Here is a 576,716-nt window from a genome sequence, read left to right as displayed (position 1 = left end):
AGGGAGAGAGAGAAACCACTGCCCAAGGAAGGAATCTAAGTCTTTCACTTTAGGCTGGTGGAGCCAACTGAAGTCAGAAGTCCACTCCTGCATTAGTAACTGTTGCCAAGAGAGTTCCATGTGATGGTTCTTTGAGACTAATTATTATCCACCCTTGGTACCAGGGATTGTGTCAGTCTCCTGTTAATTGTGTACACTGTGCGATTCAGGCATAAATACCCAAGCAAAATTAGAATTTGAGCTGGAAGGGGGTAGGGGTGATGAATGGCAGGCAGCCAGCAGCCCTGGGCTTAGGAGGCATGTGGGGAGATTGTTTTTCTGAGGAAGTGGTTGTAGGAAAGAGAGGAGCTAGGGACCAAGAACTGCTTGGGAGTAGCTTACACACTTAGGGAATTATAGGGAAATCTCTATATTTTGAGCAATTTGGAAATCATCTCTCTAAAAGTCTATGGTAATTTCCGTCATCAGATGCAAGTAGCCCAAAAAGGAAAATGGTTGTGGTCTGAGTTCACAGATAACTTAATTGATATCATGAGGGTTGGGCCAGAAGTCACACTCCTCCCCAATTCAAAATGCCCCATTGTTCTCACACCAAAATTTCATTCCTTAACTTTTCCTTCATTGTGGGTGAGCTCCTCACAGTGAGGCTTTTCTAGATCACCTCCAGAAATTGCCAGTGACTCTTCCCTGTCAGCTAGTCAGATGCAGCTGGGCTTAGCTGGTCCCGAAACCTTGCAGGTGCACCATGTAGCTTCCCAGCTGGGACTTCACTGTGTGAGCAGCCTCCAGCATCAAAAACAGGTTGAAACCTGAATGACCAAATAGCCTGCATGCATCTAAGTCTAAGCTGTCCTCTGTGGATGATTGAATAAATGATTGTTCAGGCTAAAATCCATTTCCCCGAATGAGAGAATGAATGTGATCTGATTAAAGCAGAGCCTGTTAAACTCCAAAGGCCAGTTTTTTAAAATCAAACTTTGTGATCTAAGGCAATGGTGGTGTTTATAGATCCTTCAGGTGTCAGCTGTCTGTGTGCAAGCATTATCTCCTGAGAGATGGCACATTCTCCAAGTTATCGACCCATGCCAGTTGCAGTCGGTGAATTATATACATAATGAAAGCTCATTTATGAAGTAATAATTTGCCACTGAGCCCTGACAGTGTGCCCTGTGAAAGCTCAAGGCAACCCCCATTCTCAAGTGTGACTTGACATACGTACAGCCACAGTGAGAAACTTTTTAACCTAGAGATCTGCAAACTATTCTGGAATCACACAGAATAAGGGGTAAGTTCTTTCTCTTCTTTTTAATGTAAATTTATTTTAATTGGAGGCTAATTACTTTACAATATTGTAGTGGTTTTGCCATACATTGACATGAATTCACCACGGGTGTAAATGTGTTCCCCATCCTGAACCCCTCTCCTACCTCCCTCCCCATCCCATCCCTCTGGGTCATCCCAGTGCACCAGCCCCGAGCATCCTGTATCATGCATCGAACTGGACTGGCGACCCATTTCACATGTGATAATATACATGTTTCAATGCCATTCTCCCAAATCATCCCACCCTCGCCCTCTCCCACAGAGTCCAAAAGACTGTCTATACATCCGTGTCTCTTTTGCTGTCTCGCATACAGGGTTATCGTTACCATCTTTATAAATTCCATATATCTGTGTTAGTATACTGTATTGGTGTTTTTCGTTCTAGCTTACTTCACTCTGTATAATAGGCTCCAGTTTCATCCACCTCATTAGAACTGATTCAAATGTATTCTTTTTAATAGCTGAGTAATATTCCATTGTGTATATGTACCAATGCTTTCTTATCCATTTGTCTGCCTATGGACATCTAGGTTGCTTCCATGTCCTGGCTATTGTAAACAGTGCTGCAATGAACACTGGGGTACACGTGTCTCAATTCTGGTTTCCTTGGTGTGTATGCCCAGTAGTGGGATTGATGGGTCATGTGGCAGTTCTATTTCCAGTTTTTTAAGGAATCTCCACACTGTTCTCCATAGTGGCTGTACTAGTTTGCATTCCCACCAACAGTGTAAGAGGGTTCCCTTTTCTCCACACCCTCTCCAGCATTTATTGCTTGTAGACTTTTGGATAGCAGCCATTCTGACTGGCGTGAGATGGTACCTCATAGTGGTTTTGATTTGCATTTCTCTGATAATGAGTGATGTTGAACATCTTTTCATGTGTTTGTTAGTCATCTGTATGTCTTCTTTGGAGAAATGTCTGTTTAGTTCTTTGGCCCATTTTTTGATTGGGCCATTTATTTTTCTGGAATTGAGCTGCAGGAGTTGCTTGTATATTTTTGAGATGAATTCTTTGTCAGTTGCTTAATTTGCTGCTATTTTCTCCCATTCTGAAGGCTGTCTTTTCACCTTGCTTATAGTTTCCTTCATTGTGCAAAAGCTTTTAAGTTAAATTAGGTCCCATTTGTTTATTTTTGGTTTTATTTCCAACATTCTGGGAGGTGGGTCAGAGAGGATCCTGCTGTGATTTATGTCAGAGTGTTTTGCCTATGTTTTCCTCTAGGAGTTTTATAGTTTCCGGTCTTATGTTTAGATCTTTAATCCATTTTGAGTTTATTTTTGTGTATGGTGTTAGAAAGTGTTCTAGTTTCATTCTTTTACAAGTGGTTGACCAGTTTTCCCAGCACCACTTGTTAAGAGATTGTCTTTTCTCCATTGTATATTCTTGCCTTTGTCAAAGATAAGGTGTCCATATGTGCGTGGATTTATCTCTGGGATTTCTATTTTGTTCCATTGATCTATATTTCTGTCTTTGTGCCAGTACCTATACTGTCTTGATGACTGCAGCTTTGTAGTAGAGCCTGACGTCAGGCAGATTGATTCCTCCAGTTCCATTCTTCTTTCTCAAGATTACTTTGGCTATTTGAGGTGTTTGTATTTCCATACAAATTGTGAAATTATTTGTTCTAGCTCTGTGAAAAATACCGTTGGTAGCTTCATAGGGATTGCATTGAATCTATAGATTTCTTTGGGTAGTATACTCATTTTCACTATATTGATTCTTCTGATCCATGAACACAGTATATTTCTCCATATATTTGTATCCTCTTTGATTTCTTTCACCAGTGTTTTATAGTTTTCTATATATAGGTCTTTTGTGTCTTTAGGTAGATATATTCCTAAGTATTCTTTTCGTTGCAATGGTGAATGGAATTGTTTCCTTAATTTCTCTGTTTTCTCATTGTTAGTGTATAGGAAATTTTTTCTAAAGATATCAGGACAGCTGTTACAAAAGAGGAACCATTTAAGAAAGGTCCTTCAGTTCAGTTCAGTCGCTCAGTCGTGTCTGACTCTTTGCGACCCCGAATTGCAGTATGCCAGGTCTCCCTGTCCATCACCAATTCCCGGAGTTCACTCAGACTCAGGTCCATCGAGTGAGTGATGCCATCCAGCCATCTCATCCTCTGTCATCTCCTTCTCCTCCTGCCCCCAATCCCTCCCAGCATCAGAGACTTTTCCAATGAGTCAGCTCTTCCCATGAGGTGGCCAAAATACTGGAGTTTCAGCTTTGGCATCATTCCTTCCAAAGAAATCCCAGGGCTGATCTCCTTCAGAATGAACTGGTTGGATCTCCTCGCAGTCCAAGGGACTCTCAAGAGTCTTCTCCAACACCACAGTTCAAAAACATCAATTCTTTGGCACTCAGCTTTCTTCACAATCCAACTCTCACATCCATACATGACTGCTGGAAAAACCATAGCCTTGACTAGGTGGACCTTTGTTGGCAAAGGAATGTCTCTGCTTTTCAATATGCTATCTAGGTTGGTCATAACTTTTCTTCCAAGGAGTAAGCATCTTTTAATTTCATGGCTGCACTCACCATCTGCAGGTCCTTAAAATAGGTAAAATCTTGAGCTAGAGAAAAAACTGAAAAATGCCTTTTTTTTTTAAGGAAAAGGGAATTTTATGAGCAAAGCACAAACTATGAACAAACATGAAAATGTCAAAGAATATTAATAGGTTGAAAAATAACCAAGATGATTTCAGCTGAGAATGGATAAGTGATGTAGGAATCCATAAAGGACATGACTGAGATTGTAAGACACAGATTTGAACCCTTATTTTGCCACTTAACCTTTAATCATCTGTAGATTATGATTATTAATCTACCTTAACTGCTTCACCGGATGATCCCTGATCATGCTGAAGCAGGGAGACCCCCTGCTCTAGATCCACCAGACAGACCGCAAATCAAAATAAAAAATAAATTGTTACTTTGCAAAGGAGTTTAAGGTATCACACAATCCAATGAACCATTATTTCATTTGCCAGATCCACTTGGAGAAAATGACAATACAAGTAACTCCAAGAGAATTTTTCAGAAAGGATGGGAGAAGAAGCCTCTTTGGGCAGGAAGATCTTTGGTTTCCCACCCATCATAGCATGTTGATAGCTGCCCACCCCAGCACCACCAATGTTAACCATGCCTGCCCTGAAAAATTGACGGACTTCTTGATACAACCTGATTATTACTATGTGAATTGCTATTCCATTAATTTGAACTGAATGTTTTTCAGACCAGCAAAAGCACTCTTTTTGAAAACATTGCACACCTTCCCTTGATTACCGCTTTTTGGCACCAATAAGAAACCATAAACTAATATGTTACTTGGCACTAAAGTCCTCTAAATTTCAGTTTCAGCCATAAAATGGAGATATTAATTCCTGCCCTCCAAGTTAGGAATTTATATATATTTTGTGTTAAATTGAAGAAAGTAGGGAAAAACCACTAGACCATTCAGGTATGACCTAAATCAAATCCCTTACAATTATACAGTGGAAGTGACAAATAGATTCAAGGGATTAGATCTGATAGAGTGTATGAAGAAGTATGGATGGAGGTTCGTGACATTGTACAGGAGGCAGGAATCAAGACCATCCGCAGGGAAAAGAAATGCAAAAAGGCCAGCCAAATGGCTGTCTGAGGAGGCCTTACAAATAGCTATGAAAAGAATAGAAGTGAAAGGCAAAGGAGAAAAGGAAAGATATACTAATTTGAATGCAGAATTCCAAAGAATAGCAAGGAGAGATAAGAAAGCCTTCCTCAGGGATCAATGCAAAAAAATAAGAGGAAAACAATAGAATGGGAAAGACTAGAGATCTCTTCAAGAAAACTAGAGATACCAAAGGAACATTTCATGCAAGATGGGCACAGTAAAGGACAGAAATGGTATGGACTTAACAGAAGCAGAAGATATTAAGAAGAGGTGGCAAGAAAACACAGAAGAACTATTTAAAAAAAGATCTTCATGACCCAGATAATCATGATGGTGTGATCACTCACCTAGAGCCAGACATCCTGGAATGCAAAGTTAAGTAGACCTTAGAAAGCATCACTACAAACAAAGCTAGTGGAGATGATTGAATTCCAGTTGAGCTATTTCAAAACCTAAAAGGTGATGCAGTGAAAGTGCTGCATTCAATATGCCAGCAAATGTGGAAAACTCAGCAGTGGCCACAGGACTGGAAAAGGTCAGTTTTCATTCCAATACCAAAGAAAGGCAATGCCAAAGAATGCTCAGACTACTGCACAATTGCACTCATCTCACACACTAGTAAAGTAATGCTCAAAATTCTCCAAGCCAGGCTTCAACAGTATGTGAACTGTGAAATTCCAAATGTTCAAGCTGGATTTAGAAAAGGCAGAGGAACCAGAGATCAAATTGCCAACATCCATTGGATTATCGAAAAAGCAAGAGAGTTCCAGGAAAACATCTACTTCTGCTTTATTGACTACGCCAAAGACTTTGTATGGATCACAACAAATTGTGGAAAATTCTTAAAGAGATGAGAATACCAGACCTCCTGACCTGCCTCTTGAGAAATCTGTATGCAGGTCAGGAAGCAAATCTGTATGCAGGTCAGGAAGCAACAGTTAGAACTCAACATGAAACAACAGACTGGTTCTAAATTGGAAAAGGAGTATGTCAAGGCTGTATACTATTACCCTGTTTACTTAACTTATATGCAGAGTACATCATGAGAAATGCTGGACTTGGTGAAGCACAAGCTGGAACCAAGATTGCCAGGAGAAATATCAATAACCTCAGATATGCAGATGATGTCACCCTTATGGCAGAAAGTGAAGAGGAACTAAAGAGTCTCTTGATGAAATTCAAAGAGGAGAGCAAAAAAGTTGGCTTAAAGCTCAACATTCAGAAAACGAAGATCATGGCATCCAGCCCCATCGCTCATGGCAAACAGATAGGGAAACAATGGAAACAGTGAGAGACTTTACTTTTTTTGTCTCCAAAATCACTTCAGATTGTGACTGCAGCCATGAAATTAAAAGATGCTTGCTCCTTAAAAGAAAAGTTATGATCAACCTAGACAGCATATTAAAAAGCAGAGACATTACTTTGCCAACAAAGGTCCGTCTAGTCAAACTATGGTTTTTTCCGTAGTCATGTATGGATGTGGGTTGGACCATAAGGAAAGCTGAGTGCCAAAGAATTGATGCTTTTGAACTGTGGTGTTGGAGAAGACTCTTGAGAGTCTCTAGGAGTGCAAGCAGATCCAACCAGTCCATCCTAAAGGATATCAGTCCTGAATATTCATTGGAAGGGCTGATATTGAAGCTGAAACTCTAATACTTTGGCCACCTGATGTGAGGAACTGACTCATTGGAAAAGACCCTGATGCTGGGAAAGATTGAGGGCACGAGGAGAAGGGGATGACAGAGGATGAGATGGTTGGATGGCATCACCGACTCAATGGACATGAGTTTGAGTAAACTCCAGGAGTTGGTGATGGACAGGGAGGCCTGGCATGCTACTGTCCATGGGGTCACAAAGAGTCAGACACGACTGAGCAACTGAACTGAACTAAACCAAATTCCCTACCTCTGTCTTGCCCCTCCCTCTTTCTTTCTTCCCACTGGTAACTACTAGTTTGTTCTCAGTATCTGTGAATCTGTTTCTGTTTTTTTATATTTACTAGTTTTTTGTTTTTTAGATTATACATGTAAGAGATATCTTACAGTATTTGTCTTCCTCTGACTTATTTAACTTAGCATAGTACCCTCCAACTCCATCCATGTTGTTGCAAATGGGAAATTTGCAATCTTTTTATGACTAGTATGTATGTATGTATGTGTGTGTGTGTGTGTATATATGTATATATATATATCATGTCTTCTTTATTCACTCATCTGTTGATGGACACAGGTTGCTTCTGTTTCTTGCAGTTGTAAATAATGCTTCTGTGAACATTAAGGTGCGTGTATCTTTTCCAATTAGTGTTTTCCCTTTTTTCAAATATATACCCAGGTGTGAAATGTTTATATTAGAACAGAAGGTAGACTTATATGGAGTAACCTTTTTTGTCTTCTGATTTGTTCCTGGTCCTTCAACTGTAGTGGATTTTGAGATGCCTGGGCTCATACTATTAAACTCTCTCATGGAGCACTTTTCTTATGTGACAAAATGAATGCTAAACGTTTTCTGTCCACAGCAGGAAAGGGGATAAGGCAGATTAGTACCTGAATATTTTAGGTGGAGTGACAAATGACACTTCAAAAAGCTAACAAGGAATGTTTGACTTTTCTCACGAATGTAATGCTTTGACTACTTGGTTTCAGAGATCACTAATGAAAAATTCATTTTACATTGATATATTTGGATTAAGTGTGGCTTGGTCTGCTTCTTAAATCTCATAACTCCCATCCCAGGGTAAACTTCTTAAGATTAAAGTAAATCCTAGAATAATAGGGTTTTATTCATTTTCTATACTTAAAAAAAAAATAACACAATCTGAAATATAAGCAAAACACAGCAGAATCATGTAGAGTTTTTCAAAATATTGCTAAATGTTTCTTCATCTTAATTCAAATCCTAAAAGTAACCAATATTAACAGTTTGGCATGTATTTTTCATCTTTTTTATGCATTCAGAGAGAGAACAAATATATAGCTTGAATTTGTTTTCTTAAAAAATGTTGTTTTAAACATATAATTGCATAAACTGATTCTTTTCCATTTAAGATAATTTTATATATTTAAAGTCTGTACTTGTAAAGTATTCCTCATGCTACCTTGGGAATTAATTTTTAAAAATCCCTTTAGGAAAAATCCACATATGATTCAAGTTGGAGAACACTGATGAGCTGCATATGATTCCTCTATATATCTGTACCATGATTTAGTTACATCAGTCTATCAATGACATCTCGGTTGTTCCTAAAATTTTTCTGTCACAAACAACACTTCAAAGAGCACCATCATGAAGATGTTTTTACACATAGCTTCCAGAAGTATTCTAGGACATATTACTTTTAAGAAAAGTAATTACTGACTCAAAGAACATATATATCATACACTTGAAATATATTCCTAAACTGACTTCCAAAAAGACTTAACCTAGTTACACTCCAATCAGCAATACAGGAGAGTAATCAGTCCTCTACACTTTCACCTACATTAAATGCATCAGTCTTAAAGATTTTCCTAAACTGATGATTCATAGAATGTCGACATTCACTCTTGCCATCTCTTGTTTGACCACTTCCAATTTGCCTTGATTCATGGACCTGACACTCCAGGTTCCTATGCAATATTGCTCTTTACAGCATCAGACCTTGCTTCTGTCACCAGTCACATCCACAGCTGGGTATTCATTTTGCTTTGGTTCCATCCCTTCATTCTTTCTGGAGTTATTTCTCCACTGATCTCCAGTAGCATATTGGGCACCTACTGACCTGGGGAGTTTCTCTTTCAGTATCCTATCATTTTGCCTTTCATATTGTTCATGGGGTTCTCAAGGCAAGAATACTGAAGTGGTTTGCCATTCCCTTCTCCAGTGGACCACATTCTGTCAGATCTCATCTCACATGCTAGTAAAGTAATGCTCAAAATTCTCCAAGCCAGGCTTCAGCAATACGTGAACCGTGAACTTCCTGATGTTCAAGCTGGTTTTAGAAACGGCAGAGGAACCAGAGATCAAATTGCCAACATCCACTGGATCATGGAAAAAGCAAGAGAGTTCCAGAAAAGCATCTATTTCTGCTTTACTGACTATGCCAAGGCCTTGGACTGTGTGGATCACAATAAACTGTGGAAAATTCTGAAAGAGATGGGAATACCAGACCACCTGATCTGCCTCTTGAGAAATTTGTATGCAGGTCAGGAAACAACAGTTAGAACTGGACATGGAACAACAGACTGGTTCCAAATAGGAAAAGGAGTACGTCAAGGCTGTATATTGTCACCCTGCTTATTTAACTTATATGCAGAGTACATCATGAGAAATGCTGGACTGGAAGAAACACAAGCTGGAATCAAGATTGCTGGGAGAAATATCAATCACCTCAGATATGCAGATGACACCACCCTTATGGCAGAAAGTGAAGAGGAACTCAAAAGCCTCTTGATGAAAGTGAAAGTGGAGAGTGAAAAAGTTGGCTTAAAGCTCAACATTCAGAAAACGAAGATCATGGCATCTGGTCCCATCACTTCATGGGAAATAGATGGGGAAACAGTGTCAGACTTTATTTTTCTGGGCTCCAAAGTCACTGCAGATGGTGACTGCAGCCATGAAATTAAAAGACGCTTACTCCTTGGAAGGAAAGTTATGACCAACCTAGATAGCATATTCAAAAGCAGAGACATTATTTTGCCACCAAAGGTCCGGCTAGTCAAGGCTATGGTTTTTCCTGTGGTCATGTATGGATGTGAGAGTTGGACTGTGAAGAAGCCTGAGTGCCGAAGAATTGATGCTTTTGAACTGTGGTGTTGGAGAAGACTCTTGAGAGTCCCTTGGACTGCAAGGAGATCCAACCAGTCCATTCTGAAGGAGATCAGCCCTGGGATTTCTTTGGAGGGAATGATGCTAAAGCTGAAAGTCCAGTACTTTGGCCACCTCATGCGAAGAGTTGACTCATTGGAAAAGACTCTGATGCTGGGAGGGATTGGGGGCAGGAGGAGAAGGGGACGACAGAGGATGAGATGGCTGGATGGCATCACTGACTTGATGGATGGGGGTCTGGGTCAACTCTGGGAGCTGGTGATGGACAGGGAGGCCTGGCATGCTGCGATTCATTGGGTCGCAAAGAGTCGGACATGACTGAGCAACTGAACTGAACTGAACACTTCTAACTAGTCAAGGCTATGGTTTTTCCAGTAGTCATGTATGGATGTGAGAGTTGGACTGTGAAGAAAGCTGAGCACTGAAGAATTGATGCTTTTGAACTGTGGTGTTAGAGAAGACTCTTGAGAGTCCCTTGGACTGCAAGGAGATCCAACCAATCCATCCTAAAGGAGATCAGTCCTGGGTGTTCATTGGAAGGACTGATGTTGAAGCTGAAACTCCAATACTTTGGCCACCTGATGTGAGGAACTGACTCATTGGAAAAGAGCCTGATGCTGGGAAAGATTGAGGGCACGAGGAGAAGGGGATGACAGAGGATGAGATGGTTGGATGGCACTGAACTGAAACTGATGATTCCCCCAAAAAAAATTAAAAAAAAATTTTTTTTGACTGCATGACCTGGCAGGGACTAGAGATTGAACTCACACACCCCAGCCCCCTCATTAGAAGCTCAGAGTCCTAACCACTGGACATCCAGGGAAGTCCCCCCAAAGCTCACGCTATTTTAAATTCCAATTTTCTTATTACTAATAAAGTTGAACATTCTCTTTCTGTGTCTATTTCTATTATTTACTTCTGTAAGTTGCTTTTCCATGTTCTTTGTCATTTTTTTAAATTTACTGACTTATAACTGCTTTAAAAGAGCTCTTTGTATATTTTGAATATTCTTTGTTACATTTGTAACAAATATTTTCTCCCTTTTGGTCATTTGTGTTTTATGGTATCCTCTATTGTACAATATATTTTATCTCATCTGTTGGAAATCTTGTAATCTTTTCCTTTATAATTTCTGTGTTTTCTGCTTTGCTTAGGAAGGTCTTACCCACGTGAAGGCAATAGAAATACTTCTATGTGTGTTTCTCTAGTGCTACTTTCAGAAAATCAAACAACACCTCTCCCAGAGCAGTTTGAGGGAGAATTCATTTGGATTGACACTCTAATACCAAAAACATTCCTTAATATACGGGATGGGCTCTGGATTTGCTATCTTCATTCCTCTCTTTCTTGCCCTAATACCACTTTACCTTAATTACCTTACTTAGGTTTATAGCTTATTTTGAAATTTGTTACTACTTTTTCCTCTTGTTTTTATTTTACCAAATTTTCTATATATTCTCCTATAGAAAAACTTTAGGATCTGGATCTCAAATTCCATGAAATTTTCTATTGTGATTTTAATTGAAAAGGAATCAAATCATGAATTTGTGAATTTTTCCAATGCTGAGTCTCCCCGTGGTACTCCCCATGGTATTCTTTTACATTCATCGAGTCTCCCTTTTTTGCCTTTCATTAAGGTAGTGTAGCTTAGTTCAGATAGGATTTGAATCAGTTCAGTTCAGTCACTCAGTCGTGTCTGACTCTTTGCGACCCCATGGACTGCAGCATGCCAGGCTTCCCTGTCCATCACCAACTCCCAGAGTTTACTCAAACTCATGTTCATTGAGTCGGTGATGTCATCCAACCATCTCATCCTCCGTCATCCCCTTCTCCTCGTGCCCTCAATCTTTCCCAGCATCAGGGTCTTTTCCAATGAGTCAGTTCCTCACATCAGGTGGCCAAAGTATTGGAGTTTCAGCTTCAATATCAGTCTTTCCAATGAATATTCAGGACTGATACCCTTTAGGATGGACTGGTTGGATCTCCTTGCAGTCCAAGGGGCTCTCAAGAGTCTTCTCCAACACCACAGTTCAAAAGCATCAGTTCTTCAGCACTCAGCTTTCTTTTGGAAAAGGCAGTGGCAACCCACTCCAGTACTCTCGCCTGGAAAATCCCATGGACGGAGGAGCCTGGTAGGCTGCAGTCCATGGGGTCACTTAGAGTCAGATACGACTGAGCGACTTCGCTTTCACTTTTCACTTTCATGCACTGGAGAAGGAAATGGCAACCCACTCCAGTGTTCTTGCCTGGAGAATCCCAGGGACAGGGGAGCCTGGTGGGCTGCCGTCTCTGGGGTCACACAGAGTCGCATACAACTGAAGCGATGTAGCAGCAGCAGCAGCTTTCTTTATGCTCCAACTCTCACATCCATACATGACTACTGGAAAACCATAGCCTTGACTAGATGGACCTTTGTTGGCAAAGTAATGTCTCTGCTTTTTAATATGCTGTCCAGGTTGGTCATAACCTTCCTTCCAAGGAGTAAGCATGTTTTAATTTCATGGCTATAGTCACCATCTGCAGAGATTTTGGAGCCCGAGAAAATAAAGTCTGCCACTGTTTCCCCATTTATTTGCCATGAAGTGATGGGACCAGATGCTATGATCTTAGTTTTCTGAATGTTGAGCTTTAAGCCAACTTTTACATAATGTTAATTTTTTTGTAAGAACTTAAAGATTTTTGTTACTGTGAATGAGATTCTTTTCTATTGACTTCTTAAATTGCCTATTCTGGATGTATAGAAAATGATACCAATTTTGTATGTTGACATTGAATCTAGACAACTAACAGTTTTGTTGTTTTTTGACTTTTCCAATTCTATCATCTTTAAATACAGAGATGCATTTTCTCTGTTAGGGTCTAGCACTCTGTGGTATGTATATGCCTATGTGCTGTATGACCTTGATATGACAGTTATATATAAATTATGTTTTCATTTGTCTTTGCTTATAATATAAATTTTAATTTCTTTTGATTTCCTCTTCAAGCCAAAATTTATTCAGAAAAGATTAAGTATCTAAGTGATTAGTTTTCCTATAAATTTCTGTTATTTTATTTGATTTTATTATGATCAAATACTCCTTATTTCACTACTTTTAATATTTTTTATAGTTAGTTAGTGGACTAGTATAATGGGCTGGTATTCCCTTAGACTCATTAGTGAACTAGTTAGTGAACTAGTAGCCTAGCAGGCTGCAGTCCATAGGGTCACACAGAGTCAGACAGGACTGAAGTGACTTAACAGCAGCAGCAATTCCTTAGTGAGACTTTCCACATCCATATATTTTTTAAAATGACTATATATTTTCAGTTCCTGGCTATAAAAGTTCTCTATATGTTTATTAGATATAGTTTGTAATTATATTATTTAATTTGCTTTATCCTTTATTTATCACTTAATTTCTGAGAAATATGTGTTAATTTTTTACAATAATTCTAGATATGCATCTTCTTGTGTTTATAATATTTTGCCTTATATATTTTATAGCTATGCACTTAGATATATATAAGCCAAATCTACTTGTCTACTATAAAGTCTCTTTTACCTTTAAAATATGCAGTATCTCTGTCTCATCTAATATTCTCATCCCAGAATGACGCAGTATAGTACTTCATAGAAATATAGTTTTTCTGCATTAGTACTGCCATACTTTCTTTTACTTTAATATTTTCCTAGTACTTTTTGTCATCTTGTTATTTTCAGTTTTTCTATGTTCTGCTTTTCTTTCTTTGAGTTTTTATTTTAAAGTTTCCTCAGTGGCCACAGGACTGGAAAAGATCAATTTTCATTCCAATCCCAAAGAAAGGCAATTCCAAAGAATGCTCAAACTACAGCACAATTGCACTCATCTCACACGCTAGTAAAGTAATGCTCAAAATTCTCCAAGCCAGGCTTCAGCAATACGTGAACCGTGAACTTCCTGATGTTCAAGCTGGTTTTAGAAAAGGCAGAGGAACCAGAGATCAAATTGCCAACATCTGCTGGATCATGGAAAAAGCAAGAGAGTTCCAGAAAAACATCTATTTCTGCTTTATTGACTATGCCAAAGCCTTTGACTGTGTGGATCACAATAAACTGTGGAAAATTCTGAAAGAGATGGGAATACCAGACCACCTGATCTGCCTCTTGAGAAATTTGTATGCAGGTCAGGAAACAACAGTTAGAACTGGACATGGAACAACAGACTGGTTCCAAATAGGAAAAGGAGTACGTCAAGGCTGTATATTGTCACCCTGCTTATTTAACTTATATGCAGAGTACATCATGAGAAATGCTGGACTGGAAGAAACACAAGCTGGAATCAAGATTGCTGGGAGAAATATCAATAACCTCAGATAAGCAGATGAAACCACTCTTATGGCAGAAAGTGAAGAGGAACTCAAAAGCCTCTTGATGCAAGTGAAAGTGGAGAGTGAAAAAGTTGGCTTAAAGCTCAACATTCAGAAAACGAAGATCATGGCATCTGGTCCCACCACTTCATGGGAAATAAATGGGGAAACAGTGGAAACAGTGTCAGACTTTATTTTTCTGGGCTCCAAAATCACTGCAGATGGTGACTGCAGCCATGAAATTAAAAGACACTTACTTCTAAGGCTATGGTTTTTCCTGTGGTCATGTATGGATGTGAGAGTTGGACTGTGAAGAAGGCTGAGCGCCGAAGAATTGATGCTTTTGAACTGTGGTGTTGGAGAAGACTCTTGAGAGTCCCTTGGACTGCAAGGAGATCCAACCAGTCCATTCTGAAGGAGATGAGCCCTGGGATTTCTTTGGAAGGAATGATGCTAAAACTGAAATTCCAGTACTTTGGCCACCTCATGCGAAGAGGACTCATTGGAAAAGACTCTGATGCTGGGAGGGATTGGGGGCAGGAGGAGAAGGGGACGACAGAGGATGAGATGGCTGGATGGCATTGCTGACTCGATGGACGTGAGTCTGAGTGAACTCCGGGAGTTGGTGATGGACAGGGAGGCTTGGCGTGCTGCGATTCATGGGGTCGCAAAGAGTCGGACACGACTGAGTGACTGATCTGATCTGATCTGATAAAGGGTTGTTAGTTTCCTTTGTTCTAAAATATATATATATCCATGGGAATCCATATTTTGTTGGAATTTCATTTTATATCACTTCTGGGCAATTAATTTGTATATATGTTGATTCTTCATTCTTTTCCGTTCCACAACTGTCTGCACCTCTGGGCCTTTATGGTGACCTAAGCCAGAGTGTTTTCCAAGTATCGATGTGGTACGTTAGGAATAGATCAATGGCTTTGGTTCAATGGTTAGTGAAACATTTCCAAATATAATAAAATTAATTAATAATCTGCTTGCACAGAAAGAAAGGCAGTAAAGAGCTGCCCATCAATTTACTGGACAGCATTTCTTTCATTTAGAGTGTATATATCTAAAATTGAAGGAGTTTTTACTCCTGACCTAGACCAGACACATTTTAACCATGGGGACGATGTGGAAGCCAAGATCAGAGATGCATGTCCATGGTTTACAAGTGACTGTGGAATGCCCAGTACCAGTAACAGGTAAAACTGGGAAGGAAGCCATATTGGTTGTAGCATCATTTTCTGACTAGACACCTGCAGTTCTTTGATATATTTCTATATGTGTATACTTGTATATGCATGTGTAATATTTAAATGAATGACATGACCAAAGGAAAGAGAGGAAAAGATGGGGAAGAGGCGAAGGAGAAAGGCAGGAATTCAGGGAGAAATACAATTTAGATGTGTAAGTTTGGGTTACTTAGGCTATCAGGTTAAAATCAAATTTTTAAAGTAACAAAATTTATTGTTAGAAATTAACATAGAAGGGAGCAAAATAAAGCAAATTCTTAAAACTATAATATGAATATACTGAGCATAGTGTGTAAAGCAATATGTACCTTCAACCACTAACACATTTCAAAAAGGCTATGATTTGGGGAGGGGAGCAGAGTGATGAAGTGAAAATATCCAGTTTTCAGACTCAAACACTCAATTTGCCACTTTCAGTGTGTACAACTCTGCATCTCAGGGCTTCCCTCTGTTAATTAGGGGTGATCAAAATGCAAACTAAGTCCAGTTATTTTAAGGTTTAAATGAAATATTGTATAAAAAGTGCCAGTCATAGAAGTCAGTGAATAAGCAACTGGCATATTAGTGCTTGATTATCATTCGGTTTTCTATGAACCATCAAATGTCAAAGTGAAAGTGAAAGTCACTCAGTCATGTCCAGCTCTTTGCAACCCCATGGACTCCATGAAATTCTCCTGGCCAGAATATGGGAGTGGGTAGCCTTTGCCTTCTCCAGGGGATCTTTCCAACCCAGGGATGGAACCCAGGTCTCCCGCATTGTAGGCAGATTCTTTACCAGCTGAGCCACAAGGGAAGCACATCAAATGTCAAACAAAGGGTTAATTAATGATCAAGTACTCTAGATCCCTTCTGATACACCTTTCATCAGAAAACAGAATTTGACCGTGTCTCCCTTGGAGTCCAAGGACTAATTAAAGTTCCCTTTCCATCAATAATACAATTTGTCCCTGTACAGCATTTTAGAATATTTATAAGGAGGCTGTATTAGAGTTGACCCACAGTTTGGGAAGCTGGAAGGGAAAACATTTAGCACTACTCTGTAATGAGCACATCAAATACTTATGTATTCTTTACAACAAATCTACAAGGAAGATATTGTGTTCTCCATGTTACATATGAGGCAACTCCATTCAGTTGAAGGGAACTAACTCGATTCCCACACCTCATTAGTGGCTGAACTAGGATTTAAATTAGACCTGACGACAAAGCCTACTATATTTTCATCACATAATAATGCCACTGAGAATCAATCTTGGACAGGTTGGTCTTCTAATTTTCAATGTAAGTACAGTTTAGAAGAACAAATACATGAGTACACCAAGTTTAGAGAACAGTTATGGATGACACATAATCAAATGAGAATGACATTCAGAATTGCACTCTGTCTCAGGAGAATTTTAAAGATCAGCACTCATAATAGAACAAAAACAATAAAATTGGCATGATGCAACAGAATATTGGTTTGGTAGCCATGAGAGTCGAATCTAATTCTCTTTTTTATTTTTAGTCTTGGAAACTACTTGTTAAATTGCTTGCAACATAGGTTAAAATTCTGTTTTCTAGTGAATGGTTTTGGTCCCATTTGTCCATTTCTAGATGCAACAGATGTCTTTTTTCTAAATGACTCATTACTGGAAACTTAGAGAAAACCTTTTGGTAAGTCTGCTGCTTTGCTCTCTCCTGTTAAGATTCAGAAAATTTAACACCTATTTTATGTGGAGAATTTTGGTGTTTTTCCCCACTAGTTTTCTCAATAGACTAAAAGCTCAGGGTGGCATGTCGCATACTGTCACTCACACGCATGCACCCCCTGGTCAGTCCTGAGTGCTTGTCTTTTGAGGAAGTGTTCATAAAATATCTACCTGATCCTCTTGCCCCCAAACAAGTCTACATCTATGGCTTTTGTTAAAATAGCTGAAACTCCCACCATAATGTCTCCAGTATTAAAAATTTAAATACTATTTCCCTTAGAGATGGTGACTTCCCTGGTGGCTCAGACGGTAAAGCATCTGTCTACAATGCGGGAGACCCGGGTTCGATCCCTGGGTCGGGAAGATCCCCTGGAGAAGGAAATGGCAGTCCACTCCAGTACTATTGCCTGGAAAATCCCATGGACAGAGGAGCCTGGTAGGCTACAGTCCATGGGGTCGCAAAGAGTCGGACACGACTGAGCGAATTCACTTTCACTTTCACTTTCCATTAGAGATATCTCTATAGAGCTTTCCTAGTTCTCCTTCCAGAATGCATAATCTTTGATATTTTTGTATCAGAAATTCTGTAGATTAGGGATATTGTAGGCCCATCCTTCACATTTGCCTCCTTAAATTACTAGACCTGATGTAAGTGGAATTATGACAGGTTCAGTTCAGTTCAGTCACTCAGTCGTGTCCAACTCTTTGCAACCCCATAAGTCGCAGCATGCCAGGCCTCCCTGTCCATCACCAACTCCCGGAGTTCACTCAGACTCACGTCCATCGAGTCAGTGATGCCATCCAGCCATCTCATCCTCTGTTGTCCCCTTCTCCTCCTGCCCCCAATCCCTCCCAGCATCAGAGTCTTTTCCAATGAGTCAACTCTTCGCATGAGGTGGCCAAAGTACTGGAGTTTCAGCTTTAGCATATGACAGGTTAGGGATGATGAAAGGATGACTAGAGAGCTTCAGGGCAGAGTTGAGTCAAAGGATTACTGCTCAATAGGAATTTGATTACATGAAAGGTGACTGGATTATCTTTAATAATACTTAGCAATAATAATCAGGTACACTTTCTAAAATGGTTTATGCTTGCTATATCAAGTGCTATATACAGTACTTATCTCAATACATCATTTTAAAATTATATATTATTCCTATTTTATAATCTAGTAAAGTGAGACTTGGGAGATTAAGTAATTTATATTAGTTCCTGCATCTATGGATGACACATGAAAGACACACTGAAACCACTATAACATATTACCTCCCTAAAAGTCAAGATTTGTGTGTGTGTGTATTGTTATGCCATGAGCATCATATTCACACTCATATTGCATGTCCCTTAAAAACAGTTCAAATATCTTAGGAAAATTTGGTAAAACTGGAAATTATTTGGTGGTTGACATTAAGACCCTTTCTACTACAAGCAGGAGTGGTTCACATTAAAGCAACGAAAATTATTTGAAATTTTTTTAAGTTCTCATTCTTGTCATTAAAGTGAAGTGGAAGTTGCTTTGTCATGTTTGACTTTTTGCAACCCCATGAACTATACAGTCCATGGAGTTCTCCAGGCCAGAATACTGGAGTGGGTAGCCTATCCCTTCCCCAGCAGATCTTCCCGACCCAGGAATCAAACCAAGGTCTTCTGCATTGCAGGTGGATTCTTTACCAACTGAGCTCTCCTACCTCTTTACCCGAGTTGAGCTACAGTGTATTTTTTTTTTAATTCTGCTGCAATCATAATGCAACCTTCATTTTGCAAACATTTTCAGAGTGTTTATTCATAACATGCCAGGCACAGTGTTAGGCCCCAGAGATACATATGCGAACCCTACACAGTCCATGTTGTTCAGTCCCCAAGTCACATCAGTCTCTTCGCAACCCCATGGACTAGGACACCAGGCTTCCCTGTCCCTCACCATCTCCAGGTGTTTCCCACCATCCATATTAAGACACTGATGATTGTGAAGATACAGGGCTTGCTCTAAATACTAGATGCTTAAACTTAACACGTATGCTCTCTGGCCACCCCACACCCTAATCACTACACCATCATAGGATTTAGCTGATCAAGAAACATTTGCTAAATTTCTGCTGTGTACCCAGGATGGCTTAGGTGCAGGTGACACAATGGGGAACAAGGGGGTACAAATCAGTGCATGTGTTTGAGGAGGTGCTTCAACCAAGATGCATAACCCCTTCTTGAAGGGAGTTGAGGACAATCGTAGGAGTGAGTTGTATGGACAGAGAGAAGGGAATAAGTGTGTTCAGGCAGTGAGAACACAACCCCCCCCACACACCTTGGGCAGAGGTCCAGAGCTAAGGCAGGGCCCTGGGCCATTGTGTCTGGAGTGTAGAGTCTGATTTGAAAGAAAAGCAGGGATCAATCATGTACTCCGTGGCAGTCATATTAAAGAGTTTGCACTGTATCTTGAGCACAATGTGAAATCATTAACAAGGTTTAAGCATAAAACAAGAGACAAGATCTCTTTTAGCCTGTCAACTAAAGAATGAATTAGAGGAAATCTAGGTTAAGGATAGAAGTATTAGGTAGGAAACTACTGTAATAATGCCAGTGAGACTTACAAAGCCCAGAGTAATGGCCATAGGATTAGAGAGATCTATGGTATTTCACACATGTAAATAGGATACAATCCACAAGACTGACACGTGACTTGATGTGTGAGATGAAGAATGGGGAGAAGACAAGGTGGTATCCCGGGTTTATGGCTAGGCTTGTGGGAGAGTGTTCAGTTCTGAACATTCATGAACACACATTGAGCACAGGCTGCAGACCAACATTGTCTTGGGTGCTGGGGAGAAATTGCTGGACAAAACAATAGAGTCCTGGCTGTGCTGCAGCTTACAGGTTTCTAACATGCTGAGATGTTCAGATGGAAATGTTGGATAGCTGTCCTTAGCATGCTGGAGAAAGACCTCTGCTAAGGGGTGTCATTTGAAAGATCCTTCTTTCAAATGTCAAGTGCACTTTACTTGACACCAGTGCAGGTCTAACAGTCACCAACCTAGGCACTGGGAATGCAGCTGTGGACAAGACAAGCCTCTGCTCTCAGGGAGGTTGCTTTCTAGTGGGAAAGTGAAAGTCGCTCATTTGTGTCTGGCTCTGTGATCCCATGCGACCCCATGGACTATACAGTCCATGGAATTCTCCAGGCCAGAATACTGGAGTGGGAAGCCTTTCACTTCTCCAGAGGATCTTCCCAACCCAGGGATTGAACCCAGGCCTCTCGCACTGCAAGAGGACTCTTCCAGCTGAGCCACCAGGGAAGCCCAAGAATATTGGAGTGGGTAGCTTATCCCTTTTCCAGCGGATCTTCCTGACCCAGGAATTGAACTGGGATCTCCTGCATTGCAGGTGGATTCTTTACCAACTGAGCTATCAGGGAAGCCCCCACATTCTAGCAGGAGAAAACATACGATAAACAAAAACTCCATGGTGTGTCAAGTGGATATAAATAATGCAAAGGAATACAAAGTGCAGGGTAAGAGGAGAGAGAGTGACAGAGGTGGAGAGAGGTGGTATCTTAAATAAGAGGATCAACTTGTATCTCCCATAAGGAGGGGAGGTATCATGCCAACCTCCCGAGAAGAATCTTGTTGACTGAGGGAATAGCAATTACATGCTGAGGTGCTTGGTGCGTCCTAAGAACATCCAGGAGGCCAGTGCAATGGAAGCTCAGTGAGCTACAGGAGACTGGGCTACAGAGCCCAGTGGGGTGCAGACCCCACAGAGCCTTGTAGACCATGATAAGGACTTTGGACTTTCTTCCTAGTGAGTTGAGAGACCGTGAGAGATTTCTAAGAGGAGTGGCATGATCTGACTTGTATAACTAAGGATCACTGGCTACTGGGTGAAGAAGAGACTTCACACAGCTTAATACAATTCATTTATACTGTGCAGCTCATTCTAACTGGTTATCAGATAACTAAATGCTCTCTACTTATATCCTTTCCCCTTCCCTCTCTCTCTTTGTAGAGTTGCTCTCTATATAGAGTCAGCGTAGAAGAGCAGCCTTTGTAGTTTAGGGGACCCTTTGGTTTCAGAATCAAACAGTAGTCAGAGCCCCAGAGGATGCAGGCAGGTCCTGGACTAATGTAGGCTTTTAGGCATTACAGCAAAGGAGTATGCCTGTGTGTATGCTCAGTGGTGTCCGAATCTTTGTCACCCCATGGAGCTGAGCCCATCAGGCTCCTCTGTCCATAGGGATTCTCCAGGCAAGAATACTGGAGTGGGTTGCCATGTCCTACTCCAGGGGATTTTCCCAGTCCAGGGATTGAACCCAGGTATCCTGCATCACAGGCAGATTCTCTACCATCTGAGCCACCAGGGAAGCCCCAGAGTACAGGGGCAACTCCTTCCATATTATGTAGGAAGTTCTCTAAAGGCACAGGTTCAAGGCAGAAGTCTCTTTCAGAAGTGGAATAACATTCATTGGGGCGGGGCGGGGGGCACAGTATCTGGTCCCTCAGGAACCTGAACACAGTAGTGAGGAGGGTGGATTGCATTGCAGAGTGAAAAACACTCTCTGCTCCGTTGGGTAATGTGGACAGCTAGTGTGGCTGCCTATCAGGGAGGCTCAGGTCTAACTGAGGTGTGCCAGGGGAACTCCAAATGCCTGAGTTAAGTGTAGAAAAACTAAAAGTGAGAGACAACTAAAGAAAAAAAGCCACACTGAGTTTTGCGCTGATTTTATTCTGCTGCCATGATGCCCTCAGGGCCAGAGAACTAGCAGCACTAAAGTTGCTTTTAGCAGGAAAAAGTCCTCATTCCTACTTTGCTGAAGGTATGTTTGTGTGTGCTTTTCTTTTTAAATGAAACATCAACATTATTGTTTGCTTACAGGTACAGTCCAACCGGAATCAAATATGGTGGTGGTGTTTTTGTGGGGTTTTTTAAAACTTCTTTTGTACCTTCTCAACTCTTAAAGCATGCAGCCCTTGAGGGTTCTATAAGGATCCCTCACATTTCTACTGGGGCTCCATGTTCTTAACTCTGCTACATAGTAGAATCAGCAGAGGAGATTTTTTTAAATTGATGCTCCATCAAGAGAAAGAGAAGACAAACCACAGACTGGGAGGCAATATTTGCAAAAGACATATCTGATAAAGGACTATTATACAAAACATACAAAGAACTCTTAAAACTTAGCAGTAAGAAACTGAACAACCTGCCTATTTAAAAATAGGCCAAATACCCAAACAGGCTACTGGCTCAGTGGTAAAGAATCTGCCTGCAATGCAGGAAACCCGGGTTCGATCTCTGAGTCAGGAAGATTCCCCTGGAGAAGGGAATGGCAACCCACTCCAGTATTCTTGCCTGGAGAATCCCATGAACAGAGGAGCCTGGTGGGCAACAGTCCATAGGGTCACAAACAGTTGGACAAGAAGATATACAGATAGCAAATAAGCATCTAAAAAGACGGTTCACACTGGATTTCATCAGGAAATACAAATATAGTAAGATATTGCGACACGCCTATTAGAATGGCTAAAATCCAGAACACCGACACCACCAAGTGGTGGTAAGAATGTGGAGCAACAGGAACTTTCATTCATTGCTGGTGGGAATGCAAAATGGTGCAACCACTTTTCAAGACAGCCAGACAGTTTCAAAACTCAACACACTCTTCTCACACAATCCAGCAATCTGCACCTTGATATTTGCCCAAATGAGTTGAAAATTTACAACCATACAAAAACCCATACACAGATGTTCACAGTAGCTTTCTTAGTAATTGCCAAAACTTGGAACAATTAAGACGCCCTTCAATAAGTGAAATGATAAGTACCCTGTAGTACATCTGGACAATGAAAATAGTATACAGTGCTAAAAAGAATTACCAAGCTCTGAAAATGCATACAGGAAGCTTAAACGCATATTACTCAGTGAAAGAAACCAATCTGAAAAGGCAATTTATAATATGCTTCCAACTATATGACATTTGCAAAAGGCAAAACTATGGAGACAGCAGATCAGTGATTTCCAAGGGTTAGAACTGAACCAAGTTCAGTCACTGGGTTGAGAAGATCCCCTGGAGGAGGGAATGGCAACCCATTCCAGCATTCTTCCCTGGAGAACCCTATGGACAGAGGATCCTGGTGAGCCACAGTCCATGGGATTGCAAAGTGTTGGACATGACTAAGCGACTAACACACCTAAAAAAAACCATTAAGTCTACTAAAAAGGCAAAAAAATGGTGCCCAGACTCCATCTCCAACAATTCAAATTTAACTGGTCAAAAACGGGGCCCGAGTTTCGGGGTGATTTCACTGAGGCTCACCAGGCGATCCTGAAGTACTGCCAGGTTGAGAACCACCATGCCAAGTAAGCATGTCAACCAGGTGTCGGGCAGATAAATAATTTCTGGCTTTTGGCTTTCATGCTGAATTCTAATTAAATTAGTATTTACACAGTTCTTTGCAATTCTCTACCAAAAGGCAATCATAATTTTTTCCCTCTGTGATACTAGCAACATGCCAAGTAATCCCTCACAAGGAGGAAAATAGGAAATTAAAATTGCAAACTGCAAAATTAAGGCTGTAAGTGCATGGTTTGTTTATGCCTTCAAACATCATCTCTATTTCATTTTGTCCTCATTCCCCTCTAAGGCTTAAAACCTATCCATCTGCATCACAGTATACTTGGGGCTCTAAAAATGTATTGCAGCAACCATTCTCTCATCTTCATACCAAAAATGAAGGCTATCAGAATAAACAGAAAATAATGATCAGTAATCAACAAACAAATATAAGTTCGTTAATGATGGAGAGATTTTTGTTGGCTGGGGTGGTGACTAAGAGCATAGGAATGACAGATGGCATGTTTTGATGTGCTCAGGCTATGTGGGTTGTGGATGTTTTTTGTCTTCCAATTAGCCATGTATTCTTTAAGGTGCAGAGGTCTGAGATATTGGGTCAGATGGGGCTTTGGAAAACTCTTCAGTAATTTGACAGCTTGGCAGGATGAGTAAATTATTCACAACTTGCCTTTATACGCTATGATGTGGCTTGCCTCAAGCTTCTGTACTTCCTCAGACTAAATGCCTTGTACGCTCTAAAGAATAACTAACCGTGGACTTGGAAACAAGTACCTTAGGGATGTTCTCATGACAGGAGTCTTTCAGGTCATCAAAGTTTCCTGTTAATGATCAAGCCAAAACAGCCTGTAGGCACTGTAACATGAAGAATAGCTCACATATATTGAATGCCTATTTTGTGTCAGGCTTTCTGGTAGGAACTTAATATGAATTATCTCATTTAAATTCTCATAACAATTGTGTGATGTAGGTGTTATTTTTTTTTTGAACTTTATTTATTTGGCTGTACCAGGTCTTCAGTTGTGGCATAAGAGATCTTTAGTTGCAGTTGCAGAATATGAATTCTTAGACGCATCATGTGAGATCTAGTTCCCTGAAGAAAGTGAAAGTGTTAGTCTCTCAGTTGTGTCCAGCTCTGTGTGATCCCATCAACTGTAGCCCACAAGGCTCCTCTATCCATGGAATTCTCCAGACAAGAATACTGGAGTGGGTAGCCATTCCCTTCTCCAGGGGATCTTTCTGACCCAGGGATCAAACCCAGGCCCGGAGATCAAACCAGGAAGCAGGTTTGCATTGGGAGCATAGAGTCTTAGCCACTGGACCACCAGGGAAGTCCTGATATAAGTGTTATTTTAGGCCCACTTGACAGATTAAAGAGAGTGAGTTTCCTGTGATCTGACTTCAGGGCCAGTCACCCCTCAGCTATATGGATGGGTGTGTACAGTGTAATATAGATATGATTCAAAGATAAGAAATATATGTGAATTCCCTTGAATTAGAAATTTATACCTAAAACAAGTTTCCCCAGTACGGTGACATATGCCACGGAGGCAAAAACCGCCTTGGACTGCCAGTAATCAGCTAGAAGATCAAGGCACTGTTTCCTCAACTTTACTATGTAGAAGACTCCTCTGTGGAACTTTAAAAGATGAGAAGACTCTCTGATCCCAGCTTCTGAGATTCTGACTTAATTGATGTAGGGTGGAGCTCAGGCATTGGGATTTTTAAACACTGCCCGGTGAGGATCAGCTATGTAATTTGCAGGGCCCATTTTCAAATTAAAATACAGGACTCATTTCAATTTGAGAGTGTTAAGATGACAACGGTGGAGCATTACTCCAAGTGGGGGAGCCTCTTCTTTGGACACAACCTCATACATGGATACATCCATGAAGCCTGCCCTGCTGCTGCTGCTGAGTCGCTTCAGTCGTGTCCGACTCTGTGCAACCCCATAGACGGCAGCCCACCAGGCTCCCCTGTCCCTGGGATTCTCCAGGCAAGAACACTGGAGTGGGTTGCCATTTCCTTCTCCAATGCATGAAAGTGAAAAGTGAAAGTGAAGTCACTCAGTCGTATCCAACTCCTAGCGACCCTGTGGACTGCAGCCTACCAGGCTCCTCCGTCCATGGGATTTTCCAAGCAAGAGTACTGCAGTGGGTTGCCATTGCCTTCTCCAGAAGCCTGCCCTACATGATGCTAATATGTCAAAGCTGAAAACTTTGACAGCCATTGGACCAAGGGGATCCCCTGGTCAGACCCCACTGTAACATGGGCGGCTTTTCATCATCATTACTGTTATCACATGCATTAACCCATTATCAAGCATCACGTCATCCTCACAATGATACTATGAAGAGGAAAAAAAAAATTGCATTTACGTCCCCATTGTTCAGATGAGCAAACTAAGGCTTTCCTGAGTTAAATATTGTACCTGGCATCCCTGAAGTAGTCAGTGGCCCTGCCTGGGTTGAGACCAGACCCTATAGATTCTGGGCCCCATGCTCTTAACCATCACCCTGCACTGCCGCTCTTTGAGAGGGTAGTTATTTCTTTTATAATTGCCCACATGCCCTCAGTCCTAAAGAAAAAGGAGAATACTGAGACTGAAAACATATTTGTGCCCCAGAAGTCATATCACCTAATTTATCTCCTTGATACACCTAAATGTGTCTTTGTTTATTTTGTTTTGCCCTCTTACATTTTTGTTTTGCCTTTGTGTTATGTATACACTGGCCAGAACATACAGAGACATGAATATACACAGACAGGAGTATAACTTGTATAATATTTCACCAATAATGCTTAAAAAGGGAGTCAGAAGCCCTCAAGCCTTCACTGACTTGATGCACCCGACTCAGAATGAAAGGAAGATCTCAGCCATATGCTCATCCCAGGGATCAACACGTTCAACTTAGTCCTCAGGGAGACTCCACAGCATGGCTCTTTTTCATCATTCTATAGTGCACACTTAAATGGATTTGTTGAGAGGGAGCTCAGTTCATTGCACTCTCTCAGATGAAAACATATGTCCCCCTCACTCTTCACAGGCTGTGAATGTCACCACCATATCTTATTATAGCCTTTATCTCACGGCCCTGCAATCATTTGTTACATGAAGGCCACACCTAGACCGTGAATTACGGAAGAGCAGACCCTGAGTTTTATTTATTTTTGTATCTCCAGCTTTTGACAGGGTATCTGGCACATACTTCCTTGGTGGCTCAGATGGTAAAGAATCTGTCTGCAATGCAGGAGACCTGGGTTTGATCCCTGGGTTGGGAAGATCCCCTGGAGAAGGGAACAGCTACCCACTCCAATATTCTTGCCTGAAGAATCCCATGGACAGAGAAGCCTGGCAGGCTACAGTTCGTAGAATGGCAAAGAGTAGGACATGACTGAAGCGACTTAGCATGCAATGGGATAACAACAGAGGAGGAGTAAACGCATAAATGATGCATTCTTATTCAGCAAAGACCAAAATAAATTATAAGTGCTATTTGGATAGAGATAGCAGTCGTTTGAATAGAGAAATGTGCTAGAGCAAAAGGATGAGAACAGGTGAACTGTTCCCTGACACGAGAAAGAGCGCACGGGCCAAATTCAAAAGAGCTCAGTAACAGCCATATAGTAGTCCCTTCACAAACGCTGCCTTAGCTTTAGGAAAATATCAGTTTTAACATAAACACAATATTATTATTATGAATTACACTAGAGTGAGGTATTTGAATTCAGGTAAATGCATGAATATATCCCTTTTCATTGAGATTATTTGACATAGCTTAGAAGCAGCCAGAACCCGTAATCTTTTCAGTCTTAGCATAACCTTACCAGTCAACCAGAGGCCATCCTTTGTGAAACACAGTTAGATCAAAACCACTAACTCTACAAAGGAGACACTTATATTTCCATCTTAAATTCAAATACAAGGGAAACTTAATTTTTTAAATTCTCTGAGGTGACAAAAGTTGAGGAAAGGGAATGGATTTTAAAGAAAGACAAAAAGAAAATATGAATTACAGACAGATTAGGATGGAAATAGAAAAATGGAGAAGAAATTTCAAGCTGACAAAAAGAAAGAAGACAATAAAATAGAAATTCAGCAGAAATGTATCTGGAAATAAATAATACATCTCTGGAAAGGTCAGAGCCATATTATGCCTTATATTCAATGAAAATATAAAATCTAATTATTATGACAAGTTTTGTACACGAAACCCATGAATCTTTCTTCCTGCTATGTCAGAATCATTCATCAGAGTTAACTATATATAAACTTGATTCAAACAAGCTTAAAAACCAACAGTGTCAAACTGAGTAAACAAAAAACTTTATTTTAAAACAGCAGATACATTTAAACAATTTAACAATTCGTAAATGTTGGTGAGAGCCTACTGTGTCCCAGCAATGGTGCCAGGTATCAGACATACAACAGTGAATAGAATATGTATAATTCCCGTTTTAATGGGAGTTCACAGTATTGAGGGGGTTGCAGGCATTGCATCAGAAATCACTTAGATGGCAGAAACACAAGAAACTATGAAAGCATTGATACACTTGTCTAGATGGAGAGGGTCGGAAATGTTTACATGAGGAAGTTGGAAAGGAGAGGACTAGCCAAGTCTGAAATCTGTGTTCCTCCTCAAGATGCCTAGCAACAGTTAGCACTGTCAAATCCCTTTGTAAACAGGAAACCTTGGGGTATTTTCCAAGGGGAAGTAGTTGAGTCATTTCTAAGAGATGGTGTATCTAGTGTCCTTATTGTCACTAAACTTGGAATTTATAAGTCACTAGAAAATGTCATGTAAGCTGGATATTAATGGGGTGTATAAAGGAGCTGTTTCAGAACTGAAATGACTCTTGTATGCATATCTACCAAGCACCGTTGTGAATTTTGTGTGCTCTAATATACATCAGAATTGGGAAGAACAGACTTGGGTAGTTTTGTTGATGGGCTCAGACTCTCCCATATTTCACTTGAGTATTTTATGCTCTGAATGTGACAACTCAACCTTCAGTTGTCTTAGAAATGGTAGGTTGGGACTTCAGAAATAAGTGCGAATTGGCCAGATGAAATGGTGAGGGGTAGAAAGGGAGATGGACAAGGGAATGCTTAAAGCAGAGGAAACGGCTCATGGAAGAGCTCAATTAGGAAAGGTGAGCAGGCTTGGCAAGAGCAGAGCTAAGGATGCAGGAAGTAGAATCACATGATAGGAGATCCTACAGGCCATGTAGAGTCTGTAATTTATCCCCAGAGCAATAGCTCTCAAGTGAAATGGTTTAAAAATCTGAATGACAGGAGCTAGTCGATTTTTAGACAATACAGAATAGGGAAGGCATTAGAGGAAGACAAGATAAGAAGCTGCTAAAATAATAATCATGTGGCTAGACTAAACACTCCAATTAAAAGGTAAAGACTGCTACTTCAAAGAATTTATGCAACAGATGTGCAGACCATGTGCCACCTGCAATTTACAAGTGTGATTTGAGAAGTGTTGTTTTCAGTAGCCAAAAAACTGGAACAGCTTAAATCTCCAACAGTCATAGAATGGATAAACAGAACATGGGATATTCATGCAGTGTGGAGTATTCAGCAGTGAGAGGGAACAAAGGACTGCTTTTCAGAGCAATAGGAATGATTCTCACAAATTGTAAACTTGAACTAAACAAGTCAGACACAAGTTACGCATCCTCCATGATTTCATTTCTATAAAATTTGAAAACACAAAATTAGTCTATAGTATTAGAAGTTGGATCAATGGTGACTTTTGAAGGTAGAATAGAATAGTCTCTCAGAGGGGCTGAGTCCCCAGGGTGCTGGCAATTCTTGGTATCTGGATGTAGGTGGTGGTATCAACAGTAATCACTTTGTAGGAAACCAATAAGCTGTAGCTGTTTTGTTTTGTTTTGTTTTGTTTTTTGCACTCTTCTCTAGGTTTGTTTCAAAATTACTTGAAACAGTAAACACAGACCATAAAGCTGAGGGTTATTGTCCTGGAAGAAAGAAGATAAAGCAATCAAGTGAAAAAAAGAAGTGTTAATTTTGAGCAAAAATTCCCAAATTAGTCTTGAAAGTGATGATTTCCATCACAAGAGCCAGAAAATTGAAAGAGAAAATAGTTGTGGCTCGGTTTTTCTGTGGGAAGTTGCTGGTAGATTTGGGGGAATTTTAAAAAGCATGTTTTTGTTGATTAAAAGCAAAACCTGGGAAAGTCAAAATATGGAACAGGCAAGAATATGCAATGAAAAGAGCAGATTTCCTAACACCCAGACAGGAGCCTAGAACCTGTTATGGGCTATGATGGAAGAGGAATTTGTTAAGAACTCAAAAAAGGAGAGCAAAAGAGTTAGATGTGCCCATGAAACACCCAAGCCTCTGCCACACTCCACCTCATTCCATTCTCAGATGGCAGACAGGTTAGAGGAACTCTGGAGTACAGGGGGTACGGCCTTTCTGCCCAGGGCTTAGCCCTAAGAGACTGCCCACCTCTGAGAGAAGCCCTGCATCCGAACGATACCAGGCAGTGGAAGAGAAACGGATGTAGGATGAGTAGAGAGAGAAAGGGGGCCTGATACATCCCCCTGAGACTCTTCCAGATCTAAAGCCACAAGGCAAAGCATCGAACAGGCCCTAGGTCCCAGAAAGCATAAAAAATTAATAGTAAACTGAAGAAAGCTCATGACTGGCATAGGCTAACCCACATGATGGTACCCAGATAACTGAGGCCTGTGGAGCAAATGATGCCATCAGCCAATGCAGCAGGAACAGATGTTGACCCCATGGATCCTTCTGGGTCCAGAAACTCATCAGGACAGACAAGAAAGGTCAGAAGATGACCGTGAAATCCCCGTATCACCCTGCTCCATGGCATTACATAGGCCGTAATCTCAGATAGGGGAGGAGGAGACAACAGAGGCTGAGCATTAAGTGGGAATGACTGAATCTCTTTAGCCAGGAAAAGGATGCTTTTCACAACCAAGCAGAAATGAGGAATGCAGTTTCATTTCCTGAACCCCTTACTCTGTGACTATAAACTACTTAACTACTGCACATGAAAAGATGCCCAGTTTCAGGGCCCAGTTATTATTTCTTTCATGTGCAAAAAGGTGCTCCTTCCAAGGTGTGGGAAAGGAAGGAGGGGAAGGAAGCCTCTGTTTCTCTAAAGCAGGAGTAATTATCCCAATTCATCATATATATTGGAAGGATTAAGGGACATCATGAAAGTGGCTGTCACCAAGCAAGAATCAATAGATATTAATCCCTTCTCTGGTGGAATGAAAGGGTTGGAAGAGACCTCCAGGGGCCTTCTGGTCTAACCACCTGTCTTTATGAAGGAAAATTCACAATACTTATGGCAAATCACTGTGTGACCTAGTTTTATAGATTTCAGTCATGGAAAGGCTATAATTCATGCTAGTACATCTCACAGATACAGTCAACAGTACTTCCGAGCCCCTTCCTAGCAATTTAAGCCACTTCTTCTCATTAAAATCTTTACAAAAGGAGAGAATAATTAGCAATGTCTTTTTCTGTAACTTTTCTTTCACTGGAAAATTGTCATCAAATTATCACTGAATCTTTTTTGTGTAAGCTAAATGATTTCAGTTCATTTAACCTTTCCTCACTCGTCCTGTCTAAGATCTCATTGTTTTTTATTCTCAGCACTAAAAACTTCTCTTAAAATGTGACGATCAAAACAGAACATGAAGCTTTAGTAAGTAGGAAAATTACTTCTCAATTGTTATGGCATAACCAACAATGTTATTTCCTGAAACAACAAACACTGCTAATTTACAGAAATTTAATATTTTTAAGAGATAACTATGAATTGGATCCTGCTGTGAATATCACATATTTAGAAAGAGAGGAAATGTCGTGACTTACTCACTGCCCCGTCACGCCTGTTAGTGTCAGAGCTGGAATTCCATCTCCATCTTCTCTCTCACCTGCTCCCACCTTTCGGCTAAAACAGGTCATCCCTCACCTGGACCTCTTCACTGTTCTACCCCACATACATTCTTTTAAAAAAAAAAAAAAAAACTGAAGGATACTTGATTTACAACGTCATACCAATTTTTGTAGTCCAGGAAAGTGACTCAGTTATACACATAGAGACATTCTTTTATATATATATTCCATTCCATTATGGTTTATTATAAGGTATTGAATCTAGTTTCCTGTGTTATACAGTGGAACAATGTTGTTTATCCAGTCTAAAATAGTTTACATCCTCTAATCTGAAACCATCACTACATATCTTCTTGCCCTCCTTTAATTCACACTCCATACTTCAGCCTGTGGCCACTGCTGAGTTTTCCAAATTTACTGGCATATTGAGTGAAGCACTTTTACAGCATCATCTTTTAGGATTTGAAATAGCGCTACTGGAATTCCATCACCTCCACTAGCTTTGTTTGTAGTGATGCTTCCTAAGGCCCACTTGACTTCGCATTCCAGGATGTCTGGCTCTAGCTGAGTGATCACACCATTGTGATTATCTGGGTCTTGAAGATCTTTTTTGTACAGTTCTTCTGTGTATTCTTGCCACCTCTTAAATTCTGAAAGAGATGGGAATACCAGACCACCTGACCTGCCTATTGAGAAATCTGTATGCAGGTTAGGAAGCAACAGTTAGAACTGGACATGGAACGCCAAACTGGTTCCAAATAGGGAAAGGAGTAAGTCAAGGCTGTATATTGTCACCGTGCTTATTTAACTTATATGCAGAGTACATCATGAGAAATGCTGGGCTGTATGAAGCACAAACTGGAATTAAGATTGCCAGGAGAAATATCAATAACCTCAGATATGCAGATGACACCACCCTTTGGCAGAAAATGAAGAGGAACTCAAAAGCCTCTTGATGAAAGTAAAAGAGGAGAGTGAAAATGTTGGTTTAAAACTCAACATTGAAAAAACTAAGATCAAGGTATCTGGCCCCATCACTTCATGGCAAATAGATGGGGAAACAATGGAAACGGTGAGAGACTTTATTTTGGGGGGCCTCCAAAATCACTGAAGATGGTGACTGCAACCATGAAATTAAAAGACACTTACTCCTTGGAAGAAAAGTTATGACCAACCTAGACAGCATATTAAAAAGCAGAGACATTACTTTGCCGACAAAGGCCCATCTAGTCAAAGCTATGGTTTTTCCAGTAGTCGTATATGGATGTGAGGATTGGATTATAAAGAAAGCTGAGTGCTGAAGAATTGATGCTTTTGAACTGTGGTGTTGGAGAAGACTTTTGAGAATCCCTTGGACTGCAAGGAGATCCAACCAGTCCATCCTAAAGGAAATCAGTCCTGAATATTCATTGGAAGGAGTGATGCTGAAGCTGAAACTCCAGTACTTTGGCCACTGCTGGGAAAGATTGAAGGCAGGAGGAGAAGAAGGTGACAGAGAATGAGATGGCTGGATGGCATCACTGACTCAATTGGCATGAGCTTGAGTAAACTCTGGGAGTTGGCGATGGACAGGGAAGCCTGGCATGCTGCAGCCTATGGGATCACAAAGAGTCAGACACGACTGAATGACTGAACTGAACTGATACTTCAGCCAGTAATATTTTCAAAAAGTGGATGTCATTGTCTTGGTTACAAACTTTCAATGATTTTCCAATGTGTGTTTGGGGGAAGAGACAGGAGTTCTCAGAATTTCCTTATTTTTGACACTACAAGAAATTTCAGGCTTATTATGTTTATTTCCTGCCCTAGTTCAAGAGCCAGCCATTTCTGTAAGGAGTCCTTTCCTTTTTATTGGAAATTTGTATTAGAAACCCAAGACTTAGATGCTAGATGTTCTTATGATATATCGTTGCTTCTAGGCCCTCTCAGTTGAAAGAATAAGAAAATATAAGTCGGTATATTTGCATGTCTACTAGCTTATGTACACACACATGTACACACACACACATATACATATATATAGTATATGTACACACACATGCACACACACACATATACATATATATATATATATATCCATCTGTATCTATATGCAACTAAACATGAGTTCATAGTGATGTTTCTAACTCTAATCCATTACCATATGGATCATTCTAGTCTGTTCTGTTTGCTTATCTATAAACTCCACTCCAACAGTAAGGAACCTGGATCCCACCATCTGCCATCCATTCTCCTAAGTGTTCAATTCCAATAGGCATGTATAGTGGTATCAAAATTATTAATTCAGGCCCCTCTGGGAAGCAGCTTTATCAACTAGAGTACAGTGCTTATGTTCAGTTGTTTTTGCCTTCAATCTTTCAGATTGCACTCATTTTCCATGCTGCTTAGATCAGCATTTTCCCCCAATCCTTTCAATGAAATTGTTTCATATATTACAAATTAGAGTTTGCATTCCATGCTGGGATCCTAAATGATTTCTTTAGATTTTCATGCATTTTAATGTATTGTCAAAATCACCATTATAAACATTCACACCAGTTAACTTCTGCTTCAGTAAGTAAATTTCAGCAGTGACTCTCCAAATTCACCTGTCTCTCTATATTTCAGCTTGACACCCAGCCCTGTGGCTTTGCTTTTCTGATGGATTCAAGAAACGTTATTCATGTTCAGTTTGTTCAGCTTTTTCTTGTTGTAGTGATTGGAATGAAGACTGTCAAGTTCTTTTTTGTCAGAGCTAAAAATATATTTACTTTTAAAAAATTGTTGATTTAGTTGACTGTGCCAGGTCTTAGTTGTGACTTGCAGGATCTGCTATCTTTGTTACATCATGCAGATCTTTAGTTGTGGTATGTGGGATGTAGTTCCCTGACCAGGGATCAAACCCAGGCCCCCTGTGTTGGGAGCAAGGAGTCGTAGCCTCTGGGTCACCAGGGAAGTCCTTATATTTACTTTTTAATGTCCTCTTTCTGCATGCCTGAGAAAAAAACGATTGTGTCTGTGTTGCTCACCATTGTATTTAAGCACCAATTTCAACTTCTGGTCCAAATGTGTGTTGTGTGTTAGTCATTCAGTCATGTTCAACTCTTTGCAACCCCATGGACTGTAGCCAACCAGGCTCCTCTGTCCATGAAATTCTCTGGGCAAGAACACTGGAGTGGGTTGCTGTTCTCTTCTCCAAGGGATCTTCTCAACCCAGGGATCAAACCCGGGTCTCCTGCATTGCAAGCAGATTCTTTACCATCTGAGCCACCAGGGATACCCAAATACTCAATAAATATTTGTTAAATGGATGGAAAACAATGAATAAAATATCTCAAGTTCAAATACAAGTCCAATTATCTTCTGCACCATGTATACCTCCCAGATCTTGCCCTGTCATTAGACAGTCTTTTTACCAATTCATACTGATTGTTTCACTGTCACTTTTCACATGCTTATAATATTGGAAGAAATAAACTGTATTAATGACAGTTCAAGTCATCATTCAATACCTTTTTAGGAAAAGCAAATCTCACAATCTCTCTCAGTAGCCTATCTATTATCAACTTTGATAGGAATTATTTTCAGGCAATAATAACTTGTTGGATTCACTGGGAACCTTTGTGCTTTGACCTCGTAATGATTTTAAACAAAGGATACAAACCAAGTTTTCCTCTGAAATATGTAAATAGTTTGTCTTTATAAATCTGCTTTGCTACTTTCTGACATTCAAGTTAGTTGTTAGACTTTCTTCAACTAAGAAAATAAACCAAACTTCAGGACTCGGCAGCTTGGGTAGCTAATCAAAGCCTCAGACAATCTAGATCCTGAGAACAAAACATGCCTTCATATGTGGTGGAATAATTATCTTGCCTGGTTTGCCACAAATCAGTAGATATTTAAAGCTCTGTTTATAAAGCCTGTGAATACAGGAGCCATGAAAAAACTACTAAGCAAGGCAGAAAAACCATAGGTCTCTATAATTTTCCATCTAGAGAAAGATTATGTACATGTACATGAATCAATATGCAATTTACACACTCTCTTAACTCGGACACAGACTCTTTACCAAAGTTTGGTGTGTTAGCATTTCTCAAGTGAAGCATGTAGTCTTGTAAGGAGACTCATATGTTGCTTGTGGGAGTGTATATTGATATAACCTTTCTGGAGGTTATGTATAAAAGACTTAAATATTGACCCATAACTATCTCTTCTAGGAGTAATTTCCAAGGAAGTAACTAACAAAGTAGGAGAATATTAAGCTACAAAGATATTCATCACATACTGTTTGGAATTGTGAAAAATTAGAAACAACTTGAATATCTAGCTATACTATACTGACTGATTAAATTGTGATTCAGTTGGACATTCTGCAGACATTAAAGATTATGTTGTATAGGTGAATTTATTAATATGGAAAGGTGTTCTTAATGAGCTGGAGAGTTAAATCTTACATTCAAAACATTTTGTATTACGTAATTTCAAAGATTTATTTATTTGTTTCAATATATAGATAGGGATGTTGTTGTTTAGTCGCTAAGTCATGGCCGACTAAACAACATGGACTGTAGCCCACCAGGCTCCTCCATCCATGGGATTCTCCAGGCAAGACTACTGGAGTGGGGTGCTATTTCCTTCTCCAGGGGATTTTCTTGACCCAGGGATTGAACCTGCATCTCCTGTATTTGTAGGTGGGTTCTTTACCACTGAGCTACAAGGGAAATCCAAATATTCAAAATATTCAGTTATTTCTGGGTAAGCAGTATGTATCCCTTCTTTTCATATTTTCTGATTTTGCTAATATGTGTGTGTATTTTATGATTTTTTAAAAGAAGCACTCAATTTGTAGCCATTGTCATGGTACTCTGAGTTGGTCCTATTGCAATTTCCCTGCAAAGAGTTGACTTATTGGAAGAGACTCTGATGCTGGGAGGGATTGGGGGCAGGAGGAGAAGGGGACGACAGAGGATGAGATGGCTGGATGGCATCACTGACTCAATGGACATGAGTCGGTGTGAACTCCGGGAGTTGGTGATGGACAGGGAGGCCTGGTGTGCTGCGATTCATGGGGTCGCAAAGAGTTGGACACGACTGAGCGCCTGAACTGAACTGACCTGACTGTGGTGCTCTTGAGGGGCCAGCGTGTTGCACAACTAGAAAGAAGAGCAGTGTTGCTAAAGACCTTGAATAGGAGGTACTAGACATTATCTGTTGAGGAAGAATGACTATAAGCTAGGTCTCTTCTTCCTTGTTTTTCAAAGATGAAGCTAAAATATACAGAGCAGGATATGGGGGCAGGTTTGGAATATCATACCAAGAAGGCAAAGTCAAGATAAGAAAATTTCGGTGGGACAGACAAAGGTGGGGTTGCATTTGTAACGCAGAGGAGAGATGTAAGATGAGATCTTCAATTGGGGTATGATTTTGAGGTAATCTGTTTTCAAATCATCAATTTTCAGGGGCAGTTTTTCCTGTCATCAGGTAGACTCCTTTCCCCAACTTCGCTTTTTATAATAGCTCTTCTTTCTCCCATGTTACATAAGAAAGACATCCCCATGACTCATCCTGAATCTATGTCATTGTTCTAGGGTGTAAAAACATCTGGGGTACCTGCCAAAGACAGCTGAAATACTGTAGAGAATTTCCTTTGTTGATTAATCAAGATGCTATCTTCCTGTCTTCCTTTGAATGACATACATCTGATAAGACTAAAGTATATGGCATTAGAAATATAGTGCTATGTTGGCCCTTCTAGGAATGTTCCTCAATTCCATGTATAATAAGAGTAGACAGTCTTCACTACTTCCCTTTTGTAGACTCTTTTCAGAGCATGCATTGCTCCCTGAGACAGAGCAGAAAACAAAGTAAAGACAGCATTGTTAAGAAACACTGAAAGCTAAAAATTGCTTTTATATTTTCAGATACCATAATATTTATAGAAGAAAAGCACCTTCTTGCCAAAGTAGTATAGCTCAGTGATGCTGTCTTTTAAGAGTAACTGGAATACTTTCCAAGCCTATTCCATCTTTTCTAGTTATAATGGAAAGTACATCCACAAATAAAGGTTTTATCATTTCTTTTAATGTGCAATATTCAATGCGATACATTAAAGTACAGATCATCAAATCAGACCATAAAATAATTATTCTAATTATACATTAGTTAATCTTATAAAGCGGTTAATATCTTTCTATCCCCTATTACATAATAAGAAATTATATATCAATTGCCAGGTAAATTTAGCAATAAAAATATCCTTACGTAAGGTACCGAGAAAAATGCTACCATCGTATCCAAAAATTAAGAATTCTGAATATTTATATACAATTCTTTATTTAACACTGTCTTGAAACTTACACAATATAGGCTTAAAAACCCATTTAATTTAAAAACACATTATGTTTGATTTATGTACTCCTCTTGACTACTTATCTTAGCTATCCATCACATTGCTTGCATGTTCAGTCCCTCAGTTGTATCTGACTCTGCGACCCCACGGACTGTAGCCCGCCAGACTCTTCTGTCCATGGGGACTCTCCAGGCAAGAATACCGGAGTGGATTGCCATGCCCTCCTCCAGGGTATCTTCCCAACCCAGGGACTGAACCTAAAATCTCTTGCGCTGCTGAATTGGTAGGCGGATTTTTCACCATTGTGCCACATTGCATTAATAGAAATTAAATAATAAAAAAGTAACACATAGCTTCCAGTTTCTAGTTCTGCATGAAAAAAATTGAACAAACTGAAAAATCAACAACTCTCCCTAGATCTGTAAGAAAAGTGAGATCACAGGACAAACAGCTGCCTCTAAAATCATGGAAGCCAACAGGCAAACACAGAGAATCACAACTTACCAGAGCAGAAACACAGGAGCTGTTTCACCTTCATGGGAGCCAGTGCCAGGGTAGGAAAACCAGAACTGTGGGAGTGGACAGGTCTGAGAGTTAAAATCTCCAGGGGGACACAGTCAAGTTCTTTGCCCATTTTTAAACTGGGTTATTTTAGTGTATTTTGTCTGTTTTTCTGTTTTTGTATAATAGTTTCTGGTTATTTTTTTAATATTAACCTCTTATGGTTTCTCCCATTCCATTCATTGCCTTTTTTACTCTGTTGATCATTTCCTTTACTATGCTTTTTAGTTTGATATAATCCTACTTGTCTATTTCAATTTTATTGTCTGTATTTTTGGTGTTATATTGAATAAATTATTGCCAAGACCTGGAGGTGGTTACATTTTATTTATTTTTTTTTTTAAATTTTATTTTATTTTTAAACTTTACAATAGGGTACTAGTTTTGCCAAATATCTAAATGGTATACATATGTTCCCCATCCTGAACCCTCCTCCCTCCTCCCTCCCCATACCATCCCTCTGGGTCGTCCCAGTGCACTTTAGAAATAAGGTGAACTTGCCTAAAATTGGAAGTCAAAAGTGAGAAGCATGTCACCCTACTTTCCTACTCTGTTCCTGCTGTTGCTTTTGTCTTTTCTGTCAACAAAGACTGTAGAGTCATCTGTTTTTCTCTTGGCTGTGTTAGAAAAGGTTCCAGTGTCCAGTCATTACCTTCATGTGTGGTAATACTGGGCCTCCATTTCCCAGGTACAGGTACAGATTTTAAGAAGTGGCATTGGGGATTTCTCTGGTGGTCCAGTGGTTAAGACTGCATGCTTCCACTGCAGAGGGCTTGGGTTCTATCCCTGGTCAAGGAACTAAGATTCCACATGCTCTATGGTATGGCAAAAAAAAAAAAATGAAGGTTGTTGGTGGTGTTCTACCTTTGGCAGCAGTAGCCAACACCTTCCTGATTGTAGGCTATCCTGACTGCAGAAATGGTGGCTGGACTGAAACCAACAGCTTACTGATCACAGAAAAGCCGGCTGCATTTTTATTTTTTTTTATTTTTTTTATTTTATTTTATTTTTAAATTTTACATAATTGTTTTAGTTTTGCCAAATATCAAAATGAATCCGCCACAGGTATACATGTGTTCCCCATCCTGAACCCTCCTCCCTCCTCCCTCCCCATTCCATCCCTCTGGGTCGTCCCAGTGCACCAGCCCCAAGCATCCAGTATTGTGCATCGAAAAGCCAGCTGCATTTTTAAAAGTCCAGTTTTGCATGTGACTTTAGGATTGATTCCTGAAAGCCCAACATAGAATTTGTTGCTTCATCCCACCCAACAGTCATGCAAGCCATTTGATACCCTAGAATAAATACTTTTCTACATAATCTTTTAGCCAGGTTAGATTCTAGATACATATCTGAGATAGAAATTTTTTTTTTCCCAACAACTGAATTGGTGCTAGTGGTAAAGAACCCACCTGCCAATAGAGGAGACAGAAGAGACCAGGGTTTGATCTCTGGGTCGGGAAGATCCCCTGGAGGAGGAAATGGAAACCCACTCAAGTATTCCTGCCTGGAGAATCCCATAGGCAGAGGAGCCTGGTGGGCTACGATCCATGGGGTCGCAAAGAGTTGGACACACTGAAGTGACTTAGCACAGCACATAAATGAATGTCAAACAATACAGCCATTTACATTGTTACCTGGATTATAAATATCTTTTTGCTTTCCCCCCCCCCCACCCCCACCAGTGGAACTAAAGGGTAGGGGTAGGGAGAAAAGGATTCCTCTTTGGTCCATAGGAGCTCGAGTTGTGTGTGACCTTCACGCCTCCACCAGTCTCGAATGACTCTTTCCATTCCCACATATATGAATATTACCCTCCTCAGAGTGCCCTAGGGAGACAGCTGGTAGCATGGCCTCATGGAGATAAATCTACACTTAGTAGCCGAGAAGTTATGGAGCAGATATGCTGACTATATTTAGACCTCATAAAGCACAGCAGGAGCATTTAAATTAAAGCTATGAAGCCAAAATTGAAAGGCTCCTAGTTCTAACTTAGTCATTTCATCCAGATATACCACCTGCACACACCCAGGAGGTTCTTGTTGTGTTGGGTTTACGTTGTTTGTGTGATGGGTGTGGATGTAGACCAGCGGTGTGAGTGGAGTCGTGGGAAGAAGGGACCTGTTATCCGGTGCTGCTGTTCCTCCAGCTTCTCAGGTTGTTCTTGCTCTTGTACTCATCTCTTCATCCCAGTTTCCCTTTTCCCTTCTTGCTCTTCTCCCCTCTGTGCCCATCTTCACTGTAGATTATACCTCAAGCCCACTGCTCCTTTCTCCCTCTCCATGCCATTTTTCTCTCCTTGTTTTCTTCTCAGTCTAAAGAAAAAAGCAAAGTAACAAAGCCAAGATGTTCTGCCAAGGCTAAAAGAAGCTTCTACTCCTCCATCTAATACCTGACTCTCTTCTCTCCTGTTACATTTAATCATTTTCTATCTTACAAAATGACACAGATGAAAGTGAAGAAAAAGGAGAAAACATCAATGAGAATAAAAGAAAGTGGTGTTTGAATGGTCTCTATTACTTGCCTCTATAACTAGAAAAGAGTGCTTGTGTGTTGTTATTCAGCGTCAGTGCAGGATCATTTGACAGCACTTATTCCATTCCTATCGTGTCCACTCTGACAATGGGATAGCAAGTGGATAGAAAATGATAAATAAGACCCAGTCTCTGCCCTTCATCAGCTAGTAAGACAAGCATACTAATACAATTATGATTAAATGTGATAAATCAATACTTGAGTTGGAGCCAGAAATCTCAGTCATCTTTAATTCTTCTTGACCTTTTGAAATGTGAGACCCTTGAATCTCCCCTTTTCCCTAAAAATAATGCCTTCTTTATAGTTTCCTGAACCTTCTGAGTAGAGATCATGAGGCTATGATGTTAATTCATATCATCTCCTTGTTTCTAATCTTAGCCCCTTCACTCATTCTTCACACAGTAGCCCAAGTGGCCATTCTTAAAATACAAATGCAATCACATTACCTCCCTCTTAAACCGCCCCCCAATGGTTTCCCTCCTCACCATGGTCCCCACGCCATACTAATCCTGCCCTCCTTGCCCTTTCTCATTCCTCTGACCCTGGTACTCTATCTTTGCTTCCTTAGACTTGCTGGTTTCATTCCCCACCTTGAGACCTTTGAGGCCATTTCCTTCTTATGGAATTGTTTTCCTCATAATCTTCACGTGACTGATTCCTTCTTATCTTTCAGACCTCCTCATAAGTGTCATCTCCACAGTGAGGTCTTCCCAGGACACCTGATGTAAAATAACCTCTCAATAAACCTATTTCAGTCTCTGTATACAATTATCACTTTTTTATATTTCTTTTGCTTATTTATTTGTTTATTGGCCCCACCCTTCAACCCACTAAAATGTAAAGTGTATCCAGAAACCTAGAAAAAATAATTGATTTATTGGATTCAATTTCAAAGGCACTTAGTGGCTCAGACACATGTATACCTGTGGCGGATTCATTTTGATATTTGGCAAAACTAATACAATTATGTAAAGTTTAAAAATAAAATAAAATTAAAAAAAAAAAAAGAAGAAAGCTGAAGGAGCAGACTGGGGAGTTAGGTTGGATCCCAGAGGCCCATGAACACTAAGCATCAGGAATGAAGATCCAGGCCATTGCCAACAGACACAGCTACACACCAGGGCTGCCCTGGATACCATCACAGAACCCGACCATCGCTGCCACACCCACTGCTCCTGGACATAACACTGAGCTCCTCAGCTTCCACCCAGATCACTTAGGTCTCTTACCCTTCATCTGAGAACACCAAGGCATCTTCATGCAGATACAACCCTGTACGATATGGTGGATAAAAGGCTGCGTTTTGGACTCTGACACTTAGAACTCTGGCTGAGGATGTAACCCAGACAGGTCAACCTCTTTGGATATAGAACAGGGAGCATAAAGGTGTAGATCTGGAAAAACAAAACTGGTGCTGTCCATCAAAGTGCTGGGTGCTGGGCATCAAAAGCTGCTCTTCAGCTTCTACTTTTGACATTCAGCTAATTGAAAAGTTTGTATCTTCAGCCTAGGTGAGTAAACATTCATTGTAAGTTGATATCAATTCAATTTTCCTACTACCTGAAATCTAAAACTGTAGTTTTCATATAAGATAGTAGAATGAAAAAGAGATCATAGAATTATTAACAAACATCAGACAGCTGCTTCAGTCCCCATTCCTAGAGTTAGTCAACAGGCCTACGTTACCTTCTGCCGCCTCACAGTCCATGTTTCTCTTACCCCTGCAAGCACTTCAACTGCAAAGGGATTTTTATGTGGAAGGATAACCTTCAGGATCTGAGTACTGGGTGGTTTTGTCATTTGGGGTTGTTGCTATTTTCCACTGAGCAGAACTACTAACAAAGGAATGTTAATGGGCATTGCCAGGGAATTGCCAGGGTTCTAAACACAGTCCTTCTCATCTTGCAGATGAGAAATCATGGTAAGATCCTGGGAAAGAACACACCAGAAAGAGAAAGAAGCCCTTCCAAGTGATCCATATACAGAGATTTCCTTCTCTTCAATTTTCCAATTGGATCTCCCAGTGCCTGATCCCCTGGCCAGCCTATTGGCTCTTGCCCATACCTCAGTTTGGATCTATGATGTAGAGTCTCTTTCCAGACAAAGTGAGCAACCAGCCTCACCTACAGTTACGCCTGTTGGTTTAATATCAATGCACTTTCACCCCTGTCTCTTGGAGCCTCCCCTCATTAAGTGCAGCTGTAGTGCAGTGATATCCAACCCTGCCTGGTGCTAATATCCCAAGTAGATATATCAGTGACTCAGGCCCACATTTTTTCCTCCTTCATGAATAAGTCCCGGCAATTCTCTGTGAGGCCAAAGATGGGAGCTGAAAGAGAGGCAGCAAACAATAGAAGCAGATGAGTCTGACCCACCTGCTTGTGACCCCAGACTTCCTCAGATCCAATATTTATTAGTAGTTCCTACTCTGCAATAGAATCTCACTGATCCCCTTCCATTTTATGATTCAGCAACTCAATGTAACACTAGTTAATAATGTAATAATGTGCAGTACTGGGCATCATAATCACATCGTGTTCCATGGTCAGACTTTGGCTTCTACCTGAGCCCAGTGACAAGCCTGTGAAGTAGGAAATACTGTCAGCATTTGCATAGGTGTAGAAATTTGCAAAAGTTATGTATCTGGTTTAAGTGGCAGAGCTAGGATGCAAATCTAGAGTCCACTGTCTTAATCAATACAGTATATGATATAGTAGTATTTTGATTTGGACTTTGAAAGGTAGGTGAAGATTGGGCATTAGTATCAGTTTAACATTTATTATTCACATCATCACTAAGACCCAGGAAATATACTAAATGCTTTTCATTTATTGTCTCATTTATTGCATACAAACCCCCTATGAATTAGGTCCTCTTATCATTACAGCTAACCCTTGAACAAAGCAAGGATTCCCTTAGTGGAAAATCTGCATATGACCTTATGGTCAGCCTTCTATTTCCACAGTTCTGTGTCTGGGAATTCAGCCAATCTCAGATTGTGTAGTATTGTAGTATGTATTTAGTGGGGAAGAAAAAATCCACATATAAGTGGACCCATGCAGTTCAAACAACATTGACCCAGGGTCAATGAGGAAATTACATTTCTTACACAAGAGGAAATTGCAACTTAGGCTAAATGATTTTGTCATTTCACACAGCAGATTCTTTACCAACTGAGCTATCAGGGAAGCCCATCACACAGCTAGATAATGGTAAAACAAAAATTTCAACCATGCAGTCTGACTCCAGATCACAATGATAGGCTTTAACAGAGTAGAGTAGGAGAGTGTTTAGACAGAAAGACTAAGCGATAGCAGGATGGAGGTTGGAGTCAGAGCGACTGTAAAGTGTCAGTTAGGAATTACCACGTATAGGGTGATCTCCAGGTAAAACTAGTAAATTTAACCTGTTTAAGATCAGGGTTCATGCCTAATTCTCTCACTGCTCTTCGGTTATGGTCATCAGCAGTAGGTCCAGGGTATCCAGCAGCAGCTGGGAGAAGTGAACAGGGCTGAGAAAAACACCTTCTGCTAGGGGATGACAGCCCTGTGTGCATGCGAGTCATGCTCTAGATAAGAGAGGACAGATCTTTAGCAAACAGTTCCAGCCAGAAGGGAGCTGGCCATCTACAAGGGATGCAGCAGCTATTCTTCCTGGTCACCTGTATCATATTTTACTTTGAGACTCAAAATCCTCCTTTTCTTGACTTAACTGTACTTGACCACCTGATTCTTTCTCAGAAGACTCTTTTGAGCTTCAACTTCTTTCCTGCTTCACCTGTAAAACCCACAGGGCTTCCCTGGTAGCTAAGCTAGTAAAGAATTGACGGCAATGCAGGAGACCCCAGTTCAATTCCTAGTTTGGGAAGATCCCCTGTAGAAGGGATAGGCTGCCCACTCCAGTATTCTTAGGCTTCCCTGGTGGCTCAGATGGTAAAGAATCCACCTACAGCACAGGTTGTGAAGATCCCCTGGAGGAGGGCATAGCAACCCACTCTAGTATTCTTGCCTGGAGAATCCCCACGGAAAGAGTCTATAGGGTCACAGAGAGTCAGACACAGCTAAGCGACTAAGCACAACAGAGCATAAAACCCACTGATCTTTCTACCCAGTCTACGCCTCTTTGAACTTGATCTCTCACTGGCCGTCTGCAACATTGAATCTTCCAGATCCTTTCTGATCCTGATTTGTCCTGGTTGATCTCAAACTGCCTACATTCCACCACTCCCCCCTCTCCCTGCCCTGCGCCTGATTATTTTAGGATATTAATTATGGTGGAAGTAATATAATAAGCTGGAAGAAGAAAACACAGACTACAGGAGGTCAGATGGGGAATCATTGTCACTATTCACATGGAAGGTAAGAGCCGCAGCTAGAATGAAGGTGGCACCAACAGGAAGCAAAGACTTTTTAAAGGAGCAACAGAGTCAGCTGGCTAATGGATAGTGAAAGTGAAAGTGAAGTCGCTCAGTCGTGTCTGACTCTTTGCGACCCCATGGACTGTAGCCTACCAGGCTCCTCCATCCGTCCATGGGATTTTCCTGGCAAGAGTACTGGAGTGGGTTGCCATTGGCTAATGGATAGAGGTGAGAAGAAATAGGAAGAATTCAGGGGTGAATTTGCAGTTTTGTGTCAAGGTAAGCTGAAGAATGGTACCACTGAAACAGTAGGTTGGAAGTTTGGGGATTCAACTGTAAACATCTGAGCTTTAATATGGTCATTGTTTAATTTGGCCAAAGTTTCACTGATCCATTGGGAATAGAGATCTTTGGCCCAGGAGAGAAATCAGAACTAGCTGTTGATTAGAAATTGTTTACATAGTGAAGGTTAGAGAAGCAAGGAGAAAGAAAGAGCTCTTCAAGGGAAAAAAAAAGTATTTTACTTTGTAGATTCCCTTTGTGTGTCCAGTAGATAAAATGCCAGAACACAGTAGGCTTCATCCTTTTTCTCAACTGGCTTCTTTCACTTTTGAGGCTCAGATAAATGTATATGAAAATAAATTGTTGACAGGGGTAGTAAGTATAAGAAAAAGAATAATGCTTCCCCTTAAAAAGATTTTCTCTAAAACCCCTCAATTTTAGATCTTATTAAAGCACATTTCCACTTTCTGTTATAATGATAGCATGAGAAACCTCTCATTTTTAATCCTCTTATTTTTACAGTGAAGTAACAAAATGGAATGATCTGGTTATTCAACTATTCATTCTGGAATGATTATGTACTGCTACTGCTAAGTCACTTCAGTCGTGTCCAACTCTGTGCAACCCCATGAACTGCAGCCTACCAGGCTCCTCCATCCATGGGATTTTCCAGGCAAGAGTACTGGAGTTGGGTGCCATTGCCTTCTCCATGATTATGTACTACATACATGGATTAATAATTTTTAAAGAACTATAAAATCTCAAACTCCTTACATCTGAGAAAGCATACGGCATACCATTTAATTTTCCTTTGCTAATTCAAAAGACACATAGGGAATTTGAATTCATCAGGGTCATCACTGCAGCCATAAATTTTCATTGGTCTAGGAATGTGTCAAAGCATAGGATTCATTGGATTTACTGGTATTAAAAATTCTAGGCCACCATTGATTCTCTACCTGATCAAAGGAGACAAATGAGTCTGGCCAGAAGCATTTCCTGAGTAGCACAACAATAAATCCTCTAGAAATGAAATGCATTTATAATGAAGTTAGCTTTTGCTATATCAAGGATCTCTTTACTATGATCATTAGAATTGCTATTACAACTTCATCTTCTGGTATCCCACTAAACACAAAAACCATTAGCAAAAGTCTATGGTTAATTTGATTGACTGATTGATTGTGTACTATCTTTTAATGCATCTTTTAAGTATGATTTTAAATTTTTTTTAATATTTAAAAAAATGTATTGGAGTATAGTTGCTTCACAATGTTGTGCTAGTTTCTACTGTACAGCAAAGTAAATCAGTTATATGTGTATATATACCCTTGTTTTTGGATTTCCTTTCCATTTAGGTCTGGAGAAGGCAATGGCACCCCACTTCAGTACTCCTGCCCAGAAAATCCCATGGATGGAGGAGCCTGGTAGGCTGCAGTCCATGGGGTCGCTACGAGTCGAATACGACTGAGCAACTTCACTTTCACTTTTCATTTTGCTGCATTGGAGAAGGAAATGGCAACCCACTCCAGTGTTCTTGCCTGGAGAATCCCAGGGACGGGGGAGCCTGGTGGGCTGCCGTCTATGGGGTCACACAGAGTCGGACACGACTGAAGTGACTTAGCAGTAGCAGTTCCATTTAGGTCACCCCAGAGCATTGAGTAGAGTTCCTTGTGCTATACAATAGGTTCTTATTAGTTATCTATTTTATACATAGTATCAATGGTATATACATGTCAATTCCAATCTGCCAATTCATCCCATACCCTCCCCTTCTCCCTTGGTATCCTTACTTTTATTCTCTACATCTGTGTCTCTATTTCTGCTTAATAAATAAGATTGTCTGTATGAATTTTTTCAGATTCCATATACATGTGTTAATACACAATATTTGTTTTTCCCTTTCGAACTTACTTCACTCTGTAGATAGTCTCTAGATCCATCCACATATCTACAAATGACCCAATTTCGTTCCTTTTTATGGCTGTGTGATGTTCCTTTGTATATATGTGCCACATCTTCTTTATCCATTCCTTTGTTGATGGACATTTAGTTTGTTTCCATGTCCTGGCTACTGTAAATAGTGCTGCAGTGAACACTGGGGTGCATGAGTCTTTTGAATTATGGTTTTCTCGGGGTATATGCCATGTGGGATTGCTGAGTTATATTTTAGTTCTATATTTAGTTTTTTAAGGAACCTCCATACTGTTCTCCATCAAGGCTTTATTAATTACATCCCACCAACAAGAGGGCCCCCTTTCTCCACACCCTCTCTAGCATTTGTTTTTTGTAGATTTTGTGATGACAGCCATTCTAACCAATATGAGGCAATATCTCATTGTAATTTTGATGTGTATTTCTCTAATATTTCATGATGTTGAGCATCTTTTCATGTGTTTGTTCACCACCTGTATACCATCTTTGGAGAAATGTCTATTTAGGGGCAGGCATTGTATGTTAGAGAAATCGAAGCAGAACAGAGAAGGAGCAGATCTGCCACACATTTTTTTTAAATTTTTTATTTCTTTTAATATTGAGCTACTTGAGCTGTTTGTATATTTTGGAAATTAATTCTTTGTCAGTTGCTTCATTTTCAAATATTTTCTTCCATTCTGAGGGTTGTCTTTTCATCTTATTTATGATTTCCTTTGCTGTGAAAAGCTTAATTAGGTCCCATTTGCTTATTTCTGTTTTTACTCTCAGTACGTCAAGGCTATATATTGTCACCCTGCTTATTTAACTTATATGCAGAGTACATCATGCGAAATGCTGGCTCGATGAAGCACAAGCTGGAATCAAGATTGCCAGGAGAAGTATCAATAACCTCAGACATGCAGATGACACCACAATTATGGCAGAAAATGAAGAGGAACTAAAGAGCCTCTTGATGAAAGTGAAAGAGAAGAGTAAAAAAGTTGGCTTAAAGCTCAACATTCAGAAAACTAAGATCATGGCATCTGGTCCCATCACTTCATGGGAAATAGATGGGGAAACAGTGGCTGACTTTATTTTGGGGGGCTCCAAAATCACTGCAGATGGTGACTGCAGCCATGAAATTAAAAGACACTTACTCCTTGGAAGGAAAGTTATGACCAACCTAGACAGCATATTGAAAAGCAGAGACATTACTTTGCCAACAAAGGTCTATCTAGTCAAGGCTATGGTTTTTCCAGTAGTCATGTATGGATGTGAGAGTTGGACTGTGAAGAAAGCTGAGCACTGAAGAATTGATGCTTTTGAACTGTGGTGTTGGAGAAGTGTTGGGGGCCAGCGTGAGGCACTCCGCCCATGGCAAAGGTCATGAGGAAGGAGGCTCGACATACGCAAAGGCAGGATCGAGCCTCAGCAGTCCCCCTGGAAATCCTCGAGCATCTACCCCCATAACCAGAGCCTGCCTACTTTACTACTTTGTGCTCTCACCTACACCTCTGACTTTACGGGGGGCTGTCCCCCACCACCTCTTTCAGAGAAGGAGTTAACTTAGAGCTCCAGTTAATAATAATTCCTGGGTGTGACAAGAGTGTTTTAACCTACAAACTCCTCTGAAGGTTCTCTAGCCTGCCTGACAGGCTTGTCCGGCCACATGTGATTGCTCACAGCCTCCCAACCGTGAGAGGCACGAGATGCTTTAAACCTTCTAAAAACAGGTTCCTTAGAAAAGTTAGAAAACCATTAGTATAAGTATAGTGGGCTGATTAGAGATTGTATTGGTGAAGGGTTTTTCATTTGTTGAGCCAATGTTTGTTGCTAAGTCTCTACATCCCCTGCCCTTATACACATTAATGAATATATAGAAGAAATAAGTATTAACCTTTGATATTAATCACGTTGGACCTTAGGCTAAGTAAATTATTTCCTTAACTAAAACCCACTACACCCTCACCCTATAGGAATGTAACTTTATTTGGGTGGCATCTGTTTTAAGAATAATCACCCCTGGAGAAATAAGTGTCCTGGTTGACTGACCGCTGTCACAAGGAGAGGGTCATAAATTGTCAGCAGGCCCCCTGGCCAGAAGATGATGTAACACCCCTAAGACCTCTGTATATATTTGTATGAAGCACCTGACTTTGATAAAAGTCAGGACTGCTGACCCCACGTGACTTTTGCATAACATCTCAGTGTATAAAAGTAGACCATGGAAAATAAAGAATTGGGATCAGTTTCTCGAAATACTGGTCTCCCCATGTTGCTCTCTCTCTCAAACTCTGGCTGAGTCTCCATCTGGAGCGCGGAATCCACCAAGCTTACTAATTTTGCCTGGGCTTCTAAGATCCTACCAGGGAGGCCTCAGGGTCTCCTCTCCTTTGGGAGAACAGAAGGACGCCTGCAGCCTTCTTGTCTTGAAGTTTTATTGGTCTCCCGCATAAACCAAGCTACTCAGCCTCTTTTCTCCACTGAATTTTCCTACTGAGCTATCCTCATTCTATTACTCTTTATATCTCTAATTAATATTTAAATAAGTCACCAACGCCGTCCCTGCTTCGAATACCCTGGATCAGCCGGGGCTGGACCCCGGCAGAGAAGACTCCTGAGAGTCCCTTGGACTGCAAGGAGATCCAACCAGTCCATCCTAAAGGAAATCAGTACTGAATATTCACTGGAAGGACTGACACAGAAGCTGAAGCTCCAGTACTTTGGCCACCTGATTCGAAGAACTGAGTAATTGGAAAAGACCCTGATGCTTGGAAAGATTGAAGGTGGGAGGAGAAGGGGACAACAGAGGATGAGATGGCATCACCGACTTGATGGACATGAGTTTGAGTAAGCTCTGGGAGTTGGTGATGGACAGGGAAGCTTGGTGTGCTGCAATCCATGGGGTCGCAAAGAGTCATACATGACTGAGCAACTGAATTGAACTGAACTCTAGAAGGTGGGTCAAAGAGATCTTACTGCAATTCATGTCAAAGCATGTTCTGCTTATGTCTTAAGTACGATTGCTTGCAACCTATGACATTAAAAAATTATCTCAGACATAAAATTAGATATTTTTAAAGTTAGTTCAACCATCTTGTTTCCTTTGATAAGAAGAAATGATAAAATAGGCAAGCCTATGAAAGCCCACATGAGACTTCAAACTGCTAGTTGGGTAACTTCTGCCACCTTTATTCTAGGGGGAAAAAAGGCATTTCTTTGAAACTTTGAGAATTTCACTGTTTTTCTTCTAAAATGGAATCCTTTTTCTAACACTTCACCAAAAGAACAACACACTACTAAATCAATATATGGGAATGAGGAATTTTAAATCTGTGTACAGAAATCCTAGATTATAAATAGTAAATATACAACTCAGTGAACAAAATTATTGTCTCCACACAGTTATTACTTAGGGACTAGAAGAAGGTTGATCTTTGCTTAAGAAATGAAAACCTTAAGAGTACTACAGGCAGTCCTAGCTCTGTTACCAAAAGATGTACAAAGCCAGCATGAAGTTCTCATACTTACAAGTTTGATTTAACACAACAGTTCACTTCAGTGTCTCAGTTGTGTCTGACTCCTTGCAACCCCATGAACCACAGCACACCAGACCTCCCTGTCCATCACCAACTCCCGGAGTTCACCTAAACACATGTCCATTGAGTCAGTGATGCCATCCAACCATCTCATCCTCTGTCGTTCCCTTATCCTCCTCCCCTCAATCTTTCCCAGAATCAGGGTCTTTTCAAATGAGTCAGCTCTTCTCATCAGGTGGCCAACATATTGGAGCTTCAGTGTCAGTCCTTCCAATGAATATTCAGGACTGATTTCCTTAAGGATGGACTGGTTGGATCTCCTTGCAGTCCAAGGGACTCTCAAAAGTCTTCTCCAACACCACAGTTCAAAAGCATCAATTCTTCAGCTCTCAGCTTTCTTCACAGTCCAACTCTCACATCCATACACGACCACTGGAAAAACCAAAGCCTTGACTAGATGGACTTTTGTTGGCAAAGTAATTTTTCTGCTTTTCAATATGCTGTCTAGGTTGGTCATAACTTTCCTTCCAAGGAGTGAGCATCTTTTAATTTCATGGCTGTAATCACCATCTTTAGTGATTTTGGAGCCCCCAAAAATAAAGTCTGACACTGTTTCCACTGTTTCCCCATCTATTTCCCATGAAGTGATGGGACCGGATGCCATGATCTTCGTTCTCTGAATGTTGAGCTTTAAGCCAACATTTTCACTCTCCTCTTTCACCTTCATCAAGAGGCTGTTTAGTTCTTATTTGCATTCTGCCATAAGGGTGGTTTCATCTGCATATCTGAGGTTATTGATATTTCTCCTGGCAATCTTGATTCCAGCCTGTGCTTCCTCCAGTCCAGCGTTTCTCACGATGTACTCTGCATATAAGTTAAATAAGCAGGGTGACAATATACAGCCTTGATGTACTCCTTTTCCTATTTGGAACCAGTCTGTTGTTCCATGTCCAGTTCTAACTCTTGCTTTCTGACCTGCATACAAATTTCTCAAGAGGCAGGTCAGGTGGTCTGGTATGCCCATCTCTTTCAGAATTTTCCACAGTTTATTGTGATCCACACAGTCAAAGGCTTTGGCATAGTCAATAAAGCAGAAATAGATGTTTTTCTGGAACTCTCTTGCTTTTCGATGATGCATCGGATGTTGGCAATTTGATCTCTGGTTCCTCTGCCTTTTCTAAAACCAGCTTGAACGTCTGGAAGTTTACAGTTCACGTATTGCTGAAGCCTGACTTGGAGAATTTTGAGCATTACTTTACTAGTGTGTGAGATGAATGCAATTGTGCAGCAGTTTTAGCACTCTTTGGAACTGCCTTTCTTTGGGATTGGAGTGAAAACTGACCTTTTCCAGTCCTGTGGCCACTCCTGAGTTTTCCAAATTTGCTGGCATATTGAGTGCAACACTTTCACAGCATCATCTTTCAGGATTTGAAATAGCTCAACTGGAATTCCATCACCTCCACTAGCTTTGTTCATAGTGATGCTTTCTAAAGCCCACTTGACTTCACATTCCAGGATGTCTGGCTCTAGGTGAGTGATCACACCATTGTGATTATCTGGGTCGTGAAGATCTTTTTTTGTACAGTTCTTCTGTGTATTCTTGAAACCACAATATAACAGTGCTGTGAAAATTAAGAACTCCTGGTATTTCAAGGATATTCTGGGATTCAAGCTAAGGGCTAGAGAAGGCTGACTTGGTCTACATAACTAAATTGGATGGATTTATTTCTGTCTTATTTCTTTCTCATTTGCTCCTGAAACACAGGGGAAGAAGAGAAGAGAGAGAAACAATTCAATATCAAAAGGCCAGGATGTCCCACAGAATACCAGGGCCTTTACATTTTTCTCAGGGAAAAGACTTTGGGAAACAAAATATCGGATAGATAAATTTTAGTTGTGGTCTCGACTTGCATTGTCCAATATGGCAGCCATTAAGTGCTTGAAATGTATGTTTCCTGAGAAACTGCAGAAATATACAGGGAGTGGTGAAACTTTCCATGTGTCCTTAAGTGGGCATTTGAGCTAATCTTTCTAAACCTTTAAGGAAAGGACAGCATTCTCTGAGACATAAATGACATGAGTTAGATTTGCTATAGGCCTTTGATGACTCAACTAGCTTAAACACAAATGTATTCATATGTACTTTCTGTTTTACTTCATTCCATTCAGAAAGCTCCACCTTTGGGGTCCCTCTTGGTATAATCATAGTTTATAATTGGTTCTCTCTACTTTTAAGCCCAAATTGAGTTCTTTCTCCACTAGCTAGATATTTCAAGAAGGAGGGGTCTCCCATTTCTAAGCCCCAGATCTGCTGCTTTAATTTAGATACACTTTTCCCTCATAGTCAAATGACCTACTACTTAATCTTGTGTCTCCTAGGCTCCAACTCCTGAAATTCCCTAAATAGCCTTTCTTTACATCTACATTCACTACTCCTCCTGTGTTCTGCTTCAATTTTTCTGACATATAGTGCCTGCTTCTAAACCCATGGATCTTTGAAAAGCTTCTCATTTGTTAGAATACTGCTTCACAACATCACCGTCATGGTGTGTACCTTTCATTCCCAAAGAACTTAAGTATCCTCCTGGTGGAGGCAGGACACCAGAAGACTATGTCTGTAGGAAATAGGGGCAGGAAAGAATCAGTTCAGTTCAGTTGCTCAGTCAAAAGGATCATTGCTGACCAAATCTATGAAATACTGAAGCCTAGAGAGGTTTCAGATATGCCCAGAATTCATATTAACAAAGCACAACAAGGAGGTCATGGTGAAAGGAGAAAAGGTCCAGATATTATAAAATAAAATCTGTTATAATAGGCCCTTGTCATTAAAAATCTAAAAGAGACTTCTTGGGTGGAACTGACTAGATAGATTTGGGCTGCCTCCTGATGCATAAGCTTATTTTTGTGAATGGTGTAACTAACTTTCTTAGAGTTACTTACAGAACTCTACATACTAAAATGGACAAATATTCCCCTTTGTGTTCCAACCCCTTGTATGTCCCCTTATGGCCCTGTAACATCCTATAATCATAGCAAAGTGTGCGAAAGTCACAGTCACCTAGTCATGTCCGACTCTTTGCCACGCCATGGACTATACAGTCATGGAATTCTCCAGGCCAGAATACTGGAGTGGGTAGCCTTTCCCTTCTCCAGGGGATCTTCCCAACCCAGGGATAGAACCCAGATCTCCCACATTGCAGGCAGATTTTTTACCGGGTGAGCCACCAGGGAAGCCCAAGGATACTGGAGTGGGTAGCCTATCCCTTCTCCAGTGGGTCTTCCTGACCCAGGAATTGAACCGGTGTCTCCTGCATTGCAGGCAGATTCCCAAGGTAAATCTTGATCAGCCCACAAAATTCACTTCTCCCTAAATCTTCCCCCAATTAACTGAATAATACCACTTTTCACTATTACTGAGGTTAAAACCTAGGAATCAGCCTTGAATGTATCAGCAAGACATGTCAGTTCTCCCTTCAAATATTCCCTAAATCTGACCATTCCTCACTACTTCCATTGCTCCTCTACTCAGTACAAGCCACCAGCCTATCTAACTTGGGGTATTTCTATAACCTCCTTATTTATCACCTTGCTTCCTCTCTTGCCTCTCCAGTCCCATAAACGGCCAAACTGATCTTAAGATGGAAGTCAGATAGCATCATTCTCCTGTTTAAATTCCTTCAATATCTTTCCATTACACCCATAATAAAGTCCAGATCCTTCACATGGCACATCAAAGCTCTCCATGCCCTGTCCCACATGTAGCTGTCTGACTTCAATACCTATCACATCTCATCCCCTACTCCTTGGCCAACCAACACTCTCCAGCCACAAAAATGCTAAATTCATTTGTATATCAGGACCCTATACTCATTCATACTGCTCAGGTATCTATTCAAATGTCATCTGCTTAGAGAATAAATCCCTCATCATCCTATCAAGAATGGTTTTCCTCCTGCTCCCCTCCATCATTTCTAGCCTTTTAATTTTCACCTATAGTTTTCATAGTGCTTACTTCAATCTGAAAATATATTGTGCATATGTTTATCTATTTCCTCATTCCCCAGGCACACCCTCAGGAGATTATAAGCTTTCTGTTTTATTCATCATCACTATATCTCAATAGCTAAAAAAAAAAATGCCATGCAAGTAATAAATACCCCAAAATGCTATTATATGATGGAAAGAATAAGTATCCAACAGAGCCGATGTGACAAATTGTAGTTGACTGTGTCTTAGGACTTTTTTCAATATAAATTGAGGTATAATTTATATACAACATTATAATAGTTTCAGATACATAATAATTCAATATTTGTATTGTGAAATGATCATCACAATTATACTGGAACTTTTTGCCTTTATTTTTATCCTAATTGACACCTAGAATTTTTCTTAGTTTCAAAAAATTATTCAGATCAGTTAATGGAGGGTGACTTCCCTGATGGTTCAAGTGGCAAAAAAACCCGCCTGCCAATGCAAGAGACATGGGTTTAATCCCTGGGTCGGGAAGAGTCCCTGGAAAAGGGAATGGCAACCCCCTCCAGTATTCTTGCTTTGAATACCTGCCATGGACAGAGGAGCCTGGCGGGCTACAGTCCACGGGGTTGCAAAGAGTCAGACATGACTGAGCACACACAGTGATGAAGAGGAGGAGGAGCTCCCATTGAGATCTTTGGTGCCAAGAAGTCAAGGGAAATGTGGTTCCATCTGGTTCTGATGGTAAAGGATCTGCCTGCAATGCAAGACACTGGGGTTCAGTCCCTGGGTTGGGAAGATCCCCTGTAGGAGGGCATGGCAACCCACTCCAGTATTCTTCCTGGAGAATCCCATGGACAGAGGAACATGGTGGGCTACATACAGTCCATAGGACTGCAAAGAGTCGGTCGTGACTGAAGTGACTTAGCATGCTGGAAACTGCATTTTTTATGGACTGATGCTATGTGTCACAAGATTTTAAACCACCATACAAATAAACATAGAAGTTAAGGTTATATCTTCAAGGCCATGTTGAAGATGAAATTTATTGTTCCCATCTCTTTTGATAATGAATCCATTTTGGTATATAGTGTCTATGGTAATTGAAATATTGTGGATTTGTGTGTTACAATGGGAGAAAAAGTTTTGTAATGTTAGAGCCTTAGTCATGGCAATGCTCCCTGGCCAGAGACTATCAGGAACACCTATAGTTGAAAAAAGGCTGAGTTTATTGATTTGTTCTAAGAGAGGCTGTTTACACACCATGGGGAACTATGGGGAAGCTCAGTAAATTCTCAAGAAGGACTTGTAGAATCTGTTCTTGTGTTAGATTTGTTTGAGCTTGTGTTGGGAGCTTGTGTTGGGAATATCCAGGTGAGCAGAGCTCTGCTCTGGATTGGATGCTATCTAGATGCAAAAGTAATTCTATGATTAACTATCTTAATAAATCATATCTGTAAGTCATGAAGAATGAAGCCAGGCTATATATGTGATTAATAAAGATGTAGCAGTCACTCATATCAGCTAGGCTAGGGGAATGATTAATCATTTTGCTTGGACGACGCTTGTGCTTTGTCTGTGTTCAGACAGTTTTTGTCTTGATCTGTCCTGGTGACCAAGTGGCCTTGTCTGCTGCTCCTAAGAGATGCATGTCCTGGAGTCCCATTGCCCCTTCCACCTCCCCACATCCAGGGAAGGCTTCAGCTCAGTGGTGGCAAAGTGGAAGTCTGTGGGCCAAGTCTGGCCTGAAAATATGTGTTGCCTGGACTGCTCAGTATCTGTTAAAAGTTAAATTAGTTGTCAACATTTAAAACTGGGAAGAATTACATAATATAAATCCAAATGTCCGATTTGCCTGAAAAAAAAGACAACATGAACTCTGGCAATACTGAGCCCACTTTCCTCCCTGGCAACATTCAGCTGGAGCTGGGGAAGAGGTTTTAATGGCCTGCTTCACTCATTTACATGGTCCTGTTAGATATTTGAGTTTGAGCTTCTGGTTTGTTCTTTCTCTTCTATTTCTTCCCTGTCATTGCTCTCAGTGGTTTTTATAGCCTCTGGATGACCCAGATAACACCTTGGATCCAAGTCTCCTGACCTTCTTACAAGATGAACTTTGCTCCCATCTTATCTGTTTCACACCTCTATGTTGCCCCCAGTACCTTATCACCAGTAACCACACCACCTGCCAAACCTTCAAGAATGTTTGACTTTTTGACCACAACCCCTAATCCTCTAACCACCTCACTCTAATTCCTACTGAAATTCTTGATTTACCATGTCTAGACTTGGAATTTGTAATTCTCACCATTTTTTCCCCTACCCAGCATCCTTTTCTTGTTCACTCCGTCTTGTTACTGCTGCTTAACCCAACTTAGATTTCATGACCCATCATGGTGCCCCAAATCCACTATATGAACTCAGTTATCTACCTTTCTATGCCTGCATTAGATGACTGAATGCTGCTAGAAAATTCACACAGCCAGACCAAACTTAGCTAGACTTTAAATTCATTTAAAACACAACAGAGCATCAGAACTTTGCAGATCTCCCTGTTGTTGCTGTTGTTCAGATGCTAAGTTGTGTTTGACTCTCTTTGTGATCCTATGGACCACAGCACGACAGGTTTCCTGACCTTCACTGTCTCCTGGAGTTTGCTTAAACTCATGTCCATTGAGTTGGTGATGCCATCCAACCATCTCATCCTCTGTTGCCCCCTTCTCCTCCTGCCCTTGATCTTTCCCACCATCAGGGTCTTTTCCAATGAGTCATCTCTTCATATCAGGTGGCCAAAGTACCGGAGCTTCAACTTCAGCATCAGTCCTTCCAATGAATATTCAGAGTTGATTTCCTTTAGGATTGACTGGTTTGATCTCCTTGCAGTCCAAGGGACTCAAGAGTCTTCTCCAGCACCACAATTCAAAAGCAGATTTCCCTAGAATGATCTTTACTTCTTTTTAATCCTCTATTTAAACCCTTCCCATCTGCTCCCCAACCCATCAGCCTCAGTTAATAACATCATCTCAGCTCCCCTAGAGTGAGAGTACAACAGAGCAGAGATTTTGTGTTGTTTAGCACAATTGTTTAGGTGAGGAGTATGTAATAAAATGCCTGGCCCACAGTAAGAACATAATAAATATTTGCTGAAAGTTTATTTCAAAGTGAATATTTTCCCACCATCAAATCTACCAACCATGTACATACTCATTCTTCTCTGCACTTCCTACCATTCATGGAAGAAGTATCTATTCTCATATCTGTGTTTTAAAATTTGGGGCTTCCACATTATATTGAAATAACAAGATGTCTGATTAAATTTGAAAATTCATCCATGTCATTGCAAGATATTTCAGCATTACGTTTGTTGAAGACTGGTAGTAGATAAGCCTTCTATATAGAACATTGTATGATGATGATTATAATGAGAGCTAATAATTACTCAGCACTCGTATTTGCTCAGCACTTTCCAAGGGCTCTTCATACACCATCCTGTTTAATCTTCTCAATGACATGAGATCAACACTATTTTTTTTCATTTCCATGTAACTGAAGTACAGAAAGGCCAAGAGACTTGCCCACATTCTCATAGCCTAAAACCAGCAGAACATCACTCTTACCCACTATGTTCTGCTGCCTCTTTAAAAAACATTCTAAAGATAAAAATCAGTACAGATGGTCATAGTGGTGGGAGATGAAGAATGGAAAGCATAGACGAAAGGAAGGGGAAGCTTGATGTTTCTACCTCTAAAATCACCTCAATCTGTATCCATTGCATCTCCATTGCCACTGTCCTAGCCCAAAGCCACCACCGTTTTTCACCTGGGCTATTACAATAGCTTCCTAACTTTTCTCTGTGACTTGTTCTTCTCCTCAGAAATGCCAGTCAACAGTTTAAAACATAAACCAGATCTTCAAAGGATTTCCATGGCATTTTACATAAAATCCAGATGTATTGCCATGAAAGATCCATCTATCTGCCTATTCTGGCCTCTGCTTTTCCAACTTTGGAACAGGAACCTTCCTTCATTCAGGGCAGTTGCCTGGAATGTTCTTCCTCTTGGCTGTCTACCCAGCTGGCTCATTTGCAGCCTTTGGATCTCAGTCCAAATGTCACCTACACCAAGAGATGTTCCCCAAGCAGCCTATGCATAGTAACTTTCTCTCTCAAGTTACTCCTTATCACATGATTCTATTGCCTCCATAATTTAGTAATATCTAAAACTACTTTGTCTATTCGCCTTTTCTTGTACGTCTTTCCAACTCAAATGTAAGCTTCCTGTCTTTCTATTACTCTACCCTAACCTACCAGGACAGTTTGATTGCTACACAATAAGTATATATTGAATTACAAAATGAAATGAGGTATCGTATATATAACTCAGCACAATTCCAAAATCCCTACTGGTGTTGCACTAACAATTGATCAATTATTGACTTCCTAAAATAAGTCAAACTAATTTCTCAATATAGTTTGATGTACCCATCAGTTCAGTTCAGTTCAGCCGCTCAGTTGTGTCCAACTCTTCGCGACCCCATGATTCGATGTAACAATAGCTCTAGTTAAGCCTAAGTCTTCAAGTCTCATTGCTCCTAGTTTCTTGGTGGTTTATGAAAGGAAGTTGCCTGGTTTTCTTCATCGTGTGCCTTGTCTCCTCCAGTCACACATTATTTTTCTTGTATTTAATTTACAAAAGTCCACTATCAGGAAACAGTGGTTTCCTTTGACCATCTCTGCAAATATTGTAAGTGAGGAGTAAGATCCCTTAATTGGTCATTTCCAAAACATTTGCTTCAATTCAGAAGCAGTCAACATGCCAACTCCCCCTTTCTCACACAGCTTTTATCTCTTAAGAAATAAAAATAGAAATAATCACTTCCATCCTGAATAATTCTGTCCATAAGTAGTTACTTGGGCATGAAAAGAACATCTAAAGAGAATGAGTAATTCTTTACTTTAAGTCCCCTTGTCGATTAGTAATAATTTAGAATTGCTAAGCTTTAAATTTTAAGGTAAAAATAAAAAACAGACCTCCTCTAAATTATCCAAGATTATTTACCCCAAGTATTTATTTTCCCCCCAATTCTATTTATTCAAATGCTTTATGGTGTTTAGGAAATATGCTGAACTTTTTAGGTGCTACATCTATGCGCTCAAAGTTTGTATACAATCTACATCATGAAATCTTGAAGTAAATAGCACCCTTTAACGAATGGTCTGGTTCGTCAGCACGTTTGTTTCTCTGTACAGCATAGTTTTCTAGTACATACAGAATTTTCCCCACATGTTAAATGCACAATAGTTCAGTGATTACCCAGATTTTCTTTGGAGTCATCACCATTCAGCTTACATCTAACATGAGTTTTACGTGGGTAGTTATTCACAAAGTCACTTTTTCCCCATTATATTTCTGTTATACAGATTAAATAACCTAAATTTTTTCCATTTTTTCATCCATTTTTTTTTTTTTAATTTGTACATTACTACCCTGGCTCCATTTTAGGCTGTTGAGGGGTGGAGAGGTGGACAGTACCATCGTGTCTACCCCTTCCTATCCAATGACAGCGTCTCTCATGGTTTATCATCTAAGACTGAGTGTTCACGTTTGGTTCTTTCCTTGCTAACACCTTTATAGACATCTGTTGGTTTGGAGGCAATAATCAGTATTTGGAACACTCTGTCGACACTACCATGCTAAGTCTAGGTAAATAAACTATTTTTGCTAGAACAAAAGAATGAGACAGAAAGTAGAACTTTTCTTTTTTACTTTCACAGGCTGAATCTATCACTTTCCAAAGCAATGTCATCCAATAATGTGGTAGCTTCTCTAAAACCAGAAAAAAATTATGCCATGAAAGAATTTTGAGTTGGAGTATAGTTTCTTGGAGATCTGGAGTTGTGCTGCTGAGATTCTATTTTTAATAATCAGAGCATCCTTAGAAAACCAGCTTCCTCCTAGAAGGGTCGAGGAAACTAATTGAACCCACATTACAAACAACACTGAGAACAGCAGGAGAAATAAACCAGGAAGACAAGCATCATGTACAGTTGCTATTCTTAACAGGCGGTGGGAGAAAGGAAGCCTCAGCCTGGTAGTAGGTCTATTTAGTTCCAAACATGTGATGACCACCAGGGATGTGGCGGGAGATGAGGGCAGCAGTCCGCTTTTGATTAATGAGCTCAGACAGCGAAGCAGTTTGTACCCATGTCCTGCAGGGTGTACAAGAGGAGATTCAAGGGGCTACTTTTAATTTACAAAGCCTTAGCTACCTCTGGCTCCTTTTGCATGGCAACAGCAGGTCAATATTAATGGAGAATTTTTGTTTTCAAGCAGCAGCTCTGGAGATTTGGGCTTCTCAAAGATCTATCTGTGGTTTTATATTACTTGGGCTTTAGTTGCTAAATATTTGCAGCCCATTATCACTTTCCAAGATGAAGCTCTAGTCCTGTGAGATAAAACAAATACCAATGATTGCTTAGAGAAGCATTTTTGACAGGCTCAAGGAATCACACGGTTTTCTTCCATATGCTTTTCACTAAATGCCTCATTTATTCTTTCATGCCTTTTTAAACTGAGATTGAAGAAACAGTGGATACACTTATTAAGTCCACTTGCTCGCATCGTTTTCATTCCATAGTCCACTGATCTTTTTCTGCTTTCACCAGGATAAGGAATCCAGTGAATGCTACCATTGACCAAAGCCCCTTTCTGTCATTATCTTATTGGGCTATTCTGTTGCATCTGCTCATGGGCAGTCCTCCCTTGAAACTCTTCTACTCTGTGGACTTCAGTCACACCTTCTGGATTTCCTCTTTTTAAATCTCTATTAACCCCCCTTTCTGTCCACTCTGAAATATTTATGGTCTCATTGCAGTTTCTTTGATCAACCATTCTAAACCATATTTTACCATTGTAAGCACTACCTAGGCAAAAACAGTCCACAAGTTGTATTTCTATGTCTGCCCTTTTCTGTGAGCTCAGGCTTAAATACCCAACTGCCTGTCAGATATCTCCAGATGGTTGTCCCACAGCATCTCAACCTCCACATAGGGAGAAACAAATTCATCATCTTCTGTTCTTCCCTTTTACATCCAGTTTCAGTAAATGCTGCTGAAGTGTACCCAGTCTTCCAAACCAAAGATCTTGGAAATTTGTTGAAGCCACCTGCCTCCTCACTCCTCTTCCTCTCCATTCTTCTTCCATATGTACTTGAGATGCAAACAAAATCATCAAGACTTTCTGATTCCACCTGCAAAATAGTGAGTTCTACTCTTTCCCACCCCACTTAGAGAAAAGACAATACATTGATGCCAATGCCAAGATAACAGAGATATTGAAAGTATCTGAAAAAGATTTTGAAGCAGCTATTTAAAAAATACTTCAACAAGCAGTGCTAAGTTTTTTAAAATTGATTAATTACTGAAAGAGATATGTTAAAATCTGCCATGATTGTAGACTTGTCAACAATCTGAAGAAATTCTAGGTAGATAAAGAACTGTAAAACTGTAAAATCAGTGACTGTTAGTGGTCTCTCCTTGTTTATTATGACCTTGACACTTTGAAGAGCACCAGTCAGTTATTTTATACAACATCCCTTAAATTTTTCTGGTGTTTTCTCAAGATTAAATTGAAGTGGTACATTTTTGGCAAGAATAGCATGGTACCAGGATACTTCAGTTTTTTATTTTATAATTAATATCCTGGCAGGGGTGTAATTTGAGACTGAGCAAATATCTTACATCTCTTCAAACATCAGAGCACAAATTTTAGCACTGAGTGATGGTTCTTGCCTGTAACAATTATTACTGCAGTGTTCTTATAATGATTTTCTATTTTTCTCATTTCTTCTACACTTATTACTTGGAATTCTTCTGAAGGAAGAGCTGTCCCTTTGCCTTCATTTATTTATTCATTCAAGAATGTATTTCTATGAGCATGAACTCATGTATTTTTATTCTGTTCTTTAAAATATAGTCTAATACTAGTGTTATTTTTGGTTACTCAAATTGTTCCAGCTTTGGACATTGGGAGCTCTTTCAGACTGGCTCCAGTGGTTTTCAACTTGACACTCGCTGCATCTTTTATCAAGTATTTCTTTATTTTCTGCAACCATAAGATGTTCCGTGTTAGTCTTGCATTTTACATATCCCAGTCTTGGAATCGAGCACTTTTTCCAGGAGCCCTGGTTCATTATATTGGAGAATGGTACACAGAAAGCAAGATTTGAATGCTAAGCTTAATCATTGTCACCAGGTTGTCATTTGTTTCAGACCCTCTCAGCAGAGCTTATTTGCATACATGCGTACACACACTAGTACGTGAACATACATGTAGCAAATTTATTTCTATGTCTATATGAGTACATGTATTAAAAAGCAATAGGTTCACACCAGTACCTCGGATTTCAAAGTATTCTAGCCTTCCTCCTTTCCTTATTTGTAACTTCTTTCTCCAATAGTGAAAAATTTGGCATTCTTTACAATATATTTACTTACTGAGCCTCCCTAAATACATAAAGTGGCTTTTTAATTACCAATCTGTATGCTATGAAAAACATTTGCTGGCTAAGATATTGAACTTGTATACATTTTTTGGTGTCTTTATCCAGGGAAAATACTGTTTTTAAAGTAAGTTAATTCTTAACTTTCCACCAACAATGTGGATGATACCTGAGAACATCATCCTGAGTGAAATACTCCAGACAGAGAAAGACAAAAATTGTGTGGTATCACTTGTATGTGTAATCTTAACAAAAAGTCAAACTCAGATTTTTTTTTGTAATTTTTTATGAACAATTCTTAAGAATAGCAACTCTAACCAAAGCTTTTAACCGTATATTTTTAACAGATCCTTTTCACTTCTTCAAATAGTCCTAAAAATACCAAAACAGAAACTTTATATTTCTATAAATTTATGTCACTTAAAAGGCTTATGTCAAATCTTTTCAGGTATTCATATGTTTTTCTAATGTAAGTACAAAAAATTAGTGTCTGAAATGGATATAAAATATTCTTCAACTCTTTCATCTGTAAATTTACTGCCAAAGAAATTTTCTTCCTTCCTTCATTTTGCTTCTCTGAGGTTTGGTTTTCTTACTATAAAATGATTAAGATTAGAGTAACACGTTTCCAATGCTCTTTTCAGCAATAAAAATGTATAAACCGAAACATTTCTTCCTTCCACTTGATCCTCATTGTTCTTGGGTTTTGCTTTTTCTACATTTTCTATTTTGGGTTCCTTTTATGCTTGACTCTGACATATATTATGGGGCTAGGACACTGCAAACTTCACTTCCAAATTGCCTTGTCATCTTTCATTTAGGTTATGCTATATATGTACACAAACACACACACATGCATGCACAAATATAGTTGACCCTTTCACAATACAGGTGTGAACTGTGTGGGCCCACTTATATGCAGATTTTTCAATCAATAAATACTATAGTACAGTACTACACAATTGAAAGTTGGTTGAATCTGCATATGTGGGAATTTGGATAAAGAGTATGATGTCAGCTGTGGACTTATCATGTATGTCTTTCATTATATTGAGGTACATTTCTTCTATACTTAATTTGTTGGGTTTTTTAATCATCAACAGATGTTGAATTTTGTCATATGCTTTTCTACATCTATTGAGATGATCATACTTTTTTTCTTTCATTCTGTTAATATGATGTATTATGTGTATTCATTTGCATATGTTAAATCATCCTTGTATCCTAGAGATAAATCTCATTTGATCATTGTTTTAAGATCCTATTAATGTGCTGCTGAATTTGTTTTGCTAGTATTTTATTGAGTTTTTTGCATCTACATTCATCAAGTATTTTGGCTCTAGTTGTCATTATTGGAGTGTACTTTTCTATGTTTGGTATCAGGGTAATGCTGGCCTTGTAAAATTTGTTTGGCAGTGTTTGACATTTTGGAAGAGTTTGTGAATGATTAGCGTTAGATATTCTTTTAATACTTGGTAAAATTCACCAGCAAGGCCGTCTGGTCCTGGATTTTTTTTTTCCTTTGGAAAATGTTTGATTACTGATAAATTTCCTTGCTAGTAACATGTCTGGGCTCCAAAATCACTGCAGATGGTGATTGTAGCCATGAAATTAAAAGACACTTACTCCTTGGAAGGAAAGTTATGACCAACCTAGACAGCATATTAAAAAGCAGAGACATTACTTTGTCAACATAGGTCCGTCTAGCCAAGGCTATGATTTTTCCAATGGTCATGTATGGATGTGAGAGTTGGACTATAAAGAAAGCTGAGCACTGAAGAATTGATGCTTTTGAACTTTGGAGAAGACTCTTGAGAGTCCCTTGGACTGCAAGAAGATCCGACCAGTCCATCCTAAAGGAGATCAGTCCTGGGTGTTCATTGGAAGGACTGATGTTGAAGCTGAAAGTCTAATACTTTGGCCACCTGATGCGAAGAGCAGACTCATTCGAAAAGACCCTGAAGCTGGGAAAGATTGAGGTCTGGAGGAGAAGGAGATGACAGAGGATGAGATGGTTGGATGGCATCACTGACTTGATGGACATGGGTTTGGGTGGACTCCGGGAGTTGGTGATGGATAGGGAGGCAGGTCGCGAAGAGTCGGACATGACTGAGCAACTGAACTCAACATGTCTGGTCAGCTTTTCTATATCTTCCTGATTCAGTGTTGGTAGGTTGTAGATTTAAGGAATTTTCAGTGTCTTCTAGGTTGTCCAGTTTGATGGGGTATGTTTTGTTATTGTTCAGTCACTAAGTCATGTCTGACAGTTTGAGACCCCATGAACTCCAGCACTCCAGCCTTCCCTGTCCTTCACAGTCTCTCAGGGTTGGCTCAGACTCATGTCCATTGAGTTGGTGCTGCCATCTAACCATCTCATCCTCTGTCACCCCCTTCTCCTGCCCTCAATCTTTCGAGCATCAGGGTCTTTTCCAGTGAGTCAACTCTTCATATCAGGTAGCCAAAGTATTGGAGCTTCAGCTTCAGGATCAGTTCTTCCAATGAATATTCAAAGTTGATTTCCTTTAGGATTGACTGGTTTGATCTCCTTGCAGTCCAAGACCCTCAAGAATCTTCTCCAACACCACAGTTGAAAAGCATCATGTTTCAGTGCTCTACCTTCTTTATTGAGTATCAGTTCAGTTTAGTCGCTCAGTCATGTCCCACACTTTGCGACCCCATGGACTGCAGCATGCCAGACCTCCCTGTCCAACACCAATTCCTAGAGTTTACCCAAACTCATGTCCATTGAGTCAGTGATGACATCCAACCATCTCATCCTCTGTCATCCCCTTTTCCTCCTGTCTTCACTCTTTCCCAGAATCAGGGTCTTTTCCAAGGACTCATTTCTTCGCATCAGGTGACCAAAGTATTGGAGTTTCAGCTTCAACATCAGTCCTTCCAATGAACACCCAGGACTGATCTCCATTAGGATGGACTGGTTTGATCTCCTTGCAGTCCAAGGGACTCTCAAGAGTCTTCTCCAACACCAAAGTTCAAAAGGATCAGTTCCTCAGGGCTCAGCTTTCTTTATAGTCCAACGCTCACATCCATATGTGATTACTGGAAAAACCATAGCCTTGACTAGATGGACCTTTGTTGGCAAAGTAATATCTCTGCTTTTTAATATACTGTCCAGGTTGGTCATACTTTTGTTCCAAGGAGCAAGTGTCTTTTAATTTCATGGCTGCAGTGACCATTTGCAGTAATTTTGGAGCCCCCCTAAAAATAAAGTCTGTCACTGTTTGAACTGTTTCCCCATCTATTTGCCATGAAGTGATGGGACCAGATGCCATGATCTTACTTTTCTAAATGTTGAGTTTTAAGCCAACATATTCACTCTCTCCTTTCACTTTCATCAAGAGGCTCTTTAGTTCTTCTTTGCATTCTGCCATAAGGGTAGTGTCATCTGCGTATCTGAGGTTATTGATATTTCTCCCACCAATCTTGATTCCAGCTTGTGCTTCATCCAGTCCAGCATGTCTCATGATGTACTCTGCATATAAGTTAAATAAACAGGGTGACAATATACAGCCTTGACATACTACTTTCCCCATTTGGAACCAGTCTGTTGTTTCATGTCCAGTTCTAACTGTTGCTTCCTGACCTGCATACAGATTTCTCAAGAGGCAGGTCAGGTGGTCTGGTATTCCCATCTCTTTCAGAATTTTCCACAGTTTATTGTGATCCACACAGTCAAAGACTTTGACATAGTCAATAAAGCAGAAATAGATGTTTTTCTTCAATGTTCCAGCGGATGTTGGCAATTTGATCTCTGGTTCCTCTGCCTTTTCTAAATCCAGCTTGAACATCTGGAATTTCACAGTTCATGTACCATTGAAGCCTGTCTTGGAGAATTTTGAGCATTACTTTGCTAGTGTGTGAGATGAGTGCAATTGTGTGGTAGTTTGAGCATTCTTTGGCATTGCCTTTCTTTGGGATTGCAGTGAAAACTGACCTTTTCCAATCCTGTGGCCACTGCTGAGTTTTCCAGCTTTGCTGGAATAGAGCCACTTTCATGGCATCATCTTTTAGGATTTGAAATAGTTCAACTGGAATTCCATCACCTCCACTAGCTTTTTTCATAGTGATGCTTCCTAGGTTCATTTGACTTCACATTCCAGGATGTCTGTAGGTGAGTGGCTCTAGGTGAGTGATCATACCATCATGATTATCTAGGTTGTGAAGATATTTTTTGTATAGTTCTTCTATGTATTCTTGCCACCTCTTCTTAATCTCTTCTGCTTCTGTTAGGTCCATACCATTTCTGTCCTTTATTGTGCCCATCTTTGCATGAAATGTTCCCTTGGTATCTCTGATTTTCTTGAAGAGATCTCTAGTCTTTCCCATTCTGTTGTTTTCCTCTATTTCTTGGCGCTGATCACAGAGGAAGGCTTTCTTATCTCTTCTTGCTGTTCTTTGGAATTCTGCATTCAAATGGGTATATCTTTCCTTTTCTCCTTTGCTTTTCACTTCTCTTCTTTTCACAGATATTTGTAAGCCTCCTCAGACAATCATTTTGCTTTTTTGCATTTCTTTTTCTTGGGAATGGTCTAAATCCCTGTCTCATGTACAATGTCAGGAGACATTGTTTGGCCCCAGTAAAATAGAGTATAGTTGTTCATAATATCTCTTATGATCCTTTCAATTTCTGAGTATCAGTTGTAATGTCTCCTTTTTTATTTACAACCCTGTTTATTTAACTTATATGCCAAACACCCTCTTCCAACAACACAAGAGAAGACTCTATACATGGACATCACCAGATGGTCAACACCGAAATCAGATTGATTATATATATTCTTTGCAGCCAAAGATGGAGAAGCTCTATACAGTCAGCAAAAACAAGACCAGGAGCTGACTGTGGCTCAGACCATGAACTCCTTATTGCCAAATTCAGACTTAAATTGAAGAAAGTAGGGAAAACCACTAGACCATTCAGCTATGCCCTAAATCAAATCCCTTATGATTATACAGTGGAAGTGAGAAATAGATTTAAGGGCCTAGATCTGATAGATAGAATGCCTGATGAGCTATGGAATGAGGTTCATGGCATTGTACAGGAGACAGGGATCAAGACCATCCCCATGGAAAAGAAATGCAATAAAGAAAAATGGCTGTCTGGGGAGGCCTTACAAATAGCTGTGAAAAGAAGAGAAGCGAAAAGCAAAGGAGAAAAGGAAAGATATAAACATCTGAATGCAGAGTTCCAAAGAATAGCAAGAAGAGATAAGAAAGCCTTCTTCAGCAATCAATGCAAAGAAATAGAGGAAAACAACAGAATGGGAAAGACTAGAGATCTCTTCAAGAAAATCAGAGATACCAAAGGAACATTTCATGCAAAGATGGGCTCTATAAAGGACAGAAATGGTATGGACCTAACAGAAGCAGAAGATATTAAGAAGAGGTGGCAAGAATACACAGAAGAACTGTACAAAAAAGATCTTCACGACCCAGATAATCACGATGATGTGATCACTCACCTAGAGCCAGACATCCTGGAATGTGAAGTCAAGTGGGCCTTAGAAAGCATCACTATGAACAAAGCTAGTGGAGGTGATAGAATTCCAGTTGAGCTATTCCAAATCCTGAAAGATGATGCTGTGAAAGTGCTGCACTCAATATGCCAGCAAATTTAGAAAACTCAGCAGTGGCCACAGGACTGGAAAAGGTCAGTTTTCATTCCAATCCCAAAGAAAGGCAATGCCAAAGAATGCTCTAACTACCGCACAATTGCACTCATCTCACATGCTAGTAAAGTAATGCTCAAAATTCTCCAAGCCAGGCTTCAGCAATATGTGAACTTCCCGATGTTCAAGCTGGTTTTAGAAAAGGCAGAGGAACCAGAGATCAAATTGCCAGCATCCGCTGGATCATGGAAAAAGCAAGAGAGTTCCAGAAAAACATCTATTTCTGCTTTATTGACTATGCCAAAGTCTTTGACTGTGTGGATTACAATAAACTGGAAAATTCTGAAAGAGATGGGAATACCAGACCACCTGATCTGCCTCTTGAGAAATCTGTGTACACATCAGGAAGCAAGAGTTAGAACGGGACATGGAACAACAGACTGGTTCCAAATAGGAAAAGGAGTACGTCAAGGCTGTATATTGGCACCCTGCCTATTGAACTTTTATGCAGAGTACATCATGAGAAATGGTGGACTGGAAGAAACACAAGCTGGAATCAAGATTGCCGAGAGAAATATCAATAACCTCAGATATGCAGATGACAGCACCCTTATGGCAGAAAGTGAGGAGGAACTAAAAAGCCCCTTGATGAAGGTGAAAGTGGAGAGTGAAAAAGTTGGCTTAAAGCTCAACATTCAGAAAACGAAGATCATGGCATCCAGTCCCATCACTTCATGGGAAATAGATGGGGAAACAGTGGAAACAGTGTCAGACTTTATTTCTTTGGGCTCCAAAATCACTGCAGATGGTGACTGCAGCCATGAAATTAAAAGACGCTTACTCCTTGGAAGGAAAGTTATGACCAACCTAGATAGCATATTCAAAAGCAGAGACATTACTTTGCCAACAAAGGTTCGTCTAGTCAAGGCTATGGTTTTTCCTGTGGTCATGTATGGATGTGAGAGTTGGACTGTGAAGAAGGCTGAGCGCCGAAGAATTGATGCTTTTGAGCTGTGGTGTTGGAGAAGACTCTTGAGAGTCCCTTGGACTGCAAGGAGATCCAACCAGTCCATTCTGAAGGAGATGAGCCCTGGGATTTCTTTGGAGGAATGATGCTAAAGCTGAAATTCCAGTACTTTGGCCACCTCATGCGAAGTGTTGACTCATTGGAAAAGACTCTGATGCTGGGAGGGATTGTGGGCCAGAGGAGAAGGGGACGCCAGAGGATGAGATGGCTGGATGGCATCACTGACTCGATGGATGTGAGTCTGACTGAACTCTGGGAGTTGGTGATGGACAGGGAGGCCTGGTGTGCTGCGATTCATGGGGTCACAAAGAGTCAGACACGATTAGCGACTGATGTGATCTGATAAGGTTGTCTTTTCTTAAAAAAAAAAAGAACTGTTGATGTTTTAAAATCTTTTCTCTTGTTTTTCTGTTCTATTTCATTTATTTTTGCTCTAATCCTTATTATTTTTTTCCTTCTGCCAAGTTTGGGCTCAGATTATTCTTTTTGTAGTTCCTCAAGGCATAGAGTTAGGGCATTTGAGATCTTTTTGGTTTCTTAATTTTGGTTTCTTAATTTTGGCATTTATCCCTATCAACTTTCCTCTTAGAATTGCTTTTGCTGTATTCCATAAGGTGGGGTATCTTGTGTTTTCATTTTCTCTTGTCTCAAGACACATTTTAACTTTCCCTTCCAGGTGGTCAGGCCAGGCTTTGCAGTCAGGCAGGTCCAGGAGCTACACGGAGGAGTGAGCAGGACTGTGAATTAGCTCCCTACCACCCATGCAGCCTCCAAGTGTTCCCTGGGGCTTTCTGGTCAGAAGTAGGAGGGAGCTGCACTCAGCAATGAATAGGGCTCTAAACTAGCCGCCCCCCCACACCTCCACCGCCGCCAGGTGCAGCAGGAAGCTGAACTTAAGCTCAGGAAGGCTTGCTGTCTGCGGTCTTGCCGTAACCCAGCTCCTTAAGTGATTAAGCCAAATCACTCTTCAAGTTCCACGGCCCAGTGCTGCCACCGGCTTTTCTTAGGACCATCAGCTCTGCCTGCCATGCGGTCTAGTTGACGCCTCACTCAAGTGTTCTAGGATTTTTTCAGTGGTGTCTTATTCCTGGATAGTTGTTAGCTGTGTTCCTTGGGAGGGGAAGCTAAGTCAGGGACCATCTGTATCACCATCTTGGTGCCTCATCTTCCGGGCTGGATAATTCTTTGTTGGGGGTATTTCCACTGTCTAGCCAGAGCAGGGGAGCCCTGTAGAAAGAACTGTAGAAAGTTTAGCAGGTTTCCTGATCTCTACATAGATGCTGCACCAGCCAAGAATGTCTCCAAATATTGCCAGTGTCTCTTGGAGAACAAAATCCACTCCTAGTGGAGAAACATTGAGCTAGAGGGAGATTGGAAGGAGGAACAAATAGAAAATGATTTCTGTACTTTGTTCCTCTTCCTGACAGCTTTGCTTCAGTGGGAGCAGTTGCTCTTGTTCACAGCTCCCTTGGGTGCTACCAGAATCACCCCCTTGAGGCCCCTCAGAGACTCTAGGGGCTGCCACACTGGGCACTACTCCTCTTCAAAGTTCTGATCAGCTCCTCATGGTCTCTGCTCTGAGCTGCAAGCTAACCCTATTACCCTGCTCTAGGGGGCAATGGTGGAGTGACTTCTTCATGGAGATGTTACTCTGCTTACTTCAGAGTCCTCATGCAGTATTAAATCCCCTCTGTTTGAAATATATAACATAGTCTCTGTTTTCTGAACTGGCCTTTGACTAATAGAGTGATAATGACTATAACCTTGACATAGGCCAAGCAACAGAGCTGACAGGAGCCTGGGACGTTTTTGTTCATTCAACCAAAGTTTATTGGACATCTACAAATATACAGGCCCTGTGCTAGAGTTTGAGAATAAAAGCTAAGTCCCTGCTATATATACACACTGCTGTATTTAAAATGAGTAACCAACAAGGACATACTGTATAGCACATGGAACTCTGCTCAGTGTTACATAGTAGCCTGGATGAGAGGGGAGTTTGCGGGGAGAATGGATACATGTACGTGTATCGCTGAGTCCCTTTGCTGTCCACCTACAACTCTCATAACATTGTTAATTGGCTATCAGATCAGATCAGATCAGTCGCTAAATTGTGTCTGACTCTTTGCGACCCCATGAATCGCAGCACGCCAGGCCTCTCTGTCCATCACCAACTCCCGGAGTTCACTGAGACTCACGTCCATCGAGTCAGTGATGCCATCCAGCCATCTCATCCTCTGGCGTCCCCTTCTCCTCCTGCCCCCAATCCCTCCCAGCATCAGAGTCTTTTCCAATGAGTCAACTCTTCGCATGAGGTGGCCAAAGTACTGGAGTTTCAGCTTCAGTATCATTCCCTCCAAAGAAATCCCAGGGCTGATCTCCTTCAGAATGGACTGGCTGGATCTCCTTGCAGTCCGAGGGACTCTCAAGAGTCTTCTCCAACACCACAGTTCAAAAGCATCAATTCTTCGGTGTTCAGCCTTCTTCACAGTCCAACTCTCACATCCATACATGACCACAGGAAAAACCATAGCCTTGACTAGACGAACCTTTGTTGGCAAAGTAATGTCTCTGCTTTTGAACATGCTATCTAGGTTGTTCATAACTTTCCTTCCAAGGAGTAAGTGTCTTTTAATTTCATGGCTGCAGTCACCATCTGCAGTGATTTTGGAGCCCAAAGAAATAAAGTCTGACACTGTTTCCACTGTTTCCCCATCTATTTCCCATGAAGTGATGGGACTGGATGCCATGATCTTCGTTTTCTGAATGTTGAGCTTTAAGCCAACTTTTTCACTCTCCTCTTTCACTTGCATCAAGAGGCTTTTGAGTTCCTCTTCACTTTCTGCCGTAAGGTGGTGTCATCTGCATATCTGAGGTGATTGATATTTCTCCTGGCAATCTTGATTCCAGCTTGTGTTTCTTCCAGTCCAGTGTTTCTCATGATGTACTCTGCATTTAAGTTAAATAAACAGGGTGACAATATACAGCCTTGATGAACTCCTTTTCCTATTTGGAACCAGTCTGTTGTTCCATGTCCAGTTCTAACTGTTGCTTCCTGACCTGCATACAGGTTTCTCAAGAGGCAGATCAGGTGGTCTGGTATTCCCATCTCTTGAAGAATTTTCCACAGTTTATTGTGATCCACACAGTCAAAGGCTTTGGCATAGTCTATACCTCAATACAAAATAAAAACTTTAAAAAAGAAAAAATTCTAAGTCCTTGCTATCTGGGCAATAAAGAAAAGGCCTGTCAAGAGCCACTTGTAGATGGGTTAAGCACGTGAAAAATTGTTTTTTAATCCAGTGCTTCATTTGGCACCCCACAGATCCATGTCTAGAGGTTCACCGTATTATGCTTAGCTTTAACAGTTTTCATTGTTTGGGGCACATGTCCTATTTCTTTAGTTTGGTTTTTAAACTGAAAATATATTCATCTTGATATAACACATTCTTATTCTTACCAAAAAACAAGTAATTAAAATATTTTTAACTGCCAAACCATCAGCAAGGTGGCAAGAGGTTAGAAAATATATGTTTTTGATCTTTGTTCAAATATCTTTGTTACAACGTGGGGAAATAAGTCAAATTTATATATATAGAAAAAGCTGGAGAATGGGGATTAAAAGGTAGAAGCTAGAAACCAGTCATGATAAATGTTTAAATTTTCACAAGATCCCTTAAAATTGATTTGAGACTTCAAAGGTTAAGTAATGGAAAATTTGCAAATCTTTTTTAAAAGTCTCCTGGTTTAATAAAAGTGAGCATTTGAAGTAAAATTCCAGATTTTCTCCTCTGCCTGAATTTGTCTGGTGAGACAGGAAAGGATCTCATTTAATAAGTCGCTATCTCAGGTCTTTGTTGTGGCTTGCAGACTTCTCTGTAGTTGTGGCACTTGGGTTTAGTTGCCCCAAAGCATGGGGGATCTTAGTTCCCTGACCAGGGATTGAACCCACATCCACTGAATTGAAAGGCAGATTCTTAAGTACTTGGATCACCAAGGAAGTCCCTAGTCACTGTCTTAAATTTTGATCTTGTTTGTTTTGAGATCAGTAAAAAAAAAATAGCCTCTTTTTCTTCTGTCATGGTGCAGCCCTTATGTAGGATGCTTGCTAGGGAGTGCCAGTAGCCAAACTCAAGCTAACAAAAGCAAAAAGGAGGATGTATTATAAGCATGTTAGGATCTCACCAACACATTGGGTCTTAGGCATACGGAACTAGGGTCTTGGATTTCATCCGGACCCGATATTTTCCCTCCTTCTTGCTCATCAATGTCTTTTTTTCCTCTCCTTATTTTTCCTAACAAAAGCTTCCAAGTTGTTTTTATAGTATTCAGCTAGCTTCAGGCACCAGAAAGACAAAGATATGATGTGTTCTGTTCCCAAGTAAAAAACTATATAAGGGAAGAATCTCAGGTTTTAACCCAGCTTGCAACTCATCAGATGTCACCTGGAGATGGGGTCATTTTCAGTTCAATTAAGTTGTTCAGTTGTGTCTGACTCTCTGCAACCCCATGGACTGTAGCATGCCAGGCTTCCCTGTCCATCATCAACTCCTGGAGCTTGCTCAAACTCATATCATTGAGGCAGTGATGACATCCAAACATCTCATCCTCTGTTGTTGCCTTGTCTTCCTGCCCTCAATCTTTTCTAGCATCAGGATCTTTTCCAATGAGTCAGTTCTTCGCATCAGGTGGCCAAAGTATTGGAGTTTCAGCTTCAGCATCAATCCTTCCAATGAATATTCAGGACTGATCTCCTTTAGAATGGACTGGTTGGATCTCCTTGCAGTCCTAGGGACTCTCAGGAGTCTTCTCCAACAGCACAGTTCAAAAGCATCAATTCTTCGGTGCTCAGCTTTCTTTATATTCCAACTCTCACATCCACACACGACTACCAGAAAAACCATAGCTTTGGCTAGATGGAACTTGTCATTCGGAGCTTGGTTAACAGTGACAGTAATTATGCCTGGAGTCATCAGGAAATGGTAACAGTGGTATATTTCATCTGAGCATTTAGGGATGAGCAGGAGTTTGCCAAAAGAAAGGTGCACCAAGCATCCTGACTGATGGAACCACCTCTGCAAAAGTGTCAAGGCCTAGAAGGTTCTGGAGTGTGGGCAGAGTTGTTTTTTTTTTCCCCCACTAAGATCAGGTCATAGGACACTTAAATTAAGGAGCAGAGAAGTTAGAGCTAGTTTTCAAAAGATTTTATGTGCTGTCAAGACCCTTATATACTGTATTAGAGATTAAACTCAATCTATTAACAACAAGGAGGTCTCAGGTAAAAGGCTTTCTCAATAGTCTCCAGATTCTAGTCTAAGACCATGATTGGTAGCTGGGGGACATTTGTGTCCCCTGAGAAGACACTGGGCCATATCTGGGACGTTTGGATTGCATTACCAGGTGAGTGCTACTGGCGCCAGGTCAGGGGTGCTGCTAAACATGCCACAACGCACAGGACAGCTGCCACAGGATGAACTGCCCAGTCCAAAATGTCAGCAGCGCTGAGGCTGGGAAAGCCCTGGTCTGAGATCATGGCAGTGGGGAATGCAAGGCTTTGGTGGAGATGCTTTCAAAACGAGTCAGGCGTGGCAGTGAGAGACTGTGAGGGGCCCACAGTGACCCCAAGGTGGCTGTCTCAGAAGGCTGGGTGGCCACTGTTGCCATGAACTGAGAGCAAGTAAAGCAGGGCTGTGTGGAGATGATGATAGAGCATTCCAATAGGGTCCTGTCTATTGACAGAAAGGAAAATCCACAACCTGGAAGTTGAGAATTATGTTTAATTAGGCAGACTTACTGAGGACAATAGCCCAGAATACAGTCTCTCAGATAGCTCTGAGGGACTGTTCCAAAGAGGTAAGAGAAAAGCTAGAATATATAGGAGTTTTTGCTTGAAAAAGCAAACACATGCATGCTAAGCCACTTCAGTAGTGTCTGACTCTGTGTACCCTAATGGAGCATAGCACACCAGGCTCCTTGTCCATGGAATTCTCCAGGTAAGAATACTGGAGTGGGCTGCCATGCCCTGCTTCAGGGGATCTTCCAGACCCAGGGATTGAACCCGCATCTCATGTCTCCTGCATTGGCAGGTGAGTTCTTTACCACTAGCACCACCTGGGAAACCCAAACATGTAGTCAAACAGAAGTATTACTGCTAATCACAAAAAAACAGACATCTCAAGTTAATAATTTTAGTGCTTTACTATGTATGGAAAGACGTGAAAGTTGGGGCTTATTGAAATTATTCTTTTGGTATGCTCTTTAACTACATAGGGCCTGTATCCTGCGTTTTGAAATCCACAATGCCCCTCAAGGTTACAGTGGCTGATGCTTCAGGGTCAACATTCTTTGCTTCACAGACAGGCAGCATCCTTCCAATTTCCATGATGCACCTGCCAGTAAAGGAAAGATAAATAATCAGGCAAAGGGGAAATCAAGTGCTATTTGATTATATATCACCTTTTGCTGCAGTAATATAAGGAAACAGAAACTCTCTTAGTCCTTCAACTTCTGTATCAGCATATAGTAGTGAATGAAACCCACAGAATATTTTTTAATTCATTTTTAATTGATGTATATTTGGACTACAATGTTGTTAATTACTGCTGTAGAGCAAAATGACTCAGTTATATACACACACACATACATATATATATACACATACATTCTTTTTTATATCCTTTCCCATTATGCTTTATCACAGGATACTGAATATAGTTCCCATGTGCTATACAGTAGGATCTTGTTTATTCATTTATATGTACCAGTTTGCATCTGCTAATTCCAAACTCTGACCCTCTCCCACCCCCACCCCCCTTGGCAACTACCAGTCTTGATTCTGTTTCATAGATAGGTTCATTTATGTCATCTTTTAGATTTCACATAGAAGCCATATCATATATTTGTCTTTTTCTGACTTACTTCACTCAGTATGATCATCTCTAGCTGCCTCCATGTTGCTGTAAATGGCATTATTTTGTTCTCTTTGATGCTGAGCAGTATTTCATTGTATATAGGCACCACATCTTCTTCACCTATTCATGTGTTGATGGGCGTTTAGGTTGTTTCCCTGTCTTGGCTATTGTGAATAGTGCTGCTGTGAACATAGGGATGCGTGCATCTTTTGTATGGTTTGTCCAGATATATGTCCAGGACTGTGATAGAGCCCACATGGGGTCTCATTGTTAAGAGAGCTCATTATGTTGACCTCACAAACAAAGAACAAAACCACAGTGATCCTTGAGGCTGACCAAATTGCCCAAATGACTTTCTGTTTTCTCACTGGTGCCTACTTTCTCAAAGCTGTGAGACCACCAGATTCCAGACCTCTGGCTACGTGACCACAGGACTAAACTACAGGCTAAAAACTAACCATCCCTTCAGAGAATTTTTCATTGATGAGAAATAAGAAAGACCCTGTCAGAAAAGGAGGACACTGGTTCTCCTTAAGGGCCAGTCACCCTCTTGTTTCCATCTAATACATTTCCCTTTTCTTGCCCGACTGCCCAGGTCACTGTCTTTTTCTGTACACTCGCCATACAGAGTGGGATTGCTGGCTCATACGCTGATTCTGTTTTTAGTTTTCTGAGGGAACCTCCATACTGTTTTCCACAGTGGCTACGCCAATTTACATTCCCACCAACAGTGTAGGAGGGCTCCCTTTTCGCCACACCCTCTCCAGAATTTGTTTTCTGTAGAATTTTTAATGATGGATGACCTCACACTACCCAGGGTGAGATGGTACCTTATTGTAGTTTTGATTTGCATTTATCTAATAATTTGCGATGTTGAGCATCTTTTCATGTGCTTATTGGCCATCTGAATTTCTTCTTTGGAGGAATGTCTTTTACCCATTTGGGTTTTTTTTGTTGTTGTTGCTGCTGAGTAGTATGAACTGTTTGTAAGCCCACAGAATATTGATCACCATATGGCTAAATGAAATACTCTTAAATACTCCATTCAGGGAGATGATACTTAATGCCATCAATATATATTTAAATTAATAGTATATATACAACTTCACTTTCTTCACATGCTCTTTCTGCTCATCTGGTTATTATTTCTTGATTCCCAGACCCTTTGAATAACCCCCAACCCCATGGCTGACTCCAGTTAGAAGCTTGGAACCTGTGAAATGCAGTTTTCAGGGGTCAACCTACTTGTGATGCAGAGCAGGGGAAAGGCAAGGAATGGACCCGGCAGCCTGGCACAGAGTTCACTCAATATTTTTTTAATCGGGACAACACTTTCAGTGAGGTATGATTCCCACTTTTACAGTCGAGGAAACTTTAACTCATAAGTGACTTGCCCAAGGTCATAAGGCCCACCATGGGCAGATCTGGAAGTTTTACCAAAGTCCGTCCTGATCCAAAGCCTCCGCTGCTTTCTCAGCAGAGAGTAGAGCATCATAGCTTGGCTTTCCAGGCTCTAAATCTTGAACAATTCCAAGGAGGACTGATGTCCTCCTGAGAAACAAAATAGGGCAGTTGTTAAAGTCACAGAGAAACACTCCAGTGATGCAAGGCTACAGGAGCTAAAAGAGCAGGGTAGATCGTGAGCATTTTTATTGAACAAAACAAAGATCCTGGCCTAAATTCTTACATAAATCATTATTGTCCTGCTTAATGGGGCTGCCATAAACCTAATAACCCGAAGGATTTGCAAGCATTTTAATGAAAAATAGATGGCTTTTAAAGGAAAGTAATTCAGCCCAGGGGAACAGAGTTTGGATACAGGGAGATTTATCCTTAATAGTCAACAAGAGGTTCTGTTACCTGGGTGATGTCACACATTAGCACAGATGAGTTTATGTGATAAGCCGCTGCCAGCAAAGAGCAGAATCTGAAGACAAGTGGAAGGGCATAGAAGAAGTGGATTTTTTTTTTTAAGCATGACAAAAGGTAAGAGGGGGAAGAGGAAAGATGAGGGGGTTGTCTTACAAGGAGATCAAGCCCACTTTAAGAATCACAGCATTGCTGGGGAAGTAGATTGGCTTTGTTTGTTTTGCAGATTTCCTATGTGCTGATTAATGTGTATTGCATGACCCTCTGGTTGTCAGTCTGTATTAGAAACATAACTTGTATGCCTTTATCAGGTTAAGAATGTGGACAACTCTGCTTCAATGCTTGTAGAATAGGCATCCCATCCTCTGATCTCCATAGCCCCATGGGTTAACAGGCTTCAGTCCATGGTTTCAGCTATTTCTCCTGGAGCCAACTGAAAGGTCTTTAAATTGCTGAATCACAATTTCTTTGTACTCTTTAACTTTGGACTTTTTATTGCTTACTTGTTTGTGTTGTGGGGACAAAGTTGGCTGCAGAATTCTCCCATGGGCTTCGTTTGACCTCCTGAAATCTAGTATCAGGTCTAATTCCCACTCCACAGCTGAGTCATTGAGAAATTTGCTCTTTCAACCACAATGGCTGCAAAGAGATGGGCACATGAACCAAGATAAGCACATCTGAGGGCATCACTGGAATTTTTCCAAAGTAAGTTAATCACAAGGCTGTTAGGATGTAATACTGATGCTAATCACATCATAGAAAATGGAGAAATCCAATGAGGAGCAAGCAAGGAGGAGAGAACCAAGAGGGTGTATGTGTCAGTGGTATTTAAGTTCTAGTTCAAAATCCCTGATCCCAGACGGCCTCTGGTTCATGTAACTCAGACCCTTCCAATAAGTGCCTCCATCGCTTACAACCTAAGTCCTTGATTGATATGGTTTGTAATGTAGGTATGAAAGGGAAAGGGAAAGTCGCTCAGTTGTGTTTGACTCTTTGCGACCCCCATGGACTGTAGTCCATGGAATTCTCCAGGCCAGAATACTGGACTGGATAGATTTCCCTTCTCCAGGGGATCTTCCCAACCTAGGGATTGAATCCAGGTCTCCCGCATTGCAGGCAGATTTTTTACCAGTTGAGCCACAAGGGAAGTCCAATGTAGGTATAACTGGTGATTCCAGGATAGTTGAAATTTCCTAAACCCCACTTCTGAACCCATCACCTGTGAAAACCAGAGATGCGTGCTAACAGAATTGGTGGTATAGTGGTGAACACAGCTGCCTTCGAAGCTGCCTGCCACCCTCCAAGTGTGAAAGTGAAAGTTGCTCAGTCATGTCCGACTCTTTGCGACCCCATGGACTGTACGGAATTCTCCAGGCCAGAGTACTGGAGTGGGTAGCCTTTCCCTTCTCCAGGGGATCTTCCCAACCCAGGGATCGAACCCAGGTCTCCCACATTGCAGGCAGATTCTTTAGCAGCTGAGCCACAAGAGAAGCCCCCTCCAAAGACATTAGCTAGTTCCTGGAAGTTTATCTTATCCCCACCATTCCAGTGATTGGGACCTAGCATCCTTGCATAAACCTGTGCAACACCGTGTACAAACCATACACTATGATGAGATGACCAAAAAAAATCACAAAAATCATATTATGTGAGTTGAGGGGATTATACAAAAGGTTTGGTAGGGGGTGTGTCCTGAGGCACAGCCATGACATAACACCTCATGGCCTCATCCTCTGCCTCTTCTCAGTACCAATACAAAAAAAAAAAAATTTTTTTTAGTCCATTTTTCTCACACACAGAAATTTACAAATCATCATCTGTTACCTGTACATCTCGATATTGGAACTAAGCCCCAAATGTTTAGTTTGGGGTTAATAATTATCTTATTAAGATAATTTTCCAGTGAAGTCCTCTTTCAAAGTCTGATTCCAGCTAAAATGTAACAATGTTACTTAGCATTTTTTTCTTGTCTGTGTAAAAAATAGATACGTTTTAGATATTTGAGATAGTAAATTATATCTAATTTTATATTCTGTCTTCTCTAGCTTTAGACCAGGTGTATTTTCCTATGTGAATGAAAACGCTTCAAAATCATGATATTTAATGTCTTTCTAGTATTTTATTGTATGAATATATGCTGTTTACTTGTAATTCCCTAGATTTTGAGTATTTAGATAATTTTAGTTTTCACAACTGTAAATAACAGTTCAGCCTTATGGATGAATGTTTGTAGTTTTGATTCATCATCTGGGATTGTTCCCAAGAAACAAAATAACAGAGTTGGAGGGTATAAAAAATATGAATGCTCTTAACCAAATCACTCAATTGCTTTTTCAGGAAGATCATGTAAGTTTAAAATCTCTCTGGCAGTGTATGAAAAAGTGCTTATTTCACTTCACCTTGTATAAAGAAAAGCATTCCTTTCACTTCACCCTTGTTACCTGTGTAGCCAAGTGTTTAAGGATTTCCTAACTGATAAGTGGAAAATAATTCACCGTTATATTTCTTTGATTACTAGGGAAGCTCAGAAATTTTTATACACGTTTTAGCTTTTTCTCTTGTAAATGGTCTGTTCATACCCTTTGGCACTTATGTAATAAAAAGCAAAATCTCCCATCCCTCCTCTCACTCCATCAGAGAAAAACTCCCTTAATGTTACTGTTTGAATTTGTTCTAGGGGCTTTCATCCTAACTGTGTAATATGCTCAAAGTGCCATTTCGCGTAGATGATATGTATCAGCTCCTGAGAATGGGGGAAAAAAAGGATTCGAATCACATTTTATAGTTTAGCTCCCGCTACAAACAGACCCTGAGACAAGAATTTATGTACAAGCAGTTTATTTGAGGATGGAGAAGGAAATGGCAACCCACTCCAGTGTTCTTGCCTGGAGAATCCCAGGGACAGAGGAGCCTGGTGGGCTGCTGTCTATGGGGTTGCACAGAGTCGGACATGACTGAAGCGACTTAGCAGCAGCAGCAGCAGCAGTTTATTTGAGAGGGCAATTCTGGGAAACACAGGGATGGAATGAGAAGTGGAACCCAGAAGGGAAGGAAAACCAGTGAAAGGTAGATTAATGTGTGAATTACCCCTGTGAGCAACTGGACCAATATCTCAGGGGATGCTCTAAAAAGAGACAGCTTGATGGTTTCTCATTAAAAGCAGAATCTCATCCTCACTGGTTAAGGGGTTATTCCTGGGCCATCTTCCCAACACTTCTAGCCTGTTCAGCTCACAGGCCAATCCCATCCCAACAGAGAGAGTCACAGGAGACCATTGGGTCAGTGTGTGCTGGACCAGGCTCGGATGGCCTCCAGGGCAGACTACAAGAATTTGGGTAGGGGATCCACAGCATCTGTTACAGTCTTCCTCTTAGAGTGTGATATTCATGGCTCAATTATTTTTTAATTGTTCTGTTGGTGATCTTAATAATTTAAAATAGACACTCCAGATACTTTCAACATTATCTCTTACTGACTCCCTGCTTTGTGAAATAAGGACATTAGTGCCACACTCCACTCAGCCATTTCTCAGCTTTTCCCTCTTCTTATCCCATCCTCTCTTGGCTACACCTTAGCAAGCTTGTTAATATTTACTTTGTATCTGGCAACCGTAGTCAGGGTTTTTTGTTTTGTCTCTAAAAATTGAGACCCAATAAAAAAATAATTTCTATACTTACGATAATATAGACATTGTCATTAAACATTCAAGCAATGTGTTTGGGTTGTGTTTCCTCCTGCTGAGTACAATAGCTTGACTTAAGCCACTTGACGAGAAAATTAAGATTAATATACTTAACTTCACAGGCCTCCCTGGTGGCTCAGATGGTGAAGAATCTGCCTGCAATGCGGGAAACCCAGGTTTCATCCCTGGGTTGGGCAGATCCCCTGGAGAAGGAAATGGCAACCCATTCCAGTATTCTTGGCTAAAGAATTTCATGGACAGAGGAGCTTCACAGGCTACAGTCCATGGGGTAGCAGAGTCAGGCACTACTGAGCATTTCATGCCATGTATCACTTATCATCACATATGAGCCCCGACTATCTTCTCCAGGCTTTTCCTCAGGAATTCTACCTGCAATTTTCTCTCTTGCATTATTTGTATTTCAGTTTAGTTCAGTTGCTCAGTCGTAACCGACTCTTTGAGACTCCATAGACTGCAGGACTTGGAGAAGGCAATGGCAACCCACTCCAGTACTCTTGCCTGGCAAATCCCATGGACGGAGGAGCCTGGTAGGCTGCAGTCCATGGGGTCGCTGGGAGTTGGAGACGACTGAGCGACTTCACTTTCACTTTTCACTTTCACTTTCATGCATTGGAGAAGGAAATGGCAACCCACTCCAGTGTTCTTGCCTGGAGAATCCCAGGGACGGGGGAGCCTGGTGGGCTGCCGTCTCTGGGGTCGAACAGAGTCAGACATGACTGAAGCGACTTAGCAGCAGCAGCAGCAGCAGACTGCAGGACACCAGGCCTCCCTGCCCATCACCAACTCCTGGAGTTTGCTCAAACTCATGTCCATTGAGTCGGTGATGCCATCCAACCATCTCATCCTCTATCATCCCCTTCTCCTCCCTTCAATCTATCCCATCATCAGGGTCTTTTCCAATGAGTCAGTTCACATCAGGTAGTCAAAAATTTGGAGTTTCAGCTTCAGCATCAGTCCTTCCAATCAATATTCAGGGCTGATTCCTTTAAGATGAACTGTTTGGATCTCCTTGCTGTCCAAGGGGCTCTCAAGAGTCTTCTCCAACACCACAGTTCAAAAGCATCAATTCTTCGGCGTTCAACTTTGTTCATAGTCCAACTCTCACATCCATACATGACTACTGGAAAAACCATAGCTTTGACTAGATGGACCTTTATCAGCAAAGTAATGTCTCTGCTTTTTAATATGCTGTCCAGGTTGGTCATAAATTTTCTTCCAAGGAGCAAGCATCTTTTAATTTCATGGCTTCAGTCACCATCTGAAGTGATTTTGGAGCCCCCCAAAATAAATTCTTTCAGTGTTTCCATTGTTTCTGCATCTATTTGCTGGAACTGATGGGACTGGATGCCATGATCATAGTTTTCTGAATGTTGAGCTTTAAGCTAACTTTTTCACTCTCCTCTTTCACTCTCCTCAAGAGGCTCTTTAGTTCTTCTTCACTTTCTGCCTTAAGTGTGGTGTCATCTGCATATCTGAGGTTACTGATATTTCTCCCAGCAATCTTGATTCCAACTTGTGCTTCATCTAGTCCAGCATTTCTCATAATGTAATCTGCATATAAGTTAAATAAGCAGGATGACAATATGCAGCCTTGATGGACTCCTTTTCCTATTTGGAACCAGTCTGTTGTTCCATGTCCAGTTCTAACTGTTGCTTCTTGACCTGCATACAGATGTCTCAGGAGGCAGGTCAGGTGGTCTGGTATTCCCATCTCTTTCAGAATTTTCCAGTTTGTTGTGATACACACAGTCAAAGGCTTTGGCATAGTCAATAAAGCATAAGATGTTTTTCTGGAACATCTTTCTCTTGCTTTTTTGATGATCCAGTGGATGTTGGCAATTTGATCTCTGGTTCCTCTAGCTTTTCTAAATCCAGCTTGAACATCTGGAAGTTCACAGTTCACATACTGTTGGAAGACTGGCTTGAAGGATTTTGAGCATTAGTTTGCTAGTGTGTGAGATGAGTACAATTGTGCTGTAGTTTGAACATTCTTTGGCATTGCCTTTTTTGGGGATTGGCATGAAAACTGACCTTTTCCAGTCCTGTGGCCACTGCTGAGTTTTCCAAATTTGCTGGCATATTGAGTGCAGCACTTTCACAGTGTCATCTTTTAGGATTTGAAATAGCTCAACTGGAATTCTATCACCTCCACTATGCTATGCTATGCTAAGTCACTTCAGTTGTGTCCAACTGTGTGTGACCCCATAGATGGTAGTCTACCAGGCTCCCCCGTCCCTGGGATTCTCCAGGCAAGAACACTGGAGTGGGTTGCCATTTCCTTCTCCAATGCATGAAAGTGAAAAGTGAAAGTGAAGTCGCTCAGTCGTGTCCGACTCTTAGCAACCCCATGGACTACAGCCTACCAGGCTCCTCCGTCCATGGGATTTTCCAGGCAAGAGTACTGGAGTGGGGTGCCATTGCCTTCTCCGATCACCTCCACTAGCTTTGTTCATAGTGATGTTCATAAGGCCCACTTGACTTTGCATTCCAGGATGTCTGGTTCTAGGTGAGTGATCACACCTTTGTGGTTACCTGGGAGAATTATCATGAAGATAAGTTATCATGAAGAATCTCTTTTGTATAGTTCTTCTGTGTATTCTTGCCACCTCTTCTTAATATCTTCTTCTGTTAGGGCCATAACATTTCTGTCCTTTATTGTGCCGATCTTTGCATGAAATGTTCCTTGTTATCTCTAATTTTCTTGTACAGATCTCTAGTCTTTCCCATTCTATTGTTTTCCTCTATTTCTTTGCATATTTATTTCTATTTATATGTATTTAGCATACTCTGACTCTGGACCTTTTATAAGCTTGAGACAATTTTATTTTAGAAGCTCTCCTTCTCAGAGCCCTCTGTCCTTTTTTTGCCTAAATGGATTGGTTGCTCTTACTCTGCTGGACACTGACCTCACAAGACAATTCTTACTACTTTATTTATTGAGCCCGCTGTTTTCACTATTTCATATGCTTCCCGCTTCTGGTTTATTCTCTCTTCTTGTGGGGCTACATTCTTATTAAGCAAATATTCAAATTTCTGAGAACTTAAATGCAAGAAAACGTATGTATATTCTGCCCTCACCTGATAATTTGTTGAATACAAGTTTCTAGATCAAAACTAACCTTATGACAGAATCTTAAATTTGTTTTGCCATTATTTTTTACTCTCTCATATAGTTGGGGGGGAAAAATCTGACATCAGTGTAACTTTCAGTTCCTTGTGAGTGATTTGGGTTTTTGTCTTTGAAGTTTTTAGGATCATCATTTAGTCTTGGTATTCTGAAAGTTCATGACACTCACTAAGCGTGGGTCTTCCAACACTTATTTTCCTGGACACTAGATGTATCCTTTTGGTCTGAAAACACTTTTCAGTTTTGGAAACTTCTTTCCTTTGCTTTTTCCGTGGATTCCCACAGCAACGTTTGTCACCACAAGTTTTGCTTTTTTTTTTTTTTTTTGAAAACAGATAGGCAGATTGCCACTGTGGATATTCTATAATATTGGGTATCTTGGCTCCTTTTCTAACCAGGTCTTCTCTCCTACATAAAAGTTTTGACTGGAACTCGAGTGAGGAAATTCAAGATATGTCAGTTGGTATAATACACTTCATTGTGAGCCATCAGAAAACCATTACACAGCTACAAATTGGCTTAAACTCTAGAATGAGAAATATTTTCTTGGAAGCTCAAAAATCTTCACCAGAAACCTTAGTTGTCTCTAGACAATTATTTCTAGTTTTCTTTTTTCCTTCTTAAGACAATAAACGTTTATGCCTTGCAAAAAGCTGTCTGCTTCTGCTCTATGAGCAAGATAGTGAATAGGGAAGCCTATAAATATGGTTGAATTTGTACAGGGACGTGTAATTAATCCCTCTGATTTCAGTCCGATTCACTGTCTCACCTGCCCAATCTGATCCCACAGCCTCAGTGGGGTTCTTTTTTGGTAAACTGGTTCCTAAATCTTTGGCAGCAAGCTCATAGTGTGTTGGAGTTATCATTTCTCTACCTGTTTCATTATCAACGCTCCTCCAATTTCTGTTTTCCAGAAATTGTTTTGAAATATTTTTAATCTATCTTCCTATTTATATGAGGGTGAGCTCTAGGTTTTTATTATTCATGTGTATAAGCATTTTATGTATGAATTTGTATCATAATCATAGGAAATATGTTTGGTAAATATTTACATTTTTGTTTATACAGTGCTTCATTCAAACAGGATTTAAGATAGAGATTGCTTTACGTGTGTGTGTGTGTGTGTGTGTGTATGGATAACAAAAATAATAAAAATAATTTTAAAAACTTAAACCTAAAATATGGATGTAAAAACCTATATACTCTAGGCAGCACACTGTGAACAGCTATAGTCAGTAGATTAGCACCCCTGACCCCCAAACTACAAAGATGTCCACATGTTCATCTCTAGAACTTGTGAATATGTTACATCTCAAGGCAAAGACATTATGATTGCAGATAAAAATAAGGTTATTTAATCAAAGTAAAAAGTGAAAGTGTTAGTTGCTCAGTCGCGTCCAACTCTCTGGGATCCCATGGACTGTAGCCTGCCAGGCTCCTCTGTTCATAGAATTCTTCAGGCAAGAACACTGGGGTGGATAGTCATCCCCTTCTCCAGGGGATCTTCCCAACCAAGGGATTGAACCTGGGTCTCCTGCATTGCAGGCATATTATTTACCATCTGAGCTACCAGGGAAGCTCAAGATTATCATGGATTATCTGGGTGGCTCCAATGTAATCAAAAGGGCCCCCCAAAGTAGAAGAGACAGGCAGAAGAAGAGTCAGTGTCAGAGTAATGCATAAGGAGAAAAACTGCAACACCATTGTATTTCCTAGTCCAAGCTCACTCTGCTCGCCACACACAGGATAATAAATCCAAGAGATGAGGTGTTGAGGCAAGGAATATGACTGTATTCAGAAAGCTGACTGATGGGGAAATGGCAGACTAATGTCTCAAAATAACCATCTTGTGGGGTTTGGATGCCAGATTCTTGTATAGAAGAGAGACGGGGGAGGTGAGGACATAAAGTAAAAAGGCCATTAATCTTACAAATATCTCCCAGAATGGCCAGCTCCAGGAGAGGATATGTTAATATCATCCTTCCTATAGCCATCCACAGGTGGACAGGGTCCCAAACAAAGGCATTTTGGTTTGACATTCTGGCAGAGGGGCAAGGTTCCCCAAGGCAGGCCATTATGTATGGACAGTAGGAAAGCACCAGAAAGCAAAGGTTAAAGTAAAAGGAACAGATCCAATATGGAGTCAGTTCTTCCCTGTAACAATTGCTGGCTCTGAAGATGGAAAAGACTGAGTCAAGGGAAGCAGGCGACTCCAGAGGCTGGAAAAGTCAAGAAACACATCTTCCCCTACAACCTGATTCCTACAACCAATGAGACCCATTTGGGACTTCTGACCTCCAGATTTGTTAAGATAAGTTTTTTGTTTAAAACCACAAAGTTTGTGATCATTAATTAGTAATTAATATCCTAATACAGCAATGAATATACCAGGTTAAAGACTCTCTTTAGGATGCCTATTGCAATTAGGATTCTATAGTTCAGAATGGGTAAGCCAGCTTAGCAGTACTATTCAAAGGATGCTATCGTTTAGTGTATTCCTTCCTTCTGGGTGAAGTTCAGTTCAGTTCAGTTGCTCAGTTGTTTCAGCTTCAGCATCAGTCCTTCCAATAAATATTCAGGACTGATTTCCTTTAGCATGGACTGGTTGGATCTCCTTGCAGTCCAAGGGACTCTCAAGAGTCTTCTCCAACACCACAGTTCAAATGCATCAATTCTTTGGCACTCAGCTTTCTTTATAGTCCAACTCTCACATCCATACATGACCACTGGAAAAACCATAGCCTTGACTAGACAGACCCTTGTTGGCAAAGTAATGTCTCTGCTTTTTAATATGCTGTCTAGGTTGGTCATAACTTTTCATCCAAGGAGTGTCTTTTAATTTCATGGCTGCAGACTGCAAAATCATCTGCAGTGATTTTGGACCCCCAAAAAATAAAGTCTGACACTGTTTCCACTGTTTCCCCATCTATTTGCCAAGAAGTGATGGGACCAGATGCCAAGATCTTAGTTTTCTGAATGTTGAAGAAGAAAAATAATATCAATACATAATAGTTTTATTTTTATGTGATTTTTCAATACAATTCTTTGAGAAATATAGGAAGTACAATTGCCAAAAGCTTCTCTTTGAACAACATAAAGTGTTTATGGCAATGTTGAATTCTCCTATTTATTTAAAAACACATTCCCTACTCAAGCCCATTATATTTGATGTTTGATGATCATGAACTGACTTTAATTTCTAATTTCACATCAGTTTGAAAAGTTGGCATACTTCCTTTCATACTGCTGTCAGATCTGGGGTCAATATTTGTTAACACCAAAATGAGAACATTTGCTAAGGAACAGATGGCCTACACCATTCCTTTCCTTAATTCCCTACAATGATTCAATTCTTATGAATCATCATTCCAGAGTTCTACCAGGAACGCAGTAAAAACCACTAGTTAAATCCCCACCAGGGAAGTTCTCACATCTCAAAAATCTGACACTGCAACTGTCTCCATGGTGGGCACTTGGCAAATAGGTCAACAGGTGTTCCTGCTTTGTTAGAATGACTCATGGACACCAGGTAAATCAGGGAGCTTAGCTGGCTGCTGTATTTGTAAAACAAAGTCTTTGGGTAAGTAAACAAGTACTTTTAGGCCAGGATTCAGCACAAGTTGAAGTGATACTTTGAGAACTAAAACACATCAAGGGGCATTTAAAAATAAATAAATTAATTTAAAAAGGCAAAACTTGGAGAAAAGAAAGTAAAAAAAAAAAAAAATATATATATATATGTATATATATATATGAAAAAAGCATTGCCAGAAGGAAGGTTGTTCAGAAACAGTCTGATAGCAGTTTTTCTTTTCATTGTACCAAACTATAATAACCCGTTTAGGCCTAATTAGTTAGGAATTATCATACAGCTGGGGTCAGTCACTCATCAGATCACTGGGGAAACCATTAAAAAGCATGCATTTGGAAGGAATTCAAAAGCAGTGCTATGGAAACCACAGTGGAAGTTATCTAGACAAATCCTACCAAGCATGGGATGAAATCAAGAGCTTCAAAAATCATAAACCAAATGTTACCATTGATTTGAATAGTTTTAATTACTCACTTTTCCAAAGCTTCTGTCTCTGAAGATATGGAATACTGACAACAGTGAAGAAAAAAAGCAAAAAACAGCAATGACTGAGAAATACAGTTGTGCCCAAACTCTATCTGCTTAAAATCTGAGAGACGTAAGACATAGATGACATAAAACATCATCACCATCACAGTTGGCAAGAAGTATATGTACAAGTTTCCACTGGTGTATGCAAAGCAGATTTAACAAGCAGCCGCTAAAAACTCACTAGAGTTTATACCTCCCTGCCATTTACTGACTGTAGAACTAATGTTTAACTAAGGCAGGCTACTTAACATCTGTGTTCCAATTTCCTCTTCTGTGAAATAATAATAGGTTTGTTATGAGAAAAGAGTTAATATGTAAAGTGATAGAATAGTGGCTGGTGTATCGTAGGTAGTATGTATTAGTTATAATTGTCATTACCTTTAAGAAATAGGATTTTGAAATGCCTGTGGCCATTAAGACCAAGGTATCAACCTGCCATTTAGGTGAATGCATAAGTTTAAGATAGTATTAATAGTCTACTATTTCAAGATCCCACAGGTTTGGTTGTTTTTGAGGGTTGAATTCTGCCTTAAATCACAAAAAGATTCAAAGAAATTTAAAAGGTTGAATTTTTAACTTCTAAAAATTTATTGAATCAACAATGTGTATCCACAATGTTGTGTTAATCTCTACTATACAGCAAAGTGAGTGTTAGATATACAGACATACTATTTTCCATTAGGGTTTATCACAGGATATTGAATACAATTGCCTATACTATACAGCAGGACCTTGTTGCTTATCCATTCTCTATGTAATATATAGTTTGCATCTACTAATCCCATAATCCGAATCCATCCCCCCCCTCCCCACCTCCCTGGCAACCACAAGACTGTTCTCTGTGAGTTGTTTCTATTTTGTAGATTTGTTATTTTGTGTCATATTTGAGAGTTCACATATAAGTGATATCATTTCACTTAGTATGATGATGTCTAGGTCCATCTATATTGCTGCAAATGCATTATTTGATTCTTTTTAATGTCTGAGTAGTATTCCATTGTGTATATGCACCACATCTTTTTTAAAAAATTTTATTTTATTTTTATACTTTACAAAATTGTATTAGTTTTGCCAAATATCAAAATGAATCCGCCACAGGTATACATGTGTTCCCCATCCTGAACCCTCCTCCCTCCTCCCTCCCCATACCATCCCTCTGGGTCGTCCCAGTGCACCAGCCCCAAGCATCCAGTATCGTGCATCGAACCTGGACTGGCAACTCATTTCATACATGATATTTTTCATGTTTCAATGCCATTCTCCCAAATCTTCCCACCCTCTCCCTCTCCCACAGAGTCCATAAGACTGTTCTATACATCAGTGTCTCTTTTGCTGTCTCGCACACAGGGTTATTGTTACCATCTTTCTAAATTCCATATATATGTGTTAGTATACTGTATTGGTGTTTTTCTTTCTGGCTTACTTGACTCTGTATAATAGGCTCCAGTTTCATCCACCTCATTAGAACTGATTCAAATGTATTCTTTGTAATGGCTGAGTAATACTCCATTGTGTATATGTACCACTGCTTTCTTATCCATTCATCTGCTGATGGACATCTAGGTTGCTTCCATGTCCTGGCTATTATAAACAGTGCTGCGATGAACATTGGGGTACACGTGTCTCTTTCCCTTCTGGTTTCCTCAGTGTGTATGCCCAGCAGTGGGATTGCTGGATCATAAGGCAGTTCTATTTCCAGTTTTTAAGGAATCTCCACACTGTTCTCCATAGTGGTTGTACTAGTTTGCATTCCCACCAACAGTGCAAGAGGGTTCCCTTTTCTCCACACCCTCTCCAGCATTTATTACTTGTAGACTTTTGGATCGCAGCCATTCTGACTGGTGTGAAATGGTACCTCATAGTGGTTTTGATTTGCATTTCTCTGATAATGAGTGATGTTGAGCATCTTATATGCACCACATCTTTATCCATTCATCTGTTGATGGGCTTTTAGGTTGCTTCAATGTCTTGGCTGTTGTAAATAATGCTCCACTGAACATTGGGATACATACATCTTCTCAAATTATAGTTTTTTGCATATATATGCCCATGAGTGGAATTGCAGGTCATAGGGCAGCTCTAGTTTTTGGTTGTGTGTGTGTGTGTGTGTGTTTCCAGAAACTCCATGCTGTTTTCCATAGTGGCTATATCAATTTATTGAATATACCAATTTATTAATACATTCCCACCAACAGTGTAGGAGGGTTCCAAAATGTTGCACTTTTAACATGTCCCAAATTTAAAGACAGTGTATTTATTCCCTCTACAACTAGTTCCTAATCCTGAATGTATGGTAAAAGGGAAATTTCTATTCTTCCTTCTTTTCTCCTATGCCCTAATATGGTCTATCTGTCCTCTCTTCTTGACTGCTACTGTCATTGTTGTTCAGTCACCCAGTCATGTCTGATTCTTTGTGACCCTGTGACGTGCAGCATGCCAGGATTCCCTGTCCTTCACGATCTCCCAGAGTTTGCTCGAACTCATGTCCATTGAGTCAATGATGCCATTCAACCATCTCATCCCCTTGTTGTCCCCTTCTCCTCCTGCCCTCAGTCCTTCCTAGCATCAGTATCTTTTTCAATGAGATGTCTCTTTACATCAGGTGCAAAGTATTGGAGCTTTAGCATCAGTTCTTCCAATGAATATTCAGGCTTAAATTCCTTTAGGATTGATTGATCTCCTTGCTGTCCAACGGACTCTCAAGAGTCTTCCCCCAACACCACAGTTCAAAAGCATTAATTCTTCGGTGCTCAGCTTTCTTCACAGTCCAACTCTCACATCCACATATGACCACTGAAAAAACCATAGCCTTGACTAGACGGACCTTTGTTGGCAAAGTAATGTCTCTGCTTTTGAATATGCTATCTAGGTTGGTCATAACTTTTCTTCCAAGGAGTAAGCGTCTTTTAACTTCATGGCTGCAGTCACCATCTGCAGTGATTTTGGAGCCCCAAAAAAGTCTGACACTGTTTCCCCATCTATTTCCCATGAAGTGATGGGACTAGATGCCATGATCTTCATTTTCTGAATGTCGAGCTTGAAGCCAACTTTTTCACTCTCCACTTTCACTTTCATCAAGGGGCTTTTTAGTTCCTCTTCACTTTCTGCCATAAGGGTGGTGTCATCTGCATATCTGAGGTTATTGGTATTTCTCCCAGCAATCTTGATTCTAGCTTGTGCTTCTTCCAGTCCAGCGTTTCTCATGATGTACTCTGCATATAAGTGAAATAAGCAGGGTGACAATATACAGCCTTGATGGACTCCTTTTCCTATTTGGAACCAGTCTGTTGTTCTATGTCCAGTTCTAATTGTTGCTTCCTGACCTGCATAGAGGTTTCTCAAGAGGCAGGTCAGGTGGTCTGGTATTCCCATCTCTTTCAGAATTTTCCACAGTTTATTGTGATCCACACAAAGGCTTTGGCATAGTCAATAAAGCAGAAATAGATGTTTTTCTGGAACTCTCTTGCTTTTTCAATGTTCCAGTGGATGTTGGCAGTTTGATCTCTGGTTCCTCTGCCTTTTCTAAAACCAGCTTGAACATCTGGAAGTTCACGGTTCACGTATTGCTGAAGCCTGGCTTGGAGAATTTTGAGCATTACTTTACTAGCATGTGAGATAAGTGCAATTGTGCAGTAGTTTGAGCATTCTTTGGCATTGCCTTTCTTTGGGACTGGAATGAAAACTGACCTTTTCCATTTCTGTGGCCACTGCTGAGTTTTCCAAATTTTGCTGGCTTATTGAGTGCAACACTTTCACAGCATCATCTTTCAGGATTTGAAATAGCTCAACTGGAATTCCATCACCTCCACTAGCTTTGTTTGTAATGACGCTTCCTAAGGCCCACTTGACTTCACATTCCAGGATGTCTGGCTCTAGGTGAGTGATCACACCATCGTGATTATCTTGGTCGTGAAGATCTTTTTTGTACAGATCTTTTTTTAATCATTCTTAGCACCTACTAAAATTACCTGAAAACCTATAGTTGCAGCACAACAACTATTTGGTAAATGAACTAATGTACCTGAAGCTTGCTGAAACTTGGGAAATAACTCTCTTTGGAAAATCTTTTTCTTCCTACATATAATAGCTATGGTGCTGAACTCAGCCCTTTGAGCCATTATCACTGATGGATATAGACATAGGTATTTTCATAATTACACACAACAAAACTATCTGAAAGTTTAAAGCCGACTCGGTAATTATGACATCAGGCCCTTTTGTCACCAACCTTGTCTTTCTAACAGTTTTCCCTGTACTCTGCTCAGATGTCAAGCATCTCTCATTATCTGAGACCTTCCCTTTCTGTTATAGGAGTGTTAGTTTTTCACAGTGGTTTTGACATGGGATGTTTTGATTAAAAAAAAAAAATTGCCTTTGTTAACAGAAGTATAAACCAATTAAGTCTTTTTTTTTAAATTTTATTTTATTTTTAAACTTTATATAACTGTATTAGTTTTGCCAAATATCAAAATGAATCCGCCACAACAAGTAAGTCTTTATGTATTAAGGAGATCAGCTTAATACACCAACAGTCAAATGCATTCTCTTAGTTTTTCTATTGGTGCGGATAGATTTTTCTATTAGATATTGGGTGTCTCCTGGCAGGTGTTCAGCAGATGAGTACCTGAGTGAAGGGAGGAAACTTTGCTGGGACTGTGGCTGACATTGGGAGGTAAGGGTTGGGGAGAGACAGACAGACAGACATGGAAATAAGGAGGAGGAAGAGGAGAAGCAAAGAGGAAAGGAGGTAGAGCGAGGAAGAAAAAATTGGAAGTTCTAGATCATGAGACAGAGAAGGCAATGGCACCCCACTCCAGTACTCTTGCCTGGAAATCCCATGGACGGAGGAGCCTGGTAGGCTGCAGTCCATGGAGTCCCTAAGAGTTGGACACGACTGAGCGACTTCACTTTCACTTTCATGTATTGGAGAAGGAAATGGCAACCCACTCCAGAGTTCTTGCCTGGAGAATCCCAGGGACGGGGGAGCCTGGTAGGCTGCCGTCTATGGGGTGGCACAGAGTCAGACACGACTGAAGCAACTTAGCAGCAGCAGCAGATCATGAGAAACGTACCTTACATATATTCGTGATATTTCTTCTGGGCCCTTTGCAATGATTTTCAATTAGACTCTGGACATGTAAGCAAGGGTAGTTTTCACTATTACCAAAAATGTATAAAAAATAAACTTAAATAAAGATGTTACTTTTAAACTATAACATGTTCAGAAAAAAATTTTATATATCAAAGTTTCCTCTAACAACAAAATCACTTAGATGGGCCATGTATCTTGGCAGTCTTAAAGTCAAGAGATAGGTTTTCTTTTTAGGATGAAGGGTTTAGTACTTGGATTTTGCAGACTCCAATCCTAAATCAGAAATAAAGTGTTTTTTTGTGGTTTTCACAGACTCTACATGTTATCAAGAACAAAAATGCTCATAGGTTTAAGTCATTTCTTACAGCTTCACTAGTTTTAGATAAAACATAAATATCAGTAGAATGTAACATTCTGTAACTGTAAAATAAAGAGGGTGCTCTCACCCAAATAATCCTCATAATATTCAGGAACAGCATTCCAGATGAGAGTTTTGGCAAGAGCTCACCACTTTATCTAACCACTTTAACTAACCATTTCCCCCTCAATAAAATTACAGGAACAACTTGATTTTATCCATTTCCCTAACCAAAAATTTCAAATTTCTTGAAAACTAAAATACTTCAACAAGCTGAAGGTGAAAATATCAATACAGTTTTAAAAACTCGTAGATATTTAGCACAGAAGATGGCTCTGGACTTTTTCTTGTGTTGTTGTTTCTGTGACAGTTTGCATTGAGATATGACACTATTTATTTAAAATATGCAAGTCAATGATTTTACTGTAGTCACAGAGTTGTGCAGTCACCCCAATTAATTTCAGTTTCTTTTTATTTATTTGCCCTGCCACACAGCATGTGGGATCTTAGTTCCAAGACTAGGGATTGAACCACACCCCTGCATGGGAAGTGTGGAGTCTTAACCACTGGACTGCCAGGGAAGTCCCTCCCACCAATCAACTTTAAAGCATTTTCATCATCCCCTGCCTCTGCCCAACATGTATGCTGCTGCTGCTAAGTCGCTTCAGTCGTGTCCGACTCTGTGCAACCCCATAAATGGCAGCCCCCCAGGCTCCCCCATCCCAATTACTCCGTTTCTCCCCAGCCCTTGACCACCACTAATCTCCTTTATCTCTGTAGATTTGCCTATTCACAGAAATGAAATTACACATGTATAGCCTATTGCAACTGGTTTTCTTCACTTATTGTAAGGTTTATACATGTTATTGGTATGTATCAGTACTTCATTCCTTTTATGGTGGAATAGTATTTTTTTGTGCAGATATATCACATTATTTATCCATCCATCCATTTGGGTTGTTTATACTTTTTGGCTATTATGAATGATGCTGCCGTGAACATTAGTATACAGGTTTTTATTTCTCTTGGGTATATATCTAGGCATGGGATTGCTGGGTCATATGATAACTCTATGTTTAACCTTTTGAGGAGCTGTTAGACTGTTTTCCAAAGCAGCTTACATATTGTTCATAGTTCTTGATTTCTCGTTTTTCTTTCTCACATTTGATTCTACGGGGTTCCTGAAGCACCAGTAATGGACCTCCCAGCAGAATGTATTACATCAACATTATGAAAGAATATGCTTCATGCTTTTATTACCTTGTACCTATAGTAAGATACCCTCACCCTTCTCTTTTGTTCCTCTGGTAAATTGGTATATTTGTAGACAGAAAAAATACTGAATACCTATTTGCTCTTTAGTAAAAGATCTGAGAATACAGTTTCCTTGAAAGTTCTTTGTTTTGTGATTTCAGTGACTGAATTAATATTGCATGCTGAACTACATTTTTCTTAAAAAAAAAAAAAGGCAATGTTTGTTTTAATGTTTTAAGAATATACTCAGTCTTCTGAATATTTACCTGGTACCATTATTCCAGGAGTAAGAAATCTATTTTGGCAAACACTGAAAGTAAATTTCAAATGCTTTTTAAAAATCTGTTGTAGGAGTAGAAAAAAATCTAAATGGCTTAAAAATATAATATGTTACAGATTTTTTCTCTTTTGTAGCATGGGCGTAGGGAAAATGTCAAAGTCAGAAAATACAGTTTCAAGATTGAAAGATCCCATAAATCTTTAATCCCCTCTCCCTGGCACCAAAGACATTACTTTCTATTTTTATAAATATACATTTTTGAGGAGAATAGCAAAACTTTGGAGTGGAAAAATTTCTCGTTTTAAAAAGCATTTGTAATTTATTAAATCCCTGTTTACTGTTGCTATTGATAAAAATGTAACAAATATCATCCATAAACTTAGAGGTAACAACCTAAAATAAAGTCCAAATCTCAATGGAAAAAAGTATAGCTATATGTTAAAATAATTTTCCACCATGGAATCAAGCCTCTTTTGACCAGCTGCTGCTGCTGCTGCTGCTAAATCACGTCAGTCATGTCCAACTCTGTGCGACCCCAGACGGCAGCCCACCAGGCTCCCCCGTCCCTGGGATTCCTCAGGCAAGAACACTGGAGTGGGTTGCCATTTCCTTCTCCAATGCATGAAAGTGAAAAGTGAAAGTGAAGTCGCTCAGTTGTGTCCCACTCTTAGTGACCCCATGGACTGCAGCCTACCAGGCTCCTCCGTCCATGGGATTTTCCAGGCAAGAGTACTAGAGTGGGTCACCAGTTCCTTCTCCGTTTGACCAGCTGGCTTAGGCAAACAGAGAACTTAATGATTCATATTACACAAAAGTCCAAGAATAGATCTAGCTTTAAGCACTGCTAGGTATCTTCTAGCACTGACTAGATGATACAATCAAGGCCCATTTTCTAACAGCCTCTAAGCTCCATCCTGCTGATGGGTCCATATTTTGAGAGGTTCTCACCTTACTACAGTAAGTTACTCTAATTTGGTTTTGTTTCTGTCCCTTCATTCTCACATCCAATGATAAATCCTTGTCCTAGAAAGTGAAGTCACTCAGTCATGTCTGACTCTTTGCAACCCCATGGACTGTAGCCTGCCAGGCTCCTCCATCCATGGGATTTTCCAGGCAAGAGTACTGGAGTAGGTTGCCATTTCCTTCTCCAGGGGAATCTTCCCGTCCCAGGGATGGAACTCAGGTCTCCTGCTTTGCAGGCAGACTCTTTACAATCTGAGATACCGGGGAGTCCCTTGTCCTAGAAATCACAGCAAATGCTCACTGTGAATCATTGTTTCTAAGTAGGTCAAGTGCCCGTCTATGAGCCAATCACTATGACCAGGGAGATACAAAGTACTGACTGACTTAACCTTAAGTGATGGTGCCAAACGTAGAGCCAGTAACGCAGATATATGGTCTTAGAAAGAAATTATGGTATTGATACCAAATTAAAGGGGAATGAATGCTGATACTGCAAATAAAGGAAGTGTATATTACAATGCTATTTTAATATGTTATTAATAAAAGCAGAAATATGAAAATATATAATTAAATCAATAGAAACTTTTTATAAAACTCAATACCTAATCCTTAAATTAAAATTTTAGTAGCATTATTAAGGAATCACTGACATAAACTGCATGTTTAAACTACACTGTTTAATAAAGTTTGACTTACGAATTCACTCATGAAACTATCCCATAATTAAGCTAAGGAACATTATCTATTACCCATAATGTTTCCTTATATCTCTTTATAATTTTTCTTTGACCCCTCCTACTCAGCAACCACTGATTTGTTTCCTATATAAATTTATTAGGTTCTAATATAAATTTATTGTTACTTTCTAGAATTTTATATGACTCTAATGATACAGTGCATTTTAGGCCTTTTTTCACTCCGCACAATTATTTTGTGATTCATCCTTGTTGATAGTATTAATAGTTTGCTTTTTATTGTCAAGTAACAGTTTATTGCATGGGCTTCCCAGGTGGCGCTTTACCACTCCTCCCCAGTGGTAAAGAACCTGCCTGCCAATGCAGGAGATATAAAAGATATGGGTTCGATCCCAGGTCGTGAGGATCCCCTGGAGGAGGAAATGGCAACCCACTCTGGTTATCTTTGCCTGAAGAATTCCATGGAGAGAGGAAGCTGGCAGGCTACAGTCCATGGGATCATAAAGAGTTGGATACGACAGAAGTGACTTAGCAAGCAATATTTATTGTATAGCTATATCACAATGTATTTATCCTTTCACCAGACATTTGGCTTGCTCTCAACTTTGGCTGTTACAAGTAATGGTGCTATGTACAAGTCTTTACATGGACATATACTTCATCTTTCTTGGATAAGAGAATGGGTAAGTAAAGACTGAGTCATATGATAGATATATATTTAACATTTTAGAAAATGCTATTTGCTATTTTCTAACATGATTCTACCATTTTACACTCCCACCAGCAGTGTAGGAGATTTCAGATGCTTCACATCCTGTCAAAACTTGGTATGATCAGCCTTAAATCTGAGGCATTTCCATAGTGTTATCTCACTGTGCTTTCATTTTGCAGTTTCCTAATGACTAATAATGATGAGTATATTTTCATGAGGTTACTTACAATTTATATATCTTCTTTAATGTGATGTCAGGTTCAATAATTTGGTCCACTTTTTAAAACTTTATTATTTTATTATGAATTTTGGTTGTTCTTTATATATTCTGGATACTAGTCCTTTATTGACTTCCCTGGTGGCTTTTATTAGATATATGTGTGCAAAAGTTTCTCCCAGTCTGTGGCTTGTTTTTCATTTTCCTAAGACTATCCTTCCAAGAACATAATTTCTTAATTTTGACAAAGTTCAATGATCAATTTCCTCTTTAATGGATCTCACTTTTGGTGTTACACACAAGAATCCTTTGCCTAGTCCAGAGTTGCAAAGATGTCCTTTTATATTATCATTTAGAAGTGTCAAGTGTTTCAAGCTTTACATTAAGATCTATGACCCATTTTGAGTTAACTTCATTATAAGGCTTTAGGTTTCATATGGCTACTCTAACAAATTACTTCAAAATCTGTGACTTGAAACAACAAAAATATATTCTATCACAGTTCTGAGGACAGAAGTCTAAAGGCAGGGTGTCTGTGGGGCCTGCTCTCTGCACATTCCGGGAGAGGTTCCATTCCTTGCTTCTAACTTCTGGTGGCTGTCAGCATGTTGGGTTGTGGACACATCATTCCATTGTCTGCTTCCATCTTCACACAGTCTCTTCTCTGAGTTTATAATCTCTTATAAGGACACTGCAATTTGAATTTAGGGTATGTCTAGATAATCCAAAATAATCTCTCTGGGTAGCTGAAGATCCTTAACATAATCATTTTCACAAAGACCCTTTTTCTGTATAAGGTAATATTCACAGGTTATAAGGGTTAGAACCTAATGAAGTGAAGTGAAATTGCTCAGTCGTGTCCGACTCTCTGCGACCCCGTGGACTGTAGCCCACCAGGCTCCTCCGTCCATGGGATTCTCCAGGCAAGAATACTGGAGTGGGGTGCCCTTTCCTTCTCCATTAGAACCTAATACCTTTGGGTAACTATTATTCAGCCTACTGCAATGGCAAAAATACATATTCATTTGTTGAAAAGTTTATCCTTAATTTTTGTGTAAAATTAATTGGCCATAGATGTTCATTTATGCATCTATATCTAGACTTTGTTCTGTGGATCAATTGGTCTATCTTGATCCTAATATAACATTGTTCATTGACTTCATTACTAGCTTTATAATAAGCCTAAAGTCTGGTAGTCTAAGAACTCTTTGTTATTTTTGGTATTCTAGGTCCTTTGCAATACCATACTCTACCAAGAAGGGGGGTAAAAAAAGCCTACTAGGATTAATCACACTGACTCTATAGAAAAACTTAGGAACTTGGGGATACATCTTACCAATACCAACTCTACTGATTTATGAACACTGTGCTATTTTAAATGCTATTTTTTATACTGTTAGTTTCTGGTTGTTGCTGTATATAGAAATGCAATTGAATTTTATATATGGATCTTATTTCCTTCAACTTTGGTAAACTCACTTATCATTCCAATAGTTTTCATTTTAAATAAATTCCAGATGATTTCCTTCATAAATGATCATGGCACCTGTGGATAAAGAGAGCTTTACTTCCTTTCCAATCTGGACTCATTTTTCTTGCCTGACAGCTCTGGTTGGAACCTTTAGTACCATGTTGAATAGAAGCAGTGAGAGCAGACATTCTGGGCCTGTTCTCAACCTTACAGTAGAGGCAGGAGAGGATGACATTTAATTTTTCCTCATTAAGTATGATGCTGCTAGCTTTCTCTGCTGCTGCTAAGTCACTTCAGTCGTGTCCGACTCTGTGTGACCCCATAGATGGCAGCCCATCAGGCTCCGCTGTCCCTGGGATTCTCCAGGCAAGAACACTGGAGTGGGTTGCCATTTCCTTCTCCAATGCATGAAAGTGAAAAGTGAAAGTGAAGTCACTCAGTCATGTCCGACCCTCAGCTACCCCATGGACTGTAGCCCACCAGGCTCCTCCGTCCATGGAATTTTCCAGGCAGGAGTACTGGAGTGGGGTGCCATTGCCTTCTCCAGCTTTCTCTAGATGCCTTTTATCAGGGCCAGCAAGTTCTCTTTCATTTATAGTTTGCTGTGATTTGTAAGTAAGGATGTTGGACTTTAATGTGTTCTTTATATTTACTGAAAGATCTTACATTTATTTTTTTCTTCTTGTCTATTGAAATGGTAAATTTCATTGTGATGTATTTCAAATATTAAACCAAACTTGCAAAGCTCATATAATCTCCACCTGGTCATGGTGTACTGTCCCTCTTATTGCCTTTATATTATTTTTTAATTTTGCTAAAATTGTGTTCTGAATTGTTGCATTCATGTTCATGCAGGATATATCAGTCTATTGCTTTTATTGTACATCTTTGCCTGGTTTTGGGATCAGAGTAATGTTGGCCTCATAGAATCAGTTCACTTCAGTTCAGTTGCTCAGTCATGTCTGACTCTCTTCGACCTCATGAACCGAGGCACGCCAGGCCTCCCTGTCTATCACCAACTCCTGGAGTTCACCCAAACTCATGTCCATCAAGTCGGTGATGCCATCCAACCATCTCATCCTCTGTCGTCCCCTTCTCCTCCTGCCCTCAATCTTTCCCAGCATCAGGGTCTTTTCCAATGAGTCTTTGCATGAGGTGGCCGAAGTATTGGAGTTTCAGCTACAACATCAGTCCTTCCAATGAACACTCAGGACTGATCTCCTTTAGGATGGACCGGTTGGATCTCCCTGCAGTCCAAGGGACTCTCAAGAGTCTTCTCCAACACCACAGTTCAAAAGCATCAATTCTTCAACGCTCAGCTTTCTTCACAGTCCAACTCTCACATCCATACATGACCACTGGAAAAACCATAGCCTGACTAGACGGACCTTTGTTGGCAAAGTAATGTCTCAGCTTTTCAATATGCTGTCTAGGTTGGTCATAACTGTCCTTCCAAGGAGTAAGCATCTTTTACTTTCATGGCTGCAGTCACCATCTGCAGTGATTTTGGAGCCCCCCAAAATAAAGTCAGCCACTGTTTCCACTGTTTCCCTATCTATTTGCCATGAAGTGATGGGACCAGATGCCATGATCTTAGTTTTCTGAAAAATGTGCTTTAAGCCAACTTTTTCACTCTCCACTTTCACTTTCATCAAGAGGCTCTTTAGTTCTTCTTCACTTTCTGCCATAAGGGTGTTGTCATCTGCATATCTGAGGTGATTGATATTTCTCCCGGCAATCTTGATTCCAGTTTGTGTTTCTTCCAGTCCAGCATTTCTCATGATGTACTCTGCATATACATTAAATAATCATGGTGACAATATACAGCCTTGACGTACTCCTTTTCCTATTTGGAACCAATCTGTTGTTCCATGTCCAGTTCTAACTGTTGCTTCCTGACCTGCATACAGGTTTCTCAAAAGGCAGGTCAGGTGGTCTGGTATGCCCATATCTTTCAGAATTTCCCACAGTTTATTTTGATCCACACAGTCAAAGGCTTTGGCATAGTCAATAAAGCAGAAATAGATGTTTTTCTGGAATTCTCTTGCTTTTTTGATGATTCAGCAGATGTTGGCAATTTGATCTCTGGTTCCTCTGCCTTTTCTAAAACTAGCTTGAACATCTGGAAGTTCACGATTCACATATTGCTGAAGCCTGGCTTGGAGAATTTTGAGCATTACTTTACTAGTGAGATGAGTGCAATTGTGCAGTAGTCTGAGCATTTTTGGCATTGCCTTTTTTTGGGATTGGAAGGAAAACTGACCTTTTCCAGTCCTGTGGCCACTGCTGAGTTTTCCAAATTTGCTAGCATATTGAGTACAGCACTTTCACAGCATCATCTTTCAGGATTTGAAATAGCTCAACTGGAATTCCATCACCTCCACTAGCTTTGTTCGTAGTGATGCTTCTTAAGGCCCACTTGACTTCACATTCCAGGATGTCTGGCTCTAGGTGAGTGATCACACTGTGGTTATCTGGGTCATGAAGATCTTTTTTGTACAGTTCTTCTGTGTATTCTTGCCAGGTCTTCTTAATATCTTCTGCTTCTGTTAGGTCCCTACCATTTCTGTCCTTTATTGTGCCCATCTTTGCATTAAATGTTACCTTGGTATCTCTGATTTTCTTGAAGAGATCTCTAGTCTTTCCCATTCTGTTGTTTTCCTCTATTTCTTTGCACTGATCACTGAGAAAGGCTTTCTTATGTCTCTTTGCTATTCCTTGGAACTCTGCATTCAAATGGGCATATCCTTCTTTTCTCCTTTGCTTTTCACTTTCTTTCTTTTCACAGCTATTTGTAAGGCCTCCTTAGACAGCCATTTTGCTTTTTTGCATTTCTTTTTCTTAGGGATATGTTCTTGATTCCTGTCTCCTGTAGTGTCATGAACCTCCATCCATAGTTCATCAGGCACTCTGTTTATCAGATCTATTCCCTTAAATCTATTTCTCACTTCCACTGTATAGTCATAAGGGATTTGATTTAGGTAATACCTGAATGGTGTAGTGGTTCGCCACTGTCTTCAATTTCAGCCTGAATTTGGCAATAAGGAGTTTATAATCCGAGCTACAGTCAGCTCCCGGTCTTGTTTTTGCTGACTGTATAGAGCTTCTCAATCTTTGGCTGCAAAGAATATAATCAATCTGATTTTGGTGTCGACCATCTGGTGATGTCCATGTGTAGAGTGTTCTCTTGTGTTGTTGGAAGAGGGTGTTTGCTATGACCAGTGCATTCTCTTGGCAGAACTCTATTAAATTGTGCATATTCCTTCTTCAATTTTCTGGAAGAAATTTGTGTAAAATTGGTATTTCTTCTTCAAATGTTTGGCAGAATTTACCTTTCATGCCATCGGGTCTGTGAGTCTTTGTGGGAAGTTTCTTAACTACAAATTCCATTTTTAAAATAGATATAAAGCAATTCAAGTTACCTATTTCTTCTTGACTGAGCTTTGGTCTTCTGTCTTTTAAAAGAATTTGTACATATTTTCTAATTGTCTAAATTATTTGCTATAAAGTTGCTCACATTTAAATATTTGTAGAATTTGTACTGATTTCACTCACCTCTCTTATTGCTATTATTGGTCATTTTTATCTTCTCTCTTTCATTCCTGGTCTGGCTAAATATTTGTTTCTTCAGTCTTTTCAATGAACCAACTTTTGGTTTCACTGATTTCCTCAAATGTTTTGTTTCCTGTTTCACTGACTTCTACTCTATATTATTATGTTTTTTACCACTTACTCTAGGTTGAGTTTACTTTTCCTTTTCTAGTTTCTTAAAGTGAAAGCTAAGGTAATTGATTTGAAATCTCTCTTCTAATAAAAGCATTTAGTGCTACAAGTTTCCCCTTAAATACTGCTTTAGCATCATCACACATTTTGATGTGTCATTTTCATTCATTTTGAATACTTTCTAATTACTGTTTGATTTCTTCTTTGAGCTATTAATGTGTTATGTAGTTTCTAAATATCTGGAGATTTCCCAAAGTTCTTTCTGGAACTAACTTCCAATTTAATTCTGTTTTGCTCAGAGGATATACTTTGTATGACATTTTTGATTTATTGAGCATTGTTTTGTGACCCAGAATATGACCTTGATAAATGTTTGTACTTAAGAATGTTTATTCTTAAGAATACTAAGAATGTTATTCTGTTGTTATGTGGTAATGCTTTCTGTAAATGTCAATCAGGTCAACTTGGTTGATAGTGTTATTTGAATTTTCTATATCCTTGCTGACTCTCTACTTATCAATAATTGAAAGAAGGGTATTTAGATCTCCAACTATAAATGTTGATTTGCCTGTTTACTCCTGTAGTTTTACCAGTCTTTACTTTTTGCATTTGAAGCTTTGTTATTTTAGGGGTATAAACATTTAGAATTATGTCCTCTTAAATGAGTGATCTCTGCATTATCATGAAATGACTTTCTTTATCCCTGGTATTATTTGGTCTCAAACTGATTTCATGTGATATTAATATGGCCACTCCAACTAATTTTATAGCAGTGGCTCCATGAACATACATACAATATATCATTACAGATGAACACTTTTAAATCAAAATACATACTTAGCTATATTAAAAATGATCCAACTGTATAAGTTAAATGGGCATAGTTTATTGTGTACAAATTATACTTCAACAAAATTTATTTTAAAAGCTGATATAGTGCTAAATATATATGTCCATTTGAAATAGTAATAATTATAGGTTTCTGGTCTAAATGGCCCAGTATATTTTTCTAAATTAAATTTTTTATCAATAATTTTGATTTTTTTTCTTGAGATTGAGTACAGCACTTAACCATAATTGGTAGTCTTTCAATATAAGCACACACCTATTTATAGACTTTACATTATTGTGCTGCCAATAGGTTACCAGCTGCCTAGATATTTAGGCCCTTGGATAGCCAATGTCACTTCTGGTCAAGAGCAACCTGATTTTTCTGCCCCACTGTGCCATATGATTTTGTGTGTGCCAAGAAGCAGCGTGGAAAAATGCCTAGAAGTCTATGATATTGCTGGGAAATAGTATGGATACATGTGGAAGATGTCAGAGATATTTCCAGTTTTTCACCTCTTCCATATTCATGTCTTTGTCACATAACTTTGCAGAGTACTCCACTCTGACTTTGGAATGAACTATGATTTGCTTTGGCCAATATGATATTAGAAAATGTGACATGAGCCGAAGCTTGAAAAACGCTTGTGCAATTGACCTTGCCCTCTTGCATTCTGACACACAGCCATAACACGTGCTTGGGCTAGTCTGCTGGAGGGAAAGGTGGGTGGGACACAGGATGGATGTGGCTGGCAGTGGATCCAACACAAGTTAGTTCTCTTGAAACGTGACTTGCCTGCTTTTAAACCCAAAATACTTGCTGAAAGCAAAGTGAAAGGGTGGCTCTTTTTCCTTCCCATGACAGAAACTCTGGAACCCAGGTGATATTCATCTCAGTTTTCTTGTTCCCTTTCAGACACTAAGAGGTGTTTTCCTCTTATTTTCTAATAGATGCATTAAAGATAAGAAAAACATGTTTTTATGAACCAAGACTTCTCACAGGAGTACTTATTTTCTTGGAAAACAGCACACAAATCTTGTAAATTGATATACTACAATAAATCAATGGTCAATATAATTGACTTCCATCTTTTGTGAGAAAAGGAAAAAAAAACATTCTTTATATATGAGCGTCAGAAGTTTTCAGACCCATACAGAGGGATTTAACCAAAGTCGTCTTATAAACACTAGTATATAGGATTCAACTGTAAAAACATTACAATTTAGTCATTCCCCTAATGAGGATCGTTTAGATTCCTCCAAATTTTTAATGTAAATATTGCTGCATGTATACCCTGATACTGATCTCTGTATCTACATGCTGAATGTTTTGACAGTCCTGCCAGGATTACAGAGAATGCATTTTTTTTTTTAATTTGCATACATACTTTCAAATGTCCTTCACATGTACCTATTTATACCACCCCCCCTTCCCCCCCCCCACCCCCGCCTGCAATAGTATAGGAAAGACCCCATTTTCCTATACCCTGGCTGATATTTTCTATAAAACTTAAACATTTTTACCTATTTATCTGATTACTTAGAAGACTAGGCATATTTTAAAAATTGTATTGGCCATCTTTCTTTTCCTATTGACTGTTCTTTCTTTTGCATGTTTTTCTATTGTTTCCTTTTTATTATTAATAGTAATTCACTTTATATTCTAGATTTTACCCTCATATATTATGCACTGGCAAAGATCTTTTCTCGGTTGCTGATCTTTTACCACTGTTAGTAAACAGTTCATAAAGAAATTTTACCTTTTATAATTACTGAATTCATTCATCTTTTCCCTAATTTGATTTTTGTTTTCTGGGTTTTAAGAGCCTTTTCAACCTTGAGGTTATAAACATTTCCTTCTAATAAGTAAATTAAAATTAAATGTGAATTTGTTTACTGATGTGATTATACCACCTCATTTAATTACTACTTTATACACGTATCTCGATATCTAGTTGGCTTGGTTGTTTTTTTCTTTCATACTAATTTTATAAGGGCTTCTCACTTACTACTCCAACATCCCATCATTAGGCCTAATTTTACCAGCTCAGCTGCTATCACTTTTTCAGTAAGACACACTTAGTACTAAGAAAACATTCTTCCAGTTATCAGCAATACCAATTTTATTTATATTTGCCACACATAATACTTAACATTTGTTCTCATCTCCATAATCACAAAATGTTAGAAATACCTGTGCAATGATGATTTAACCTGTAATTTTCATTCTATGTAGAAATATGATAGTTGTAACATACTTCAAAGCATTAATACTGTTAACCATTCTTAGTTTCTTTTTTAAAAATCAGTTATCTAACACATAGACCCTCTGGTGCTCAGATGGTTAAGCATCTGCCTACAATGCGGGAGACACGGGTTCGATCCCTAGGTTGGGAAGATCCCCTGGAGAAGGAAATGGCAACCCGCTCCAGTACTCTTGCCTGGAAAATCCTATGGACGGAGGAGCCTGGTAGGCTACAGACTACGGGGTTGCAAAGAGTCGGACACGACTGAGCAACTCCACTTCACTTCGCTATCTAACACATATATTAAATACTTATTATACATTAAGACCTGTATCAGGCTGTGGATATAAAATGGTGAGTTTCCTTAATCAACACATGACATTTTTACTGGTTATCAGGAAGAACAAGGCAGAGCTAGAAGGCAGTCTGTGAGGAGGCAGAGACTGTGTGAGGAAGGAGAGAATACAACCATGGGGTGGGCTAGCAGGAACTAGACCCTGCCAGTCCACAGGTAGCTCCCGCGCACCTCACCTTCCTTTACTTCACACCACCAAGGACCTTGGTGCACTTCTTACTTGTGCTACAGTCATTGCTGACCTGTCTTCCCAGTGGGCTGGGAATCTCAGGATCCAAGTGGAAGAGACCCCTTCGAGAGCCCTGCCCCAGCAGCCATTAACCCTGCCTGCCCTAGGGTCATCCCTTAGGCCTGTTTTCCTTTATGTGGCAGCTGAATTGTAACTCAGTTAAATATTCTGCAGATTGTTTTCATGATTGTTTTTACACTTATTTTAAAAATTAACATATATTAGTTTCAGATATACAGCATAATTTGATATTTGTATATATTGCAGAACAATCACAATAAGGATCATTAACATCTGTTACAACATATAGTTACAATTCTTTTCTTTTAATAAGAACTTTTAAGATCTACTTAGCAAGTTTCAAGTAAGCAGCCTGCTATTAACTATAGTTGCCATGCTGTACGTTACATTGCCGGGACTTAATATTTTATAAATGGGAGTTTGTATCTTTTGATCCCCTTCATCCATTCAAATACCCCACCCCACCCCACCCTCTTCACTGGTACCTACCATTCTGATCTACGTATCTGAGTTCAGTTTGGGTTTGTATGTCTGTGTTTTTAAATTCCACATAAAAGTGAGATAATTTGTCTTTGTCCAGTTTATTTCACTTAGCATAATGCCCTCAAGATCCATGCATCTTTTCTCAGGTGGCAAGATTTCCTTTTTTATTGCAGATATATATTTTATATACATATATATATTCGTTTAGTTGCTCAGTAGTTTCCAACTCTTTTGAGACTCCATGGACTGTGGCCCACCAGGTGCCTCTGTCCATGGGATTTCCCAGGCAGTTAATACTGGAATCTATGCCAGGAGAAATATCAATAACCTCAGATATGCAGATGACACCACCCTTATGGCAGAAAATGAAGAGGAACTAAAAACCTCTTGATGAAAGTGAAAGAGGAGAGTGAAAAAGTTGGCTTAAAGCTCAACATTCAGAAAACTAAGATCTGTCCCCATCACTTCATGGGAAATAGATGGGGAAACAGTGGAAACAGTGTCAGACTTTATTTTTCTGGGCTCCAAAATCACTGCAGATGGTGACTGCAGCCATGAAATTTAAAGATGCTTACTCCTTGGAAGGAAAGTTATGACCAACCTAGATAGCATATTCAAAAGCAGAGACATTACTTTGCCAACAAAGGTCCGTCTAGTCAAGGCTATGGTTTTTCCTGTGGTCATGTATGGATGTGAGAGTTGGACAAGACTCTTGAGAGTCCTTTGGGCTGCAAGGAGATCCAACCAGTTCATCCTGAAGGAGATCAGTCCTGGGTGTTCATTGGAAGGATTGATGCTAAAGCTGAAACTCCAATACTTTGGCCACCTTATGCGAAGAGTTGACTCATTGAAAAAGACTCTGATGCTGGGAGGGATTGGGGGCAGGAAGAGAAGGGGACAACAGAGGATGAGATGGCTGGATGGCATCACTGACTCGATGGATGTTGAGTCTGAGTCAACTCTGGGAGATGGTGATGGACAGGGAGGCCTGGTGTGCTGTAATTCATGGGGTTGCAAAGAGTCGGACACGACTGAGTGACTGAACTGACTGAACTGAATTGAATACTGGAGTGGGTAGCCATTTCCTTCTCCAGGGGATCGTCCTGACCCTGGCATCAAATCCGTATCTCCTGCAAGCCTGCTGCACTGCAGGAGGGTCTTTACCACTGAGTCACCGGGGAAGCCTATATATATATATATATATATATATATATATATATATGTGTGTGTGTGTGTGTGTGTGTGTATGTAGTTATGCCATATAGTAAACATAAATATGCCATTTTAAAAAGCTATTCATTCATCCATCAGTGAGCATGTAGCTGGTTTTATATCTTGGTTATTGTGAACATGGGGTAGCTGTTGTTCAGTTGTCAGATCAGGTCCGTCTCTTTGCAACACTATGGATTGCACACCAGGCTTCCCTATCCCTCACCATCTCCTGGAGCTTGCTTAAGTTCACATTCATTGAATTGGTGATGCCATCCAACCATCTCATCCTCTGTTGCCCTCTTCTTCTGTCTTCAATTTTCCCCAGCAACAGGGTCTTTTCCAATGAGTGGTCTTTTCACATCAGGTGGCCAAAGTATCAGAGCCTCAGCATCGGTCCTTTCAATCAGTATTCAGGGTTGATTTCCTTTAAGATTGACTGGTTTGATCTCCTTGCTGTCCAAGGGACTCTCAAGAGTGTTCTCCAGCACCACAGTTCGAAAGCATTAATTCTTCAGTGCTCTGCGTTCTTTACAGTCCTGCTCTCACATCCATACATGACTTCTGGAAAAACCATAGCCTTGACTATACAGACCTTTGTTGGCAAAGTGATGTCTTTACTCTTTAATCCCTGTCTAGGTTTGTCATAGTTTTCCTGCCAAGAAGCAACTGTCTTCTAATTCATGGCTGCAGTCACCATCCAGTGATTTCTAGAGCCCGAGAAGAGGAAATCCGTCACTGCTTCTACCTTTTCCCCTTTTATTTGCCATAAAAGTGATGAAGTGATGGGGTCGGATGCCATGATCTTAGTTTTTTTAATATTGAGTTTTAAGCCAGCTTTTTCACTCTTCTCTTTCACCCTCATTGAGAAATTCTTAGTTCCTTTTCGCTTTCTGCCGTTAGAGTGGTATTATCCACGTATCTGAAGTTGCTATTACTCCTGGTAATCTTTACTATAGCTTGTACCTTATTCAGTTGGCCTTTCACATGATATGCTCTGCATGTAAGTTAAACAAACAGGGTGACAATAAATAGCCTTGTTGTAGTCCTTTCTCAATTTGAACCAGTCAGCTGTTCCATATAAGGTTCTAACTGTTGCTTCTTGACCTGTTCAGGAGACAGGTAAAGTGGCTGTATTCCCATCTCTTTAAGAATTTTCCAGTTTGTTATGATCCACACAGTCAAAGGCTTTAGCATAGTCAATGAAACAGAGGTAGATGTTTTTCTGGAATTCCCTTGCTTTCTCTATGATCCAGTAAATGTTGGCAATTTGATCTCTGGTTCCTCTGCCTTTTGTAAACCCAGGTGAAACATGTGGAAGTTCTTGGTTCACATAAGGCTGAAGCCTAGCATGCAGGATTTTGAGCAAAACCTTACTAGCATGGGAGATGAGTGCAATTGTCCAGCAGTTTCAACATTCTTTACTACTGCCCTTCTTGGGAACTGGGATGAATATTGACCTTTTTTAGTTCTACAGCCACTGCTAGGTTTTCCAAATTTGTTGACATCATTGAGCGCAGCATTTTTCATCTTTAAGGATTTTAAATAGCTCAACTGGAATTACATCACCTCCACTAGCTTTATTGGAAGCAGTGCTCCCTAAGGCCCACTTGACTTCACACTCCAGAATGTTTGGCTCTGGATAAGTGACCATACCATCATGGTTACGAGGGTCATTAAGATCTTTTTTGTACAGTTCTTTTGTGTATTCTTTCCATCTCTTCTTGATCTCCTCTGGTTCTATTAGATCTTCACCTAATTTCTGTCCTCTATTGTGCCCATCTTTGGATAAAATGTTCCTCTGATATTTCTGATTTACTTGAAGTCATCTCTAGTCTTTCCCCTTCTGTTCTTTCCCTCTGTGTCTTTGCATTGTTCATTGAAGAATGCCTTCTTGTCTCTCCTTGCCATTCTCTGGAACTCTGCATTTAGTTGGGTGTGCTTTTCCCTTCCTCCCTTGCTTTTTTTCTTTCCTCAGCTACGTGTAAAGCCTCCTCAGCCCACTTTGCCTTCTTGCATTTATTTTTCTTTGGGATGGTTTTGTTCACTGCCTCCTGACCAAATTACGAATCTCTGCCTACAGTTCTTCAGGCACTGTTTACGAGATCAAATCCCTTGAATCGATTCGTCACCTCCACCGTATATTCATAGGAGATCTAAGTCGTACCTGACTGGCCTAGTGTTTTTCCCTGCTTTCTTTAGTTGAAGGCTGAATTTTTCAATAAGGGGCTCATGATCTGAGCCACAGTCAGCTCCAGGTCTTGTTTTTGCTGACTGTATACAGCTTCTCCCATCTTTGGCTACACAGAATGTAATCAATCTGATTTGGTATTGACCATTTAGTGATGTCCATGTGTGAAGTCGTCTCTTGTGTTGTTGAAAAACGGTGTTTGCTAGGACCAATGCATTCTCTTGGCAGAATTGTTAGCCTTTGTCCTGCTTCATTTTGTATTCCAAGGCCAAACTTGCCTGTTACTCCAGGTATCTCTTGACTTTCTACTTTTCCATTCCAATCCCTTATGATGAACAGGACATCTTTTTTGGGTATTAGTTCTAGGAGGTCTTGTGGGTCTTCATTGAACTGATCAACTTCAGCTTCTTTGGCATCAGTGGTTGGGACATAGATTTGGATTACTGTGATGTTGAATGGTTTGCCTTGGAAACGAACAGAGATTATTCTGTCGTTTTTGATTGAACATGTGGGTATGTATCTTTTTGAGTTAGTTTTTGTTTCCCTCAGATAAATACCCACAAGTGTATTTGCTGGATTATATGGAAGTTCTGCTTCTGATTGAGGAGCCTCCATATTGCTTTTCATAGTGGCTGCACTAACAGGTTTCCACCAACAGCGCACTAGAGTCCCCTTCTCTACTTCCTTACGGTCACTTGTTTCCTGTCGTTTTGGTAACAGTCATCCTGACAGGTGTGAGGTGATAGCTCATGATGGTCTTGATTTGCATTTCCCTGATGATTAGTGACACTGAACTCCTTTTCATGTATCTATTGACCATTTGTATGTCTTCTTTTGAAATATATTCAGATCCTCTGCTCATTTTTTAATTGGATTTTTTACTTTTGAGTTGTGTAAGTTATTTTGGATATTAACTCCTTATCAGATACATGATTTGCAAATTATTTTCTCCCATTCAGTAGGCTGCTTTTTCATTGTATTGATGGTATCTTTTATTCTGCAGAAGCTTTTTAGTTTTATGCAATTCCACTTGTTTATTTTTGCTTTTGTGGCCTTTGATTTTGGTGTCAGATCCAAAAAAAAAACAAAAAAAACCATCGCTGAGACTGATGTCAAGGAGCTGAGTACCTATGTTTTCTTCCAGGATTTTTATGGTTTCAGATCTTATATTCAAGACTTTAGTCTGTCTTGAGCTACTGTGTATAGTGTGAGACAGTGAATGTGAATATCCTGTTTTGCCAAAACCATTTACTGAAGAAACTATCCTTTCCCCTTTGTATATTTTTGGCTCTTTTGTTGTAAATTAGTTGACCATATATGGGTGGGCTTATTTCTGGGCTCTCTAGTCTGTTGCATTGATCTTTGTTTCTGTTTTTATGCCAATATGATACTATTATGATTACCACAGCTTTTTAACATAGTTTGAAATCAGGGAGCATGATGCCTCCACCTCTGGTTGTCATAATTCATTATTGACCAGGGAATTTTTGCACAAACTAACACTTGTGGCTGGTGATTTTATTTTAGCTGACCAAAAAGTAATTTTTTTATTTCACTAACACTTTTGGGGTTATTACATTCAATAGTTACACCTGACACCTGTAAAGTTTTCTAATTTTTGTAAAATGTCTTTACTCTTCTACAAAAGCAGAGGAGCACTCTCCAACACTGTGAGAGTGTTTTTACTTTCTGTATCAGAATCAATCACTAAAGTTGTTTGTCATTTTGTTGGTCTAATGTTCACATTGTCTGAATCAGAACTATATTGTGAAGAGCTATCATCTTCTGAAACACTAGAATGTATGCTGCTCGGATGAAGTATCTGCATAAAATTTACTTAAAATTCTTCACACAAAATTTTGCATTGTGTCAATTCTGAAAATTCTATGTTTATACTGTATGTTAGACTGGAACAAAAACCTAATGGAGCAAAATGTGACCGTATAATGAACCCTTGATCAATTTTAAGCTCTACAATAATGTTAATCCCATCACTCTCTAAAACCACATTAATACATCTCCAGTCAATGATGTGTTGAGTGCTTTGGGTTTTTGAGGTTCTATATAAATTTCAGGTTGGCTCTATTTTTGTGAAAAATCCCATTAGAACTTTAATAGGGATTGAATTAAAGCTATAGATCGCTTTGAGTAGCAACTGCTTACAATCCACAAGCATGTGATACCTTTGTATTTATTTGTGTCTTTATTAATTTTGTTCATTAATGTCTTACAGTTTCCAGTGTACAGGTCTTTCATCTCCTTAGCTAAATTTATCTGTAATACTTTATTCTTTTTAAATGCAATTGTAAGTGGGATTATCTTATTTCTCTGATAGTTTGTTATTAGTGTACAGAAACTCAACAGATTTTTGTATATTGATTTTTCTATTTGCAACTGTACCTAAGTCATTGGATCTAAGTGTTTTTTTTGGTGGAGTCTTTATCAAGGCATCTGTAGACAGTATGAGTTTTACTTCTTCCTTTCCAACTTGGATGCCTTTTCTTTCACCTAATTGCTATGGGTAGGATTTCCAATATTATGTTGAATAAAAGCGTTAAGAGTAGGCATCCTTGTCTTATTCCTGACCTTAGCAGAAAAAAATCAAGTATGATGTTAGCTGTAGGCTTGTCAAATATGGCCTTTATTATGTTGAGGTATGTTCCCTCTAAGCCCACTTTGTTGAGAATTTTTATCATAAATGGATGTTGAAATTTGTCAAATGCTTTTTCTGTATCTATTAACTGTATAATTTTTATCCTTCATTAAATTAAAGTGGTGGATCACATTGATGAGCAGATACTGAATCATCCTGACATCTCTGGAATAAATCCCACTTGATGTATTGCTGAATTTCGTTTGCTAGTATTTTATTAAGGATTTTTGTATCTATGTTCACCATGGATACTGGCCTCTAAGTTTCTTTATTTGTGGTATCCTGGTATAGTTCTTGTATCAGGGTAGTGCTGGCCATCTCAAATGAGTTTAGATGGGTTCCCTCCTCTTCTACTTTTTGGAAGAATTTGGGTAGAATTAATTCTTTAAATGTTCACCAGAATTCATCAGTAAAGTCATCTGGTCCTGGTCTTTTGTTGGGAGGTTTTGGATAACTCTCTACTAGTAAATAGTCTGTTCAGATTTTCTATTTCCTCATGATTCAGTCTTGGTAGGTTATATGTTTCTAGGAATTTATACATTTTCTATGTTACAAAGTTGTTGGTGTTATAAATTGTTCATAGTAGTCTCTTATGATCCTTTTCTTTGGTTAATTTCTTGACTTGATTATCCTCTTTCTGACCCTTTCCACCAGCAACTCAAATTTTGTCTGTTCTTGTATGGGTTCCATCCCTGGTTAAATGTTTTTCAAATACAACAGCTCCACAAATCTCCCACCTACTTTTTTACTCAAAGAGCAACTTCACCTAGAAATCACTAGACTTTGTTTTTAACTTAACACTGTATTATTCTTAGCACTGAGACTATGTTTTCATACACAACTGATGCCTACTAAATATGCTGATATAATGAATACTGTTAAATGACTCCATATGAAAAACAAAAAATTATTTTATTACTATCATAGTTTATAAAATTCCCATTTATAATTTATAGTAAAATCAGTAAAACACAAGGTACTACATTCATAGCACTTGTATATACTTCATTTAAATACTAAAACAGTTTAAATTTATTTGAGTTTAAATGTGGAATTCTTGAAACATTTTGAGAAAACATGGCTTGGAATCACTGCTCTAGACCTATTACTCTCAACATAGACCAATATGCAAAAATATTTGGGATGAATAATCCTGATAGGTTTCAATTCAACATTAATCATGTTAAAAATAACATATACAAAGGGAAGAAAATTGATTACCATATGGAAATTTGCATATATTTATATATATAGTCATATGGTTAATTAAGCACCACATTAATCTGCCTTTTTCTTAAATTTAAGAGTATTTATGATCTTTGAGGTAAATTTTAAAGAAAACTTAAATCTGTCACATAACAAAAGCTTTTAATAGTTCACCATCTAAATAATCTTTTGTTTCTGTTTCATTGAATTTTACAATGATACTAAAAAGTTCTGGAAATATCACCAGTTTGTTCTTTGGTCCTGCCATACATTTTTTCCCCCGCTGTTCATGATCTCATGGTGCTTGATAGCAATCTGTCTCTTTCCTAGTATTCAAAGTACTATCAGGACTCGACTGTCACTACCAGTTCTTAGGCCTTTTCCAACCTTTGTATCAAATATCCCAATACTTCTCTCCAGGAAAATGCATTCTGACAAAGTGTTGAAACATGAATGCAATCCCCATTTTTTTCCTCCCTTTCTGTCTCTCAAACTTATTTTTCCTTCTTTCACTAAAATTTAATCCAGCCAAAACTTGTCTAGGTAGGCCAGGAACAAATGTTTCCGATCTTGTATCTCTTTTCTTTACTGTCTCATACTAATATCTCAATTCTCCTATTATAAAAGTTAATTTGACACTTATGAAAGAAGCATTCAAAAATGGTATATAAGTAAACAATTTCCCAGGTAAATGCACACCAAAAAAAATCCAAGAAAATAATGTAAGAAACTAAAATTCATGGCAAGACATATTTAATGTATAAATAGGATTACTTTTTAAACTGTAGAACTACAGGGAGAACTACAAGGATAAATTCTAATTTGTATGGTAAACTGTCATAGTAATGGCTTCCAGTGCATCATTCCACCTGCTATCTGTACCCTTGTATGCTCACCTCTCACACTGACTCTAAACTTGGCTACTTGCTTTGTTCAACTGAAGATGAGCAAATACGATGCAAGTACAGGCTTGATAAAAACTCTTGTACATTAGGGAATTGCTCTCTTGTAATGTTTTCTCTGTTATGGGAAAAAACACAGTCTAGCTTATTGGAGGAGGAGAGGCCATGCAGAACAGAGACAGTCAAATCACTGAACCATGAAAAATTATAAAATATCCTGTTTTAAACCACTGAGTTTTGGAGTGGTTTATTATATAGCAATGGGTAAGAGCTACACTTTGTAGAACCTATCATCTCTGTCTATTCTGTGGAAGACCAAGTAGATTTATAAAAGTTAAAGCTATACTTATTTTGAAAAAACACCTCAGGTCTCTTCGTCAAACTTTAACAATATTAGACCTGCTGTACCTGTTATATATCCCCCTCTACTCCAGCTATTCGGTCCATTTAAAATTACAAGAATGAACATGTTAACTATTATCCTGTTGGTATAGAAGTAGAAACTATATCAGCAGAGTACATGATAAATATTTTTGTTTAAACAATGAACTGTACATCTTTCATATAAAAGATGAGATTCTAGCCTGCTTTTTAAAAATTATACTTGCTAACATTATCTTTACATTTTTTACAGAAGCTGTTTTCTCTAAATTTGCAGCTTCATTCCATAGCTTTTATAGACCCATAAATTGCAAATATATTTCCAATATCCTTTAAAAAAATCATACAAGGTAATTTTATTTAACACAGTAAAACTTAACAGATAATAGCAAAACTGCTCAGCCTTCCAGCTACCATCGAATACTTTGGCAATACAGAGAAGCCAACATGTTGGAGTAATTAATTTTCTGTATTTACCTTTATTAAAAAGAGGTTTTTGGTAGTGAGGACAAATAATCTCTCATTTGTTGCTTGAAAGCCTAAAATAGGATCATTGGTTTCTAGGCTTGCTACTTGCTGCTTAGCAACCTGCCCTACTTGCCTGCCTTCCTTCCTATTGTAAAGTACGGTAGACATGGGCGTGGGCTGACGGTAGATGAAAACTCGTCGAAGGCACTCGCAAAGGGCTGCATAGGAGTAATTTGGAGCACAGGCAAAAAATTTTTTGTCTCTCTTCGATGCTTGGACATAGCCTGCCAAGAAATATGAGACAAAAAAAGAAAAACTATATATTAAACAGAAGGGAAAAAATGGTGATTTAACATTTACTATTTCATTAATTTTATTACAAATTGAAATGACTAAAAATTTACACCACAGATATTCAACAGTAGTTACATTCTGAACCATTAATGACTAGCCACAATCAATCTTTTCCAAATGGTGCAAAAATAAAGCACTAATTCCTAAGAACAAGTGTTTCATTCATTTTTTCAAGAAAAGCACAACATGGTTCCCATATAATTTCCAGAAATAAGTAAAAAATTCTAACACATGTGAAAATATCTTTAAATGACAATTTAACAAGTGGGTACATCAATCACAGAGATGGCATTATGGTATCTTTTTTTTTCTTACCAAATAAATGGGAAAATGTTTAGAGGATGTTATTACAAAGTTATTTCAGGAGTGTGTGCACAATGCATTCTCACTTTGTATATTATCAGTGGTATTTTTATAATCAACACCAACACTTTAACAGGATTTGTTGTACTTCACCTCTCAGAAGTAGAGCCTTCAGATCAAAACAAAATCAAAAAGAAAATTCAAATATCTAATTTTAAAATTCCATTAGGATAACCTTTGAAAACTAATCTTTGAAAAAACAATCTTTTAAAAATTTATCTTTAGAGCTTAAAAGGGCGTTTATATTCTAAAGTATAAATCAGCAATTTTCAGGTTGGTATATGATTACTGAATGAATGTTAAAACCTGAGAGAGGAAGTATAACATTAATATAAATTGAGACCTCACCAAACAATGAATGACCAGAGGAACCATGAGCATAGGCAGATCTATGCTGGTTTTTTAAAAATTAAGCAGGGCTTGAGGATGAAAAAGTAGAAAGACACAGACACCTATTTGAGAGCCTAGAATTAACTCTCCAGGCTAATCTTGCCAAATTAATGTATATAACATCTCAAGACTACATATCTAATATAATGTTGATTTAACTCAAGCATAACAGAATTCCACTAAACTAGGATTTATGGATACAAAAGAAGGATCTGAAAATTAAGATAAAATTTTCCTCTTACTTAAAAAATCAGGAATTTTAGTAGAAAGGCTAGAAATTATGTGGGTACATTATTTAATCAAACTATTTCACGTCATAAAAATCCATTTGGAGTCTGAATTAACCACTTTAACAGCCTATATTACTAACTATAAAGGACAACTGAAAAAATATTTTCTATAATTAGGGTTGTGCATATATAGCAATCAAAATGCATAGTTTTACTTCCTGCTGGCAGTTTAAAATAACCTTTCAATAAAGCAATAGCTGTGGTTAATTCATATAAAAAAATTTCTCCCACACTAATGTATTTTGACATTAAATCAATTATTCATAAGTCTACAATTATGTAGTTCAAAATGTTTCAAGCCCTACCAGTATTTCCCTTTTATCCTACAGAATAAATTTCATTTCTGCATCACCATTTTCCCTAAGTGTTTGCATTATAATGGCTCTGTTACACACTTAAGTTACATGAAAGATGTCTCCTAATGTGCTTTTTAACCTTAGAGCAATTCTATGATTACTGAAGACTTCTCTGAAGAAACCTGAATACAAGTTCCATGTAGGGTATTGCCAAGCCCTTGTTCATATTCTAATACTGTATAGCTTAGCTGGAATAAGCAAGTAATTGATCAGAATGATTCAGTTAAACACTCTGATTTCTATTCTGTGTTGATCTTCTGCACAAACATAAAAACAAATTAGTCCTACTGTTCCAAAAGTACTAACATTCATCAACTATGTACAAGCAACCAAATTATAGCACAGTCAATCCAACTGTAATTAGGACAGCTCAAATTTAAATAAACCAAAAAAAGAAACTTAGAAGAAAAAAAAAAGACTACTTTTTGATATAATGTCAAAGGTTGTCAAAGAGCTTGCTTATACCTAAAGCATTGAAGGTTGCAATATGCTCCCACATATCATCTTGTTTGCTGGACCGTGGCTGCCAGAGCAAGGCATCAACATCATGGCGCAAACAGAAGCAGGGCATTTCTTTAGGATCCACTATGACAGAGAAAAGGTACTGGTTGCTTCCAAGATTCACCTACAATTAAAAGTGACAAATAAAAAAATAATTTATTCAACAACAAATTATTGTAATTAATAATGATGACAACTGACACACAGAACTACACATCAGCAACTGTTCTAAACTTTTTTCATACTTAATCTCATTACCTCTTCTAACGCCCCTGGGAGAAATGTGCTCATGTTAAGTCTATCTTAAAGCTGAGGACAGTTAACTTGCCCATGGTCAGTCTGGTAATAAGCTATGCAGCTGACATTGAATCCAGAGTCCATGTTCTTAACCACTGCACTATATATACTATTTTCTCAACTGTTAGTAACTCATTTAAAACATAATATAAAGCACCAATTTTATAAGCAGAATATATTTTAAGCCACAATACAAATATGAAGTTTACAAATGCTAACTTGCAATAATAACTACCAAGAATGATAGCTACTATGATTTATGAGCACATTCTTTATGTCCAGGCATACTGTAAATATTAAGCTCAATAACCCACAAGGCTGTTACTCTCTTTATAGATACTTGGGAGAGTATGAGTTACCTGTTCTAAGCTACACAGAAAAACCACAATGCTGGGGTTCAAATTTCAGATCTGTTTACAAGTTATTAACTTCATACTGTCTATTTATAGTAAAATGTAAAGAATGTTTATTATGTTAAAACTTTTATGGCAATATTGATGGTTAAAGGAATTCATTTTAATACAAAAATTGAATTCCATCCATAGGAACACTTTTCTTAATGGAAAGAAGTTACAGTGCTATTTTTCATTACAAATACTGTTTACTAGAGTTAAAAATGCCTAAATAACAGAAATCACACCAAATGTAGATAACACAAAACACACAGAGTACTTATTAATACTGAATTGTTGCCATGGGTTTTAGAGCAGACTAGAGAATAAAATCGGAGAAGGCAATGGCATCCCACTCCAGTACTCTTGCCTGGAAAATCCCATGGATGGAGGAGCCTGGTAGGCTGCAGTCCATGGGGTCGCTAAGAATCAGACACGACTGAGCGACTTCACTTTCACTTTTCACGCGTTTGAGAAGGAAATGGCAACCTACTCCAGTATTCTTGCCTGGAGAATCCCATGGACGGGGGAGCCTGTTGGGCTGCCGTCTATGGGGTCGCACAGAGTTGGACACGACTGAAGCGACTTAGCAGCAGCAGTGCTTGTTTTCTACAGAAGGGGGACAGGCACCCAGGACTCACAGACCATTTCTTCTCTTTGCGTCCCTTTGCTCCTGAGAATCAATAGCTAAGTAAGGTCTACTTTCAAAGTCACCACCAACTAACTGGCCTTTATGTTACATTTTATCATGTTTTACTGTCAAATTCCATTTTTTCTGTAGCTTCAAGTGTATTTCTATTGCCTTCAGTTTTATAGCTTTCTATGATACATATGTTTCAGCAAATAGTTTGAGGATCTGTCCTGCCAGAAGTGACCAAATTATCCCTTATATAAGATCTGGATCCTTTAAATATACTCAAAACCAAGTATCCAGGAGTTTTTAAAACAAATTATAATAAACTAGTCTGATAATTTACTGTGAGACAAAACATTCCTTTTAAATCAGATGATTTAGACTTCTATCTTTATGTAGTAAGAGACTGTGAGTCTCAATATTAAAGTCTAGCCTTCCTATTCATTTTAAAGTCCAGTAATCCATACAGCTAAAAAAAAAAGTTAACACCATTTAAGATGTATGATACTTATTAGATTGTCAGCAGCCACGTTAGGAAAAGAAACTTATGTTGCAACTTTTGAATGGAATTATAAGAGTAGAGAAAGAACTGCATATAAACACTGCTTTCAAGGTAACACCTAAAAAGTGTTTTCATTTTTCTCATGGTAGTTATTGGAATCTCCTGATAACTATTTATACCTTTTACTCCTTTTTCTCGCCTCACTGCACTAGCTCGGAGTTCGAGCGTGACACTGATGAGGCGTAACGACGGCAGACACCGTGGCCTGTTACCGATCTTAGGGGAAAGCAGTCTTTTTTTTTTTTAACCAGGAAGTATGATGTTAAATCTAGGTTTTTCTAGGAGGCCATTACCTTCAACTCCTAGTTTGCTAAAAATTTAATGGATGCTAAGTTTTGTCAATTCTTTTCCTGCATCTACTAGAATGGTCAAATAGTTTTCTTCTTTAGTCTGATGATATGCTTATTTATGTTGATTGATATCTGAATGCTGATGAATCAGCCTTGAATTCCCTAAGTAATACTTGGTCATGATGTATTACCCTTTTTACTTATGGTTGGATTTCATTTACTAATGTTTTGCTGAGGACTTCTGCACCTATATTCATGAGGGATACTGTGTCTTTGGACTTGTACTGATGTGTCCATTTTTATTCCTGATATAGTAATTTGTGTTGTCTTTTTCCTTGGCTACTATTCTTTTGTTAAGTCTAAATGCCAAAAATAAACAACACATTCATACAGCCAGCAAAGAAGAGAAGCAAAAAACATACCCAGAGAGACTACAGTAAGCAGAAATCATAATATAAAGTATAAAGTGAGTAACAGGTATGAGCAGGAGAAGCAAATAAGACGATGATGTAATAATAACAGCACAGTACAATAGAGCAAGGGACACTTGGTTCTCAAGACAAATAGAACACCTTGTCATGAGAATTGTGTCCTATTTTCCTAAACAAAATTTCACTTCTCTTTTTTAGGTCTAACTTGCAAAGGCATTTGTTTACAGAATAATCGTCTATTTCTCTGAGATCTGAAGAGATTGTTTCCACTAGTCCATGTAGTCTCCACAGATGTTCCCAATAAATATCTATGACTTGAGATAATGAGAGGTCTTCTCTGCTCCTTGTAACCTCTAAAAGCCCAGACTAAAGGATTTTGTCCAAAATAAAAGGAAATCAAAATCAGATTACAAACTGGAGCAAACTAATTTTGCTAATAAGTTAATTAAGTGAATGAAAATGAAGTGCAAAAGTGTAAAGGTACAATGAAAATTACATGTACTATTATATGATGCTACAGAAACAAAAAAGTGTAAGTAGAAAATGTTTGAAGAACAACAGAGACATATCATTAATTTGAAGCAGCAGGGAAATAAGACATTATTTGGCATAGGCAATAACCTGTAAGAATCAAGAACAAGATGTCCAATTCAAAGGGAAAAATCTGCAAACTAGAATACTCAGCAAGATTATCATTTAAAATAGGAGACAGTGAATTTCTCAGAGAAGCAGAAACTAAAAGAGTACAGCAATACTAAAGCTATCCTAAAAGAAATACTGAAAGGTCTTCTCTAAATAGAAAAGAAGCAAGAAGATATAAGAAACAGGAAATCACAACTGGAAAGTAAACCGCTTACGCCAGTATAAAGATCAAACAGGAAAAAGCATGTATTTGTGAAAGTGATTATAAACACAAGGACGAGCAGAAGCATAAACAAAGATGTAAAAGATATCAAAATGGTAAAACGTGGGTAGGCAAAGGAAATGTGAGTGAGGACAGTAGGAAATGTATGGACAGACCTTTTTTTTAAGAATGTGTTTGAACCCACTGTCTAAAGCAATGGGAAATTATAGGAAGCAGTTTACATACTTGAAAAACAGGGTAAACATATATCATAAACATACAATAGATTCACAAAAACCAAAAACAGAACTACAACCATAAAATGAAAACATCAAATCACTAAAAGGAAAAAGGAAAGAAAAAAGAAACATAGAATCAACTGGAAAACAAAGTTTAAAATGGCAATAAATACACAGCATTCAGTGGACTGAATGCTCCAATCAAAAGACACAGAATGGTAGACTGAGTTAGAAAACAAGAGCCTACAAGCCTACATTATGCTGCATACAAAAGACCCACTTTAGGGCAAAAGAAAAAGAATGAAAGTGAGAGGATAGAAAAAGATATTTCATACAAATAAAAATGACAGGAAAGCAGGGTTACAATACTTATATCAAGCAAAGCAAATTTTAAAACAAAAGCCATAAAGAAGCACACTATATAAAGAAGGATACTACATAATGATAAAAGGATCAGGATCAATTCAAGAAGAGAACTTTATACTTGTCAGCATATATGCACCCAATATAGGGACACCCAAATACAGGAAACAAATACTAAGAGACATAAGAGAAAACTGATGGGAATACAATAATATCAATAGTAGGAAACTTTACCACCCCTCTCACATCAATGTATAGATCTTCCAGACAGAAAATCAATAAAGCAACGGATATCCTAAATGACACAACAGAACAACAGTTAGAGTTAATTGATATTATCAAGATCAGTTCAGTTGCTCAGTCATGTCTGACTCTTTGCTACCCAATGGACTGCAGCACACCGGGCTTCCCTGTCCAACACCAACTCCTGGAGCTTGCTCAAACTCATGTCCGTCGAGTTGGTGATGCCATCCAACCATCTCATCCTCTGTCGTCCCCTTCTCTTCCTGGTTTCAACCTTTCCCAGCATCAGGGTCTTTTCCAATGAGTCAGTTCTTCGCATCAGGTGGCCAAAGTATTGGAGTTTCAGCTTCAGTATTCAGGACTGATTTCCTTTAGGATCAACTGGCTTGATCTCCTTGCAGTCCAAGGGACTGTCAACAGTCTTCTCCAGCACCACAGTTCAAAAGCATAAGTTCTTTGGCGCTCAGTTTTCTTTACAGTCCAACTCTCACATTCATACATGACTACTGGAAAACCCATAGCTTTGACTAGATGGACCTCTGTGGGCAAAGTAATGTCTCTGCTTTTTAAAATGCTGTCTAGGTTGGTCATAGCTTTTCTTCCAAGGAGCAAATCTCTCAATTTCATGGCCGCAGTCACCATCTGCAGTGATACTGGAGCCCAAAAAGTAAAGTCTCTCACTGTTCCCACTGTTTCCCTATCTGCCATGCAGTGATGGGACCAGATGCCAAGATTTTAGTTTTCTGAATGTTGAGCTTTAAGCCAACTTTTTCACTCTCCTCTTTCACTTTCATCAAGAGGCTCTTTAGTTCTTCTTCCCTTTCTGCCACAAGGGTGGTGTCATCTGTGTATCTAAGGTTATTGATAGTTCTCCTGGCAATCTTGATTCCAGCTTGTGCTTCATCAAGCCTGGCATTTCTCATGATGTACTCTGCACAGACGTTAAATAAGCAGGGTGACAACATATAGCCTTGACCTACACTCCCTTGCTGACTTGGAACGTTTGCTGTTTATGTCCAGTTCTAACTGCTGCTTCATGACCTGCATACAGATTTCTCAGGAGGCAGGTCAGGTAGTCTGGTATTCCCATCTCTTTAAGAATTTTCCACAGTTTATTGTGATCCACACAGTCAAAAGCTTTGGCGTAGGCAATAAAGCAGTAGATGTTTTCCTGGAACTTTCTTGCTTTTTCAATGATCAAACAGATGTTGGCAATTTGATCTCTGGTTCCTCTAGTTTGTCTAAATCCAGCTTGAACATCTGGAAGTTCATGGTTCATGTACTGTTGAAGCCTGGCTTGGAGAATTTTGAGCATTACTTTGCTAGCGTGAGAGATGAGTACAACTGTGTGATAGTTTAAACATTCTTTGGCATTGCCTTTCTTTGGGATTGGAATGAAAACTGATCTTTTCCAGTCCTGTGGCCACTGCTGAGTTTTCCAGATTTCCTGGCATACTGACTGCAACCCTTTCACAGCATCATCTTTTAGGATGTGAAATAGCTCAGCGCAATTCCATCACCTCCATTAGCTTTCTTTGTTCATAGTGATGCTTCTTAAGGCCCACTTGACTTCACATTCCAGGATGCCTGGCTCTAGATAAGTGATCACATCATTGTGGTTATCTTTTTTGTATAGTTCTTTATGATGATCTTTTTTGTATAGTTCTTCTGTGTATTCTTGCCACCTCTTCTTAATATCTTCTGCTTCTGTTAGATCCATATCATTTCTGTCCTTTATTGTTCTCATCTTTGCATGAAATGTTCCCTTTGTATCTGTAATTTTCTTGAAGAGTTCTGTAGTCTTTCACATTCTATTGTTTTCCTCTGTTTCTTTGCACTGATCACTGAGGAAGGCTTTGTTATCTCTCCTTGTTATTCTGCATTCAGATGCTTATATCTTTCCTTTTCTCCTTTGCCTTTCACTTCTCTTCTCTTCTCAGCTATCGGTAAGGCCTCCTCAGACAACCATTTTGCTTTTCACATTTCTTTTTCTTGGGGTTGGTCTTGATCACTGCCTCCTGTACAATGTCATGAACCTCCGTCCACAGTCCTTCAGGCACTCTATCAGATCTAATCTCTTGAATCTATTTGTCATTTCCAGTGTATAACTGTTAAGGGATTTGATTTAGGTCATACCTGACGGTCTAGTGGTTTTCCCTTCTTTCCTCAATTTAAGTCTGAATTTGGCAATTTTAAAGATTAAAAATATTTTGGATGTAAGATATTACATCCAAAAAATACAGAATACACATTCTTTTCAAGTAGACATGGAACATTCTCCAGAACTGCCCATATACTAGGGTACAAAACTCAACAAATTTACGAGTATAAAAATTATCTCAAGCATCTTTGCTGACCACAATGGCATGAAAGTAGAAATCAACCACAGGAAAACAAATGAGGAAAAAAAAATTACATGGAGACTGAACAACATACTACTAAAAAAGCCCTGGGTCAGTGCGGAAATTAAAAAGGAAATAAATACCTTGAGACAAATGACAGTCAGAACACAACCATACAAAATCTATGGGATACAGCAAAAGCAGTTATTAGAATGGTTCTTAGATATAGGGCTTCCTAGAAATACAAGAAAAATCTCAAATAAACCACCTAACTTACCACCTAAAAGAATTAGAACAAGAACAAACAAAACAAAAGTCAGCAGAAGGAAGGAAATAATAAAGATCAGAGAGGAAATAAAATTAATAAAACCAAGAGTTGGTTCTTTGAAAGAGTAAACAAAATTGGCAAACTTCTGGCTAGGTTCACCAAGAAGAAATGAGAGAGAACCCACATAAAATAAGAAATGAAAGAGGAGAAATATCAACTGATACCGCAGAAAGACAAAAAACAAACATAAAAGAATACTATGAACAATTACATGTCAACAAATTCGACAACCTAGAAGAAATGGACAATCTTCTAGAATGTACAGCCCATCAAAACTCAATCAAAAAGAAATAGGCAATTTGAACAGACCAATCACAAAAGTGAAATACAATCTGTACTAAAGAAACTTTCTGCAAACAAAAGTCTAGGACCAGACAGCTTCACAGGCAAATTCTACCAAACATATAAAGAACTTCTACTAATCCTTCTCAAACTCTTCCAAGAAACTGAAGAGGAGGGAACACCCTCAAAGACATTCTATGAAGTCATCATCATGCTGACACCAAAACCAGACAAAGATACCACTAAAATAGAAAATTACAGACCAATATCTCTGATATAGATGCAAAAGTTCTCAACAAAATACTAGCAAACAGAAACCCACAATACAAAAAAGATCACACACCACAACTAAGTGGGATTCATCCCAAGTTCACAAGGATGGCTCAACATTTGCAAATCAATCAACGTGATATCAACCACATCATCAAAAAAAAACACAAAAACCACATGGTCGTCTCATTAGATGCAGGAAAAGGAAAGCATTTGACAAAATTCAACATCCATTTATGATAAAAACTCTTGTCAAAGTGGGTATAGAGGGAATATATCTTAACATAATAAAAGCTATTTATGACAAACCCATAGGCAATATAATACTTAACAGTGAAAAGCTGAAAGCTTTCAGCTTAAATATGTAACAAGACAAAGATACCCACTCTCACCATTTCTATTCTATTTACTCTTGGAATGCTTGGCCACAGCAGTCAGACAAGAAAGAGAAATAGAAGGTATCTAAATTGGAAGAGGTAAAACTGTTACTATATGCAGATCACATGGTACTACATACAGAAAGCTCTAAAGAGTCCACACAAAAAATTACTAGAACTGATAAATGAATTCAGCAAGGTAGCAGGACATAAGATTAACATACAAAAATTGGTTGCATTTCTTTACACCAACAATGAAATATCAGGAAGAGAAAAATTTATGGAATACTTTTTAAAATCACAACCCCAAAATAAAATACTTAGGAAAAAGCCTCACTAAGGAGGTGAAAGACTTACACCCTGAAAATTATAAAACATTAATAAAGGAAACTGAAGATGATTCAAAGAAAACAGATATATCTTACTGTTGGATTGGAAAAAATAGTATTGTTAAAGTGGCCATACTACTCAAAGCAGTCTATAGATTTAGTGCAATCCCCATCAAATCACCCATGACATTTTTCACAGAACTACAACAAATAAATTAAAATTTATATGAAATTATAAAATCCCCAGCAATTGCCAAAGCAATACTTAGGAAAAAAAACAAAGCAGGAGACATAACCCTTCCAGACTTCAGACAATACAAGAAAACTACAGTGATCAAAACAGTGTGATACTGGCAGAAACAGAGATCTACAGATCAATGAAACAGAATAAAGAACCCAGAAATAAACCCATATCCATAAGGTCAATTAATCTTCAACAAAAATGGTAAGAATATAAAACAGGAGAAAGACAATCTCTTCAGCAAGTGGTGCTGGAAAAGTTAGACAGCTGTAAATCAATGAAGCTACAACACACCCTAACTATGTACAAAAATAAACTCAAAATGGTTTAAAGACTTAAATATAAGACAAGATACCATAAAACTTCTAGAAGAGATCATAGGGAAAACATTCTCTAACATAAATTGTACCCATATATTCTTAGGTCAGTCTCCCTAGGCAGAAGAACTAACAATGGAAATAAACAAATGGAACCTTACAAGCCTTGCACAGCAAAGGAAACCATGAACAAAAGACAACCCACAGAATGAGAGAAAATATTTTCAAACAATACAACCAATAAGCACTTAATTTCCAAAATATATAAGCATCTCATACAACTCAGCAACAACAAAAAACAAAGAACCCAATTGAAAAATGGGAAGAAGACCTAAACAGACATTTCTCCAAAGAAGAAATACAGATAGCCAATAGACACATGAAAAGATGCTCAGTATCACTATTAGAGAATGCAAATCAAGACTATAATGAGGTATCATCCCATGCCAGTCAGAATGACCATCATTAAAAAGTGTACCAAAACACATGCCAGAGAGGATGTGGAGCAAAGGGAGCCCTGCTACACTGCTGTGGGGATCTAAGTTGGTGAAGCCACTATGGGAAACAGTATAGTGGTTCCTCAGAAAACTAAAAATAGAACTACCATACGCTCTAGCAGTCCCACTCATGGGCATATATCCAGACAAAATTATAATTCAAAAAGATATGTGCACTCCTACCTTCACAGAAGCACTATTCCCAACAGCCAAGACATGGAAACAACCTACGTGTCCATCAACAAGTGGAAGGATAAAGTTGTGGAACTCAGTCATAAAAATGAATGAAATAATGCCATTTGAAGGAACGTGAATGCAGTTAGAGATTATCATACTACGTCAAGTCAGAAAAAGAAAGACAAATACCATATGATATCACTTATATGCGACAACAAAAACTGCATAAATGATCCTATCTACAAAAAAGAAACAGACTCACAGGCATAGACAATAGACTTGCGGTTGCCAAGGGGGAAGGTGAACGGGGGAGGGACAGACTGGGAGTTTGAGGTTGGCAGATGCAAACTGTTACACATAGAATGAATAAACAAGGTCCTACTACACAGCACAGGGAACTATATTCAATATCCTGGAATAAACGACAATGGAAAAGAATATAAAAAATATATGTGTATAACTGAGTCACTTTGCTATGTAGCAGAAAAATCAACATTTCAAAAAAAAAAAGAGCAGATGCCACAAATCTCACTGAATTCACAACTCTGTTTACTTTGGTAGCTGAAAGTAAAATGGGACAGCAAATAAGAAAGAAGGAAAAGGATGTCTGTTTGGGGAGGACACTGTCAAAGGTAAGAATAGTATCCAACAACTTATTAGCAGTGGGAAAAAACAAATCATGCAGAACCAGAACTTCTTAACAGAGTAGACTGATACTACTTCGTGTAGCAGTAAAGAACCCAACTTAACATCCAATGCTCCTAGGGATTTTACTATATAGACATACACAGCATGGTAATTAATGTTCATTCTAATGACATTCAACAATCAATAAAATGTTACTTTCTCTTCAGAATGCTCTATGTAAGATTTTGGGTAAATAATAAATTTTCTAAGATTCCATTTTAAAAACAAGCCCTAAAGATAGTTTTAGCCTTAAATGAGAAGAATTAATTTATACTAGACAATTTATTTGAAAAGCTCATTCTTTGTTAATGCCAAATAATCTTATTGCCTTAAAAAAAACGCTCAAATTCATAAAACACTTTGACCAATAAAATAGACTTCCTAATTTCTTCTATTCTCATGTTTATTACAGAAAAGGTAGCATTTATCTTTGAAATACCAATGAAGATTACAAGAGTAGAATGATGGTAGAGAATCCACCTGAAATGCAGGAGACCTGGGTTTGGAGAAGGGATGGCAACCCACTCCAGTATCCTTGCCTGGAGAATTCTATGGACAGAGGAGCCTGGCTGGCTACAATTCATGGGGTTGCAAAAGAGTGAGAAATGACTGAGTGACTTCACTTACTCATTCTCTATAGAAAAGCTTGGAACATGAATTTCAAGTAGTCAACTGATTGTCTTTTTCTTCTCTTTGCAATTCTCTCCACTTAGCAATTAAAGACTTCTGAAAATCATATGTCAAAGTGAAGACATTTAAACAAGCTTTAATCACTGTTATTACCAAATTAAACTGGAAAGCAGTATTAAGGAAAAGGTTTTACCTATTCATAAATAATGTATCTCTTGGGAGGTCAGACCAAAAAGTTAATGACATGAAAACTTAATTCCAATTTCATATTCTGTACATAGAATAAATTACTAAAATTTACCCTGTTCTTAGGCTTCCCAGGTGGCTCAGGGGTAAAGAATCCATCTGCCAAAACAGGAGACTCAGGTTTGATTCCTGAGTTAGTAAGATCCCCTAGAGAAGGAAATGGCAACCCATTCCAGTATTCTTGCCTGGGAAATCTCATGGACAGAGGAGGCTGGCGGGCTACAGTCCATGGGGTAGCAAAAGAGTTCGACAAGACTTAGAGACTAAAACACCACCTCTGTTCTTATTCTTACTACCCATGAAGTATTGAGTTGATTTATATCTAATACTGAATAAGGAAAAACACTCCCCCCGTTTCTTTTTTCTCACACTACTACCACACTCAAAACATTTCTGACACAGATATTTAGGTTTTTTCACTTATCCAGCAATTCTCTGACACCAGGTGGGTGTCAATTAATTCAGTTCTGACACAGTCTATGTGGAGGTAGCATCAGATTCCACAGGTTAAGTGCTCAGTCCCATAAGACTCCCCTGCTCCCCCTACCACTCCACTTCAGATGCCAATCACAAATCCTAAGTTGCCACCTATACTTCTAACTGATTGACCATAAATCAAGAATTCCAAAGACCCTCTCCTTGGGTTCAATAATTTGCTAAAATGGCTCACAGAATTCAGGGGAACACTTATATTTATTAGTTTACCATAAAAGGATATGATAAAGGATAACCAAGAACATTCAGACAGAAGAGATGCACAGCAAAAGCTACTGAGGAAAGGAACAGAGCTTCCATCCCTTGTCAGGCACGCCACCCTCCTAGTATCTCCATGTGCTCAACTCAGAAGTTTCACAAGCTCTGTCTTCTTGGGATTTTTACAAACATTTCATCACATAGGCATGATCAGTCATTAACTCAGTCTCCAATCTCTCTCTCCTTCCTGGAGGTTAAGGGAAGAAGGCTACTGCTGAAAGTTCCAACCTTCAGATCTTGCTGTGGTCTTTCTGGTGACCAGCTCCCATCATGAAGCTATCTAGGAACCCACCAAGTACTGCTTCATTAGAGTAAAAGCCACTCCTATCACCCAGGAAATTCCAAGGGAATTAAGAGCAATGTTAGAAACCAGGATCAAAGACCAAAAACCTAGTGCTCTTATTACTTAGGAAATTACAAAGGTTTTAGGATCTCTGTACAAAGATTTTAAGATTTACTGATCTCTCACTGGGCAGAGATCAATCAATACTTTTTCATAGCTACATTATTTAATCCTATTTAATCTTCACTACCTGAGAATTCCCACCTTATGGAGGAAGAAACCTCAAACTCAAGTGGTTACGAGATTTAGGTTAAGAAGCTAATAACGTATATATTCTGCTTGGTCAGTTGTGTTGGAAAGTTGTACATGTGTGTTATGTCTAAAATCGATGTCTGAAAAGTACCAAAAGTCTTATAAAATCTTGACTTTAAGGCCAGTATGGCTTAATAAAAGTAAGCTAGGGGAAAAAATGGTAAAAAATGAGAGAGAGTCAGTAATGGAGAGCAATGACTTTTAACTATGGTCTCAATACTGGTAGCAAAGTCAATTTAGTTAGACCAAGAAAACAATTTTCTATTTTACTTCACTAAAAATAGTATGGAATAGAATACTAAAAAATATCTTGTACAATACAAATGGGGTATCCCAGGTGGTGCTAGTGGTAAAGAATCCACCTGCCAATGCAGAAGATGAGGGTTCAATCCCTGGGTCAGGAAGAGCCCCTGGATTAGAAAACAGCAACCCACTCCAGTACTTTTATTCATAAAATTCCATGGATAGAGGCACTTGGTGTGCTACAGTCCATGGGGGTCACAAAGAGTCAGACACGACTGAGTGACTACAGTATTACACTGGGCTTCTCAGGTGGCATAGTGGTAAAGAATTTGCCTGCCAACACAGGAGAGGTCAAGAGATTTGCATGGTGCCATCCCTGGGTTTGAAGACCACCTGGAGTAGGAAATGGCAACCCAGTCCAGTATTCTTGCCTGGAAAATTCCATGGACAGAGGAGCCTGATGGGCTACAATCCATGGGGTCACAAAGAGTTGGATATGCCTGAGTGACTGAGCACACACAGTAATGGTAGTACTGTTTTGTGAAATTTTTGCTTCAGATATATTCATGTTATATGTGTATACTGATCTCTCAATTTAAAATATTATTTTACACAGTGAGTCATAAAGCCTGCCTGTAGACCACAGTGAGGATCCCAGACATTATTCTAAATGTGACAAGATTGGAAGCCAGTATAGAGAGGAAAAAGACAGGGAAATGACAAAATCTAAGTCCTTTCCAAAGACTACTTTAACCTTCACAGAAAGTACTTACTAATTCAAATGGGAAGGTAAGTTTAAAATAGGGACACTATGTAATCACATTTAATGCCACAATAGAAGAAAAATAGTAAATATCAACCAAGTACCTCCTAATGTGATACACTGGAAATATCATTTATATAAGGTTCCTGGAAAAAATGCAAACTCATAATCTGACCTCGAGGAAGTATTGGAAATAGTCTATAAAAGGTGGAAAACAAAGTCAGTGTCATAAAGCTGCCTGATTGGATGTTCCAAACTAAAAGAGACTACAGAGACACCACAACTCGATGCAATATGACACACGTGATTGGATCCTGAATCAGGAAAAAAAGAATTGCTCTAAAGTATGTTACTTGAGCAATTGGTAAAATCTGAATATGAACTCTATATAAGACAAAAGTATTAATGTATATCAACGTCAAATTTCCTGAATTGTATTGTACTGCGGTTCTCTAAGAAAATGTCTTTTTAGTATATATGTGAGGCACTGGGGTAAAAGGGCATGGTATCCTCAACTTACTCCTGAATGTTTAAAGAAAAAGAAATGGAGAAACAGAAACAATGTGGCAAACTGTTAATAATTACTGAAATCTAAGTGAGGGATACTGTTATGGGCTGAGCTGTATCCCCTTCCAGATGCATATGCTGAAGTCCCAACCCTCAGCACCTCAGAATGTAACTATCTTTTTGAAGATCTTTCCATCTATAATTAAAGCACCAGGAGACTAGTTTTGCAAAAACTGTTGAAGGACCTTCTCCAAAAGGAAAAGAAAAGGCCACAATTAGAAACAATACATTAATAGGATAATACACCACAATCCAGTGCAAGTTATCCTAGGAATGCAAGGATTTTTCAATAACCACAACTCAATCAGTGTGATACACCACAATAACAAATTGAAGAATAAGAACCATATAATCATCTCCATAGATGCAGAAAAAGCTTTTGACAAAATTCAACACTTTATGATAAAAACCCTCCAAAAAGTGGGCATAGAGGGAACATGCCTCAACATATTAAAGGCCATAAATGACAAACCTACAGCTAACATCATGCTCAATGGTGAAAAGCTGAAAGAATTTCCTCTAAGATCAGGAACAAGACAAGGATGTCCACTCTCTCTCCTTTTATTCAACACAGTTTTGGAAGTCCTAGGCATGGCAATCAGAGAAGAAAAAGAAATAAAAGGATTCCAAAATGGTGAAGTAGTAGTAAAACTGTCACTGTTTGCAAATGACATGATACTATACATAGAAGATCCTAAAGATGCTACCAGAAAAGTGCTAAAGCTCATCCATGAAAGTTACATGATACAAAATTAATAAAGATCCATTGCATTTCTATACACTAACAAAGAAGGGCTTAATGCAAAGATGGGCTCAATAAAGGACAGAAATGGTAGGGACCTAACAGAACCAAAGATATTAAGAAGAGGTGGCAAGAATACACAGAAGAACTGTACAAAAAAGATCTTCACAACCCAGATAATCACGATGGTGTGATCACTCACTAGAGCCAGACATCCTGGAATGTGAAGTCAAGTGGGCCTTAGGAAGCATCACTACAAACAAAGCTAGTGGAGGTGATGGAATTCCAGTTGAGCTATTTCAAATCCTGAAAGATGATGCTGTGAAAGTGCTGTACTCAATATGCCAGCAAACTTGGAAAACTCAGCAGTGGCCACAGGACTGGAAAAGGTCAGTCTTCATTCCAATGCCAAAGAATGCTCAGACTACTGCACAATTGCACTCATCTCACACACTAGCAAAGTAATGCTCAAAATTATTCAAGCCAGGCTTCAGCAATACATGAACTGTGAACTTCCAGATGTTCAAGCTGGTTTTAGAAAAGGCAGAGGAACCAGAGACAAAATTGCCAACATCCGCTGGATCATGGAAAAAGCAAGAGAGTTCCAGAAAAACATCTATTTCTGCTTTATTGACTATGCCAAAGCCTTTGACTGTGTGGATCACAATGAACTGTGGAAAATTCTGAAAGAGATGGGAATACCAGACCATCTGATCTGCCTCTTGAGAAAACCTATATGCAGGTCAGGAAGCAACAATTAGAACTGGACATGGAACAACAGACTGGCTCCAAATAGGAAAAGGAGTACGTCAAGGCTGTATATTGTCACCCTGCTTGTTTAACTTATATGCAGAGTACATCATGAGAAACGCTGTGCTGGAGAAAGCACAAGATTGCCGGGAGAAATATCAATAACCTCAGATAAGCAGATGACACCACCCTTATGGCACAAAGTGAGGAAGAACTAAAGAGCCTGTAGGAGACAGGAAGAATAAAATGAAAGCAAGCCCCGGCAAGGGCCGCAAAAGAAATTTATAATTATTGATAAACTGGATGCTATAACACATGAGACTCTTGGAACAAGTCCAGAGGGAACAGTTCATAATCTTGAAAACAAGATACGATCCTGGGATCAGAAAACCGACCCCAGACTGTTTCTCAACTGGCATCTCAGAGTCACATCTTTTACGTATCTGGTGGAAAGTCTATAGATAAGAATATTAGTCTTAGTTATTGATTTGTTATTGATTACTGTTACCTAATTACTCAACAGTTAATGATCATTTTGTTATTTTGCCCTGAAGGCCACATGAGTTATAGTTTAACTCCCTGTTTATTCTTTCATTCATGGCTGAAAGTATAATAAAGCTGGCTTGGATTCAGTTTCAGCACCTTCACCTTGGAGCAGTGTTGGTCCCCTGAGCCTCACTTTTCTCTGAATTCTTGTGTCTCATTTCTCATTCTCTTACCATATCGTGCTCTTGGAAACCCTGCTTGTCAAGCTGGACTTGACAGAGCCTCTTGATGAAAGTGAAAGAGGAGAGTGAAAAAGTTGGCTTAAAGCTCAACATTCAGAAAACGAAGATCATGGCATCTGGTTCCATCACTTCATGGGAAATATATGGGGAAACAATGGAAACAGTGTCAGACTTTATTTTCTGGGCTCCAAAATCACTGCAGGTGGTGACTGCAGCAATGAAATACGCTTACTCCTTGGAAGGAAAGTTATGACCAACCTAGACAGCATATTCAAAAGCAGAGACGTTACTTTGCCAACAAAGGTCCGTCTAGTTAAGGCTATGGTTTTTCCAGTGGTCATGTATGGATGTGAGAGTTGGACTGTGAAGAAAGCTGAGTGCCGAAGAATTGATGCTTTTGAACTGTGGTGTTGGAGAAGACTCTTGAGAGTCCCTTGGACTGCAAGGAGATCCAACCAGTCCATCCTAAAGGAGATCAGTCCTGGGTGTTCATTGGAAGGACTGATATTGAAGCTGAAACTCCAATACTTTGGCCACCTGATACGAAGAGCTGACTCATTGGAAAAGACCCTGATGCTGGGAAAGATTGAGGGCAGGAGGAGAAGGGGACGACAGAGGATGAGATGGTTGGATGGCATCACTGACTCGATGGAGATGGGTTAGGGTGGACTCTGGGAGTTGGTGATGGATAGGGAAGCCTGGCATGCTGTGGTTCATGGGATCGCAGAAAGTCAGACACAACTGAGCAACTGTACTGAACTGAACTGAACAAAGAAGGATCAGAAAGAGAAATTAAAGTAACAATCCCCTTTACTGCTGCATCATAAAGAATAAAAAGCTAGGAATACCTACCTCAGGAAACAGAAGATCTATACTCCAAAAACTGTAAGATGCTAATGAAAGAAATCAAAGATGACATAAGTAGATGGAAAGATATATCAATTTTCTTGAATTGAAAGAATCAACATTGCCAAAATGACCATACTACCCAAAGCAATGCACAGATTCAATGCAATCCTACCACAATTACCAATGTCATTTTTCATAGAGCTAGAACAAAAAAAATCTTAAAATCTGTATGAAGTTCCAAAAGACACTGAGTAGCCACAACTACCTTGAGAAAAATGGAGCTGGAAGAATCAGGCTATACTGCAAAGCTACAGTCATCAAAATGGTATTGTACCAGTACAAGAACAGAAATATAGATCAATAGAACAGGAGAGAAAGCCCAGAAATAAACCCACACACCTATGGTCAATTAATCTACAGTGGAGGCAAGATCTTTCCAGGTTGCTAAGTGGTCAACAATCTGTCAGCCAATTCAGGAGAGGAGGGTTCAATCCTTGGGTTGAGAAAATTCCCTGGAGACGGGATAGGCTACCTACTCCAGTATTCACAGGCTTCTCTGATGGCTCAGACAGTAAAGAATCTGCCTGCAATGCAGGAGACCTGGGTTCAATCCCTGGGTCAGGAAGATCCCCCGGAGGAGGTCACGGCAACCCATTCCAGTATTCTTGCCTGGAGAATCCCCCATGGACAGAGAAGCCTGGTGGGCTACAGCCCGTGGGATCGCAAAGAGTCGGACATGACTGAGCGACTAAGCACAGGGCACATAATGCATTAACACATAAAACAGAAAACAGCATGATCTTCTCGGGCCTCAAAAAACAGCAGGGGAAGAAAGAGGTCTCAGGAAACTTTTGGGCTTTCCTGGTAGCTCAGACAATAAAGAATTTGCCTGCAATGGAGGAGACCCAGTTCAATTCCTGGGTCAGGAAGATCCTCTGGAGAAGGAAATGGCAATCCACTCCATTATTCTTACCTGGAGAATCCTATGGATAGAGAATTGGGGTCCATGGGATCACAAAGAGTCAGACACAACTGAGTGACTTTCACTTCAAAGGAGACAAGAATATACAGTGGAGAAAAGACAGTCTCTTATAAGTGGTGCTGGGAAAACTGGACATCTAAATGTAAGAAAATGAAACTAGAACATTTTTTAACACCATATACAAAAATAAATTCAAAATGGATTAAAGACCAAAATATAAGACCAGATACTATAAAACTCAGAGGAAAACATAGGCAGAACACTTGGACATAAATTGCAGCAATATCCTTTTCAATCCGTCTCTTAGAGTAATGGAAAGTAAAATAATAGATAGTTTATTATTTTAAAATAAATAAGAAATGGAAAACAAAAATAAACAAATGGAACCTAATTAAACTCAAAAACGTTTGCACAGCAAAGGAAACTATATACAAAATGAAAGGACAGCTCACAGGATGGGAGAAAATATTTGCAAACAATGCAACTAACAAGGGATTAATCTCCAAAATTTACAAACAGCTCAGGCAGTTCAACAGCAAAAAAACCAACAACCCAATCAAAAAATGGGCAGAAGATCTAAACAGACATTACTCCAAAGAAGACATACAGGGAATTTCCTGGCAGTACAGTGGTTAGGACTCAGCAAGCACTTCCACTCCCAGGGGCCCAAGTTCAATCTATGGTCAGGGAACAAAGATCTGGAAAGTTGTGCATTCAAAGGAGAGAGAGAGAGAGAAAAGAAGACCTAAAAATGGCCAAGAGGCACATGAAAAGAAGCTCAACATCACTAATTATTAGGGAAATGCAAATCAAAACCACAATGATGTATCACCTCACACCAGTCAGAATGGCCTTCATTAAAAGTCTACAAATAATAAATGCTGGAGAAGGTATGGAAAAAGGGGAGCTCTCCTGCATTGTGGGTGGGAATGTAAACTGGTACAGCCACTATGAACAGTATGGGGATACCTTAAAAACTAAAAATAGAGCCACTATATGATCCAGCAATCTTACTCCTGGGCAAATATCCAGAGAAACCCATGGTTAGAAAGGAAACATGCACTCTGATGTTCACTGCAGCGTTGTTTACAATAGCCAAGACATGGAAGGACCTAAATGTCCGTGAACAGATGAATGGATAAAGAAAATGTAGTACATGTATACAATGGAATATTCCACTAAGAAGAATGAAATAATGCCATTTGCAGCAACAAGGATGGAGATTATCATACTAAGTGAAGACAGAGAAAAACAAATATATCACTTATATGTGAAATCTTAAAAAATGACACAAATGAACTTACTTAGAAAACAGAAAACACTCATAGGTTTAGCAAACAAACTATAGTTACCAAAAGGGAAAGGTGGGGAAGGGAGAAGAATTTGGGAGCCCGGTATTGACAAATACACACTACTATATTTAAAATAGATAACCATCAAGGACCTACTCTATTGCACAGGGAACTCTACTCTATTAATATTCTATACTAATCTAAATGGAATACAAATTTGAAACAGAACAGGTATTTATATATGTGTAACTGAATCACTTTGCTGTATACTTGAAACTAATTTACAACATTATAACTTAACTCTGATAATAATTACCAAAAAAAACACCCCTCAACTAGTTAACCTAATACAACTTGACCTAACACAAATTGAGGTCAACCAACTACAGCATGTACATATTTTCAAATATAAATGGAAAAACTACCTACAGAGACCACGTACTGGGCTATAAACAAGTCTGAATAAATTTTAAAAGACTGGTTATCTCTAATAAGCACAATGAAGTTAGTGAGAAATTAGTTTAAGAATACACACACACATCAAAAAAATCCCTACACAATGGGAAATCAAAACACCTAACATAATTAAGAATGGATCAAAGAAAAGAGTAAAGGATACTAGAAAATATGTTAAGCTGAAACAAAATAGTGTAACTTATCAAAGTATATGGAATCAAGTTTAAATGGTACTTTGAGAAAAATTTATTGGTTTAAATGCATTTATCAGAGGACAGTCTACAAACCAATTACCTATGTTTTCACCTAAGAAGCTAGAAAAAGAGGAATAAACTAAACCCGTAATTAGTAGATAAAAGAAAATAGTAAGAGAAAAATGAATAAAATATAAAATGGATAAATAATGTAAAAAAATCAATGAAATCAAAATGGGTAACTTAAAAGATTAATAAAAGTGATAAATTGATATAAAGGCTGACAGAAAATAGAGGAGAGTAAACATAACAAAATACAAAAGAGGAGCCATTATTACAATTCTATAAACACTAGACAGACAATGAGAGAGTATTTTGAAGTACTTTTGCCAATAATTCAACAGCTTGGATGGGATGGATTAATATATGAAGGACAACAATGATCAATACAAGCTAAAGAGGAAACAAAATCAGAATGGCTCTGTATCTACTAACAAAGCTAACTTCAATTAAAACCCTTCCCACAAAAAAACTCCAGGTACAGGTATTTTCAGCAATACATTTTACCAAACACTTAAAGAGCAAATAATATCCATCCTATACAAACTCCATCAGAAAATAAAACCTCTCAATTCAAGAGGACAGCATTACTGTTATTTGAAGAAAAAAAATTACAAGAAAACCACAGACTAATAGCCCTATGAATATAGAAATAAAAATCCTTAAAATAATGCTCATGCTTCAATTTTTTAAAAATTAAATGATAAAACTGAACAATTAACAGAATACAAGACAAAATCCACATAATCAAAGCACATACCCAAAAAAGTACTTAAATTCACCAAAATTCATGATTAAGATAAAAATCTCAGCAAACTATAGGTGAGTTCCTCAATCTAATATATGAAAACTCTAATATCATATTTAATGGTAAACTACTCAATCTTTCTTCCTAGGACCAGGAATAAAATAAAGAATTTTACTCTTATCATTGAAATTCAACATTGCATCTGATGTCCTACTTAGCACATTAAGACAAGAAAAAGAATTTTAACTATCTTTATTCAGTCATTATCCAGTACATAAATATACTTACTTATCTACCAAAAAGCACTAGAAAAAGAGAATTTATAAAAGTTACAATATAAAGTCAATGAACTTTACTTCTATGTAAAAGACAAAACATATTGGGAATCTAAAAAAGTATATGCTAATTACAATAGCTTCCATAATATGAAATAATGGTATTAAACTGAACACTAAAAACTTCAAAATATTGCCAAGAAACATTAAGACAAACCTAAGTAAATGGAGACATACATTGTCCACGAATGACACAACATTATTAAGGTATCAATTTTCAAGTTGGCCTACAAATTCAATGCAATTCCAATAAAAATCTGACCAAATATTTCTGTACAAATTGAAAAGCTGACTGTACAGTTTTTTCAAAAACAAAACCAATTTAGGAAAATAAAAACAAAGATCCAAGACTAGAACTATCTGACAGCAAGACTATTACAAAGCTATAGAAATCAAGCCAATATAGTACTCTCTAAACAAGGGATCAGCAAACTTTTACTTAAAGGGTCAGACAGTAAATACTTCAGGGCTAAGGGCCATATGGTCTTTTAAAACCACTCAACTGTTTGTATTATAGTTTTTATTCCAACAAAACTCTTTTACCAATTGGGTGGGGGCAGGTAATTTCATTTCATTATCCTGTTCTAGATACGAACCATTTGCCCCAGATGTGTATTACAAATATCTCTTCCTCACTGCAAGTTTCCTACTATACTCTCATAATGTTATCTTTTGATAAACAGATGTTCTGAATTTTGATCCAACTGAACACTTGTTTTTTTACACTATTTATATGCCCTGTCCAAATAATCTTTACCTACTTCAAGGCCACAAAAATTTCTGTTTTCTTCTACACACTTGTATAGACATGCAATTCATCCGTAATTGATTTTTGCATATGGTGTGATGTAAATGTCAATAAAGTACTTTTCTTATGGCTATCTCACAGACTAAAGCCATTTATTTTGATCATCTTTCCCCCCACTATACTGTAGTATCATCCTTGTCACATATCAAGGATGTGCTAATTGTATTCATGTGTTAGATTTATTGCCCATAACAACAAAGAAACTGCATTTTTTTAATCAAGTATTTATCAAATCCTCCAGCTAGAAACATGAAGACTTTCTCTTATCTGGTGTGTAAGGGGCAATCTCCCTGGGGAAAAGATTGGCGTATAAAGAAAGAAGTCCTCTAAGTGGGACTTGGTACTTAATTTCTGAAAATATCTTGTACTTTATAAGATTTCAGATGAAAGTTTATTAAATATTCTATCTAAAACAAAACTTCTAAGAATATCTTCCCATAAGATGCTCTGTATATATGAATTCATATTCTAAGAAAAAATGGTCAGTCAAGTAACAATCTCATTGATACTTCAAGTGTTAAGTCACTTTGTCATGTCTGACTCTTTGTGACCCCATGGACAATAGCCCACCAGGCTCTTCTGTCCATGGAATTCTCCAGTAAAGAATACTGGAGTAGGTTGCAATTTCCTTCTCCATTGATACCTCAGGGAAAGGCTAAATTCTAGTGGACTGAGGGCTTGATACTATGTAGAAATTTAAGAATCAAAAAGTATGTGATATGCAACTAAAATAATCTTTCTTTGCAGAGAAAAGAAGGTAAAAATGGAATTGAAGACAATTTCAAATAGGTCCATCACAGGTAACATCAATAGTAACAGCTGGCAACAAACAATTGACATTATCTATTATATTTTCATAACCCTGAAAGAAACTGAAGTGCTTTCATTTGAATCACACTATGACACCAGTATTACCATGATACCTGAACATTAACTTGTAAGAAAACAATTATTCTAAAAAGTCTTGCATTTCTGCACATCTTTCTGGCAAGAGGCACTAATGTGTTCTAGACTACTATCTCATGGTGGTGTTAGAACAACCAACCTTGGAAGATAAATGGTCTCCCTCCAGAGCAAAAATGAGACTTGTTAGTAAACAAGTAGCATAATCCTTCTCTCCTGAGCGAAGTCAGACAAGTATTCTGGCTACCTCCATATTACACTGCAGGAATTGGGGCTCAGGGAATTGGTCCAAATGTTGATACTCTAGCTAATGTTACTACTGTCAGTAATAAACTGTCCTTTCTGACCCAAGTCTTGAGTTTTTTACCAGCATTTATGAAACAGTGGCAGGCTAACTTGTTAGCTTACAGGAAAGTTAAAAATCTCAAACCTACTGCCATTTTGGAGAGAAAGAATGGATGCTGACAGAGCCACAGCTCTCCTAGAAAATACGAGGGCCTTATGGTTTAATTTATACAATCTGAGTGCAGTCTGTGGGGACTGGTAACAAACATACAGATCAAATTGTACAGTAAATCAGGCAATGCACAGTCCCCTACTTTACTGCCTGGTAATTAGGAAGAATTGGGGACAGGGGTGCAGACTGCTTCCAGGGAAGAAGTTGATTCATAGTCAGCTGCTTGAATGGTGCTCTGGTGGTTGCTAACTCTTCCAGAAGAGAACACCTCTTCATCAGTCTAGTGGTCAGATTCAGGAACAACTAGCAGTAGGATATGTCTCCTTCCATTTTCAGACACTGTAACAGAGATATACATCTACTCTGATCATGAAAGCAGGGGAATTATTACATAGCTTCATTGCTACTATAGTCAAATTTGATATAATCAATAAATTATAAATTCAGTACCCCAAGGAGCTTGAAAGCTGGAGAACCACTGATTTAGATACTTTCTAAATGTATTTCCTTCCTCTATAAACTCTGAGCCTACTCTTAATATCTTTTTGAAAGAATTAGTATACAGAATACATGCAATTTCTAGTTTTCTTAATGATACTAATCTAAAAGAATTATTTCCTGTTTGTACTTCCTCTGCTTACTGTCTCAATGACTTATAAGTTACAAATATTCTTTTCAGCTGTTTCATTCTCATGTTTTAAGCAGTGAATGACAAACACCACATAATCTAGAAAATTCACTGTAGTTTAATTTTTTAAAAACATCCTATCACCTTTTGATGGTTCAAGGCTATATTTAATTTGATCAATGTTGTCTGGCAGTAATAAAATGCAAGGCACTTACAAAATTTTAAGTTTTCTAGTATTCACATTAAAAAGTAAAGAGAAATGGGATATATTAATTTTAATAAATGTATTTTACTTAACCTAATCAATTATCATTTCAACATGAACATTCATATAAAAGTCATTATTGATGATATATCTCAAATTCTTTTTTTCATGCTAAGTTTTCAAAATCTTGTTGTATATTTCACGCTTACATCTCAACTAGCCACATTTCAACTGCTTGAAAGCTATGTGGCTAGTGGTTAATGTTTTGGAAAAAAGCAAAAATAATTCATTTTCAACTATATCTAAATTCTGATTTGAGCTTTACATCCCAGTGATCACATCTCATTACTTTTCTTCTTCAGTTCTGAAATTTAATATTTCTCTTTTATTATGTTGCTACATATATTCATTTAACATTTTACTTTCCAAATGTCAAATTCTAACCCTGATTTACATTTCATTCAGGGAATTTATATTTTGGAAAACCTGCCATTTACAATATAGAGTTATGACCTTTCTGTTTTAGTACTTTTTCTTCTCTAAAATTAGGACATATACTGACCTTTCCATGTATAGGTAATTTCAAATTGTCCCAAGTCATGACAAATGAAATCAAGAAGAGAAACTTGAAATAAACACTGCAAAAAAGAGTACAAATTACCCAAGTATTTGAAGCCTAAAATGGATGTACTACTGAATAGCCACAATGCCAGAGCCTCCTTCATTCCTTTCCCCAATGACAAGCCAAGTGGTAGCTCTTGGGTATAACAAGAAACTATTTTTGTACAAGCTACATTTAACCAGCTAGACCTTGACTTTCACACAATACACTGACCTACCAAATCTGTTTTTTAAAAAGAAGATGGACTGAGTATTATTTGTTGGAGATGTTCCAGTTATTATCAGTCCACTTATTCCCAAACATCCATGTTTATGTATTTTTATTTCATGGAATCTTGGCCTATATTCATAAAAAGTGACTAATAATAGAAAAGTCAAATGCTTGTCATTATATAGAAAAATGTTGGCCTCAAATTTAACTCAACTGAGATACTGGTTCAAGACAGCAATGAAAAAGGATACTGAACTCACCTCCTCCCATGAAGGAGGGGCAAGCTTTTAATTCAACACCCATCCAGGAGCCTACTGAAACACACTTCAGGGACAGAGGCCAGTAAGCTCCGTCTCCGCACTCTCCCTCTGCATCTCTTCAGAGCACCAGTGTCTCCCAGAGGGAACCCTGCACACACATCTGGTGCCCCTGCTTTCCCATCTAGTACCCTGGTTTTGCGGCTGCTGCCCAGGGGATGCTCACTGTTGGCCTGGGTCTGGTAGTCCGTGCGGCTTGTGTTCCTGGTACCGTGGGACTACAGCAATTAGACACAGCTCCTGGTTGGCTACCACTATCAGGGCTTAATATAGATGGCAAGATACACTCCAGTCTTTCTGTGAAAAAGGACTCTGCCTGTCCTAGAGCTTCAGAGTAGCGACAGGCTTCTCGTGTGACGTATCTAAACGCTCACTGAGTTGCTTTTTGGAGGCTGAGGCCAGTGGTCACCATCTTTGCACATTCCCTCTGCCTTACTCTGCTGCTGCTGCTGCTAAGTAGCTTCAGTCGTGTCCGACTCTGTGCGACCCCATAGACGGTGGCCCACCAGGCTCCCCCGTCCCTGGGATTCTCCAGGCAAGAACACTAGAGTGGGTTGCCATGTCCTTCTCCAACGCATGAAAGGGAAAAGTGAAAGTGAAGTCACTCAGTCGTGTCCGACTCTTCGCGACCCCATGGTCTGCAGCCTCCCAGGCTCCTCCATCCATGGGATTTTCCAGGCAAGAGTATTGGAGTGGGGTGCCATTGCCTTCTCCAGATGCCTTTCTCTAGGTCACTGGTATTTCTAGGAAAGGAGCTTGTACACTCATCTGGTGCCCCAAATTTTGTGACTGTCGCCCAGGGTACACCTCTAGATCATCTGGCTCTGGCAGACAGTGGGACTTACGTCTGCAGTCCACAAGACTGTACATATTTGCATACTTTAAAAGCTGATGTCTGAGGGTCTGGCTTCCAATCAGACTGAACTCAGGTGCTGACTGAGATCCTCCATTTTGGGACGCTAATAGGTCTTGCCACACCCTCAACTACTGAAAGCCAAAATAAGATGCTTGGACAATCACAAAGTTTAAGAGGCAACAAAGAACTAGGGGCAGAATGCAGCAATTAAGCTTCATCTCCTTTACAAGACCACTTCTTTAACTGGGAGAGGTGGCTATTTTATTTAATGGACAGAAACCAACACAGAAAGTCAAGGAAAATGAAAAAACAGAGGAATATGTTTCAAAGGGAAAAACAAGATAAAACCTCAGAAAGAGACCTTAATGAAACAGCAGTAAGTGATTTAACTGATAAAAGAATTCAAAATAATGGTCATAAAGATGCCCACCAAGACTGAGAGAAGTAGGAACGAACAAAGTGAGAACTTCAATAAAGCTTTAGAAGATAAAAGAAAGTGTCAAATAAAAGTCACAGAGCTGAAGAATGCAATAACTGAATAAACTAAAGATGAGAAGACACAAAAGGATCATTGAGGTCAAACTTAGGATAGTTCAACTCATTCAATCAGAGCAGCAAAAAGGAAAAACAGTGAAAAAAGTGAAGACAGCTTAAGGGACAACATCAAGCAGACTAACTTTTACATTATGGAACCCCAGAAGGAGAAGAGAGAGAAAAAGTGACAGAAGACTTATTTGAAGATAGATTGGTGGAGATGTTCCATTATTTGGGTAAGGAAACAGATAACCAGACCCAGGAAGCCCATAGAGTTTCAAATATGAAAACCCCAAAGTCGGACCCACAAGACACCTTGTAATTAATGCATCAAAAGCTAAAGAGGTGGAGCAAGAGAAAAACTTTTTACATACAAGGGAACCCCATAAGACTATAAGCAGATTTTTTCAGCAGAAACCATGGAGGCCAGAAGGAAGTAGCACAATACTTTCAAAGTGCTGAAAGGAAAAATCTTCCAGCCAAGAGTACTCTACCTGGCAAAACTGTCATTCAGAATGGGAGGAGAGAGAATTTTTCAGACAAGCAAAAACTGAAACAGTACATCACCAATAGACCAGCCTAATAAGATATGTCAGTGAAACTTCTTTAAACTGAAACAAAATGGAGCTAATTAGTAAAAAAGAAAACCATAAAAGTATAAATCTCACTGGCAAATGTACAGAATATAGTAAAATTCTGAATAATCTAAGTGGTAAAGGGTGTGGGTTAATTTATAAAGAACGTATGACAAAAGTAGTAAAAATAAAGAAACTACAATTTGCTGAGGGATAAACAAGATAAATGGGCTTCCCTAGTGGATCAGACAGTAAAGAGTATGCCTGCAATGCAGGAGGCCCAGGTTCAGGCCCTGGGTTGGGAAGATCCCCAGTAGAAGGAAATGGCAATACACTCCAGTATTCTTGCCTGGAAAATCCCAAGGATGGAGCAGCCTGGCAGGCTACAGTCCATGGGGTCACAAAAAGTCAGACATGACTAAGCAACGAATACACAAACAAGATAAAAAGATGTAAATTGTGAGATCAGAAACAAAACATGGGGTAGGGGTTGTAGAGCTTTAGAATTGTTAAGTTTCAAACTTGAGTTGTTCAAACTTAAGTTGTTATAAACTTAAAATAGTGTTATAAACATAAGTTGTTTTATGTAAGCTTCATGGTAACCACAAAGCAAAAACCTCAAGTAAATATAAAGAAGATAAAGGAATCTAAATATACTACTAGAGAAAATAATTAAATCACAAAAGAAGTAATCAACGGAAGAAGAAAGGGAAAGAGCAACTTCAAAACAGAAAATACATTATTAATAATTACTTTAAATGTAAATTGATTAAAATAAAACCATCAATCAAAAGAGTGGATGAATGAACTAAAAAACTTGAACCATTTATGTTGCCTATAAGAGACTCACTGCATACAAGGAAACATGAAGATTAAAAGTAAAGAGATGGAAAAAGATATTCCAGGCAAACCAAAACAAAGTGGAGGTAGCTCCTTATATCAGACAAAATACACTTTAATACAAAGACTACAATAAGGCACAACGAAGGTTACTATATAATAAAAGGGTCAATCCAACAACAAATTTGTACGTATTTATGAACCCAAAATAGGAGCACACTTGTCTATATAAAGCAAACATTAACAGACCTAAAATGAGAAAGGGTCAGCAATACAATAATAATAGGGGACTTCAATAAGCCACTTTCACCAATGCTCATATTATCCAGACAGAAAATTAATAAGGAACTATTGGTGATTTCAGCCATGAAATTAAAAGACACTTACTCCTTGGAAGGAAAGTTATGACCAACCTAGATAGCATATTCAAAAGCAGAGACATTACTTTGCCAACAAAGGTTCGTCTAGTCAAGGCTATGGTTTTTCCTGTGGTCATGTATGGATGTGAGAGTTGGACTGTGAAGAAGGCTAGCACCGAAGAATTGATGCCTTTGAACTGTGGTGTTGGAGAAGACTCTTGAGAGTCCCTTGGACTGCAAGGAGATCCAACCAGTCCATTCTGAAGGAGATCAGCCCTGGGATTTCTTTGGAAGGAATGATGCTAAAGCTGAAACTCCAGTACTTTGGCCACCTCATGCGAAGAGTTGACTCATTGGAAAAGACTCTGATGCTGGGAGGGATTGGGGGCAGGAGAAGGGGACGACAGAGGATGAGATGGCTGGATGGCATCACTGACTCGATGGACCTGAGTCTGGATGAACTCCGGGAGTTGGTGATGAACAGGGAGGCCTGGCGTGCTGCGATTCATGGGGTCGCAAAGAGTCGGACACGCCTGAGCGACTGATCTGATCTGATCTGATTGGCCCTAAAAGATACATTAAACCATATGGCCTTAATAGATATAAACAGAACATTCCACCCAAAGGCAACAGAATAAACATTCTTTTCAAGCACGCATGGCACATTCTACAGGATAGATCATGTTAGGCTAAAAAACAGGAATTAATAAATTTAACAAAACTGAATAGTATCAGGATCTTTTGCAACCACAAAAAACTTGATATTAACTATAAGACGAAAACTCAAACATTTACAAATGTGTAAATTCAATGTGAGATTAAATTCAATGTGAATTCAATACACCAAAGCTTATGGAACACAGCAAAAGTAGTTCTGAGAGGGAAATTCATACCAATAACTGCCTACAATAAGAATGATCTCAAATAACCTAACTTGTACATCTCAAGGAACTAAAAATTAACCAAGTTCAAAGTTAGTAGAAGGAAGGAAAAAAACAAAAAATCCAAGAAAAATAAATGAAATAAGAGACTTAAAAGACAATGAAAAGATCAATAAAACTAAGAATGGATTTCTTGAAAAAAATACACAAAATTGACAATGCTTCAGGTAGATGTGCCAAGAAAAAGAGAAATGAAATCAGAAATGAAGGAGACATGACAACTCATACCACAGACATTCAATGAAGTATACGAAACTTCTATGAACAATTATATGCTAACAAATTGGACAACCTAGAGGAAATGAACAAACTTACCAAAACTGAATAATGAAGAAACAGAAAATCTGAACAGGCCAATTACTAGTAAGGAGTAATCAAAACGTCTGAACAAACCGAAGTCTAGGACCAGGTAGCTTCTTCACTGGTGAATTACTAGTTCTTCTCAAACTCTTTTTTGGGGAGGAGGAAGAGTAGGGGACATGTCCTAACTAATTTTGCTAGCTCAGCATTACCTTGATACCAAAACTAGACAATATCACCACAAAACAGGAATCTACACACCAATATCCCTGATGAACACAGATGAAAATATCAAGAAAAGCCTAGCAAGTCAAATTCAATAATACATTAAAAGGATGATACAACATGAAGTGTTTAATTATTCCAGGGCCACAAAGATGGTTGAGTAGCTGCAGATCAATAAATGCAATCACATACTACGTTAACAAAATGAAGGATAAAAATCATACTATCATCTCAATAGACGCAGAAAGCACTTGACAAAATTCAACGCCCCTTTACTGAAGGGTTTATTGAAATAAACCCCTTCTTGTGTGTGTATTTAAAAACTCTCAAGAAGAAACTTACCCTAACATAATAAAAGCCATACATGACAGGCCCCCATTTAACATCATACTCAATGGTAAAAAGTTGAAAACTTTGTTCTAAGATCAAGGACAATGATAGCCACTCTTGCCACTTCTATTAAACATACTATTCAAAGTATTAGAAGAGCAATTAGGCAAGAAAAAGAAAAGACATCCAAATTGAAAAGAAGTAAAACTGTCACTTTACAGATAGGATATGATATTGTATCTACAAAACACTACAGATTTCACCAAAAAACTGTCAGAACTAATACACAAATTCAGTAACATTGCATGATACAAAAATATACAGGTATCTGTTACATTTCTATACACGAATAATGAACTATCAGAAAGAGAAATTAAGAACATAACCCTATTTACAGTTGTATCCAAAAGAATAAAATACCTAGGAATACATTTAATCAGGGAGGTGAAAGTCCAGTACACTGAAAACTGTAAGACATGGTGATACAAACTGAAAACATAAATAACTGTGCTCATGGACTGTAAAAATTAATAATGTTAATATGTCCATATTACCCAAAGCAATCTACAGGTTCAAGGCAATCTCCCTACAATTCCAATGGAATTTTTCACAGAAATAAAACAATCCTAAAATTTGTATGGAACCACAAAAACCCCAAACAGCTAAAGCAATCCTGAGAAAGAGAACAAAGCTGGAAGCATCATGTTCCTTGACTTCAAACTATAATGCAAAACTATAATAATTAAAACAGTAAAGTACTGGCATAAAAACAGATGCATAGATCATTGGAACAAAACAGCCCAGAAATAAACCCATCTATATCTGGTCAATTAATTTATAACAAAGGAGCAGAAGAATACATTATTATACTTAAATGAGATATTAACGCTGAACTTTGATTAAATATTTAAAGTATGTAAAAAATGCTGCAATATTTAATTAAATATTGTCCCTATAAACTGTGATGCAATGAGGGATTGTTTATATATTTCTTAAATTTCCAAAGATAGGATCTGCTTATAATAAGTCTATCATTCATGCTCTATGGGAACATATTTTATTCAGACTGCAATGGTTTAGAATCTTGAAATTATAATTTATGATCCTGGTATTTAGGGAAAATTATGGTGAAACATCCTGAAAGTCCACAGATCTAGTTTCTAATACTGGCTCTATCTTTGATCTCATGTAAACCTCACCTACTATAGCCTAACAGATCTGCAAAATAAAAAGATGAAATACAGTTCTACAGATCGAATTTTTTTTTTCAAAGTTAGAAGGATTATCCCTGTTTATTATGTATTACACTTCTTCCCCACTCCTGATGTATATTTCTATGACACTGAGAAGGTCCACAGCTGTAACACTTCACCTTCTATAAATCCTTAAGGAGTGAAGTGACATTTGGTTGGTAAATGTAAGAAGAAATTTCCGAGTATATTCTTCTCAGCTCTATCAACTTTCTCCTCTAGGGAGCTAGAGGCCTTCCTCTGCCCCACCAGAGTCAGCCAGACCTGGTTTGGCACTGCCTGTGACTAAGGTTAGGTGCTATTTGCTAAATTCTAGGGTTTAGTCAGCAGATGGGGCATTTGTACCCTAATTTGTCAGTAATAAAGGTTTTATTTCAGTCCCCTTCTATTAGTCCTTGGTTTTAACTTATGTTAAACAAAGGAAATAGCGAGCAGTATCATTAACTAGATGCCTCTCAGTGACCAAGATTAAACTACTGATCAACACTACTTACTACTACTATACTACAATGAAGCAAAATTCTCAGAGAAGCTAAGCTAAAATAGTAACGTTTTACGACATCTAAGATCAGGTGCCTTCTCTATAAAAGTTAGGCAGGAAGCAGTATCTAAAAGTTATAGCTCCTAAGACTTTAAGTTTAGGAGGAAAGGCCAGATTCTTCAAGAATAAATAGTCTACAGTTAGTCAAGGTTCAAGAGTTTTTCATCAGTCGTACTTAGAATGATTTTCTAAAATCTAACCCAAGGCAGTAAGAGTGTGTAATGGCTCTTCTTTACTCACAGTAAGGGAGTTATCTATGGGATTATATCAGAACTAAAAAAAAAAAAAAAAAAAAAACCATCTAAGAAGCAAAATGCCAAGAAAACCTAATAACTTTGATCATCTGGGCTTTGGATCAGCGACCAGATTGCATAAAATAATATGATCAAGAACTCTGTTCAATTAGAGGAGTGACTGAAAAAGAACAGGAGACATAAAAGTACATGCAAATTTCTTGAGATCCAAGATGGAACCATTTTTATTTTTATGATTGTCACCAACAGATCAGTCTAAAAATGTTTTTAAGCACCTATCAGAATCAGGACCCTTGGCAGGTGTTAGGTACACTGGGGTAAGCAAAATGTTATCTCTGTGCTTTTCAGAAGTTATTCGTGTTATATGTTGATGGGGTGGAGAGCAGAGCAGATGTAGAAATTAATCTTAAGAGTAAGTAATTTTGGTATAAGCTTCAATGACACCTTTTTCTACCCACTGATCTTATGCAATTCCACATCACTTCTCTACACAGGTACAATCCAGAAATGCTCCTTTTTATAATTCCTTTGAGTATCATAATATCCAGCTATTAGTTTAAAAAAAGTTAAGTATCTAAAAAATATTACAAAAGGACAGTGAATGAGAGGAACAGTTAGATATGAAGTTGTCATATACTGCAGGCACAACTACATATGAAAAACATGCACAGAAAAAAAAACCACTGAAAGATATCACTATGCAGCAGCACCAAACATATGACACTGCTTAATTATGGGTGATGGTGTGGAAAGATGGCTGCTTTCAGAGACAAAGACATTTGTCACAGACAGTAAATGTCAATCAATCTTTGCAAAACAGTATTTAGTCAATCACTTACCATTTCATCTGAATAACTTCTCTCTGTTCACAAACTTTTATAAATATCATTATCAAGAACTTACCACATGAGTAGTTTTTAATGTATTGCCATCAAATCTGCATAAACTGAAGTTCTCTTCAAAGAAAATATCACATTCTTCTAACTCTTGAGCATTACAAGGAGGTTTATCTTTATCTGGATTTGGATTCTTGGACCAGAAAAGAAACAACAATAAGAGCATTAATGTTTTCGTATTTAAAGATGTTGAGATTACAGAAATAATGAAATATTAAATTTCAGACTCAGGACCAATAAAACTTAAACAAAAATAGTCACAAAAATAATAGACTGATAGCATCAGCAGAAAAAGATAGGAAAACAGCTATTATAAACATGTTCTATATACTCAGAGATAAAAAGAAAAACAAACATTGAGAAATACAGAAGATATAAAAAAAGAACCAAACTGAAATTCTAGGTATAAAAATACAATATCTGAAATGGTAAACAAAATAGATGGTACTGACAGCTGATTAGACATGGCAGAAGAAAAGACAACCAGTTAGTCTGAGTCTACTTAAAATGCAATAATAGTCTCTCTAAAATAGTAATATGTGCTGTGCTGTGCTTAATCAGTTGTGTCTGATTCTATGATCTCATGGGCTGTAGCCCGTGAGGATCCTATGTCCATGGGGATTCTCCAGGCAAGAATAAGTAAGTGGCCATTCACTTCTTCAGATCTTCCCAACTGAGGGATGAAACCTAGGTCTCCCACACTACAGGTGATTCTTTAGTGCCTGAGCCACCAGGGAAACCCTAGTAAAAGATAAAAGAGTCCATCTAAAAATGAAGCAAAGAGAAGACAAAAACTAAAAACAGACACAGAAAATAAGAACCCCAGTGACCTATGGAACCATATCAAATGGTCTAACATATAAGTATTTGGAAGGACACAAGAAGAATAGAAAAAAATTTGAAGAAATAATGGCAATTTTTTTTCAAACTTGATGAAAATGATAATCTTACAGGTCAAACAATCTCAAGCATAACAAACATTAAGAAAAAAAATCACAGGAAGTCACATTACAATGAAATTGCTGAAAATAAGAAAAATAAAATCATTCTCTTAGTAATAAAGAGAAAATTTTAAAGTGGAAAAAATTTCCTCAGAAGAGGAAATCATACTACAAATACAGGAACAAAGTTACAAATGACAGTTGACTTATCAGAAACTATACAAGCCAGAAAACAATGGAGTATGTTTGAAGTTCTGAAAGGTATAAAACCCATCAACAGTGTCTTACACACTTAAGAAAAACAGCTTTAAAAGAAGAAAGGCATGCATTTTTGCATATGTATGTCTGCAGAAAAACAAAAGAATTATCCAGCAGAAAGAATTTATCCAGCAGAACTACAATGCAGGAAATGATAAAGAAAATTCTTCAGCAGGAAAAAAAATGACATCAGATGGAAATCTGAATAAACACAGTGTGAAAGAGGAAATGACAAATACTGGGATCAACGCAAGACTTCTCCACACTGCGTTTTTAATCTCTTTAAAAGACAAGTGACTAAGGTTGTAACATATTAAATTTATAAGGTAGAAATAAAAGGACAAAAGTAATACAAAGGTTGAAGGAATGGAATTATACTATAAAGTTCCCAAGATGAGTTAAATGAACTCAAGATATGAGTTGAAGACACATGGTGATGAGTTGAAGACGTACACCATAATCTCTAGAATCAACACTAGAACACACACACAAATATCTACCCAAACAAAAACACAGAGGTATAGTTAAAAATAAGCTAAGATTTTAGTATGTTTCACTGTCTGCAAAAATCACTGTTTCATGTTTTTCTCTCAAAGAGTGAAAAAGGATTACTCAAGTTATAAATTGTATATTCACATGCATGTAACAGAAATACAATTCAACAGCAACTGATAAAATGTCCACATACCTAGTTTGCCAAAATACAGTCATGTTATTCAGAATTTAAGAACCCACAAGGGTCTGAAACAAAATGTCTGAAAGTTACGGACATTATCAGATCTGTCAATTTCCAGCTGAGCTATAGAGCCAGCTAGCTATGGTTGTTCATTGGAAGGACTGACATTGAAGCTGAAACGCCAATACTTTGGCCACCTGATGCAAAGAGCTGACTCATTTGAAAAGACCCTGATGCTGGGAAAGATTGACGGCAGGAGGAGAACGAGATGACAGAGGATGAGATGGTTGGATGGCATCACCAACTCAGTGGACATGAGTTTGGGTAAACTCCGGGAGTTGGTGATGGACAGGGAGGCCTGGAGTGCTGCAGCTCATGGGGTCGCAAAGAGTCGGACACGACTGAGCAACTGCACTGAACTAACTGAGCTATGGTTGTCTGCTCCATCCTAAATATCAAAGGAAACAATGATTACAGTGACTGGTTAGAAGGTAATTCCAGCAATGAGCTGGGCCATGGGCTTTCCAGGTGGCTATGGTGGTCAAGTATCCTCCTGCCAATGCAAGACACATAAGAGACCCAGGTTCAATCCCTGGAGAAGTTAATGGCTATCCACTCTAGTATCCTTGCCTGGAGAATCCCATGGACAGAGGAGCCTGGCGAGCTACAGTCCAAAGGGTTGCAAAGAGTTGGACATGACTGAAGTTGACTTAGCATGCATGCATGCATTCTGTTACGGTGACTCAAGAAGATACGTACATCCAGCAGAACAGAAAGTACTCTCCCTCCCTCCCTTCCCCGTTCAATTACTCATATAGGGCTTCCCTAGAGGCTTAGCTAAGAATCTGCCTGCAATATGGGATATGTAGGTTTGATCCTTGGGAAGGGAAGATCCCCTGGAGCAGGAAATGGCAACTCACTCCAGTATTCTTGCCTGGTGAATTCCATGGACAGAGCAGCTCAGTGGGCTACAGTCCATGGGGTCCCAAGAACTGGAGTAACCAACACTAGAAATAAGAGGGCAAAAATTAAAAGCTAAGGACTATTGAGGCAGCCAGTACTGAAAAAGACAAGATTACAGAGAAAAGAGAAAGCAAAGAAAACCCAAGACTCCATGCTGTTTTCCTCAAGCTATCTGCTATTTTAAGCTGAGCTGAAAAAGACAAGGGAAAGCAGTGGATAAAAGGCTAAAAAGCTTAATTTTGATAATTGTCAGAGTACTTGGATACAAAAATTAGAAATCAGGGCCTACACAGGAGGAGAAACCTAGTAAACATTCCACACTTTTAGCTAAGATATGTGAAAAGTTCAGCCCTAGGTTTAAGAACAAAGAATAAACCAGCCAGGCAAAAAACTGAAACCCAGCAACAAATCAAATTAATCACTAATGGGATTAAGAAAACAGGCAGAAAATTTGGAGGATACAGCTAATGTAGTATTTAGAAGGAAGTGTAGAGCATTAAAAGGAAGGTAAAAAAAAAATCATCTAAGCTTTCACCTTCAAAAAAATAGCAAAATAAATCCAAAGCAAGCAAAGAGAAGTAATAAATGTCATAACAGAAATGAACGAAACTGGAAACTGAAAAAAAAAGGAGAAAAATAAAGTCAATTGAAATAAATGCCCAAAACATCTACTAAACAACTTAAATTTATGCTTTAAAACCTTCAAAAAAAGAAAACTCCAGAAAGTTTCACTGGCAACTTCCATCGAACATTAAAGAAGATATAATGCCAAGTCTACATCTCTTCCAGAAACAGAAGACAGAAACACTTCCCTACTCATTTTATGAACTCAGCATTATTCACATACAAAAAGTAAAAAAACAAAACAAAAACTATAGACCCCAGTATTCCTCACAGAGATGTAAAGCTCTTCAATAATACCAGTAAACCAAACCAGCAGTATGTAAAATAGAGTAATTTTATTTTACTGTAGACTAGAGGTTCTAATCAATGCAGTAAGGCAAGAAAAGGTAAAAAGATTTGAAAAAAAACACTGCCTTCAGTTAGAGATGACAAAATTCTGTTATTTTAAAACTAACAAATACACTAGTATTCAGGCATAAATAACTTAGTCACTTATCTAACAACATTCATTTGAAATCATCAAGTTTAAAAGGCAGTTAGCAGCAATTATCTACAATCTCACAACAAACCTCCATTACTGTCTCTATAATTGTATCTTCAGAGCCCTATAACAATAAATACTTGCTAAATGAATGAGCATAGAGAAATGCAGTCTGCATGACTTGTAACAAGGCTATGAAATCAAAGTTCTGTAGTCATACATAGAATTCCAGTGATTCTTGAAATTTTCCATTATGCTGGAAAAGGTGAAACATGGTTTCTCCATTTTGGTTATGTTTTCTTTCATCAGAGACATTTACTTTCAATATTCTAATCTTTCTTTTCTATCTTAGGATGCAACCAACTCTACAGTATAAATACTTCTTTATACAACCCTCTGCATTGCTATAATTCCAGATGGCAATAAGTTAGACATTTTAAATATGCTGATGTAAGATCTGGTAAATGAAGATAACTGAAGTTCTGGTGTATTGCTGTATTTGTTCAAATTCTTAACATTATCTTAAATGTCATCAGAGGAGGAACATATTCAACAAAAAACCATAGTTATATGTAGTGTGTATGTATACACACCCCTTGTGATATTTTAAGATCACCCAAAAAATGTCCATGATTACAAATAGATTATTAGCAAAGTAGGGTATAAAATCAAAATTTTGTCCCTATCAGCATTGGTCAGTTAATTCTTCTAAATGAGAATACAGATATATAGGCAGATATAGCTGACACCTCAACAACATGGGTTTGAACTAGAAGGATCTACTTAAAAGACTGAAGGCAGGAAGAGAAGGGGACGACAGAGGATGAGATGGTTGGATGGCATCACTGACTCAATGGACATGAGTTTGAGCAAGCTCCAGGAGCTGGTGATGGACAGGGAAGCCTGGCATGCTGCAGTCCACGGGGTCGCAAAAAGCTGGATATGACAGAGTGACTGAACTGAACTTAAAATACACACTACAGAAATACATAATATGCAACTGGTTGAATCTGAGGATGTGGATCAGCAGATATAGAAGACCAACTATAAAGTTAAACTCAGATTTTTGAGTGTACAGGGTGGGATCCCTAATCCCTGCATTGTTCAAGGATCAATTATATATTTCCTTTTCTCTCTACATATATTGAGAGACCGAGAGATACATATATACATACACATATGCATGCACACCCACCCTGTATGTAAAACATGCCCCCACACACATATATATTCAGTTAGTGAATAGGCAATAAATATTAGAATTTCAAGTGATATTCAAACACTAGTTAGTAATACCTAATGTCTTTTACATTAGGAAAAGCAAAATAACATTTGAAAAACATGGTATAATCCCCACATACTTCTGAATCCTTGTGAAGTCCCACTACTATTGCAATTGCTTACCAGTTCATCAGAGGTCAAATGCATCAAACGTTCAGCTATTGCAGCACACTGAGCTGAGTCTCTTATAAATTCCCCTTGTTTATCACCAACCACTAGCTCTGGCCATGTCATGCCTTCACTCTTCTTGATCAAGGAAATCTCCAAGCTAGATGTGTAAAATGAGGAAAGTTTTGTTACATTAAGCAGCTACACAAACTATACAACCAATATCAAACAGAAGAATCTTCCATAGAAATTACCCTTCCAGTGTCCCGAGAATGTTTTACCAAAAATCATGTTCATTTTAGTTTTGCATATGATGGAACACCTATCATCCAGGAGTAAACAAGGTAGACTTAACAAATATGAAAGTACCCCTGGACTGATGGGAGAGTCAAATCACCCTCAGAAAAACTTTTGCAGTTCAGGTGTGCTGACTGTTACTAATCTTAAGTAGCAGAAATATAAGCAGATGTATCTATGAATTATTTCACTGGGGAATGGAGATGGAGTGATGGGCACATAAAGTTAACTGGAAAGGGCCTAAAACTAAAGGTATCTCTCTGTGTGTGGAGCCAACAATTACCTTCACTATCACCAAACTAGTAGTCATGATACGATTACTAAAGATCAGGCAGCTTAAATCAATAAAAAAGAACCCATAAGGGAACTCTAAGATTAAGGACTAATACAGCGGGAAAGGGAGAGAGGTGTGAGTCAGGGCAGACTGTGGACATGGTAAGGGAATTGCCCATGTGCCTCCTGACTAGGAAAGGGAATCCAGGTAAGCTGGCTGCTGCGGTAATACAGAGAAAAGTGGGTGGTGGCACCTGTTCCACAGCAGAGCAACCTTTTCCACGTGCCATCTCTGGTACACATGGGTCATACTAACCCATGCCCTGCAACTCAATTTGCAAGGAAACAATTGTCTGAACACAATAACAACTATTATCATAATTATCAAATAGAACATACTAACATCAGCTATTTTTAAGGCTATTATCACCACCTTATGAATTAACTACAGCACTTTAAAATTTTCTAAAACTACTTTTATTTAAAGAGACTATACAAAATATCTTCCTGACATAATGAGTTTCTATCATTAGCATTAAAAATTACCACCACAATTAATAATGCCCAGATAGTTGTATCTTCTAAGGAGAAAGCTCATCTCAAAAGATGAGGATGATTAATGATGATAATAAAGACAATGACAGCAGCTTATACTTACCTAATGCTTACCACATGCTAGGTGCTATCTTAAGCATTTTACATATTTTAACTCATTTATGGCTCACCACAAAGAAAGTAAGTACTATTAGCATCTCCACTTTACAAATACAAAAAAAGCACTGAGAAGTTAAGTAACTTGCCAAGGTCACAAGCTAGTAAAGCAGTCTGGCTCCAAGTCCATGTTCTTCACTATTGCACTATTCTGCCTCTCTGAAAAAATATATGTAAATAACTATTAAAGAACTTGTACCTAGTGACCAGAATGTATAAATACTGTTCTTAGTCAGTTGCTACCTAAAGAAGTTAACAAGTTCATACAGTCTTGGTTTATAAAGAATTTATGAACCATCAGTAAATTGGCATATTCAGTCAGTTACTCTTTTAGCATAAATGCATTTCTACATTTTAAAACTAGAATCATATCCTACCATCCAAGCAAATAGGAATACATAGCTCCATACATAATACAGATTAGTTAACAAATCCTTTCAAAGTCAGAACATTAACTATTAAAAATGAGATGAATAATATAAAAATATCATGTGTTTTAAACCAATGATACCACACACACATCATTGTAATTACCTTTTGTAACATTAAATAGTAATTAAGCACCTCAAATTTCATGGAAAAACAATACTGGTCTATGTTCATGTGTTAAATGTTGAATCTATTTTTGCATACAGTCCAGCTCTTCTCCTAAATTTTGGCTGAGTTACTGCTTGATGACTTATATTTAACAGTATGTTCCAGCTGGTTTGCCAATATAAAAATGCTGTCCTCAAATTGCACACACTAGTAAGATATATTTAAATAGAATATATGGAAATATAAAATATTTTTAAAAGAACCTTTTGGATATAGAGTTTTTTAAACATATATAAAAAATATAACCAAGTCACCAAATTTCTCCATTAATAAAGTGATTTCAAGATATCTGTTCAATTTAAAGCCTAAAAAACTTTGTGAATTAGATATACAGTTCTTAGACTCTAGGCATTTAGATTCATATCAAGAGTCACTTGATTTCACTGACTACACTAAAGCCTATGACTGTGTGGATCACAACAAACTGGAAAATTCTTAAAGAGATGTGAATACCAGACCACCTTACCTGTCTTCTGAGAAACCTGTTTGTGGGTCAAGAAGCAACAGTTAGAACCAGACATAGAACAACTGACTGGTTCAAAACTGGGAAAGGAGTAAGACAAGGATGTACATTGTCACCTGTTTATTTAACTTAAATGCAGAGTACATGATGCGAAATGTCAGGCTGGATGAAGCACAAGCTGGAATCAAGACTGCCAAGAGAAATATCAATAACCTCAGATAGACAGATGACACCACCCTTATTGGCAGAAAGCGAAGAGGAACTAAAAAGCCTCTTGATGAAAGTGAAAGGGGAGTGAAAAAGCTGTGTTAAAACTCAACAATCAAAAAACTGAAATCATGGCATCTGATCCCATCACTTCATAGCAAATAGATGGGGAAACAACGGAAACAGTGACAGACTATTTTCTTGGGCTCCAAAATCACTGCAGATGGTGACTGCAGCCATGAAATTAAAAGATGCTTGCTCCTTGGAAGAAAAGCTATGACAAACCCAGACAGTGTATTAAAAAGTAGAGACGTGACTTTGCCGACAAAGGTCCATCTAGTCAAAGCTATGGTTTTTCCAGTAGTCATGTACGGATGCGAGAGTTGGACCATAAAGAAGGCTGAGCACCAAAGAATTGATACTCAAACTGTGGTGGTAGAGAAGACTCTTGAGAGTCCCTTGGACTGCAAGGATATCAAACCAGGCAATTCTAAAGGAACTCAACCCTGAATATTCCTTGAAAGGACTGATGCTGAAGTTCCAATACTTTGGCCACCTGAAGTGAAGAGTTGACTCCTTAAGAAAGACCCTGATGCTGGGAAAGACAGAAGGCAGGAGGATGACAGAGGATGAGATGGTTGGATGGCATCACCAATTCAATGGACATGAGTATGAGCAAACTCTGGGAGATGGCCAAGGACAGGGAAGCCTGGTATGCTGGAGTCCATGGGGTTGCAAAGAGGTGGATAAGACTGAGCGACTGAACAATGAACAAGAAAGCAGAGGAATACATCATCTAGTTAGCAAATTAAAAGTTAGTAGAAATAAATTATTTCCATTAAAAAGCTTAAATTGTGAAAATTCAAATAAATAGCTGTTTTCAACCATTTATTATTATTATTACTCTCTTATTGTATCCAGAGCTGGTAATGAAAAGCATGACAATATAATGCAAACAATAACTAAGCTAGTATCTTTAACCTTAACTAATACTGTGCTCTTTGACACAGTAATTCCATTTTTAATCTATCCTAAGAAAAATAATCAGCAGTATTGATGAGCCTATCGTAGTATTCCCCCTTGATGTAACCACTGCAGAAAGGATAAAAAGAAGAAAAAAGTAAAATAATAAAAGGTAAATTTTCAAATATAAATAAAACTAAAAAAAAATACCTATTATTTTCTTTAATTATCCACGTACTGCTTTCATGATCAATAGATGAAAAGAGACTGCCTTCCAAAAACCTCTGACCCTTCAGTACAATGTTGACAGAATCAGGCAAAAACTGTACTTGAATGTCTTCCTTAGTACAGGCTTCTGGAAGCTGTATTGTTACTGTCAAATCATCTTCAGTCTGTTGCCAGTAATACAGAGGGTCTTTGGGAAAGAAAAATGTATTATGTAATAAAAAAAACCAGAGACTGCAACATAACATACAAAATCAGAAACCAGAACATACAGAACACCTATCTAGCATCTTTTCTAGTGATCTTCTCACAAAAAAGTAATTATGAACAAATATGCAGAGATCTCCTTGGGGAATTTTCACTCAAAGTGTTGTAGCAATCACACCTGACATTTCCCTGTTCCAGTCTTACCTAATGCCCTAGAAGATATACACTCATAAAATACAAATCATAGCAACTCTTTATTCCCTACCTCCCAGTATCCCTGCTTCTCCCTCTTCTCTTACACACACAGACACAGGATTCCAAGCATGCGTGCATGCACGCACACACACATATACAGGATTCCAAGTTAAAAGAATACCAAATGTGTCACAAACCCTGCCTGAAACTTTCATCACAACCTTGACTTGCCACTGTTGGGGCAATTTAGTAACTCTGTGATCAGGAGACTACGACTATTTGGTGGGACAGACATCCGCACAAAAATAAAAGATACATTTTCCTTATAAAAGTATTGGCTATTTTACCCCACAACATGAAAGCAATTTCATAACAAATTCAAGGGCTGTCAGTATATTTAGTCTAAGTTCCCAGTAAAAAAAATCCTCCTTCCAACTCCTTCACTATCCCCTCTGCTTGGCTCCTAAAAAGCTATCTACCTAAGAAACACTTTTAGGCCCATAATACTATAACCATGAAGTAAGAAAGCAGGGCTTAAATGTAAAATGGACAAATATTTGCTTAATAGCATCCATAAACATTAATCTGTCCACTCACTCATCAGAAAGAAATATAACATTGGTGTTGTTTAGTCACTAAGTCATGTCTGACTCCTTTGTGACCCACCAGGCTCCTCTGTCCATGGGATTTCCCAAGCAAGAATACTGGAGCGGTTGTCATTTCCTTCTCCAGGGGATATTCCTGAACCAGAGATTGAATCTGTGTCTCCTGCACTGACAGGTTCTTTACCACTGAGTCACCTGGGAAGCCCAGGTAATAGGTACTATCAGTCTAATTGAAGTTTACAGAAAATGAAACCAGCATATATACTCAGAAGAGAGCTTAAAAGAAAGCATGCTAATTAACAAACTATCCATAATTTTTGTTACAACCATTTTCCTTTCTTATTGTGAAAGTCTGATGATATTAAAATAAATACAGAAGAAATTTCCCAAGAGGAAATGGGTACAAGAAGTTAAGTTAGGGCCGTTTATTAGAAGGAAAACAGAAAAATTGAAGGGTTTACACTAAATGGAAGTGGTTTACACTAAAAGAGAAGAACAAATTCAGGAGGAATTCAAACATAACGTGAGATGTCAACTAGTGGCTAGTGATTTAAAAACACGATGTATTCCAACTAGGCTGCAAATCTGTCTTGGAAGCACATGGGCCTAGCTACTAGGCAGACTGGTTCCAAGGATGAAGGCAGTCCAACATTCTTCCTCAACCACTCACCAAAGGAGTTCTAAAGGGCATGTGGTCTAGTAATACAAATAGCTACTCTGGCTAAGCTCCAGGAGAGTTTAACATTATAACTAAGACAGAACAGTAGTTTACTCAGAAAGGGATCTTGTGAAAAAAATCGCTTGTGAGAAAACTAAGCTACTAAGAGGTGAAGTGAAAGGCCACCACGCGCAACTCTTATATTCAGGTGTCATATTTATAAACCTGGAGAAAGTATTTTTCATATATTTATTATAAAAGTATTTTCAAATTTTTTCAACAAATTTATTTTTTAAAAGCTATGTGAAAATAAAAGTTGCTCAGTCATTTCTGATTCTTTGCAAACCCATGGCCTATATGGTCCACGGAATTCTCCAGGCCAGAATATTGGAGTGGGTAGCCTTTCTCTTCTCCAGGGGTTCTTCACAACCCAAGAATCAAACCCAGGTCTCCCGCATTGCAGGCAGATTCTTTACCAACTGAGCTATCAGGGAAACCCTGAAGAGCTATGTAAGTACATAAAAATACTGAAACCCATTTTTATTTTAAATAATTAAGTTGTTAAAGTAATAAAAAGGGTAGCTTCAAAGAGTAATACATATGATTGTCAAATACTGTGCAAATCTGTTAAGTAAAATATACTATTCTCTGACTCTAAATATCAGAAATATGAACAGCAATGATTCTAGAGAAATGGTCTCCTGAATATTTTTTTAGAAGAATATGAATTCTTTGCATACAAATATAAACTTCTTCTGAAAGACGTTTTTATTCTTTTCATTCTAAAACATTACCTTCATTCATTCATTCAAGACTGAGAAAATGTTAAGTGCTTCTACCCGCTAGGAACTTTCTTTCAGTTCAGTATGAAAGGGAAGAACACATAATTAGCATACCTATATGAAGAGATGTATACAGAAAAGGAGTACCTCAAGGCTGTATATTGTTACCCTGCTTATTTAACTTCTATGCAGAGTACATCATGAGAAACACTGAGCTGGAAGAAGCACAAGCTGGAATCAAGATTGCTGGGAGAAATATCAATCACCTCAGATATGCAGATAACACCACCCTTATGGCAGAAAGTGAAGAGGAACTAAAAAGCCTCTTGATGAAAGTGAAAGAGGAGAGTGAAAAAGTTGGCTTAAAGCTCAACATTCAGAAAACGAAGATCATGGCATCTGGTCCCATCACTTCATTGCAGATAGATGGGGAAACAGTGGAAACAATGTCAGACTACTTTTATGGGCTCCAAAATCACTGCAGATGGTGATTGCAGCCATGAAATTAAAAGATGCTTACTCCTTGGAAGGAAAGTTATGACCAACCTGGACAGCATATTAAAAAGCAGAGACATTACTTTGCCAACAAAGGTCCATCTAGTTAAGGCTATGGTTTTTCCAGTGATCATGTATGGATGTGAGAGTTGGACTGTGAAGAAAGCTGAGCGCCGAAGAATTGATGCTTTTGAACTGTGGTGTTGGAGAAGACTCTTGAGACTGGAGAGTCTCCCTTGAACTGCAAGGAGATCCAACCAGTCCATCCTAAAAGAGATCAGTCCTGGGTGTTCACTGGAAGGACTGATGCTGAAGCTGAAACTCCAATACTTTGGCCACCTCATGCGAAGAGTTGACTCATTGGAAAAAACTCTGATGCTGGGAGGGATTGGGGGAAGGAGGAGAAGGGGACGACAGAGGATGAGATGGCTGGATGGCATCACCGACTCGATGGATATGAGTTTGGGTAAACTCCAGGAGTTGGTGATGGACAGGGAGGCCTGGCTTGCTGTGATTCATGTGGTGACAAAGATTCGGACACAACTGAGCAACTGAACTGAACTGAACTGATACCTATAAGACTCTTCCTACCTATCTGTAGAGGCTTCCCTGATAGCTCAGTTGATAAAGAATCTGCCTGCAATGCAGGAGACCCCGGTTTGATTCCTGGGTTGGGAAGATCCCCTGGAGAAGGGAAAGGCTACCCACTCCAGTATCGTGGCCTGGAAAATTCTGTGGACTGTATAAGTCCATGGGGTCGTAAAGAGTCGAACATGACTAAGCAACTTTCACTTTCATATGAAGAGAGGTTAGATTATTTTTTTAAATTATTATCTATGATACTAATATGCTGGACTTTCAAATATCAACAATAAATAGACATTAGTATTTGTTTATTCATTAAGTATTTGTTAAATATCTAATCAGGTAAAATAATACATAGATTTTAAAAAACATTTTTTGTAATTATGAAAAGTATTAAATTTAACCAGTTCACACTACCTAGGTGGTATATTTTATGAAAGGCTATTGTGGGAAATATAAAGGAAAACAAAGAAAAATTCAGTGCCAATCCTGACCTGGTAAAACTTACAACCTAGCTAGGAGGACAAGTCAGATCTATTTTACACAGGAGCTCTATGATTCAAAGTAAAATCACCTTTGATTTCCTCGGACATGTTTTCATCCTTACTTTCTTCAAGACCCTGACCAGCTTGAACAAATGTAAAGGGCTTGTAGGAGACAATCATCAGACCGTTCCCATCAGGTTCAATAGCAGCATAATGTGGCACAGACTTCCCATGGAGAGTATTATGCTTAGCCATTTCATACTTTTTATTATCTGTGAGAAAATAAAGCATTTTAGAATAAGAAAATTACAACCAAAAAACTATAATAAAAATATCTGAAAATATTCAAGTATAATTCTAATTTAAATTAAATATTTTAAATGTACTATTAAAAAGCAGACTATTAGGTACCTTTTTATAAAAGGATAAAAAAATTTACAACCTAATATTCTGTAAATAAAATCTCTTAAAAAAAATGGGTCTGATGAAATTTGTTCTAGGTTGTGATGCCTAATGTGGTAACCACTGGCCATGGTAGCTGTTTAATTAAGTAAAATTGGACATTCATTTCTCCAGCCACACTTTAAGTGTTCAAAAGCCACACATACGTAGCTGCTATCACACTGAGTGGCTCACATATAAACACGTGCATTTTGGAAAAATTTCTATTGGACAGCAGGGCTCTAAATTGTAAAAGTGATTTACTTACCTGTGATTTACCTTATCAACCTCTGAAAAATCTACCCATTCCTTGACTATAGCCTGTCTACTTTCTCAGCCAGTATATGATAGGTGTCTTCTGACAAGGGCCACAAATTGATGGCAATGGAAAAAGTGTGGTGTGGACTATTTTCTGCCCATTAGCAGGTTTTCTTAAAATGAAATAACTTTTATGGTAGAAATAATTTTTATACACATTCACATATAGATCTATTTACCATAAAATATAAATAACTGTACTTTGAATTTTAAAGATAGGAACAATTAACTGTGTTCTGAAATTTTCTGGTAAACTAACTCAATTTATTCTATGAAAATAAGGGTTTTTTCTTTTCTTTTCTTTTTTTGCTTTAAAAGTATTCAAACATTTGAGTCCATACCTTTACTTAACATTGTTACTTCTGATAACAAAGTTTTTTTACAGTGGGTAGTAGTTATTAACTTCACACTCAGTAGTCAAAAAATCATAACTCAACATCATGAGTTATGCATAATAATTCATACGTTGTTGTTGTTCAGTGGCCCAGTAGTGTCCAACTCTTTGCGAGCCCACAAACTGCAGCGTGCCAGGCCTCCCTGTCCCTCACCATCTCCCGAAGTTTGCCCAAATTTATCTCTATTGCATCAGTGATGTCATCCAGCCATCTCATCCTCTGACGACCTCTTCTCCTTCTGCCCTCAATCCTTCCCATAATAATACATATACATACATAGTAATACAACCCATTCTAAAATATGTCATTTTTCTCTCTAAATCCTCACCTACATTCACACATTCACTTCATATATATTTAAGACTAGACTTTTCATTTCATGAAGTAAAAACAACTATTTTTCTTCCATAGTTACATGCAAGGCAGAGTCCTTCCTGGCTCCAAAGACCCAACCTTAGACACTCTGTATTTTAAAGGATGGTTTTTCCCAACATGTGGGATAGAAAACAGTAGGTCTCAAGTAAATTCCATGGCTAAATGGGTTGGGAAGGGCTGGATCAAAATTACATTTTCTTTTTTTACTCAAGATTTTTAGAAACTTGACTATGCTTAATGTGAAATGTGGCTATTGTATGCCTACATTTTCAAACTTACTTGACCACAAAATATAATTTATCAAATATTCCACTCAACAGTCTAGAAATACAACACTGCTCTGTTATATTCATTAGAAAATAAAAAGTAACACAATTATATTAGCAATTCAGGGAATAAAGGAACTGAAACATCCAGAAAAGAAAGCTAAAGTCAACAACAGAAAGAATGTTTCTACAATTACAATAATTAAAATTGGGTGGAGAGAAAAAAAAAGAAAGGTGAATCTAAATATAACTGTCCAGCTGAATGAAGGAAACAAAGATGAAGAGAATGGAAGCCATGGAGCTGCAGCAGAGTGCCACTGTGGACTGAGCTAAAACTGTCATGGAACCAAGAGTCTTAGAGAAGGAAAAACACCCATGGTGATTTCTCCTATGTTATGTACATTAATTTAAAAAACAAAGCTTTTATTTATCTAAAGCAGGGATCTGCAAACTATGACCTGTGAGCTGAAGAATAAATTTTACATTTTTAAATGGTTCAAAAAAAATCAAAAGAATATTTAAATACATGTAAAATTATATAAAATTCAAAAGTCAGTGTTAAATAAACAGCTATACTCATTCATTTATGCCTTTGTAAATGGAATACAGCTGGAATACAGCTATACTCATTCATTTATGCCTTCATCTACAGCTGCTTTTGCAACACAAGATCCTAGTTGAATAACTGTGATAGGTCATATGGTTACCATCTAGCCCTTAGAAAGTTTCCAATATCTAATCAAATGATTTAAGTTACTGTGTTCCTCTAGAAATAAAACTACAACACCGGGAAGAAGAATAAATTACACTAAATATTTCGAAGAACAAATCTTGTGCTTAATGTTACATATTAACATATATTTTGTATATATTAAAAACATATACTTTAAATTCTTCCAAAATATGTAGTAGTGTCTCCTTTTACACAAAAGGTGTATTCATTCAACTGTGGAAGCACATAATTATTTTTTTTTATAATCCATACCTAAGGAGAAACTACCTATAAATATTCATTCCATTGGGTGGCAGGTACTAGAATCACAACACAATGCTTAAGAAAAAGCAAACAGCATTTACAGGAACAGCTTTGCATTTCAAAACCTACTGAATTATGGCAACCACCACAGAGAGATCAGAGTTTTGTTGTTTTACCTTCATATTTCTTACTGATAGTGACCCACTCCAGGGAAACATAGAAACCACTTCCTTTCATAGACAATTCCTCTTTCTCTATTCGAAGGAGGAGAGTAGCTATTGAATGTTCTTCACCTTTCAGCAATGAGATGCTGTGAATTATGATAAAAGGATTCCCAAGCTCTTCATTAAATACAATCTACAAAAAAGAAAAAAAGATGGCATTCAGAAAAACGTATTACATGAATTCATAGAGCACAGAGGAAATACACAGAATTCTGACAATCCAACAAGTAATTTGGATACTGTTTACTGCAAGGACACAAGAACAAAAAAGCCCTGAAATAAAGCTTACAAGTTTAAAATACTGCTTCATTTTGATATTTGGCAAATCTAATACAGTTATGTAAAGTTTAAAAATAAAATAAAATTAAAAAAAAAAAAAAAAAAGAAAAGAAAAGTAATGACAATACAAACTTAAAAAAAAAAAAAAAAAGAAATAACTTTGAGAAAACATCTGTTTGTTTAACAGAGCAAACTGATCAGTACGCACAGAAAACAAAAGGGCCTCCAAATGGCATCTATAAGAGAAAGGGAATTAAAAGCAATCCTCTAGAAAATTGCCAAGTGAAAAAGAGTGCTCCGTACAGAGGAAATGAGGTCAATATTCCCTTACTTCATCTCTTCCCCTGTCTCATATCTAATTTATTAGATAGTGTATCTAAATTATTGATATATTAATATATTGTATAATATTATATTCATCCATTTATAATATAGTCATTTGTATTATATTATATGTATGATATATATTAATATATTAATCATATCTCTAATTTATTTCTGCCTTCTTCTTCCTAGTTTCTGAATACTGTTTGTATATGTGTGTGTATCTTTCTTCTCTATAGTTTTTTGTTTGCTTTGTTTTGTTTGTTTTCTGGAAATTTACAAAGGTAAGAGTCAAAGGAACTGGAGAACAAATCATGAAAACTTTCTTACTGTTCAAAAACAAAAGATCTCATTTCATCTAAAAAGATAATTCCACTAACTGTTAAATATTGAAATTTCTTCTAAAAAAAAAAAAAGCAAATCAAAGCATCATGGAAAGATGTACAAAATCTTATCAAATTCTTCTTACAACACATAATCTAAAAGACTACTGTATCTTTGTTAAATATCAAACAGGAAAGGTTTTAAGACTGATTTCTAAACAAGTTTTTCAAATAAATGAAAAAATAAATAGTTTGAACACAAATCTAACTGAAACACAAGAATTAGCTCTTTTTTTCTTTTTAAACCTGTATCTGGAATCCCCTCATGTGGGCTGCTACCTGAAAGCCTTATTAAAAAAAGGGTGCTTTACCCCAATGCTCACAGCAGCAGTACTTAAAAGAGCAAAGACATGGAAGTAATCTAAATGTCTATGGACAGATGAATGAATGAAGATGTGGTATACATACAAAGGAATACTATTCGGCCGTAAAAAAAGAATAAATAATGCCATCTGTAGCAACACGGATAGACCTAGAGATTATCCAACTTAAGGGAATAAGTCAGACAGAGAAAGACAAATATCACACAATATCACTTACATGTGAAATCTAAAATATGATACAAATTAACTTATTGACAAAACAGGAAAAAACTCAGAAAACAATAGACACATTTTTGGTTAAGTGGGTTTTGCTTTTGTTTGGGGACAAGAAGAAATAAAAGGGTAGGAAGAAAAAAAGGTAAGTTTTGCCAAGTACAAGTAGCCAGATTACTGTTTCCTCCCCCTCTTTCTCTATCATGTGAGGGAGACCAGAGGAGACCATGTCAGGACTTTTAAAAATTCTTAGGTTGACGTTTCCAGTCCCCTGAACACGCCTGGAAAATCAACTGTGAAACTGTTGATATACAGCACTCCCATCATGTTAGAGGCCACACATCCCCTGCCTCCTTTCATTTCTCTTTCTACATTTCAGTCATCACCACCACGCTTGCTGGGCCCCTTATGCCCTACCATGCCCCCACCACTTCCACCTTTAGCCTCCTCTCTTACACCAATTCCCTCAAAGTCCCAAAATTCAGTTATTTCTCTAAAGTGACCACTATCCCACAGTATCCCTTCCACTTCAATTAATGCCCTGGTCCCATAATTTCCCCACTGTCCCCATACCCCCAGAGAGGACTGACTTCATTATGGCAGTATATATACTGAAGAGGATATGGAGTAAATTTAAATTTTTAATTTATTTAAAAAATCTTACTGAAGGACTTATATGGGCCAAGGAGATATACATAGCAGAAACCAAATGAATTATAAACCCATACGAATTTTCTTCTGATGGACTACGTGGTATTATTTTTAATCCGAAGGTGAAGAGGGTCATTGTGTTTCTTATACCAACAGAATCCCCATAGCTTGATAACAGATACATTCTCATTCATATCTCTCCTGTCCATCATTCTCCAAATTCTTTTCAACTCTTTCAGGTAGCTGGGTGCTATATACAACATATCCTCAGTAAAAAAAGAAAAGAAAAAATTATTGGAGGCAGGAACAGAATATGTCACAATGTCCAATTAATATTTAAAACTGTGACTGACTGCAAAGGTCTCCTAAAAACAGGCTGTTGTTCTGGTATTTCATTGTGTTTTTTGTTTAACTTTTCGAACACATTGCAATTAGGTAGAGCAGCATTTGGTATAACAATAAGAAAGGTAAACCACTAAGGCCCTGTTGTTTTTCTCAAATAATTAAATCCCAGTGTTTACATGCACCTGTTGGTCTGATAAAAATGTTTTATAAGATGTAAAATATTAAATTCTATCCCTTTAGCTACCTAGAACTAAAGGCCACCGGCTGAAATTTAGAAGGCAGCAATATCGCGTTGTACTTTATTACCACAACTCAGTGTCACTTTGTCTACTTTCAAAACCTGTGGCTCTGGAGAAACTAATTTCATATTTATCATTACTAAAATGCAAACCTGCCCCTCAGATTTAAGTCTGTGACATTGTTAAAAACAAAATGAAATAAAAATGGCATCTTGGACATTGGTAGATAATTACAGTTATAAATCAAATCCCTTATGATTATACAGTGGAAGTGACAAATAGATTTAAGGGACTAGATCTGATAGACTGCCTGAAGAACTATGGACAGAGGTTCGTGACATTGTACAGGAGAAAGGGATCAAGATCATCCCCAAGAAAAAGAAATGTAAAAAGCAAAATGGTTGTCTGGGGAGGCCTTACAAATAGCTGAGAAAAGAAGAGAAGCTAAAGGCAAAGGAGAAAAGGAAAGATATAACCATTTGAATGCAAAGTTCCAAAGAATAGCAAGGAGAAATAAGAAAGCCTTCTTCAGTGATCAGTGCAAAAAAATAGAGGAAAACAATAGAATGGGAAAGACTAGAGATCTCTTCAAGAAAATTAGAAATACCAAGGGAACATTTCATGCAAAGATTGGGCACAAAAAAGGACAGAAATGGTATGGACCTAACAGAAGCAGAAGATATTAAGAAGAGATGGCAAGAATACACAGAAGAAGTATACAAAAACGATCTTCACGACCCAGATAACCACGATGGTGTGATCACTCACCAGGAGCCAGACATCCTGGAATGTGAAGTCAAGTGGGCCTTAGGAAGCATCACTACAAACAAAGCTAGTGGAGGTGATGGAATTCCAGTTGAGCTATTTCAAATCCTGAAAGATGATGCTGTGAAAGTGCTGCACTCAATATGCCAGCAAATTTGGAAAACTCAGCAGTGGCCACAGGACTGGAAAAGATCAGTTTTCATTCCAATCCCAAAGAAAGGCAGTGCCAAAGAATGCTCAAACTACCACACAATTGCACTCATCTCACACGCTAGTAAAATAATGCTCAAAATTCTCAAGCTAGGCTTCAGCAATATGTGAACCGTGAACTTCCTGATGTTCAAGCTGGTTTTAGAAAAGGCAGAGGAACCAGAGATCAAATTGCCAACAACCGCTGGATCATCGAAAAAGCAAGAGAATACCAGAAAAACATCTACTTCTGGTTTATTGACTACCCCAAAGCCTTTGACTGTGTGGATCACAACAAACTGTGGAAAATTCAAGAGACGGGAATACCAGACCACATGACCTGCCTCCTGAGAAAGCTGTATGCAGGTCAAAAAGCAACAGTTAGAACTGGACATAGAACAACAGACTGGTTCCAAATCAGGAAAGCAGTACGTCAAGGCTGTATATTGTCAGCCTGCTTATTTCACTTTTATGCATTATACATCACGAGAAATGCCAGGCTGGATGAAGCACAAGCTGGAATCAAAATTGCCGGGAGAAATATCAATAACCACACATATGCAGATGACACCACCTTTATGGCAGAAAGTCAAGAAGAACTAAAGAGCCTCTTGATGAAAGTGAAAGAGGAGAGCGAAAAAGTTGGCATAAAACTCAACACTGAGAAAACTAAGATCATGGCAACCGGTCCCATCACTTCATGGCAAAAAGATGGGGAAACAATGGAAACAGTGAGAGACTTTACTTTTGGGGGCTTCAAAATCACTGCAGATGGTGACTGAAGCCATGAAATTAAAAGACGCTTGTTCCTTGGAAGAAAAGCTATGGCCAACCTAGACATCATAGTAAAAAGCAGAGACATTACTTTGCCAACAAAGGTCCGTCTGATCAAAGCTATGATTTTTCCAGTAGTCACGTATGGATGTGAGAGTTGGACTATAAAGAAAGCTGAGTGCCAAAGAATCGATGCTTTTGAACTGTGGTGTTGGAGAAGACTCCTGAGAGTCCCTTGGACTGCAAGGAGATCCAAGCAGTACATCCTAAAGGAAATCAGTCCCGAATATTCACTGGAAGGACTGATGTTGAAGCTAAAACTCCAATACTTTGGCCACCTGACACAAAGCACTGACTCCCTGAAAAGACCCTGATGCTGGGAAAGACTGAAGGCAAGAGGAGATGGGCACGACAGAGGATGAGATGGCTGGATGGCATCACTGACTCTTTGGACATGAGTTTGAGTAAGCTCCAGAGTTGGTGATGGACAGGGAAGCCTGGCATGCTGCAGTCCATGGGGTAGCAGTCAGACACAACTGAGAGACTGAAGTGATGCTATGGTATATTTTTCTAAATAGGGAATATTCTGGTAAAGTTACTATTTGACTAGTTTAAACATATCAGACAGCTAAGTGGTGCAGTAGAAGCATGCTAAGCTCATAAATATATTTGAGAATAAAACATGAGAAAAGGAGAAAAGACATGACAATGTAATTCTCTGGCCAACTCTTTACAAAAAAGAAGGTAGCAAGGTCAATGCTTAAGGTACTGCTTTACACTTGAAAAGAACACAATTGGTATTTGCTGAAAAACAAATGCAATTCTTGACAACTGCACTCACCCCAGATCAAAACAGGAATAGCTAATATATCAGTTTCATAAAAGGTAAACATTTTATTTAAAAGATATCCAAAACACCATATATTATAAAAATCAAGAGGTCACATGTAAACCATCCCTAAAAAGGTGTTATTTCAAAATCATTAAGATCTAATTTGCATATAGTTTCCAGACTCAGCATTAAGTCTAAAGAAAAAAAAAAACAAAAAACAACTCACCTCCCATTTTTCAGAAACACTATTTCCACGTTCACCTGTTCCAATGAGATACAGTCTTCCAGTCCCATCTGACAAGGTAACCCAGGTAGAAGATGTGAAATGGATGGATGCACAAAGGCGATTGTCACATGCTGTCAAATCTGTAGGAAGTCGAAACACCTCTCGTGGTTTTCCTAAGGCAGTATCCTAAACAGAAGCCAAACATTATGAATGAATCCCTCCCTCTCCTTGACGCAAACACACACAGAATAAAAACATCAGCAGTGCACTGGTTACTCTCCTCTTCACAAGTAGGTGCCCAAGTCCCCTGCTTGAGTACGAGCTATCCCACTGGCTCACTTGTAAGACACAGAAGTGACGGTAAGTGGCTTCTTAGGTTAGGTCACACAAGACTGTGCATCTTGTATCTTGCTCTTTCTCTTCAACTGCACGTGACAGACCCACGTGAGGAGGCACTCAGGGCTCCTGACAACTACCAGCAGCCCGTGAGTGAAGTTTGGAAGTGTACCCTTCAGCTCTAGTCAGGCTTTCGGATCACTGCAGTTGTGGCTGACATCTTGGCATTCTCTTGAGAAATCTTGAGAGGGAACCACCTAGCTAAGCCATTCTGATTTCTCACTGAAACTGTGAGATGACAAACGTTTACTGTTTCAAGTTACTAAGTTCTGAAGTACTTTATTACACAGCAATAGATAACTAATGCAATGCAGTAGTCTAGTCTTCATTCTTAAGTTTAAAATTAACGATCAGTATTTTTAACTAATTGGAAAACCACATCATGCTCTAAATTGCTACACAGATATCTCTGTGGTATGAAAATGCTTACACAGACATCTCTGTGGTATGAAAATGCTATGTTATGCTATTAACAACTTGCATTTTTGTTAACATATTTTTTGTGTGTATATATATATATATATATATATATATATATCTCCTTATAAATATAGTGTCTCATGCTTCATGCTCAGTCGTGTCCAACTCTCTGTGACCCCACGGGATTGTGGCCCACCAGGCTCCTCTCTCCATGGGATTTTCTCAGGCAAGAATACTGGAGTAGCTTGCTATTTCCTCCTCCAAGTGATCTTCCCAACCCAGAGATCCAATCCGTGTCTCTTGCATATTTCCTGCATTGGCAGGGGGATTCTTTACTACTGAACCATCTGGAAGCCCATAATATAAAGTAGTAAGATGGATTATATCATTAAAATGTTTTACAAGAAAATATATAAAAAAGGGCTACAACTCAGAAAATAAACTTCCCCTCATACACCAAACTGTATTCAATTTTTATTGTTGTTTTAGTTTTTAGTTAACAGGTTTACCTGCAGTACAGAAATAATCCTTGACTGATATATTTCAGGGCTTGTCTGGTGGCTCAGTTGGTAAAGAATCTGCCTGCAATGTGGGAGACCTGTATTCAATCCCTGGGTTGGGAAGATCCCCTGGAGAAAGGAAAGGCTACCCACTTCAGTATTCCGGCCTGGAGAATTCCATAGACTGTATAGTCCATAGGATCACAAAAAGTTGGACATGACTGAGAGACTTTCACTTTTCATGTATTTCATTCCCTGCTCCTAGAACTGTATAGATTAATATATATATACGTACACCAAGCGACCGGCGCACTAAGCGCGGCGGCGGCTGCGACCTGCGCACTAAGCGCAGCCAAGAGGAACTACCCCAAGTCCGAGGTCAGGGGCAGAAGCCGGGAGGACCCCAAGCCCGAAGGGCAGCGGCCAAGAGGAGTGACTCCACGTTCGAGGTCAGGGGCAGCGGCCGAGAGTGCCAGGCTGTGACGGCGCAGGAACGGCGGAGAAGAGCTACCCAAGTCCAAGGTCAGGGGCGGCGGCCGAGAGAAGCTACCCTGCATCCGAGGTCAGGGGCGGCGGCCAGGAGGAGCTACCCCACGCCCCAGCGCCGGAGGCCAGGGGCGGTGGCCAGGAGAACCAATCCCACCAAGGAGCAGCGGTTGCGCAGGCGCATGAGGGCCTAGAGGAGCTATCACGAAGGACGGCAGTGAGGAGATACCCCTTGTCAAAGGTAAGGAGCAGTGGCTGCGCTTTGCTGCAGCAGCCGTGAAGAGATACCCCACACCCAAGGTAAGAGAAACCCAAGTAAGATGGTAGGTGTTGCAAGAGGGCATCAGAGGGCAGACACACTGAAACCACACTCACAGAAAACTAGTCAATCTAATCACAGTAGGACCACAGCCTTGTCTAACTCAAGGAAACTAAGCCATGCCCGTGGGGCAACCCAAGATGGGCGGCTCATGGTGGAGAGAACGGACAGAACATGGTCCACTGGAGAAGGGAATGGCAAGCCACTTCAGTATTCTTGCCTTGAGAACCCCATGAACAGTATGAAAAGACAAAATGACAGGATACTGAAAGAGAAACTCCCCAGGTCAGTAGGGGCCCAATATGCTACTGGAGATCAGTGGAGAAATAACTCCAGAAAGAATGAAGGGATGGAGCCAAAGCAAAAGCAATACCCAGCTATGGATGTGACTGGTGATAGAAGCAAGGTAGGATGCTGTAAAGAGCAATATTGCATAGGAACCTAGAATGTCAGGTCCATAAATCAAGGCAAAGTGGAAGTGGTCAAACAAGAGATGGCAAGAGTGAATGTCGACATTCTAGGAATCAGCGAACTGAAATGGACTGGAATGTAATTTAACTCAGATGACCATTATATCTACTACTGCGGGCAGGAATCCCTCAGAAGAAATGGAGTAGCCATCATGGTCAACAAAAGAGTCTGAAATGCAGTACTTGGATGCAATCTCAAAAATGACAGAATGATCTCTGTTCGTTTCCAAGGCAAACCATTCAATATCACAGTAATCCAAGCCTATGCCCCAACCAGTAACGCTGAAGAAGCTGAAGTTGAACGGTTCTATGAAGACCTACAAGACCTTTTAGAACACCCAAAAAAGATGTCCTTTTCATTATAGGGGACTGGAATGCAAAAGTAGGAAGTCAAGAAACACCTGGAGTAACAGGCAAATTTGGCCTTGGATACGGAATGAAGCAGGGCAAAGACTAATAGAGTTTTGCCAAGAAAATGCACTGGTCATAGCAAACACCATCTTCAACAACACAAGAGAAGACTCTACACATGGACATCACCAGATGGTCAACACCGAAATCAGATTGATTATATTCTTTGCAGCCAAAGATGGAGAAGCTCTATACAGTCAGCAAAAACAAGACCAGGAGCTGACTGTGGCTCAGATCATGAACTCCTTATTACCAAATTCAGACTGAAATTGAAGAAAGTAGGGAAAACCACTAGACCATTCAGGTATGACCTAAATCATATTCCTTATGATTATACAGTGGAAGTGAGAAATAGATTTAAGGGCCTAGATCTGATAGATAGAGTGCCTGATGAACTATGGAATGAGGTTTGTGACATGGTACAGGAGACAGGGATCAAGACCATCCCCATGGAAAAGAAATGCAAAAAGCAAAATGGCTGTCTGGGCAGCCCTTACAAATAGCTGTGAAGAGAAGAGAAGCAAAAAGCAAAGGAGAAAAGGAAAGATATAAGCATCTGAATGCAGAGTTCCAAAGAATAGCAAGAAGAGATAAGAAAGCCTTCCTCAGTTATCAATGCAAAGAAATAGAGGAAAACAACAGAATGGGAAAAACTAGAGATCTCTTCAAGAAAATTAGAGATACCAAGGGGACATTTCATGCAAAGATGGGCTCGATAAAGGACAGAAATGGTATGGACCTAACAGAAGCAGAAGATATTAAGAAGAGATGGCAAGAATACACAGATCAGATCAGATGAGTCGCTCAGTCGTGTCCGACTCTTTGCGACCCCATGAATTGCAGCACGCCAGGCCTCCCTGTCCATCACCAACTCCCGGAGTTCACTCAGACTCATGTCCATCGAGTCAGTGATGCCATCCAGCCATCTCATCTTCTGGCGTCCCCTTCTCCTCCTGCCCCCAATCCCTCCCAGCATCAGAGTCTTTTCCAATGAGTCAACTCTTCGCATGAGGTGGCCAAAGTACTGGAGTTTCAGCTTTAGCATCATTCCTTCCAAAGAAATCCCAGGGCTGATCTCCTTCAGAATGGACTGGTTGGATCTCCTTGCAGTCCAAGGGACTCTCAAGAGTCTTCTCCAACACCACAGTTCAAAAGCATCAATTCTTCGGCGCTCAGCCTTCTTCACAGTCCAACTCTCACATCCATACATGACCACAGGAAAAACCACAGCCTTGACTAGACAGACCTTTGTTGGCAAAGTAATGTCTCTGCTTTTGAACATGCTATCTAGGTTGGTCATAACTTTCCTTCCAAGGAGTAAGCGTCTTTTCATTTCATGGCTGCAGTCACCATCTGCAGTGACTTTGGAGCCCAGAAAAATAAAGTCTGACACTGTTTCCACTGTTTCCCCATCTATTTCCCATGAAGTGGTGGGACCGGATGCCATGATCTTCGTTTTCTGAATGTTGAGCTTTAAGCCAACTTTTTCACTCTCCTCTTTCACTTTCATCAAGAGGCTTTTTAGTTCCTCTTCACTTTCTGCCATAAGGGTGGTGTCATCTGCGTATCTGAGGTTATTGATATTTCTCCCTGCAGTCTTGATTCCAGCTTGTGTTTCTTCCAGTCCAGCGTTTCTCATGATGTACTCTGCATAGAAGTTAAATAAGCAGGGTGACAATATACAGCCTTGACGTACTCCTTTTCCTATTTGGAACCAGTCTGTTGTTCCATGTCCAGTTCTAACTGTTGCTTGCTGACCTGCATATAGGTTTCTCAAGAGGCAGATCAGGTGGTCTGGTATTCCCATCTCTTTCAGAATTTTCCACAGTTTATTGTGATCCACACAGTCAAAGGCTTTGGCATAGTCAATAAAGCAGAAATAGATGTTTTTCTGGAACTCTCTTGCTTTTCCCATGATCCAGCGGATGTTGGCAATTTGATCTCTGGTTTCTCTGCCTTTTCTAAAACCAGCTTGAACATCAGGAAGTTCACGGTTCACATATTGCTGAAGCCTGGCTTGGATTATTTGAGCATTACTAGCGTGTGAGATGAGTGCAATTGTGCGGTAGTTTGAGCATTCTTTGGCATTGCCTTTCTTTGGGATTGGAATGAAAACTGCCTTTCTTTGGGATTGGAAAGAATACACAGAAGAACTGTACAAAAAAGATCTTCATGACCTAGATAATCACGATGGTGTGATCACTCACCAGGAGCCAGACATCCTGGAATGTGAAGTCAAGTGGGCCTTAGGAAGCATCACTACGAACAAAGCTAGTGGAGGTGATGGAATTCCAGTTGAGCTATTTCAAATCCTGAAAGATGATGCTGTGAAAGTGCTGCACTCAATATGCCAGCAAATTTGGAAAACTCAGTAGTGGCCACAGGACTGGAAAAGGTCAGTGTTCATTCCAATCCCAAAGAAAGGCAATGCCAAAGAATGCTCAAACTACCGCACAATTGCACTCATCTCACACGCTAGTAAAGTAATGCTCAAAATTCTCCAAGCCAGGTTTCAGCAATATGTGAACCATGAACTTCCTGATGTTCAAGCTGGTTTTAGAAAAGGCAGAGGAACCAGAGATCAAATTGCCAACATCTGCTGGATCATGGATAAAGCAAGAGAGTTCCAGAAAAGCATCTATTTCTGCTTTATTGACTATGCCAAAGCCTTTGACTGTGTGGATCACAATAAACTGTGGAAAATTCTGAAAGAGATGGGAACACCAGACTACCTGACCTGCCTCTTGAGAAATCTGCATGCAGGTCAGGAAGCAAGAGTTAGAACTGGACATGGAACAACAGACTGGTTCCAAATAGGAAAAGGAGTACGTCAAGGCTGTGTATTGTCACCCTGCTTGTTTAACTTATATGTAGAGTACATCATGAGAAACGCTGGACTGGAAGAAACACAAGCTGGAATCAAGATTGCCGGGAGAAATATCAATAACCTCAGATATGCAGATGACACCACCCTTATGGCAGAAAGTGAAGAGGAACTAAAAAGCCTCTTGATGAAAGTGAAAGAGGAGAGTGAAAAAGTTGGCTTAAAGCTCAACATTCAGAAAACGAAGATCATGGCATCTGGTCCCATCACTTCATGGGAAATAGATGGGGAAACAGTGGAAACTGTGTCAGACTTTATTTTTCTGGGCTCCAAAGTCACTGCAGATGGTGACTGCAGCCATGAAATTTAAAGATGCTTACTCTTTGGAAGGGAAGTTATGACCAACCTAGATAGCATATTCAAAAGCGGAGACATTACTTTGCCAACAAAGGTCCATCTAGTCAAGGCTATGGTTTTTCCTGTGGTCATGTATGGATGTGAGAGTTGGACTGTGAAGAAGGCTGAGCACCGAAGAATTGATGCTTTTGAACTGTGGTGTTGGAGAAGACTCTTGAGAGTCCCTTGGACTGCAAGGAGATCCAACCAGTCCATTCTGAAGGAGATCAGCCCTGGGATTTCTTTGGAAGGAATGATGCTAAAGCTGAAACTCCAGTACTTTGGCCACCTCATGCGAAGAGCTGACTCATTGGAAAAGACTCTGATGCTGGGAGGGATTGGGGGCAGGAGGAGAAGGGGACGCCAGAGGATGAGATGGCTGGATGGCATCACTGACTCGATGGACGTGAGTCTGAGTGAACTCCGGGAGTTGGTGATGGACAGGGAGGCCTGGCGTGCTGCGATTCATGGGGTCGCAAAGAGTCGGACATGACTGAGTGACTGAACTGACCCTAAAAAAGATTTAATTAATTAAACTATGTTCTTATTAGCCTCAAGTTTTTTAGTGACCCATTTTTTCTTTCTAAAGCATGCAATTTTGTTTTCTTTAAAAGGGCACCTTTCCTTCTTTTTGTAGTCATATTTTACTGATTTATATAATAGTGCATTAAATAGTGAAAATGCATCAATAAACAGAGTTCACAAGCTTTTAGAATGAGAAAATCTGGTTATTACTGATGTAAAACTCAGCTAGCAGAAACAGAATTATAACAGTAGAGACCTGAGCAGTCTACAAGCAATACATATCAAGCTTACTGTGGTCTTCAGTCAGTATGTTATTAAAAGAGAACAGAGAATATCAGTCAATCCAGTCAGTTAAGTGAAAGAAGAGAAATTTTACTGCAAGCTAATGCCTGTGTAGGAATTTAGAACATGAGGTTATATTTCCAATTATTGTGAAAGAAATGGACTAGTCAACAAAGAATAGTGGAACATTAGGGAATTTTAGGAATAAAAAAACACAAAACATTCCTTATTCCAGATAGATCAATAATCTAAATGTTTTAACAGAAAAGTAAAAGTAACTTTTTTAGAAGATTGTTTTAATAATGTCAGGGTGGAGAAAGCCTTCTTATGAGTAAATAAAAGACATACAGGAGGTAAGAAGACAAATACTTGCCACAAATATAACACAGTACTGCTGCTGCTGCTAAGTCACTTCAATTGTGTCGGACTCTGGGAGACCCCACAGAGGGCAGCCCACCAGGCTCCGCCATCCCTGGGATTCTCCAGGCAAGAACACTGGAGTGGGTTGCCATTTCCTTCTCCAATGCATGAAAGGGAAAAGTGAAAGTAAAGTCGCTCAGTCATGTCTAACTCTTAGCGACTCCATGGACTGCAGCCCTCCAGGCTCCTCTGTCCATGGGATTTTCCAGGCAAGAGTACTGGAGTGGGTGGCCATTGCCTTTTCCAACACAGTACTAATAACATACAAAATACCTTTAAAACTCAAGAAGAATGACAAGGTTATCCTTTTTTTTTCATAGTAAAAAAATATGAACAGCAAAACTATGGTTTAAAAAAAAAGGCCAAAATATTCAAACTCACTAGTAAAAAAAAAAAATATATGATTAAAATAATGATACCTCCATTAGCCACGGGGGAAAAAAAATCTTAGACTGTTAATGTCTATTCTTGGCTAAGGTGCCCTGTTGGTAGGAACAGAAGTATAGGATTTTCACAATGATTATAAATCAAATTTTATGATGTGTTATATACCCTTTAGTGGGTCTCCCAGGTGGCTCAGTGGTAAAGAATCTGCCTGCCCATGGAGGAGAGGCGGGTTGGGAAGATCTATCTATCCCTGGGCTGGGAAGATCTCCAGAGAAGAGACTGGCTGCCCACTCCAGTATTCTTGCCTGGAGAATGCCATAGACAGAGGAGCCTGGCAGGCTACAGTCCATGGGGTTGCAAATGAGTCGGACATGACTTAGTGACTACACAACAACAAATACAATTCCACTTCTAGAATACTTGCACGTGTACAGTAAGATCCACATAACAAGAATGTTTATTTTAATGATGAAATGACAAAATGTTCTAATAAAAACTAAGATACAATCTAGTCGTTTATCAATAGCGCGGAAGAGAAGAGCAGCACCCGACAGCCCAATGCTAGGCTGGTAGTATCAGCGAGGACTTGGCTTTGCTATGAGCTAGTGACACTAACAGCCACATTCTCCTGATAAACAAACAATTTCACAGAACATCAACATCAGACAAGGACACTGTGTGACCTCTGTCATTATGACCAAACAAGAGAAAAACCGCATCACGCCATAATGGTAACTGAATACATATAAAATATGAATGTTCTCAAAGCCACAAATAGGATCCTAATCCATGCCAATATCACCTATCACAGCTTAAGCCTTGGTCCAGTCTTCCCTCCTTCTGGACAAGACTTACTAAGATACCCATCATGGAATTATCCAGTTTCCTAACAGTAGCCAACCCAGAGCAAAGCCCCAGTTTCTAAAATCCTCTCCCCAAACCATCTAATACAAGCCTAATCCTACAATGTCCTTTCTACCATCCTCTTACTGAGACATCCTGTGGTTCCCCATCGTGCACATCCCTCCTCTGCTTCACAAATAAATCCAATGTGCTCAAATATAAATGTGTACCTGGCATCTCTGTCTGGAGAGCACAGGCAGATGAATGGTTAACTGGCATAACTATCCTTTGGAATACCAAATAACTTAGTTATACTAAAGTAGATTTAATTTTTTAAAGATTTTTTAATGTGGACCATTTTTAAAGTCTTTGTTGAATTTGTTATGCTATTGCTTCTGTTTTATGTTTTTTGTCTGTGAGGCATGTGGGATCTTGGCTCCCTGACCAGGGACTGAAAACCTGCACCCCCTTCACTGGAAGGCAGAGTCTTAACTACCAGACCACCAAGTCCCCTGAAGTAGATTTATAACACATTAAAAAGATCTCCAAGATAATGACTGAAAAAAAAAATGCAGATGCAGAAAACATATAAATCCATATATGTCGGAACAAACAGTGTGATATGACAGCACAGAGTAAGCTACAGACAGACCAGGGTATTTCAGCGTTTACCATCAGAAGGAAAACAAGACCTGGTGGTAAAGGAGACTGGTGGTCAAGGGGAAATTTCCATTACTGCTTCAATACATTGCTTGACTTTTTTTAAAAAACACTGAGTAATTTACATGTGATATACATAATTAAAAGATATGAATAAGTTAAAATAAAATGCAACATTTTCCTCAAAATAGTTGTTTCAAAGCAAAGTTTCTAGTGGTCTCCCCCACTACATGCCCTTCACAACATCTAAGCTAGGGAACCATTGTTAGGAAGCGATCATTCTTCATTTCATACTCCATCCTAAAGATGGCTTTAAGCCATTTTCTTTTAAATACAAGGCTTCACATAACTGAGACTGCTAGGCAACTGATTATCAGATGTGAATGTCAAAGTCACTCAGTCGTGTCCAACTCTCTGCAACCCCATGGACTATGATTACCAGATAAATGAGTGCAACATCCAATAGAATGATTAAGATATTCAAGTATATAAATGTGAAGTCAAAAATAATTGAATTAAAAATGCAAAAGAAAACACACAGTTATCTCGAAGCTAAATGATCATTTATGTGAAAGAACCTAAAATGTTCCTCATTTTTGAAACCTAGTTTTCAGAATACATTTTAATTTTAAATGGACTGTAGGCAACAAAATATTTTCTTCTGCATTAATAAGTCAAATTAGAGTACTAAATTATTTCTGAATACCCTCCATTAACAGTTTTACAGTGTCTTAATAATAAAGCTTTATGTAATTAGCATCTATAATGTCCTGGTCCCAACCAATCATTTTCTTCTTCCAGTCAAAAAAAAGTTAACATTACTATATTTAAAGCTGTTGACAATCATTCTGAGATAACACTACACAGCTGAATTGTGAAAGAATTAAAATTTCAATGATAAATGAAGTACTTCTTGAATGATAATAATGTACAGTATTGTATTAAATAAGTGCTTTGACTTTTGCCATCTCATTTAATTATTTCCAAACCTTATGAAGTTAAAATTATCCCACTTGAAAAAGATAAAAAGCCCTGCTCAAAAAAATTAAATAATTTGCCTGTAACTCCACTACTAGAAATGGCAGGGCCAATATTCAAATCTTGGTTGACTGCACTCCAAAAATTGGTCTTTCCTATATTCCACACTTCCTGTGGAGAAGAAATCAATTCTCAAGTTTTTCTAAACAAATGATATGTCAGAAGTGAATGCAATTTATAAAGTAACACCTCCCCCCACAAAAAAAAAAAACCCCTCTAGTATGAACGAAACTTCTATATTCAGTTTTTCTTTTAGGCTAATACATTATACAGTATTTTAATTAGATTCCTGAGTCAATAAAACATATTACAAAAATATCACTGTCCACATATTGTGTACAAATGACAGTCTAAAAAACAGCAAATTAGTACTAATACATGAACTACATATTTATAAAAACATCTTAAAACAGTTGGAGATCTTAATTACAGCTAGAGAAGCTCTGAACTAACAGAGCTTTTTTCTAATACATGTACATTTATAGAAAACACTACTGAAGTTTAAAAAAAAAAGTCCAACTAAACAAGGATGCCATTTACTATTAGACACTGATATTTAAAAGCTTGCCCTTTTAAAAGGGAGTGATCTTTTTCTGGAGAAAGACTTTTATCACTAATAACTATTTGGAAGGAAAAAAAGTCTTCCTATATCCTTCATCTTTCCCCCACTTTTTAGCTAGAATTTCAAGGAAAGTTGTTTTAAATTAATCATAATTTGATTAAGTAATGTCTTTATGTACCACAAAGCTTTCAATAGTGTATTAAGCACACACAGTTCCAAGAACTTTACACCTCTCATTTTTTTTTAACCAGATAAATCACTGGCTCCCTGCTAGTAAACTCAACTGTAGAACATAAGCTGGACTCAGGTCTAGATAAAAATATACTGGTAAATAACTGAGCTGGACTAGCAAGCAGCTGTAACCAGTAACTCCGAGACACAGCCTCACAAGTGCATGCTTCAGATGGAACCAGTAACTCTCCTCTGGATCTTTACATGCAATTTAAAGAGGCATCACAAGATGATGTTCTTTATTAGCAAAAACATGTGTTTTTCAGATAAAAGAAATTAGGACAGAATTAATCCCCTAAATATTAAGAAACAGAACACAGTACTTTAAAATAAGCCCCGATATGATAAAATGACAATACAATAAAGAATCAAATTTTAAACACTGTTTTTTCTTTTTTTTTTGCTTTTCTAAGGAACTGGAATTTTTCTACTTCCTAAGTGAACTTCCTTTCAACTGACATTTTTCTGAAATTAAGGACTGTAAACCACAAGTTGGCTCAGTGGCTTGTGGCTGAGATTCCCAGGTGGCTCAGTGGTAAAGAATCCGCCTGCCAATGCAGGAGACACAGGAGTGGCAGGTTTGATCCTTAGGTTGGGAAGATCCCCTGGAGAAGGAAATGGCAACCCATTCCAGTATTCTTGCCTGGAGAATCCATGGACAGAGGAACCTGGCAGGCTGGAGTCTGACACAACTGCACGACTGAACACATACACCCCACAAATTAAGCTGATTCGGACCTTATCAATACAATGCCTCTATAAACCTGTGTTGCCCTGCTGCCACCTGCTGGCTCCTGACAAAATCTAAAGGTTAAACAACTTGTGGATTTCCTTTCTTAGGCCCCACAGCCTTCATTCACTGTGACCACAATAATGTTTAGCCCAAATTAACAAGGATGGTCATTTTTGTAAATCAGACGCAAATAAAAACCTCCTTGAGATTTGTGCATGTGTGCCTTTGACTAAAAAAAAAAAAAAAAAAATCAGACACTAAAAGTTATGTAAGAACTGTTTTCGCTTTAAAAAAAAGCCACAGCAGCCAATACTCTCCACCTGCTCCCAATATAGTTCAAAGAGCAAGCTGATTTCCTTTGTTGCTGATCAAAAAAATAATAAGTTAGTGTGGTACTCTGTACCACTGGTGCTGCTGCTGCTGCTAAGTCGCTTCAGTCGTGTCCGACTCTGTGCGACCCCATAGACGTCAGCCCACCAGGCTCCCCCGTCCCTGGGATTCTCCAGGCAAGAACACTGGAGTGGGTTGCCATTTCCTTCTCCAGTGCATGAAAGTGAAAAGAGAAAGTGAAGTTGCTCAGCCTGACCATGCATAGTAGTAAGCTATTTCCTCCTCCGTACTATTTCTACATCTTATCCTCACTTCCGTGGTGACAGGTAGCAGTAATTCAATAAATGTTTGTTGAAGAGAAATAAATATTTCTTATTCAGTAATACTATCTCAACAAACGAGACTCACACTTTTACCTGAAGAAGAAATAATAGATAATGTCAAAAGTGTAAAGCCAGCAAGTTTTAAGGAACTGTTATCCATTTTATAAACATACTGATTAAGCCTTCTGTTGGCTGCTAGGATTATAAAAATATAAGACACACAGCCTAGATCAGGGTTGGCAAGTTATACTCCGTAAGCTTAAAAATTAGCCTGTTGTCTTTGTAAATAAAGTTTTATTGGAATGCAGCCATACTCACTGTTTACATATTGTGAACTGCCATTTTCACAATTACTATAGCAAAACTGAGCAGCTGTGACTTAAGACTGTCTGGTCCATAAACCCTGCAACATTTATTATCTAGCCCTATGCAGAAAAACTCACAGTCCATGCAGATCTAAGACTAATGGTTTGAATATCCTGGAGGAGGAAAGAGAGGACCTCAGGGTGCTTCCTAGATGAAACAGTTAGCTGAAACTTAAGTGAAGACTGTGAGGCAGCCTGAGACAGAAATCAGAGAGAAGGTAAAGAAAGGGCTGGAGGCAGAGGGATACAGGACAGGTTTTAGTTACATGGTATTGTTAGAATGCAGTGTACAAAGTGGTGAAAGACAGCTGGAGAAAAGGGCATAATAGGCTACAGTTGCCAAGGTGAAGAGTTTGTATTTTTTTAAACAAATATATCACTTTATGCTTATACTTACCAGAAAATTAAAAATCAAACACACACACACAAGTCCACCTCTGGAAGAATATATCAAGAAACTAGTAAAAAGAAATAATAGAGGGAAAGGACAGGTAAAACTGGGGTCAGAAAGACTTTACTAAATATCTTTTTAAATTTGTTTTTTAAATCACATGAATGCATTACCTATTCTAAAATTACATGTTAAAAAGTGTGTTCCTTGCCATAAAGGAAATATTTAAGGACTTTAAATGAGAGGAGTTAAGAGCAAACAAATTAGATTCTGTAGATGAAACATATATAGAGGAAAGTTGGAAAGAGCAAAGAGCAGTCAGGAAACTATTAACAGACCACTGATTACTTAAAGCAAGCACATTAACAATGTATTATGACGTTTACAACATATGAAGAAGCAAAAAGTATGACAATAGCTCAAAGGATGGAAAAGGAAGTAAAGGAGTTATATTACTGTAGGGTTTTACATTGTTTTTTAACTGGAATAACATTAATTAAAAGAAAACTAGGATAAGTTAAGGATGAGTACTACAATGTCTACACTAACAATTAAAAATACCACAAGGAAACCTTTTGTGCACCAGGACCCAGCAGAAAAGAGTAGTGACCCCACAAAAGACTGAGCCAGACTTGCCCGAGTCCCTGGCAGAGGCGTGGGTCAACAGTGGCCTGCCGCGGGGTCGGGGCACTGACTCTCCTAGGAGTTGACTCCAACAGTCCTGAGTGTGACAGCCTAAGTCTTTTTGAAGGAGGTTCCCATTGCTGCCATTACCCCTACCATAGTTTGGCCTCAGGCCAAACTACAGGGAGGGAACACAGCCCCACCCATCAGCAGAAAATTGGATAAAGATTTACTGAGCAAGGCCTTTCATAACTCAGATAACTATGATGGTGTGATGACTCACCTAGAGCCAGACATCCTGGAATGTGAAGTCAAGAAGGCCTTAGGAAGCATCACTACAAACAAAGCTAGTGGAGGTGATGGAATTCCAACTGAGCTATTTCAAATCCTGAAAGATGATGCTGTGAAAGTGTTACACTCAATATGCCAGCAAATTTGGAAAACTCAGCAGTGGCCACAGGACTGGAAAAGGTCAGTTTTCATTCCAATCCCAAAGAAAGGCAATGCCAAAGAATGCTCAAACTACCGCACAATTGCACTCATCTCACACGCTAGTAAAGTCATGCTCAAAATTGCCCAAGCCAGGCTTCAGCCATATGTGAATCATGAACTTCCAGATGTTCAAGCTGGATTTAGAAAAGGCAGAGGAACCAGAAATCAAATTGCCAACATCCACTGGATTATTGAAAAAGCAAGAGAGTTCCAGAAATATATCTACTTCTGCTTTATTAACTACGCCAACCCCTTTGACTGTGTGGATCACAACAAACCACCTGACCTGCCTCCTGAGAAACCTGTATGCAGGCAAGAGGCAACAGTTAGAACTGTACATGGAACAACAGACTGGTTCCAAATCAGGAAAGGAGTACGTCAAGGCTGTACTATTGTAATATTGTAGTGCTCAGTCGCTCAGTCATGTCCGACTCTGTGGGACCCCGTGGACTGTAGTCTGCCAGGCTCCTCTGTACATGGGATTCTCCAGGCAAGAATACTGGAGTGGGTTGCCATTTCCTTCTCCAAGGCTGTATATCGTCACCCTGCTTATTTAACTTATAGGCAGAGTACATTTGAGAAATGCTGGGCTGGATGAAGCACAGGCAGGAATCAAGATTGCCGGGAGAAATATCAATAACCTCAGATATGCAGATGACACCACCCTTATGGCAGAAAGTGAAGAAGACCTAAAGAGCCTCTTGATGAAAGTGAAAGAGGAGAGTGAAAAACTTGGCTTAAAGCTCAACATTCAGAAAATGAAGATCAAGGCATCCAGTCCCACCACTTCATGGCAAATAGATGGGGAAACAATGGAAACAGTGAGAGACTTTATTTTTTGGGGCTCAAAAATCACTGCAGATGGCGATTGCAGCCATGAAATTAAAAAACACTTGCTTCTTGGAAGAAAAGCTATGATCAACCTAGACAGCATATTAAAAAGCAGAGACATTATTAAGCCAACAAAGGTCCGTCTAGTCAAGCTACGGTTTTTCCAGTACTCATGTATGGACCTGAGAGTTGGACCATAAAGAAAGCTGAGCCCCAAAGAATTGATGCTTTTGAAGTGTGATGTTGGAGAAGACTCTTGAGAGTCCCTTGGACTGCAAGGAGATCCAACCAGTCCATCCTAAAGGAAATCAATCCTGAATATTCATTGGAAGGACTGATGCTGAAGCTGAAACTCCAATACTCAGGTCACCTGATGGAAAGAACTGACTCCTTGGAAAACACTCTGATGCTGGGAAAGATTGAAGGCAGGAGGAGAAGGGGACAACAGAGGATAAGATGGTTGGATGGCATCACCAACTCGATGGATGTGAGTTTGAGTAGGTTCCTAGAGCTGGTGATTGACAGGGAAGCCTGGCATGCTGCAGTCCATGGGGTCGCAAAGAGACGGACATGACTGAATGACCGAACTGAACTGAATTAAGCATGGCCTTGCCTACCAGAACAAGACCCAGTTTCCTCCACAGCCAGTCCCTCTCATCAGGAAGCTTGCACAAGCCATCCATCAGATGGCAGACAGAATGAAAACCACAATCACAGAAAACTAAGCAAACTGATCACATGAATCACAACCTTGTCTAACTCAATGAAGCTGTGATTGAGCTATGCCATGTAGGTGAGAGAGTCATCTCCTAGGCTGGTTGATAAGAAGTCTAGGAGTCCCCAAGAAGAGGGGTCTAGAATTCTCGAGGAGGAAGAAAGGACAAACTTTTTTCCCCTCTACATTCCTTAGGATTATATAACAATAATGTATCCTGCTTGAGGACAGTCTCCGGAAAAAACCTTTTGGTTAATCCTCTTATCTTAAAATGTAAATTATGGGAGTAGATCTAGAGAGGTCTTTACAACCTCCAGACGTTCTTTTGATTCACTGTAATAGCAAACACCCTCTTCCAACAACACAAGAGAAGACTCTACACATGGACATCACCAGATGGTCAACACCAAAATCAGATTGATTATATTCTTTGTAGCCAAAGATGGAGAAACTCTATACAGTCAGCAAAAACAAGACCGGGAGCTGACTGTAGCTCAGATCATGAACTCCTTATTGCCGAATTCAGACTTAAATTGAAGAAAGTGGGGAAAACCACTAGACCATTCAGGTATGACCTAAATCAAATCCCTTATGATTATACAGTGGAAGTGAGAAATAGATTTAAGGGACTAGATCTGATAGAGTTCCTGATGAACCTCCAGATGGAGGTTTGTGACATTGTACAGGAGACAGGGATCAAGACCATCCCCATGGAAAAGAAATGCAAAAAAGCAAAATGGCTGTCTGGGGAGGCCTTACAAATAGCTGTGAAGAGAAGAGAAGCAAAAAGCAAAGGAGAAAGGAAAGATATAAGCATCTGAATGCAGAGTTCCAAAGAATAGCAAGGAGACATAAGAAAGCCTTCCTCAGCGATCAATGCAAAGAAATAGAGGAAAACAACAGAATAGGAAAGACTAGAGATCTCTTCAAGAAAATTAGAGATACCAAGGGAACATTTCATGCAAAGATGAAGGACAGAAAAGGACAGATAAAGGACAGAAATGGTAGGGACCTAACAGAAGCAGAAGATATTAAGAAGAGGTGGCAAGAATATATAGAAGAACTGTACAAAAAAGAGCTCCATGACCCAGATAATTATAATGGAGTGATCCCTCACCTAGAGCTAGACATCCTGGAATGTGAAGTCAAGTGGGCCTTAGAAAGCACCACTATGAACAAAGCTAGTGGAGGTGATGAAATTCCAGTTGAGCTATTTCAAATCCTGAAAGATGATGCTGTGAAAGTGCTGCACTCAATATGCCAGCAAATTTGGAAAACTCAGCAGTGGCCACAGGACTGGAAAAGGTCAGTTTTCATTCCAATCCCAAAGAAAGGCAGTGCCAAAGAATGCTCAAACTCCCACACAATTGCACTCATCTCACACGCTAGTAAAGTAATGCTCAAAATTCTGCAAGCCAGGCTTCAGCAGTACGTGAACTGTGAACTTCCAGATGTTCAAGCTGGTTTTAGAAAAGGCAGAGGAACCAGAGATCAAATTGCCAACATCCGCTGGATCATGGAGAAAGCAAGAGAGTTCCAGAAAAACATCTATTTCTGCTTTATTGACTATGCCAAAGGCTTTGACTATGTGGATCACAATAAACTGTGGAAAATTCTGAAAGAGATGGGAATACCAGACCACCTGACCTGCCTTTTGAGAAACCTATATGCAGGTCAGGAAGCAACAGTTAGAACTGAACATGGAACAACAGACTGGTTCCAAATAGGAAAAGGAGTACATCAAGGCTGTATATTGTCACCCTGCTTATTCAACTTATATGCAGAGTACATCATGAGATACGCTGGGCTGGAAGAAGCATAAGCTGGAATCAAGATTGCTGGGAGAAATATCAATAACCTCAGATATTCAGATGACACCACTCTTATGACAGAAAGTGAAGAGGAACTAAAAAGCCTCTTGATGAAAGTGAAAGAGGAGAGTGAAAAAGTTGGCTTAAAGCTCAACATTCAGAAAACGAAGATCATGGCATCTGGTCCCATCACTTCATGGGAAATACATGGGAAAACAGTGGAAACAGTGTCAGACTTTATTTTGGGGAGCTCAAAATCACTGCAGATGGTGACTGCAGCCATGAAATTAAAAGATGCTTACTCCTTGGAAGGAAAGTTATGACCAACCTAGACAGCATATTGAAAAGCAGAGATAGTACTTTGCCAACAAAGGTCTGTCTAGTCAAGGCTATGGTTTTTCCAGTGGTCATGTATGGATGTTAAGAGTTGGACTGTGAAGAAAGCTGAGCGCTGAAGAATTGATGCTTTTAAACTGTGGTGTTGGAGAAGACTCTTGAGAGTCCCTTGGACTGCAAGGAGATACAACCAGTCCATTCTAAAGGAGATCAGTCCTGGGTGTTCATTGGAAGGACTGATGCTGAAGCTGAAACTCCAATACTTTGGCCACCTCATGTGAAAAGTTGACTCACTGGAAAAGATCCTGATGCTGGGAGGGATTAGAGGCAGGAGGATAAGGGGACGACAGAGGATGAGATGGCTGGATGGCATCACTGACTTGATGGACATGAGTCTGAGTGAACTCCGGGAGTTGGTGATGGACAGGAGGCCTGGCGTGCTGCATTTCATGAGGTCGCAAAGAGTCGGACACGACTGAGCAACTGAACTGAATAACTAATTAGAGAATATATAACTCCATTGCTAACACTAGCATGGGGGTTCTCTTTCTGCCCCCTTCTCATTCCTATGTCAGAAGCGTTCTCTATCTCTTTTATAGTTTAATAAAAGTTTATTACACAAAGCTCTGAGTGATCAAGCCTCGTCTCTGGCCCCAGATTGAATTCTCCTCTGGAGGCCAAGAATCCCGGCGTCTTTTCGTGGTTCAACAACAACCTTTTATAGGGCCACCCAGGATGGACAGGTCACGGGGGAGAGTTCTGACAAAACATGGTCCACTGGAGAAGGCAATGGCAAACCACTTCAGTGTTCTTGTCCGAGAACCCCACGAACAGTATGAGAAGGCAAAAGGACATGAAACTGAAAGATGGACTCTCCACGTTGGTAGGTGCCCAATATGCTACTGCAGAAGAGTGGAGAAATAGCTCCCGAAGGAATGAAGAGGCTGGGTCAAAGCGGAAACAACGCCAGTTGTGGATGTGTCTGGTGGTGAAAGTAAAATCTGATGCTATAAAGAACAATACTGCATAGGAATCTGGAATGTTACGTCCATGAATCAAGGTAAATCGGCAGTGATTAAACAGGAGATGGCAAGAGTGAACATCCACATTTTAGGAATCAGTGAATTAAAATGGACCAGAATGGGTGAATTTAATTCAATGACCATTATATCTACTACTGTGGGCAAGAATCCTTTAGAAGAAATGGAGTAATCCTCATAGTCAATAACACAAGCAGGTTTAAATAAGAAGCCAAAAGAGAACATTAAGTGGAATTTTAATTTAAAAAATTTTTTTTAAGAAAAAGAGGGACATTTTTAAAGAGGGACACAAAGGAACAAAAAAACTGATGGTTCAAAACAGGAAAAATTAACAAAATGGTAACATAACATTACTCAACCCATTACCAACCCATTATGGTTGGTAAACCCAACCATAACAGTAATTAAATATAAATGAACTAAGCCAATTAAAGGACACAGATTGTCATTCTGGATTAAAAAACAAGACCTAACTACATGCTCTTTACAAGGGCCATTTTAAAAATACTAACACTTACAAACTCAAAGAAAGAACAGAAAAAGACAAATACTAATTACACAAACAAAAAGCCAGGACAGCTATATTAAATTTCAGAATATTTCAAGACAGAAATTATTCCCAAAGCCCAGAGATAAACAGGGATATTTTATAACACTAAAAGGACTGATCCACAGCAGACAAAACAATCCTAAGAGATCTATTCCCAATTAACATCTTTAAAAATACATTAAGCAAAAGTTAACCAAAAGGGAACCACAGATAAATTCACTGTCATAGTCAGGGCTAACAACTCACATAGAAAAAGCAGACATGAACAGTTACATCAATATTGAGATATAAAATACATTAAGTAATTGCCTATTGGTAGGAGTAGAGGAGAATAAGTTAAAGTAACAGGAATGAAGGGAAAAATTAAAGTTGAATTAAATAAAATGAAGCCTTATACAAACTGATGATACGACTCCATATATTAAAGGTATGTGTACCTCAATTCTGTGGCCATCAGATGAAAAGTGAAAATTAAGGATCAAATTTATTGGAAAAATCCTAATATTATAGATCTTTTTCTTACCAGCATCACTGTTAAATTCATAATTCTTCCAAGGTTATCAATGTAGTAGACACTGTCTTGATACCATGGATCACAGTGTAGGTAATTATACATTCCAAAAGCATGCATGTGTTCCAGTGTATATTGATCATCTCGAAGTTTTACTTCTGCCACAGCTGAAATATAAGAAAAATAAACATAAACACCAAGAGCTTTCCTCAGATTGTTCTTTTCTGCAGAATGCCAACAAAGTTAAAAAAAAAACAAAAAACAAAAAAAAACAGAACACTAATTACCAAGGCCTTCGGGACAATTTACTTATATTATTCATTCAAAAACAATTTCTGGGCACCAACTAGGCACTGTGTGCAAAGGGTAAACAGTGAATCAAACTGACGAGGCCGTTCGCTTCCAGAAGTTACAGTATAGTGCTGCGGGAGATAGAGCTTTTCAAACCACACTCTTTTCTTTTAGGTACCTCTTCCTTATAATTACGAATATAAAGAACAGAGAAATTCTAAAATTGAAAGATTCCCTGTCTTCTGGGCAAATATTAAGTACACTACATTATAAAGTGTTTTTGTACTTTTAAAAATCCTTTTCTGTCTATTAACTCATTCATTTTTACTACATGTTAAGAAATAAAGAGAATGTTTTTATTATCTCATTATATAACGATGGAAACAAAGTGTAAATGGTGACTACTAATGTTATACCACATCTTTCCCAAGAGTACAGAACAAAACAGTATCATATCTGGAACAGAAATAAGGTTTCCTACTCAAACAACAGTGCTTCTTTTCCACTAGGGCATTAGAGACTTCCATAATTTTACTTCTTTCAAGCTTTATTGAGATATAATTGATATACAGCACTGTATAAGTTTAAGGTATACAACATAATGATATATGTATGTATTGAGAAATGATTACCAAATAAGTTTAACACATACATCCATCAACTCACATAGTTACAACTGTTCTTATTATAAGAACTTATAAGATCTACTTTCTTAGCTGCTTCGACAATTTTAAATCTGCCTCCCACTCCTCCTTCTCTTCTATGTAGATAGAAACCCTTATAGTTCAGGGCTCCTCATGACCTAGAATTAATTTCTGTTCCAAAAGGAAATACATAAGTAGACTATGCTTAGCCAGTACTTTACTTAATTATGAAACTCACCTTACTATATTCTGATTGCAAGTATTTTCGTCTTTTTTCCCCAAATGCTCACCTGTCCCTACTTCTAATAACCGTCTTGAGTACTGGCTGACTTACATTTATTCATTCATTTATTCAGCAAATATTTTAATAGGCATAAAATCACAGAATCTATTTTCTTAACACTTGTGATCCAGTGGGGAAATGGACGTTAGGCAAATAAATAAATACATTATATATAAATGTAAGTGAAGTGAAGTGAAAGTTGCTCAGTCATGTTTGACTCTTTTCGACCCCATGGACTATCCAGTCCATGCAATTCTCGAGACCAGAATACTGGAGTGGGTAGCCGTTACCTTCTCCAAGAGATCTTCCCAACCCAGGGATTGAACCCAGGTCTCCTGCATAGCAGGTGGATTCTTTACCAGCTGAGTCACAAGGGAAGCCCATATAAATGTAAATATGTATATAATTAATCAAATAAATATATAATTAAACTGCAATAAATTGTACAGAGAAAAATTACTGGAGACTGTGAGAACCACTAACACTGGAAGCTGATCTACTTGGGGAAATTAATGAAGGCTTTCAAAAATTTGAGCCAAAGGGACACAGGTTGAATCCCTGGATCGGGAAGATCCCCTGGAGCAGGAAATGGCAACCCGCTCCAATATTCTTGCCTGGGAAATCCCATGGATAGAGGAGCCTGGCGGGCTACAGTCCATGGGGTTGCAAAGAGTCTGACTTGACTGAGCGTAAGCACACACACACACACACACACACACAAAGGATAAGGTAGAGTTAACTTAAATATGCCTACACACACACACACCTTTACACACACACACCCCTACACACACACACACCCCTATACCCACACACATCCACACACACACACCCCTACACACACACAAACACACACCCCTACTTATCACTGGCAAAGGACAACAGGCAAAAGTAGAAGGAAAAACTTGATTTCAAAAAAACAAGTCAGAGAGTCCAACTTAACTGAGCGCACACACAAAAACACCCACCCACCCAACTTATCACAAGAAGAACTGCACGAGGAAAGGCTATAGACGTATGAAACTAGAGATAAGGTCTAGATTCAAATTTACAGGTTTGCTGCTACTGCTAAGTCGCTTCAGTCGTGTCCGACTCTGTGCGACCCCATAGACGGCAGCCCACCAGGCTTCCCGTCCCTGGGGTTCTCCAGGCAAGAACACTGGAGTGGGTCGCCATTTCCTTCTCCAATGCATGAAAGTGAAAAGTGAAAGTGAAGTCGCTCAGTTGTGTCCGACTCTAGCAACCTCATGGACTGCAGCCTACCAGGCTCCTCCATCCATGGGATTTTCTAGGCAAGAGTACTGGAGTGGGGTGCCATTGCCTTCTCTGTACAGAAGGTTTACTTATAACTAAATATGGAAAACAGAGCAGAGCAAAGGAAACCCTGGAAGACCCACCAGGATGCTACTGCAGTCATCCAGGTAAGAATGGCTGAAGTTTAGAGACCTCCAGAGGTAAAACCATTGTAACTTTATGATGGATTTGATAGAGGCTGAGGAAACTGTTATTACATAACTCGAGGGAGTGTTTATTTTATCTGGAAGCTAAAAATACATACACACAGATTAGAAACAATCAATTCCTGGTTTTCTAGCACCACTGTGTGGATTAAACTCGATACTGCAGGAAGTATACACGCTAACATAATGGCGCAAAGCAGTAACACGAGGCAATGATACAACAAATACATTTTCTTTATACGCGTGCCAAAGACCTGGGCAATGCTGAACAAGCCAGAAACTTTTAGCCCTTTGCCTTAGTACAAAAGCGTACTCGACTGTGAATGTACGGATCTGGAAAACCGTGTTAGGAAACCATGAAACAGTCCGTCTTGCTGCATTCTGACAAGATTAATTTATATAATTTATTAGGACACAAGAAAAGGGCACATTACATACTTAAAGTTACTGCATTTATCATGTCAATCATCTCAAGTATAAAAAGGCAGATAGAGGAAATGAAAGGAGAAAAGCAACATCCAGAATGTGACAGAGCTTAACCACTGGCAGGGCTCTTCTGCAGAGTCTACAGGAGAAGACGATGGCCGGGAGTCTCCAAGCTAGCTTGGCTCTGTGAGTTGACTGAAGATGAGCGATGTCTTTAATAAAGATCTAAGAAGTCAGTGTAGTAAACTATTTTATTATTGGAAATATACTACAAGAGCCCTACTGGAAAAGCCTTTTCCCTTATTCTTTTAAAAAGCACCTGGGGCCTAGCAAGAGGGGAGTCTCCCTTAATCTTTACCTAACTTTCTTAAATAACATGCATGGGACCTCAAAAATCTATAGATTTTCATTTACAAATTGATTTACTGAATGTCTATTATGTGCCAGACATGGTGTTTGGCATTAAGCAAATATTGGTATATAAAACAGACAGGGTTCCGGGCCAAAGGATGCTAACAATGGCCACAATTACAACTTCATGTCCTTTTAGAACATACAATTAAATTGAATTACTTTACAAAGGTCACTTCGTAGACCATTTATCTTCTTTCCACCTAGTTGCTGAGTTTGCTGCTCTTTGCATATAAAGATGTAAAGAAGCCAGAGTACAAGTGTGTAGAGCTAGTTCTGAAGCAAATGTATAGAACAGGGCAAGGCTAGATTTAGCAGCACTGCTCCCACTAAACTCTTCTATATAATGCTTCTGTACCATCATACTTAGATCTGCTTTTCCCCAAATTTTCCTCCAGAAGAGCAGGCATGAATTTTATAGTAAACTTACACAAAACAATAGTTACACGGCTTTTCTCTCTCTTTAATTATTGCCTAAATTTTTTTTAACCAGCTTTTATTCTCCTTGCCTTGAAGAAACAGCCCAGGGACCAGGAAGAGTGTGTGCTTTTGGGTCAGGTTAACCACTGATGAGCAGCTTAAATGGTATGTTACCTAAATGTCTACCCTGATTTCTCACCTGTCATAAAAGTGAACAATACTTACCCTATAAGTTATTGACAGGCTTATATTAAAAAACATGTGAAGCATTTGCTATATGATGCCTGAGAAGAGTGTTAATTTCTTTGTTCCTCTTCTCCCTTCCCAGGCTAATTCTCAAATAGCTGTTGATGATTTCCTTCTCTTCTGCCTCTTCTGGGCCCTTCCGCAGGTTGGTTATCTCCTTTTCACTGGCCCCTTCTCCTTCACCTAAATATGTTGAAAATTCCCCCACTCACAAAACACATGAGAAAGGATTCCTTTGCTCTGCACTCAAAGCAGAGCTTTCTTCCACCCTGTATTTCTCAAACTTCTCTAAATAAACAGTCTACACTCCCATTTTCTCATTATGCTCATGAATCCATTTCAATTTTGTTTCCAGCTCTAATATTCTACAGAAATTACTCTCTGACTTAAAAACATGTATTGAGCAGCCAAGATGGAATAATAGTGGCCAGATTTAGCCTTCCCTCGGAAACAACCAGTAAGACAAAATAAATCACATAAAATTATATAAAACAGTAATTTTCAAGACATGAGACAACAGGCAACAAAGGACAGTGATCCTTAAGAGATAAGAAACAAATAAGGTCAGCCCTACCGTGCCCAGCTTGGTGCCCTGACTGAAGGTCCAGCCCACAGCACAAAGAGGGGCGAGTGAAGTAGAACGTGGCCGACTCCCTGGGTGGAGGAATCTGAACTGAAAAGTCTGGGGAGACCAAAGCAGCTACAGTTCATCAGGCGGAGTACCAGAGAAGAGAGCCGCAGAGACAGCACTCCACAGATCTGCAGAGGCCTCTCTCAAATACTCAGCAGACGACTAACGGCACATGTTTGAGGAAACCACTCCAGGCCAGGGAAAGGACCAACTGAGGGAACAGCGATGGGAACTCACACAAGGCCGGGAGCTGTGACCATTCCCATTAGGTAGACCAGAGCGAACTCCTAATTCATAGGCAAAATACACAGAACGGTCTTGTCTCAGAAGTGGGGAATAATCAGCCACAGACTCAGCACTGCTCCAGACTAGGCTAAAAAAAAATTTAAAAAGACCTAGTGAAGTTAATGTAATAAATTCAAGTAACTCAACTGCATCACAGAACAAAGTTCAAGACGATTTATAAGGATCAGATCAGATCAGTCGCTCAGTCGTGTCCAACTCTTTGATACAATAGGGTAAAAGTCACAACTTGTTTCATCCAAAGATTACCAGGTTTACAAAGAGGAAAGAAAACAAAACCCACAATGAAGAGAACAATCATTCAACAGATGCCAACAGATAATGGTCACAGAAGTTATAATTAGCAGGATAAAACATTAAAGTATTGATTAAAGTACATTCCAAATGTTCATAACTAGAGATATGAAGGATATTAAAATCATTTAAATCAAACTTCTAGAGATGAAAACTAGATGAAAAATATACTGGATGGAATTAATGACAGAATAGACATTGGAAAAGAAGAGTGAAATTAAAGGCATGAAAACAGAAACTACCCAAAATAAAACAGACTTAAGAGACCTCTCTGACGGTCCAGTGTTTAAGACTCTGTGCTTCCACTTTAGAGGGCACAGGTTGCCTGGTTGGAAAATAAGATCCTGCATGCCACGCAGCATACCCAAAAACCAACAAAAAACAAAACAACAAAAACAGAAAAATAAAAAGAGCATTGATGAGCTGGTGTTTAACTTCTCATAATCTAAAAATGGGTTAACGAGGACTTCCCTGCAGGTCCAGTGGTTAAGAATCCACCTGCCAATGCAGGGGACAATGGTTCAATCTCTCATTCGGGAGGATCCCACATGCTGCAAGGCTGCTAAGCCCACACACCACAACCGCTGAGGATGAGCTCCAGAGCTGTGAGCTGCAACTCTTGAGCCCATGGGCTGCAACTACCGATGCCCATGTACCTACAGCCTGTGCTCCGCAACTAGAGAATGAATGGAGACAACAACGAAGACCCAGCACAGCCAAAAAGGAATAAATAAATAAATAATGGGTAACTAGATTCCTTAAAAGACTTCCCTGGTGGCTCAAACGGTGAAGCGTCTGTCTACAATGCAGGAGACCCGGGTTCGATCCCTGGATCTTCCCGACCTTTAAGATTCCTTAAAGGAGAAAAGAGAAAAGGAAAAAACAAAACACAAAAAAACAGTAGAAGAAATAATGGCTGAAAACTTGCCAAAACTGATGAAAACTATAAATTCAGGGATCTAGGAAGTTTGGCAACCCCCAAGTACAAGAATTATGAGGAAAACCACATCAACACACAATATAATCAAACCACTCTAAGTCAGGATGAAAGAGAAAAATCTTAAAAACAGCCAGAGGAAAAAGAGATATCATGCATAAAAGAACAAAGGATAACATGATTTCTTATGAGAAACAATAAAAGTAATAGACACAGGGGTAAAATCTTTAAAGTAGTGAAGGAAAAAACCCATCATCCTAGAATTCTGTACATGGCAAAAAATATATTTTGAAAATCAAGGCAAAATGTTTTTAGACACATAAAAGCTGAAATATTTCATCACCAGAAGACCCACACTATAAGAAATATTAGAAGTCCTTCAGGCAGAGGAAAATTATACAGATAACACTATGGATCAACATAAAGGAATGAAGGGCACCAGAAATGGCAACTATAGAAGTAAATACGTAAAGATTTTTCCCTCTACTTTTACATCTCTTTGTCAGGAGAAATATCAATAACCTCAGATATGCAGATGACACCACTCTTATGGCAGAAAGTGCCATAAGAAAAAAGAATACATTTGAATCAGTTCTAATGAGGTGGATGAAACTGGAGCCTATTATACAGAGTGAAGTAAGCCAGAAAGAAAAACACCAATACAGTATACTAACGCATATATATGGAATTTAGAAAGATGGTAACAATAACCCTGTGTACGAGACAGCAAAAGAGACACTGATGTATAGAACAGTCTTATGGACTCTGTGGGAGAGGGAGAGGGTGGGAAGATTTGGGAGAATGGCATTGAAACATGTAAAATATCATGTATGAAATGAGATGCCAGTCCAGGTTCGATGCACGATACTGGATGCTTGGGGCTGGTGCACTGGGATGACCCAGAGGGATGGAATGGGGAGGGAGGAGGGAGGAGGGTTCAGGATGGGGAACACATGTATACCTGTGGCGGATTCATTTTGATATTTGGCAAATCTAATACAGTTATGTAAAGTTTAAAAATAAAATAAAATTAAAAAAAATAAATAAATAAATAAATTTAAATTTTAAAAAATAAAAAAAAAAAAAAGAAAAAAGCCTCTTGATGAAAGTGAAAGAGGAAGAGTGAAAAAGTTGGCTTAAAGCTCAACATTCAGAAAACGAAGATCATGGCATCTGGTCCCATCACTTCATGGGAAATAGATGGGGAAACAGTGGAAACAGTGTCAGACTTTATTTTTGGAGGCTCCAAAATCACTGCAGATGGTGACTGCAGCCATGAAATTAAAAGATGCTTACTCCCTGGAAGGAAAGTCATGACCAACCTAGACAGCATATTCAAAAGCAAAGACATTACTTTGCCAACAAATGTCCATCTAGTCAAGGCTATGGTTTTTCCAGTGGTCATGTATGGATGTGAGAGTTGGACTGTGAAGAAAGCCGAGTGCCGAAGAATTGATGCTTTTGAACTGTGGTGTTGAAGACTCTTGAGAACCCCTTGGATTGCAAGGAGATCCAACCAGTCCATTCTGAAGGAGGTCAGCCCTGGGATTTCTTTGGAAGGAATGATGCTAAAGCTGAAACTCCAGTACTTTGGCCACTTCATGCGAAGAGTTGACTCATTGGAAAAGATTCTGATGCTGGGAGGGACTGGGGGCAGGAGGAGAAGGGGACAACAGAGGATGAGATGGCTGGATGGCATCACTGACTCGATGGACGTGAGTTTGAGTGAACTCCGGGAGTTGGTGATTAACAGGCAGGCCTGGCGTGCTGCGATTCATGGGGTTGCAAACAGTTGGAAACAACTGAGCGACTGAACTGAACTGAAGAGGTAATTAACTATTTAAACAAAATGTTGAGTGCCTAAGAACTGATCCTTTCAAATTGTGGTGCTAGAGAAGACTCTTGAGAGTCCCTTGGACAGCAAGGAGATCAAAACAGTCAATCCTACAGGATATCAACCCTGAATATTCACTGGAAGGACTGACGCTGAAGCTCCAATGCTTTGGCCACCTGATGTGAAGAACCAACTCAGTGGAAAAGACCCTGATGTTGGGAAAGAGTGAGGGCAGGAGGAGAAGGGGGTAACAGAGGCTAAGATGGTTGGATGGCATCAACAACTCAATGGACATGAGTTTGAGCAAACTCCAGAAGATAGCGAAGGACAGGGAAGCCTGGTGTGCTGAAATCCATGAGGTCCCAAAGAGTCGGACACAACTTAAGAGACTGAACAACAACATAAGTTTATAGTAATATGTAAAAGTAAAACGCATGACAATATCATAAAGGAGAGAAATGGAAGTATACTTTTGGTTCTCAAACTATACATGAAATAATAAAATATCATTTGAATGTATCATGTAATAATTTAAAGATGTACATTATAAACCTTAGGGGCGTGCCTGGTAGCTCAGTGGTTTTAAAAAAAAAAATAAAATCTGCCAGCCAGTGCAGAAGACCTGGGTTCGATCCCTGGGTTGCAAAGATTCCCTGGAGAAGGTAATGGAAACCCACTCCAGTATTCTTGCCTGCAAAATCGCATTGACAGAGGAGCGTGGTGGGCTACAAGGGGAGATCACTTCTGCCTTTTTCTTCCTCCCTGTTCCCTCCTAACTAACTCTGGGCCAGATACAGAAAGGAACAAGGGAAATTCTAGGGATGATGGCTAAGTTTAATTTCTTGATTGTGGTAATGACCTCCTAAGTGTATACAGACACATGTCAAAACTAACTATACAGTTAAATATCTGTAGATTATTGTCATTTATATCTCAGTAAAGCTGTTAAAGTGCTGCAATTAATATGCCAGCAAATTGGGAAAACTCAATAGTGGCCACAGGACTGGCCACATTCCAATCCCAAAGAAAGGCAATGTCAAAGAATTCAAACTACCACACAATTGTGCTCATTTCACACGTAGCAAGTGAAAGTGAAAGTTGCTCAGTTGTGTCCAACTCTTTGTGAGCCCATGAACTATACAGTCCATGGAATTCTCCAGGCCAGAATACTGGAGTGGGTAGCCTTTCCCTTCTCCAGGGTATCTTCCCAACCCAGGGATTGAACCCAGGTCTCCCACATTGCAGGCGGATTCTTTACCAGCTGAGCCACAAGGGAAGCCCCACGTGTAGCAAGGTAATGTTCAAAATCCTTCAAGTTAGGCTTCAACAATACATGTACCAAGAACTTCCACATGTACAAGCTGGATTCAGAAAAGGTACACGATCCAGAGATCAAATTGCCAACATCTGCTGGATCACAGAAAAAAGCAAGAGAATTCCAGAAGAACATCTATTTCTGCTTCATTGTCTACGATAAAGCCTTTGACTGTGTGTATCACTACAAACTGTGGAAAATTCTTAAAGAGATGCAAATACCAGAGTACCTTACCCGCCTCCTGAGAAACCTGTATGCACATCAAGAAACAACAGTTAGAACCAGACATGGAACAATGGACAGGTTTAGAATTGGGAAAGGAGTACGTCAAGGCTGTGAACTGTGACCCTGCTTATTTAACTTATATGCAGAGTACATCATAAGAAATGCCAGGCTGGATGAAGTACAAGCTGAAATCAAGACTGCTGGGAGAAATATCAATAACCTCAGATATGCAGATGACACCACCCTTATGGTAGAAGGTGAAGAGAAACTAAAGAGCCTCTTGATGAAGGTGAATGAGGAGTGTGAAAAAGTTGGCTTAAAACTCAACATTCAAAACTAAGATCATGGCATCCAGTCCTATCACTTCATGGCAAATAGATGGGGAAACAATACAAACAGTGACAGACTGTTTTCTTGGGCTCCAAATTCACTGTGGACAGTTACTGCAGTCATGAAATTAAGACACTTGCTCCTTGGGAGAAAAGCTATGACAAACCTAGACAGCATATTTAAAAAGCAAAAAGCATCACTTTGCCAACAAAGGTCCATCTAGTCAAAGCTATGGTTTTTCCAGCAGTCATGTACCGAAGTGAGAGTTGGACCTTAAAGAAGGCTGAGTGCCAAAGAACTAATGCTTTCAAATTATGGTGCTGGAGAAGAATCCTGTGAGTCCCTTGGACAGCAAGGAGATCGAATCAGTCAATCCTAAAGGAAATTAACCCCAAATATTCATTGGAAGGACTGATGCTGAAACTCCAATACTTTGTCCAGCAAAGGTGAAGAGCCAACTCACTGGAATAGATCCTGATGCTGGGAAAGACTGAGGGCAGGGGGACAAGTGGACAACAGAGGATGAGATGGTTAGATAGCATCACTGACTCAATGGACATGACTTTGAGCAAACTCCAGGAGATAGAGAAAGACAGGGAAGCCTGGCATGTTGTAGTCCACGGGGTTGCCAAGAGTCAGACACAACTGAGTGACTGAACAACAAAAGCTGTTTAATGTTGTGTGTGATATAAAATCATCTATTACTAATCAGTCATGCTTCAGCCCCAGAGATGAAACACTGAAGAAAAAGATGGATACAGGACTCTCAACACAGAATATAGTCTTAGCAGAGAAAACAGACACCAAATGCTGAGAAATTTGATAAAGTCTATGAAGAATCAGGTCTATGGAAAAGTAAATATTCTAATTTGTAGAGATTTTATAGTATAGGTTCTAATAGTCAAGAAAGGAATCTGACTTTCTTGTAAACCAAGATGAAAGAATGGAGTATGAATTAGCTAAGTGAATATACATTTACTGAGTGGAGAGTCTAGGGGAAAAAAAGTATAAGAGAAAGGCCCAGAAATGGAATTGCTAGGTCAAAGGGCAGTTACATTTTATACAAAAGACTTTTATTGCTTAGTTCTTTGGGATAGAAAAAGACAGAGTGACATTTACTGTTTATGCAGTGTCACAGGGGGTAGCAAAGTGGGTTTTAGAACAATTTAACAGCATATAAGACAAGAAAACAAAACTCAGTGCTCTGAGCTCTTTGAGTCCAGACACCCCACCTTCATTCTCACATCCCAAGTGCAGAGCTTCACACACCACAGGTGCCTGCCAACAGTTTGTTGAATTAATATGAACCCCCTGGGCTGGTTATAAAAGAAATCAAACCATCAGGAGGAGCAGCTCAATCATCTCACACTCTCTAGAAATGGCAGTTTTTCAAAGAATTAACCTCTTCTTCATCATCCTCAAGTAATTCTTAATGAAAGCTCCTCATGTGAACTACTGCAAAGCATCCCAACTGGTCTCCCCATCTCCACTCCCTTCATCATCCAAACTCAATCTCCCAGAACCTAGGAGTGAACTTGCTGTGGTTTAGTTGCTAAGATGTGTCCGATTCTTTTGCAACCCCATGGACTGTAGCCTGCCAGGCGCCTCTGTCCATGTGATTTCCCAGGCAAGAATACTAGAGTCGGTTATCATTTCCTCCTTCAGGGGATCTTCCTGACCCAGGGATCGAACCCATGTCTCCTGCATTGGCAGGCAGATTCTTTACCTCCGAGCCACTGGGGAAGCCCCGAGGACTGAACTATTCAATCCCCAATTTAGCGATTTCCCTTCTTTACTTAAGACCCTAATGTAAATGACATCTCATCATCTCCACCTCCAAACAATAATCTAAGACCAATACTGGTGAAATGAGGGAGAAAAAGAATATCTTAGTTTTTTCACAGTCAATGTACTCAAGAGGAATATTTATTGTGACAGTTTGCTTCCTGCTTTTTTGGTGTCAAAATATCCTTCTGATTATGAAAAGGTGGGTGAGGACATGACGGTTTTTAAGAAACAGCTCCACTAAGGAAATTAAAAAGCTGGTAAATCTATGACAGCTGAGCTGTACTTTGTAATTGCCCATGAAAAAGTCTGGGAAACACTGACTCACAGGATAAAAAAAAGCCAAAGATTAAAAAGTGCCTTCACCTATCTAAATCTTCTCACCCTCCCAGTAGATTTTTTTGCTCTTGCAAAACAGCAGTGCAGTAGTGCCCTGCACAGAGTCTAATTGTTTCCCCTTTGCTTAGGCTTTCCCAGGAATGGAATGACCTCAACAACTTCTCTCCTTCATTCAGTCAGTGTACTGAGTATCGACTATGCCAACCACTGTCTCTACAGAGGGAGCACTGAGCAAAAGAGAAACACCACAGTGAGCTCCATGGAGCTCACAGTCTAGTGGAGGAAACAGATATCAAATAAACAAAGAATTAAAAACTATAACAAGTACTGCCTTAAAGAGAATGGAATGAAGGTGCCCAAAATCGAAAGCAGGAGGACTCGTCAGGAAGGTACTATAGTTCAGGTGAGAGATATCAATGATTTGGACCAGGGTAGAGGCATGGAGAAGACAAGATTTTGAGTGGGCAGGCTTTGCTGAGAAACTGAACAGGAGATTATCTCGCGGCCCCTCACTGTGCACACTGCTGAACCACAGTAGGCAAGGCATGAGCAGGGGTGAGGGAAGAAAACTCAAGGAGTTGCAGGAACGGCAGACACGTTTACTGTCTCCTGACTGGCACAGCAGCCATAGAAACAGACACGCTATTTTCTCTTCTCATGGTTCACCTAGCGGACACAGCTATAACGCAGCCGCAAAGGCTTCTCAGGTGGTGCTTATAGAGGGCACTGAACGTGCACAGTACAATAAATGATTTCAGCTGTTACATAACTACGTATTCACCAAACGTGGGGCAAGAGCGAGAGGCCGTGGGGCGAGAGTCTGATCACTGCTAATTTGCTGATCTTGGCTAATTCTCCTTCCCTACAGAGATTAAAAAAAAAAAACAAGAAATACACCAAAGATGACTAAAGCACAAGGGACTATGTCGACCTGCATTAGCAGTCTTCCCATACATACCCACTCTGCGCTCGAATATACTACTTGCTTTGGCCAGTGGAACAACAGCAAACTTACTGCGAGCAGAGCCTGGAAAAACTCTTGCGCTGCTTGTCTCTTGGAATAAGCCTGTGGCAGCCTGCTGGATGAGACCATACGGAGGAAAGCCAAGAGGAGAGCATCTGAAACCATCTTACAGCAGCCTATAGCCAGAGAACCCCAAATGTATGAGAAAGCCGAGTCATGACTAGAACCACCTAGCTAACCTGTAGACTTATAAGCACTAATAACTGCTTACTGTTTTGAGCCACTGAGTTTTGAGGTGGTTTTTTAATGCAAGGCTAAATAACATGGAGTTATCATTTATTAATGTCAGGTGGAAGAAAGGGAATGAAAAGAAAACAGCAAGCTCATTTTCTCTTATCCTGATCAACTCCTATTCTTTACAGCGCAACTGAGATATCAACTCCCTCATCTAGAAGCTTTCCTAGATGTCTCTGGCTGGTTTGAGAAACATGGAAACACCATCACTATGTTTTGTACATATCCTGATCACTGCCTTACCACATCCTCTTGTAACTATCAGCTTACACTTTTCTTCCTAGCTAGACAATAGCAACTTTACATTACTGTATCATATTCATCTTTATTGTATCAGCATGTACATAAAACAGGCTCTCAAGAGAGGTTGCTGAGGTTCTATAATTTATACATTAAACGAATAAACCCTTGATACTATAAAACCTATTAACTCTAGATTATCGCTCAAAGTGTGATCCACTGACATGAATCAGAATCAGCAGGGTTGTGTATTAAAAATGCAATCTCTGGGCTCTTTATCGTCAACTAAAATGCCACTCGTTACATTGTAAAAACATGGATGATTATTCCCGCCACCGACAGATAAAATAAGTAGAAGTGTGGGTACTAAACCAACTCGTCTCCAATTTTTTCTCGAGATGTAGAGAAAAGTCCTACTACAGAGTCCTCAATCTGACAGCCTATAAATGCAATGGAGTTTCTCTTCTAAGAATTGGGTCTCAGCCAGAGGACAGGAGCAGAAGGTCTTCCAAAGAAGTGTGGCTTCTCAACGCACACAGGGGATGCTCCAAGAGCAAAGCCTGTCCTGAGCACTCTCTGCAGCAGGAATCAGACCAGGACCGACAGGCGGGCCGGGCCTAGGCAGTACCTCGGGCAGGCTCTTGGAGCCCGGGCAGCAGAGCCGAGGGCGGAACCCACGGTCCTGCTACGCCAAAGCCACTGGAAAGCAGCTCCCTAGGCGGTCGGGGAAGGGAGTCCTTCTCCAGAGAAAGCCATGGTAAACCCCAGCCCGACTTGACCGTGAGGAAAGTCACAGTCGCCTGGCTAGCCGAAGTCAAAAAAGAAGAAAATGAAGAATGGGTCGCGCCGAAGGAAACCGAAAGGTGAACGGAACAGAGGGCGAGAGGGTGCCGCCGCTTCCCACCTGCGTCAAGTTCCAGCTGGTAAGAGGGCAGCGGCTCTAGGGAGAGCTTGTAACTCTCGAAGCGGGGATCCAGCAGAGGTCTCTTCACCCGCAGGGAGCAATTAGCGGCCACCTCCATCGCCTTCCAGGGGCACAGCGTGAGAATTAGTAAAGCTCTCGTTGAAAGGTCCGCGCTTCCCTGGTAGCACTGTGGCTTGGAGGCGGCGTGGTTCTCATCCCAGAAAACACTGCGGCGTAGCGTGCCTTCTGGGAAATGTAGTGCCCGCGAGAAAGTTGCCTCTGTTGCATGCTGGGATATGTAGTCTTTCGTGAACTCAATGCCCGCGCGACAGCAGGATCTGGACTCTCTTACCCAGAAGGCTGAGCGACCAGGAGGCGGCCCGCGCTGGTTAAATTCTCACTTTATAGGCAGGGTAGCGAGACCCCGCCCCGGAAATGCGTGTGCTAGCTTTCTGTGTGCTTAGGTGCCCGAGCTACTGAGGGTCTAGGTCCGGGCAGCCGAAGAGTGTGGTAGGTAACGGTCGTCAGCGCAAGGGTCATTTCGTCGCTGGGAAGGGACGGCCCTCGCCCGCGGTGATGGTGGTGAGCTATGCCCGTGGTCCTCAGGGCCGGGACACGGGCCCAGCCCAGGCTCCTTTCGATGTGCTGTCTTTCGTTAGCTTCCCCGACCCGCGCTCGCGGGCCTGTAGGGCTCTCCGACAGGGCGTGCTACCGGAGTTGGCCTGAAGCCAGTCCTCGCTTTGTTTTCTGGCTCCTCCCCTCCTGCCTCTCCCGCTGTCTCCGCCCTATTCTATTTTCCGTAAGACTGTCTGAACTGGGAGGGATCCCCTAGCGCCCTTGTTTTACCAGTGAGAAAACTGAGGCCTTTTAAGAACTGACTTGTCCAAGGTCACTATCCGTAGTGTCGGACCGAAGGCAAGATCAAGTTCAGTATTCTAGGGAAGGTCCTGACTATAGATCTTAGTGTTATTTTGAAAATGTTAGCCTCCAACTGCAAAGGCAAACATATCCTAGTTCTTTCTCAACCTCTCCTTTTTCCTGTTGCATTAAAGAAAAAACACAACTCTGAAAACTCACCGCCACTCTCAGTTTTCTTAAAGGCGGCAAGTTGGGAGACAACAAAAGTTCTCAAGTTAGTGACAGATAAGTAGGGTAACGTTGGCTTATTCCAAGTTTTACAACTTAACCTTCCTCTTATTTCTACACCGTTTTGGTTGTCTGTTTTTACTGAAAATTGAGAATTTTCTAAGTTAGGAATTTATTTGAGATTTCTTTTTTCTTTATGCCAACCTGCAAGTTTTGATAAAGAACATACACACCCACACACAGCTAGTTTGGCCGTTGTAATTCTGTACATCCTAGTGAAAAGTAAAGTGCTTAAGAGCCTTACCTGGAAATTTTGTCACCAACTGTACTTAATCTTTTATTGATATTCAGGTTATATAGCTTCCCCCAAATTTTGAATGCATTTAACATTCAGTTGTTATGTGCTTGTAAAGTATTTGGGGGCTTCTGGGGTCACAGTATCTGAGTTCACTTTTCTATCTTGGTTCCTCAGTTTCCTCACCTGTAAAATATAAACTGTGTTAATACTACTTACATAAAAGAATAAGATCTGGGAATTAAATGAGATAAAAACAGATTAGCTCAGTGCCAGGCACATATGCATTTAACAAATGTACAGTAATTGTTATTATCCAAAGACTTATTAATGAAGGGTACATGGTGAGGGGGAAATTGTAAAGTTCATCATTATGACTTCTTGGGAAACAGTAAATAATGTTAGAGTAATGACATTGTCAACACATTGTTGAAATTTATCACCCCTTCAGTTGATAGAATGTTACTCTGTTGAGGTGCTAGCCTAGAGGATTTAGAAGACAATGCTTTGTAAGTGTTCTATATCTTAAAATACATGTTGATATTCAGGTTAGCAAGATGAACAAAGATGCGCAGATGAGAGCAGCGATTAACCAAAAGTTGATAGAAACTGGAGAAAGAGAACGGTAAGTAATAGATTGTATTAATAAATTACATTTAACATCTTTAAATTATAATTTTGTTATATTACAAGAATCTAGTTATCAAGTAACAATACTGATGTTAGTAGAAATAATTACAGAAAATTGAGATTATCCAAAACTTCAATTCCTAACATCAATTAAAAAAAAAAATGCTTAGGTCTGTTCAATATGGCAAGACTTGGAGGGAAGTGAATCATGTACAAAGATGAACAGGAAATGACTCTCTCTCAAAAACTGTGTAACTAAAGGAGAAGAAAAATACATACCCAAATAACTGCCGTTGGAGATAAAATGTTGCCCAGTTTTAAGAGAGTCAACATAATGGAACCAGTTTCAGTTACCAAGGTCTCATATCCTCAGAGTGCATTTGCTGTTCTTACTCTCTGAAATATTCTTTCCCCCCATCTTTAAGTAATTCAAGCTCATTATCAGGTTTTAATTTAAATATCATCTCTTACAGGAATCTGTTAATTCCCAAATACCTTGTTCTGTCATAGCATTTAATTACTTTGTATTATACTGGCCTACTTTGCTAGTTTGTATAAGTAGAATCTGAGTTTCTCCACAGCAGAAATTGTATACCCAGCATCATACCTAGCACATAATTGGCCAAGTAAACATCTGAAGAATGAACAGGTTTCCACATGCAGAGGAGAGGCTAAAGAATCAAAAAAGGCTTCCAGGAGCAGGGTGATAAATTGTATGAGAGAAACCTAAGAGGGAACTTTCAGCTTCTACCTGGAGATTAAAATGATCAGTGAAGTCTCCCAGAATGGTGGAAGTGTTACTTCACCTAGGAGAGAAGAATTAGTGGTTCCCCAGCAAAGTAAAAGAGAAAGGACAGTCTGGGCAGATGGTAACAAATATGCAAAGTCAAAGAAAGTTGTTCTAATATGATAATATTCTGGGGGAACTGTGCAATTAAAATGTGAAAGACAGTAGACAGGAGGAGAAATGTGGTTTTTTTATAATCAGAAATCTTTCCATTAAAAAGGATGAGAAACTAGCTCAACTAATGGAAATGTATAATATTGTGTTACTGAAAGTCTAGGGTTTTGAAGGTACTTCAGGCACCACTGGGTCCAGTCTTTCAAAAATTGTCAGTAAGAATATGTCTTTATTTTCCTATCTCATATCTGCTTTCCTCTGTTGGCTTTATTTTCCAGAAGGCACTACGCACAAGGTGACAGGAATTAGGAACTCAAAATTTACATCTCCAGCTAAGACTACCTTTCTCCTAGTAGTTTCAGCAATGTACTTAACTTGGTTACATCCTTGTTCAGTAATAGGCCATTCATGATCCACCTTGCCTAGCTCACATTTCCATTGCTAGAGCCCCTACCCTGATTTCTCACACTGGAGTTGTAGAGTGTATTTACTGTCAAAGAAATGGCAGAAAAATAGGTGGTAGGTTTGCAAAAACATTTGTTGACTTATCCTTGGATGGTGGGAGGCATTAAAAAATTTTAAGAGGCTGACTAGATCATGTTGCACTTTAGGAATGTTATTTTGGCAGTGTGAAGGAGATTTGAAGGACTAAAGATAGATTGTGAAGATAATATCAGGCAAAAAGTAAAATAGCAAAAAAGGAAAGAACTTACAGTTTGTTTGTTGTTTTTTTTTTAAGTAAAATCAACAACCCTTGATATGAGGAATGAGGAGGAAGAAAGCCTCTAGAACAGTGCCTTGGGAAACCAAGAGGATAGTATGGCCAGTAATGGCTGTAGGAGATTATGTATTATTGTTTTTCATTTGTCTTCATTCACATAGCTTTAAGTTACTGAGTTTCTACCATTTGCCATGTCCTGTTAAGGTCTGAAGATACAATAGTGAACAAAATGAAGTCTGTTCTTTTATACTGCTTACATTCTAATGGAAGGAGACAGAAAATACATGTGCAGTGTGTCAGATGGTGAGGAGTTCTAGAGGAAAAATAAAGCAGAGAATAATCAGGTGTGTTATAGAAAGGAAAAAAAGTAGACCTCACTGATAAAGAGATCAGAAAGATTTGAGGGAGTGGGAAGACTAAGAGCCATGGTCCTGAGACAGCTTGCCTGGCTTGTTTTTCTTTGGCCACGTTTTGCACGCCTTGTGGGACCTTAGTCCCTCATCAGGGATGGAACCCAGGGCTCTGCAGTGAAAGCACCGAGTCCTAATCACTGCACTGCCAGGACATTCCCTTGCCTGGCCTTTTGAGGAACCCATGGAAGCCACTGAGACTGAGTCAGTTGGGAAGAGAGAGAAACAGTAAAGTCAGAGACATCCCTGGGGAGGGGGCAAACCATGCAGGGTCTCTTAGGCTATAGTAAAGACTGGAAATTGCATTCTGAGTAAGCCGGGAGATCCCTGGAGGGTTTTGAGCAGGGAGAGAAGGAAGTGCAGAGAGGAAGTGGCAGGGAACAAGTCAGAGGCTTTGGCAGCACTCCAGTCAAGAGAAGATGGTGGCTTGAACTAGCTAGTAATGGCAGAGGTGGTGAAAAGCATTTGAATTTCAGGTATATGTTTAAAAATGAACCAGTAGGATGTGCTTATAGATTGGATATTAGTGTTATCAAAATTACTGAGTGAAGGAGGCTGCCAAGGTTTCTAGCCTGAGCACCAAGACGAATGGAGTTGCCTTTCTGGTAAGAACAGCTTGAGGTGGAAGAGAAGCAAGAGTTGGGTTTTGGCCCTATTAAGATTAAATGACTTAATTAAACATCAAGATGGAAATGTCACGTAGTAGATGTTAGGAGTATTGAAAAAGAAGCAGTTTGGCTTGTGACTCGACATGTTTAAGCTGAGAAATGAGATGGTTTAGGTTGAAGATTGAGGCTTTGTAACAGTAGGTTTTGCAGAAGATAAAATATTTTTTTGCACCCATGATGTCATCAGTTGTAATACATACCATTATTTTTTTAACCATTAAGAAAAGAAAATACTGCCAATTAAATTATGATAGGCAGGCCAATGACTGGATTGTTAAAATGTGGGAAAGTACAGTCTTAGAATTAATGAAATACCATAGTTAATGTAGTAACTAAAGTTTTTCCCTGGTGGTTCAGACGGTAAAGAATCTGCCTGCAATGCAGAAGATGTGGGTTCGGTCCTTGGGTTGGGAAGATACCTGGGGAAAGAAAAGGCTATCCACTCCAGTATTCTTGCCTGGAGAATTCCATGAACAGAGGAGCCTGGCAGGCTACAGTCCATGGGGTCACAGAGAGTTCGACATGACATGACTGAGCTACTAACATATAGCTAATGTATAATTTAGAAGGGTAATGAGAAAAAGGGAGGGGGAAGTCTATAAGGTTGAGATATAATGGGGCAGTAAGATAGTTAATGGTTAAGAATTTGTAGTTAAAGAATGGATTCTGGGGTTTGAAGCTTTCAAAAGTACAGCTGCTTCAAACTCAACTAATATCCTTTTGAAGTTATACAAAACCCACAATATTCCTGTTGGTGGAGGGAAGTAGAAAGTGTGTAAGAAGGGCCAAGTAGGGTTTCTTAAGAAGTATTGTGTCCCATCCACTTGACTGAATTTTATTGATGATGAAAATGAGGCTCAGCATTTAAAATGACTCACATAAGATCAAAGAACTTTTTAGTGATAGAACCAAGATTAGGCCATGGTTAAATTAAAAGTTTTGTAACCAGAAGGCAGGGGATTTTTCATTGAACAGTGAAGCTTTGCTTCAAACATTCCTGTCTAAGATACTGTACACTGTTGTAGTTTAATTTGGAAACACTTCTTTTTCAACAGCCTCAAAGAGTTGCTGAGAGCTAAATTAATTGAATGTGGCTGGAAGGATCAGTTGAAGGCACACTGTAAAGGTAATCAGTTTCATTTAGAAGATAAGCTAATTCCATTGCTCTCAACTGTGTGGGTCTGAAATTCACTAGAAAACATTATAATCAGTATTTTAAGATATATTGTGTGCTCAAGCATAGTTGTACACAAATAGAAAATTGAATCATGTGGTATAGACTACTTGCACTGAGTGATCATATGTAGATCTGTCCCTTAAATTTTAGAAATGTTTCTTTGTGTTTCTCTTAAAACAATTGAGGCAAGATTTCCTCTGGCATGAAATATCCCACCTTTCTCAGTGTGCCTACTGGAAGTGAAACATTAGTGATTCCTAGTCAGTTTTTCTTAATAACATGTTGAGCATGTTATGGCTGGCAGACTTATAGAAATTTTATCTCCTGTCTTTAACAGTGTTATTTTTGAAAAAAATCATCTATAAAAGCTCTTAGAAAATTACTTATATTTTTTAAATTATAAAATGGAAGCTTGTTAAATTACTGGGTATTGATGATGATGCCATTAGCTAGATTCCACAAGTCACTAAGGTGAGCCTCCTTCCTTTCTGGCTCAGCTTTTGGCATGATGGAATTCTGGATATTTATAATGAATTCTCATTGTAATGGTTTCTACAAATGATAATGATAGTAGAGACTTTATATCATTAATCCAAAGAAGGCAATGTGCCAAATTAACAAAAGCATAGACTTCAAGGTCAAATAGACCTTCGGTGTAAGACTGGAGCTGGATTTCAAGTCATGTTTGAATGAGTTATTTAATTTTTAAGCATCACTTGCCTCACTTTCAAAGTGGGGAAAATGCCCAGGCCATTAGATAATCGTGAATATTAAATATTGCAAAGCACCCAGCACATAATAGGGGTCCAGTAAGTATTAACTCCTTTCCTCCTCCTCTTCCTCTTGGTCCAACATAGAGAAGAGAACAAATGAGTTGTTCCATATTTTAATTTTGGGCAATTTGAATTTATAATTCAAATTCATTCTACTTGTTACAACTATTTGTCTTATGTTTTGAATCTAGTGAATACATGCTGTTTTTAAGGTTGAACTAAATCTTCATTAGAAAGAAAAAAAGAAGTGTCCTCTTTTTTTTTTTTTTTTTTTTAAAGACCATTCTGGACTCTAAAAACATGATCTTAACCCTTCCTCTATGAAAATCTTTCTTACAGATAATGATTTTAAATGATATGATTTGTTTTTTGCTTTTGCATAAGAGGTAATTAAAGAAAAGGGACTAGAACACGTTACTGTTGATGACTTGGTGGCTGAAATCACACCAAAAGGCAGAGGTAAGGAATACAAATTGTGTGAAACGAAGTGTGGGCTAAGACATGATTTGTTTTCTCTCTTGCTGGTTCAGGTTTTCTTTTTTTTTTTTTTAACAGGGAAAAGCACTCTTTCTAAAATTATGTGGGTATACTTGCATCTTCTCTTTGGGAAGAGTTATAGTTGCCTCGCCAACTTTCTTGCAGTTTTGAGTAACAAACGAGGTGTAAAATGTTTTGTACTCTTAAAACAATATACACATGTAAGTTGATATGGTTGTTAAAACAGATAATTTCTTAAATTTGGGATTTTTTATAGAGGCAAATATTACCGGAAGCTAGGATTTGTAAAGTTTAGCTTTATGTGTAATAATTCAGTGTTTTACACCAGCCCCTGAGTCATTGCTCGCTTTCCTTATTAAAAATAAACAAAGTTGTCTCCTTGGATGTCTAATTAAGAATCTGGTAGCTCCGTAACTTCATGATTGGGTAATTCATGTTTAAGACACACTTCAGCTGCCTTCTAAATTTCTCCCTTTAATGCCTTGTTAAGAGAAATCAAAAGAAACAGGAAATAATGTTAAGTCTATATGTAATAATTAGGTGTAACTAGATTATTTTCATTTATTTTGAGGAAGGCGGTAGGGGGTGGTTGTAGTTATAAGTGGAAGCGGGTAAATTAGATAACCCATTAGTTGTTTCCTCACACAGAAAAAGTAAAAAGAATTAAAGTGTGAAAAGTAAATCACTTTAAAATTATTACAAGAGAATACTAGGCCCCTGAATTACTACCACCTGGAAAGAGCTACAGTATCCCACGGTCCTTTTCAGCCATCTTTTAAAACATAACTTTGTCGGTCAATCATATTTCGGGGTGGGGCAATATTTTTTGCCCTCCCCATGGATTTATATTTTTAAATAAATTTCTGTATTTTGATTCTACTTTTTTTCTGTAATTTTTGCTTAATCTGTTAACATTTAAGAAGTAAATCTGTTAACAGGGTAGAAATTATCTCTGCATTTCCAATCATGAAGTTACAGAGTTACCAGATTCTTAATTAGACATCCAAGAAGACAACTTGGTTTATTTTTAATAAGGAAAGCAAATAATGACTCGGGGGCTGGTGTAAAACACTGAATTATTACACATAAGGCTAATGTGTTGGATATTTCAATCCCTTATAGCTCCCCTGCTAGAGAATTAGCAAAAAAGAAAAGTAAAAATAAATCTTTTCTTTTCATTGTTAAAGTATTTTTTAAATTAACATATGGTAAAATTGACCCTTTTTTAGTGTCAGTTCTGTGAACTTTGTACACATGTATAGATTCGTTGTAAAAGACTCCCTCAAGCTATTCCTTTATAGTCACACCTCATCTGTAACCCCAAGGCAGCTGATCTGTTCTCAGTCATCATAATTTTGAGTTAAAAGTGTATTTAATATACATATTGATCACATTTCCAGTGGACTTAATTTTGTAGTCCTTATTTCTCGGCAGGTTTATACTAAATTTATAAAGAGGAGTATCTGTCTTATTTGATTTCTGTCATTTGTGGAATTTTTTGTAGAAATATTGAACTATATCTGAAGATTTCATTTCCTCTGGATTCAAGCAAATAACATTAGAGGTTAAAGTTAATTCCTTCTTGTCCTTATTTATTAGCAGCCAAAAGGGAGGGAAATAGTGTAGATTTGATAACTGACGTTTAATATTAAGTTTCAAGGATCAGGGCTCCCCCCACCTTTTTTTTTCATCTGTGCTTTGCAGCTTCTGGGATCTCAGTTCCCCAGCAAGGGAATGGACCTGGGCCAAATGGCAGTGAAGCCTGCAATCCTAACCACTAGGCCACCAGGGAACTCCCATTTCCTCATTTTTGTTTTAATATTCAGAGTAGATAATATAGTCAGTCACATGATTCAAGATTTGAAACATGAACATATGACAGAAACAACTATTGTTGAAGCTCTTGCATCTTTGTTGATTCAAGAGAATATATGCATTTATTTCAATACAGGATCACCAAATTATCTCCCCAAATATGCTATATCAATTTATTCTCCCACCAACCAAAGTAACAGGGCCAGTTTTCCCTCAGCCTTGCCAATACATATATTAGTGACCTTTGGATTTTAGCCAATCTGCTTGGTAAAACATGCTATCTGAATGGTAGTTTTAATTTTCATTTCTGTTGTGAGGTTAAATTCTTTTGACATTCAAGAACTGTGTGCTTCTCCTTTCATCATTTTTCTGTGAGCCTGCTGATCTTTTTCCTATCAAGTTGAAGAAATTGTATAGTAGAGAGATTGCCCTGTTTTTGTAAGAGTACATTCTCTGTTTTTTTTGTTTGATTTTAACCAGGCTTATTAAGTTGCATTTGAATCAGATTTAGCAATCTTTTACAGCCTCTCTTTCAGAAAGGCCTTTTCTATTCCTAGTGTAAAGAATTTTTACATGTGCATTATATTTTTAGGTATTGGATAGTTCTTTCAAACAATAAATTTCAAATATACTTTATTTTCTCAGATGTCTTTTTTTTTTTTATTGAAGCGTGAGGGTTACTTATGAAATTTCACTTGGTAATCCTGAATAAAATACCAGATCTCAAATTGATAAATATTAATTGGAATCATCTTACTCTTATGTTTTTATTTTTATATTTCAGCCCTGGTACCCGACAGTGTAAAGAAGGAACTCCTACAAAGAATAAGAACATTCCTTGCTCAGCATGCCAGCCTTTAAGATTGAATTAGATTGTGTTGTTTTGTGGTTTTATTTCTAAAGTAAAACTTGCCATAAATTAGGAATCAATTTCCCAAAATAAAATCCTTTTTTGTATGATGGTATACAGTTTTCAGTAATGATGTATACATTGTATTGATTTTTTTCCCTAAATGTGTTATTTTAATAAATATCTCATGAATGAGTTTGAAGTTTCCTTGGATTTTGGAATAAATGGGACTTTATTAATAATTCATCAGATTTGTTGAGAGAAAAGTCAGCAATTAATATAGTTTAAGTGTTAAGTATGTAAATGTTAAGTAAGCACATCTCTGTACTAACAATTTAGGAGAAGTAAGGAGCCTCTTCTGATTGTTTGGATGTAGTATATGCCTCTTTTGAATCCCTATATTTTATAATATATGTCCCATCTTGTACTATGGATACCTTATTTCTTATTTGTTATAAACGCTGAGGGTTAGGACTGGGTCTTACTCATCTTTATGTGCCTTCCTTATTTCTCAAAGAATTTACCATCTTACTGGAAGAGAGAACATTTGCAAAGTGGCTCCATACCAAGCTCCTCTCACACACTCTACTCATCTGAACTTTGAAAGCAGAAACTAAATTGCATCCCCACATACTAAGGTCAAGAACGAACTAATGGGAAATAATCTCCACCCATAGCTTTACTCTGACATCAAGATTGCCAAATCCATGGACTTTTGTCTGTTCTTATGTGAGCTCTGCTGGAAAATGAGAATGTTGACCATCCTGCCACTTGGAACTCTTCCTACTTCTCACGTTGTTTAGACCTCCCACTGGAACCTCCTTCTGTTTCTTGTGGATACCTTTCGCTATATGGAACTTTAAATAATGATGTTCTTAGTGCTCCCTCTGGGCCCTCTGCCTAATGATATGATTTCCTGGGCAGATTCCAGGAAACTTGGGTCGGACCATGGCTTCAAATACTAACAGATTGATAAATGGTAAACTGCATCTCCAGCCCAGCCTCAGGATCCATATACTCAACTGCTATGGATCAGCTTCCTTGAATGTTCCATAAACACGTCAAACTGACCACACCTAAGAGTGATTTTTTTTTCCTCTAGTAACTGCCCATACTGTGTTTCTATTCTGTCTGAATGATTCTCCCAGACATACAGATTACCTGAAAGTGTTAGTTGCTCAGTTGTGTCCGACTCTTTGCAACCTCATGGACTGCAGCCCACCAGCCTCCTCTGGGAATCTCCAGGCAACAATGCTGGAGTGGGTAGCCACTCCCTTCTCCAGGGGAATCTTCCCGACCCAGGGATAGAACCCGGGTGTCCTGCATTGCAGGCATATTCTTTACCATTTGAGCCACCAGATTACTTGAACTTGTTAAAACACTGATTCTGAAGGTAAGGAATATGGCACCAGATTGTATATTTCAGACAGGCTTCTCAAACGTGCTCATGCTGGTAATCAAGACCATTTTGAGTGTCACAAGATTGTAAATTGTCAACTACCTGCCCCCTTAGGCCCTCTTAAATTCAAGCCCAGATTATTGCAGTAGGCTCTTAATATTTCCTTGCTTCCGTTGCTCCATGCCTCCTCCAACATATCTTCCATATTACTGCCTAAGTGACCTTATTAAAATTTCAAGCCTGGTCATTTTTATTCCCCTACTTGAAATTTCTCAATGGGTAAAGTTCAAGCTCAGCCATATCACCTAGGCGCCTCTTGAACTGCCATTTACTTATTTCTCTGGTTAAGAGTCCCAAAAAGGGCCAAGTTGCTATATCTATTTGTATATCAATGGTATATTGATATATAAAATGGTATATTGATATATAAAGGTATATATATCTTTGTATACCATTGATATACAGTAGAAAATCCACCAAACTGGGTAGCCCTCCTACTTAACTCATTCCTACTTGCCTTTCAGAATTCAGCTTGTTGCCAGCATATTCTGATGTTTCTTGCTCTGTTTCGATTCCCTACCACTTTTTCTATGAGAAGCACCTGTCCTGATTTCAACACTGGTTTTCCAACTTGAGCATGCAACTCCTGGAGGGGAAAAAACTTGACTTTATTTTGTATGATACTTATTTGTGGGTAAATGGACAAAGCAATTAGCACATGAATGAACTAGTGAACAAAGGGAGCAAAAAAGGTAACAATACAGCTGAGTGCAGATGAGGAAAGCATTCATGTTAATTTTTGGATCATGCTCTAGAGATAACAAATTTCTGATGAATTTATATTTTAAGTGTAGTCATTGAACGAACTGGACTTAATTATGAAAATTTGAGTCCAAGACACACAAAATCATAAAACTACCCGAAAAGATTTTCACTTCATTTCTTATAAAGCAATGATCCAAAGCAATGATAGTTATATTCACCAGTATGCTACCAATGATCAAAAATGAAACAATCTTAAGTGGTACATAAATGTTGAACAATTAGTTTTTATTTCATAGTACTGTATATGAAAGCAAAAAATTGCTCATAGAGAAACTAGTTTAATAGCTCAAAAGAAAATATGAGAAAATGGAAAATATTTTGAAATGGAACAAAAATAGCTGAATTGAAAATTCAAAATACTAAGGAGCCTAGCTTTAAAATGATACCAAGAAATTCCCCGCTATCTCTAGGTTTTTTGGTTTTTATTTTTGACCTCTTAGAAATTATCCTGTAGTTTTCATCTAGAACCATTGATATCTTTCAAATAAACCAACTTTGTATATATCTTGACTCACATCATTGATTTATGTTAAATTAGGAATACATCTTTTAAAAATTTTGCACCCTTTCATGCTCAGTGTTGAGAATTCATTAGGAGATTGCTGTTACATGACTGTGCCGAGTGAGTAAAATACTAATTAGGATTACCATAAGCTTCTCTTGTATAGGATTAAAGAAGACCCAAGTAAATTATTTATGTAATTGCTTTGCTCTGGCACCACAAGCGTGTCATTTGGTTGAGCAGTGCCAAGCCTGGGCCTGGGTGATGTTGGGGATTGGTAATTGGATATGGGACTTACATAACTTGAAAAAAGACTCCATCTAACCCAAGAGAATTGTGACAGCTGCTCAGTAGCTGATGCTGGAAATGATCCAACATGTGGCTTAACCCTTCTTGTAAATGGCTATCTCATGTTACTCTGGCTTCATAAGACCCTCATATTTATCATCAGAAACCACACAAAAGTTATTGGATGAATCTGCCAAGACAACAGGTGCAATTAGACAATTCGAGTTGTGATCTCATCTATTACACTGAATTATCAGGTAAGGCTGACTTCTGCCTCAGTTTCTTCATCTGCTTAATAGATTTGATAATGCTGACCCTGGGGAGAATGAAAATGTTTAAAACTGTAAACATTATTAGTAGGATAAAAGCAATATGGGTAAATCAGAAAAAAAAAAAATACAGATTCATGTTCAATTCAGTTCAGTTCAGTCGCTCAGTCGTGTCCGACTCTTTGCGACCCCATGAATTGCAGCACACCAGGCCTCCCTGTCCATCACCACTCCCGGAGTTCACTCAGACTCATGTCCATCGAGTCAGTGATGCCATCCAGCCATCTCATCCTCTGTCGTCCCCTTCTCCTTCTGCCCCCAATCCCTCCCAGCATCAGAGTCTTTTCCAACGAGTCAACTCTTCACATGAGGTGGCCAAAATACTGCCTAGGAAAAACTTTGTTGTTCAGTTGCTCAGTCCAACTCTTGTACAGCCCCATAGACTGTAGCCTGCCGGGCTCGTCTGTCCATGGGATTTTCCTCGCAACAACACTGGAGTAGGTTACCATTTACTCCTCCAGGGGATCCTCTCGACCTAGGGATCAAACTCACATCTCCGTCTATCCTGCACTGCAGGTGTATTCTTTACACTGAGCCACCCGGGAAGTCCTAGGAAAAACTGGAAATATGTAATTATTTACTATGTGTCTTCTAGATTTGTGTTGGTACAGGAATTACACTTGTGTAGAAAGATGTTTTATTTTTCAGGAATTTCTAAGTAATATTGCCATAAGAATACCTACAAAAATGCCCACATAATAACTTCATCAGAATAGAAAAAAAAAAAAAGAATCACTACAATGGCATTTAGCAGGGAAAGCTGAAATTATCTTTTCACCCTGATTTTACTATGACACAAATCTGTATCCCACTTATCTTTCTGGAGAAGGAAATGGCAATTCACTCCAGTACTATTGCCTGGAAAATCCCATGGACAGAGGAGCCTGGTAGGCAACAGTCCATGGGGTCGCAAAGAGTCAGACACGACTGAGCGACTTCACTTCACTTCACTTCACTTATCTTTTTATCTTCAGTGCATAACAAAGTACATAATAGAATTCCTAATATGTTCTTATAAATGAATAGATAAATGGCAAAGGAGAAAACCTGTTTATTCCAGACTTTGAATTATATTTGGTTATTCTGCTTATCAGTCACCAGGGGGCAGTTGAAGCCTATATTTTGATCCTCTCTGGGGCTCACTGAAATATGTTCTCATGTCAACAGGCCCAAATCCAGGCCAGTCAGCTTTTTCTGGAAGATAATGCAATTGAATTAAAATCTAATATAAAGACCGCAGAATGTGCTTCTGGTGTATATTAATATGAAGCTACACTGAGATGCTATTTTACTGGGATGATAATAATGTAGATATTATTTTACTGGGATCATTTTCTGAAGCTAGTAATTCAGACAGCAAATTGATTTAAATAGCACAACTGAAATAATTCTATTTCAGCTATTTTATCAAAAAAGCACAGTATGTAAATTCTTAATAGTTTCTAGTATGTTTTCCATCACTATGCTCCTCTCTCAGAAAGCCCTTTTAAAAGAGAATAATATTCATATTTTTTCTCTTACAATGTAATAATATTCATATTTTTCTCAAAAAGTTTTTTAAACTTTGTTCAAATATATATATATATATGTGTGTGTGTGTGTGTGCATGTCATGAAGTGCTAAGTCAGTTCAGCAATGTCTGACTCTTTGCGACACTATAGACTGTAGCCTGCCAGGCTCCTCTGTTCATGGGATTCTCCAGGCAAGAATACTGGAGTGGGTTGCCATGCCCTCCCCCAGAAATATATATATATATATATATATATATATACACACACACACACACGTATATGTGTGTGTATGTATATATGTATTCACAAATATATACATATATATATTCATAAATAGAGCCTCATATAGTTCAAATGAATGCTGGCTTGTGAAAACAGTGAAGAAAGCCAATGAATGAAGGTAGATGGAATCTGCACTCATGGTGGATTGTTGCTCATAAAACAGTTTTGATACTGGAGCTGGTACTCATCACATCTATAAATGCTTTGGCTTTCTGCCTGGGATCATGAGAATTAAGTGATAATAAGGGCCTTCCAGTTATTTTATACCTTTGTATTTTAAAATTATTTGTGGAGGGCACAGCTTTAAGAATTTATTCCTTCTAGACAGCTTCTTATATCAAAGTTGGGCTTTGGCGGCATAAGAGTCACTAAATAGAGTAATCGAACTAGAGATGTCCATTAAACCGAGCCTGTGTGATGTGCTTCCCTGGTGGCTCAGGGGGTAAAGCATCTGCCTGCAATGCAGGAGACCTGGGTTCAATCCCTGGGTCGGGAAGATCCCCAGGAGAAGGAAATGGAAACCCACTCCAGTACCCTTGCCTGGAAAATCCCATGGACGGAGAAGCCTGGTAGACTACAGTCCATGGGATCGCAAAGAGTCGGACACGACTGAATGACTTCACTTACTTTGTGTGATGTGCAGGTGACTTAGGTAGCAATACAGCTGCCAGCAAATTTGGAAAACTCAGTAGTGGCCACAGGACTGTAAAGGTCAGTTTCCATGCCAATCCCAAAGGAAGGCAATGCCAAAGAATGCTCAAACTACCGCACAATTGCACTCATCTCACACGCTAGTAAAGTAATGCTCAAAATTCTTCAAGCCAGGCTTCAGCAATACATGAACCGTGAACTTCCAGATGTTCAAGCTGGATTTCGAAAAGGCAGAGGAACCAGAGATCAAATTGCCAACATCCGTTGGATCATAGAAAAAGCAAGAGAATTTCAGAAAAACATCTGCTTCACTATCAATTCTAAAAAGCCTTTGTGTGGATCACAACAAACTGGAAAATTCTTTTAAGATATGGGAATACCAGACCATCTCACCTGCCTCCTGAGAAACCTGTATGCAGATCAAGAAGCAATAGTTAGAACTGGATATGGAACAATGGACTGGTTCCAAATAGGAAAAGGAGTATGTCATGGCTGTGTATTGTCACCCTGCTTATTTAACTTATATGCAGAGTAAATCATGCGAAATGCTGGACTGGATGAAACACAAGCTGGAATCAAGATTGTGGGAGAAGTATCAGTAACCTCAGATAGGCAGATGACAACACCCTTATGGCAGAAAGCGAAGAGGAACTAAAGAGGCTCTTGATGAAGGTGAAAGAGGACTGGAAGAGCTAGCTTAAAACTCAGTATTCAAAAAGTGAAGATCATGGCATCCAGTCCCATCACTTCATGGCAAACAGGTGGGAAAACACTGGAAAATAGTGAGACTTCATTTTCTTGGGCTCAAAAATCACTGCAGATGGTGACTACAGCCATGAAATTAAAGATGCTTGCTCCTTGGAATAAAAACTATGACCAACCTAGACAGCATATGAAAAAGCAGAGACATCACTTTGCCAACAAAGGTCTGTCTAGTTAAAGTTATGGTTTTTCCAGTAGTCATGTATGGATGTAAGAGTTGGACCATAAAGAAGGCTGAGCTCTAAAGAATTGATGCTTTTGAACTGTGGTGTTGGAGAAGACTCTTGAGAGTCCCTTGGAGTGCAAGGAGATCAACTAGCCCATCCTAAAGGAAATGGACCCTGAATATTCTATGGAAGAACTGATGCTGAAGCTGAAGCTCCAATACTTTGGCCACCTGTGGCAAAGAGCAGACTCATTAGAAAAGACCCTGATGCTGGGAAAGACTGAAGGCAGGAGAAGGAAACGACAGAGGATGAGACAGTTGGATGGCATCACCGACTCAATGGACATGAGTTTGAATAATCTCCAGAAGATGGCGAAGGACAGGGAAGCCTGGCGTGCTGCAGTCCATGGGGTTGCAAAGAGTTAGACACGACTGAACGACTAAACAGCAGATGGCGCTAGTGGTAAAGAACCCGCCTGCCAATGCAGGGGCTGTAAAGAGATGAAGATAGGATCCCTGAGTGGGAAGATCCCCTGGAGAAGGGAATGGTAACCCACTCCTGTATTCTTGCCTGGAGAATTCTATGGGCAGAGGAGCCTGGCAGGCTATAGTCCATGGGTTGGAAAGAGTCGGACGAAACTTAGCATGCATGCACACACACATCATGTGATTTGGGGAGTGTTCAGCAAGGCTAATACAGTGTGTGTGTGAGTGCTCTGGTCTTCCTCCCAGTTTTACCATTATTGAGCTAAATGACTTCATTAGTCACTTAAATGTTCTACATGACAGATGTCTGTCAACAACACATCTTTCTGCTAAGGATGCTAGGAGTATAATAAAGAATGAGAATTATGGGCATTCCTCTTCTGAGGTGTGACATGAAGTCAGTTACAGTAAAAGACTTTTACAAGTCTTTAAATATATGCTGTACTTTTCTCCCTAGTAATGGGGCTCATAAAACAACTTTGTGTATGGGGTCAATCTCCCATATTTTACCCCATCCATAAGTATTGGGCTTTCAGCAGACCTAGTTCATGAAAAAGCACAGATATTTTCACTGACCAGCTGCATTTCCTATATTCCTGATATAATTCTTTCACTTTTTAGAGACTTCGTAGAGATCTCCAGCCAATTGGTGAACTTTTTATCATTATTATCCAACACTCCCTTCATGTTCTCCCTTCCCTCTCTACCCGCTTAGATTTCATGGTTTACCAATAAAACTCCCTTATAATGACCCTGAACTTCTCTCTTCTTTTTTTTCTAATCACACACAGTGCGGATTAAACCTAATTACCCTGAGGGCTTCCTCCCTGTGTGCACCTGAACACCTGAATTTTGCTAAGGAAAATCACACAAGCCTTCTCTAAGTTTCACTCTAAAACAGCAATGACAACATTCTTAAAAATAACTGGCATGACCTTTTCAAAAACATTAATATCAAGAAAGAATGGAAGACTAAAAAAAGAAAAAGGAAAGAAACAAAAGTCAGGAACCGTTCCATGTTAAAAAATAATGAAGAGACATGAGTATTTAAAGCAATGTGTAAACACACAAAACACAACTACTAAGTACATGATTAGGGCAGTTAGAAAACTTGGAAAATGAACTGTGGTATCAGTATTAAAGTTCCTGAGTGTTACCTTTGTATTCAAGTAGAAAGACCTTGTTCCCCAGTGACGCATTTAGGGGCAAAGTGTCACACTGTGGTGGTGTGTTAGTTGCTCAGTTGTGTCTGCCTCTTTTGCGACCCCATGGACTGGGGTCAGGCTCCTCTGTTCATAGAATTCTCCAGGCAAGAATACTGGAGTGGGTTACCATTCCCATCTCCAGGGGATCTTCTTGACCCAGGGACTGAACCCAGGCCTCCTGCATTACAGGCAGATTCTTCACTGTCAGAGCCACTAGGGAAGCCTGTCACATTGCAACTGACTCTCAAACAGTTCAACAACAGAAATGTATATTAAATATGAAGAGAGAGAAAGAACATGTTAATCTAAGGGAAGGGGATGTAAATACTTATTTCAGATATGTTTGAAATTTTTCAAAGTAAAATTCTGAAAACAAGGAATGATCACAAATCTCAATGAACACTTTTCACTGCCCAAGAACCCTCCTACACTTTTCTAGTATATACATTCCCCACTCCCCTAAAATGCCTATTTACCCTCCTTTCCTGAACTAACAACACTGCCTCATGCTTTATCAAGGAACAGCTGCAATCAGACAAGAAGTCAGCAATCAGCAAGCACTCTCATTAGTTCAGTTCAGTTCAGCCGCTCAGTCATGTCTGACTCTTTGTGACCCCATGGACTGCAGCACACCAGGCATCCCTGTCCATCACCAGCCTATGGAGCTTGCTCAAACTCATGTCCATCAAGTTGATGATGCCATCCAACCATCTTATCCTCCGTCATCCCCTTCTCCTCCTGCCTTCAGTCTTTCCCAGCATTAGGGTCTTTTCCAAGGAGTTAGTTCTTCACATCAGGTGGCCAAAGTATTGGAGCTTCAGCTTCAGCATCAGTCTTTCCAATCAATATTCAGGACTGATTTCCTTTAGGATTGACTGGTTTGATCTCCCTGAAGTGCTAGGGACTCTCTGGAGTCTTTTCCAATACCACAGTTCAAAGGCATCAATTCTTTGGCACTCAGCTTTCTTTATAGTCCAACTCTCACGTCCATGCATGACTACTGGAAAAACCATAGCTTTGACTAGAAGGACCTTTGTTGGCAAAGTCATGTCTCTGCTTTTTAATATGCTCTCTAGGTCTGTCATAGCTTTTCTTCGAAGGAGCAAGCATCTTAATTTCATGGCTGCAGTCATCATCTGCAGTGATTTTGGAGCCCCCAAAATAGTCTCTCACTGTTTCCACTATTTCCCCATCTATTTACCATGACGTGATGGAACTGGATGCCATGGTCTTTGTTTTTTGAATATTGAGTTTCAAGCCAGGTATTTCACTCTCTCTTTCACTTTCGTCATGAAGCTCTTTAGTTCCTCTTTGCTTTCTGCCATAAGGGTGGAGTCATCTGCATATCTGAGGTTACTGATCTTTCTCCCGGGAATGTTGATTCCAGCTTGTGTTTCATCCAGTCCGGCATTTTGCATGATTTACTCTGCATATAAATTAAATAAGCAGAGTGACAATACACAGCCTTGATGTACTCAAGGTGTAACCAATAAAGCAGACATAGATGTTTTTCTGGAATTCTCTTGCTTTTTCTGGAATTCTTTTACACAATTGCACTCATTTCACACACTAGCAAAAAATTCTCCAAGCCAGGCTTCAACAGTACGTGAACCGTGAACTTCCAGATGTTCAAGCTGGATTTAGAAAAGGCACAGGAACCAGACATCAAATTGCCAACATCCGTTGGATCATAGAAAAAACACCCTCATCACTCATCAGTAAACTTATCAGCCTTCCTGAACCTGGACCCACGTGTCCAGCCTTTCCTCTGTCTCTGCTCTGTGCTTCTCTCTTTCTCAATGACTGCCTTCCTGCATTTGTCCCCCTCTCTTTCATCTGAAGTTTCTCCCTGGCAGCACAGTCATTTAGCCAAGTAGGTCCCCTCTTTTATAAAAACCATGTCTTGATCACAGATCCTGGGAACTGCCCCATTTCTCTGCTCCCATTCACAGTGAGGAAGGCTTCGTCACTGAGTTGTCTATAGGTACTGTCTCCAATTCTTCACCTGCCACTCATTTACTCATGGAAATTACATTCCAATGAAGCTATTCATGTCAAGGTCAAGGGAAACTACATTAATCAACCTCTTGGTAACACTGTAATAAGTGACCACTCTCCTTCCTTAGACACATTCTTCCCTTGATTTCCATTCTACAAAACTGTCTGATTTTCCTCCTAACTTATGGCTGCTGTCTTTCAGTCTGTTTGCTAATGTCTCTTGTTGTTGTTGTTGTTTAGTCACTAAGTCATGTCCAACTCTTCTGCCATCCCATGGACTGTAGCCCACCAAGCTCCTCTGTCCATGAGATTTCCTAGGCAAGGATACTGGTGTGGGTTGCCATTTCCTTCTCCAGGAGATCTTCCCAACCCAGGGATTGAACCTATGTCCCCTCCATTGGCAGGTGGATTCTTCACCACTGAGCCACTAGGGAAGGCCAACTTCTCTTCCGCTAGATCTCTAATTGTTAGTTCTCAAATCCTAATCACATGACTTAGTTTTTTTTTTTTTTTCTTTACCTGTACTGCTACTGCTACTGCTGCTGCTGCTAAGTCACTTCAGTCATGTCCAACTCTGTGCAACCCCATAGACAGCCTCCTATCAGGCTCCTCTGTCTCTGGGATTCTCCAGGCAAGAACACTGGAGTGGGTTGCCATTTCCTTCTCCAATGCATGAAAGTGAAAAGTCAAAGTCAAGTCACTCAGTCATGTCCAACTCTTAGCAACCTCATGGACTGCAGCCTACCAGGCTCCTCCGTCCATGGGATATTCCAGGCAAGAGTACTGGAGTGGGGTGCCATTGCCTTCTCTGCTTTGCCTATAACCTCTCCCTAAATCAAGGGTTCTTAACTGTTTTTAGAAGTAAAGTGAAGCCTATGAATTCTCTCCCATATTTAAATGCAAAAAATAAACATTTTAGAATTACACAGGAAACTATATTGAAATGTAATTATAAGATATTTCCAAATAAATGAATGATATTATTCATTCATTTTATTAACACAGAAATAAGGCAATGCATTTCAAATACCGGTAAGCTTCATGTCTTATTTTAAAATATCAGTGTAAAGGCTTATTCAAGTTATCTCTTAACTTGTAAAATGACATCAAATTGTGAGATGGTTTTCAACAGGACAACATATCATATATATTACATGGTATGGTATGGAAGAAATTCCTTCAATTTCAAATATTTGTTTTAATGGTTGCAAGTATCGAAAATCTTGATTAGCTAAGGTATATATATTTTTGCAAATGGAGTTAAAGCCTCTTTACCTCACTTTAAAGGACCAAAAAAAATCTTATCTCAAAGAACACCAGAATTCTCAACGGCTTTTTGTGTTTAACTATAATAAGATTCAGTCCCAAGATCAAAGACTGTAAGCTGGGACAAAATCTTTAATAGAGTTTATATCAGGAAGAAAAGGGTTTTAGATCTGTGGTTCAGATTTAATACCATCAAGATAGAAGTAACTTCTGAAGGAGTCCTCTGTAGTTTCTAGGTGTTCATGGATTTCTTTTTTTAGAAAAATTGATAACCATCTCAGAGTAAAGCACATCCTTTAGCATTTCAGTTTGGAAAGGATGTCAGCCTCTATTCTGGTCTTCCCAATCAGCTGCTAATCCTTACAATATTTTTTTTAAGTATAAAACATAATAGGTTTGAAATGAAAACTTTATCTCATTCACATGGTTAAAAATAACTGCCAGGTAAGGCAGCACATGGATAAATCATTCTTTTCAAGGTATTCTGACTGTGGAATTTCTTTCTTTCTTTTCTTTTTTTTTTTTTTTATAAAAATTAAAGCAACTGTCCTTAATTCAAAGAAGCACTTAGGTATTGCTCTCTGGGAAGGCCAGTGAACTATTTGGTAAACATACATTCAATATCCTGGTCCTCTTATTGGCAATTTTTTAAATTCAATGATTCAGAGGGATTATCAAGGATAATACTGATGACTTTGATGGTGGTTGGCAAAGGTTCTCACAAGACTTCAAGAAGGGTTTACATTCCCAGTGCATGTCTGTGTAGAAAACAAGAAGTGATGATATCATGAGATGCTTCCTTTTCTGTTAAGGTAGCAATACCAGATACATTACCAAGCCTTGCTGGGACCGGTCAGGAAAGGCAGTTGTCCCCAACCTTCTTGGCACTAGGGACTGGTTTCATGGAAGATGATTTTCCCACAGACTGGGGACAGGGAAAATGATTTGGGGATGATTCAAGAACATTATGTCTGTTGTGCTAATGATAATCTATTTGCAGATGCTCCCCAGTGCCAGCATCATGGCCTCAGCTCTATCTCAGATCATCAGGCATCAGACTCTCATAAGTAGTCACAACCTAGATCCCTCCCACGTGCAGTTCACAGCAGGGTTCGAACTCCTATGAGAATCTAATGCCATGGCTGATCTGACAGGAGCTGGAGCTCAGGTGGTAATGTGTGCAGTGGGGAAGAGCTATAAACACAGATGAAGCTTTGTTCGCTTTCCTGCTGCTCACCTTCTGCTGTGTGGCCCAAGTTCCTAACAGGTCATCGACCAGTTACTGGTCTGTGGCCTGGGGTTTGGGGACCCCTGATGTAAGAAGTACAAGTCTTTTTTCCAGTTGAAGATTTGTTTGGAAAAATAATTTTTTAAAAAACAGCAATAAAACAACTTTTCACCATTTCCAACATGTCCAAAGCCCTGATCATTTCCAAAAGAGACTCACAAAATAAGAATTCTTCTTCCAGATGCATATGCAAGGAGAATGCTGGGGCTGTCAATTCCTCTACTGCTTATTTCAAAATGCTAAGATATTTTGATAATTCTACAATGTATCAAAATATCTGGCATTAGAACCTTTCCTAGATTTCTGTTGGTCTGAAACCTTGGGAGTTAACCAGGTGAAATCTGAAACTGGCCCCCATTCAAGGAGGGCAAGGAGAGACTGAGGAAAAAGGCAGATCCCTCTAGATTGATAGGTGGACAGTTTAACAAGCAAAGGAGCTTACATGTGAGGCTTATCTTGGGTGGCTGCAAGACAAGTAGATTTACGGACTTGCCACCCCCCAATCTTAAAAGTTTATGTGGAGGCCTTAACTGGGTTCAGTCATATATTGAGTCCAGATGGTCTCAACACCTTATTTTCTCAAATTTACGACGTCCTTGAAAACAGCTCCCACAATGGGAACAGTGGGCAGAATGTATATTCCAAAGACAGGGTGAGGATGAGGAGCCTCAGGTTGCCCAGGTTCAGCTGGAGGGTCAACCAGTTGTCACGTCCTTGATTGGATGAACTCTTCCTACTATTTCTCTTCTGTTTCAGTCTAAAAGCCAACCTGAACATTTTCAGTGAACATTGTTAAACTAAATTCTCTCTTTAGTTTATAGGATGTTAGAGAAAAGAATTTTGTTAAATGGTAAATCCAAGTTTTGGGAGTATCTTAGCTCTTCCTCTTGAGATTTCCTTGCATGAAAAAGCCTGCTGTTTGCAAGAATTTTTTTTTTTAATTAAAACACTAATTTTAGAGGCACAAAAAAACTAACTGAAAAACTAGACTTCATACAAATTTAAAATTTCTGCATTGCAAAAGACACTGTCAAAGGAATGAAAAGTTAAGTCACAGATTGGGAGGAAATACTCGCAAAAGATATTTCCAATGAGGTATGAATAATCTAAAATATACGAAGAACTCCTAAAATTCAACAATAAGAAAACAAACAACTTGATTTTAAAATGGGCCAAAAACCTTAACACACACTCCCCCAGAGAAGATAACACAGCTGGGAAATAAGCATATGAAAACGATGTTCTACATTATCTGTCATCAGGGAAATGCAGGTTCAGACAATTATGACAGCATTACACACCAAAAAGAATGGTCAAAATCCAGAACACTGACAATACCCAATACTGGGGAAGACGTGGAGCATCAGCAACCCTCACTCATCCTTGATAGGAACTCAGTCACTTCGGAAAACAGGTTGATGGTTTTTTACAAAATTAAACACACTCCTAACACGTGATCTAGCAATCATACTCCTTGGTATCTACCCAAAGGAGCTGAAAATTTATACCCACATAAAAACCTTCACACAATGTTTACTGTGACTTTATTCATAACTGCCAAAACCTGGAAGCAATCAAGATGTCTTTTGGCTTCCCTGGCAGCTCACACAGTAAAGAATCTGCCTGCAATGCAGGAGACCCAGATTCAATCCCTGGGTTGGGAAGATCCCCTGGAGAAGGGAATGGCTACCCACTCCAGTATTTTTGCCTGGAGAATTCCATGGACAGAGTAGCCTGGTGGGCTACAGTCAGGATCACAGAGAGTCAGACATGACTGAGTGACTAATACACAAGATGTGTTTTACTTGGTGAATGGATAAATAAAGCATGGTACATCTAGACAACAGAATATTATTCAGTGCTCAAAAGAAATGAACTATCAAGTCATAGAAAGACACAGAAGAAACTTTAAATTCATATTACCAAGTGAAAGAAAACAATCTGACTACATACTGTATGATTCCAACTGTATGATATTCTGAAAAAGGCAAAACTATGGAGACGGTAAAATAATCAATGGTTGTTTGGGATTGGGGAGAGGGAGGGATGAATAGGAGTACAGAGGATTTGTATGGCAGTGAAACTATGTGCAAAACTTTAGTGGTGTGTGCATGTCATCAAACATTTGTCCAAGTCCACAGAAAGTTCAATACCTTGAGTGAAACCCTAAACTACTGACTTCAGGTGACAATGAGCCAATGTAGGTTCATTAATTGTAACAAATGTGTCACTCTGGTGGAGAATGTTGATAACAGGGGAGACATGACATATGGAGGGGCAGGGGGTATGTGGGAAATCCCTGTACCTTCCACTCTATTTTAGCCTAAAACTACTCTTAAAAGTAGTCTATTAAAAAACCACCAGTGTAGCCTTTGCATCCCAGCACATTAAATGTACAAGTGTCTGAGACAAAATGTAGTCATGTTGGTCTTATGGTGGGTTTAATAATTCCCTTAAGAAGTGATGGGCATAAATGATAATATGATATCACCAACAACTGTAGTAACATGTGAAAATATCAAAATATCTATGCTCTCCTTGGGTTACAAATTGCAGATACTGATAACAATACTCTGGTTTGTTGTCCACATTAATAATTGAAGGAAATGCAAATTTTCACTTAGAGGAAAGTGAAAATAAAGATGTAATTTCTTCCCAAATTCATGAACATCTGCCCTCAAGGATCTCAGCCATTCTTGTGGCTTTAAATTCTATCTAGGTGCTGCCAAATAACTCCACATTTGTTCACTTACTTCACATTTACATTTAGTTTGTAAGGATAGTTAGCATTTGTTGAGAGCTTATCACATGCTAGCACAATTCTATTTACTAAATCATTTATTTCTCAAAACAACACTATCAGGTAAGTTGTGTTATTTTCATTTTAGAAAAAAAAGAAAGCTGAAGCACAAGACTGTTTGATAGCTTGTTCCGGGCTTCCCAGCTACCGAGTGGCAGAGTGCACAAGGGAGCCCAGGCACTCTGCCTCCCAAGCCTGTGCCCTTAGCCTCTAAGCAACCCTTCCCCTAACTGGTGCCTTGAACTCAAGTTGAACCAGTAGGAGTATAGATCCCCTCCTCTAGAACAGAACCTGCTCCAGCCTTTCCACCTCATAGTAAATGGCACCACCATCCACCAGTTAACACTCAAAACCCAGAGTATCGAAGATTTCCCTTACCCCGTCAATCCACTCCAAAATATAATTCTACAAGCTAATAGCAGTACTATCTCCAACCCGTATCCAACAATCTGCCCACTTTTTTAACAATTCCAATCCTGCCATTCTAGTTCCATCTTTACCATCTCTAGTTTAGACCACTAAAATAGCATCCCAAACTGGCCTCATTTCCCTCCCTGTCTCCAATGTAATTCCTTCACACACAGGAGCTACAGTGCACTTTCTGAAACATGAGCCAAGCAGCCACCTACCTCCACTTCAGGCTGGACACCTCCTTACTCGAGTCCCCAAATCCTTTCTGATTTGCCTCTGCCTCTCCCTCCAAACTCATCTCATATTCCCTTCCCCTCATTTGCTACCACGACTGACACTGGATTTTTATTCCTTTCCAGTTTTTTTTCTCACTCAACCTTATTTGCCATTTATTTTTAAAGAGAGGGAAGAAGGCATAGGGGCAAATTGCAAACCACCAGCACCTACTTGATCAGGAAATACTGCAAAACATTTCATAATATAAAGTCAGGATCAATAGCTCCTTTTCTGCCTCAAAACATGTATTACCTTTTGGCAAAGGCTAATAGGTGGTTGACATGTTTTCAGTTCTGTACTAGAAAAAATGTTCTCAGCTAGGATTATCCTACCTTATAGATAGTTATTTGAAAAAGGGAGGGTTAATAACTTAGTGTCTAAAAAAATAAGGCTCAATATAGCTTCCATATGTCAATTTACGTAGGGTTTTTGGAAAAATGCAGAATTACCAAGTGATTCATCCCTCTGAGAACTTTGCCACCTTACTAAATCATTTCACCCAGTGCTGCATTTTCCAGGCATTTCAAACAAGTTATACTCTTATAAGATGATTTGTTTATTTCAGTTCATATATAATAAAAATAAGCATGCAGAACCGACATTTGAGCCATGATATTGGGCTGATTTCTACTACCAGTTCATATAGCTAGGTGCCAATATGGCTCATTTACTATTACTAATGCTATTTGCTTTCCAAAATTTGTTCAAGAAAAAAGTACTTTTGCCGCAGAAGACAACACGATGACACTGCTAGCTAGCTAAAAACATCTGGATCAGGGGCCCCCCAACCTTCAGGATCTCATGCCTGATGACCTGAGGTGGAGCTGCTGAAAGAATAATAAAGTGTAATAATAATAATAAGTGTAATGTATTTGAATCATCCGAATACCAGCCCCGCCCCCTCCCCGAGTCTGTGTAAAAACTGTCTTCCATGAAACCGGTCCCTGGTACCAAAAAGGTTAAGGATGGCTAATCTAGAGTTTTTCTTTTACACAGGTGAACATGCCTTTTTATCAAATATTGTATATGGTTACAATGTCAGACCTTTTCCATGCTGCCAAATAAGGAAAATAAGAGAAATAAAGACAGGGAATACAAAACTTCCCCATCCCCCTCGAAAAGCATGATTTATCAATCAGATCAGATCAGATCAGATTTGGGGAGGTTACAAACAATAGTACCTGATCAGCAAACTATAGCACTATGGAAATTTATAGGAAGAATATCTAAAACTCACATTATCATTGGAAACACCATGCAAATCAAAATGTGGAAAACAGGGAGAAACTAAGGCATTTTCTAAGACTGCAAGGGGAAAAAACCTCTGAAACAGTCCTTGCATGAACAGTCTGTTCAGGTCACTTCCAAGGCAATGAACAAACTCCAGCATTTACGCTGTGTTCCTCTGGTCAAGAGTCAAGCTCCTGAGAGAATCTGATTGGCTTACTCTGGATCATTACCGCCCCTTGCCCCCCTCTGCACACACACACACAAACACACTTTGACTCAACAGACTATCTCTAATGAGAAAGAAATCATTCCACAAAGGAGAAATTGGGATGCTATTTTTAAAAGGGAGAAATGAGTGCTCCCCAAATAACAACTGTCTACTTCAAACAACAGACCCCCAAATTCCCAAGGCAATAAAAACCAAACCCACAGGCTTACTTGAGAACAAAGCCTTGTTCATCAGTAGGTTTTAGAGCCTCTCTACGTCTTGACATCTTTCTAGCTTCCTGACTTTTTATCTGAGAATGCTGCTGCTGACAGTGTCATCTTAGTGCAGGAAAGTGACTTCAAGTCTAGAGAGTAAAACCACTAGTTTGCCCAAAGTTGCCTGCTCAGAAAGTCTGCACCTGCACACTTCAAGTAGCTGGAGGAAAAAAAAATGCACCATTCTCATTGATTTCATTTCAGCTTAAGATCACCACCCTGGCTCGCTGCAGTGACTTTATTTATCCCTGGCTATTGATTCCCCAACTCTTCTAGCTTATTGTGACAGGTAGACTCGAAGATGAGATCTCCAATTCCTGCCTATTCTTTCAGGAACCACTCCAATCAGGATTTCACCCCCACCAGTTTACTGAAACTGCTCTTATCAGTCTCCAATAAGCTTCACATTGTTCAATCCAAAGGCAATTGTCCGTACTCTTCTTGCTTGACATAGCAGCAACAATTGGCGGTTATTACTTCTTCCTCCTTAACATCTCTACTAGGGTTCTCAGACAATACTCTCACCTGATATTTTTGTGCCCTCTTTGGCCACTCATTCTCAGTCAGCTTTGTTTTTCTTCTTCTTTCCTACTAATAAGGCTCAGGCTTCGGATCTTTTCATGTTTCCATCTATATTCTACTCTCTAGGTGATCACAGTTGGTCTCACTGTTTTTAAAACATGGGCTCTTGATGCACTTTCTCAAATCCACCCTTTCAACATTCTTTCCCAGCAGTTAATGGCCCCCATACTCCTGGGTATTAAGACCCAAACCCTTGCAGTCATGTTTGACTTCTCCTTTTTGTCTCTTACTCTCCGTACTCCCTGTCAACAAATCCTGTTAGCCCAGCTCTCAGATATATCCAGAATCCGACCCCTTTGCACCACCAACACTGTCCCCATCCTGGTCCAAGCTACCCCTTGCTCGCCCAGGTTATTTGCCCTAGCCATCTAAGTGATCTCCCTGCATCTGCCCTTGCCCCAGTGCAACAAAATAGCAGCTGGGTATTGTAAACATAAATTGGGACCCATGTCAGCTCAGTATTCTACAGTGGATTCCCATCTCACTCAGAGTCAAAGCAATGATCCTCCATGGCCTGTCCCTCCTCTCACTGCTTCTCACATCTTCCAGCACCCTGCTTGTTCTTGCCACTCAGGCCACTCTGGCTTTCCTGCCCCTTACACACCAGACACACTCCCTCCTTACCCGTTGGCATTTGTTCTCCCAGTTGTCTAGAAAGCTCTTCTCCCAGATGTCCATGTGGCTAAGCTACTCACTTCAGACCTTCAGATCTTCACTCAAAATTCACTTTCTCCGTGACAACTTCATATTCATCCTATCTAAAACTCCATTACATCCTACACTCACACACACATAATTCTATTCTTCCCTGATTTATTTTTTCTCTCTAGCCTGTATTATTTTCTAACATACTGTAAATTATATTTTACTCATTTATTTTGTTTATTGTCTGTTTCCACTAAAAATGTAAATTCTATATAAAAGAGATTTTTAAAAAATTACTGCTGTCTTCTTATACCTATTATACGGAATAATTGTTGAAGGCAAATTACTGTTTTGTAGGCACTTCATTTTGTTTACCATCTTTCACAGTTCGGTCTAGATTCAAAATCAGGGTTCAACACACAGCTCATTTTCCAAGCCAGTGAATTCCTTATTCCTTCCAGTTATGCAAAAGTTATCCCTTTTTCTGGTTATGTTTAAATCAAAGAATCAACAAGTTTAAAACTTGCCTTTTTTGTTGTTGTTGTCATAAGGGCAGGCAGGACCATCTACATAATCATGAGATCTCAGACAAAATGAAAATAGGGATTCTTCCTCATTCAAAAAGTAGTAAGGATTTCAAGATGGTGAAGCAGAGCACTAATCCAAACGTGGGGCCCTATGAGACTGCACAAGGCATAGTCCCATGATGGTTGCTACATAGGCAGTTTTTTTGTTAGAGCTAGATTTTTTCAAAAACTTACAAAAGCATGTGATTTGGTAGTTAGGATTCCTTTTTCGTGTTTTCTCATGTCCATGTTCCATGATGAGTCTGTATTGTAAAGGTTTAAATATTCTCAAGAGTCTATTAATAAATCATTAGTCATGTACACCACATAACCCCTTTTTCTGGTTCCAATTTGAAATCTTGGTTATATAAATTTCCATCTACTTATAATTATTAATTGTCTCTTTTGTTAACAATTCAGGGCTTTCCTCCTAGCTCAGTTGGTAAAGAATCTGCCTGCAGTGCAGGAGACCCAGGTTTGATTCCTGGGTAGGGAAGATCCCCTGGAGAAGGAAATGGCAGCCCACTCCAGTATTCTTGCCTGGAGAATCTGATGGACAGAGGAGCCTGCAGGCTACATGGCCTTGTGGTCTCAAGAGTCGGACATGACTTAGCCACTAAACCACCACGTTAACAATTTAAGATTACAAATCTCACTGCTGTGATATTTTTTAGGACACTGATTTACCACATAAATATGCACTACTTATAACAGAAATATTAAACATGCTCATTAAATCAAAAAGAATTGAGTAAAAATCTATAAATGTAAATAACAGCACTTGGCTCTTTAAGAAATTTAGGCATTACATGACAGGAAAGCAGACTATTTGTTGAAATATCAATTTTCCTAAAGCCAATTAGCCAAATAATCAATGTGTTGAATGACTAACTTGCCAAATTTGCTAAATTAATGTGGTTTAACATAAATATTTAGCAACTTGAGTAAGACTGTTTGATTTTGGTTACTGATGATGACAGATATAGAAAAATTATACACACATTTTTTATATTATAATATGTGATATTCACAGTGTCATATATATGTATATATTATATGCATATATTTGTATATATATTTATACATGTGAAGTGAAAGTCGCTCAGTCATGTCTGACTCTTTGTGACCCAATGACCTTACAGTCCATGGAATTCTCCAGGCTCTCCTGAAGGCGGATTCTTTACCAGCTGAGCCACCAGGGAAGCCCAGTAAAACTGGAGTGGGTAGCCTATCCATTCTCCAGGGGATCTTCCTGACTCAGGAATCAAACTGGGGTCTCCTGCATTGCAGGTGGATTCTTTACCAACTGAGCTATAAAGGAATATTTATTACATACTTACATATATAGCTAACTTGTTACAAGACTAGGTGTACTGGAAGTAAAGATATCTGGGAGGGATGATTATAATCCTGAAAGGACCACGTGTTTAGCATGAGTTAAGTTAAAAATGAAATAAAACACAATAAGAATGAACAATTTATATATTAAATATTGTATGCCATTTGCTGGTGGAGATACTCAAAAGAATTTTATGAAAGAATCTTAAAAATATTAAAAGTTTGGCAAATAGAAATAAACAAAATGAGGTCCCTAATCCAATGCTTTTGAACTGTGGTGTTGGAGAAGACTCTTGAGAGTCCCTTGGACTGCAAGGAAATCCAACCAGTCCATTCTAAAGGAGATCAGTCCTGGGTGTTCTTTGGAAGGAATGATGCTGAAGCTGAAACTCCAGTACTTCGGCCACGTCATGCGAAGAGTTGACTCATTGGAAAAGACTCTGATGCTGGGAGGGATTGGGGGCAGGAGGAAAAGGGGACGACAGAAGATGAGATGGCTGGACGGCATCACCGACTCAATGGACGTGAGTTTGAGTGAACTCCGGGAGTTGGTGATGGACAGGGAGGCCTGGCGTGCTGCGATTCATGGGGTCGCAAAGAGTTGGACACGACTGAGCGACTGAACTGAACTGAACTGAATCACTTTATTGATATACTGAAAAGTTAGGAAAGCTTTCCTTTTCATTTAAACAATATGGATTCTTCCTTCAAGAAAGTGTGCCTATTTCAACAATTCCTGATTAAAAATCACATCAGCATATGTCTGTAACAAGATTTTTCACCTACTTCTAACTTATTCCATATTTTTGAATGACATTTTCTACTTTTTAACACCAAAAGCATTTAAAATATCCTTTTTAGTATCTTTTAGCCTCTGCCTCATAGTCTATTTAAATTAAAAAATTTAAAAGCCTGTGCAAAGATTGGAATTTTGAATAAAATTGAATTCACTTTTTACTGAGGTCATCTAAAATTTAATTTAGATTATTTTAACTTGAATTTGAAAGTTAATAATAAATAAATAAATATTTATTAAATAAATAATAAAGAAATCAAAACTAACCAAAAAATTCCATACAGAAATTCTATAAATTTTTGTTTATTGATATTGAAATATATACTTCTACATGGTTTAGTCGCTAAGTCAGGTCCAACTCTTGTGACCCCAGAGACTGTTGCCTGCCAGGCTCCTCTGTCCACGGAATTTTCCAGGCAAGAATACTGGAGTGGGTTGCCATTTCCTTCTCCAATAAGTCTACATATTTCATAGCTAATAACCTAAAGTGAGCATTTTTGTTTAAGCTGTTAATTACTGCTCTATTCCTTAGTGATCAGTGCAAAGAAATAGAGGAAAACAATAGAATGGGAAAGACTAGAGATCTCTTCAAGAAAATTAGAGATACCAAGGGAACATTTCATGCAAATGGATTTCATGGGCTCAACAAAGGACAGAAATGGTATGGCCCTAACACAAGCAGAAAATATTTAGAAGAGGTGGCAAGAATACACAGAAGAATTGTACAAAACAGATCTTCATGACCCAGATAATCACGATGGTGTGTTCATTCACCTAGAGCCAGGCATCCTGGAATGTGAAGTCAAGTGGGTCTTAGGAAGCATCACTAAGAACAAAGCTCGTGCAGGTGATGGAATTCCAGTTGAGCTATTTCAAATCCTAAAAGATGATGCTGTGAAAGTGCTGCATGCAATATTCCAGCAAATTTGGAAAACTCAGCAGTGGCCACAGGACTGGAAAAGAGAGGCAATGCCAAAGAATGCTCAAACTACTGCACAATTGCACTCATCTCACACACTAGTAAAGTAATGCTCAAAATTCTCCAAGCCAGAATTCAACAATACATGAACTGTGAACTTCCAGATGTTCAAGCTGGTTTTAGAAAAGGCAGAGGAACCAGAGATCAAATTGCCAACATTCGCTGGATCATTGAAAAAGCAAGAGAGTTCCAGAAAAACATCTATTTCTGCTTTATTGACTATGCCAAAGCCTTTGACTGTGTGGATCACAATAAACTGTGGAAAATTCTGAAAGAGCTGTACATACCAGACCACCTGACCTGCCTCTTGAGAAACCTATATGCAGGTCAGGAAGTAACAGTTAGAACTGGACATGGAACAACAGACTGGTTCCAAATAGGAAAAGGAGTAAGTCAAGGCTGTATACTGTCACCCTGCTTATTTAAGATATATGCAGAGTACATCATGAGAAACGCTGGGCTGAAGGAAGTACAAGCTGGAATCAAGATTGCCGGAAGAAACATCAATAACCTCAGATATGCAGATTATACCACCCTTATGGCAGAAAGTGAAGAAGAACTAAAGAGCCTCTTGATGAAAGTGAAAGAGGAGAGTGAAAAAGTTGGCTTAAAAAGCTCAACATTCAGAAAACAAAGATAATGGCATCTGGTCCCATCACTTCATGGCAAATAGATGGAGAAACAGTGGAAACAGTGGCCAACTTTATTTTTTGGGCTCCAAAATCACTGCACATGGTGACTGCAGCCATGACATTAAAAGACGCTTACTCCTTGGAAGGAAAATTATGACCAACCTAGAGAGCATATTAAAAAGCAGAGACATTACTTCACCAACAAAGGTCCGTCTAGTCAAGGCTCTGGTTTTTCCAGTAGTCATGTATGGATATGCAAATTGGACTATAAAGAAAGCTGAGTGCCAAAGAATTGATGCTTTTGAACTGTGGTGTTGGAGAAGACTCTTGAGAGTCTCTTGGACTGCAAGGAGATCCAACCAGTCCATTCTAAAGGAAATCAGTCCTGAATATTCATTGGAAGGACTGATGCTGAAGCTGAAACTCCCAATACTTTGGCCACCTGAAGCGAAGAGTTGACTCAGTTGAAAGAACCTCATGTTGGGAAAGATTGAAGACGGGAGGAAAGGGGACGACAGAGGATGAGATTGTTGGCTGGGATCACTGACTCAATGAACATGAGTTTGAGTAAACTCAGGGAGTTGATGATGGATAAGGAGGCCTGGTGTGCTGCACTCCATGGGGTCACAAAGAGTCGGACACGACTGAGCGACTTAACTGAACTGAATTAACACTACAATCTTTAAATTTAATAAATTTGGCAAATCAGAATTAGCAAGTTGGCATTCAATTAGATAATCTTCTGCTCATTGGTCTGCTTCTGGATAGAAAAGGGGAAGAGTAAAAAAAGAAACCCTACAGTAATATCAATTTTCAAAAGTGATGGATGAGAAAAACATTAGATAGAAGCAATTGGAGAAATAGAAAGAAACCCAAGCATATTAGGAGGAATGGAATTTCAAGAAAGATGTCAACAGTGTCACGAGCTTCTGTGATTTCCAGGAGAAGTAAGGAAGGTTAGGGTACCTATGCAGGCATTGCTTTCAGCAGAGCAACTGACAGTCCGTTTGCACAAAATTATAAGGTGACTATAATGAACTGAATCTAACAACAGCAACAACATTTTACCCTGCTGAGATTCCTGAAGAGCAAGGAAGCTTGCTTTTTTTATTTCTAATTTTATTTCACTTATTTTAGAGTTCTGTCTTTCCAAGTAGAGTTGTCAAATTTAGTAAATAAAAATACGGAATGCCAATTTAAATGCAAATTTCAATAAATAATGAATAATTTTCAGTGTGAGTATGTCCTAGGCATTGAAGTCTGCCGAATAGGAGCCAGTGCAGGGCATAAAAGCCCTGGCTCTGAAGTTTCTGGGCTCAAGTCCTGGGTCGACACTTAGGTGTGTATGGCTTTGGGCAAGTAACCTAAAGTTCGCCTCAGTTAGGGCCTGTGAGGATGGGGGTCATAATCATAGTAACAGTCCTTATGGAACTGTTGTGAGTTGAAGTCTCTAGGGCGCCTGTTTGGGGGGTGGGGGGACGTGCCCAGAGATCAACAAACATTGAAGTCCAGAAATGGTGGGGCGGGGTCGGGGGTGAAAAGAGAGAAAGGAACGAAGGAGCGAAGGAAGTTTGGAAGGAAGGGAGGAAGGACGGGGTGGGGGAGGAGGTGAATAGCGGGAGGGAGAAAAGGCGGAGTTGATGGAACACTTGCCGCTGGATCTTTCTTGCGAAGAAAAAGTGGGGTTATTGAACCCGTGGAGACACCCTTGCAGCGTCAGCACTCAAGTCTGAGTGCGGAGGCGCGGTGGCGACCAACGGGCCAGGGCGCCAGGCGCTGGATGAAAGGTGTGCGTCTGCGCGCGAACCCCGGGGGCGCCCGGGCCGGCGGGGCGGGGCGGGGCGGGGCGGGCGTGGGGCGGCCCCGGGGCTGCGAGTCCGCCTGCGCGCCTGGACGAGGCGCGCGCGCTAGCGGGCTGAGCGCGGCGTGGGCCGAGCTGCAGACGAGTAGCGGGCGTGGACCCTGCGCCTCTAGCTCTTCAATGGGACACCTGTGGCTTTGGGGGACCTGCGGCCTCTGGGGGCTGCTCCTGAGCATCGTAGAGCCCCGCGCAGGTAACTCAGTTGGGGCACCAGGGAGGCAAGCAGGAGAGTTTGGTGTAGAAGCTCCCGAGGTCCGGGGATGGGCGGCACCGCCTGGCTCCTGCCAAGGTCAAGGCTGAGGGTGCGCAACTGCATGGCGATCCTGGGGACTAGGTTTAGTAATCCTGAGACGCAGGATTAGCCTGAGACAGACAGACACGCAGTCACAGAAAGACATACGAAGACAGATTGCTCTTGCCGTCAGAGGTGCTGTTTGAATTATGGAACCTCACCCCTTCCATCCGTGGTGACTCAGTTGAAAAATAGACTGCAATTTGGCTGCGGGTGGGCTTCCCTGCTGCCTCAGACGGTAAAGACCCCGCCTGCAATGCGGGAGACCTGGGTCGGGAAGATCCCCTGGAAAAGGGTATGGCAATCCACTCCAGTACTCTTGCCTGGAGAATCCCATAGATGGGGGAACCTGGTGGGCTTCAGTGCATGGGGTCGTAGAGTCGGACACGACTGAGGAACTAAAACTTCACCTTTTTCACTTGGCTGGGGGTGGAGGACACAATCCGACTCCTCTCTTCTCCATTTTTGGGTCCCTTCTCCATTAAAGAAGGACAGAGTCTCCCAGTAGGACAGGAATGGGTCTTTGTGGCGTATGTCAGTCATTTCCAGGGGCAGCTGCCCTGTGCCTTCAACTAATACCCAAGAGAGGGCTGGGACGAGACTTGATAAGATAAGAAACTGGAGTTGGCGGTGGAGATAACGGGAAGGATGAACCTGAGATAGGCGAGAAGCAGTGCCTCTAGGACATAGGATCCAGCCTGCTCGCTGGAGTTTCCTACTCCTGGCTGTGGACTGCTCCAGGTTACAAATGTGCCTGAAGCAGAAGTGGCCTTGAAACTCTTGACAAAGACAGATGTCAAGGGCAGTCATTGGGTCTTGGAGCGGGGAGGCAGTCTTCTTTATGGTGGAGAGCTTTTGCCACTGTAGGTGAAGTCCACACTAAACTTTTCTCAGGCAGGAATGAAATCATAATTTTTAAACTTTTTCTCAGTCGTCCATTTCAATCTGTGGCTTTTCTTTATGTCACTTAACTTTTTCCACCTATTCTGAGATTTTGTTACTGGACCGAATTAATTACCTGTACAGTTTAAGCAGAAAATAAATCCCTTAAGCCATCCTGTAACTTTTGAGTTATTTTGAAGCATCAATTCCAGTTCCCCAAAGAAACTGCTCACTCATCCCTGTGTTTGCAGAGGCACCTGTCTTGGCCTAGAAGTCCACCTTGCCCCCGGTTTGTCCAGTCTAGCTAATCCGTGTTTGCTCTCCCAGGCGCAGCAGCTACACTCTTTTTTCAAAAAGCCAGTATGACCCAAGCAGTGTGGATGAAATGCCCCTTCTTACTCACGTCACCCCTGTGCTCTCTTCTGTCACTCTACAAGTTGAGCTTTTGGAAAAGTTGGGAATGCTGCACATTTGTCAATGCCCAGGAGCCTAACACTGTTTATTGAATGAATTAGTGACCTTTACATTGAGAACTCACTATCATCAGAAAGTTTCAGAAATGATCTTCCCTGAAGTCTTAACTCTGTCACAGAAAACAGTTTCTTCTTAAAACATACCATTCCTTTCTGTACCTGGACTATTCTTTCAATTTACCAGGCTATGCATTTCTTAGGGGTTTTGATAATGACCGTATTCTCCACAGAGCTGTTTCTCCAGCCTTGTCTGCTGCTCGTGTGGGCTGATAGCTGTAGTTATGGAACTGACTGTATCTAGCAGAGCTCTATATGCAATTAAGGGTCTAATAAATGTTTAATATGATAGGTACGAATGCTGAAAATGATCATGTATTATTCCTCTTTGTAGCAGGTAAGATAGTGCTCTACGTGAAGCCAATGAGTATTAACTAAGTTAAAGACTTAACTCCCTGTCTGGTCATTGGTTAGGAATAGAACCAAAAATAAAACATAAGTGTATTTACTTTCTGTCCTGTAATCTCCATGATGATTTTCTTACACCATTGTAATTTGTAACATAACATTTGATGCTGAAATGACGTACTTGAGGCTTTTACTTCTACTGTACTTTCATATCTTTCAGATGGCTCGAAAATAATTCCCAAAATCACAGAAATAATACCTAAATATGGCAGCATAAATGGAGCAACAAGGCTGACTATCAAAGGAGAAGGTACGGTTGCCTTTTATTTTTCACCAAGGTTGAGGTGTTTTAAAGACTTTCACATTTAGAGATTGATTTTTTTCCTCTTCTAAATCCACTAGAGTTGCTTCTCTATTTGGCCAGAGTAGGAAAACTCTATCCTCTTTGACACCTAATGAAACCCCAGAGAGTCTCTATCAACCTGACCATCTGAATTTGTATTATAATTACTTGTTTAACTCCAGGATCTGGACTATAATGATTGAATTGAAAGGAACATCTTTAACCCAACTCTGCAGTTACCTACTTTGTTCTTCATGGGTCTAATAGCATTTATTTTTATATTAAATAAAATATTTGTGGAGTTCGAGGGAGTAGGATGTTAGTAAGGAGGTATGATGGAGAAGTAGAATGGTTATGAAGGGAAAAAGACAGTTGAAAGCAAAGCTTTGGATCCCTTCGTCTGCCACGCAATCCTTATCATATACTTTATCAGAACATGGGTTATGTATGACTTTCTCCTTGCCTGGTCTTGGGATGGAAACAAAGTAGGCAATTACTAAATATATTTAATGAGCAACTGTTTCTTGAGTTAAATAGAAATACATGGTTCATTTAGCCATTCAGCCTTTACAATCTAAATGATGGTAGTATTCAGATAGTTATGAATTTTTGAAGGATGGGAAAGAAAGGTTTTTAAAGAATATTAATAAAAACTTTTATTTAGTCTTTAAAATAAAAAGTGCAATGGGATTTTTTTGGAGTCAGAGAAGTAACAAAGCAAGATATTTAACAATTCTGACATATATATTGAAGTGTCTTTCAATATTTCTAAGTAAAATTTCTGTAGAATTTTAATCTCTCAATGGTGTACTTGAAATGGTTTGTGCCTCTAAATTGTGAACAGTACATTTTGGATTAAAATGTGTGTGTGTGTGTGTGTGTGTGTGTGTTTAAGAGTTAGACACCTGGAGACAATGTGTTTGTTAAAGACTTTTTAAAATGTCTTTATCCATAGGTCCCTTATAATATTTATTGTTAGTATTTCTTAGATAGTGCTGGATTTTTAACAGAGATTTAGATGCCATGAGAGAAGCACCCGAAACAAAACAAAACAAGAAAACCGCTCAGCTATTTCCTTTTGCCTCAAAAGTGGGAAGCTGCTACATTAACACAGGGAGCCCAGCCTGGTGCTCTGTGACTACCTAAGGGTAGGATGGGGGTGGGTGGGAGACTCAAGAGGGAGGGATATATGTGTGTGTGTGTGTGTGTGTATAGGGCTTCCTTTGTAGCTCAGTTGGTAAAGAATTTGCCTGCAGTGCAGGAAACCCAGGTTTGATCCCTGGATTGGGAAGATCCCCTGGAGAAGGAAATGGCAACCTACTCCAGTATCCTTGCCTGGAAAATCTCATGGACAGAGGAGCCTGGTGGGCTGCAGTCCATGGGGTCGCAAAGAGTTGGGCACAACTAAGCGACTAACACTTATTTACTTATATATATATATATATAATTATGAGTGATTTGTGATGTTGCACAGCAGAAACCAACACTATAAAGCTGCTGCTGCTGCTGCTGCTAAGTCGCTTCAGTCGTGTCCGACTCTGTGTGACCCCATCGACGGCAGCCCAGCAGGCTTCCCCGTCCCTGGGATTCTCCAGGCAAGAACACTGGAGTGGGTTGCCATTTCCTTCTCCAATGCATGAAAGTAAAAAGTGAAAGTGAAGTCGCTCAGTCGTGTCTGACTCTAGCGACCCCATGGACTGCAGCCCACCAGGCTCCTCCGTCCATGGGATTTTCTAGGCAAAAGTACTGGAGTGGGGTGCCATTGCCTTCTCTGCATTATAAAGCAATTACCTCCAATTAAAAATAAATAAATAAACACCTACACCTTTTCTGTGGGCTTCCGAGGTGGTGCTAGGGGTAAAGAACCTGCCTGCCAATGCAGGAGACGTAAGAGACAGGGTTTTAATCCCCCTGGGTTGGGAAGATCCCCCTGGAGGAGGGCACGGCCACCCACTCCAGTATTCTTGCCTGGAGAATCCCATGGACAGAGGAGCCTGCTGGGCTGTGGTCCACAGCGTCACAAAGAGTTGGATGCCATTGAAGCGGCTTAGGACACATACTTTTTATCATCCAGGAACCATGGCTTGAGTTTAGTTACATAGACTCAGATCATCCCTAGTTAGAAATAGGGAAAAACAAAACAAACCATTCCATTCTTAAGGCATTTTGGAGGAACATCCTTATTAATCCAGCTATAACCTTTTCTCTTTGGTAAACTTTCTGAGTCTCAGGAGTAGTCCTCTTACTTATGAAGCACAAAATGTCATGATGAATTTGTATTTCCTCTAGTTTTCCCATCAATCTGTATTTCTGGATGCTTCTGGCCAAGAATTATAAAATAGTTAAATCCTATTTGAATTGTAGATACGTCTGCCTACTCTGATATGTCTTCCCTCGCCTTGCTTTAACCACACACAGTAGGTGACTAAAATTGTGATACCTAATGTCTTTCTCAAAGGTGGGTCTAAATACTGTTTGGGGACCAATGATATATATAGAATGTGTCTAAGGTAATGATAATGAATTTACAAAACACACCAGACCTCCAAGTCTACATGAATGTGGTACTTGAACAAAATTTATTTGGACTAACTACTTTAACCTGTTAGTGTTGTGTCTGACCCAGACTCCATGTTTAGAATTGAATACAGAGATAATTTATTAATCACAGAAGAACACCTTCTAATGGGATTTTAATTACTCTATCACCTAAATGTTGGTAATGGCTTTTTAAATACTTGATCACCTAAATGTTGGTCCCATATAACTTCTAAAATTTTTGTAGTGGTCACGATGAAAAACTAAAATATAGAAATATTTAACTTGAATTCTCTGAAATTCCACCTTCCAGAAAGATCTATTGTTAGTATTTTTTTGGTATCCAAATGGCTTTTGTCTATTTCCACACATAATGAACTTTACAGGTAAAAATTTGCTAGTGTTTTACTTTCTTCTAAAGTCTATCTTCAGGAGTCAAAGTTATACAGTTTTATAATTATGCTGCCCAAGTAAGTGTTTTGAGCAGTGGCAAAATTGTAGAAATCATTGTATCTCCTTCTAAGATGGCTGATTTAATGAGGAGTGTTATCATTTTGATAAGTTCTGGAGTGTTTCTAACTTTATTGTGTTTATTTCTTGATGTTCATTCCTTGTATTTCTCAGTTGTCTTCCTTGATATTTCTCTTTGTTAAAAAAAATCAATTGGAAGGTATAACATTTTACTTTTGTTGTTTTCTAGATATTCCCTTATTACAATGTCTAGCAGGTATATTTTTGTTTAACTGAAGCGGTGAATTGTATAAGATTTATAATATTATGGAAAGCACATAGGCTTTAGTCAGGTTCAACTGGCTTTCAGCTCCAACTTTGCCACTTCCCACTAGGGGACTGGGGCAAGTTTCTTATCTAAGCCTCGGCTTCCTCATCAATGAAATGGGCTATTCATTCCTACCTGTTGGGGCTATCGTGAATATTGAAAAGGACGATGTAGCTAAGGCACTGGTATATAATATCTGCTCCATAAATTAGAGACATTTTATTTTTATTATTCTTTTGCATTTATGTTATAGGGATGGTTTCCTTCTTTAGAAGTTCTCCTCCATCACACTGCATCATTTTTCCCGTTGTTTTTAATGTTACAGATTTTAAGTGGGTTTGTACTTTCTCAACCCTGATTTTTTTTTATTTTTTAAACCAGAGGAATCAAAACAGCCTGCATGGTACTGCCAACCGCTGGCTGTGGCAGCACACGCATTTTTCGTGATGGTAGCACAGGCTGCTATCAGGAGGCCCAGGACTGCGTGCGGGGCTAGTCGTGTCTCCAGTTCTTCTGAAAAAAGGAAAAAAATACATCAACATGTCAGGAATTTCCATCTGAAGCCTCCACCTTTTCTGTTTCCAGGGTACACCCAACCCTTCATGTAATCTTTATGCTTTGGAGTACTTCCAAAGGTATCTTCTTTATACCCAGTGACTTACTTAGAATTATACTTAAGCTGATTCTTTTCTATTTCCTTTTAACTCTTTGGAAGTAGCTAATAAGTTATAATATATAAAACACATTGAAACAATTCCTAAGCTAAAAACAATATCATCTTTTGTTGGTGTTATTTTTTAGACTTGTATTTGTCATAGAAATGCTGAAAAACATTATCCACATTACCATATCGTTGATGTGACGTGTGCCTAACAGGAAAATAAATACACATATCTCATCCTGAGCCACACCACAAGTAACTTTAGTTAGTGGCCAGCAGCCCATCTGTGTGTTCCAAACTCAATGTGAAGTACAGAGATAAGCAGAAATTGGCAAAAGGAAAAAGTGGCTTTGCAAGTAGTTTGCTTTTCTGTGTTTTCATGTATCCTCTCAAAATTCCATTTGAGCAGTAACTGCCTTCCTAGATTGCAAACTCAATGCAGGTATCTTTCACATGTCAAATTGATATGTTTGTATTTTAACCTATATTGGATGAGTCCTATTGGGTTAAGTTTTAAGCTTAGAAGAAGAGAAGAAGTTTATTAAAATCCCACCCTTTGTTTAGTTTCTGCTTACTTTTTCTACCTATAAAGAAGAGGAGCTAAGAACATAGGTTCTAGAGGAACTTACATTGGATAACTGGGAATGGCTTTGTAATGTGCATTTTTAAATATTATTTTTCTCTGAACATCACAAGGGTGCCAGTTGGCATCACAGCCGTGGTTCAGATCCTGGCCTCTCACTTATTTGTTCTGTTATTTTTTTTAAAAGGATATTAATATTCACTAATAATGACTATCAATATTTTGTGACTTTGTATGCACGCTAAGTTGCTTTAGTTGTATTTGACTCTTTGCGACCCTATGGACCATAGCCTGCCAGGCTCCTCTGTCCATGGAATTTTCCAGGCAAAATACTGGAGTGGGTCACCATTTCCCCATCTAGGGGATCTTCCCAATCCAGGGATCAAACCTGCATCTCTTATGCCTCCTGTGTTGACAGGTGGGTTCTTTACCACTAAAGCCACCTGGGAAGCCTGACTTAAAATATAGTATATATCAACTGAATATTTATCAATTGAGCTCTTAACCTAGGATCCAGGCACCATGTTAAGCACTATATATAAGGCCTCATTTAGTCTTCCTGATAATTCCTGCTAAGTAGATTATTATGGTCATTTTTCTGATGAAAAATGACTAACTGCATTTATGTCTAAAGCTAATGCTCAAGTTCAGACAGCAAGGAATTGCTGAAGCTGGGATTCCAACCCAGGATGTCAGGGTCCAGACACCCTTTCCTGTAAACAGCACTGTCCCCTAGTATGCAGTGTTCCCACAGCTGTAGTTTATGGCTCTGTCATTTGATGAACCTGACACAGTGACCCAGGGATTGAATCCAGGTCTCCCACACTGTAGGCAGATTCTTCACCATCTGAGCCACCAGGCAAGGTTGCAAACCTGTAGGTCTCAGGTTAATTTCCACAAGACAGAGACAGCAGAACAACTGGGTTGACTGGATAACTCGTTCAGAAGCTTCTCTCCTTGGCTACTTGAGTGCTTGTCCAATGACCTATGAACAGAGGGCCATGGGGGAAGGCTATGCATGGGCCAACACTAGGGACCTCTTTTCATCAGCACTAAGCTGCCTACTGCTGCTGCTGACTACCTGCCCAGTCAGTAGCAGAGACCAGCACGTAGGATAGTCTCAGTAGGGACCATCCTCAAGAAGTCCACCCAGCCACTCAGTCATGTCAGCTGCATCACTTTCCTTCCCTCGTGGACAAGCAGAGATTCATTATTCCTGGTACTGACACCCGCTCCACAGAAGGCTTTTGCCTTCTCTTTCCACAGTGCCTTTGCTGGCCTCATCTTCTGAGAGTATAATTCCACAAAATACCATGAAATTCCATCAAGAGCCATAATATTTCACAAGATAGGACTTCAAAACAAGGAACATATTTTATAGTGAAAAGTTGTGATATTGGACACATGACCATGAACCTAGCATCTTCCTGAAACATGTGGCCTAACAGAATGATGGAACAGCCCACAGCTGGCAAGACTTAGAGCCCAGCTTGGGAACAACATCCTGTGAGGTGGGACGCTGTCCGTCATCAGAGCCATAGGCACTGAGCCAGTGGCAGATCCGAACTGTTGTTTCCCAACAGATGGATACATGGAGCTGGGAATGAAGGGTTACTCCCTGTCCTTATCACTTCCAGTCATCAAAAGATTGAATCTGTGCTTTCTGTTCTTGCAATTTTAGGTTCTGCTGGGTTCTGGGTCTGAGTTTCCAGATAGAAGATGCTTCTGGCAGGGATCCCAGTCTGGGTTCCACTGAACTGAAACTACCGCTACTATCCTGTCAGTTTGAATTCAGCAAACGTAAGCGGTGGACTGCTAGAGATAGTCAGTTCTGATGATCCTGAAGAGGCAGGGTTGCTTTTCCTTAATACAGAGAGGGAGGAGTGTGTCTGGAATTTGTGGTATTCTTGGGGCGTCTCTCGGCTTCCGTGTGCCGTGATAACTGTCAATAGGTATAGGAGACAGCCACAACCACACGTGGGGAAGAAAACCAAGGGCTCAGATCCTCAGGATAAAGGTTAGCATCACTCCATTAGCTGAAGTTCTGGCATATGGGTAGGGAAAGTACAATGGCTGAGAGAGGTCAAACAAGTATCAGTTGTAGCCTCAGGGCCCGGGAGGCCTGTTGCTTGTCCCATTAACCCTGTTGTGTTAAATCTTTTAGAAAATATTTTATTTATTTATTTGACTGCATTAGGTCTTAGTTGCCCCAAGGCAGATGTGATCTTAGTTTCCTGACCAGGGATTGAACCCACGTACCTTGCACTGGATGATGAATTCTTAACCACTGGATCACCAGGAAAGTCCCTCTATTACATCTTTAACAAAGCTCTTAGCTGACCACTGTCTGTTAGACTTGATAATGCATTCTACTTCAAATGTAGGGTCTGAGCATATCTGTGGGCTTCCCAGGTGGCACTAGTGGTTAACAACCCACCTGCCCATGCAGGAGACGTAAGAAACACGGGTTCGATCCCTGGGTCGGGAAGGTCCACTGGAGAAGGGCATAGCAGGGCATTCCAGTATTCTTACCTGGAGAATTCCATGGACAGAGGAGCCTGGCAGGCTACAGTCCATAGGGTTGCCGAGAGTCAGACATGACTGAAGTGACTTAGCATTCATGAGCATATCTGTATGGCACAAGGAGTCAACTCTATCAGATGCCTTTTTTACTCAGCTGCACATCCTGGTTCCCACCTCTTTTTCTAGCCACAGCTGTGGCAAAACGTTCGCTGTGTACCCTGACTCAGTCCACGCTTCCAGCTCTCGCCTCCAGGTGCCACAGTGTGTCTTTGTCCCAGGGCTTCTTGGATGCAGTGGCGTTGGAACCTAGATGGCATGTACCTATGTGCAGCCTGAAAGTGCAGGAAAAATCATTTCCCCCATGGGGAACCCTCAGTGAATGGGAGAGAATTTGATGAATATACGCTTCTTCTCGTTGATTCTTTGCTTCTGAGAGGCTATCTGTGTTTTCCTTAAAAGTCTTTCCCAGCAAGATTGAGCCCCAGCTGCCTTCAGTGGAGTCCAGGTTTTATTCTCTCTTGTTCCTAAGGGATTAACTCTCAAAGTCTCTACTTGCAAGTCCTTACCTCAGGTTTTGCTTTATAGGTACTCAAGGGAAAGACCCCACGCCTTATAAAATCCTGCTCACTTTGTCTGATCTTGCTGTGCCCCTTTGCCTGCTGTTTTCATAGTAGTAATCACCACCAGATACAACATCTGGTGGTATATATTTGTATGTTCTCTATTTCTTTACCCATCTCTCCCATTAGTAGGATATAAGCCATTTGATTCCAATGCCTTTAACAACACCTGACAGATAATAGATTTGCAAGCATTGCTTTTATGAATTAATTAATTATAGGCTAATTTTTATGTTTTCAAAGAGGATTGCAATCACAGGGGTAAATGTGAAGTAGATTAACTGCTTACATCAATACTCTTCCTTATTCATTTGGTGATTCAATACAAAATGATAATTGTTAAATCTTTGAAAACAGAGTTCCATTAGTAATAATTGAGTGTTTTCACTCTTCCAGGTTTTGCTCAAGCAAACCAGTTTGACTATGGAGTTGACAATGCTGAATTGGGAAACAGAGTGCAATTAATTTCTTCTTTCCGATCAATTTCTTGTGATGTAGAAAAAGATTCAAGTCATTCAACCCATATTACATGTTATACTAGGTATGTTGTAAAGTGTCTTTAATAACATCATTTTCATCATATCAGAACCACAGTTATACATATTATTTTTATAATGGTTTAATCACTCTGGCAATTATAATAATATTTTTCTGATTATCAGTTATTATTTTTGACTTCATGATGTTTAGACCATTTTATATCTTTATTATATTCACTTGTAGCACTCTTTCCACATACTGGCATGATCAAAATGTGTTCTATATCCTTTCCCAGGTTATTAGAGCTATTAGCTAATCATTATTGATCTCTTTTAGAAGATAAATGGCCACTATTAAATTGCAATGATGCTCCTCAAAATATCAAAATTATACCTTCCTGTCTGGTTTGATTAATTTTGTTCAGAATCTTGACACGCTCATTAAGATTAAAGATGATCATTTTGTAGATTGACATTTCAAGTTCTTTACTATCAACTCAAATTGATGTTTGTTATTAGCTACTTAGGAGAAAAATTAATCATTTTAAATGGCCACTTTGAATACTGAGACAGGTAGCCTGTATTCCAGAGGATTCTATCCGTATTAGGCTTGCTGATGTTTTGCAGCTTACTTAGAGAGAAACATGATTAAAACTTCTTAAAAAGCAAAGCATAAAATAATTGTACCTGTGGTGGATTCATTTCGATATTTGGCAAAACCAATACAATATTGTAAATTTTAAAAATAAAATAAAATTAAAAAAAAATAATTGTACCAACATGATATGTTACAATTTTAAATGATTGTTATTATTGTTTTTCTTCTCAATAACCAGTGCATTGGTCAGAATAAGCACTTGCCTGAGATCCATGATGTGAGAATTTGCAGTACAGAGTTCAGGATGGAGAGCATCTTTCCATAATACAGAATTGAATTGAATTGCACAGAAGCACAGTTAATTTTGAATTTAATTCTACAACAGCACAATTGTACAACGGCAACTTAGCACACATGCACACACATACACAGTTAGAATTTCAGACACTTTTTTTTTTTTTTACCAAAATGACATGTAGTCTGGGGTGGTATTTTTCATGAATGCTATACATTAAATAACAGACTTTTGCATTCCGTATGTGTTTTCCATTTGCCTTCCAGAGCAATGCCAGAAGATTCCTACACTGTTAGAGTCAGTGTGGATGGGGTTCCTGTTACAGAAAATAATACCTGCAAAGGTCACGTCAGCAGCTGGGCCTGCATCTTCAGTGTAGGTGGCATTTTCTCTCTGACTTACATGTACTTGATCTTGTACTTGGTTTCTTTCAGAACTGGATTTTTATTTTTTAATTTACAAATTGTTATCTATTTCCACATTAAAAAATTTACTAGCATGATGCTGGGAGGGATTGGGGGCAGAAGGAGAAGAGGACGACAGAGGATGAGATGGCTGGATGGCATCACTGACTCCATGGACATGAGTTTGAGTGAACTCCGGGAGTTGGTGATGGACAGAGAGGCCTGGGTGCTACGATTCATGGGGTCGCAGAGTCAGACACGACTGAGCGACTGAACTGAAGCTAAGGATAATTTCACCCAGTTTAAATTATCTTCTATAGTAATGAAATCTTACCATTTCCTGTTTTGCTTTTCAAATCAATTTTATTATTGAATTCAGCTTTTTTACTTTCAAATTGTTTTCTTGTTCATACTGTTTTTTTCACTTTCTCCATTTCTGCTCTTACTTTGATTTCCCTTTTTCTGTTTTCATCAGACTAAGCTTCATTTTATTTTTAAAAATATTTATTTATTTGACTACAGTAGGTCTTAGTTGCAGCATGAGGGATTTTTTTTTTTTTTTTTTTTTTTAGTTGCGGCATGCAGAATCTTTAGCTGTGGTATGAGAACTCTTAGTTGTGGGATGTGGGATCTCGTTCCCTGACCAGGGTTCAAACCCAAGTCTCCTAGTTGGGAGCATGGAGTCTTAACCAGGGAAGTCCCTCATCTTCATTTTAAATAGAAACATAATTATGTTCTCTTTCTTTGTATTTTGTGATGCAGTGAGCACAAATGTGACTGCATGTAGACCAGAATCATTCAAAATTTAGTTCCCCTAAATATAGGTGTTCATAATAATATATTTTCTTCTACAGACCATCTCATGTAATTTAAAAATTGTATTTATGTTTTAAGTTGTTGATTACTGAGTGCTATAACATTCCATTGTAAGATAAAATGCTGAGGAAATTAGTAATGACTTCTGTCCTCAGGAAGCGCCTATGATTCTCAAACATATGATTCCCAAATATCTCTGGCTCACTTTCTCTTCCTAAATTGGGAGCCATCTTTTGTTTGCCAGAATAAAACACCTAAATGGCCCCAAAGCAACCTCAACTCAACTAATCTCAAATTGGACGTCTAGTATTCCTCCTTAAACTTCAGTTCAGTTGCTCAGTCATGTCCAGCTCTTTGCAACCTCATGGACTGCAGCAGGCCAGGCTTCCCTATCCATCACCAACTCCTGGAGCTTGCTCAAACTCATGTGCATCGAATCAGTGATGCCATCCAACCATCTTATCCTCTGTCGTCCCCTTCTGCTCCTGCCTTCAATCTTTCCTAGCATCAGGGTCTTTTCCAATGAGTCAGTTCTTCACATCAGGTGGCCAAAGTATTGGAGCTTCAACTTCAGCATCAGTCCTTCCAATGAACACCCAGGACTGATTTCCTTTAGGAGGGACTGATTGGATCTCCTTGCAGTCCAAGGGACTCTCAAGAGTCATCTCCAACACCACAGTTTAAAATCATCAATTCTTTGGCACTCAGCTTTCTTTGTGGTCCAACTCTCACATCCATACATGACTACTAGAAAATTTCTGATATTTATCACACATCTAAAGCTAGAAGCCTGTTACATCCTTAGTGTCTTCCTTGCCTTCATCTTCAGCTCCAGAGCTATTCAGAAACCAAACCATGATGATCTTACCCTCCAACTTAGCTCTGAAGTTCATTGTCCCCTTATCTTCTTTCCTGCCATACCCTTGGTTTTAAGTCTGGTCTTGTCACTTCTCACCCACTATCGCTGTGGCCCACTGGGCACATCCTTTTTGATGGCACCATTCAGATGCCGCATTCAAAACCATACATATCATTATGTCTTTCCTCCACTCAGTATCTCTCGTTTACCCATTATCTGTAAGTTTCCTCTATTATTTCATAGTCTGGAACCAATTGTTTCCAGCAGTGTCTCCTAACATTCTGCCTGACCAAGGATCCATACATCTTGCTCACTTCTGCTTAGTGAGTCCTGCTCTTTGCTCGGGACTCTGAAAATTCCCCCATGCAGAGCCAAGTGATTTCCCTTGTGTTCCTCAACTGTATAGTGGCTCAGTGCTGTTCAGGGTTCTTATACGGGCTTCATTATCTACTCTGACTTGGTCATAGTGAAACTCTGCCTCAGTTTTTTCATCCTCTATAAAATGGAGATATGTAAAATGGAGATTATCTCATCGCATCATGTAAAATGGAGGATTAAATGATAAGGTGATCAGAAAGAACCCACACATAGTTATTACTATATAGTGTTTTATCTATATATCCCATTTGTTACTATTTTAGCACCTAATCCACTGTGCTGTGATTATATTTTAAGTGTTTTTCTGAGTTAGAGGGTTTTATTCAATGTTTCATCCCTAGAACAAGCATAACATTCAGCACTTAGTAGGAACACAGGTTATATTTGCTGACTAATGCTCTGTGCTTTTCCTCTGATTAAGACAAAAATAAGAGATTTAATGCCATGCAACTGAATCTTCTTAAATTATTTTTGTCTTTTAAAAATTTCAGATTTTAGTGGTGTGTGGCCTGAACATGTAATACAGAAAATTAAAACTTTTTTTATTTAACAAAGTTATAGTTTTATATAATGAAAAACTGAACTGGTTCTACAAGGTTAATTAAAAACAAACAGGACCTCCTTGATTACTCACTCCACCTCATGTTCATTCTTCACATTCCCCCACTTTCAATAACTTTAGTTTTTTATTGTGGTATTTCTAAACAAGAAGAATTTTTTTATGGTTTTTTAAAAGTTGAAAAAATATTTTGGTTTCACTGGGTTTTTGTTGCTGCTCTGGCTTTTTCTAGTTGAGACAAATGGAGTCTGCTCTTCATTGCAGTACACAGGCTTCAGTGATTATGGCACAGAGGCTTAGTTGCCTCAAAGCCTGTGGGATTTCCCCAGACCAGGGATCGAATCTGTGTCCCCTGCATTGGCAAACAGATTCTTAACCATTGAACCACCAGGGAAGTCCTAAAAGTATTACTTTTAATGTATGTAGAAGTATTTCATTTTCTTTATTGTGATATTTCTAAATAATAGGCTTCTTATTAAGAAATATGTTTATTGCTATTTCTGATTCTTTAAAGTTTATTGTCTACTTTATTCTTACAATGGAAGATGAGATTTTAACACCTGTTTTCCTACATCTATTCACTACTACTGCGTCACACAAGTCCCAAGCTTAGCAGCTTCAAGCAGCAACTGTTCATATTGCTTATGTATTCATGGGTCAGCTGTGTGGTTCTTCTGTTCTGGACAGAGCTAAACTGATCTCTGCTGCACTTACTCCTGTGTCTATGGTCAGCTGTGGGTGAGGCAGGAGGCTTTGCCACTCTTGATGAGGTACTTTGGAGGGCTTCAGCTGGAACAATCCAGCTAATTAGGCTTTGTTCTGTGTAGTGTCTCTGCCCTCCACAAAGTAGCCCAACTTATCAGATACTAGAGGCAGGGATCCCTCAGGGGAGCAGAAGTGTGCAGGGAGCCTTTAAGACTAGGCTCAAAAATGTCATGCTACCTGTACTACATTCTAGTGGCCAAAGCAGGTTCTAAGGCCAGTCTGTATTCACGTCTCCCACTAAGCAGAGCTGTAAAGAGAAATTGCAGGTGAACATATGGGGAGCGAAAGCCATGTATGAAATAAATCTGCTACCGCTTCCCACGTCCAATACACATATCCTCCCACTCCTCCTCTAGTTAGATATGCCCCAGTTTTTAGTTGCTTCCCAGGTGACGCAGTGATAAAGAATCTGCCTACCAGTGCAGGAGACACAGGATACGCAGGTTTGATGCCTGGGGCAGTTCGTGAAGATCCCCTGGAGTAGCAAATGGCAACTCACTCCAGCGTTCTTGCCTAGAGAATCGCATGGACAGAGGAGCCTGGCGGGCTACAGTCCATGGTGTTGCAAAGAGTCAGACACACACATACACAGTCTTTTAGATCAATATTCATAACATCATAACATGGCTCAGTATCATGTAAAATACAATAAAAACATGACAGCAATGTCCAGTTGCTTTAAAAGTCTCTAAGTCTCTATGGCTCATATGCCATGCCATATAGGGCCACCCAAGATGGACAGGTCATAGGTGGAGAGTTCTGACAAAATGTGGTTCACTGGAGAAGTGAATGACAAACCACTTCAGTATTCTTGCCTTGTGGACCCCATGAACAGTATGAAAAGGCAAAAAGATAGGACACTGAAAGATGAACTCCCCAGGTCGGTAGGTGCCCAACATGCTACTGGAGATCAGTGGAGAAAAAACTAGAGAAAGAATGAAGAGACGAAGCCAAAGCAAAAACAACACCCAGCTGTGGATGTGACTGGTGATGGAAATAAAATCTGATGCTGTCAAAAGCAGTATTGCATATGAACCTGGAATGTTAGGTCCATGAATCAAGGCAAATTGGAAGTGGTCAAACAGGAGTTGGCAAGAGTGACAATCGACATTTTAGGAATCAGCAAATAAAATGGACTGGAATGGGTGAATTTAACTCAAATGCCCATTATATCTACTACTGTGGGCAAGAATCCCTTAGAAAAAATGGAGTAGCCATCATAGTCAACAAAAGAGTCTGAAATGCAGTACTTGGATACAGTCTCAAAAATGACAGAATGATCTCTGTTCACTTCCGAGGCAAACCATTCAATATCACAGTAATCCAAGTCTATGCCCCAACCAGTAACGCCGAAGAAGCTGAAGTTGAACAGTTCCATGAAGACCTACAAGACCTTCTAGAACTAACACCCCCTAAAGATGTCTTTTTCATTATAGGGGACTGGAATGCGAAAGTAGGAAGTCAAGAAATACCAGGAGTAACAGGCAAATTTGGCCTTGGAATACGGAATGAAGCAGGGCAAAGGCTAATAGAGTTTTGCCAAGAGAACACACTGGTCATAGCAAACACCCTCTTCCAACAACACAAGAGAAGACTCTACACATGGACATCACCAGATGGTCAATACCGAAATCAGATTGATTATATTCTTTGGGCCAAAGATGAAGAAGCTCTATACAATCAGTAAAAACAAAACCTGGAGCTGACTGTGGCTCAGATCATGAACTCTTTATTGGCAAATTCAGACTGAAATTGAAGAAAGTAGGGAAAACCACTAGATCATTCAGGTATGACCTGAATCAAATCCCTCGATTATACAGTGGAAATGACAAATAGATTCAAGGGATTAGATGTGATAGACAGAGTGCCTGAAAAACTATGGACAGAGGTTTGTGACACTGTACAGGAGGCAGTGATGAAGACCATCCCCAAGAAAAAGAAATGCAAAAAGGCAAAATGTTTGTCTCAGGAGGCCTTACAAATAGCTGTGAAAAGAAAAGAAGTGAAAGGCAAAGGAGAAAAGGAAAGATATATCCATTTGAATGCAGAGTTCCAAAGAATAGCAAAGGGAGATAAGAAAATCTTCCTCAGTGATCAATGCTAAGAAATAGAGGAAAACAATAGAATGGGAAAGACTAGAGATCTCTTCAAGAAAATTAGAGATACCAAGGGAACATTTCATGCAAAGATGGGCTCGATAAAGGACAGGAATGGAATGGACCTAACAGAAGCAGAAGATATTAAGAAGAGGTGGCAAGAATACACAGAAAAACTATACAGAAAAGATCTTCACGACCCAGATAACCACAGTGGTGTGATGACTCACCTAGAGTCAGACATCCTGGAATGTGAAGTCAAGTGGGCCTTAGGAAGCATCACTACGAACAAAGCTAGCGAAGGTGATGGAATTCCAATTGAGCTATTTGAAATCCTAAAAGATGATGCTGTGAAAATGCTGCAGTCAATATGCCAGCAAATTTGGGAAACTCAGCAGTGGCCACAGGACTGGAAGAGGTTAGTTTTCATTCCAATCCCAAAGAAAGGCAATGCCAAAGAATGCTCAAACTATTGCACAGTTGTACTCATCTCACCCGCTAGCAAAGTAATGCTCAAAATTCTCCAGGCCAGAATTCAACAATATGTGAACTGTGAACTTCCAGGTGTTCAAACTGGATTTAGAAAAGGCAGAGGAACCAGAGATCAAATTGCCAACATCCGTTGGATCATTGTAAAAGCGAGAGAGTTCCAGAAAAACATCTACTTCTGCTTTATTGACTATGCCAAAACCTTTGACTGTGTGGATCACAACAAACTGTGGAAAATTCTTAAAGAGATGGCAATACCAGACCACCTGACCTGCCTCTTGAGAAATTTGTATGCAGGTCAAGAAGCAACAGTTAGAACTGGATATGGAACAACAGACTGGTTCCAAATTTGGAAAGGAGTACATCAAGGCTGTATGTGGTCATTCTGCTTATTTAGCTTATATGCAGAATACATCATGAGAAATGCTGGACTGGATGAAGCACAAGCTGGAATCAAGGAGAAATGTTAATAACCTCAGATATGCAGATGACACCACACTTGTGGCAGAAAATGAAGAACTAAGGAGCCTCTTGATGAAAGTGAAAGAGGAGTGAAAAAGTTGGCTTAAAACTCAACATTCAGAAAACTAAGATCATGACATCTGGTCCCATCACTGCCCCCGTGGCAAATAGATGGGGAGACAATGGAAACAGTGAGAAACTTAATTTTTTTGGTCTCTAAAATCACTGCAGATGGGGACTGCAGCCATGAAACTAAAAGACGCTTGTTCCTTGGAAGAAAAGTTATGACCAACCTAGACAGCATATTAAAAACCAGAGACATTACTTTGCCAACAAAGGTCTGTCTAGTCCAAGCTATGGTTTTTCCAGTAGTCATGTATGGATGTGAGAGTTGGACTATAAAGAAAGCTGAGTACCAAAGAATCGATGCTTTTGAACCGTGGTGTTGGAGATGACTCTTGAGAGTCCCTTGGACAGCATGGAGATCCAACCAGTCCATCCTAAAGGAAATCAGTCCTGACCATTCATTGGAAGGATGATGCTGAAGCTGAAGAAGCTCCAATATTTTGGCCATCTGATGCTAAGTGACTCATTTAGAAAGACCCTGATGCTGGGAAAGATTGAAGGCAGGAGGAGAAGGGGACGACAGAGGATGAGATGGTTGGATGGCATCACCCACTCAATGGACATGAGTTTGAGTAAACTCTGGAGTTGGTGATGGACAGGGAAGTCCAGTGTGCTGCAGTCCATGGGGTCACAAAGAGTTGAACACGACTGAGTGACTGAACTGAACTCAAGTGCTCACTCTTACTTTTTGTTCTTACTGAGAACCAATAACATTTGCACACTTTCATTGAGTTTTTTAAAACCTTTTACACTGTTACACATTTGTAGGATCTAATTCTCATACTATTTTTTAATTTTATCATTTTCATGATATTCATTTATCATGATAAATCATTATCCTTGACCGCTGTTGTATTTCAGGTTAATTATTCTTAATTTTCAGAATCTTTTACCTTCTTTTTCTGTTTTCTATGAAATAATTTTATCTGCCGTCTTCACTGATCCTTTGCTGATGGTGTATTGAAAATCTGTTTCTGATCTGTCTCCTCAAATTATAATAGTAACTAATCTGTTGTTTAATATGCATTCTTCAATTATTTTTTACCACAGATATAATTTATGTGTGTATACTTTGACTTAGAGAGATTGATTTGCCCATAATTTGGCAGTTCCTATAGCTTCTCTTCCTCCACCTTCTCTATTATTCTACCTCTAAAAGTGGTATTTTGCCCAAAATAAAAAAATTTAAAAAGAAGTATTTTGACTAGGTGTTTTACATCCTACTACCTTTACATTGATTCTCCATTAAGTGTTTCTAAAGTGTGAAAGAATGAGTCCAAAGTCATCCTTAGCCTCAAATTTCAAAATTTATCTCTTATTGGCAATCTTAAAAAAAAAAATCTGTCCTTTTACTTCAAGTACCTGAGCATCTTTCTTTTAGGTTGTTCCTGAATGAGAAGGAGTGGGGAGGGGGACAGCTGCCATTCACTGAGAGTCAACTTCGTGTTAAGTTTTTTTGCTTGTGTAATTTTTGTATCCATGCAGAGGTCATCCTTTTCTCCACCAGCATTATTCCTCCTCCAAAAACTTCAGTTATTCCTTTAACTCCTGCCCATGTTCCTGTCCTCTTCCATTTTCTGAAGCACCCTTTTCTTTCTGCAGATGGACTCTTCTTGATCTATTTCTAGCTTGTTTTCTCCTGTATTATTTGTTTCTAGGTGTGGATTTTGATCTGTACGTATCCCAGTCATTGAGGAATCTTAATCTGTCCATCAGTTCTGCTTTTTACCTGAATTTACAAAATTCAGAATTAATTTTGTTTTTCAATAATTATAGTATATTTCCCCTTTGTGGTAATTCTCATTTTTTTCTTTTCAAACGAAGTTGGCATATGTTTACTTGATTGAATAATAATAGCCAATGATTAATAAAATGTTGATTTTACTAATGTGTCAGGTGGTGGTCTAAGTATTTTTTGTGTAACTCTGGAGTTATCATTAGCTTAGTTACTAAAACTTATTTTGATGAACTCTTCCCAAATTTTGCTTCTATGTTTTTGAAAAATGCTTTGCTATTTTTTCTTTATGAGTGTAACCCATAAAGGGTGAAAACCCATGTAGGCTTTATTTAATTTTATTCCACCAAATTCTTAAAAGTCTTTACTTGACAGCTTTATTACTGTGGTTTGGCTTATACTGATGACAAAAGAGTGATTGAATTTTAAACCTTCAAAAAGAAACACTTTGAAATGAAAGATGATTTTTAGGGACAGGGAAAAAAATTTGGAATAATCAAAATAATAATCTAAACTATTTCTTATATATAAAAAGAATATTTTCATACTCATATTATGGCTGTTGTTCAAATATAAAATAATGAAAGAAGCAGAGATATTTCATAAAGCTAGGAACAAGATAGAGATAAGATTGCTTATCAACAGTATTATTTTGCAGGCAAAAAGTTTCAGAACCCCAACAATAAGGAGCATCACACCTTTATCTGGAACTCCAGGTCTGTTATATAACAATCAAAATATCTTTTTTGGTTTATAGTAATTAATTTTTAGTATGTAAAATATATGATACCTAAAAATTTATAAATAGCATTTTCTGATTATAAAATAAAGATTGTTTAATGCTTTTTAATAGCTGCATCTGAATCTATTATAATATATTAAACTTTCCCTATATTGAATGTTAGTTGGCTTCCAGTGTTTTTTATAATAACTATAGTTGTATCAGCTTGTAATTCCAACAGGAAAATGTGAGAATGTCCTTCTTTTTAAACCTTGACAATTCTAGGTACTCTTGTATTTTCAAGAATTTATGTGAAAAATGTACTCCTACACAGCCCCGAGGGGGCTGACCCTGGCTTCACCTCCTCCAAGCCCAGTGGACATTGGTTACTGGGAGGCAGAGGGGCTCTTCTCCTTTTCCTTTTTTTATAAAAAGAATTTATGTGAAAAGTATTGTAGATTTTTTCCTGAATTTTTCCACTTCTTTGATTTATGTAATTAATTTTGTATTTATTAAAGTTTTTTATTTCTTCTTTTCATGAATTGCCAATTCATCTCTTTGATAATTTAAGGCTAGTCGTTTATTTCCATATTAAGTTACAAGAATTATTTGTATTTTAAGACTGTATGTCATATATATATATATCTTACTGATGGGAAATATTTTTAATTTATTATTTTATTTTTAAATATATTAATGATGTTTCTGTCCTCACTTAATTTTTATTATTAAATCTATAGATCTTAACCTTTGTTATTTCTCCCTTCATTTTATGCTCCCTTCATTTTATAGTCAGGATCCCACTATCCTGACTATAAAAATACTACATAAATTTACTACATAAATCTTTGCTTATTTTTCAAGAGTTTTTGTGGTTTTATTATTTATATTTAATTTTTATTTCACCTAGAATTTACTTCATTTTTTGGTATAAAGTAGGGATATTATTTACATTTTCTCAAATAAATGACCCATGATCCAAGAAATATTTGTTGAATAATTCATCCTATCTTCCACAAAACACCTCTTTAGCTATAAATACTTATAGATACCTCTTTAATACTATACATATTTATTTATGGTTTATTTTTTTATTAGAACTTTCAGAGCAGTTCTAAATGATATAGTGAACACAAGATATAAGTGTCTGAATGCTGGTTTTATTGGGATAATCTGTAAAGTTTTAATATTAAATGTGTGGATCTATAGATAGATGATCTTGCACTGAGTTTTTTTCTATTTGCTTTTAGGTACACTAATAACAATCCGAGGCAGAACCTTCACTGATGTCTATGGAAGTAATACGGCACTAAGCTCTAATGGGAAAAATGTGAGGATTTTGAGGTAAGTTTTTGATGTGGCAACAAAAATATTCTTATAACTCATAGAAGAGATGTGATAGCCCATGAATAATGGGTCCAATGATATTAAAAACCACTACAATGTGATGAGATTCCCAGTATTTTCCAGCGATATTATGCAAAGAAAAATAAACTGTTACATAGCTCATTGACATAGAAACAATGGCCATCATTGTTAATCAGCTATATTCCAATACAAAATAAAAAAGGAGAAACCATGGCAAATATACTTTTCTCTTTTGGTCTGACGAAACTGCTTATTTTTCTATGATGGACTTTATTAAATAGGAGGTACATGAAAGAAGTCTAATAGTAATTGAGCTGAAATTGCAGAACTTCATTACTGGAGAACTTTATTACTTTATCGAGCTGCCTCATTTTGTACATATTAAAGAAAAAAAAAAAAAACCTCTGAAGCCTGGAGGTCCATGAGTTAGTAAAGGTCAGGAGGAGAACCCAAGTTTCCCAACAGGTATTTTGGCGCTTTTTCTACTGTACATGGTGTATGGGGGAGAGCTGAAACTGAAAAAAGTCAATAATGTATTAACAGGCTAGGATTTGAATCCTAATTTCTCCATGTTCTAACTGTGTACCAGATGGTAGCACTGCTGGTTATCAAAAGTATTGTCCACACTTTGGGCAGGAAATAGCAATGTCCCTAGAGTTATATAACTTCCTGCAGCATTGGTGGGGTTATCTTGGTCCTGCCTTAAAAGACGGGAAGTCCTGCTCATTTCCTCTGTAGTTGAAATTTACTTCTCTTTAATACAAAGGAATGGGTAGAAATTATTTCTTGAAATCACAGAATCACAGTCAGACAAGACTTCAGAGGTCAGGCTACTCAACCTCTATATTCTGGTAACCCTGAGATACTATATATAAATATAGAAAAAAATTCACACAGAATCAAATCATAGTTTCCAAGATACTTCATGTTTATTGAATACATGTATAAAATGGGCAAATGAATAAATTAATATTCAGCACACATACATGTACATATGTATATATAATTTTATAAAACATGCAATTTGAAAGATTTTGCTAAATGAAATAAAGATGATTTGTCTGGCATTCTATGGGGCAGAGCTCTGAATTAAATCACATTTGCATGAATCTATTATTCTAGAAATATTTTTATTGATTCCTTATATAAAATAAAAGGACTACTAAAATAAATATTTAGCATTTTATATGGACTGTTTAGTATAAGTATTTTGTCTATTTCTGTATAGTTGAGTATTATGAATATTTTATATCTCAATTCTAAAAGCAGATTTTTCTAAGTCATCCTTTCCCTAATGATGCCAGGAAATAGAAAATTTAACTTTCAAGTGATTCCTTTTTTCCTCCTCTGTAGTTGAAATTTACTTGTCTTTAATACAAAGGAATGGATAGAAATTATTTCATGAAATCACATAATCACAGTCAGAAGAGACCGCAGAGCAGGCTGCCCAGCCCCTATACTCTGGTACCCCTGAGATACTATTAATATATATAAATGTAGAAAAAAAATCACACATTGATCTATAGGCAAAAGTTTTAGAACTGCTTTTATCTCATTTCTATCACATTCATTGTGACACTGGAGCCCTCAAGGCACTCTCTTGTGCCTGAATTTTGTAAGTGGGAGCAGTGAATGGGCTGAGTCTTGACAGGAAGTCAGGAGACCAAGCACCCAAACTGCTTCTGCTTCTCACAAGCTTTGTCAGTTTGGCCAAATCTCCACATTCAGACCAGGTACAAATGAGAGAGGACATGCAAATGACTTAAGGACCTAGTGCCTACTAAAGGAGCTTTTGGTCTTAAAGATAAAGTGAGGAAAAAAAAATAATAAATATATGTATTTAAGGGCAAATAGGGTAATATTACCAGAGAGAGGCAAACCCACACCACTGTAGGAATTACAGGGTATGGTTAAGAATGCACACTGGAGCAGAGCTTTCTAGGTTTGAATTCCTGCTCTACCCCTTCCTGGCTGCAGGCTTGGGCAAGCTACTTAGCCTCCCTGGCTCAGTCTCTTCATCTGTAAAATGGAAGGATACTAGTTACTAATGTGTAAGTACTAATGCATAAGTTGCCAGGACTTAATGTAGTAATGCTGTAAATGCTGACCGCTAAGTTTGTTGTTTATTTGCATAAAGCAAAAGGTTAGAAAGAGAATATGAACTCATACATTTCTGTAATAGGTATAGTAATTCAGTTTATTCTTTATAACCTAATGTATTGATCAAATGAAAGAATTTGTATGAAAAGTATGTTAAAAAGTTCCAAGTTCTCTGCTAGGAGATATGCTAGTAATTCAGGCTTGTATCTGGCCTTATTTTGTATCTGGATTTGCTGTCCCAGAACCTGGGGATTTAGTCTGGTGTTGCAAAGAATGTGATAGCTGTCAGTTACCTACAAGCCTCCAGTATCACTGGGTTCTATCAGCCTTAAAGTAATAGGTCAATCCAGTCAGTTGGGGAAAGAAATGTGAAGGCAGATTTTCCTCTCGGCTTCTAATCCTTCTCAGCTTCTTGTTCCCATTTCATTGACACTGATCCTATTAGACATTCTTTTCATCCCAATTATTTTGTGAGACGTGAGCCTTGTTTAACTCATATGAAACTTAACTACAAAATTATATTTTGTATTGGAATTAATTGAACTTCAGATGGAAGAGTCCCCGTTATCTACATTTGCTATCCCTATAGTATTCATCACTTTATAACACACCAAATATGTTATGATTATCATGTTTATTGTTATTCTTCCCCAGTTATATTGTCAGCCCTATAATGGCAGAGATCTTGGCTCACTGATGTGCTCCAGCATCTACAGCAAAAACTGTAACATAATAAGTGGTCAGTAGATGTTTGTTGAATGAATGATGGATACTATTAAGTGATTGGGAGAAAAAAAAATAAAGTGGCAGTAAGCTTGGTGGGAGGAGAGCATTTTGAAACAATATATTAAACACAACTTGATCTTTTCCAATAAAATATTTATACAGAGTTTATATTGGAGGAATGCCCTGTGAGCTTCTCATATCACAATCTGATAATTTGTAAGTAATTCAAATAATTTTCTTTAGAAAAATAAATAGTAGATATAAACATACTAGATTTAAATAGTAATTTCTGGCAATAGTGCATATCCAAATGCTTTATAACACAGTATAAATTGTAATATTTGATATGGTAATTTATCAGTCATTGATATAGTTAGATGTAACCTGATCTCCACTATCTCCAGTGTATTATGATATGAACTGTTTAAATTATTTTGAATAAAGTGTTTTGAGAAATACCTTTATCAAATAATTGTTTCATTTGGTAGTCCTTTGAATTCTTTAAAAGGAGTATCAGTGGGGATGACCAAATTAATGACAAAATATTTAATTTTTAAATAACTTCAACAAAGACTGGGAAATATTTATTCAAATAGCTTCAGCTAAGACTGGGAAATATTTATTCAAATAACTTCAGCTAAGATTGGGAAATATTTTTATTTTACAAAAATCTTTGTTGTAGTAACAGTTTCTGTCCTGATACATATTCTGAAATTCATAAGATTTTTTGAGGGAAACACAATATTTTAAAACTTCAATGTCAATGTAAACTTTGAAATTAAAATGCATATTTTATTAGGTATGGTCTAAAACTAGATCACCCAAATGGAGACATGGGTTCTATGGTTTGTAAGATGAGTGGAACTTACATTGGTAAGTGTTGACCATCATTTATCATAATTCTCAGAAATGCCTGACTGTATTTCCTTGTTTGGTATTCTCTTAGACCGCTCATATAGCATCATCCCTTTTTTAAAAATTAGCACTTCCTGGCTTTTTTTCAGCATCACATAAGCATGTATGGAAAATCCTTTTTCTAAGATTTACACTGAAGTATCTTCAAGTGTCTTTTTTTCCATTTCTTCTGTCATTTGAATGTTTCCATTACTAATTTAGCTGTTTACCTGTAGCTTTAATTTTACTCTGATTTTTACTCCTTGCTCTGTGTACTTCAGAATCATAAGCATTTTAGTTAATGAGCTTTATTCCTTCTGCCTCAGGCTTCTCTGGTGGCTCAGACAGTAAAGAATCCACCTGAAACTCAGGAGATCCAGGTTCAATCCCTGAGTTGGGAAGATCCCCTGGAGAAGGGAATGGCAACCCACTCCAGTATTCTTGTCAGGAGAATTCCATAGACAGAGAAGCCTAGAGGGCTACAGTCTATGCGGACACGACTGAAAGACTAACACACGCGCGCACGCACATATACACACACGCACACACACATACACATTCCTTCTGCCTCACAGCCTTTGCAAGTTTCCGGTCCTGAAAGTTTCAAATAAAATGTCATGTCTTCCAAAAAGCCTGATCCCCAGCTTTACATTCTCGAAGTTCGTTCTCCTTTCCCTTGATAGCTTTATCACAGTTTTTCGTTCTCTGTGTCGTTGCTTTTGACTGACTATATCCTCCGTTGACAGTGTGCTCACCCGTACCTCTCAACCCGTCACTGACCCAATTAAGTAGCTGTTAAATGAATGAAAGAAAATTGAGGGCAATATGATTACATATATGTTCTTTTATTCTTCATTCATTATTATACTTTGTGAGGTTTTCCTGGTTACAACCTTGAGACATCTTGTTTGTATATCTTAAAGTAGTAGGTGTTTCTTTAAGATATTTCGTTTTCATTTCTTTGAGGATTAGTAGATGGTTGCATAATTATGGTGTTAATTTTCCTTGCTTTTAAATCAGCTTTATAATATATAGTTATTATTCTCCTGTGATTGAGAATTTAATTGATTGTGTATTTTAATTAATTCCAGGTCATCACAATGTCAGCTTCATCTTGGATAGTGATTATGGAAGGTAGATCATTTTGTAAATAATAATTTTCATAATTGATTCAACTGGGAAAATAAAATAAAAGTGTATATTTACTTTGTGCTATATATCCCTAGATTAAAAACTTAATTACTTTCAAAAAATTAATCACTTTACCCAAATTAACATTTAAGGAGTCTGTAACTCCTGTTCACTAGTAATTTGTTTCTCAGACATGGCCTTTCAGTTGCTGGGAAATCTAGCATTACTTAAAACAGTAAATAAAAAAAAATATTTGATTGTGATATGAAAAAGTGTTATTTTATGTTTTGTAGCCCTTCTTGTTTATAAAATTGTTTTGATAACTAATTAAAAATTTTTTGACTGTAAGAATAAATAAAGCTTCATGGTTAATATTATCTGATAATGATTTTCTCTTAAAGTATCAAGACAAATAGAATTGTAAAAGATGGTAGCTACAGCTTTTAATTGTTCATTCTAATACCAATATTAATAACTTATATATTTGATTTCTAGTAAAACTAGAACTTATTTCCAGATATCCTAATTTCAGTCAGAAAGACTATCACATACTTATAGAAATACAAGAATATGCAAATCTCAACACATGTTGCAAGTCTCATAGATATAACAAAGAACCTTTAGTGGCAGGCATGGCATTAAGCACTTTACATATATTATCTAGCTTAATACTCCCAGAGAACCTATAAATTGGATGTTTTCATCTATCCCATATTGCACACTGGGAAAGAGAGACTTAGGAACATTAAATGATTTGCCTAGGAATATTCAGCTGGTAGGAAACAGAGCTAGAATGTGAACCCATGCAGTCTGACTCTAGGACCTAAGCCTTTTTTCCCCGTGCTTTGCCATGACCGATGGAGGGTCTCAGTCACAGAACCACATCTCATCACTGTTTAACGCCCTGACCCAGGATTCTCTACCGTGGGGGGATTACCCCACTCCTGGAGCATTTGCAAGGGTGTGTGGGGGGCATTTGTTGGCCCTCCCAGTCACTGGAGCATGCTGCTGGCCTTTTATGGGCAGGACCATGATGTGCCAAACCTAAATTGTTCTTCCCAAAATGTCATAGCATCTCCTGTTTGGAAAGTGAACTGGTTGATTGAAATCCAAATAAGTCACATCATTTAGCCATCCAATACTAATATAGTTGTAGTAGACTGATGATGAAAAATTGTTTATTTTTTTGTCTCTGAAGAGAGACTCAGTGATTAGAAGTTTGGAAAGAGTGGCAATATTATAATCAAAGCAGATGTTATTCCTGTTCATTGTTTACAGGCTGTAAGAGAAGGATGAGATTTGGTCCCTGCATGTATGGAAATGCAGTTGGGTTGGTGAAACTAAATCCATTATCACTGTATTTATAGAAGAGCTAGTTCTAGACACCTAAAGTCAGTAGATTTATTGCCAAGTTATAAACCTGGGCTGGACATTTTTTTTTTAAATTAGTTATTTTAAAAATTACTTATGATAATAATAACCATAATACTTAAATTTGAGACTTACTGTGTACCTGCCCTATTTTAAGCCATTAATGAGTATCAAAATAACCTTATGGAATGTGTACTATTAGTACCATTTTTCAGCTGAAGAAATTGAGGCACACTTTTTAAAAAATTGTGGGTTCCCAAAGCCCAGGGACTATATTTTTTCTTTTTTAAAAGTTTTTATTATTATTACTTTTGGACCATGACTCATGGCTTGTGGAATCTTAGTTCCCCAACCAGGGATTGAACCCAGGCTCCGGCAGTGAAAGTGCCAAGTCGTAACCACTGGATCACCATCAGGGAATTACTTAAAGTGCCAAGTCCTAACCACCGGACACTTTATTATAGAATAAAATATACTGCACTAAAATCTTGAAGAATTTTATAATTCAAGATAAAGCCAGAGTGGGTGATATATAAACAGTGCTAAGATTTACCTTTATGATTTATATGGGACAGTGACTTAGTCCCATGACTTAACTGTGATTTTCTGTAAGGACATGGCCTACTTAAATATAACTTGATAAGATCAGACAATAGGATTTTATTGAAATATTAGCAAAACGTGTTAGAAGCAATGATATGGAGTTTTAAATGATTTTGTGAACTATATATGGTTCCTTTATGCTCTCAATGTCATTCTTCCTAAGGTGAGAAAAGTGAATTCTTAGTTCCAAGTCTGAATGAGAGGTGCTAATTGCCAAATTCATCATATCTCTCTCAGAGAAATAATTATCTAAAAATAGAAGGTTTGAGTGATTGAGCTTGATTGTGATTGATAGGTATACATAAGTCAATATGCAGCATTAACATACCCCCAAAATTAGAAAATTTGTGCATATATAGGCAAAAATATTGCATACAATTGTTACTGCATAAAATTTATTGCATAAAATTCTGTGATCTTGACTTATAATCATTTTTTCCTTTTTTAAGCCAATGGATTTCCTTTTGTATTAGGGTCTCAGAGTTTAAGAAATTGTATTTCTATATAAAACAGTCTTAAGAATTTAAGGTGATTGTTAAAAACATGATATTTACTACTTAAAAATCTAGTTTTAAGATTACATGGCATTTTAAAAATGTCATCATTTTATAATTAATAAAATCAATATTTACAAATTTCTGGAGCATTGCTGAATATCAGATGAACCAATTGGAGACTGTGTGACATCTATTTTGTATTACTTTTAAAAAGAAAATTTGTTGAAGTATAGTTGATTTACAATATTGTATGCATTCTGTATTTCTTTTAATGGGCAACCTTCCCTCTTCTATTACCCCAAGTTCAAACAACAGCTGTTCCAAACTGATAAGGTTTAGATGAGACTCTGTTAATTGAGAAATGCCTAGTTATTATCAGTGAATTAGTGAAAATCACCTCAGTGTCATACCAAATAAATTACATTCAAATTTTATTTCAGGAGGCAATTTCCCCACCAGCTTAAAAAGCAGAGTTAATTTTTCAGAGACAGGATCTGACCACAGACATTGTTGGAACTGGCTTCATTTTAGATCTTTAAGAAATCAACTGAAAGGCTTATAATATAAACATTTAAAATCCAGTGTGAACTTCTTAAATAGCTAAGTTAGCATAGCATATTTTCAGGGACTCTTTAGCTTTGCAGATGCACATTATAATGCCTGTGTTGGATTCATAGGGAGTTGATTGTTGGTCTCCACCACAAGGTTTCTGTTATCCTTATAGATTCTGGTTCATTGTGCTCTAATTATGATGAATGAGTTTGGAGTCTTAGATAACGTTAGACTATCTTAACCTTTCTAATTATGAATTTAATGGAGGTAATTAAGAGAAAGCATTCAGTTTTAGGATCATATTCTTTCCATCCCTAGCCCTTTAGGCTATGGAAGTCCAAGTACGTATCTATCAAAAACATGAATAGGCTCTGTGTTTATTAAGGGTGACTTAGCTGTGGTGGATTGTTGTGAACTTGCACTCATACTTTGTATTTCATGTAAGTTAGTGGCTAGAGAGGAGAACTGTGTAGTACCCAGGGCTATGGACTCAAACTGCCTGGTTCAAATTCCATTTCTGCTACTGTCTTTGTGATCTTGACTAAGACAAATGTCAACTAATTTTTTCTTTTTGGGCCATGCTGCATGGCATGTGGGATTTTGGTTCCCTGGTCAGGGATTGAACCCATGCCCCCTGCATTGGAAGGGTAGAGTCTTAACCACTGGATCGCCAGGGAAATCACTGATCTTGACTAAGAAAAAATTTCTCTGAGTATTACCTACCTCATGGGATTGATATAAGAATTAAATAGCATACTAATTAGAAGCTTAAAAAATTTAAAATTTTAGCATACCTGATAATAGTTCAATGATCTTAGTTACTCTATCACTAAATGGGTTATGCTGCTGCTGCGTCACTTCAGTCGTGTCCGACTCTGTGCCACCCCATAGATGGCAGCCCAACAGGCTCCCCCGTCCCTGGGATTCTCCAGGCAAGAACACTGGAGTGGGTTGCCATTTCCTTCTCCGATGCATGAAAGTGAAAAGTCAAAGTGAAGTCGCTCAGTTGTGTCCGACTCTTAGCGACCCCATGGACTGCAGCCTACCAGGCTCCTCCGTCCATAGGATTTTCCAGGCAAGAGTACTGGAGTGGGTTGCCATTGCCTTCTCCAAAATGGGTTATAAGAGCACAGAAAGCCCAAGATGGTCATCCATAGAGCCCAACTTTTATGAAAGGCAGTCCTCCTGTGTGTTTATTTTTTATGTTAATACAAATTCTTACTTTATTGAACTTCATTTATTTGCATATAATAAAAGGTGCATATTTTAAATGTGCAGTTTGGTGAGTGCTGGCAAATGTGTTTGGTATATTTGTGGATTTAATAAACCAGGCTATAGAACATCTTCATTTTCCTCAAAAGTTCTTTCTTGGTCCTTTGTAAATTTTGATATGATTTCTATCACTGAAGTAAAAGAAAATTTCCTAAAATAAAGGTCATTTTTAAAGCAAGAATTTTTACTTTTTTTTTTAAACAGGAGTTTACCAGAAAAAATGGCATATTTCGTTTCTTCTCTCAATAAAATTTCAATGTTTCAAACATATGCAGGTATGTGACCTTTCTGTGTGAGGGGAAGGCAGGGGAAGAGAAGTGCATATACTTTATTTCATCAAATAAAATACAACAATGATTGTAAAATGTACTGTATTATTTTATGTAGTTCTAAGAAAGAATAAACACCCAAGATAAGGAGTGTACTAGGAAGCCCTGACATTAAGCCAGGATCTACAAAAAGCCAGGATCTGTAGCCAAAAACTACATTTCTGGTGTCAGGTTGATTGAGAAATAAACTTATCTCACTAAAAGAGACAGCAGGGAAACATGCATCTCAACTTGGGATGTTGATCAAGGAAGGAAAAAAAATCTCTGCTGTCAATTTAAACCCACAAACCAGCACTCTCAGAGATTTATGCTTTCAGTGTGGTCCAAAAAATTCCTCAAGGAGATCATAATTTATCTCAATTTAAAGAGATCTCAGTGCCAGGCCTGAGACTTGAAAGATGTTCAAAAATGAAAAAAATGTGTGTCTTGGAATCAACCAAATATGATCTATCCTGTTTTTTTCTGGAAACTTACTGTGAAACTTACGTGAAAATGTTAGTTGTGTCCGACTTTTGCGATCCCACGGACTGTAGCCTGCCAGGCTCCTGTGTCTATGGGTTTCTCCAGGCAAGGATACCAGAGTGGGTTGCTATTCCCTTCTCCAAAGGGTCTTTCCGACCCAAGGATGGAACCCAGGTCTCCTGCATTGCAGGCATATTCTTTACCGTCTAGGCTACAGAAGTCTGTTTTATTGAATGTGAAACTCCTATGGAAAAATACATAGAACTTTGATAGAATGAACTAATAAGAGTAAGTTTTAAAAAGAATGTACCATGTATCATTACTGGTCTATTTTACCAGTATACCTAAGACTCTTATATACAAAGCTGCAAGCATTCCAGTCATAGTTAATGTATTAGTATGTGAGAAAAATATAAGATGTTGGTCCATAAATATAAGAAAGATTTCATTTTTAAAGAGCATAGAGAAGAGGCTGTTCTCTTGCTTTCTTGTTTTCTTTTGGAAGCAAACATCTATGCTTAGCCCAGGCTTTCCTTGTTCTCTGGATCCTTCCATTACCAGTGTCTGTTTGATACCAGTTACCACTTACCCTTGGTCCCCAGGAGATGCAGGTCTGTGTGAAACCATGTTTATTGTCCTCTTTGCAAGACTGCATCAGAGACAAAAAAAACGAAAGACCTGCTTCATTCCTTTGGTAATCCAGTACCTTCGCTGTGTTATTTGCTATGTCTAGGTAATTTGGAAAATTTGTAAAAGACAAACGTTTACGTTTATGTGGAATGTTCATGACATTTTATTTCTTGTCCTTCCCCTCCCCATCCCAGAGATTACTAGGATTTCACCTTCACAAGGAAGCACTCAAGGCGGCACCTTGCTAACAATCAGTGGACGGTTCTTTGATCAGACAGATTTCCCAGTCCGAGTTTTAGTTGGAGGTATTTTTCATGATTTTTTAATAAAAGAATGAATACTTCCTTTAATTATTTCTGTGAAAAATAGTAGTTGTGCTCAATTAATGTCTTAATTTAAGAACTGGTATTTCCAGATGGGCATTTGGTTCTGGAGCTTGATGCTTTTCTCACTGCAATTTTCCAGTGAGGACTGCTCCTTGCAGCCTTATGTGACCAGGATTTGGGCTCTGAGGTCAGCACCGAAGGGCATTGCACAGCAGCATCATGGCTGCCATCAACAAATTGCTCGCCACGCTAAAGACACACATAACCTCTATTTAATAGACTTTCAAATTACCTCTCTGAACTGTTACTATTTCTTAATGGGTTAGATAATTACAGGGAAATTTAAAATGGCATTTCGGGAGACTCCTCATCCCTTTGTCATATACTCTGTCTTGTCTGGACATCAGTAATTACAGATTGTTTTGGCCTTAGAAAGAGCATTAATTGATTCACAAAATGTACATTGGGCTTGATTCCCTGGATGTGCGTCACTTTCATATGTCTGGTTCAGATCTGCTCAAAGGTAGGGAGCTAGGCAGCTCAAATGGGAAGTTGGGAATGAATGTATAATGGGGATCTTCTCACTGAGTTAAAATGACCTTACCTACCTTGATGGACAAAGAACAGGACATCTGTCCAAGTACCTGGCATGTAATTTTTCTGATCAAGCCTTCTGCTCAGATGATTTCTGCTTTTAAGGAATCTGCTGATGAGCTAGCCAAAATGTGATTTCAAGAAAAGAAATTCACAGAAAGCAATCTTGTGTAGCATTCATAGGACATCTTTCCTATCCCATGAATTCTTCCTGGCCACCTGCATAGGCCAAAAAATTTTAACATTTCATATAATATATTATTCTGTTTTACTATCTTTTAAAATATTAAAAACAGGAACATAATTTTGAATTTGTATGTTTTACATCTGACATTATGATACAGCTGATATACAAAGATTACATGTTAAGTTTTTTTTTATAGTATTTGCCATTAAAGTGCAGGCAGATTTGAGATTCTGAATCCTCAATAATTTCTTGAAAATCATTGGTTTTTGTATCTTTCCTTTGCTCCAACAAAAATGAGTTAAGTTGGTTTAAAATATTGTTAAAATGTACTGTTTTATAGTTCAGTGATCTTGCATCCACAAAGCATTCAAATAGTGAAAGGTTGTATTGAAGTATACATTTTCCAGGCCACCAAACAAAACTTGGTAAAGATGCTTTCCTCCATTTCCCTTACTTCTGTATTCATGGATTATTTCCATGTCAATAAATAGTTAATGAGGGTTGACCTTTCATGAAGTACTGTGAGGAGCACTTGGGAGTCTAAAATGTAAACTCTTACTCAAGTCTATTTGTGCTTATGTATTACGATAATCGTTCTTATTTAAAACCGTGTCTGTTTTGGTTTCCATCTGTCTGTGACATAAATTATTATAAATTTATTTTAAAATTATTATCCTTTTTGTTTTTATTTTAAAAACTTGAACAAAACCACTATTATCCTAAGAAGACTGGAATCATCTACTTTTGTAAATTTTAAACATGACTGATTTATTCCCAAACTTTTCTCCAGGGAACAAAACATATAAGGCTTCACTTTGGACCCACATAAAATAGTTTACCATGACATCATTTTATCAAACTTTTAACTTTGTTTCTCAGAAATTATGAAATATTCTAACTCAGATTTGTGAGATTTTGCCAGCAAAGTGTTGCCTTGTGGAAGTACAACTAAAGTACAATTAATGAGGGATAAGCTTTGATGGAGAACATGTAAAGGAAATGAAGACCCTTCAGCTTTGCGTCTTGCTTGTGCATCTTGGTTCTAATTGAAAAAGCACTCCAAGTTAGGCTGGTGTGCTTTGCATTCTGAAGCTCTGTAGTAATGGCTCTGCCCTTGCTTCTCTGTAGGTCAAGCCTGTCATATTTTGAATGTCACAGAAAATAGCATATGTTGCAAGACACCCCCTAAACCTGATATTCTCAGAACTATATATCCAGGTAAGTCACCATTGGAGAGAAAGACCATTTCTATATTTGCGTAAGAGAAATATTACTGACAGATATCTATAGTGTCTTAGTCTGTCCAGGCTGCTATAACAAAACATCATAGACTGAGTAGCTTATAAACACCATTGATTTCTCAAGATTCTGGAGGCTAGGAATCCAAGATCATGGCACTGGCAGATTAGGTATCTGATGAGAACCTGTTCCTCACAGATGAGGCATTCGAAGGGTTATGGTGCTCTGTGGGATCTCTCATAAGGACACTAATCCCATTCATGAGGGCTCTACTCCCATGGCCTGAACACTCCCCACAGGCCACACCTCCTAATACCATCACATTGGGCATTAGGTTTCACTAGGTTTCAACATTTTAGTTTTGAGGGGACCCAAACATTCAGCCCATAACATAGTAACAAAAAATACTATTTGAGCTTTTTACAATTTGTAGTGAGAATGATAATAAATTTCTTCCTAGTTTTTCTTTTCTTTTTATTTCTGGATTAGGAAATATTTCTATTAAATTAGTTGAATCAAGGCTATACCAGTGGAGGTAAACCTGGCCTAAATTTCTCAGACACCCTGTGAAAGCTCTATTGATAGAGTATGAAGGTACTTTTATTTCAAATCAAATGATTGTTACTAAATGTTGGTACAGGCTAATGGAAACATTTTAAATGCTTTTTTCCTAGTGAAAAAATAAATCAGTTCAGTTCAGTCACTCAGTCGTGTCCGACTCTCTGCAACCCCATGGACTGCAGCATGCCAGGCTTCGCTGTCCATCACCAGCTCCTGGAGCTTGCTCAAACTCATGTCCTTTAAGTCAGTGATGTCATCCAACCATCTCATCCTCTGTTGTCCCCTTCTCCTCCCACCTTCAATCTTTCCCAGCATCAGGGTCTTTTCCAATGAGTCAGCTGTTCACATCAGGGGGAAAAAGTATTGGAGTTTCAGCTTCAGCATCAGTCCTTCCAATGAATATTCAGGACTGATTTCCTTTAGGATGGACTGGTTGGATCTCCTTGCAGTCCAAGGGACTCTCAAGAGTCTTCTCCAACACCACAGTTCAAAAGCATCAATTCTTTGGTGCTCAGCTTTCTTTATAGTCCAACTCTCACATCTACACATGACTACTGGAAAAACCATAGCTTTGACTAGACGGACCTTTGTTGGCAAAGTAATGTCTTTGCTTTTTAGTATGCTGTCTAGGTTGGTCATAGCTTTTCTTCCAAGGAGCAAGCGTCTTTTAATTTCATGGCTGCAGTCACCATCTGCAGTGATTTTGAAGCCCCCCAAAAATAAAGTCTCTCACTGTTTCCATTGTTTCCCCGTCTATTTACCATGAAGTGATGGGACCAGATGCCATGATCTTAGTTTTCTGAATGTTGAGTTTTAAGCCAACTTTTTCACTCTCCTCTTTCACTTTCATCACGAAGCTCTTTAGTTCTTCTTAAATGGCAGAGGTTAAATCCTTATCTAGTATGATTTAGGTGTGATCACAGGGAATGGGGAAAAATGGAACTCAAAAGTCTTTCCAGATTTTTCACCTGTGGCCATTGAAAGTGCAGCTGAGGGCTTTGAGGTCTGAAACTAGACCCCCGTGATGCTGTACATGTGTGCAGGTGGATTTTGTATCTCATCTTGTGCCCCCAGTGAAATCAGTTTATAATTGTGTCGTTGGTTGGTGTTTGAAGCCAAACAAATTCAGTTTATTAACCTTTTAAATAGGTTAATTCAAATCTTTGTTTTGAATGATATTTTTAAAAATGATTTAATTTTTTTATTTACAGTTGTGTTGGATCTTCATCGCTGTGCAGACTTTTCTCTAGTTGCAGCGAGCAGGTGGTGGTGGTTTAGTCACTCAGTCGTGTCCAATTCTTTGAGACCCCATGAGCTGTAGCCCACCAGGCTCCTCTGTCCATAAGATTTTCCAGGCAAGAATACTGGAGTGGGTTGCCATTTCCTTCCACATTGCAGCTCTCTAGTTGCAGTGCACAGGTTTCTCATTTCCGTGGCTTCTATTGCTGCAGAGCACAGGATCTAGGGCACGTAGACTTCAGTAGTCGTAGCCTGTGGTCTCAGTAGTCGTGACTCCCAGGCTCTAGAGCACAGGCTCAATAGTTATGGTGCACGGGCTGTTGCTCTGCAGCACGTGGGATCATCCTGGATCAGGGATCAAACCCATGTCTCCTGCGTTGGCAGGTGGATTCTTTACCACTGAGCCACAAAGAAAGCTCTTGAATGATATTTTTTAAATGACCAGTTTAAGAGGAGAATTTTGATATTCATAATTGATTACTTTAAAGAAAGTTGTGTATACCAGAGCATACTGTTGCTTAAAAAGTTTGAAGTGCTCAAGCACTTCAAAGAGAAGAGTTGCAGAGGAAGAGTTGCAGTCATTATTTTCCAGATTCTGACACTCCAGCCAAGCCTAAGCTGCTGGAGAAAGACCTGCACTTGATTGGTGTTGTATTTTAAGGAAGAAAGATAAAAACTGAGATGGCTCCATTATAATTATGAAAAAATAACACTGGCAAGTGTTGTTGTTGTTCAGTCTCTAAGTCATGTCCGACTCTTTGTGACCCCATGAACTGCAGCAGGCCAGACTTTCCTGTCCTTCACTATCTCCCTGAGTTTGCTCAAACTCATGTCCATTGAGTCAGTGATGCCATCCAACTATCTCATCCTCTGTCGCCCCCTTCTCCTCTTGCCTTCAATCTGGCAAGTGTAAGCTTAATGAGAATGTTTTCTCTCTGATTCTGTCCAAGAAGGAAATGAAATCCTAGAGCACAAAGTAATGTTAAAAAGAAGAAAAGTACTAACAGAAACCTAAGGCCAACAGTGTGTGTTCATTGAGCCATTAAATGAGTAACTTTTATTCGAGATAATAATCAGGGTGAATGTTTTGTAATGAAATAGTCTGAATCTTGAAGTTTTGAGTCTTGACTACATAAAGCAACATCAGTCTTATCAAAAGTAATAATTATATTATTACTATCTTATGTAAGGCATTCACTGAGTACCAGGTACTTTGCGTGTGTGTGTGTGTGTGTGTATAATATGTAATCCCTATAGCAGCCACACAAGTCATAATATTACACTCATTTTATATAATGTAGAATCAGAGGTTTAGATGTATGAAATAATAAATAAAATTGTAGACTGTCTTAATAGCACTCTATCCTCTGGGTACAGATACAGGTAGAGATATATGTAATTCTTTTGTTTATACATATAGTCTAAAAATATGAATAGAAATAGAAGATCTATAAGCACTACCTAAGTAAAAGTTATTGAGATACTGCATCAAAATTCTGATGAGAGCCTTCTTTATTACGTTCAGGAGGGAGAGGCCTAAAGCTTGAGGTGTGGAATAACAGCCGGCCAGCACGTCTTGAAGAGATACTCCAATACAGTGAAAAAACTCCAGGGTACTTGGGTGCCATTTGGGTGGATTCATGCTCCTATGTTTGGCCCGTGGAACAAGACACATTTGTTGCACGTTTCAGTGGATTTTTGGTGGCTCCAGAATCTGATGTTTATAGATTCTACATCAAAGGTGATGACCGTTATGCCATTTATTTCAGCCAGACTGGACTTCCAGAAGATAAGGTAGGGAAGCCACAGTGGTATTATAGAAACAATATGGTAACTTTTATATGTGTCCCATTTATTCGACACTAAAACCAATGAATATACTAAAGAATTTATGTGGTGGGTACTTGACTATTTTAACACATGTGATATGAGCCATAAAGTCATTATGGAAAACCTGTTGTCTAAAAGAAAATGTTTTTCCCATACCTAAATTTTCCCTCACTAAGAAAAAAATATACATTTCCTTTAAAATTAAAGATTATTTTTATTATGAAAGAATTATAATCACCCATAGGGAATTTGGAGAAGAGTACACATATTTCACTGTTCTACTAGATCTGTTTCACTATTACTTGATCATGAGATTAAAGGCTTTTATCTCCTTTTGTCTATATTTTATTTTTTACATAAACAGGATCCTGCGACCAAATTTATAATCACTTTTATCATGTATTAGTCTTTTCACATATTATTAAATAGCTTTTATGATGTAGTGTTTGATGACTAAATAGTATGTTATTGCGTGAGTTACTAAACTTAACTTTCCACATACTGATACGTTTTTAACTTCTGATATTTTATGATCACAAATAATACTCTGTTGAACATTTGTGTTCATTACATTATTACATGTTTTATGTTATTTCTTTAGGAAGTGAAAGTGAAAGTCGCTCAGTCATGTCCGACTCTTTGTGACCTCATGGTTTGAGGCCCCAAGGTTTGCGATCCCATGGACTGTCCATGGAATTCTCCAGGCTAGAATACTGGAGTGTGTAGCCTTTCCCTTCTCCAGGGGATCTTCCCAACCCAGAGATCGAACCCAGGTCTCCCACATTGCAGACAGCTTCTTTACCAGCTGAGCTACAAGGGAAGCCCAAGAATACTGGAGTGGGTAGCCTATCCCTTCTCCAGCGGATCTTCCTGACCCAGGAATTGAACTGGGGCCTCCTGCATTGCAGGCAGATTCTTTACCAACTGAGCTATGAGGGAAGGACCATTTCACAAATGTGAAACTGATAGATCAAATCAAAATGACTCACTACATATATGGCAAGGTTGTGTCCCAGACTTAAATGCCTGCCTGTAACACATGAATTCCAATTTTGCAGTAGTTTTTCAACATGTTTCTTTTAAGGACAGTGTAGTCATTTCTGTTGAGAAGCCTCAAGTCTTCTCTTTGTAGAGTGTAGACCCATTTAGTGATCTTTGGCATCTTTCATATCTCTTTTTAATGATCTAATTTGGATTAAGTCCCTCAAAGTTTTCTGCAGAAAAAAAGAATATTTTACTTAACAATAAGCAACCTTCCTCCCAGTATGGGTCTTTAAATTTTCCATTTGCAGTTCTAATTGTGGAAAAGCTATGATCTGTGTGTGTTCATGAAATAGTATGGTTGATATTCATTAAGGTTAGCAGGAGTGAAGTGAGCTTTGATAATTTTTTAAGATCCTTTTCATCATGAATAATAGAAGAAAAACATGAAGTATTTTCATTTTTTTCTGTTCATAAAAGGTCTAAGACTGAGAGAAATAATAAATGATAAATAAACGCTGAAAGTCTTATTAATAAGTTCTCTCTCTTTCCTCCCCTCTCTCTTTCTCTGTCTTTTTGGGATAAGGTGAGGATTGCCTATCATTCTTCCAATGCCAACAATTATTTTTCCAACCCAACACAGAGATCAGATGATATTCATCTTCAAGAAGGAAAAGAGTAAGATTTGTTTTCTTTTAACTATTGTGTGATATTTAAAAGCCATAAGTTTATATATAAAAATATTTTAAATTTGTTTCATGGGTGGAAGTGATGCTAATTTATTGGTTCAATTATTTGTAATTGGCCATTCTCCATAATTTTGTTACATTTTGTTCCTATATTCTCAAGAATACTTCTCCATGTAACAGCTATTTTGCATATATCACGTTTTTTACCTCCCTGTTTTCTAGGAATCCTGAAGAGCTTTTTGAATGGGATTATTAGCTATTTATTAGTTAGCATTCAGCTAACTAGGGAAATTCGAAATCTAAATTATTCCTGTTACAGAAATTATAATTTTGTGGAATTTTCTTAATCCTGCTTCAGTTTCTTACTAGGACCTTTCAGTCAATCCAGCCATCAAGTTCTCTGCTCTTATTTTCTCTATTGCTGGAGAAAAACCACAAAATCACATTAACTGGTGCCACAGTTAATATGTATTTAATAGTCTCATGATTTATTTCAGTCCCTGGGCCTGCCAGTACTGGAAATTTAATACTAAAGATATTAAAACATACTCCCTGCCCTTAAGTGGTATATTTTTTAGTGCTGAAAGGTCCAATTTCAGAAAGAAAATGAGAATATTATTCAAATAGCTAATAATCCCATTCAAAAAGCTCTTCAGGATTCCTAGAAAACAGGGAGGTTAAAAAATGTGATATATGCAAAATAGCTGTTACATGGAGAACATCAAGAGGTTCATGTGAATTACCTTCCATTTACCATTTGTATTTGTTAGGCTTTGCTGCGTAAGAAACCATTCCCCCAGATTTGGTAGCTTGAAGCAACCCAATTTTGTGATTATCTAGGTAGCTCTTTTGATCCTGGCTGTGTTAGCTGGTGATTAATGGTCCAGGATCGCCTTGTTTGCATATCTGAGTCTCGGCTGGCCTGGCAGGAACTGAAGTATCGAGGATATCTCCAGCCAGTAGGTCTTTCATGACAGGCTGTTGCAGTGTCCCGGCAGTCAAGAGGGCAATTCCTAATGCACAGGGGCTTTTTAAACTCTGCTTATGTCACATTTGCTAATATCTCAATGACTAAAGCAAAAGGCCAGACTTAGATTCAGTGGGTGAAGAAACAGACTTCACTCCTTTTATTTTTTAATTTATTTTTGGCTGCACTGGGTCCTTATCGCTGCACTCAGGCTTTCTCTGGTTGCTGCAGAGAGGGGCTCTGTTCGTCACGGTGCACGGGCTTCTCATTGCGGTGGCTTCTCTTGTTGCAGAGCACGGGCTGTAGCCACACAGGCTTCAGTGGTTGAAGCTCTCAGGCTCTATTGAGTGTGGCATTGGTAGTTGTGGCACGTGGGCTTAGTTGCTCTGAGGTATGTGGGATGTTCCGGAACAGGGATCAAACCTGTGTCCTCTGCTTTGGCAGGTGGATTCTAAACCACTGGACCACCGGGGACGTCCTGGGCTTCGCTTCCTGGTGGGAGGAGTTTTGTTTTTCATTCTACCACATCACCCTTCCAGATATTGATTAGGTTATGCTCATAGGCAGCATCATGGAGTTGGTCAGAGAGGGTTGGGATCAATGGTACCTGAGAGAAGCTACACTTAATGTTCTCACCGAAGCCTTAGGAATAACAAGCATTCCATTCTTTTTCTCTTCCCCCTTCTACTATCACTGCTTTATATACTTAAGCCTTTTCTTTTTTAACCAAGATTGCCAGGCCAATTCAGAGTAAATGGAGTACCTTGTTAATTTCTATTGCTATTCAGTGTCAATACACCTTCAGGCTTTGCTTTGACCTTGGAAAATGAGTTCAATTTACCGGCCTGATAAGAGCACAGAGCTTGCATGAAGGTGGCTTATAATACATCTGCCGCCTGGTTTATCTGTGCTTCTGCAAACTAGCTTGGAATTTACACATTGGCAGGAATAATGATGCCTGTGAGTTCTGAAATTGAGGCCACAAGGCTGGTTTGTTGCACAGTGGTCCCTGGGACCTTTTAGTAGATAACTTGTCTTGCCAGTTCGTTTTATTCAAATAATACAGCCTATCTCTACATGCATATCTCTTGGGTCACCCCCCTTTCTATTTGAATCCTACCTCAGTTACTAACTTTTAAATAGTTTTTCAGTCTTTAAAATTCTTAGTTTCTGTAATTCATATAAACAAACAGAATAATATATGTAGTTATAGGATTTTGTGACACTTAAATAGAGTAATGTCTGTGAAGTGCTAGCATGTAGAAAGTGCCTTAAAATATATTTAAGCTGCCAATAAGGATACAGAATTTAGTGGTTCTTCTCCACGTCCAGGTTTCCCTTATGGCTCAGCTGGTAAAGAATCCACCCACAATACAGGAGACCTGAGTTCGACCCCTGGGTTGGGAAGATCCCCTGGAGAAGGAAAAGGCTACCCACTCCAGTATTCTGGCCTGGAGAGTTCCATGGACTGTATAATCCATGGGGTCTCAAAGAGTAGGACACGACTAAGTGACTTTCACTTCACTTCACTTCTCCAAGTCCTGCTCCGTAGTTAGTATTGCCCACCTTGATTTGGCAGAGATGGCAAACAGGTTTCTCAGGGCAGCTGAAGGCCTGACATAATCCTCCAGTATCAGTCCTGTGGAGGAAATGACCCAGAGCCCCATCTCCTTGCCAGATGGGAGATAAAAAATGCACTTCATTCACAGTCTTTCATGAACCATGGACACTTCATCTCCATATACAAGGGTATCTGCTGAATGATGTGAGGCCATTTAAAGGAACTCCTAGCTGGCCTCACTTAGTAGGAAAGACCCCCTGGAGGAAAAAATGGCAACCCACTCCAGTATTCTTGCCTGGGAAATCTCATGGACAGAGGAGCCTGGTGGGCTATAGTCCACGGGGTCCCAAAGAGCAGGACACAGCTGAGCGCACACACAGTAGTAGCTTTGCACTCACCTGTAATGACTGGTGGGTGAACAGCTAATTCTGAATAGGCAGTTGGATGATGGAATCAAGAACTCCAGATTTAAGGTATGAATCTCATCCAGCTTGTTGGAGGGCCGTCATCAGCCTAATCAGTAAAAGTTTCCTGAGGCAGTGTTTTGTTTCCCAAGTTACAAGTGGAGACAATATTTAAGGAACTTAGGGGAAGAATTTCATCCCTGACACATACAACCACTAGATACAAAATATATGATATGTCTGAGTCTACCTGACATTTTCTTATACACATTACAGTACTTTAACCTCTTTGTGTCCTCTGTGTTTTATGTCAGGAAGTTTTTTATAACCTACAATGTAATTGTTTTCAGCTCCTTGAGGATAGAAGGTAGTATCTCTTCTCAATAAATATTTATTGACAAAACTGAGTGAATTCGTCATTTTCTTTATCTCTAATGCAGCTGTCTTACACAACTCATTTTCTTTTAGCAAACTGCTGTGAAATAATTTGATAGTTAAAATCAGGGATGTGTGTATGTGTGTGTGCTAGTCACTTCAGTTGTGTCCGACTCTTTGAGACCCTCTGGACTATAGCCCACCAGGCTCCTCTGTCCTTGGGATTCTCCAGACAAGAATGCTGGAGTGGGTTGTCATGCCCTCCTCCAGGGGATCGTCCCGATCCAGGGATCAAACCCTTGTCTCTTACATCTCCTGAATTGGCAAGTAGGTTCTTTACCACTAGCACTACCTGGGGACAATATAAATCATTTATTGGGCATGTATTTTATATCATGTAGAAATCTATTCATTGAAAGCAAAATTCATGATTAAGTGCTCTGGAGAAAAAGTTCCAATCTTTAGTTATTCTATTTTCCAGATATTACATTGAAATCTTGCTGCAGGAGTACAGACTAAGCGCTTTTGTGGATGTTGGACTGTACCAGTATAAAAGTGTCTATACTGAACAACAAACAGAAGATGCAGTGAATGAAGAACAAGTCATCAAATCCCAGTCAGCAGTTGTCCAGGAAGTACAGGTTGGCCGTGGTTATAGATTCACCTTAGAAAAAGCAAATGTTCAAAGATAGAACTCTATTTGGTTATTAACTGTACGAGGTAAGATACTGTTTGAAGGGGAAACACTCGTGGAAAATTATTAAGTTGTGCCTTGGAATATCTGTAATTATAAAGAGCCTGTTATTTGATGACTTACACTTTAAAATAGTTTATTGTTTACAGTAGCTGGTTTATGATGCTTTTAAAAATGTATTTTTCCATGTAGTAAATAGATGCTTTTTTTAAATTGGGGAATAGGTTATAACATTGGAAAACTGGGAAACAACTCATGCAACAAATGAAGTGCAGAAGGTTGTGGTAACCAGCCCATGTGTGGAAGCTAATTTATGTTCACGTTACCAGTATAGATTGATCTACAACATGGAAAAAACTGGTAAGTCGTTAAAAATAAGGAAGACTTTATTTCTCTTTATGTATAGACAAAATTTTAAAAAGGTATTTGCTCTAGTCAAATTCTATTATCTGGAAAATACAGTTTTAATAGTATGCTTGGTAAAGAAGCAAAAAAAAATATTATGAAGAAAACTCCTCAGACTGGGATAGAAAATGGCATCAATAAAAACAACTTTCAGGTATATATCGTCATTTTCTTCTATAATGATCATGATAAATGCATATTTAAACACACAAAAACATACCTGCAACTCACAGGTATAAGTTAATAGGAATTAAATTTATCATTACAGACACGTAATCATTTCTTTCAATTTTTCAAATTAAGCAATAAACCTATAAGATACTAGTTTATCTGTTAATAAAGATATTGTATTTCTTATTTTATAATAAATCCAGAAAAATAATTTTTGCTACTTCTATCATTTCAATAAGTAAATACTGATGAATACTTACTATTTGCCACATGGGATGCTTATTACCATGGGAATATTGAAACAATATGAGCCCTGTCCTCAATAGATCACAATCCAATTAAGTAGTCAATAATATTGAATTTGAATCTTTCAGAACATAATTTCATTAATAACTTATGGTACAGGCTGTAGGTACTTTAAAAAATTCAAATATAAGGCATCACTGCTGGTTGTGGTAGAACAGAGATTGCAACCCATTTTTTTCTGATTAATGTTCCTAATCATTTGACTTTTAAATTTTATTTTATTTCGTACAAAGTCTGGCTCCCTGCTGATGCTTCTGAGTTCATACTGCAGTCAGCCTTAAATGACCTCTGGTCTATAAAACCGGACACAGTGCAAGTAATAAGAACACAAGACCCCCGAAGCCATGTTTACCTGATAACCTTTATATCAACTAGAGGTAAGCATGTATTTCATTTTGAAGTTCTATAACGTTTTTTCTAGGAAACAAATTTGTATCCTGTGCACCTCCACTGAAAAAGGTAAAAGCACCATAAAATGAGAGGAGAAAGGAAGTGGATTCATAGTGTTGATCAACTTAGGAGAAACAAATTAAATGGTTAATTTTTTATATTGTAATTTAAATTTTAGTTGTATTTCAAAGAGGGTACAGCTCCAAATGCATGAGAAATACACTACACTATAAACTACAAATACACTATTAGTAATAGTCGACTTTATATTTAGCAAAAATTAGTGAAGATATTTAATTCTGGAAGTGAAATTTAAGTAAATCAGTATTTCTCAGGAGACACTTAGTCTGGCCAGATCTTGCCCACTGAAAGGATTCTCTGGTCAAACCAACAAAGGAAACACTGCATAGCACACCTTCTCCTTGAAGATTTATGGAACCCATTAGAATATTAAAATCCCCAAGGAATCCTTCAGTGAGCAATAAAAACAACAAAGCAATAAAAACAACAAAAAAAAGCAGTGCACCTGTATTTAATATAGCATTTTCCAAAATTATTTGATCTCTTTACCCTTTTCAAGTAATAGCTATTAGCTTCCAATTACATTTTCAAGTCTTAAAGCCAAATTTAGCAACCAGTTTGGTGTCTCAGACAGTAAAAAGCCTGCCTGCAATGGAGGAGACCCAGGTTTGATCCCTGGGTCAGGAAGATCCCCTAGAGAAGGAAATGGCAACCCAGTCCAGTATTCTTGCCTGGAAAATTCCATGGATAGAGGAGCCTAGAGGGCTACAGTCCATGGGGTTGCAAAGAGTTGGACACGACTGAGCAACTAGCACTTTCTTTCTTTCTTTGGGTATTTGGGATTTCTGGCCCATGAAATAGATCCCTGAACAAAGTGCCTTTTTTGGAGCAATCACTATTTTCTAATTCATATAAGTAAAATGTTACATCAGTGTTTATGTCTCATTGTATGAAATTGTTAATTTCATTGCTGAGTAGAGAATTTTGTTTAACATGAAGTTCTAAAAATTTCCCATATGTTATCTTGTCAAAATGCTATATAAATGTTTTTAGATCAAAGAGAAATTTTAAATTTTTAGATCAAAGAGAAATTTTAAAAGTTCAGCAGAAACCTTAACCAACATGGTACCTAAATCATAACTGGGCAGATTCTAGGACTTTACTCAACAGAGAAAGGCAATAGGACTCCATTGTTAAAGCATCTTCCCAGTGAAGAAAAACATCTGAGGACAAAGCCTGATTTCTCTCAAAGTGAGATGGTGTAAACAAGCCTCACAGGCATGAGACTTTCCTGTGATTCACCTTTGAACTCTATTCATATCTGAGGAAAAGAGCAGTTCCCAGCCTAGCCCTTTACACTATGATGGTGGTACTGGAGCAAAAATTAAAGGATTTTTGGAATATTCTATTGCCCATTGATTTTTACCTCTTGATTCCAAACCCCAACTTCTGTTTATCTTACAAAACATCCTTTTAAGCTACAAAAACAAAACCTTAGTATATATAGCCCTTTATCTGCTATTTTGCTATTTCTACTATGGCTAAATGGACTGGAAAAGGTCAGTTTTCATTCCAGTCCCAAAGAAAGGCAATGCCAAAGAATGCTCAAATTACCGCACAATTGCACTCATCTCACACGCTAGTAAAGTAATGCTTAAAATTCTCTAAGCCGGGCTTCAGCAATACGTGAACCATGAACTTCCAGATGTTCCAGCTGGTTTTAGAAAAGGCAGAGGAACCAGAGATCAAATTGCCAACATCCACTGAATCATCAAAAAACCAGTAGAGTTCCAGAAAAACATCTATTTCTGCTTTATTGGCTATGCCAAAGCCTTTGACTGTGTGGATCACAATAAACTGTGGAAAATTCTGAAAGAGATGGGCATACCAGACCACCTGACATGCCTCTTGAGAAATCTGTATGCAGGTCAGGAAGCAACAGTTAGAACTGGACATGGAACAACAGACTGGTTCCAAATAGGAAAAGGAGTACGTCAAGGCTGTATATTGTCACCCTGCTTATTTAAGATATATGCAGAGTACATCATGAGAAACACTGGGCTGGAGGAAGCACAAGCTGGAATCAAGATTGGCGGGAGAAATATCAATCACCTCAGATATGCAGATGACACCACCCTTATGGCAGAAAGTGAAGAAGAGCTGAAGAGCCTCTTGATGAAAGTGAAAGAGGAGAGTGAAAAAGTTGGCTTAACGCTCAACATTCAGAAAACGAAGATCATGGCATCCGGTCCCATCACTTCATGGCAGATAGTTGGGAAAACAGTGGAAACAGTGGCTGACTTTATTTTTCTGGGCTCCAAAATCACTGCAGATGGTGACTGCAGCCATGAAATTAAAAGACTCATACTCCTTGGAAGGAAAGTTATGACCAACCTAGATAGCATATTAAAAAGCAGAGACATTACTTTGCCAACAAAGGTCTGTCTAGTCAAGGCTATGATTTTTCCAGTGGTCATGTATGGATGTGAGAGTTGGACTATAAAGAAAGCTGAGCACCGAAGAATTGATGCTTTTGAACTGTGGTGTTGGAGAAGACTCTTTAGAGTCCCTTGGACTGCAAGGAGATCCAACCAGTCCATCCTAAAGGAGATCAGTCCTGGGTGTTCATTGGAAGGACTGATGTTGAAGCTAAAACTCCAGTACTTGGGCCACCTGATGTGATAGCTGACTCATTGGAAAAGACCCTGATGCTGGGAAAGATTCAGGGCAGGAGGAGAAGGGGTCGACAGAGGATGAGAAGATTGGATGACATCATCGACTCGATGGACATGAGTTTGGGTGGACACTGGGAGTTGGTGATGGACAGGGAGGCCTGGAGTGCTGCGGTTCATGGGGTCGCAAAGAGTCGGACACAACTTAGCGACTGAACTGAACTGACTATGGCTAAGTCTCAGATTCAAGGATCTGCATCTTCTCTGTTCATCCTTTGTTGTGTGTGATAATGCAATTCCAAATAAAACAAGTTTTGTTAAATCTAAATTTCTTTCATGGCTATATTGGTACTTAATTAATTGACTGCCTCAAATTATGTTTGGTACTTCATTACAGGAGACTTTGATCTGCTCAGTTATGAAGCATTTGAAGGGAACAATGTCACACTGGCTATTACAGAACAAACCAAAGGAAAACCCAGTTTGGACACCTTCACACTCAACTGGGATGGGATCACTTCTAGGCCTCTGACACCGCAGTCATCAGAAGCTGAAGTATGCTGTGTTCATTTTTCAAGCAGAAAGCTACTTAAACATCAGCCTTCTCCAAAAACATATTTTAAGGAGTGGTAATACATCTCCTACTTGGCATGGTGGGTTAGAGCCAACTCATAGCAAGCAGAGAAGTGGGAGATACCACAGTGACAGAGGGAATGAATGGGGAGCTCTTAGGTCTGTGCCAAGAGGGTCTGGGTATCTGTATATGGGGCATCTGCTCATAAGGAACATTTGCTTGTGAGTTACTGCATTTCCACAACTGCCTGTACAATGAGTGTGAGTTAATATTTGTTTGATGACTAAAGATCATATGCTATTTCAACTCTTTAATTCTAAATATGTATACTTTGCCAGAGAAATAACAGTGTGGAAATTACAGACCTCATGAATGTGTGCCAATTCCTGTATTATCTAGATTTTTTCTTAAATAATAAAGGATTGCAGGATCTGTATTTCTTCTTTTGAGAAACAGAATGCATTGGAGTATATATATATATTTTCCAGTTAATTTTTCATTTATTGGGAAAGCTATTTATTTGGAACTGTTTAATGAGGGGCTAATTCATTTAGTTTTACCTCATTGATGCTTTTTAAAAACTGCTAAACAAATATGCCTACAGTATGTAATAACTAAATAAGCTAAGACAAGCCAGTTGGATGTAACTATTGACATTCTAAAATAAAAATCTTTTTTATTTTAATTAAAAAAAATTTTTGTGGCTATGCCAAGCATCTCATGGGATCTTAGTTCCCTGACCAGAGATCAAACTCAGGCCCTTGACAGTAAAAGTGCTGAGTCCTAACTGCTGGACCATCAGGGAATTCCCTAAAATAAAAATCTTGAAACAGTCATTATACTGAGATTATCATATATAAACTTAAAAATTATTTAAGAAATTACCTCATAATTATGGCTAACATGGGAATTATCTTATGAAATTATTCCTTTAAAACTAATTAGAATTAGTAGTAAAATTACTAATGTTCTAACCCTTCATAAAGAAATTACTAAAGCTTTAGTTATTATTTATTAATTATTGTTAATTTAGTTTCAGGCAGCAGTGGAAGAAATGGTTAGCAGCAAGTGTCCACCACAAATTGCAAATTTTGAAGAAGGATTTATTGTGAAATACTTCAGAGATTATGAAACTGATTTTAACCTGGTATGGAATATTTAATCAACCTCAGAATGGACAAGATAAGAATTCATATAAATGTTTGGAATTTTGTCATTTTTTTGATTAGCATTAATTCCTTTATCGTTTAAAGTCAGGTTACAAATATAATTTTGTCATATGTTTATTGATAAGATTCTAGCATCTTCCTGCATTATAAAATGATTCATTTCTAAAAGCTGTATTTCTAGCACATATGAATTTTCTTAATCAAGAGAAAGTAGGCAAGATAGGTAAATGTGAGATCTGTAGGGTTTTTTGTTTGCTTTCTTAGATTCAGAGTATATTCTTTTTCCTCGTGGCTTCAGAGAATATACTTTGTAGTAGAGCATTATATGGTGAATTGCTTCCATTGCTTTTTGAGATCACCCTCTAGTCAGTTCATATGAGGCCTAGTCAGTATTTATTTCTTGATAAAATACAAAGATTTTTCTTTGATTTACAGTAAAGAAAATTTAAAATATACTTATCTTCCTAATTCTTATTTTGACGACTCAAGGAAGCCAGATAGTCACCATTTCCAAGTGAATACCTTAGGAATAAGAAATATTTAGGCAAGTTATTCAATTTAGATCAGTACTCCAGAAATAAATGAATCCTTTAAAAAAATAATTTATATATATAAATAAAACATATATCATGTCATGCTTTATGCAGATATGTTAGTGAAAAGGGAACATCATTTAATGGGCTATGTTTTCAATTTGACTTAATAAATATACATGTATTGAGGTTCTTCTGTCCTGAATGTGATACTTGCAGACAAGGAAACTGAACAAGTAGTTTACATTATACTCCTTTCCTACTTCATCTACAGTCATCATCATAACACACATTCTTGACTCACGTTACCTTGACTCCTTTAGTTTCCCAGCACCGCTCTCTCACATCCCCACTTCTCTGCATATATTTTAACCCTCTCTCTGATGCTCCTTAGCTCCCTTTTCCTTTTAGATAGCAATCCATTTGTCTCTTCTCCTGAGTCATCTTTTTTAATACTATTATGTGAATTATGCACCTCCCTTCAGGCTTAGTTTTATAATCCTTGGTTCCTTTGTCCCAAACTGGTAGGCTCCTGTGTGTACAGGTAGGCTGCTTCGCTCCTTGAACCCTGAAGATTAAACAAAAAACAAGCAAATGAATAAGCAAGCAAACACCAGGCACAGAATGAACACTAAAAATCATTTGTGAGAGGAGTGAATAAATATCCTTAAGGAGTTCATAATATAAAGGGAAATATAGGACTTAGGAAATAGTCAAATACAGGTACAGGGATTATATGATTATGGATCTAAGTGAATGATATAGAATGAGAGCCTTAGACTTTCAAAGACGAGAGAAAACATTTCAAGTTAAAGCAGTTTGGGAAACAGTGGGATCTGAGTTGAAACTTGAATGACTTAGGTGAAGATGCTGGGGAATAAACCAGAAAAATAAATCATGTTTTCATTTGAAATATTACTGCTGTAGAAACATATTAATAGAGGGCAGAAGACAGCTGAAACGGATGCTTACTGTGGTCGTTATTCCCTGAAAAACCCAGCTGTTCTTTTTGACTCAGCAGATGTTAAACAAAACAGACTACCATATGGAGACATTTTATTATTTCCTTATAATCAGGTAAGCTCAACAAAATGATATGCTAATTGAATTTGTAAAATACCTTGGTAATAAAATTTCATGAAATTATGAGACAAGGAGAATTGCTTGTCATGTGAAATCTCATCACACTGGCCTCGCACCATGCTTCAACCTTCTGGGGGCTTGCGATTTCCTCTTCTGCTGATTCTCAAGTAAAGAAATCTGGAGTCACAGACGTAAAGAGCAAACTTGTGGACACTGAGAGGAGAGGGTGGGCTGCTTTCAGAGAATAGCATTGAAACATATACATTACCATATGTAAAATAGGTAGCCGGTGGGAGTTTGATGTATGACGCAGGGAACCCAAAGCTGGTGCTCTGTGACAACCTGGAGAGGATGGGGTGGGGAGGGAGGTGGGAGGAGCCTCAGGAGGGAGGGGTCACATGTTTGCCTATGGCTGATTCATATAGATGTGTGGCAGAGGCCACCACGATGTTTCAAAGTAATCATCCTCCAACTAAAATAAATAAATACATTTAAAAAAATATGCAGTGCCACACACATGTATTCTGCTTTATCTTATAATTTTGGAAAAAATTATGTGCACATTAGTGTAAATAGTAAAACAATTAAAAATATATAATCTCCTCAATATTCCTCATTATTTAAGAAGAAACAAAAATGGATAGCCATTATAGTGATTTTGGGTATCCACTCAGGAAAAAGTGAAAGAAAATCACAGAGGAAATGCCAGTTTTAGGATAGGTATTACACACATCTAAGCCAAGAGATCATAGATTTACCCTTTCTATTTTTAAAAAATTTTCCAGTTGTTACAACACATGTTCTGAACTTCTAAATTCTAGATATACCTGGCATTCTTAGGAATTATGGACAATTAAAATTAGTATTTAATGAGTTTTGTATGATAACAGGGCTTCCCAGCTGGCGCTAGTGCTAAAGAAGACACCTGCTGATGCAGGAGACACAGGAGACACGGGTTTGATCCCCGGGTTAGGAATACCCCTGGAGGAGGGTGTGGCAACCCACTCCAGTGTTCTTGCCTGGAGAATCCCATGGACAGAGGAGCCTGGCAAACTATAGTCCATAGGGTCGCAGAGTTGTACACGACTGAAGCTCCTTAGCATGCATGATGGTGACATGTCCATCTGTAAATGCTCACCTGCATTCACATCCTAGTTAATCTACCTGAATGCTTCTGTCTTCTTTATGTGTGTAAAGGGCTTTTAAATTCACTGAAGTGTTCAGAGTTGACCTTCCTCTTTACATAGCTCTATGACTAAAGAGAGTGAATTATTTCCTTTTCTTAAGGAAATAATATTTAAGAAAACAATAAAAGAATTAATCATTTATTATGAGGTCACATCACTCCACTTCCTCTTCTATAAAAGCTTCCCAGTTCTGCATGTGATTGTCCAAAGTTAATCATTCCTTCCTCTATGTTCTGATATATTTTGTATTAAAAAAGCTCAGTAGACATTTATTGGATTGTATTGAATTAATTTGAATTTCTAAAAAAAACCTTAATGGTAAGATACTTTTACTAATTTTTTTATATTTTCTATGTAGTTATGTTTAGCATACAAAGGATTCCTGGCAAATTATATTGGTCTAAAATTTCAATACCAAGACAGAAGCAAGATTACTAGAAGCACTGATACGCAATTTACATTCAATTTTGCATATGGAAACAAGTAAGTTGCACTGTGAATTTGAAAACTTTATACTATAGTATGTAAACTACAAATATGAATTCATTTCTTATTTGTTCGTTTTTGAGAAATCTTCTGCACCATGGGTCTAACCACGATTTTTCTGCCTTCTACATAAGTTTCCTTACAGAAGTAGTTGTGCCAAAAATATATCTGTAGATTATGAAAATAAAAATTCTTTGTTTCGTCATCCATGATCATTTAAAAGACAAAACAATGGGGTAAACTTTAGAATTTAAGTTATATATTATTAAATCTAATAGTGTTTCTAGTTACTGAAGGAAGGTAGAGACGGCTTTATCACAGTATTATCATTAGACCAATCACTGAAAAAAAAGTGAATGTGTGAATGGAGAAAATAAAGTATTTTGATGGACATACCAAAGGGAGAAAAGAGAGCATTAGTCGCTTAGTCCTCAGTCATGTCCAACTTTTTGCAACCCCATAGACGGTAGCACACAGTCTTAACCACTGGACCACCACGGAATTCCTGAAAAGGGGGTCTTGATGGAGGACTTTGCTGCTGGATGAAGAAACTGATCCATTTCAGGAGCAGGCCATTTCAGCCTTCCTGCTTTCTTCATCATCCCAACGCTGTTTTCAAAATGTAGGGATCAGCCTTTATTCCATACCTTCAGAGATGTGTAAACTCCAAAACACATATAAATGTATTGGACTACAAGGGGAATTTTATTTGTTAAAGGTTTAAGAAAACTTTTTAGATGGATTTCCCATGAATGGAAGGGAAGGGATGATGTAAGGAGAAAACCAGAGTTGCCTGTTGGTGCTCCCTGAATTCCATCAGGAGAAAACACGATGCGCCCACTGGCCTGAAGACAGGAGCAGTGACGGGATGGGACCAGACAGATGGGAGCAGACAGAGCCAGTCAGAGTTGTGGACTTGGATGCAGTATCTAATGAAACACTGCACTTCTGTGCCCCAGCCCAGCTTTTTGTTGTTGTTGTTGTTGTTGTTGTTGTTATATCTTATGTATTTAGTTAAAATCATATTTAACATTCACATTATTGTGCCAATGTAAATATCTATGGTGAGCTCCTAAAATGTACCATTATTATGTTTCCTTTTTTCCTCCCTTCTTTCCTTCCTTCCTCCCTTCTTTCCTTCCTTCCTCCCTTGTATCTATTTTTTAAATTAATTTATTTTTTATTGAAGGATAATTGCTTTACAGATTAATTTGAAAGTTTTTAAGTTTTGCCAGTGCTCGTAGCTTTCTCCTTGCAGAAGTGGGATGACCTTTTGTTAAGAAAAGAAGGGAAGTTATAGTCTTTGGTTTTTCAAAAAAAAATGTTGTATTTCACGCATAGCCTTCTGGCATCATATCCTGAGCACATAGCCCTAACAACCTTCAGATCTTCTGCTCAGTTAGATGAAGTGGGGGCAGCTGGGAACCAGTTTTAGATACTGGTGTCCGAATCTCTAATCATGAGGTAGGAATCCATAGTTGAAATGTAGGTACCCAAGAGATGTTTGTCAAAGAGGAAATATTTAAGAAGAAGCTTTCAAAGAATGGTTCAGAACACATGAAAATTCTACCACCGAATATTCCTTAGATTGTTAGACTAAGCATTAAAGGATACTTATTTGTGTTTTACCCCAGGAATAAAATCTAGAATCATGCTTTCATATAATGTAAAGAAAGAAAAAAAATTTTTATACACAAAGACAGAAAGTTCATCAGATACTGAAGTCGGGTAAACTTGAAGTGGACTTCGAAGGGCAGAGAGCTGAGGGAGCTCTGTGTATGAAGTGGACTGTGTTGGCACAGAACTATAGGAAGCTGCTCTCTGAGAAAGTTGCAGGACACTCTTGAGTCTTGTTTTCTAAGAAAAGCTTAAGATGAGTCAAAACCAATTCCTCCCCACCCTAAGGAAAGAAAAGTAACCTTCCTGAATTAATGCTTTAAAAAATGTCCTTTTCCTGACAGTTCAGATTTCACCCTCAAATGACATTGCTTAAACAGAGTATGGCTCTTATGTTTGCACTTTTGGCATGTTTTATACATTTGATCCATCTTTGGCGCTTCCCTGGTGGCTCAGATGATAAAGAATCTGCCTGCAGTACAAGAGACCTGGCTTCAGTCCCTGGGTCTGGAAGATCCCCTGGAGAAGGGAATGGCAACCCACTCCAGTATTCTTGCCTGGAGAATTCCATGGACGAAGGAGTTTGGTGAGCTACAATCCATGGGATCACAAAGATTCAGACACAACTGAGTGACTAACACTTTCTCTTTTTCACTTCATCCTTGTTTTCCACAGAAGATGAAGAAGATAGGCAGAAAAAGAGAGAGGCAGAGACAGATACTGAAAGACAGAGTATTGAAGAAAGTGTTGGTTTCCCCTCCCATGCATAAATATATCTTTGAGGCTATTACAACAGTTTAATCCAATATATAAAATGGGACCAAAGTTAGCTCCTGGAATGAATGAAGTGGCTGAGAACAGTTCTGCAATTCCCTAGGGTAATTGTTGAATCTGAAGAGGCCACAGCCACTCTCCATTGGCCGTCACACAGGAGGAAGCAATGCCAAGGGTCAAGGCAGCCCTCTCCATGTTAATCGACAAGGAGCATGGAAAGCCTGTGCACAGAAAGAACGTATCCCACTGAGTCATACTCAGTTTGATTCAAATCAGGGGTAATCTGTGATGGTTTATTGTGAAGCAAAAGTCCTTCTTGAAGGAACATCCCTCATGCCCAAATAAACTATGGAATCACAATTTTAATTTTGATCACCACCACCTATATGCATTTCATTCTTCTTATTGCAGCGGGATTTTGGAAGATTTCACAGATCTCAGTTCTTCCATGTTAGTCAAACCGTCACTGAGCACATCACTAAGCAGTCCTTCCTTTGGCCTGCAGTGTATCTGTTGTGCATTAATGTGAAGATGCATTACATTTGGTGAAATTAATGGGCTTCCTTTACCCTAAATGCCACAAGATCTTTCAACAAGAATATCATGCTTTACAAGAGGATGGTTCTCTGGTTAAAAACTATTAATGTTACCAATGAAGGCAAAGTAAATTCTCCTGCTCCTAGCTGATATTTCTAGACCTGCTTTTATGTAGGTAAGACAGTCCATTTATAGATCAATTAGGTGTGTTAGCATTAGTTTATTTTCTGTACATTGTTAGTTATCAAAAAGAGCCACATTTTCTCAAATGTTGTCTCCAAAACCAGTGATGTGTATAGCTGTAAATTCAGCTTCAAAATCACAAAGATAAAATCTGGTTTTCCCTTAGAAAATGAAATTATCTAGCCACAAAACACAGAGAGTACTATTTGCTTAAGTTTTGATATCGTCTGTAGTCTCCATTTCTCTTATAAAGGGTCTGGCTCAGTGGGCTATTTTTTCCTAAGTAGTTTTTAGAACTTCAGAATCATATAATTAGTCATAGAAGTCTGCCTAGAATCCCAAAGTACTGTTTTATTTTAAAGAGCACTTTAACTTAATGTAGTTCTGCATATAATTTTTTTAAATGATGCAGTCTGAGCTTTGATGCACTAGAAATGGACTCAATGATGAATTTGCAAACCATGGAGTTTCAAAATGAGCATAGAAGGTGCTCAAACAAATTAACCAGTTAATCAGTTCATCGGTAGCTGGCACAAAGATTATTGTTAAATTGTATTTAGTGATTTGAATGGCAATATTTATCTCTTTATTGCAAACTCCAGTTACTGAATTGCTTTTGTAATTTATGAGATTCCAATGCAGTTAATATTTAATGGAACTCTGAATCTAAATTTAGAAGGTACTGTGCAACCGTTTGTATGGATTAATAACTTCTGCAATGTTTGTCCCTTAGTTATAGTGGACAATGCAACTCCACTGAGCTCTTTTGGAAGTATTATCAAGTTACAGCCTTGCCTCTTACTATTGGCTGAATTCACTGTTCTATCCCTGATAAATATATTTTTTTACTAAAATGATTTCTTCATTCTTGTGTCTTAGTTCTATATGCTCTCCATCGAGGTGCATGCTCCTTAGTTGACTTATTTGTCACTGTAGAATGTTGCTTTACATTCCTATGCCTACTGCCAAGGCTACAAATAAAAGCTATCTTCGCAACATTAAATCTTTCCCTGCCAGTGTAAGTTTCTGCCTGCTATCCCTTGTTGTGACTGCTTTTCTGTGCCATTAAAGTATGCTTATAGTCTTCTTGTGGGAAAAGAAAGACTTTTCTTCCTTAAGATTTTAATGTGTTTTATAGTGTATTGGTTTACATTAAACATTGTAACTGAACTGTACATCTAATTAAACAACCATATTTCAGCTGGACCTACACTTGTGTAGACCTTCTGGATCTCATACAAACCAAATACACTGGGACCAGTTTTTCTCTTCAGAGGATTAGCTTGCAGAAAGCATCAGAATCACAGTCTTTCTATGTGGATATTGTATACATTGGACAGACATCTACAATGACAACATTGGATGGTACATAGTATCATTTCATATCTAAAACTTAAAACTGTTAAACCTATTTTGTACTAAAATCTTATCATAGATGTTATTTATATTCTGTAGCTTAGGTAGAAATGTTTCATCTCAATAGTATTGTGGTTTAAATCATATTTTCAATGAATAGGGCCAGATGATTATTCTAAAGATGAAAGCATCCTTAATGTAAACTTTGTCAGTATAGCAGGAATTCGCTTTATAGTTCTAGATTCTATTTATAGATAAGTACACTGTGGAAGGGCTTCTCCGGTGACTCAGTCGGTAAAGAATCTGCCTGCGATATGGGAGACCTGGGTTCAATCCCTGGGTAGGGAAGATCCCATGGAGGAGGGCATGGCAACCCCACTCCAGTATTCTTGCCTGGAGAATCCCCATGGACAAAAAAGCCTGGTGAGCTACAGTCTGTGGGGTCGCAAAGAGTCCTACATGACTGAGCAACTAACCACCACCATGCTGTGGAAAACATTCTAATTTTGCCTAGTTTGATTTTTGAGAAATGAATCACCAAGCTAGAGATCTGTTCCTGAAAGGCAACTATTGCCATTGATCTCTGTCTAGTAAGAATGAGTTGAAACTTTCCATGGGCTTTATTGTGATAATTAGTAAAAATATAAATGAAAATCTTATTTCTGATAGTTTTAGTATTTCTTTATAGTTATGTTAATAGACTCATTTATGTGAAATGTGCTAATAAGATAATAAAAATTAAACTTCAGTCTTCAAAAAAGTGAAAGTGAAAATTGCTCAGCTGTGTCCGATTCATTGCAACTTCATGGACTACACAGTCCATGGAATTCTGCAGGCCAGAATACTGGTGTGGGTAGCATTTCCCTTCTCCAGGGGATCTTCCCAACCCAGGGATCAAACCCAGGTCTTCTGCATTGCAGACAGATTCTTTACCAGCTGAGCCACAAGGAAAGCCCAGTCTTCAAAAAAAAACAAAACAAAACAAAAAAAAACAGCCTAATTCCAAACAGTCACCTTAATAAGTGACTTTTACCATATTTCAGAGAAGTTTTGGAATCCTTTTCTTTGGAACTATTTTAAAACTAAATGAATCCACTATCAATGGACCTTTGTGATTGGTGGAGCACAGAAGACAGATGATTTGTGCCGGGTTAAAGGCTCAGGTCATAGTGAGCACCACATTCAGGGACCTATGCCAGAACAAAACTAAGTGGCCAGCAGAGGGCTGCATGGAGCCCAGAGCTTGGTGGCTTTTCAGTATTTTGTTTTAATTACCCAATGAGATTCATATATCAAAAGACTTCAAAGCTTTATGTTCTAGAAGTGAAAGTTTGCCAAGCCTTACAAGCTACTTACCTTAAGGTCTTTCTAAAAGTTGATTTCAAACAGTTTATTCCATGACACATGGCTATTATTTGATGCTTTCTTTTTTTAGCAGCAGAAGCTATGCAATTTTATCTCCCATTATTTTGTTTATTTGTATTCTTTAGAAATGTCAAAGAGAAGACTTCCAGCATTAGCAAATAAAGGAATATTTTTAAAGGACTTTCAGGTGAATCAGACCAAAAGTAATGGATCCAGTGTAACCAACCAGTATTCTGTCACCATGACATCATATAATTGCAGTTATAATATACCCATGATGGCTGTGAGCTTTGGGCAGGTAAGATTAGAATTTTACAAGTACCTATCTTCAACTTATGGAACATTAGCTTTGACCTAGTAAACCTAAAACATTATTACAAATAGATGACACAGATTAGATACCTTTTAATAAGACAAGACAGTTATTCTAAGGATTAAATGAAGATTTAGAGGCTTGAAATTGAGCATGAATTTTCACATTGCCCATGAGAATTCACTTTAAACATTAAAAATTTTTTTAAAGAAATGTATCTATGGGGAAAAAAGCAGGAGGAAATAACCTCAAGAATCAGCTAACCAGATTTAAGTTTTAAATCAGCTAGCCAGAGTTTTCTCTGTTGATGTAGAAGCAGCAGCTGTGCGCTCTCCCAATAAAGATCTTTGAACAGAGATTATTGAAAGAAAATTTCTGCATTAGATTGTTAAATTGTTTCTGTTATAAACACTGTTTATTATTTGTATAAAAATTGATGCAAGGGGAAAGAGATGGTTTTCCATAATTCCAAAAGGATCTAAAGAGTTCTTTTATACTGTTTGAGTATGAGATCTGTGTTAGATGTTACAGTTATGAGAATTAATGTTACATTTAATTTTTACAACATATACAATTAGTTACATAACTTCCCACAGCAAACCAAAACCAAGTATACTGCATTCAAAATTCAAGGTTAAATAATAATTAAATATTATAATTTGAGTCTCACAAAGAACTTTCTGTTAAGTTTTATGATTTAAAAGACTAAAACACTATAAGTGTTCCACAAAAATTGCTTTTAGCCCTTCCAGACCCAGTGTTTTAGTCTTAGTATCTCTAAGATAAACATCGTATGTTTTTCAGTCTGTGCGCTGACACAATGTGTCATATGTGTATGTGCACATACTTAAATGTCCGCATGAATGAATTGTTTTAAAAACTAACTTTGAGATCATTGTAGACTCATGTGCAGTTATAAGAATTAATACAGGAATATTCCCATACCTTTCACCCATTATCCCCCAAGGGTAGCATCTATAAGCATAACATAATAGCACAACAGGAAAATTGACTCTGATACAGCTTACCAGCCTTATTTGGATGTTATCAGTTCTACATGCTTTCATTTGTGTGTGGTGTGTGTGTGTACGATTCTTACACACAGTTTTTTATTGCATGAATAGATTCAGCTGACCAGCACAGAACAGTTCCATCCTGAGAATCCCTATGGATACACTTTCATATAGCCACACCACCTACCTCCCTTTGCCACTGTCTTATATCTGGCAACCACTAATTATCTCTGTAATTGTGGCATTTACAATGTTACATAAATGGAATTAGACTTTATATAATCATGCTAGCATTAAGTCTTTTGATATTGACTTATTTCACTCTGAGTAATTCCCTCGCGATCTCTCCAAATTGTTGTATATATTAATAGTTTGTTCATTTTGATTGTTGAATAGTGTTTAATGGTATGGATACACCGTAAGTCTATTTAACCACTTAATTCTTGAAGGACATTTGAGTTGTTTCTAGGTTTTGGCTGCTTGAATAAAGTTACTATGAACATTCATCTGTGGGTTTCCATGTGACATAAGTTTTCATTTTCTGAGTTAATTGCCCAACAGTGTAATTATGGGGTCATGTGACAAACACATGTACAGCTTTATAAGAAACTACCATACTCTTCCAAAGTGGCTGCACCATTTTACTTTCCCATCAGCAATGTATGAGTGATCCATTGTCTGCACAAATATGCCAGCATCTAGCATTATCACTATTTTTTGTTCCAGCCATTCTGATGTGCTATATACTATTAGCTCATTTTGGTCTTAATTTACATTCCCTGATGGCTAAAATGTCAAACACCATATAGGTCCTTCTGTGGTATCTGTTCATGCCTTTTGCCCATTTTCTAATTGGACTATCTTCCTATTGTTGAGCTTTTAAGGTCTTTCTGTATCCTGGATGTAAGTCCTTTGTCAGGTGTGTGCTTTGCAAATATTTTCTCCCAGTCTGTACCTTGCCTTTTCATGATCTTCATGAGGTCTTTCACAGAGCAACAATCTTAATTTGACGAGTCTCAGTTTATCAAGTATTTTCTTCTATGAATGGTGCTTTTGGTTTCAAGTCTAAGAACTCTAATGTCAGCCCTAAGTCCTAAATATTTTTCTTTGCTTCCCCTGAAAGTTATATAGTTGTGCATTTTACATTTAAGGCCATGATCCATTCTGAGTTAACTTTTGTATGAGATACGAAGTTCTAGGTCCAGGTTCACTTGTTTGCTTATCCCTCTGGTTGCTCTAGTACCATTTATTGAAAAAACTATCCTTTCTCCATTTGAATTACTTTCATATCTTTATAAAAAAAATCAGTTGGGCATATTTATGTGGATATGTTTCTGGATTCCACTCCAATATTCTGGCCTGGAGAATTCCATGGACTGTATAGTCTGTGGGATCACAAAGAGTCAGACATGACTGAGTGACATTCAGTTTCACTTTTCTCTATTCTGTCCCATTGTTCTGTGTGTCAGTCTTTCCACCAATAAATACCACACCCTCTTGATCACCGTAGCTATGTAGTGAGCCCTAATATTGGGTAGAGTGATTCTTCTGACCTCACTCTTACTGTGAAAAATTGTTTTAGCTATTCTAGGTCCTGTGTCTTTCCATATAAAATTTGAAATAAGCTTGTTAATACCTACAAAAATCTTGCTGGTATTTTGATAAGAATTGCATTAAACCAATATATTCTTTTGGAGGGAATTGATGCCTTTACCATATTGAGTCTTCTAATCTATGAACGCCATTTGTCTCTCCATATATTTGATCTTCTTTGCTTTTTTTCCCAACATTTTTAACCTTTTGATTACATTTACCAGCATTTTGTAATTTCAGGTCAGATTCAGTACATGTTTTGTTACATTTATATGTAAGTGTTTCCTTTTCTTTGAGGTCGTTGTCATGGATCTTATGTTAAGTTCAGTTTCTCCATGCTTGTTATTTTCACATAAAAATATGATTGGTTTTTGTGTGTTGCTCTTGTATCCTGTAACCTTGCCAAAGTCCATGACTTTTTACAAAGTAAAGGCACTCATGTAATCACTTCAAGATAAAGAAAATCATTAGATCCCCGAGAACCTTCTTTGTGCCTTTTCCTTGTCATTGGATTATTTGCCCACAGCCCTAGATAACTACTCTTTTAACTTTACCAACATTAGTTAGTTTTGCTTTTTTAACTCATCATATCAATAATAATACACTATGTACTCTTTTGTTTGATATTATGACATTCATGTTGTTGCATACAGCTAGCTGAAGTTTGTTCTTTTTCACTGTACAGTATTCCATGGTGTTCAGTTCAGTTCAGTCGCTCAGTCATGTCTGACTCTTTGCGACCCCATGAATCGCAGCACGCCAGGCCTCCCTGTCCATCACCAACTCCTGGAGTTCACTCAAACTCACGTCCATCGAGTCAGTGATGCCATCCAGCTATCTCATCCTCTGTCATCCCCTTCTCCTGCCCCCAATCCCTCCCAGCATCACGGTCTTTTCCGGTGAGTCAACTCTTCGCATGAGATGGCCAAAGTACTGGAGTTTCAGCTTTAGCATCATTCCTTCTAAAGAAATTCCAGGGCTGATCTCCTTCAGAATGGACTGGTTGGATCTCCTTGCAGTCCAAGGGACTCTCAAGAGTCTTCTCCAACACCACAGTTCTAAAGCATCAATTCTTTGGCACTCAGCTTTCTTCACAATCCAACTCTCACATCCATACATGACCACAGGAAAAACCATAGCCTTGACTAGCCGGACCTTTGTTGGCAAAGTAATGTCTCTGCTTTTGAATATGCTATCTAGGTTGGTCATAACTTTCCTTCCAAGGAGTAAGCATCTTTTAATTCCATGGCTGCTATCACCATCTGCAGTAATTTTGGAGCCCCAAAAAATAAAGTCTGACACTGTTTCCACTGTTTACCCATCTATTTCCCATGAAGTGATGGGACCAGATGCCATGGTGTTAACATACAACAATTTATCTATTCTGTTGATGGGCTTTTGCACTATTTCCAGTTTGGGATTATTATAAATAAAGCTGCTCTGAACATTCTTGCACATGTCTTTTAGGACTTATATTTGCTCATTTGTGTGGGCAATAGGACTTATAACTTTAAATTCCACAAGATTAACAAGGATCAGCAGCCGGAGAATATCATCTTCACTATTAGAGTTACAATCTATGAATGTTTATCACACACATTGCTTCTGTCACTTGGCACTTAATATTAGACAGGTATTTCCTGAGTCTGGATTAGGCACTGTATTGATCATATATTTCTTTATATCATTAGTTAAGTTTTCAAGTTTTTGTATGTTATTTTTCTAAAAAGGTTTTTAATTTTTTGATAGCCAAGACCATGTTTCATATTTCTTTGCCTCACCACCCAATGTGATTAGCATTGTACCTTGAACAGAATGCCTGCTCAGTAAATATTTGTTCCTTGAATGATGGCGGGCACTCTCTGAATTAATGAGGTATTACTGTGGTTCCAGCTGATTGCCGCGCAGATGACTGCGTTGACTTGAGCCTCATTAGCGCAGCCACGTCGGTACGGCCTGTGTTGATTTATGTGACTCTCCTTAATGTTCTGAGGAGTCCTGAATACCTGAGGCTCATTTATGTCATGTCACAGGATTGTACCCTGGTGAAATAGAAATCGTGTTCACCATTGTTATATTTAACCATTTTATCAATATTTATTTTGGAAATTAGAGAATCACAAATGAGACAGAGAATGAGTCTGTTTATAGAGGAAATAACTGGCCCGGGGAGTCAAAGATTCGTATTCAAAGAATTCAAGCAGCATCTCCACCTCTCAGGGGCAGCTTTGACATTCACGCGTATGGACATGTTCTCACAGGTACATGAAAAAGTCTGTAACTTTGGTCTGTGTATCAGTTGAACTATACTGATCTAGATAACCATCATAAACATTTCAGTGTATTTCTTTTTAATATTATTTCTTTATGTAATTTATAGAGTTGAAATCTTCATTAATGTAAAGCTAGATGATTGAGAACAAATGACATTTTCATGTTTTCTTCATCACCTCACCAGATACCCTAGGTTAAATTCCCAAAAGTTTGTTTCTCTTTTATGTCCATAGCTTTTTGGTTACCTGTGAAATTGTTTAAGTATTTGAGCCAAGGATCAATGTCTGAGGTACATTACTCATGTAATTTTTGTTTCTAAGAAATATGTAAATTTGTTGCATAAGCAATATGGAAATTTCATTTTTTTTCCCATATTAGAGGAGAACAGTTGGTTTACAAGTGATAAACTACATCTCATGTATGTTAAAGGTGACCATGGGCCTTCCCCAATGGCTCAGCGGTAAAGAATCTGCCTGCAGTGCAGGAGTCGTAAGGGATGTGGGTTCAATCCCTGGGTGGGGAAGATCCTGTGGAGGAAGGCATGGCAACCCACTCCAGTATTCTTGCCTGGAGAATCCCATGGACAGAGGGGCCTGGTGGGCTACAGTCCATAGGGTCGCAGAGAGTCAGGCACGACTGAAGCAGCTTAGCATGTACAAGAGTGACCACGGTTTTGTGAATTTTTGATTCCCACTGTTTGCCGTCCTTCTGCGAGTGCAGGTATCCCCGCTGCCGTGTCGGCCGCAGATTTGCAGTTTGCTCTCCAGAGTCTTGAAGAAGTGGGACAAGTCTCGGTGACCCGAGAGGGAAGCTGTGCTGGATACTCATGGCGTGTCAAGTGGAGAAGGGCATGTGGAAAGCAGCCTCTCCTGCAGGTTCCCTCACATCACCTGGGTTTTGTTTTCTTCTATGTGTTCTTTGCTTATTTGCACCCTGCCTTATGCCAAGGAGACCTGGAGACTGTGTGTATTTTAAAAATGCAAATGATAGACTAAACATTCAAGGAATTCCTTTCCATTCTTTTCCATAAAAGAAAATTGAGGGAAAGAAGATTATTCAAAATGAAGTTGACCAGGTATTCTCTTTTGTGGAGAACAGCTGTTGGTGCTTTATGCCTGACATCCTATGAGGGAAGTTCAGGAATATATGGATTAGAAGACCCTTGAGAGGGGCAGGAAGAGCAGAGGCAGGGCCAGTCTCAGAACTAAATCTGCATAAACTGTGAGGGAAGGCATTGTGTAAGGGGGAGGGTATACTGGGGATATACTGTATGCGGGGCCAAGCGTAATCTGCCTTGCTGTCTATAATTCTGTCTGTTCGCTAGAGCTGTATTCTGGGTCCTTGGATAGTTTTCTGGTTCCAAAGATGACCTTTTCAAGTTCGTAACAGAGCCACACTTTTAAGTGCTCATCTAATGACTTTCGCTTAGAGTGTGGTTGGGAGTACGGGAGGGAAGTCACATTTAGAATATGTGAAGGTGAAGGGTCTGGAAGAGACTTTAGGCTCAGATGGTAAACATCAAAAGTGTGCTTTCTAGTGATGATGAGAGTGTGAGAGGCACTCTTATCCTCATGTACTATTGGTGAGACAGTAAAACTGGGGAGGCCATTTGGGAGGATAATTTAGTTGCATCTGAATACATAAACCTTATGATTCAGCCATTTCAGATCTATAACTCCATTCTACTGAAATAATAATACAAATAGGAAATGAGATAGGCACAGAGTTAGTCAATGCAGCATTATTTGTAATAGTAAATAAAGAAAAAAAAACCCTAGAAACCTAAATCCCCATCAATAGAAAAATAGTTGTTAAAATGACACAAGTAGCATGGATACCGTGCAGCCATGTATAGACCCACGTATATTCACCTGGAAAGATGTCCTTGACAAAAGGTGGAAAAAAATGCAAAACTGCTTTGGGAAAATAACAGAGGAGACTCAAAGAAGTATATAAACATAGACTATAATATGCCATAGACTGTATGGATGTCATACAGATGTGGGCCTTATTTTAAGAAAGCACATATCCTGAAACTAGACATGTTCCTGAAATTAGAAAATTCTGTAACTGAGACATCTCTAATGACCGATGTCCCCTTGGTACCTCTGCGGGTGTCTGCGCACTCTTCCCTTCGTTCTTCCCTGACCGGTCTCCTCTGCTTGTTCATCATTTCTGCTCCTGGTCACTTTGGCTCCCACAGACTCAGGATGAAGACTCCTGTCTCTTTTCTGGCCTCTGTATGCATCTGAAGGCTACCGTGTTAACAGTGAGCTTTGGAATGACCAAAGTATGCATATTGATCTGACTTGGTTTCATTTTTACCATTGGCAGAAAATATAACTTCATCAGTAGATGAAAAACCAGGGTAGTCAGAGGCCAAAACTGCTAAAGGGGAAACATTGACTTTTAGGTGGAAAGAAGACCACTTTTTTTCAATTATTTAAGAATCATTAATCAAAATGGTCATTTTCAGAAAAAGCATAGAATATTTTGACAAAATCAAATTAATAAATTCGTGTTTCTCAGACATATTTTATTCTAAATATTCAAGTTAATTTTAGTCATTTAATTCAAGTTGTGACTGCTGCAATATATGGTAATGCTATGATGTTACCAGTTTTTTCTTCGGTAGATTTATGATCATTTTTTAAGAGGCTTCTTTTTCAAAAATGTGACCAAATGATTTTGAAATTTTTTAATCTTCTGGCATTTCACTTTTAACCATGCTTAAATTTAAAAAGAAAAACTGGTGTGGTCATATTTATCATAACATTTCTAGTAAAATAGTCTTATCTAAAAATAGATCAATGATTCCAACATTTTTGGAGAAAATGCTAACATGACGGTAACAAAGATAAAGGAAGGTGGCTTATTCAGACAGCGTATACTGGGAGACCTACTTCGTACACCCAGCAAACAGCCACAGGTATTATTAAAAGTTTCTTCATAATTTTAAACATATAACTATTTTGTAATAAATTTAAGACCCAGTAAAATTGAAGAGATGATATTCTTATTTTCATGTGACTTATTGTTAACAGAGGATCAATTCAATAATATTATTTCATGACTTTTGGGAAAATTATTAATATCTTCTTTATGATAAAATGGAGTTTAAGCTCTGCTGTTGGTATTTGAAAATATATCCTTTCATTTAATCTTTGTCGTGTCTCTGTAAAGCGATTATTAACCTTACCACTTCCTGAGAGAGAGGGAGTTAAAGAGTAAGGAGTTTAGATGACTTTCTCAAGAGCAACCTTTGTTTTTATCCATAGCACTACTTACCCCCAGGGCATAATGTTCATTTACTTTTTGGGGTAAGTTTATAGCCTTATGCAACTCTCTGCCCTACCTCTGCTAGAATGTAAGTTGAGTGACAACAGGAATGTCATCTGTTTTGTTAAATGTACCCGTCCATTTAGAGCTGTGCCTAATATAATGGACACATTTGTAGAATGAGTCAATGAAGTGTCAAAGCAGAAAAAGTATGAGTAGAATAGACTAATTTTTGGAAACCAGCAAACTAGCAAAATTCTATTACTTTTCTAAATCCTACCTGTTTAACCATGCTACCTCTGTTATCTCTGTGTTCATTTATTTGTAGGTTGAAGTCTATGTCAATGAAATTCCAGCTAAATGTTCAGGCAACTGTGGGTTTACATGGGAACCCACAACTACTCCTCAAATCCGGGCCATAAACCCTTCCCAAGGTAATCTCTTGTTTTTGAATTTGGAGTGCAGGGTGGAAGACAATTAGCAAAAATGTAAACTCTGATAGTGGTTTTTAATTTCTAAGGCAAGCAGACAGTTCTACATAGTGAAAAAAAATGTATCAAATCAGAAAGCTATGGAAAGATCATTAATTTTCTTTGGGAAAAATATCAGTGTTGACATTGGACTCACTAGTATTCTACTTTTCCCATTTCACCAAGTTAAAATCAATATCTAAGATTTCTGATATTGAGGCAGTTTTGTTAAACTCTACTAGCTAGGGTTTTAACTGGAATCTTTCATCATATGAGACCACTTCTCCTAGGCGATATAATACTAAAAGGTCAGTAACAGGACAGCTACTGTTTAGTAAAAGAAAATAATTAGGCCCTAGGTTTGAGAATAAGAGAAAGAAAAATTATTGTCAAGAACTCAGTCTAGAGGGACGCATCATGAAACACTTTCATGGTATGTGATTGCTTTTAAAAAATATGATTACACTTTATGTCTGAACTCCCAAGGGTTGAAGTAAACAGAATGACTAAGGATTGTAAGGGATGGCTTTTTTTCAGACAGAAAGATAAGCTCAGATACTGTAATCACTTATTTAGTATTGATGGCTAGTAGGAAAACTCACCTGCTAATTATTTCAGCAAGCAAAAAAACACCCATTGAAATCTTTAAAATATCACATTATTATGTTGAAAGAATATATTCTGAAGAATATACAGTATTTTATCATAGTATTATAATTGTTATAATACTGTTCATAATACTTTCTAATGTAATTATTATACTAATACCTTTTTATAGTATTATATATAAATTCATGTTATCCCAAAGTTAGTATCACTACTGTAAAACCTTCAGAACTCTCAAGAATAAAGATTTCATGAACTTTAATTTGGTTTTAGTCCTTTGATATTCTTGTTTTTGAATCCATCCTTGTATTTTGTAATGGATTTCCACTTTTAAATTCCACTTTGGTATTCTTGTTTTTGAATACATCTTTGTATTTTGTAATGGACTTCCACTTTTAGGGCTTCCCTGGTGGCTCAAAGGTTAAAGCGTCTGCCCGCAATGCGGGAGACCTGGGTTCGATCCTTGGGTCAGGAAGATCCCCTGGAGAAGGAAATGGCAACCCACTCCAGTATTCTTGCCTGGAGAATCCCATGGACAGAGAAGTCTGGTGGGCTACAGTCCACGGGGTCACAAAGAGTCGGACACGACTGAGCGACTTCACTTTCACTTTCCACTTTTAATTCTTGAAAATAATATTTCTTACTCAGTTAACATGAAGTACCTTTTGCCACACTTTGAGTGTAAAAGTAATAAAAAAAAAAGTAAGTATAATAATGCTATTAAAAACACCCATTTTCTCCTCACTGAAAATTTAACAGCTGTTAACACTTGTCATATTTATTTCTAACCATCAGAAAGAAAATATTATAGGAACAGTTATAGTTGTCTCTAAGCTCTATGCTCAGTGCAAGTGCCTTACCACCTTCCGCAGAGGCAAGCACAATAATTAATTTTGTCCGTATTCATCCATGCCATTTTAATTACCCTTTGTGTATAACACAGACATGGTAATTTTTCCAGTTTTTTAAGTTTATCTATGAGCTATTTCGTTGTATATATCACTTCCACCTTACTTTTGTCATTCAGCATTTGTTTTGAGAAATATATGGTTTTATGTATATGTAATTAATCAGTTTAAAATACTTCATAGATAAACCAGTTTATTTGTTCCTCTATTGATGGACATTGAGACTGTTTACAAGTGTTTTTGTTTTTGCCCATGACTGTATTGAACTTTCTTATGCAAATCTGCTGTAACATACATGCTAGAATTTCTTTAGGATTTGCATCCTACATGTGGATTACTAGGTATATGTGTATTCACTTCATTAGATGACCAAATTGCTCCCCTAACTGACTGTACCTCCGGTGGGTATGAGAGCATCATATTATCCACACCCTTGCCAACAGTTAATAATATGAGTTTTCTAATTTTGGTCAATTTGATGAATGTAAGAAGTTACCTCATCGTTGTTTTTATGTTGTCTGTTCCCTAGTTAGTAATGCACAGGAACATCTTCTATGTTTCTTGGACATTTAGATTATTTCTTCTTCTGCAAATTGCTTGTTAACATCTTTTATCCATTTACCAGATTGTCTTGTTTCTATCAGCTTGCACTGTGTATTATATATTATGTTTATCAATTCTTTGCACATGTCTTTTCCTAGTGTATCACTTATGATTTGTTTTAGTATCTTGTTCATGGAAACATTTAATTTATGTATGTTTTCCTTTATGGTGAACCATGGCTTTTAGTATCTTACCAAATCCATCTCTACATAAAAGTCTTTAAGATATTTGACTATGTATTTTTATAAATTGTTGAAGTTTTGATTTTTCATTCTTAGCTATTTAAATCCATGTGAAATCTATGTGTGTGTGATGTTATATAAGTAGGGTGACCGTTTCATTAATCGATCAAACCTGGATACCTTAAGAGTCAATGGAGAACATTCAGTATAAGATCCTGGGCCAGAGAGTATAAGCCTGGAATATCCCAGGCACTTTAGGATTGGTGTCACTCCAGCTTAAGTAATCATATCCTGTTTCAAATGGAAAGTGTCCACTACATTACTTGTACAGTTTATTCTTTTTTCATGAGTTTGTGATGGCAGTTCTGTCATAGTCTAAGTTACCATATGGAGATGTCTGTTTAATTTCTTTGTCATAAGAATAATTTTCCTTTACTTACCTCATTCCATTCCTCAGATAATTCTTTCCACTAATCTCTATCAACACACAAATTCCAAACACGAAGCAATGTGCAGTAATAAAATGGGGAAAAAAATACCATTGCTAAATAAATGTCTTTTTTCTCTGCTTGCTTAAAGGCTTATTATTTATATATTTTAGAAGATAGTGACATTTTCCTCTGAAATATCTGATTTTAAGCAACAGATTCTATGTTTTGTCATTTTAATATTGTCATTTATATTTATCATTTTCAGGGTCCTATGAAGAAAGCACAATTCTAACCATCTCGGGTTCAGGATTTTCTCCTAGTTCATCTGTCTCAGTCTCAGTTGGGCCAGCAGGTTGCTCTCTTCTTTCTCTGAGTGGTAGGTTCCTTTAAAATGACTATTTTTGAGTCTAATTGTTTTTCTGTAAGAGAAAGTAGAATCAAAGAGCAGTTTTACAATAATAATTTGCCTATAGAGTTCCTTTGTGGTCATGAAATTGGGAAACTCCTCTAAATAAATACCTTATCTTTTTAATCTTTGGTTATAACCACAGACTAATTCTTGCACCGTTGTGTAGTACCTCTATCCGTAACAGGTGATTTTTGTTCTTTTTCCCCTCATAAAGAGATTACACGAAATCTTTCCTTCTTTGCTATGTCTCTGGAACACAAAACACGTAGATTGCTGCTCTGATATTTCGTGATCCCCTCTGCTCATGCTTTGAAAATGTCACATTAGTCATAGCAAGAGGCCATAGCCATCTTCCTGGACTTATAGTCCAGAAGAACCTGTATGCATTAATATAGAACTTAAATATCATTAATACTATCTATTCATGGAAATGAGGAACATAACTATTTATTTACCTAAAAATCCTCTTTCATAATCCTAGTTATTTTCCTTAATTTTAGTAAGTTTAGATTATATAAGCAAATTCATCTTCTGTATCATTTACGTCTTTTTCTTTTGTACCACATGGCACGGGGGATCTTAGTTCCCTGACCAGGTATCGAACCTGTGCCTCCTGCCTTAGAAGCACAGAGTCTTAACCACTGGACCACCAGGGAAATTCCTTATTTAAATTGTTTTAAATTTGCATCTTCTATGGATTCTTGAGATCTAATATCCAATATTATTATATGGTGTATATAATAATAACATTGATGGTGATGACGTGCACTGTACTATAAATACACATATACTGTTCTAAATGAAGAATAGGTTTTCTCACTTAGTTTTTAATCACTTTTCTTGTTGAAACCTAGTATTTTACTCAGTTTGTGACATAAACAATGTATTGGACCAAAATCTTTAAATTATTCATATAAATTACCTTATGTATTAGGATTTAAAATTATTATAGTAACTTTTTTTGCCACAGTAGTACTCAGGAGGAAATTGTTTACTCTGCCCTCATTATTATTTTACCTTACTCTTTTTCTGGGAGGGTCTGATCCATAGCATTAGGTAGATTGTAAAGGTTTTCCTCCCATTAATATATGAGTAATTTTCCTCAGATATGTTTCTTTGGAATATAAAAATGAAGGCCACTTTTATATTTGCAAACATAAATTTTCAGTAATTTTATACAAAAAAAACATTTCTTGACCATTTTCTTCTTCTTTTATCACAAGAAAATGAGATCAAATGCCAGATTCTGAACGGAAGTGCTGGACGTTTCCCAGTTGCTGTGTCCATCGCTGATGTTGGACTAGCACGGAATGCAGAGGAGAAGGGATTCCACTTCATTTATCAGAGTCAGATCTCACACATCTGGCCTGCTTCTGGAAGCCTCGCAGGTAACAGTTAATTTTTCCAAACAATTAGAACTATTTCTAGAACAGGGTGAAAGGAGAGGACTCTAAACCTTCCTCGTACAGAACAAAGGAGACACCTCATTCGGAAGGCACAGTGATTGCCTGGATGACTAATTCTTTTGTTTCTTATGAAGCACAAGTCAGGGTGACTGCTTCTACTACGTCTTAGGTTATTGAATTAATATCATCAATTATTACATGTTTCTATAACAAGCTCATTAATTATGTCAAGATAAGATTTATTAGTTATTATTCTGCTTACCAACTGCTCCATTTGTAATCACAGTCTTAGTGGAGCTACTTGACCCAGAAAAAGTTCCAGGAATAAATCGGGGAAAGGGAGGCTGATGCAGAAGATGAAAGAAAATAACACATTTTTCCAGTCTCGCTTTATTTCTTTTGTGTTTTGTTTGCTTGTTTGTTTGATCATGCTTGGTTTTGGACTTTGTGCTTTGGCCTTGATCTTTTGGGTGTGTTCTGTGTTTATATTTTAAGTTATTTTTTATTTTGTTGGGGTTTTTAATTTACTTCAAAGTAATTCACTCTCATTTCCCACTAGTTGAATAAATACAAATAGCATAATTTCTCTTTAGGATGAAGAAGACACTATGGAAAATAGCAGTTGCTCCTAGTAATGTCCAGAAGCAATGTTAGTTGCAAATCTGTGTTATTTCACTCAGTCACCTAGCCCAGCCCCTTTACAATTCCAGACTCTGGAGCTCAGGCTATGTGGTCCTTGATCTACTTGCCAACCCATCTCTTGGATGATTAGACAATTCTTGAATGATGAGTTAGATTACTGCCAAAGTGTCTTTTTGTTATTGTTAATCTATTGTGTTTTTGTTGTTACTTGATTTTGTGTTTTTACTAATGAAGGTGGTACTCTTCTGACTATATCTGGATTTGGCTTTCATGAATATTCAAAGGTATTAGTCGGAAATGAAACCTGCAATGTAATTGAAGGGGATTTGAATAAAATAACCTGCAGAACACCCAAAGTAAGGCATCCAGTTTTGGTTATTTTTTTCTAACTCTGAAATTGTGCTAATTAAGGAGCATCTCAGTAGAGGGTGAAACAAATGCCTTATTTACCTAATGAGTGCAGAGGTTCATTATGCTCTTTAACAATTCTTCAACATTTTTCTGCCAAGATCCAAATACAAAATATTATCTTCACAATCTAGATACTTAACATCATTGAGGAAGAGAGGCACATACACTAATGTTAAATAGTGTGTTTCATGTGAAATAATAGAAGTAAACACACAAGTGAAGATAAAATACAGTGGGGAGAGGATGTCAGGAAGAGTTTCATGAGCAGGTTCATGTCTTGTCAGAAGTGGAAGGATGATGAATGGGAGTTGACCAGGAAAACCCAAGGATGAAAAAATATACCAGTAATAAATAGTATAAAAAATTCAATGAAGCAACTCTAGACATTTTGGGTTTTTTAAAGGAATATATAAATACGTTAAATGTGTTAAAGTTTCAGTTTGTTGAGAAAACACACAAAATGTGAGTTTTCCCATGGAATTTTACATTTTAGGACCACTCCTTGTTCCTCTATTTTTAAAAATAGTGTTTAAATTTAAGCCAAAACTGTTTTACTTACTGTGTGCAGAAGGATGATGAATTAAGACACTAATATCTAGGCAATCAAGTGTATATATTACTATGTAGTTGATATGAGAAGTGAAAGTTGCTTAGTCGTGTCTGACTCTTTGTGACCCCATGAACTGTAGCCTGCCAGGCTCCTTTGTCCATAGAATTCTCCAGGCCAGAATATTGGAGTAGGTAGCCATTCCCTTCTCCAGGGGATCTTCAAAACCCAGGGATCGAACCCAGGTCTCCCACATTGCAAGCAGATTCTTTACCATCTGAGCCACCAGGGAAGCCCAAGAATACTGGAGTGGATAGCCTATCCCTTCTCCAGGGGATCTTCCCGACCTAAGAGTCAAATGGGGATCTTTTTCATTGCAGGTGGATTCTTTACCAGCTGAACTATCAGGGAAGCCCCGAATTTGAGCATGCATTGGACTGAATGATGGAGCTAAGAATTTGGAGGATATAGCAGATTAAAACTTCATTTAAATTATGTCATTCAGTTAAACACTGAGTGGGCACTAAGTAAATACTAGATGCTGGGAAAACTGTTTTTCCTAATTGGGAATTGTGTGCTGTATTGGTGAAAGCATCACATATTTTTCTTAGGTTTCAGTCTTGGATTCTGGAACCATGTCAACAAAAGATATAATAATGTCCTTTGTCCATGAAGAGGAATAAATGTTTCATTCAAGCCTATTTTAAGAGCAAAAGACTCAAAACTTTTAGTATCATATGCTTTATTAATTAGAGAATCACTTGTCCAAAACATTGAAGAACCCTGGGGAATCCAGTAATGTAGGTGTGTTTGAATTGATCATAAGCATCCACAAAACCACTATATCATACACCTTTATCTAAGAATTTAAACATATAACCTACATTTGATACAATAACTTTCTTCCTTTGACATCACAACTTTCAAAGTATCTGGTAATTATTCTGATTCATGACTTTGGGGAAAAAAATCTTTAAAGGTTTATTTTGAGAGATTCCTTTTGCTTTTAGCCATGGAATTTCTGTATCTTAACATTTAGTATTTTCTAATTGTTTTATTTTTCCCTCTTGTTTCAGAGAATTGAGGGTACAGTTGATATTTCAGTTATTACCAGCGGAGTTCAAGCCACAGCAAAAAATGCTTATAGTTATAGTTGTTTACAGACTCCAGTTATAACCGATTTTAGTCCAAAAGTACGGACAATATTGGGTAAGGAATTCTTCAACAAAATTAGTCTTTTGATATATATGTGTGTGTATCCAGTGCATTGGACAATATATGTATTTGTCTGATGCAATGGACATGAACTTGGGCAAACTTCAGGAGATGGTGAGTGACAGAGGCCTGGCATGCTGCAGTATATGCGATCACAAATAGTTGGACATGACTGGGCGACTGAACAGAACATAACAGAATACATATATAATAATATATGTACGTGTGTCATTTCTGGACAGGCTTTTGAAGCAGTTTCTCTTGCAGTTATGTTTCTTGAAGCAAAACCTGTCACAGGTTTTCTTTTTTAACCATGAACTGGTCTGTTCATTATATCACTTAGAGCATATGCAGTAAGAAAAATTTAAATTAAAAAAAATTATTTGCCATCTTCTTTTCCCTGTTAAACAATTGAACATGAATTTTATCTCCCTCTTGCAGCTATCAATTCTTTCACTGATTTTCTTTTACTTCTGAAAGTGTTCAGATCAGTTCAGTTCAGTCATTCAGTCATGTCTGACTCTTTGCGACCCCACGAATCACAGCACGCCAGGCCTCCCTGTCCATCACCAACTCCCGGAGTTCACTCAAACTCATGTCCATCCACCCATCTCATCCTCTGTAGTCTCCTTCTCTTCCTGCCCCCAATCCCTCCCAGCATCAGAGTCTTTTCCAATGAGTCAACTCTTCGCATGAGGTGGCCAAAGTATTGGAGTTTCAGCTTTAGCATCAGTCCTTCCAATAAACACCCAGGACTGATCTCCTTTAGAATGGACTGGTTGCATCTCCTTGCAGTCCAAGGGACTCTCAAGAGTCTTCTCCAACACCACAGTTCAAAAGCATCAATTCTTTGGCGCTCAGCTTTCTTCACAGTCCAACTCTCACATCCATACATGACCACTGGAAAAACCATAGCCTTGACTAGACGAACCTTTGTTGGCAAAGTAATGTCTCTGCTTTTGAATATGCTATCTAGGTTGGTCATAACTTTCCTTCCAAGGAGTAAGCATCTTTTAATTTCATGGCTGCAGTCACCATCTGCAGTGATTTTGGAGCCCCCAAAATAAAGTCTGACACTGTTTCTACTGTTTCCCCATCTATTTCCCATGAAGTGATGGGACCAGATGCCATGATCTTAGTTTTCTGAATGTTGAGCTTTAAGCCAACTTTTTCACTCTCCACTTTCACTTTCATCAAGAGGCTTTTTAGTTCCTCTTCACTTCCTGCCATAAGGGTGGTGTCAATCAGCATATCTGAGGTTATTGACGTTTCTCCCGGCAATCTTGTTTCCAGCTTGTGCTTCTTCCAGTCCAGCGTTTCTCATGATGTACTCTGCATATAAGTTAAATAAGCAGGGTGACAATATACAGCCTTGACGTACTCCTTTTCCTATTTGGAACCAGTCCATTGTTCCATGTCCAGTTCTAACTGTTGCTTCCTGACCTGCATATAGGTTTCTCAAGAGGCAGGTCAGGTGGTGTGGTATTCCCATCTCTTGAAGAATTTTCCACAGTTTATTGTGATCCACACAGTCAAAGTGTTAGGATGTCCTAAATCCAATGAAAGATAAGAGATGAGTTGGTTTACTTAATATTCAAATTTTGCGCTAAATAATACATGGGCTCTTTTTGTAAAATTTTCTTTCCTTTTAAAATAATAGGAGAAGTTAATTTAATGATTAAGGGTTATAACTTTGGAAATGAACTGACACAAAACATGGAGGTCTACGTTGGAGGGAAATCCTGCCAGGTCCTTCACCGGAACTTCACAGATATTAGATGCCTTTTGCCCAAGTTGTCTCCTGGAAAACATGATATCTGTGTCGAAGTCAGAAACTGGGGTTTTGCATCAACAAGGTATGGTAATTAGATATTCAATTATTTTCTCTTAAATGAATCATGTCCTAAGTAGAGTTAAGCAACATGACCCCATGTAAGGCTCCTTGAAATAGCCGTTAATTTTTCTTTTGCAGAGACAAGTTAAGTGCTTCTATACAGTATATTTTGGAAGTGACCAACATGTTTCCACAGAAAGGCTCCTTATATGGTGGAACTGAAATCACTATAATGGGTTTTGGATTCAGCACGATCCCAACTGAGAACACTGTGCTTTTAGGTAATAATTTCATCCTCACAGGAGGGCTGTTATCATATTTCTCATCTTAAAGGATGCGCTCTGGGTGCTGAGTTACTACACAAATACTCTCAGTCATGGAAGCTTCATATTTTCTATTAATGTATAAAAGGTTAAGTGTATTTGGTTAGCTGGTATAAAAGAAACTAACTGTTTTTGATTTTGATAGTTTGTTATTGTTGTTCAGTCACTCAGTTGTGTCCGACTCTTTGCAACCCCATGGATTGCAGCACTCCAGGCTTCACTGTCCCTCATCATCTCCAATAAATAGTCTGAATATTTAATGTGTATCAAACACTTTAAATGAGAGGTCTCTGTTCTAAAAGTAATCAGTACTCAAACATAATTACTATCAGAAAAAAGTACCAAAGATCCTACTGTGTAATTGGAGCTTTTTAGGGCTTTGACTGTCTATTACTTATGCTTCGTCTCTGTATTTCTCAAAAACTATTTGAGAAAATGTATTTTCCCCCATCTTTATTCTTTCTAGGGTCCTTCCCTTGCAATGTGACATCATCATCACAAACTGTCATAAAATGTGTTCTACATTCAACAGGGAATGTATTTAGGATTACCAACAATGGGGAAGATTCAGGTATAAGATGGCCTTTATATGTTGTAAATAATGGAGGCATGTTACCTTGGAATTAGATTTTTACTTATAATACTTCGGAGTATTCAGAGCATAAGTATTGTTATTTCTTTGTATAATTTGTTTATAGTTTGTGTAGAATTTATCCATTTGACATAGGGGGCCACATGTAGTATGAATCAGTGGTAGACTTGAGTCTAAGAAGGCTAGGTTTAAAATTTCCAAGTTCAGGAATTGCCATTTGGTTTTATTGCCATTCAGAACCTTCTGAATTACTATAGTTTGTTTCCCATTGTGGGTTTCTAAATAAATATCCAAATTGAAATTATGTAGAATTTTGCATGCCTCAGTGCCTGAGAAAATTTTTGAGTTTAAAGAATTGATCATAGCTTTAAAAAATAGCCCCATGTGATATTTCTGAACAATTTTATTTATTGACTCTTATTTTTTTGCAAATGGTCTCTTAGTCATCAGTTTTGAAGTTGTGTGATTTATCTTTTCCTTAGCTTCACATTATCTCACTTTCCATTATTTCTGTTTATTTTTATTATGTGTTTGAGTTAGACACATAAAAATTTTATAATGTTAACTGAAATTTTTTTCACTAGTGGCTATATAAAAAGGCAATATTTTAAAAGATAGTTATTAAGAATTTTTCCTACTTTTTCTTTTTTCTTTAAAAAAAAATATGATTTAATTGCTCCTAGTACATGGATTAGGTTATGCCTGGTCACCATCAGTCTTAAATGTGTCTGTGGGAGACACAGTGACATGGCTTTGGCAAGCACATCCATATCTCAGGGGAATAGGATACAGCGTTTTCTCTGTCTCCAGTCCTGGAAGTGTAACTTATGATGGCAAAGGATTTACCAATGGAAGAGAAAAATCTGCATCAGGTATGTTTCCACTTTGCTGCATTTTGCATCATGTTTCTTTTTCCCAAATATAATAAAAAGAAATTTGTTTAGATTTAAAATACTTTTGCATAAATAATATATACAAATACAGGATATGGTTTAGTTGACATTTTATTGTTATCACAAAATACTTCAAATTTATAAAATATTCTTAATGAATGCCTGCAAGGCATTTTGTACATCAGAGTTGAGTTTTGATATCAGATATATCTCTTTTCATTCTGAAATAATCAACCAGAAAAATATATTGAAACAAGCAAAATACAAAGATTGACTGAAGTATGTGTTTTAATGATACCAACCTGGTAGCAAGTAATGAATTTCTGTTGATTGAAATCAGCTCTAAAATCAGTCTTCCAGGACAACTTAGTGTACAATGTGCCTTTTAGACTGCCCATTTTGTTCTTCATGTGTAGCAGCTTGAACTTCTTATTCATGAACTATTTTTCATTGCCTGTTGAGTTTTTCTCTAGGGGTCAGTAAGTTATGCCAGATATCACATGTTTTTTCTAGAAAAATTAATGCTGGATCTTGCCTTCATGGAATAGAATTTCATTATACAGGACAGCTCTTTTATAGCCATTTTACGGTCTTTTGATAGTCATTTCCTTACTACTTCTGTTGAAATATCATATGCTTGAAAACCTGTCATCTGTATGTGAGTTTGAAGGATCATTTCAAATTTATTTTCAAAGATGCATTAATTGCTTGTATTTATTATGTACAATCTCATTTTATGGCAGGTTCATTTTCTTACCAGTTTACTTCACCTGGAATCCGTTATTACAGCAGCGGGTATGTTGATGAGGCGCGCTCCATTTTTCTCCAAGGAGTCATTAATGTTTTCCCAGCTGAAACCAGTCACATTCCCCTGCACCTGTTTGTGGGGGGCACTGAAGCCACATATGCTCAGGGTAAGAAGGTTAAAGGTGGAAACCCTGTCACTTCAGTTAAAGATGGAAACCCAGGGTGTATGCAGTCTTTCTGAAGTAGGAGCCAGATGACTAGCTCTGTCTCTTACTAGCCGCATGACCTTGAATGTGTCGGGACTGCTCTGAGGCTAGCATTTATTCTATAAAATGAGGATCATGTTAATACTGTCCTGCCAGTCTACAGAATCCTCATGTGCCTCAAATGAGATGTAATGTGAAAAAGTTCTGATACTCTGTGAGTGTCTGAAAATATATTAAAATGTGAGATAATGTTGTTATTTTATTTTCCCCATAGGATTTGGCCTTAGAGAAATTGAAAAATTAATCTTATATTCACTCTTAACCATATCATCTTTGTCCAGATCTTTTAACTTTGCAGTGCCTGGGGCTCCTCTTGTCGTTTGGAAAAATAAAAGGATTTACCAGACTATAAACCACCATCATCAAAATAGAGTAATATAGCCTGAAAACAGTTCTTGTTTTAGAATTTTATCCATGACTTACAAGCAGTTCTTTTGTTTAAAGGCAGACCCGTGAGTTTGCACTTGGGAAGCTCTATGGCAGGCTGCCAAGCAAGAGAACCCCTGTGTGCCCTGAACAGTACCAGGGTTGAAAATTCAGAGAGATTGCTCTTTGAGCTTTCAAGTTGTCTTTCCCCATCTATAAGCCACATTAGTCCATCCGTCGGAACATTAAATGAATTGATAACAATTACTGGACGTGGCTTCAGTAATCTCACATGTGCTAATAAGGTAAGACTATAAAGATCTTCTTTTTACTTCTGTATATGCATACAAGGAAGATGTTTCATCCATAACCTCATAGTTTAATTTATAGCAGCTCAATTGTGATATAATTCATATACCATACAATGCATTTATTTAATGTGCAAAATTCAGAAGCTTTTAGTATATTCACAGAGTTGTGTATCCATTACTGTGGTCAATTTTAGAATATTTTCATTACTCCAAAAAGGAACCCCATGACCCTTAGATATTATCCACAACCCCTCCATACCTCTAGCCCTCCCTAGATAACCATGAATCCTTCTGTCTCTGTGGATTTGCCTCTTGTGAATATTCTTATAAATAGAATCATAGACTATGTGGTCATTTGTGACTAGCTGTATTCACTAAGCATAGCGTTTTCAAGGTTCATCCACGATGTACCATGTAGCAGTATTTCATTTCTTTTTCGGCTGAATAATATTTCATTGCATAAGGTATACAGTTTATTTATCCACCCATTTGCTCATGGATATTTGGGTTCTTTTCACCTTTTTTGGCTATTATCAATAATGTAGCTACGAATGTTTGTGTATGATCATAGTTTAGGTTTTTAAAAAATATTTATTTATTTATTTGGCTGCTCTGAGTCTTAGTTGTGGCATGTGGGATCTAGTTTCCCAACCAGGGATCGAACCCAGGCCCCCTGCACTGGGAGCCTGGAGTTCCAGCCACTGGACCACCAGGGAAGTCCTCATAGTTTAGTGTTAAGGTCAATCCAAAATATACCTTAATCAGTCTCCCAAATTAATTTTATGAATAAAAAGTTTTCACATGATCAATTTTTCAAATTTAGTCATTGTGAATGCAAAATTTAAGTTCATGCTAGAGTAATGTATTGACTTGTTCATCTGTTCACTTTACTTTCAGGTTAAAATTGGTAGCTATCCCTGTGTTGTAGAAGAAAGTAGTAACAATTCCATTGTGTGTCGTGTTGACCCTCAAAACTCAATGGATGTTGGCATCAGGGAAATTGTCTCAGTAACTGTCTACAACCTGGGCACTGCCATCAACACACTGTCCAGTGAATTTGATAGGCGGTTTGTACTTTTGCCAAACATCGACATGATATCACCAAATGCAGGGTCAACTACAGGAATGACCAAAGTGACCATAAAAGGCTCCGGATTTGCAGTTTCTTCTGCTGGTGCACAAGTCCTGATGGGTCATTTTCCATGTAAAGTTCTGTCAGTGAATTATACAGCCATTGAATGTGAAACATCTCCTGCACCCCAACAGCTTGTGAAAGTAAATCTCCTAATCCACGGGGTGCCTGCTCAGTGTCAGGGGAACTGCAGCTTTTCCTACTCAGAAAGTATCACTGTGTTTGTAACAAGAATCTTCCCAAACTCTCTCCAAGGATCTGAAAAAGTTCTTATTGAAGGGGAAGGTTTTGGCACTGTCTTGGAGGACATTTCTGTTTTCATTGGAAACCAACAGTTCAGAGCAATCGATGTGAATGAAAAGAACATCACTGTTCTCATGACTCCCCTTCCAGCTGGACTTTATTCTCTTAGTGTGGTGGTGGGAACAAAAGGCTTGGCTCTGGGAAACCTAACTGTCAGCAGCCCCGCAGTAGCATCTGTCACCCCGACTTCCGGAAGCACTGGGGGTGGAACTACCCTGATGGTCACAGGAAATGGCTTCTCTCCAGGCAACACCACAGTCACTGTTGGGGATGAGCCTTGTCAAATTCTTTCTGTCAATTCCAGTGACATCCACTGCCATACCCCGGCAGGGACAGCTGGAAGGGTCAGTGTGAAGATCTCTGTGAATGCAGTCGCTTACCCGCCTCTGTCATTTATGTATGCCTTGGAAGATACTCCACTTCTCAAAGGAATTGTCCCAAGTACAGGTACTCCAAGACCTGCCTTTTGGGTGTCTTGATATAATATGATCAGTAATATTTGTTAGCATAGAATTGAAATAATGTTTACAAATTATTATTAGGATTGTTTTTAGACAATACCTCTTAATCAATATGTGGGATTTGAGTTCTGTATAGTCTCTGTTTTGTGATTATTTTTTGTATATTCTTGGGCTTCCGTGGTGGCTCAGATGGTAAAGAATCTGCCTGGAATGTGGGAGACCTGGGTTCGATCCCCAGGTCTGGAAGATCCCCTGGAGGAGGGCATGGCAACCCACTCCAGTATTTTTGCCTGGAGAATCCCCATGGATAGAGGAACCTATGGGGTCACAAAGAATCATACACAGCTGAGCAACTAAGCACAGCACATAGTGTCTATTTTGTGATTATTTTTGTACATTCTTGAGATCATAATTGTAGTGAAATTCCCACTTCTATTTTAAAACAAAATCTCCATGAACTTGAACTAATTTTGAAATGAGGAAGAAATAGCTGGATATCGATGGATAAAATTGGTCATTAGTTTGTGTCATTGGTGTTGATACGGCACAGAAAATACCTGTTAAAATTCATAAGTAGTCGTTCTTTTGTTTCCATGAAACTTCAGTTGATTATTAACACAACAAAATTCTTCTTAAGGGAGTAATTGGCCCATTCAGATGGAAAAAATATTATAAAACAATATTTACTTAATTATTTGGTGTGAGTTGTTTTTCTAAGCTAAGAATCAATGGAGTGACTTCTTGATCCTTTGTCACTGTGCTGTGCTGTTTCTGATCATCTTCAAGCTGTTGGAATGCTTATGATCCATGTAATGAATTCTGGAGAGGCAGCTATAGTCTCGTGGCTGAGAACATGGCCTAGATACCTGGGTTCACATCTTCTCTGTTCTACTTTTCAGTGGCAAAACTTTGGATACATTTCTTAAAATATCAGATTCCTTATACATGCAGATACCTTTCTCATAAGGTTATAGAAGTTCATTCATATAATGCAACTTAGAAGTTCCTTTAATAAAGAACTTATTAAATGTTGGCCTTTTAAAAAAAGTTTTTGTTAGTTTACAGTGTCATGGGTAAGATATATTCTCTGCTTTCAAGAAGCTTGCTATTGAAATTTTTTGTTAGACATTAAGTTTTCTCATTTAGAATTTTAAAAAGTAAATATTAGCAATAACAATGGCATCAGTTCAGTTCAGTCGCTCAGTCATGTCTGACTACTTTGCAACCCCATGAATCACAGGATGCCAGGCCTCCCTGTCCATCTCCCCCATATATTTGTAATCATTGGAAATGAAGAACTAGATATTGACATATGCTCCTTATTTCCATGAACCATTTCTGTCTCATCTCACTTTGAATGTATTTTTGAAAGCAGCATATCTGAAGATAGAAGAGACTTGTAGACAAGTGAGAACTGAGCTATTTTGTTTACTGAAGAGACACAAGGTATAGATCGTTCTTAGAATAATGCTTCCATTTGAAAAGTGCAAATACTAGACAAGATTAAAACTTTAAGACCTTAAAACATTTTAAAATCTTATATCCTAAAACTATTCTCAACATGAAAGATCTCATTAATATCTATGGTCTTTAAAATGACAACTTACATTTCAGTGATGCTTACTATGGTCAATTATATGGTTATTTTTACTATCACTAGTTGAATTAAAAACCAACTACTACTTGCTGATTCTGCATTTGTAACAGGTTATGTTGATTAATATCTATTCACTTATTGTATCGGTATATAAGTATGTGTTTGGATGACCTGCGAAAAATTCCATGTGTGTAATGCCCTCAATGCTTTTTGTCAAAAGAAGGAAGGAAGGAAACAGAACGATTGAAATACTTTATTCCAGTTTCATTTTTTCAAGGCATTAACATCAACATTCATCTATGTCTTTAATTCCTTATTTCTGTGTTGATTATCGTACACCTAATTATTTATATATCATGATTTGTTTATCAAGTCATGTATATTGAAAATATCTGAGTGGAGAAAAAATAGTTCATTCCTCAGAAAGGTTGCAAATATCAAGAAAGTACCAAAAGTTTTACAAAATAAGTTTCATCCGTGAAATATACTCTAACCCACCACCCACTGCTTAGGCATTCATTTCATCTTTCAGGCATTCGTCCTTCCTTCCTAACTCTAGATCTTGTCTATTTTATTCTCTCTTTTCCATTAACCTGAATTACGAGTAACTTATAACTTCCATCTGTAGAATGGACAGATGCACTGGAAAATAATAAACATTGTTATAAATATCTTACAGTTAAGATACCAAAAACTGCAATGAGATTATAGCCAAAATGTGTATGACATGTATTGTTTATATTAACAATTAGTTTTTTTTTATTTTATTTTATTTTTAAATTTTACAAAATTGTATTAGTTTTGTCAAATATCAAAATGAATCTGCCACAGGTATACATGTGTTCCCCATCCTGAACCCTCCTCCCTCCTCCCTCCCCATACCATCCCTCTGGGTCGTCCCAGTGCACTAGCCCCAAGCATCCAGTATCGTGCATCGAACCTGGACTGGCAACTCGTTTCATACATGATATTTTACATGTTTCAATGCCATTCTCCCAAATCTTCCCACCCTCTCCCTCTCCCACAGAGTCCATAAGACTATTCTATACATCAGTGTCTCTTTTGCTGTCTCGTACACAGGGTTATTGTTACCATCTTTCTAAATTCCATATATATGCGTTAGTATACTGTATTGGTGTTTTTCTTTCTGGCTTAGTTCACTCTGTATAATAGGCTCCAGTTTCATCCACCTCATTAGAACTGATTCAAATGTATTCTTTTTAATGGCTGAGTAATACTCCATTGTGTATATGTACCATAGCTTTCTTATCCATTCATCTGCTGATGGACATCTAGGTTGCTTCCATGTCCTGGCTATTATAAACAGTGCTGCGATGAACAGTTAGTTTTAAAATACTAGATATAATTTTGTTTATGTAGGTGAATAGGTATATCTTTAAATGCATATCTAAGTATTAGAGTTTAGGTATGTATATGTATAGGATAGATAATGGACTGCCTTTCTTTTTAAGGTCCTCCTGAAACTGAAATTCGGATCACTGGATCTAATTTTGGTACTGACATCTTGGAAATTTCGGTGATGATAAGTGACACGCAGTGTAATGTGACCATGGTCAATGATACTGTATTGCAGTGCATTGTTGGAGATCATGCTGGTGGCACTTTTCCTGTCACGATGCATCATAAAACAAAAGGCTTTGCCATGTCTGCAGTTGTATTTAAGTACCCACTTACTATTGACAGTATTCATCCAAGCCAAGGTAAGCATAAATGTGCCAGAGCCTAGAAATATTTTACATTGTTTCAGTAAACACTTATTTAGAAAGAAACATATTCTTCCAACCCTGCTAAAATATATAGTTCCTGTAGCACATTAAAATATTTTTGTTTATGCACCAAGAAGCATGCAAAGGTATCCATAGTTTCAAAATATTTGTTTAATGCTTATATTTCTCTTCATGCTGTAGAATATATTTAAGTTTTAATACTATTGAAAATATGTAGATTGTATGTGGAAATGTTTAAAAAAATGTTTAAATATCACTGACATATAATTATGTCTACATAAATAAATATCTTTTTCTGTTTGAAAATTATTTTAGTGGTTAAAAACCTTAAGAAATTATAATCAATGTGCTTTTAACTAAAATAGTAATTTTACATTTGCGTTTTGACTACTCAAATTCTTTGTGACATTTCTATTAAATAAAATTTAAATTCCTAGAAGTAGTTTAAATAAATGACTAAATGTGACATTTACTCAGTGAGGGGTTTAAAACACTACAATCAAAAGAGATTCTGCTGCAATAATATAAAAATTTTCAGTTCTAAGAATCTTTTCATTTAATGAAATTAGCTTCCATTTCAGGTATTAAATATATGTACAGATGAGGTTTTCTTTTCATTAACTTTGTCTTTCCTTCTTACATGCCTTCACTAGGGAGCTTCGGTGGTGGTCAAACCATGACCTTGACAGGCACTGGGTTTAATCCACAAAATTCAGTTGTGTTAGTGTGTGGCTCAAAATGTGCAGTGGACAAACTGAACTCTAATCGCACAACATTATTATGTGACATTCCACCAGGTAATGGTAAGTAGTCCCCTGGAGGAGAGCATGGCAACGCACTCCAGTATTCTTGCCTGGAGAATCCTATGGACAGAGGAGCCTGGCAGGTTACAGTCCATAGAGTCGCACAGAGTCAGACATGACTGAGCTTAGCATGCACGAACAGTCAGAAAAAGAATGGCAGTCTTTGAGAACTGTTTCATTTTATAGAGATCAGTCTGAGATTCTTTTTTCTCAAGGTTTAGTGTTCATTAGGGCAACTGAATTAACTTTATGGATTTCCTGATTTTCAGCAGTTTCTTCAGAATTTTGTTTTCTACCCTTGTGTATTTTCCAAGATTCATGATATCTGAGTTAAACTGAATTGTTTGTAACAAACTTCAGTTTTTTGGTTTATTACATAAGGAGCATACCAAATGGAAAACAAGTTTTTAGTACCTATTGGAGTATTAGCTTTCCTTAAAGTTAGGATACTGTATATGGTACAGTATACCATATATATAGTATATATGTATATATATATTATAATGGTTATTAAGGAAGTGAATTCTGATAATTCATTGCCAAGATGCCAACCCAGGCTGTGTTTCTGAGCAAGTTATTCAACCTCTCCGTGCCTTGGTTCCCTCCTCTGTAAAAGGAAAATAATTAGCCTACTTATTGTGAGGCTTGATAAGCCAATGTGTGTAAAGTGGATAAAATGATATCCAAAACATGATCCGTGGCTTGCTATTATTATTACTCTTATTTATATTTTAAATTTTTATTATTTATTTACTTTTGGCTGCACTGGGCCTTTGTTGCTTTTTGCACAGGCATTCGCTAGTTGGGACCAGCAGGGGCTGCTCTTCCTTGCGACGTGCAGGCTTCTCATTGCGGTGGTTTCTCTTGCTGTGAGCACAGGCTGTAGGAGCACACGGGCTCAGTAGTTGTGGTCCATGGGTTTAGTTTTCCTGCAGTGCGTGGAATCTTCCCAGACCAGGGCCCCAACCCATGTCTCCTGCATTGACAAGTGGATTATTAACCAGTGGACCACCAGGGAAGTCCACTCTTACTTATTTTTATTTAATGGTTAAAAGCCCGCCCTTTAAGGAGCCCCTGAATTCATTCTACCATTGTCATCTCAGCTAAGTGACTCAACTCCTTTCTGCTTCAATTTGTCCAGCTATTGAAAGGAGATAATATTAACCCTAATTCGATGGGTTATTGTGGAGTTTAAATATCGGATATCTTAAGTACACAATAAACTCTAATTATCTAGCAAAATTTAAGAAGAACCAAAGAGAATAATATAGATGAATAAGGGATATGGTTTATATATAAACATTTTTTTAAAGCATTAACAAAATTTGATGAAGCTTTTCTAAACATTTTTGCTTCTTCTGATTTCTTAAAGAATATTTAGGAAAATGTAACATTTTGTGACTGGGCTTGTTTATCATTTTAACATCAGAGTTGGTATTCTGATTTTTTTTTTTTTTTTTTTAATGCAGCAATGCTATCAAGACCTGTCAAGATTTGTTTGCCTTAACACGAGCTCTGCTTCTTTTTTCAACATTTTTGGATTGCATTTCTGTAGTTTTTCTGTCTCTCACCTTGCTTTTAACTGCCACTCCTTGCCATTGTCAGCGCACCTGCTGTGAGTGGTTCTTTGTTCCTTCCTCTCTAATTTGCAGTGTTGAATCCTCTAGGACTGGAAAACTGAACAGGCAGGTTTGTAGAATCATCTATAGTAAGAGGCTCTGAGGAAGAACCTAAGGGTTTTCCCTCTGGTGATAATGTGCATTTATTTTGTGAGGTTTTTGACTATTGCTAGACATTCTTATTAACTCACGTATAGCCAGTGAAAGTGACTTTGGGTAAGGAAGGTGTTATTGAAAATATTTGGGGGTTTTGGACATGAGTAAGGGCCTGATGGCAGAACTGAACTCAGTTTGATGTCCTCCTATCACAGGGAGGGGACCCGAGCAAGCCTGTGAAGTGAGTGTGGTCAACGGGAAGGATTCCTCTCAGTCCACGGCTCCTTTTACATACAACATGTCAATGACGCCGTTCATCACCAAAATAGCTCCCAAGAGAGGCAGTACAGCAGGGGGCACCAGACTTACAGTCTTGGGATCAGGCTTCAGGTACTGTCTTCACATTACACATACAGGAGTGCGTCTTTCCAGACTCAAGCCATTACACATGCTTTCTCATGTGCCAGGACAGTGTTTAAATATAGTCAAATAATGTGTACCCGGAGAAGGAAAGGGCAACCCACTGCAGTATTCTTCCCTGAAATCCCATGGACAGAGGAGCCTGGAGGACACAGTCCATGGAGTTGCAAAATAGTCAGACACGATTTCGTGACTAAACAACAACAACAACAATGTGTAGCTGGGTTTCCCAGGTGGCGCAGCAGTAAATAACCCACCTGCCACTGCAGGAGCTGCAAGAGACATGGGTTTGATCCCTGGGTTGGAATGAGGAGGAAATGGAAATTCCAGCCTGGCGGGCTACGGTCCATGGGGTTGCAAAGAGTCAGACACGACTGAGCAACTGAGCACTTACAATGTGTGCCCATCCGCTGAAAAGCCACACTACTGTTTACTGACTGCATACTCTGTATCACAAACCTTTCTACTCTATAGAATCTTCCTGGCTTACCTTCTTAGATATTTTTAAACCCCATTTTATGGTTAGAAAACTAAAATTAAAGAAGATACTGATTTTCCCCATATCCTAGTAACATCACAAGTATAAATCACTTTCCTGTTATGCTTTCCGCCAAATCTCATTTCCAACCATCATCTGCTTCATTGGTCGAATGAAACGTCTCTTAAACCACCAGATCCATTTCATTGTAACTATTTAGATCCCTTCTTCCTAAACATGTTCATTATTTTGGCTCAAGCTTATGTACTGCACTACCATCATCCTTCAAGTAGTTAGGCTGACTTCAAAACCCCAGATCATTTAAATCATAGCAGGCAAAGCTAATTCCTCACATACTTATAACTACATTGGACTTGGATTTTTACACAGTGGTTAAATCCCAAAGTCTATGAATATGGCAAAAATGTCAGCTAGACAAAATGATCACAGAAAGTCTCTTATTGAAGTGCCATTTTGGAGAAGAATGTAGAATCTCTCAGTAATTTGAACCCAAGCATTTTTCCTCCAGTGCTGCAGAACTTGCTAGTTTATATAGTTTTATTTACCAACCTCTTAATCTCTTTGTTTACTTTTTTCTCAACAAATATTTTAAAGTTTTACTGCTCAAAAAAGTGTCAGTCTGCACTTTGATAGCTCATGGGGTAAGATCATTATTTTTACAATAATACAAATAATAGGGTTTGTCAGTGTGACCTAGAAATTTGAGAAAAACATCAATGTTTTGTTTTCCTCCTTTTTACTTTACAGTGAAAATGTAGAGGATGTTCTCGTTACCGTAGCTGAAGCCACGTGTGATGTTGAGTATTCCAACAAGACCTGTGTCATCTGCATGACAAATGCCCACTCTCCTTCAGGGTGGGCTCCAGTCCACGTCAGCATCAGAAGCACCGGCCTGGCCAAACGGGTAACAGTGCTGTCGCATAGAGTAGTCTCAGCAGTAGAAAAACTAGCCTTATGGGAAGTGAAGTCACTAGTAATGGACTTTTTACTTTGTTAATTTCTCCAAAAAATAACTAAGGTGTGACTATAAAAAATTTAAAGTAGGTTTTTTTTTTTACTTATTACTAAAATGTTTATAATTTCAGACTTCTGATTATTCTGGTTTGCAGGTAATTGGTAATAGATTTTTTTAAGTTTTTTATTATTGTGAAATGAAATCAACTGGCAGCTCTAATGTATTTAAAGTAGGTTATACTTTATTGTTAATTAAGATGTTCGTTGTCAGATTTCTTCATTTTGAGAAATTAAATGATGAAATCTCTGAATTAAATTTTTAAAGTCTCTTGTGTTCTGTTACAGGCTAATGCTGACTTCCTGTACGTGGACACTTGGTCCTCCAACTCCTCATGGGGAGGAAAATCTCCCCCAGAGGAAGGCTCCCTAGTTGTTATTACAAAAGGACAGACAATTTTGCTGGATCAAAATACCCCTATCCTGAAAATGTTGCTTATTCAAGGTAAATTTCTGAAAATCTGTTTCTAAGACTCTGCCTATGAAATGGTTCTGTGAGGTTAATTTAATCAGGATTCATGATTATGAACATCCACAGTTGTATCATGTTTCAAATTCAGAGTGTAGTGCTAAATTTATTAAATTGAGTGTTATTATCCATTTGTGGTTATAAAATTATGTATTGTGTTGCCACCAGAATGTTTTTAATAAAATAGAATAGAAAATATCAGAGTGTACCATATTCATATGGGTAAGCGTGTTTTTTTAAAGTTAAATATTTCTTAAACTTTTGTTTCAATAACTGTGTGTGTTTGTGTGTGTATATGTGTAAGTGAATCCACATGGAGTGAATTAAACCGTAAAATAGTATTTCCTATTTAGAAAAACTAGTATAGTGGGTCCTGGGGATTGTAAAAACCACGGAGATGTGTTAAAGTCTATACTAAATGACCCCTCTTGCTCCTCTTGGATGTCAGATTGTGGTTTAACCTTTGCCTGTGAACCTGCTTTCAACTGTTACCCAAAGTTCTCTCTGCTTCTTAATATTCTATTTTTAATACAGAAAATTAAATAACCAGAACTGGTACCACTGTGTATAAAAGAGAGAATAATTGGCAAGAATAAAACACTTGGAGCTTTAATATATAAAGCTTTGCCATAATGGTCTTAGCTAATCAAAGACCTTTGCTTTTTGTTTTTGTTTCAAATCCTGGTGTAATAGCAGTGTTTCACCTCTTTGAAGTTAATAATTATTGAACATTTGAACAAGTGAAGTTTTACTGTCCACAAATCTACATCAGTCTCTTAAAAAAATGTATCCCAGCACATTCTTTAATTATGCTAATCATAGGCTATAGCTATTGCTGGTGCAAATGAGTGGATAAAAGTTCAATGCTAATGTTGACATTACAATACTTTCTATAAAAAGTATTTTTCTTTTCTTTCAATTTTTTGTTCTTAATTTAAATTTGAGGTCCTGTGTTTGTAGACCTAGAAACTGTAGCTGCACCATTTAGTAGCATTTAAAATAACAAATGATCAAGGGAAAATAATCTGGCTTGGGGTTTGATTTTACTTCATATTGCCAAAGAACTGAAGTGAAGTGACATGCATAGTGATAGCAGATATGAATAAAAAATCAAATTTTTAATGTATAATTTAATAAATAGCTTTAATATGAATTTTCCTTGTAATATATTTCAAAATTGTATGGTTTTTAGGTGGAACTCTAATATTTCATGAAGCTGACATTGAACTCCAGGCAGAAAATATTCTAATTACAGATGGAGGCATTCTGCAGGTATATGAGATAACTTATTGATAACCTCTCTCCATTTCTTTTTAAAATATCATGTGTGAAGTGGACACTTAATTATGCTATACTCTCACCAATTTACTTTTTTGTAGATCTCAGTTCTTAGCATAAAGTCTTTTTTTCTGGATTGTAAAAGTTTCCCAGAATATTTTTGTGCTTTTAATGTGAAGATAAAGCATACTTGCAGAGAGCAGAAATTTAAATAGTGCAAAAAAAAAATTACCTCTGAGCTATATGTGGCCAAAGTCAATCAGTATCCTTTCCAAAGGTCTGGCACAATGTATTTGACTGACTAGAAAATGTAAGGTTTATCTTATGGAGGAAAATGTAAGGTTTATCTTTCTCTCTCCATATTGAGAATGGAGTAATCCATTCTCAAAAGAGGGGACAGAAGGAAGGAATTTGTTTTGGGGTGATTACAATCGTAGCTAATGAGTTTCAGCTTTTTGAGTGATGCTCGTGAAATCCCTTGCAGATTGGGACAGAAGCAGCCCCATTTCAACACAGGGCGGTCATTACCTTGCACGGGCACCTGAGGTCTCCTGAACTCCCAGTATATGGCGCCAAAACGCTGGCTGTGAGGGAAGGAATCCTGGATCTGCATGGTATGGCTCAGGGAATTGGTCCAGGAGAGACTAGCCAAGAAGCCGGAGATAATCCTCCTGATAACTCTCTAAATGCAGCCTCGCCAAGCTTCTCCTGTCTTTATGGACTCTCTCTTTACCTCCCTTTATCTCTTCCCTCCTTCACACAGGCCAGGTCAGCCCCTAAAGACCACCAAGACGCACAACCAAGGTCACTCCTGGAAAGCCCTTCCGTCACATTGTTTGCCTAATTTAGCACTTGAGACTGTCCATATTGATTGTTTTCTTTACTCATCCTATCTGAATAGAAAAGCATTAAGTCTGGAAGCAAAAATTGTCACGTCTTCCATTTGTATTTTAAAATGGGCTCTTTCTAACATACAACTATAAATTTATAGTTGCATTTTTCTGTAACTATATTCTGAAAAATTATCAGCAAAGAAAAATTATTGTAATCCTGTTTGTGGTGTCAGGGTAGCATTGTTTAAAGGAAGTATGGTGTGAACCTTTTTATATGAAGTCTTCTCTATTGTAATGTGCGTGTGTGCTACGTCACTTCAGTCATGTCTGACTCTGTGTGACCCTATAGACTGTAGCCCACTGGGCTCCTCTGTCCATGGGATTCTCCAGGCAAGAATACTGGAGTGGGTTGCCATGCCTTCTTCCAGGGGATCTTCCCAACCCAGGAATTGAACCCACATCTCTTATGTCTTCTGCATTGGCAGGTGGGTTCTTTACCACTAGTGCCACCTGGGAAGCCCTCTCTATTGTAATAATCTACTTCTTTTGTAAATTTATAATATATAAACATGATATCTGATTATGCTCATATATGTCCTGCGTTGGGCTAAATATATACACTAATGGAATTTTCAGAAATTTACACATTTCATTTGTCTCCAGATTATCAATTTAAGCAACTCCTATTAACAAAGACAAAGGTAATAGGCCTCTGCCCATGTTATCAATGTATGCCTCTGGCCATTTTATCAAGAGTATTATACCATTCTGGAGAAGGATGAGAACCCACTCCAGTGTTCTTACCTGGGAAATCCCATGGACAGAGGAGCCTGGTGGGCTACAGTCCATGGGGTCGCAGAGAGTTGGACATAACTAAGGGACTGAACAGCAAAATGATGCCATTGATACTGAGTTTATATGAAATATATCATTGCAGAAGGACTTTTACAAAATGTGTAGACCCATACATGTTATTACAAATGTGACTGTTACTTTTATAAAGAAAGCACTCTAAATGGTTTTTTTTTTTTTTTTGAGAAAGGTATAAGATGGTAAGTTAAAATGAATCTTCTCAAAAGTTATTCAACCCAGGAGATTAAAATGCATAAAACTCTTAGTATTCCAGAAGACATACCTGAGGAAACTCTCAGTTGGTTTGTATGTTGGCTCCAGGTCTGCCTGTTCCTGTGATCTGGACTCGTTTGGCTCATACTGCAAAGGCAGGGGAACGGACTTTGATTTTACAAGAAGCAGTAACATGGAAACCAGGAGATAAGATTGTAATTGCAAGCACAGGACACAGGTATGATATCTTCTGGATCTGATAATTTTGATTTAGAATAGAAATGTGTAACTGTGTAAAAAAGGTAAGATTCAGGAGGTCCACAGCCATTTAATTTACATTTGAAACCTCAAGTAAAGAAGCCTGGACAGCCGAATATTTATTTGCCAGATATTAACATTGAGTTGATCCCTAGCGTGAGTTTTTATTGACTGAATTTACCATAAGAAAAAGTATAAATATATACTAATAAAAGATTTTAGTCGTTTTTCATGGTTCAGTTCCCACATAAGATTTCATTTGACAAGAGCATTCTGCTATTAAAAGTTATTTGAAAACCTCTGAGTGATGTCCTACAGAATGCAGTTAAGTCAGAAAGAGAAAAACAAATACCATATATTAATGTATGAATGTGGAATCTAGAAAGATGGTACAGATGATTTCCTTTTGCAGGGCAGGAATAGAGACGTAGACATGGGAAATGGACATGTGGACAGAGTGGGGAAAGGGAGGGTGTAACGAATTGGGAGAGTAGCATTGACATATATACACACCACGTGTGGAATAGATGGGCTATGGGAAGCTGCTGTACAGCACAGGGGGCTCACCTCAGTGCTCTGTGATGACCGAGAGGCATGGATGGGCATTGGGGTGGGAGAGAGAGGCAGGAAGAAGGGGATATGTGTATACTTACGGCTGATTCACATTGTACAGCAGAAATTAACACAACATTGAAAGCAATTATACTCCAATTAAAAAAAAAAAAGAAAACCTCTGAGTGAGAGCTTTAGCTGAGTACATCAATGCATGCAAAAATGTAAATGAGCTTCTTTGTTTGGGGTCACCAACGAGCACAGTTGAAAGCAGCTAGTTAAGTCTTTTTAATCTTACAGTCTTGGCAGTGGTTCCCATGGAGCAAAATTGTTAGTAATGATTGAATGATAGGGATGAAATTATAGTATAAGTAATGATTAACATGACCTTTGGTGTCTGATGTTTTATCATGAAACTGCTTATGACCCTTAATTAATGTTTAATTATATATTTTAGCAAATAAGAAATACAAGGAACAAAACTAATATAGCTACGTCAAGAATACTGGTGGGGAGATAAAGTAAGAGGAGCTTTATTTTTGCTTTATTGTTCAAATTATGTAATAGCAAAATTGGATATAGTTATGTGGATCAGGGAACAAATAGTAATTTATGACAAGAAACAGCTGAGTTGTATTAAGGTCGTGACTCAATTTAGAATTAAAATTCAAGATGGCATTTTGAACTTGTCCCTTTCCAAGTTAAAAATAGACTTGCAGATGTTAGGAAGAGTTAAATATATACTTAGCTTTATAAGCACCCTCTTTTTTTTCCTCTGCCCTTGAGATGATATAATGGCAAAATTAAAAAGCAGCAAAATGACAGAGCTTACTTGTAGAATAGGAAGTCCTCATAGCTTTTCTGGGTGAAAGAAAAGTCAGTTTAGAATTTAGGGGTCGCAAAGAGTCGGACACGACTGAGTGACTGAACAACAAACCAAAGTTTTAATAAACAAGAATTTAGGCATTTCCCACCAAATCTAATTAGTTGTTCACTATTTCATTTGTAAATCCTATTTGAGAGTTTGCAACGCAGGTGGTTAAGATTACTACTTCTAAAGTCAGTCGACCTAGGTCCGACCCCCAGCAATGCTACTTACGAGGCCTAATGCCATATTATTTTGCCTCTCTGTGCTTCACTAAAATTGGAGGGCTGTTAGTATGTATCTCAGAATTATTGTAAGGATTAAATGAGTTAGTATGTGTAAAACAGAGTGGAACTTGGCTCAAAGTTAGTGCTATATAAATGTTGGATATTATTACAAAGTAAGGAAAGGTGCATTTAGGTGCACCTAAGGCAATGAGAACCCACTCCAGTACTCTTGTCTGGAAAATCCCATGGATGGAGGAGCCTGGTAGGCCGCAGTCCATGGGGTCGCTAAGAGTCGGACACGGCTGAGTGACTTTACTTTCACTTTTCACTTTCATGCATTGGAGAAGGAAATGGCAACCCACTCCAGTGTTCTTGCCTGAAGAATCCCAGGGACGGGGGAGCCTGGTGGGCTGCCATCTATAGGGTTGCACAGAGTCGGACACGACTGAAGTGACTTAGCAGTAACATAGTTATGTCCAAACTAGATAGCATATTCAAAAGCAGAGACATTACTTTGCCAACAAAGGTCCGTCTAGTCAAGGCTATGGTTTTTCCTGTGGTCATGTATGGATGTGAGAGTTGGACTGTGAAGAAAGCTGAGAGCTGAAGAATTGAAGCTTTTGAACTGTGGTGTTGGAGAAGACTCTTGAGAGTCCCTTGGACTGCAAGGAGATCCAACCAGTCCATTCTGAAGGAGATCAGCCCTGAATGTTCTTTGGAAGGAATGATGCTAAAGCTGAAACTCCAGTACTTTGGGCACCTCATGCGAAGAGTTGACTCATTGGAAAAGACTCTGATGCTGGGAGGGATTGGGAGCAGGAGGAGAAGGGGACGACAGAGGATGAGATGGCTAGATGGCATCACCGACTTGATGGACGTGAGTCTGAGTGAACTCCGGGAGTTGGTGATGGACAGGGAGGCCTGGAGCGCTGCAATTCATGGGGTTGCAAAGAGTCGGACACGACTGAGCAACTGAACTGAACATATAAAAATCCTTTTGAGAACTTCTTCTCTAAAAATATCATCTCTGTATCATCTGAATCCAAGAGAACTGGGAGATGTTAGTCCAAATCACCTGAGGGATCTTATAATATTATGGATACGCCCTATCTCAAACATCCTTAATCTCCACTTTCCCCTCCCCGCTCCCCCTCTAATTCCTTCCTTGGGTCTTTGGGAATTATGTCTTTCCATCCACTTACCCTTTTGGGAAAAAACCAGCTGTGGTCTCCTGTTTCTTCTAGCTTTTCTGTCTCTCTCCCCACCGCCTCCCTTTCTCTCTCTCAGTTATTCAATCACTTAAATACCATGCCCATTTCTTCCATTTCATTCTCACTCTCCATTTTTTTTCCTTTTAAGCCCTACAATCTAATTTTCATCTTCACAAAAATTTTCCTAGTGACCTTCTGACTATCAGCTGTCTTCACTTTCTGCACATCACCAAGTTCTTTGGGTTCCGCCCTTGAAATGCCTCTTCCACCAGCTTTCCTTACTTTCAGTTGAATTTAGACTCCCAGTCCCTCATGCTGGAATATTCCATCATCTTCTTATTTGGGTTCCATTCCTCTACCTTCTTCCCTCAGGAATTTATTCTGCATTGATTTGTTCAGTCAGTCAAATCTATGATTGAGTTGTGACAGGTACTCAGCATACAGAATGATTCAGCAGTTGCCTTACCTAGAGGAGCAGACAGGTATGGGAGGACAGAGAGGTAAATGGGTGGTAGGTCTGCAGTGTGTAACTGTGAGTGCTCATGAGGCCTCGGGCAGCGCTTATTGGGAATCTAGAAAGGCTGGGAAAGTTGAGACGGGTGCCTTCCAATCTATTTCAGATGCAACGTTGTTATTTGACCTGGTAGTTAAAGGAGGAGAAAGATTTGCAAGGAAGAGAGGAATCAAAAAACAGTGTCAGGAAGATACATTGATAACTCCCTAAAGGCACCTCTGTCAATTGCACCAGTCACATGCTTTAGTAGATAAAACACAAAATCAGCCATAGAAACACTTGTCTCTCTGAAGTTAGGGGCATTTCTGCTTGGTACCCACCTCCCAGTACTTAACTCTATGTCTAGAAAACAGGCTTGTTCTTGTTCAGTGGCTATGTAGTGTCTGACTCTTTGCAACCCTGTGAACTGTAGCCTACCTCTGTTCATAGAATTTCCTCTGTCCATGGAATTTGCAGGCAAGAATATTGGAGTGGGTTGCCATTTCCTCCTAGACACTCAATAAACATTTGTTGGAAGGATTCATACATGAATGTGTATATTATCAATTTGGCCAGTCCTTTTGTTGGAACTTGGAGTGTGTTGAAGGAATGGGTAGAAATAAGACCTCCTGAACTCACCTCAGTCATTTCTTTACCCTGCTCTGAAACCTCCAGTAGTCTCCCTCTGTAAGGGTTTTTCCAACCTCAGCGCTATTGACATTTTGAACAGGTTAATTCTTTGTTTATCACAGGAGTATTGGGAACATCCTCAGCCATTGCCTACTAGTAGCAACACCACCACCGCCACCACCACCACCTATACCAATACCAACACCACCACCAACACCACTCCCACCAACACTACCACCACCAATAACAATACCACCACCACCACCACCATACCACCAACACCAATACCACCTCCACCAACACCAACACCATCAGTACCAATACCACCACCACTATCACCACCACCACCACCACCACCACCACCACCATCACTACCACCACCAACACCACCTCCACCACCACCACCACCACCAATACCAATACCACCACCAACACCAACACCACTACCACCACCACCACCTCCACCAACACCACCACACCAACCAATACCACCAACACCACCACCACCACTACCAATACCACCAACACCACCACCACCACACCACCAACACCAACACCACCTCCACCAACACCACCACCATCAAAGCAATACCACCACCAATACCAACACCACCACCATCACCACCACCACCATCACTACCACCACCAACACCACCACCACCAACACCACCACCACCAATACCAATACCACCATCACCACCAACACCACTACCACCACCACCACCTCCACCAACACCACTACACCAACCAATACCACCAACACCACCTCCACCAACACCACCACCACCACTACCAACACCACCAACACAAACACCACCAATACCACCTCCACCAACACCACCACCATCAGTACCAATACCACCACCATCACCACCACCACCATCACTACCACCACCAACACCACCACCACCAACACCACCACCACCACTACCAACACCACCAACACAAACACCACCAATACCACCTCCACCAACACCACCACCATCAGTACCAATACCACCACCATCACCACCACCACCATCACTACCACCACCAACACCACCTCCACCAACACCACCACACCAACCAATACCACCAACACCACCTCCACCACTACCAACACCACCAACACCAACACCAACACCACCAACAATAACAACATCACCACCACCAATACCAACACCAACACCAATACCACCAACACCACCTCCACCAACACCACCATCATCAATACAATACCACCACCAATACCAACACCACTACTGCCACCACCAATACCAATACCACCACCACCACCACCATCACCACCACCACCATCACTACCATCACCAACACCACCACCACCAGCACCACCACCACCAATACCAATACCACCATCACCACCAACACCACTACCACCACCTCCACCTCCACCAACACCACCACCATCAAAGCAATACCAACACCAATACCAACACCACCTCCACCAACACCACCACACCAACCAATACCACCAACACCACCTCCACCAACACCACCACCACCACTACCAACACCACCAACACCAACACCAACACCACCAACAATAACACCACCACCACCACCAATACCAACACCAACACCAATACCACCAACACCACCTCCACCAACACCACCATCAATACAATACCACCACCAATACCAACACCACTACCACCACCACCAATACCAATACCACCACCACCACCACCAATACCAATAACCACCAACACCACCAACACCACCACCACTACCACCAACACCACCACCATCAATACCAATATCACCACCAACACACCACCACCACCACCACCTCCACCACCACCACCACCACCAATACCAATACCACCAACACCACCTCCACCCACACCACCACCACCAATACCACCAACAACACCACCACCTCCACCAACACCAACACCACCAATACCAATACCACCACCAACACCACCACCAGTACCACCAACACCAACACCACCTACACCAATACAACAGCCCCTGCTTTGCTGTGTTATGACAACCAAAAATGTGTCCAGGCGTTGCCAAATGTCCCCAGGGGAATAAAATCACCCTTGGTTGAGAGCCACTGTGTGTGATCCTCAAAGTTGTAAAGGTTGTTCTTTTGAATACTTTAGAGAGAGTAAAATACCATCTTCAAATTCCTCTTCAGCATATTGTATGACATAAACATTTTTTTCCTATTTTACAGATGAAGTTTTCAAAATAGAATAAAACAAATATACCAAAGCAATATTGTGTTAATTTATATTAATTCTGAGAGCTTGTGGTTAAAATTTTTACAGACACAGCCAACAAGAAAATGAAAAAAGGACCATTGCATCTGTATCTGCTGATGGCAGGAACATAACGCTCACTGATCCACTGAATTACACACACTTGGGGATCACTGTCACCCTCCCTGATGGAACTCTTTTTGAAGCAAGAGCAGAAATTGGAATTCTTACAAGAAATATTTTAATAAGAGGATCTAACAACGTGCAGTGGAATAACAAAATCCCAGCGTGTCCTGATGGATTTGACACAGGTAACTTTAGTAGCCTTAGTGTGTCAACTTGAATGTTTCCAGACATTACAGAAATACTCCCTGTGGGCAAAATCAGCTCCTGTTCAGAACTAAGAGACTTGGTTATGCACTGGCAATAAATAAGCCCCAAATTTTAGTGAGTTAAAATGGTAAAGGTTTATTTCTTATTTATGCTACATGTGTCCAGTATGAGTCAACAGGGGGGCTCTGATCACTGTAATTTTCCCGTGTCTGGGTTGATGGAGGCTTCATCTCCACATGGGTTTCCATGGTCTCTGAGACGGGAGATCAGAAGGCTGGGAAGTTAAGCACCAGCAGTTAGTTACTTTGGTCCTAAAGGGACATGTGTCTCTTCTACTCAGGTGTCAATAGTTGGGACTGGTTCTACGGCTATCCTTAACCTACCATAGTTCTCATATATATAATATATATGTATGTATATGGACTTCGGTAGCTCAGCAGTAAAGAATCCACCTACAGTGCAGCAGCTGTGGAAAACGGAGGTTCCATCCCCGGGTCGGGAAGATCCCCTGGAGGAGGACATGGCAACCTACTCCAGTATTCTTGCCTGGAGAATCCCATGGATAGAGGAGCCTGGCAGGCTACAGTCCATAGCACTGCAAAGAGTTGGACACAACTGAAGCTACTTAACATGCACACATGTATGTGTGTGTATACACACACACACATACATATGCATATGTTGTATATATATGTTTACATAAAACTATGTATAACTATATAAATGTGTATAGTCAGGAAGCACAGTGCATTTAAGTCTCTTTAAATATTTTATGTGATCACTACTACTGTTGTTGTTGGTTAGTTGCTAAGTCGTGTCCAAGTCTTTGAGACCCTGTGGACTGCAGCTGGCTAGGGTCTCCTGTCCATGGATTCTCCAGGCAAGAATACCAGAGTGGGTTGCCGTTTCCTTCCCCAGGGGATCGAACCTGCATCTCCTGCATTGGCAGGCAGATTCTTTACCGCTGAGCTGCCAGTGAAGCCCACTGCCATTACAATCCTATAAATAGTTGAATAATAACTGGTACACCTTAGGTATAGCCTTTTCTTCAGTGGGAAGCATAAAACAAAGCTCAATGGATTCAATGTCAAGTGACCTGCATTCTGATTCCAGTTCATCTGCGTCATCTCACTATGTCCATCATAAACCTAGATTCATCCTGATTTATATAAAGATACTTCCTGTTCTGCCAACCTTCTATCATTGTAAGAATTAAATGAGATAATGCATGTTCTAATCTTATACCAGTGTAAGATTGTATCAACTATGTTAATCCCAAATGTTGCAGAAAATAAATTCAGGGATAATGAAGCAAAATACCTTTATCAGCATTCATTCAGCCATTCAAATATTTATCTAGTATCTTTGAAAGATACTAAAGTGAGTACTTTTGGGCTTTTCTGGTAGCTCAGACAGTAAAGAATCTGCCTGCAATGCGGGAGACCTGGGTTCAATCCCTGGTTTGAGAAGATCCCCTGGAGAGGGCCTGGCAACCCACTCCAGTATTCTTGCCTGGAGACTCCCCTATGGACTGAAGAGCCTGGCAGGCTATAGTCCATGGGGTTGCAAAGAGCAAGATACAAGTGAGGGACTAAGCACAGCACAGCAAAGTACTTTAGGGAATGCAGAGGTGAACAAGACAAGGCTCTTACCTTCCTTACTGTGCAGAGGAAAAGATAACATGAATGCAAGCAATTATGTTCTAGGATAAGATTAAAACTATATGTAAATAAAAAGATATAACTAGGTGTGAAAAGCAGTCTTTATATGAGAGGATTTTGACATGGTTTTCCTTTATTGTATCTTAAAAATTATTTTTACAGGTGAATTTGCTACACAGACATGTCTCCAAGGAAAGTTTGGAGAAGAAATAGGAAGTGACCAGTTTGGAGGCTGCATTATGCTTCATGCTCCTATAGCTGGTGCTAACATGGTAACTGGAAGGATAGAATATGTAGAGGTAAGAGACACTATTATTAGCGGTTTGTCCAAAGTTGTCTATACAATGAGTATGTATTGAGCACCTGCTTTTTGCCAGATGCTGCTTATAATAATGTTTGGTAGAGGAGACAGATAAATAAACAGTCAGTGTCAATACATCTATTGTTATTCATGTATGTCATCATGCCAGAATTTTGTTTCTCTGCTTTTCTTATACCCACCCCATGTCAAATTCATTAACAAGTTATATCCCAAAATAGTGTATCCTGAATCCACTATTTTTCCAGCATTCCACCTGGTTCCGAACCCAAACCACTGTCACCTCTCACCTAGACTACTATGCTTTTCTCCTAATTGGTCTTCCTGCTTCCACCTTTTTTGCAACGTAATCTCCACACCACAGCCAAAGTTCAGCTTTTTTATTTTTTAATTTATTTTATTGGCGAATAATTGCTTTGCAATCTTGTGTTGGTTTCTGCCATACGTCCCCATGAATCAGCCACAGGTATACATATGTCCCCTCCCTCCTGAACCCTCCTCCCATTTCCCTAGAGCCTATTATCCAGAGTGAAGTAAGTCAGAAAGAGAAAATGACATATATTAGCGCATGTGTATGGAATCTAGAAAGATGGTACTGATGAACTTGTTTGCAGGGGAGCAATGGGGACATAGACATAGAGAAGAGACTTGTGGACAAAGTTCAGGCTTTAAAGTGTGAATCAGATCTTGCCACACTGTGTTCGAAACTCTTCAGGAGCTTCACAATACACTTAAAACAAAATGTCCAAGCTCTTCCCAGAGGAGCCACATCATCTGACCCACTCTGGCCTCTTGCTGTCTTGTGTGAACCATCCTTGGCACCCACCATGCTGGCCACATAGGCCTCCCTGTGTATGTGACCACGTCAGGCACGTTCCTAGCTCAGTTCTTTGCACATGCGCTTCATCTTCCTTACAATGCTTCTCTCCCAGGTACTTCTGTGTTCACACTCATTTCAGTCGAATCTCTCCTCAAGTGTATCTCCTCAGAGAGGCCGTGCCTCACCACCTTTATTTGAAAGAGCTGCCAAATTCCTATTTTTCTTTATTAACTCATAACTCCAGATATATTTTGGTTTTATTTTTTAATCTCTTCTTCTAGAACATAAGCAGTCCCTTCTAGTTTTCTACTGATTCCTCTGTAGCTGGAGCAGTGCTTGGCACAAACCAGATTCTTAATTGCCTATAAATTGAATAAACACATAAATAAAAGAATAAATATACCCAAGATATCAGGAGCTCTTCTGTATCTTTAGTCTATATAATCTGGGTTTAGCACAGTTTTTATCAAGTATTCAATTAAAGGAAGGAGGATGTGAAGGAAGGAAGGATAGTAAAATCCATAAATTTGTTAAATTGGGAACATCCAACTGTAGTAAGGGTGGCAAAGTCAATGGCTACATTTGGTAAAATTCTCCTCCTCCTAGGTTATATTATCCAGTAACTTCTGGATATGGACTAAGTCACGTTACCAGGGTTGACCTGTATAGTAAATATTAGTAATAGTTAATTTTTATTTTTATATAAAGAATGAAAATAAATGGATGATGTAACATTTTATTTCCAAACCTCATAAGATTATATTACACAGATACACACACATACACACACACAGAGGTGTCTTCTGTCTTAGATTATTAGATCGTTTTGGTTGTTCAGTCACTAAGTCGTGTCTGACTCTTTGCGACTCCATGGACTGCAGCATGCCAGGCTCTCCTGTCCATCACTATCTCCCGGAATTTGCTCAGATTCATGTCCATTGAGTTGGTGATGCTGTATAATTATTTGATCCTCTGCTGCCCACTTCTCCTTTTGCCTCCCGTCTTTCCCAGCATCAGGGTTTTTTCCAATGAGTTGGCCCTTTGCATCAGGTGGATTGTAGACCTTTGAAAGTATAGCAGAGTGGTTAGTAAGAGCGCCAACTCTCTACTCAGACCAGTGGGTTTAAGTGGAGCTTTGTGACTATGAAATAGATACTCAGCATTCAACATTTCACTTTCTTCATCTATAAAATGAAGCTTCTGATGAGTGGCTACTTCCTAGGATTGTAGTAAAGAGTGTGATCATGCATATGACATTTAGCACAATATCTGGCACTTGATCAATATTCAAGAAATATTTATTATAATTAAGTCAGGATTAAAAGGAGGAGAAAAAGAAGTATTTTTAAGAGGTTGTGTTTTGCTCAACACCACAGTTTCATATCAGAGTAAGGTGAAAAGCAGAAGAGTTGAAGATGACTTTTGTTCATTCATTTGATAAAAAGCATGAGCACACATGGGCTGTTATATTCATATATTGAATAAAACAAGGTGGGTTGGGGGTCAAAGAACATTTTAAAATGATAAACAGGAATAATATGGGAGAGATCAATGCATTAATAATAATTAATGTGAAAGTGGATATTATTTTGAAACAAGAAAGTATGAGCCAGCAAACTCTATGTGTATCACTGAATAGCTGTAATTTCTGGGCTTGACAGATATTCCATGCTGGTCAGGCATTCCGGTTGGGACGATATCCAATACATTGGCACCTTCTTGGAGATTTGCAGTTTAAATCTTATGTAAAAGGCTGTGCAATTCACCAGACCTATAACAGGGCTATTACTATCCATAACACACATCACCTTCTGGTCGAGAGGAATATTATATATGATATCAGGGGAGGAGCATTTTTTATAGAAGACGGGATTGAACACGGCAATATCCTGCAATATAACTTGGCAGTATTTGTACATCAGAGTACTAGTCTTCTGAATGACGATGTGACTCCAGCCGCATTTTGGGTAACCAATCCAAACAACACCATACGACACAACGCGGCTGCTGGTGGCACTCACTTTGGCTTTTGGTACCGAATGAACAACCACCCTGATGGGCCATCCTATGACCGAAATATTTGCCAAAAAAGAGTCCCTCTTGGAGAATTCTTTAACAACACTGTTCATTCTCAAGGTTGGTTTGGATTGTGGATCTTTGAAGAATATTTCCCCATGCAGACAGGATCGTGTACTTCTTTGGTTCCAATACCTGCAGTATTTCATTCACTCACAACTTGGAATTGTCAAAAAGGAGCCGAATGGGTCAACGGAGGTGCCCTTCAGTTCCATAACTTTGTGATGGTAAATAATTACGAGGCTGGAATTGAAACAAAGAGGATCCTGGCTCCTTACGTTGGAGGATGGGGTGAAACCAATGGAGCAATGATTAAAAATGCCAAAATAGTTGGTCATCTTGATGAACTGGGGATGGGGTCTGCATTTTGCACGACAAAAGGCCTGGTTCTCCCCTTTAGTGAAGGATTGACTGTTTCTTCCGTACACTTCATGAACTTTGACCGTCCTGGCTGTGCAGCTTTGGGAGTGACGTCCATCACGGGCGTTTGTAGCCACAGATGTGGAGGGTGGAGTGCAAAATTCGCTGGCATCCAGTATTCTCACACGCCGAACAAGGCTGGCTTTCGATGGGAACATGAAGTGGTACTGATTGATGTTGATGGTTCGCTTACAGGTAAGGTGATATTTTCATTTCTGATAAAATATTTTGGAACTACATTTTTCGCTTAACACGGACTTGAATTGTCATAGCATATTCAGGTGAATCACAGATCTTATCTGGTACCAAACTTTCTTGATGACCTAAAGATGTAGGTCAGCACTAGTCATAGATGACACATCCTTTTCTGGAGAAGTCCCAACCTATCACATTCAGCCTCCGTGTGTGTCCTTTTTTTTTTTTTCCTGCATTTGCACTTTGGTTTTGAGTTAATAGCAAATTTTAAACAATATTTATGGAATTAGGGGTCACAAAAGAAAGCCATGTCAGTCTGAGAATGTCATTATCTCTTATTCAGTTAATTACATGACTACCCAAATTCTCCAGCCAGTCAGGCCCATAGACATATAAATTCCAGGTTTATTTACATAAGCAATGTGGACAGACTGGATACATCCTGTTCAAGTACCTTAGAGGGAAGTAGTAAGTCCCAGGCCTACTGTTAACCTTTTTCTTTCCAATCTAAATTCTGAATTTGGAATTGGTTCAAAGAATATGTGAACTTTAGTACAAAATTCAACATTCTTTGTAGGTTAAATTTTTCTACCATCTGAAGTTCAGATCTTTCTGTAAATATGATTTCTAGAATTTAGCATTTTTATAAAATTTTAATGATAACGACTTGGCTTCCCTGGTGCCTCAGTGGTAAAGAGTCTGCCTACCAGTGCAGGAGACACAAGTTCAATCCCTGAGTTGGGAAGATCCCCTGAAGAAGGAAATGGCAACCCATTCCATTATTCTCACCTGGGAAATCCCATGGACAGAGAAGCCTGGAGGGCTACAGTCCATGGGGTGGCAAGAGTTGGACATGACTTAGCAACTAAACAGCAATAACAATTTGGCTAAATAAGATAGGAAGGATGTGTATGTATGTATGATTCTGCATAATACCTTATAAAAGAGGAACAACTGACAAGTAAACCTACAGATATTAACAAATGTTTTTGAAAGCCTTTGAAAGAAGGTTCATCTCAATAGTCAAATAGACTGAATACTCACCTATAGTTGTTGATTTGTTTCCTATTCTAATTGTGGCTTTAAGAAGGACAACATTTGGATAATTCCAATATACAGAGCTTTACTGACCTTTATTCCTTAATTCACCTTAGATTCTTTTTTTTTTTTTAATATTTATGTGTTAGGCTGTGCCAGGTCTTGGTTGTAACATGCAGGATATTTAGTTGGGGCATATGAACTCTTAGTTGTGGCATTTGGTGGTCTAGTTCCCTGATCAGGGATCAAACCTGCACCCGCTGCTTTGGGAACATGGAGTCCTAGGCACTGGACCACCAGGGATATCCCTCAACATAGATTCTTAATGTTTGTTGACAGACTCTCGGTTGAGAGCCCAGGCTTTATGGTCAGACAGCCTGGATTTATATCCTTCCTTGTGTCCTTGACCAAGTTACTTATTCCCCATCCCATCCCCTACTTTGTCTCTCATGGGTTCTTCAGATCCCATATTTCTTCTATGTTCATGATAAGCTCCCTGAGCAAAGAGTCCATTGTAAAGCCTTTTTAGGAGGGCCCCTTACTCCATGACAAAAAAAGAAAAAATGAACCAAGACTTTTAGATTGTATTGGTGGCACTCTGGATCATAGTAAGCACATGTTGTAGACAGTTTGGCTTTTCAGTTTTCTGACATGAAATGTGCTGTTGCGTCCATTTCCTAGGTCACAAAGGACACACCGTCATTCCACACAGCCCTCTGCTGGACCCTTCTCACTGCACTCAAGAAGCCGAGTGGAGCATAGGGTTCCCCGGGTCTGTCTGTGATGCCTCGGTCAGCTTCCACCGGCTAGCATTCAACAAGCCGTCTCCAGTGTCCCTGCTTGAAAAGGATGTGGTTCTCTCAGACTCTTTTGGTAAGTGGAATGTAATCATGTGACCCACTCATTTACATGTTTTCCTCAATTTTCATCATCACCTTCCTGAGTTGTCACTCACTATTTAGAACACTGAAAAAAGAATAATATTGATATCAGTCATAAGCCAGGCAGGAAACTAATAACACACCCTGAAATGACTTATGACGAGTATTGAGTAAATGTGTGGATGAGCATGACATTCTGCTGATTAAGGCACCCCAATATCATGGGCTCCCCTGGTAAAGAATCTGCCTGTAATGCAGGAGGCCTGGATTTGATCCCTGGGTCAGGAAGATCCCCTGGAGGATACTCCAATATTCTTGCCTGGAGAATCCCATGGACAGAGGAGCCTGGCAGACTACAGTCCAAGGGGTCACAGAGACTCAGACACAACTGAGGGACTAAGCAACGTGCAACCATAGCCAATACTGTGCCAGAGAGCAGGATAGTTGGCATAGCTTTTGGATTAAGACAGTGAAAATAGATCATTGTTTCTGCCCCTGAAAGCAAATTATTTTGATTATCTTTGCTGATTGATGTAGGATGGGGGTGCATCTGCTAGGTCCCTGGCTGCACCCCAGGTGCCAGAGGCTGTTGATTTACTGAGTCGTTTGAGTAAAGATACTATATGTGGAACACCACATGTGCTTGACATCGTTGCCTGATGAGATTGCATTAATTTACCATCATTATTCATGATCCATCTGGCATTTGCACCAGCCAGACAAGCAAGTTAAATGGAGATTGGTAGGAATCCTGATCATCACATCTCTCAGATTTTTTGTTGTGGCATTATTTTCTATACTTTACCCCCTCAAGGGTTTGGAATTGCTTTTAATTTATTATCTTGATAAGGGGGTGGCAGGGGGAAGTATGGTTCCTGAAGTGTTCACTACCTACCTGAAGTGTCCTTCCTACCTGATTTTCCTTCCCTCCATTAGGAACTCTTCCAGTTACTAAATATGTCTATTTTCATCATGTCTGACCTGGCCTGACTGGACTGGCTCTGATCTTTATATCATTCCATCCATCCCTTTATACACGCATCCATCATCTGTCTGAATTATTGGTTAAAATGTGTGTGTTCTCAGTTGCTCAGTTGTGTTCAACTCTTTGTGACCCATGAACTGTAACCCACCAAGCTCCTCTGTCCACAGGGTTTCCCAGGCAAGAATACTGGAGTGGGTTGCCATTTCCTCCTCCAGGGGATCTTCCCAACCCAGGGATTGAATCCACATCACTTTCATCTCCTGCATTGGCAGGTGGATTCTTTACCACTTAGCCAGCTGGAAGCTGCATTAGTTAAAACATCTATAATTAATCCACTGTCCTATACACTGTTCTGATAGACTGCAGATTTTGGAAAATAGGAAAAGCATAGGTGCATCAAAGATTTGCTAAACATGATTCTCAAATATAGTTTTCCACATTTTCTGCATAAATCTAAATGATACAGCTTCTTGATGACAGTGTTTCCAAATTTCCATGTTTAATGATATTTACAAGGTAGAAACTTGCAATTTGAAACTAAAATTATGTATCTCAATGTAAGCCAAATGAATTTGGAAAACATGTAGCATGATTATACCAGTAATACTCTAGCTGCTAAAATTATAGCTATGTCAAATCCATCAGCACATACTAGGGTTTTGTTACTTCACCCCATATTATCAGATCCTCTTGGTAGGATATTTCTTGTGAGCCTTTCAACTTCTGCTCTTTCTCCAAACAGAGTTCTATATCTATTCCCACTATACTTTTTGGAACTAGAAGAATAACCATAAGATGACCCAGTGGCCTCAATGGACCAGCCATGAGATGAGCAAAGACTCATTCTGTGGCCTGGCCTTTGTAAACTGCCATTCCAGCTGGTTGACCATGGTGGCATTTAGAGTCTTTGAGGGTCTGTATCAGTTCAGATCCAGAAACTAACAATTATTGGAAGATTTGATTAGTTTGCTCTCCCTAGTAGTCAGTAGCCCCATAAATGGCTAGATATCTCCCACTTGGTGTTAGGTGTTTTTAGTCTGTGAATTGGCTTGGATCTAGGAAATAGATGAGAAGTAGCAAGTTTCCACTTGGGTAACTTAAATTAAATCCATGCCCCTAAGATCTATATACTTTTTCTATCCATGTTTGCAAACGTCACCTTAGTGTGCTACCCACTGTTCTCCTAGGGGCGCCTCTTTGCATTGCAGTGACAGAGGCTCAAGAGGGTGTATTTCACCCAGCAAGCACTTTTTAAGTCTTTGCAGTGTCAGTTCTGCTAATAGTTCCTGGGCTGAAGTAGTCACCCGATATCAACAGAACAGGAGTGTATTCTGCCCTCAAGGAGAGGAGAGGAGTGGATATTTGCTGAATAATCCAAATTATCATTGTTCTTCTCATATACTTCATATCTTTTTAAACTGTTTTTAGTGCCTCCAGTTATGGGCTCTTCAAAACTTAATGCTAGTTCATAAGCCTAAAAATATGTTCACCCTTGATATTGGAATTCATTTTGCTTTATTCCCTAGTGGCTCAGGTGATAAAGAACCCGCCTGCAATGCAGAAGACTCAGGTTCTATCCCTGGGTTGGGAAGACCCCCTAGAGAAGGACATGGCAACCCACTCTAGTATTCTTGCCTGGAGAATCCCATGGACAGGGCAGCCTGGCGGGCTACAATCCATGGGGTCGCAAAGAGTCAGACACAACTGAAGTGACTTAGCATGCATGTACACATCCCCAAAGGAAAAGAATGACAGTTTATTTTTGTTTTGTTCATTTTTTGTTTTTTTAACTTTGGTGTGATTTTGTTACTTGGTTTTTTTTTTAATTTTTTGCTTTATATTGGAATATAGCCAATTAACAATGTTGTGATAATTTCAGGTGGATATCTAAGGGACTCAGTCATGCATATACATGTATCCATTCTCCTCCAGATTCCCGTCCCATCCAGGCTGCCACATAACAATAAGCAGAGTACCCTGTGCTGTGCAGTAGGACCTTGTTGATTATCCATTTTAAATATAGCTGTGTGTGCTTGACAGTCTATTTTGTAATCTCACTTCTGACTTCTTCCTCCTAATTCGGAAAGGGAAGAGGTTGCAAATTTACTGTAAAATTCAATCAAAGATGAAAGAAGGGAGAGGAAAAAATATAATTAATTAATAACAGATTTTTTTCTTTATATTGTGAGAGATACTTTCAAATCTTCACCCGAAGTTGTCAGGCATTTATTCAGATTAAATCTTTTTCCCATAACAGGTAGTTCAGGTTCCAGGTTTGTCATTAACAAAATTTAGAGTATTACAGCCAGCGTTAGAGGCTGCTTGTAGCCTACCCTAAAAGCTATCAATCAAAGATTTCCATTCATACTCATTAGGCTGATTTTTATTACCACAGCAAGTATGAGAGAATCTAATAATGTTTAGGACATATATTTACATACTCTGCAAATCAAGGATTTTGAGGAAGAATAGAAATGGAATTATATTTCAGATCAATGATATTTTAAAAATTGTATTGATATATTTAAGCACTTTGTCTTAGTCATTATGTCATCATATTTCAATTTGATCTTTCCCCAGGGAATATAAGCTCCATATCAATTCAAAATTCCAAGTGAGAAAACATTTTATGTTTCAGTTAAGTGTGATATTAAGTATTGGGGCCTTCAGGTCAACAAAGACGTTTAGAACATAAGTAATGAAATGCTATACTGATCTCTTTAGAGGCTTCCATTGACTAGACTAATATTTACCTTTGCACTTACTCATAACAGAAGAAATTTTCTAGAGGTAGATTACTATTGTTTGTTTATGTTCTATAGGCACAAGCATTGTTCCCTTTCAGAAGAAACGACTGACTCATATGTCTGGCTGGATGGCTCTGATTCCGAATGCAAAACACATTAACTGGTATTTTAAAGGTGTAGATCACATAACCAACATATCGTACACGTCAACATTCTATGGATTTAAGGTAAATAAAGAGTTGCATAATCCATCTTCTGATCACTTATGTTGCGTATTATTCTAATGCAGCCCACTCACACGAGTTGTGAGACCCGGACTGTCCTTCCCTCACATATTTACACTTTTCATGACCCATCTTAAATCTCAGAAGCAAGCTAAAGAAATCCTTCTTTAAAACTCAGAAGTAAGCAATCTTTCTGCCACATTTCTGTAGTACTAAGCTTATTATATCCATGATAATAGCTAACATTTATTGAGTACTTATGATGTTTTGGAAAATAGTAAAGGGCTTTATTATATGTATTGTGAAATACAGCAGATACAGAAAATAGCAGGCCCAAATCCCATATGCCCACTACCTAGCTATCTGAATCAAACATTCTGTAACATTCTGTGACTCTTTACTTCAGATTTTTATAAAGAAATAAATATTTTTGGATGAAGTGGAAGTCCTCTGCATGGCTTACTCTGATATCAGTCATCGCTCTACTGCTAATGGTCACCAGTTTCCTGAATTGTGTATTTTCCTCTCTGTTCACATTCTTCTGCTTATACTACATGTGGCAACCAAAAAAAAAAATGCCTAGCATTGTTTCAGATGTTCTGAAATATTATGGAAATTAAATATTCTCTGAATGTATGCATATGTATGTGTGTATATATATATATACCTAAGGAAAGTTAGATATATATATATATGATGTTCAAGCTGGTTTTAGAAAAGGCAGAGGAACCAGAGATCAAATTGCCAACATCCGCTGGATCGTGGAAAAAGCAAGAGAGTTCCAGAAAAACATCTATTTCTGTTTTATTGACTATGCCAAAGCCCTTGACTGTGTGGATCACAATAAACTGTGGAAAATTCTGAAAGAGATGGGAATACCAGACCACCTGATCAGCCTCTTGAGACATTTGTATGCAGGTCAGGAAGCAACAGTTAGAACTGGACATGGAACAACAGACTGGTTCCAAATAGGAAAAGGAGTCCATCAAGGCTGTATATTGTCACCCTGCTTATTTAACTTATATGCAGAGTACATCATGAGAAACGCTGGACTGGAAGAAGCACAAGCTGGAATCAAGATTGCAGGGAGAAATATCAATCACCTCAGATATGCAGATGACACCACCCTTATGGCAGAAAGTGAAGAGGAACTAAAAAGCCTCTTGATGAAGGTGAAAGCGGAGAGTGAAAAAGTTGGCTTAAAGCTCAGCATTCAGAAAATGAAGATCATGGCATCCGGTCCCATCATTTCATGGGAAATAGATGGAGAAACAGTGGAAACAGTGTCAGACTTTATTTTTCTGGGCTCCAAAATCACTGCAGATGGTGACTGAAGCCATGAAATTAAAAGACGCTTACTCCTTGGAAGGAAAGTTATGACCAACCTAGATAGCATATTCAAAAGCAGAGACATTACTTTGCCAACAAAGGTCCGTCTAGTCAAGGCTATGGTTTTTCCAGTAGTCATGTATGGATGTGAGAGTTGGACTGTGAAGAAGGCTAAGCGCTGAAGAATTGATGCTTTTGAACTGTGGTATTGGAGAAGACTCTTGAGAGTCCCTTGGACTGCAAGGAGATCCAACCAGTCCATTCTGAAGGAGATGAGCCCTGGGATTTCTTTGGAAGGAATGATGCTAAAGCTGAAACTCCAGTACTTTGGCCATCTCATGCGAAGAGTTGACTCATTGGAAAAGACTCTGATGCTGGGAGGGATTGGGGCAGGAGGAGAAGGGGATGACAGAGGATGAGATGGCTGGATGGCATCACTGACTCGATGGACGTGAGTCTCAGTGAACTCCGGGAGTTGGTGATGGACAGGGAGGCCTGGCATGCTGCGATTCATGGGGTTGCAAAGAGTCGGACATGACTGAGCGACTGAACTGAACTGAACTGACACATATATAATATATACATATATGTATATGTTTGTACATATGTGTCAGAGAAGGCAATGGCACCCCACTCCAGTCCTCTTGCCTGGAAAATCCCATGGATGGAGGAGCCTGGTAGGCTGTAGTCCATGGTGTCGCTAAGAGTCGGACACGACGGAGCGACTTCCTTTTCACTTTTCACTTTCATGCATTGGAGAAGGAAATGGCAACCCACTCCGGTGTTCTTGCCTGGAGAATCCCAGGGACGGCGGAGCCTGGTGGGCTGCCGTCTATGGGGTCGCACAGAGTTGGGCACGACTGAAGCGACTTAGCAGCAGCAGTACATATATGTACATATACACACATACATATATGTGTGTATATGTATGTACATATAAACGTATACATATATATACATATAAAAGAAGGAAAAAAAGACTTTCATTGCCTTGGTGATAAAATTATACTACATGTGGCAACCAAAAAAAAAAAGCCTAGCATTGTTTCAGATGTTTTGAAATAAAAATTAAATATTCTCTGAATGTATGCATATGTATGTGTGTATGTGTGTATATATATATATATATACCTAAGGAAAATTAGGTGTATATATATATATATATGATTTTCAAGCTGGTTTTAGAAAAGGCAGAGGAACCAGAGATCAATTTGCCAACATCCGATGGATCATGGAAAAAGCAAGAGAGTTCCAGAAAAACATCTATTTCTGCTTTATTGACTATGCCAAAGCCTTTGACTGTGTGGATCACAATAAACTATGGAAAATTCTGAAAGAGATGGGAATACCAGACCACCTGATCTGCCTCTTGAGAAATTTGTATGCAGGTCAGGAAGCAACAGTTAGAACTGGACATGGAACAACAGACTGGTTCCAAATAGGAAAAGGAGTTCGTCAAGGCTGTGTATTGTCACCCTGCTTATTTAACTTCTATGCAGAGTACATCATGAGAAACGCTGGACTGGAAGAAACACAAGCTGGAATCAAGATTGCCAGGAGAAATATCAATAACCTCAGATATGCAGATGACACCACCCTTATGGCAGAAAGTGAAGAGGAACTAAAAAGCCTCTTGATGAAGGTGAAAGTGGAGAGTGAAAAAGTTGGCTTAAAGCTCAACATTCAGAAAACGAAGATCATGGCATCTGGTCCCATCACTTCATGGGAAATAGATGGGGAAACAGTGGAAACCGTGTCAGACTTTATTTTTCTGGGCTCCAAAATCACTGCAGATGGTGACTGCAGCCATGAAATTAAAAGACACTTGCTCCTTGGAAGGAAAGTTATGACCAACCTAGATAGCATATTGAAAAGCAGAGACATTACTTTGCCAACGAAGGTCTGTCTAGTCAAGGCTATGGTTTTTCCAGTAGTCATGTATGGATGTGAGAGTTGGACTGTGAAGAAGGCTGAGTGCCGAAGAATTGATGCTTTTGAACTGTGATGTTGGAGAAGATTCTTGAGAGTCCCTTGGACTGCAAGGAGATCCAACCAGTCCATTCTGAAGGAGATCAGTCCTGGGTGTTCTTTGGAAGGACTGATGCTAAAGCTGAAACTCTAATACTTTGGCCACCTCATGCGAAGAGTTGGCTCATTGGAAAAGACTCTGATGCTGGGAGGGATTGGGGGCAGGAGGAGAAGGGGACGACAGAGGATGAGATGGCTGGATGGCATCACTGACTCGATGGACATGAGTCTGAGTTAACTCCAGGAGTTGGTGATGGACAGGGAGACCTGGCGTGCTGTGATTCATGGGGTCGCAAAGAGTCGGACATGACTGAGCGACTGAACTGAACTGAACTGAACTGACACATATATAATATATACATATATGTTGGAGAAGGCAATGGCACCCCACTCCAGTCCTCTTGCCTGGAAAATCCCATGGACGGAGGAGCCTGGTAGGCTGTAGTCCATGGGGTCGCTAAGAGTCGGACATGACGGAGCGACTTCCTTTTCACTTTTCACTTTCATGCATTGGAGAAGGAAATGGCAACCCACTCCAGTGTTCTTGCCTGGAGAATCCCAGGGACGGGGGAGCCTGGTGGGCTCCGTCTCTGGGGTCGCACAGAGTCAGACACGACTGAAGCGACTTAGCAGCAACAGTACATATATGTACATATACACACATACATATATGTACATATAAACATATACATATATATACATATAAAAGGAAAAAACTTTCATTGCCTTGGTGATAAACTTAGCATTATTGCCATACACAGATAAAATGTTAAACAAATTATAAATGCAAAATGAAAAACAAACTAAACCAAAACTTAACTTTTAATATAGGGGTTAAGTGATTCATGTCATCAAAATGAGTGTATATTATCCAGTATATTAACATCTAAAATAAACTTTAATAGGAAGAAGACTATGTAATCGTATCTCATAACTTCACTCAAAATCCTGATATGTTTAATATCATTGATATGAGGAATGGCTCTTCAAATCCACTGAATTGGAATACTAGCAAGAATGGAGACTGGCACCTTGAAGCAAACACTAGTACTCTGTATTACCTGGGTATGTATTCAGTAGGCAAAAGTGATTTATTTATTGCTTCATCTAAAGGAGGAGAATAGTGGCTTAATGGGCAAATGCATTATATATATATTATATATATGTTATATATATATTATATATGCCTTGTATGCAGCAGGATTTAATGAGTGTTTGTTGAATTAAAGAATGGAGACTAAATTTATGCTGGAAAAGGCCTTGAATTGAATTAAGAGCTTACGTTTTATGCTTGGAGGTAGCACCGTCATTCATAATTGACTCCAACATTTATTTTACAAAATTAGAGGAAATGAGTACAATGAACTGTCATATATTTTGTTTCCATTTTTATTGTTTAACTAGTTTTAGAAAATAAAAATATTTAAGAATTCTCTTATTGAGTTAAGAGTTAAGAACTCTTAAGAGTTCTCAAATATTTGTTTTTGTCAAGATACTTTGCCTGTACTTCTCAGATGTGCGTTTTGTCGGAATTTCTTCACACCTATTCCATACATTTGAATTATACTAAGTTACTATCTAAAGAGTATTTTCAAATTGCCATGATTTTGTTTACATTCAGATGCTTTGATCATCATGTTAGTTTAAACTTTTTATTTTCGCTTCCAGTGTCAGGAAAAAATGACCACCATCAGAGCCAGTCAATTTCTGGGACCCTGGATCCTGATGTGAAGGACGTTATTATTAATTTCCAAGCTTACTGCTGTGTTCTCCAGGATTGCTTTCCTGTACATCCTCCATCAAGAAAACCAATTCCCAGGAAGCGACCAGCCGCATATAAGTATACAGGCCTTCTGTTCATTAATACACTTCAGCAGTTCCTGACAGCGTCCTTTTCCTGTGTCATCCTGGCTGAGATACTGTGCCCTCCTCCTGCACAGAGGGTCCCAAAACACTTCCACACTCGTTGCCTCACTTGAGCATTACAGCCACCCTGATGACAAGATGGAAAAATCTCACAAAAATTATGTGTGAAAGTTACTGGGAATCTCATACTTGCAGAATGTTAGATCAGAATTATTAGACCAACTCCCTTATTATTTGATGAGAGAGCGGAAGCCCAAAGACCTTAAATGAATTACCTGAGATCACAAAACTTCTCGATGACACACTCAGAACAGCACCAGAAACTGTCTCCTCATTGATCCAGTGCTTTTTTGCGCTGTCCTGTGCTTAGCTGCTCAGTCATGTCTGACTCTTTTCAACCCCATGGACTGTAGCCCGCCAGGCTACAGCTTCTCTGTTGCTGGGGATTCTCCAGGCAAGAATACTGGAGTGGGTTGCCATGCCCTCATCCAGGGGATCTTCCCAACCTTGGGACTGAACCCAGATCTCCCACATTGCAGGTGATTTCTTTACTGTCCGAGCCACCAAGGAAGCACAGGAATACTGGAGGGGGTAGTCTATCCCTTCTCCAGGTGATCTTCCTGACCCAGGAATCAAACCAGGCTCTCCTGCATTGCAGGCAGATTCTTTACCAGCTGAGCTACCAGGGAAGCAATGCTTTCTTAGCAGGCGGCACTTCTTTCTCTAGAATAAGTCTTTTTGTCTGTGTGTGTGTGTGTGTGTTTTTATTTTTTATTGAAGTATAGGTGATTTATAATGTTGTGCTAGTTTCTGGTGTACAGCAAAGTGATTCAGTTATACATATATATTTTTCATATTCTTTTCCATTATAGTTTATTACAAGATATTGTGTGTAATTCCCTTGCTATACAGGAGGACTTTATTGTTTATTGTATACATAGTTGGAGAAGGTGGTGGCACCCCACTCCAGTACTCTTGCCTGGAAAACCCCATGGATGGAGGAGCCTGGTGGGCTGCAGTCCATGGGGTCACTAAGAGTCAGACACGACTGAGCGACTTCACTTTCACTTTTCAGTTTCATGCATTGGAGAAGGAAATGGCAACCCACTCCAGTGTTCTTGCCTGGAGAATCCCAGGGACAGGAAGCCTGGTGGGCTGCCGTCTCTGGGGTCGCACAGAGTCAGACACAACGAAGCGACTTAGAAGCAGCAGCAGCAGCAGCAGTATACATAGTAGTGTATATCTGCTAATCCCAAACTCCTAATTTATCCCTCTTACCCCCTTTTCCCTTTGGTAACCATAAGTTTGTTTTCTGTGTCTGTGAGTCTGTTTCCATTTTGTAAATAAAATTCATTTGTATCATTTTTTAGATAGACTGTCTTGGTCAAATCTCATAATACAGCTTGTTTAATTTTATTTCAGATATTTGATTTCCTAAATATATGTTAACTCTCCTAGTTAAAAATAATTTTTCTATCTTTGAAACTTGTAAAGCCCTTTACCTATATTTCTCATATGAAACATCACTTTCTACCTCATATTATAGTAATTACCATATATGGTGGGAAAATCCCATGGATGGAGGAACCTGGTGGGCTGTAGTCCATAAGGTCGCTAAGAGTCGGACACGACTGAGCGACTTCACTTTCACTGTTCACTTTCCTGCATTGGAGAAGGAAATGGCAACCCACTCTAGTGTTCTTGCCTGGAGAATCCCAGGGACGGGGGAACCTGGTGGGCTGCCGTCTATGGGATCTCACAGAGTCGGACACGACTGAAGCGACTTAACAGCAGCAGTACGTGGCAGTACTAGTCTTTAAGACTTTTAAAGGCATGATCCTGATTTGTTGTATATTGTGTCACCTACAGGCAAATAATAACCATAAAAATAATGTTGGTAATGATAAAAATTAATAATCAGTAGGCATGTAAGAGCCCAATACTGCACATCAAGTACAAATCAATATTTATTAAGTGAATTATAATTTCAAAATATACAGATACTGTGATAACTGTTGCACAAAAGAATAATAATTGAATTTGTTTATAAATTCAACCATAAAAAAAAGTTTACTGAGTACCTGACATGTTCCAGGCACTGTGCTGAGCACTGAGATTAGGTTGAGAGATGTGGCCTCTACCCCCCTAACATATACTTCACGTATATACCATAGGATAGGTTTTTTCCTCCCACAGTATGAGTTCTGCTCACTAGAAATAGTTGCAGTTGGACTTATTAGTTTGTATTTTGCAGATAGCTATCAGTGAGAGTGGGCTTCCCTGGTGGCTCAGCGATAAAGAAACTTCCTGCAATGCAGGAGACCCAGGTTCGATCCCTGGGTCGGGAAGATTCCCTGGAGAAGGGCAAGGCAACCCCCTCCAGTATTCTTGCCTGGAGAACCCCATGGACAGAGGAGCCTGGTGGGCTGCATTCCATAGAGTCACAAAGAGTTGGACACGACTAAAGCAACTAACCAGCAGCAGCAGCAGTGAGAACAAATAGACTCTTGATCCAAAATTGTACCTCAGGAATAGAATATGCAGTTCTACCTACACAACACACAAGTGCTTAGTCCAAGAGGTATTAGGCTTTATTGATCATAACAGTGGGCAATTAGAAGAATATATAGCATCTAGTATAGTGCTGCTGGGCATAAGACTGAAAGGCTTGAGAAAAGCTTGAGAATTCAAGAATTGAATCTGCACAATGCTGATCAAGTTATTCAGTTAGATAGATATAACCTTTAAACAACCTTCATTGAGATTGCTTCATTAAAAAATTTATTATTGTGAGTATAAATAATCCTAAATGACCCGCTAGCTTCTGTTTTAAACCCATGAAGACAAAATTTTTATAACAGGATTTCTGAGCAACAGATTTTTTTAGTAATACACCTGAGTAATTAAAATGTGTCATAAAAATATACTTTTAACCAAACAAACTATATTGGTATTCTTCAGACTTCCTGCATTAGTATAAGAAAAATTTTTAAATTTCTTACTCAGGCAGCATAGCAACCTCTGTGATCATTTTTAAACAGGAAAATACCCTCAACTGTGTAATAATATTGTTTGTAACAGTTTGTACTGAGATAGTTTCTAGCAGGCATAGTGACGGTAAGTAGAGACGGTGTCTCCTCCAACACACTTTCCATATGCTGTGCCAGGCATGCATGGTCAGTCGTGTCTGACTCTTTGCAACCCCATGGACCGTAGCCCACCAAGTTCCTGTGTCCATGGAATTTTCCAGTCAAGAATAGTGAAGTGAGTTGCCATTTCCTTCTCCAGGGGATCTTCCCAATCCAGGGATTGAACCTGTATCTCTTGTATCTCCTGCACTGGCAGGAGGATTCTTTACCACTGGTGCCCTCTGGAAAGCTGCACACTTTCCATATTTATTTTAATTTAACGTAACACTTTTCACTCTGGTTATAGACTATTATCTGTGCCCCCAGCCCAAGGGCTTACTCTCATTGACCCATCATTTCCAATTCAGAGACCATTCTTCCAGGCCTCCTTCACAGAATCTAACCAACTATATGCCCTCATGCCGTTTTCCCCTTGAAATAGCACCATATCTAAGAATCTTTAAATGGACAAAGAATGCATTTCTTTTCCATCTGCACACACACTGCTGTATTTAAAGCAGGTAACTAACAAGGACGTACTGTACAGCGCAGAGAACTCTGCTCCATATGATGTAACAACCTAAATGGGTAAAGAATTTGAAAAAGAATAGGCACATGTTTATGTATAACTGAATCACTTTGCTGTACACCTGAAACTATCACAACATTGCTAATCAACTGTGCTTCAATATAAAATTAAAAAGTTTTAGAAAAGAAATCTTCTAAAGAAATCAAATTATTCATGTGATAGACAAAATTAGGGTATCACAATAAGGCTTTAGTAGGAGAAAAAGTGATTCAGATAGTTTTCTTCAATGGAGAAAAATCTCTATGTAGTTATGTGTGTTGAGTCTTTTACTAATTGCATACATTAGCTTTCCGTGAAATTACAAACTATCTAATTTGCATTCTGTTATCCCCAAAACATCTAGTATAGTGCTACACCCTAAGGAGATGCTTATTAAATAAACAGAGATAATACTAAATGGAAATATTTCTTTTCTCTTTTCAGCTTATGGTCGAATAATTCTTTTTGGCAATCATCTCAAGAAAATAATTATACCATACCTTACCCAGGGGCAAATGTTGTTATTCCTGAAGGTAAATGCATAAATGTAAATAAATAAAATGCTTGTGTTTATCACCTTTAGGATAGATGCTACAGTACTTAGCAGTTAGGGTAGATACTGTTACGCAGCACACCCTGGAGAAAGAAAATGTGAAGGGGTGGGTTCCATTCTGTATCCTGGATGTTATATTATATGAAAAAAAGACTCACTAACTTCAAAATTAGGACTCACTGATAAGGCTGTCAATGTTTTATCTATAGGCTATAGTCTATGGATTACGTTATATTCCTTACATTAAAGTCTTGTTTTATAGGAACATGGATTGTGGCAGACACAGATATTCCACCAATGGAAAGGCTTGTTATTTGGGGGGTTCTAGAATTGCAAGATAAACATAATGTAGGAGCTGCAGAGTCTTCTTACAGAAAAGTTGTTCTGAATGCTACCTACATATCACTGCAGGTAAGACTGAGGGTCTTGTTAACTTTCACCCTTACTAGCCAAGTGCTAAAATGTTGGAGATTTATTGAACAGCTTATAAGAAAGCATATTCAATTGATGTGAATTGAAACACAACTGGCCCTGCCCCATGAAATGCAAGCCTAAGTTCAATACATTGAACTTATATTTCTGCTCTCCTTTACATTTTAACACATTCCTTATGTGGTAATTATCATGCTACTTTGTAGTATGAGGTCTCCTCATTTTCAGTCCTTTAAAATAATTTATATCATTGTTAGGTAAAACTAAACTCACAGTTTGCTGCATCTAACAGAGAATTCCCTAGAGTTCTGGGGGAAAAAAAAGATTTTAAGCCTTTTTTAAAAAAAAAGAAAGTGAACAGTATTTCTTAAGATGAATGGATGTAGAAGGGATTATGAAAACCAGGAGCAGGCTAATAAAAATATTTCAGTTTGAAATAATCACCTCATTCTCTCATAAACCTCAGATGGTCTTGAATATGTAGTAGTTTAATCAATTTAATTGTTCTGTCAGTGTTTTATTGGTGTTCATTTAAAAGAATAGCTTAACCAAAAGCTATTAAGCACCACTAAAAAATAAATGGGAGCCTTCTTTCATAAAACTAGGCCTTTAAAGCTTTAAAGATATGCGATATTTTGGTTAGATGCAGAGCTTAGAGGGAAGTTACCCCTACAATTGAATCCTTACCTCATTGTTAAATTGTTGGGTAACAAGTTAAGTTATTTGACTTCTTTCCACATCAGTTTTATAATCTATGAAATGAGGATAATAATTCCAATTCATGGGTTTAGTGTAAAGGTTAAATGATATAAAATATGTAAAGCCTTGCATGTTAAACCTGGCATAGAATCAGAAACCATTTAGTAATAGTAATTTTTATTAACAGTGATGGCTCATGAATAGCATAGCTTGGCTTCCCCAGTGACTCCGCAGTAAAGAATCCACCTACAATGCAGGAGACACGAGTTGGATCCCTGAGTCAGGAAAATCCCCTGGAGAAAGGAACTGGCAACCTGTTCCAGTCTTCCTGCCTGCAGAATTCCATGGACAGAGAAGCCTAGTGGGACTCAGCCTATGGGGTCACAAAAGAGTCATAGCAACTGAACAAAAATGAAAAGAATATACTTTATATATGCTGTTATTTTAAGATACAGTGTGATCTGTTCAAACAGCATTAGTTTAGGCGTCAGGAGGTCTCAGTTTTAGGTCCAGTTCTGACAAGTAGAGGTTGAATTTGACCTTGGAAAAAACAATTTAAACTGCCTATCCCAAAGTGGAGGAGTTAAATTAAGATCACTTCTAGTTACAATACTGTTTTTCTGTAAAACAACAGTTCATTTATTTTCATTAGAGAAGGCTGCAAGCCTTCCTAATTCCTTTTTTATGGGAAAGTTTTTCCTGCTCAGTTTCTAAGTATTAACAACTTTCTGCTTCACTTCAGGGAGGTAGATTAATCGGTGGCTGGGAAGACAATCCTTTCAAAGGAGAATTACAGATTGTTCTGAGAGGGAATCATTCTACTCCAGAGTGGGCTCTTCCAGAAGGACCAAATCAAGGATCCAAGGTCTTAGGTATGTGTTCCCAGATACGGAAAGAATCATGTTAGTTTTGAGAATCTGCTTTAAAACATGGAGCACTAATAGACTTGCCCTCAGTTCATAAATTTACAGTATTAGAAGTTTTTACAAACACTGATTTGTAGTAATGGGTTATAAAAGTTGCCGACATTTAAAAAAATTAAATCATGCCACATTAAATTCTAAACCAAAATGTAATTTATTACAAAACTAACATTGATCACTCCATATGTAGATTATTTCTCTAATCTGGTTTTCTTAATAATTTTTCTTTTGTAGAAACAATACTATTTTTCATACTTTAGGACTTTTCCCCTTTAAGGTAACTTTCCTGCACATTATTCCTACACAGTATTAGTAATCTGTGGATCAGTTGACTCTGGTGTCAGTTATCCAGTTGTAACTATTGATGTGTTTTAATTTTCCAGTTGCATTTGTGTGGTTGTACAGATTCCCATTTGAGCCTAGAAAGCAATGGACCTGAGAGGGTTTAATTTGGTCCCAGTAAATAACCGCTTTTATTAATACCACTGCATCTTTTTTTTTTAATAGGAGGCTAATTACTTTAAAATATTGTAGCAGTTTTTGCCATACATTGACACAAATCAGCCATGGGTGTACATGTGTTCCCCATCCTGAACCCCTCTCCCACCTCCCTCCCCATCCCATCCCTCAGGGTCATCCCAGTGCACCAGCCCTGAGCACCCTGTCTCATGCATTGAACCTGGACTGATGATCTATTTCACATATGATAATATACATGGTTCAATGCTATCCTCTCAAATCACCACTGCATCTTTACTTAAAAGATACATGCTGTGTTGGCCAAAAAGCTCGTTCGTTCAGACTTTTTCTCCCCCATACTATCTTATCAAAAAACCGAAAACCAACTTTTTGGCCAGTTCAATAAATGTGCTTCACTAGCTGTAATGTACAATTTCTAAAACAGTGATAGTAAGTAAGGGGATTTTTTAAATGGCTTAAAATTGAGTTAGCTCTTCCAGGATAGACAAATTCAAATCTTAAAAGTTTCCTGGGACTTCTTTGGGAGTTCAGTTGGTTAAGACTTTGCTTTTTGGGCAAGGAGTGTAGGTTTGATCCCTAGTCAGGGAGCTAAAATCCCACACAGTGTGGGATAAAGAAAAGGAAAAAGAAAAAAAAATTTTCCTGAGGCAGACAAATGCAACCCTAAAAAAATTTTTTTTATGTGTTTATTTTTTTATTTCAAAAATACCAGTTCTGACAACACAGAACAATATCAAGAAAAGACATACATCTTACCAGTTCTCCTTTCTGCATGAGGAAACTAACATTAGCAGTTTCTACATGTTCTTTTCATGCTTTTTATCTTTGTCTATATTCATATTACATAAAATGACTTGAAGCCTTATACAAAAACATGGTCAAGCTAAATATATTACTGTGCGTTTTCTTGTTAACATATGAATATCTTTCCAGATCTATACTTACATATAAAGCTCTTCCTTTTTATGGCATATTACACTACAGTATTATAATATATTCTAATTTACTCCTTCATTCTGCTATCGATGTACATTTAGATTAATTCTAGTTTTTCAAGTATTTCCAAATATTGCTGTATTAAGCATCCTCATTCATGTATCCTTGTGTACTGGATTTAAATTCTAGGGACCAGATTCCTAGCAATGGGTCAGAGAGCCAAAGCTTTCTTCTATAGCCCTGAGCAGATAACCCTAATCCTTTGCATTAATTCTAAAATGTTCAATCACTTACTGAAATATATCTATTGTTTCATTTTATACTAGCACCTAACTCAGTTCTGTATGGTGAATAAATAGGAGTGGGTTTTTCTCCTTCAGGGGTGTTTGGTGAACTGGACCTTCATGGAATTCCACATTCGATATATAAAACTAAACTCTCAGAAACTGCAGAGGCAGGTTCCAAAGTCCTTTCTCTGATGGATGCTGTGGATTGGCAGGTAGGGGAATTACTCTGCGGGGGAAGTAAAAACATGCAGTGGGTCAACTTAAAAAGGTTTCTTCTTTATTTTCATGGACATTAATTTTCTCACATGATTACCCAGGCAAGAAATGTGTGTTTTACAATTAGCTTGCGCTCAAAAATCTGACTTTGACAGTAGGCATTTAAAAATTGTGGTGTCAGAGGTTCTTCAGAATATATAAAGAACGTTATGTATAAGTTACAAAAGGGAAATACAAAGGTTTGAGGGTAAAAAAAATGTGTTTACAAATTCTTGGGAAACAGAAAAAGGAATTTTTTAAAATGCACTTTTGTGTTATCTCACTTATCTGAGATTTGCTTCTAATTTGTGATTTTACACATTAAGTGTTTGGAAAGAAACCAGATCTTGATGCCTAGTGATATTCAAAAAAGGCCTAGGCTAAGTAAGAGATTTTGATAGAGTATGAATAGTGGCAATTCCAATCTCTACTACATTCATAGGTTTGCATGTGATAATTGTGATAGTTGAGGTGTTATTACTTTTTAAAGCTGATTAAATGATTTAAATATCCCCATTATCAATGATCATTTATTATTACTTATCCAGTTAATATTTTATGCATATTACTTAAGCAGTTAATATTTAGCTGAGTTTCAAACATTTTCTAGGCACAGAAGATTCATTTGTGAAGAAATTGGTCAAAATAGAGAGGAAATTGCATTGAGGTGAGAGAGGCAGACACTAAATGAATAAATAAATACATGTTAATTTTAGATCATAATCTTCGTAATGAAGGAAATAGAGACTGCCATGGTAGAGGGTGGCAGATGACATTAAATTGAGTTGCCAAAGACGGCCTCTGTCAAAGGTGTGACAGTATTCAGGACATGCTATCCAAAAATATTGACTATTTTAAGCTGAAAAATTTCTGCATGTGCAGGAGGACTTTCTGACTTTCCCCTGAAGCAGGTCATAAAACCTTCATGTGAAAGTTTCCTATACCCAGAAGAAAGGACCATCCTCAGCTCTAAAGACAAAGAGACATAGAGAGGAATCAGAATGGACAAGTGTTGCTGTTTATCCCAGTTTTCTACACTTAGCTCATACCCTATCACATTTTCCCTGTACTCCCCACTGTTCCATAAAAATGCTCGTTTGTGGCCCAGTAGTTAAGAATCTGCCTGCCAATACAGGGAACATGGGTTCAATCCCTGGTATGGGAAGATTCCACATGCTGTGGGGCAACTAAACCCGTGCACCCCAACTACTGAACCTGCATTCTAGAAAACCCAGGTTGCAACAACTGAGCCCAAGTGCCGCAACTCCTGAAGCCCACGTGCCCTAGAGCCTGGTCTCTGCAGCAAGAGAAGCCATGCAAGGGAAGCCCGTGCACTGCAGCTAGAGAGTAGCCTCGCTCGCCACAACTAGGGAAGGCCTGCGTGCAGCTGCAAAGAGTCAGCGCATCAGTAAATTTCACAAATAAATAATTTTTTAAGTGCTCAGCTTTAACAATTTCTTCAGGTCTTCTGTCATTTAAAACTTACACTGAATAAAACATACGCTTTTCTCATGTTATTCGGTCTTTTGTTACAGGGGTCCTAGCTAAGAACTTGGTAGGGTAGAGGCAAAACATCTTTTTCTTCCTCTGCAAGTATAGTTGAGCAGAGGCTTGGATGACAAAGAGGAGCTTGTCATATATGATAGAGATTCTAAGACTTGACCCTGTACTGTCGCTTTTCTCTGCCTTTCTCACCTTTCAGGAATATCCAGTGATAGTTAATTGTGTAAAAAAATCTGGGGAGAATTTTTTTAAGTCTTAAGAATATTATTCTGACCAATTTTTAATATATATACGAATATATTTGCTTTGATCTATCTAATTTTAAAAATGTATATTGACTGAATTCAACTTGAGGAAATATTGACATAATTCAGGATATAGAATTCTTAGTATCAAACTAAAGCATATGTATTTTAGAAACCTAAAGATATGGTTTATTTTCTCTATAATACTATGGTTGTAACCAATGTAAGTTAAATTAGAATTATTTAATAGTTATTAAGAGATATAAACCTATTTTTAAAAATTGTCTTGAATTTGGAATTTTTCTAAGGAGGGTGAAGAGATTGTGATAACAACCACAAGCTATGATTTCCACCAGACGGAAACTAGAAGCATCGTTAAAATCCTGCATGATCACAAAATTCTCATTCTCAATGATGCCCTTTCCTACACCCACTTTGGTAAGTGGCTGTTCTTTAACCAAATCAGTTCAGTTCAGTTCAGTCGCTCAATCGTGTCCGACTTTGCAACCCCATGAAATGCAGCACACCAGGCCTCCCTGTCCATCACTAACTACTGGAGTTCACTCAAACTCATGTCCATCGAGTCAATGATGCCATCCAGCCATCTTATCCTCGGTCATCCCCTTCTCCTCCTTCCCCCAATCCTTCCCAGCATCAGAGTCTTTTCCAATGAGTCAACTCTTCGCATGAGGTGGCCAAAGCACTAGAGTTTCAGCTTTAGCATCATTCCTTCCAAAGAACACCCAGGGCTGATCTCCTTTAGAATGGACTGGTAGCTATATCATTAAAATGTCTTGAAAAAGTCACATATTAGTCTTGCCTTTCCATGGACAGAGGAGCCTGGTGGGCTACAGTCCATGGGGTCACACAGAGTCGGACACGACTGAAGTGACTTAGCAGCAGCAGCAGCAGTCCTCCCTTCTGTAATTGCAATTATTTGATGAAATATCTCACAATTATTTTATAGGTGCATTTCAGTGAGATTGGCAGTGGTACCCAGAGGGTGCTACTCTTCATGTGTTGGCTGCCAAGAGTTCCTGCTATATGTATTCGTTTATTCAGCAAATATTCAGCAGTAACCATTATATTCCATGGGATAAGGCTGGCACTGTTTTAAGCACGCTTCTAGACATACTTATGCACACTGAAATTTGAGAAACCTTGATCCAAGAACATCTTTGCCCTGATTGGGCACTGACACATTCCTCAGTGGTAACTGCATTTAGACAAGCTACTGCAAAATGGCAAACTCTGATTCTCAAGGAGAGAAGGAATTAATCAGAATCAATTGAAGGTGATCTTTCAGCTTGTAGAATCAGGGCCTTCCCTGCACCCCAGCCTTTTCCCATTTCACATGCTGTGCTGTGCTTAGTCGCTCAATCGTGTCCAAATCTGCGACCCCATGGACTGTAGCCTGTCAGGCTCCTCTGTCCATGGGGATTCTCCAGGCGAGAATACTGGAGTGGGTTGCCATGCCTTCCTCCAGGGAATCTTCACAACCCAGGGATCAAACCCAGGTATCCTGCATAGTAGGCAGATTCTTTACTGTCTTAGCCACCAGGGATGCCTCATTTCACATGCTACCTTCATCTGAATCACAGGAGGTGGAAGCAGACAGGAGTGAAATGTTAGAAAAGCCATTCAGGTACTTCTGATGTTCCTGAGAACCCCAGCTAAGGCGGCATGATACACTGGTGGATATCTGATCTGCATGATAAAAGAAACTTTTTAAAGTAGTATTTTGATAGAAGCACGTATTTATCATTCTATATCACATATTTTTCTTTAAATCAAAAGTAAAGGGTTTCTTTGAAGAATATTTTAATCATAAGGTAGTTTTTGAAGTTTGATAGTATAGATTCTTTCATTTAAAATGCCAGATACTTCTCTCTGTTTGAAATGTACCTGCTTGTTTTAAAGTTTTGAATGAGATCTCTTGAAATGTAGAATGTAATTTAGGTTATGTTTTTAAATCATGAAAATGTAAATGTACAGACTGTGTTTGATAAATAGGATATACTACATATTTATAAAGAATTGTGTTTGATACAAAACATATCACAGGAAAAGCAGAGCAAACCAAGGTTTAAGCATCAGGAGAGGTAATATCTATGTGTTACTGATTCTCCACGTGGCCATAGACAAGTTCTTTTACTTCTCTATCTCATTTCCTCATCTGTTAAAATTACAGTAAGCTCCCCAACTTGCCTTACAAGTGTATCTTTATGTATAATTTGAAGTGATCGCAAAATACCTATGAAGCAGTAACTTTCTAAGCAATTATAATAATTGCTTTGGTATAAATTGAAGAACTACTTTTGATTATTTTTTATAAATAAAAAGGTATAATTTCTAGCTGTCATCTGTGTACGTTTAAGCATGTAACTTGAATCAATTCATGTATTTGTTCTGACTTTTGGCATATTAGAAAGTTATGTGGCCTGTAAGCTGCAAAGAAACTAATAAAGACAGATATTTCTGTGTTGGTAATAATCTAACTGTCCTTTTGCTGCAGCTGAAAGATACCATGTTCCTGGAACTAGTCAGAGCTACACATTAGCCGCCGATGTTGGGATACTGAGTAGGAACATCAAAATACTTGGTGAGGATTATCCAGGTTGGTTGAAGGAATCTTTTGGTGCACGCGTCCTAGTCAGTTCCTTCACTGAAAATATGGTGACTTTTAAAGGTTAGTACAGATTCAGTTTATTTTTCTAAATGAAATATAGCATGGTCTCTTCCATGTTTAATTCGTAAATAATCCTCACTCCTTTATAGGATCACTTGTGTTAAAAAAATATATATATACAACTGAGTAAATTTTAAAGATCTCATTAGCTTTATTCAAGGATACATGAATGGGGTAGCAGCCAATCTAACAAATGCAAAGGAGCATCAAAGAGCTGTGCAAAACAGAAGACTTATAGGCAGAAGGAAGCAGCAACAAGGTAGTTATACTAGGCAAAAAGAGGATTGGAAATTGCAAGGCTAATGTAGGGGGAGCAGAGGTTTATCAAGCAGATTACCTAATCAATGCCGATCAGGCAATTCCTGATGGGCTGGTTTAAGATTCCATTTCAGGAGAGCTGAAAATGTAATTAAGTCTGTTTGGTGATGCAGGGCTTAGCAAAAGGGACTCTGTTTTGGGCCTGAAGTATTGTTTTTTAACATTGAAAAACAGAGCCTTGTTATGTATTATATAGTCCAGGTACCGCCCTCCAGAACCAAATTCCTAACATTATTCTTCTAATTTTATCTTCATAGGCAAACTAATTATCAAATTAACAATGACCTTAGGTAACAGCTTACCCACTGTCACATGCCTGGTGCTAAGTTGCTTCAGTCATGTCCAACTCTGCGATCCTATGGACTGGTAGCCCACTAGGTTCCTCTGTCCATGTAATTCTCCAGGCAGAAATCCTGGAGTGGGTTGCCATGCCCTCCTCCAGGGGATTTTCCCAGGCCAGGGATCGAACCTGCATCTCTTATATCTCCTGGATTGGCAGGCAGGTTCTTTCCCACTAGTGCCACCTGGGAAGCCCGCCCAGCATCACACTCAAAAGACAAATCAATTCATAACAAGCACAACCAATCTGTTATTCTTGTGTGAAGGAAAATTTCTAACATATATTAAAAATAGAGAAATGTATAATGCTTATCATCACCAATTATCACAAGTATCAGCTTTGGCCAATCTTGTTTTACCTATGTGCTCACCCACTTTCTTCAAGCCCCAGATTATTTTGAAGCAGCAGGCATATATTTTTTAAGATATAATGGACACATAATATTGGGTAAGTTTCAGGTGTACAGTATGTTGATTTGATACTTTTATATATTGCCATTTGATTACCACAGTAGTGGTAACATCTCTGTCATGTCGTATAAGTATTATTTCTTTGGTTGTGGTGAGCACAATTGAGACCTAGTCTCTTAGCAACTTTGAAGTTTATAATATGGTATTTTTGCTGTTTCCCTATGCTGTACATTGGATCTCCAGGACTTATTTATCTACTAGTTGCAAGTTTATACCCTTAAATAGCTCCCTATTTCTCCCACCCCACAGATCCTGATAACCACCTTTCTATTTTCTGTTTTTATGAATTCAGCTTTCTTGTGTATGTTAGTCACTCAGCTGTGTCCAACTCTTCACTATGCCAAGGACTGTAGCCTGCCAGGCTTCTCTGTCCGTGGAATTCTCCATGCAAGAATACTGGAGCAGATTGCCATTTCCTTCTCCAAGGGATCTTCCTGACCCAGGGATTGAACCTGAATCCATTTCATTTATATGCAGAAGTTTTTTAAGATTCCGCATATAAATGAGATCATGCAGCATTTATCTTTCTCTGTCTGATTTATCTCACTTAGCGAAATTCCCTCCAGGTCCATCCATGTTGTCCCAAATGACAGAACTTCATTCTTTGTTACTCATGGCTGAATGATGTGATATATGTACATATACAGTGGAATATTTTAGATAGATAGAGGGGAGGGTATCTCACAACTTTATCCTTTCATCCATCGATGGACAGTTGGGTTGTTTCTGTATCTTGGCTCTTATGAATGGAGCAACCACATATTCATTTAGAGATATTTCAGTGTGTAAATCTAAAAGACATCTTTAAAAACATCTGTAAGAATCAGATTTTAAAATGTTAGCTATAATTTCTAAACATCAAATGACTGTTCAGAATTCTCCAGTTCAGTCCTTCTTCTCCTTCCTCCTTTTTTCCCTCCCTCCCACTCCCTCTTGTTTCCTCCTCCCCTTTCCCATTTTCCTCTTCTTTCTTTATCTTCCTTCCTTTCTTAATTTCCTTCTTTCTCTTTGACTTTTTTGTTCAAGTTGGACTCTAAATAGATCCATATTGCAACTGGTTATGAATCTTAAATCTCTGATTCATTTTTCTTCCCTTGTAATTTACTAATAAAAGAAGCTAGGTCATCTGTCATATAGTGTCTGCAATAGCCCCAATTAGGATGCACCCCTAGAATTTAACATGTTCCTGCCTCCTTTGTATTCTCTATGAATAAGTAGAAAATTTAGAACTAGTAAAATGATCAGACCCAGACTCAATTTTTAGGCAAGAATTCCTCACAACTGGTGGTTGTTTTTCCATTAATAGGCACATAATATACAATTGTTCTTCCTTTTGTGAAGTTAGCTGTTATTAATAATCATTGCCTGGATCTATTAAATCACTGAGGTTTAAAAAGGTAATACTACCATTCCCTCCTCTTTTATAATCTTGAATATTTCTATAAAGAGGAGCTTCCCCAGACAACTGTTTGACCACCTTGAAGGATAATTTAGATATAAAAAATGTTGAATTCTTTCCTTTTATTTTTTGGTTTTCAAAATAATGAATTGGTTCCCAATCATCCTCTGAAGGTGACAAGGAGTTTTAGTTTTGTTTTCTTATGAGTATCATTATGAACTTCTTAAGTTCTTCACCATTTATACAAACACCAGCTCATGGATTTCCAGACAGAATTCAATTTTCCTTCTAGTGTAAAATAACTCTTCTCTAATACATTTCATTAGACATCAGGTTTTGAAACAAGGAATATTCTCTACTGGGTTTTTTTTTTTTTTTCAGACATGAATCATTGTGCCCCAGTTAACCTGTATAAAAAACTGGAGTAATCAGAGTTCCTGACTCATAGATGTTGTACGAGAATTAAACATAGCCTGTTAAGCACTTAGTACAGAACTTGACATAGAGTCATCTCTCACAGATTGTTATGGCTGTTCCTAATAATCTATGAAATTGCTTTTTGTCACTTCAGTGGCACTTATGACAAACTCGATCTGCAGATACTTGGCAGTACATATTCTGGAAAAAATTATGTAAAGATAATGTCTTTAAAAAGCTCTTTGGAGCATCAAAATTGAAATGTCAGGTAAATTATAAATTGTATCTCATGCCATGCATTCTTAACAGGGACAGTATAACACTGACAGGTGTAAACTGACTCTTGGGTGCAAAAAAAGCTTAAACAGTCTATGGTCCTCCAAAGGGCTGCTATACAGTGACAGATATGTAGTTGTTGTTCAGTTGCTAGGTCGTGTCCAACTCTTTGTGACCCCAATGTGTGGTACATCTGTGATATTAAAATTTCATGGAGAATGGATGCTATTCAGAAATAAATATCTAAAGAGGTTTTTGGAAGGGCAGTGAAAAAACATCTTTAGAAACATTACCTTATTTGGATTAAAAGAACAAAAAATGAATGTAATTTCCTTGAAAAAGTTGAAAGCAAATTTGTAATTTGGAAAATTACTAGAACTTTCATAGTTTTTGAAAAATTTTTATTCAGTTTCAAAGAAAAAAATGTGTAACTCTTTTCCCCACCAGGAAATGCAAGAATAAGTAATGTGGAATTTTATCACAGTGGTCAAGAAGCCTTCAGAGATAGCACAGACCCAAGATATGCTGTAACATTTCTTAACCTCGGACAGGTTTGTACTTTAGTTTAAATTTTTGCATATACTCAAAATTAAATATTTTAATTTTATTTTCATTTAGCTTTACTTAATAGCCATACCTTAGAATTTCTAAAACTAAATTTAATATAATAAAAATTGCGTAGCTGTATTTCCCATTAACATTTTTAGACTCACAGCAGGAGTCTAACCATGTCCTTCTGGTTGTGTCATGCATGTCACGTTGGAACCATTTGACTCCAACCGTGTCATTCATTTATTTAAGGCCAGTAAGAAAAAAAAGGAAATGGAGCACAGGAGGTAGAAAAATTGAAGATCTATGATAGTATTTCATATCTCTGCTTTGCTTTACAATGACCAAAAATATGTCCAAATAGTTACTATTAAACAAAGTGAGTACTGCTTAAATTTCTCAAATGAAAAGCATGTCTGAATATCCATGCCTCTGTCAAAAGGGCATATTTATCTTCCCAGATAAATATCTGGGAAGATAAATATGCCTAGAGGGCTGGTGACTTAAGAAAAATGAGAAAGAGTATATTTCTTATATGGAATTTGAAAAAGAATTGATACATATATGTATAACTGAATCACTTTGCTGTACATCTGAAACTCACACAACATTGTAACCAACTACGCTCCAATATAAAATAAAACTGTTTAAATAAAATATATACATATATTATTGGGGAGGAGATAAATTGGGAGTCTGGGATTAACATATACACACTGCTGCTGCTGCTGCTGCTAAGTCGCTTCAGTCGTGTCTGACTCTGTGTGACCCCATAGACAGCAGCCCACCAGGCTCCTCTGTCCCTGAGATTCTCCAGGCAAGAATACTGGAGAGGGTTGCCATTGCATTCTCCATATACACACTGCTGCTGCTGCTGCTAAGTCACTTCAGTCATGTCTGACTCTGTGCGACCCCATAGACGGCAGCCCACCAGGCTCCCCCATCCCTGGGATTCTCCAGGCAAGAACACTGGAGTGGGTTGCCATTTCCTCCTCCAATGCATGAAAGTGAAAATTGAAAGTGAAGTTGTTCAGTCGTGCCCGACTCTTAGCGACCCCATGGACTGCAGCCTACCAGGCTCCTCCGTCTATGGGATTTTCCAGGCAAGAGTACTGAAGTGGGTTGCCATTGCCTTCTCCGATATACACACTACTGTATGTAAAATAGATAAACAACAGGGACCTGCAGTATAGCAAGGGAAACTATGGTCAATATTCTTGTAATAACCTATAATGGGAAAAACTATGAAAAAGAATAGATATATATGTGTAACTGAATCACTTTGCTTACACTTGAAACTAACACAACATGGTAAATCAACTATATGTCAATAAAAATAAATAAATAAAATTAAAAAAAATCATGTGGGTTTGAAGTTGAAACCGCTAAACTACTCATTGACTGTTTTCCTACAGATATTTGAATTTAAATCCCTTGCCTAGAGTATCACCTTTCGTGGTTAAAAAAAAAAATCCCTGGTCATCATATAATAAACTATTCTGAAAAAATAATTTTTAATTTCTTTGCATTTTATGCTATGCTATGCTAAGTCACTTCAGTCGTGTCCGACTCTGTGTGACCCCATAGACGGCAGCCCACCAGGCTCCCCTGTCCCTGGGATTCTCCAGGCAAGAATACTGGAGTGGGTTGCCATTTCCTTCTCCAATACATGAAAGTGAAAAGTGAAAGTGAAGTCGCTCAGTCGTATCCAACTCGTAGCGACCCCGTGGATTGCATTTTATAAGTAGTGATAAAATATAAATGCATTGAAAACCACTGGAGAATTTTTAATTCACTTTTAAGGTAAACAATTTTTTTTTGCTTTATTTAATCATAAATTGAATAATATAGCAATTTCCTAGGATTAAAAGATCTCCTGGGAAATCATATCCTTTCATGGAACGTAAACTGAGTATTTTATTTATCAAGATTTGTTTACTGAAAATCACCTACTTCAATTTTTTTTTCTTTAAATATACTTTAGTTTTATTTTTTAAATGTTTACTAAATCTCAATGTTTTATAGATTCAAGAACGTGGCTCATCTTATGTTCGAGGCTGTGCTTTTCACAACGGCTTTTCCCCTGCAATTGGTGTATTTGGGACAGATGGATTGGACATAGATGATAATATCATTCACTTTACAGTGGGGGAAGGTAATATGATAATATTTTGGTCCAATAATCTGTCTTTCTCAGATAGCCTTGAATGCAAGCTTTGGAGCCATGGTGTCCAATTGGTCTTTCTGCAAAAATGGAAATGGCCTAAGTTTGTGCTCACATGGGAATTACTAAACTGCATGTGGCCATTGAACACTTGAAATGTGGCTAATGTGACTGATAAGCTGTATTTTTAAGTCTAATTATACTTAATTTAATTATACTTACTTTACATATAAGTAGTCATATGTAGCTATGGACAGTACAGCTCTAGAATTATTTACCAGACGGGGCTCTTATGTGAGTTATCTAATCACCAGTATTTTAAATTACTATGACTTTTAACATATCAATCAGAAAGATTATTCACAAATAAATGCTATTATTTTATAAAAAGTAAGTTTGATTGTAGGGAATTAACCTTTCTTGAATATCAGTCTAAAGCATAATATAAACTCAATGAAGGTGTATACAGTATGAGTGTGTGTTTGTTAAAATCTAGGGCAGAACCTGTGAACCCACATATTTAACAAACACCACAGAAGATTCTATTTCAGGAAATCTGTTAAAGAGGTAGAGTATCAAAGAGTTTAGAGGATTTGCTCTAAAATTGAAGAGGTTCGTTTGTCAGGCTCAAACTAGAAAACTGATTTCATTGAAGAAATGAACAACATTCTCCATAGTACTCATTACAAATTTATACGTATTGGGGGGACTTTATTTTTTTCTAGGCATAAGAATATGGGGGAATGCCAACAGAGTCCGGGGAAACTTGGTTACACTTTCAGTTTGGCCAGGAACCTATCAGAACAGAAAAGATCTGAGTTCCACTCTCTGGCATGCCGCAATTGAGGTAGTATGAACAAATTTGAAGACTGTAAGCTACCATGTGTAAAAGGGATAGATAGTGGGAACCTGTGGTATAGTACAGGGAAATCTGCCCAGTGCTCCCTGATGATCTAGAAGGGTGAGACGGGGGAGTGGGGTGGGTGGGCGTTCCAAGTAGGGGGATATTTGTATACATATAGCTGATTCACTTTGTTGTACAGCAGAAACCAACACAATATGGTAAAGCAATTATACTCCAATTTTTAAAAAAGGTGAGCTCCAGTCGCCATTGGATTTATCTGTGTTGGCATCCTTTGGTTTAAGTAGTTTTCCCTTATTTCCCTGCTTCTCCAATATTAATTACTGCTTTCAAGCTCCACTATAGGATTTCTCTGCTGCCAATTGACTGAATGCCTTACACATATTACTGTTTAACTCTGAATTTAGTTTCCTTCCTTAAATGAAAAATTGGAATGATAGACTTATATAGAAGGTCTAAAATTCATTTTTCATCTAAAATTCTTCTCTATGCAAGGTTATTTACTCTTATCAGATATTACTAATTGAACCCTATTTCCCGTGAAGTTTCTTCAATTACTTTAGCTATTTGTTTAGATGTAGAGTGAGATTGTGAACAAGAAAATAGAAAGTACAGAAGGAGGATTTGGAGGAAAGACAGCTTCCTTTTGTTTTTATTTTGCTTACTTAAACCATAGGAAGGAAAAGGAATTAAAAATAGCTCACTTTGAAATATGGGATAGGGATTGAATTTTGTTTTTGTGCAACCATTAATAATCACCTTAAAGCAAAATCCAAAAGTTGGACCTTAGTATACACTTATGAGATAATAATGTTCTCTTTTCATCTGTTTACAGATGTTAGAATGTAACCAAATGTCAATTAAAGTTAGTTATATCTTTTGAAAGACACTTTATTTTACTTTTATGAGTTGTATTTGACTATTTTATCCTCTTTAAAGATAAGGGTGTTTAATATGCTTTCAGTTAGATTTTGTCTGTTTTGCTGGTACTATTAGGCAAGAAATAAACCTTCTATGCTTGTACCTTTCATTTCTACCACTCTGATTTGGCTTGTAAAATAAAATTGTTTCGTAATTACTTAATACTTGTTCTAACCCTGTTTTTATTATAGCAGATTTTCTTTAATGAAGGCCTCTACTGAATTTAATGACCCACTATAATTGCCTCAGTTGCCTTTTTCTTAACTAATCAAATTGGTGACAGAATATAACCAAAAAGAGTGACAAAATTTTTGTAATCTTACTATAATACTGAAATTTGGTGTATGGCTTGTTAATATTGAACCACATCCAGTGGATTTTGGGACTGAAATGTACTTTAATGTACTTTTCTAATGAAGACTAAGGTATAGTATCTAGTGCTGGGTTTACACCAAGAACCTAAGGTAATTTCAGCACTTCATTTGTATTATAAATTTGAATGTGGGTGAATAATGAATTAAATTTTTATTTCAGAAAGCATTGTGATAATTAGTTTACCGGTGTATGTTGCATACCTGCTCTCATTGTGTAATTGTGTAAAAGCCTGACCTAAAGCATTTTCTTTATCATTGTGCTAGATAAATAGAGGGACCAATACAGTCTTACAAAATAATGTAGTGGCTGGATTTGGAAGGGCTGGATACCGCATCGATGGTGAACCTTGCTCAGGTAAGTCTTTGGGTCATTAAAATTAGTAAATATCTTGTCCAAATTTGTTAGAAATAAATAATTATTGTTTGTCAGTTGACTATGTAATATCACCTCTTCCTGGGCACTGAAAGAACTCAATAAACAAAATTTTTTCTATATAATATTGGGTTTAAAGAAAAAATTAAAACCGATTTTCCTCTCCTCCTTCACCCACATCACTCTTCACACAGTGATATAACCCTTCCAAAGGGGAATCTGGCAAGAGCTACCAGAATTATAGAGGCATTTACCTTTGACTCAACATTTCTACTTCCTGTAATCTAACAGTTGCCTCTACAACAGTGAGAAAAAGATTTGTGAACAAGGTTATTCATCACAGCGTTGTCTATACCGGCAGAAAACTGAAAGCTACCCTGTGTCCAGTTATTGTGGGCTAGTTATAGAAAGCCAAACGTTGGAACATTAGGCCCCTCTAAAAAAGAAGGAAAAAGATGCATACCTATGTATTAGCATGGAGAAATCACCAGGATATTCTAAAATGATAAGTGGAGGTTTTAGAACAGTGTCTGTAAAACTGTTTTGTGTAGAGTATGTTTTGTGGAAGAAAAGCAAGAAAAGACTATGAGTGGTCTATGAGAGCTTCTCAGGTGCCTCAGATGGTTGAGACTCTGCCTACAATGTGGGAGACTTGGGTTTAGTCCCTGGGTTGGGAAGATCCCCTGGAGAAGGGCATGGCAACCCACTCCAGTATTCTTGCCTGGAGAATTCCATGGACAGATGAGCCTGGCAAGCTACAGTCCATGGGGTCACCAAGAGTTGGATATGACTGAGCAACTCACACACACACACACACACACACACAGTATATGCATTTACATAAAAAAACATTGAAAATGTTAAAGCAAAAAGTATTGAAGGTAAGTAGGAACAGGGTGCCTGGTCACTTACTACTGTATAAATTTTTATAACCTCTTGACTACTAAACCAGGTAAATTAATTATTGAATCAAAAAAATAGAATAAGAGAACTGCAGGCCTTACCTCTTGAGAAACTTAGCTAAAGGAAATGGAATTTTCTCTGAAAAATGTATAGCCCTTCTACAGTTGATTTTTTTTACATCTCTGTAGTTATTTTTGAAATTTTTTTGAGTAAACATTTTTTCTATAAATTCAAAAAATATTGGACTTTAGCTAATTTTATTTTTGTGCAAAATACATTTTGAAGGAATAAAACAACTTTGGCACAGGTTTAACTGATTCCTTGATATATGCTCCTTTTAAATATTGTAGTTCACAACAGTGTAAAAGTGGCTTTCCTTTGACTTAAAATTTTAAAATATGCAATTTTGTAAACTTTCTTTGAAGTGTTGTTGTGGGTTTGTTTAAATCAAAATATGACCTGTGAATATGAGTATTTACTAATATGTATAATGCCATGTAATACATTTTTACTATGTTGATCTTCCCAAATAATTGGGAGTGTTTATAAGGAGGTTTTAGATTTAAAGCAATTGAAAAGTGAGACATCACAAAGGAATTGAAGATTTAATTCCTGGGATGCAACATCAATTTACGCAATTCATGTCCGAGACAAGTGAGGGGCTGGGAAGCTGGGAAAGGAACTCTGACACAAGTAGGTCCAGAGGTGAAGCCATGCTTGTCCATGGGGCTACGCTGTGCAGAAGCAAGGTGTAGACATGAAAACAGCTTCTTAGGGAGAAAACAAAACAGGAATCAGGCAAACTGACCATAGGCGAAATGTCAGTCTCAAAGAAAGAAGGGAAAAGCAGTAGAAGATGGAGGCAGTGAGATCTTGGGGAAATTGGACAAAAGAGCTGGTACAATGTACAATTTAGGAGACAGTGCTCCTCTTTGTAAGGAATCCTTAAATTTATGCATGGTTAGGAGGGGTTGTCGGAGAAGGCAATGGCACCCCACTCCAGTACTCTTGCCTGGAAAATCCCATGGATGAAGGAGCCTGGTAGGCTGCAGTCCATGGGGTCGCTAGGAGTCGGACCCGACTGAGCAACTCACTTTCACTTTTCACTTTCATGCATTGGAGAAGGAAATGGCAACCCACTCCAGTGTTCTTGCCTGGAGAATCCCAGGGATGGGGGAGCCTGGTGGGCTGCCGTCTCTGGGGTCGCACAGAGTCGGACACGACTGAAGCGACTTAGCAGCAGCAGCAGCAGCAGGAGGGGGTGTTTAAGGTTACTCCTCTGGTTTGTCCATAAGTAAAACTTTCATGAAAATCCACTTTAATTATCCTGTATATTAATAATGGGTATAGCTTCCATTTATTGAAGCACTTTATTTATTTCATTTCATTTTGAAACAACCCTGAATTAGGCATTAAATTTTTTTATATATGAGGAAACTGAAGTTATAAAATTTTAAGCATCTTTCCCAAGATCATGCATGCATTAATTCAAGAAATACTTGATGAACACCTACCTCTTCATTACCTTCTAGGCTTTAGGAATCTGGCAGTGAAGGGGCTAGAGACAGTTCCTTCTCTCATGAAGCTTATTGCTAATAGAAGAGAGGAGATGAATAATTCACAAATAAGTGGTAATTAAACATCAAAGTAAAAAAAATGTAATGCCATGTTAAGTGACTTGAAGTGCTACCTCGTTTTGTTTTTTGTGTTTTTTTAAAAACATTTGTTTATTTATTTGACTGCACCAGGTCTTAGTTGCAGCACGTGGGATCTTTCAGTTGCAGTGTGCAGAATCTAGTTCCCCAACTGGGGCTTCAACCTCCTCCCTCTACATTTGGAGCATGGAGTCTTAGCCACTGGACCACTAGGAAAGTCCCCCTGAAGTGCTACTTTGAATCAGGTTGTCAGAGAAAGCTTTTTAAGGAAGTGACTCTGAACTTGACAAAGGGATGATCAGAAGAAACCAGGCAACAAGTGCTACCATTGTATTTTTCAGTTTAGCCTTGTTTGAATCCAAACTTCATAATCTTTCTAAGGAAACTCATCTTTAATCAGATATAATAAGTTAAGGGTACTAACTCTAAGTCAAAGTTTTGCAAATGAATATACAATTATTCTGAGTAACAGTGAAGAGACAAATTAGATGAGAAAAATGTTAAATAAACCATAAATGGCAGAGCCATGCAAATATTTGATTATCTTGTTAAAACTTGCATCAGAATTATACATTTAATTTTTGAAAAGAATTTCAACTTTAACCAATACTGCTTATAACTGTCATTTGATTCATAATGTTAATTCTTTGCTTCTCTATTTCCTTCAAAGGTCAGTCTAATTCTCTGGAAAAGTGGTTTGACAATGAAGCCCATGGAGGTTTATTTGGTATCTATATGAACCAAGATGGCCTTCCTGGATGTTCGCTTATACAGGGATTTACCATTTGGTCATGCTGGGATTACGGAATTTATTTTCAGGTAAATGGATCCCCCAAAAGTAATTATTTTCTTTAATGATTGTATTCTGTACTGTGTAACCTACAAATTCTATTACAGACCACGGAGAGTGTGCATATCTACAACGTGACCCTGATTGACAATGGAATGGCCATTTTTTCAATGATTTACATGCCGTCTGCTCTATCTCACAAGATTTCCAGTAAAACGGTGCAAATTAAGGTAAGAATTGAATGCAGCCACACAAAGCAGAAAGAACAACTCTGAGAAGGGTAAAATACTGAATGCAAATGATTTTCTCGACTTCGCCCTTCTAGTCATACCTCCTGCTTTTGTGCCCATTGTCTTCTGCCAGGAATCTCTCCATCCTTCCCTCTGCCCGCTCCTTCCCTCATCTCTTCTTCCTTATCACCTGCTAATCTTGCCACAGTTAGTTTAATTTTCACTCACACTGTGAAGTCTCCTGAACCAGCTTAGGTAGTTTTGACACTTTGTCCTCTTTCTCTTGCTACTGTTTAGTGCACAAATTCCTATCATAGAAACACAACATGCCATTATATATAATTATTTATATGCCTGTCTCCCCACTCCTGCTTTAAGTGTCATCCACTCAGGGTAGAAATCACATCTTTTGCATCTTGGTTTACTGAATGATCCGTTTCTCAAAGTTATATAGGTTGTGCTTTGCTACAGTGGAATTCAGTACTATTCGTTGTCATGTTGTTATTAAAGCTTACCTTTTGAACTTTTTTAAATAGAACTCCCTAATTGTTGGAAGTAGCCCTGAATTTAATTGCTCTGATGTCTTAACTAATGATGATCCCAATATTGAACTTTCTGCTGCCCATCGAAGTTCTAGACCTCCATCAGGTAAAGATTTTAGAACTTTTGATTTTGGGGTTCATAAGAGTGCATGTGCAAATTTCATTGACTTTCTTCTTTTTATAAAAGGTGGGAGAAGTGGGATTTGCTGGCCTACCTTTTCTTCAGCACATAACATGGCGCCTCGGAAATCCCATGCAGGGATCATGAGTTATAACTCCATCAGTGGTCTTTTGGACATCTCAGGCAAGTTTAAACATAGTCTTTGAAAATCTACTCAATTAAGTTATGTAAAGACTATGTAGAATATAACTAGTAATTTCATTGTTAGTTTAAAAAAGTAATGATTAAAGTAATCTGCTCAATATGACAAGCAAAGAAACTGGACATCAGAGTCAATTTCAAGAATGGTTCCCTTGGGAGTTCTCTGGCAGTTCAGTGGTTAGGACTCTGCATGTGATGTGGCCAGAAAAATTAAAAAATTAAAATTAAAAAATACCATTTTTGTATAAATATTAAAGAATTGACATTACATTTTCCTTCTGAAACAAGAGAAAAGGCACTGGTATAATGATTTAACATTACTTAGTTTCTCTAAATTGGAATGCCCTTTTGTATCATTTGGGTTATATTTTATTAGAACCTTTTACAGCTGAAAAAATTTTAGTTCATAGAACTTAAATGTTTTCCCAAACTTCCACTGCTTTTGGCAGAGCCAGGATTAGAATCAAGATCTCTTGACTTAAAAATCCACTGCTTTTTCACTGAACCAGGCTGCATCCTTAAAAATATAAAATAGTTATATACAAATTCATATAGAGAATATAGCAAGTATTTTCAATTTTCCCATTAAATACACTGAGTCATTCTCTATTTCAGTTTAGCAAGTCTCCCTTTCATGAAAACTTTAACCAGTGTCCCCTCAAAGAAACCAGGTCAATAACTTAGACACCTAAGTTTTGACATACTATTTCTCATAATTTTAATTCCTAGAAATGCAAAACAAATTATCATCATTTGTCTGTAGTGAGAACCAGAGTGAGGCTATGGTGAGGGTAAGTGTCAGGCCAAAGTGAGGATTAGGATCAGACCCTAGTGAGCATGAGAGTCAGCCATAATGAGTATGAGAGTCTTGCAACAAGGCAGACGAGAGTCAGGCCATAGTGAGGAACAGAATCAGGTCCCAGTAAGGAATCATTCAGGCTTTAGTGAGAAAAGGAGACATGCCCCAGTGAGCCAAAGAATCAGGCTTCAGTGAGGAAAACTTTCAGGCTGCAGTGAGGCCTAGAGTGAGGCATTTGCTAGGCAAAGAATCAGGCCAAGAAAGGACTAGTGTCAGGCTCTAGGGGATGAGTTTCAGGCCCTAGTGAGGACAAGAGACAGGCTGATGTGAGGACCAGGGTCAGACCATCGTGAGAACAGACTCAGGGCCCGTTGAGGAGCACAGTCAGTGCATAGTGAGGACAGAGTTGGGGAAATGAAAATATGTTTCACATTTTTAGGAGTTAAAATTATGAGAAAGAGTATGTCAAAACAGAAATAGATGTCTAAGTTATTGACCTGGTGTCTTTGTTGATGGGCTTCCCTTGTGGCTCAGCTAGTAAAGAATTCGCCTGCAATATGGGAGACCTGGGTTCGATTCCTGGGTTGGGAAGATCCCCTGGAGAAGGGAAAGGCTACCCACTCCAGTATTCTGGCCTAGAGAATTTCTTGGACTGTGTAGTCCATGGGGTTGCAGAGTCAGACATGACTGAGCGACTTTCACTTTATAACGTGGATAGCCTCGCCAAAAATTGCTTAACGTGCCTCATGGGTTTAAGACCAATAAAGGATATCTGCATAGTGTATGAACAGCATCTACTGCTGCAATATTTTGTTAATATTATTCTACAGGTTTATATTCATGTATATGCAATATTTTCTTACAATAAAATGTAATCAAGCAGGGTAGTAGATAGCACATAGCTAATTTGAGCATTTTTTGGAGCCACTTTTTACTGTTTTAAGTTTTGAGTAATGAAATTTTAAGTGCGAAAGAGCTTGTTTTTTGATCCAATCAGTTTTATCTTTGGACCACAAATATTTGCAGTAAAACCAAGGGAGCAATAGTGTTTCAGTTATCCTTTTCTGCATAACAAATCATCCTCCAAATTCAGAGCCTTTAAACAACCATTTATTAGCGCATGATTCTGTGGCTTGGCAATCTAGGTTTTGTTCAGCTGAGTAGTTCTGCTAATCTTATCTAGGACTGTTCACTGAGCTGCTGTCATTTTACAAGATGTCTTAGGGACTGGTTAGTCTGGGATAGTTTCACTTCCATGTCTGGTGATTGGTGCTGGCCCTTGATGGGATAATGGGAATGATTGAGCCAAACATCTCCTAGGCTTACTCACATGCTGATAATCACAGAATTCCCCCAAAGTACCAAGAGAGTGAGCCCTCATATGCAAGCTCTTTTCAAATCTGTTTATGTTACTCTTGTCCCATTGTATAAAGCAAATCACAGAGAAAATATGCCAAGCTCAGAGGAAATACAAGAGAAGACTACTCAGTGGTGTGGATTTAGTCCACAAATAGTGGTGGTCTTACCCGACACATGGGCTCGCCTGGTAGCTCCGAGAGTAAAAAGTCCGCCTGCAGTGCAGGAGACTCAAGTTTGATCCCTGGGCCAGGAAGATCTCCTGGAGAAGAGAATGGCAACCCACTCCAGTATTCTTGCCTAGAGAATCCCAAAGACAGAGGAGCCAAGTGGGCTACAGTCCATAGAGTTGCAAAGAGTCAGACATGACTGAGCGACTAACACTTACCTGACACGTAAGAGCTCCGTGTTCAATGTAGTGTTAAATGACATGTTTGGTGCAACAGATTTGAAACAAAACTGATTCGACACTTTCTCTACAGCAGATAATCATTTTCCTATTATTTTTGTTTTAGATACAACGTTTGTTGGATTTAAAAATGTTTGTTCAGGTGAAACTAATGTAATATTCATTACTAACCCTTTAAATGAGGATTTACAGCATCCAATTCATGTGAAGAACATACAGCTGGTTGACACTACTGAACAATCGAAAATATTTATCCATAGGCCTGATTTAAGGTAAAATATGTGAAAATTAAGCTTCTTCTTCCCTGTCATCACAGTTTTCCATTGTTTTATTTCCCTGCCATAGACCTGAGAAAGTTGCTGTATTTAAAGTAACTGTTCATGTCTATGAAATTTTAATTGGCATTATGAAAGTGTCTAATATATCTATGCCTTCAGGTAACTTGAAGAATCTAGGCCTTATTATGTATATTTTCTCATTCTTTTCTGCTCGTGTATCATAAACAGCACCATCTTTAAACATGAAAGATAACAGACTGAGTCCAAAGTGTATTTGTACATTAAGATCTCTCCATTAATAGTCATTAGAAATGAAAATCATGTCTATCATTTCTTCTCTTTACCTTACCTCTTTTATTTCCTTTTGCTTTCCAAATATCTTATTATGTGCACCACAGTGTATATTTGGAAATTAAATGATTCATTGTAATCATGTGATTTAGAATATGCAGAAACTTTGAATGATGATTTTTTTCAATCACAAAGGTTAGTTGGTGTCAGAATATTTCTAGAAGTTGAACCACTTAGATCCTAAGTCTTGAAGGAATATAGCCAGTAACTGCTATTCTTCATAAGATGGACAGACCAGGAATTTAGATATAAGAAGGTACTGGAGGAAAGAAAATTTCCATTAGAGCTCTTTGACCATTTTCAGTACAGAGAGAAGACAAGAAATAATGCTAATTAGATAGATATCTTTTCAGAGAAATGCAATATTTCTTAATTAGTTTGATTTCCTCTGATCTTATTTTGATGAAAACCCAGTATCTCCTCAATAACTGTTAAACTGAAGTGTTTTTTGGCTCACTAGAGGCTCCCCCCTCCTAATAGCTAATATGAGCTATTAGCTCCTATTTAGTTATCATTGAATCTTTCAGATTTCATATACAACTTTAATATCTAGGTCATGGAGAAAACATTATGTTTTAAAATATGTCTTTGAATTCTATGCTTTTATTGGGATACTGTTGGCACAGTCCCAGATCCCTTTTACTAGGTAGCTCATCCCGTCCTCAAATGCTCTACATGTTGGCCAGTAATGACCTACATTTGCCTGCTTTTCCAGAAGATTATTCAAACAGGAGTAGTTCTGAGAGGCTAAAGCTCTCCCTACTACCACCTTCTTGCAGTCCTTAAAAAAATGATTAATTTATACAAGAAGAGGTAGAACCCCTCTGGGTGTAATTCATGATCCAGAGGTTCTCTTGAGATCAGATTGAAGCTGGTATGTAGACCATAGTTGTCCACCTTTTTTTCCCTTGCTGTATATGGCTTCTCTCCTTTCCTCTTCTCTCCTTTCCTTATTGAGAATTCTCTTTATAACTCACTTGAACAAAAATCCACATCTCAGGTTCTGTTTCTTTGGAACCTGAAGTAAGATGGAGCCCTACACTATAATGTAAGAGTGCCACTGGGCACTCTATTCACAGACTTGCTCACAAAAACACTCTGCACACACTTGAACACAAAGAACACATAGCCTACAGAAATGTTTATTCAAATCATCTCCAAAACTAATAGAGTAGAGTAAGGAATAGTTTATAGTTTCACATCTTTTTTAGCAAAAAGCTCAGGTCTACTAGATAGTATTTTGTTTCTATAACTCTGGAATAAATCTTATTTCCCCATTGTATGTATCATATAGTGTAAGTATAGTATATACCATGTATATACAATGTCTGCTGCTGCTGCTGCTGCTGCTGCTAAGTCGATTCAGTCGTATCCGACTCTGTGCGACTCCATAGACAGCAGCCCACCGGGCTCCCCCATCCCTGGGATTCTCCATACAATGTCTAGTACATTGCAAATTAAGCAGCCATTTTTATTATTATACCTAATAACAGTCAACACTCCAGGTGGCTCAAGATGAAAGCAGAATACCATCTATGATTGAACTGCATGATGGGATTATAGTGTTTCATCTCTTACAGTTTGGATATCTACAGAATGGTTATTAAAATATATAGCATAAAAATTATAATTTAAGTATATCCGCTTGTATATACATAGACTAAAGCCTACAAGAATGAATATATACTAATCTATAATTGTTGATGAGCCTAAAAACTTGGGATAGAAAGTGAAGTGGACTGAGCTTTTATTAAGGATTTATTTTATAGGAAACATGCAGTACATTTATAATTCTTAAAGAACCATTAAAAAGAAGAAAAGGAAGGGAAAAATATAAAGACTTCCCTGCCAACACAAGGATTTTATATGTCTGCACTACTGAGTAATTTACCTACTCTTTGAGCAGTGTTAGTATATTTTGAGCAATGCACAAATATGAAATGTATCATTCAACAAAATATAAAATAGCAAAATGGAATTTAATTTTTTTCTCAACAGATAAAAATTGTCCTTTTGAAATGTTAATGAATCATAATAATAGACCAAGTCAATACAATGGGAAAGCATCATTACAATGCTAATTATATATGCTACTTGGCCCCACTTTGAATCCTTTCTGAAATAAGATTCAAACAATGTTGTGGTGCTCTAATCAAATATGCAACTATATTTTAATGCTCTCCAGAAATAGGGAGTTTATACTAAATCTAAGTATTTATGCATTTCACCTTTTCTCCACAGTAAGGTGAATCCATCAGATTGTGTAGATATGGTTTGTGATGCCAAAAGGAAATCTTTACTTAGAGATATGGATGGCTCCTTCCTAGGGAATTCTGGTTCAGTGATACCTGAAGCAGAATATGAATGGAATGGAAATAGCCAGTTTGGAATTGGAGACTATAGAATTCCTAAGGTGATGCTCACATTCCCAAATGGAAGTAGAATTCCTGTCACTGAAAAAGCACCTTATAAAGGTTTGTTGGCTCTTACTCTGTTAGTATTCAGGTTCATGGAACAAAACATATTTTTTATTTTTAATGATTGATGTACTCTAATGTATATTTTGTACTTATTAATCATGTGTACAAGCAAAAGATAATATGTGAATGCTTTTGTAAGGAGATTCTGTTTCATTTATAAATGTGTTTTCTACCATTTCCAGGAATCATTAGAGATTCAACCTGTAAATACATTCCAGAATGGCAGGGCCATAGGTGCTTTGGGATGGAATATGCAATGATGGTTATCGAAAGCCTAGATTCCGACACAGAAACTCGAAGACTCTCCCCGGTGGCTATAGTGAGCAGTGGTTATGTTGATCTCATTAATGGTAGGTATTCAATGTAAATCAAGTAGAGTTACTCAAAGCATTCACTCTTTATTAGATTCATGGACATATCTCATAAATTATCTATCACAAAGAACTGGCAAACATCTGAACTTCCTTGCCTTCTGATTGTAAGAAAGATCTAAGGAAGGGAAAGAGACTTGATTCTTCAGCAGTACCCCTCCCATTAGAAAGCAGGCAATGACTCTAAACTGACCGTTAAAAGAAGAGCAGGCAGGTTATGCCTTGAGTCGTCTTTATAGGTATGAATGTGGACAGAGGAGCCTGGTAGGCTGTAGTCCATGGGGTCGCAAAGAGTCGGACAAGACTCAGCGACTTCAATTTCACTTTTCCTTTCATGCACTAGAGAAGGAAATGGCAACCCACTCCAGTGTTCTTGCCTGGAGAATCCCAGGGACGGCAGAGCCTGGTGGGCTGCCGTCTATGGGGTCGCACAGAGTCGGACACGACTGAAGCGACTTAGCAGCAGCAGCAGCTGCAGCAGCAGCAGTGGCATAAATACATTTAAGAAAAAATTGATCTGAATGTCTGCAAAAAAAACCCAATTTTCCTTACATAAATTAAAAAACTGATAATGTGATATTTGTAATACTTGAGAAGGAACAGTGTCAACCTACACCTTTCATTTTCATGAATCCTTGTAAGATTTAATCTTGAATCAGTGAGTTGTGAGGTTTTTTGTTTGGCTTTGGTTTTTGTCCATCCTGATTTCTTTGCCTATGAAGACTATCTTGTCAAGCTCCAGAGTCTAGGTCCCTTCCATTCTGGCCCTTGTTGGCTCTCATATAATGGAAGGCAGTGGTCTCCTGAGGATTCAGATTAACTCTGGTGTCCGAGAGTTTTTGAATAAACAGGTGAACTTCTAAAAGCTACTTAAAACAGAGGGCAAGGACTCATTATATATCCCTGAAGTGGCATTGGGGGCTCAAATATTAGTCCCTAATCGTGCTTTTAGAGTCTTTGAAATGCTGAAGGGGCACATAACCAGGATCAGAAAGATCTCTCTGTCCTGACAATGTCACAACATATACCAGAATATTCTGAAATTCCCAAAATAGCCAATACCCTACAAGTTCATTTTTTTACCTTGTTGAAGAGACTAGAATGAGCTATGTCAGCTCATTGATTTTAACTCGCTCCACAATTCTGCTCTGACATATAATCTGCCTGGTGTCTATGACCTACAGTCAACCCAGTTTCAAATTCTACCTTTCAGATTTTATAAAGCAGAGAAATCATGGAAAGAATTTTAGACCAGTAAGTGACTAATGAAGAGGTTTACAAATTGTTCTGTTTTATATGGGGAAAGATTTTATTCTACTTATTTTTATATTTTGCTTTTCCTGAAAGGCATTACAAGTTTTCCACTTATAATAATGATATAACATTTCTCTTTTAAATAAATTTTAAAAAGTGACTGTCTAAGGGTAAAGAACCCACCTGCCAACGCAAGAGACATGAGATGTGTGTTCGATCCCTGGATTAAGAAGATCCCCTGGAGGAGGTGATGGCAACCCACTCCAGTATTCTTGCCTGGAGAATCCCTTGGACAGAGGAGCCTGGTGGGCTACAGTCCATAGGGTCACAAAGAGTTGGACATGACTAAACTAACTTAGCACATATGCATGTCAGTTTAACGAGAATATAGTTTCAGTTCAGTTCAGTCGCTCAGTCGTGTCTGACTCTTTGCGACCCCATGAATCTCAGCACGCCAGGCCTCCCTGTCCATCACCAACTCCCGGAGTTCACTCAAACTCACGTCCATCGAGTCAGTGATGCCATCCAGCCATCTCATCCTCTGTTGTCCCCTTCTCCTCCTGCCCCCAATCCCTCCCAGCATCAGAGTCTTTTCCAATGAGTCAACTCTTCACATGAGGTGCCCAAAGTACTGGAGTTTCAGCTTTAGCATCATTCCTTCCAAAGAAATCCCAGGGCTGATCTCCTTCAGAATGGACTGGTTGGATCTCCTTGCAATTCAAGGGGTTCTCAAGAGTCTTCTCCAACATCACAGTTGAAAAGCATCAATTCTTCGGTGCTCAGCCTTCTTCACAGTCCAACTCTGACATCCATACATGACCACAGGAAAAACCATAGCCTTGACTAGATGGATCTTTGTTGGCAAAGTGATGTCTCTGCTTTTGAATATGTTATCTAGGTTGGACATAACTTTCCTTCCAAGGAGTAAGCGTCTTTTAATTTCATGGCTGCAGTCACCATCTGCAGTGATTTTGGAGCCCAGAAAAATAAAGTCTGACACTGTTTCCACTGTTTCCCCATCTATTTCCCATGAAGTGATGGGACCAGATGCCATGATCTTCGTTTTCTGAATGTTGAGCTTTAAGCCAACTTTTTCACTCTCCGCTTTCACTTTCATCAAGAGGCTTTTTAGTTCCACTTCACTTTCTGCCATAAGGGTGGTGTCATCTGCATATCTGAGGTTATTGATATTTCTCCTGGCAATCTTGATTCCAGTTTGTGTTTCTTCCAGCCCAGCATTTCTCATGAGGTACTCTGCATATAAGTTAAATAAGCAGGGCGACAATATACAGCCTTGATGGACTCCTTTTCCTACTTGGAACCAGTCTGTTGTTCCATGTCCAGTTCTGACTGTTGCTTCCTGACCTGCATACAGATTTCTCAAGAGGCTGAGCAGGTGGTCTGGTATTCCCATCTCTTTCAGAATTTTCCACAGTTTGTTGTGATCCACACAGTCAAAGGCTTTGGCATAGGCAATAAAGCAGAAATAGATGCTTTTCTGGAACTCTTGCTTTTTCCATGATCCATCGGATGTTGGCAATTTGATCTCTGGTTCCTCTGCCTTTTCTAAAACCAGCTTGAACATCAGGAAGTTCACGATTCACATATTGCTGAAGCCTGGCTTGGAGAATTTTGAGCATTACTTTCCTAGCGTGTGAGATGAGTGCAATTGTGCGGTAGTTTGAGCATTCTTTGGCATTGCCTTTCTTTGGGATTGGAATGAAAACGGACCTTTTCCAGTCCTGTGGCCACTGCTGAGTTTTCCAAATTTGCTGGCATATTGAGTGCAGCACTTTCACAGCGTCATCTTTCAGGATTTGAAATAGCTCAACTGGAATTCCATCACCTCAACTAGCTTTGTTCGTAGTGATACTTTCTAAGGCCCACTTGACTTTACATTCCAGGATGTCTGGCTGTAGGTCAGTGATTACACCATCATGATTATCTGGGTCGTGAAGATCTTTTTTGTACAGTTCTTCTGTGTATTCTTGCCACCTCTTCTTGATATCTTCTGCCTCTGTTAGGAAATAATAGCAATGTGGCAAAAAGTATGACAGTGTTAGAAGGATTATTGAAGCTTGGGATGTCTCTACTAGGTGGAAAGAATAATTCCAAGATAAAATTAGTACATACCACCAAAGTTTCCCTTAATTTTATTTGTTTTTAAAATATGACTTATGTTACTCTAATTTTTTTATTTTATGCATAGAAATGTCTGTGTCCAAAACCCACAAAGAAGGTTTATTTAAAAGCAGGATTTATGTTTTTATTTTTTTAATATAAATTTATTTATTTTAATTGGAGGCTAATTACTTTACAATATTGTATTGGTTTTGCCATACATCAACATGAATCCACCATGGGTATACACATGTTCCCCATCCTAGGATTTATGTTTCTAATGCTAAGGAATATGTTATGCTCTATTTGAGCTTCAGAAGTTTATATTGATGTAAAATTCAATCGAAGTTCAGTTATAAATATTGATAATTCCAAGCAAGCTAGGAAATTGAGCAAAACTAATGAACAAATACATCAGGAAAATTCATCATTCCATATCTCACTGCTGTGTATATATATAATCCCAGCCACTTTAAAACTGAAGTGCAATAGAGAAGTTTCTTACAAGTCATGTTACATGTGTTCTGGAAATGTCTGGATTCAGGTGAAATTGTCCACTTTCTTTTGGCTTTTGAGAGAGTTTAATGGAGTGTTATTTTTCACGTTTCTTCTGTTTATGTATGATGTTGACCCTCCAATAGTACCTATCCTCGTTCACAAAAATATTAAAATAAGAAGGAATGTTAAAGGCAATAAAAATAAACTTAAAAGTTTGTCAAGTTAAGAAATTAACTAATGAACAAATGAGTGTGTGAAAGAAATAATACATCAGTGATTTGGACATTCAATTGTGTATGTTTTCTAGGTACAAGCTGTATTTTTAGCAAATTAGCTCTGCTAGAGTGTATTTCTCAATAAATGGTTTGAGAAAGTTGTTTCCCCACCCAAAGTCACATTTGATAGGAGAAACAGGAGAAAGCATCAAGCATTTTCTTCCTCACTGTGGGGCCTGGACATGATTATTAAAATAAGTAAACCTGCTATTTCCTTTAATAACCTTCCAATGCAGATCCTCAACATATTAATTTACCTTCTGACTCTGGGCTGTCTAAAAGTAAGGATAGTAGAGAGGGAGTTGCTTCCCTGCCTTCCTTTTCAAAAAAAAAAAAAGTTTCCGTGCAACACATTGTTGTTTGCTTAAAGTCCGTCAGGAGCCTTTATTTGCTGGCTGCACTGGGCCTTTGTTGCCACGCACAGATTTTTGTTGCTGTGCCTGGGCTTTCTCTAGTTGCAGCGAGCATGGGCTGCTCTCTACTTGTGGTGTCCAGACTCCCTGTTCAAGTGGCTTCTCTTGTTGTGGAGCACAGGCTCTATGGTGCACAGGCTCAATAGTTGTGGTGCTCGGGCTTATCTTCCCACCAGGGAACAAATCTGTGTCCCCCACATTAGTAGCTGGGTTCTTAACCACTGAATCACAGGAAAGACCCCTGCCTTCTTTTTTAAGGCAAGGCTTCAGAAATAGCTTAGATCACTGAATGGACGTGTGGATGGATAATGGCTGTAAATGCTGAACTTGACCACTGCAATTTATTTTGAATACAGTTACACTTCAGGCTTTGCACTAGTAATATTCATAATACGGAACATGAACTTTCATTTGTGTGGATGTAGGCCCGCAGGATCATGGCTGGTGTGCCGGGTACACATGCCAGAGAAGACTGTCCCTGTTTCACAGCATCGTGGCTCTGGGCAAATCTTACGAGGTCTACTTCACAGGCACCAGTCCTCAGAATCTTCGACTGATGTTGCTTAATGTTGACCATGACAAGGTAAGGCAAGATAGAAATAATTTCTTATTTTATTATTGGTTCCAGGTGTACAGCAAAGTGATTGATTCAGTGGTACATATACACGTGTCTATCTGAAACTAACACAACACTGTTAACCAACTATACTCCAATATAAAATAAAAAATATTTAAATAAATAAATGAAGTAATTATTGATAGGTATGTAAAAAATAATAAAAATTATTTCATTTATTGACTTTGTCAAGAAATGCACTTTGTCATTCAGTAATTCTATGACGATTATTTCTGTTCAATTATTTCAAAGTAATTTATTTTAAAAAGTCTAAAAACAACAACAAAAAAAGAATTACTGGGGAATCCCCTGGCAGTCTAGTGGTTTAGACTCGAGGCTTCTACTGCATGGGTCGGGGAACTAAGATCCAGCATGCCATACAGTGTGGCCAGAAAAAAATAATGAATAAACTTAAAAAAAACAAAGGCTTAAATAAAGAGTTATTGGTGTTATTTGCATATATATCTATCCGCTAAGGACTTTACTTCCTTCCCTGTCCTCTGGAACAACATCAGCCTTACAGCTCCTTTTCAGGAACCACCACTAAGAATACTGTGAATCCAGACAGCTTTATCAGCCTGAGAGCACACAGGAGTTCCCAACACCTCTCCACATATGCACTGGCTTGTGCTGCTACATCTGAGGTGTGACAGTGAGCCCTATGATTTGTGTGATTAGCAAGCAAAACCTGAACTTGTACATAAAAATACCATGCATCTAAAACCAGCCCCTTAGGATTATATTGTCATTCTTCCATGCTGCTGTTATTTATATATGTCAGAAATACACCTTTGCAACTTACTTCAGAGATCACAACACATTATCTAAAATATCTTCAATAATGTCAGCTCTTTGCTGTAAAATGAATTCAGCTGGGATAATTAACTTTATGCTATGTCAGTGGGAAAAGAGTATGAGGTTAAGTAGAAGTCTCATACTATAGATTTTTTTCCTAAGAGTATGAGACTCAGAAGTCCCAGAGTATCAGGAACTGATACTCATCAGTAATGAGTATGAGACGAGGCAGAGAGAGGAGTAAGGAAAGGAAACACTTGAGAATGGCGAGAGCATTTCCATCCTTTCAGCTGCTCTAGATGAAATCTTGGAATCATTCTTTATTCCTCTCTTTCTCTCACATTCCTCATCTAGCCCATCTTCAAATCCTATTGAGAGTTCCTGCAAAATGTCCAGGATCTGGCCACTCCTCACCTCCAGTGATTCTATCCAGCTTGAGCCAATATTATCTCCTCCCTGGAGTAAGACAGTTCCCTCCCAACTCCTCCTCCTGCTCTGCCTTTGCCCCCTCTGTGGTCTGTTCTCAGTAACAGAGCTCAGTAACCACTGAGATACTTTCAAAAACACAGGTCAGAGCAGGCCACCCCTGTGCCCCAAACCCTGCAGTAATTTCCCCATTGTCTCCGTACAAGAGCCGGAGTCCTCACAATGGTCTACAGGGCACCTGAAAATCTCCCGCATCCCTTAGCGCTCTGACTTCTCCAGCCATGCTGTGCCCCTTGCTATTCCTCACCACACCAGACATCTTACCCTCTGGGCCTGCATTTCCGACGATGGTAAGTCTGCCTGGAACATTCTACATTCTACTCCCAACTTCCTCAACTCTCATTCTCCTTTGTAGGCCTACCCTGACCACCCCTCCCTGCTGGCTCACCCAGTTAGTCAGACTCTGATCTACCTTTCCTTTCTTTTCTATGGCACTTCTCACCTTTTAACATGCTTCATACTCTAATTTTTTTTTATTTCTATTAGTTATTGTCTCTCTATTCTAGAATGTAAGCTCAAAGAGGGTGGGGACTTTTGAAAGTTCCTAAAATAGTGCCTGAATCAGACAGGGACTCAATTTTTTTAGTGAAAGAGAATATTTATGTGTAGCTTATTAGATTTCTTATAAATTCTGCCCCGCCTTTGCAAAAGCCAAGTCTCCTTACTTTATCTGATAGCATGAAATATGGGGAATGAACATGAACAATGACCCACAATAATCAGGATAGTTATTTTGACTGATTTTTTTTTTTTATCTTACTAACAAAATTTTCTCAGAGATGAGCAGTGTTTTCAACATTAAGTACCTAACTTTGTGTGGTTGCATTGTACAGAAGAGCACTGCTAATGCTCCCATTTTCCCTGCCCCTGGAATTGAAAGCCTGTGTTGAACGTCATTTTTTAAAGGAATTCTTTCTTTAATTTAGAGGTTGTCCTCTAGTATTTTTTCTTACATTGCATTCTTTCCTATGAATACGTGCATGCTCAATTGCTCAGTCATGTCTTACTCTTTGAGACCCTGCCGCCAGGCTTCTCTGTCCATGGGGCAGAGAATTTCCCAGGCAAGAATATTGGAGTGGGTTGCCATTTCCTTCTCCAGGGGATCTTCCTGACCCAGGGATCAAAACCAAGTCTCTTGCTTCTCCTGCATTGGCAGGCAGATTCTTTACCACTGCACCACATGGGAAGCCCTTTCCATGAATTCACACACACCTTGCATGTTTGCATGCATGCTGAGTCGCTTCAGTCATGTTCAACTCCTTGCGATCCCATGTTGAATGTAAATCTGTTTAAAGTTTTTAGTTTAATATTTACCCTAAATCCATAAAACTTTGTTTTAATATTCTATGGAAGGCATGTATAAAGGATATTTTCAAAGTGCTAAATTCTAAGTATTATGTTTCATTGTTCTCTTTACATGGAAACATGTTGTTTATTTTTAATAGGCTGTTCTGGTAGGAATTTTTTTCCCCACACGTCAGCGTTTGGATGTCTATGTGAACAATACACTGGTCTGCCCCCAAAACACAGTGTGGAACTCCCAACAGAAACATTGTGAACTTACTAGACAACTGTATACAGGTATTTGCTCAGAACATACAGCATACATTGTCTATGTACTTAATGGTGTATAAAATTCTTCATAGTGTTTCATTATTAATGTTTTTAGTTCCTTAGCCCTTGACAAATACAGAGAAAATAACTGTTTACCCACGGTCCACCACACACTAAGATGTGTTCATTTAGAACATGTGTGCCCTGAAAGATCCTTCCTGATGGAATTCGTATCTATCTGCACACCTGCAGATAAAAGTCTGTGTGTACCATGGCTGAACATTTATGTGCTACACTTTTAGTTCAGTTATTCCTGCGTACAGAAGAGCTTTCACTTAGAATTTTTGCCCTGTTTGCTTCACTTCTCTTTCGTAGAGGTTAGAACCTAACTTCATTGGTAGTCACCAGAAGTATTGCCGAGAAAGCATAACAGCAGCTGAACATTGTGAAGTAAACATGTGAAATAAACTCTGGATTTAAAGGAAATATATGAAAGAAGCTGACTTGCGCATTTACCAGTGTTGCAAAACTGGGATTTATCTCTGCTCCTGGAAGTTTTTTTGTTAAACAGGGTCCTAATAAGCCCAGTCCACTCCTTTCCACATGTGCTACTTACCATCATATTTTTGTTGCACCCCCTAATCCTGGTTCATGATTACATCAATGTGTGCTGTAGATCATAATAAAAGCTAGACAGGAGAGTATGAATGAACAACCCATAATCATTACTGTCTATGAAGCAAGTCCTACTTCTACTAATATGAATAGCTGCTATTTCCAGAGACATTGCTATGTGTCAGGCACTGTGCTAAGTGCTTTGTATATAATAACTCGATGTTCCTATGTCCTAATAATAACCCTCTGAGGTAGGCACAGATGAGTAAACTGAGACACAGGGCGATGAAGTAATCTGCCAAGGTCTCTGTCCTAGCTCAGGCTGCCATAACAAAACACCATAAACTAGATGGCTTAAAAACAGAAATTTATTTTTTTAGTATTCCGGAGGCTGTGAGATCAGATACCATTATGGTCTGGTTCTGAATACTTGCAGATGGCTGCCTTCTCACTGTAATCTCAGGTGCCAGGGAGGGGCTGGGGAGAGAGCGTGAGCTCTCTGGTGTCCCTTCTTATAAGGGCCTTAATTCATCATGAAGTCCCCACCCTCACTTCATCTGAACCTAATTACTTCACAAAGGCTTCATCTCGAAATCCTGTCACATTGTGGGTTATGGCTACCGTAGGTGAATTTGAGTGGGGGGACACAATTCAGTCCAGAGCAATATCAAAGCTGGAGGGGCAGAGCAAGGTACTGAACACATAGAGTCTAGCTCTATAACCCACGCTCTTTGTTATGCTCCTTGGCCTCCTTGTAAACCAGGAGAGTCAGTGTTATTTTTAGACACAAATGATTGCACCTATTTGCAGCTTAATTTTTATAAATGTTAACTCTTTTTAAAAAAAAAAAAAAAAGACAATACTTTTGATACAAAGTACTCTATCATTCAAGTCAAGAAAATAGAATATCAACAGGTAGAATTTAATAAATTGGTTACAGGGAATTGATTACAGAAGTCTGCAAAACAGTACCACCACCGCCCTTTTAGAAAATTTTTTTCTGAAATAGCATTGTTTTTAGACAAACATTTTGCTTTGACACTTAGAATGAGAATAATATCCTATTATGACTGTACATATCGCTTTGCTGCTGCTGCTGCTGCTAAGTCGCTTCAGTCGTGTCCGACTCTGTGCGACCCCATAGACGGCAGCCCACCAGGCTCCCCCGTCCCTGGGATTCTCCAGACAACAACACTGGAGTGGGTTGCCATTTCCTTCTCCAATGCAGGAAAGTGAAAAGTAAAAGTGAAGTCGCTCACTCGTGTCCAACTCTTTGCAACCCCATGGACTGCAGCCTACCAGGCTCCTCCATCCATGGGATTTTCCAGGCAAGAGTACTGGAGTGGGGTGCCACTGCCTTCTCCGACATATCTCTTTAGGTTGCCCAAAATGTGAAGACATGAGAAAGTTACCTAGAATAAGTGATATATGCATCTCTAATGGTAGCTTGAGAACAGCTTCAATTTATAATACAAAAGCACATGCTTCAGATTCATGGAATGTTTACGCCAAATGGCAAGTAGATGTTCAAAAATATAAAGTAATAATGAAATGCCTTCTTAATGCCATTGCTATGAATGTCTGTTAGTAAGAAATAATCTCTTTTTTCTAAGATTCTAATTTCTTTTCCTCAGTATGCCCCACTATGAAATGTGGTAAGAAGCTTCATATCACATTCCAGTATTATACAGTCAGACTTTGTGTTCAATATGTGTTAGTGGATTTATTACTTCTTGGACATTGTTTATACTATGCCCTAAAATCACATATATACTTATTCATTACATATATAGGTATATATAATCTCAATCACTTACAAAAATTCAGTGCCCTAGAAGAATTTGTTTTGCATTAACTAAAGGGTTTTCAGTCTGAAATGTAAACTTGTGTTATTGATGTGAGATCCTTCTGAGATGTTTTCATATAAACTTCATTTATAGTATATACTTTTGTCCTTAGTAAAAATAGAAGCACTGAATCATCAATTTTCCTTAAGAGCTGGTATAAAGCACTGCATAAACTAAATGGCTATTAAAGTTAAATTTACATTTTTTAATTACAAAATGCCTTTAGTCATGGCTTTAAAATTCTGAAAATATAAAGAGTATTATAAGTACAACATAGATTTCTAGTTTATAATTAGATTTTATTTCTCATTAGTTTGTCTATAGCTAGTTGTTTTTTATACTAAATCTAATATATAATGATTATTAATAGTATTATTTTAAAAATTGACTAATTTTGCACCTCAGTTCTATAAATGTTTTTGCTTTTAATATGCACATTTTCCTGTAAAAGAATGATAATATTGAACTTTTTCAGAATTTCGTACATTTAAACAAATATTAAATACTGCATGGTAATTATGATAATATAAATAGATGTAACTGTGCTGTTTTGGCTTTTTTTCCTTTGTAGAGCAATTACTTCCTAACCTGAATTCCACTGTCCCTGGTGAAAACTACTTTGATAGAACCTACCAGATGCTTTACCTTTTGGTTAAAGGAACTATGCCTGTGGAAGTTCACACCACTGCAGTCGTATTTGTCTCTTTCCAATTACCTGCTGTAACAGAGGATGACTTTTATAGCTCTCAGAATCTGGTTAGAAATCTTGCTTTGTTCCTAAAGATACCAAGTGACAAAATCCGTGTCAGCAAAGTAATACGAGGGGAGAGCCTGCGGAGGAAGAGATCCATGGAGCTCACAGTTGAACTGGAGATTGGTGATCCTCCCCCTCAGTTCATAACCAATGACACCGCAGGTATGAAAAGTAGACACTTGAGAAAGGGTAATGTCATTACCAAAACCGCATCCACAAATAACACTATTGAGGCTTGGTAAGCCAGGCTCAGGAAATCTCACCAACCCCAACATCCTGAACCCTCTAAGGACCTGGAAACCCTTTTCTCTGCTCTACTCATTATGAAGAAACTCCAACCTCTATTTTGTTATTGTAGCAATTAATTACTTCCATAATAGGATTTGACCTAACGTAAGATCCAAAAAATGACCTAAGGAAGTGACCTTATAGTTGAGAGATTCAGGATGAAAAGAGTTGGTCAATGAATGAAAAGAGTTGGTCAAAGTGGGTGGTAAGAATACTGGAGCTGAGGAAATAGGTAGTGAGAGTTTGGTCCAATTGAAGAACTGGAAAGGACCCAGAAGATCTGCAGCAGAAGGCTCCAGGAAGAACAAGCTGCTGGAGACGAGGTTGAGAGGTAGACAGGTGCTAGATCATGGGAAACCGAAAGAGGTTCTGCTCTTTGTAAGCCCAGAAAAAGGACAGTAGGTGTCTTCCTAAGGGAGATAAATAAACCCTTGGAGATTCTGAGAGGTGGAGTAGTAGGATGGATTTCTAAAGTCATCTATTTGCCCTAATAAGCGCAAATGTGCAAGAATATGTCCTGTCTTTCATTTCTGTGAATGACCTAATCAGCCTTACTAGCCATCACCCCTTTCTCTGACACTCACTCACTATACCATATTTTCTAGGTATCAGAGATAAAAATAAGCTCAGCTATTCTGCCAGAGGTAACTTTGGTGGCTTAAATTATGGTTTCTTTAGGCTGACTCTGGTTGAGCATTTGGGTAAATGTTCAAACCTTCAGATTTTGTTCCTCCATCTTTTCAAGTTGGTATCTGAATGACAAGGGACTTTCTTGACCTCAGACCCTCACGTTGCCCTCTTGTCCTCATAGTTTCTGTGACAGGGTGGGTGGTCTTCTCTGCTCTGCCCAAACCTCTCTGGTGCAACTGAACTTTCCTGGCCTCTTGACATGCAATCACATTCTCAGCTGTAATTCCATGCCGTTGTCTCTGGTGGTCAAGCCAAGTGTCTAGGCATATGCGTCTCCAAGAGGATGAGATATGGGTCTTTGTAGGAGGAATATTAGCATCCAGCTTAAACTTCAAGTCCCTTTACTTGTACAAGTCCTGGGATGGGCTTTGACTTTCAAGGCCCTGGAAGAATGGTCCACTTAATAATGTGGTCAAATAATTGACTATTATAAAAGTTGTACAAATAATACTTATTCTTAAAGAGAGTCTCCATGTTGTATAAATTTCAGACTCAGAAAATCCTCATCTACCCGATTCCTGTTAAGCATCTTCTTCATTCAACTCCCAGGCTCTCTTATGTGTCCACTTAGGTACTGAGTGTTCTCATCTTCTGCCACCAGGGTCATCACTGATTTCCCCAGGCGGTTTGCTTCTGAGCTTTAACCCCATGCACCAGCCATGTTGCTCTTCTGGAATTCTACCAGTTAGGCAGGCAAAAGCTTTCTCCCTTGTGGGGATCAGCCTGTGGAAAGGTTTGCATGAATGGAAGAAAGTGCTAATCAGCTCTCTGTTGAAAGAAGTAGGAAGCACAGGCTTGTGTTTGCAGCCAGATCTTCCATTGGACTTCCCTGGTGGCTCAGCTGGTAAAGAATCCACCTGCAGTGTGGGAGACCTGGGTTCAATCCCTGGGTTGAGAAGATCCCCAGGAATAGGGAATGGCTATCCACTCCAGTATTCTGGTCTGGAGAATTCCATAGACTGTATAGTCCATGGAGTCGCGAAGAGTCAGACACAACTGAGTGATTTTCACTCTATGCCCAGTCATAGGTAACTCTTCTTCAGCCTTGGGTTTCCTTATATCTACAGGGTGAGGGCTTTGGGATCAACATAGTCTCTAATTTAGTCTAGGAGTTGCATCAGGTTCAGATACAGGTCTGTGTATATAGATTGTTCACTGACTCTAAAAAATTCCCTGGTAAGCCTTTACATGTATTGAAGTCCAGTACTTACTACACTAGCCACTCTAATGTCAAAAAAAAAAAAAAAAAAGTGATTTATTTCCTGTATGTAATCTAAATTGCTTCACATACAACCTCTCCTACCCTCCAGTCTCTTAAAGCAGTTTTATCTTGCTAGCCAGATTTAGATATAAATTTGGATATTTATATACCCAGATATAAGTACACTGCAGTTTAAGAACATGGAAATAGGGGCAGGAGGAAAAATAGGCTAACGGCTTGTTTCTAAGACTTAAACTGAATTAGGGTTTGAGGTCTCAAGGAAAGCCCTATAACCTGGCAAGGAGTGACATCACAGCAAAATTTTGCAAAGTGGCAAGAAAGATATGCATGGAGTAACACTTCTGGCCCCTCACAGCCTTCACAAAATGTTAGGACATGTATAAGTTTCCAGATGTCCTAGAAAGTGGTTGCTTAAGTACTGAGGGGACCTCTGGACAAAGAGTCGTGTCAGGAAAACAGCTCTTCAAGTGAAAGTCTTTGGTTTCTAGCTGGCAGTCAGCAGAAATCGATGCCTTCACATGTCAGATGGTCAGAGAGAACCTGTTAACCATGCCAACAGGTCAGATGTGCCACCCTGCACCAAAAACCACTGAGGAGAGATGGGAGTAGCAGTGTATGGATGTGAAGCACCTTTGTACAGCTGGCATGAGGTCACGTGGCATACCCAGAAAGCCATCTTGTAGGAGCGTGTGTGGGTGGGGAGAGTCTCAAAGACTGCCATTTATCCCGAAGAGACTGAATCAACCAAAAGAGGCCTTTAAAATGGACAGGGACTAAAAATACCCAAGACTGTGATTTTCAGTGTCACATGAGACCTTCTGCCCTAGAGTACTGCCTGAGCACACTAAGCTTGAGGGCCTAGCCTTCATGGAAGAAACTCAGTGACTAAAGCCCTCAAGGCATGAGTCTGGATTAGGAAGGTGCTAGAGATGTAGGAAGAGTACACCAAGACACTGGCTGTGGTTGTGGTTGTTGTTGTTGTTTTATTTTTTGTTTCTTTTTTATTGGAATATAATTGATTTTACAATGTTGTGTTAGTTCCTGCTGTACAACATCACGAATCAGCCATTGTTGTTGTTCAGTCGTCCAGTCGTGTCCAACTCTTTGCGACCCCATAGAGTGCAGCATGCCAGGCCTCCGTGTCCATCACCATCTCCCAGAGTTTGCCCAATTTCATGTCCATTGCATCAGTGATAGCACCCAGCCATCTCTTCCTCTGATGCTTTCCCAGCATCAGGGACTTTTCCAATGAGTCAACTGTTTACACCAGGTGACCAAAATACTGGCGCTTCAGCTTCAGCATCAGTCCTTCCAATAAGTATTCAGAGTTGATTTCCCTTAATATTGACTGGTTTGATCTCTTTGCTGTCCAAGGGACACTCAGGAGTCTTCTCCAGCACCACAGTTCAAAGGCATCAATTCTTTGGCCTTCTGCCTTCTTTACAGTCCAGCTCTCACAACAGTACATGACCACTGGGAAGACAATAGCCTTGAGTATATGGACCTTTGACAGGAGAGTAATGTATCTGCTTTTCAACACACTGTCTAGGTTTATCATAGCTTTCCTGCCAAGAAGCTAACGTCTTCTGATTTCATGGCTGCAGACACCGTCTGCAGTGATTTTAGAGCCCAAGAAGAGGAAATCTGTCACTAGCTCCACCTTTTCCCCTTCTATATGCATGAAGTAATGGTATTGGATGACATAATCTTAGTTTTTTTAATGTTTAGTTTTAAGCCAGCTTTTTCATTCTCCTCCTTCACTCTCATCAAGAGGCTCTTCAGTTCCTCTTCACTTTCTGCCATTAGAGTGGCATCATCCACACAGGTGAGGTCGTTGATATTTCTCCCACCTATCCTGATTCCAGCTTGTAACTCATCCAGCTCAGCATTTCTCATGACGTGCTCAGTGTATATGTTAAATAAACACGGTGACAGCAGACAGCCCTATTGTACTGCTTTCTCAATCCTGAACCAATCAACTGTTCCATACAGGGTTCTAACTGTTGCTTCTTGACCTGCATACAGGTTTCTCAGGAGACAGGTAAGATGGTTGGTATCCCCATCTCTTTAAGAGTTTTCCACAATATTTTATGATCCACACAGTCAAAGGCTTTAGTGTAGTTGATAAAAGAGAGGTAGATGTTTTTCTGGAATTTCCTTTCTTTCTCTATGAACTAACAAATGTTGGCAATTTAAATCTCTGGTTCCTCTGCCTTTTCTAAACCCAGCTTGTATGTCTGGAAGTTCTTGGTTCTCATAATGCTGAAGCCTAGCATGCAAAATTTTAAGCATGACCTGATTAGATGATTAAGCAGGTTCTGATTAGAGATAAGGCAATTGTCCGATGATTAGGTCATTCTTTAATACTGCCCTAAGGAGGGGATACATATGTGTATAAGTGTATATATATCCCCTCCTTCTTGAGCCCCCCTCCCACTCTCCCATTCCACCCATCTAAGTTATCACAGTTTCAGCCCTCTAGGTCATCTCAGAGCACTGAGCTGAGCTCCCTGTGCTGTATGACAACTTCCCACTAGCTGTTTTACACATGGTAGGGTATATATGCCAGTGATACTCTCTCAGTTCATCCCACCCTCCTTCTCCCACTATGTCCACAGGGTCCATTCTCTACGTCTGTGTCTCTGTTTCTGCCCTGCAAATAGGTTCATCAGTACCATTTTTCTAGATTCCATATATATGCACTAATGTACAGTGTTTGTTTGTCTCTTTCTGATGGGCTTCACTCTGTAGTTGTTTCTTAAATGATCGCTCTGACTGCAGTGTGTAGAACAGAATGCAAGAGGGAGAGAATGGATGCCAGGAAGCCAGTTTGAAAGCTGTTTTCGTATCTCTGCTGCTGATGGGTTAACTAGGATTTGGGCAATGGAGTCAGAGAGATTTCGAAATGGAGAACTGATTATATGGTGTGGGGGAGAGGTGAAGGAGAAGAAGGGCTCAAGAGAGAGTTCCAGGCTTCTCTGATAAGAGGTGCCACTTCACAAGGTAAAGAGCCTTAGCGGGGGAAGTAGGTTTACAAGGAACTGCAAAGCTAGAAAAAGGGAATAGAAACTACCTACAGTGTCAGAATTAACCTTGAAAATCATCAATGTCCAGAGCAAGGAACATTTTTGTTAGTAATTTAATGGTAATGTTAGCCACTCATTAATATATACTATAAATTCAATGATGCTAATTATCTCCTTCCATTCTGCAATGAACACTCTATTTTTTTAAAAAGTAATATTTAATGATAGACATACATGAGAGTGCTTCACTTCTAAACAAAGAATGACATAGGAAAGTATTAAATTAAGAAACATTTTTCCCTGCATGCTCTCACTCATTTTTCTTGAAATTATATTATCACCTTTGTTTTGTCTTTTTTTCTTTAATTCTAGCTAAATATATATATATTCTACAGAGTTTTTTATTTTCCTGACCTCCTTAGTATGACTTTGTCATGTTTAGCTCAGGTATGGTTAGAAAGCTGTAGAATTCTCTGATGTGGATGGAGCGAGTGGCACAAACAGAAACTGAAGCGGAATATTCTCACATGTTCTCCCTGTTCCATATTCTTACAGTCCACGTGTCATAACACTTTCCTCATAGGTCAGATGCAGTTACCTGAACTCCAAGAAATTGCTGGTTCTCTTGGACAAGCTGTAATTTTAGGAAAAACCAATAGTATCCTTGGATTTAATGTCTCTTCCATGTCTATTACCGATCCTATCCCCAGCCCCAGTGATTCTGGCTGGGCTAAGGTAAGAAAATGCAACTAGAAAGATGCATTTTGCTATTTAAAACATTGTTTCTTTCTTATTTTAACTGTTCTTCTATTTCAGTACAGTAATTTAGAGAGCATGTCTTTCTAATTGTTGCCTTTTTTTTTTTACAGTATTGCCAAAATCATAAAGTAGTTGAAAAAGGAGTGTATCTTCTAAAAAAATATTTATTGGTGTAAAATATGCTTTACTTTGATTATTTACAACAGTGCTTCATGAATATGCTCTAGAGGAAATATTGTAATAATATTGACTTCACACCTTGAACATACTTTTAACAATGAACGTTAAACACTTAGCCTGGCTAAGACGAGTTTGCTACTGAATGTAGTCGATCATGTGATAACCAGTCTATCGTTCATGACCATTCACAGGTGGCTGCCCAACCGGTTGGAAGGCTTTCATTTCCTGTTCATCATGTGGCCCTTGTGACTTCGCTCTCAGTGGTCACTCAGCCGGTGGCCACACAGCTGGGACAGCCATTTTCTCAACAGCCTTCAGTAAAGGCAGAAGATGCCGATGTAAGTTATAACTCAGAGATTTCTTTAAGTGGAAGAATGAAGTTATCAATTCTGGAGGGTGAGCCAACTTCACTAATCCCGGTACACTGGCAAACTGGGAATGGCACTGCCTCTTCAACTTTGGACTGTTATCTATGAATATCGTCTTGTATGTTTTAAAAATGTGCCTTCTCTGTGAACTTGCTCCACAGCTTGTTATTTGAACTCTTTGTGTAGGAAAAGGAGCTTCTGTAGATTTAAAATTTGAAATGAGACATTTAAAAAGATAAAGTTCCATATATCTCTTTTTTTTTTTTTTTTTTAGAAAAAAAAAAAAAAGCATGGTAACAGGCCAGTTGTTGTAATGCTCTACTCTTTTTTTCTTTAGGGTAATTGTGTATCAGTTGGGATTACTGCACTGGCTTTGAAGGCTGTACTAAAGGACTCCAATAATAACCAAATCAGTGGACTTAGTGGAAATACAACAATTCCGTTTAGCAGCTGTTGGGCCAACTACACAGATCTTACTCTTCTTAGAACAGGTGAGTGTACTATTTTTGATCCTCACATGTATACCCATAAATAAGGATAATTATAATTTCCTTTTAATGAACAAAGCGGTCTGTACTACTCTGCTCAATAAATTATAGAAATCAGAATGTCTAGCTTACAAAAATATATCTAATATGCAAAACAAGGTGAAAAATAAAATAAGCAATTAAGGGAATTAAAACAGGTAATTTGAGGATGTAAATCAAAATTATATCATGATTCATATTTTCTTCCTTATCCATGTGTAATTTTTCTACATCGTCTATGTAAAAATTACATATTACATGTATAGTAAGAAAATTTAATATATAGAGTTTTCAGTTCAAGAAAAGAAAGGGTAAGATAGTATCAGGTAATTTTAATGGCCCATGCTGGAGTTCAGAGTTGGGCTGGAAAGTGGGTTCTAGTCTTTCTATAAGCCAAGGAGAAAACATGAGCGTTTTCATGATTCATAGCTCTCTAAAGATGAAACAGTCGCTCTGATGAATTACAATTTGCTCTGAGACCAGAACAGATGTCTCCTGTGAGTTCTCATGAAGTATACTCATGATCTCTTCAACATGGTTAGAGTAAATATAGTCACAACTCCCACAGTGAGGTTTCTTATATTATTTCCATGTGGACTGATGGCATAGCTTCAACTGGTAAAAGCCTTTCTACCATGGCAAAAATGATACATCCAAAAAGTAGGTCTCTAGTGATGATAGATGAATCAATGTCAAAAGGAAGGAAATAGACTCTCTGTACTGGAGACAGACCAGCATTACTCTGTTTACCTCAACCCAGGGCTCATTTAGGACCTTTATAAGCCCTAACTCCTGAAAAAGTTTTATCTTAGCCCTAACTCTCCTCACCAATCTTATTTCAAACATACACATACTAAAAGTCAGAATAAAAGCCACAATAGGGCTTTCCTGGTGGCTCAGTGGTAAAGAATCCATGTGCCCGTGCAGGAGATGGGTTTGATCCCTGATCCGGGAAGATTTCACATGCCACAAAACAACTAAGCCTGAGCTTTAGAGCCCATGCTCTGCAACAAGAGAAGCCACCACAATAAGAAACCCTTGCACTGCAATTAGAGAGTTGCCCCTGCTCAGCACAGCAATGAAAACCCAACACAGCCAAAAATAAATTCTCTTTAAAAAAAATAAAAATAAAAAAATAAAGAGTAAAATAAGTTAAAGAAATTCTAACAATAATCTGGATTTTTTTTTTTCATAAGACCTAAATATCAAAAGCTAAAATCATTCCAAAACAGAGAAACTTGATCTTCCTACTGGGCAGCAATATCTCAACCTAGAGTTTTATGGAAATCCAGTGGCAATGAGTTCAACATTGTGCCCTGGGGCAAGAGCCTGCAGTGTCCTATAAGCTCTAACAGTCAGCCTAAATGATGAGCTATGAGGCACTTGACAAGAACCCCCTCTGAAAGAAGGTTGCCCACCTCCCTGGGAAGGTAGACTCAGAAGGTGCCCAGTGGCAAAGACCCAACCTGAGGATCAAGGTCTTCATAGTACCATTTTCAAAGTCAGTGTTCCAAAGTAACTGGGATCACTAGAGTGCTGAAGCAATAATGTAGATTTTGACACTTTTCATGATAACAAAATAGTGCTCTCCTTTTATCCAGTAAATTTTCCTTTAGAGTTCAAAGCTTCCCTTGGAGTGTCTATCTGTTATTTCTAATTCTCTTCCTCCCTCCCTCCCTTCCTCCTTTCTTCCTTATTTCTTGCTTTCTTTTTTCCCGTAAGTGTAGGCTTTCAGTTCCCTGCTTGTGTACAGTAAGGAAGGTCAAATATAGTCATCTCTTCATGATTTTTAGATCAGTTAGCCAGTTTGTAGATTAACCACTGTAAAACTGTACAAACAACAAAGCGTATGCAAGAAAAGTGATTAAGTGTCTTTCCATTGCTCCTTGGTCAAGTGTACAATGATCAGACAAGGCTCGGCACCCTCAGCTCTCTTCCATACTGTCCTTTGTTTCTAACAGCCAGTCCTGGGCACTAGGAGAGAACCCCTAAGAAGTAGGTATTGATGGTCCAGAAGGAAAATCTATCCAGAGTCCTCCTGTCCATAGCTGATGAGCAGATAGAAGTGAACGTATTAGTCGCTCAGTTCTGTCTGACTCTTTGTGACTCCATGGACTGTAGCCCTCCAGGCTCCTCTGTCCATGGAATTCTCCAGGCAGGAATACTAGAGTGGGTAGCCAATCCCTTCTCCAGGGGATTTTCCTGACCCAGAGATTGAACCTGGGTTTTCTGCACTGCAGGTGGATTCCTGACCATCTGAGCCACCAGGGAAGTTAACTATGGCAAATAGAACACTTCTGACTCTGAGACCCTCTCTACCATTGTTTATACTTCAGTTCATTTGACTCAGTTTCCAAAAGTACTTCATTAGGGGTTATACAGTATTTGTAAGTTGATGAAAACCCAGTTGGAAGTGTATGACAACAAACAGATAATAAAAGGAAGTCAAACACTGCTTATTTTTTCCCCCCCAGGAGAAAATTTTAAGATTGAATTTATCCTGGATGAGTTTGTTCGGGTGGAGTCCCGGCCTCTCGGCCTGGCTTCGCAGTCTGTCTCCAGCCCGGGCAGTAGCAGCAGCGGCAGCAGCAACAGCAAAGCGTCCACTGTGGGTACAGCTGCCCAGATAGTGACTACAGTGATAAGCTGTCTGCTGGGAAGAGTGTTGCTCTTGGAAATATTTATGACTGCAGTTTTGACATTGAACGTACTCTAGGTAAGCACGGTACATGCTGTTTGTCTCCACGTACTAAAGTATCAGAAAATGTTTACTGAAGAAAGACCGCAGCATGGCACCGCTATGGTCACAAAGAGTCTCGGCCATTAAGGAAGTTGTTGTTCAGCTGCTCAGTCGTGTCTGACTCTTGGTGACCCCATGGACAGTTGCACCCCAGGCTTCCCTGTTCTTCACCATCTCCTGGAGTTTGCTGAAACTCGTGTCTGTTGTGTCCATGATTCCATCTAACCACCTCATCCTCTGTTGATACAGCTAGTGAATTGAATTTGGTACTCAAAACTGAGAAGTACACTTTTCTTTCCTTCTTTGTTCTCCTTAATTAGTAATTGTTATTGTGGTTCAGCTGCCCAGTCATGTCCAACTCTTTGCCACCCCATGGACTGCAGAAACTCGTGTCTGTTGTGTCCATGATGCCGTCCCACCATCTCGCCCTCTGTTGCCCCCTTCTCCTCCTGCCCTCAATCTTTCCAAGCATCAGGATCTTTTCCGATGAGTCAGCTCTTTGCATCAGGTAACCAAAGTATTGGAGTTTCAGCTTTAGCATCAGTCCTTCCAGTGAATATTCAGGGTTGATTTCCTTTAGGATTGACTGGTTTGATCTCCTTGCTGTCCAAGGGAGTGATAGCTTCAAATGTAAAGACAAAACCACCCTGTGGAAATGTTATTCCATTATATGATGGGGTATAAGAATGTGGGGAGTGAGAAGTTCAGGTTACGTCAGTATTCTTTCAGTTACAAGGTACAGAAGCTCAGCTCCACTTGGTTTGGACAATAAAGTGAACTCGCTTAACTGAGACACTCAGAAGTAATCTGATTTCTGGCAGAGCAAGAACCAAAGACTCAAATGACATCATCCAGAGCCTGAGTCTCCGTCTCTCTGCTCCATTCTCCTCAGTGATAGATTCACTCCCAGACTCTGTCTGCATCATCCACCCCAAGCCTCATGTACAAACACCACCAGCATCTTCATGTTTACATTCTAATGCAGCTAATGCAGAAAGAACAAACCTCTTGCCCAACACTTCCAGCAAAAGTCCCAAAGTTGTTGTCATTGGCTCAGCTTGGGTCACATGCCCATTCCTAAAGCATTCTCTGTGGCCACACATTGCCATAAATTTGTGAGGAGATACCCCACGTCCAAGGGCAGAGAATCCCCAGCAAGTTGGTAGGAGGAATGAAATCATGTTTAGAATCAAACCCCCTACTGGTCAGAGATGCTCAGAGGGTTCAAACAAACCTTGTGCACACCAGGACCCAGAGACCTCGCACAGACTGAGACAGAATGGTGTTCGTGCATCTCCTGTGGAGGTACAGGTCTGCAGTGGACTGCACCTGGGGCACGGCTCTGGATGCAGCAGACATGGGTATGGCATAAGCCCTCTTGGAAGAGGTCTCATTAACCCCACCATAGAGCCGCCAGAACTTACACAGAACTGGGGAAACAGACTCTTAGAGGATGCAAACAGAACCTTGTGCCTACCAGGTCCCAAGAGAAAGGAGCAGTGACCCCACAAGAGACTGACCCAGACTTGCCCAGGGAATGTGCAGGAGTCTCCAACAGAGGCATGGGTTGGCAGTGGCCTGCTGCAGGGCTGGGGGCACTGAGTATAGCAGTGCATGCATGGGACCTTTTGAAGGAGGTCGCCATTATCTTCATTACCTCCCTCATAGTTTGGCCCCAAGTCAAATAAAAGGAAGGGAACACAGCCCCACCCATCAACAGAAAATTGGATTAAAAATTTACTGAGCCTGGCCCCGCCCATCAGAACAAGACTTAGTTTCCTCAGTCAGTCTCTCCCATCAGGAAGCTTCCATAAGCCTCTTATCCTTCTCCATCAGAGGGCAGACAGACTGAAAACCTCAATCACAGAAAACTAACCAATCTGATCACACAGACCACAGCCTTGTCTAACTCAAGGAAACTCGAGCCGTGCCATGTAGGGCCATCCAAGATGGATGGGTCATGGTGGAGAGTTCTGACAAAACATGGTCCACTGGAGAAGGGAATGGCAAACCACTTCAGTATTCTTGCCTTGAGAACCCCATGAACAGTATGAAAAAAACAAAAAGAGAGGACACTGAAAGAGGAACTCCCCAGGTCAGTAGGTGCCCAGTATGCTACTGGAGATCAGTGGAGAAATGACTCCAGAAAGAATGAAGAGACGGAGCCAGAGCAAAAACAACACCCAGTTGTGGATGTGACTGGTGATAGAAGTCTGATGCTGTAAGAGCAATATTGCACAGGAACCTGGAATGTTAGGTCCATGAATCAAGGCAAATTGGAAGTGGTCAAACAAGAGATGGCAAGAGTGAACATCAACATTTTAGGAATCAGTGAACTCAAATGAACTGGAATGGGTGAATTTAACTCAGATTACCATTATATTTACTACCGTGGGCAAGAATTCCTTAGAAGAATAGAATAGAAGAATAGTCAACAAAAGAGACCGAAATGCAATACTTGGATGCAGTATCAAAAACAATAGAATGATCTCTGTTTGTTTCCAAGGCAAACCATTCAATATCATAGTAATTGGAGCCTATGCCCCGACCAGTAATGCTGAAGAAGCTGAACAGTTCTATGAAGACCTACAAGACCTTCTAGGACTAATGCCCAAAAAAGATGTCCTTTTCATTATAGGGGATTGGAATGCAAAAATAGGAAGTCAAGAAATACCTGGAGTAACAGGCAAATTTGGCTTTGGAGTACAGAATGAAGCAGGTCAAAAACTAACAGAGTTTTGCCAAGAGAACGCACCGGTCATAGCAAACACCCTCTTCCAACAACACAAGAGAAGACTCTACACATGGACATCACCAGATGGTCAATACCTAAATCAGATTGATTATATTCTTTGCAGCCAAAGATGGAGAAGCTCTATACAATCAGCAAAAACAAAACCTCAAGCTGACTGTGGCTTGGATCATGATCTCCTTATTGGCAAATTCAGACTTAAATTGAAGAAAGTGGGGAAAACCACTAGACCATTCAGGTATGACCTAAATCAAATTCCTTATGATTATACAGTGGAGGTGAGAAATAGATTCAAGGGATTAGATCTGATAGACAGAGTGCCTGAAGAACTATGGCCAGAGGTTTGTGATATTATACAAGAGCAGGGATCAAGACCACACCCAAGAAAAAGAAATGTGAAAAGGCAAAGTGGTTGTCTGAGGAGGCCTTACAAATAGCTGTGAAAAGAAGAAACACGAAGGCAAAGGAGAAAAGAAAAGATATACCCATTTGAATGCAGAGTTCCAAAGAATAGCAGGGAGAGATAAGAAAGCTTCATCAGTGAACAATCAAAGAAATAGAGGAAAACAATAAAATGGGAAAGACTAGAGATCTCTTCAAGAAAATTAGAGATACCAAGGGAATATTTCATGCAAAGATGGGCTCAATAAAGGACAGAAATGGTATGGACCTAACAGAAGCAGAAGATATTAAGAAGAGGTGGCAAGAATACACAGAATAACTATACAAAAAAAAATCTTCATGACCCACATAATCACGATGGTGTGATCACTCACCTAGAGCCAGACATCCTGGAATGTGAAGTCAAGTGGGCCTTACAAAGCATCACTATGAACAAAGCTAGTGGTAGTGATGGAATTCCAGTTGAACTATTTCAAATCCTAAAAGATGATGCTGTGAAAGTGCTGCACCCAATATGCCAGCAAATTTGGAAAACTCAGCGGTGACCACAGGACTGGAAAAGGTCAGTTTTCATTCCAATCCCAAAGAAAGGCAATGCCAAAGGACTCTCAAACTATGGCACATTGTATTCATCTCACCTGCTAGCAAAGTAATGCTCAAAATTCTCCAAGCCAGGCTTCAACAGTACATGAACCTTGAACTTTCAGATGTTCAAGCTGGATTTAGAAAAGACAGAAGAACCAGAGATCAAATTACCAACATCTGTTGGATCATCGAAAAAGCAAGAGAGTTCCAGAAAACATCTATTTCTGCTTTATTGACTATGCCAGAGCCTTTGATTGTGTGGATCACAACAAACTGTGGAAAATTCTTCAAGAGATGGGAATACTAGACCACTTGACCTGCCTCCTGAGAAATCTGTATGCAGGTCAAGAAGCAACAGTTAGAACTGGACATGGAACAACAGACTGGTTCCAAATAGGAAAAGGAGTCCATCAAGGCTGTATATTGTCACCCTGCTTATTTAACTTATATGCAGAGTACATCATGAGAAACGCTGGGCTGGATGAACCACAAGCTGAAACCAAGATTGCCGGGAGAAATATCAATAACCTCAGATATGCAGATGACACCACCCTTATGGCAGAAAGCAAAGAAAAACTAAACAGCCTCTTGATGAAAGTGAAAGAGGAGAGTGCAAATGTTGGCTTAAAGCTCAACATTCAGAAAACGAAGATCATGGCATCTGGTCCCATCACTTCATGGGAAATAGATGGGAAAACAGTGGAAACAGTGTCAGACTTTACTTTTTTGGTCTCCAAAGTCACTGCAAATGGTGATTGCAGCCATGAAATTAAAAGACGCTTGCTCCTTGGAAGTTATGACGAACCGAGACAGCATATTAAAAAGCAGAGGCATTACTTTGCCAACAAAGGTACATCTAGTGAAAGCTATGGTTTTTCCAGTAATCATGTATGGATGTGAGAGTTGGACTATAAAGAAAGCTGAGTGCCAAAGAATTGATGCTTTTGAACTGTGGTATTGGAGAAGACTCTTGAGAGTCCCTTGGACTACAAGGAGATCCAACCAGTCCATGCTAAAGGAGATCAGTCCTGAATATTCACTGGAAGGACTGATGCTGAAGCTGATAGTCCAATACTTTGGCCACCTGATGCAAAGAACTGACTCAACTGAAAAGACCCTGATGCTGGGAAAGATTGAAGTTGGGAGAAGGGGACGACAGAGAGTGAGATGATTGGATGGCATCACCAACTCAATGGACATGAGTTTGAGTAAACTCCGGGAGTTGGTGATGGACAGGGAGGCCTGGCATGCTGCAGTCCATGGAGTTGCAAAGAGTCAGACACGACTGAATGACTGAACTGAATTGAACTGAATAATTTAGAAGGAGAATGAAGTATTTCAGTACTAAAATCCAAGACTAAATTTAAAATTAAAAAAAAAAAAATAAAGTCAGGATGAAGGGAAACAATAAGGCTGGCTTTCTGGGAGAGTGGCAGAACAACTGGAGCCTGGGGCTTCAAGAAGAAATAATCCGTTCTTCCCTCCTCCTGGTAGAAACTAATTAGAAACCAGCTGTCAAGGGAGAAGCACAATTTGAAAAGTCCCAGCCCTGCCTCTTATAGATAATAGAGAGGATGGGTTTGGAGCTGAGGGATCAAAGGTAAACAGCAGCATGCAAGTTATTGTATTTTAATGCCAGTTTTCTTGTCCCTAGAATTCTAGTAAGAGTAAACTTGCTGTCTGTTTTAGAATCATGTGATAGGTACTGCTTAAGTTCATTTCTTTCTTCCAAGAAGCATTAAAATATAAAGTATAAATACTGCTTATTATTATTATATTTGTACAGTATTATATCTGTACATTTTGTGTTTCTTCATTAAACGGATTTTTTCTTAATTATCTTCACTGACTTCCTCCCTACTTGTATCTACAACTTTGGAATTTTACAAAATTCATAAAATCCTACTTTCAAGTCATTGGTAAATGATATTGTTCATGGTGTTTTTTAGGACTTTTTTCGCAGATAAAAAGTTAACAGCTTCCCCTTTGCTACTAAATAATCCATAATTCTTCAATTAAGACATGAGAAGACTTAAACATGGTCTTCGTCCTTTCAGGCTGCTATAACAAAATACCAAAGATCGAATAGCTTAAGAACAACAGAAATTAATTTCTCACAATTCTGGAGGCCAGAAGTCTGAGATCAGGGTGCCAGCATTGTCAAATAAGGGCCCTCTTCTGGGTCACAGACTTCCACTGTATCTTTATGCGGTCGAAGGGGCTGGGGAATTCTGTGGAGTCTCTTCTAAGAATACTAATCGCATTCATGGAGGCTCTGCCCTCAAGACCTAAGCACCTATCAAAAGCCCTATCCCTAATACCATCACATTGGACATTAGATTTTAAAACATAAATTTGAGGTGGGGCTTCCCTGGTGGCTCAGCTGGTAAGGATTCCACCTGCAATGCAGGAGACCTGGGTTCCATCCCTGGGTTGGGAAGATCCCCTGCAGAAGGGAAAGGTTACCTACTCCAGTATTCTGGCCTAGAGAATTCCATGGACTGTATAGTTCATGGGATAGCAAAGAGTCAGACACACGACTGAGCGACTTTCACTTTCTTTCCCATTCAGATGGGGTTTCCCAGGTGGCACTATTGGTAAAGAATCTGCCTGCCAATGCAGGAGACTTAAGAGATTCCTGGGTGGGTTTGATTCCTGGGTGGGGAAAATCCCCTGGAGGAGCAAATGGCCACCCACTCCAGTATTCTTGCCTGAAAAATTCCATGGACGGTGGAGCCTGGCGTGCCATAGTCCATGGGATTGCAAAGACTCAGACATAGCACACACTCACATATTCAGCTGATAGCAACAGTTGATGAAATTCTGTTTTTCTTTTTTAATAACTTTGCATTCTGAATTAACAGCATTTTAGTTTTAAGAGAGTCCTGAAATTATGCCGGGAGCCAGCACGGGAGTTCCCACCCATGACAAAGGTCATGCGGAGAGATCTGACATGCAAAGGTGAATCAGAACTCAAGGGGCCCCCCTGGACCTGCCTGAGCATCTACCCCAAAACAAAAATCTGTCTGTTTTACTATTTCACGACTTTCACCAACTCTTCTGACATTAACGGGGGGCTATCCCCAACCACCTTTCTCTGTAAGAAAATCAACTTAAAACTCTAGTTAATAAGTCTCCTGGACATAATAGCTGTGTTTCAATTCAAACCCCTCTGATGACTTTCTAGCTTGCCTGACAGGTTTGTTCCGACTCCTGCAGCTACGCATGTGATTGTTCACAGCCTCCCAACCACAAGAGGCACGGGAAGCTTAAGATATTCTAACAATGCAGAGCTTCTCAGAGAGTTAAAATTGTTAGAATAGAACTAGTAGAGGATTTCTTTGTTGAGCTAATGCTTGCTGCCAAGTTTCCATATCCCTTACCTATTGTGTCTCTGGGAGTATACTGATTAATACAGTTGGTATATAGAAATGTAAGTAGTAGCTTTAATGTTTGTAACCTTGGACCCTTGAGTTAATTCTTTTCTTGTTATAGCCCACCACACTTTTGCCCTATAGGAATGCAACTTTATCTAATGCTTTCAGAGGGTGGCGCCTGACTTTAGAATAATCACCTTTAGAGAAAAATAAGTTTTCTGAAGAAAGGGTCATAAAATGTTAACAGGCGTCCTGGCCAGAAGATGATGTAAATCACCTAAAGGTTTTGCATATGATAAGTTTGCAGAAAGAAAGCCTGGCTTCGATAAGGATGAAGGACTGCTGACCTTGCATGACTCTACCCCCGCCCCACCCCCCCCATTATCCTCTATGCACAACTTAAGGTATAAAAACTACTTTGGAAAATAAAGTGTGGGCCATGCTCATCAAGCTTGGGTCTCCCCATGTCATTCTTTCTCTTTCATTTTCCTTTTCAGGCTGATTCCCTGGAGTGCAGGGGCCTTCTGCGTTCACTTTCCTGCCTGGGCTTCTAAGACCCACTCGAGAAGGTGCCTAAGGTGGGGCATCTTCAGCTATTCGAGAGGGCGCCTGCGGCCTACGTGAACAGAGCAAGTCCCATGCTGGGGCTTTATTGGCTTTCTGCATAAACCAAGGAATATCAGCCTCTTTTCTCTCCTCTATTTTCTTAACTGCAAAATTCTTTCCTTATCTCTTTCTCTATTTCTCTCAGTCGCCAACGCCGTCCTCCTGAGGGAATCCCTGGATCTAACTGGGGCTGGACCCCGGCAAAATTATACTAAATAAAATAAGAAAACTTGAATGTGAAAACTACAATATATAAGGACCACTGTTCTCTCTCCACAGTTCCGCACAAGAGCAACTTAAATTGGTAAACTCTGAAATACTGATTTTTGTCTTATTAACCATTCCATGAAATAGTAAGAAAGTTAAAATTAATTAAACATATTTTAAAATTACACTATATGTTCTTAAAAAATGTTTGTATTGTTTTTACTTTTCAGGAAGCAACTGAAGTGCTATTCTGAAGAACAGGTTGAAAACACAAATACAGAAACTGCATATTTAGGAACTGTTGTGTTGCACATCAATAAAAAGTCTAATGTTTTCAAGAAAATATGCTAAAAATATTTTTATAATATATAAAATGTATTACTTAGCTTTAATCACAAAAATCAGACTTCCTCAAAATATAAGTTTCTTTTGCTTCTTTGTGTTTGTATGTTATTTCATTTTAAAAACTTTTAGAAATATTTGATTTGTAAGTAGATATACCACCTCCAAGTTGCTGTCCCAACAGATCATAAAATCCTTTAAAGAGTTGAAAGAGCTGTCTAGTTTTGACTCAATTTCTCTAGATCAGATTGAAAGCATTCTGAATTTTTATATTGTACCAGGGGATCTGTTTTTCTCTATCCTCATAAGGGTATAATTTCTGATGATCTAAGCCATTTTAATTTCTAAGGATTTTGGAGAAATGAGATTGTTTTAAACCTTTTTTTTTTTTTTTTCAGTCAAAGTTGATATTTTTCAGATCCACAGAAATCCCAGGAATTCTAGATTACCCTAGATTTCTGAGTCTGCCGCCCCTGGTCAGTCTTCTAAGAAGAGCTTTCTGGTGTCCTTTGTTTGAACAAATCCAAACTCTTCTGCTATCCCCTTCTTCCCACTCAAAACTGTCACTATGAAGAGTGTGACCTCCTGCAACCCAATATTACACCAAAAGAGATACTTATTTTCAAGAGATAAAATTAGAGAGTGCAAAAAAGCCACAAATTACCATGGCTAAGTTAACCAAAAGCTCTCATACTATAAAAATTACACTTTCTACTCAGAAAAGTCTAAAGGAAATGCCAATTTAGAAGAATAACTCTAATCAAGGCTTTGTGGCCATGTCGCAAGCAAGGAGAAGTGACATTCACAAGTCACCTTCCAGCAAGTGACACTCAGGAAGCATATGGAACAGCTGGGAGAATGCAGCAAGTCCCAGAGCTCTTTCTACAGGATACCGCTCCCTAGAATACTCACCCCAGGTTGTTGTTAATCTTGCTAAACATGAAAAGTTTAATCTTGCTAAATCATGAAAAGTTATTCAGTTCAGTTCAGTTGCTTGATCATGTCCAACTTTTTGCAACCCCATAAATTGCAGCACACCAGGCCTCCCTGTCCATCACCAACTCCCGGAGTTCATTCAAACTCACTTCCATCAAGTCGGTGATGCCATCCAGCCATCTCATCCTCTGCTGTTCCCTTCTCCTCCTGCCCCCAATCCCTCCCAGCATCAGAGTCTTTTCCAATGAGTCAACTCGTCGCATGAGGTGGCCAAAGTACTGGAGATTCAGCTTTAGCATCAGTCCTTCCAAAGAACACCCAGGACTGATCTCCTTTAGAAAAGACTGGTTAGATCTCCTTGCAGTCCAGGGGACTCTCAAGAGTCTTCTCCAACACCACAGTTCAAAAACATCAGTTCTTCAGCGCTCAGCTTTCTTCACAGTCCAACTCTCACATCCATACATGACCACTGGAAAAACCATAGCCTTGACTAGACAGGCCTTTGTTGGCAAAGTAATGTCTCTGCTTTTTAATATGCTATCTAGGTTGGTTATAACTTTCCTTCCAAGGAGTAAGTGTCTTTTAATTTCATGGCTGCCATTACCATCTGCAGTGATTTTGGAGCCCAGAAAAATAAAGTCTGACACTGTTTCCACTGTTTCCCCATCTATTTCCCATGAAGTGATGGGACCAGATGCCATGATCTTAGTTTTCTGAATGTTACCATGTAATAAATCCAGATATCTTTGTATATATTTACTTTGTATGCATTTACTCAATAACAGGCATTCTAGTGAAAAGACTACAAGAAATAAGATTGTGTCTTCACCTTCCAGGAGTCTGCAAGGTAGTTGGGGAAACAGTAGCAGAAAAGGTGATATACAATACACAGAAGTGTAACATGGTACACGGGAGAGAGATGTAGGTGCTGGAGGGGTACAGTGGAGGGGCACTTGACTGGAGGGAGGGCATCATGAGAGGATGGAGATGGATGCAGGACAGATACCAGAAGACCATGATGCCTGAAATAAGTCGTGAGATAAACATGAGATTAGCCAAGTAAGAGCGTTCTGACAGAAAGTGTGGGGGTAAGAATGAAGGCTGAAACAGCACTAGATAGCGAGTTCCTTGGAGGTAGTGAGGCTCTTCCTTACTCAACATTTTGTTTGCCATCTTATGAGATGTCTGACATTAGGAGATGCAGACTCACTGTTCAGTGTGTGAATGCAGCACGGAGCTTGGGGAAATCAAGACGCCATCTGTCATATGGGCACTGCCATATGTAAAACAGATAGCTAGCACAGCACTGGGAGCTCAGGTCTGTGGTCTGTTGATGACCTAGAGAGGTGGGATAGGGGGTGGGAGTGAAGTCTAAAAGGGAGGGGATACTGGTGGCTCAGCAATAAAGAATCCGCTTGCTATGAAGGATATGCTGAGACTTGGGGGTTCAGTCCCTGGGTCCGGAATATCCTCTGGAGGAAGAAATGGCAACCCACTCCAGTATTCTTGCCTGGAAAATCCCGTGGACAGAGGAGCCTGGCAGGCTACAGTATATGGGTCACAAAGAGTTGGACATGATGACTGAGAGACTAAACAACAACAAATATGTATACACATGGCTGCTTCACTTCATTGTATAGCAGAAACTAACACGACATTGTAAAGCAATTATGCCCCAGTTAAAAAAAAAAAAAGAAGAAGAAGAAGAAGAAGCCATCTGATGTTACTGGAGCACCAGTCCACTCCATGAGGAACAGCTTTCATGTCCTGAGAGAATTGATGAGACCACACCACTTGTTAATTGAGGACCCTAATAATTCCCTCAGTTCCACCCCAAAGAGGCAAGAAAACTCTACCATTAAAATGAGGAGGAGAGAGAGAGACTGACAAGAAAGACGTAAAAACCAGATTTTCTAATGAAAATCCAATTTATTCTCCATTTCACAACACTTCCTTTTGCTTGGAAAACTAAATTCCAAGAACTACAATTGTGACATCTAAGGAACAAATTCCTACATTTGGCTTCTGGAAGAGATGCAGAAATCTTCACATTTAAACACTGTGAAAGCCACAAAACTGATTACTCTCTGTAGGCTTTCCTTACCTCAAGCTGTATTCAGTCCACTGGATTTTTTTTTTAATTTCCATAGATTTTCAATAAAGAACTTTTCTAATGTAACAGAGCAAGGGCTCATGAGCCTGTGGCACAGAAAGCCAAACTCGGACAGAGGGTGTTTGCAACAAAGTAAGGGTTTCTTTGCAGGGTGGCAAGCAAAGAGAAAGGGCAGCTCAGAACTCCCCAGTGGCTTTTAAACAAGGGTTAGGGAAGATAATTAGGATGAAGATAACAGGATCTCAGGATGCCTCATCAGCTCATGGACATTCTGACTCATTGGGCGGTGGTGAAGTAACAAGGTGATTTTCAGGAATCTCTGCCATCAACCCTCTGGCTCCAGGCTGGGGTCTGCGTGCTTGTGGATAGCATACAGTCATCGTCCTCCACTGGGTGGGGGTGACTTAGTTTTTACTGAGAAACTCATAGATATGCATCAGATTGCTTTATATATTCCTTCAGGAGGGACGAGGAGTCTTGTGACTCTACTGTTCTTATCATTAGGATAATGGGGGATATGAAGGGACTTTTATACCTGGGAAGACTCCACAGGGTTCTGCTTGGTTTCAGCCCCACCTCTTTCTTTGATACTCCTCAATCCTGAGGGGAACAGAGGTAGGACAAGAAAGGGGGAAAAGTTTGGGATAGAAGTATTAACCATAATCTCAGGGGAACTCAGTTTTAAGAGGACTGGAGTTCTCTAGACAAATCATTTGAGAGTAAAGGGAATTTCTAAAAATTTGCTTCTTAGCCACAGACTTTGTTAAAAAGTTTCTAATTCAATTGCTCTAGGTTTCTGGCTGGCTGCTTTTAAAATTTTTCCTTAAATTATTATAGCCATTACTTGCTCAGTTGCTCAGTCGTGTCCAACTCTTTGCGACCCCATGAACTGTAGCCCGCCAGGCTCTTCTGTCCATGGAATTTTCCTGGCAAGAATACTGGAGTAGGTTGCCATTTCCTACTCCAACAGTTACTATAGTCAGTCAGTCAGTTCAGTCGCTCAGTCATGTCTGACTCTTTGCGACCCCATTAATTGCAGCATGCCAGGCCTCCCTGTCCATCACCAACTCCCGGATTTCACTCATCGAGTCGGTGATGCCATCCAGCCATCTCATCCTCTGTTGTCCCCTTTTTCTCCAGCCCTCAATCCCTCCCAGCATCAGAGTCTTTTCCAATGAGTCAACTTTTCACATGAGGTGGCCAAAGTACTGGAGTTTCAGCCTCAGCATCATTCCTTCCAAAGAACACCCAGGGCCGATCTCCTTCAGAATGGTCTGGTTGGATCTCCTTGCAGTCCAAGGGACTCTCAAGAGTCTTCTCCAACACCACAGTTCAAAAGTATCCATTCTTCAGCGCTCAGCTTTCTTCACAGTCCAACTCTCACATCCATACATGACCACAGGAAAAACCATAGCCTTGACTGCTGCTGCTGCTGCTAAATCACTTCAGTCGTGTCCAACTCTGTGTGACCCCATAGACGGCAGCCCACCAGGCTCCCCCGTCCCTGGGATTCTCCAGGCAAGAACACTGGAGTGGGTTGCCATTTCCTTCTCCAATGTGTGAAAGTGAAAAGTCAAAGTGAAGTCGCTCAGTCGTGTCTGACTCGTAGCGACCCCATGGACTGCAGCCTACCAGGCTCATCTGCCCATGGGATTTTCCAGGCAAGAGTACTGGAGTGGGGTGCCATTGCCTTCTTCAGATGGACCTTTGTTGGCAAAGTAATGTCTCTGCTTTTGAATATGCTATCTAGGTTGGTCATAACTTTCCTTCCAAGGAGTAAGCATCTTTTAATTTCATGGCTGCAATCACCATCTGCAGTGATTTTGGAGCCCCCCAAAATAAAATCTGACACTGTTTCCACTGTTTCCCTATCTATTTCCCATGAAGGGATGGGACGGGATGCCACGATCTTCGTTTTCTGAATGTTGAGCTTTAAGCCAACTTTTTCACTCTCCGCTTTCACTTTCATCAGGAGGCTTTTTAGTTCTCTTCACTTTCTGACATAAGGGTGGTGTCATCTGCATATCTGAGGTTATTGATATTTCTCCCGGCAATCTTGATTCCAGCTTGTGTTTCTTCCAGCCCAGCATTTCTCATGATGTACTCTGCATATAAGTTAAATTTGTACCAGAAAAATTGCAGTTTTAACTAAGACTTTTTTAAATGCTTAATTGTTAAAAATCCACGGGCAATATGGCTTCACATAGCCTTCATTCATAAGCCAGCCACTTAAAAAAAAGTTTCTCTGAATAATTCTGCCTTACAAATTTGTGTTTAAATTTTTTTAATAATTTTTAATGTAAAAAGTGGCTACTTAGCTGTTGAGCAAGTCATTAAAAAATACTTTGTATATTAGCATTGTTTCTTCAGGATCTGAAAAATTCATAAAGTAAATCGATATGATGTTCCCATCTTGGTCAATGTAAGGAACAGAGAATAAGGAGGTAATAAGAATATTTTCCTATATTTCTGATAATAAGTGAAACATTTATTCTTGTACAACTGTCTCTACTCTTGTAAGTTCCATCACCTTTTGATCATTGCAGTGATTTCTGGGTAATACATCTAATTTTACCTCTTGTCCACTTTATCCTAAAGAGTGCTATCTAAAATGCTACTACTACTACTGCTACTACTACTAATAATAATTAGAGATTTACCACATCCTTACTACACTGAGTGTTCTACATGGACACTTTCCTTACATTTTTACTATGAAGTTATTATCCCTTTTTCCGGATGAGGAAACAAAACCTAAAAATTAAATCAAATGTCCCAGTTCGCAGAGCTTTTAACAGTAAAGTTGAGATTCAAATCTAACTCCAGATCCCAGCTCCAACATTTAATTGCCTCCCACTTTTCCCCAAGTAGGAGAAAGTGTTTCACTATGAAGAGAGTTTTTAGAAAAACATATCTAGGTCCAAATTCCAGTTCAAATTGTAGGTTTATGTTTTACCACCTCTGTGCCCTTGGGCAAATTCTTAGTCTCCTTTATCTTCAGTTTCTTCACCTGTAAAATATGGAAAATATCTACCTTGCGATGAGGACCAATCTGAGGACTGATTACATCATACATAAGGCCTCTAACACAATGCCCACCAGGTAGTAAGCTCTCAGTAATGGATGGCCACTCCTATTATTGTTACGACTGTAATGTTGCCTATATTATGTCAATCGCTGGCCCATTAGGCTTCTTATTACACCAGAACAATGCCTAGCATGTAATGAACACAAGGCGAGTGTTAATTGTTAGAATCAGTGGCCGGGCACAGGGCCATGAAGAAGAGACTATTTCTCATCAGTGAGTGCAGTGAAGAGTGACAAACTTGTGTACGGTGAGTTATGAAAACAGAAGTAATCTTGTGGCGTATTCTAGAAACTTACCTTAAAAGATGACTGTGATGCATTCCTTTGCCTTTCTCCAGCCTTTCCTGTTTTTCCTGCTGCATGGAGCAGGGTGCCTCCTTGGACCAGAAGGGCAAACGCCAGCCCCTTTGGGGAAGGTGTAGAGAACTGAGCTGAAAAGAGGTTGTCCCTGACAATACCAGCCTTTGCTCTTTCAGGGTTGCATTGCTACTTGACCAGAGACCCAATCCTAACTGATACGTCTCCTGGTTTCATCAGGCAAAATATTAGCAGAACAAGAAAATAGGGAATGCGTCCTCCCTACAGGGGAAGGTAGGCAAAGACAATGCCAGGGCAAAGAAATTGTTTCAAATTGCACAAATATTTTTAACCTTTTTATTTTGAGATAATTATTTGAGATCATCATATGTCAATTTTTTTTCAAGTAATTTTACTTTATTTATTTGAGGTTGTACTGGGTCTTCGCCACTGCGTGGACTTTCTCTACTTGTGGAGAGTGGGAGTTACACTCTAGTTGAGAGGTATGTGAGCTTTTCATTGCAGTGGTTTCTCTTGTTTCAGAGCACCGGCTCTAGGGAGCAAGGACTTCAATAGTTGCAGCTCTCAAGCTCTAGAGCACAGGCTCAGTAGTTGTGGCACAGAGGTTTAGTTACTCAGAGACATGTGGGATCTTCCTGGATCAGGAAATAAACCTGTGTCTCCTGCATCAGCAGGCAGATTCTTTACCACTGAGCCATCAGGGAAGCCCCAGCACATACATCCTTGAAATTACTATGTGTATCCTCCAAAACTGAGATGCTTAACCCTTGATCTGAATCCATGGTGTATTTGGTTTGGGAAAACCACTGGAGGGTCACAACCTTCTTCCATTCTCATTAGTAGGCATTTCCAGTTTCCTCAGGTTGGCACTAGCTGAAAGGAAGTGTCCAAGCTCCAGCGAAAGAAACATAAAGATTTATCTCCCCTGACTTCGCCTTCCCTGAAAGTAGCCGCAGACAGCATGTTTAAGACCAAAAAGAAGGGGCCTGCTGCCTGGGGTTACAGTGGGTACCTGGATACTGTGGACAGTGTGCCCAGCTACAGACCTCTTCCCACATTACTTGCAGGCTCTGATATACCAGTCTAGTTATTATGATCAGATCTTGCTAAAATTAAAAAAGCTCTTAGGAAAAACTGTCCTTCCAGGAATTCTGTTTACCCATGACAAACTGATTTTACTAGAGAAATTACTCTTGGTTAAGGTACTTTCAACTCCTCTAACATGCTTAGCACACACTGTGCCCATGGTAAGTGTTGAGTAAGCTGTTTAATTAAGCAAATGAATAGACAGTATGATGAAACTTTTCCTCAATAAGATTTTTGAGATAAAAAACATCCTAACAAAATATATATTACAGAAATTGCACTTTATCTTGACTTGATGCCTAAGTATTTCAAATAACTGTATAAAATTCACATCCAGTTAGAGACCACTAGTTACGGTTACCATGGTAATGGGTCCTGTGCCTATGAGCAGAAAAAGATGATTCCTTTTGGGCAAGATACTTGAATGTGTCTGGCTGTGTGGAAACAGTATTTTCCTTTTGTTTTTCTTCAGAATAATTTATGTATTTAATCAGATGATCCTGAAAGGTTGTTGCTGAACCACGAAAAGACACCAGGATTCTCGGCCTCTAGAGGAGAAGAATTCAATCCGGGGCCAGAGACGAGGCTTGATTGCTCAGGGCTTTTATATGATAAAGTTTTATTAAAGTACAAAGGAGATAGAGAAAGCTTCTGACATAGGCATCAGAAGGGGGCAGAAAGAGTATCCCTCTGCTCGTCTTCAGCTGGATGTTATATAGTCACTAGCAGTTTGTTAATGAAAGAAAGGAATGTCTCAAAACTCAGAATGACACCAGGCCCCTCATTCATAAAATGTATTTTGGGATAATCTTGGCACCAGACAAGTCATCTCGGGTCATAAAACGATTGACTTGAATCTTGTAGAAGGGCAGATTACCATATAGTTTCTTTCACAAAGATTAGGGGAACAATGTCTGAGTATAACATAATGGTTTGTCAAGTAGGTTCTGAGCCATTAGAGTCTGGGATAAATGCATAGTATATTAACATAGTTTAAGACAAACATTTCCATAAGAAAAATGCATTGGTTAACTCAAGGTTTGAGAATAGTTAACTTCAGGTGAGACCAGGTGTCATTATGGCAACACAGTATTTTAAGAGAAACCCCCTTTTTAAATTTGTATAGAGAAGGGGAAAAAAATATATCACTAGTTTGTTTCCTCCTGCCACTTGAGAGAGAGATAAAAATGTCTCACACTTGCAACCTATTTCCTCTGTTTGGAGACCCCTGGCCTTCCTGCCTGTTACCCTCTCAATCCTCTATACATGTAAATTCTTCCTAGGAAGAGGGAAAACAAATTAAGTTCTTTATACTAGAAACTTCTAGGATGATGATAATATGGATTAAATTCTCACTTATAAAACGTTTAATTTCACATAAAAATTAGAGCAAGGAAAACATATTCCATTGTGAGGAGGTGAGTAATTTTCACTGAATGAAATGTGCGTCATATACAAACAAGTCCCTTTAACAAGAAGTATTGATATGTCTAATATTTTAAAGGGCCAGAGGTGGTCAGAGAAAGATCCAAGAGCAGCAGTTTGAAACTAAGAAATTAAAAAGCAAAAGTCAAGACACATATCCTCCTAAGGTGAATTTGAATTGATGGACAACAGCAACTCTCTCTTTATTTTGAACAGGAGCCTTAGCACGAAGAAGTATGTGCTTGAAAAATATTTATATTAATCGTGCAGTGAAGCACCAAGCTGAATTAGAAGATTGAAGATCATTATCATAATCCTGGTATGCTAAGATAATAGATAATAGACTCTGAGAAGAAAAAATGGACAAAATGTGGCAATGGATGCTATTATGAGAAAAATATACCATAATTAATAAGGAAAAGACCAGAGAGGGAAGAGAAGGGTTGAAGGTGTTTTTGTTCTAACAGCTGCTCTTTCACCCCATGTCCTTAAAGCCAAGGAGGCAAAGGAGGTGGGGGGTGAACTCAGAGCTTAGCTTCAAAGCTGAGTGTTTCCTCCTCTTTTCACCTTTGTAACACATTACTAATATATATGTCTAGTTCTGGTTGCTGATGACATAAAATTCATCCCTGTGTTCCTTGTGTTAGGTAGTTAGAATAGGAAACAGTCCAGAATGGCAGTGGCTAAAACATAAGGAAGGGAAAAGCCCACAAAAACAGAACAAAGGAAGGTCTGAGGACCGGAGTGAGGACCTCAGGTAGAACAGACAACACTCATGGCTAGCCCAGTTTACATAGGGCAGGCCCAGGGGGAGGAAAAAACATATTAAAAGAGGAGCCAAAGCGCCGGGGTCTCTCTCTCTGTCTCCCGCGCACTGGGGTGCTCTTCTCTTCACGTCTTTGGGTCGACATGCCCTCACGCCTCGAAGATGGATTTTCCTGATATTGTCTAAATAAAATAGAGCTGTAACACAGAGCTGTAACACTTGATTTGTCTAAGAGCTATAACACCATCTGTTCGAGACCTGAGAGATATAACATGGTCTGTCCAAGACCCAAGAGCTGTGACACGCTGAGGGCTTTAATGTCCGTCACTCCAAATCTTTGTTGTGACGAGACAGAACTGAGGAGCATGCACTCACCTGACACTTGGAAGGACTTAGTCCTTGTTGTGAGCTAAAAGAAGATTCTAGGGACTTGAAGAGGATAAACTTGTGCACCTAAAAGCTTTCATTGATTTTATTGCTTTGTTTCCAACACATTTCCATGTACATTATGCCCCTTACTTTACAAAAGAAATTCATAAGGCAGGAATTATTAACCTAATTTTGCAGGAAAGGCTCAAATTTGTTCAAGATCAAAGCTACAATGTCTATCATGCTATAGCATCAATTAGGCTTTCATTATTGATTCAGTGTTGCTTTCTTTTTTTTTGGCTGCGCTACGCAGCTTGCAAGATCGTAGTTCCTGGAACAGGAATCAAACCTAGGTCCACGACAGGGAAAACACTGAGTCTTAACTAGTGACTTCCCTATTTAATTTTTTAGTTTTCAATTCACATACAGGATAAATTATATTATAAACTGTAAAGTTATATTGGTTAAATGAATCTCAACATATTTATTATTAGAAATCATAAATGGCATTAGATCGCCAGACTTGCTCAAATCAGGTCTATGTAACTCATAATAAAGCTGAACTATAGTATAGCTCTAATAACAATATGGATAGCGCCAAGGGGTATTACATGGCTGAACCTCTCTACTGAAACATAAGAGTGAAGAGCTCATGCCATTTTTTTATATGAATTTATTTCTAATCTATGATTAGATTAGATTATTTCTAATCTAGTAAATTATTTCTCTCCATTCCTATCCAGACATCTGAAGGGACCTGGTAAACTCTCAATTATTCTTAAACCTTGGGTCTTCCTGTATTTAGCAATAAAAATTACTATTAATTGAAGCTATGCTATAGAAATAACTATGATAAAAATATTTATTTAAATGTTTCACAGAATGTTAATTTTCTTTTAATAAAAAAGAAATTTAAAAGCTGCTTCAGGGTTTTTGATTTCTCTATTAAGCAATGGTAATTTTGGATATTAAAAAATAAATTATGGTTTTCCATAATATTAAAATGTACCATTTTGAAAGCAAGCAAAATTCTGTAGACAGAAATATCAGTAGATCAATCCATTAGAATTATCCCCAGATAATTCTTTGCTTTCAAATGTATCCGTTCAAAACTGTCACTCTATAAGCTGTAAGGTTTTGTTTTGCTTGATCAAGAAATGAATGTGACTTTATGATCTGTATTCAACCATGAACAGCTGTTCATCAATAAAAAGTCATTAATGTCAGAACCGTGCTTTCCAGGTGGCACAGTGGTAAAGAATCTGCCTGCCAATGCAGGAGGTGCAAGAGACACAGATCCAATCCCTGGATCAGGAAGATCCCCTGGAGTAGGAAATGGCAACCCACTCCAGTATTCTTGCCTGGAAAATCTCACAGACAGAGGAGCCTAGTGGGCTATGGGTCTCAAAAAGTCGGGCCTGACTAAGCGACTGAGCACACAAATGTCAGGACAATGGGTCTAAGATTGTGCTTGAGGAAAAACCATTCCTTTAATGAAAAGTCAGGGAACTGAATTGGGGAAGATCTGGAAGTCTTACACTGTGTATGCACGGTCTGCCCTACCTCCCAGGCAGGATGAGAGATCAGTTGTCAAGACACTACTCAGAACCTGGACAGCTCAGAATAAGGAATTCTACCCAGGCTTTGAACTGGGAGACTAAGTGGTGTGTTGGAAGCTGAAAGAATGAAAAAATCAAGCTGGTGATTGGAAACTGGGCAGGCAAATCAGAAGCCTTAAAGTGGGCAAAATGGTCCTGACAGAATAAGTAGAGTTAGCTATACCCCATGAAAGAGAGGGTTTCTCAGGTGGTGCTAGTGGTAAAGAACCTGCCTGCCAATGCAGGAGACATAAGAAACTCGGGTTCCATCTCTGGGTTGGGAAGATGCCCTGGAGAAGGGCATGGCAACCCACTCCAGTATTCTTGCCTGGAGAATCCCAGGGTCAGAGGAGCCTGGCAGCTTAAGGTCCATAGGGTCACAAAGAGTCAGAAATGACTGATGTGACTTCACATGCACACACACATGAAAGAGAGGCAATCAAAAAAGAGATATTTCACATATCAGGTTCTATCCCTTATGCTCCTCCCACTTGACATTTGGTGGTCCCCATCCCTACCCCATCCAAGACTTGGGCAGAGGACAGGACTTCAAACTGCACACTCCCAAGAGTGGTCCCCAAACAAGACCTCAAATTATCGAGACTTAATTCCCAGTTATGGGATTAATGCTCAACAACTAATGATGACTTTTAAATATTCTTTTATAGGTATTTTTCCCTGGTGGCTCAGCAGTGGAGAATCCATCTGCCAATGCAGGAGACATGGGTTCAATCCCTGGGTTGGGAAGTTATCCTGGAGAAGGAAATGGCAACCCACTCCAGTACTCTTGCCTGGGAAATCCTATGGACAGAGGAGCCTGGCAGGCTTACAGTACATAGGGGTTGCAAGAGTCGGACACAACTTAGCAATTAAACCACCACCACCACATTGGTATTTTTAAAGCAAATTTTAAGTTTGCAGTCTTTAGCAAGATTTCTGTTTGTTTTATTATTGTGCTGGAAAACAAATATTCATTATTTGTTTCTAGAAAAATATGTACCTTTTGTTTTGTTTCATTTGGAAATGGAAACTTTAATAAAGAAAACTGACAAATAATTTTTAAAAAGAAGAAAAGACAGAGGAGCCTGGCATGCTGCAGTCCATGGGGTGGCAGAGTGGGACTTAGCCACTGAACAACAACAACAAATAATAATAATAATAAATAGCTGAAGCAAATATACACATCACTAAGGAAAAGCATTTTGAAAACATGTTCATATCAAGATGTAAACTAGTCTGGATTACTGGATTTGGGGAATCAAAAAAAAATTCTAGAAATTTTAAATTATTAGAATTTAGGCATTTGAAGAAATTAAGGGCTAGAACAGGTGTTTAAGGGACTGTGGAGGGCAAAGTGGACTTCAGGAGCTATGGTTACTAGGAATGATGTAGTGGTAATGTAGTAGCAACAGCTCTTATTTAAGAATGTTTGCTGTACACCAGGTCCTGCCCTAAGAACTTTATAAGCTTTGACCATGAAGTAGGCACTATTACGTCCATTTCACTGATGAGCAAAATGAGGTTTAAGAACATAATACCTTATTCAAGGTTGTTACATAGAATAAATCCAAAACAAAGTCATAAACATTCTCTTTCTTCCCCTCTTGAGGATAAACAAGTTAAATTAATAGAAATGTGGTACAGATTTGGAGGGTAGAAGTGGTGAAGATATTAATACTATAAAGTAAAATAGGGAGATAAGTGTTGGTCAGGGTGACAGAACGATAGTTGTAGCCAAATAAAAGGAGAAAAAAGGCTGGTTGGGGAACAATTTGCAAGAACAGCTTTCAGGTTTTGACTATATAAATTTCTAACCTCCCTCACTGGTCACTTTACAACAGTGAAGCAGTTACTTCAGGGCCCCTTACCCACAACATCAAAGGATCTTAGCCTTTTCATAGCAAATGGCATGAAAAGAAAAAAACAATCAGGCTTCAAAGAGAAAATCATAGAAAACACCTTAGTTTGAAGAAAGACTAACTTGGTAAGCAAGAGAGGAACAAAGGCAAGCACACGGTGAAATGCCACTTTTTAACTTCCAGTTAAAGGAAATTCCACCAAAAATTACTTGCAGAAGCCTAAATTCTGAATTAAACTCGGGGTTTCGCACCTGTACAGTGGTAGATTGAATGAGATCTGGCCTACCCAGGTCCAATATCCAGACACATGGGCCTCCCTCATTTTTGGCAATCTAGGCTCAGAGGTTAAAGCATCTGCCTGCAATGTGGGAGACCTGGGTTCAATCCCTGCGTCGGGAAGATCCCCTGGAGAAGGAAATGGCAACCCACTCCAGTATTCTTGCCTGGAGAATCCCATGGACGGAGGAGCCTGGTGGGCTACAGTCCACGGGGTCGCAAACAGTCGGACACGACTGAGCGACTTCACTCACTCAAATACGTATTTATTTCTCTTGGTTCCATCTGGTAGGGGGATTCTGTGGGTTTAACGAAAAAGGGTATAGTTTGGAGCTGAGGCTCTGTGCACAGAAAGTAGAGAAAACGGGAGCAGTCCATCCACTCCACAAAAACAGCAGTCTGCGCTGACAGAAACGGTCACAAAAAACCTACTCCTAACCCAGCCCCAGCAGCTGCCACGCCAGCCGCCGCCGCTCGGCCCGCCCCCCAATGCTCATTGGTTCTCAGCCCCGACGCCGGACCCATAACCTCTTACCTATTGGGCCAGACAGGACCTGGGGCGGGGTGCGGAAGTGAGAGCTTGGGACTCCTGAGAGCCGCCTTCTGGAGCGAAGGAGGAGGGGCAGGAGGTGGGACCAGGGGAGGGTTTCCCGAGGAGGGGGCGGCTATGGCAGCTGCGCGGAGGCAGCGGCGGCTTAGACAGAGCACGCGCCCGGCTTTGAATGAGCAGGGCTGGGACTGAACCGGCGGAGCGCGAGCGCGAGGAAGCGACCGGCAGCGCGCGTGCGCGCGCCTTCCGTGCGCGCGCGGCTCGCGGCAGCTCGGAGCCTCCGCCGGGCGGGCGGGGAGGGGGAGGGGCAGGTGAGTGTGTGCGGCTCGCGCGCCCTCGAGGGGCTTCTCTCCCCAACCCCCATCCAGATCTGGACCCGGGTCTTGAGGAGGGGGGCGGGGTTGTCCTCTGCTCTTCTCGGGTTAGCTCTTCTCTTTGCCCCGCACTTCCCGCCCTCCCACCTTCCTTTTCTTTCACCCGGTCTTCCCCCCAACCCAGGCCGACTGCCACTCTAGGATACTGTTTCCGGGTCAGGGTGACCTCTGGGGTGAGGGAGCTGCGACCCGGAGCGGGCCCCGGTCGAGCAGCCTTCACCATGCTTCTCTCGCGTGGGAGAGCGGCTGGCGGGGCCCCGGCCCAGAGTCTCCCCTCTCCCCAGATCTGCCCCCCCAAGGGGAAATTTGCCCCTTCTTCCTGCCCTTCCTCTACAGGCCTTGCTCCTTCCCAGACAGATTTTTCCAAAATCCAAATCCCAGTCCACTGGGCACCCACTTGGAGCAATTGAGAGCGTTTCACCGAACGCCGTACGTATGGCGTCGGATTGTATAACCTGAAAACGCTTCTGTCGATTTTTGCATCTGTACAGTGGGTATGATTTTTTTTTTCATCAGTTAATTTCAGGTGGGTAATCTGAAGTTAAAGCATTGTAGTTTTGAAACTCGTTCCTTTTGAGCCTTTCAGGAGACTTTGCTCTGCCTTTATAAGAGCCTCGGTGGTGTTCGAGGGTCTGGCTTTGAGTTGCCGGAGGCGGTCCGGTGTTGAACTTTACCACCTGTTCTCACATTCTACTTCTTGTTCCCTTTCTCTTGCCGCTGCTGAACTTTGGTTTTTCAAATTTGAGTGAGGTCAGGTGGTTTTATTTTTGGAGCCTTGCGATATACCGTAACCTACTTTAGAGAGTTACAAACTTAATTTAAGGATTTCTGTACTGTAGTAGATCATATGGAGTTTCAAATTTTGATATTAGGAAAATTCAGAACTATCGTTTTAGAAATTCAGCAATTAATGACTTGTTTAGTGTGTTCCAACATAGATTTTGGCTTGGCTTATTTAACGATTTATGACATAGTATGATATAGTGACTACAGAAAAGCAGTTTACGTGGAATTACAGGGAGGAAAGGTACATTTAATCTTTCAGATTCTAATGCAGCATTCTTTTTTAAAATTGTAGGTGAATCTTTTTCACTTTACATAGCCAAGCTGTCATTGCTATTGATTTCCTAGAGAGATTATTTGTCCTTGATGCTTATTTCGGCTTTATCTCAGGGTTTTGTATTTTTGTAGTAATTTTTAAGGAAATCTTAATTTTAAAATTGCTTTAGCATTTCTCAGTCCTAGTAAGTAGTTTGAAGCAGTCAAAATGCAGGTAGCCTAAGATGTGTACTTCTCAGATGAGTGATCTAGAGAGCATTTCAAAAATCAGCTGAGGCATTGAGTGTCAAAGAGGTCTCTTAAATGGGATGTGGTGTGGGAAGAACCTTGGCTTTGGGGTCAGTCTCTTTAACTTCCGGGTGAGTGAAGGTGAGTTTCACTAGTAGTTGCGCCTCATCTGTTAAATGGGAACAGTGAAACTCACCTCCTTTGTCCTTAGGATTCCCGTGAGACTATAGAAACGAAATAGATTGTCTTGGACTATATTGAGTGCTCAAGGAATGATAATTTCCCTTCCTTCAGCAAATATTTGAATACCTGCCATGTGCTTGACATTGGCTAAGACCTAGAAATAACCAAACTGAGCAAGACTGATGGGGCTCTGCCTTCCTAGACCCTTGCATTGTCACTAGCTTTTGACACTTGAGCAACAGCGTGGTCTGTGTACTGGGTCAGTAGCATTTCCTGTCACCCAGGGTAGTAGTATCTGTTACAGAGTGGATACTTGAACTGGATTGGAACAGTAAGTAAACACAGGTCCCAAAGAATATTCCTGCCTTCAAATCAGTGTAATTGATAAAATAAAAAATGTTGCTTGATGTGGTTAACTTGATTACATTTACCCACCTTTCAGTTGCAGTTGGTCAGAAAATTTATCTTGAAAATTATAATACCATCATTGAATTGCTAAGATAGTTTATTGTTAGTGAGGTATTCTTGGTTTTTGAATTAAATAGACCTAGGTTTGAATCTCGGAGAAGGCAATGGCACCCCACTCCAGTACTCTTGCCTGAAAAATCCCATGGTTGGAGGACCTGGTGGGCTGCAGTCCATGGGGTCACTAAGAGTCGGACACAACTGAGCGACTTCACTTTCACTTTTCACTTTCACGCATTGGAGAAGGAAATGGCAACCCACTTCAGTGTTCTTGCCTGGAGAATCCCAGGGACGGGGGAGCCTCGTGGGCTGCCATCTATGGGGTCGCACAGAGTCAGACGACTGAAGGGAGGTAGCAGCAGCAGGTTTGAATCTAGATCATTGGGTGTGAAAACATAAGCTTACTCTTTGTGCTTCAATTCTATGAAAAGAGAACAATAATATCTATCTCATAAAATGGCTTTATGGGTTGAGAGAATACCTAGTGCTTGGCACATAGTAGCTGATCAGTGAATATTAGTTTTTCTCTTTTATTAATCGTAAAAGCAAATTTTCCATAAAATGAAGATATTTTTAACTGCTAGGGAGAGAATTCTGTTCTGGTGTCAGTAATAGTCCCACTTGACAATTTACTGTTGAAACAAAACTTTAGATTTTATTTGTAGGCATCATTAGTCATTCACATTGAGAGTACTTATTGAAAATGACACATAGCAGTATTTATGGCAGGGTGATGACCGTTGTTACCAAAACTCCACATGAAACTTATTCTCAAATCTTCATTCATATACATCCTGAGACTGACTCTCCGCTCCAGTCCTTAAATATTAAACATCTTCTTCCTTCAAACATCCTGAGAGAGGGTCTCCTCAACTCTTTCCCCTTTTCCCCTTAATGCCACATGCTCTGCAGTTTCTTTCCTAGCTATCTTTTTTGTTTATATTTTTTTCCTGAAAATTCTAAATCTTCATTTAGGAAGTTTGCTTTCTTTTGGTTGAGTTTAATCCTTGACAAATCAGCCTTAAAATGAAGCTTTTATTCATCATCTTAATTGTTCAGATTATTCTATTTGTATGGAAGCAATCAAATCTTTCTTCCAGGTCTTACTTTGCAAATAGTAACTGGCAAGGTAACATGAACAAGATCCTCACAGGAAGGATTGTGCTGGAAGAATACAGTATATAGAAATAACTAAGGTACAAAATGGAAAAGATAGGTACAGTAAGAGAAAAATACTGGAATTAAAACTTTGCAGTAGTTCAGCAATAAGTAATGAAGTCTTATGCCTGGGAGACCTCAGTGGAAATAGGAAAGAATATGGGCATTATTAGGAAACAGGATAAAGTCTTTTTTTGTAGTTGGCATATAAGGGGATAAGACAAAGGAGGAGTCAAAGTTGTTGCATTTTTTGAACCTCTGTTGGGTGGTTTATCACTAGTAAACCACTGTTTGGAGATGTTTTTGACAGAAATAAGTTACTTGAACAGTGAGATTTTTAATATATTTTTTTTGTTCAATTTCTTTTAGAGTAACTGTTCTTTTCATCCTCTCAATTAGTAAACCAACTCCAGAAATCAAGGACTTGACCGTTGTTTCATGTACTTATTTACTATTGTGTATCTGCTTTGGTGAAGTGCCTATGCACAGCTTGCACCCATTTTTTAAAAATTAGGTTTTCTTACTGCATTTTGGGAGAACCTTATATATTCTGGATACAAGTCCTTTATCAGATATATGCTTTGCAAAAGTTTTCTCCTAGTCTGTGGCCTGTCTTTATATTCCCTTAACAGTATCTTTGAATTATATAAATTTTTAATTTTGATGAAGCCCTGTTTATCCATTTTCTTTTAATGGATTGTACTTTTGGTGTCATTATCTAAAAAACTCTTTTCCTAACCCAGGTCACAAAGATTTTGTCCAATTTTGTTTCTCTAAGCACTTTTGTAATTAGGTTTTATATTTACATATGCGATCCATTTGAGTATTTTTTGTAAATGGCATGAAATATGGATTGTAGTTCTTCGGGTTTTGGTGGCTTTTTTTTTTTTGCATATGGATATCCAGTTTTTCCATTACTTTTTGTCAAAAAAACTCTTTTCTCCACTGAATGGGTTTTACATCTTCATAAATTTCAGTTCTTCATATTTTATGGGCCTATTTCTCTACCTTCCATTTGTTCCATCGATCTGTTTATCAATCTGTTTATCAGTTGACTCCAGTACTATACCATTTTGATTACTGCAGCTTTATAACAAATCTTGGAATCAGGTAGTATTAGCCCATCTGCTTTGATATTTTTCAACATTGTTTGACCATTATAGATCCTTTATATTTCTATATGAATCTTAGAATTAGCTTATCGCATTTTAGAGGAAAAAGCCTCCTGAGATTTTGATTGGGATTCCATTGACTCTGTAGTTCAATTTAGAGTGATTCGCTATCTTAATAGTATCACGTCTTTGAGCCCTGAAAGGTCTTTTTAAAAATTAATAAGGGTCTTTAAATTTCTCTCAGCAATATTTTGTAGTTTCCAATATATATGTTTTTCATTAGATTTGTCCCTAAGTACTTCATATGTTTTGTACTCTTACAGATTTCTTAAAATTTTAGTGATTGTTGTTGCTACCATATAAAAATACTGTTGATTATAGATTCCATTGAATTTTCTACATAGAGTATAGATACAGTTTTACTTCTTCCTTTCTAATCTGAATGCGTTTTATTTTCTTTTCTTGCTCGATTGCACTGGCCATACAGTGTTGAGCAGAAATGGCAAAAACAGATGTGCTGGTGGGAAGTAGCCAGTTTTTCACTGTTAAGTCTCAAGTTACTATAGGCTTTTCATAGGTGTCCTTGGTGCGGTTGAGAAAGTTCCCTTCTATTTCTAGTTGGTTGTGAGTTTTTAAGGAGTTTTGTGTCTGTGTTCATAAGATACTGGTCTTCAGTTTTCTTTTCTGGTAATGTCTTTGGTCTAGATTAGTATCAGTGTAATGCTAGCCTCAAAGAGTGAATTAATAAATAATCCCTTTCCTTCAGTTTTCTGGCAGTTTGTATAGAATTGGCACTACTTCCTAAGTATTTGGTAGAATTCACTCATGAAACCATCTGGGCTTAGGGGATTTTTAAGTATAAATTAAATATCTTTAATAAATTTAGAGATTTTCAAGTTATCTCTGTCTTCTTGCTGTGTTTTCATAACTTGTTTCTTTCAAAGAATTTGTTGATTTCATCTTGTCAAATACAGGGATAAAGTTATATTTTCTCAATATCCTCTTCATATTTGCAGACTCTGGTAATGTCACCTCTCTTTTCTGATATTGGCATAATTTGTTTTTAGGGACATATGTTTTGGATTGTTATGTACTTTTGATTAACTGACCCCTTTATCATTATGAAATGAGCATTTTTATGCCTGCTAATGGTATTTTCCCTAAAAATCTACTCTCTGACATTGAAATATTTTAACCTTTTGCTTTTCTGTTGAGTATTTTTTATCTCCTTTGTTGGCTTTTTGACTGTAACTGGACTTTACCCCTCAGAGAATATGACTTAATAGATTTGCTGGTGCTGGGCCCTATTTCTTTAAATATGTGTGGGCCACTGGACTAGATGATCTCTGTAGTTCTAACTTGTTAACTGTGTGCTTTTAAGTTATTTGACTTCTCTTAATTTCCTCACCTATAAAATGGGTATAATGAAATGTATCTAGAAGTTGAAAAAGTTTAAAAGTATTTTGAATAGTATTACTATGTTCATATGATTCAAATTTCAAAAGATGAGGAAGACTCAGTACATTCTGTTTCATACACTTTGATTTTTCCTAGAAAACAAATTATAAATAAATTGTAAATAAATATTTAAGTACAACTTAGAAAACCACTCTGAGAATATTTTGAAAAGGCTTTTTTCCTCTCAACTGTTGAAAACTCTTCAGAACTTTCTTGTCAATATGATTTACATTTTAATTTTTAAATTTACTGTGTTTTATCTGTGCTGTTTAAAAGAAAGTAAAAATATGTCTGATTTTTACAGTTCAAAATAGGACTTTTCAGGTTGACTTCAGAACATAAATATAGCTTATGAAATCACCCTAATGCATTTATTTTTGTGCTTTTTTCTACAGGTTTTGCTTTCCATCATGGCTATCACACAGTTTCGGTTATTTAAAGTTTGTACCTGCCTAGCAACAGTATTCTCATTCCTAAAGAGGTTAATATGCAGGTAAAGAAATTTTATGTTCAGATTGATCTGGTTACCTTCTTGCTAATTTTGGATACCTTCATAACTTCAAAAAGGCAGGGCATATTATATTTAAGCTAAGCATCTTGATTGCAGTATTCATACATTAATCTCTAGTATTTTTTAAAATATTTTCTCAGATTTTTATGTTTTTTCAGATCTAGAAAGTAGAGGTTCAGGTCTTTTCATCAGATTCTTACATCTTCCATTAAAATAGCATTCTGTACTGTAGAATTTCAGAGATAAGCAAACCAACTTTCATAATGTAATCATCATGAAGTTTTTATGTACAAAAGTGTTGTATTATCAGGATATTTTTAAGATGATTAGGTGGAATTAGGCATAGGTATTTCTTTACATAGTACATTATGAGTGTTATGTTTATATTGGAAAAAGACAAGTTTAACAGAAAAACCCCAAAGAAAATAGATTTTCTTTCTTTCTTTTTTATCTTTTAAATAATATTCCAGAATGTACAGGGAGTCCAGGCTAGGTAAGTCCTTCTGCTTCAGTAAGTCATTCAGAGACTTGTATTCCTTCTATTTTGTCATTCTCCTGTACCCAAGAGATACAGTTCCTGAATGGTATGCCAGGGCACTTCAGGGCTCACATTACAGTCACAGGGGTACTGAAGGATACTCTAAATTTCTAACAAAACACACCGAATGTGATAATGTCTATTGAACATTATACAATCTCTTGGCTCAAGATAGTTCACGTTTGTAGCATTAAATCTTGCAGTATTACTTTTGATGATGTTCTTGAATATTTGAGATAAGTTTTTGTTTACTTGTATTTGGAATGACCTATCTTTACAAAGCTAGGATTTTAGGTTGTAATTAAGAGCAAGCACTAAATCAGAATTAACATAGAACAGAAAATGAAGCTGACAGAATCCAGTCTGATTCCAAGGCTTGAGAAGCTATACAGTATCCAACAGGTACACACATTCTATTAGTAAGTTGTTGTAGTTATTAAAGAATGAAATGAAAATGTTTTTTCTCTAATTTCATATGTGTTTTTTCCTAATGGCTACTAAGCAGATAGGACATACATAAGTATTGTTTGGGCCTACGTACTTAATCAGTGGAACTGTTAGGTATTTCCTTTGGCCTAGAGTACTGTGAAAAAAGCACCTACAGAGGAAGAGTTGGATAGAGAGGAAATGGAGGGTAGTCAGCTCTCTTTTTAGTGGATATGATGTAGAAAGTACACATAATTCTGTTCACAGCCTACTGTCCAGAGCTTAGGCACCTAGCTACAAGGGAGGCTAGGAAATGTATTCTCTGACTAAAGGGCCATTTTATAACTACTAAAACTCTGAGGATTAAGTGGCATAGAATTTATTGTTAGAAGTAGTATGACCAGAAAATAACCAGGTTAAAGCAGGGTGAAAAACGGTATTAATGCCAGGAGACTAGAGATTGAAACAAATAAGTTGTTTTAACTGTGGTGATAAATTCTAGGTGTTTTTCTCTTTGCATCTGTTATTTCAAAAAATTTTTGTTGAATATAGGTTACTTTTAATATAAGATATTGCAAATTTCTATCATCTATACGTATTTCCCTGGTATCTCAGTGGTAAAGAATCCACCTGCAATGCAGGAGATGTGGGTTCCATCCCTAGGTAGGGAAGATCCCTGGAGTAGGAAATGGCAACCTGTTCCATTATTCTTGCCTGGAAAATTCCGTGGACAGTGGAGCCTGGCAGGCTACAGTCCCTGAGGATACAAAGAGTCAGACATGACTGAGCACATACACATGCATTATCACTATAAATTTCTCTTGTAGTGTAAGCATATTTAGGATTGATTGTATGTTCGATTTTAAAGGAAACTGACTCTTTGTTAGAATAAGCTTTTCTTAATTGTCAGAAGGAACCTATATCATGTGCTCTAAAATACAGGTTTACATCATAAATTTAGAAAGTAGACTATAATACTTGTTTATGCATCCTTTAAACAAATAAAATAGGATTTCTAAACTTAGCTGACTTTATCAACTAGCTCTAAGCAGTTGTTTCATAGATAATTTGACATGAAGCAGGTGACTGATCATTTATAATAGCTATCATTTTTTAATGTCATTAAAAAGCAGGCACAGTCTCATGTCTAACTATTTTAAATATGTCAGTTAAATCCTCACAACAACCTTGCAAAAGTCAGTTTGAATACCTGCCTTTTACAGATGAGGATACTGAGGCTCAGACATAGGTAATTCTAACTAGATTCATAATAGAAGTAACATTGAAAACCATGGTTTACACAGATTCCATTGCCCATGGTCTTAACAATTCTATGACAATACCTATCTTGTTTCGTGTAGTACTTCACTAATCCTTGAAAGTTACTGGGTACAGTTTACAATTCAACCCAGTGATTTTCAAACTTTTTAATAGTTTAATAGTAATCTTAATAAGAAACCAACTATGTAAAACAAACAAAAGCCAGGCTACCCTGGTTAAAAGAGCGTAGACATCCCAGAGCATCACCTACAGAACTCACAGAACTCTCAGGAGTGTGATTTGAAACCAGTTTCTGGTTTTGTTTTTGGCTTTATGGTCCTCCTGAGTTTGACTCTAATTCTGAATCCTAAGCCAAAAAGCAGTGTGATATTCTGGTCCAATATTTAAAAACATTGAAAAGATATCTAATATATGCCTTTCTTTTCATATATTAAGGAACAGCTGTTAATTATTAAAGTAAATAATTTAAAGCTGCAGAAGACCTTCTCTATAAGTTTTAAGTTACTGTCTTTAGTGCTTTTACTTATGCTTGTTTTGGTGGTTTCTTGAAATAAATTATTTCATATTTTTGTTTTAGATCTGGTAGAGGACGGAAATTAAGTGGAGACCAAATAACTTTGCCAACTACAGTTGATTATTCATCAGTTCCCAAACAGGTAAAACTTTTTTTGTACGTTGAATAAGTGCTCCCAAACCATATTTTTCACACTGGGTTGCAAACCATTAATATGTCATGAAATTAATTTGGTAGTCACCGTCAGGATTTTATTGTTTTATTGTTAAATTTCTTTATTCTAAAATTTTAACTTTATTCTTTATTTTCTATTTCTCTGCTGAGATTTTCTATTTTTTTCTTTGGTTTTAAGAGTGTTTGCTGTTGCTTATTGGAGCATTTTTGCAATAACGTATTTAAAGCCTTAGATAATTACATCATTCGTATCATCTTGGGTTTGGTGTCTGTTGCTTGACTTTTTCCATTCAAGTTGAGATTTGTTGATTCCTTGTTTGCTGAATAATTTCAAGTTATTTCATGGATTTTTTTGATATTATGTTTGGGACTATATCTTATTTAAATCCTATAAAAATGTTATTATTTATTATTTTATCAGGTAATAAACCTACTTAGGGATAGATTGTAAGTTCTAGTCCTCTTTCTGTGGGCTGTAGTTCTAATGTCAGTTGAGTTTTTGAAGCATTTTCTTTTGCTTTGTTTGGTTGTTTTTTACTTTAATGGTTGGAACAGAATGTCTAACTCACAGAGTGTTTCTTTCTTAACTTTTGATCTAGTTTTGCTATCTGGCATAAAATGTATATTTTCCCATTGGTCAACAAATTTTGAAAAAACCACTGTTTTAGAAAGCTCATTTTTGTAATGAATGATGAAATTTTTGACTGACAATGCTGATCATTTAAATTTAGACAGATGTGGAAGAGTGGACTTCCTGGGATGAGGATGCACCCACAAGTGTCAAGATTGAAGGAGGGAATGGGAATGTGGCAACACAACAAAATGCTTTAGAACAACTGGAACCTGACTATTTTAAGGACATGACACCAACTATAAGGAAAACCCAGAAGGTACGTTAAAGATGTGTGCTCTTGGAAATTAAACCATTAGACTGCTTTTCAGATTCTTATAATTAAAACTAGACAGTATACTTAGTACTTGGTAGAAAGCCGATTTCTAACTGTCAGTTGCGTTTTTTGTCATATTAGAGAAGTTTATATACTCAAGTGAGCTGGCCTGGTAAATTGTAAATTGTACCCCCACATCTTTTAAAATTATATCTAAGCGTTCATAGAAATCCTCCTGTATGTCAGATTCTAGACTCCAGTCTCTACTGTGAAGACTAAACTGAATAAGATACAGTTCTAGCCTTAAAAGAATTCATAGTATAGTGATATCCACAAACCAATAATACTGATAGTATCCATTGTTTATAACATTATCAGACTGATGCAGGGCTCTGAGAACTTAGAGTAATTGTGATGGGTTTGCAAGGTCATTCACAGTTTATTTTATCCCTTTTGAATTGAATGTGGACAGTCACTTCAATATGCAGGAAATTATTAGCAAAAGAACAATGGCTAAGCAGTTTTCTTTCTTTTTATCAAAATAGTACATGTACATTTAAAATTTATTTTTAAATTAAAGATATAGAAAAGCTTATAATGAAAAGCAATAGACTTCTGCCCCATCATTCTTCAAACCAGTTCTACTAAAAGCAGCCACTCAAAACTTTTTCTGTTTATCTGTATACAGTATTCTTATCTTGCTATTCCTAGGCCAGTCACAGGTATTGTCTACCAGCTTCACACTGTGGTAAATGGAGGTTTATTTCATACCACCCTTACACCCATTTCAAATAATGTAATGCTGTTATTCCCATCTACCTCATCAGTCATCCTGCTGTTTCAAAAAAAAAAAAAAAAATTTACTTTAAGTGCGATTTCTTATTCAATCAAGCATAGAAAATATTTCTTATGAATATATTTCATAAAATGAGGACACTGTTTATTCTGCAGTTCTCTAATAGGGTTTTCACCCTCTTCTACCGTCCAGTCAGTTTTAGCTGTACATTTATTTTTAGATGTTCAAGGCTGATAACATTGACATACTATTATCATACTTGTTTTTATTTGTCCAAATGTCTCAGTGCTGAAAAGCATTAAGTTGTATATTTTTCAAGGAGTTTTAAGTGAATTTCTTAGTAGATGAATGCTTTTTGTTTTGAAAGTCTATTAATGCTTTTAATAGGAACTTAGTATGTTACAAGTAATACCTTAGTAAATTAGAATGAAAGTACTTTTAAGGTACAAAGCTAATACTACTGGCTTGAAAGAGTTAATGTATTCATAGATAGCCACATGCTTAGAGAGCTGGTTATACTTTTGGTAGGACAGTGACCCTATCCTACCAGAGGATATACTTTAAGAAAATATAGAACAGGAAAGAAAGGCAGAACATATTTTGAATAATTATAAAATGCTTTGGTCAGTTAATTCATTTGTCTCTTTTTATAGAGTGGTGTGTAAAATGTTTCCATAATTCTATTTCAATTAATCTTTCAGATCATCATTAAGAAGCGAGAACCATTAAATTTTGGCATCCCAGATGGTAGCACAGGCTTCTCTAGTAGACTAGCAGCTACACAAGATATGCCTTTCATTCATCAATCTGTAAGTATATTAATTGTATCTAGGCAAGAGCTTTTTTTTTTCATTTCTGTTTTCTTTAAGGAAAAAGAAAAAAATTAAAATGACTTGAACATAGTATTTGTATGACTTTGGAACTGGTTTAGCAGATCAAGAGCAGTTGCCAGTCCTGTCCTTTTATGAGACTCTAAATTACATCAGATACTAAGATCAGAGTCCATTGCACACATAAAAGATGGAGACAAAAATGTGAAAATATAAAAGTATGATCTTTAAAGAGATTACCCCTAAAATTTAACCTCAATAGCAGCTTGTTTTTAAGTAAATTATGAATTAAGTTAAAGACTTATGTACATTTAAAGTGTGGTTTAACTTAAAATGGATTTGACTTAAATACAACACTTTTAAGGACAAAAGTAGTGAAGAAGGCATATGTTTTCACCTTTGGAGGCCATCAGATTCATCTTTGAAGCTTTTGAGACACATCACTGTCCAAACCCCTCCCCAGCTTTTAAGAATTGATATGTTTTGATTATTTTATGCAGTTATCTTATGCATTTAATTATTTCCTCACTAACTAAACATTCCAGAATGAGCATTTTCATTGGTTTGTGGAAGGAAAAAGTGAACCTAGAGGCCTGGCCTGGGGAATAGTGGAAGCTAGTGTGGCCTGCCTAATGGTATCAGGTAAGACAGACAAAAGGAAGCACAGTACAAAAGAACTCCAATAAAGAGTAAACTTTTCCTGACTTGTCATTTTTGCATGGGACCCAGACAATAAGTGCCATTAAAAAGTCTAGAAAATTACTTGTGCTTAAAGGGAGATGACTGTACTAGGTTGGAAATGTAGGTTCTTCGAGTTCACCTCCCCAGCCCAAGAGTAGTCCAGTCAAGCATCTCTAATCCAGTGTGGGGTCAGCCTCTCTCTTCTCTTTCCCCCACTTACACACTCCTTCATCTTACTCAAGAGAGAGAGAGAAACAGAAGATATGTCCTATTCTTATTTTTTCCAAACTAAAGTAGGAGAAAGTAAAGGAAAAGTTAGGAAAGTAAAGGAAAAGTTAGTATATTAAAGGAATATCCTTTAAAACATGAAATGGGAAGAAAGCTGGACTTGCTAAGACTTGCGTATGGAAGGTCATGTGTCTCAGGAAACCCCTTAGTTCCAGGCACACCAGGGGCAGTCATTTGATCCTGTAGAGGATGTGATAAGAAAGTGAAAAAGACACAGGGCAGTGATGAGGCCTGAGTTATGCTTTAAAATATATCCTCTTCTTGACCACTGAGTGGAAAAAGGATGAAGCGAAGTTAGTCTCTCAGTCGTGTCTGACTCTTTGTGACCCCAAGGACTGGGGCTCGCCAGGGTCTTCTATCTGTGGGATTCTCCAGGCAAGAATACTGGAGCGGGTTACCATTTCCTTTTCCGGGAGATCTTCCTGACCCAGGGATCGAACCCAGGTCTTCTGCACTCCAGACTGCAGGTAGACTCTTTACCGTGTAAGCCACCAAGAATGGCTCTTGACTGTTGTAATTTTGTTTTGTTTCGTTTTATTGTAGCCTGAATTAGGTGACTTAGATACCTGGCAGGAAAACACCAATGCTTGGGAAGAAGAAGAAGATGCGGCCTGGCAAGCCGAAGAAGTTCTGAGGTATTTGAGTAATATTTACACTGTTGCTGGAGTAGAATCAGTTTTGTTCATGTTACATTTAAGGTCAAGAAAATATCTTCTGCCAAATGTTATATTTTTCTTCCTTCTCATTTGAGCCTTATACAATCTGGGATAGTTTTTTTTGTATTTCAGACTACATGTACTATTTTATATGATTAAAGCCTCACAGAAACCAACAATTTAAAGCATTATAGATACAAAAGAATAATTTACTAACGAAGAAGGAGATTGTCTACATACAGACACCATATTGTACTGTATGCTTTATACTTCATTCCCTATAAAATGTATCTCTTGAAATGTCCTGCTATGAAATGTGAGTCACGACGATGTATTAATATTTTCTCTGGGTCAGAAATTACACCTTTAGTTTTGTTTCCCGTGGTCTAGCGTAGTCCAGCCCTGCTCATTCAAGTATAGTAGTGAATAGCACCGCTGTGTTTTGTGGTTGTGTCCGGCCTTGGCTGCTGCACGCGGGATCTCTCTTGCAGTGCTTGGACTCTGTTGCAGCGCTTGGGCTTAGTTGCCCGTGGCCTGTGGGATCTTAGCTCCCTGTGCATGTGTGCTCAGTCACTAAGTTGTCTCCAGCTCTTTGTGATCCCAAGGACTGTAGCCTGTCGGGCTCCTCTGTCCATGAGATTTCCCAGGCAAGAATACTGGAGTGTGTTGCCATTTCCTTCTCCAGGGGATCTTCCCAACCCAGGATCAAACCCAAGTCTCCTGCATTGGCAGGCGGGTTCTTAACCCCTGGACACCAGGGAAGCCCCCAGCACTGCTATTTGAAAGTAATGTGTGCTGCACTCTACATCTGCATGTGCGTTTCACCTGAGGTACTTGAAAGTCCTGAGGTAGATAACATAAGTCATAATACTGACTGCCTTCTCTACAGAAGATACTTTTTCTGGAGGTTTACAAGTTTGTTTTTGTTAGTTATGTTCTTTTTTCTTTGTTTTTGTGAAGAGTAAACTTAATTCTTGCTACTACTGCATTAGATCAAAGAGTAAAAAGAAAATTTACCTTGAGAGTTTGTGACTGTTATCACTGATAAAAACTCTATGTAAATATATCTGAATTACTTTTGCATTTTAAAGATGATAAAGTAAAATATAGCAGTATGTTTTCTTCAAATATGGTTTTTATAATTGGGATAAAAAATGAATTACCCTTATCTGACCATCTTGAAACAACTGGTTTCATTTTTGTATTTTCCTTTCCCATGTTTACCAATAAATTGTAATTACCTTGAGTAGCCAGCAGAGGGTGCAGTTAAATAACTGTGAGTTAAGACTGACTTTTTTGGTCTTGTCAGTACTGTTTTCAGCATTTTTTTTTTAAACAGAAGGAGGTCACATTATAAAAGTCAGTAAAGGTGTGAGAGTTTTAAATATTTAGTTCCTGTTTGATAATCATTCAGTATAAAGGAAACAGTTTTAAAATTGTAAACAGCAACATTTATGTTCCATGAATTGTCAAAAAAACATGTCACTTTTTAAACTCTGTTTCTTTTGGATATATATCATAGAAGTCTGAGTATTTTTAGAACATTTTGGAATTGGGATTTACTGATGATTGGTTTATCAACCACAAGGATAAAGGAAGGCGCTATTCATTTTGAATCCAATCTTCTTAATGACAGCTCTGTAGAGTTTATGAGTTAACTGATGATAGCTGAACGTTCATGGTATAAAAACCATCTCTTTTTCACCCTGTCATCGTGCACCCTGAACAAAACAAGACAAGACAAAAAAAACCCCCGCAAACTCCGTGCTTTTGAAACAACAGCTTGGGAGGCGGAGACTATTAGTCAGTAATAGACATGCTTCAAGCTGCAAGTTGCATAAGTAGAGCCAAAGACACCTGGAGGCTTCCATATGTTGTTACCACCCCCAGGAGAACACTGAGAATTTTAAAAGTGTATCCATAATCCATGGCTTCTATCCTAGCCTGTTTCCCATTGCTACTTTAAATACTACCAGTACTATGATCAGTATCATTAAGGAAAAAATTCTGGTACTTTAATCATTCCAGACATGTATCTGGACAAGAAAAATATATTTTATCAGCACTAATGTCCAAGTTGCCTCTGGTACCAGGAAGATTAATTGTTGATGCTTATATTTCGGCTGGTAACTAGGTCAGAGCTGGATTATCTTATTTGTTTGTAACCTAGCAAGCCTTTCATAATTCTTTTTCTTTTTTCTGCCACTGACATTTTGATGTTTTTAGTGCATATTATCAGTTTTGCTTGAAAGTGAACAGAGCTAGTGAAAAGTAGATTTTTTAAAACTATTCTTTTGAAATTTTAATTAGTTGGTGGTGATGGTCAAAATGTTGCCTAAAGTAATTCTCTCTACTTTGTTGAATTTTGGTCATCCATACCTCTGCTTACTCCCATTTATAAGTATGACTGAGAATTATATATATACCTTTCACTCACTATAGCCAGCTTTGAGCTATCCCGTGTATGGGTAATCCACGTTAGATTTTTCTATATATAACCCAGCGTTGCCTGTCCTGTGCCCTACAGCTTCCTTCCTCAGCCTTACATGCTTCTTGACTTACTTTCTCAGACCCTAAGCCTTCAGATCCAGGACCAACTTCTGTTCTCCTTTCTCCTATTTCATTACCCTACTCCTATCCCCACTTTCCATACAAGTCAGTCAATAAAGATAGAGCACTTATATGTGGAATCTAAACTATGACACAGGGACTTCCCTGGTGGTCCCAAGGTTAATACTTTGCCTTCCTGTGTAGGGATGCGGGTTCGATGTGGCCAAAAAACCAAAACTCAAAGCAAGCAATATTGTAACAAATTCAGTAAAGACTTTAAAAGTGGTGCACATCAAAAAATCATTTAAAAAATAAATAAAATATGATACAAATGAACCCATCTACGAAGTAGAAACAGACTCACAGACATAAAGAACAGACTTGTGGTGCTGGGGTAGGGTGGGAGGTGGGGGTATGGATGGGGAGTTTGGGATCAGCAGATGGAAACTATTATATACAGAATGGGTGAACAATGAGGTCCCACTGTGTAGCACACAGACTACATTCAGTATCCTGTGATAAACCATATTGGAAAAGAATATTAAAAAGAATATATATATGTATATATATAACTAAATCACTTTCCTGAACAGTAGAAATTAACAGAACATTGTAAATCAACTATAGTTCAATTTAAAAATCAATAAAGATAGAAGTGTTTAGAGGTTCTATATCAGTAGAGTTAGGGAGGAGCTGGGAGAAGGCACTTCATAAAGTATAATTATTAAATTTCCACCATTCTGTCCCTTCATAATTGAAGTGAAGTGAAAGTTGCTCAGTCGTGTCTCACTCTTTGTGACCCCATGGCCTATACAGTCCATGGAATTCTCTAGGCCAGAATACTGGAGTGGGTTGCCTTTTCCTTCTCCAGGGGAATCTTCCCAACCCAGGAATCAAACCCAGGTCTCCCACATTGCAGGCAGATTCTTTACCAGCTGAGCCACAAGGGAAGCCCAAGAATACTGGAGTGGGTAGCCTATCCCTTCTCAGTGGATCTTCCTGACCCAGGAATCTAACCGGGGTTTCCTGCATTGCAGGTGGATTCTTTACCAACTGAGCTATGAGGGAAGCCCTTCATTAGTAGAGCTAGTTAAATTTTAATCCTTAGAGTTCTAGCTTGTAATTGGAAGGTATGTCTTTGCATTTTCTTTTTGCATTGTGCTCTGTACAATGATATCCTTCAGCTGACAAGCTTTTAACTATTATCATAGCAGGACATTTAATCATAAATATCAGGCTTTTCTCAAAAGGAGATGTGGTCCAATGGAAATAGTGTTTTAGTGAAAATAATCTGAAGAAAAGGAGTCAGGAGATATAGGTTCTTAGCCTTATACTTAATCTTATGACTTTGGCCATTTTACTTAGCCTGAATGCCCCATTTTAGTTATTCTTAAAACAAAGATAATACCTTTTTTATTTTGTAAGTTATGTTCTAAGGATTAAAAGAAGTACTATTTTGAAAATCCTTGAAATTTTCAAAGCAGTGAGAAGAATGAAGACTTTTTAAACTTACATTTGATGATAGTTGAAGGGAAGTGCTCTTTCTTTCTGGACCTTATTTGCCATTTTACCTGTGTAGTGTTCTCTAACGGAGAAGGCAATGGCACCCCACTCCAGTACTCTTGCCTGGAAAATCCCATGGACAGAGGAGCCTGGTAGGCTGCAGTCCATAGGGTCGCTAAGAGTTGAACACAACTGAGCGACTTCACTTTCACTTTTCACTTTCATGCATTGGAGAAGGAAATGGCAACCCACTCCAGTGTTCTTGCCTGGAGAATCCCAGGGACAGGGGAGCCTGGTGGGTTGCTGTCTGTGGGGTCACACAGAGTCGTACACAACTGAAGCGACTTAGCAGCAGCAGCAGTGTTCTCTAAAAGTAAAAATATGCTTCTTTTCAGGCAGCAGAAGATAGCAGACAGAGAAAAGAGAGCAGCAGAACAACAAAGGAAGAAAATGGAAAAGGAAGCCCAGCGGCTAATGAAGAAGGAACAAAATAAAATTGGTGTGAAACTTTCATAACAAATGTTCTTCAGATGTCATAGTGCCAGTGGGAGAAATGCGAGCTCTACAAGCCAAGCAGCATTTGTATGGAGCCAAGAGTATTTTCAGAATACAAATACCCTGCTTGATTTTAATGCATTCATCAGCCAGCCAGGACACCAGGATTCTCTCAAAGCCCCCTGAACTCTTAGTGATTGAGACTCAGAGAACAAAAAAGACTTATGAGACAATATTTTCTTCAGTGTGTTCCAAGTGTACGACAATTGTTTGTTGTAGAGAAATTATTACAAATGGAATATATCAGTACCTCTTCAAGCTAGTGTTTCTAGCTAATTCAATGGGTGTAAATAATTCTATGATGGGAAAGAATTATGCTGTCTATAGTGCTTTCCTTCAATGTGCATAATGTTAAAATAAATAATTTTAAATATTCATTTGTTTCCATGATTACCCAACCTAAATCAGACAGACTTGCAGGGCTTTAACTTCTTATTTCTGTTGTCAGAAGCTCATGTTGGCATATATTTGCTCTGACTTGAACTGGCATTCATTAAGGCATCTGGTCATTTCAGTTTTCAAGAAAATGACATTAAATGCAATAATTTTATTTATCACAAACATTTTATACATCATTGTTTTCTTTTAGATGGTGTTGTAATGTTTTACTTATTTGTAATTTATATTGCATGTATAAACATACCGAAAATAAGCTAAAATGGCAAATTTGTTTTACATTATTATAATTTGTGAGTTTTAAAAGCTAGTATTTGTAGTTTTTCTCTGTCATTGTAGATTTTAAGATGTTATGGTATCTTTAAGTACCTTAGCTCCTCTCTGCCAAAAGCCATTAATTTACAAATGCATAAAGCCTTCAGTTCTACTGTCTCAAAGCTTTTAGATGATTTCTGTATCAGTTTTGTATAATGACATAATGCAAGTTACCTATGTTGTTTACTAAGGTAACGTTGATTTATTAAACCAAGATAGGAATAATAATACTTCTATTTTTGGATGTTGACAAGCTCCAAAATAGTTTTCAGGAAATAGATATAGACTGTGTTCATAGGGGAAAATGTAGATTTGATAGTTTAAAATCTCATTAATTTTGTCTCCCCATTTAAAATACATCCAGCCTGACCTTCTTTAGCTTTGGAATTTAAGATTTTTACTTTCTTAAAAGTTGCTGCCCAAAATTAACATTTTGTGAGTTTTTAAAATGTCATAAATACAAGCCAAATACTGCTAATTCATTGGAATTAAAGTGATATTTCATAGTAAAATCACAAATTATACAATAAACTCCTTAAGTTCTTAGCCTAAGTATCTAGACTAAATGTGGTTGTTTTTTTATTTTCTTAGAATTTTTATTGGAGTACTGTTGATTTACAATGTTGTATAAGTTTCAGATGTACAGCAAAGTGGAATAGGTTGAAATTTAACTTTGGTAAAAAGCTTCCTGTTATAGCCCCAAGCTATATTTTCAGTTATGGTTATTAGAGAGCTTTTGCCAGTGAACTCCCAATTAAATAGAATTAGACTCGAATTTGTAATAATAAATGAATTATTTTATGTCCTTTGTATTTATTTATTTTTAGTTATTATGGGAATGCTACATGATTTCTCTAAACTGAGGGTTCATAAAGGCTAATTTTCCTTCAGTACAATTGGTTTTTACTGCTTTTCCCCAGAGTGGACAAGTATTGTAGTCTGCTTTGGTCATGATTTTCATGTGTGACTTTTTTTGTTTGATTTTTTAATTTTTATTTAGAAGTAAAGACTGGATAGAATCACAGTCTGTATGATTAATTAGGAAGAAAGAGATTTTTCTCATGGAAAGCATAGAGTGAATTCTTGTATTTTTTGACCTCTGTTGGTGTAAACTAGATTCCTGTGTTTTACTGGGTATATTGTCCCAACAGAAGTCAAACATATGATAAGCCCTCTATAGTAGCAAACTGGTTCCTTCAGCTTCTAAATTTATGGTTTCTGTTTTTGTTTCCTTAATTTTAGCAAAGGATTATCAGTTTTAGGAGCTTATTAGTAGAAGTTAAAAATTCAGGATTCATCCTCTAGTTGAATCCTGGCTCTGTTTTAGTGGCATCTTTGAGTCAATACTCGGCATCTGAATTCCTCATTTTCGACATGCACTTGCCCGGGCAGTGACCGTTCCTGGATGAAGATTGGTGCTTGGGAAGCAGGTGGTAGCTATGGAAACTGGCGTCTGGATTGATCTTCAGCACCACACTACAGGCTACTGCAACAGGATAAACCTAACCGAGCTAAAATGTTCCAAAAAGCCAAAATTTTGTCATTACAGGTGTACCTTGTTTTATTACACTTTGCTTTATTGTGCTTTGCAGATAGTGTATTTTTAACAAATTGAAGTCTTCTGGCAACCCTGTGCTGAACAAGTTTATGAGCACCATTTTTCCAACAGCCTTTGCTCACTTCTTTTACATTTCGGTATTTTCACAATATTTCAAACTGTTTCATTATTATATTTGTTATGGTGTTTTAGGGGTGTGAACCACACCCATATAAGATAGCAAATTTAGTGGATAAATGTGTGCATTCTGCCTGCTTCACCAACTAGCCCTTCCACTGCTTTTCTCCCTCTCCTCCCACCTCTCTATTTCCTGAGACACGGGAATATTGAAACTAGGCAAATTTAAAACCCTACAATGGCTTCTCTAAGTGTAGAAAAAGAGAGTCACACAACTCTCTCTCAATCAAAAAGCTAGAAATTATTTTAGTCGTGAGAAACACCCACTGAAAGCTGAGATAGGCCAAAACTAGGCCTCCTTGTGCCTAACAGCCAAGTTGTAAAGAAGATGGTGGGTCCATGAAGAGTTTATTTCAGTAGCTAGTAACTTGTTTTCTCCATTTACACAGATTTTTAAAATTTAAGTTCTTCTCCCCTCATATCAAAGACAGCTTTTTTCCTTTGTGTCATTTACTTCCATTTTCTTTAATGCACCCAAGGCTGCTCCAAGGTTATAGCAACAGCTGATAACAGTTTGTTTGCTTGGCTTTCTACCTTTTATCTTCAGCGTCCATTTGTCACGGCCATTGCAATGCTCAGTAACCAGAGTAAGTTTCGAGAGTATCAGATGCTTTTTCACCAGAAGCCTCAATCTCCTAGGGCTGGAAAGAGACACTTTTCTAGGAGCCTGCCTGTCATCCATCCCATACAACAGATTTCTACCCTTGCAGAGCTGCTGTGGACACTGCTAATCACAAGCTAGAGTGTTACAGAGAAACTCTAGCCAAAAGTCTGTGGTCACCCAAGTCAATCTCCACCTTCCCCATCAGGGAACTTCCATGACTGTTTCTGCAAGGACTTTGCCTATTTACTGCTCTGATCACATCCATTTTGAGAGCTTCTCAGAGTTCTCCAGCTGCAGTAGAGATGTAGCAGTGTTAAAGTGCCTGCAGTTACAAATCTTTTAAATGGAGGTGGTGGTATTAAGGATTAACCGAGATAGTGTTCAGTATAGTACCTGATGTACACATAACAGGTGCTCAGCAATGGTAGGTGTTGTGGGGTCCTATACACACTTTGTTACAAGTCCCTGCACACACTTCTTCCTCATGGGATCCTGTGCACACCTCCCATATATTACACCACCCACTGATGTTGCAGCCCTTTCCCTGAGCAGAGTGGGGAAAGTTGACTGATCTTAACTAAGTTCATTTTTACACACCTTTAAGTTGAACTATAATAAGAGGAAAGATTTACTTGGTGCTTGGCACCACCTAAGAATTTTAACTGTCAATGAATGACTCCTCGTAATCCAGGGAGGTGAACATTATCCCCGCTACATGTGTAAGGAAACTAAAGCTTGGAAAGGCATTGTGTGCCAGCTTAATTTAAAAGAAATCAGTAAGCTTTGGGAGCAGATTTTTTAGTGGTTAGTCAACATTCTAAGTGGACTATGATTTCCAAAGCCTCTCTTCTCTTGATGAAACTATGAGCTGCCAAAGAGTGAGCTTTTAGGAATTCCTCTCTAGTTCTTAAGTGGCACTAGTGGCAAGAACCTGCCTGCCAATGCAGGAGGCGTAAGAGACGCGGAGTCTATGCCTAGGTCGGGAAGATTCCTTGGAGGAGGGCATGGCAACCCACTCCAGTAATCTTGCCTGGAAAATCCCATGGATAGAGGAGCCTGGCAAGCTACAGTCCATGGGGCCGCAAAGAGTCGTACATGACTGAGACACAGCACTGCACAGCACAGTGTGAAAATTATTAAGACTGCTTTCATTTTGCATTTTCTCCATACAACCAAGTCTGAATAACATGCTGGTTCAGAAAAATTAAACGTCAGTTTAAAATGCCAGCGCCTATTGTTTACTGTAGAAAGTGAGGCTACCAAACCACTTCAAACTCTGTTAGCTATTTGATTGCAAGAAAGGAGAGGAAGGATCTTATTCACCATCAAATTAGAGAAATATTGCTGTTGTTAATGGCTTTCATATTCTAATCTATTAAAGCTATGGTCTAGCAAAATTTTAATTTTCAGTTATTCAAATAGCTTTGATCAGAAATGATAACTTTCAAGGAACAAGAGTGAAAATATCTCTGAAGGTGAGTCAGGTAGGATTGGCACAGGGAGGAATTCTGTGACTATGAGGAGAAAAGTTCTGATACCTGCCTTTTATAGCATTCAGTAGGGGAGCCTAGGCTTCTCTGGTGGCTCAGATGGTAAAGAATATGCATGCAGTGCGGGAGACCTGAGTTCCATCTCTGGGTGGGGAAGGTCCCCTGGAGAAGGGAAAGGCAACCCACTCTAGTATTCTCGCCTGGAGAATTCCATGGACAGAGCAGCATGGAGGATTATAGTCAATGGGGCCGCAAACAGTTAGACATGACTGAATGAATAACACACACAGACACAAGGGAGCCTGGACTGTGGGTTTTACATCATCATTTCACATCCATAATCCCAGATGCCTCCATGGCCTCTGTAGATGGAATGAGAGATCCTCTTCCCAGTCAAATCAACAGAGAGTGGCCAACGAAGTTCTGTGAGAAATGGTTAGAAAACATCTCCATCAAGCAGAAAACATCTCCATTAAGCATTTGATTGTTTAGGACAGTAGAGGATGGAGTCCTTCAGCATTATCCAGAGTACATACTCTTCCAACGAACTGAGAGTTACCACCAGGAGCTCTTACATGAACCGGCAGTTTTCAAAGAACTGGTATATGGTGAACTGGCTTTCAAACTGTTCTCAGAGGTGACCCTGGAACCACTGCCAGAGATGAGAGAGAGGCAAATGGGAGGTCTCCAGGCCTGGTGTCCTGTTCCCAGATCTGCACTTTTATGTGTTCAGTGTATTAGGTTTTTTAATGTTGAAAAATTATTTTGACAGAGACGTGCCGTGCCTTTTACAGAACTTAAACACTGCTGAAATATTACAGTATTTTAACACAAACTCTTTTGAGTAGCATTTAAACCTTTTGTTAATTCTAAAATTCTTTGAAATCATTGTATAATGATTAGTTACCACAATCACTGTGACTGAGGGAGAATCTGGTCAAAGCGGAGCCTGCCTTCCTGTGGTTTAAAAATAACTACCTGACTTACTTCACTCTGTAAAGTAGGATCTGGGTTCATTGTAAAGCAATTATCCTCCAGGGAAGGACAGGGAAACTACCTGATAGAAACTTGTATTTTATTTGGATTTCTAATTGATTTCTCAGGACCATCAGGCGTCAACATCAGAATGTTGACATTCTTTCAAGACTTGATTTCTGTAAACTGCTGTTTTTAATGGCCCAAGTTACTGCTTCATGGTACACATTTTGCCTGGCAATACTGGGAGTAAGTGAATTTTGTAAAAGAGCTCACTGAGCCAAAATGGAAGTCAGAAACCACCCCAAAACTTTTAAAATGAAAAATCCTGAAAAGAAAAAATGTATCAGACCTAACCACTATTAAGGCAGGGCCTAAGACAAACACAAATCACAGACTTCCTTTTTCTTCTGCCACAAATGCCAGAAACGCCTGGCATCTGAGTGTATTGCATTTTTTTTTTTCTCCTTTCTGAACAGCTCAACTTGGAAAGGTCAGCCTATCCCTTTGGGAAAAATCTTTTCTTGTATATTGGAACGTTTGCACACAAAACTGTAGGAAATGTTTAACATTTGCTTTGATGGACCAGCAGTTTGTTCAATAGAGTAGAATTGTTCTCCTTTTTCCATTTTCCTGTCTGTTTGTACATCACAGGCACCCAAATTATGGAAAGCAACTTTGAGGCGCTTCTTTCTATGGGGTCAGATGATCCTGTCCACAAAACCAGCCAACGCCTTGGACTTCCGAAACGCAGGCTGTGTTCCCTCTTTTATTTACTCCGAGGGACTCATTTGTAAGAGACTTTGTTCTGAATAAAAGCAGTAATTTTCCACAGACTATACATAGTGAAACCCTGGAAAAGAAGGAGGAGGAGATGGTGGAGGAAGGAAGTGGGAAGAAAAAGAAAAGTGGTATAAACGCTCTAAGTTCTCCTGTTTTACCTTTGCACAAATTTGTTTCCATGTGTATAACACATGTTGTACAGTGTCCAGTGTTTCAATGAATTAACTTTCTGTGAGTCTTCTGGTTTATGTTTTTAAAAGATACAGGTCATTAAGACAACAAAGCAAGTTGCTGTTTGTGATCAGCTGCCTCCAGTGTGATGATCAACATAAACGTTTGTGGTTCATGGATAAATCTCCTTCACCAGAACCCATCTTGCCATCCATCTTGAACTGATGAAGAACAGTGCTGATTTTATGTGGTTCTATTTGTTTCTGTAGCAACACCTGGATACCAAAAGCACGCTTGTAATTTTTCTTAAAAATGCTTAACTTGGCAACGACAAAAAATAAACAACACAAGGAGGGATTGTAAGGAAGATGGCCAGATCTAGGTGTTGGTCTGGGCTGGACGGCAGGAAGGGACCTAAGTCAGCATGGTTCATTATTTTGGGAGGCTTCCTATTACTCACTTCCAGAAACGGCTTCCCTTTCATTTCTGCCAAATCCCTCTGCTACTGTGTGTGTGCAGTGTGAGAGCCCACCTGTGCCCCTGAGGCCTATGTGTGTCCCACGGAAGAAGTGGACTGACTATCCGAGACAACCCACTTCTCTCCACGGCTCCATCCTATCCCTTCTCACTTCCCAAGGACTTCCCTCCTTCAATTAATTCTTTCTCTCCTAGGTCATCAGTTTCTTTCTTCATTGGCTCAATCACAAAAGTGTACAAACATTATTTCTTCTCGGTATTGAAAAAAATAAAACAAATCCTTGCAACTCATATCCCCTTATAATTATTACCCACAGCCCTCCTCTTCTTCATAGTAAAACTTCAAAATAAGTTAGCTGCACACATTGATTCTTCCTCTCTTCCACTCACTCTCCAACCTACTCCCATCCGTCAATTCCCATTTTTGCAAATAAAATGATCTCCACAGTCACTAAGATTTTGTTGTCAAAGCCAGTAGACACCTATCTGTTCTCATGCAACTCAGCTTCTAATAGGACTTCAACACAGTTGACCATTCTCTGCTCTTGGCTTTTGGGATCCTGCCTCCACCAAATTTTCCTCCTGCCTTTGGGCTGCCTCTCTCCAGATGTTTTGTTGGTTATTCATCCTCTACCTCTATCTAAATGTGGAAACACCATAGGACTCAGTTCCCAGCCTTCTCCTCTTTACACCTTCCCTGGATGATTTCATCCATCCCATGGTTTTACACAGTGTGTGAATGCTGAAGAATCCTGGTCCTGATGACTCCTGTGATTTTCACATTCATATACACAATTACTCTCTTGACATCTCAAATTTATTGTTTTAAACTCGTTTCTCTTGGACTTTTCCATTCTCAGTAAATGACACCACTATTGAGCCAGATGCTCAAGTCAAACACTGTGAGACATTCTTAGTTTCTCTTCCTTAAACCCTACCTCTTCTCCCCATATTCCACCGATCAGCAAATCACATCAGTTTTCAAGATATATCTTTAATTGTTCAACTTAATCTTTATATCCACTTCTACCTCCAAATTGTCATCACCACTCATTCGGACTATCACAATGGTCTTCCTGCTGTCACTCCTGCTCCTGTACATCCTGCACAGAGCAGACACAGAGTTTATAAAAAAGAAAAACCAGATTGTATCATTGCCCTGTATAAAGTCTGTTAATATTTCTCACTGCTCTGGGAATAAATTCAACCCTCCCATGAACCCATATGAACTAGCTTGTCCTCCACTTCTCAACCACTTCCTTCCCCCTCACTCTGCTTTAGACACATTGACCTCCTTGATGTCCCTCTAACATATCCAGCCCTTTTCTGCCTCAGGAACTTTTGCCTCTGTTCTTTCTGCAACATTTTACCTCCCATATCTTCACTGATTGGCTCTCTTTCATCTGTTAACACTAACATTGTTGGCATTTCTTCAGATATGTGTTCCTTGCCTTTACTCCCAATCCTCTTGGTCAAAATACCTTATTTCCTTGGAAGCACTTACCATTATTCAGAGTTAACTTGTTCATCTGATGGCATGTTCTGTTCTTTCACAGATAGAATGTAAGCTCCCTGAGGGCAGAATCCTTGCCTGTCCCCTTCACTATTGATAACAGACCTAGCAAGGTGTCTAGGATGAGAGCACCCAATAAGTATTTGTTTGATAAATTCATTCAACAGCTCTGATTAGAACTCCCTACTATGTGCCACCTACCGTTCTAAGTTCTTGACATTTATCTGTGAATAAAACAGAACACAGATCCCTAATATTTTAGTGGGGGAAATGGGCACTAACTAAGACATAGTCAGCAAAAATATAGTATGTCTGAGGGCATGGCAACCCACTCCAGTATTCTTGCCTGGAGAATCCCATGGACGGGGGAGCCTGGTGGGCTACAGTCCATGGGGTTGCAGAGTTGGACATGACAGAAGTGACTTAGCACACAAAGCTGATTAAGTGCTGTGGAAGAATTGTTTCTGGGGAAAACTTAAGATATTCTCCAGTCTCTTCCCTTTGTGTGCAAAGTGGAAAAGGCATGTGCTTTGCACACTTGAAACCTTGGCTTCTAGAGATAAATGATGACACTCTGAGCAATTTACCTCTTTTAAGGCTCAGCTCCTTAACTGTAAAATAGAATAATACCCACTTCTCCAGGCTGGTGTAAAGAACAAATGAAATAATACAGATTTGATACTATCTCATCCCTTCCAGTCACCCACCCTCACCCTATTACTCCAAGGGCAGGAGCCAAATGGTGCAGTATCTCCTCCCTCTCTGAACCCCTAGCATGCTTTCAAATAAAATCAACCCAAATTCCTGAAAACACTCAGTATATCTGAATAAGTACAGGGTTGGCCAAAAGTTCGACTGGTTTCTTCTGTTACCTCTTATGAAAAAACACGAACAACCTCGTGGCCAACCCAACATGGGGCAAACAAGTGTACGGATAACTGCAGAGCAAACAGTCAAAGCTACTTCTACTCAGAAATAATGCTTCGTAAACATTTTTTCAACTGTAGTTCTTATTTATTTCTGTTTTTGGCTGTGCTGGGTCTTCATTGCTTCATACACTTTTCTCCGGTTGTGGCAAGCAGGGGCTACTCTACAGTTGAGCTGCAGTACTTGGGCTTCTCCTTGCAGTGGCTTCTCTTGCTGCAGAGCATGGGACTCGAAGTCTCTTGAGCTTCAGCAGTTATGAGGCTTGGGCTCAGTAGTTGCTGTTTCCAGGCTCTAGAGTACAGGCTCGATAGTTGTGGCACACGGACTTAGCTGCTCCACGGCATGTGGGATCTTCCCAGATCAGGGATCGAACCTGTGTCTCCTGCATTGGCAGGTAGATTCTTAACCACTGAGCCACCAGGGAAGCCCAGAAAATAATGCATTTTAAAAGATAGAGTGAGAAGTTCTTGCCTTTATTGAACACCTATTTTTCCCTCTTTATCATTTAATTCCATTTTTACAGTTCCTACTGTTACAGATGGAAGGGTGTGCCATCCATATAGTCTTTCTTATCATATGCAGAAGTAAAATCACAGAGATAGTTATTTTATAGGAGTATAGAACATTTATTTCAATGGAAACACTAATCTTTATTTTCATCATGCTGAAGTGTGTGGTTACAAACAATTTTCAACAAAACACTATATTTAATAAGCAAAAAATAAGTTAATACAATGTAAACCTTACATACAGTTTCATCAATTACCAGGTTTAGGAACACACAAGCCATTTCAGACTCTGGAGCTACATTTAGTTTAAAAAAAACTGCAAACACTCAAACCTTATCAACCCCAATTAAGACACTAAAGAGCTATTCAAGACTTCTTCCAACCCATTACACAAATACATTTTTATTTTTGGTTACAGTCCCCTGCTATGCACAAGACCATTGGAATGCTGTTAACAATTACACATTTTTGAAAAACGGGACAAAGCAAAGCAAGGAGATAACATGCCAGCCTTACAGAAGCTGTCTTGAAAGTGCAAACTCTGCATTTTCTCTTCCTGAACCACTAGGATAATAAGCAGGGGTACCTTGGACGACAAGGGCAGGGTCACGAACATGCTTTCTCTATCACACCGGTGGGACATTGACTGGAACCAGGTCTCCATGCCTTTGAAGATACCTCCGGTTTTCAACAGGGAACAGGCTTTCAACTAAATATAGTGCAAATCAAATACCGAGGAGCAAAGAACGACAGAACCAGGCCCGCCACCGGTCGACCCCGCGGATTCTCCAACGGGAACCGTGCTGCATGGGGTGGGGGCAGGCGGGCCCACCCCACTGAAGCTACATCGTCTCTTTAGGTTTTGATGTGCTCGGTGGTGCGGCGGAGCGAGTGCAGGGCCACCACGCAGCAGCCCCGTAGCAGGGCCCCGATGTTGTACAGGGGATCCGTGCCCCCCCTCTGAGTACTGAACGCCCACAGCACGGTGGGGACCACGGGGGCCCCCACGGCCAGCAGATCCACCAGGAAGCTGCGGCTCCAGTAGCGCCCGGCGATGCCCCCTGCGCGGGCCAGTGGGCCCGGGCCGTCCAGCCTCATCTCCTCCTCCTCCGCCGCCGCCGCCTCCGAGCCCGCAAAATCCAGCTCTCTCATGAGGCGGTTCCCACGCGCCTCGGGACCCGCCGCGGGGGACGGGGTCTCCACGGGAGACAAAAGGATGGCCGAGTTTGGATTCCGGGGAGTTAAATCGACCACGAAGGTGGAGATGGGCTCTGGGAAGCTTTCGGTCGAGTCGTCCCCGGACTCCTCGTCGGGGGTCGCGGCGCTGGAGGAGGGCCAGGGGTCCTGCAGCCGGAGCACGTGCCGGAGGAGCTCGGAGAAGGCCGGGCTGTAGGGCACCACGTCGGTCTGCACCGCCCGCTCCGCCACCGCGCGGCGCCCTCCGCGGCCCACCGCCGCCGCCTCGCCGCCCAGCGCCACGACCTCGGCGCCGGGTAGCTCTGGCTCAGGGATGGCGCCTGTCACCAGCTCCTCCAACACATCCTCGCCGGGGGCCGCGCCGTCTGCCCCCAGCAGCTCGCTGTCGGCCCCTTCTTCCGTGGCCGGCTCCTCCGGGGACAGAGCATCCTCCGTCGGCCCCAAGGCCGCGCCGAGGACCAAGCCCTTCTCCGGGGACTCACAGGGGAAGTCGAGGCATAGCTCGTCCCTCAGCGAGCCGCTGTGCGCCATCTCCATGCTCTGGAGGAGTGACTCCAGCTTCTTGTTCTGAATGTTGATGTCCACAAAATATTTCTGAATGCCTTTGTCTTTATCGGCCAGGCTGCTCCGCATCGTTTCGATGACCTGTTTGAGTTGCTTGATCTCCTTCCGGGCCTCCTTGAGGGCCAGCTGGGCCTCCACCCGGTGGCACTCTTCCTCAATCCAGTCCTCGCGCATTCGGGCCAGCTGGGACTTCAGCTCCACGATCTCACTCTCCCTAGACCCGGAAGACAAGCGTGACTCAAAACAAAAAAAAGGTCAACTCTGACACCCCGCCTGGAGCCCAGGCTCTCCCACCGGAAACATACAGGTTATGTAAGTTTCTATTTTTTTTTTTCTTTCTTTTGAAGTTATTAGCCCTGAACTGCCTCCCTTTTAATTATAAAATAGCTAAAATAATAACAGTTACTAGAATCAGAATAAAAATTTTGCTATGATTGTTTTTCTCTCCTTTTTCATAGTGTCCACTCTATGTCTGACATGGCACTAAGTACTTTTCAAGCATCTTGCTTAGTCACTCGGTCGTGTCTGACTCTTTGTGACCCCCATAGACTGTAGCCTGCCAGGCTCCTCTGTCCATGGGGATTCTCCAGGCAAGAATACTGGAGTGGGTTGCCATGCCCTCCTCCAGAACTTCCCAATCCAGGGATTGAACCAGATCTCCCGCATTGCAGGCATATTCTTTATATTCTTTACGGTGGTCTGAGCCATCTTTCAAGCATTATCCTCTGCTTAATACAGACAGTTTTATTGCACTTTGCCTTATCATGCTTTGTAGATACTATGTCTTTTACAAATTGAAGGTTTGTGGCAACCCTGCTTTGTCAGACACTGGTTAGCATTTTTTAGCAATTAGGGTATTTTTAAATTAAGGTTTGTACATTTTTTTAGGTATAATGCTATTGCACACTTAATAGACTCCAGTGTAGTAAAACAACTTTTATACGTGCTAAGAAGTGAACATTTTCATATAAATCACTTTATTGCAATTTGCTTTATTGCAGTGGTCTGGAACCAAACCTGCAATATCTCTGAGGCAATCCTGTACTTAATATTGGAAATTATTTTATTAGAACACATTAGAATCTCTTAGCCTGCTTTAATCTCCATAGCCTACTCTTTCATATGTCCACAAAACAATTTGTGGAAGGAAAGTCCATATCACTTTTAATTATGTGTCAAAGGCAGAAGACAGACTGATAAACTTTAGCATTACAAAACAGTTCTGATCATATTCCAATGATAAAAAAATTTTTTTAATCATAAAAAGTTACATGTTTCAAGGACTTTATGAAATGTTGATAATTCTGTCTCTTCTCAGGCAAGATGTTGGTGATGGACAGGGAGGCCTGGCGTGCTGCGATTCATGGGGTCGCAAAGAGTCAGACACAACTGAGCGACTGATCTGATCTGACACTGAAGGGAATGGTTAGCTTTTTCACAGGACAATATTTCTAGATATTTGTAAAAAAAAATGTTGCCTTACATATAATTTCTTCCTAGTCGATGTAAATGTATGTACTCATTCTCTCAGTGACTAGGACAAGACCACATAATCAGGATACTGACATATTTGAAGAGATGTTGTACATATTGCTTCTTTAAGTTTAGGCTTCACTATTCTCTAGTTTCACTGCCTTTCCACACCTCCCTCCCAGAGATTCAAACCATCCCAGAGATTCCTCAAAACATAAACCAAGACTTCCAGAAAGTATGATCTGACTCATGTCACCGTCAACCCTGGTCAGAGCTCTCAGAAAAACTATCAAGCAAAAATCTGGCCTGTCCCAATACGTCAAAGGTCTTTTCTCACTGAGATAAGATCTCTTAAGCTTGGGCTGTTGTTTTTCTTTTTTTTTAATTACCGTAACACTTGGCCAAGAATAATGAACCTTTTCCTTCAGCACAGAAATAGCTTGCAGGAATCACAATGCACACGGCCGTCCACTCTCTGACACAGATAAACAGGGCTTCATAGGGGCCAGCTGTGTGTGACCCAGTCTACTGGAAGTACGGCATTGTTCCTGCAAGTGTTCTGTCCTTTAAAAATAGCTCTGCACACACCCAGCTCTTCACGTCAAAGCTAGACACACCCAGAAAAAGCAGAGGGTCCCTTCAAATCCAGGAGGGCTCCCTGAACTCCTAAGAGTCAAATCACTCAGGATTATCAAATGACTCTTCTGAGAGACTGAGTTAAGAAATCCGACAAAAATTAAACCAAGTAATTTTTCTTCTTTTCTACAGCGTGGGTTCACATTTCACTTTATGGAAAAAGAAAGTTCTAAATCACAGTGTGCAAGGAATGCGAATTCACCTCTCATGCAGTCGGCGCTCAGACTCCTTGAGCTTGGTCTTCAGGTGTCTCACGGTAACTTCTTTCTGCTGCAGAGGGGTCAAGTACTGCTCTGGATTTGGGGGTTTGACACCATGATTTTCACCACAGGACATGTACCTTCCAGACCGCCTGAAACAATCCAAGTAAATGAAATATTACTTTTTCTATAAAAAAAGTAAAGTTAAGGCACAGCTAAAACAGCTTGAGAAGAAACGGCAGCTGTGTGCTGGGATCTTAAAGCCCAACAGTGAGTGGCCTCACTTTGATCCCTGGGTTGGGAACATCCCCTGGAGAAGGGATAGGCTACCCACTCCAGTCTTCTTGGGCTTCCCTGCTGGTTCAGACAGTAAAGAATCCGCCTGCAATGCGGGAGAGGCCTGGGTTCAATCCCTGGGTTGGGAAAATCCCCTGGAGAAGGGAACAGTATTTTTGCCTGGAAAATTCCATGGACAGAGGAGCCTGGCAGGCTACAGTCCTTGGGTTCGCAGAGTCAGACATGACTGAGCAACTTTCACTTCTCTTCACTTCACTTCAGAAGGGGGACAGTCATCCACCTGCCACTCTTAGAACTGCGCGTAACTGGGAAGATTGAGGGTAGGGCTTTGTCAAGGGGGTGGGGCCAGGAGAGGGAGATTTTCTGTGGCTTAGGGACGATCTCCTGTAAAATAATGCACAATTGTTCAGAGACCCGCCTGTCAGTTCAGAGTAGGAGGCTGTTATGTTAAAGGACAATGAGTGGGGGCAGGAAGGGAGCGAGATGACCTCGCTTCCACACAATGTGCCACTTGCCTAAAGATCTTGATTGTTGTTGGTTGAATTCAGATTGTTCTGATATCAGTCCCTGACGTGAGTGTGCTGATTTGGTGTAAAGTTTCCTTCTTTTGAAGGGAAAAGAGCTGGTCTACTCACACCAGATAGGGTTTGTAAGACAGGTGTCCAGCGCTCTGTGAAGCTTCCTTCACTGTAGTCCTGGCCCCTGTCAGGCCTGGCCGAGAGTGGGGCATCCCTCCTGCTCTAAGAAAGCTGACTGTGAGACCCAGATGCCCAGGAGGAGGAAGATGGAAGGAGGAGGGCTGGCAGCTTCTTCCCTAATTCAGGACCCAGGCCAAGCCTCCGCATCCACCCTGCTGGCCTTGAGCCTGCGCTCCATCCAAGATGGCCCGTGCCCAGCATCCAGTTCCCAACTGGCCTGCTAGGGCCCATCTGGATGTGCAGTTCCTTTTTTCTGCAACCTCGTGCCTTCCAGGGACTAATTCATTCCTTTCTTGACCTTCAGATCTCATTTCAATTTTGCTTTTTCAGAGAGGCCTCCTTTGACCCGTCCAAATGGATCCTGTGTCCACTTTTTTTTTTTTTTTTGATGCAGACCATTTTAAAAGTCGCTATTGAATTTATTACAATATTGCTTCTGTTTTTATGTTTTGGCTGCGAGGCATGTGGGATCCTAGCTCCCTGACCAGGGACTGACCCTGCACTCCCCTGTACTGGGAGGCAAAGTCTTTAACCACTGGACCGCCAGGGAATTCCCAGTTCCCAGCTCTTACACAGAATGACAGGTACTTGCAGAATAATCCTAATGCATTTCTGTCATTAGATGGCTACTGTTTTTCTTCTCCTCTGGGCATCAGCACGGGGACCTCTGTTGTTTATGGCTCTATTCCCAGTGCTTCACACAGCACTGGATACAGTGTGGTACTCAGTAAACATCTGGTGTTTGAATGAACAGGCAAACACACGAACGACTCTTCCCCATTCGGAGGGAAATGCGTAGGACCGTCCTACTGCTGCTGTGCCATTTCTCCTGCCCAGCCAGTAATTCCTGGGACTGCTGAGCCTTATTAGAAATTGTGGCTCCTGTCCTTTCTGCAGCAGCCCTTGAAGGATTGTTACTGAGTGCGGGAAAGTAAAGAGATGTGTCATATTGCAGAACAAGGCAGGGGATTGAGAGTTATATGTATGCATGCTCAGTCTCTCAGTCCTGTCTGACTCTGCGACCCCATGGACTGTAGTCCGCCAGGCTCCTCTGTCCTGGTGGATTCGCCAGGTAAGAATACTGGAGTGTCATGCCTTGCCTTCCTCCAGGGGAATCTTCCCGACCTAGGAATCAAACCTGACTCTCCTACTTGGCAGACAGAATTCTTTACCACTGAGCTACCAGAGAAGCCACTGCAAGTTTTATATATTATATATATATATATATATATATATAAATTTTTTTTTTTTTAAGAGAAGCTTACAAGTAGGACAAACTAAGAACCATGAGTCAGGAGACGGACGGCACTCACCTCATGACAGGGCTACAGTCACTTCCTTTGTAGGAGCCAGAGTTGCTGCTGCTCGGGGAAGAAGGCGCATAACTGGGGTGGATGTTAACGGGACTCAACTGGTTCCTGCAGAGCATGGCCAGAAGGTCCTTCTCCCGTGGGGAGGGTGGGCTGTTGGCAGACTTGTAGGACGAAGCTCCATTGCTCCGCCCGTGGGGACCTCGACTGGGAGAGAAGCATGAAGCATGTTAGAATCCCTGGGGCCGGGGATACCCAAGTGCGAACGTTCTATTCCTTCTTAAACCTAGTCACCACTGAGGAAATCCAACCTATAGGGTTGGAAGGGGTCAACCCTATAATGATTAGAGCAACGTGGCTTTATGAGCGCCTTCTTCCCACCTGCCCGATATTTTCTCTCCTGTGTTGTCAGCACAGGGCTCCCTCCCTCTGCTGTTCTTTCAAATAGTTTCTGACCATAAAGCTTGTTTTGGATTTAAACCCAGCTGCCTGCTAAGAACACAAACCATGTAAAAGGTTGCTTTGGTTTAGTTTCTTTCCAGAGGCTGTTTTAAAGACGTGGCGTCTATTTCAGTATACCTGTTTCTACTTTAAAATATTCAGGTTTTGCTCATGTTGGGTCAGAAAACTGGGGTGGATCATTTGGAGGATCAGGGAGAAGGAGTTTGCCCATAAGGAAGAACGAAAAAACAGGACAGATAAATATAACCCACATAAATGCATCGTCTATAATTTTAACCACCTATATGTTTTCTTTTTCTTTCTGTTCCCAATGACTTGTGGTTCTTTCAGTTGCTGAGTTGTGTCCAACTCTTTTGGATGCTGTGGACTGAAGCCCACCAGGCTTCTCTGTCCATGGGATTTCCCAGCAAGAATACTAGAATGGGGTGCCATTTCCTCCTCCAGGGGATCTTCCCAGCCTAGGGATGGCACCCACATCTCCTGCATTGGCAGGTGGGTTCTTTACCACTGAGCCACCTGGGAAGCCCCCAATGACTTAGCAAAACTTTTATCATTTGACTGCTGAAATATTACCCCTTTTCTTTCCCTGCCTCTTGTCTTGCCCTCTCAGCAAGGAGGCTGTCTGCAGTGAAAGCAGCTTTTCCAACGCGCAATTTGAGTGTCATTGGCCTCATCAAAGCCATTCAGCTTCCAGAATAAAATCCAGACTCCTTAATACAGTGCCCAAGGTCTGATCCCATCCCCACACCACCGCATTCAACCCATCCTCTCCCTGCCCCTCCTCCCCTCTTCCCCTGCATTCCAGACAATTTCATTTCCTGATGGTCCATGCTGTCCATCATCCTTTTAATTCTGAACTAATTTTCTCTGTCTAGAATGTTCTTCTGCTCCCTACCCTGAGCCTCTGGATACCTCCTACTTCAAGATGGTTGGGAACCTTCTCCAAGCAGCCTTCTCTGGACTCTTCCTTCTCTAGGCTGGTGTGGGTGCTGTCCCCTGGGGCTTCCCACCCCGCTGTGCAGACTTCACCATGGAACTTATCACAGTGCGTTACCATGGCAGGCTTGTGTGTCCTTCCCACGAGATTAGGGCATCCTGAGGGCAGAAACATAGCTTGTGCTCTTACATCCCCACTACCTCCTAGCACAGGTAGGTTCTCCCTAAATGACTGCTAAGTGAATAAAATGGGTTGAAGTCCTGGCACTGCCACTTACTAGGAACTTAGCAAGTAAGCCACTTACTATTGGGGATATATGAAAACTTTCACAGAGGTGATGTGGAATTAAAGAATGCATGTTGAATACACTGGATAAGCTGTTAAGGGCAATTCAACTGCAAGGTACTATTTTTGGATAATCTTGTTTGAACTTCCCTGTTAATCTAGTTCCATAGATTTGACACTCCCTAAATGGCACCCCACTCCAGTACTCTTGCCTGGAAAATCCCATGGACAGAGGAGCCTGGTGGGCTGCAGTCCATGGGATCACTAAAGAGTCAGACATGACTGAGCGACTTCACTTTCACTTTTCACTTTCATGCACTGGAGAAGGCAATGGCAACCCTCTCCAGTGTTCTTGCCTGGGGAATCCCAGGGACGGGGGAGCCTGGTGGGCTGCCGTCTATGGGGTCGCACAGAGTCGGACACGACTGAAGCAACTTAGCAGCAGCAGTGTAAGGAATGGATGTGAAAGTTTGACTGTGAAGAAAGCTGAGTGCCGAAGAATTGATGCTTTTGAACTGTGGTGCTGGAGAAGTCTCTTGAGAGTCCCTTGGACTGCAAGGAGATCCAACCAGTCCATTCTAAAGGAGATCAGTCCTGAGTGTTCATTGGAAGGACTGATGCTAAAGCTGAAACTCCAATACTTTGGCCACCTCATGCGAAGAGTTGACTCACTGGAAAAGACTCTGATGCTGGGAGGGATTGGGGGCAGGAGGAGAAGGGGACAACAGAGGATGAGATGGCTGGATGGCATCACGGACTCGATGGACATGAGTTTGGGTGAACTCCGGGAGTTGGTGATGGACACGGAGGCCAGGCGTGCTGCAATTCATGGGGTCGCAAAGAGTTGGACACGACTGAGTGACTGAACTGAACTGAGTGTAAGGAATGGGGCTTCCCAGGTGGCACAGTGGTAAAGAATCTGCCTGCCAATGCAGGAGATGCAAGAGATGCCGGTCTGATCCCTGGGTCGGGAAGATCCCCTGAAGGAGGAAATGGCAACACACTCCACTATTCATGCCTGGAGAATTCCATGGACAGAGGAGCCTAGCGGGCTATAGTCCATGGGGCTGCAAAGAGTTGGACACGACTGAGTACACATACACACAAAACAGTGTAAGGAATGGGCTTTCTTGGTGGCTCAGTGGTAAAGAATCTGCCTGCCAATGCGGGAAATGTGAGTTTGATCCCTGGGTCAGGAAGATCCCTTGGAGAAGGAAATGGCAACCCACTCCAGTATTCTTGCCTGGGAAACCCCATAGACAGAGGGGCCTGGTGGACTAGAGTCCATGGGGTCGCAAAGAGTCGGACACAGTGATTAAACAACAACAACAACAACACAGTGTAAGGAAGCATCTTAAGAATGTAGAAATTACTTAAATAGGATAGCACATCTATGTCAGGAATACATCTTGATGACATTGCTGCTGCTGCTGCTAAGTTGCTTCAGTCACGTCTGACTCTGTGCGACTCCATAGACAACAGCCCACCAGGCTCCCCCGTCCCTGGGATTCTCCAGGCAAGGACGCTGGAGTGGGTTGCCATTTCCTTCTCCAATGCATGAAAGTGAAAAGTGAAAGTGAAGTCGCTCAGTCGTGTCCGACTCTCAGAGACCCCATGGACTGCAGCCTACCAGGCTCCTCCGTCCATGGGATTTTCCAGGCAAGAGTACTGGAGTGGGGTGCCATTGCCTTCTCTGTTGATGACATTACATGGAAGTAAAAGGGAAAACGATACTTTTCATGCAGCAGGGCTGCTTTTTGACAGTCTCTCTTTGCAATTTTGATTGCAAGTGTATCCAACAGACACATCTCACTGAGAAACATGAGTGTCAGTGTAAGTGTGTGTGCTTGGGTCTACTTGGCTCCAAAATTGCAATTACTTAAAATCTAATACAATTTGAACTAGTACTCAACCCAGTAAATCACATATAAATGAAACATCATGAAATTCTCAAGTTAAAAAGTTCTTTCTTTTTGAAATCATCCAAATGGACTCTGCCTCCTTTTTTTTTTGTGAAAGGGGACACTTTATATGGAACAGATGGGCTGATGGCTTTGTGACAAACCAACTTCAGCAACTCTGTGGTAGGGGCGGGGCAGGAAAGAACATGTTCTCTGGCTTGGGAGGTGCTTCTCTCTGCTTCACTTCTAAGTCTGGCACCGACTGGCCTGACTAGTTCTTCATGTGGCTATGAGACATGTGGAGGGTTAACCATTACAAGTTAGGAGAAAAAGTAAAGCGCTACCCTTCATGTTGATCCAGGAAATTCTTCACCAAGAACCTTCTGCAACCCAAGCTCTGTTGTAAGGGCTTTATGAACATTGTTTCACTTAACTTTGACCATCAGGGCAATAAGATTTATGACAGTAAGGCTGGTCAGATGATCACTTTCCTTTTACATTACATGAAGTATGGGAAGTACTAAAGTTATGAGCAATAAATGAACCTCAGGGGGGAGGAAAGGGCTTTCCAGGTGGTGCTAGTGGTAAAGAACCCCCCTGCCAATGCATGAGATGAAAGAGACTCATGTTCTATCCCTAGGTTGGGAAGATTCCCTGGGGAGGGCATAGCAACTCACTCCAGTGTGCTTGCCTGGAGAATCCCATGGACAGAAGAGCCTGGCAGGCTACACTCCAAGGGGCCACAAAGAGTTGGACTCAGCTGAAGCAACTTAGCACGCACCCAAGCAGGGGAAAAAAGAAAAAAACTGGTCCAAGAACTCACAACTCAACTGGGATTTAAATTCAGGTCTCTTAACTCTACAGATATGTCTCCATCTTTCCACAAATGGAGTATATTGTTTTGGGCTTGTAAACAGGTATACTAGCTACTGGCGAGGTATGTGGTTATTAACCTGAAGAATTCACCACCAACTTCTTTAGTTTGGTGCTTGCACTAAGATGTATGATTAGTGACATATGCATTAAATGAAGTGAGGATTTTGTAAGAATTCCTCTGCTATACAAAATAAAGCAAAAACTCTTCAAGCTATCAAACACTACTCAAGTACAACTGAGTCTTGAAATATATTTCAGGAAATGAGTTACTAGGCTGTTTGTAAGAGCCAACTTTTAAAAAAGAAACTGCATGCTTTAAATGATCAATTCTATCCCTTACATTTAGTTTAGTTCAAATGCTAACTTATGTGGGTACAAACGTGGGTACAAACATCGTGGATGATGATAAAAAAAGAAATCTTCAATGGAGAAACAGGATTCCATGCTTGTCAAGGCCGTGCAAAGGCAAATTTGACACTGCCTTCCTAGCCCTCCCCAAGTCCCTTGGTCTGGTGGATAAGACGAATGCAGTCCAGAGAGAGAGAGAATTCTGCTACACTGTGCCCCTTCCTGCAAACCTGAACCAGTAACTGGAAATGAGAGAAACGGGGAGGTGAAGAAGGGATCCTCAGAAGGCACCCAGCGGAATCTCCCTTTGCCAGCCCTTGCCCTTTCCTTCAGGTAACATCCTCACCCTTGCCCTCACCATCTTCATCATCATTGTCACAGGCTGAACAATGTCCCCCTCCAATTCACAGGTGGAAGCTCTTGACTCCCAGCACCTAAGAATGTGACTGTATTTGGAAATAGGGCTTTAAAAAGGGTACTTCTGTTAAAACAACGTGCTAGGGTGGGCCTCAATCCAGTATGACTAGTGTGCTTATAGGAAGAGGGAACTTGGACACAGACACAGAGAAAAGAGCACGTGAAGAAAGAAGGACGAGATGGGCATCTCCAAGTCCAGGAGAGGGGCCGCCGCAAGAAGCCAGTCCTGCCAACACCTTGATCTTGGATTTCCGGCCTCCACAATAGTGCAAAGTGAATTTCTGCTGTTTAGAGCTCCCCAGTCTGTGTTTTTTGTTATAACAGCCTGAGGAAACTGGTATGTTAATCACCATCACCACCACCACCACCACCAGCCGCGGCAGCACCAGCATCTTGCCCACTCTTTAGTATTATTTTTATCACTTCTGACTAAAAATAACCATCTAATGACTCTTTTCCCGAGTTCTGGGCACTGTGTTAAGGGGCTTTCCAGGTGGCGCTGGTGGTAAAGAACCCGCCTGCCAATACAGGAGACATAAGAGACACAGGTTCAATCCCTGTGTCAAGAAGATCCCTTAGAGAAGGGCATGGCATCCCACTCCAGTATTCTTTCCTAGAGAATCCCCATGGACAGAGGAGCCTGGTGGGCTAGTACATAGGGTAGCAAAGATTTCTCAGTTCATTTAAATCAGGAAGGTGAATGCCATTATTACCCCATTTTCCAGAACAGGAAACTGAGGCTGGGCGCTCTGGGTCTTTCTTGTACCTAATAAACGATAGATGCTCAAGTCAAACCCAGGTCCATCTGACTCCATAGGCTGAGTTTTTGTTTTTGTTTTTTTTTCTTTTCACTTCTAGCTGCCTCTAGTCAGATGAGAGTTTTGGTTTAAGAAAGAGAATTTCTCAGAAAGACCAGGGAGTTGGCCTTTTCTAAGAGGAGGTCGTTTGTAAATCTTCCAAGTTTTGTTTGTGAAGTGTGAAAGTGTTGGTGCTTCAGTCGTGCGGCGACCCCAGGGACTGCAGCCTGCCAGACTCCTCTGTGGGCTGCCGTTTCCTTTGTTTGTGAAATCACCTGTCAAAAATATTCTCTTCAGGACTTCCCTGGTGGTTGAGTGGCTGAGATGCCGCGATTCTAATGCAGGGGTGTGCTGCATGCTAAGTCACTTCAGTTGTATCTGAATTTTTGCTACCCCATGGACTGTAGCCTACCAGGCTCCTCTGACCATGGGATTCTCCAGGCAAGAATACTGGAGTGGGTTGCTGTGCCCTCCTGCAGGGGATTTGCCCGAATCAGGGATCAAACCTATGTCTCTTATGTCTCCTACATTGGCAGGCAGGCTCTTTACCACTTCAATTCCTAGTCAGGGAACTAGATCCCACATGCTGCAACTTAAGATCCCATACATGGCAATGAAGATACCCAGCACAGCCCATAAAAAAAAAAAAAAAAAATTCTCTCCAGCTCCACCTGTCCTTCATTTCCCCTACCTCTTCACCAAATTTTCCCGTTAGCCTTCCTCCCAGGATCTAATTCTCCACAGAGAAAATTCATTTATTACAGGAGGAGTGACCCAATTAAAAGGGGTGTGTGTGTGTGTGTGTGTATCTGTGTGTGCAGGCACTAAGTTGCTTTAGTCATGCCCGACTCTTTGGACCCAGTGGACTGTGGCCCACCAGGCTCCTCTGTCCATGGGATTCTCCAGGCAAGAATACTGGAGTGGGTTGCCGTGCCCTCCTCCAGGGGATCCTGACCCAGTGATGGCACCTGTTTCTTTTACACCTCCTGCATTGGCAGTCAGGTTCTGTACCACTAGCACCACCTGGGAAGCCCAAAAGGATCATAAGCTCTTTAAAAGTTTAGTGTGGATACCAGGAAAGATTGAAGGTGGGTGGAGAAGGGGACGACAGAGGATGAGATGGTTGGATGGCATCACCGACTCAACGGACATGAGTTTGAATAAGCACCAGAAGTTGGTGATGGACAGGGAGGCCTGGCGTGCTGCAGTCCACAGGGTCACAAAGAGTCAGACACAACTGAGAAACTGAACTGAACTGAACTGAACCAGCCCATCCAGAGAAGCTATCCTCAACACGTGGTCCTGTAGAACACACAGATTACGTGAAACACCCACAGCATTCCAACCCAGAAATCCACTGATGGTGCTCTGTTTGTGCCTGGGTCAGATTTTTAAAACGTGAGCATAATGGACAGAACACTTGCCTATTTCAATTTCCTGTCTATTAAGCGTATATCTGATTTGCACATAATTATATTAAGCTGTTTTATGTTTAAAACATCAATTTTCCATCACTGAGGGAATTCATGGGTTCCAGACTAGAATATTTTCTCTAAGTCAGTCAGTATACCTGACATTACCTTGGAATTTAACAACAGACTCAAATCCCTTTGAAATGCTTATTAAAATTGGTTTGCTCTTCAGGCCATTTCTTTTTTCTTTTGCTTCTCTGTTCTTTGGTGCCTTGTACCACAGGTATGTGCTAATTCCTTGAATGGGTGAGGTAAATGGCTTATTCTCAGAGCAAGCCACATCTGATCTGTACAGAGAATGTTTATAGTCTCATCCTATGATCCCAGAGGCACTTTATTTCCAAAATACACGGTATTTGGAGATAGAACAATTGTTCTTCACTGCAGACTTCACTCTTTAGTTACAAGTTTGTCTGGCTTCAGCTTTGTTTTTAAATAAAACTCTGCCCTGTGGGCCTCAGATCCCTTTATAAATAGTAGCCACATCTTCTGCTCACCCAAGAGAAGTGGGAAACATTTGCTTGTTCAGTCCTGGAAATGCAAGCAGTTAGAAACTAAACAGTTTTTCTCCAGAAAAGGGACCTTAAGAATCATGTGGTCCAACCTCCTTTTTACACATTCGGACACTGTGGTCCAGGACAGTCAAGGGACTCATCACCCCCGGTGTCATGTGACTCACTCCATCGCTTTGTTCAGGTCCCGGCCCAGAGCTAACCTCATCACACAGTCTCCCAGAACCAGCCTATCCAGAATATACCACACACTGTGGGTCTCTGTATCCTTATTTTGCACATTAAAAAATATATATATTTATATTATTTACATGCATTCATTATCTTTATCTCCTAGAACAAATAGGGTTTTCCTAAGTTTTGTTTACTGCCATATCTCTAGAAACTGCCTCATAATAGATGCTCAATAAATTCTAATTGAATAAATGAAGCTACAGATGGCAGCAGAGAATCCTGGGGCTGACAATGTGTCCCTCCAAATGTTAATGGTGGCCCCTTTTTCCTCATGGCCCTTCTCTCCCCCAATCCAAACAGCACCAATCGTGTGCTGATGTTTACTGCACTTCAAACACAGTAAACACACTTTACTCAATTAGCTAATTTAACCCTAACTATAAACCCTACAGGGCTTCCCAGGTGGCTCAGCAGTAAAGAACCTGCTTGCCAAAGCAGGAGACGTGGGTTCAATACCTATGTTCAATCCCTAGGATGGGGAAGATCCCCTGGAGAAGGAAATGGCAACCCACTGCAGTATTTTTGCCTGGGAAATCTCATGGACAGAGGCGCCTGACAGGCTGCAGTCCATGGGGTCACAAAAGTGTCAGACATGATTCAGCAACTAAACAACAATAAATAAACCCTACAAGGTGGGTATGACTATTACCCTACTTTCCAGATGAGGACACTCAGGCATAGAGAAGCTGGGGGGGCCACAAGGCCTGGGGTTGGTGGTGCTGGCATTCCAACCAAGAGCCCACAGAGGTCACCATTCTGTTAGACTTCTTTTGGGGGGTGGGGGGCACCCCGACCTATGAACTTTATACTTTCTTCACCCCTTCCCCAAGTGAATATTGGAGGTGGCCCAGAGGCTCACCATGCTTCTTTCACAAAAAGGAAGCTCAGCTAGAGGCAAGAAAAGGGTGAAGTCAGAGGCTTTACGGCCAAGAGGACAGATTCAAGAAGGCGGAGGCTGGGTGGGAAGTGGGGACGGGAAGACCTGATCCACAGGTGAGCACACGGGTGGGGGCCGGAGGAGCAGGCCTCCCCGAGCCGGGTACGGGATGAGGGGGGAGCCCCGCATGGGCACACGCGGGGCCAACCACGTGACCACGGCAGGTAAGGCTGGGCAAAGTACCAACCGTGAATCACTGTAAAACGCCACCAACCCCAAACCCATTCACTGAAGAATCACAAAACGGAAATGGACAGCAGTAAAGCCAGGTGTCTAGGAAAACAGGTTAAGGACAGGTAGGACACCCGTGCATCGCGTCTCAACCAGGACAGAGCCGGAGCTGGAGGCGGGCCTACTTGCGTGAGAAAGAGGACCGCTTGCTCCCAGCGGCAGACATGGGGACCTCAGGAGCCGAGATGCTGCCGGTGCTGCTCGAGGAGCTGAAATCGGCTTCACTACCTGAAAAAACAAAGGCGGGGGAGAAGCATGAAGGACGGGAAACTCGAAACCCGAGAGCCCGCTGGCCGATGCCCTGCCCTCTGAGGTCCCCGGCTCCCGCGTTTGCACACGGACGCAGCACGTGGCGGGGTTCCAGCGCTCCCAGGCTCCCACCGTTTTCCTCAAAGCCGACGAGAGGAGGCGCAGGCATGAGGACGGCGTCGCCTAAACACAGCCTGGAAGCACCGGGAGGCCGGTTTCCTAGATGCCGGGCTTCCCGCGGAGGAGCCGCGGTCACCCGGTCCGGAGACAGCGCCCGCCGCTCCCTCCCGGTTCCCCGGGCGCGCCCGGAACATGAACGCGCCGACCCCAACGTTCGGCAACATGAAAAGCATGCTTGTCAGCCCCAGAGCGGTTTTTCCAGGAGAGTTTATCTTTCGGCTTTGCAGTCGGCTAGCCATACTTGAATTTGGCACGTTAGGGTCTGGAGATAATCAACCGGTTCGAAATAGGAAAGCCTGCGCTCCAGATAACAGCTCCAAGCCCCGCTATCTGATCTTCCTCCACTTCTCTGACCGCAGCTGCAGCTTTTCTATAAAGAACACAACCTTAACAGAACAGCAGGAACTTAACATTTCCAGAGAGTTGTGAAAAAAGTTCACAGTGACCAGTGATGGAACCTGGGAATGATCACTGAAATTTGAAACCGCAGTTTTTGGGGGTGGGTGGAGGGGTTGTTTATTAGTTTACAAAGATCACAGTAGGTTTTAAGCACAGACTAGGGTTCAGCGTATAATTGAAAACATGCTATGTGGTAGAATAATTAACATAAATTCATTTTTAACAAAACAAAGTTTTGAAATAGTAATAATGAAAACATTCCATGGATTGCCTGGAAGTTCAGGGGCATGGAAGAGGTAACAGGACAACAGGAAGAAAAGAAAGAGCATTTTTTTTTTTTTAAAGATGAAATTCCAAATGCTTTTGGAAAAATCAATTGAGGCACATAATTTTATTTGATCTTGTTTCTCAACTCCTGTGCCACAATTTGTGACTCTTCTGGCCTCAAACTCAGAACCAGATCACATTTCTGATTGAGGAAACTATGAATAATCTAAATCCCCTGAGTTTCTGATATGCAGTGATAGTAATCATTATTATTTTGAATTTAATTTTATTTTTTAGGCTGTGTTGTGTGCATGTAGGAGCTTAGTTCCCCAACCAGGGATCAAACCCATGCCCCCTGCTTTGGATGCACAGAACTTTAACCACTGAAGTCCTGATGATCATGACTATTGAGAACCTACTAGGTTTCAGGCCCTTGTTCAAGATTCTTTCTATTCCTTGACGTATTAATCTTGACATCTTTGTAAGGCAGATATTAATCTTGTCTTCTACTTTTGAAGAAACAAAAGCTGATTTATTTGCCTAAGGCTTGTGGGCGATGAATTCTGTCCAGGACCAAATCCCCATGCTACCCCTGTGATAACATGTCCCAAGAAGACCGTAAAAGAAGCGGAAGCTGGGGAGGTTCCTGAATAAACTACCATCTCCCCGACAGCCAAGATGAGCCATGAGGACAAGAGGCGGCCACACTGACCCACTGTGAACAGATGCTCTTACTGATGGCGTGTTTTGGTTTTGCTGAATCGGGAAGCAAGTAACAGCAAGGCAAAGAGAAAGATCCCTCGTCTGGTTTCTAGGACCTCTCGGGAAGGTCAGCCTCTTCTGGAAAAGATATCAGGAAGGACTCCTTAGGGCAGATGACAGCTGCGAATCCCAGCTCCCAGCAGAATTCTGGGAGGATTACGGTAGCAATTTATCAGAACTGGGACTGGCTATTCCTTCTGGATTTGAGAGACTTTGTCTAATGATGTAATGAACTCCCAGAAGCTCCTTGAACTTAATTAGTTGCCTCTGAGTAATGCGTTGGCTAAACTATAGTATTTCACAGTTTCAAGGACTCATGATTGGTAATGCTACCCAGGAACACAGTAGTCCTGACAGTCTACTCCAACTTTGCTAGCAAATTACCAGGTTGGTTATAAAATGATAAAGGTGGATGATTTTCAAAAATAGGTCCTGTGGTTGCAGCCATCAGGGGTAAGATATTATTTTCTGATGTAAAATTATTACTCTGAGACACCCAATTTTCATTCTTTAAAAGGTATGCAAAGACCCATCAATATAATTCGACTGCTTGCATAAAAATGGAAATTCTAGAACAGAAACAGACGTTTGCTGAAAATCCATTGTTATTTAACGATGCCTCTGACCTGCAGTTATTGTGTGTGTGTGTGTGTGTGTGTGTGCGCGCTAAGTTGCTTCAGTCGTGTCTGGTTCTTTGTAACCCTGACCCCATGGACTGTAGTCTACCAGGCTCCTCCGTCCATGGGATTCTCCAGGCAATAAAACTAGAGTGGGTTGTCATGTCCTCCTCCAGGGCATCTTCTCGCCCCAAGATTGAACCCGCATCTCTTATGTCTCCTGCACTGGCAGGTGGATTCTTTACCACTAGCACCACCGGGGAAGCCCCTCTGCAGTTATTACGTACCCTGAACTGAAGGGACCACGTTGTTCTAAATTTATTGCTACTGGCACTCAATATATTGACTTGTTAGTGTTTGCAGGGCCTAAGGGCACTTTGTTCCTGTGCGTTTCTAACTTACCTTGTATACATCAGAAAGAGACTGAGAAGACCCATCCAGGGTACAACTGTATTCAGGACTATCTGAGTAATATTATAGTGAAGAATGTAAATGCTACTTACCTATTTCTGTTGATGACTTTTAAAAATATAAACTATTTACAGTTTGCTTATTGTCATGTAAAAAAGGGATATACAGAAAAGTCAATTTTACTATGGCGTCTGAATACATTCTCCCCATTTACTAAACAGGGTAACTAAGAGGACAGCTGGAGACCTGAAAACCTCTTATGTATCTATTAGCTGTAGCAAAGATACCAAGAAGGAGAGGCACTCTTTATGTATTTCCTTTAAACAGCGTATACAACTAGGTGATTGCGGTGGGCACTGGATGTAGTTCAGTGCTCTTGTGGGTCACTGCTGCTGCTGCTAAGTCGCTTCAGTCGTGTCCAACTCTGTGCGACCCCATAGACGTCAGCCCACCAGGCTCCCCCGTCCCTGGGATTCTCCAGGCAAGAACACTGCAGTGGGTTGCCATTTCCTTCTCCAATGCATGAAAGTGAAAAGTGAAGTCGCTCAGTCATGTCCGATTCTTCGCGACCCCATGGACTGCAGCCTACCAGGTTTCTCTGTCCATGGGATTTTCCAGGCAAGAGTATTGGAGTGGGGTGCCACTGCCATACAAAGAGAGTTCCTAACCTAAAAACATAAGCCCTGAATCAGACAGCCCAGGTTCAAATCCCACCTCTACTGCTTATGAGATGGAAGATGTAGTAGGCACATTACTTCACCTCACTCTGCCTTAATTTCTTAATCTGTAAATGGAGAGTGATAATCATAGCACCCACCTCATGGGGTTATTGTAAGCAATGAGTATCTATCTCCTGTCTCAGAAAAACACCTGATCCATTGTAAGCTCTCAAAATATGTTAGCTGTTATTATTACTCTGCAGGACTTGAAAAGGCAATTTTTATTATACTATGCATTTCTTTTGTGGAAGACTTAGAAAACAGCAATGATCCAGAGGGGAAAATATAGCTTATAATTCCATCACCAAAAAATAACCTTTTGGTATATAACTATTCAGCATTCATACTTAATACATTATTATGTAACCTAACTGTTTTTCTTTTAATATATGAATAACTTTAAAACATGGCACATTTTGTTTTATTAAATCAATGAATATGTAGGCTATGTTCATTTTTCTATGATTAATACCAAACATTATGTACCAGAAACCATCCTGAGCATCTTTTACATGTTAAGTCACTTATTTTTCATGACAGGACAGACTCTATGTGGCAGGGACAGCTATCAGACCATTTTAAAGATACAGAAGAGAAGTTGAGTGACACACATCAGGTCATACAATAAGAAGTGGAGCCAAGAGGGAAACCAAGCCGTCTAACCCCAGAGTGCCCCCTCTTAAACCCACATGGGCTTAATGGATACGCTTGAGCATACAGATTTACATTCTTGTTTGATTATTTCCTTAGAATAAATTCCTAAAAGTAGAACATTTAAACCAAAGTATATACTCACTTTAAGACTTTTAATATATATTCCATAGGGATTTTTTGGATAGCATGAGCCTAATGCAGTTTTGGGGGACAAGGAAGTATTTGCCCCCATCTGCTGGTATATAGATACCTATTGGTAAATCTCTGATGTCACAGGGACTGCTTCAGCAAAGCACAGGGAAAAATATTTGGCCACTGAAGAGCTGTTGCTTGAAAAGCTGAAGGGAATTTTAAAATGTGCATATCCCAGTCAATATCCTCATCAATACTGTCTTCAATCAGGTACTGGGGTAGGCGGAGCAGGATGACCTTTGAGATACCTTGCGATGCTGATGCTGGTGATTACACACTGGGCAGCACCTTCCAGCCATAAAGGAGCTGTGCTTGCCGGCCTCCAGAAGCTCTGCGGGTTTTTGTTCAGGAGTGCTGCTGGATTCTCTTGAGAGGCCTTACTTTTATTAATAACCTTAGGGTAATGAGCATTCTGTGCATGTGATGGTAAGGCTGGGAATTAGAGAAGGAAGGAAAAATGGAAACAAAAAATATGGGCAAAATTTACTGATAACTAGATTCATTTTTTTTTTTTAAACACTGTGATCCAGTCTCTTAGGACGTTATTATTTTTGCCTGCTTTCAGGACACTGTGGATTCCTCATTCATCAGAATATCACACAGGCCTCTGAGAACAGAGAACTCCTAACGTCTACGAAGTGGTAATAAGCCATCCTAAACCACTGCTTCAAGGAACCCCAAACCTTCCTTTATCCTTTGTTACCGCAAAACAATCAGATTAATTCAGATTGGCCACCTATATCTCCACCTCAAACATAATCAGCTAATTAAAAACACACACACACACACACAAAAAAAAGACCCAGACCCCCATCAATTCATCTTCCCATCCCCCGTCAACACACACAGATACACAGATCTTCTATTTAAAGGTCTCTGGGGAAGGGAGAGGAGCCGTTTTCACTAAGGCCAAGTAGCACTATTAAGGAGCAGCTGGAGCAGTGGACATGTGTAATTACAGATGACGCTACTCCAAGTCTATTCAGCAGCACTGACTCTTAGCTGCAGAGCTGAGCTCTGGGGGCCCAGCCAAGGAATCCAAAAAATGCTTCACAGCCAAAAGAGGATTTTTGTTTTACTTATTGCAAACTAATCCCAAAACTTCCATAGGTATTTATGTCAGAAAGGGAATATTTGATCTAAAGATCTACAAATGGATTGAAATATATCTATAAATGTTATATTTTCTTTCAGTTTATTGTCTTTGAGTCTACTGTATTTTTATGTAGTTAGATTTTATGTTTATAGTTATGTAGTTAGATTTATCAATACAAAATTATTCATTTCTACATACTTTAAATTTGAACTTCTGTTTATAAATGTTTATATATGCTTTTAAATGTATGGCAGTTCCATACGAACATCAATCAGAATGAAGATAAATCTTTTCTGAAATTATGATAAAATGGAAATGGTATTTACAACCTTTCAGGAAGACATGATCTGATATGTCTTGCATATCAGATCATGTCCGATGCAGAAGTGAATAATTTTGTATTGATAAATCTAACTACATAACTATAAACATAAATCTAATTACATAAAAATAAAATAGCAGAGTCAAAGACAAATAATAAATTGAATGAAAATATTTATAACATATTTATAGATAAAGGGCTAATTTCCTTAACTTACCAAAAGCTCAAACAAATTAGAAAAAAAAGAGAGAAAAAAAAGAACAGAAAAATGGGCAAAGGACATGAACAGTCAGATGGCAGACAAAGAGAGAAAAACAAACCACCGATATACCTGAAATGCCATACAATATCACTTATAAAATTAAAAATGGAAATGAAAAAGGATTTTTTTTCAACAGATCAGCAAAAAAAAAAAATCAGAGTTTGCTAACACTGGTTCTGTTAAGGGTTTGGGGCAAAACACTAGTGTGAATTGGTGCAATGTACATAAAAAAGAAAACTGTACTGCTGGGAACTTCCCCTGCACTTAAGCATCCAAGAAGACAAGTGAATTGTCCATCAATACTGACAGCTTAAGGCGGGCGGCACAGCAAACTAAATGGATACTCTACAATCATGACAAGGGGTGATATGCACCTGTGTGTGCTGAGATGGAAAGACCTATTACTCGACCAGGAAAGCAAGATACAGAAGAGTGGGTGCAGCATGCTTGCTTCTCTGTAAATAAACCTTTAAATCATAAACTGCTACATGTATAGAACATTTTTCTTGAGGAACAAAAAGAGATCTGGTAATAATGGTTTCCCTTGAAAATAGGACAATGAGGATTTAAAGAGACTCTTATTTTCGTTTTATAACTTCCTGAGCCATCTGGCTTTTCTAACCAGGTGCATGTATTACTCTTGTTATAAAAATTATAAGTAGGGGAATAGTACAATTATGGACAATTGATTTGTTCCTTGAAAGTCTAAGATTTTAAAAGAAAATCATCATATAATAAAAGTAATCACACCATATAATGCAGTATTATGAGGGTTTGGGAGTCAAGCCACTTGGGTTTGAATTATGGCCCTTCTGTTAACTCTATGGAGCCTCAAGCAAGTTGTTTACCCTCTCTCTGCCTCAGTTTCTTCATCTGTAAAACAGGGATGAAAATATTAAGAGTAGGTAGTGCTAAGGGACTGTGGGGATTAGGTGAAACATGAAAAGAAATGAAGACAGTGCCTGGCACACAGCAAGCACTCGTTACAGGTAAGCTATTATTATTTCTAAGTAGAATTATTATTTCTAGCTAGAATTATTTCTAACTAGAATTACTGATACAGTGGCTTGAGGGCTGGAAGAGGGCTTTTTCAGGCATCGTTCCCTTAAAAAGTCCCACAACGGGAAATGCTTTATCTCACTTGAGTCAGGCATTTTTATAGTCACTCTTTACAAATGGTGGTCTTCCCTCAGTGGAGAGCATGTTCCTATTTTTAACCGTATGTGTGTACACAATAGAGTATGTAATAAAGATCCACAGTCCTGAGCTTCCCTGGTGGTCCAGTGGTTAAGAATCTGCCTCGAAATGCAAGGCACACTGGTTCGATCCCTGGTCCAGGAAGATCCCACATGCCGAGAAGCAACTAAGTCAGTGCGTCACAACTATTGAGCCTGTGCTCTGGAGCCCACGTGCCATAGCAACTGAAGCCCGGAGCCCTGGAGCCTGTGCTCTGTAACAAAAGAAGCCACAGCAATGAGAACCCTGCGCCCTGCAACGAGGAGTACCTCCCTCATTACAACCAGAGAAAAAGCCCACACAGCAACGAAGACCCAGCACAGCCATTAATAAATAAATCAGATTATATTAAAAAAAGTATCCATGGTCCTAAAACAAAGTCCCCATGGATGGCCCCCAAAAATCTCTAGAGTTGCTCCTGCACTAGAAGCCTGCTTTCAGAAAAGCCCAGGGAAAATGCACACACCTTTACAACAGCTCAAGTCTTGGCAGAGGCCAGTCCCCTGAGAAAGGGAGGGAGGGACAATGGGAGAGGAGGCACAGAGGGCCAACAGGTCAAGGATAACACCATCAGCTTCGCTCCTTTATCTTGGCCTGGCTCAGCTACCTGTATTTGGCATAAATACAATCTACCTGCCAACCAAGAAAAGTGGATGGAGAAATGATAAGCAAAGAGAAGAGTATAAATTTCCAGAAGGGAAGAGAAAGTGAACATTTCTGACCAGGGCAAAAAGCTTATTAATCTCCCACAGGGCCTGAAGATATAACTAGCAGCCTTCTACCTCAACCCCCAGGAAAATTAAGACTCTGCCTTGGTCAACCTCAGCAGAGTACAGGGCAGGAGCATGGGTCCCTTTGGCTTCGTGAACAATCATCCAAGTTCCCTGGGCCTGTTACCTTCATTACTAATAAATAAATGTGATCCTGCCGATTTATCAGAGATGACCAAGAGGTGAATGATAGAGATCAATCAGTTCAACCTAAGGCCAATCAGATGCCTCTGGGGTCCTCAGGAACCACTGCCATGCACAATTCAGCATCCCCAGAAGGGGGCGCCAGCCTGAAAGTTCACACACCAACAAGCTCTACCCAATGAAGGCTCTACAAAGCCTGGCTCCACCTCTCACTAGCCTTGTGTTCTTGGCCAAGTGTTTTTAACCTCTGTAAACCTTAGTTTCCTTATTTATTTATGGAGTAAATGTGTGTGTGTGTATGTATGTATCGGAGAAGGCAATGGGACCCCACTCCAGTACTCTTGCCTGGAAAATCCCATGGATGGAGGAGCTTGGTAGGCTGCAGTCCGTGGGGTTGCTAAGAGTCGCATAGGACTGAGCGACTTCACTTTCACTTTTCACTTTTCACTTTCATGCATTGGAGAAGGAAATGGCAACCCACTCCAGTGTTCTTGCCTGGAGAATCCCAGGGACGGGGGAGCCTGGTGGGCTGCCGTCTATGGGGTTGCACAGAGTTGGACACGACTGAATTGACTTAGCAGCAGCAGTGTCTATGTATATGGGCTTCATAGGTGGCACTAGTGGTAAAGAGCCTAAATGTAGGATGTGACATAACAGACTAGGGCTCGATGCCTGGGTTGGAAAGATCCTCTGGAGGAGGGTATGGTTACCCACTCCAGGATTCTTGCCCAGAGAATCCCATGAACAGAGGAGCCTGGCAAGCTACAAGCCATACTGCAAAGAATCTGACATGATTAAAGCGACTTAGCAGGTAGGAAACAGATATACATATATATGTAAAACATCTGTTGGCTCATCAAAAAAGCAAAAGAGTTCCAGAAAAACATCTACTTCTGCTTTATTGACTATGCCAAAGCCTTTGACTGTGTGGATCACAACAAACTGTGGAAAATTCTTAAAAAGATGGGAATACCAGACTGCCTGACCTGCCTCCTGAGAAATCTGTATGCAGGTCAAGAAGCAACAGTTAGAACTGGACATGGAACGATGGACTGGTTTCACATCGGGAAAGGAGTACGTCAAGGCTATATATTGTCACCCTGCTTATTTAACTTATATGCAGAGTACATCATGCGAAACGCGGGGTGGATGAAGCACAAATGAATCAAAATTGCCGGAAGAAATGTCAATAACCTCAGATATGCAGATAACACCACCCTTACGGCAGAAAGTGAAGAACTAAAGAGCCTCTTGATGACAGTGAAAGAGGAGAGTGAAAAAGTTGGCTTAAAACTCAACATTCAGAGAATTAAGATGATGGCATCCGGTCCCATCACTTCATGGCAAATAGATGGGGAAACAATGGAAACTGGTGAGAGACTTAATTTTGGGGGGGCTTCAAAATCACTGCAGATGATGACTGCAGCCATGAAATTAAAAGACAATTGCTCCTTGGAAAAAATGTTATGACCAACCTAGAGAGCATATTAAAAAGCAGAGACATTACTAACAAGGTCTGTCTAGTCAAAGCTATGGTTTTTTCAGTAGTCATGTATGGATGTGAAAGTTGGACTATAAAGCTGAGCACTGAAAAATGGATGCTTCTGAACTGTGGTATTGGAGAAGACTCTTGAGAATACCTTGGACTGCAAGGAGATCCAACCAGTCCATTTTAAAGGAAATCAGTCCTGAATATTCATTGGAAGGACTGATGCTGAAGCTGAAACTCCAATACTTTGGCCACCTGATGCAAAGAACTGACTCACTTGAAAAGACCCTGATGCTGGGAAAGATTGAAGGCAGGAGAAGGGGACGACAGAGGATGAGATGGTTGGATGGCATCACCAACGAGATGGACATGAGTTTGGGTAAGCTCCAGGAGCTGGTGATGGACAGGGAAGCCTGGCAAGCTGCAGTCCATGGGGTTGTGAAGAGTCGAGCATGACTGAGCAACTGAACTGAACTGATATATATATATATATACACACACACACACATATATTTAAGGTTAACTTATTGTTTAATAAAAAATGTATTGAGTATCTGCTGTGTGCCATGTGTCAGGCCCTGTTCTAGATGGGTGATTTCTACCTTGTACAGCTGTGGTGAAGTTGAAATGAATGGGAAGTGCAGTGCATGGTAAGTGCATTATGAGCATTGACATGCTCATAAATATTAATCTGATAATAATTATTAACAATGCAATGATTTCTAAAATTTACTGTGTATAAGCATCACCTGGGAAGTGGAGATTTCTGGGAAACACTAATAGAAATTCCTTTAGAAGGCTGGGAAAGGGGGGGTGACCCAGGAATCAGCATTTTAAGTAATTACCATAGATGATTGTGCAGCAGATGGTTACGGACCACACTGCGAGGAGGAGAGCTCCAAAGATACAGAGCACAGGGAATCTCTCTCCAGTAGGGTCAAACTCAAGAGCTTTCTTCCATGGCAAGTGGCAGGCGAGTGAGCAGAAGTTAAGAGGGCTTCACTCGACGACAAGGCACACAGGAGAGAGGAGTGTAACAGAGTGATCTCTGCCCTCGCAGCCCTCCAGAAGCACGTTCCTAGGCTAGGTGCATTCTCAGAGGATTGGAAGGAAAGGGTGAACATACAGAAGGTACCAGTTCCAGCCAAGCGCATGTGCACACATGTCATTTTTCAAAGCCAGTAGGACATTTAGCAGTTTATCCATGGTTTGAAGTCCTCATGCTGCTAAGTCGCTTCAGTTGTGTCCGACTCTGTGCGACCCCATAGTCGGCAGCCCACCAGGCTTCCCCATCCCTGGGATTCTCCAGGCAAGAACACTGGAGTGGGTTGCCATTTCCTTCTCCAATGCATGAAAGCGAAAAGTGAAAGGGAAGTTGCTCAGTTGTGTCCGACTCCCAGCGACCCCATGGACTGCAGCCCACCAAGCTCCTCCATCCATGGGATTTTCCAGGCAAGAGTACTGGAGTGGGGTGCCATTGCCCTCTCCTCATAATCCGGTTTTAAAGAGAAAGGGCTGAGCACTTGGGGGTATCAGCAATCATCCAACACTGATAACAGCTCGCAGCCCAGCCAGCTCTCCACTGGGTCATCCCATCAGCCCCAACCCTCTGGTAGGCTCGAGTTGTCCCTGGCTGACATGCCAAGTGAAACCAAGGAAACACACATGCATGTAGAGCCTCCCACATTGAACCAGCATCGGGCACAGGCCCTTAAGAAGAGAGGCTCGAAGGGCAACTCTCAGCCACAAGGCCTTCCGCTAAACAGGTCTGGGAAGGGTGGCCTCCACGGTGGCCGTGAACTTCATCCACACTGATTATCCTGAGGGCCTGGTAATAACACGAGCTGATCCTCCTTGCAGAATTTTTCACTCTTACATGTTCCTCATCTTTGACTTGTCAAGTTTATTCAACTGAGTTGCTGCCACTTAGGGAAAAAAAGCCAGCTGGTGAGCCGGCTGCTTCTATTTAAGGAGACATGTTTATCCAGCGTTTACCAAAATGAGGTGCCTGCCCTCCGTGTCTGGCAGGAAAACCTAAATCAGAGAAAAAGCAGCGCTCAAGGTGGCAGTGGTGGGTTGGGAGCAGGGGTGTCACCGTGGAGACAGCTGACGGGGAGGAAGGGGGGGTAAAGGGGTGGGGGAGAACTGGGGACTGACGTGTCACTAAGACTACAAAGGCAGAGCACGGCTCGGATTCCTGTCTGGGACTGCAGGATATAAGGGGGAAGGATTAGGGATGGGTCTTGTTCAAAGTCCCCTGACTTTGCACGCTTAGTGAGGCCCTGCTCTCTGCAAGCAGTTCGAGACCATGAATGGAACAACATCACCCACTTGCTAAGGAAGAAGATGACATAATTTATAATTTGTTGCAGAGACACACAGCAGGGTTCTAAAACAGCATTTCTTTCTTTCTTTCTAAACCTTCTTAAACGCAGTTTCTAAAATAGACTCCAAGACTGAACAGTCTCCACTGCCTCCCGGCATCCTCGTCACGGTCACTGCCTCGTGACCCAGGGCACGCCGATCTGTGTGCACTCTCGGCTCCCAGGCTCCTGGAGGGCCGCCGCCCAGCACCCCCGGGGAAGCCGCGCCTCACACTGCCGTGCTCTTCTGACTTTCGCGGCAGCCCCAACCTTCCTCTTCACTCCACTGAACCATCTGCCTCGAACTGCATCACTGGATTTTGTGAGCACTTGGCCTTGCTCCACTTCGAATATTTCGGCATCCTTTCACCTTGATTGCTGAAGAATTTATCCTCTCTGTCTCTAGCATTTCAATCCCCATGAAGTTGTTTCTCTTCACTTTTTATGCGGTAGTACAGTTCAGAAGCCTCCGTTACTAGCTGTGTGACCCTGGGAATAACACTCGGCCTCTCTGCGCCTTCTATGGACAGAGAACGGTAACGGGAGCTCTCTTACAGAGTTGTTGTAAGGGTTATGTAAACTAGTATAGGTAAAGCATGTAGAAAGTAGGGCCTGACGCTTGGTAAGAACTTAAAAATACTGCTATTATTTTGATTTTTCTTATCACGATCTCCCTCTCTGAATCACATCTGAGTCCCAACACACGATGGGACCAGTGGGAGAGGACTTGGAGCATAGAGCAGGAGTGAGGTGGGGAGCACGGAGCAGGACTAAGGTGAGAAGCACAGAGCAGGAGTGAGGTGGGAAGCACAGAGCAGGAGTGGGGTGGGAGCACAGAGCAGGAGTGAGGTGAGGAGCACAGAGCAGGAGTGAGGTGGGAACACAGAGCAGGAGCAGGGTAGGAAGCACCGAGCAGGGGAGGGGTGGGGAGCACAAAGCAGGAGTGAGGTGAGGCTGTAGTGTGGGGTGTAGTTATGAGCAAGGATTCAAAACAAGCAAGAAAATAAACAGAAGATTCTCCCAGAGGAAGGTAAAGATTCTGCCTCCTCCCTTTAGATTCTAAATTGAGTAAATCCTCAGACCTGGGCTGTATTGACTGAATCTTCCAATTTCACAGGAAAGCCTCAAGCACACTAAACAACAGAGAGCTAACCATCGAGCCTTCTCGCAGGGTCAGGGGTCACAAACACACACTCAGGATACAGCATCTCCACGAGGGCGAGATTTCGTCAGTTCCTTTGCACCCCTAGCAACCGTCATGCTGAGATGCTGAACCCGTTTCTTCAGAAAGAGGCAAAGTTCTCAGGACAGAGATTCATTAGGCGCTAAGAGAGGTCAACAAAGGAAAACACTGTTCCCTACTGGAAGGATTACGATTCCAGGAGATGCTCAGTGAACCAGCAAGCTCTGGAAACGATTCACTAGTATCCGAAACTGCGGCAGGAGGAGTGCGGAGAAGGGCGTCCAGGGTGAAGGGGCGGCAGGAGGAGACAGCAGCGCTGTGGGGGGAGCGGAAGCAGCATCCGGAAGGAGGCCATCAAGGCAGTTTAGACCCAGCTGAGTTTAAAATCCCCAAAAGTTTGGTTGGATGCAGATCTTTCCATTTCTAGAACTCCGACCTTTGCTTCTCTGAGAAAACATGTAAACGTGACCTTTCTCAGGCAGGTGGGTAGGAAAGAGAAGGAAACATCTATGTTTTTCCTACTCCAGGGACACTAGCCTTTAGTTTTGTCTGAAGTGACTCTGCTGACAATCTTCGATGACCTCCTGACCTCCCTGCCTCCTGAGTGATCTCCATTGATAAGCTGCACCAACTGAGACAAGGTGAGAGGCAGTGGCCAAGACTTGAGGTCACAGTGCTGCGTGGACCCGAGCCTGGACCTTCAGAGTGGGGCTGCGTTATTTTCTCTGAAACTCAGAAAGCTATTTTCCCACCTGCTGTCCGCATGGAAACATAAGTCTCAGAGGCACAGAACTGGATTAATCAAATTCCTTGGTTCTTGACACACACTCCTCATTGACTCATGCAAGACTACCTTTATTTTTATTTTCTAACTGGTTTATGTTTTTGTTTATTTCTTCACAGTTAATATTATAATATATGAAGAAACCACCCTCATCACAAACACTAGATGGTCGACACCAACTTACATTATACTTCTTCTTCTTAGTGCCTGTTCACCATTTCCTGGTTTTCATTTTTACAAAGAGCGATCACATCTATTCGAATTTCCAAATGGCAAAATTTTTTTTCTTGTTTCATCTATTTTTCACTTTTTAATAAACAGGTTATCATGATATGTATAGTATTTGGGAAAATTTTCACTCAAAATTATGTTGCTAAAATACTCCTATAGTTATAGTACATTCATTTGACAACTGTATAATAGTCCACTGTATGACTTATTCCATAATTTAGGTCTTAATTCTTCTGATGATGAGAAAATTAGTTCGGTTAATTCCAGCTACTCATCTTGCTAGGTTTTCCATTCTGATAAAGCATCCACTTGCATTTCCAGAGGCTCAAATCCTCCAAAGAAAACTATCAGCTCAGTGAATCTACTTCTATGTTATACATTCTATGGACAAAAGAAAATGCTCTGTGGGTCACTTGCGCTTACACATTTGTCTTTATATCCCTTCCCTCTCATTGTTGTGAAGAAATCAAGAGTTAAACATAAAACCAGACTCTGCTTTGCCCTGTCCCAATTTTAGGATCCAACATGCCCAAGGTGATCCTTTCTAGCGTCATTCTGACCTGGAGTAACCCTAAAATCTCAAGAATCACCTGATGTCCTGCTGGGTGTAGCTTAGATCACTCCATGACCTCGCCCCTTAACTTAGACAATGAAACCAGTCCATGAATGTGAGAAACCAACCCAGAGTTTACTGGACTGTGCATACAACCTCATGGAGGGAGAAAGCCCTTGCCCCTCAAAGGGCAGAGGAGGGGGACATGAAATGGCTTAAGACAGCTCAGAACTTATTAATAGTTAAGTACCTAGTTTTAAGACGAAATGCTGGGTTTGCATCACAGGTGAAGTTCTGAATACGTAAGTGAAGTGATGTTGCTCAGTCGTGTCCGCTTCTTTGCGACCCGGTGGACTGTAGCCTACCAGGCTCCTCTGTTCATGGGATTGTCCAGGCAAGAGTACTGGAGTGGGTTGCCACTTCTTTCTCCATCTGAATACATAGCTGAGTCTTAAATCAGGCCCCACTGTTTTAGAGAAGGGGGAGCTACTATATAAAAGTCTCTATATTAGAAAGCAACTCCCCTGCTCTAGAAATGTTAAGAGCAAAGTAAAGATGACCATTTTCTGATTTGCATCTAAGCATCTACATGCTAGAGCGGACATTCTGTTGCTTCAGAACATCTTCGTGAATTTAAATAATTAGGTTGGTGAAGCAGGTCTGGTGATTATAGGGTAGACTTTAAACCATTCTCTGCCCCTAAAGTCACCAATCATCTTCCCATTCCTCTAAGACAGTGGTTTTCACAGTGTGGTTCCAAACCAGCAGCAGCAGCATCACCTGGGAACTTATCAGGAATGCAGATTCTCAGGCCCCACCCCAGACCTACAGAGTCAGCAACTCAGAGGCAGGGGTACATGCTCAGTCGCTTCAGTTGTGTCCATGGACCATAGCCAACCAGGCTCCACTGTTCATGGGATTCTCCAGGTAAGAATACTGGAGGGGGCTGTGCCCTCCTCCAGGGGATCTTCCGACCCAGGGATTGAAACCATATCTCCTGTGTCTTTTCCATTTCAGGCAGACTCTTAACCTGCTGAAGAGTCTGGGAAGCCCGTATTTTAACAAGCCCTTCAGGTCTCTGAACACTAAACTTGGGAATCGTTCTAATATACCCTCTGACTGAGATCACATGTATCGGCTTCCTGAATGGCTGCCTCTGAGAAACAGAGCAGCAGGCTTGCCTCTGATTTAAAATATAGCTACACAGCACAGCATACATTTTGGGAATAATTTTTTACATATTTTACACTCAAAATGAGTCAATTTCTGATTTTACTTGGCATAATACTGAGTGTTACTATCTGTTCTTCATGTAACTGATAGTACATATTTAACATCTGTGGTTAAAAGTAGAGTCCAGCATTGGTGGTAGAGAAGGCACTGGCCCCCCACTCCAGTATTCTTGCCTGGAAAATCCCATGGACAGAGGAGCCTGGTGGGCTGCAGTCCATGGGGTCACGAAGAGTCAGAGGCGACTGAGCGACTTCACTTTCACTTTTCACTTTCATGCATTGGAGAAGGAAATGGCAATCCACTCCAGCGTTCTTGCCTGGAGAATCCCAGGAACGGGGGAGCCTGATGGGCTGCCGTCTATGGGGTCTCACAGAGTCCTACACGACTGACGTGACTTAGCAGCAGCAGCATTGGTGAGTTCTGACAGAAGATATCTGATCTTTCATTTAATGCCAGTGTGACCTTGGTGATTGATTAATCTCTTTACGACTCAGTTTCCTCACTCTAAAAAGGGATCCCATGCTGGCTGTATGGGACCGTTGTGAGGATTCAGTGACATAATGGGGACTGTGATAACTGCATTAATATTACTATTCATGTATTAATATTCAGCATTATTACTTATTGGCTGACTTAACCCCACGTTTGGTATGTGTTGCTAAATATTAAGTTTCTCAAAGCATTCTTGCATATGGGCTCCATAAATGTGTTTTTCTAAAGCACCATGACTTAAATAAGGTGAAGACTATTACATGATGAAACTCTTAATTCATGAGTTTATTACAGATCCCAGTAATGATTAGAAATGGCTTATTATGGTCACACGCTGTCAATGTGCTGTACACCTATTCTCATTTAATACATATCAAGTCCATGAGACAGGTACAATTTTACTCCCATTTTACAGATGACAGAAGGAGAGAACAGGTAACTTGCTCAAGATTACACAGCTTGTATATAGTGAAGCTGGGATTTGAAGGTGGACATTTAAGCTTGAGAAATACCACAATAATACACATCAAAATATGCCCTGAACACTAAGAATGCACACCTGCACCAAGAGCTGGGAGATTTTATTTTCCTCGTAAGTGGTTGCTGGCTTGCTCAAGCAAAGGGCTTGCTGAAACCTTGGAAAATTCATTTACAAACCATCTGCTGTAGGAGTCTTAATAAGATTATCACCCTCTGTTCTGCCTCCCTTGTTTTAGTCACTAAGTCATGTTTGACTCTGCAACTCCATGAACTGTAGCCCACCACGCTCCTCTGTCCATGGGATTTCCCAGGCAAGAATAATGAAGTGCGTTGCCATTTGCTCCTCCGGGGATCTTCCCAACTCAGGGATCAAACCCGCGTGTCCTGCATTGCAGGTGGATTCCTTACCACCGAGCCACCTGGGAAGCCCCGCATCGCTTACCAGAGAGCAAACAATTAGTGAACACAGACCACACTAGCCAGGAGACAGCTCTTTTTAAATTTTTTTAGCACCTGAACCCATCAGGCTGAGCCACTCACCTATTCTCAACAAAAATAATAGGACTGGGGCTTCCCTGATGGTGCAGTGGTAAAGAATCTGCCTGCCAATGCAGGAGACACGGGTTCCAGCCTTGATTCAGGAAGATCCCACACGCCTCAGAGCCGCTAAGCCTGTGAGCCACAACTACGGCGCCTGTGCTTCAGCGCCTGGACTGCAATAACTCAAAGGGCCACAACGACTGAAGCCCCAGTGCCCTAGAGCCTGTGCTCCACAAGAGAAGCCCCCACAATGAGAGTCCTGCTCACGGCAACCAGAGAAAAAGCCGGTGCAGCAACAAAGGCCCAGCACAGCCGAAAATAAATAATTAAATACACACATTTTTAAAAATAGGATTGACGCTTCATTCTTAAATGAGAAGTTAACTATCATGGATACGCTTAAGAGACTGCCAGCTTAAAACCTCTCATAGAAGGGCTTTTGACGGCGTGGGCTGAGGCCCGTCTGCATCAGTGTCACCTGGACACTTGCTGAAAACACAGATTCTTCACTTACATCCCCAATCTGCCCACTGACATTTCCTCAAGTCATTCCCGTAACACACAGTTTTACAAATGCCCAGGCGATCTTTTATGCATGCTAAAGTCTGAGAACCACTACAGTAAATGGCTCTGGTTTTCACTATTTAACTATAGATTGCAGCCATCTGCTCGAATCTGTCTGTAGTAACTTCCGTGATCTGTCTGCTTCTTCCCATCCTGAACGCTCCACCCCAGGCCACAATCATTTCTTACCAGAATTATGACACCACCACCCACTGTAATCCAGCTGCTCATCGTGGCCCCGAGCACTCCATCTTGCAGGCTGCTCCAGAGCATAAATCTCATTAGGTGATTCCCCTGTTGAAACCCTTAATGGTGCTCGTGTCCTGGAGATAAAGTCCAAACTTGAATGCATAATCTACAAGCCGTCCATAGAATCTGTCCCGACTGCCACAACTGCACCCCGGCTGGTGGAACCATCGACATTTCTGGAAGGCAGCACAACCATCTCTGGACTCCAAGTTTTCACAAAAGCTGTTCCCTCCACCTAGAACGATGAGTTTTCTTTCCCTCTGGGCCTGGCTAACTACTACCTGTTCTTCAGGTCTCAGCTTAGCTTTAACCTTTAACTCCTTCAGGAAAGAGATCAGAAGCCCTTCCTTTATGTTCTCACCCCACCCAGAATTTTAATGAGCATTCATTTCATTGCACTGCAACCGTCTGTAATTTTCCAGCCCATTGTCAGATCCTTGAGGGCTCCTCTATGACTGCACCCGTGTCTAATGCAGCACTGAATACACAGTAGCTGCTATGGCCTTGAAAGATTTCATAACACTGAAAGTTCCTCCATACTGAGTATTCAGCAAGGGCGCCTGGAAAGGCTCTCGACTGAGTTACCTTCCTCTTTCTCTCCTTTCAGTTTGGGTTGACAGCCTGTTGTTCTTTACAGTTAGGATAAATATTCCCTCCAATCCTACCTACCAATAGGGCTTCCCAGGTGGTGGCAGTGGTAAGGAATCCACCTGCAATGCAGGAGATATGGGTTTGATCCCTGGGTTGGGAAAATCCCCTGAAGGAGGGCATGACAACCAACTTCAGTATTCTTGTCTGGAGAATCCCATGGACAGAGAAACCTGGTGGGCTACAGTCTATAGGGTTGCACAGAGTCAGATACGACTGAAGTAACTGAGTACACACGCATGCCTACCTACCCATATGCCTAACTTTCTTAAAATTCAAGTTTTCAGCCCCAAATTTAGCACGCAAAAACCATGCAGTTTGGGAAGACCTCTGTCTTCTTCATCACTGTATCCCCCAAAACTAAACACTGTACCTGACAGAGGAGACTCGGAAGAATATTTACTGAGTGAAGGAAAGTACTAAAAGAACTTACAGATATGATTGTGGAACTACCACCAATTTTGGGGAAATCAGAAAGGAAGAGATGTAGCTGGTTGGTGATGAACAAAAAGTACAGAGGTTATCAAAGCAGAGAAAAGATAAATCCTGGAAATCACAGACTGCTACATTTGGTGTTGATCTCCAGTAAAACTGTAGGAAAGGTTCCTTCATAAAGTAAGTATAAGCCAGAAAGAGAAGTCCTATGACTATAGTCATAAAAAAAATTTCATTCCTTTCCTGACGGTGTTGTGATTTGGGGCGGCCACACAAATGGGTTACCTGGGATTCCGCAGGCAATTGGCCACAACATTTCGGAAAGTCTTATGAACAAGGCTGCCAATGGGAACTGGATGGCAGCACAGTTCAGGACCCACAGGATGTTGACTAATGGATTGCCTGCCAACCTCGAGGGAAATCTCTAGTAACATGTCACCTGGCTTTGTATCTGCCCTTATCCTATTAACATGCCTTATTAATGACACAGATGAAAGCATGAACGGCCTGGTGCTGATGGCAGACTAGAGATTACACAGACCTTGAAGGGATAACTAATGCAACAGATGACAGAGTCGGACACAAAGGTTACTAGCCGTCGTGTACTAAAAGCCTACTTCATCTACCTCTGATATTTTCTTGAATCTAAAGACATTTTTTCTAAAGACATACAGGGTGTAAAAGAAGAAACTGAGGTTCTGAGTGGCGATGGAACTTGCTCCAAGTCACGGAGCTGGTAACAGCAGAGCTAGTCAGTCTGACTCCAGAGTTGGCTTTCTTCTTTGTCCACTCTGCTTGGGACCTTGTCATCAGAACTCACAATGATCTAAGAGCTGGAAACCAAAATGATAGCATTCAACTCAAATGTGTGTTGAGCTGTGCACAGGCACTCGGGGGAGGAAACAAGGAGAAGTATGGTTCCAGGGCTCAAGGCTCTTCTCAGGAGGAGACGAGCTTCAGAGACAAACAACTAGGAGATGAGAGGACATACTGAGTGCAAGACAGAGAGAGGGCATTAGGGGACCACAGAGGAGGAAGAAATCCTCTCGGCTGTGTGAGCAGAAGAGGGCAGGGACAATGTCAAGGGAGAGATGCCTTGAGCAGTCGGGAGAACTTGATCAAGTTCTGCGGGTACAGAAGGGAGTGGACTTTTGGTGAAGGGGGTGGTATGAACTTAAACCCAGAGGAAGGAAAACACAGGGCATATTTAGAATATATTGAACCCCTTCTTTGGCTGGGATATAGTGATCAGATGAGAAAATGCAGCCACAAAGGTGAGTTGAAGAGAGTTGAAGAATGTAAAGCTATGCTAAGGGCCTATGCTGGGAAAGATTGAAGGCAAAAGGAAAAGAAGGAGGCAGAGGATGAGATGGTTGGATGGCATCACTGACTCAATGGACATGAGTTTGAGCAAACTCTGGGACATAGTGAAGGACGGGGAAGCCTGGCATGCTGCAGAAAGTTGGACATGACTTAGCGACTGAACAACAACAAGGACCTTTACTCTGAAGGCAAGAGGGAGCCATGGCGAGTTTTGAACAGGGCCTTATTATGAATACACTGATGTTTTATGGAGATCTTGCAGCAGTGAAATCTGCAGGAGGGACTGGAGGTGGGAAGGCCAGGCAGGTGACTGTTACAGTTTGGAGCTGGGCTGTATCTAAGGGGGGAAGAGCCCTGCCTACAGAGTTCCTCTCCACGTAGCTCTTAGGTTCACAAAGTTAACTGCATAGATTCAAAATCATTTAAAACCCCAGTTGTACAAAAGGATTTAAAACAGGAAAAGCACAGAGCAAGTTAAATATTAAGACACCTCATCTTACACTGGGCTTCCCTGGTGGTTCAGATGGTAAAGAATTTGCCTGCAATGCAGAAGACCCAGGTTTGACCCCTGGGTTGGGAAGATCCCCTGCAAAAGGGAATGGAAACCTACTCTAGTATTTTTGCTTGGAGAATTACATGGACAGAGGAGTCTGGTGGGCTAGTCCATGGGATTGCAAAGAGTCGGACACAACGGAGCGACGAACACGTTCACGTTGATCTTATGTTACACACTTGACTGCAGTGCTACCCACACAAAAGAACAACTGAAATGGCCATATGTACCGTAATTATCTCTGCCAAACGAAAGGAAAAAATGCTTCTCATATGGCCCGAGGACTATGTGAAAAATTGAATTCTCTAATCAGAATGGATTGACCATGCTCCAAGACCAATGCTACCTTCACCACTGTGTAATATTTTCTGGAAAGTAGGCTGTAAGGGGGCTTCCCAGGTGGTGCAGAAGTAAAGAATCCACCTGTCAATGTAGGAGACCCGGGTTTGATCCCTGGGTCAGGAAGATCCCCTGGAGAAGGAAATGGCAACCCACTCCAGTATTCTTCCCTGGAAAATTCCATGGACAGAGGAGCCTGGCAGGCTACAATCCATGGGGTCACAGAGAATCAGACATGACTGAGCAACTGAGCACGCAATCAATCTTTAACGCAAATATTTTTTATTTGCAAGCACAAATGTCAACAAAATAAAAACAAACAAGCTGGGTAAATTCTGGCAATTCCTGGCATCTGTACAGAGTGTTAGAACAAAAGCAAGCAAATGGAGCAATGAAAAGTCTCACGGGGTTTGTTTAAATTCAGACCTGTGTTCAAGAAACTAAAGTGAAAATCGGGGAGAGAGGGAAAAATGAAGTCACATGGAAATGTTTCTGGCAAGGACCTGGCAACACAAAAGAGGATATCTGGATGAGCGGAGGGATGGGCTAGGAGGAAAGCAGGTGTGAGGCAGGTGAACCAGCTCTTGCACTCTCGCCCTGGGACACCTGATCAAGGCCAGCAGAGCCTGGCACCTCTGGGGAGGGGACTTCACCCAGACGCCATGCTCCCACTGCGCCTTCAGAGCTGGGTGCTCCCTGGGCAGAGGCCAAGCATTCTGCAAACAAGCTGAGCTCCCAGCAGCAAGCTCCAAAGGTCACCTCACCCCATTGTTTAACCCACTGAAAACTACTGAGACTCTCAAGCTTCTGAACAAAATGTTTTTGAATGTCCCCCTGAAAATGTTCTCTGCTGGTTCTTGTGTGGTGCCTGGCATTTAAAAAGAATGAAGCTCTCTCACCATCAGATTATGCTCTGCACACAAATTATGCTCTGCATTTCCATGGATTTGTTTAATGGAACCTTCCCCAGGCTCTCAACTCAAAGTGACATCTGGCACGGAGCACGCGTTCCCCAGCCAACCCTTTGCTAGCCCCGCTCCTCTGCCCCACCCCCCGACGCAAGTTAACTTTTAATTCAAGTGTACTCAGTGTTCCTTAGTCTCTCCACCTCTCTCCTCCCCATTCCACACTGTTCTAAGAAAAGCCACAATGGAATGGAAAGGCAAAACAGATTATGAAAAAAACATTAAGGCCACTCTCTTTAGGACCACTGGACAGTTGTTTGCATGGCAGTGAAATGAAGAGGATAAGTAGGAAGTTGTTTGTTGTTTAGTTGCTAAGTCGTGTCTGACTCTTTGCAACCCCGTGGACTGTAGCCTGCCAGGCTCCTCTGTCCATGGGATTTCCCAGGCAAGAATACTGGAGTGAGTTGCCACTTCCTTCTCTAGGGGATCTTCCTGACTCAGGGATCCAACCCACGTCTCCTGCATTGGCAGGTGGATTCTTTACCACTGAGCCACCAGGGAAGCCCAAGTAGGAAGTCTCCCTAAACAATTAAACAGTATGTGACTCATTTCTGTGACCTACATCCATAAGCATCCCAAAGGAACAAAACCAACAAGGCTCAAAAGGAACAAACTGACTAAAACTGAATTCCAGTATCTCCTTGGTGTATAGCATCACAAAGATATCTTCCAGGCTCTACAAGGGCAAATCCATCTGTCCACAAACATCCAATGAGGACCTCTTAAGTTCTAGGCCCTGTGCGACTTAGGGAGAGCACAAAGGCAAACAGCTCCATGTTTAAATTTTACCCTTGGGCTCCAACATATTTGTAGAGGCACATACCTAAGGTGGTAGAGATTATTTTTAAAATGAAAGGAATTGATAAAACACACATTTCAATGTAGTGGTTACCTCTGGGGAAAGGCCGAGAATGAGATCTGGAAGAGCCTGTAGGCAGCTTCAGTGGTGGTAATTCTTACAGCAGAAGATGGGTCACAGTGCCTGCTTTATTATTATTTTCTATAGATTATATATCGGAGAAGGCAATGGCACCCCACTCCAGTACCCTTGCCTGGAAAATCCCATGGATGGAGGAGCCTGGTAGGCTGCAGTCCATGGGGTCGCTGAGAGTCGGACACGACTGAACGACTTCACTTTCACTTTTCACTTTCATGTATTGGAGAAGGAAATGGCAATCCCATGGACGGAGGAGCCTGGTGGGCTGCTGTCTATGGGGTCACACAGAGTAGGACACGACTGAAGTGACTTAGCATAGCATAGCATAGCATAGCTTATATAAGGGCTTTCCAAGTGGCACTAGCAGTAAAGAACCCACCTGCCAATACAGGAGATGTCTAGTCAAGGCTATGGTTTTTCCTGTGGTCATGTATGGATGTGAGAGTTGGACTGTGAAGAAGGCTGAGCGCTGAAGAATTGATGCTTTTGAACTGTGGTGTTGGAGAAGACTCTTGAGAGTCCCTTGGACTACAAGGAGATCCAACCAGTCCATTCTAAAGGAGATCAGTCCTGGGTGTTCTTTGGAAAGAATGATGCTAAAGCTGAAACTCCAGTACTTTGGCCACCTCATGCGAAGAGCTGACTCACTGGAAAAGACTCTGATGCTGGGAGGGATTAGGGGCAGGAGGAGAAGGGGACGACAGAGGATGAGACGGCTGGATGGCATCACGGACTCGATGGATGTGAGTCTGAGTGAACTCTGGGAGTTGGTGATGGACAGGGAGGCCTGGCGTGCTGTGATTCATGGGGTCACAAAGAGTCGGACATGACTGAGCGACTGAACTGAACTGAAGAGATGTGGATCGGCTTCCTAGGTCGGGAAGATCCCCTGGAGGAGGGACCGGAAATCCACTCTAGCATTTTTGCCGGGAGAATCCCACGGACAGAGGAGCCTGGTGGGCTATAGTCCATGGGGTCACAAAGAGTCTGACACGACAGAGCAACTTAGCATGGCACAGCATGGCATAGCTTACACGTGTTATATCTGTTTTTTATGGGCAATATATTAAATACATAATATTTAAAAAGAAAGAAATAAGGCAGCACAAATAATTTAAAATAAAAAACAAAATGCGGAGGATGGAAAGAATGAAAGAAGGAAGGAAAGAAGGGGGAAAAACATGGTCCACATCCTAAAGAGGCTCACATCCTAGCAGAGGAAAGAGTCATGTTAACTGCAACATGGTAGCCATGACAATAGAACTTAAACTCCAAAGGAAGTACACAGGGCTTCCCTGGTGGCTCAGTGATAAAGAATCCACCTGCCAATGCAGGAGACTTGGGTTGGAGCCCTGGGTCAGGAAGATTCCCTGGAGAAGGAAATGGCAACCTACTCCATTATTCTTGCTTGGGAAATCCCATGGACAGAGAAGCCAGGCGGGCTACAGTCCATGGGGGTCTTAAAAGAGAGGGACATGACTTAGCAGGTAAAGCATAACAAGAAAGTACGTAGTACTAAAGTTAACAGCAATGGCATGTAAAATTCAGATCCTTGAGTGTCTTCACACTTAAAAACCTAGTTTTACCCTTTATAAGTGTCAGTCTAGCATTATTTCCCCAAGACCATTTCCAGAACCCCAAAGTCTGGGTTCCATGGTCCTCCTCGGTGCACTCAGGGGACTCAGCACCTTCCCCAGAAACACATCACATCACACACGTATGTGGAGCTCCTGGTTTACTGTTGTATTCCAGTGCCTGGCTCACTGGCTAGCACATCAGTAAAGAGCTGCTGAAACAACAAATGAGGAGCATTACTGGGTTGCCTGGAGAATCCCATGGACAGAGGAGCCTGATGGGCTACAGTCCATGGGGTTGCAAAGAGTCGGACACGACTGAAGCAACTTAGCACACATGCACACACTGGGTTCAGATCTGTTAAGTGGTGACTGAGACAGAAGAGAAAAGAAAGGCTGGAAATGCAAAGCTGGAGAATCTCATCCCAAACTCAAGAAGGCCCCAGCTCTGCACAGACAAAACCCCTCCACCATCCCTGGTAAGCTGGGCTCGGCCATATAGGAGACCACGGCATTGCCCACAGATCCTGAACTACTCTACTGCACTAGTAGAGAGATCCTGCTCTCTACTGCACTAAAGAGGACCAAAACCCCTCAGCCTGAATCCTCTTCTTTCTCTGCAAACACCGGGGGAAAAGCACTGATGTCAGGTAGGAACCCAGGATCAGGTTCAGGCACAGCCTCCATCTCTCAAAACAGTCAGGCCCGCCAGTCGCCGGGGCAGAAATCAGATCTTCCTGGCAGAGGCTTGCAGAGCCTGCGTTATCTCAGCCACAGGGGTGAGCACAAGAAGCCAAAACTGCGGGAAGATCCAGTTTCCCTGAATAATGTTGCCGCCACACAGGACAAGGGAACAGCCCTCCCTCTGAAACTGCTGTAAACTCCCTTGGATAAAAAAGGACTCAGCAAACAGAACTGCCAACTGAGACCTCAGAATGCTTCTCAGATGTCAACAGAAGGACGTGATCCCCAACTCATGACAGCAGCTCTGGTCACCTAACAAACGCTCGACAAATTGTGCATCATCGGAGCTTGCGCCTGTCTGACTAAAGACAGTGGAAAAGGAAAGTGGGGATTATGTTGGTCACAGACCAGTGTCATATAGATAGAAGGTCGCCGTGCTAATGGGATGTTGCTATGGATTTGATTTTTGCCTTGAAATATTCCAAGAGAAGGCTTATTCTAGCTTCATTACTTGAGTGATATTGCATCTGAAATTAGGTTTAGCAAAATATATTTAGTTCTATGTTTGGACAGATAGCGAGTCCCAGGTCCCCAACCTCTAGAGACCTCATATTAAATCGCCTTCTACAAATGTCCGCCCCTTTTTTTCCATTCAAGCAAATTGGTATAGCCCTTATTCCACATGCCACGTTCTTTCCAGGGCAAACAGATGGAAGGAAGAGAACATGCCAGAAAGAAGAAATGGAAAATGAAAATGACATTGTAATGAAAATAAAACTGCAAAATATTATCTGGGTCAACTCTTCATGCGTTTTAAAATCAGCACCAGCAGGCTCTGCACATATGGCATTGGTTTTACTTTTTTTTTGGTTCAGATGTCACAGAGGATTAGTGCAAAAGGAAAAACCCCAGCATGGGGCCTATTTTTATACAGATTAATCAATCATTTCCCTTTCCTTTCCTTTCTAATCACTCCCAAAACTCAACTTAATGAAACGGCTCTCATTCAAAATGTCGTTTATTGCACTCTGAATGGAAAACTTTTCAGGAAAGGAAGTGCGCTTAGAATCTGAACCTAAGTTTTTAAATGTCACATTTTTAATTCAAGGTATAACTATTAACTACACTTAGCTACAGCCCAGCCCCTTTTAGCTTACATATCTGCTGTGGACTCTTTACCTCTCCGTTAGTGGCAGCAAAATGAACTGGCAAACATTTCCTTGTGTAGATCTAGATACGGCCATTTGACAAAAACAGAAAGCCACACATTTGAAAAGAAAAAACGACTGCACATCTCACGTTTTGTTTTGTTGTCTACATTTTCAAGTACATTGAATGTCATAATTCCCATCAGAAAACCAAGCACCAAGTACACGGTTAGGTTCTTAGTATTTGCTAGGACATTTGATAAGCTGAATGGAATCAAACCAAAGAACTCTTCAAGCTCTTCGATACACTCTCCCTTACCTACAAGCCGTTGTAAAAATGATGATAACGATGCTTACAGTAATCATAATACAACAGCAGTGACTATTCAGTATATGTCATGTGCTACCGATGATGTCACTGAATTTTCAAAGTAGCTTTATGTCCTAGGTACTATTATTAGTTCAGTATATAGATGAGGGACAGGGAGGCCTGGCGTGCTGCGGTTCATGGGGTCGAAAAGAGTTGGACACAACTGAGCGACTGAACTGAACTGATATAGATGAGGAAACAGCAAATTCCAGTATTTTGAGGCTGAAAAAATTCCCATACTCTGCTAGTTTGCAGAGATGGGCAGGAGAATTTGTCATAGACACACTGAAAATGGGAAATGGAGCCTATAATACCGAAAGTGAAAGTCGCTTAGTCGTGTCCAGCTCTTTGCAACCCCATGGACTATACAGTCCATGGAATTCTCCATGCCAGAATACTGGAGTGGGTAGCCCTTCCCTTCTCCAGGGGATCTTCCCAACCCAGGGATCGAATCCAGGTCTCTCACATTGCAGGCAGATTCTTTACCAGCTGAGCCACAACTAATGAGGTGAAAAACTTTGCAGAAAGTGTCATCGACATTGTTTCCATGTCTTTAAAGCCATGATCACTACAGAGTGTATCATGAGCTTTTATTTGTCTGCTGCCCCTTTGATGAGTGGAAATTATATTTATAAAATATTAAGACAGTGACCTAAAGCCTGACCTCAGTGACAAAATCAGAGCCAGAGGAGTCACCAGAACATTCACATCCTCAAAGGGTGGTGACTTTTCACCATTTGGGGCAATTAAAATTGAGCCATGACTAACAGCTGGAAGAGATGACATTACACCAGTTCTCCTCTGCATGAATGGTTAGTCATGAGTACAGAAAATAAGAGACATTTACAATCTAGCGTGACACTCTGTGCTCACTGTTCTATATAACTAAAAATGAATCACTCTTACACCAGTACAGTGTATATTCTGCTTTTTGTCTAGAGCTGCTAGACGCCAGCTACCTACTGTGGACAGTCTGAAGATCTAATTTAATGTAATTTTAGAATTACTGAACTAAAGTTGGGGTAACCATACGTATAGTCTTTTGTTTCCACTCATTAATTTTAACACCACAGGCATTAATCATTCACCCAGCAGATGAAAATTGCTCTAAGATGACTCATGTGTTTTACAACATTGCAAACCCAACCCTTATGCTCTTGGAAGGTACAAGAAAGCGGAAGTGTTAGAGCAAATCATTAATAAACACAAAATTCTTCCCCATCCCAATTCCACAGACCTGAAGAGTTTCTGAATTTTTCCTGAACACTATATGAGAAAAATAAATTAAAACTGGCTAGAGAGATGGTCTCTGAATAATTTCCAGGGTGAACTGGCAGAGATGAGCACATAAGCAAGATCACTCTTGATAATAAATACATCGAGTCTCAGCCTACACAGAGGCCCCATTGCACACTCTGTGCAGGGCCAATTAGCATTAATTGTGCCTGTGCTCATCTATTCCCATAGCACGTCGCTGGGCAAGGACAAGCTCTGCATTTACAAATGCAGCATGCAAGGCTAAGAGTTAGGAGAGCATTCTAAAGTGTAATCATCCATGTCCATCTTTTCCCGTTTGCCTCAAATGGCAGATTCACAAATGACAGATTCACAAATGACAAGGGGTATTTAAAACAATATAGGTGTGTATTTTTCAAAGTTTAGTTTCAGACTCTGCATTCAGGATATCTGAATGGCAGACAGTTGAAAATTTATTTCCAGACTACATTTTTAGCCTACCACAAGTAACTTGACACACACACATACACAAAGAACATATCCTCTGGGATCCAATATAATTATTTACTTACTGTGACTAATATGACTTACTTAGAAGATAAGCTCCGTAGACTTTCATGGCAAACACTGCCTCTGCAAACAGCCTCCCACCACAGGCTGGGGTATGTCTTGTGCAGAAATACAGTATGTGCAGCTCAGCTCATCTCTCCGTGGAGTACAGTCTCAGAGTGGGGTATCCATGGAGACTGAGCCTCCTACTTGTACAGGGCAAGGAAGTTACTCTGCTGGGCACCATAGCAACAGGAGGCAGAGGGGAGGCTGGCCAATCAGGAGAGAGCACAAGAGCTTCTCCCTGGTGACTGCAGCATTTCAAATGAAACCATCGCCCTCATGAATGGACACAAAGCATTTAAGGAAACATCAAATTGTCAAACAGAGGTAAAGGCCTACAGGACAGTCAAGGCTAATCTTTGACAATTATAGAGCAACACTTAAGAATCTTTATATCCCAAAGAGCAAGGAAGAAATTACATCAAAACCCAACACATTCCTACATGTAATGGCAAGCACGTGACACTTTGAGGAAATTTTTCAGCGTACTTCCTGACTTCCAGCTATTTAAATATGCAAGGCACTTCACAGTTCTCTCTGGGAGGGAGGACCAGGAGACAATCATTGTTCTCAAGGGAGAAAATGAATTGAAGGCTGTCTGAGACAACTGTTAGCACAGTGTTTCCAAAAAGGAGTTTGCTCAGAGCAAAGATGTTTATTAAGCGTCCAGAAAAGCCCTTTATTATATTAGAATAATTCTTACTAAGAAGGTAACTGTGATAAAATAGGACCAATGCAAACAAGATGGGAAGCGAGCATTCAAATACCTTAAAGTTGAGCTATTTGTAAACTTTGCTCATTTAATCACCGTAATGATCATTTACTGAGCACACACTGCAGAACAGGAAAATACGGTAACTACAAACACTTGCCAAATGCTGACACTGATTTTTGCAAAGGTATAGGACGTGCACGTTTACCTCTGAGCATCGTGCAGTATTTACTCGATGCACAGAGGCATATCTCACCTTACTGTGTTTTGTTGTATTGTGCTTCGCAGATACTGCATTTTTTAAAAAACTGAAGGTATGTGGTACTGTGAGTTGTCAGATGATAATCTGCATATGATAGCATAAAGTATTTTTAAATGTATATATTTTTAGACCCAATGCTATTGCACATTTCATGTACTACAGTAGAGAGTAAATATAACTTTTATATACTTTAGGAAACCAAAAAATTCACATGACTCACTTCATTGCAATATTCACCTGACTGCAGTGGTCTGGAACCAAACCCACAAAATCTCTAAGGTAGGCTTGTACTCTGTTACATACGTAACATGTTTTATGATTCTCACAGCAACATGAGAAAGATAAGTATTAATTATTCCTCCATATGACAAAAGAGAAACCATTTCCTCATATTTACAAAAGAAACTATCCGGCATGTGAACTCCCCTGTCTCCCACTGCTTGGCAAGTGACATGGTACACCCTATTCAATACCTAAATATAAGGTGAGGCACTCTCTTCCCACAATTACCTCACACAAAAGCAAGCTCCTTATTTTAAAGTCTTTCCAAAGCCTCTTATTATAGAGATCTCTCTTATAATTACCTTCTTTGAACAAAAAGTGTCATTTGAAAAAGACACAGGGGACTGAATCGACCTCAATCAGTATTGTTTTGGGCTGCCTTCAGGGGTCGACTGACGGGATTATTTAAAATGAAGGGGGCCAAGAAATTCAAAAGCAGATTTTGTAATTATTCCTGTGGTATGACTGGTATGACTCCTCCAGCCTTTTTTAAAGATCAGTTTAAATAGCAGTGTTGTTCAGTCGCTAAGTCGTGTCTGACTCTTTGCAATCCCATGGACCTCAGCACGCCTGGTCTCCCTTGTCCCTCACTGTCTCCCTGAGTATGCCCAAGTTCATGTCCACTGAATCGGTGATGCCATCCAACAATCTCATGCTCTGCTGCCTCTGCTATTAAATAGCAATAATCAAAGGTTAAGTTGTGGAGATTGAAAAAAAAAAAACATACTCTTTGCTAACTGGACTTAGTAACTGAATAGCTCTGGGTATTGACTGATACTGACATTGCATCTACAGGGGAAGAGAAAAACCAGCTGCCCCCATGCTCTCCATGGGTGCTGTGATGGTCTGCTAGCTGTCCTCCAATGTCCATCCCCATTCTTTCCTTCTTCCATAATAATAGATGCCCAGCTGACTAAGATGTCCTGGGATATAACTGGAAATGACGTGTGCCACTTCTGTGCCCTGACCGTAAAGTGATTGGGTGAGTATCCCCTGGTCCCTCTCTCCCTCCTTCTTCCTGGAGAAGGACAGCGGACCTGACACGCTGCCTACCAGCCTCAGTCCCCCAAACACCTAGGGACTGTTTTATGATGAAGATCAGCTTCTGTCTAGTTTTTAACCTCTGGATTTGGGAGCGTCTTTTTACAGTAACTTAACAGCTACCCTCACAGTACTCGTAGGTTCGAAGATAATGTTCAATGAGAGCTCCAGATATGAATTCAAAATGGCTTTGTATCAAACAAATTGGGCAGAAGTGAAGATAACTTGCTCTGGAAAAGACATTGGAAAAGACACCCAAGTTGAAAACTAGCTCCAGGGATGAGGAGGGCAATAAATTTTTTATATTAATGATGAATAACAAGATCCCTGCTTCTAAATAAATAACAGAGTATACATTTGTATGTTTAACTAAAAAAATAAATTTAAAAAACCTACCAGCTATTGACTATTTCATCCATCTCTAAAGGTTTACGCAAGTTAGCAAATAAAACATTTTTAATCTCATTAGGAAAATGCAGGGCCTTGTATTCTCTCATATACACTGTCTCCTACACTTGGCTCTGTTTTCACTGCCTCCTCCTTCATTAACCTGCTTCCAGTTTCATCTCTTGATAATGCAAGCTCCATAGAGCAACCAAAAGGGCCTTGAACATATACACTAAATTGTGTTGCGTTGAGAGCATGCTCAGTTGTGTCTGACTCTGTGCTCTATGGACCGTAGCCCACCAGGCTCCTCTGTCCAGGGAATTTTCCTGATCTAGGGGTAGAACCCGCATCTCCTGTGACTCCTGCGTTGGCAGGCAGATCTTTATCACTGAGCCACCTGGGAAACCCATATATTAAATTATGTCTCTCTCAAAACTGGCCAGTAGGTTCCCATTGTTTGATGCAGACTTCACCTGCAATTACTCTTTCTTCTTCCTAGCTCACTGCTTCACTCACTGTCCCCGCAAACCCTCCACATGTGCAAAGGAATATGACTAAGTTCTCAGCTCAAATGTCACCTCCCCAGACACTCCCTGCCCAATGCTCATCACCGGCTATAGCCTTACCTTGTTTTAAGTGTCACTATCTGAACTTATCTTTTTTGTCTGCTTGTGAATCAGCCATCTCCCTATATCAGGCAGGTTCCAAGAGAACAGGCATCTTGTTTGTTTTTTCCCCTCCTCTGTCCTGAAAGCCTGGAACAATGGTGTTAGCACAGAATAAATGCTTTGTAAATACTTGTTGAGTGAATGAGTGAAAGCTGGTCAATCAGTGTACAGCCAGGATTCACACTGAAGTTGAGCAGAACGCTTATAGGTGGTGAAGTGAGTGAGGTTTGCTGTCTTTTAGGCTCCTACACAAAAATCACCTTCCTGCAAAGCCACAAACATTCTAGTCCATGTAATGGATTTGAATTCAAAACGGCTTGGATTGTAAGTCCACTGTGGCCAGTTTCCTGAAGCTCACCTCACTTAACTGTGGCCTGCAGCCACACTGCCTACTGCTGAACCTTGGCTGCTGTTAGACACAGGTTCAGGTGGTAGAAGACCGTAACTCACTGAATTACCCCAACAAACTTACTTAAGTTTGGTTCAACACATAACTTCCACCAGTAGCCCAGTCCACCCAAATGCCACCCACCTAATTATACAGACAAAGAAGACAGAGAAGTCAGGGTACTTTTCCCTCTACCTCCTTTCTTGTTAGGCACATTGTTTTGCTGGGTTTCCCTAGTGGCTCAGATGGTAAAGAATCTGCCCGCAATGCGGGAGACCCAGGTTCGATCCCTGGGTCGGGAAGATTCCCTGGAGGGGACATGGCAACCCACTCCAGTACTCTTGCCTGGGAAATCCCATGGATGGAGGGGCCTAGTAGACTACAGTCCAGTCAGTCAGCTCAGTCGTGTCTGACTGTTTTTGACCCCGTGGGCTGCAGCATGCTGTGGACTACAGTCCATGGGGTTGCAGAGAGTCAGACATGACTGAGCGGCTAACACTTTGCTACCAAAGTACATGGTTCCCTCACATGCAGCCTGGGAATTCTCGGGCTCTGGGTTCTGGTACCTTGACCTTTCTCTGCCTCTTCACGACAGGGAAGGGCTCCAAGCTGTTGCCCTTCCCATACTGGTTGTGCTATATGCTAAGTCGCTTCAGTTGTGTCTGACTCTTTGCAACCCTATGGACTATAACCCTACAGGCTCCCCTGTCCCTGGGATTCTCCAGGCAAGAATACTGGAGTGGGTTGCCATGCCCTTCTCCAGGGGATCTTACTGACCCAGGGATTGAACCCACGTCTCTTATATCTCCTGCATTGGCAGGCGGGTTCTTTACCACTAGTGCCACTTGGGAAGCCCCATACTGGATGGGTTTCCTTAATTAAGCCCATTTCTGTACATGCAGTCTCCTCAATAAACTCTTCTCAATTGGCTGGGGGTGGGGGAGCAGCCCAACCTAAAGCATATATCTGCATGATTTGTAACTCTTAGTTTATAGGTTTGTGTGTAAAATACATTTTCAGGTTTGTTTCTCTTGGGCTGGTAGTCGATAAACATCTTTAATGGTGGGTGTGTGGTCGGCTGGGGCATCTGCTATGTGTGAGATACCACTAACGCTTCGTTCTCAGCACATTAGAGCACTTAGGAAGCATCTGGTGAGCCTCCAAATCGGTAGCTATAACGATGTAGGTGCAATAGATCCCAGTAGACCTGGGATGTGGACAGCAGTCACCTCTGAGAAGAAGAGGATTATAACTCACTAATTCTTATGGAAAAACCATTAGCAGACCATTTGGCCACATCACATTGATTGGGTGCACCATCAAAGGCACAGATGGGAGAAAGGCATGAGAGTAAATATGTAAGTAACCCTGCGATAAAGATAAACACCCAGGGCTCCTCATCACAGTTCAGAGTTTTTTTTTCCACCCGTCTGGTCTCTGCTGGGGAGAAGAGGCAGACTATACAATAGCTTATCATAAAACATTTTGTGCTGATTCCTGGGGGGACATTTTTTCTCTCAGAGTGAAAGTTTCAGAGATCCACTTCAGTATCGGTGCAAAAGCTCCTGTTTAAGTTGACAAAACCTAATGATCATTGTTTATGAAACTATTAATGACACACAGGGCGGCACATAAAACACTGTGACAAGTAGAGAAAGAAGTAGATCGTGATCAAGTGGAAAACTCTGAAGACCTTCACATCCTTTGATGTTGACATCTTCATGGTTTATTTTCCTGATCTGCATCCAAATAGCCTCCTGTGTTCAATTTTCTGTATTTCATTGAAGTTACATTGAGGGTCATTGATTTGGTTAGCAGCAGCCAGCATAATAAGTATATGGACTGTATCAGATAATCTATAGGGCTCCACAGATATTTTTTTAAAAATCCCTGTCTTATATCAACACATCTTTCTCAATTGTCATACTTCCCTGTTACAATTAAAATTTTTCCTTTGAAGTTGGACCTTACAACCAGTGTGGTAGTTAAGAGTCAAAAGCAAAACTCCACTGTTTAGAATCCATTTACAGACTGTGACCTTGCATGAATTAGCTTCTCTATGCCAGTTTCTCCATCTGTAAAAGAGGGGACAATGATACCCCCTTCTCACACTGATATTAGGATTAAATGAGTAAAGTCCTTGGAATTTTGCCTGGGACAGTTAAGTCTCAATAAATATGGGCTACAACAATTTTTAATCAAATTTCAGAGTCAGGCAAGCACACGATTACATCTAATATAGTCTTCCAGATATGTTAAGCATCTGAAACAGACTAAAGACTTTATTTGAGATTGGGCTTTGCTGCTGAAAGACCTTTGAAACTATAAGCTATTAGAAAAGCACTGTCTGCCAAAGAATGCAGAACGTTTCCATAAAACCCAAATCTCTTTTAGCACTAAAATTTTAATTTTTCCATTCTATGAAAATATTTCTAAAATGCTTCAGGAATTTTCCTGCCTTCATACACATAATTTTCTGCCAACTACACCATCACAATGACTCAGTGTGTTTCTAGAACATTAAGTATTGCATTAAGTGCTATAAGAAGCCTCTCATGTGGTGCTAGTGATAAAGAATGTGCCTGCCAATGCAGGAGATGCAAGAGATGCAGGGTCAGGAAGATTCCCTGGAGTAGGGAATGGCAACTCACTTCAGTATTCTTGCCTGGGAAATCCCACAGACCGAGGAGCCTGGCAGGCAACAGCCCATGGGGTCACAAAGAGTCAGATACAACTGAGCACACATACACACACACAAGTGCTACAAAACATTTAATAGGCTGTTATGCTTTTTAGTGGTCTTTTGTTTGCTTTTTTACATATTTTCCCTTTCATATTTTCTCTTTCCTCATTGTCAAACCATCATCTGTCAATCAACTCACGCTCTCTCCAGTGTCCTCCAATAGCAAACACTCCTCTTGTTTTATGTGAACTGGGAGAACATGACATGCTAGAATTTTGTTTTAATAAACATAAGTTCTGTGTGATAGTTTCAAGGATATTCCTTGTAAACAAAGTGCAAGGAATCTCTGATAACTATTTTAAGAGCAACGAATGACTGTTATTAACATTTACTAAGGAATTGTTTTGTGCCAGATGGAACGCTGGGCATCTTACATTCTTTAATCTGTTTAATGGACACAATAACCCATTCTAAAGATGCCAAACACAAAGTTTCTGGAAGATAACAAGTAGTTGAAGAGTGCACTGTTAAAGAGGTGGCATGAAGCTGTGAGCCTGGTGTACTGGACTCCTGAGTCTGGTGGTTAGTAAGGTATCCCTGCAGCCCCACCCCACCCATCCATTCACACTTTTTCCCCCAAGAAACCACAAGCTGGGTAACCTGCGGAGAACTGTAAGCTAAGTTCTTGAGTGTCCTCTTTGTAGTCAAGTTATTGTAAGAACATATGCCCCGCTCACGCCCCACCCTGTACATTGTCCCTTTTATTCGACAGGACTAACTTTGAAGTGAAAGGGACGATGCCCCTGATAAGCACGGGAACACCTGCGGGCCATTGGCTGTGTGCGAAGGAGCCTTCGTCTCCTTAACCAGTGTTTAAGAGTTGATTGCCATTTCCTGCTCCAGGGGATCTTCCAGACCCAGGGATGGAACCCACGTCTCTTATGTCTCCTGCATTGGCAGGCAGATTCTTTACCACTAATGCCACCTGGGAAGCCCATACACTACTATTAACACACATAAAATACATAACTAAAAAGGACCTACCTATTCTACAGCACAGGGAACTCTACTCAGTACACTGTAATGACCTATACGGGAAAAGAATCTAAAAAAGAGAGAGTATATGTTTATGTATGGGCTTCCCAGGTGGCACCAGTGGTAAAGAACCTGTCTGCCAATGCAGGAGACATAAGAGACGTGGGTTCATCCCCTGGGTCAGGGAGACCCTCTGGAGGATGGAATGGCAACCCACTCCAGTATTCTTGCCTGGAGAATCCCATGGACAGAGAAGGCAGGGGTGGCTATAGTCCATAGGGTTTCAGAGTCGGACACGATTGAAGCAACTTAGCATAGCACAGCATGTATACGTACAACTAATTCACTCTGCTGTATAGCAGAAGCTAGCACAACATTGTAAATCAACTATATTCCAATAAAAATGAATTATTATAAAGAGGTCCCTATCAGCATGCCTTCATTCCCTTCCTTTTAATCTGTACTATAGCCCAGCTTTATTGTACAGTTTTCTGTCTTGAATGATAAGGTCCCCATTAGCAAGGATGATGCTGAGGTCATCTCTGCCTATCTTTCCCATACTCCTCCCACACTAAACATCATTCCAGTCTCATTGAAGGATTTACTGCACACCTGTGTCATGACAGACATTGTATTAGGCTCTAGAGATACAGTCTTGAACGTCTGCTGAGTTAGACTCATGAAAACATGAAAAAGGCAAAGCCATTATCCAACTGACTGCAGGGTTATTTTCTTTCACTGTTTGGTGGCAATTTTTAATTAAATCTGAATAGGCAGTAAGTGATAGAAGCCAAAATGACAGAAGGCGCACTGCCTCCGAGAAGGTCCAGCACGAGTCCTGTCTAGAAGGCAGGGCTTCCATGCTGTGAGTGCCGTGGTGCCCTGCTGGGGAGGTGCGGGTGTGCTCAGCTTACCTTTCTAAGCCCTTCCTGGCATCCCGTAACACAGTTCCCTTCTCCTTCTGCATTAGGTATCCAGCCAACATTACTATGGAGCTTCCCAGGTGGCTCAGTGGTAAAGAATCTGCCTGTCAATGCAGGAGATACGGGTTCAATCCCTGGGTTGGGATGATCCCTGGAGGAGGGAATGGCAACCCACTCCAGTATTCTTGCCTGGAGAATCACCATGGACAGAGGAGCTTGGTGGGCTACAGTCCATGGAGTTGCAGAGAGTTGGACATGACTGAGTGACTAAGCACACACACACACACATATACAACATTATTAGTTCTTTATCTGAACGACCAAAGGGGCATTTCAATAACTCCTTTCCAAGGTGAACAGCAGTTTCCAGAATCTAGAACAACAGACCTAAAATTAAATGGGCCCAGGTTAATGTTAAAGGGCCCTGGAGCATCTGTGTAGGAGACTAATTGCTTGCTATTTTAATAAACTGGTATTGGTTCTAATGAGTTGATTTATTTTAAAAAAGTAGAGCGTACATCAAGAGTGGAAGATGAGTTTAGGCTGAGGGGAGATGGTCACCTGGGGCTGTGGAGGAGGTGGAAGATTTTAATAACCAGTGAGCAGTAACTTCTTGTGGTTTAATGACAGATTCTCTGCATTTTATAAATTTTGGAGTAACCCAAGGCCCTTGTGTCCAGAATTTTCTCTCTTCTTAGTTACGAGACTGAGAGGTTTATTCCGCTGAAAATTCAGAGAGCTATAGGTCCCAGTGCAGACTGTTTTAAATACAAAGAGCTTACCGTACAGACTGGAGAAGGAAATGGCAACCCACTCCAGTATTCTTGCCTGGAGTATCCCATGGACAGAGGAGCCTGGCGGGCTCCAGTCCATGGGGTCGCAAGAGTCAGACGTTACTTAGCGACTAAGCCACCACCACTGGGGACCACTGGGCCCCTACAGATAGGGACCCATTCAAAAGCTCAGGCAATGCCTTTTAGTGATGACATTAGGAACCTCAGGCAACTAAAAAATACACTTTAGGGACTATTGTGACCTTGATCAAATGCAAATAAATCAAAAGATCATGAGGTCAGCACTGCTTAGGTGATTAAATCAGAAGCAGTTGACAAAGGTGCTATTTCAGGTTCTGCCTCTGGGCAGGGGTTATTAACTAGGAGTTAAAAATCCTAATAAAGGGGGCCCATAAAACCTCAGAAATAGTATGTGATATTTTGTGCATATTTTTCTGGAATATGGGTCCATGGCCTTCAGGATTCTCAAAGGATCCATTATTGTCGAAACAGCATGAAGAACAACTCGTGTTTCCTTTCTTTCCTCCTTCCTTCTTTTCCTTCCTCCCTCCCCACTCACTTCTTTTTAGTCTTTTTGTCTGTACTTTCTACTTAAACATCCTTAGCAAGACAAGTAGCTGATATTCAACAAGTATCTTCTGTAGGAACCAAGACTTGCTCAGGGTGAATTCTGTGCATACACACAGGGTTTTTAACCTTCATTAAGATATGATTATTCTTATGATGATTATTGAAACAAGGCTTCCCCTGGGCCTTAGCGGTGAAGAATCCACCTGCGGTGCAGGAGACACGGGTTCCATCCCTGGATCAGGAAGATCCCCTGGAGGAGGAAATGGCAGCCCACTCCAGCATTCTTGCCTGGAGAATCCCATGGCCGGAGAAGCCTGGAGGACCACAGTGCGTATGGTCACAAAGTCAGACACGACTGAGTGACTGAGCACATGATGACCACTGAAACAAGGAAGGGCACGGGTAGTCTTGAAGTGAAAGTGAAAGTGTTCGTCACTTAGTCGAGCCCGACTCTTTGTGACCCTGTGCATTGTAGTCTGACAGCCTCCTCTGTCCTTGGGATTCTCCAGGCAAGAATACTGGGGTGGGTTGCTGTGCCCTCCACCAGGGGATCTTCCCAACCCAGGGATCGAACCCAGGTCTCCCACATTACAGGCAGATTCTTTACCATCTGAGCCACCAGGGAAGGCCAAGGATAATCTTAACGGCCATTTAACTTAGTTTGTTCTTGCTGCCCCACACTCGTGTCTTGTTTCACTGTTTACTTGTATAGTCACCACTGTAAAATGTTTTGAGGATGAGGTGGGGATCGGGGGAAGTGCTGCTGCTGCTGCTAAGTCATTTCAGTCGTGTCCAACTCTGTGCGACCCCAGAGACGTCAGCCCACCAGACTCTGCTGTCCCTGGGATTCTCCAGGCAAGAACACCGGAGTGGGTTGCCATTTCCTTCTCCAACGCATGAAAGGGAAAAGTGAAAGAGAAGTTGCTCAGTCCTGTCCGACTCTTAGCGACCTCATGGACTGCAGCCCACCAGGCTCCTCCATCCATGGGATTTTCCAGGAAAGAGTACTGGAGCGGGGTGCCATTGCCTTCTCCGTCAGGGGAGGTGGTGGGTGGTGAATAACAGAAGTGAAAAAATTTCAGGTTGCATTCAAATCCTACAATATCTTCACAATAAAAATCTATTTTTTCTTGGCCACCCCCAAAGCCGACACTCTTTCCTGCAGCATTTTACATTCTCAATGCCATAGCCTACCTTTGCTGTTGAGGTTAACCAGTGTCGACTGTGCCCTCGATACACACCGGACCCTGTGTGCTAGGAATACAAAAAGAGGATGACAGGGCTTCTGCTCTTAAACTCACATCCTGTATGCTGCAGAAGCAGAATCTATTGGTGACTGCTCCCAACTGTCTAAAAGAAAATTGAGAACATTTCTCCAAGGAAGATACACGAACAGCCAATACGCACATGAAAAGGTGCTCGTCATCTTTAGCCATCAGGGAAATGGAAATCAAAAGCACAATGAAATACTGCCTCACACTCACTAGAGTAAGTATAACCAAAAGGATAGACAATAACAACTGTTTGATAAGGATGTTGAGAAACTGAAACCTTTAGACATTGCTGGTGGTATGTAAAGTGGTACAGCCATTAGGGAAAAAAGTTTGGCAGTTCTTCAAAGGGTTAAACATAGACTTACCATATGACTTAGAAATTTCAGTCTTAGGTATACATCCAAGAGAACTGAAAGTCTATATGAAAACTTGTATGTGACCATTCATGACACCATTATTCACAATAGGTCAAAAGTGGAAACAACCCAAATGCCCATCAATTGTGAATGGATAAGCAAAGTGTGGTGTGACACCACACTAAGCCAAGATGTTAATAATAGAAGAAGCTGGGGGTAGTGGTATGAGATATGAGATATGGTAGGGGATATAAGAACCCTGTACTGGGTGCTCAATTTTTCTATACACCCAAAATTTCTCACCAAAAGTTTACTTTAAAATGTGGTATATTCACACAGTAGAATATTACTGAGCCATAAAAAGAATGACAGGCTAGTGCATGAACCTTGAAAACATCATGCTAAGCAAAAGAAGCCAAACACAAAAGGCCATAGATTGTACAATGCCATTATACGTGATGTCCAGAACAGGCAGATCAGACAGAGGGCATGTAAGTCGTTGCCAGGGGCTGGGAGAAAGGAAGAGTGGACAGTGACGTTTCATGGGTATAGTGCTTCTTTGGAGGGATATAAAAGTGCCCTGAAATTGGACAGTGGTGATGTTTGTACAATCTTTTGAATATACTAAATACCATGGAAATGTACACTTTAAAGGGGTGAATTTTATAGTATGTGAATTATATCTTAATTTTTTAAAAGGACAGCCGAGCTGGGGAAGAGAGGAAGGACATTCTAGTTTCTGAATACACAAGGTAATGGTTTATTTCTTGACCATAATTACATTTGGATACAACTTAGCGACTCAGTAACAACAATACAATAATTATATGACATTCTTGAACACACTGTCTCTGTCTTAAGTATATAAAAGAGCATAAAAGGCATAAAAATGGGTACTCAACATCTCTTTTATAATATCCATCTTTCTCCTATGCTGTCTTCTCCACTGTGTATCATTTCCTTTCTTTTTCATATTATACCAAAGCAAAAGACAACAAATTCATCTTGACTGACATTTACCAGTAACCAATAGGAAATAAAGGATTTCTTCCTCACACAGTTTAAATTTTGCTCTCAGATTAAACGACATTTTCTCTGATTGACCAAAAGCAAGATGAAGAATAATTCATTAAGATATGCTCTGCATATCAATTATTCATGAAGAACAAAAGCGGAGAGAGATGGAAGTGGATGTAGGACCTCCCAATGGAAGCAGACAAGGACCAAGCTTTGACTCCATTGAAATAAAGCCACTTACAGCTCCTTGCACAATAATGTCATCACCAAACAAAAATTAGAAGACAAATGTAAGGAATGGAACTCATGCAAGCCATTAATCTGTCTTTTCAGGCTCATTAATATGTATAGCATAACTGGTGATATTGAAGAAAATAAGGCAATATTATAGGGGTTGTCTCTCAATGCCAATATTCAGGTCCTTTTACTTTCAAGTTATAGCTAAGTTTCACTAAAACTTTACTTGCTCATACACTGTATATATTTTTGAGATGTAAAATACTTATTGTTATATTGCAAATTCTGAGAACTGTTCTGATGTTCATGGCATCTTATTCACTGTAATAATGATCTCCATTTCATCTCAAAGCTTTTACTATTTTGTCATTATTGAACATTCTATATATATACATATACACACATACACACATATAGCAGCATACTCATATTTCAGTCTTAAAAAAGCAAATAAAATAGCTAGGTTAGCAAGCACTCCCAGCCTTACAGATCGGCCTCAAGATAACCTGTTCTTTTCACAATCTGTGCATACTTTAGATGGTACTGAGTAATTTCTTAGTATAATTTATGCTAGACTTAATGATATGGTTTAAATGTCTGTTAGACCATTCAGTTAACATTTCTTCAAATCTCCTCCCTTTTTAACATGTCTTTATAATAGACACATATATCACTATGCATTCTCAATTAACAACTAGTATAGAAAATATTCCACTCTCTGCTCTATCTCTTTATGTAAAAAAAAAAAAGATATTTCTGGGTACTAGGTGCTGCATTAGTGTTCCTCATCCTGACATCCAGGGGCTTCGTTTCAAATTTCACTTGAAATCACTCCAGTCATATTGCTCTGATAAGAACATGAAGAGTAAGGCCACCTACCTGGCTTTACAAGGCCTGACTTCGGTTCCTTCTTGTGTCGCGCTGACTGGAGGCTTCCCTCACCAACCATTCCAACTGTGCATTTCTTTCTGGTACAGTCTTCATCACTTCCAGGGCAAAAGCCAATGGGGCTGTTCCCAGCATCTGAGGGCGTCTTCACAGGCGATACTGACTGGCTACTAGGGCAGCCTGTGTCATCTGGAAGACAGGAATCGACGAGCGTTTAATGAGGAGGAGGCGATCAATGATGGTGCAGGGGAGCCAGGCACTGAGCCATGCCCATGCGCACTCACATGCACGTACTCTGCTCAGGAGGCGCAGGCTAACCCCTGTGGATGACCTGCCTTTTATCTTCCATATTCTGGCCAATCGCGTTAACAAAGGAAATACCACTGATCAAAGAATAGATTCTAAGGCAAAACCCTGTAAGACTTTTGGATCACAAATATTTCTGTGACATTCCTGTTGTCCAAACCTAAATTATGCCTGTTGTTTTAAGACTTTAGGTAGTATATTGCTGGTTCATATTCATCCACACATTTCTGATGGGGTTAGTAATAAAACGTTTGTCAGAGCAATTCAGAATTATTGATGTGAATTCTTCAAGGTTGTCTGTATTAGGAAAAAGTTGCTTGAATGTTATTGACCACACCCAGTTTTCAATTACTGGACCCATCAGTTGGTTGCCAGAGTTTGAAAGAGAAGGCAGCTGACTTCAGGAGTTCAAGGAAGCAGAAGACAGTGATCCTGTTTTATCATCGAATGCACCTATCCAAACCAAAAGGACATCAGTCAGATATCTTGCTGTCAGGGGTAAATGGGCAAAATAAAAATAATATTCAAATTAGAAATGTTCCCTTAACTTTCAAGCTATATATTAACTACCATAGTTATTAATGTAAGTTAATATGCATAATATGCAGTGACCTTGTAAATACTTATTAAGCAAACAAGAAAGCTACATTGCTGATTCCTTTAAGTTCTTTCCATATCTACTAAATGTTTATAATGGTTGATTAATTCATTAATACTGTGTTGAGGAGAAATGTATGGAATGTAAAGCCAATCAGCATTACTTAAAAGTATGTCTACTCAAAATAATCAATTAGTGGTAAATTTTCATTGCTGAAAAATTCTCTATTATATGGAAATATTTTGACAGCAGAGCTATTTTAGTAACTAAGTAGGCAAAAAAATGAATAGTACTAATGAATACTACTAAACGAATTTGGTACTAATAACTTTTAGGACTATTATACTTTTATAAATATTAAAGGAACTAAAATAATTTGCCATCTATCAAAGGCTATCATAAAACTTCATGGCTTGAATGAAGACAGAAACAGAACTAGGACTGAATAAAATATACTGGTTGCCTGAATTAACATGACTAGATAATCCATCTAAAAAGTAATTGCCATTGCTTCATTTTTGGCCTTTATTTCAATTTTTGTTATAAAATATCCCAGCTACTAGAAAAAAGTGAACTTGGCATTAGTAAAATGACATATCCTTTTAGACTTTTGGACATAATAGTCTATATCGGATCTCAGTGGTCCATTTCTGGAAGTAAATGGTTTTTAGTGCACCGTTCATACCTTCTGTCTTTGCAGCTCTTTTCAATGTGCTATGTTCTTCTTGAATTGAAGAAACTGTGTCCCTGAATCACAAAGTGATGAGAATCCTCTTGGCTGCTACAGCTCAGCTATTTCACTATTGTCCCTGGCTTCTTACTTTTGCCTGTCCCATGCTTCAGTCCAAAGAAATCTGAGCTCCTTTCTTAAGGTGCAAAGACAGATTCCAGTACTTTTACGAGGCTCAACAGGTCTGCCCATGGCCTCAAGAGAGCCTGGTTCCTGATTCCTATCCCAAAGCAGATAAACCCAAATGAATGAAGTCTGATCATCCAAAATTACCTGTTGTCAAGTATTTCCTTATGAGTCAGTTCCATAAGTTACTTCTTTTCAAAGAGAGATGGCCCAAATTAACAAAAAGTCATGCTTCAGATTCTCTACCCTCGAAAGCAATTTTTCTTGAGAACTCTGACTCCAAGGGACAAAATTAAACAATTTCCAGTATTGAGAAACACTGTCAAAACTGTAATTTAAATAGATAGAAAACGAACGTGCTTTGTTTGGTTCTACTATCATTTAGCCAGAGTTAAACAAGAAGGAATGTGTGCATGCCACGTTTTCAGTACTAGTCATTTCAAGGACTACACGTCTGATTAAAAATTGGGGACCAAAATTATTCAGAACGGTAGCAGTTTACGGAAGGCAGTAGCAATTTTTCACCTGGCATGTATGTCTCACCTGTCATCAAAATTTACAGCCGTTATCTCCAGGGCAGGGATTGAGAAGATGAATACTTGAATAAATCTTTAACTTCAGGTACCTCATACAGCATTTGAATCACCACCTGGTAAACTAGTATTCATTTATCATCTCTTAACTGTCTGGTATTACACTTCATTTTGAGGAGGAAATGATGGGAATATGAGACATCGTTTTTCATTAAACAAATATATATCCAGTCTTGGCACTGAATCAGCCGCAGGAATGTACCCAGCCCCCATACTGATGGAGCTTATAAGCAAGTAAAGGGAGTTGGTAAATATCACTCCCAGTGCACAGTTCTTGTTAACTAGTAAGCCTGTTAAGGCATATCCACACTCCAGAAAAACTGAGTTACGAGAGAAGCTTGGGGTATTTGCCTGTTTTGTCTAATGGAACCAACACTGACAAAGGAATCTAGTTTTGGAAAGGGCGGGGCCATTAATTTTCCTACTGCAGAGACTACACTTTAAGTTATGCAAACTAAGACCCCAGCAAAAACAACAGAAATTCAGCACCAGAGTCAACTGGTTAACTGTGGCACCTGAGGTGTTTTCTTCTGCACAGCACTGAAGAAGTGGTTCAACAGGTCTTGATTTTTTCAACAGGTCTTGTTTAGGGCCCTTTCTTTCCTCCCCTTCCCAATCCCTCCTCTTCCTCTCTTCCTTTTTAACTTCATGATCATAGCTGGAAGCAGACCACCAGTCCAGATGAAGATTATATTTCTTTCCAAAATTATATGTAAAATAGTCTTAGTTCACATTTATTCCAAGATTCTAAGAACAGTCAAATTGATGTTCTTTGGTTGTTCAAGTCTAATCTCACTACGTGCCAAACTACATGTGGATCCAGCACATAATAGATTTCTTTATTAAACCTGCTTCAGTGAAATACTTCATGCCTTCTGTTTCCTGCTGCTATTTTGACTGTTAAATCTGTCTTGTAGAATTGCAGTTCTCATTACTTATGTTAGTATAAAGGAATTATCAGTGGCAGAAATTTCTAAGAGGATACCACGAAGAAACTGTTTCTGGGCAGGAAATGACAGAAATCCTGAATGATTTACCCAGAAAAGTGTAGGTTGTTTTAAATTTCCAGAATGTCTGAGAAAAGTAAGAACATTTCAACTTGGTTTTAAGGAAAACTTTGCTCTAAGGCTTTAGAAAGAGAGTGGTGGAGATTTTCACTTCCACTGAAAAGGGTTTTTTCTCTTAAAACACGCTTAAACACACACCCACACCAGCTCTTACATAGTTGAGCTTTTATGTTTCTTTCTCATGGTATTATTCATGGTAAGTACAATTTCATTTTAAGAATATACATGAAATAGGAGCACTTTCCATGTTTTACAGCGTGATCCATTTGAGATGATTTCCTTCCGGGGTCAACAATTTAAAATTCCACATACATGAGTCCAGGATGGCCCCTGGTGGATCTCAGGGTAAAGTGACCCTCATCAGGGCCAAATGATTACCATTTGCAGTGAAGGAGACTAATTTACATGCCCCCTTTCACTTATTTTTGCTGCTGTGGTTGTATCCCTAAGTTGTGTCCAACTCTTTGTGACCCCATGAACTGCAGCACACCAGGCTCCCCTGTCCTCCGCTATCTCCTGGAGTTTGCTCAGATTCACGTCCATTGAGTTGGTGATGTTACCTAACCATCTCAACCCCTGCCGCCCCTTTCTCTTTTTGTCTTCAATCTTTCCCAGCATCAGGGTCTTTTCCAATGAGTTGGTTCTTCACTTCAGGTAGCCAAAGTATTGAAACTTCAGGTTCAGCATCAGTCCTTCCAATGAATATTCACTTTTATTTATACTGAGGAATAAGTTCTTTCATTGATTTGTTCCTGTTTATTTTCTTTGAATATGTCAACCCACATGATTAAGGATAATAGAAAAATATTTACAGATCTAGGAACCTCCAGAAGTTGTGGTCCACCTCAAATGCTGTAAGAAATATACTACTAACTCGTTTCCAAATTGATTTTAAGGGAAAAAAATTTTAAGGTCTATAAAGACAGATGGGAGAAACAAATATCTAATGCAGTTTTGGAGCTTGGAGGTTGTTAAAAATGATTTTTTAATCTATTTTATTCTCTCTTTATATTATAAGCTCTTTGAGAATATGGGATACAGCTAAAAATTGTACAATTACTCTACCTACAATTCTGAAAAAAGTGTGTAAAAGCGCCTTTTAAAATAATGTGTATATTATTTTAAATGTACTAAAGAAACTTGTTAAAGAAAATATTCTGTTGGGTTTTTAAATTAAAAAAGTAATACTCTTTAATGCAGAACATCTAGAGTACAGAAAATTACAAAGAAGTAAAAAAAATAAAGAGATAATAGTTTCCTAGAATTGTACTGCCAATAAGAAATATTTAACTATTTGGTATATTTCTTACTGATTTTTTATGCATATTATTTACTTGCTTGCTTGTTTTCTGTTTTTTTTTTTTAAATTTCAACATACATTACAGTTTCTTTACTCTGTTATTAAAATTTTTTTCCCTGGAATTTGTTAGGTTAGACAGAAATAAGCTGTTAAGGCTAGTAGGAACCAAAACAATTAAAAGGAAACAAAAAATATCCTGATTGTAAAAGCTGTTACTGGATAATCTGTATTTTATGATAACTTAAATCACTCACTGATATTGGAAAGTTCTTTCTTACAGAAGCATTCTGGTTAATGGAAGTAAGATGGAATAATAGAAAGTTACTATGGTTGACCCTTGAACATGTGGGTGGTTGGTGCTTGGGGGTGCTGACCCCATGCAGTAGAAAACTCAAGTAAAACATAGCAGTTGATCCACCATGTATGCAGTTCTACATTCAAGGATTCAACAAACCTTAGCTCATAGTATATATTTATTTTAAAAAGTCTGAGTATAAGTGGACCCATGCAGTTCAAACCCATGTTGCACAAGGGTCAACTTTGTAATTATTTCTAATGGAATAACAGATTTAGGCAACAACACAATGGATGAAACCATTAGACAAAAGGCTGACGTAGAGTCTGTAGAAGAGGGATCAAGCCTTACCCATTTGTACCCACTGAGTATCCTTAGCATGACTGACTGGGGCAAAGGATATTATGTACCTTCTGACGGGCTATGAGATGAAGCACACAGCATTCCCCATGAAGTATTCTTGCCACAAAAAAACTGCCCCTAAATCTAATCAAGCTTTAAAGCTAATGTCCACCACACAATACGGAGAACAGGAATGAGTTAAATCCGGGGTTGGCAAACTGCAGCCTGAAGGCCAAATCCTGTTCGCTGCCTGCTTTTGTAAATCAAATGTTACTGGAAAACAGCCCAATCCTTTACATGGTGTGGGCTGTGGCTTTCAAGTACAAAAGCAGAGGTGAATAATTACAACAGAGATCATCTGGCCAGCAAAGCTGAAATTATTTACTATCTCGTCCTTTTCAGAAAAGTTTGTTGGCCTCTGGTTTAAATAATACCATGAGGAAGGAAACAGAAACTTTGGAGATGACTGGGGCTATTTTGGTGTTCTCAATAGCACCAAGGAATTATGTTAATTGTGTTAGTAATGAAAATGGCACTAATTTTTGCAAGAAAATATTCATTTTTTAAAGAAATGAGTGCTAAGGTATGGACATGAAATGGCATGATGTCTGGATATAAGCTTTAAAATGCTTCAGCAAACTAAAAAAGAGAGAAAGAGACAGATGCAGCAAATATGACATCTTGCTATTACTTAATCTTGATAGAACGGAGAAGCAGCATATTAGGGTTTACTATAGTATTCATCTTTCTTTGGGTATGTTTTTAAAAGCTTCAAAGTACTTTATTTAATTTCTCAAAAATATTATTTTTAAATGAGTAACTGTTTAAAACAGGAATACCGTATTTCCAAAAATCAATTCCTTCTTGCAGGGTTTTTTAGGTTGTTTCCAATTTTCTATTATTGAAATTGCTTTAATAACACATTCTACAGATAAATCTCTGGTCACATTTTTTTATTACCTCATAGAACGTATCTCTAAAAGTAAAATTAACACTTTGTACAAAAACTAACACTTCTGAGAAATTTCAGGCAATTTATATTCCTGTTACTTTCATATGAGAGTACCCTACTTATTAAATTCATGCTAGTAATGAATACTAGTTTGTTTGCATTTTTGCCAAGTTAATATGAAAAATGTATTTCTGATGTTTTAGTTTGCATGTATTTAATTATCAGTGAGGCTTAAAGTCTTTCATATGTTCGCTGGTCTTTTTTTTACTTATTCTATGTACTGTGCATGTTTTTGACAATTTTTCTATTAAGGTGTTAAGGAATTCTTATTGATCTGTAAGAAATTCTTACATATGGAAGGCACAGTCCTCCAGCATAGTTCACCAAATTTATTGTTGGCTTTTAGTTTAAAATGTTTTTGACAACCAACCTTTTCTATTTCTAGTTGTTAAATCTCTCCATATTTCCTTTGTGATTTCTTTCAATGCTTTAATGTTTAGAATGTCATTCTTAACTCCAGGATCAATTAAATATTACCAAATCACTGCAGATGGTGATTGCAGCCATGAAATTAAAAGACACTTATTCCTTGGAAGGAAAGTTATGACCAACCTAGATCGCATATTCAAAAGCAGAGATGTTACTTTGCCAACAAAGGTCTGTCTAGTCAAGGCTATGGTTTTTCCAGTGGTCATGTACAGATGTGAAAGTTGGACTGTGAAGAAAGCTGAGTGCCGAAGAATTGATGCTTTTGAACTGTGGTGTTGGAGAAGACTCTTGAGAGTCCCTTGGACTGCAAGGAGATCCAACTAGTCCATCCTAAAGGAAATCAGTCCTGGGTGTTCTTTGGAAGGAATGATGCTAAAGCTGAAACTCCAATACTTTGGCCATCTCATGTGAAGAGTTGACTCATTGGAAAAGACTCTGATGCTGGGAGGGATTGGGGGCAGGATGAGAAGGGGATGGCAGAGGATGAGATGGCTGGATGGCATCACCGACTCGATGCACATGAGTTTGGGTGAGCTCCAGGAGTTGGTGATGGACAGGGAGGCCTGGCGTGCTGCAAGAGTCGGACACGACTGAGCGACTGAACTGACTGACTGACTGATACTTTCTTCCCCTGGAGAAGGGAAAGGCTACCCACTCCAGTATTCTGGCCTAGAGAATTCCATGCACTGTAGTCCACAGGGTCACAAAGAATCAGACACGACTGAGCAACTGTCACTTCCATACGTTCTTCTAGATTGTTATAATTTCAGTTTTCATGTATATTAAATCCATCTGCAATTCATTTTAAAATGCAGTATAAGGTTAGATGCTGTTACTGTTTTCTTAATTTTTAGGAAATCTATCCTTCCCATATTACTTGTTAATGCTTTTCTGATGAAAATTTGAAAGCAATGAATATTTTCTGCAAAGTGAATATATATATATATATATATATATATATATATATGTATAGGTGTGTGTATATATGTGTGTGTGTGTATATATGCGTGTGTGTGTGAGTGTGCTATATTATGTCCAACTCTTTCAGACCCTAATGGACTGTAGCCTACCAGGCTCCTTTGTCTATGGGATTCCCCAGGCAAGAATACTGGAATGGGTTGCCATGCTCTCCTCCAGGGGATCTTTCCAAGCCAGGGATCAAACCTGCATCTGTCTCCAGCATTGGCAGGCAGGTTCTTTACCACTAGCACCATCTGGTAAGCCCCTATACATATATATGTACTGTGCTGTGCTTAGTTGCTCAGCCATGTCCTATTCTTTGCCACTCCCTGGACTGTAACCCGCCAAGATCCAGGCAAGAATACTGGAATGGATTGCTCTGCCCTCATCCAGGGGATCTTCCCAACACAGCAATCGAACCCAGGTTGCCCACACTGCAGGAGATTCTTTACTGTCTAAGCCACCAGGGAAGCCCATGAATACTGGAGTAGGTAGGCGATCCCTTTTCCAGGGGATCTTCCTGACCCAGAAATCAAACCTGGGTTTCCTGCATTGCAGGCAGATTCTTTACCAGCTGAGCTACCAGGGAAGCCCATATATATATATATATATATAACCCACATTTAAAAATATTAGGATTGCTTAAGTGTGTGTATATTTACTGATGTTTAAGGTGCCTAACAACCAGTGCGGAGAAGGCAATGGCACCCTACTCCAGTACTCTTGCCTGGAAAATCCCATGGATGGAGGAGCCTGGTAGGCTGCAGTCCATGGGGTCACTAGGAGTCGGACATGACTGAGCGACTTCACTTTCACTTTTCACTTTCATGCATTGGAGAAGGAAATGGCAACCCACTCCAGTGTTCTTGCCTGGAGAATCCCAGGGACAGCGGGGCCTGGTGGGCTACTGTCTATGGGGTCACACAGAGTCGGACACAACTGAAGCGACTTAGCAGCAGCAGCAGCAGCAACAACCAGTGCTATCCAACACATTTGGTGACAATTATGATGACCAAGTCCCAACTTCAAGTTCCTAGTAATCTAAAGATTATTGATAAAATATTTCTTCAAAGTCCAAGGAACATCTTTAAAACTTCTGGTTCATTTTTGAATTTAGATATCGGAGCTCATTGGTTTTTCAAAATGCTGAACTAAACAATTCCAGAAGAACTTAAAAATAACAGCAGGCGGAGGAAAATGTGGTTTTGTGCCATAAGGTCTTGAAACATTCAGTTATGGTTTGATGCTGTTCAATGTTCAGTTGCATAATTTGGAGGAAGAATTATTTCCATTTTAAAGAAACATCAAACTATACAGAAATCTAGTTGATTCTCATGCATGACAAAGGCGTTTACAGACAACTTACTCATCTGCTCAACAAATATTTACTGAGTATCTACCATGTGCCAGACACTATTATAGGTGTTACTATTTACTGCTCAGGAAATATTTACTATTTACTGGTCAGGCAGGAGGAGAAAGGGGTGACAGAGGATGAGATGGTTGGATGATATCACCAACTCAATGGATATGAATTTGAGCAAACTCCAGGAGATAATGGAGGACAGATGAGCCTGGCATGCTGCAGTCCATGGGGTTGAAAAGAGTCGGACATGACTGAGCAACTGAACAATAATTTACTGCTCCAGACACTGACATTTCTGAAGATAGTCTAACGGGAAACAAGTAAAATGTCATAGTTTAAATTCATGGTTAATCTGAACCCTGTGAAATTCTTACTAAAAACTATTCAAATGCTCTGAAAGGATATAGGTAAGATAAAAGTAACATAGCTCTCATGTCCAAGAATACTAGTTTTATTATATAATTTTAAAAATATCTCATTTTTATAGATGGGAAAACTAAGGCTTGGACAGGGTGAGAAATCCAGTCACACAGCTAATAAGGGATGAATTCAAAGATTCAAACTCAGGTTTGTCTGACTCTGAAGTCCCTGTCTTTCTCACCACCATGAGCTGTTTTCTAAATTTTTCTACCTATGTTTGTTCCAAGAGGAAACAGCAGAAATTTGGGGAATGCTCAAATTAAAAACAGATGAAGGAAGCTGCTAGAAAGAAGCCATCTCATTATAAACAGACCACAAAATTTGAGGCAAGAAACTCTAGCTGTTTCTAGTGTTTTGCTTCAACACAGTGACCGTTTAATGCATGCTGCTCAGATAATTTTGCACTGTAGGTTTTCAGTAGCAAAATTTGCAATTCTATTCCCTCACCTAATTTCAGCATCTTTTTGGAGTGAGAATTCAGAAGTCTACAAGGCTCCACCCTAAATTTGCTTCAGCATTATACAATGTGACACTACACAATTACCAATCTTGAAGTGTAAGAATCTCATTCGTCCATCCATCCATCCCACAAATAATTACTGATTTCCTATTGTGTGGCAGATAGTCCTCAAGATATTGAAAATGTAATGATGACCAAGACTCTAAGATCCTTGTCCTCAAGGAGTTGACATTCTAGAGGTAGAGAGAGTTGATAAGGAAGTTAAAAAAAAAAAAAACACGTAGGGAAGAAATTTTGATTGTGATGTACTGTTAACAAAACAAACTGGGTGATATTAGAGTAGCTGGGTGGGAGGTGGGAAGGTATTTCATTAGACAGATTGTCATGGAAGGCCCTAAAGAGGTAATTTGAACTCAGATGAAAAAAAAGAGAAGAAGCCAATCATGGAAAAGGCGGGGGAGAGAAAACTCCAGGGAGAGGGAACAACAAGGAGTCTGGTACACTGAGGAACCTGAGAAGAGACCAGAAAAATGTGAGGGCAGAGGACTGATGAGGAGGTTGAAGGAGGCGGAAGTCTGAGCATGCGCAGAACTATAGGCAAGACCCCTACGTTTATCTCAAGTGCAATGGAAGCTATCATGTGCATTAAGCAAGAAATGACAACCATTTGGCCTGTGGAGAACAGACTATATTAGTGATATTAGGTCTCACTAATATTTATTGAGTGCCTACTAAGCACCAGGCATGTTTAGAACACTAAACCTTTAATGCAATTTAATGAACTTAATCTAATATCCTCTTTGAGACAGGCGCTAACAAGATGTACTGCAGTCCACGGGGCTGCAAAGAGTCAGACAGGACTGAGCAACTGAACTGAACTGAATAAGATAGGCATACAAAACTAGCACTACAAAGCCACTTCCCTGAGGCCACAGTAAGCTGCGGGTATGAATTCAAAGAGGTCAACGCCAGAGTCTCCTTCTGAACACCCATGCTGTGTAACCCCTTTAGGAATGAAGGCATGGAGGCAGTGAACCCACATGGAGACCACTGCATAGTGGAAATGAGAGATGACAGTGGTTTGACGGAGGGAGTAGTAGTAAAAACTGAGAAAAGGAGATGGATTGGGGATACATTAGTTATGACAATGAAAAGTAGGAGGTCAAGAATACTTCCAGGTTCTTTGCTTAAGCAACGGAGAATACAGTGGTCATTTCTGAGTTGGAGAAAAATGGGTTTATGAGTTTACAGAAGGGGAAATTAAGAATTCTGATTTTGATGGGACTTCCCTGGTGGTCCAGTGGTTAGGAATATGCCTTCCAATGCAGGAGATGCAGGTTCCATCCCCAGTCAGGGAACTAAGATCCCACATGCTGCAAGGCAATTAAGCCCATGTGCCGCAAATAGAGTCCATGTATTACGATTATCAAACATGTACCACAACTACTGAACACACATGCCACAACGGAGAGTCGATGAAGAGCCCACATGCTACAAGGAAGACCCAACTCACCCTCCCCTCCAAAAAAGGAACTCTGCTTTTGATATATGTTAAATCTGAGGCACAAATTAGCTAGGACACTGGAGATATCAAATAGGCAGTTGGATATGTGAGCCTAAAGCTCAGAGGGGGCTCCCCAGGTGGCGCTAGCAGTGAAGAACTCACCTGCCAATGCAAGAGACTTAAGAGACGTGGGTTCAATCCCTGGGTGGGGAAAATCCCCTGGAGGAGGCTGTGGCAACCCACTCCAGTATTCTTGTCTGGAGAATCCCAATAATAAAGAGCCTGGCGGGCTGCAGTCCATGGGGTCGCACAGAGTTGGACATGACTGAAGTGACTTTGTGCGCACACAAAGCTCAGAGGAGAGGTTGGACTGGAGAGCATCACCATCCTACAAGTGAGGGATGTAAAGATCTGAGCCCTTGGGGAGGGCAGGAAGAGAAGAGGACTGAGGACGGTGAGGCGGGAAGGGGCAGGACGGAGCCAACAGGAACTCTCAAAGGGGAGCCCGAAGGAGCCAAGGAGGAAAATCTTTCCTAAGAAAGAGGCTTGTTCAACTGTATTGACTCATGCTGGGAAATCAAGGAAAATGACAGCAGATAAGAGAATGTCAGATCTGCTAATGTGGTCACCCCCATGCTTGACAAGGACAGATAACGGAGACAGGATGTTGGTGAAGTTCTGCTCGTGAAGAGGAACAGGGAAGTAGAATGGCAGCTGCAAGGCGATGAGGGGGTCAAAGGGAGCTCATTTACTCTGAAGGATGTGTAAACAAAAGCATATGTATGTGCTGATGGAGGTGAACTTGTTAGAGCAATTGGAATGAAACACCTCCACTAAGACACGTAACCTATGTCTACAAAAACCAAGCAGAAAACAGAGAAATTATTTAATGAAAGTTTCCCTGGTTTCTTGGAGACAAAACAATCATTTCCCATATAAACATTCCCGGGATTTCTGAGCTATTTTGGAGCCTCGAGTGCTCCCATAAAAGTCATTCTGGTGCAGCCCTGGGCAGCAAAAGAGGCTATTTGGTGAGGCAAGGTGAGGCGAGCTGGTCTCTTCACAGGACCTGTGCTTTCTCTGAAATGAAGGCTTCTGTTTGGTTTTCCACCAAGCGCCAAATTGTCCCATTTGTAGGAGCAACCACAGGGGGAATTTAGAAGGGAAAACAAATTGGTCCAAATAGTCAGCGTAGCATAATGACACATTTATCTAGGCGTTTGGGTGAGGGAGCAACTGATGCTGAAATTGGGAACCAGGTTGGCTCAGTCATTGCCAGGAGACAGGTGAGCCCCAGGAGGTGGGTGGGGGAGTTCTTCTGTCTCGCAAGCTTTTATTTCTCCTGCTCTTTCTTTCACAGGGTTATGATCTTTCCAAAATAGGGATGTTACTAATGCTTCTGATCTTCTCTCTCCTTAGTGATATGAGTTTATTTGCAGCTTCTAAATCATGGGTTTATAAAGATCTTTTTTTTAAAGGTTCCTTTTTGGGAGAAGATAGCAGACAGGGAAAGGTAGGGCAGGAGGGGAGCTGGCAGGTAGGAAGGAAAGAAGAGACACACAGAGAGTCAGACAGGGAAGCTATCTTTTGATCTCTTGAAAACCTTATAACAAAGAAACCCGAAACCACTCTGAAGAAAGAAAGTGAAGTTGCTCAGTTTCTTTGAGACCCCATGGACTGTGACCTACCAGGCTCCTCTGTCCATGGGATTTTCCAGGCAAGAGTACTGGAGTGGGTTGCCATTTCCCTCTCCATGGGATCTTCCTGACCCAGGGATCGAACCCCAGTCTCCCGCATTGCGGGCAGATACTTTACCATCTGAGCCACCAGGGAAACCACTCTTAGGACACCTGAATTACAGGGACCTCTCTTGTAGCAAACCCCTTTCCAGGTGGCACAAATGGAAAACAATCTGCCTGCCAATGCAGGAGATGTAAGAGATGCAGGTTCAATCCCTGGATTGGGAGGATCCCTTGCAGAAGAAAATGGCAACCCACTCTAGTATTTCTTGCCTGGAAAACTTCCACGGACAGAGGCAGACACTCTTGTAGCAATGCAAATCTTTTCCCCTTCCTTTCTATTTTTTCTCACATTGAGCATTTGAAGATAGCGATGATCAAGATGCAGTAAAGCATTGAAATGGAGAAATGTTGAAGTACGTTAAGGAAAAAACAATGCTTATTATACAGTCTAATTCCTACATCTTGATCTTTCTATCTGAAAACAAAAGAATTGTTTTAGAGAATATATATGAATCAGGGTATTAGTTTTTTAAAAAAAAGATACAAACACAGGAAAGAGAGCGAGATGCTCAGGAATAAAGTTCATTTCAGTGACATTCAATAAGTGAAATTCTGAATTTTGAAAAGTCAGCCTCAGAGATGAAATGTCCATCCACAGAGGAATGGCTGAATAAATGAAGCCTTCGATCCAGAGGAACCCGAGCCGTCAGTACAGTGAATGGGGGCACCTCTGTGTACTGACAAGCAGTGACAGGTACAGGTACCGACCGCCTCGAATACACACTCCTGGAGGGCAGGAGTCTTGTCAGGGTTGTTCATCACTGTTGTTCAGTTCCTAGGATAGCACCTTGTCCACAATAGGTGTTTGATAAATATTTACTTAGAAAGGATCACGGGTCACTAAAGCAGGATCTCACTTTGGCAAAAAGCAATGTAAGTGTTATTACATCTACTCTGACATATGTGTTTGCACATAGATCTTAGTTTTGAATTGAAAACATATAATCATTAGCATTAAAGAAAAGATAACCCTCACACACACCTCAGGACAACTAGAAGGGCAGGTTAGGGTCCACAGGGTCTCAAGAATTCTGAGGGCTCTGTCAACACCTAAAAGGAATCCTATCTTCGGGGACCACCCCCAGGCTAACCAGAAGAGAATGAAGCAGGGCCAGCTGGGAAGGAGGCATGCTGGGAAGATTCACACTGAGCAGGGTAAAGCTGAAGGACGGGTTTCTACCAGGTATGGGTGAGAGCTGGGCGAGCCCCCATGATGAGCACTAGGAAGTTTGGTTAGGGTTCTCTAAAAAGAGACAGCAGTCAGCCTGACATGACTGGCCTCCTGCAGCAGGAGGAGTATAACCCAGGCGATGAGCAGAGGGCGGGCACCTTGACCACCCAGCAGTGCATGGAGCAGCTGGGAAGGTCTCTGCTCCGAGAGACATGTGGCCCGACAGTGTCTCCAAAGCAGGAGATGCCACAGTCCGAGCCCGAGGGCAGCAGAGGTTTGGTGCAGTTACCTTGTGTGAGTGCTAGCAAAGCCAGCTAACAGTACAGGCGCACCCAGCAGTCTTGTCTCCCCTGGGCTTTTTCAGAGTAAAATCCACCACCTGGGTGGTGGGGCAGGGGGCTGGCCTGGGTCAAGTTGAGTCCTGGGAAATGTGGGTATGTGGCTTTGTCCTGAATTCCTTCTTCACTCTGAACTGGAGTGCTGTTATCTAGACGAAGTGGGTGCCATATACTGAGATGGGAATCCAGTGGGATGAAGAGGTGAAGACAGAGAATCCACCGTTAGGTTTGGTGGTGCGGTGAGGATCCTGAGAATTTCACAGGTGTCAATTCAGGAGGAAAGAAGGAGGAAAACCTGACTGGAGTTGCATGAACAGAGAGCTTAGGCATCACCTCCTCCAGAATGCTTTGCTGATTCCCCAGCCTTCCACCTCTGCTGCCACCAGACACACAGATGTGTGCACACCTCACACACTCATACAGATGTATACACATACACACACCAATCACTACACACATGCACCTCACACATGCACCTCACCCATTCTCACACTTACATATCCACACACAATTAAATAAAACATACACTGGATGGCTATTTTTCCTTCCTGGCTTCCAAGTACCAACTCCGGAGTGGGATATTTTCTGATTTTCTTAGCAAGAGAGCTCTCCTCTAGCTCTCACAGCACTGGGGGCCTGTTCCCTTACACTGATGACTGATAATTAGAGACACTGAACTCCTCTGGACAGGAATGTTTCTTTCATGTAATAAACCAATTATATCCCCTGGATGAGGGCATGGCAACCCACTCCAGTATTCTTGCCTGGAGAATTCCACGGACAGAGGAGCCTGGCAGGCTACAGTCCATGGGGTCACAAAGAGTCAGACACTACTGAGTGACTAACAATTTCTATTACCGGACATGTCCGAAGGTGACTACTTCTTCGCTTTATGCCATTTCTGTTCACAAAAGGTTTCACACGATGCTTTACTTTAAGATGGCAGGGAAACCTGTGTCAAGCCCCTTGACTGACTTCAGCTACTAACATCTCTGACTTCTCTTCACAGCTTGAGACCTTTATCTCAAGTGCAGCAAAGCCTAATCTGAGTTCATTCACCTGACTCATCCTCCTCCCCAGTCCTGCTACTTCATCCAGTGGAAATTTAGATGCATTCTGCTTGAAACTGGTGACTAAGACACAGACATTCTGGCTCCAGTCCTCACACTTATTACTTTATCATTTTTCACTTAGACTGTCACCACAGTGGCCTTCAAACCAGGCAGGCTCTCACCATCATTCTCTGTCTCCTCCTATCCAATCTCCCACATGTAATCAGAAACATTTTTCTAAATTATAAATCTAGTCATAAACTAGAAAACCCTTCCCTGGGGAAAACCCTTCAGTGGCTCTGGAGGATGTTAAGGAATTGCAAAATGGCAGTCCAAGAGCCAAATCCAGCTACTTATGTATGCTATTTGACCCATATAGTCGGGGCGGGGGCACTGAATTTTTAAAACTCTGACTATTGTTAGAAGGGGCATACACTGTCCAGTTCTAGAGTCCAAACCTATTGTCATCTAGCCAGGTGGCCTCACTCTTTACGTTATGGGTTCACTTCCTGTATGGACCTTGGACCTCAGGGATCAAGTTTTTCACAAGGTGAACAAAGCCTTTCCTGCTCTGGTCCTGCTCACCTTTCTAATCTTATTTCATGCTTTTAACTCAGATCCATGGATGCCAAGGCTCATGTTTATCTACTACACCACACTAACAAATGCTACTTCTTTGAACCCTTGGGCTTATGAAATGTGAGAGGCCAGTGCAAATAATAAACAGAGCAACAAACTCAAACTACAAGGAAGGAGTGTGTGTGTGTCGAGTGGGTATGGGTAAAAACGAACAGACACAAAATCACTGAGATAAAGGCAGTTGTGTGGGAAATGCCTCCACACATATCATCCCATTTATTGATATTTTATCAGAGTGAAGGCAGTAAAATACTTGATTTTTCTAATCCCTGTATTCATCTCTGTACCCTTAGCAGGCACTGAATAAATGCTTATTAGATTAATACGTTTTTATGGAAGTTTGCAAAAAGCTGAATGTCTTGCTACTCCCAGGCCTCAGTTTCTCTTTTTTTTCCCATCCCTCTCAGTGAACCTACTGGGTGTTTAGGGCACATTCATGTTGTACCCAGTACAACTGCTTCCAATGTACCTCAAATCATCCCAATGCCAAAATAAGTAAATGCAAAAGAATTAAAAGTCTGGCCACAGATAGTATATCCAGAAAGAGGGTTATCCAGGAAAATAGAGGAAAGAAATGCTTTCTCCTCCCTTTAACTTCTCTACCATCTGAACACAAGTTAAGCCCACTATGTAGATATAAATAATACTATCGCTAAGACTAATGACATGAGAATTGTAAATACAGACTGATAAGCTGTAATTTCCAGGAACTGTGGAAGCATTTTCCTTGTCCCATGCCATGCGTTTAAACAGCTTGGCTGGCCACCACTTCTGCCGTCTTTGATCCCTGTTCATCTTGGGATGCCACTGGGGCATACCCCTCACATCCCTCATACAAAATCCCTAAACACACGCAGACCGCAAAATAGAGAGGCTCAGACTTCACTAGGAAAAAGTCATCCAGAAAGTTTATAAAATACAGATTCCTTGGCCCTTCCATCCTGGAATAACAAGCTATGATAGTGCCAAGGCATCTGCATTTTAAACTAGCTTTCCTGGGCATCTGACTGTAGACAAACACCACACTCTCAAGTGATAAACAACGTCATAGACGTGAGAATTCTACAGCATGAAAGATGTTCACAGCAAGTACCACAATTTGCTCTCAGGCATGGTCCAAATCCAACCCTCCACTGTTCACATTAAGTAATTTTTTTTATTAAATGGCAAAACCTTTTGTTCTTGTCCCTCTAATTGCAGTTACCGCATCCTCAAAGAAGCACTGTCTATGTGCCCTTCATTTGCAAGCTGTTTCATTAGGTACTTACTTCTGAGGCTGAGGCAGCTAAGCATCAGAAATATGTATCATGCAACAGAGCCTAGGTCCCATTCTCATTAAAATGATACTAAATTCTTAGGGTTTTAGCTGTTCTTTTTTTTTCTTCACAGCAGGTTGGCAGTCATTCAACTATAGTGTAATTCAGTACTGCAGCTCACTTCAGTTTAATCACTTCATCTCAATTCTGATCATTATATTCAAAGGCTTACTCTATCCAGATGCCAAGTTTCCTCAACTGGACAAAAGCATAGCAGAAATATTTCTGTTTGGCAAGGCAAAGCAGATTTTTGGAGGCATTATCATGCCTCGGCAGGGCACTAGTCATGTTGTAATTTGCTGTAATTGTTCTTCCCACAAACAGCCACAATGATTACCTCTAGGTCACTGCACCCAAAGACGGAGTTCTTCTCAGCCACTGTAACTACCAAAGTTACTTCTGCAAACACCTTACTCAGAATTAGACTGCAAAGAACCAGTTTCTCAGACGCTGTCTGTTCGGCTGATTGATCTAGTACACGCTTTTTAATGGGTTGGGCCATACACTTGGCTGTGTACGTGTGTGCACATTAGAAACATGGAAATAACTCAGAGCAATCACTGGTCTCCCATAAAACCTTCAGTGTGCTGTACGCATCATTTCCCCCACCTGCCATGTTTACAAGGCGTCCCAAGGAGAACTAGCCTAAAGCCCAGCAATCCATCTGCCTCCCAGTTCCACGGGGTAATTATTGCCTCAACTAAGCAAAGAGAACTGCGTGGCATGCTGCTGATCACGTCAGGTGACTGCTGTAAGTGACTGACTTACCCAGGTCATTAGAGTTCCTAATAGTGGCCGGAGTTGTGGCCACAATGACAAACACACAAACACAATGCCCTAACAACAACAACAAAAAGGCAGGGGGTGGAGGGAGAGAAAAATGGACAGAGGCCTAGATTCAATGGGCCACACCCAGAACACAAATCACAGATGTGGGTTTTTGTCACTTCTCATGGGCATGTTAAAACAAGAAAATGGGGAGGGGGCAGGGAGAGGGAAGGAAGACAGGATGATTTTATGAGAAAACATTGGTTAAAAAAACTGACAAAAAATAAAAGAGAGGACGTGAAAGCAGGGTTTTTTTTTTTTTTAACTTTTTAAACTGTACTTCCTTAGGTACTTTTTTTTAAAGAAAGCATTAGTCAACATTTTTTAAGAATGCAGTTTTTTCTTTGCCATACACACAAAAGAGGGCCTGGCCTCCAACACAATATAAGCCTAACTGCGCCCACCTGAGGTCACAGTGACTAAGTTCAAATACAAACTGTAAGGAATAGACTCCTTTAACAGGAGGATGAAGTCCAAGCGCAAAAACACACGTGCTGACGAAACGCACAAAGCATATGCATCTCTTCAGAGAAATTCTGCTAGTAAGAAGCTATTAAGAGAAGAGCTCTTTGGGGACACACCCCAAATGAATTGCAAAAGGTCACAGACAACTTCTTCCCTGTGAAATGAGAGCAAGACAACAGACAATTAGCATACAGAATATCACATCATTAAATGTTCCTTGTCAAGGCTCCCGTGGGAAGGAAAGGGAGAAGGCAGTGGAGAGAGAGAAGGAAGAAAGTAGGTAAAAAATGGACAGGTCACTCTGAAAATAGTGCAGGCTTTTAATTTCATAGATCAGCAAAATTAAAGGAAAAACGTGAGGGTGGAGGACATTTCAATATGGAGTTGTCATTTATTTTGCTGAAGTATAACTCCAACCACTGTCAGGATTTTTTGTTATAATACAAATGATAGGAAAGCCAGACTCTCAAAACAAAGGATAATCCTTTATAATAAGTAAATTTAACTTTATATAAACTCAATGAACTATTCTTTTAAAAACTGAGTATCTTAGGATATATGATGCTCTTCATAATTTATACAGCCTTTGATACAGATTTAGGGAAAGAATCTAGTTTGTAGTCTTAAAACTGTAATTTTCAAATTAAATTGCATTGTGATTGAGCAACAGCATTCTCTCTCATTTAACTACCAGATTGTAAGAATCCCTCTTTCTCGTTAGTAAAAGGTGAAGATTTAGAATAAAGAAAACAAACTAATGCAGAATGATCACAATAAAGTTAGGAGGTTATGGCAGTAACAGATATGTCTACATTATTTGAGTTCCACTGTAGCGATGGACGGTGTTTTACGATTTGCATGTACACAGTCATGTGCGGTCTCTCACTTAACTGCCATGATAACCAACATATTTTGTAGCTTCAGCGTTAAAGTGGCTGGATTAAAACCAGCTATTTCCCCCTGCTGGTTGGACGTGTTTTACATTCTCAACTTCACTGCCTGCAGCTTTAATACTCCCCATAGTACTAAACCCATTTATTTCTCATCCACCAACTGACCTCTGAAAGCATCATTAACACGCCCCCCCCCAAAGACCTTGCTCCTGTCAATTTTAGTCAGCACAGCACTCAAAAGCCATCATGGGGTTTTATCAGGGCTCTTAGGAGGGGAAAGTAAAGAATGACAAGGCACCAACCCAAACCTTGGGGAACTGCCAAGCAGGAAGAGGAGACCCCAGAATAGAGAGAGTCTTATCTGCAGGCAGGATGCAAGACTGAAGATCAAAAGGTAGGTTTATAGACACCGGTCATTAGACGTTTGTGCCACTCAATTCTCAGCTAGTTAATGGCACAAGGATCAATATTTACTTTCGATTTTCATGTACAGCATTATGGCCTTAGTGGGAGACAGGGCTCCTGGGAAGAAGGGTTGATCCAGGAAATGGGTCTTGGAAAGAATGATTCATGGCTGAAATTAACAATTTTATCTGTTTGCCAAATATATTTTTTAAGATCTGTCTGGGGCTCTTTCTTTTGCTTTGACCAACTTTTTCTTTTTTGCTGGTAACACTGCTCATGCTAAAGTCAGTCAGAGAGAAGGTGATGATGTGGAGAGAATTTCAGGAATAAATGTGGAATTGAGTTACGCAAACAAAGCTGTGTCAGTATGAAATGATAGTCCCCTGGGTTCATCCACATTCAGCAAGAGTGATTCCTGAGCTCGAAAAGGGAGTGAAAGTAAACAGCATTACATTCTGCAAACACCACTTTGAGTTCCAGGAATTTTTACTGCTCCAGTAGTTTTCCTTTTGTTTTCTTCCTGGGAGAATGTCAAGCAAACCATCAGTGGGTCTTCATTTTACACTGGATTCAGCAATAATCAGTTTTAACATATAATATTTTGATATAATATTTTCAAAATCAAACAGAGAATCTGAGGCATTATGGAGAAAAGGATTTAAAAATAGGCAGCACAGTATTTCTAATATACAACTTATGTACTAGGTGGAATTATTTTGTGAAAGTATATAATAAATCTAAAGCTACACTTCTAAAACCCTGAAAATGTAATCACTGGTACTAACTACAATGGAATATTGTATCCTGTTTAATTAGGGCATTAATCATAGCACCTTGATTCATCTTTCCCTTTTCATGAATGTGTTAATCTTCAGATTACATTTTCCCTAAATAAATTCTAAGAATTATTCTTTGTGAAACATTCTTCATGAATCATAATACGGTCACTCCTTTAAATTTTACCCAAATTCCTAATGCTTCTCAAAGAATATAAGTCTTTCTAGGTCACGTGCTTCAGTTTGTATGATAGAGATAATGGCAGTACCTCTAGGAGGTAGGAAGGGATCTGTGCCCTTAACCAAATATGCTCACAGCTCTAAGGAAACTTCCTTAAACATGTATCAAAACTGACATATGTTCTTGTATTAAGAACCATCATTTCTCAAGCACCTCTGCAGGGCAGGCCCTGCGCTAGGAATACATTTAAGTATGTAGTCTCTTTCAACCTCTCAGCTACTCTACAAGGTAGGTATTATCAACCCATTTTATGGATGTAACAACTGAGGCTTAAGGAGGTTAAGAAACTTGCCCAAGGTCCAACACATTGTAAGGGTTCATAGAAAGGCCAGGCCTGTAAGTTCAAAACCCGTTTTCTTTCCCTCTAAAATACAAGGTCAAGCCAGTACTGGGATATAAGCCACCTTGATCTTGACCTCATTCATTAGGACTTGCTTTATCTTTGGGGATTTCAGAAACAGAAGTACCCAGGCTTACAAAGACTGCTTGCATGAAATGTAAGCTACGTTTTCCAGATTTAGCCAAGAAATATATTTTACAGTCATAGAAAAAGGAAGTTAAGATTTCATATAGAAAATTATCAACTAGAATAACATAAAAACGGGGATGAAATTCCATCGGGTTGAACCATTAGAAACTGCTGTATCCCTAGGTTACAAGAGTCAGAAAGATGCAGCCTCCTACTATTCATTCTAATAACAGACATCCGCTCGGAGACTGTAAGGGGCCCGCTCCAGGTCCACTCACAACGCACCCGCAGTGTACTCACTTCCTGCCTTCGTTCCCGTGGGTACCGTACCTGAGCAGAAGCTGTTGCTGCTCACGGTCCTCGCTGAGCGCCCAGAGCTGCTGGGGTTGAACTCTCTGCTCTCTTCCTCCGAGAAGGGAGACTCAGAGGCGGGGGACACCTTGTGCTGTTGCTGAGGCAGATGGGGCCGAAGAATCAAGCGGGGAATCCGGCTTCGGGCAATCTCCTTCTCATGATGCTGTACTCTCAGCTCCTTCTCCAAATCGGACATCAGAGAGAAAACAAAAGGACACTTGTTGCCCCCTCTGAACTCCAGTCTGCTCCTTCTGGGTTCAGTGTCTGCGGAGCCACATTTCTGAATATTAAATCTTCACAGAGCAGTCCTTGTTTCAGTAGCTAAAATCAGCTCCAAAACTCTTCTACTGAGCTAAGCCTTCTAATTTATTGAAGATCACACGCTGCAGCATGGATGTGTGTACACACACACAGACACACACACACACTTTCAGCTGCTAGCAGGAAGGCTATTCCTTTCTCTCATGTCTAACTCACCTTGCCACTCTGGCTTTTCCTACCACATTCAAGCTTTCAGCTCTCTCAAAGGTTCTTTATAACTCACAGCACACTCTGATTATTACTCGATTTCCTCCAGACTTCCATTTTGCTTTCCCTGAATTAGCTGTGACAATTTGACTCCTGTTTTCCTGTCTCCTGACAAAGCAGACCCCTATACCTGAAACAGTTTCCCTAGATAGATCATGCAACCGTATCTTTCAAATGCACCCCTTCTTCCAGCCAGGATTTTAATTATTCATTAATATCCTTGTACACAAGGCTTGTTGCCAACAGAAAAGCAAACAAAAATTCAATACCGGGTAAGATGGCTCCGCCTTTCTCATCATGTTTAGCTTTTGTTTTCCTTACAGGACACTCAGATGAAGACATTTTTTTTCTCCCTGTCTCTCTCCTTCAAAACACAGCATCAAGTGCAGAGGGCTTTGAAAATGCCCCCAAAGCAGTATTTCAGCAATATTTTCCCATTTTTAAAGTGCTTTGCCAGCCATCATTTTGTTTAGTCTTTCCAACAACGGAGGCCACAGAGAGCACACTAATTTGCGTCCCTATTTACAGATGAGGAAACTGAAGCTAAAAGAGGCAGAGATGCTCAGCCAAGACTGCTGCACATTACCTAGAAGCAGAACGGGGGCCTGCAGTCCAGAGCTGGTCGGTCGGGGTCACCCCCACCCTCCCTTATTAAAATGGACTCCCAGGACGGGCTCTCTACAGGAAAAAACCCACCGCTCCCTCCAACCTCTGCAACTGAAAAAGGGCTTTGGATTAGGTAACGAACACTGTGTGGAAACATGACCTCCTGCTCATTTCCACGCGGCTTACCAGGAAGGGTCGCTGCCAAAGTAAACACCTCTGAGAAGCCTTCACAGTGCAGGAATTGAAGGGAAAGTCCCAGCCGCGGGTAACTCCCGAGGTCGCTCAGGCACCCGCCCCATCCAGGGGCGAGAGCCGCACCCAGCCTGCAATCTGTGCTGTCACCCAGCAGGTATCACACGCCAGCCGCTCCGCTGGGCACCAGGCGGACGCTGAACCAATGCTGGAGTCCTTATTTCTCAGTCACCAATATATCAAATCCTTTTTAGTCACATCACACACGGAGGACGACGATTGAGAGCTAGATCCCCAATCTCCAATTTCAGGGAATGGGATTAACCCTTCGGAGTCCATCTTTTTAATCCTCAGTGTCAACCCTCCAAACACAGTACTGCCTCCCCATCTCCCGGGTCTCGGATCTCATCACCTGGGCGACAGTCCCCTGCCTTCTTATCGCGCTGGCCACCTCGTCGTCCCCGTCCACCGCAATCCTAAAGGTCACCCCTCCAGCTCTCACCTGATCCGCGTCCCTCCCCGCAGTGCCCACCTCTCCTCTCCCTCCGGCGCTCGCTGACACAGCCATCGAGCCCTTCGGACGTGCCCTCCTTACCTTGGTCTCCCGAAGGGGTCCCATCGCGCTGCCGCCCGCCGGCTCCTCGCGCCGCCGCTGCCGCCGTCCAGGAGGTGGCACCTGCGGGCACCGGGAGCAAGGAGACTACGCTAAGCCGGAGCGCGCCGCGGGCGGCCGCTGCTGCGGGGCCGACGCGCCGCCGACGCCGCTGGCGCTGGGCTCCGAGGGCGCGCCCCGCCGCCCCGCCCCGGCCGGACACGTGGTGCCACCGCGGCTGCCGTCGCACCGCCCTCTCCCCCGACCTCCCTCACCTGCCGGCCCCCGAGAAGGCTCCTCGGCGCGCCCCGCCCGCCCGACTTGGCCGCGGGCTCTCCTCCCAGATCCGCGCGCCTCTCCCGCTCTGCCGAGCCCGACCCTAAGAGGGGTCGCAGACAGAGGCTCGGAGCATCTTCAGCCAGGAGAAGCCCAACACCCCCTTTTGGGCACCTGGTATGGGGTTCGAAAGGGGTGCACGTGGCAGAGAAGAACCCAGAAGAGCTGTGACATCACGGAGAGCCAACCTGTACCATGGGAAAGTTTTTGCCTGGCGGCCCCTCCCTGCCCTCCGGGTTTTCTGTCGGCGTCCAGCTTCCCGCACAATTACCTCGCCGGAGAGACGGGGTGGGTCGCCCCCCACCCGGACCCCCGGCAAGCCACTGCTGCAGGCCTGACGCAGCATCTGGGTTCCAGGATCTCTGAGGCTGCGCTCCTCCTCGGGGGCTTTGCATCAGAAGGGCCTGGCGTTGGCGGCGCGGCACAGCCTCAGGGAGAGAACGGCTGGCTTGGGAAGCCGGCCTGCCCCCTCTTCAGCCCCGAACCACCGCCGCCCGCCCGCCGGGAGTGAGTGCCCGGCGCGCGGCTCTGGCGACGCCTCACTCGAGCTCAGAAAACCGGTTCAGGGCGGCACTCCTCTCGCTTCTAGCGAAGTGCCTACATGCCTCAAGTTCTTGACCTCTCTGAACTAAAAGTTTATGCTCGTTAAATTTGAGGGATAATACTAATAGCCTCGTCAAGTGTAGCTAGAAGGATGAAAAAAAACAAAAAACAAAAAAAAAAAAAACAGCTGTACCTACTGTTTGAACAGAACTTTCCAAAGGGCAGTGAAGTCTCCTCCAGCTCTTCCATTCAGTATTTGCTGCATCCTCTTACATGATAGAAAAAGCATTTGAGAAAGACAAATATGTTCAAAAAAAAGCTCTAAAAAACCTGTCCAACTGAGGACTTCGAATAGGGATCATCCATCGTGTGGGTCGTGGGCCTTGATTTATTACACTTCAGTTTGATAATGCAAGTCTGCATATACTAATTTAGAGGCCCTTTATTTCAGAATTGGAGAATATTATAAGTAGCAATGTGGATGAGAACAGTCTGATTGTTGCATCCAGTGTTCTGGGGAGGACGGGAGGACGATGGTCCTTAAAAGTCTGAAGGTCTGAACCTGAACCATCTTGTCTGTCCTCCAAAAAGCATTTTTTCTGAGTCTTCAACTTTCAAGTCTAGGAATGTACAGTGAGTCTAGAAAGAGCTTGAAATCAGAGGATTAGTGAAATCAATTTGCCTCCTCTCTATCCATAAAGAAGTTTTATTACATACATCTTCGTGTCTTTTCAATCTACTTAGCTCTCTTAAGCAGTGAAGTTGATAATCTTAAGATTTTTTTTTTGTCAGGGAGAGGTGATTAATTCATACTCTTAAACAGCTCATAGCTATCTCAGATATGGGTTTCAGGAAAGGGACATTCCAGAACTCCTACAATTATGGGCCCAAATTATGAGCCCAAGGACATACACTGTCAGACAGGATCGAACTGTTAATGTCAAACTGTTAAGGTGTTTCTGAGGTCCCTCTTGAGAATTAAATCTGGGAGCGTAAAAGCAGAAACACCCTCCAACGAGTTGTCCAAGTCAGAATTTCACATTCTTGACTTCTCCTTCCTATGGCCCCCAAATAGCAGAAACCACAAATGATCTTCATGCTACCCTGGAAATAATGTCTTGGATCTGATTACTTCTAGCCTCTGTTTGACCGCATTATCTTCACTTAGAGACTAAACCACAAATGTCCTGGATTATTGCAATAGTGGTCTAACTAAAGTTGTCTTCCTTCCAACCTTGCCTCTCAATTCCTCTCTTGCCAGTTTTGCAATTTTTCCACGAGGCCTTTCTAGCCATGCTTCTTTATTACAACTCATTAATGATTTCCCAGTTGTCCTCCAAGTAATACTCAAACTCCTGAATGTGGCATAAGGGCCTTTCCTGGTCTGGCTTTGTGTACGTCTCCCATCTCATTTCTCTCCACTGCTCTTCTGAGATCCTCCCTCCCCTCACCAATCCTGCCACCGCCACCCCTCCATCCACTGCCCCTGCCACTGCCGCTCCGCACACAAATGGACACCCGTCAAATTGTAGCACTTGCAGTTCTCAGGAAGTATCATGTTCTCTTTTCCCTCTAGACTACTGCACATAGTTGGTCCCTTTGTCTAGAGCATTTCTTGTACCCCACTACCCATCCTCCTCAACTCCTAAAGATACATTAAGTTTCATTTTAGAAACACCTTCTTCCAGGAAACCTCCCTTGATCTCCCCAAAAGATAAGTCCTTATATACTTCCAGGACACCTGTATGCAATGCACCTGGGAAGAGCTGTTATGATTTTGTATCAGAATCCCCTACTTATTTGTCTGTCTTCACCAGGGATGTAGGCAGTGCCTAGTACAGGTCCTGACACCATGAGTGAGTGACAGTCGCTCAGTTGTGTCCAACTCTTTGTGACCCCATGGACTCTTGCCTGCCAGGCTCCTCTGTCCATGGAATTCTCCAGGCAAGAATACTGGAGTGGGTTACCATCTCCTTCTCCACCGGACACCGTAGGCACTCATATTTAACAGTCAAATAAATGAATCATGAATGAGTGAATTCTCTAACCCCTTAAGGGGCCCAACAGTGCAAGATAAAGAACATAGATACAACTTCTGTTTAGAAAATGACTCAGATAAAGCTGCCTCCAATATGTCTTTGTATTTGATGATGGGGTGTGTGCCTTAAAAAAATCCAACATGTGTTCAGTGAAAGCCTTTTACTGCAGAAGTGCAGGCCTTGAGAGGCTGTGCTGAAGCCCTGTTGTCACCATAGCAACCCTGCTAAGGGAAAGGCTGGTGATTTAGTGTTCAAACGCCTCTTAGCTCTGTACTTTTGGAACCCAAGCCTGTTTTTATGCTGTTCTAAAAGGCAAATTTTACAAATGCTAATATCTGTCTTGCCTTTAATTTCACTCAAGTGTTTCTCACGTCATTAAGAGAAGTGTCTTATAACATTAGGATCATACCATCAAAGAGAGAGAATCTAATACAGTATAATATAGTCAGCTCTGATCTGCTCAAAAATATCCTCTACTTCAATACTTATTCTCTGGTTTTCGAATTTTGTGGCTTTTTCCTTAGAAATGACTAGAATGCTGATTTTTTTAGAAAGTAACTACTTCAAACATTGGAATTCTTCGAGATTATAAATAATACTCCTGCCCAGACCTAGGAAGAACAGGGGAGATAGGGTACGGCAGACTGGGAGACAAGGGATGTGTTTATGTAATTATGTCCCCAAATCTAGGGTAAATTAATTGCTGCTTGGCTTATGTGAAATTTGTAATTAAATGACTCATGCCTTTCATGTGCACACAACTTTCTATTTTCAGAGCTCTTTCACATGTATAATCTTATTTGAGCCCCCCCAAAATCCTGTGATGTGCATGTTGTCAATCCCTGAAACCAGATAAGTCATAAAGGACAGGTTTTTCTTGACAGGAAGCCCCCAGACTGCAAACTTCACAGAAAAGACAACACAAATATACAAATGCACGGCCACAGAGGAAAAAAAAAAACAAACAAACATCTGCACCATTCAACCAAGATACCTCCCGGTCCCCCACATTCATTCGCTCGCTCTGCCTCTCAGCTCACCTGCGAATGCTGGGGGCTCCCTCAGATTCAGTCAGGGCTGACAAAGCACCAGCTCCTAATCCTATCAGCGGTGTGAGCCGGTGTTGCCGTCTGTCTCAGTGACCCGATGCTGGGTGATCTGCACAGCAACAAGGAGCGGCTGACGTGCTTTACAACACGTCATGAAGAAAAGAAACTGCATTCCGGGGCATCCTGGGATTTTTCTTTTTTTTTTTTTGTGGTGGGGTGGAGACCCATATTTTTCTTAACCAGGGAGAGAGCTGCCTGCTTTCCCGTAAGAGCATGTGTGAGTGATTCAACCCTCCTCTTCTCCTATGTGTTGTTGTTACTATATGGTTAAGGGATTTTGATGTTGTGAAACTGTAGTGGGTAGAATTCTGCGAGGTCACTCCCTGAGGAGGGGTTCCAGAGAGTATCTGAAGCAATCAGGGGAGTGGGTACCTGAGGCAAGACTGGCTGGAACATTCATTGGGTTCAGAGTGTGTCGATTATCTCTGCCCTGCAAAGGAGTCTTCAGTCAGAGAGAGCTCTCAGAGGAAGAACAGGGATGAAGGGAAAGTCCAGGTGGGGAGGCAGAGGTTGGGGGTTGGAGTCTCTGAAGGATGGTAAGGATACAGTCTTCTGCTTGCCTGATGGAGCAGCAGACATGAGATAATCCTCCCCAAAGCCATCTGTTTGTGGCCTTTTGTTTGTGAGAATCGGGGACGATATTAGCCAAAGACACAGGTATGGTGATTGTATCGAACAAACTGGGGAAACACAGATGGACAAGTATGCTTATTGGGACAGTAGATTAGAATGATGGAGATTAAGATGCCCAGAAAGTATGAGTGTCAAGGATGCCACTCAGATAGGAGAAACTGAGCCTTGAGATGCTTCAAATGATGGGACAAGACAGGGAGATGTGTGAATCTCCAGACGTCCAGAAAAGGTAGAGGAAGTTCTCTGTGAGGTCGATATAGGAAGGCCTAAATCCAGAGGCTGAATTCTGGGTCTTTCTTTCCCAGGATACCAAGGAAAACCAGACAGTATGAGCAGGACTGGGCCTTACAAAGCTGCATGAACTCACTGGGATTAGCTAGCTACCTAGAGAGATGAGGAGTGAAGGCTAAGATTCTCCTCAGACCTGGCAGGGGCAGAACAGGTCCCTCAGCTGAAAGGCTCTGACTGACTCATTCAGCATCCACAGCAGTCTAGGCTTAGAAAAAAATGTCATAATCTGGACTCTCAGAAAGCAGGTCTGTGGTTAATTTGTTACATTAAGATAAAAGAATCTGTTCTCCCTTGTATCATTTATTTCCATGAATTTGCTTTCCCTTCAGTTTTCTAGTAAATGTGCTTTTATATTTTTAACAGTAATTCTTCCTTTATTTCTGCTAAAAGATTGGAGGGAAAAAGGAGGGTTTGGAGATTGTCTCCTGGAAGGACCAGAGCGGTTTTGCAAAATGGAGCAGAGCGCCCCTAGAGGCCAACTACTATGATGGCAGCTACAGGAGCTCAGGGGAAACCTGGAAGCCCCAGCTAGCGGCTCTGTTGGTGGGGGTGGAGGGATTACTTCTGCAGTTGTGGAACTGAGGACACATTTCTGCTTTCTTTCTGCTTTATTTCCACCTCCTAGGCCATTCCTGTGAACCATTTTCCTTTATCACCAGAAATCATGTGATCTAGTGAATAAATTTAGTCTTTGCTATGTAGCTGCCCCGGTGGCTCAGTGGTAAAGAACCTGCCCGCAATGTAGGAGGCCTGGGATGAACCCCTGGGTGGGGAAGATCCCCCGGAAAAGGAAATGGAAACCCACTCCAGTATTCTTGCCTGGAGAATTTCATGGACAGAGGAGACTGGCAAGGTACAGTCCACGGGGTTGCAAAGAGTCAGACATGACATAGTGACTAAACAGCAGCGATGTAGTTGCAGCTCTTTTCCAATCCACTGCAGAAAAGTCTGGAGGAAGATACATCCAGAATTTGGGAATCTGGTCTATGTTGTTTCACCTGCCCATGTTTCATCTGTCCTCTCTAACTCTTTCATCAGAGAGAAAAGAATGCTTTTAAAAATATAAATTTTAATGTTTATTTTTAAAGGTACTAAAACCACACAGTTAAAATTTTGACAAATAAAACAAAAATATTACTCATCATCTCATTGCCCCAACATCAATTATCCATATTCCTTCTGTTAGCATTTTTGTGTATTTGCTTTCAGGCTTATCTACCATGCATCAAAAATAGCACTGTTAATACGAGAATATGATTCTAAGTGACATATCGCATTTTAGGCCTTCAACGCCATCATATCTGGTTATTTCTTGATGACTGTGGTAGGCTAATACCGACTGTTCTCTCATAAAATACCTTCTGTTTGCCTTCTGATTGGGCACCAATCCTCTGAGATAGGATGCTCTCAGCTTGTTGACAAACAGCTGGGGCTGCTGCTGGAAGTTCAGAGCACAGGCCTGGCTTCCCAAGTCCCTGGTGTCAATTACACTAGCCAAAAGTTTCAGGAAGAGCTGGTGGGGGGAGAGTTAGCAAGTCCAGACTGGAGAAATGACTCCAAGTTGGTAGGTTGGTAGAAACACTGTGTCCCTTTCTATTCAAAAGTGTCACTACTAGCTTGCCATAATGTGATGTTAATTCAAAGGAGAGCAGGAACGTGAAATGAGGTTCCCAAAGTCTGAAAAAAGATTTGTGATGGAAAGATGCACTTTAATAAAGGACAAGAATTCTCAAGTCCTAGAGACCAGATTTGAGTCCTCTGCCGCTTTCTCACTGCATGACCTTAGACAAGTTTTTAACCCCTCTGGGACTCAGTAGGTAATAAACCTTTGTCTAATGTTAGTTAAAAAAAGAAGGAAGGAAGGAAGGAAGGAAAGAAAGAAGGACGATCAGGTTGCACCTGTTAGTGTTTCTGGACAAATTAACTTTTCTCATCCTCATTTTCTCACTTATAAGAGGACTTAATAACAGTAATTTGTTCGTACTACTGTTGTAAGGGTCAGATAAGAATCCATGCAAAGTCTATCATTTATGTAGCGCATGGTTGGGACTTCATAGATATCTTCTCTCCCTCAGGGCCAAACCATTCCAACACTACTGTTGCCTCCTGCTTGATTTGCATACTCATCCTAATGATTTTTATTTGAATGTCATTAAAGGAAAATGATAAATGCCCCCAGATGACTTATGAGATATAAAGTGAGAAACAACTTTTCATTAGAAAAGAAGATGACAGGACTTTTCTTCCCAAAGGTGGCTGGGAAAGTTAGAGCAGATGGCATGATAAATTGCCAGTATCTATCATGCATTCATTCATTCATTCACCCATCGATGTTTATTTTATTCCTATTCTGAGTCAGACACTAGTTTAGGCACTGGTTCAAGAGCATTACAAAATGAACATGTTTCCTGTCCTCAAGTATCTCACAGCCTAGTTAACAGAGATATGGATACAGCCATCAGCTGTTACACTATTACTGTGTTAACACCATGAAAGATGACCGTCCCCAGGGCTTGCAAGCATGTGAATCAGACTGGACTCTGAGACTTCCGGGGGTGAATTTGCAGGGAATGAATAAGTTCTGTTGCAGTTTTGGCTCCTTCAGAATTCCTTCCTCTTGCTCTCTCCTCTCTCCTTTCCACTCCCTTCCCCTCCCTCACTTTGTCCACCTTCTACCTCCACCTTCTTTCCACTTTGAAAGACTTCTGCTGCCCTAATTGTTAATTAAATTATTTAAAAATTCAAGAACACCATGTTATACTGCCACCTATTGGTTCGCTGGTAAATTTCTATTCTGATACCTCAAGTTTCTTTGGTTTGCAACAAAGTTGTCTTCATAAAACAAATCTTCAGTTCCGTCAAGTTCAGTTGCTCAGTTGTGTCCGACTCTTTGCAACCCCATGAATAGCAGCAAGCCAGGCCTCCCTGTCCATCACCAACTCCCGGAGTTCACTCAGACTCACGTCCATTGAGTCAGTGATGCCATCCAGCCATCTCGTCCTCTGTCGTCCCCTTCTCTTCCTGCCCCCAATCCGTTCCAGCATGAGGGTCTTTTCCAATGAGTCAACTCTTCGCATGAGGTGGCCAAAATATTGGAGTTTCACCTTTAGCATCAGTCCTTCCAATGAACAGGAAGGACTGTTTTTGAAACTTTGAGTGCTTTCAGAAAACTTTCATAGTTTAAGGCTACACTCAACTGAATGCCAATAAATAGAATCAATATTCAGTGGGTATAGGATAATACTCACTTTTGTGGTTCAAAAGACAACAGTTCCAAGCTCCTTTCATCTCTTTACCTGCTGAGTCACTGTAGACAAGCAAGGTAAGTCATAGGCAGTCATATGGTAAAGTCATGTTCTGATAGTGCCTACCTTATATATTCCAAGTTGTATTTTTGAAATTAATAGACTTTTTGAGCAGTTTCTTAGTCTACAGAAAAACTAAGCAGAGGTATAGTGGCCATGTACCACTTTACCAAGATCTATTTTTTCTCCATTTTTATTTTTTAAATTATGAAAATATGACAACAGATTTACAGGAAACTTGAAAAATACAAAGTTACATATATTTCTACTATATATTACAATTATTTTTAAGTAGATAAGATTTTTAGTTGGAGTTTCAATATAAAAACTCTCAGAAATTAATAGAATTAATAGAAAAGTAGAAGGACATAGTAAACCTGAAAAGCACTATGAACCAATTCAACATAATTCAGATTTATACAATTTTCACAAAATAGCAGGGTACAAATTCTATTCAAGTTCCCATAGACTATAAACCAGGAGACACTGGAACCAATACAGGGACATAAAACAAGGTGCGAAAATTTCATGGCCTAAAGGTATTGAAATCATACAGAGTCTGTTCTCTTATCAATGTGGAATTATATTTGAAATTAGTATTAAATAATATTTGAAAATAACCCACATACTTTAAAGTGCAATGTGACGTTTACCAAGAGAGACAAGATCTATTCTTTAACTTTTTATCTTTGGACACCATCCATCCCCTGTCTACCTGATTAATTAAGTATACTTATACCCTACTTCTAAAGAAGGTTCAAGTAAGTCCCTATCAAATGGTTGGACACCTCTTACTCATCCCCTGTCCTTCCCTATACCCCTGACCCATCTGGTTTACTTCTGAAGTCTTCTAAATCCCCATGGCTGACTCAACACCAAGACTTCTGGATCTTTCTTGGATGGTCTTAACAGCACTGCATTCCCTCTTATTCTTTATAGGGTCTATTTGACATCTTTTTGGTGCTTCAAACCTACCAGTCTACTACCCCATCTCTTGCTGTGCAAATACCCTTCCATCCTGGTTGACTGACAAATTAGAAGCTATTAAGAGAACTCTCTCAATCTCCTGCTTCCAGACCTATAAATTCACCTGCCTCCACCCCATTCTTCCCATGTCTGGTTCTGTAGAATGCAAGTTGTCTCTCTTCAGTACAAGGGTAATTCCTTTACCTGGGTTTTTCCACTTCTTAAGCAAAGTTATTCCATCAGTTAGTCCTTCTAACTCTCCAGGTTTCTATTTCCTTATCTACAAAATGGAATAATCACAGTACCTACTGGTGAGCATCAGAGGAGTTACTACACATGAAGAACTTGGAAGAGTGCCTAGTATACATTAAGCATTCAGTGAGTGTTAGCTGTTATTACTAGCTATTATACTTGTTTCTTTTTTTGGATAACTTAACCTACTTTTTTATCAGACACTTCACATCAGCATTTAAACGTCCTGAAACCTTTCCCAAGGAAACAAATAACTCTCTGAACTTTTGTATCATTCTAGTATTACCCATTGCTTCTCCCCATTCATCATAAAACTTCTTTAAAAAAGTTGATATTCCCAGGTCTCACACTTTCTTGCTTCTTCACCCAACCCACTCATACACTTGTACCCACCATTCTACCAAACAGCTTTTGCCCAAAGTCACAAATCATTTCTGTGTGGTTAATTCTAATGACTGGTTTTTACCTTAATCTTCATCTCTCATCAGTCTTTGGCACAATTAAACACTCCGCATTTTTGAAACCCACTTTCCTTCCATAACAGAACCCTCCTGTTTTACCTGTTGACCCAGTATCCTTGAAGTCTGTTTCTTAAATATTGGTGTTCCTCAGCCTGGCCCTGATCCTCTTACGCTTTTATCCTACTGTTCCCCCGGCAGCAACTTTCTTTTCAGTTGCTTCAATCACTATTTATACACAGATCTTCCATAAATTTAATAAATTTTTATTCCATAGCTATCCCATAAGCCATCTGGAAATCTCAGGGTCCAAAACTCACTGTATTCCAAATGGAATCCATTGGTAATTCCTCTTAAGGTGGAACTTTTTTTCCTGAGTTCCTGAAATTAATAAATGATATCATTGTGCAGACTCAGGAAGCTGGACGAACTCTCAACTCTTCTCTCACCATCACCTTTATAATGAACTGGAACTTAACTCATATCTACTCTACCTCTTAATTATCCTTAAAATGTGTTCATTTTTCTACCATTTCTGACTGCCTGGATTTTTTTAAAATTTAAATTTATTTATTTTGATTAGAGGCTAATTACTTTACAATATTGTATTGGGTTTGAGAATGGCATTGACTGCCTGGATTTCTAATCAAGTGCATAGACTTGTCCCTTTGGTCCATTTAAAATAGCCAGAATGATGTCTTTGGACAAATCTGATCAGCCCCTACCCTGTGTCCCCCAGCCCCAGTTGAAACGCTTCAGTGCTCATCACTGCCCTCGAAATGCAGTTCATACACTTACTTACGACTTATAAGATCTCTCGTGATCTAATCCTTGCATTCTACCTTTGTCTTTCTCCAGTGTTGTTCCATGTACAATATTTCTCAATCTCTAACCTCCATCTCTCCAACCAGCATCCAGTTCCTATTGCCCTCCAAATGTATTCATTGAAAAATTTGCTTTATTAGAGTCATGGAATTTCATCTTGGGTGTGAAATAGAATAAAGTGATTTTTGGCTTTGAAATACTTTCTGCTGGAACTATACGGGTGGATAGTATTATGAAAAGATAAAGCCATATTAAAGATATGGTGAACACAGAGGCTGTGTTAGCTTTTGTGTTTGTAACATGAATTGAAGGGCGATTCAGAAGAATTTAATGATCAAGTGAAATAGTGACTTCCAAACTGGTAGAACTTGAATACTTCTGCCACAGAAAATACATATATTTTATCTTATTCATTATAAAATAATAAGCTTAGTTAGCTTCATTATTTTAATGAACTCACTTCTCTTGAGTAAGAATTCAAAGAATTGTCTTTGCAAAAGTATTCCCATGATTCTTTCTTACAGATTTTCTCTTGTTTTCCCCTACCACTTATTTGACTTTTATTATTAAAATTGAAAATAATTCTAGATTAGGATTTATTTTTTAAAAAAGACAGTGGCATTTATATTTTAAAATATTCATATGGTTGCATTGCTATATTTTTATTGTTACAATAAACTCAGGAAAATGCAACTTTTTCAAATAAATATAGGATTTTAGCAGATCTATTTTGGAACTTAGAAAGATTTTTAAAAAATAGTTAATTGGTAAGAGAATATTAGAAAACTCAACATAATAAACCCTTTTAAAACACACTTGAGAGCAGCCAGTTTCCTAAGTATATAAAATACTAAGTATAGAAATACTAAGTATAGAAGTGTGAATTTGTTAAAACTAGTATGCATAAGCTGTTTACCATCTCCCATGGTAAACACCTGTTTTTTTGCATATAAATTGCTATTTTTTCCCTGCCTGTGCTAATGTCAGTCTCTCTCTCCACAGAGTTCTAAATTTAGACGTATTCCTATAGAAAAGGACTGTGAAATATTGCAAATGGGGAATAAATATAGGCTTAAGAACCTTCTAGTTCTTATTTTTGGCTTTTCTTTATGCAGTAATGTGTATCTGAAAAATATTGTTTTAAAATAAGAAAATTATTCATCACTAAATACAATGGAGCCAAAGAAAATAATAATTAGGCAGTTTCTGTAAGTCCATCTAAAAACTGCCCTACAGGGTTTTACTTTTACGGCTAAGAATCCTATTCTGTGAATTCCAGACTTTTTATAAATAAGTGATTTTATTTATTCAATAAATATTCATTGAGCCTTTTTTGGCTGTGTACCAAGAACTTCTGTAAATATTGGGAGAAATTTAGTTTGCCTTGGTAGCAGGTGGGATTTTTTATTTCACTCTGCCCTTGCACACTGTCCTAAGCAGTGTTTAGACTGTTAGATGGCCATGGAGAATAAAGGTAGAATGAAGAACTCCATTCAAATATTAAGCCATCCTGCATCCTTTGGAGCAACTTTTAAATAGCAAAATAAAATATGATCATTTTAACACTTACAGGATAACATGACCCATTTAATATTCATATTTCAATTTCTAGCTTTAAGCTATATTTTAAGATAGTGAAAAGTGAAGTCGCTCAGTCATGTCCGACTCTTTTCGACTCCATGGACTACACAGTCCATGGAATTCTCCAGGCCAGAATACTGGAGTGGGTAGCCTTTCCCTTTTCCAGGGGATCTTTCCAAACCAAGGATCAAACCCAGGTCTCCTTCATTGCAGGCAGATTCTTTACCAGCTGAGCCACAAGGGAAGCCCATTTTAAGATAAAGCAAGAATAAAAACACAGAAGGAAAACAAAACATAACAAAAGAATGCTACCTGTTGATATAGAACATATGCTGTATTTTTTCTTTAAAATTAAGAAATACGGTCAAGTGAGAATCAACCAAGTCTTTTTTCCCCGTGGTTGAATCCCTTGAATTACTTTTTACAGAGTGTTGCTGTTTCTATAAGCATCACAAACTAAACGGATGCACAACAGCCGTGAATGGTGGGAAATGTACTTACTTCACTTTATTTTGCTATAGTGGTTCTATTATGACACTTTACTACAGAATAATCACTTATCCATCATTTACAAACATAGCCAGAGATCATGGTGATTTACAGAAGTGGTTTGAACAGAAAATCCTGTTTCTTTTTTTATCAGAAGGAATATGGTTCTCCTTCAAAACTGAGGTTTTCTGATGTTCTTTTGCCAAAGGGTAATGTGTTTGTTCTGGTGAGTTTTAAAAAGAAAAGGTTGACAGCAGGTCTGCCGTTATATACTCCTGGCATTGGGCCTTCCATAGAAATGTGCATTAGATACTCAAGCCCTTTCTCAAGTATTCTATTCCTGTAACCTGACTTCATCTGTTCCTTTCCACTGTTGCCACTGAAACTGGAAATCACTGCAGAATATAAATCATATGATAAATATTGGGGAATATGTCTTTGTAGTTTTTCAGCATCAGTGCCAAACTTTCTTGCCTAGAGAGCTGTGTGAGGCTTTTCAACCTGAAACCTTGGAGCAATCCCATTCTCTAGCCAACTGGGAAGCATCCACAGGATTTTACTGCAGCAGCCCTCCAAAGGGATTAATAAACATTTCAGGTTCTTTGACTGCATATGCTTTTAAGGCATGCTCATTGTTGGGTCTATATTTATATCCAATAATTTTAAACTCTGAGATGCACCTTCTTTACAAATATCCCCAAATGTGATGTATGCAGTTTTAAATAACATTATTATTATAAGTGAAAAGACTTTCCCTAAAATTTTCCATCACAATAGTATCCCTCATTTTGTCTGATCCTACTGAAGGATGCTACCTTTGGGTTTCTTTCTGCACTCACCAGTAAGTCAAAGTGGAAGACAATGCCATTTGGAGAGTAGGTCTAACATTTCAATGATGAGTAGAGGTGCAGGACATATTTAAGGCTAATTAACACCTTCAGGTGGGCTTCCCAGGTGGCTCAGTGGTAAACAACCCACCTGCCAATGCAGGAGATGTGTGTTCGATTCCTGGGTTGGGAAGAACCCCTGGAGAAGGAAACGGCAACCTGCTCCAGTATTTGCCTGGGAAATCCCATGGACAGAGGATCCTGGCGGGCTACAGTCCATGGGGTTGCAAAAGAATGGGACACGACTAAGTGACTAATCAACAACATCTTCAGGTCTCTCTGGATTCTCACTTATAGGCCTGAACCTGTGATTTTCTCACTGACCATGCTTTTAAACAGAGATCACACAGGTAATCTATGAAGGAGGGCTGTGTCTGCCCTATGCTCCAACCAGTGCATTCCATCTGCTTTCTTCAGTGTTATTAAGCGTTCTTTCACAAAATCTACGGAAGTTTTTAATTCACAAAGACAAAGGGGGTTGTTTGATATGTTATAAAGAGAGGTAAGTGTGGCAAAAATGTCAAAAAAGCCAGAGTTTTAAATGTGTTCGAAGCTGCTGGCTCTCTCAGTGGTGACTAAGACGGAGGTATTGAAACTCAGAGGGGTATTTCCTGCTTGAGCAGGTCAGGAACTTCTCTCTTCATTTGGAGATTAGCACTAATACTATTACCCATTAAACCAATATGCTTGTTATTTACATCCACTCCAAGCTCATAGACATTGTTAAGAATTGCATTTTCTTTGAACCTTGTATTCACCTGCTTGGCCTCTTTAAACTCAACAACTTAACATTTGCAAAGGAGTCTTACCCACATAGAATGTATACGTCATTTTGTGGTCACCAAGCACTTGTGTTTTCAGGTCCATTTGTAAGGATGGAAAAGTACTGGATTTACCAAACAGTGGTCACTAGATCATGTTTGCCAACTTTCCCAATGATGTGGGTGAGCCTTGTTTACTTTCAGCAAAAGAGTATTGCTCAAGTCTACTCCACAGTGGACTTCCATTTGGGCAATGAGAGAAAATTAGCCAAGGAATTTCCAGTTTGGCCATTGTGTAGGCAACAACAAACAGCTTGACAATCAGCCGCTTCTTGCTTGCCCCAGCACCTATAAGACTTCTAGTAATGACTGCAGTTTGAGGTTCTCCAGGGTAACAGGGGTAGAGGCTTTCAAATCAGATACCTCTTTGGTGCCTTTCACTGCCTACACGTTTACATTGTCCTTTTTCAACGAGGAGCCCACACGGTCAATAAAAGCAGCACTGTATTTCACAATGGCCCATTTTGAATTTGCTCTTTTGTACACAGAGAACAATAAGTTTTACCAATCACAACCCCACTGCCCGATTCATAAGAGCTCTTCACCTCTGCCTGCATAAATATTTACAAATATCTATGATTCGTAAGATCCTCTAGAGAAGGGAATTGCAACCCACTCCAACACTCTTGCCTAGGGAATCCCATGGACAGAGGAGCCTGGTGGGCTAGTCCATGGGGTTGCAATGTAGGCAAAAGCCAACGGTCTCCTACGTGGTCTTCCTTATGCACCCTCTCCTCCACTCTAATCTATATTTCAGTCTACATATGAATTTAATCTATATAGGACTCTAGAACAGGATTTATTAGCATAGGATTCATCCTGGAGATCCCCTCCTCAAAAATCTTCTTGGGCCCTTTGGTCTCTCATGCTCTTGGCTTCGTTGTTGTCGTTTGGTCACTAAGTCATGTCAGATTCTTTTGCGACCCCTCCAGGCTCCTCCTTTTTCCAAGGAAAGAATACTGGAGTGAGTTGCCATTTCCTTCTCCAGGGGATCTTCCCAACCCAGGGATAGAACTTGCATCTCCTGCACTGGCAGGCAGAAAGTGGACTTTACTTTCTGCCTGCAAAAATTTGCAAGCACATTTTTTTGTTACTTTGCAAAATTTCTTTGTATCCCAGACTGCTTTCAGTTCCCCCTTTCTGAAGTATATGCATCACAGAATTTAGCACCCATTCTCCATTTGTTTTCTATTTATCTGTTTGTATTTTCCTCTCAATCCTAAAAGCAAAGAAATGTGTATTTTACTTTCTTTTTACCCTTCCAAAGCACCTGGCACCAAACATAGTAAACAGATTATAACTACACACTTATTGATAAAAATTGATTAAGACATCTGCCATACAGAAAAGTCATGGATGACATTTACCAGGGGTTATTAAGGAGAATTTGGATCCTGAGATACTCTTGATTTTTTAGAGGAAACCAAGCAAATAGCTACCCCCTTCTTCAAGACGATGCATAAGGCCACTGTCAAGGAGTCCACAAAGATAAATGAATTAGGCCAGGCACCAGAAATATAAACAGGCATAAAACAAAGTCCCTTCTCAGTCTCCCTCACTCATATTCTACCTGGGGGTGGGAAGGTCAAGTTCATAAATATATATGAATGAAACAAGGACATTAGGGCAGAGATAGGAACAATAAAGGACAGAATAGGATAGAAAAGTCTCTGGATCACACCTAATGTGACATTTATTAGGCATCCCATTTAATTCTTATGACTGGCTTAAAATATTCTAATTTTGATTAGTCAATGTGTATGTATATAATTATAATGGATCAATTAGGCTTTTAAATTTGGTCACTGAGGGTGTATTTTTGAAAAAATGAGTCACAGTTAACATAAGGCAAACCAACATCTAATGGAGGTGCTTTTTACATCATAATTAAAATATTTCTGTATTGTAGTAGTGTAATGTTAATTGCTCAGTCCTATCTGACTCTTTGTGACCCCATAGACTGTAGCCCTGTAGCTTGCCAGGCTCCTCTGTCCATGGGATTCTCCAGGCAAGAATACTAGAGTGGGTTGCTATTCCCTTCTTCTGAGGATCTTCCTGACCCAGGGATCGAATCAGGGTTTCCTGCACTGCAGACAGATTCTTTACCATCTGAGCTACAGGGAAGTCCAAAAATATTTCTGGTTATACTTTATTATTCATATTTGTCTTTTCTTCACCATAGTTCATTTTGTTTACTTCAAATTCTCTTTTTTGCTCCCATTTTCTAGTCTTTGATTTGACTCCCAGCTCATGCTCTCAAGATTCTACCCCTTTTGTCCTCAAATAAATACTGCATGTATTTATTGGCTTTGTTTCGTGTTGCTGATGCTTTTCCACACTGAACAGGTTAGACTGTCCTGCACCACTACTTAACAGTTTAAATTTGAAAGTATTGTGCAAATATCGTGCAAAGTAAGTATTAAGTATGATCACTTAATATATTAAGCTAAATCAACAATTACTGAAGTAATTCAGTAATTTTGCAAAGGGCTAACCAAGATCATTTCTGGCTTCAATGAATCACATACACTATATGTTCAGTTCAGTTCAGTTCAGTCACTCAGTCGTGTTCAACTCTTTGTGACCCCATGAATCACAGCACGCCAGGCCTCCCTGTCCATCACCAACTCCGGGAGTTCACTCAGACACACGTCCATCAAGTCAGTGATGCCATCCAGCCATCTCATCCTCTGTTGTCCTGCCCCCAATCCCTCCCAGCATCAGAGTCTTTCCCAATGAGTCAACTCTTCGCATGAGGTGGCCAAAGCACTGGAGTTTCAGCTTTAGCATCATTCCTTCCAAAGAAATCCCAGGGCTCATCTCCTTCAGAATGGACTGGTTGGATCTCCTTGCAGTCCCAGGGACTCTCAAGAGTCTTCTCCAACACCACAGTTCAAAAGCATCAATTCTTTGGTGCTCAGCCTTCTTCACAGTCCAACTCTCACATCCATACATGACCACAGGAAAAACCATAGCCTTGACTAGACGAACCTTTGTTGACAAAGTAATGTCTCTGCTTTTGAATATGTTATCTAGGTTGGTCATAACTTTCCTTCCAAGGATATGTTAGGAAACAACAAATAAAAATTTGAAAATTTAAAGGCACACAATATATGCAATGGCTGGAATCAAGAGAGGAAAAAAAAGCCACAATGGAATATGTGCTGATTAGTGGTATATGCATTACTTCTCAAAATGTGTTGCTAGTAACTCAATCCTATAAAATTCTTGGTGAAAAAAATACAGTCCATCGTCAACAAGGATTAGGAAATGCTATATACCAAGTGGCTCTTTAAAAATTCTCAATATGTATTAAGCCAGTAAGGGCCCTGAGAAATCCTGCAGTAAAAGACACCAATTGACTTCATTTAAGTCAGCGTTTCCCTAACTCATTTAACCATGGAACATTTTTTCTTAGAAAACATAACTCTGGCAGTTCCACTATTAGAAGAAGCATACTTCGAGGAAGGCTGGTTATGGATTAGATGCTGAAGAGTTCAGAAATGGAGGAGGCCACTTGCATTTGGGGAAAACCACCTATGAAGAAGGAGTGTTTTTGAGTTAGATCTTGAAGAATGAGGTAAAGATGAGGCAGGGGAGGCATCTCAGACAAAGGGAACCTTGTGAGCTGAAAAACAGAGAGAGCACTAGGTATAGGAAGGAAGGTTGGGAAGAGCCTGTCTGGTGAAAGCAGAAAGTTCCTGTAGGCTGCAAATGGACGTTAACACTAGAAAAATGGTAGGTACTGCAGAGTAGAATGATTAGCAATCCATGTATCCTTATGCATTTCCCTCTCATACAGTCATAATTTCTTATGTGCTCATTTAATCATGAAGTGTTAGTTGCTCAGTTATGTCCGACTCTTTGCGACCTCCTGGAGTATAGCCTACCAGGCTCCTCTGTTCATGGAATTCTCCAGGCAAGAACACTGCAGTCAGTTACCATTTCCTTCTCCAGGGGATATTCCCTGACCCAGGGATCACACCCAGGTCTCCCACATTGCAGGCATATTCTTTATAGTCTGAGCCACCAGGGAAGCTTAAGTGATTACTCAATTAAAACCTGAATGGTCTAGGCCAGCAGTGTTCAATAAAAATAATCAATATCATAAATGTACTTTTATATACAGTATTATCAAGGTACTTTTAAATCTTCTAGCAGCAACATTTAAAAAAATAGATTAATTTAGTTTTAAAATATATTTTATTCAACTCAGCATATCCAAAATATTGTCACATTAACATGTCAGGAATTCCCTGGAATCCAGTGGTTTACGACTCTGAGCTTTCACTGCTGAGGGCCCAGGTTTAATCTCTGGTCAGAGAACTAAGAGCAAGCCATGTGACATGGACAAACCCCCCCAAAACACATGGCATCCATATAAAAATTGTTAATGAAATTTTTCTCTTTTGGACAAGTCTTCAAATTCCAGTTTATGCTTTACAATTACAACAGATCTCAATTCAGCCCAGCCACACTTCAAGGGCTCCATCATAACCACATGGTTACCATATTAGACAGGACAGGTCTCTACATCAGCATAAATTAGCTGGATAAAGCAGTCAATCTGGACAGTTTCCTAGTAAATGTAATTACAATCGAAAGTTTTCAAGTCTTTAAGATTCAACTGGGAAGACAGATTTGCTTTACCAGTTTTTGAAATTTATGTTTTATTTTTTGGTTGGATTGGAAATAGGCAAATCAAGTGTAATTATAGTTTAAAAGTGAGAACTTCCATTTTTCCTCCAAATCAGCTCAATAATGTAGATAAATTACCTTCTTCCTCTCCTATGACTCTCCTTTGGCTACTAATAAGTCAGTGGATTTGTGACAGTTAAACTCGAAGTCTCTCCTACATATGCCAGCTGATTTGTAGCCACAAACATGCTCTATGAAACTATTTTTGAGATTTTTAAAAATTTAAATGATCCCTCCTGCTGGTGTGGCTTCTTCACACTTCATCACATTTCTAAATAAGTGATCGTGTAACTGAAGACTTCATGTCCCCAAGGCATTATACCAATACTTCCAAATGCTGCTACTTAAAACACAAAGCAGCTTTATTCACATTTCCCATTTTTGATTGCATTAAAGCCATTTGAGGGGAAGAAAAGCTAGACACCTGCTCTCCTGTTTTTGTTTTCTGCTAATTGTCTTTACTGAGAGCTTGTAAGTTTCCAAAGCACATTTAATACCCATCATAAACTGAGTGAAAATGGCACAATCTTTAAATGGAAACGTTGGAAAATCTGCTGCTTTAAAAATGGAAGATGAACGCCAAGCCAACTGCTGTGCTTCTCAGTAGAGAGCTCTTCTCGACACTACCAGTGTGGACTTGGGTAGAAATGGAAAACATCCAGTGACGCACCAAGAGTCTGAAAGTCCATGACTTTATTCCAGGGTTTCTGAACAGCAGCGCCATTAACATATTTGGCCTGATAATTCTTTGTTGTGGGGGCCTGTCCTTTCATTGTATGACACTTAGCAGCATCTCCATCCTCTACTCACTAGATTCTAGTAGCATCACCCCCACGACTCTTCTCATCCACATTTTGACAAATCAAAAATGTCTCCAGACATTCCCAAATGCCCCCTGGAGCACAAAATTGTCCCTGATTGAGAACCACTGCTCTATTCAAAGTCTGAACATTATATGTTTACAAATAAAGAATGAATTCTAGTTTGGGGTACAAATCCATTAATATTATTATCTACATTTTTTATGAACTTGTAACCTTTGGAAAATAGATTCTCCTCCTCTGTGGTCAGCTGTGTCCAACTCTTTGTGACTCCAAAGAGTGGACTTTGGGGACTGGAGCCCACCAGGCTCCTCTGTCCATGAGATCTTTCAGGCAAGAATACTGGAGTGGACTGCCATTTTCCTCCTCCAGGGGATCTTCCCAATCCAAGGATTGAACCCGTGTCTCTTGTATCTGCTGCATTGCAGGTGAATTCTTTATTGCTGAGCCAAATAGATTAGAATCACATAATAATCTCTTGTGTTCCATCTCCTTAATCTCAATGATCTTGTTTTAACTTACTGTCTATAAAATTTTTTTGGGGGGGGGTGCTATACCAGAGGATCTTAGTTCCCTCTCCAGGGATCGAACCTATGCTCCTAGCAGTGGAAGAGCAGAGTCCTAACCATGGGACCACCAGAGAATTTCCAGCTTACTCTCTTAAGTTACACATCCCAGCTCATTTTTACCCAGAATTCATACACTATAATGATAATGTTGACATTCATACACAATCCTTGCATAAAACAGAGTGAAAAGATGTAGCAGCTTGAAACTCCTTAGATATATTTCTAGTGTGTTTATTTAAATTGTTTTTACAATGGCCCACAGGAGGAAATGGCAACTCACTCCAGTATTATTGACTGGAGAATCCCATGGAGAGAGGAGCCTGTTGCAAACAGTCAGACCGACTGAGCAACTGAGTAGGCATGCGTAATGACCTGCACTCCCTAAATAAACAAGAAAATCACTAAAACTTCACTATCATCAATTTGGTATCTTCTGGTAGTAACACAAAGAAGATGCATCAATTTGTGTTTTACATAGAACCTGAAATATTTCTAACCACTTAAAACACTATGAGGCTTCCCTGGTGGCTCAGACCATAAAGAATCTGTCTGCAATGCAGGAGACACAGGTTCTATCCCTGGATCAGGAAGATCCCTTGGGGAAGGAAATGGTAACCCACTCCAGTGTTCTTGTCTGGGAAATCCCATGGACAGAGAAGCCTGGCAGGCTATAGCTCATGGGGTCAGAAAGAGTTGGAGACAACTAAGCGACTAATAGTTTTCAGTTTCAAACACTATGCATGAATAAAACACTTCAAAGCAAGATTTATATTTCTCTTTCTCCTTTAGTTCAGGAATAAAGCAATTTATACTGAGTACAGCCTATTCCCTGCCATATGTAAAATCTGGGTATTTAAGAATAGTGAAAGCTAATTCCATGTTTTTAGAACATGTTGTATTGTTTAGTCACTAAGTCATGTCCAATTCTTTGCCACCCGATGGGCTGTAGCCGCCCAGGTTTCTCTGTCCACAGGATTTTCCTGGCAAGAATACTTGCCAAGAATGGGGTATCATTTCCTTCTCCACAGGATCCTCCCCACTCAGGGATCAAACCTGCATCTCCTGCCTGGCCGGTGGCTTCTTTACCACTGAGTCACCTGGGAAACCCTATAGAACAGGTAGATAGATGTAACATGAAGACAAGTGAAAGTGAAGTTGCTCAGTTGTGTCTGTCTCTTTGCGACCCCAAGAACAGTAGCCTACCAGGCTCCGCTGTCCATGGGATTTTCCAGGCAAGAATACTGGAGTGGGCTGCCAATATGAGGACAAGATCATGGTAATTTCACAGAGACAGCACCTGGAACAATGTATACAAACTATTTGTTCTCTACTATCCTCTGGTGGTTTGTTTAAAAAAAGGCAACAGCATAAAAAAAAAAAAACAAAAAAAACCAAAAAAAAACAGCCTTAAGGAATCCTTATTCTTATCCCCTGATAATATCAATAGCTAACATTTATGGTACACACTACAGTACACTTATTAAAAATTCTCTCTTTTAACCCTAAACAGATGCTTCAAGTGGGTATTATAATTCATATTTGAAAATTAAGAAAACTGAACCTCAAAGTGTTAAAGTTATCTTGTCCAAATTGACGTTTCTGGTAGAAGTGGCACTCCAGTTCATATCTTTTTTATGCCAAGGCTCAAGTTCATTGCGTGTGTTAATGCTTCCCAGGCAACCCTTAAGTGAGAGTTTGTCTGACATCATGAGCTCTGTAATCCTAGGAGGCTAATGGACTTTTTGGCAAAAGAACCCTGTCTTGTCACATTCTCATTTAAATCAATCAAATTCAGCTATTCAATTTGAGAAAGAGGGAGAGACAGTTTTAATAGTGTAGGCATTTTCCAGCTTAGGCCTAGGAGTTAAAGTGAAATGGGAGATGTGAATTTGCTATTCTTTAGTTCTCACAGCTCACCAAATCATGTGTGTTTCTAGGGTCTGAAGACACAAATATTTTTATACAAAGGTTCTAAGTATAAACCAAGAAGTTCATCTGCTATTTAACTAATTATAAAAAATATGACCTGTTCTGATGTTAGAAGGAAACTGGCTAAATGGTGAACCTACAGCCATTTTAAAGAATTTTCAAAGATAATCTGAGCTCTATTATTATTGTTGTTGTTTACTCTGCATCAGTTCAGATCAGTTCAGTCACTCAGTCATGTCTGACTCTTTGCAACCCCATGGACTGCAGCATACCAGTCTTCCCTGTCCATCACCACCTCCCAGAGTTGACTCAAACTCATGTCCATTGAGTTGGTGATGCCATCCAACCATCTCATCCTCTGTCGGCCCCTTCTTCTGCCTTCAATTATTCCCAGCATCAGGGTCTGTTCAAATGAGTCAGTTCTTCGCATCAGGTGGCCAAAGTATTGGGGTTTCAGCTTTGGCATCAGTCCTTCAAATGAATATTCAGGACTGATTTCCTTTAGGATGGACTGGTTGGATCTCCTTGCAGTCCAAGGGACTCTCAAGAGTCTTCTCCAACACCATAGTTCAAAAGCATCAATTCCTCGGTGCTCAGCTTTCTTTATACTCCAACTCTCACATCCATACATGATTACTGGAAAAATCATAGCTTTGACTAGATGGACCTTTGTTTTCAAAGTAATGTCTCTGCTTTTTAATATGCTGTCTAGGTTGGTTATAACTTTTCTTCCAAGAAGCAAGCATCTTTTCATTTCATGGCTGCAATCACCATCTGCAGTGATTTTGGAGACCAAAAATATAAAGTTTCTCACTGTTTCCCAATCTATTTCCCATAAAGTGATGGGACCAGATGCCATGATCTTAGTTTTCTGAATGTTGAGCTTTAAGCCAGTTTTTTCACTCTCCTCTTTCACTTTCATCAAGAGGCTCTTCAGTTTTTCTTCACTTTCTGCCATAAGGGTAGTGTCATCTGCATATCTGAGGTTATTGATATTTCTCCCAGCAATCTTGATTCCAGCTTGTGCTTCTTCCAGCCCAGCGTTTCTCATGATGTGCTCTGCATAGAAGTTAAATAAGTAGGGTGACAATATACAGCCTTGATGTTCTCCTTTTCCTATTTGGAGACAGTCTGATGTTCCATGTCCAGTTCTAACTGTTGCTTCCTGACCTGCATACAGATTTCTCAAGAGGCAGGTCAGGTGGTCTGGTATTCCCATCTCTTCAAGAATTTTCCAGTTTACTGTGGTCCACACAGTCAAAGGCTTTGGCATAGTCAATAAAGCAGATGTTTTTCTGGAACTCTCTTGCTTTTTCCATGATCCAGCAGATGTTGGCAATTTGATCTCTGGTTCCTCTGCCTTTTCTAAAACCAGCTTGAACATCTGAAAGTTCACGGTTCATGTACTGTTGAAGCCTGGCTTGGAGAATTTTGAGCATTACTTTACTAGCATGTGAGATGAGTGCAATTGTGCGGTAGTTCAAGCATTCTTTGGGACTGGAATGAAAACTGACCTTTTCCAGTCCTGTGGCCACTGCTGAGTTTTTCAAATTTGCTGGTATATTGAGTGCAGCACTTTCACAGCATCATCTTTCAGGATTTGAAATAGCTCAACTGGAATTCCATCACCTCCACTAGCTTTGTTTGTAGTGATGCTTCCTAAGGCCCACTTGACTTCGCATTCCAGGATGCCTGGCTCTAGGTGCATACTATTACTCCGCATAAAGTATTACTCTGCATACTTTTTTGAAAACCTCAACCCAGCATACAATGTGATTCTACCACCTCTGTATGTGTGTATATGTGCTAGGAGAATAGGGGCTAAGAGGTGGTTTTGGGGGCAATGTCACTCCACAATTTTCCAACAAGAAAAATGAAGCCAAAATTATAGACTTCATGGTATTTAAAATGGCAAGAATATCCTGCTCTTTCAGACCACTGCTGGCAAAGATGAATATGTTTTACAGATTCTCAAGATGTATGCAGTTCATTGCCCAGCTCAGACTGCGCTAGGGCAACACTGAATGGTAAATGTTTTATTTCCAAATCGGACAGTCCTTTGAAAAAGTTACAGTGAAAAGGACTGTGCTGATAACTCAAGCTCAGTAACTTCTAACTTGAAATCCTCCTTAATTTTTATTATGTGCATTTTGTGAACATAGGAAATGTGTGCATTTAATTCAGTTACATTAGATTTTAGGTACAAATGGACTGAAATTCATCCACATGACAAATATTTGAGTGCCTACGAAAGGGGAGACGTTGTAAACATAGCAAAAGTTTTATGAGGTAGTGGAAATGCAGGCTTATTTCCCTGACTTACTTAATTACTCTATGAAGCAACTGATCTATGAGACTGAAGATATTTATTGGTCCTGGTATAAACACTTATAAAATCTGATTAAGTAGATTACATTCATGCAGCAGTATTCTATAAAACATACCAATGTGTTGAATTTTTAAGTGGAAAACACTGTCATTTCTGATTTAATACAATATGATGTTTTATTCAAACACCATATATTTTGATTTCTGGAGTGAAAGTTAGAGATTCTACCAGCGGAAAGCTTCTTTGGGTTGTTTCCTTTTCCTGGTTCTCTTCCCTAACCTGTCCAAGAAAATAAAAGGCAGCCAGAGGCTATTACTGATTCAAGAGAAGGGTACAGCCATTGATTTTACAGTTTCTATATAAAGAACATTTATTTATTAGTCTAAATAAGTGCATATGCCTTGATTACCGCTGTCTTTGTGTAAGTACTGTAGAATGAGCCTGGATCCTAACTACAGGTTTAAAAGATGGGAAATCCATACATGCTTATGCAAAGACTTTAATTAATCCGTTAATAGATGATGAATAGTCATCAAAAGTACATATATTTTCAGTATAAACACAAAGGATTAGGCCAAATGAAAGAAAAATTAGTAATAGTAACAGAATTATGATCAAAACTCTAATAAATAAAATTCTGCATCATAGAAACATGATATAGAAGTAACTTCTGTTATTGGCTACTACCAACATCTATATGTATACACCAACAATAACTATAATAATTATTGAACTGAATATTAAAAAGGTAAGATTCTATTTTAAAGAAATTCAAAAAGTCAGACTTTTCACATTTACAAAGTGAAAATTCCAGGAAAAGATAACTATAATAATATTACCATATAAATTTTAGTTTTACAAATCATTTTCATGTTTATTAGCTCATTTAATTTCTAAACATCTCTTGAACCTTAGTATGATTTTTTTTCCTATAATACTATTTTTAATGAGGCTATTGTGAAATTATTTTTGGTTATGTAAGTACTATTGAGTGAACATAAAAATTGTGATTCACTTCTATCATTGGTGTTTAAGTAGACCACCTCTAAATGAAATTTTAAATTAAAGAACATTTGCCCTATCTCTGCCAGGATATCAGTTTTTAGCAAACACCTTGTTTCCTTCTTTTCTTCCTTTGTCTCCCTCCCTCCTTTCCTTTCATATATAATATCATTCTAGGTATCATGCAATTATTTTATTTCTATTTTTCTCTAAAAAGAGCGAGTGAGAGAGAATTTCTTTACTTTATGTAGGTATCAAAGGGAATCTTAATATAGAATTTTTCCTCTTTATGCTCTAAGGGATAAATGAATCTACAGGTTCCTTTTAAAGAATTGATTGAGGTAACACCTCTCAAATTATAAATCTTCTGAATGAAGCTACTAGCTTTTTGCAATTTATAGCATAGTAAGTATGAAAATACTGACTTCAAATGTAATGTTGGTTTTTCCCTTCACAATTATTTCTTTCGATATAGTGAACTCAAATTTATAGGCAGAAAACCATTCTTTATTGGAAAGTCATGTTAAGTTCAAAACAAATTTTATTTCAAATTTCTCAGGTTTTCTTTTTATCAGGGGTGTGGCAGAGTTTTTTTTATAAAAGAGAGGAAAGCTATGTGAGTGCATATTTCATAAGCTTCTTATTCATTATTCATACCATTTGAGATAGAAGGAATATATTCACACAGAGCATTTTCTTAGATGTGTCCTCTGAGAAGTACACTCAGCCTAAACCTCAAAGAATCTCCTTTCCTGGGGGCTGGAGGGAAGCTCAGTGGCGATGGCAGATGGCATTCCTCAGACATATTCTCACAGCAATGCTCCAGTGGGTAAGTTCCAGTGGAATTTACTTTTTGACCACATGAATTAGGCCAGTTGCACTTTACCCTAAAACAATTGAAGAGTAATTAAAATGCTTGAAAAGTTTCCAACTAGTTTTACACATTTCAGAAATATTATTTTCTGAAACATGAAAATAAAACCTTCTCTAATTCAATTTAGGGAGAGTTCATGTCACATTTATTTACTTATATAAATTAGTTTATGCTTCTTGCATGAAGAGGCTGATTTAGGCTTATGAGTTAATATGCATTGAGGATGCTGTGGGGACTTTATTAATATTTAATTTTTTAAATGAGCATAGTATATTCCTCCCCTACTTGAATTATTAATAAAAAGGAACCATTAGTGTAAACCTTTTTGAAAAACTCATTGATGAAGTCAAAATAAACTAATAAATTGAGTGTTAAAATGTACTATGTAATTTAAGAATAGGAATGAAAACATTTTTTTAATATCAGATTGTACTTTTCCCCTGCACCATCTATTTAATATCAGTCCTGAATGAAATATTAAAAATAAAACAAAGAAACAAAAATGAATTTTAGAAGTAACCTCTTCCTGTACCCACTTCTGCGTATGTCTGAGATAGATTCATAGTCAGTTATCTCAGGACAACAGTTACTGACATTAACAAATTAAGTTTTCCTGTAGTTGGCTATGATTATGAGAATGGATATCAAGAATGTCTGTCAGTTCAAGGTTGCTGTACATTTAATAAACTGTAGTTGAGCAACTTAGATTCTGGATTCTCTGTCTCAACAGCAGCTAACTCCAATTTCACAATAATAATGTAATGTAATGTTAGTTGCGCAGTCATGTCTGACTCTTTGCAACCCCATGGACTGTATGTAGCCTGCCAGGCTCCTCTGTCCATGGAATTCTCCAGGCAAGAATACTGGAGTGGGTGGCCATTTCCTTCTCCACCAATTTCACAATACAGTCAGGTTTTTGATATACAAATTTGAGAATGCAACTGAAATAGAAAAAGCAATTTCTGTATTAAGATTTACAGCTTGATGTCCAGAAATCATATGATTAAAAATGACAAATATTTCCTTAATAAATTGAGCTGTATACAGGGTGCCCAAGATAGAATGGGATTTTCTGTGTAATTAAGAGCATGTCAGGTTGGCACTGAGTGGATTGCTTTGGCAGCAGGCCGTTGTCATCAACATTTAAATTGACTTAGATCTCAGAGCATACGTTGTAGGAAAATATCTTTCTCTCTGTTCCCCTCTCTATTAAGGAAGATAAAGGAAAACAGAGCTAAAATGTGTATTTGATTGGATACAGGCAAGTGGTGTACACATGACTTAAGATTTGAGTGGGAAGCCCTTTAAAGAACTTGTGTCAATAAATGACAAGGGTTGTTCACAAAACT

At 39.5% G+C, this 576,716-nt stretch overlaps 5 protein-coding genes and 3 long non-coding RNA genes across 12 annotated transcripts; 3 read left to right on the top strand and 5 right to left on the bottom strand.

The window, feature by feature from the left end:
* Nucleotides 1-117,474: 117,474 nt before the first annotated feature.
* Nucleotides 117,475-209,666, bottom strand: NUDCD1 (NudC domain containing 1). The gene is made up of 10 exons (XM_055546417.1): nucleotides 209,411-209,666; nucleotides 194,847-195,001; nucleotides 174,613-174,798; nucleotides 169,022-169,202; nucleotides 166,164-166,346; nucleotides 162,048-162,252; nucleotides 158,342-158,486; nucleotides 153,002-153,127; nucleotides 119,833-119,992; nucleotides 117,475-117,898 (listed from the first exon to the last, which is right to left on the bottom strand). Exons 1-10 carry the CDS (start codon nucleotides 209,526-209,528, stop codon nucleotides 117,606-117,608), a joined length of 1,752 nt encoding a protein of 583 aa, XP_055402392.1. The 5' UTR covers nucleotides 209,529-209,666; the 3' UTR covers nucleotides 117,475-117,605.
* On the bottom strand, nucleotides 142,178-146,600 carry LOC129626952 (uncharacterized). The gene is made up of 2 exons (XR_008702324.1): nucleotides 144,507-146,600; nucleotides 142,178-143,450 (listed from the first exon to the last, which is right to left on the bottom strand). It is a non-coding gene; the product is annotated as an uncharacterized LOC129626952 (long non-coding RNA).
* Nucleotides 209,290-219,430, top strand: ENY2 (ENY2 transcription and export complex 2 subunit). 3 transcript variants are annotated; one of them, XR_008702323.1, is made up of 5 exons: nucleotides 209,290-209,429; nucleotides 211,340-211,416; nucleotides 215,177-215,247; nucleotides 216,411-216,530; nucleotides 219,169-219,187. XR_008702323.1 is itself a non-coding variant. In XM_055546421.1 (5 exons), exons 2-5 carry the CDS (start codon nucleotides 211,349-211,351, stop codon nucleotides 219,243-219,245), a joined length of 291 nt encoding a protein of 96 aa, XP_055402396.1. In that variant the 5' UTR covers nucleotides 209,788-209,920; nucleotides 211,340-211,348; the 3' UTR covers nucleotides 219,246-219,430. The 3 variants fall into 3 exon arrangements, 2 of the variants coding, with proteins under 2 accessions (XP_055402396.1, XP_055402395.1); XM_055546421.1 differs by lacking the exon at nucleotides 209,290-209,429 and adding an exon at nucleotides 209,788-209,920 and having other exon boundaries at nucleotides 216,456-216,530; nucleotides 219,169-219,430; XM_055546420.1 differs by lacking the exon at nucleotides 209,290-209,429 and adding an exon at nucleotides 209,826-209,992 and having other exon boundaries at nucleotides 216,456-216,530; nucleotides 219,169-219,430.
* A 25,397-nt stretch (nucleotides 219,431-244,827) lies between these two features.
* On the top strand, nucleotides 244,828-423,446 carry PKHD1L1 (PKHD1 like 1). Its single transcript, XM_055546412.1, has 78 exons — nucleotides 244,828-244,984; nucleotides 247,064-247,153; nucleotides 255,286-255,430; nucleotides 256,528-256,636; nucleotides 265,609-265,666; nucleotides 266,922-267,015; nucleotides 270,028-270,081; nucleotides 270,665-270,738; nucleotides 271,851-271,893; nucleotides 276,390-276,460; nucleotides 277,801-277,911; nucleotides 279,842-279,931; nucleotides 283,278-283,546; nucleotides 285,150-285,241; nucleotides 289,041-289,200; nucleotides 289,478-289,613; nucleotides 290,369-290,512; nucleotides 293,616-293,773; nucleotides 294,826-294,939; nucleotides 296,422-296,571; nucleotides 298,123-298,247; nucleotides 302,563-302,726; nucleotides 304,208-304,380; nucleotides 309,115-309,262; nucleotides 309,996-310,150; nucleotides 312,082-312,204; nucleotides 312,883-312,988; nucleotides 316,020-316,130; nucleotides 317,387-317,551; nucleotides 318,446-318,567; nucleotides 320,246-320,378; nucleotides 322,045-322,240; nucleotides 322,357-322,499; nucleotides 323,008-323,112; nucleotides 323,817-324,005; nucleotides 324,770-324,940; nucleotides 325,484-325,710; nucleotides 326,614-327,598; nucleotides 330,682-330,930; nucleotides 331,611-331,760; nucleotides 333,691-333,865; nucleotides 335,142-335,298; nucleotides 335,694-335,850; nucleotides 337,067-337,146; nucleotides 337,637-337,766; nucleotides 339,159-339,288; nucleotides 345,566-345,807; nucleotides 347,653-347,789; nucleotides 350,291-351,320; nucleotides 353,040-353,231; nucleotides 357,047-357,198; nucleotides 361,458-361,617; nucleotides 362,221-362,392; nucleotides 366,559-366,647; nucleotides 366,930-367,078; nucleotides 368,541-368,670; nucleotides 370,518-370,636; nucleotides 372,736-372,865; nucleotides 374,943-375,116; nucleotides 378,784-378,887; nucleotides 380,911-381,040; nucleotides 381,775-381,896; nucleotides 383,471-383,561; nucleotides 386,808-386,956; nucleotides 387,035-387,157; nucleotides 387,694-387,805; nucleotides 387,887-388,003; nucleotides 390,692-390,857; nucleotides 393,456-393,688; nucleotides 393,877-394,044; nucleotides 399,052-399,209; nucleotides 401,969-402,104; nucleotides 405,111-405,455; nucleotides 411,103-411,254; nucleotides 411,650-411,796; nucleotides 412,164-412,317; nucleotides 414,828-415,069; nucleotides 423,253-423,446. Exons 1-77 carry the CDS (start codon nucleotides 244,912-244,914, stop codon nucleotides 415,067-415,069), a joined length of 12,729 nt encoding a protein of 4,242 aa, XP_055402387.1. The 5' UTR covers nucleotides 244,828-244,911; the 3' UTR covers nucleotides 423,253-423,446.
* Nucleotides 295,351-296,739, bottom strand: LOC129626949 (uncharacterized). Its single transcript, XR_008702322.1, has 3 exons — nucleotides 296,615-296,739; nucleotides 295,804-296,062; nucleotides 295,351-295,483 (listed from the first exon to the last, which is right to left on the bottom strand). It is a non-coding gene; the product is annotated as an uncharacterized LOC129626949 (long non-coding RNA).
* LOC129626948 (uncharacterized) lies at nucleotides 353,075-437,928 on the bottom strand. The gene is made up of 3 exons (XR_008702321.1): nucleotides 437,733-437,928; nucleotides 353,294-353,324; nucleotides 353,075-353,197 (listed from the first exon to the last, which is right to left on the bottom strand). It is a non-coding gene; the product is annotated as an uncharacterized LOC129626948 (long non-coding RNA).
* Nucleotides 437,747-456,350, top strand: EBAG9 (estrogen receptor binding site associated antigen 9). 3 transcript variants are annotated; one of them, XM_055546414.1, is made up of 7 exons: nucleotides 437,747-437,826; nucleotides 444,180-444,277; nucleotides 447,118-447,196; nucleotides 447,960-448,118; nucleotides 449,613-449,720; nucleotides 451,254-451,345; nucleotides 455,815-456,350. In XM_055546414.1, the coding sequence occupies exons 2-7, from the start codon at nucleotides 444,195-444,197 to the stop codon at nucleotides 455,933-455,935; spliced, it is 642 nt and encodes a 213-aa protein (XP_055402389.1). In that variant the 5' UTR covers nucleotides 437,747-437,826; nucleotides 444,180-444,194; the 3' UTR covers nucleotides 455,936-456,350. The 3 variants fall into 3 exon arrangements, with proteins under 3 accessions (XP_055402389.1, XP_055402388.1, XP_055402390.1); XM_055546413.1 differs by lacking the exon at nucleotides 437,747-437,826 and adding an exon at nucleotides 437,855-438,058; XM_055546415.1 differs by lacking the exon at nucleotides 437,747-437,826 and adding an exon at nucleotides 438,304-438,647.
* Nucleotides 456,351-465,576: 9,226 nt separating this feature from the next.
* Nucleotides 465,577-549,134, bottom strand: SYBU (syntabulin). Its single transcript, XM_055546411.1, has 8 exons — nucleotides 549,061-549,134; nucleotides 548,614-548,694; nucleotides 546,669-546,873; nucleotides 524,427-524,624; nucleotides 481,779-481,881; nucleotides 472,248-472,451; nucleotides 469,942-470,091; nucleotides 465,577-467,844 (listed from the first exon to the last, which is right to left on the bottom strand). Exons 1-8 carry the CDS (start codon nucleotides 549,118-549,120, stop codon nucleotides 466,725-466,727), a joined length of 2,121 nt encoding a protein of 706 aa, XP_055402386.1. The 5' UTR covers nucleotides 549,121-549,134; the 3' UTR covers nucleotides 465,577-466,724.
* Between the last annotated feature and the right edge of the window lie 27,582 nt (nucleotides 549,135-576,716).

This window comes from Bubalus kerabau, chromosome 14, assembly GCF_029407905.1.
Source record: "Bubalus kerabau isolate K-KA32 ecotype Philippines breed swamp buffalo chromosome 14, PCC_UOA_SB_1v2, whole genome shotgun sequence".
Taxonomy (NCBI): Eukaryota; Metazoa; Chordata; class Mammalia; order Artiodactyla; family Bovidae; genus Bubalus; species Bubalus kerabau.
The sequence above is the reverse complement of the archived record's forward strand: the minus strand, read 5'-3'. Positions and strand labels throughout refer to the sequence as shown.

What these genes read in the sequence shown, in the direction of transcription:
- NUDCD1 (XM_055546417.1), bottom strand. Translation starts at nt 209,528, where the DNA reads ATGGAGGTGGCCGCTAATTGCTCCCTGCGGGTGAAGAGACCTCTGCTG. An exon ending in ATAATTAAAGAAAATAATAG is followed by an intron (nt 158,487 to 162,047) that starts GTATTTTTTTTT and finishes TTACACATCTAG; the next exon opens with CTTGGAGATTTCCTTGATCA. An exon ending in TGCAACCTTCAATGCTTTAG is followed by an intron (nt 117,899 to 119,832) that starts GTATAAGCAAGC and finishes ATTTCTTGGCAG; the next exon opens with GCTATGTCCAAGCATCGAAG.
- ENY2 (XM_055546420.1), top strand. An exon ending in GAAACTGGAGAAAGAGAACG is followed by an intron (nt 211,417 to 215,176) that starts GTAAGTAATAGA and finishes CTTTTTCAACAG; the next exon opens with CCTCAAAGAGTTGCTGAGAG. An exon ending in AATCACACCAAAAGGCAGAG is followed by an intron (nt 216,531 to 219,168) that starts GTAAGGAATACA and finishes TTTATATTTCAG; the next exon opens with CCCTGGTACCCGACAGTGTA.
- PKHD1L1 (XM_055546412.1), top strand. Translation starts at nt 244,912, where the DNA reads ATGGGACACCTGTGGCTTTGGGGGACCTGCGGCCTCTGGGGGCTGCTC. An exon ending in GCACCGGCCTGGCCAAACGG is followed by an intron (nt 335,299 to 335,693) that starts GTAACAGTGCTG and finishes GTTCTGTTACAG; the next exon opens with GCTAATGCTGACTTCCTGTA. An exon ending in GAAAATGTTGCTTATTCAAG is followed by an intron (nt 335,851 to 337,066) that starts GTAAATTTCTGA and finishes TATGGTTTTTAG; the next exon opens with GTGGAACTCTAATATTTCAT.
- EBAG9 (XM_055546414.1), top strand. Translation starts at nt 444,195, where the DNA reads ATGGCTATCACACAGTTTCGGTTATTTAAAGTTTGTACCTGCCTAGCA. An exon ending in CTAAAGAGGTTAATATGCAG is followed by an intron (nt 444,278 to 447,117) that starts GTAAAGAAATTT and finishes TTTTTGTTTTAG; the next exon opens with ATCTGGTAGAGGACGGAAAT. An exon ending in CAAGCCGAAGAAGTTCTGAG is followed by an intron (nt 451,346 to 455,814) that starts GTATTTGAGTAA and finishes GCTTCTTTTCAG; the next exon opens with GCAGCAGAAGATAGCAGACA.
- SYBU (XM_055546411.1), bottom strand. Translation starts at nt 549,120, where the DNA reads ATGTCACAGCTCTTCTGGGTTCTTCTCTGCCACGTGCACCCCTTTCGA. An exon ending in CCTTTCGAACCCCATACCAG is followed by an intron (nt 548,695 to 549,060) that starts GTGCCCAAAAGG and finishes CGGTGCCCGCAG; the next exon opens with GTGCCACCTCCTGGACGGCG. An exon ending in GAGCGCCGACTGCATGAGAG is followed by an intron (nt 467,845 to 469,941) that starts GTGAATTCGCAT and finishes TTCCGGGTCTAG; the next exon opens with GGAGAGTGAGATCGTGGAGC.